The following is a 426,095-nucleotide window of genomic DNA, read 5'->3' on the forward strand; positions in this document are numbered from 1 at the left end:
CTCGGTGGGGAGCCTGCTTCTCCCTCTCCCTCTGCCTGCCTCTCTGCCTACTTGTTCTCTCTATCTCTCTGTCAAATAAATAAATAAAATCTTTAAAAAAATAAAAGAAAATACACGTGTAACTTTTGACTCTCCAGAAACTTAACTAAGAGCCTACTGTTGACCAGAAGCCTTACCAATAGCAAATAGTTGATTAACATATATTTTGTATATGTATTATATACTATATTCTTACAATAAACTAAGCTAGAGAAAAGTGCTATTAAGAAAATCATAAGAGGGGGCGCCTGGGTGGCTCAGTCGTTAAGCGTCTGCCTTCGGCTCAGGTCATGACCCCAGGGTCCTGGGATCGAGTCCCGCATTGGGCTCCCTGCTCCACGGAAAGCCTGCTTCTACCTCTCCCACTCCCCCTGCTTGTGTTTCTTCTCTCACTGTGTCTTTCTCTATCAAATAAATAAAATCTTTTTAAAAAAGAAAAAATCATAAGAGAAAATACAATTTACAGTACTGCACCGTATTTATGGAAAAAAAGCCACGTGTAAGTGGACCGGCACAGTTCAAACCTGTGTTGTTCAAGGGTCAACTGTATATTCAGGGATAGCCAAGACAGGGTCTTTAAGTTTTGCTTTTTCCTTTTAAATCCAGCATGAGTGCCCTGCATAAAGATGACAACTGAACAAACCCAGAACAAGGTGCTGGTTACCTATAGTGAAGAGTTTCCTAAAACAGGGGTTGGAAAACTAGGACCAGTTGTCTGGTTTTATTTTTATTTTATTTTATCTTTGGAGAGAAAGAGAGAGTGTGGAGAGGGGCAGGGGGAGAGAGAGAGAATCCCAAACAAGCTCCAAGCTCAGCACAGCGCCCGATGCAGGGCTTGTCCCACAGCCCTGAGATCATGACCTGAGCTGAAATCAAGAGTCAGACGCTTAACTGACTGAGCCACCCAGGCGCCCCAGTTTTCTGGTTTTGTATGGCTCACGAGCTAAGAATGGGTTGTACATTTTTTTTTTTTAAGTAAACTCCACACCACGTGTAGGGCTTGAACTCACGACCCCGTGATCAAGAATTCTGACAGAGCCAGCCAGGTGCCCCAGGTTGTACTTTCTTTTTTTTTTTTTTTTTTTATGTAGGCTCCTCGCTCAGCGTGGAGCCCAACTCAGGGCTTGAACTCACTGACCCTGAGATCAAGACGTGACCTGAGATCAAGAGTCAGACACTTGGGTCACCTGGGTGGCTCAGTTGGTTCAGCAATTCACTCTTGATTTCCACTCAGTAGAATGATCTCAGGGTCGTGGGATCACGCCCCAGCTCAGGCTCTGCACTCAGCAGGGGTCTACTTGAGATTCTCTCTGCCCTCCCCCCAAATAAATCAATCTTTAAAAAAAAGAGTCGGAGGCTTAACTGACTAAGCCACTCAGGCACCCCCTGGGTTATACATTTTTTAATGGTTGAAAAATAGTACTTTCTGTACACTGAATAATATTTCAGGACATGTGAAAATTATATGAAGTTCACATTTCAGTATTCATAAGTAGAGTTTTACTGGAACACAGCCAGGCCCCTTCATTTATGTGTTGTCTATGGCTGTTTTCACACTAGAATGGCAGAGTTGAGTCATTGCTTAAGGTCTCTGGACATTTATAGGAAAAATTTACTGATTCCTGTTTTATAGTATGGAAACCTAATCTTTTCTTTTTTGAGACCTAATATTTTCTTATACCTACAGCCAATTTATAGGTTACCTAGGCAGGGGAGGTATACAGAATTCTATTCGGCATCTCTGAGCTTCAGAATTTTCATGAGTGATATTGAGATTCTTGACAGTATTTCAAAGATTGTGAACTTTAAAAATTACTTAGTGAGGGACTGACCAATGTAAACACTAAATATTCACTTGTTTGACTGATTTTTTTTTTCTGGAAGTGAAGAAAGATCTTTGACAGTGTGAGAGGGAATCCTATTCCCCTGGCTGCATTTTTTCTTGAGAAATTTCCTCTCTACTCCCCAGGAGGGAGTATGATGAAGTAACACTGGCGCTTCTCCCAGCTCCTCTCATTTTCTCTTCTCTACGGCAGAAGTGATGGAAGGGAGAAGAAACTGATCATTCCTGATTTTTAACAATGTCTCTCTCTATCCCTCTCTGTCTCTGTCTTTCTGTCTCACTCTGTTTCTCTTTCTCTCTTTCCTGACCCCTCTCTCTCTCTCTCTCTTTCAACCTCTCTCCCCACCACCAACATCCTTGAATTCTGTTGCCCTCAGAGAGGACCCCACTCTACCCGATTTCACATAGAAAGCACACTGAGTTTGGGGCCACTCTCTTTTCCCACTTGTGGGATTTGATAGGTGTAAGACAGCAGTGTCCTTGCAGCTTGCCAGGTTAAAGTCTGCTTTGTAGACTCTCTTTGAGGTGGAGAAGGAAGGGGGTAGGGAAAGTAAGAAGAAGCCTGATTGTGGCCACAAACCAATCTGAATTTCCAATTCAATTCCAGCAACAGTAAAGCTGATGTGGGCCACATGGACCCACCCAATTCATTCTATGCTCCTAGAGAGAGAGCTGTTGGAGTACTTGGCCCCCGTATGCTCTGCAAACCACTAATGACAAATCTTACAAGTTATTGTCTCCCATAAACCAGTTTTGAACATCGATGAAATTATATATTATATCCACCCGTGTGTGTGTGTGTGTGTGTGTGTGTGTGTGAGAGAGAGAGAGAGAGAGAGAGAGAGAATGTGCCCTCTTCCTTCCTGCAGCAACTCCATCCTCTGAAGCAAAAGCTTGACAAATTGAGAAGGTGGCTGTTCCCAAGCAACAAATAGTTTGTTCTCAGTAGCCCTGTTGGCCTCTTAGGTAACCTATCAGACAGCTCACCTCTCTCCATGGTAGCCCTGGGAATGGCTGAACAGAAACATTAAAAAGCTTTCTATGCACTGGGCAAGTCCAATAGTTATATCAGACAAACCGTAGCTGACAGTTGTCACCACTTGTTAACAATAGCAAGCTGTCTAACCTTGAGAAAGCAGCTTCCTGCTTGGTTTCCCTGAACAGGATTTTGGATGATAATTATCCTAGCCATATATTTTCATGGTGCTTTTAACATTCACCCATAATACTCAAGCACACTGTCAGAGCTTTCTTTTGTGTTTTGAAGGAATAAGAAAAAAATTCTTACTTTAGGTCTTCAGCGCTTTGGTCACCACAGATTTGAGCAAGGATTATTATTGATGAGATGGGTAGAATTCGTAAAATAAAATTTTCAGAAGCATTTCAGGTTTCTGAAAAATAGAGGGTTCACTAAATGAGTCATGGTAGGCTAACTACTGAAACAAACAACTTGAAAAATCCCAGCGGGTTAACATAATAATGATTTATTTCTTGCTCCGGTCACAGTCCAACAAGGGTCTGTGCAGAAGAGTGGTTCTCTTTGTGTTCATTCAAGGACACTAGCTAGTAAGTCCTCCATCCCGTGGGACCTCACAGTCTTCCACTAGATGCTCTGCATCTGGCAGTTATAAAAAGAAAGAGAGAGCTCAACAGGGCTGGAAAGAGAGAGAGAGCATGGAAGATTGCTTACACAGGGGTTTTATGGGTCAGGGCCAGAGGCGGCAGATCTCACTTCTCCCTGCTTTCCATTGGTTAGAACTGAGTCATGTGGCTGCAGCAAACTGTAAGGGAGTCTGGGAAATGTAGTCGACATATATAGCCAGGAAGAAGAAATGGGTTTGGGGAACATCTACCTGGGTTCTGACATAATTACCATACAAAAATTTCAAACCTATTATAGACACTGTTGAGTCACTGCCAAGATTCCTGTCACCGGGCAATGCACCCCTCAGGGAGTATAGTCTGCTAATGGCTCACAGCTGCTCCCTTCTTTGGAGACTTCCCCTCAGCCAACCTGGAGCCACCTCAGGGAGGTTAAACCTCTACACCCTACCCCCCACGGACCAGCCCATAGCCAATGACCGACTGAAATGAAATATAAAAGGCCAGCCCTTTGTCTTAAGGCAAGACCACCTCTGTGGTACAAATCATGCTCCACAGTGCCTGTGGGATCAGACTGAAGCAAGTCCTCAGCTGAGGCTGGTTCCTTGCTTACCTCCTTCTCCAGTCCCACCCTGCTTCCTTCACTCCCCTTCTCCTGAGAGTACTTCCTCAATGAGGCACTTACACAAGAATCCCCACCTCAGTTTCTGCACCCAGAGATCCCAACCTGAGCCAGGATTCTACATCAGAGAATAATATGACTCACATCTCACGGAAAAAGCATGTGCAGCACAAGTCGATCTGTAAATATTTCAGTGCTCTCAGTAGAATATGTATAGTCTTATCCTCCATAAACAAAGGCCACTTTTCCTGCACTGCAAACAGAATCTTTTTATGGTGAATATGGATTATGGCCTCATCATTTTTCTTTCCTGCCCTTTCTACTTTGACTAAGTTGATGTGACTACTGAATCATCTAGGACTTGAGTCTCAGCCTTTCAAGGCCAGAAATGTGTTTATCCCTTCGTTGGAGGCATTGCAGCCCATAGGAGACAGCAGGTACATAAATCACAATTCCTATTAACTGATTTACGTCCACAGAGATATCTGTTCTGTGGAACATAACTCCCCTTCTCTCTGGAGATAAATTTTAAATAAGAAAACTGTTTCTCAGATATAGAACCATAGAAACAAACAAAGGAACTAAATAAAGACAATGAGCCTGAAACAACCTTTTTCATAGTCAAAGATGTTTCCAAGTAGCATTTCAAGGACAAGGAACACATCTTAATCATCTGGTCTCAATAAATAATTGATTTATTTTTTAATTTATTTTAGAGAGAGAATCAGTATGAGTGGAAAGGACGGAAGGAGAGGGAGACAGAGATAGAATCTCAAGCAGACTCCATGCTGAGCACAGAGCCCAACACGGAGCTCTATCCCAGGACCCTGAGATCATGACCTGAGCCAAAACCAAGAGTCAGACGCTTAACCGACTGTGCCACCCAGGCGCCCCTTGATTTATTTTTTTTAAGACTGTATTTATTTGAGAGAGAGAGGGAGAGAGAGAGCAGGGGAAAAGGAGAGGGAGAAGCAGATTCCCCCCGAGCTCAGAGCCTGACTTGGGGCTCCATTCCAGGACCCTGTGATCATAACCTGAGCCAAAACCAAGAGTCGGATGATTTAACCGACTGAACAACCCAGGCGCCCCAATAATTGATTTAAATCAAGGAAGAAATCAGAACTATCCGGAAAGTACTAGAAATACAATGGGAAAGTATCCTTCTAAGATTTCCTCTCATGAGAGGCTTATGTTTCCTTTGCCACTCCTAGTGGCAAATCTCCTCCTAGTTTAAACCTACTTTCATAACATGATTTTATTCCCAACTTCATGTCTTATTTACATTTTAACTCATGTCTTTAATTCTCTTCTCTAGGACTTCCAGTCGCTAAAAACTTACATTTTAGTTTAGCTATTTCCTCATGACTTCTGAGTAAGTACCATAATCTCAATAATAGTTTCCAAAATAACAATGTAGATTTGGTTTTGTCTTGGAAATATTCCTCTCTACATCTACTCTCATTTACAGATTATATCAGACTCTGGTGGAAAAGATCAGTTTTATATGTAGCAGCTGTCCAGGCAGCATGATTTCAAGGTGCTTAAGGTTTGGAATTGTAAGGGCGCCTGGGTGGCTCAGTCGGTTGAGCATCTGACTCTCAATTTCAGCTCAGGTCATGATCTCAGGGTCGTGAGATTGAGCCCCGTGTCCAACTCCATGCTCAGTGGGGAGTCTGCTTGGGATTCTTTCTCTCCCTCTGCCTCTCCCCCGCCCTCTCTCTGTCAAATAAATAAATAAATCTCTTTTAAAAAGGTATGGAATTGTATCAGTCATCTATTGCTGCATAACAGGAACTTGACCAACAGACATTTATTGTCTCACCCTATTTCTGCAAATCAGGAATGCAGCAGTGACTTAGCTGAATGGTTCTGGCTCACAGTCTCTCAGAAGGTTGCAGCCAAGCTGTTGGCCAGGGCTGCAGTTATCTGAAGGCTGGACTAGAGCTGGAGGATCCATTTCCAAGATGGCACATTCACATGTTTGTTGACAGGAGGCTTTTGTTCCACTTATGTGGACGTCTCCACAAGGCTGCCTGAGTAGTTCGGGACATGGCAGCTGGCTTCTTCCAGAGCTAGGGATCTAAGACAGAGTATTTCTGCAAGCACAGTGTCTTTTATGACCTGGTCTTAGAAGTGATGCACCACTTCTACCATTCTATTTATTAGAAGCAAGTCACTAAGTCCAACTCACACTCAAAAAGAGGGGAATTGACCTCCAGCTCCTGAAAGGAATGTCAAAGAACTTATGGACACATTTTAAACCACTACACAACTCTTCTCGGAACTGGTTTTTCACTACCCTCTTGTTCTTCACACAGTCCCTCTCAAATTTTCAAAGTATGTTTTAATATGGTTTTGAGTTCAAATTGATATCAACCTATTTATAATCTTACAATGAGAACAGACAGGATTTTTTTAAATCCATAGGCATTATTTTAGTTTATTAACTTTTTTTGCAGTAATTTCAGATTCACAGAAAACTGCAAAAATGGTACAAAGAATTCCTGTATATATCTCACTCAAATCCCCCAAATGCTTCCACATTTGCTTTATCTTTCTCTATACGTATATTTTCTTAATAATTTGAGAATTCTTTGCAGATATAATTTCCCTTTACCCTTGAATAATTCAGTGTACATTTCCGAAAAGACAAGGATATTCTCTTTATAACCACTGTACAATTACCAAAATCAGAAAAGTAGCTATGATCTAATCTACAAACTTTACTCAATTGTCATCAATTGTCCCATTAATGTCCTTTAGAGTAAAAGAGGAATAATTGCTTTTTCTCGTCCGGGATCCAGTCCAGGATCACAAGTTGCATTTAACTGTCATGTCTCTTTGGTCTCCTTTCTTCTGGAGCAGTTCCTCAGTCTTTGTCTTTCATGACCTTGACATTCTTGAAGACTTCCACTTATTATCTCAGTTTGAGATCAGATAGTATTCAATTTCTTTACAGACCTGCATCTTCATTCCTATGTAAGTTTTGTAAGTCTCTCTAAGAAGCACATAAAAATAAGCACTGCTAAATATTTTTAGTCTATAAATGGCTTGTGAGCCAACTGATAATTTTGAGAATTAATAAATAAAGGGAGAGAATCAAATATTGATCTTGCCTTGCCTACCAAGCTGTACCACTAGGGAACCAAACAGTGGATGAGGTAGAATTACAGAAGAAATGACAAAACTAAAATATCAGTATTTTGCAACCCCTAATTAATAAATAAATTCAAACACCAATCATCAACAACTGCTAACATCACAAAAAGAGTCTGACATTATGTGCTTCTAGCTGGACATACGCAACACAACCTATGACATACAACTTGCCAAAAAAGCAAAACTGAATTTCATCAAGTCTAATTCAGCACCATCCAATAGAAATATAACGCAAGCCACTATGTATTTCAAATCTTCCAGTCGCCACATTAAAAGCAACTAAAAAGTGGCTAACTGAATTTAGATTTAAAAAAAGTTAAAGAAAAATACAGCTTAATGTAAACATTGACATTCAAAATAAATCACGCAATGGAAATATGTCCACGATATGTCCTGTGAATGAGGCAGACTGCAGAACAATTTATATTGTTTGATTCCCATTTCTTTCTTTTTTTTTAAAGAATTTATTTATTTATTTGACAAAGGGACACACAGCGAGAGAGGGAACACAAGCAGGGGGAGTGGGAGAGGGAGAAGCAGGCTTCCCGCCAAGCAGGGAGCCCGATGTGTGGCTCGATCCCAGGACCCTGGGATCATGACCTGAGCCGAAGGCAGACGCTTCACGACTGAGCCACCAAGGCGCCCCTGATTCCCATTTCTGAAAAAAGAAAACTCTGTGTATGTCAATAGTAATTCTGGTGAGCAATTAATCCTGGGGAGTAAAAAGAATGAAGAATTTAAAAAAAAACCATTATATAGACATATCATTAAATTTTATTATTTTCTATTATTAGTCAATTTAAAAGTTTTTTCCCCAAATTGTTCATGATTTAAATAATGCTGCATTAAACATCTTTTTCCATATTAAAAAAAATAAATAATAATAATAAAAGCAACTAAAAAATAAGTGAAATTAAGTTTACTGACATATTTATTTAACCCAATATAGTCAAAATATTATCATGTCAACATGAAATCAATATAAAAATTATTAGAGATAGTTTACATTTCTTTTTTGCACTAAGTCTTTGAAATCTGGTATGTAATTTACACTTACTGCACATCCCAGTTTGGACTAGTGCTAAGGAAAATAATTATTCAGACACTTGTTAAAGATGTAAGGCAAATCTTCCTCAAGAGGGGCTACTACAATGAGGTTTTGCAGTATGGGAGAGAGATTGGGCTCAACTCCGAATGCAAGAAAGACAAAGAGAGATTTATAGCCAAGGAGCAGAGTAGGGATCAGTGGATGAAAAATTACAAAGAGGAAATATCAAGGCTAGGGGGATTCTTGTAAGATGGACTCAACAGGATTCCTGCTGAAGGTGGGCCAGGATGATAAGATTTCGAGGGTAGGGGATGAGGAATTTGATCAGATTTCAAGAGTGGGAGATTTTTTTAAAAAATTTTTTTTAAATAAATAAATAATAAAATAAAAATGTTGGGGGGAGCCTGGGTGGCTCAGCCAGTTAAGCGTCTGCCTTCAGCTCAGGTCATGATCCCAGGGTCCTGGGATCCAACCTCACGTCAGGCTCCCTGTTCAGCGGGGAGTATGCTTCTCCCTCTTCCTTTACCCCTCCCTCTGCCCCTCCTCTTGCTCATGCTCTGCTGTCTCTCTCAAATAAATAAATAAAATCTTTAAAAAAAAAAAAAAAAAGAGTGAGAGATTTTCATGAAACTCACCCAACAAGATTCTTGCTGAATCTGGACTAAGCAGGCCAAGGACAAAGCCCAAAGCTGGAACCCAGTCAGAAGGAGGACTCAGAGGAGTCTGACTCAAGTTTGGTCAAGCAGAGAGTCCTTGTCACTAGTCACATCTCAGGTGCTCAATAACCGCACATGGCCAGTAGCTACCGTATTGGACAGTGCTGCTGTCGACAGAGCTACCAACGAGGAGGAGACTCCGAAGACAGAGAAACACGTTACACACCACCACGCAGAAGCGAGCAGCCAAAGCCAGCCCGTGGGATTCTCTACAAGGCAGTTCAACGTCTTCAGCATACAAATTGCAAGAGTGGGGAGGAGATAGAGGAGGAATCTCTACATGAAAAGAGATTTCAGACACATATATGGCTCCTGATTCAAACAAACTGAAACAAATGTATAGCACTTATGACGCAAATGGAAATTTCACCACAGGCTGGATATTGTATGATAGTAATTATTGTTCAATTTTTTCAGATGTGGTAATAGTCTTGTGGTTATGCTTAAAGAAAAAGAGTCCTTATCTTTTAAAGATACACACTGAACTATTTATGGATGAAATTATGTGGTGTTTCAGATTCACTTCACAATTATAAGGGGCATCCATTGATATGAAATATCCAGAATAGGCATATCAGGCATATCCTTAGAGACTGAAAGCAGATTAGTGTTTCCCAGGCCTGGGAAGATAGGGCAATGGGGAGTGACTGCTTAATGGGTATGGGGTTTCCTTTTTGGGGGAATAAGGTAGTGGCGACTGTCACAAAAGATTATGAATTACTACATGTCACTTAACTGTACAGTTTAAAACGGTGGACATGATTAATTTAATGTTAGATGAATGTTACCACAATAAAAGAAAGAAAATATTTGAAAGAAAAATAAAACTATGGGGAGGGGAATTATGTGGGATTATAGATGAAACAATGAGTTAGAGTTGGTAATTGTCATTTTATTATTCTCTTTATGTTTGTTTATGTCTAAAATTTCCCATAATAAAAGAATTTAAAAACAAAGTCTTTCAACCATAAAGGAAATTTGAATATGAACTGAGTATTTGATGATGTTAAAAGATATTGTTTATTTTTGGGGCGCCTGGGTGGCTCAGTCGTTAAGCGTCTGCCTTCGGCTCAGGTCATGATCCCAGGGTCCTGGGATCGAGCCCCATATCGGGCTCCCTGCTCAGCGGGAAGCCTGCTTCTCCCTCTCCCACTCCCCCTACTTGTGTTCCTGCTCTCGCTATCTCTCTCTCTGTCAAATAAATAAATAAAATCTTTAAAAAAAAAAAAAGATATTGTTTATTTTAAAAGTGTGATAATAACATAACGGCATAGTGGTTATGAGGGAAAAAAAACAACCCCGTCATTTATGGATGCATTCTGTATTATCTACAGGTGAAACGACATGGTATCTTGAATTTCCACTAAAATCCTTAGGCACAAAAGAAAAAATTAGGGAGGGGTTAGTTTAAAACAAGAATTGGAAATGTTGACAGGTGTTTAAGCTGAGCAATGGGTATGGGGGAGAGGGGATGATATCAATTCCTCTAATATTTTATGTTTGAAATTTTCAAACATAAAATATTTTAAAAGTGTGTCAACCTGGGGCACCTGGCCGGTTCTGTTGGTAGAGCATGTGACTGTTGCTGTCAGGGTCATGAGTTCGAGCCCCACGTTGGGTGTAGAGATTACTAAAAAAGAAAAAAATTATTTTTTTAAAGATTTATTTATTTATTTATTTAACAGAGAGAGATGGCGAGAGAGGGAAGACAAGCAGGGGGAGAGGGAGAGGGAGAAGCAGGCTCCCCACTGAGCAGGGAGCCCGATGCGGGGCTCTATCCCAGGACCCGGGGATCATGACCTGAGCCGAAGGCAGACGCTTAACTGACTGAGCCACCCAGGCGCCCCCCCCCAAAAAAATTTAGATTAAAAAAAACTGAAGATATAAGAATGAAACCTTTAAAAAAATAAAATAAATAAAATAAAATGAAATGAAAGTATGTCAACGCTGTTAGCACCTTTTAGCATTCCCATCTTTCATCCCAATATGTAAGCTCTCACCTGGACTCCTGTATCGAAGTGGTTTTGTTTTTTGTTTGTTTGGTTTTTTGGGGGTTTTTTTGTATCTAAGTGGTTTTGAACCTTAACATTAAACAGAAACGTTGGGGCACCTGGGTGGCTCAGTCGGTTAAGCGGCTGCCTTTGGCTCAGGTCATGATCCCAGGGTCCTGGGATAGAGTCCCACATCGGGCTCCCTGCTCAGTGGGGAGCCTGCTTCTCCCTCTCCCTCTCCCCCTGCTTGTGTTCCCTCTCTCGCTGTTTCTCTGTCAAATAAATAAATAAAAATTTTACAAAAAGAGAAATGTTAAACAAATAACAATATTAGGTCGTGCTGTCCTCTTTGAAAGTAGTGAAATGTCTGGCAACTCCTCAGATTTTCTTGCTGTTTTAGAATGTGCCTGCAGGAGGAGGTTGAACAAGTCTGGCCTATAAGGCCTGCCTTCCTTCTGCCCTGGAACATAGAAGGATATGTTCATTTTGAAGAGGATGTTTATTTCACATGGGGTATATTATCTCCACAAGACTCCACCCTTAACTCAAGTGGGAGCCAGGAACAGGAGCACCCACTAATAAGCTGGATTTTTTTTTTCGCTTAGGAACCTCTTGGGGCCATAGTATTTGCAAAGGGTTTCCATATTCCTACACATGCCAACTCAGTAACTATGAAAACAACAACAGTGGATTTAAAAAAAAGAGCTTATCACCTCTGTAATTATTTCCATGTTGGAACCAGAGTTCTGGACTTGGATTGATAGAAAAAGGCCTTAATACACAATGAGGCTTTAATCCATGGCCTTGTGCAACAGAAAAATTGGAAACATTTTTCAGTTCATGAAATTCATTCTCAATTTTGACCTAAGCCAGCTGTTTCATTTAATCCAATGGATATTTAAAACACACACACACACACACACACACACAACTATTCTTGCAGGAGCCGGATTCCACCTAGTAAAGCCTCAACAGACTTGTGATCCTCCAGGAAAGCACTATTAGAGAACTTTCACAAGCCTGTTACATCCTCAGGGAGGGTTCTTAACAACCGGCTTAAAATATATATGGAGCCAAGAGTACGAGAGTGTATCTAATACATAGCATGACCCACTAGGATGGCTATCATCAAAAAGACAGACAGTAACAAGTGTCAGAGAGGATGCAGAAACGGAAACCCTCAAACACTGCTCATGAGAATGTAACATGGAGCAGCCACTTTGGAAGTAAGTCTGAGCTCCTCAAAAAATTAACCGCAGAATTATCACAGAGCCTGGGGCTCCTGGGTAACTCAGTTGGTTAAGCATCTGCCTTTGGCTCAGGTCATGATCTCGGGGTCCTGGGATAGAGCCCTGTGTCCTTGGGCTACCTGCTCAGCGGGGAGTCTGCTTCTCCCTCTCCCTCTGCCTCTCCCCCACTCGTGCGTGTGTGAACTCTCTCTCTCTCTAATAAATAAATAAAATCTTTAAAAAAAAGAATTATCATAGGACCCAGCAATGCCACTCCTAGGTATATACCCGAAAGAAATGAAAACATATGTCCCTGTAAAACTTGTACACGAAGGTTTATAGCAGCATGATTCATAATATCCATAAAGTGGAAACAACCCACTGATGCATGGATAAATAAAATGCAGTATGGACACATAATGAAATAGTCTTCGATAATAAAAAAGAATGAAGTACTGACACATGCTACAACATGGATGAACCTGGAAAACATTATGCTAAGTGAGAAAAGCCAGACACAAAGGCCACATATTATATGATTCTATTTATATGAAATGTCTAGAATGGGCAAATAGAGACAGACAGAGTGGCTGCCTAGGGTTGGGTGGGGGGAAGTTGCAGGGAAATAGGGAGTGATTGTGAGCAAGTACAGGTTTCTTTCTGGGGTGATGAAAATGTTCTGGAATTAATAGTGATGTCTGCACAACCTTGTGAATATGCTAAAACCTGCTGAGTTATACATTTTAAAAGGGTGAATATTATGGTATGTGAAATATGGCTCAATAAAAAAGTGTTTATAAATAATAGCATGGCACTACCACCTCCCCATTATTTGTTCCCACAGTACAATGTGTAGTGGGTAAGATTACAATCTCGTTCCTCTCCTTTTCCTAAATCATGCTTGGAATTTAACCCCCACCCCTACCAATCCACACTGACTCAAACAGGCAACACTTCACACTGCAAGCTACTGCTCTTTTGCACTTCATTACATCATGCAAATTCCATGATCACCTTGGACTATGTCAGTTAAAAAGCAAAGGGAAAGACTTGGCAAAGACAGCGGTGGAATTGAGCTTTCTCAAATGGTGCCCTTTCTAAATCTTGCCTGTCCCTGCCTCTCTCTCTTCCGGAGGTCAGAGTCCCCAACAGAAGTCTGCGGCTCTGGAGAGTAGAACCGCACGAGGCAGCTCCATCTGGGTGTCCAGTTGGAGAGGGCAGGTCTCCAGCCTTGTCCCAAGCTTCTAGAAAGGAGTTTCTCTTTCCCACCCCTGGCACGTGGTGGGGGTGGGTGGGTAGGGGCAACAGTTTAATAACTCAAGCATGTCCCACATGACACAGTGGGTATGTTCTGAGTGTTTCTGAAACTGTATAAACTAGATTTTCATAAGGATAAATGAAATTAAAACAAATTCAGGACAGGCTTAAAAATAAATCTATGTGAGGTGCCTGGCTGGCTCAGTCAGAGGAACATGCAACTCTTGATCTCAGGATCGTGAGTTCAAGCCCCACATTGGGTGTAGAGACTATTAAAATTAATTAATTAATTAATTAATTTAGAAAATCTATGCATCATCTTATTAAATGACTGTCTCCATTTCTTTGTTGGGTCATCCTTGAATATCATATGCCTAGTTTAGTTAAAGCACAGGAGACATATAATGTAAAGATTCTGTATTATAGATATACATATCTGAATATTTATTTTTACCTATAATTCACCAGAGAAGAGCTTCCTGAACCCAGAAAATGGTTAGGTTCAGATCTTAAGTAATGAAGTTAATTTATTTTTTTTTTTAAGATTTTATTTATTTATTTGAGAGAGAGAGAGAGAAACAGCATGAGAGGGGAGAGGGTCAGAGGGAGAAGCAGGCTCCCTGCTGAGCCGGGAGCCCGATGTGGGACTCGATCCCAGGACTCGGGGACCATGACCTGAGCCGAAGGCAGTCGCTTAACCAACTGAGCCACCCAGGCGCCCAGTAGTGAAGTTAATTTAAAACTTTCTTTTTACCTTTTGAAACTACACATCTAAAACATATGTAGTAAGCTAGGCTAACTCTAAGTGGGTTTTGTTTTCTTTCTTTTTTTCCAATTTCTTTTTTTAAATTGAGGTATAATTGACACATAATATATTTGTTTCAGGTATACAACATAATATTTCAATATTTGTATACACTGCAGGGTGCCTGAGTGGCTCAGTCGTTAAGCGTCTGCCTTCGGCTCGGGTCATGATCTCGGGGTCCTGGGATCAAGCCCCGCACCGGGCTCCCTGCTCAGCGGGAAGCCTGCTTCTCCCTCTCCCTCTCCCACTCCCCCTGCTTGTGTTCCTGCTCTCTCTCTCTCTCTTTTATTTATTTATTTGACAGAGAGAGACAACGCGAGAGAAGGAACACAGGGGGAGTGGGAGAGGGAGAAGCAGGCCCTCCGCCAAGCGGGGAGCCCGATGCGGGGCTCAACCCCAGGACCCCGGGATCATGACCCGAGCTGAAGGCAGATGCCCAACGACTGAGCCACCCAGGTGCCCCAATAAATAAAATCTTTAAATAAAAATATTTGTATACACTGCAAAATGATCACCACAATAAGTCTAGTTAACATCCTTCACCATACAGTTATAAAAAAATTTTTTCTTGTGATGAGAACTTCTAATATCTATTCTCTTAGCAACTTTCAAATATGCAATACAGTATTATTAACTATAGTCACAATGATGTACATGACATTCCCATGACTTATTTATTTTATAACTGAAAGTTTGTACCTTTTGACTCCCTTCCCCCATTTCACCTATCCCCTCCCCCACACACCTCTGGCAACAACCACCAATCTGTTCTCTGCATTTATTTTCTTCTTTCTTTTTTTTTTAAGATTTATTTATTTATTTGAGAGAGAGAGAGAGACAGCACAGAGTGGGGAAAGGCAGAGGGAGAGGAAGAGAGAAAATCCTCAAGCAGACTCCGCAACGTGGGGCTCGATCCCAGGACAGTGAGATCACGACCTGAGCCAAAATCAAGAGTTGGCTGTTTAACAGACTGAGCCACCCAGGCGCCCCCTTTTTTTTTATGTTATCCATATATATATACTGTATAAGTGAGATCATACAGTATTTCTTTCTCTTTTTTTAACTAAATGAAAGTCTCTCTCAATTTATATAAAAATGAGGCAGAGCATAAATATGTAAAATGATAATTAAAATTTTAAAAATAATATCTTGCCCAAATTTCCATCAACAGATGAGTGGGTGAGCAAAATGTAATATATACATACAATGGAATATTTTTCAGCCATGAAAAGGAAAGAAATCCTGACACATGCTACAGTATAGGTAGGTCATCCATAAAATAAGTCAGACAGAGAAAGGCAAATGCTGTGTGATCTCACTTGTACGTGGGATCTAAAAACATTAAAACTTATAGAAACAGACTAGAATGGTGATTGCCAGGGGCTGAAGAGAGAAAGACATGGGGAGATGTTGGTCCAAGGGAACAAACTTTCAGTTATAAGATGAATAAGTTCTAGGGATCTGATGTACAGTGTGGTGACTATAGTTAACAATACTGTATTGTGTGCTTGAAAGTGGCTAAGAGAGTAGATCTTGAAACTTCCAACCTGTGCACTGCTGATATTCTGGTATATGTGCTGCCGAAGCGAGCACTGCTGATATTCTGGTAAATGATACTGTTGATGCCAATGGTTTTCCCTCCTACTGTCGAGACTTTCCTGTTCCAACCACCACCTTGGCTACCCTCCAACTAATATTCTCTGAGAAGTATTAGCTAAGTGTGGTACAAGGATCATTGGTGATGCCTGGAATCCATAAAAGGGGTTCACACGCAGTTCAGGAGACTCAGGGAAAAATATAAAACAATTGTGTCCACGTACATTTAATAAATTTGAATTTAAGATAAATTATGAGGGGGCGGAGCAAGATGGCGGAGGAGTAGGAGACCTGGATTTCGTCTCCTCTCAGGAATTCATCTGGATAGGGATCAAACCATTCTGAACACCTACGAACTCAACAGGAGATCGAAGAAAAGAATAGCAACAACTCTCTGAACAGAAAAGCGACCACTTTCTGGAAGGTAGGACGTGCGGAGAAGTGAATCCGAGGCGATATTCGGGAGGATAGACGGCGGGGGAGGGGCCTCCGTCGGCCGCTTCTGGCAAGTGATAGAGCCACGGAGCACAAAATCGGAACTTTTAGAAGTCTGCTCCGCTGAGGGACGTCACTCCGGTGGCTGAGTGGGGGGTGGAACCCCCATGGGACAGTGTGGTCTCAGGACCCTCGGGGTCACAGAAAGCCCGGGGGTGCCTGAGTGCAGCAGAGCTCCCAGGGATCGGAGCGGGGAAGCCGGCTGCAGAGACGGAGCCCAGGCGCGGGCTCTCAGCTCGGGGTTGCCATAAACCGTGATCCGCGGCACAGTCGGGCCACTGCTCCTCCAGCAGGGACCCAACAAGCGGCAGATCCGGGGAGACTCACCTTCTTCCCCCGGGGAGGAGAGGTGCGGGAGCGCACCGCGGGGATCTGCTGGGTGTGGAGACTCCACCCGGGGTCGGGTGCCAGATAGAAAGGCGCAGTCATAGGCCGGGTGAGCGCGGAGTGTGGCCGGAGACCGGGGAGACGGGAGTGACTGACTGCTTTTCTCTGGGGGCGCACTGAGGAGTGGGGCCCCGAGTTCTCGGCTCCTCCGGGGCGGAGACTGGGAGGCCGCCATTTTCACTCTCCGCCTCCAAAGCTGTACGGAAAGCTTGCAGGGAACAAAAGCTCCGGAGAGCAAACCCGAGCAGATTACTTAGCCCGGACTGGCAAGGGCGGGGCAATTCCGCCTCCGGCAGAGACATTTGGGAACCACGGCAACAGGCCCCTCCCCCAGAAGATCAGCGAGAACAGCCAGCCAAGACCAAGTTTACCGATCAATGAGAACGGCAGAACTCCAGCGCTAGGGGAATACTGCACATAGAATTCATGGCTTTTTTACCATGATTCTTTAGTCTTTCAAAGTTAATTATTTTTTTTAACTGTCTTTTTTTCTTTTTTCCTTTTTTCTTTTTTTTTGAATTTTTCTTTTTCCCTTTTTCAACCAAGATCTTATCAATCCCTTTTTTAAAAAAAAAAAACATTTTTATTTTTCATTTTTAAAGTCATATTCTAGGGCGCCTGGGTGGCTCAGTCGTTAAGCGTCTGCCTTCGGCTCAGGTCATGATCCCAGGGTCCTGGGATCGAGTCCCACATCGGGCTCCCTGCTCCGCGGGGACCCTGCTTCTCCCTCTCCCACTCCCCCTGCTTGTGTTCCCTCTCTCGCTGTGTTTCTCTCTGTCAAATAAATAAATAAAAAATCTTTAAAAAAAAAAATAAATAAAAAAAAAAAATAAAGTCATATTCTATCCCTTCATAGTAGTTACCCGTATTTTTGGCATATATATATAAGTTGTTCTCTCTTTAAAATCTTGAGATAGTTTCTTCTAACAGATCAAAATATACTCTAAATCTCTAGTGTATGGTTTTTTTCTACTCCCCTGCCTGATCACATTCTCTCCCTTTTTTCTTCCTTTCTCTCTCTTTTTTTTTAATCCTCTTCTTTCTTTTTTCAAACAACTTATCAAATCCTTTTTTAAAATTTTTTATAATTTCCATCTTTACAGTCATATTCCATCCCTTCATCATATCAACCCTTATTTTTGTACATATATAAGTTTTTCTTTCTTTAAAATTTTGGGAGGGACTTTCTTTTAACAGACCAAAATACACCCAAAATCTAGTGTGTGGCACTGATCTATAATCCAGCCTGATCATATTTGATCACATTCTGTTTTTGTTTTGTTTTGTTTTGTTCTGCTTTTGTTTGTTTTTATCTTTATCTTTTTCTTTTTTTCTTTCCTTTTCTTTTTTCTCTCTTTCCCTTTCTTTTCCCACTGCTTCAGGTCTTTTCTGATTTGTTTAGAGTATATTTTCTGGGGACGTTGTTACCCTGCTAGCATTTTGTTCTCTCATTAATCTATTCTCCTCTGCACAAAATGACAAGACAGAAAAAATCACCTCAACAAAAAGAACAAGAGGTAGTACCGACTGCCAGGGACCTACTCAATACGGACATTAGTAGGATGTCAGATCTAGAGTTCAGAATCATCACTTTAAAGATACTAGCTGGGCTTGAAAAAAACATGGAAGTTATTAGAGAAACCCTTTCTGGAGAAGTAAAAGAACTAAAATCGAACCAAGTAGAAATCAAAAAGGCTATCAATGAGGTGCAATCAAATATGGGGGCGCTAACTGCTAGGATAAATGAGGCAGAAGAAAGAATCAGTGAGATAGAAGACCAAATGATGGAAAATAAAGAAGCTGAGAAAAAGAGAGATAAACAACTACTGGATCACGAGGGCAGAATTCGAGAGATAAACGATACCATAAGACGAAACAACATTAGAATAATTGGGATCCCAGAAGAAGAAGAAAGAGAGAGAGGGGCAGAAGGTATAATGGAGCAAATTATAGCAGAGAACTTCCCTAATTTGGGGAAGGAAACAGGCATCAAAATCCAGGAAGCACAGAGAACCCCTCTCAAAATCAATAAAAATAGGTCAACACCCCGACATCTAATAGTAAAACTTACGAGTCTCAGAGACAAAGAGAAAATCCTGAAAGCAGCTCGGGAGAAGAGATATGTAACCTACAATGGTAGAAACATTAGATTGGCAACAGACTTATCCACAGAGACCTGGCAGGCCAGAAAGGACTGGCAGGACATATTCAGAGCACTAAATGAGAAAAATACGCAGCCAAGAATACTATATCCAGCTAGGCTGTCATTGAAAATTGAAGGAGAGATAAAAAGCTTCCAGGACAAACAAAAACTAAAGGAATTTGCAAACACGAAACCAGCCCTACAAGAAATATTGAAAGGGGTCCTCTAAGCAAAGAGAGAGCCTAAAAGCAACATAGACCAGAAAGGAACACAAACAATATACAGTAACAGTCACTTTACAGGCAATACAATGGCACTGAATTCCTATCTTTCAATAGTTACCCTGAATGTAAATGGGCTAAATGCCCCAATCAAAAGACACAGGCTATCAGATTGGATTAAAAAACAAGACCCATCGATATGCTGTCTGCAAGAGACTCATTTTAGACCCAAAGACACCCCCAGATTGAAAGTGAGGGGGTGGAAAACCATTGACCATGCTAATGGACACCAAAAGAAAGCTGGGGTGGCAATCCTTATATCAGACAAATTAGATTTTAAACCAAAGACTGTAATAAGAGATGAGGAAGGACACTATATCATACTTAAAGGGTCTATCCAACAAGAAGATCTAACAATTGTAAATATCTATGCCCCTAACATGGGAGCAGCCAATTATATAAGGCAATTGATAACAAAAGCAAAGAAACACATCGACAACAATACAATAATAGTGGGGGACTTTAACACCCCCCTCACTGAAATGGACAGATCGTCTAAGCAAAAGATCAACAAGGAAATAAAGACTTTAAATGACACACTGGACCAAATGGACTTCACAGACATATTCAGAACATTCCATCCCAAAGCAACGGAATACACATTCTTCTCTAGTGCCCATGGAACATTCTCCAGAATCGATCACATCCTAGGTCATAAATCAGGTCTCAACCGGTACCAGAAGATTGGGATCATCCCCTGCCTATTTTCAGACCACAATGCTTTGAAACTAGAACTCAATCACAAGAGGAAAGTCGGAAAGAACTCAAATACATGGAGGCTAAAGAGCATCCTACTGAAGAATGAATGGGTCAACCAGGAAATTAAAGAAGAATTAAAAAAATTCATGGAAACCAATGAAAATGAAAACACAACTATTCAAAATCTTTGGGATACAGCAAAGGCAGTCCTAAGAGGAAAGTATATAGCAATACAAGCCTTTCTCAAGAAACAAGAAAGGTCTCAAGTACACAACCTAACCCTACACCTAAAGGAGCTGGAGAAAGAACAGCAAATAAAGCCTAAACCCAGCAGGAGAAGAGAAATGATAAAGATCAGAGCAGAAATCAATGAAATAGAAACCAAAAGAACAGTAGAACAGATCAACGAAACTAGGAGCTGGTTCTTTGAAAGAATTAACAAGATTGATAAGCCCCTGGCCAGACTTATCAAAAAGAAAAGAGAAATGACCCAAATCAACAAAATCATGAATGAAAGAGGAGAAATCACAACCAACACCAAAGAAATACAAACAATTATAAGAACATATTATGAGCAACTCTATGCCAGCAAATTAGATAACCTGGAAGTAATGGACGCATTCCTAGAGATGTATCAACTACCAAAACTGAACCAGGAAGAAATAGAAAACCTGAACAGACCTATAACCACTAAGGAAATAGAAGCAGTCATCAAAAATCTCCCAAAACACAAAAGCCCAGGGCCAGATGGCTTCCCAGGGGAATTCTACCAAACATTTCAAGAAGAATTAATACCTATCCTTCTGAAACTGTTCCAAAAAATAGAAATGGAAGGAAAACTTCCAAACTCATTTTATGAGGCCAGCATTACCTTGATCCCAAAACCAGACAAAGACCCCATCAAAAAGGAGAATTACAGACCAATATCCCTGATGAACATGGATGCAAAAATTCTCACCAAAATACTAGCCAATAGGATCCAACAGTACATTAAAAGGATTATTCACCACGACCAAGTCGGATTTATCCCTGGGCTGCAAGGTTGGTTCAACATCCGCAAATCAATCAACGTGATACAATACATTAACAAAAGAAAGAACAAGAATCATATGATCCTCTCAATAGATGCAGAAAAAGCATTTGACAAAGTACAGCATCCTTTCTTGATCAAAACTCTTCAGAGTATAGGGATAGAGGGTACATACCTCAATATCATAAAAGCCATCTATGAAAAACCTACAGCGAATATCATTCTCAATGGGGAAAAACTGAGAGCTTTCCCCCTAAGGTCAGGAACGCGGCAGGGATGTCCACTATCACCACTGCTATTCAACATAGTATTGGAAGTCCTAGCCACAGCAATCAGACAACAAAAAGAAATCAAAGGCATCCAAATTGGCAAAGAAGAAGTCAAACTCTCACTCTTTGCAGATGATATGATACTTTATGTGGAAAATCCCAAAGACTCCACCCCAAAACTGCTAGAACTCATACAGGAATTCAGTCAAGTGGCAGGATATAAAATCAATGCACAGAAGTCAGTGGCATTCCTATACACCAACAACAAGTCAGAAGAAAGAGAAATTAAGGAGTTGATCCCATTTACAATTGCACCCAAAACCATAAGATACCTAGGAATAAATCTAACCAAAGAGGCAAAGGATCTGTACTCAGAAAACTATAAAATACTCATGAAAGAAATCGAGGAAGACACAAAGAAATGGAAAAACGTTCCATGCTCATGGATTGGAAGAACAAATATTGTGAAGATGTCAATCCTACCTAGAGCAATCTACACATTCAATGCAATCCCCATCAAAATACCATCCACTTTCTTCAAAGAAATGGAACAAATAATCCTAAAATTTGTATGGAACCAGAAAAGACCCCGCATAGCCAGAGGAATGTTGAAAAAGAAAAGCAAAGCTGGTGGCATCACAATTCCAGACTTCCAGCTCTACTACAAAGCTGTCATCATCAAGACAGTATGGTACTGGCACAAAAACAGACACATAGATCGATGGAACAGAATAGAGAGCCCAGAAATGGACCCTCAACTATATGGTCAACTAATCTTTGACAAAGCAGGAAAGAATGTCCAATGGAAAAAAGACAGTCTCTTCAACAAATGGTGTTGGGAAAATTGGACAGCCACATGCAGAAGAATGAAACTGGACCATTTCCTTACACCACACACAAAAATAGACTCCAAATGGTTGAAAGACCTCAATGTGAGACAGGAGTCCATCAAAATCCTAAAGGAGAACACAGGCAGCAACCTCTTCGACCTCAGCCGCAGCAACTTCTTCCTAGAAACATCGCCAAAGGCAAGGGAAGCAAGGGCAAAAATGAACTATTGGGACTTCATCAAGATAAAAAGCTTTTGCAAAGCAAAGGAAACAGTCAACAAAACCAAAAGACAACTGACAGAATGGGAGAAGATATTTGCAAATGACATATCAGATAAAGGGCTAGTATCCAAAATCTATAAAGAACTCATCAAACTCAACACCAAAAGAACAAAGAATCCAATCAAGAAATGGGCAGAAGACATGAACAGACATTTTTCCAAAGAAGACATCCAAATGGCCAACAGACACATGAAAAAGTGTTCAATATCGCTCGGCATCAGGGAAATCCAAATCAAAACCTCAATGAGATACCACCTCACACCAGTCAGAATGGCTAAAATTAACAAGTCAGGAAATGACAGATGTTGGCGGGGATGCGGAGAAAGGGGAACCCTCCTACATTGTTGGTGGGAATGCAAGCTGGTGCAGCCACTCTGGAAAACAGTATGGAGGTTCCTCAAAAAGTTGAAAATAGAGCTACCATATGATCCAGCAATTGCACTCCTGGGTATTTACCCCAAAGATACAAAAGTAGGGACCCGAAAGGCTACGTGCACCCCGATGTTTATAGCAGCAATGTCCACAATAGCCAAACTGTGGAAAGAGCCAAGATGTCCATCAACAGATGAATGGATAAAGAAGATGTGGTATATATATACAATGGAATATTATGCAGCCATCAAAAGGAATAAGATCTTGCCATTTGCAACGACGTGGATGGAACTGGAGGGTATTATGCTGAGCGAAATAAGTCAAACAGAGAAAGACATGTATCAGATGACCTCATTGATATGAGGAATTCTTAATCTCAGGAAACAAACTGAGGGTTGCTGGAGTGGGGGGTGGGGTGGGAGGGATGGGGTGACTGGGTGATGGACACTGGGGAGGGTATGTGTTCTGGTAAGCGCTGTGAATTGTGCAAGACTGTTGAATCTCAAATCTGTACCTCTGAAACAAATAATGCAATATATGTTAAGAAAGAAAAAAAGAAGAAGAAGAATGTAGCAGGAGGGGAAGAATGAAGGGGGGGAAATCGGAGGGGAAGAAGAACCATGAGAGACAATGGACTCTGAAAAACAAACTGAGGGTTCTAGAGGGGAGGGGGTTGGGAGGATGGGTTAGCCTGGTGATGGGTATTGAGGAGGGCACGTTCTGCATGGAGCACTGGGTGTTATGCACAAACAATGAATCATGGAACACTATATCTAAAACTAATGATGTAATGTATGGGGATTAACATAACAATAAAAAAATTAAAAAAAAAAAAAAGATAAATTATGAGTTTCACCAAAACTTCTGTTATCATTACCATCTTAAAGTTTGTGCCTTCACCATAAACACTAAATCGACCAGCTAACCAGGCTGCCCTTGATCTCAGCTAATGTATTTTTATGTCATTTGCATATCATTACTCACATTTGTCCAGTTTGCATTTTTTGCTGTAACCACAGTGCTTCGTCATAGTCCCAATTTGTAAAAATGAATCAGTGGTCCATTGAAGCATGAAAGGAGTTAAGCAAAAGTTATCTAAATACCACAGTGCAGAATAACTTCATAAGTGCAAACAGTGCCTAGAAAGTCAGTATGAATATAGAGATGACTCTCTATTGCTGGGGCAAGAGAATTTGTAAGTCTGACGGGCAGACAAAAAAGAAGAGGAATAAGAAATACAATCATTATATGAAAATTAGATTTTGTCTCTAGATCCCTGTGCTTTTGCCTGTTATGAAACTCTCAAATAGTGGCAGGAAGCCACCAAAGCATTGAATACGTTTCATAAACAAAGTACAATGACCTCTCTGGTAAACCAGCTGAGATTTTCCAGAATAAGCTAAAAATTGTGCCTTCCAGGATGCTAAAGGTTCAAGTTGTATTCCTGCCAAGAAGTTTGTAAAACTACTCACAAAGTTAATGGAAATGTTATGCTGGGAAGGAAAATGGAATGGCCTGTTGGCAAAATTCTCTGATCAAATGATGGTGTTGTAGAGGCCCTAATATCAATGGCATTCTGTATGAACAAGCACTTATTATGGTGTTTATGTGAGCAGACATTTCACATTACAGCGCCAGTAAATTTGCTCTTGGCATATGTAATGAGCATATATGAGTGAGAAATGCTCGGTGTTTTGTTGCTGTTGTTTTTCTCTGAATACCCACGTTACAAAAGCGATTTTTCATTGAGGTAAAAATCACTGTGGAAGCCAGGGCTGGGGTAGCACCAGCTAGCCAAGCAGCGATGGGGGCTTTGCTAAGGGAGTCAGATTGGTGGCAAGTGACAGAAAAAGAGTCGAAACTGCCTCAAGACACAGAGCATTTATTCAGCTCAGACAACTTAATTCGGGCAACGCCATCCATCACAAATAGTTTTGCGTCCATCCCTCCTCTCTGCCTTCTCCTGTTAGCTTCATTTTCAGAGTCCACAGTGTCTCCCAGCTGCTCCCATTGCACATGATCTCAGGTTGAAGTTCAGCTGGACACTCTTCCAATAGCCCCAACTAACATCTGCTTGAATCTCATTGGCTAAGTCTAACCGGGTCACACACCCATTCATGAATCAGTGTCTTTGGCCAAGGGAGTGAAATGCCTTGACTGGCCACACTTGAGTTACCATCCATTCCTGGAAATGGGGATAAACAACAACTCTTCCTCCTCCCCCTCCTCCTCCTTCTCCTCCTTCTCCTGTCACCAAAGCACAGAGCCTGAGATGCAAGAAAGGCTGGTCTTTCAAAAGAAAATCAGGGGATTATGCCAAGCAAAGGTCGAATGGAGCATGGGGGGCAGGGGGTGATAATGGATGTCAACTATAGTGTGTAAATAACATGACAGTTTTTTCATGCTCCTTATTCTTTCAGGACAGCCGGTTGTCAGCAATATGCTTCTTAATTCAGGATGGAAGTAAACTCACTAAACTGCCACGACCCAGTACATGTGTTTTCAGTATGCTGGGAAACGTAATAGATAGTATGTATAAGATGCTTTTCCATGCTGGAGTGCATTAAATTTCAAGAAAAAGATGCCCATAGAAACATGACACTCATAAAGCCAGTAAAGACCATTGCTGCATATTCAGTGCTTGCTGCTTTCCAAGGTGCAATTCAGGGACGCATTTCATACACTTAGTCTGAAGTTAACACTCGAGATCCAAAATACTGTGATTTCTAAGGTTTAGCATAAAATATTGGACTTTTATTTTTTTATTATTTATTTATTTATTTGAGAGAGAGAGAGAGAGAGCATGAGCAAGGGGAGGAACAGAGGGGGAGGGAGAGGAAGAGAGAGGAATACCAAGCAGACTCCGTGCCGAGCGAGGAGCCCAACATGGGGCCGGATCCCACGACCCCAAGATCACGACCTGAGCCACAACCAAGAGTCGGAGGCTCAACTGGAGCCACCCAGGAGCCCCTAAAATATTGGACTTTTAAAAATTAGCCTCAATCGGGAAGAATGAAGGGGGGGACATCGGAGGGGGAGACGAACCATGAGAGATGATGGACTCTGAAAAACAAACTGAGGGTTCTAGAGGGGAGGGGGGTGGGAGGATGGGTTAGCCTGGTGATGGGTATTAAAGAGGGCACGTTCTGCATGGAGCACTGGGTGTTATGCACAAACAATGAATCATGGAACACTACATCAAAAACTAATGATGTAATGTATGGTGATTAACATAACAATAAAAAATTAAATTAAAAAAAAAAGAGATTTTGTGTATAAAGGTTCTCAGCAGAGTGCCTGGCACATAGTGAGTGCTCAGCAAGAACTGTGACTATTATTACTGCTATTATTACTATTATTATTGTGGGTTCCACACAGCTCCCCTTGAGTCCACAGCTGGGTCCGGCCACAGAGTTACTAGATTGGACTCACAACCCTTCTCTCCGCTTGGCATCCCATGCTTGATGATGGAACCTACGTAATAATAAAGCTATTCTTGATTTTCAAAAAAAAAAAAAAATTAGCCTCAATCACCAAGACTTTCACTCTCTCTCAACCTTTCATAAGTTTCTTCATTTGATGGAAAAAGAAATCACTGCTGTATTGGGGGGTATATTTTATTTTCTTTTTAAGATTTTATTTGACAGAGAGAGACACAGCGAGAGAGGGAACACAAGCAGGGGGAGTGGGAGAGGGAGAAGCAGGCTCCCTGGAGCAGGGAGCCCAATGCGGGGCTCGATCCCAGGACCCCAGGATCATGACCTGAGCCGAAGGCAGACGCTTAACTACTGAGCCACCCAGGCGCCCCTGAAAGGAATTTTTTTTTAAGTAGCCTCCACGCTCAGCGTGGAGCCGAACATGGGGCTTGAACTTATGACCCAGAGATCAAGACCTGAGCTGAGATCAAGAGTCGGATGCTTAACCAACTGAGCCACCCAGGTGCCCCGAAAGGAAGTTTTTTAAGACACAAAGTCACAGAAAAGAAGCAGAAAGCCCTAGAGAAGATGACAACAGAAAAGATATGACAAAAAATTTTTTTAAATTTATTTTTGAAGTATAGCTGATTTTTAAAAACATTTTTGTTATTGAAGTATGGTTGACATGACAACAAAATTTTGAAAGCTCTAAGGTGGATGGCCAAATGGCACATGATATAATGAAGCAGAAAAAGCTAAGTGCCTGCAAAGTGGGAAAGCAATAACACGTAAGCTGATGCGTGTCGCAGAACCCACCGGAAAGCTTAGCAAATAGAAGAAGAAGGCCCTTTGAAGGTGGGATGCGGGGTAAAGCCAAAAACAGAGTGGGCGAAAATTCTTTTAAAGGAACAGCTAGATCCCAGATCTTCATCCTACCCCTGCATATTCCCAAATATAGAATAAATGTGTGTATATGTGGAATTTAAGAAAAAAACAAATGAGCAAAGGGGAAAAAAGAGAGTGAAAGAGAGAGACAAACCAAGAAACAGACTCTTAACTACTAAGCAAACTGAGAACCCACTGCGGGTCGCCAGCGGGGAGGTGGGTGGGGGATGGGTGAAACAGGTGATGGGGATGAAGGAGTACACTTGTCGTGATGAGCACCAGGTGATGTGTGGAAGTGTTGAATCGCTGTATTGTACACCTGATACTAATATTACACTGTGTTAACTAACTGGAATTAAAATAAAAACTTAGAAAAAGAAAGAATGAATGTGTGTAAAAAATTTGCTTAATTTATGATGAAGAAACATGTGGCATAGCAAAGTTGGTTCAAAGATAATTTGAGAAATTGAATATATATACTCAAGCAGGAAAAGCATGCTGAAATAAGTTTATTTAGCAACAAAACTGTTCATTACCTATAGGACAATAAAATCATAACCTTTGGAGTTGTCATTTCTGCTAGGTATCTCTATCGAACAAAAATCTACAAGCTTACATGTAAGTTTACAGAGTATGAACCCTAACTAATAGAAATTAGTATGGCAAACAAAGGTACATACTCCTGGAGAATACAACTATCCTTGGGCAGATCGGTTGGACAGTGCTGCCGTATGACATTGAAAATACATTCCAGGGCGCCTGGGTGGCTCAGTCGGTTAAGCGTCTGATTTTGGCTCAGGTCATGATCTCAGGGTCCTGGGATGGCCCCTGGTTGGACTCCGAGCTCAACAGGGAGTCTGGTTGTCCCTCTACCTATCCCTCTGCCCTTCCCCCTGCTCCTGCGCTCTCACTCTTTCTCTCTCTCTCAAATAAATAAATGAAATCTTAAAAAAAAAAAATACATTCAGTCATCCTTTTGCCTTGTTTATATGTTTTGGATAATTTTTCTTTTTTTAACATTTTATTTATTTATTTGTCAGAGAAAGAGAGAGAGGGAGAGAGAACAAGCGGGGGAAGCAGCAGGCAGCAGGAGAAGCAGGCTTCCCGCCGAGCAGGGAGCCCGACGTGGGGCTCGATCCCAGGACCCCGGGATCATGACCTGAGCCAAAGGCAGACACTTAACCAACTGAGCCACCCAGGTGCCCCTTGGATAATTATTCTTGATAAGAGAAATAAACATCTCTTTGAAAAGCCATAATTTGAATAATTACAAGCATTCTCCACATTACAGCAGTAAGAATGATAATAAGATAATTTTTACAAGTCATTTCAACCTTTTTCATGGTCCTAGCTCCTTCCCCTTAGAACACTGGTTCTTTTTTTTTTTTTTTAAGATTTTATTTATTTATTTGACAGAGAGAGAGAGACAGCCAGAGAGGGAACACAAGCAGGGGGAGTGGGAGAGGGAGAAGCAGGCTTCCCGCAGAGCAGGGAGCCTGACACGGGGCTCCATCCCAGGACACTGGGATCGTGACCCAAGCCGAAGGCAGTCGTCCAACCAACTGAGCCACCCAGGCGCCCCCAAGCCTCTTGAATTTTTAAAAACAAATCTCTCTAGATAACATGGAGGCTCCTGGGACATTCATCATTTTTCGTGATTCCCACTGTGTTTGCCTTGGCATCATACTCAGATACCAGCTCCTAGATGACAGGGAGGGTCCTTGCCACCTCTGCATCCCAGCAGCTCTGGGAATAGCTCCTGTGCATGGCAGATGTACACTAACTGCTTAGAGAACTGCATTAATAAACTAGACAAGAGAGAGCAAAAAGCAAGCAAACACAAAAATCCCCGGGCACCTGGGTGGCTCAGTCGGTTGAGCGTCTGCCTTCGGCTCAGGTCATGATCCCAGGGTTTTGGGATCGAGCCCCTCATCGGGCTCCCTGCTCAGCGAGGAGTCTGCTTCTCCCTCTTCCCCCAGCTTGTGCTCTCTCTTGCTTACTCTCTCTATCCAAATAAATAAATAAAATCTTAAAAAAAACAAAACCCACAAAAACCCCAAACAAACAAAAGCAGTAACAATCTCCAAGTTTGAAACAGAGATCCACAATCACTGTTGCTACTCGCCTTCCTCTGCCCCTTCAATCCGCCTTCTGCCTCCTCCCCTGCACTGCTTCTGCTAAAACAATGGATGACATCATAACTACTAACTCGATGGTCATTTCTTATTCCTTATCTTATTTGCTTGATCTCCCTGTCCATCTAGAATTGAGAAGAAGTTATCAGAGAGGATGAAAGATGACCCAGAAAGCATGATATCATGGAAGTCTACCGAAGAATTTTAAGGAAGAAGTGATCAACATTATCAAACACTGCAGAGAAATGGGACCAAAAAAGTCATCCTGTGCTTTTTGGCAAGTAGGGGGTGATTTGTTGGGAGAGAGACTATGGCCCCCTGGGATTTAACACTTCCCCAGTGTCCTCCTTCTCCAGCAGTTTCCATGGGTCCACTGTGGTTTGACTGCAAAGGCGAGCAGGGAAGCAAGGACCTATTCTCCTCAAATCAAGGATGAAGGACACTCCTGTTGATTCATTCCTAATTCCAAGAAGTCTGTACTAATAGAACCTTGCTTCAAATTATATTTGGAGACGTTCTTGTTTTGTCCTTTTCTCCCACTCTTCATTTTTTTGTCCAGCAATACGAAGTGTGTAGACTTTGTCAAAGCTCCCACCAAGACTGCCAGAGCCATCCCTTGATCACATAAAATGGGTTTATTAAACTCGTTGAGTAAGGGAGAGCCCCAAGTTCACAAAGTTACAGTAGTGAATTAAAAGAAGGAAATTAGAGAAGCTACATACATATAGGGCTTTGGGGGCTGGGCTCAGATTGTTCTAAGGCTGGTCTGGGTAAGGAATGAGCTGCGCATGTGTCAAAATTTGTAAACTACACAAGTTGCGTAGCCTTGCAACACATGGGTTTGAATGGGCTGATTTAAAACAGTTTGAGCTTAAGCAGTTTTTTTTCATTAAATTTTTTAATTATTTATTTGAGACAGAGAGAGAGCACAAGTGGGGAGGAGGGTCAGAGAGAGAGGGAGAAGCTGAGCACAGAGCCCAATGCGGGGGTCGATACCAGGACCCTGAGACCATGACCTGAGCAGGAGGCAGATGCTTAACCGACTGAGCCACCCGGGTGCCCTGAGCTTAAGCACTTTTTTGTTGCAAGTTTGTGGTTTGCCTTTCTGGGACAGACAGTTATGTTATCCATTATAGGACATGATGTTGTAACCAGTGCTCCAATATGACTTTGAAAGGACATGCAGCCATCATTTTGCTATTTCTAAGTTCTGCATATTGTTTTTCTTTTTTTTTTCATATTGTTTTTCTTAACAAAAGTAAGAGCTATGCATCATCAGTGTGGGAGCAATGTGATAAGGTGCAGGGATGATGACCTGTAGATCCGACTCCACGCCATTGGTGGATTTTCAAGCTAAGTGGAGAAGGATTTTCAAGCTGAGTCTGGGGTCTTAAAGACTGGATCCCGTGATCTATTACAACATTATTTTAGAGGGCTTCCTGTTCTGTAGAAACTGGAAAGTTAAAAACTACATTTTCAAAAACAAACAAACAAACAAAACCCTACATTTTCTAGATTCTCCTGAAACTAGAGTTTCAGATGCACTTTGGGTTCTGCCAATCAGATGTCCTTAGGCCAGCAGGACATGAAGCATCTCTGTGCAGGCATGGATCATGGCCCCAGATCCTGAGCTTCCCAGGTTATGCCCTTCTGGACCGTGGTTGAGCTTGTCTTCCTTGGACTCCATGAGCCAAACAAGACCCTGACATCAAATCCCCTTTGTTACCTAAGTGAATCTTTGTTGAGCTTCTGCCACTTGGAACCATGAGTCCTCAGTGAGATACCTATTTGCACACAAAATTTTGTATTCAATGTCAGGCCCTCATAAAATCTATCCACAAATCCCAGATGAAAAAGCACTATTGTAAAGACTTCATAGTTTATCATTTTATTCTAAGTGTGTCTACACAATACTGAAAATCTAGGAGAAAGTGTATGAAATCCCTATCCATACACCTATAGTCAAGTAATTATAAATAACACCTTGGAAGTTTCAGAAAAATATTGTCTTTTTCCTCTCCCTTGATTTACCATAGTACCTAAAATCCACTCTTAGAAATGTAATTCTCAGTGTTAAACTATGACACTCTATTTATTGTTGGTTTTTTTTTCAACAAATAGGTCCTGCATCCCTTCTATAGTGTGCACTGCACTATATGAAGAAGATAGAAATGATTCAGGCCCACTTGGAGCCATAAGTCAAGTGGGGAGAAAAACAAGCAAGTAGGAGGGTCTCTTATTTAAATGTCTCGGATGTACCATTTGTTATTTATTAAACTAAATAAGAAATTTATTTACAAAATGTTCAGTCTGTTTGGCATTGTTCTCTAAAGCTAAGCATATACCATCCCGTGACCAAAAATCCCACTGCTGGATAGAGCCAAGAAAAATGGTGCATAGGGCGCCTGGGTGGCTCAGTCGTTAAGCGTCTGCCTTCGGCTCAGGTCATGATCCCGAGGTCCTGGGATCGAGCCCCGCATCGGGCTCCCTGCTCAGCGGGAAGCCTGCTTCTCCCTCTCCCACTCCCCCTGCTTGTGTTCCCTCTCTCGCTGTGTCTCTCTCTGTCAAATAAATAAATAAAAAATCTTAAAAAAAAAAATTAAAAAAAAAAAAAAAGAAAAATGGTGCATAGGTCTACCAAAAGACTTCTATGAGAATGTTTAAAGCAGTCTTATTCAGAATAGCCCAAAACTTGAAAAAACCCAAATGTCCAGCAACAGGACAGTGGATAAACAAAGCATAGTATGTTCATACAGCAATAAAAAAAGGGCAGATTCCTGTTACACCCAACTACATGGATGACTCTTGCCAACATAATCATAAGTGAAAGAAGCCAGGCAGTAAAAAGTACATGCCGTATAATTCCATTTAAATGAAAGTCAAGAACATACAAAACTGGGGCACCTGGGTGGCTCAGTCGTTAAGCATCTGCCTTCGGCTCAGGTCATGATCCAAGGGTCCTGGGATTGAGCCCCGCATCTGGCTCCCTGCTCAGCGGGAAGCCTGCTTCTCCCTCTCCCACTCCCCCTGCTTGTGTTCGCTCTCTCTCTGTGTCTCTGTCAAATAAATAAATAAAATCTTTAAAAAAATACATACAAAACTAATTGGTGGTGATAGAACTCAGTAGAGTGGCATCTCTGGTTTGGGGAGTGGTAGTGACTGGGAAGAGGGCATGAAGGAATTTCTGGGTTGCTGTAAACATTCTATATATTGATCTGAGTGATCTCTACATATGAGTTTACATGTCAAAATTCATGGATCTCTATACATAAGATTAGTGCATTTTATGCACTTCACTGCTGTTTTGGTTAGCTCTTGCTGCATAACAAACCACCCCAACATTTGAGTGGCTTAAAACAATGACGACATTTTATATCACTCACAATGCTGTGGGTTGATTGGGAGGTGTCTCCTATGGGAGTTTCAGTCAGATGATGGCCGAGGCTGGAGTCATCTGGAGGCTCACCTGGGATCTGGGATACTGAGGTGGCTGGACCTCGCTCCTTCTCCATATAGTTTCAGGATCTCCCCCCGTCACATGGCCTCTCCTCAGGGTCTCTCCAGTAGGGTAGCTACATACAGCAGCCATGGGAGTATGCCACTCAGACCTCCCTTCAAGAGGGAACCTGCTGTGAGGAGTAGAGTTAGCTAACAGCCTCTAGGAGTTACACCTTCGAGATCTACCGGAACCTTCACATGGAGGCCCTGTGCTCCCTGGGCCCTTCCTAGCCACTGACTGGATGCAGTGAGGGTACTGGAGCTGGGCTCTTCCTGCCCATCGCAGAATGTCTCTAATGGGCCATCTTTTGTCTGGGGCTCCCCATCAGCTTGGGCAAGAATTTCTCAGAGCTGCACTGCTTCCCGCCCGGTCTTCCTGTTTACGTGGCTCGTTCCACAAGTGTCAGGCCCGCTGCACACCTGAAAGCTTTCCCAGCCAACTCCTGTTCTCTCTCTCTCCCTTTTCTCCTTCACTAGCATTTCCCCCAATCAGTCTCTTGCATCTCTCATTTGGTTTTGGTGTTTGCTTCTCGCAGGATCTGAAATGAGAGGGCTCTCAAAAACAAATATTCCAAGAGGAAGGAAGTAGAACCTACCAGTGTTCCTAAAGCCAGGCCTAGAGATGGCCCCGGGCCTCTCATTTCTGCTACAGTCTGTTTGTTCAACTCAAGTCACAGACCAGCCAGATTCGTTGTGGGAAGGGAAGACGAGCCAGGGCTTGAATACTGGGACCGTTCATGAGGACTGGCTACCCCAACTGTATATATGTTCTACCTCAATTTAAAATGCTTTTTAAAAAAAAATTTTATCATTTGGAGAGGCTTTGAACTCCGGAGCTGGAGATGGATTGTATACCAGGGAGATAGAGCATCAGGGAGAGAGACCTCTCAAGGCCACCACCTGTGCTCCTGCCATATGGCAGTGTTGAGAGAGAGATTTGGAAGTACTGCAGCCCATGTTTTACTTCAGATGTAGGCTCACCTGTGACCTAGATGTATGCCATTAACAGGGCCATTCATCTGTCAGCTTGGCCTGTGTACCTCCTGGTGACCGAGGCAGGATACACAAAGGATAGGTTAAGACAAACCCTGGTTGATTTTGGCTGACTTCACCGACGAGCTCTTGTCATGAAATTTTTCAGTTTAATCATTATTCGAGTTTAAAATAAACAGTAATCTGATCTAATTAAGTCACTACATTGCATTAGATCTGGCAGTTAGAAAAGCAAAACACTACTGTGTTCCTTTAAAGAGAGAGAGAGGAGTAAGACTCAAAAGAGAAGGCTTTTTTTTTCTCTCTTTTATTCATATATACTGTCCCTTACCAATAAATGCTTGTAGTCAAAGGACCAAGGAAAAGGTAGGAAAGGAAATTGAAGTTGAGGCAAGAAAGGCAGCTTTTACTGAAACACCGAAGTGAGATTGAAGTTAAAGCCCAGGATCATCAGGTTCGGATAAGTAATCCATTTAGAAGAATCAGTTTAGAGCTCCCGTGTGGGTTGGTAAAGTACTACCTAGAGGATCCTAACTGAAAGAGAAACTTCTGCATTGTAGGTTGTCTGGACAGAAGTTTTCTTCAATGATGTGGAAGTAGAAAGGGCTTTTACTTTTTATTTTATTTATTTTAAATATTTTATGTTTAAAGATTTATTTAGTTAGTTAGTTAGTTATTTGAGAGAGAGAAGGAGAGAGCAAGTGAGAGAGCACAAGCAGGGGGAGCGGCCAGCAGAGGGAGACGGAGAAAGCAGACTCCTCGCTGAGCAGGGAGCCCGCCACGGGGCTCGATCCCAGGACCCCGGAACCGTGACCTGAGCCGAAGGCAGATGCCTAACCGACTGAACCACCCAGGTGCCGCTTAAAGATTTTATTTTTAAGTAATCTCTACACCCAACGTGGGGCTTGAACTCACAACCCCGAAATCAAGGGTCATACACTCCTCTGACGGAGCCAGCCAGGTGACCCGGCTTTTATTTTTTTAATTGAAGCACATACAATTGACACAAAATAAAATGCATAGATCTTAAGTATACAGTTCAGTGGCTTTTCACAATTATATACCCGTGTGACCACCACCTACTATATCCCTCATCCGGAACGTTTTCTTGAGCCTCTTTCCAGCCCATCCCCATCCAATCCCCAATCCCCTGCAGGCACTTTCTCATTTTAATCACTATCAGTTTCACTGGTTCTGGAATTCGTTTACATGGAATCCGACAGAATGACTTCTTTTATTCAAGATGTTTTTGAGAGTCATCTATGTTGCTGATGCCCTATTTATTTCCTTTTCATTACTCAGTAGTATTCCATTGTACAAGTATACCATTATGTGATCATCCATTTCCCTGCTGCTGGATATCTGAGCTATTTCCAGTTTGGAGCTCCTATGAATAAAGTTGCTACAAACAACTTTTTGTACAGTTTTTTTGTGTGTGTGGACAAATGTTTTCATGACTCATGAGAAAATACCTAAGAGTGAGATTCTTGGATCCTAGAGTAGATGCATGTTTAACTTTATAAGAAACTGACAAAAAGTTCTCCAAAGTTGTGCCATTTTACACTCCTACCAGCAGTTCGAGAAGATTTCAGCTGGTCCACATCCTTGCCAATAGTTGGTGTTATCGGTCCCTTTTATTTTAGTCAGTGTAGTGATATCTCACTGAGGTTTTAATTCCATTTCTGTAATGACTACTGATTTTAAGCACCGTTTGTGTGCTTTTTGGACATTCTTCTATCTTTGGTGAAGTGTCCGTTTTTAATGCCTTCAATCTGCCTTTTTTTACTGCCTGCTTTATCCCCTTTAAAGAAGCAGTTATCCAAGTTTGCCATTTGAGAGAGCTCTGTGATGAAACAGATCAATTCAAGCAGTACATTTAGCCACTATAGCTTTTTATACTGGTCTAGTTTCACTGTTAAAAAGCAAATACCCTTGCTCAAATAAATAGGTGTGACCCCTCCAAAGCAAAATGCTGACTCAAGTATTTTATTGCCAACTCTGGGGCTTATGTGTGTACTCTAAATAAACAGTTCCACCACAAGCAGGAGAACTGGAGGCAATGGGCTATTATAAATAAATAATGTTTTAAAAAACCAATCTCTTTGCTTTAAATGAACTCTGGACTTGGGGGACATTGCAAATCTTAAGTATTTCTATTCCCACAAAATGAGGCTGAAGCAACAAGTATATACATATATATACACTTTACATGGAATCCGACAGAATGACTTCTTTATATTTATATATATATATGATCAATGGGTCTTAAAAGGCATTAGAATGGTTGGCATGAAATCAACTGTAGGGTCTCATTAAAGGACGAAGAGGAAAACTTCATTTTCACGCACAATAGAGTGTCTCAATAAAGAATCAAAATCTTACAGAAAGGAAGCCTTGGTTTTCTGAGGTAGGTTTACCCCCACTCATTTAACTTTAATGTTGGCTCTCACAGTGACACCAGATCTTTCTACTTAAGGACTAATCAGTTTGAATGCTTGATTAGTCCACTTTGCGGGTGAAGACTTAGTGTTTGGCACTTTTATGTGCTGTAAGAAGTTAATATTACTGAGTATGATCATAAATGCGATGGTAGGATGTGGTACAATAGTGATCAGCCATGTCTCGTTCCACTTGAAGTTGAGCCCCCCCCAATCTCTTTTTTTCCTGTGTACCTATTGCATTATGCTTACATTACAACATTTCAAAGTTTTTTTGGTTTTTGTCTACTAGTCTTATTATTGGACTTGTCATTTGCTGTGCTTGTGAGTAGTGATGCCAATTTGTTCCCGGCTTGCTTTATCTTGAGTAGTTCAGTCACGTTATACTGAGTCATCTAGACCAATGCTTCTCAAACCCAGTGATCTTGTTAAAGTGCAGATTCTGAGTCAGTCGGTCTGGGGTGGAGCCCAAGATTCTGCATTTCTAATGAGCTCCCAGGGGACGCCCTTTCGACTGGCCCAGTGATCCCACTTTAGGAGAAAGGGGCCATAGAATAATCATCACCTTGTCAGTGTTCTGACTCACATTCAAATATAATTTAGCATTACAAATGTTTAGCTATACAAATACCATATTATGTCAGATGATGTATTTTGCCTATCATCTCTTGTCCCCTAACGCCATGCACATTCTGTTTGTTAATAAACTCTCATTTTCTTCGGGGCAGTAATTCAACCTTGGTTGTTCTACTCCCTTTGCTAAATATCCACTTTCCCAGGGTCCCTTGCATCTAAGGATGGCCATGTGACCCAACACTGGCCCCTGGGATGGAAGGGAAAAGTCTTCTAGGAGGCTTCCGGAAAAGATTGTATTTTCCTGCTGAAGAAGACTGTGACACGAGGAAAGTCCACAGCATCTCCTGACCTTGAAAGGAGTGAAACACGTTTACCCCCTCTAAATCAAATTAAATCTCAACAGCCAAGCATTTTGCTGACACAGGCTGTATTAATTTCCTGGGACTGCAGATAACAAATTATCACAAACTTGGTAGCTTCAAACAATAAAATTTATTCCCTCACAGCCTGGAGGCCAGAAGTCCAAAATCAGTGTGTTGCCAGGGTTGGTTCTCTCTCCTAGCTTCTGGAGGCTGCAGGCAGTCCTTGGCATTCCTTGGCTTAAAGACGCATCGCTCCAATCTTTGCCTCCAACTTCATACGGCCCTCTGCTCTGTGTGTCTCTGTGTCTTCTCCTTTTTCTGTCTTTTGTAAGGACACCTTACAAAAGGTATCCTTAGTGGATTTAGACCCCACCCTAATCCACGATCCTCTTGAGATCCTTACCTTAATTACATCTGCAAAGGCCTTTATTGCAAATAATGTCACATTCTGAAGCTCCAAGTAGACATATCTTTTGGAGGGACCTCATTCACTACACAGGGAGACCCTCATTTAGCTTAGACATGAACCCTGGGGCTTGGGAAATTCATAGTCATTGTCCAAGTTTTTATATCCCTACCAAAGCAGGGGGTTCCTCTAGTGGATCCATTTATTTCTTGCCAAGCTCAGCTCTGGGGATCTTCACAGTGACTCCTAAGGCACGCCATGGCCTGTCCTCAAAAATCCCTGTGGTCTCCCTGTCAGAGGAAGAAAATATCCCCCCGCCCCACTGCCACTCTCACTCCTTGGTCTTCACAGTAGATCTGGCCATGTAATTTGTGGAACCCAGTGCAAAATGAAAATGCAGGGTCCCTTGTTCAAAAAGTATGAAGAATTCCAAAAGAGTAACAGCAGGGCATTAAACCAAGCACAGGGCCCTGTGTGACTACATGGGTCACTCACACATGAAGTCAACCCTGTTTCCCAGGCTTCAAGAAGCCAGCTACACCCTTGGGTTTGGCCAAATCCATCAAAATTCTCCCTTCTATTCTCTGTCCCTCTGGGAAGATGAATGAAACATAGAAGCTCTCATCTCCTTTCTGAGGCCTAGAGACTAGAGCTCAGGGTGCAAGTCCTGGCTGGATATAATAGATACAAGGAGAAGGTTTCTTAGTGGTCATCTTTCTGACTAGTCCACAACATAACAATCCGATAAGATACAAATCAGTACACAAACTTGTATGTCAGTAACTCACTCTGTTACAAAAGAACAGCTCAAAATAGCTACCTGTACGTGTTCTGAGGATCCTGGAAAACATCAGGGTGGGTCTAGAAGTGAAAAACAAAGAACATAACAAAACAAAACAAAAAGCAAACACCTACCAAAATATCACATTACTTTACCTTCTTAGACCAACTACATGACTTTCTAAAAAGTTCTTAAATGTTCTATGAAATAGGGATGTTACTGGCCAAATTCCTCTGGTTTGTTTTAAAAACTGTCACCAGAGAAAATGTTAGCCTTGCAAAGCCAACCACAAGCTGAAATGCAAAATGAAATGACAGCTAAGCTATTTAGGTTATTAAAAATAGAAATTATAATGCGTATAAGAGTATCACCCTGTTTCCTGGGTTCTCCATTTTCATTTCTTTCAGAAACATGAGTATGAAAAATATTGAGGATGTTAAAATTTTTTGAGATGATTGATTTTCCGGATTTAAGTGTTGTTATAACTTTTAATGGGTATATACTCCAAAGGAAATTGACAACATTTTCTTTTTTTTCACCTCAGTAATTATTTTTACATTTAATATGTCATGTTAAACTGCATTTTGTTTCTGTGAGGGCCACCAAGCTATAATTTCTGTTTTCAGAATAAGTAATAGCAGATTTTCCCCACATAGTTTGCTATGAAGTTTTGAGAATTTCAAGCTTGTTGTTTTACAAACTAAATAAAACAAAATATATACAATTTCAAAACATGTTTGAATTAGTCTCTTAATATGCACAATCCTGCAACTGGGTATAATTCAATGAAATAAAAGTAAAATTTTATCCCATGAAAAACTATAAATATTTATATGAAAAATAATTAATTCTATTTGTGATTACATTATCGCTTGAGAAATATGTGTAGGTAGTAAATAAATATATACATATAAAAATGCCTAACTTGGGGCGCCTGGGTGGCTCAGTCATTAGGTGTCTGCCTTCGGCTCAGGTCATGATCCCAGGGTCCTGGGATCGAGCCCCGCATAGGGCTCTCTGCTCTGCGGAAAGCCTGCTTCTCCCTCCCTCTCCCACTCCCCCTGCTTGTGTTCCCTCTCTCACTGTGTCTCTCTCTGTCAAATAAATAAATAAAATCTTTTTTAAAAAAATAAAAATAATAAAAATGCCTGATTTTACTCAATTTTAACATGTACTTTTTTTTTTCTTTTTATACCCTTTATCAACCTCTCCCTATTTCCTCCACCCCCCTTACCCTGGCAACCACTTTTCTACATTCTGTTTGTATGAATTTCTTTTTTTTAGATTTTATTTATTTATTTGACAGAGAGAGAGATGGCAGGAGAGGGAACACAAGCAGGGGGAGTGGGGGAGGGAGAAGCAGGCTTCCCACAGAGCAGGGAGCGGGATGCGGGGCTCGATCCCAGGGCCCTGGGATCATGACCTGAGCTGAAGGCAGACGCTTAACGACTGAGCCACCAGGCGCCCCTGTATGAACTTTTTTTTTTTAAGATTCCACATATGAAAAAAAAAAAAAAGATTCCACATATGAGTGATACCATGTGGCATCACTTCCTCTGGCTTATATCACTCAGCATAATGTCCTCAAGGGGCATCATGTGTCACAACTGGCAGGATTTCCTTCTTTCTCATGGCTGAATAATATTCCATTGTATGTATATACACCACATTGTCGTTATCCATTTCCACTAATGGACACTTCGGTTGTTTCCATATCTTGCCTATTGCGAATAATGCTGCAATGAATATGGGAGTGAGGATATCTCATCAATATCTTGTTTTCACTTCCTTTGGATATGTACCCAGAAGTGGGATTGCTGGATCATATGGTAGTTCTATTTTTAATTTTAGGAGGAACCTTCATTCTGTTTTTCATTGTGGCTGCACCAATTTACATCCCTAATAAAATCTCCATAAGGGTTCCCTTTTCTCCATACCCTCCCCAACACTTGTATTTTATTTTTAAATAAATACGTTTAAACATTTAAATATTTTATATTTAAATATTGTATTTATATATCCAAGTGCTGTATCTATACTTTTTCATTTTTTTAAGTAATCTCTATGCCCAACATGGGGTTTAAACTCATGACCCTGAGTTCAAGAGGCACACGCCGCACTGACTGAGCCAGCCAGGTGTCCCTGTATCTATATATTTAAATAATATATTTAAATATTATACATAAAATATAAATATTTTAGGGGCGCTTGGGTGGCTCAGTCGTTAAGCATCTGCCTTCGTCTCAGGTCATGGTCCCAGGGTCCTGGGATCGAGCCCTGCATCGGGCTCCCTGCTCAGCGGGAAGCCTGCTTCTCCCTCTCCCACTCCCCCTGCTGGTGTTCCCTCTCTCACTGTGTCTCTCTCTGTCAAATAAATAAACAAAATAAATAAATAAATAAATAAATAAAAATAAAATATAAATATTTTAAACATTTAAATATTAAATATTGTTATTTTTTCTTTTCCTTTTTTAAGTAATCTCCATGCCCAATGTGGGCCTGAACTCATGACCCCGAGATGAGGAGTCACGTGCTCCGCTGACTGAGCCATCCACATGCCCCAAAATACATACTTTTTTTTTCATTAGAGAGAAGAGAGAGAGAGGGAGGGAGGGAGAGGCACAGGGAGAGGGAGAATGTTAAGTAGGCTCCACACCCAGCTGGGAACCGATGCAGGGACAGGGGTGGGGGGTAGGCTAGATCTCACAACCCTGAGATCATGACCTGAGCTGAAATCAAGAGTCCGACGCTTAACAGACTGAGCCACCCAGGTGCCCCCCAAAATAAACACTTTTAAGTAAATATTTTAAAATAAATCATCTCTTGTCTTTTTTTTTTTAAGATTTTATTTATTTGACAGAGAGAGACATAGCGAGAGAGGGAACACAAGGAGGGGGAGTGGGAGAGGGAGAAGCAGGCCTCCCACAGAGCAGGGAGCCCCACACGGGGCTCAATCCCAGGACCCCGGGATCATGACCTGAGCCAAAGGCAGCCGCTTAACAACTGAGCCACCCAGGCACCCCAATGATCTTTTGTCTTTTTGATGATAGCCATTCTAACAGGTGTGAGGTGTTATCTCATTGTGGTTTTAATTTGCATATCCCTGATGATTAGTGATGTTGAGTACCTTTTCGTGTACCTATTGGCCATTTGTATGTGTCCTAAAAATGTACATTAAAACAATTTATCCGGGATGCCTGGATAGCTCAGTTGGTTGAGCGTCTGCCTTCGGCTCAGGTCATGATCCCGGGGTCCTGGGATGAAGCCCCACATTGGGCTCCCTGCTCAGCAGGGAGTCTGCTTCTTCATCTCCCTCTGCCCCTCCCCCCCGCTCATGCTCTCTCTTTCTCACTCTTGCTCACACACACTCTCTCTCAAATAAATAAATAAAATATTTAAAAACAAAACAAACCCAATTTATCCAAACATTGGTCAGTCAAGAAGAGGCTGTAAAGCAACCAAAGCAGTAATTTGAGGTTTTAGGGATTATAATCCAGAAGACAGAGTGGCCCCAAATCATTGAACGTGTGCTCTGAACTGAGAGCAGAGAGTGCAGGTGTACAAAGCAAAACCCACATGGTTACATAACATGTTTTGGAAGAATTATGATCTGTGCCCGCAGAGTTTAAACTATCTAATACATGACTGGCTATTTAGCCCACAGGTGTTACATTATCTCTATTTCAGTGCAAGGTAGGAGGATGTGTTCCAGGAGATGGTCGAGTTGCAACTGCTAAAGTCAAAAGTTTATAGTGTTCTGAGAATTGAAACAGGAGACGTGTGCAGGCCCTACGTGCTCAATGTCCTTCTGACTCTTTTCGAATGACTCTCTTTAGCAACGCTTACTTCATTTTGAATCTTCTTTCACACATTTATCATCCAATAATTGCCAGCTAAGAGATTCTTGAGATGGAAATATAAGAAAGATATAATCTCTACCTTTGAGGATCTTAGAGTCTACAAAAAAGGAGACAAGCATGTTAACAAGTGAACACTAAAGTTACATAGGTGCAAAAGTAGAAATCTTTATGTGGCTCTAAGGGCTCCAAAGAAGGGCAAGGTGGGCTTTGTTAAGGGGGTACACCTTGTTCTGTCTTGAAAGATGTTCAAAAATCAGTGGCAGCCTAGTGTCTGAGACTCAGAGTGGGTGCCTGTATTCCAGTTGAAGCAGCAAGAGCAATGTGGGGTGAGGAGCAGCAAGGTATGTTCAGATAAATACAAAAATCTCAGCTGCCTGGGATCTGTGGTTGTGAGTTGGGGGAAAGGAGTAGAGTGAGATAATGTGGGGCAGACAGTTATATGTGAGAGCTAAGGACTTTGAACTTTATCTCACAAGGACTCATAAACGGCTGGTCATTTATATGTATTTCGTAGCTTAGATCATCCTGATTCAGGGAGGCTATTACGGTCAATGCTTACTATTGTGAAAATTAATAAAGGAAAACTTCACTAAGTAGGCCAGAGGGGGAGCTCTCACACCCTTGTCGATTGCAGACTCCAACAGGAAGAGATCCACTTTGCAAATTAATATTTCTTTAGCTATTTCTTCCTCCCAGGAGGAGGAAGGAAGGTTCTCCTCCTGCCCCAGTAACAGCCCAGCCCAATGAGAGACAGTCACAGCTCAGTCAGGGAGAAGCCACCGCAGTTCCAGCTCCCAGGCTGCTCCAGTGGACTTTTTGTTTCTAACAGCCTTTCTAATGTCCTCCTTTCCTCTATAAAAGAGCATTCCTCTCCTTTGTTCTTTGGACTTGCCTATGGTTTTGCCATAGCTTGCTTGTCCTGAATTGCAATTCTCTGCTATCCCCGACTGAACCCAGTTTTGCTGGTAAAATAACTGACAGTTTTTATTTTAAGGTAAACACTGTGACAGATTATTTGCAAAACGGTTGCCATCATTCTCCTCTCTTTATCCATTCCTTTGGTGGTCCCCTTCCACTCTGACTCTGGGCTTGGCCATGTGACTTGCTTTGGACAATGGGACAACAATAAACATGAGATTAGGAAAGTGTTTGTGCTTTTCCTATTCCTGGGAACTATGTAGCCATCACCAGGTGAATAAGTCCAGGCTAGCCTGTTAGAGACATGTGAGCAGTCCCCCTCGTCACCCCAGCCAACATGAGCACCCTGTCCATATATGAGAGTGATGTCATACTAGACCAGTAATTCCTGTTAATATGTACTCAGAGAAAAATCAGAAAGATAGAAGGAAACATGTCACCCATAGATGTACCACCTAAATATAACCATTTTAAGCTTTTTTAGTTTCTTTATTTCCAATCTTTTTCTCTACACAGGTTTGTTTTCTATATGGTTATAATAATTCTATATGGACATTTTGCATCCTGCTCTTTAAATTGTATTAAACAAGTATATTTGTAAATTTTTTACTCTTCAAAAATACCATATTTAATGGCTAGATAATATTCCATCCAGTGAATGAACCCTAATTTCTTAGCTGTTTGGGGGCAATTAGGTAGATGCTGCAATGAATCTTCGTAAGCATAAAGCTCTCTGAAAATTGGGGAGTCTTTCCTTAGAATATTCCCATCAGATAGAGCAATTGGATCAAAGGATATGAATATCTTTTAGAACCAACACATACTGACAACTTTCACAAATGATTTCACACCAATTTACACACTTATCAACATTGAGTACCCATTTCACTAAAGCCTCAAAGACCCATAGGTTTTTGTTATTGTTTGTTTGTTTTCTGTCTTTGTTAATTTGGGTGAGAAGTGAATTTTGGTTTCCATTTTAATTATTTCTTCAATAATTAATAAAGTTGAAGAGTTGGAAAGTCTCATTTTCTCAGTGCCTATCAGAGCAGCGGGATAGTTGATTTCTCAAAATGATTTCTTCAAATAATCCACACAACAGCTGCTTCAAAATTTCTTTTTTTTTCTGCTTCAAAATTTCTATATAGGAAATGTCCAGAAGTAGCTATCTGTTTGAATCTATGTTTGCACAGCAATTTACAAATACTGAGAAGATATTAGTTGTCCCTATCTAAGAATGGGCAACCACATGAGGATTATTGGTGGGAGGCCTAAACTCCCTGCAGGTTACCCCTGGGCATTGTTAAAGAAAAAAGCAGAGCCAGGCGGTACTTAAAGTGGTAAAAATAGATTTTATTCAAGACTATTGCAATATGGAAAAGATACCTAAGTATAGAACCAGGCTCAATTCCAAATACAACATGGACTAGTGAGAATTTATAGCCAAGGGGCAGGAAGGGGGCCAGGGGATGGAAAATTACAAAGAGGAAACACCAGGGTTAAGGGGAAGTCTGGCTAAACTACCCTAACAGGATTCTTACTGAAGGCAGGCCAGGGTGATCAGACACCATGTGGAGAAGAGGGTGGAAGATGAGGAACCTGATTAGATACTGAGGGGGTTCACCAAAGATACAGATGTAGTGAAAAGAAGAGCCACCTGCACCCCAATGTTCATAGCAGCGATGTCCACAATAGCCAAACTGTGGAAGGAGCAGAGATGTCCTTCAACAGATGAATGGATAAAGAAGATGTGGTTTATATATACAATGGAATACTACTCAGCCATCAGAAAAGATGAATACCTGCCATTTATATCGACATGGATGGAACTGGAGGGTATTATGCTAAGTGAAATAAGTCAATCAGAGAAAGACAATTATCATATGGTTTCACTCATATGTAGAACATAAGAAATAGCGCAGAAGATCATAGGGGAAAGGAAGGAAAACTGAATGGGAAGAAATCAGAGAGAGAGATAAACAATGAGAGACTCTGGACTCTGGGAAACAAACTGAGGGTTGTAGACGTGGGTGGGGGGATGGGGTAACTGGGTGATGGGCATTAAGGAGGGCATGTGATGTGATGAGTACTAGGTGTTATATGTAACTAATGAATCATGGAACACTACATCAAAAACTAATGATATGTTGGCTAACTGAATTTAAATAAATGTTTTACACTTGATCTTAACCAAAAGGCTGAGAAGCAATTAAATAAATTTTTTAAAAAAAGAAAAAAGATACTGAGGGGGTTCAGATATGGATGATGGGGTGTCTGGCTAAACTGACTTAAGGTTCTTGCTAAAACTGGATTTTATAAGGAAGTGCCCAGATGGGCTTAGGAGAAGTTTCAGGAGCCTGACCAAAGTTTGGTCTAGCAAAAAATCTTTGTCAGCATCACCAGGGAACTTATGCCACAATATTGTTCCAATTTACAGATGAGTACCCTAAGTCTTGGAGATTTTAGGAAACTTGCTCAAGAGTTTCATGGATATTGGGGGCCCTTGGCTGGCTCAGTTGGAAGAGCATGTGACTCTTGATCTCAGGGTTGTGAGTTCAAGCCCCACATTGGGTGTAGAGATTACTTATATAGATAAATAAATAAATAAACAAACTTTTTTTAAAAATGTTTCATGGCTATACAAACATCAGAGAATATAAATAGAATATCAGGACAGGGTGAATTAGGTTCATAGAACAGTTCATAGAACAAAAATCAAATGAAATAGTGAGAAGTCTAGTGAATACCTCATCACAAAATCTTTCTTGTATATTTCAAGCACAACCACTTCTCACATGTCTGCTGCTGCCAGCCCAGTCCAAACCACAATCACACTCACCTGGACTGCCACAATATTCTGCTGACTAGTTCCCCTGATCCTGCCCGTGCTCCTCTATCGCCTTGCCCCCCTTGTCTCTTATATATTTCAGCAGTCTTCATGCTCCTTTTATTCATTTGGCAGACAAGGAAACTTGCATAGATAATTCTAGTTGACCTCATCTCACAACGCTTTGGTCCTCCCAATCCCCAAACAAGGGGAAAAAAACAACCTAAAAGTGCATGAGCCCGAGTTGACGCATTCCCCACGGGTATGACTTGGGCCTTGCCCATGCCTGGATGGGAAAGTCAGCCTGACCATTGTCTCAGCCACCTTAAAGAGTCTCACCCACTTCCTTTCCTCAATTCCGAGCCTGTCAGATGGAGAAAAAAATGCTTCATTTTGTTTTTTATCCCATAAACCTCAAGTATCTTTTTTGAGACAGGTGCTGTCCTACTTACTAGAGACAGGACGGTGAACGAGACACAAATGGTCCTCGTATGCTGGAGCTTACATTCTAATGAGGGATCCTGAGAAAACAAGTACATAAACAAGTAAAGAGAAAGTTCACACAGTGCAATAAGCGCTAGGAAGAAAGCAGAGTGTCAGGTTAGATTAGAAAATAATAGGGTGGGGGCCAACTTAGATTGAGTGGTTGGCAAAGGTCTCCCTGGGCAAATGACATAAAAGCTGCAACTCAAAGGAAGAGGAGGAGGGGTGGGGTTGGTGTGTGGAGAGGCGGAAAGAGAACAGTAAGTTCAAAGGCCCTGAGGTGGAACCAAAAATTGGCAAGTTCGGTAAACTGAAAGAAGAGCAGAATGTTCTTACTACACACTGAGCGTGAAATGTGCCTGAGAGGTAATCAGGAGTCCAATTATGTAAGGCCTTAGTGACTACGGTAAGAAGTTTGTATTTTATTCAAGGTATGAGGGGAAGGTATTGAAGAGTTAAGTAGGAAAGAGAAATAACCAAATATCTCTTGATAGTTTGTGGGAAGTGGATTAGAATGGTTAAGGATGACAGTGGGAAGACGAGGTAGGAGCTCTAGTCAGATGAGCAATAATGGTGGTTGGGACGAGGCTGCTGGCCATGAAGATGGAAAGGACTGGAGGGATCTGAAGATCTATTTTGGAGGTAGAACCAAATCAAATGAAAATGATAAAAAAGTCCACTTTTATCAAACAGTTTCATTTGTTTCGCTAATAATAAAAAACCATGAAATATCCTTAGATCAAAATGGCAAAAAGTATATGTAAAAAGTTTCTACAAAGAAAAGTTATATTGTTACTTGTGATCTAAACTTAAAGAAATTATGCTGAAGGGCTTAGATAAAATATGGTATAAGAAATCTGTATGAACCCTTGTATAATTGCCATTGAATTTGGAAAAACACATCATTCTAATTCATCTGAAATGAGAAAAAAAGTTATATTCAGGCACTTACAATTAGAAACCTGATGCCTCACAAAATCAGTTAAATGTTTAATCATTTAAAACATTTTTTTCATTTAAAACATTTTTTAGGGGCGCCTGGGTGGCTCAGTCGGTTAAGTGTCTGCCTTCGGCTCAGGTCATGATCCCAGGGTGCCGGGATCGAGTCCCACGTCGGACTCCTTGCTCAGCGGGGAGTCTGCTTCTCCCTCTCCCTCTGCCCCTCCCCCTGCTTGTTCTCTCTCTCAAATAAATAAAAAATCTTAAAAAAAATTTTTTTTTTTTAAGTAAAATCTACCCCCCCAACGTGGGAGTCAAACTCACAACCTTGAGATCAAGAGTCGCATGCTCTATTGACTGAGCCAGCTAGGCCCCCCATTTAAATTGCTGATGGATGTAGAAAGTACAATCACGAATGACTTTAAGGTTTCTGGTTGGACAATCAATTGGTAGGTGTTGACTTTTAATGAGACCAAGACAACTGAACAGGACACGAGGTAAAGGTTGTACACAGGGATTAAAAGTTCAGTTCTGGACACATTTAGTTTCAGATGGGCTTACTCTTCTTGACTCTGGACAAGGTAAACACAAGATGGTTCTTGGTGAAAATATATATGATATACAATAAATTGGCACAACAACAAATTGGGAACTCACAGAGGGGGAAAAAAGAGGGAAATTTGTAAAAGACTTTCAGAATCCATGCAGAACTGTTGTGCTTCTTAGAGAATTTATGTGAAACTTTCAAATAATAACACTATGAGGCAGGTATAGAATTATTGCTCTCATAGATGAGTAAGCAAAAGGAATGGAAGCTTAAGAAAACTCATCCAAACTACACAGCTAATAAGGGGAGGGGTTAGGATTATGAAAATTGTAATAATTTATGGTAACTGTAGGAAAATCTTACCTTGTTTTTCTATGATCTTGTATCAAACAGTAAGTTATTGGACCCAGGTCCAAACCAGTCCTTCTATATTCTGGCTGATGATGCCAGGGCTTGGGACTCTGTAAACCACATGTCTGCCAGCAGGGGGAGTGAGAGAGACAGAGAGACCCAGACTTGCTCTTCCTTATCTGCTTCTCTACACCTTGGCAGCCACAGTTCCTTCCCACAGAAGCATCTGAATTCCGCCGGCAGCTCTTCCAACATTTGCAGAGCCAGCATCGTTGTTGCCGCATCTCAAGCGCAGACATAGCAGCCCCAGTTGGCAGCACCCCTCCCCCGAAGTCTGGGTCCCAGTCCTCGCCTCCAATTTTCTACGGGTTTTTTTTTTTAAGATTTTTTTTTACTTATTTATTTTAAGTAAACTCTACACCTAACGTGGGGCCCGAACTCATGACCCTGGCACACGCCACAGACCAAGCCAGCCAGGCGCCCCTCTGAGTTTTAATAATTCCAACTTCTTCCTTTTGTTCACTCATCCATGACGCCTCAGAGTTCTGTCTTTATCCTTTCATGGTTAACATTTGTTTATGTTAAATTCTCTTTTCAAAATTATAACCTATTATTTATTTTAGAATGGAATACAGAATTAGAGGATGTCCCTCTAACAGTGATTTTCCTGGATTCTCTTTTTTTAAATTTAAATTCAATTAGCCAACATATAGTCCATCTCCAGTTTTTGATGTTATGTTCAGTGATTCATCAGCTGCGAACAACACCCAGTGCTCATCACATCCTGTGCCTTCCTTAAAGCTAAAGAGATAATTACAAGTTTTCAAGAAAATGTATTGGATAAAAGCTTTTTTTTGCCCAATTGATAGAATACAACTCAATTTGGATTCCGTACATAAGGAGAGCCCTCTTCCAGGAGACTGGTTTTTTTCCTCCAAAACTTACTTATTTTGCATGACTGCTCTGCATCTTTTGACCAACCCCTCCCCATTTCCCCCTCCTCCTAGCCCCTGGCAACCACCCTTTTGCTCTCTGCTTCTGCATGTTTGACTATTTCAGATTGCATATATAAGTGAGTTCATGCCATCTTTTGTTTAAACAACTGGTGTGGTTTCTGTCTCCTAACTGACCCTGGATGATACAGGCCTGAAAAATGAAAATTACCAGCCAATGTCCCTTATGAATTTGATGCTAAATCCTAAATAAAATTTTAGTAAACTCAGAAGCAAAACGGTTAGAGGAACAGCCTGTGGGCATGAAATGGATCATCCTGGTGGAGCAGGCCTAATTAGCTAAACTATTCATTTGATATACTCTTACGGAGTATCCCCCATAGGCAAGATGCAGTCAGGAACAAGCCACGAATCTGGGAGAAAATGCTTGCAAATCATTTATCAGATGAAGAATTTGTATCTAGAACATATAAGTAACTCTTGTAACTCAGTAATAAGTCTAATAACCCAATTTTTAAATTGAGTGGGGCACCCAAGTGGCACAGTGGGTTAAGCAACTGACTTAGTCTCTTTTTGGGTCGTGATCTCAGGGTCATGGGGTCGAGCCCCACGATGGGTTCCTTGCTCAGCGTGGAGTCCGCTTGAGATTCTCCCTCTCCCTCTGCCCCTCCCACTCGTGGTCTCTCTCTGTCTGTCTCTCTCAAATAAATAAAGCTTTAAAAAAATAATAAAAAATGGGGGGCGCCTGAGTGGCTCAGTTGTTAAGTGTCTGCCTTCGGCTCAGGTCATGATCCCAGGGTCCTGGAATAGAGTCCTGTGTCAGGCTCCCTGCTAGGGCAGGGAGCCTGCTTCTCCCTCTGCCTCTCTCTCTCTCTGACTCTCATGAATAAATAAATAAAACATTTTAAAAAATAAAAATAATAAATAATAAAAAAATAAAATATAATAAAATATAAATCTAATCAAGTTAATTAAAAATAAGCTTTTCAAAAATGTATTATATTTATAACAAATGTAAATAGAATAAAGACATGCTATTCACTGTAAAAAAAAAAAGATGAATGATCAATAAGCACATGAAAAGATGCTTAACATCATTAGGGAAACAGAAATTAAAACCACAGGGATATACCACTTCACACCCATAAGAATGGCTACAATCAAAAAGACAGACAATAGCAAGTGTTGACAAGATTGTAGAGAAATTGGAACTCTCATAGAATCCTGGTGGGAATGTAAAATGGTGCAGCTGCTTTGGAAAACAATTTGGCAGTTTATTAAAAAGTTAAACATAAATTTACCATATGACCCAGCAATTCCATTCCTAGGTGTGTACCCAAGAGAAATTAAAATATGTCTATACCAAGACTTGTATTCAACTGCTCATAGGAGCATTTTTTAAAGATTTTATTTTATTTTTTTTAAGATTTTATTTATTTATTTGACAGAGACACAGCGAGAGAGGGAACACAAGCAGGGGGAGTGGGAGAGGGAGAAGCAGGCTTCCCACAGAGCAGGGAGCCCAATGTGGGGCTCGATCCCAGGACCCCAAGATCATGACCTGAGCCGAAGGCAGACGCCCAACTACTGAGCCACCCAGGCACCTCAAAGATTTTATTTTTAAGTAATCCTTACACCCAACATGGGGCTCAAGCTCCCAAGCCCAAAACCATGAGTTGCATGCTCCACTAACTGAGTCAGCCAGACACCCACATAACAGCATTATAATAATAGCCCCAAATTGGAAATAACCCAAATGTCCACCAACCAGTGAATAAATAGATAAAATGCAGTACAGTTCATTCTCAGGTACAGTTCATTGAGGAAAGCTGGATAAATGATTGGTTCTTTCCCTTTATTTACCAGCTTTATTTATTTATTTATTTAAGAATTTATTTTTAAGTAATTTCTACACCCAACGGGGGGCTCAAACTCACAACCCCGAGACCACACGCTCCACCCCCTGAGCCAGCCAGGTGTCCCTACTTACCAGCTTTAAAAATAATCATTTGATTTTTTAACATGCACCAAAGATGACCAGTGAATTTCTCAGCGTTATATTTTTTCAAGTAATCATGATGAATTTATTGATTGATGAATACTTGATGTGTTTCGTTTCTATTGATAGCTTTCAAGGTGATACATACTTGTGTAAAATACAGAAAAGAAGAAGAAAGTCATCCATAATCATACACACCAGAAGCAACCGCTGTGAACATTTTGATTTGTTTCCTTTCAGTCTTTTTTCTATACATGGAATTTTACTGGGTGTGAACATACTGGATTGCAAATATTTTGGCATTTCTTCAACGCAAAGATGAACACGGCCACATGCCAATAACACTAAAGAAAGGCCTAAAGACTGGTTTCTGGCTGTCTAAGAGCTCTCAGCACAGTGGTCCTGCTGTCTTTTTTTTTTTTTTTTTTTTTTTTAATTAATTTATTTATTTGAGAAAGAGACAGAGCATGCAGGCAGGGGAGGGGCAGAGGAAGAGAGAGAATCTCAAGCAGACTCCCCGCTGAGCACAGAACCCCATGTGGAGCTCGATCCCAGGACCCTGAGATCATGACCTGAGCCCAAATCAAGAATGGGACGCTTAACCGACCGAGCCACCCAGGCACCCCAATGGTCCTGTTGTCTTAATTTGACAATAGTACACTGTCATTTCTCCATGAGCCCTGTGATCCAGGAGTCTGCAGTGTAGCAAGGAAGAGAATATAAATACAAGGAACTATAATTCAAGGTAAAAACTATGAAGTAGCATGGAATGAAAATTATATGGGAGTTGAGAGGAAGGAGAGATGCCTTCTACCGACCAAGTCTCCTTCCCATGACACTGCTTCCCAAGTGGCGTCACCTCTGCTCTGTGGCATGCATCTCTTAAGATGTTACTATGATTATCCAAAAAAGAAATGAAGACCTCTAGATCAGTTCTTCCCCCTAGCCATATGCACCACAGAACCAATTATGTCAAATTCGGGGAGGGGGGGAGAGACCCAAGCATCAACATTTAATAAAAACTCCCCAGAAGATACGTGCAGCCAAGGCTGAAAACTGACAGGCTATTATTGTATCCAAAGCCCTATGCCAAATTCTGTGCAGTGCTGTAGAAAAATATAAAATACATACCTGTATATGAAGGCACTTCACGTTTTAATAACAGGCTATTGTTACATAAAGCAAATTTGCCTGGGGCGCCTGAGTGGCTCAGTCGTAAGAGTCTGCCTTCCTCTCAGGTCATGGTCCCAGGCTCCTGGGATCGAGCCCCCCATCGAGCTCCCTGCTCTGCGGGAAGCCTGCTTCTCCCTCTCCCGCTCCCCCTGCTTATGTTCCCTCTCTCACTGTCACTCTCTCTGTCAAATAAATAAATAAATAAATAAAATCTTTATAAAAAAAGTAAATTTTCCTTGTGCATTTCTGTACATTTGAGCAATTAGAGAGAAACACTTCAGTCATTTGAACTCATAACTATTTGTACCTTATTAATTGCCCACTCTGATAGAACTAGTGGACTTAAGATGCAAATGGGAACTGCAAGTTCAAAGCTATCAAAAAGTTAATGATTTATCCTCCCCCGTGTTGTTGCTGAAAGATGACTCTTTGATAGAGTTTGTGTTTATTTTGAAAGCAAAGGATTGATACCTGCTATAAAGAATGATTCCCATCTCCATTCCCTTCATCTAGAAGTCTAAAATTGGGGGGCGCCTGGGTGGCTCAGATGGTTAAGCGTCTGCCTTCGGCTCAGGTCATGATCCCAGGGTCCTGGGATCGAGCCCCACATCTGGCTCCTGGCTCGGCGGGGAGCCTGCTTCTCCCTCTCCCTCTGCCTCTCCCCTGCTCATGCTCTCGCTCTCTCTCTGTATCTCTGTCTCAAATGAATAAATAAAATCTTAAAAAAAAAAAAAAGAAGTCTAAAATTGGAGCTGCCTTTTTTTTTTTAAGATTCTATTTATTTATTTATTTGAGAGAGAGAGAGAGCACGAGTGTGGGGGGGGTGAGGGCCAGAGGGAGAGGGCGAAGCAGGCTCCCCGCTGAGTAGGGAATCCCAATGCGGGACTCGATCCCAGGACCCTGAGATCATGACGAGCTGAAGGCAGAGGCTTAACCGACTGAGCCATCCAGGTGCCCCTGAAATTGGAGCCTCCTTTTAAAAATTGTTTTATTGTGAAATAATTTCAAAGTTACAGAAAAGTTGCAAAAATAGTACAAAGAAATCCCATATTCACCCAAATTCATCAATTGCTAACATTTGACCACATTTCCTTTCATTCTCTAGATAGACAGATAAATAGATAGATAGAGGCTAGATGGCAGTAGATAGATGGTAGGTTGATGAAGATAGACACAGATTATTTTGATCCTTAGTAGAATAAGTTTATCATGCCCCTTTACCCCCTAAATACTTCATAGTATATGTCTCAGTAATAAAAACATTCTCTCATATAACCACAGTTCAATCACAAGAATCAGGAAATTTAATGTTAATATACTATTATTCAATGTACAGTTCATGGTCAGATTTTCCCCACTGTCCCGACAATGTCCTTTGAAACACTCTTTTCCCGTCCAGGACCCAATCCAGGAGTACTATGCATATCTCTCCAGTCAGTTCCTGTCAGTTCCTCGGCCTTCTTTGCCTTTCTTGACCTTGGCAGTTGTAAAGAGGATAGGCCAGTTACGTCATGGAAGGTCCGTCAGTCTAGGTTTGTCTGATGTTCTCTCATGATTAGATGGAGTTATGCATTTTTGAATGGGGATGCCACATAAAAGATCTCGTGTCCTTCTTGGGGTACCCCATGAGGTCAGCTTGTCCCATTGCTGGTGAGGTGTCTGCCAGGTTTGTCTACCGTAAAGTTACTAATTTTCCCTTTCTAATGTCATTTTGGGGGACTCGCCGGGCCAGGACTAGGATGAGGTGAGTGAGGCATTTGGGGCACAAAACGTAAGGGGACACCCACTCTCAGGGGCACTAGCCCAGCCCCTCATAAAGAAATAGTATTCTCTCATTTTGAAAACATCTTTTCGCTTTAGCAATTCATCTGCCATTTCTTATCAGGTTCAGGAGGAAATCTCGCAAACTTAACATGTTATCAGATTTGAAAAATAAAATTGAGATCAAATTCTGCCATCAAATTTAGTCTACCTAAGAAGAGGAAGCAGGAAGCACAATCCAGGTGGGTGGGGATAAAAACAACAAAAGCAAAGCAGGTGGGGAAGGCGATACTGGGCAAAAGGTCACGGGTGCTGAGAGCGGTGAGCGCAGCTCAGTATTACCGTGCAGGCTTCCTAACGGGACCCCCTGAGTCCATCTCTGTCCCCCTTCAGAAACTTGCAGCGCCATCGTCATGCTCTCAGACTGAGAGGCTAATGGCTCACCAGGCAGCCCCCATCCACCTTTCTTTTTTCTTAAATTTTTTATTTAAATTCAATTTTGTTAACATACAGTGTATTATTAGTTTCAGGGGTAGAATTTAGTGATTCATCAGTTGCGTATAACACCCGGGGCTCATTATATCCCGCGCCCTCCCTAGTGCCCATCCCCCAGTTACCCCCTACCCTCCAGCCACCCTCAGTTTGCTTCCCGGAGTTCAGAGCCTCTCGTGGTTTGCCTCCCTCTCTGTTTTTATCTTATTTTATTTTTCCTTCCCCTCCCCTCTGTTCCTCCGTTTTGTTTCTTAAATTCCACATATGAGTGAGATCATATGGTGTTTGTCTTTCTCTGACGGACTGATTTCGCTCAGCATAATATTACCCTCTAGTTCCATCCCCGCCCCATCCACCTTTCTGACCTCTGCTCACACCTTCGCCGGAGCTCACTGGAGCTGCTCTGCTAGAACAAAGCAAGCTCACTCCGTTCAGCCTCAGGGACTCTGTGATAGTTTCCTGGCCAGGGACGTTGTGTCCCAGATAGCTCTGTGGCTCCGCCATCCCCTCATTCAGATTTCTGCTTAACCTCCTCCGTGAGGCCTTCTCTGACCACCCCCAGAGCTCCCCCCTGCTCACTCCCACTCCCTATCTCCCTGCTTTACTTTTCTCCAAAGCACTTCTAACCATAGGATGTGCAAACGCGTTTCTTTGTTTTAGCTCGTTCAACCCATTAGCATGTGAGCTCCACCTGGACACAGATTTTTGTCAGCTTTGCTCACTTCTGGGTCCGCAGTGCCTAGAATGTGCCTGGGACACAAGAACTCAGTGACTATGCGTGCGTGCGTGCCGGAGAGACAGACAAAGGGAAAGGAGATCTATCTAATAAGGTTGACAGGTAGGTTGGAACTCTATGCTACTCTCTAACAGGATGGATCTCTCGGGAAGCTAATGAAGCTTAAGGCCCTAGCAACGTGTTTACGTGGCCATATGCTTAAATTTGCAAAACCAAAATGCATAAGCTGAAATCAATTTAAAACATTGTCCCCTTCCATTCCAGTGTCCCCTCTCTCCCACTTTGTCCTGCATCAACTTCGCTAAGCTGCAACTATGTTATCTCCCCTCTATGGTTCCAAGTTAGCACCAGCCACTAGACACATTTTGTGGGAGGCAGGTGGGAATTCGCAGCCACATTTTTGCAGCTCTGAAGGTTAGTCCAGGGTGCCAGGCACCGTGGCAGCTTGCCCACAGTGTCGCTGATCTGACCCTCCCACACTTAGATGGGACTGGGCAGCACTCAGGCCCGCACTCCATCAGCTGCTACCAGATGTCCTCCTCCTTTTGGTTCTCCTTCCCAACTGCTGGTCCCGATGACCTACAGCGACTTCGGGATGGACCACAGACACAGCGGCAGCCGCCCACACGCCCTTGTCCACCGGCTCCCACAGCGGCCAAAGATCTAACCCTGTAATGAGTCTCTTACTATATATCACCCATGGCGGTTGAGCTTCCTCCCTGAACCCTGACTGATACACTTCCCATCATGCTCAGTGGCATTGGAGTGGCCACAGGCGTTTGGGGGCCCAGCTAAGGGGAAGTTGAGTTGGAGACAGAATTTTGCTAGGATTCAAAGACACGTACTTACACGGTTTACAATTGCTTCCATGAATGGTTAGGGCACTGATAGCCACCCCACATGGGAAGGGCTCCCAGGAATATTCCCCTGGCCTACTGCGGAGGACCCAGAGGGCACACGGCAAAATGATCGTGTCTTACAGCACCTGGCACCAGAAGTACGGGGTGGGGGGGGGTTGGATAAGAAACAAGATTTAAAATGTCCAGAGCCTGGGGCCTCCAGCTGGCTCAATCAGTTAGAGCCCGTGATTCTTGATTTCAGGGTGGTGAGTTCAAGCCCCACACTGGGTGTGGAGCTTACTTAAAAAAAAAACACAAGATAAAATGTCCAGAGCCAGAAGCATGTCTGTGGAAAGTTCTTCCAATCATATCATGTGATTCTTTTTTCAGATTTTCTGGTGCTTCTTATTTGTCAGCTTTTTAACCTTTGTAATTCGCTATGATTTCTTTTCTCATTCCAAATAATTATTCACTTTTGTACCTAATATTATACTATTAAGTTTGTATTATTGTTCTTTAAGAGGGCCCCCAAACTGCATCATCTTCAGGACCCATGAGACCTGGATCATCCCCTGCTCTTAAATATCAAGCTGGAGTAGTTAGCTTTTATCCTGGAGGCAATCAGGAACCATCACGGGATTTTGGCAGAACAATGGAATAATCAGATCTGTACCAAGCAGTGGAATACTGGAGCAAGGTCGTATTGGCTCGTGAGAGGTAACTGTTAAATTTTCAGAATTTTTACGAAGTGGTTGACGTCATTATCAGTAGCTTAAAATCAGCAGCAGCCACCGAGGGGCTATTTATCCACAGAAATTGGCAAATGCTACAAATCAGGCCCTCCTCCAGCCCCACCCCCAGAGAGCTGGTTGTTAAACACACACCAATACAGTGATTTCCTTGGTCATATATCTTTATGAGAAAATAGGCCTATAATTAATTTACTCTCAAGTGTAATTGATCGAGATGGGGTTTGGGGCAGAAGAAAGGAAAGAAGGTGTCACAGAGGAGAAGTACCTAAGAGCTTTGAGTACCTGAAGAGAAAGAAAGGAAAAGGATGGGAAACCCTCAAGACAAACAAAATGGCACCCACTCCCAACTTTGCCAGAGATCAATCCTGGTGATCTTCAGTTCTATGGGGCACGGGTCATCACTAGTGGAGATGTTTGACTTTGTGTGTTGCATGCCCTCTCTTAGTCACTCAGGGAAGCACTGATTATGACATATACAACTGAATATTCTAACCTGTACTTAGAATCACTATAGAATGTCGTTGTCCTTGCCTCTGGGGGGATTTCAAAATGTATATTAAAATAAATTTAAAGGTAAATATTTTTACTGATATTCTAAGATCACACAGACCATATTTCACCTAGTCTAATGTGTCATGACTGTAAGATCCACCATTCTTTTAGGTCTAACTAAGAAAAATTGCTGCCAACTGACCATTAGATAAAATCTGGTGAAAAAATGTGAGTCTCAGGATCAGTGAAATATGAAATAGTCCTTGGAGATCTCCTAGGCTAAAAGTGTTGTTCAAGATGTGAGAACTTCTAGCCCTGGAAGGGCAAACTATCTACTTAAGGTCATAGGCCTAGTTAGTAGACAGAATTGAAAACGGAAAACCCGGTTATCCCTCTGCCTAGGTCACATCTCACAGTGAGAGTTTCATACGCCAGAGATAGGGCTAGTGGTTAGTCTGGAGGTTTGTTTCAACTCTGAGAACACGATTTGCAAAAATATACAAGTCATCCTCAGATAAATCAGAAAATATTACATGGAACACAATGATAGCATTTACTAAAGAGGCCCCCATATCAAGTGTTGGTTCCTATTACAGATTTCTTGTGTCTATAATAGAGTCTAGCTGATATATTTATTGACACATTGTAGGCTCTCAAAAAATATTAGATGGGTACATCTGGCTCAACGACTATCTCTGACTTTGGACCATTTACTTCAACTCTCTGGAGTCTGTTTCTTCGTTCATCAAATAGACATAGTAATATCCATCTCTTAGGTGCGTAGTAAGCCAGGTGAGGTGGATGTATAAGTACGCCTGGCACGGTAGCTGGCCAATGGTGAAAACATCACTGTTAGTCACCTCTTAAGTTAGCGTTGTTAGATCCAACATCATTTAAATGTCAACACATAAAGCTATTCAGAAAAACCAGTATTCCTATGGAGTCTAGTACTCTAGACTTGCGTGGTCCAATATGGTAGCCACCAGCCACACGTGGCTATTTAACTTTATAATTAAATTAAAATTAAAAATTCATTTCCTCAGTCACATCAGCCACATTTCAAGGGTTCAGTATCCACACGTAGGTAGTGGCTGATGGACTGGACAACACAGATGCAGAACATTTCCATCCCCACAGAAAGTTCTGGCGGACTGTGCTGCTCTACACTAACAAGTGTACAATGCTGCCCACGTTTTTTTTTCTCAGCCCGAGTCAGGACCGTCCCCAATTTTTTATACCGAACTTCACTTGATTAATGTATTTGTGCGCCCTCCTGTGGCTAGAGATAAAAACTGGTCTGTGTTTGAGGTGGAGCCGCACATTTGCAAAAGGGATAGTTTAGAAAGCTTTAGTAATCTGAGCGCTAGAAAGAAAAGGAACATAAAACATTTACATGCATTTTGAAATCTCTAGAGACTACCAAAGAGAATCTGTCTGAGGAGGTCTGATCGCCTAATGATATTATTTTTAAATCTCAGTATTTTGTGAACACTTGCGAGATAGCCACTCCGTGTTTAAACAAAGGACAGTACTATACATATAACTGTTTGGAAGTGAGGGGAGACAAGCAGGATTATTCGATGAAGGAGTCCCGAACTCTCTATGGGGCAGCTGGCAACAAACTGGAACCTAAGGCTCCTCCTGCGTTGGGTGGGGGGCTGGGGGTGCTCAACTGAGACTCTCCTCGCGGGATGAAGGGGACTCCTGTTTCTGGGAGCGGGGCAGGGGGTCCCCGCACTGCCTTACACAGCTGGCACCCAGGCTCAGCCTGCTGAGCGTCTGATGCCAGGAGTTTATTCCCCACCTCCACGTTTGCCAAGCCAGACCGTCCTCACGCTTGCGCAATGAAAAGGGAGAACGGTGGCAGCGGGGCGGGGCCTCCCCGGGAGCGGCGCGCGCCCGAGCTCAGCAGCCCCGCCCAAGCACCCTGTCCGCAGGGTACGCAGAATGTGCGGGGCCTGGGCAGCCCCTCGCTCTTCTGCCCAGGGTTCCTGCCTCACTAGTGAATCTCTGAGGTGGACAAAAAGCTAAACTCTTCGTGAAGGTTTCTTTTTTCTTTTTTTGTAAGATTTTATTTTTTTTAAAGTACTCTCTACACCCAACGTGGGGCTCCAACTCACAACCCCAAGATTAAGAGTCAAACGCTCTACTGAGCCAGCCAGGCACCCCAAGGTTTGTTTTTTTCCAAAGACAACATTAATATATAATTTCTACCAAAAAAAAAAAAATCAGAGAGCTTCTGGGTTGGTGAACAGGAGGAAGTGCTGTGAGGGTTGTCCACTGGAAACCCCATGTCCCTTTCCCCCATACCTTGCCCTATGCATCTCTTCCATCTGGTTGTTCCTGCGTTGTATCCTTTTATAATAAAGTGGCAATCTCAAACAGATTCTCTTTATACTCAACTAACAGTTCCAGGTTATAGAAAAGCGTGGAAAACTCTCTAATTCATGGTATGAGAACAGTACAACCCTGAAATCCAATCTTGAAGAATATAGTGGGGGAAAAAGAAAACAGAAGGCGCTAAATGAGAAACTAGAAATAAAATAAGTAACAGCAAATAAAATTCAGGAGGACATGAATAGAATCATTCACCATGACCCCCACGTAGGATTTAGCCAAGGAATGCAAAGACTTTTGTTTTTCAAATCATTTTATTAAAAAAAATAAGTAAAATCTTACAGATTTTTAAAAAATCAAAAAATACAGAGAAGTAGAAAGAAAATAAAGATCATCTGGAATTTTGCCACCCAAAGGGAATCACTTACTAATACAGCTAAATATAAGATTGCACTACACACTGTGGTATTTCTCCCCGCACACTAGTTCACGTAGCTTTAACAGACAGGAGCCAAAAAGCAGCTGCCTCCTGGGTGGGGCCCCGCAGCTCGGCGCCGCTTCCGGGTCACTCCGCCACACTGAGCTTCCTCAGCCGAGAGCGGATACTTCAACTCAGGGCAGCCACCCCGGCGATTCAGCAGCTACGTGCACACGAGGCTCGGTGCACTGTGTCTGAGAGTAAGTGCCAAGTCACATCCCTCCTAGTGCAGCTGCAACTCATCAATCAGGGTTTTCACAATGTTTCTGAAAACCAGGTACAAGCTGACCCGCTAACATTCCACATTTATCTTAAGCTCACTACGTTCGAGGGAGCAAATACACGTTGTTGCTTTTGCTTTTCTTTTTCTAAAATAGCTTTATTGAGATATAATGAACATACTGTAGGATCCATTTAAAATGTACAATTGGGGGCACCTGGGTGGCTCAGTCGGTTAAGCGTCTGCCTTCTGCTGGGGTCATAATCCCGGGGTCCTGGGATCCAGCCCCGCATCGGGCTCCTTGCTGGGCAGAGAGCCTGCTTCTCCCTCTCCCTCCCGTCTCCCTCTGCCTGCCTGCCGCTCCCCCTGCTTGTGCTCTCTCTCTGACTGTCTCTCTGTGTCAAATAAAAAAATAAAATCTTGAAAAAAAATAAAATAAAATGTACAATTGACTGGCTTTTAATACATCTACAGATTTGTATAATTATCGCTACGATCTTTTATTTATTTATTTATTTATTTATTTTTAAAGACTTTATTTTTTAAGTAATCTCTACACCCAACATGGGACTTGAACTTACAACTCCGAGATCAAGAGTCTCATGCTCCACCGACTGAGCTAGCCAGGTGCCCCTTCAATGTAATTTTACAACATTTTTATACTTCATAAAATCTTCCCCATTTCCCCCCAAACCTTCCAAATTTAGGCAATCAATAACCTACTTTGTGTGTCTAATGGATTTGCCTAATCTAGACACTTCATATAAACAGAATCATATAATATGTGGATTTTATGCTTGGTTTCTCTCACTTAGCATAGTATTTTCGGGGTTCATCCATGGTGTAAGATACAGAGATACTTTGTTTGTTTTTATTGCCAAATAATATTCTACTGCATGGATATACCACGTTTTATATATCCATTCATCAATTGATGGGCATTTGGGTTGCTTCCACTTTTTGGCTACTATGAACAAGGCTGCTATGAACATTTGTGTACAACTTTTTGTGTGAATATATGTTGTCATTTCTCTCGGGGGCATATCGAGGAGTGGAATTGCTGGGTCATACAGTAACTCTGTGTTTAATTTATTGAGGAACTGCCTGTTTTCCAAAGCAGCTGCACCATTTTACATTCCTACCAGCAGGCGCCTGGGTGGCTCAGTCGTTAAGCATCTGCCTTCCGCTCAGGTCATGTTCTCAGGGTCCTGGGGTCGAGTCCCACATCGGGCTCCCTGCTCCGCAGAGAGCCTGCTTCTTCCTCTCCCACTCCCCCTGCTTGTGTTCCCTCTCTCGCTGTGTTTCTCTCTGTCAAATAAATAAATAAAATCTTTAAAAATAAAAAAAAACATTCCCACCAGCAATGTATATGGGTTCCAGTTTCTCCATGGCCTTACCAATACTTGTGATTACCTGTCTTTTTTATTACAGCCATTCTTGTGGGTGTGGAGTAGCATCTCATTGTGGTTTTATTTATATTTTCCTCTTCATGTACTTGTTGGTGACGGGGTTCAGAACATGCTACCTCCATTTACTTATTCATACCCTTTTTGTCTTATCACATTTTACCATGTTTGTTCATTCTTCATCGAACCTAGCATAAAAGCACTTCGGTTTAACTGCTTCATCAGGTCTTCATTTCCTTATGAAAGCACTTGTGTGACATAAAACTTATATTAAATAAATTTGTATTCTTTTCTCTTGTTAATCTGTCTTTTGTTACAGGGGCCCTGGTAGAAAATCTAGAAGGGCAGAGGGAAATCTTTTTTTCTTCCCCTACATCAGCCATTTGTACATCTTTTCTAAATTAATTCATTAATTAATTTATTTATTTTTAGAAAGGGGGAGGGGCCGAGGGGGAGGGAGAAAGAGAATCTCAAGCAGGTTCCACACCCAGCGCCCATGCGGGGCTTGATCCCAGGACCCTGAGATCATGACTTGAACTGAAGTCAAATGCTTAACCAACTGAGCCACCCAGGCGCCCCTCCTTTGTCCATTTTTATTTTTATTTTTTTAAAGATTTTATTTATTTATTTGAGAGAGAGAGAATGAGAGAGAGCAAGTACATGAGAGGGGGGAGGGTCAGAGGGAGAAGCAGACTCCCTGCTGAGCAGGGAGCCCGATGCGGGACTCGATCCAGGGACTCCAGGATCATGACCTGAGCCGAAGGCAGTCGCCTAACCAACTGAGCCACGCAGGCGCCCTGCTTTGTCCATTTTTAAATTGGGTTTTCTTTTATTATTGAGTTGTAAGGGTCCTTTATATATTCTGGATACATTCCTTTATCAGATACATGATTTCCAAAAATTTTTTCACATTCTGTGGGTTGTCTTTTGGCCGTCTTTATGGTATCATTAGGCAGCACAGAAGTTTTGATTTTGATGAAGCCTAGTTAATCTTCCATCATTTATAGTTTTGGTGTCATATCTAAGAAATTGCCTAGGTCAAGGTCACAAAGATTTAGTCCTATAATTTATTCTGAAAGTTCTTCTTTTTTTTAAAGATTTTATTTATTTATTTGACAGAGAGAGAGACAGCGAGAGAAGGAACACAAGCAGGGGGAGTGGGAGAGGGAGAAGCAGGCCTTCCGCTAAGCAGGGAGCCCGAAGTAGGACTCGGCCATGACCTGAGCCGAAGGCAGACGCTTAATGACTGAGCCACCCAGGCGCCCCTATTCTGAGAGTTCTGCAGTGTGAGTCCTCCAACTTTGTTCAAGACTCTTTTGGCTTTTGCAGATCCCTTGATCTTCCATCAGAATTTGAGGGTCAGCTTATCAATTTTCTACAAAGAAGTTAGCTGAGATTGGGATAGGAATTGCACTCAATCTGGAGATCACTCATACTGTTTCATAACTGCTTTTTCCCCCCAGTTACATATATTGAGAACATCTTTCCATTTCAATAAGAATGTCATATTTTTTTTCTTGTGTAATAATTCAACAGATATTTATTAAACACTTACAAGACACAAAGTGGTCTGGTTGCTGGTTATATGGAGATGAATCAGACACATATCCCATCTGTGAAAAGGAGCTTTCTACCAAGAAAGGAAAATAAGACATGAACATAAATAACTCTATTCCAAGTATGAGAGAGAGAGAAAAAGCTTCAAAAAAAAAAGTCATTTACAGAAATGAGGAAGGAGGTAAAGTTTCCACGTAGATACAGTCATTTGGTTAGCCTAGGGTCTTTCAACCTGAGCACTATTGATATTTGGGGATTATTCTTTGTTGTGGGGGGCTGTCCTGTGCATTGTAGAATGTTCAGCATCCCTGGCCTGTACCCCTCGATGTTAGTAGCACTCCCCTCCCCAAGTTGTGACAATCCAGAATGTCTCTGGACATTGACAAATGTCCCTTGGGAGGCAAAACCACCCCTGGTTGAGAACCACTGAGCTAGAACTTACATAATCATTTTTAATGGTGGTGTAGTACATCCATAGACATTCTATAATTTATGCAACTAATACCCTATAATTGTACATTCTTGTTGTGTTCAATTTTCCACTACTTTTGAAAAAATATAACTTTTAGAATCTATTACATCAGCTCCTTAGGATAAATAGGTACAGCATGCTAGATTTTTTTACAATAAAAGTTATACATGTTAAAATTATTTTTTGAAACAACAGGCAGATAAAATTAAAAGGTGCTCTCTCTCTCCCAGTCCCACTCCCCAGAAATACAGTCTATGGCATATCAATTTTAAATTTTTATATTTATTCAGAAGTGAAGTGGTAAAAGCCTCTTTTGATGCATTTTAATCATTACATACGATATTTGGTCTATTCATTGCACATTTCATCTGGAGCTTTCTAAGCTATGTTTTTGAAACTGTGGGTCTTGGTCCATTAGTGAAATCAAATTAGAGAGTCATGGTTGTATTTTTTTAATGAAATAGAACAGAACAGAATAGATCAGATCAGAGAGTATTACCACATAGAATAGGTACTACTTGGTGAGAAATGTGTTTCAGTATCATAGAAAGATAGACAGATGATAGGTAATGTAAGATGTACATGTTACTGTGGGTTGCAGCCAAGAAAAAATTTCAAGCCACTGCTTTAAGCAATCTAAATATATATTCAACATTCCTTTCTATAATGGGAGTGAAGTGATGGATGTGGCAAGCCTATTTTTTCTTGACTAAAAGAGAACAATTAATATAACATAAGCAAAAATACTTAGTATTAACAGTTACTCCCCAGAAAAGTAACAACACTAATTCCCATACTAAATACTGGGTTTTTTTGTTTTGGGGTTTTTTCTTAAAGATTTTATTTATTTGACAGAGAGAGACACAGCAAGAGAGGGAACACAAGCAAGGGGAGAGGGAGAGGGAGAAGCAGGCTTCCCGTGGAGCAGGGAGCCCGATGTGGGGCTCGATCCCAGGACCCTGGGATCATGACCTGAGCCGAAGGCAGATGCTTAACGACTGAGCCACCCAGGCGCCCCTAGATTTGTTTGTTTTTTTTTAAGATTTTATTTATTTATTTGAGAGAGAAATAGCGAGAGCAGGAACACAAGTAGGGGGAGTGGGAGAGGGAGAAGCAGGCTTCCTGTGGAACAGGGAGCCTGATGCGGGGCTCGATCCCAGGACCCGGAGATCATGACCTGAGCTGAAGGCAGACGCTTAACAACTGAGCCACTCAGGCACCCCCTAAATACTGGTTTGTTTGTTTTTTTTTTTAAAGATTTTATTTATTTATTTGAGAGAGAGAGAGCATGAGAGGGGGAAGGGTCAGAGGGAGAGGCAGACTCCCTGCTGAGCAGGGAGCCCGATGCGGGACTCGATTCTGGGACTCCAGGATCATGACCTGAGCTGAAGGCAGTAGCTTAACCAACTGAGCCACCCAGGCGCGCCCTAAATACTGGTTTTAATGTAAATTTAGAGTCAGGGCTCCATCAACTCAAGTTTCCTTAGGAATTAAATGATTCAATAAGAATCATCTACAACGCTTTTACTTTTTTTTTTTTTAATATTTTATTTTTAAGTAATCTCTGCACCCAAAATGGGGCTCGAACTCACAACCGCGAGATCAAGAGTCACATGCTTCACCAGCTAAGCCAGCCAGGCACCCTTCTAATGCTTTTATATGTTTGCAATTTAAACAGCATTGTTGTATACATTAAAAGGGGGCTGCTGATGGGGGCGCTTGGGTGGTTTAGTTGGTTAAGTGTCTGCCTTCGGCTCAAGTCATGATCCCAGAGTCCTGGGATCAGAGCCCCGTGTGTTCAGTCTCCCCGCTCAGCGGGGAGCCTGCTTCTCCCTCTCCCTCTGCCACTCAGCCTGCTTGTCCTCTCTCGCTCTCTCTCAATAAATAAATTAAATCTTTTTTTTTAAAAGATTTAATTTATTTATTTGACAGAGAGAGACACAGCGAGAGAGGGAACACAAGCAGGGGGAGTGGGAGAGGGAGAAGGAGGCCTCCCGTGGAGCAGGGAGCCCAATGCAGGACTCGACCCCAGGACCCCGGGATCACGACCCAAGCTGAAGGCAGACGCTTAACGACTGAGCCACCCAGGTGCCCCAAATAAATTAAATCTTAAAAAAAAAAAAAAAGAGGGTTGCTGATGTTTTCCAGTCTAGTTTTCTGGTACCTCTTTCTTCATTCAGTTGAATCGTTAGACATCATTATCAAACATTTATGACTGTCTGTAGGGAACATGGGACACAGGAGCTTATATAAATGTTGTTACTCCCTTCTGCTGGAGTGGCGGCTTATATGGCCAGGATCCTCTTGAATGTCTTTATTTCATACCAGGATAACACCACAAGGTCCCTGTGACCAATTGATTTTACATTATCATATAAATTTTTGTGTTCATGTAGGACTGAACTATTGTGATATTTAACTACAAGGCCAGGTTAACAAAGGATTTCGCTGAAATTTTAATATAACTAAGATTTCTCCCAAAAGTTAGCATATTTACCCTAACTTGAAATGATCATATTTTCAAGGTCGCCAAAGCCAAAATTGTAGCTGAACACATAAAATGGCTTTCATACAAACGTGGACAGGAAACTTAAGACAAAGAAACAAATAGACATAGATAGACATAGAAACAAATTTTCCCTGAAGTTCTGTTTAAAATATTACCAAAAAGACTTGATAAAGAAAACTTTACTGTGTGAGTCTATTCTTTGCCAGAACAAGCACAGCCAAGTGATGGCAGCTCTGCTGATCTATCAGTGTAATCACTGACAGCCACATGGTGGGAGAGATGACAATCATAAAGTAAACACTCTGGGAAATGCAGGGGGTGGGGGTGATAATTCATCTCTCCTTCTTTTTAAGATTTTATTTATTTATTTGGCAGACAGAGAGCACAAGCAGGGGGAGCAGGAGAGGGAGATGCAGGCTCCCCGTTGAGCAGGGAGCCTGATGAGGGGCTCGATCCCAGGACCCTGGGATCATGACCTGAGCCGAAGGCAGACGCTTAACCGCCTGAGCCACCCAGTTGCCCCCATTCATCTCTACTTCTAAGGACAAAATTTCATTCTGAGATCTAATCCAATTCCTCACTTCTGAGATGAGGAAACCAAGACTCGCAGAGGATAAGGCTTCAATTAATAGACATTTTTTTTTGAGCAGTTTTAGGCTTACAGAACAATTGAGTGGAAAGTACAGTTTCCACATAGCTCCTCCTCCCACCAATCGACAGTGTCCCATTTTAATCCACACATGTTAATCTTTATTGATTCAATTTCACACATTAATCTTGCATTATTGTGGTACATTTGTTCTAACTGATGAGCCAACATAGGTACATTATTGTCATTAACTAAAATCCATAGTTCACATTAGGGTTCACTCTTTGGGTTGTACATTCTTTGGCTTTTGTCAAACACATGACAACATGCATTTACCATTATGGAATCATACAAAATAGTTTTGCTGCCCTCATGCACCCCAATGTTTATAGCAGCAATGTCCACAGTACCCAAAATATGGAAAAAGCCCAGATGTCCATCAACAGATGAATGGATAAAGAAGAGGTGGCATATAAATACAATGGAATGTTACCATCAAAAAGAATGAAATCTTGCCATTTGCAATGACCGTGGATGGAACTAGAGGGTATTATGCTAAGTGAAATCTGTCAGTCAGAGAAGGACAAATACCATATGATCTCACTCATATGTGGAATTTAAGAAACAAAACAGATGAACAGAAGGGAGGAGAAGGAAAAATAAAATAAGATAAAACAGAGAGGGAGGCAAGCCATGAGACTCTTAACTATAAGGAACAAACAGGGTTGTTGGAGGGGAGGTGGGTGGGGGGACGGGGTAACTGGGTGATGGGCATTAAGGAGGGCACTTGATGTAATGAGCACTCGGTGTTATATGCAACTGATGAATCACTAAATTCTACCCCTGAGACTAATAATACATTATACGTTAACTAACTTGAATTTAAATTAAAAAAAATTAGTTTTGGGACACCTGGGTGGTTCTGTTGGTTAAGCGTCTGCCTTCAGCTCAGGTCATGATCCCGGGGTCCTGGGATCGAGCCCCGCATCGGGCTCCCTGCTCCGCAGGAAGCCTGCTTCTCCCTCTCCCTCTGCCTCCCACTCCCCATGCTTGTGCTCGCTCTCTCAAATAAATAAATAAATAATAAATGAATGAATAAACCTTTAAAAAAATTTTTTTAAATAGTTTTGCTGCCCTAAAAATTCCATGTGTTCCATCTGTTCATCCCTTCCTCCCTCCTTCTGAGCCCCTGGCATCCTTTTATTTTTTTTTATTTTTTTATTTTTTTTTAAGATTTTGTTTATTTATTTGACAGAGAGAGACACAGCGAGAGAGGGAACACAAGCAGGGGGAGTGGGAGAGGGAGAAGCAGGCCTCCCGTGGAGCAGGGAGCCCGATGTGGGGCTCGATCCCAGGACCCTGGGATCATGACCTGAGCTGAAGGCAGACGCTTAACGACTGAGCCACCCAGGCGCCCCCCTGGCATCCTTTTAGCTGTCTCCATAGTTTTTAGCCATTCTAATAGGTGTGTAGTAGTATCCCATTGTTTTAATTTGCAACTCTGTAATGACATTTGATATGGAGCATCTTTCATGTGCTTACTTGCCATCAGTATGTTTTTTTGGTGAGATGTCTATTCAGATTGTTTGCCCATTTTTAAATTGGGTTTTTTTCTTATTTTTTTTTTTAAGATTTTATTTATTTGACAGATAGAGACACAGCAAGAGAGGGAACACAAGCAGGGGGAGTGGGAGAGGGAGAAGCAGGCTTCCCACTGAGTGGGGAGCCCGATGTGGGGCTTGATCCCAGGACCCTGGGACCATGACCTGAGCCAAAGGCAGACGCCTTAATGACTAAGCTACCCAGGCGCCCCTGTTTTCTTATTCTTGAGTTTTAAGAGGTCTTTATATATTTTGGATACCAGTCTTTTATTCGATATATATTTTGCAAATATTTTCTCCAAGTTTGTGGCTTGTTTTTTCATTCTCTTAACAGAGCAGAGCATTTTTAATTTTAATGAAGTCCAAATTATCAGTTTTTTTTCTTTCATGGATCATGCTTTTGGTATCATATCACGGAAGTCATCACCAAATCCAAAGTCACCTAGATTTTCTCCTATGTTATCTTCTAGGAGGATTTTTTTTTCAGCATTTTCCCCCAAACTTTATTGAGGCATAATTGATAAAATTTTAAGATATTTAAAGTGTACGGGGGCACCTGGGTGGCTCAGTTGGTTAACCATCCGACTCTTGATTTCGGCTCAGGTCATGATCTCAGGGTTGTGAAATTGAGTCTCCCACTGGGCTCTGCACTCAGCAGAGTCAGTTTGGGATTCTCTCTCTCCCTCTCCTGCTGACCCTCTCCCTGCTCTCATCCATGCCTGCGCTGTCTCTAAAAGAAATAAATATAAAAAAAATAAAGTGTACAATGTGATGATTTGATATACATATACATTGTGAAAGGGTTCCCCTCGCCAAGTTAATACATCCATCACATATTTGCCTTTTTAATTTTTTTGGTGAGAACATTTAAGTTCTACTCCCTTAGCAAATTTCAGTTAAACAATATAGTGTTATTAACTATAGTGACCATGTTGTACATTAGATCCTCAGACCTTATTCATCTCATTTCTGAAAGTTTGTACAATCTGACCAACTTCTCCCTATTTCTCCCACCCCCAGCTCATGGCAACTACTTTTCTACTCTCTGTTTCTATGAGGTCAACTTTTTTTGTTATTTCTTTTTTTTAGATGCTACATAGAAGAGGTGCCATGAGGTGTTTGTCTTTCTCTTGCATAATGACCTCCAGGTTCATTCATGTTGTTCTAAATGATGGGATTTCCTTTTTCTAAGGCCGAATAATATTCCATTGTACATACATATGACAGCTTCTTTATCCATTCACCTGTCGATTGACTCTTAGATTGTTCCCATACTCTGGCTATTATGAATTATGCTGCAATGAACATGGAAGTGCAAATAGCTCTTCAAGGTAACAATTTGGTTTCCTTTGGATATACACCCAGAAGTGGGATTGTCAGATCATACGATAACTTCTATCAGTTTTTTGAGAAACCTCCATACTGTTTTCCATAGTGGCTGTAACAGTTTGTATTTGCACCAACAGTGCACAAGGGTTCCCTTTCCTCCACATCCTCACCAGTGTTTATCTCTTGTCTTTCTGATAATAGGCATCCTAACAGGTGTGAAGTGATAGCTCATTGTGGTATTGATTTGCATTTCTCCAATGATGAGTGATGTTGAGCATCTTGCAACTGATGGCCATCTGGATGTCTTCTTTTGGAAAATGTCTGCTTGGGTCCTCTGCCCATTTTTTAATTCTCCTAGGAGTTTATAGTTTCACAGTTAGGTCTATGATCTATTCTGAGGTAATTTTTGTAAAAGATGTAAGGTCTGTGTCTAGATTTCATTTTTTGCACGTGGATGTCCAGTTGTTCCAGAACCATTTGTTGAACAGACTATCCTTTATGCATTGAATTGCCTTTACTCCTTTGCCCAAGAAAAGGGTAAGACTTTTCAGCAACATATCCAGGTGTTCTCATGTCAGTTCTTTTTGCTGATAAACTGACCACAGCTATATTTAAGGGCATTGCTCTGGAGTCAAAGACTTAGTGGTTTTTTTAAATGTTTTATTTATTTATTTGACAGAGAGAGAGACAGTGAGAGCAGGAACACAAGCAGGGGGAGTGGGAGAGGGAGAAGCAGACTTCCGGCTGAGCAGGGAGCCTGACGTGGGGCTCAATCCCAGGACCCTGGGATCATGACCTGAGCCGACGGCAGACAGCCAACGACTGAGCCACCCAGGTGCCCCAAAGACTTAGTTTTTTAATCTAAGCTCCTTCAGTTACAAGCTGTGAGACCATGGGCAAGTTACCTCTCTGTGCCTCAGTCTCCTCAAATGTATGAGTTTGATAATAATAGTATTGATAATAACATAGGGTTATCATGAGACAAATTAGATAATATATATAAAATATCTGACATAGACTGCTCAATAAATGTCAGCTGTTATTATGATAGTATTCTAAGTTTAACTTGCTTTCTGCCTCAGGGGCTCACCATCAAAATATATAAAGAAGAATATGCGTATATTTTTCTTTATTCTCTACATTCCCTTCTAATTTTTATAAAATCGTGTACCATTTATGTTGTTGCTGTTTTCAAAACCACATTCTCTGTAAACTCATTTTAGTGACAGAAAGCAGATCAGTGGTTGCTTTGTGGCCATAGATGGAGGAAGGGGCACAAGGAAACTTTTGGGCATGATTGAAATGTTCTGTTTTGTTTTTTTTATTGTAGTGTTGTTTTCATAGGTGCTTACATCTGTCAAAACTTACTGAATTGCATACTTTAATTTTTTTTATTTGAGAGAGCGAATCAGAGAGAGAGAGAGAGAGCATGAGAGGGGGGAGGGTCCAAGGGAGAAGCAGACTCCCCGCTGAGCAGGAAGCCTGATGCAGGACTCGATCCCAGGACTCCAGGATCATGACCCGAGCCGAAGGCAGTCGCCCAACCAACTGAGCCACCCAGGCGCCCCTGAATTGCATACTTTAAATAGGGGCTGTTGGGGTGCGTGGGTGGCTCAGTCTGTTAAGTGTCCACCTTCAGCTCAGGTCATGATCCTGGAGTCCTGGGATCGAGCCCTGCATCGGGCTCCCTGCTCAACTGGGAGTCTGCTTCTCCCTCTCCCTCTGCCCCTCCCCTCCACTTGTGCTCTCTCTCTCGCTCACTCTCTCACTCAAATAAAGAAATAAAATCTTTCAAAAAATAAATAGGTGCTGTTTATTGTACATAAACTATACCTCAGTAAAGCTAAAGCATAACCTTTATTAAGAGACAAGCCAGTAAATATAAATGCTGTCTGGGTATTGATATCAAAGAATTGATACATTTTTTTGTACATGCAAATGTATTGCTGTTATTTTGAATTTTTTAAAAAAGGAACTTGGGGTGCCTGGCTGCCTGGCTGGCTCAGTCAGTAAAGCATGTGACTCTTGATCTCCTGGTTGTGAGTTTGAGCCCCATGTTGAGCATAGAGATTACTTTTAAACACTCTAAGACCCCCAAAATCAACATCCTCAGTAAAAAAAAAAAAATTAAAATAATAAATGTTTAGAAAAGGGAACTCTTATATAAAGATGCATATAGAAATATTTACAGATGACATGAGATGTGAAATATGCATCAAAATAATGAGGGATGGCAGGAGTGGACGGGGTGGGGGGGGGGGCATAGATGAAACACACTTGACCATGAGCGGATAATTATCAAAGCCGGGTGGTGTGTACATGGGGGTTCATTTCACTACTCTCTTTTCTTTTGTATTTGTTTGAAATTGTCCATAATTGAAAAGTTAGGGGCGCCTGGGTGGCTCAGTCGTTAAGCGTCTGCCTTCGGCTCAGGTCGGGCTCCCTGCTCGGCGGGAAGCCTGCTTCTCCCTCTCCCACTCTCCCTGCTTGTGTTCCCTCTCTCGCTGTCTCTCTCTCTGTTAAAAAATAAATTAAAAAATCTTAAAAAAAAAAAAAAGAAAAGAAAAGGGGCATCTGGGTGGCTCAGTCAGTGAAGTGTCTGCCTTCAGCTCAGGTCATGATCTCGGGGTCCTGGGATCGAGCCCCGCATCGGGCTCCCTGCTCCGCGGGAAGCCTGCTTCTCTCTCTGCCCCTCCCCCTGCTCCTGCTTTCTCTCTCTCTGTCAAATAAATAAATAAAATCTTTAGAAAAAAAAAGAAAAGTTAAAAAAAGAAACCACACATGCTGGTGGGGGGCACCTGGGTGGCGCAGTCGATTAAGCATCTGCCTCTTGGTTTCAGCTCAGGTCGCGATCTCAGGGTCCTGAGTTCGAGCCCTGTATCAAACCCCACATCAGGCTCCATGCTCAGAGTGGAGTCTGCTTTAAGTCTTTCTCTCCCTTTGCTCCTCCCCACTGCACCCTCTCTCTCTAAAATAAATAAATAAATCTTTTTTTAAAAAAATCACACATGGTGGTGCCTGGGTGGCTCAGTCGGTTAAGCATCTGCCTTTGGCTCAGGTCATGATCCCAGGGTCCTGGGATCGAGCCCCGCATGGCTCCCCGCTCAGCGGGGAGTCTGCTTCTCCCTGTCCCTCTGCCCCTCCCCCCAACTCATGCTCTCTCTCTCAAATAAATAAATAAAATCTTTTTTAGCTCTTTCTCTTCAACGAGGTGGCCGAGCGGTTTGGTGGCGGCGGCCTTGCGGATTCGCGCCAGACGCAGAGATGCAGATCTTTGTGAAGACCCTGACGGGCAAGACCATCACCCTTGAGGTCGAGCCCAGTGACACCATTGAGAATGTCAAAGCCAAAATCCAAGACAAGGAGGGCATCCCGCCTGACCAGCAGCGTCTGGTTTTTGCGGGCAAACAGCTGGAAGATGGCCGTACTCTGTCAGACTATAATATCCAGAAAGAGTCCACCCTGCACTTGGTGCTTCGCCTACGGGGTGGCATCATCGAGCCTTCCCTCCGCCAGCTGGCCCAGAAATACAACTGCGACAAGATGATCTGCCACAAGTGTTATGCTCGCCTGCAGCCCCGCACTGTCAACTGCCGCAAGAAGTGCGGCCACACCAACAACCTGCACCCCAAAAAGAAGGTCAAATAAGGCCCCTCCACCAGCTCTTCCTTTGCCTGCAGGGCGGCCTCCTGCCTGAGCCCCAAGGCCCTGGGGCCTCAATAAAGTTTCCCTTTCATTGACTGGAAAAAAAAAATCTTTTTAAAAAATCACCCATGTAGGAACTATTGTGTTTACTTCAGTTAATAAATGGACCTAGACTGAAAGTATTGCTAAGGTTTTTTTTTTTTATTGTTACTGCACACCACTTCTAAAGATTTTATTTATTTATTTGACAGAGAGAGAGAAAGCAGGAGCAGGGGGAGGGGCAGAGAGAGAAGCAGGCTTCCCGCGGAGCAGGGAGCCCGATGCGGGGCTCGATCCCAGGACCCCGAGATCATGACCTGAGCTGAAGGCAGACACTTCACTGACTGAGCCACCCAGATGCCCCTTTTCTTTTCTTTTCTTTTTTTTTTTTTGAAGATTTTTTAATTTATTTTTTAACAGAGAGAGAGACAGCGAGAGAGGGAACACAAGCAGGGGGAGTGGGAGAGGGAGAAGCAGGCTTCCCGCCGAGCAGGGAGCCCGATGTGGGACTCGATCCCAGGAGCCTGGGATCATGACCTGAGCCGAAGGCAGACGTTTAACGACTGAGCCACCCAGGCGCCCCTAATTTTAATTTTTGATTAAAATTTTTGAGATAATTGTAGATTCATCCTGCATACACTTTGCCCAGTTTCCCCCAAAGGTAACATCTTGCAAAACTGAAGTATAATATTACAACCAGGATACTGGCATTGTTATAATGCACTAATCTTATTCAGATTTCCCCCAGTTTTACTTATACTCATTTGTGTATGTTTGTGTATTAAGTGCTATTCAATTTTATGACCTGTGTAGGTTTATATATCCACCACCACTGTCAAGATACCAGAAAGTTCCAATACCACAAGCATAAGGATTCCTCACTTTGTCCTTTTATAACCACACTCACATTCTTGAACCTCCATCCCCAATCCCTAACCCTTGGCAACTATTAATCTCTCCTCAGTTTCTAAAATTTTGTCACTTCAAAAATCTATATGAATGGAATCATAAAGTATGTAATCTTTTGGGTTTTTTTTCCACGCAACATAATTCCCTAGAGATTCATCCAAGCTTTGTATATCAATAGTTTCTTTCCTTTTATTGCTGAGTAGAATTCTGTGGTATGGATGTACCATAGTTTAACTATTCACCCACTGAGGGACATCTAGGCCAATTTCAGTTTTTGGTTATTACAAATAAAGCTGCCAGGAACATTCATAGATGCATTTTTCATCTAACATTTTGTTTTGCTACTAGTATAGTATTTTCCTCTTCTATTCATTAATCTTAGAAGACTAGTAATTTTGCAAACTTTCAAATAAAATCTGTTGGCTTAATCAGTCTATACTTTTGAAGCATGTGTAGTAATTTCCCTTAAGTGAGACTATAAAGTATTTTCTCAATTGTATAATGAATTTCACTGGCTTTTCTCCTAGCATATTTTGAAAAGCAATTCTCAATAGGAATTTGTAAATGACCTTACAATTACAGACCTTTTGATGACTAAGATAGGTCTACATCAAAGCTGGTTTCCTCTTTGTAATAATCAAAGGGAACAATCTTGCCGTGCCTCCTGCACCTCATAAATATGTATTAGGAGACAAATTTTTCAACTGATACATCCATATGCCATCACTAAGGGCCGGAGAACATGTTACAGGTTTGAAATTTGAGCCCTTAGGTCTTTTGGCATAAAGTAAAATAATGATGCAATTTACATTTAGCCACAGATATACTGAAAATTTCCAATTTGCTTGGGAATTCTATTTTCAAAAACCATTACTTATCCTTTTAAAAGCATGCTTTTGTCATGGTTATTTACCTGCCACCATCTCTTAGCTCCAAACTTTTTTACTATGCTCTGTGGTGCCAGGGCTGGGATTCTGCAAACTCCTTTTCCCAAACTCCCATGCCCATTGTCTCCCTATTAGGTTCTGTCAATGGAAGGTTCTGATGGCAGATTGAAGGGAAGAAGGGACCTCTGGTTGCCAGCTTCTATCAACAGCTTCCCTAGTTCGGGTCTCCAGCTTCTTTCAATCTTCCCAGCACACAACACCAGATCCCCACAGAGGCACCAACACTCACTGGCCACACCTTCCTTGGTGGTCTGACCTCGTGCTCAGTAGTACACCCCTGAGCAGGGGCTGTGTGGAGTGCCTCCACCAGAGGTCCAAAAGCCAGCCAGCTCGAGACCTCTCCTTCACAATCCCAGGTTCTGGTAACCCCACTTCTTTCCTTTTGTTCTCCCAGCCCAGCAGTGGTAACTTCTTGCAGTTACTAAGATCAGCCCTAGGGGCACAGGAAGCAATGACAAATATCTGGGTTATCTTGTCGTCCCCTCTTTCATCTAACATCGATGTACCTAATTCTCTGTATTGAATCCGCTCTATTGGAAATACTTAGCATGGCTTTGTTTTCCTGTAGCTTTTATACAGTTGCAAACAAAATGTTCCCAACTCCCCCCCCAATATTTTAGTATCTTCTTTATTTCCTTTCCACCTATAAGGGTCATGTTCCTTATTCAGAAGAATCTGTGCTTGAATTCAGGACTTGGAGCCAGAAGGGGATAGGGTTAGGTGACTATCAGAGATTCTGTTGTATGCAACAGATGGACTCAGGAAGGGAATCTATGGAAAGATATGATCAACTCACAGAATCAAAGGAACCAATTTGTAAAGGGTGGGAACCAGAGCCATTCCAGAGATCTAGAAAGTGGGAACCAATGGAAGGCAACTTGGGATACTTTAGCAGCATGAATCTACAGAATCCACTTTCCAGGAAGGGTGTGGCTGACTGGCCCCACTGGGGTTAATTGCCTGCCCTTTGGCTGGTCGAGGGTGAGGTATCTTTTTTTTATTTATTTATTTTTTAAAGATTATTTATTTATTTATTTGCGAGAGAGAATGAGAGAGAGAGAGAGAGCACATGAGAGGGGAGAGGGTCAGAGGGAGAAGCAGACTCCCCGCTGAGCAGGAAGCCCGATGCAGGACTTGATCCAGGGACTCCAGGATCATGACCTGAGCCAAAGGCAGTCGCTCAACCAACTGAGCCACCCAGGCGCCCTCTTTTTTTTTTTTTTTTAAAGATTTTATTTATTTATTTGACAGAGAGAGACACAATGAGAGAGGGAACACAAGCAGGGGGAGTGGGAGAGGGAGAAGCAGGCTCCCCACTGAGCAGGGAGCCCGATGCAGGGCTCAATCCCAGGATCCTGGGATCATGACCTGAGCCAAAGGCAGAAGCTTAACGACTGAGCCACCCAGGCGCCCCGGTGGGGTATCTTTTGTTTGTTTGTTCATTTAAAGATTTTTTTTTAAAGATTTTATTTATTTATTTGACAGAGAGAGAGAGAGGGAACACAAGCAGGGGGAGTGGGAGAGGGAGAAGCAGGGTCTCGGCTGAGCAGGGAGCCCGATGCGGGGCTCGATCCCAGGACCCTGGGATCATGACCTGAGCCGAAGGCAGACGCCCAATGACTGAGCCACCCAGGCGCCCCTCATTTAAAGATTTTTTAAGTACTCTCTACACCCAATGTGGGGCTCGAACCTACAACCCCGAGATCAAGAGTTGCACACTCCACTGACTGAGCCAGCCAGGCGCCCCGAGGGTGAGGTATCTTGATGGACAATCCTACCAACCTGTAAGAAGTTTGGAGAAGGAAGAGGAACTCAACCAAAAGAAATTTAGCATGCTGTTTCCTGGAGAAGGAAGAATGGATGATAGCTAGCAATTACAACAAATTTTCACTATATTGAACTTCAGAAGCAGTCTTCCGTTGTAAATTACAATGCATTGTGTACTTAAAACTTTGAATAAAAGAACAATGATCTTGGGGTGGAATGCTCAGAGCAATTTTTCTAAAAGAAGGTTCCACATGTGAAGCCTTGTTATCACTACTTATGGATTGGGACAGACCAGGAGGAGTTTCCTATTCAATATTTTTCATTTGACAAATATTTATTTACTCCGCCCCAGTGATTCTAAGTCTAAGCCCCAGGGATTCTGGTCTAGGTCATTTCCTTTATTCACTGTCACCAATGCAGAGATCATGTTGCTTAACATTAACAGCCAGCACAACGGGGTAAGTTGGCCTTTCAGAAATCCAGAGGGACACCCACAAAAGTTAAATATTAACACATATATAAGTATAAAACAATGACTTCACTTTACCTAATAAAATATCACAATAGTAAATGAAAACAAAGTACAAGTTCAAACAAGTACAGTGTTTTCTATTTCACAATAATTTCTTTCAACTCCCTTTAACACAAGTGTATTAAACAATATTTTAAGAGAAATGACTTAGAATTCTATCACATTAAGACAATTCATTTGTATGCATTACTCTTCTACCATTCTTCATATTTTTTTCAAAAATGTGTGGGTTTTTTTTTTCCCCTGCTTATGAGAGTAATGTTTGTCCATAGGAGAATTTTTTTAAATAGAGCAATGTATGAATAATAAAATAACCATCATTCATAATACCAGTAACCAAAAGACAATAGTTATTAATGTTTTCTGTACCTTCTTCCGCTCCTAACAATTTGGATGAAAATAATTTGGTCAGAAACAAAATTGGTATTCTTTATGCTCCTTTTTGCTTGTGTAATTTTCATATTTTTCTGTAATGAGCTTTGCTTTTGCAATAAAAAAACAATAAAGGAATGTATAACATAGAAGGAATGTATGTACAAACAATAACAGAATGTATAGAGTAGGAGCTCTATATGTCTTATTCATTCCAGGTATCTTCAGTTCCCAGAACAATGCATGGCAAACAGTAGGTACTCCAAAATCTTTTTGAATGGCTAAGATTTTCACCAAAAACTAGTGAGGGTTGCTTACAAACACAGAATGTCTGGGTATTATTTCCCTCTCTCATTTCTTTTTTTAAATTTTTTTTAAAGATTTTTTTTTTTTTATTCACGAGAGACAGAGCGAGAGAGAAAGGCAGAGGGAGAAGCAGGCTCCCAAGGAGCAGGGAGCCCGATGCGGGACTCGATCCCAGGACCCTGAGATCATGACCTGAGCCGAAGGCAGACGCTTAACCATCTGAGCCACCCAGGTGCCCTTCCTCTCTCATTTCTTTTGGTAAACAGTTCATTCTATCACATAGGATCAGTTTTGCTGTGTTAATATAACACTGATCGAATTCAGATTCCAAGTCCAACACTCACTAGCTATATGACCTTGGCAAGAAACCACCATTCTCTGCTTGAGCTTCCTCATGTGGTGAGCACTGGTCCAGGTACTGGGGATATAACAAAACAAAGATCCTGCAACTTACATTTTAGTGTAGAAAGAATAACCTATGAACAAACATTTGTCAGGTGGTGAAAAGCACTATGAGAAAAAAAGAGTAAAGGGGATAGGATGCAATTACCTGTGTGAGGGGAGGATGGGGATGTGTTGCTATTTTTTTTTAAGATTTTATTTATTTTATTTGAGAGAGAGAGAGACAGCAAGAGAGGGAACACAAAGGGGGAGTGGGAGAGGGAGAAGCAGGCTTCCCGCCAAGCAGGGAGCCTGATGCTGGGTTCGATCCCAGGACCCTGGGATCATGACCTGAGCCGAAGGCAGACGCTTAATGACTGAACCACCCAGGTACCCCTGTTGCTATTTTTTTTACAGATTTTATTTATTCATTTGAGAGACAGAGAGAGAGATAGCAACAGTGAGCATGAGCAGCAGGGGGTAGGGAGGACAGAGTGGATAAACAGACTCCCCACTGAGCGCAGCAGGGGGCTGGGGGGTTGGGGGGGTGGGGGGGTGGGGGGGGGAACGCTGGATCCCAGGACCCGGAGATCATGACTGGAGCTGAAGTCAGACACTTAACTGATTGAGCCACATAGGTGCCCTGGTGTGTTCCTATTTTATGAAAGATGGTTAGAGGCTTCAAAAATATCCTAGTGTGTTTTTCAAACTTCAAGTTGTGACTAAGTGTGATCACAAAAATGCAATGTACAGGGTAATCTGCATATTTTTTAAATGAAATAAAATACCAGACTGCGTCATACATATTAAAGGTCAGCACGGTTTGGTGTAACCCGTTTTGGTTTATAATACAAGTAAAACACAGTAGGCATGGAGAAAGTGGTGGCTAACAATATAGCAACTTTGATGGAAGCAGTCTTAGAGAAAGGTACCTAAACAGGGCTCCTCTGGGGTAAGAGAGCCCACACTTGATGCATGCACCTGTGGGTGCCTCACTCATTTAGCAGACTTAGCTGAGTGCAAGAGAAACAAAAACACAGAGAAAGTGGGAGAAAAGATCATGACGAGAGCTAAAAAGTTGAGGTGAAAACCAAAAGCGAAATCGAACAGTTTAGCAACTTGAAGGAAAACATATTACCTTTTTGAGGAAAAAAAAGTACCTGGCCAGGAAAAAAAAAAAGACCAAAAAAACTAGAGGGAAGGATTGACAGATTCTACCTAACAAAAAAAAATCCAAAGCTAATAAAATATGTTGTACATGATACTTTTGGATTAAGTATATAATAGTGCCTGAATATTTTCAGAAACTCCCAAAATATCTGCTTCATACTTCTGCCTCTGACCCTCAGTGAGGTGGACAGTATAAAGATTTTAAAGCCATAATATCTGTGAAGATTTCTTTCAACTTTTTTTTAAAGATTTTATTTATTTATTTGACAGAGAAAGACACAGCGAGAGAGGGAATGCAAGCAGGGGGAGCGGGAGAGGGAGAAGCAGGCTTCCCGCCGAGCAGGGAGCCTGATGCAGGGCTCGATCCCAGGACCCTGGGATCATGACCTGCGCTGAAGGCAGACGCTTAACGACTGAGCCACCCAGGAGCCCCCTTCTTTCAACTCTTTACACATGTAATAGGTTTTGGAAATCATGCCTACCCATCAAATATAAGTAAAATAGATTAAAGGGAGACTGGAAATTGTCTGCCAAGCCTTCTCTTGCTGTGCACATGAGGACATTCCCACCGAAGTAAAGCTGTTAAGACAATTATTCTAGAACAAGGTGGGCAAACTAGAGTCCTCTGGCCAAATACAACCCACCACCTGTTTTTGTATGACCCACGAGCTAAGAATGACTTTTCCATTTTAAAGTAGTTGAAAAACAAATCAGAATATTTTGTGGCATGTGAAATTTATATGAAAATTCAGTGAAAATTATTTATATGAAATTTCAGTGTCTATAAAGTTTTATTGGAATATAGCCAGGTTTATCCATATTGTCTGGGGCTGCTTTCTCACTGTAAGGTGGCAGGGCTGAGTAGTTGCTCCCAACGCCTAAAATATTTACTCTCTGGCCCCTTTCAGAAAAACATTTGCCAACCAGTGTTCTAGAATATGAGAGCTGTGCTATTTAAACACCTTCCAACCCTCGTCCCTCTCCAGCCGAGGCTCCCCTCTGCCCCGCCCCGCCCCGCCCCAGCTCTAGTCCCTAACAAGATTCCTGGGCCTGACATGAAGGCAGAGTGTTATAATAATGAATTGTAACCTATTGGAAAGCAGAGACACGAGACAGTAAATTTCTATATAAGGTAATATTACTGGTTCTGCCACCGACTAGTCTGAGTTTGTTTCCTGATCAGAAAAGTGAGCATCACAGCGGCAACTGAACAATTTCGTCTGAGGATCACCATGGTCACTCTCGTGAAAGCATTTGGAAAATATCAAGGCAGCAAATGTTCTGGGGTGCTTTTGCAGGGGGAGCCTCTCTCCGAGTCTGGATGTACACCGAGGTTCCCTTTGCACGTAGGCATCTTGGCCACCTCCCCCAACCCGGTACCCTCTGGCCCTTCTGGCCTTGCAGCCCACTTTCCCCTCACCCCCACGCACTCCTCAGGGGCTAGCAAGTTCCAAGGTAGAGCAGGGCTCAAGTAAGCCATCCCGGGTCAGCTTAGGGCAGCTCTCCCCAGCTTCGCCATCGTGCAGTGGGGTCGCCCTGGGACCCCTGCAGGTGACAGGAATGACTCAGCAGGGTCCAGGACTGGGACGGAGACAAGAACGCCGGGGTAGGGACACAATTCTCTGCAGTTCGAGAGGCCGCAAATCATTTTAAGGACCCAAATGTGCGAACAAACGAAAATGTTATTCAAGTCAGTTTTGAGCTGTCGGCGGCCTGTGCCAGTACAGGCCGCAGGTTTAGCCTAACGGGGAGGCCCAGCGGCTTCAGCAGTCAAAAACGCCCGCGGCCTCTGTAAAAGGTTCCCTTTGCCTCCAACGAACCCCACCTCAGCTCGACCGGGCCCCAGGAAAAGCCAGTCGGCCGGAGGGAAACCTTTCAGGGTGCACAGAATTGCATGCCCGTGATTATCGGGAAGATTTTGAGGGCACAGTAATCTCTCGAGACTAGAAACCATTTTCCTCCCTCGCTCTGAGATTTTGCTTGGCTAAGCGGCGGCAGTCTCCCTGCCCCCCCCACCCCACCGCGGAAAGCAGCCACGCCCCGCGGCCCCGGGGCTCGTGGCCCCCGCGCAGCCCGCACGCCGCGCCCCCATCCGCCCCACCCCCGCGCGCCCCCCATCCGCCCCCGCGCCCGGCCCTGGGAGCGCTGGGCGAGTCCTCGCGCCTGCGCCTCGCCAACTTCCTGCCGCGGAACGCCCCGCCCACCCCCAGAAGCCCGCCTCCAAATGCCGCGTGAAACCTGCCTGCCGCACCTCATTGGTTGAAACGACCGAGCCGTTGGCTCCCAGGCCCGCCTCTCCGCCGCCTCTCACTTTTCCCAGGGCGGATGCGCCTGCGCTCAGCTGCCTGGGCGGGCTGGGAGGCGCGGGTTGAAAAGTCTCGTTCCAAGTTTGGAGAGAGAGAGAAGAGCGCCTCAGACCTCGGTACCCGCGAGCGGGGAGGAGGCAGGAGAGAAGGACGCAGCGTTTGGGGAGCACCCAGGCTGTAAGACGGAGCTCACGCTTCGAGAGCTAGAAGAGTGTGACGCGCCTGGGCGAGGCAGGAACGCCTGCGGTTGGGCGGCTGTTGGCTAGCGAGGGGAGTCCGAGGCGGCGGCGAGGGGCGAACGACCCGACGCAAGATGGCGAGTAAAGAGAGTAAGAGGCCCTGCGGGGCGGCGCGCGCCGGGACCGCGGGGGGCGGCGGGCGCGCGAGGCCGCGGCACGCGCCGGCGAAAGGCGCGAATTGGCGTGAGGAGCAGGGGGCGGGGCCGGGCGCGAGGCTAGGCGCGCGCCTCGAGGGGCCTACTCGGTACGGGATCGCGGCGCGGAGGGCTCCGAGCACTTCCGGAGCCGGGCGCGGGGCCGCGGGTTGGGCCCCCTTCCCCCTCCGCTCCCCCTATCCCCCTCCCCCCTCCGGCGGCGGCGCTCCCTTCGGCGCCCTTGGCTCTCGGGCGGAGGCGGCCTCCGCCACCGGAAAGCGGACACGGCTGCTCCTTCCACGCGCGCGCGTCGACCGCTTCGGGGTCGCGGCCCTTGTCCGGGGGATTCTGGAACACGCCGGTCTATGGCTGCTGACGCGGGCTTCGTGGGAGCGGAGGCCGCTCCTGGTGGGGGATGGAGGGAGCGGGCCGAGGGGTTTTTGCTACACGTGGATTCGTCTCTCCGGGTGGGTCGTGGAGCCACTGTGCATATGGGTCGTCATCTTAGAACAGGTGCGAACAGCTGTAAGTGGCGAAACAAAATCGTTGTCTGTGTAATTACCCAATTCTGTATACGCAAGCGGTATTGATTTCTAAGTGCAAAAAGTAAGCTTCCTGGTGTTAATAAATACTCTCTCTACATTCTGGAAGAGCAGTTAGTTCGTGTCCAAATTAGAGGTAAAGCTGAGTGGATTAGGTGTGGCCATCTCGAGGTGACCTCTAGTATCTATGTACAGATTCTGACTTCGATTTCTCTCAGCCACTTAATTGTATGGGCTTTCTCCAAATTTCAGTGTTTGAAGATACTGTGGAGGAGCGTGTCATCAATGAAGAATATAAAATCTGGAAGAAGAATACACCGTTTCTGTATGACCTGGTTATGACCCATGCTCTTCAGTGGCCGAGTCTTACGGTTCAGTGGCTTCCTGAAGTGACTAAGTAAGGGTTTCTGGCAACTTTTACTTTGCATAGATTTAACTATTGTCCTTAATTTTCTAGTTTCGGCATTTCACACACACAACATGAGCGTGTAATCAGTTTAGCCTTTGGATGAGGTGGCAGGTGATTTATATTTTCAAAACAAGTGATTTATGGGATGGTTTCTGATACGTAAGTGTGGGGATAAAGTGTCATTAATGATATTCGTGGGAAGCATCTGACATATTTGACATTTCTTGGGCTTAAATAGTGGCATTTTGGGGGGCCCCAGACTAATGGATTTCTTTAAAACTTTATTGAAAAATAGGGTATGTACGGAAAAGTGCACAGATCATAAGCATATGGCTTGATGGATTTTTATGAAGTGAGCACATCCATGTAATCAGCTACCCCAATATGAATAGGTTTTAATTGACATAGGGGAAAAGAATTTAGCAACAGATCACCAAAGAAAAGATGTTACTGGCTAATAGTGTGGAATACACTTTGAGGCTGTTGCTGGTCTTCGTAAGAGTGTTCTTTTCAGCCATTTCTAAAATTTCCCTGGTAATAATTGCTGGTGTTATTGAACACTTAAAATAGGGCCTGGCACATGTGAACAGTTTTGTGTCCCCTTGTTTGGTTTAATACTCAGAACTATACTGTGATTACTTTTTATCATCCTTGTGTTGTGGAAACGGGGGTGGAGATGTTAAGTAAAATTCCCAAGATCACACAGCCTGTAAGTGGTGGAATGTGGTTTTTTTAAAAAATATTTTATTTATTTAATTGACAGGGGGAGAGAGAGAGAGAGAGAGACAGCATGAGAGGGAACACAAGCAGGGGGAGTGGGAGAGGAAGAAGCAGGCTTCCAGCTGAGCAGGGAGCCCGATGCGGGGCTCGATCCCAGGACTCTGGGATCGTGACCTGAGCTGAAGGCAGTCGCTTAACCAACTGAGCCACCCAGGCGCCCCTGGAATGTGATTTTGAGCCCAAACTGAGTATCCCAGAGTTGAGGCAAGCCCTGTATTAGACTACCTTTCTCATGCACTTGCGCTTTTTCTAATAGGAACTTGGCCATGTACTTTAAAACTATTAAATTTAGGTATTGTGAGCATATAATTTAATGAGGATTAACAAAACTAGGAAGGGGATTTTGAGACAAGTAATGAAAATAAGAGCAAGTTAATTTTATATAAGGTTACTCCTTCAATGGCCAGATTCTCCATATGCAAACATTGTCTTCCATACAGGTAGGGGCTTCCATTGGGGTTCCCAAAAATCACAATGTAGATATACAGATGTAGGAAGAGTAGCCAAGAAATAAATAAATAATGGAGACTTCTAAGCACTGACATAACAATTCTGAGCATCAAATACTTAAGGGTATTCAGGTTCTCATTTTGAACACCATGTATTTTTGACTTCCTGTGCATTCCTGTTAAGTAAATTAAAAGCTTTAACAGCTTAATTTACATTCTTTTGGATCTTTTTGACCTACCTTAACAGTAGAAAACAGCGGGGGTGGGTGGGACTCTAAGGTTAGAAACTGGAGTTTGAATTCTGCTTCTTAGTAGCTAAATTAGGGCACGTTGGTTAGTCTCTGTCCCCAAGCTGTCTGATCTGTAAGTGGAGGTGCTGGCCGTTCTGACTGCCTACTTTTGAGGGAATTAAATAAGATCATGCACTGTTAAAGTGCTGGCACGGTGTAAGTACGCAGTAAGTGGTGACTGATGCTGATATTCCCACCCCTTTGTATTCAGAAATAATTTATTAGAGTGTAATTGTTTCTCTATTTGGATTCCAATGAAAACTGCTTACTCATGTCTTTTGAAAATGTTACCTATGATATGTTTTGTGTAACAATTTTAAAGATGATAAATTTGTAAGTTCTTAGCCCAGATAAAGATTTTTGTTTTTAAATAATCTGTACACCCCACGTGGGGCTCAAACTTACAACTCTGAGATCAAGAGTCTCACGCTCCACCTACTGAGCCAGCCAGCCTCCCCCCATACTGCTTTTATATTAACACTTAAGAACTTAACAGAAAATACCTTAAATTATGTATTCCATGGTGTTCTTTGCATACAAAGAAGTGGGATCTGGTTGTGGGATGTGCAGTTGCTCTGGGAATGCAAGAAAATGCCAGCCAGCCTGCATTCTTGGATGTTGAGGATGGCTTTGTGGTGCTTTTGCAGGATTCTATTTGGAATATGAAGGGACTGTGATTGTGTTTTGTTACTATATGGAACACTGGAAATGTTGGCTACTCTTAACTCCCTGAGTCTTTGAGGAACTAGATCCTAGTCAACCTCATAAGGCCTGCCTTCTTTTTTATTTTAATATTTATTTATTTGACAGAGATAGAGACAGCAAGAGAGAGAACACAAGCAGGAGGAGTGGGAAAGGGAGAAGCAGGCTTCCCGCTGAGCGGGGAGCCCAGTGCGGAGCTCAGTCCCAGGACCCTGGGATCATGACCTGAGCCGAAGGCAGATGCTTAACGACTGAGCCACCTAGGCTAGGCGCCCCAAGGCCTGCTTTTTGCCTACATACTACATACAACATACTTCCTAATAATTACTTGCACTTTCTGAATTCTTGTCCTTAAACTGAGTTAGGTAATTGTCCACATAGTGGATTTGCCTTGTAAAAATTTTTATTTAGGTGTTTCTAAGAAGTAATTTCATTTTTCCATATCTCTTATTAAATAATTTGTTATTAAACATACTAACTCTCTACTTAAAAATCTTTGTAATCACTCAAATTCAGGTGGTACAAAGTGCATGGAGTGAAATATAAGTTCCCTTTCCATGTCCCTTATTCTCCTGGTTTTATTACCCGGAGCAGAGGGTCATTTTTGGCATTTTTTTTTTTTTTACCCATCCTTCCAGAAATAAGTACATATACATATCTACCTTCCATCTTTTTTTTTTTTTAAGAGAGACACACATGTGCACATGAGCAGGGGGAGGGGCAGAGGGCGAGGGAGAGAGAGAAAGTTAAGCAGACTCCCGGCTGAGTGCGGGGGCCGATAAGGGGCTCAGTCCCAGGACCCATGAGATCATGACCTGAGCCGAAACCAAGAGTCAGACGCTTAACCAACAGAGCCACCCAGGCTCCCCTCCCCTCCATCTTTTTTTATGGTAGCAAGTTATTCACTTGACTTTACAGTTAGTAGTTTATATTGGAGACTTTTTCCTATCAGCATGCTTAGATATGCTCTTTTGTTTTAAGGGCTCCATAGAATTCCATTTATGAATATATTATAATTTATGTCATCAGTTCTTTATTGATGGATACTTAGGTTGTTATCGGTCTTTTGCCACTAAGACAGTGCTACTGAGAATAACCTTGTGATAATCTGTGATTGTTAGGTGAATTTCTTAGCAGTGAAGTCCAAGTGATCAAAGGATGCTGGCACTGAAAATGGACAAGGTCTTTTAACATTAGTGCTTCTGCAGCCTTAGGTGCATTCAGCATTGGAGGAAAACATTGTAATATTGATTGGTTCAGGAAAATAAGTTTGTATTTTAATGATGGAGATGAAAGGATTTCCAGTAAAAAAAAAAATCCTTATATGATTATTGTGTCAGGGATATATGAATTGAATTTTAGAGTTGAGGAATTTTTTAGATTCTCCAGTCCATGTTGGGACCCTGCTCCTTAGAAAGGTCCTATTTTTTCTGTTTAACCCCCTAAAAAGTCACTTCCTTCCTTTTTATGTTAGCCTTAATATTGCTCTGCAGTGCTTCCCTTCTCTCAAGCATTCCTATTTCTCTTCAAATGGTTTTAATGAGATGTGTTTAAGTTCCCTTTCATTTTGAGCTACGAAGATTTTGTTTTGTCTCAGTCTTCCTAAACTACATTGCTTAGAGCCTACTTTTCTAAGTTTTTTTTCATTTAAAAATAAGTGGGTGAGTGCTCACATGCATTGCCTCCCCCCTCCCCATATAAGTTCATCTAAGATAGAGTTAACTGTTTTGATAGGTATATCCTATTTTTGGCCCCTGAACATACATTGACTAAGACTCATGTCTTTTTTCAGACAAGTTGCTATTGCTTAGCCATGGCTGCATTATTCTCTTCTTGGAGTTGTGTATGTATTTATTGTTCTTTTTTACATTAAGCCAAATCTTGGTAAAATTTCATCTTGTAATTTTTTTTAGTTATTAGTAAATTAACATTTGTAGAAGCAACCCTCAAGCCTTTTTAAAAATCGATTGAATCCTTTGTACAATTGAACTTTAGAAACAGATAAATAGCCTAACTTGTCTGGTGTTGGGGCCCAGAGCCTTAAGTCTTGGCCCTCTTCACTGAGGTGGGACCATGGAGCACAGGTGAAAATTGCTATTCTAGATAATACAAATGGGAAAACATCATTAATAGATACAGTTGTAAAAAATCACTGTTTTGACCAGGGTGCCAAGAAGCATCAGTAGGTTCTTTAGCCTCAAAATAAGTTCCATAAAGCAAGGTAACAAAGATACCCCTCCCCCCATAAAATTGAGAGTCCCCATTTCATAAACTTTAAGCACCATGAACATTAATAAAGCGTTTTCATGCCTTTTGCACTCATAACCTGTTTTTTAGGTGAAGAAACTGGGGCCCCCAAGAAGTTGTGATTTAAAGAATTGCATGTAGTTAATTTTAGTTTGAGCCAGGATTTGAACCCAGTTTTCTGGCTCAATGCTTAAACTTTCCATTCTGTCTTGTTGCCTCTTATTGGAAAATTAGAAATGTCTAGTTTATTAAAATGGAAGATATTTTTTAGGTGAGAAGTCAATGATTATGAGTATGATTGGTGATGGACTGAATTTGTTAGCAACTGATTTCTTGTAGGGTTAGTGTGACTTATTTTCTTTCCTAAACAGACCGGAAGGAAAGGATTATGCCCTTCATTGGCTGGTGCTGGGGACTCACACATCTGATGAGCAGAATCATCTCGTGGTTGCTCGAGTCCATATTCCGAACGATGATGCACAGTTTGATGCTTCCCACTGTGACAGTGAGAAGGGTGGTAGGTATACCATATATTCCAGTATTGATGTTTAAGGGAGTGTGCCTTCTTTCCTAATATGTTATTACAGTTTTCTATTAATATCTTTTGGCCTAGCAGTTTAACTTTCAGGAGTTTATCTCATAGAACTACTTGCACACATGTGCACAAGGATTTCACAATAGCATTATTTGCAGGATTGAAAAATTAAGATCAACCTAGCAACCCAGATGTTAGTTCATAGGAAATTGGTTAAACACATTGTGGTATGAATTACTGTGCAGCAATTCCTAAGAATGCGATAAATCTGAAATTTTACACAGACTCACAATGAGGCAAATCTGTATGCCCTAGTATGGAAAGGTGTCCAAGATAAATTGAGTAACTTCTTTGTACGATTATAGTACCCATTTTGGTAAAAAGTAATAATATGTGTTGGGTTTGCATAGGAAAAAGTCAGGCGTATGTACCAGTTAATAGTGGCTTTTTTATGGAAGCTATTGACTTCCTTTTTTCTCCTGTCAAACATACATTCCCCTGGTTTGGTCTTTTCACCATCACCCAAGGTTGGTCATTGTGCTAGAAGGACTCACAAGACTCATAGCAAATTATACTCGTGGCCAAAGTTTGTTACAGTAAAGAATACAGAACAAAAGCAGCAAGGAAAAGATAGACATCAGGGAGTCTAGGGAGGTCTGGCACAAGTCTCTTCCAGGGCTGCACACGATGTGCTTTCTCTCTGGCAGCAAACAACAGGGACATGTGCTGAATCTCTCTTCTGCCCAGGGAAACCCATCTGAGTGTCAGGATCTGAGGCTTTTGTGGGGGGTTGTTTTCACAGGCACATCCTGCTGGCAGCCAGTTAAGACAACTGAAACTTAGGACCCCGGTAATGAAACCAGGTGCATGTCGTCAATCTTGGTATTTGTGCAAAGCAACCCTGACAAACTGGTACAGCATGGTCCATTGCTCCAGGTGTACACCACAAAATCATCAGTCCATCAGTGACATTAAGAACATTCTGAGGTCCATGTTCCTAGGACTTGGCCAAGGGTCATTCATGGTCCCAGTGTCCCGCAGAACTGTGAGGGCTAAGCAACCAGACCTGTTGGGTTAGTGCTGTCTGCACAGCCCTAAAAGGTTTAATCTTAACATTTTAAGGAATTTACTTTAGTTTTTTTCTTATTGAAAATAAAACATTTTATAGCTAAAGTCCTGCGACCCCATACCCCTTTCCTAACTTGCCTCCCTTTGAAGAATTTATCATTGTCCTGAAATTAGTGTGCCATTTTTTAACTGTTTGTATTTTTATTACTCATACAATAGTAAATATATATAAAGGGGTTTTTTCCCCAGCTTTTTTCTTTGGGTGCTGTTTTGTGTATGTGCGCATACCGTGTAGATGTCTATCTCTTTTTAACTGCCGTGTAGTGTTCCATTGTGATTAAACCTTACTTTATTCATTCTTCTACCAGGGGGGCAGTTGGATTGCATCTATTTGGTATTTTGCTCTTATAAACAGTGCTTCAGTGAACATCCTTGCCATGTCTGCTTGTACACATGGAAAATTTATCTAGTGGAGTGGAATTGCTGAGTCGTACGGTGTATTCATTGTCAGCTTAAAATAGTATAAAACTATTTTCCAAAATGATTTAATCTGTTTGCCACTGCCACAGTTCACAGTCCATTTCCCTACGACCTTATGCATTATTTCTGTAAATATTGTAATCAGAAATTTTTAGTGGCTTTTAATCCTAAAGTATATATTTATTGGACGTTTGGCTTAAGAATTTGTGCATAATTTATGGATGTATTAAGTTACTGAAGTCACTTGTTCAGTGTATTACATTCCAACAAGTGACTGAAATAATCCATGGTTAGCACCTCTTTTTATTTCCAGTTACAGTATTTTTTTAATGCATACTATTATTAAAATGGTGGGGTTTTTTAAATTTTTTTTTTAAAGATTTTATTTGACAGACACAGTGAGAGAGGGAACACAAGCAGGGGGAGTGGGAGAGGGAGAAGCAGGCTTCCTGCTGAGCAGGGAGCCCAATGTGGGGCTTGATCCCAGGACCCTGGGACCATGACCTGAGCCGAAGGCGGACGCTTAATGACTGAGCCACCCAGGAGCCCCAAAATAGTGGTTTTTATTTTCATACTTTTGAATTTGAGAAAACAAGGCCCTGTGTTGAAAGTAAATCTTACCTGGAAATCCATTTTTTTTTTTTTTTTTTAAAGAGGAGAGCTGTTCAGGTTGTCTTAAGTAAAGGAATTAGGGAACTTGAGTGTCTTTATATTAGAAATGTCCACGGACATTGGAGTCCACGGTGGGGGGTGGTGGTGGAGGGTTGGGTGGTAGGTTGAAAGAGCAAAGTCGGGGCAGGTTTGGAGCAGTCTCAGAATGAGTGGCAGTCTTAGAAAGGCTGGGCCAAATTTCTCCCATTGACATGATGGAAAGGGACCGTGCTGAGAGGGAGAGAGGTGATTGTGTATATGGTTGTGTAAGCTACGTTTGCCACAGAGAAGAATGGCTGAATGCCAACATTAAACCATGGGAGCCAGTGTTCATTAAGCATTCCTATATAGCAAGAGCTGGCTGAAACTGAGAAATGGTTTGCTGCTTTCAGTTGGTTTTCTCCAGGACCCAGCTAGTCTGTTTTACTTGTTTTACCTGCCTGGCTCCATTAGGCATTTGAGTTAGTGTTCCCTAACCTGAGACACAGGGGGAACAAAAAAGGAATGTGCAGAGAAGCAGCAATATAGGTCAGGAAGAAATAACACAGTTACAATGTGAAACCTCCCAACTTTTTAAGCGTCAGCAGCTATTCGAGTTCTTTTTTTTTTTTTTTTTTTTTAGCAACTATTCGAGTTCTTAATCTATGAACACAAAAAAAGAAAATGTTCTTATTTGTCCTTATCTGCTTAGATGTTCTCTACTTGTATTCTTTCTGCTATTATCTTGCTGCTTCTCAGAAGTTCCTTATACTTTTTATGTGATTTTGTTGCTTTTCCAAGGCCTTTTTAATAACTATTCAACACTGTAGTTGTTTTTTTTAAGATTTTATTTATTTATTTGACAGAGACACAGCAAGAGAGGGAACACAAGCAGGGGGAGTGGGAGAGGGAGAAGCAGGCTTCCCGCTGAGCAGGGAGCCCGATGTGGGGCTCAATCCCAGGACCCTGGGATCATGACCTGAGTTGAAGGCAGACGCTTAACGACTGAGGCACCCAGGCGCCCCTCAACACTGTAGTCTTATTTACACACCAGATAGAGGTTAGCCCCCCTCGTTTTAGCTTTGGCACTCCACTAGCAGTTGAATTTGGTATCCACCATATCGGCGGAACCAATATGTCTATGTCTTAGGGTTGGGTGGGGGTTAGTTAGCATGGATTTCTGATTTTAGGGAATAATTACATCCTCTTCACAACTGAAAGAGGCCAGTTCTTAATTATTCTAAGTCCAAGGTGAAACAATTAATTAACTTGCATAAAATAGCTATCAACATGTTCCAATTCAAATGGGCTTTGAGAATAAATTAATTCCAAGTGGAAAGTGAACCCATTGGGGCGCCTGGGTGGCTCAGGTCATGATCTCAGGGTCCTGGGACCGAGCCCCGCATCGGGCTCTCTGTTCCGCGGGAAGCCTGCTTCTCCCTCTTCCACTCCCCCTGCTTTTGTGTTCCCTCTCTCGCTGTGTCTCTGTCAAACAAATAAAATCTTAAAAAAAAAAAAAAGAACCCATATTTTGTGTTCTCTAGTTAATTTGTGTTGTATTCTGTCAGGTTAAAATATGTTGGGTGGATTACACTAAATGACTTGTGATTTTTAATCGTAAGTGTGTTTCTTTTTTCTCACATTAGAATTTGGTGGCTTTGGTTCTGTAACAGGAAAAATTGAATGTGAAATTAAAATTAACCATGAAGGAGAAGTAAACCGTGCTCGTTACATGCCGCAGAATCCTCACATCATTGCTACAAAAACACCATCTTCTGATGTGCTGGTTTTTGACTATACAAAGCACCCTGCTAAACCAGGTATGTAGTGATGAAATCAGGCCATTGCTTGAACATTTTTCTTGATTTGAAATAATTGCTTTGAGATTATTAAGACTAGTATAATCTATAATTTTTAAAGGTTTAAAAATGGTTTCAGGGGTCCCGTCACCACCCTCAAAATTGAGTTGATGTAACAGGACCTCCCAACAGGTTATACTCCTGGCTAGGGTTTATTACAGCAGAGGCTACAGAGCAAAAGCAGGAGGAAAAGATAGCTATCAGGCGGAGTCTAGAGAGGCCAGGCACAGGCTTCGGAGTCCTTCCCCGCCGGAGCCACGGGGAACGTGCTTTTTCTCCAGCAGCAGACCAAAGGGGCATGTGATCAATGTCTCTGCTTAGGGAAGCCTATTTGAATCTCAGGATCTGGTGTTTTTATAGAGGTCTGATCACATAGGAACATTCTGTTCTATGACCAGCCATGGTAAGGGCAACTCAGGACCCCAACAGTGAAGCCAGATACATCATGAATCTTGCTAAACAATCCTGCAAGTCTTGACGAGCTGCTACAGCACACCTCACTGCTCTGGGCATACACAACTTCATCAGTCGGCGACATGAAGAATTTTGTGAGGGTCACATTCCTAGGGGTTGGCTAAGGGTCAGTCATGGTTGCAGGCTACCCTGGAGACATGCAAGGACTGAGCAACCAGACCTGCTGTGTTAACTCTTTCCTCACAAACCTGTTTGAAAAAAAAATTGATCCGGGGATGGGGCAGGTTGCCACCACTCAAATTTGAAGGTATAGCTGTAGTTTTCAGTATTTTGTGTTGGAGCTAGTACTAGGTTTTGCAAAGGAACTCTCACTTTATGATCTTGAGACTTGGTTTGCATTGAGTATTTGAAATGAAGCACAGAGAACAGCTTTTCAGGGTGGCTGTGGGTCAGACCAAGTCCTAAGTCATAGTTTGTATGTGACGCTTCAAGCAATGAATGTTATGGTTCATTCAGTGAGGAGTGAGGATTGCTTTTACTAGTTCTGATAAACAGAAAATCACTTAGTAGTTAATGTGTTTCTTTTCTTTTTTAGACCCAAGTGGAGAATGTAATCCTGATCTTAGGTTAAGAGGCCACCAAAAGGAAGGCTATGGTCTTTCCTGGAATTCAAATTTGAGTGGACATCTCCTAAGTGCATCGGACGATCATGTGAGAGACTTACTCTTTCTAATCTCATGTGCTTAAAGACTGTCGTGGAGAGCTGTGCGCTGAAGGAGCGCTGTATTGTTGAGAAAGGTTTTCTAAGATAATACTCCTGATTACTGTGATAACATTTTCACAGGATTTAGAGCAATGGTTATCATACTGCCCTGTTGGAGCCTTAGAATTCCACAGAGCTCTTTTGAAGCAGCCTTAGAATGGAGGGAAGGTGGGCAAAAGGTGTCCCATTATTTCAAAGTGTATCTCTGTAATGGAGACTATGAAGTGTTTGTGAGACCTGATAAACAGAAATTATATTTTAGTTTATTATTTCATTGGCTTTAGTATATTCACAAAGTTGTGCAGTCATCACTACTATCTAGTCCTGAAACATTTTCATCAGGGGCGCCTGGGTGGTTCAGTCTGTTGAGCGTCTGCCTTCGGCCCAGGTCATGATCCTGGGGTCCTGGGATCAAGCCCCGCGTCGGGCTCCTTGCTCAACAGGGATCTGCCTGCTGTTCCCCCTGCTTGTGCTTTCTCTCTCTCTCTCTCTCTCATAGGTAAATAAAATCTTAAAAAAAAAGTTCTTCTGAAACATTTTCATCAAATGTCAGAAAAAGAAACTCCATACCCGTTAAGCAGTCACTCCCCACTTCCCCCAGCTCCTGGCAACCACTAATTTACTTCCTATCTGTGTAGATTTGTCTCTTCTTGATAATTCATATAAATGGAATCATATGTGCTTTTTTTCTGTCTGGCTTCTTTTCATTTAGCGTAAGTTTTTCAACCATGTTATAGGTCAGTATGTCACTCCTTTTTATGACTGAATAATCCATTATATGGATATGCCAGAAGTGATTCTTTGTCAGTTGATGGACATTTGGGTTGTTCCTACTTGGGGCTTTTTCCTTTTTCCTTTTTTTTTTTTTTTTTTTTTTTTTAACACTTTGGGACTATTTTGAATAATGTTGCTATATGAACATTTTTGTATAAGTTTTTGTGTGGATGTAGGTTTTCATTTCTCTTGGGTAGTTACCTAGGAATGGAAATACTGGGTCATATGGTAACTCTATGTTTAACTTTTTGAAAAACTGCCAAGCTTTTCCAAGGCAGCTGCACCACTTCACATTCCCACCAGCAACGTGTACCCCAGGCTTCCAGTTTCTCCACTTCCTCGTCAGCACTTGTTGTTGTCCGTCTTTTTTATTATAGCTGTCCTGGTGGGGGTGGAGTGATTTGTCTCCTTGTGGTGATGATGACTAATGATGTTGAGTATATTTTTATGTGCTTATTGGCTATTTATAGACCTTCTTTGGAAAAATATTTATTCAAATCCCTTGTCTGTTTTTAAATTTTGTTTTTTTATTGCGTTGTAAGAGTTCTTTATATATTCTGGATATAAGTCTTTTATCAGATAGGATTTCAAAAGATTTTCTCCCACTCTGTGGGTTGTCTTTTCACTTTTCTGCTGATGTCCTCCAAAGCCCAAAAGTTGAATTTTGAGTCCAGTTTATGTAGTTTTTATTTTGTCACTTGTGCTTTTGATATCCTATATAAGAAACCATTACATAATCCAACATCACAAAGATTTTTACATCTATGTTTTCTTCTAAGAATTGTACAACTTTAGCTCTTACATTTAGGTCTTTTATTCATTTTGAGTTAATTTTTGTATATGGTGTGAGGTAGGGGTTCAAGTTCATTCCCCACATGTGGTTATCTAGTTTTTTCTAGCACCATTTGTTGAGAAGACTAACCTTTCCCTATTGAGTTATCTTGGCATCCTTAATACAAGTATTTTAACAAAAGTACCACACAAATGCAAAGTGATTTTGTTAATTTATTGTAGATCAATGTTTGTAGCATTCTTGCCACCTACAGCTCCATACCTTCCTTCATGGATCCCATACTGTAAGCAAAACATGTTTGCTATAACACCAGCCCAGAGCTGAGAGTAGACTTCTGGAGCTTTTGAAAGCTGTTGTAACTTGGCCACAGGTTCTTTACCTTCTTACTCAGTATATCCTCCTGCCTAGAACAGGGCCTGTCCCGTCACAGACTTTCTTTATATTTCTACTGGTCACAATTTGTTATGCTTTTTTAAATATTGAAAGTAGATAATTGGCCCAGTTAAGAATCTTTAGCTGCAAGCAACCAAAACCAACTCTGGCTGATACAAACAGAAAAGGAATTTATCAGAAGGGCATTGGGCAGAGTAGCTCACGGAATTGCTGTGCTGGCTGGAAAATGGCCTAAAACACAGAGAAGAGACCAATGGATGTTACTCTCCACTGTGCACCCCCCCACACACACACTCGCAGTCATGAGAACAGATTTCCCTGTTGATGTTCACAGTTCAAAATCATGGTCAGACTGATGGAGCCAACATCATGTCCCAGCCACAAGAGAGGCTGGGAAGCAAGGGTCTTCCTTAGTTCTCCGAAAGGAAGCTTTCCTCCACTTGCCTCAAAGTGGGCGTGGTTGAGTCCCTGAAACAGGGAGGATGAGTTATGCTCAGTAACTTAATTACTAGTGCATTTTGAAGACACCAGGCTGGGAGTTGCTAGTTATAATAATAGCTGACTGTTTTCCAAGGGCTCTGCATGTGCCAGGCATCTTGCTAATCTTCCCAGGATCCTTCTGAAATGAGCAGGGGAGGATGACAAGAGCTCTACATGTTCCTTTCTCTTCAGTGCTTGTAAATTGTGTGTCTGAGTGTGTATCAACAAAGACTAAGAGTGTGTGTATTACGTAAAACTATTTTTTTTGTTACTGGGTAAATAGCTATTACTGGGAAATAGCTCTGTTATAGAAACTCAGATAAGAGAGTGATTTTCAAAGAGATGAACCCCATACCAGTGTCAGTGGAATTATTGCAGGAAATATACCTTAATGGAATTACCTTTTATTTTAAACCGTTTGGATGATAATCATTGCCTTATAGCTTGCAATATTTTTTTAAAAGATTTTATTTATTTGACAGATAGCACAAGTAGGCAGAGAGGCAGGCAGAGGGAGAGGGAGAAGCAAGCTCCCCGCCGAGCAGGAAGCCCAATGCGAGACCCGATCCCAGGACCCTGGGATCATGACCCGAGCCGAAGGCAGACGCTCAACCGACTGAGCCACCCAGGCGCCCCGATAGCTTGCAATATTTTTTCATATAAACTTGCCTCTTAACTTTATGATGATTGTCATTTGAAGGCTTAGGTCCCAGAGCCTGCTGATCTGTGATCTTTGAGGCCTGGGGAAGGCCCATGGCCTCTCCTTGGGTTCTCTGATGTTTTGAGGAGCGCGCTGTGGGGATCTGTCCTCAGGCCCTTAAGCTTTGGCCTCTCAAAATAGCCTAGTTGGGGTTTCTGGGTTATTCACCTGTCCCACTTCCTAATGTTTGTAGTGGCTTCTACTGTGAAGTGAAAGACTTATCCAAATATTTTTGCTGTTTAAGAAGCATGTTTTAGTTTTAATTTCCAGTCTCCCAACCCTGTGTGAATTTTTAGGACACAAATACCTGTTCAGTAGATACTGAATGTTGGGCTCTCAGTGTTGCGTTGTGTAATCTCGATGAACTTTAGATACTTGACTGAAGGTATGTCGGTAGAAACGCGAACCTGAATGTCTTTTGCCTGCCATCGTGCTTGGTTTCCCCGTCCCCATTATCGTATCCTTTCCTTGCCCTCTGCATCTCAGATGATGAATGCTACAAGCATATATACTCTTCTGTTTTAGAAGCTTCACTTTTGTTTATGTTTCTTCTCTCTTGTGTTTATTTCTCTTGTATTTATTTTATATGGTTAGATAATTTTTTTAAGTTTGTTTATGTAAGTAATCTCTACACCCAGCATGGGGCTCAAACTCAGGACCCCGAGATCATGCTCTTCCGACTGAGCCAGCCAGGTGCCCCTAGTTAAATAATTTTTTAATGAAGGTTGTTTGCTTTTTCCTTCTTTAGACTGTCTGTCTGTGGGATATAAATGCAGGACCAAAGGAAGGCAAGATTGTGGATGCTAAAGCCATCTTCACTGGCCACTCGGCTGTTGTAGAGGATGTGGCCTGGCATCTGCTACATGAGTCCTTATTTGGATCCGTTGCTGATGATCAGAAACTTATGATGTAAGGTGGAAGCTTCAGTGGGGTCTTGCTATATGGGTGTCCTGAATGACCATCAGTGATTGTGGTGGCCTGTGGTTTGATTTTTTTTTTTTTTAAGTTATATACTGGCCTTAAAAACTTCAGTGAAGTATAATTGACATACAAGAAACCATACATGTGTAATGGTTTTTTGCATAAAAGTTACTGTGTTATATAAATGAACACCATTTTTTACTTGAAAAAAGAAAACAGATAAGTAAATATGAAGAAACATGCTTGGTAGTGGTAAATGTCAAAATCGGTGTCATGGTGACTTTGAAGATGAGGGCTAAGAATGATTATATCAGGTCATGGCCACAGGGCTGCATTCAGCCACCTATAATGTGTTTTGTTTCATAAAGAAACTCCTATCTGAAGCAAATGTGGCCAAATAGTAAAATTTGACAAGGCTATGTTGTGGGTATCAAATTGTTACATTATTCTCTATGTAGTAGTTGGTGTATGCTTGAAATAGTTGGTATTAAGACAGGAATCTCATAAACAAGAAACTGGAAATGATAGCCCTAATTTATTTTCTATAGGTTTAGAATATGTGGTTTCCAACTCAGTGGTTGGAAATCCGAATTGGCAGCTTTGTATGTGGCTGGGGTGTCTGTGAAGGGGCGAACATGGCAGAGATAAGGGGGTGTGGAGTGGTGTGGACATGGAAACAGGTGTGAGAAGCTAGGGAGGGGCGGGTAGCTTCGTCTTGTGCTGTGTGCCTTGTGCCTTTCTGTTTTAGATGGGACACCAGGTCCAATACCACCTCCAAGCCAAGCCACCTGGTGGATGCACACACTGCCGAGGTCAACTGCCTGTCATTCAACCCCTACAGCGAGTTCATTCTCGCGACTGGCTCTGCAGATAAGGTCTCTTAAGTTTTTGTATATTTGGTGTTTATGAATCCAGTTTTCTTATGCTACAGTGAGATATTCTAAAATTCTTACATGAAGTGCACAAATGAACTCCTTTTCATTTGTTATTTTTCTTCAGACTGTAGCTTTATGGGATCTGCGTAATTTAAAGTTAAAACTCCATACCTTTGAATCTCATAAAGATGAAATTTTCCAGGTATGTGGTGGTTTTCTGGTGTCTGTCAGGTTTTTAGTGACTTGTTGATGGGGGAAATTTAAAATCTTTTTGCTTTTATAGCAGGCATGCTATGGTTTTTTTTTTTTTAAGTTCCTCTTCTGTATAAGTTAACTAGTGGGAAGTAACTTGGAGCTCTGTGAGATTATGACTTTAGAAGTAGAAAATGTCTCGCAAAACAGGATCAGTTTAAAAAGTGAAATCCAAGGATTCTTTAGTTAAGGTGTCCAGTGTGCGTAGGTCCTCTAAGTGGGGGAAAAAAAAAATACCTTATATGCGGTTTCAAATTGCATAGGTTTAAGATACACTTCATTGAAATGTTGAAAAGCTTCTGGGATAGTTATGGGTCTGAATAACTTTATGGGGATTCCTGGCCAAGCTCCCCCTGTATTGGGGTGTGACCTTCCTGGAGAGCGGGCTGAGGAGATGGGCCATTTAAGAGCACTTGAAAGGATAGGACAAGGAGAGGATACAGAACAGAAGATGGAAAAATCTCCAGGATTAGAATAATACCCACAAATGTAGGAACAGATGATACTTCACACTTTCAAATCTGTGTTGCTAGGTCCACTGGTCTCCACATAACGAAACTATTCTGGCTTCAAGTGGTACTGATCGCCGCCTGAATGTGTGGGATTTAAGGTAATTCTGAGTCTGGTGACAAGAAACTGCTTAAGTACGCTAATCTGACAGATGATGTAATTCATAAAGTAGAGAGTAGTTTGCTGACCCCAGTTTAATAAGCCAAATATTAAAGCAACTTTCAGGTACCTTCCTGAAGAGTCTTTGTTCTGTAAAATAGAAGTAAATCAGCAAATGGAATGCAAAATAAATTTATACGATGAGAGTTTTTATTGTTATTCAGGCATGAAGTTGGGGGCGTGTGTATGTCTTAACGATCCACATAATTGTATTGAAAACCCTGTTGGTACAGAAAGGGATATAGATGTTAGCTGTTCATGTCTCATTGGAGCTCACGTGATACCTGCACTCTTAGAGTGTTTCTATCATTTGCTCTTCTGTGCTTTCATTGGTTCACTTTGAGGAGCTGAGCTCCTGCTGTGGGCTGGGTAGCTGCTGGGGATACACCTGGGAACGGGATAAGCACAAGCCACGCTGTAACAGAGCTTACGTTCTTCTGCGGCTCATTATAGAGTTCCTTCCAATTTTGTAAAGTACCTTGATTTCAGAGTTGCCATTCTAAGAATTTCAGACTCCTTTACTTTTTTTTTGTCTGAGTCTTTAGAGCCATTAATAAAGATGTTCACTTATATATAAACTTCCCTTTAAGATGTCATTATTCTAAGTTTAAATCATTACCAAGAAATAACTTATTTTAAATACTTATTTTAAATGTACTGCTTTGAAGTAGACTAAGTTTTTAGTTTATTAAAACCAAGGCAGAGACCGTAGACCGGTCCTTCAGTGTATAGAACATAAAACATTAGAATAAAATGCTTGTATGGTAAAATTTCTGAACATCTGATGTTCTGTGTTCGTATAGAACAAACTCTGGCCATGATCGAATCTTGGAAATATAGAGAATCTTTAAAGCAGACATTTGAGTATACACTATTTTATTTGAAAACAATTTTAGTAGTAAAAATTAGAAACTGAAAACTCTAGTGGTTATATGAAGTGAAGCAGCAAGCGTTGAAAGTCTGATGCCCTGGCAGCTGAATTGTCCCTAAAGGTGCCAATAGTAAATTTGTAGGCATTGTAAAGTTTCTTAACGCTTTTATGACTTATGTCCTATTAAAATTACGTTATATTGGATAAAATTACAGATTAAAATGGTCCTGACCAGAGGATATACATCATTGTCTAGCAGTCCCATGTGTTTGGTTTGAGTTTAATGGGAAGAAAACTAAAGTATCAGTTGGAAGGTTGTGCATTTTGGTTGCTTTTTCAACAGCTCTTACTAGCAAAGTCCACCTTGGGGCTAGATACCAAGGCTGATACTTGTTTGGTATGTAACTTGAGTGATTTCACTGCTGGGACTGCTGGCGCACATTCTACAAATTGAAGTTGTTAAGAGAGGGAAAAAATTTAGCCTTTCCTTGGCTTATATCTTATGTTTCACCTTTTAAATCCAGTGTAGTAAACAGCCACAGTTAAAAATAATGAATTTTAAATTAATATTTATTATTAACAATTTCTGTGCTGCATCCTCAGTTATGAACAGCTCTTATCATTTCTAGAAAGTGAACATCCCACCCTCCCACCAGTAATTAATATAGAAGTTGTCATTGATGGTAGTATAGAAATAAGTTGTTTCTAGAGTGTGTGTGTTTTAAGATGCCCTTTGTGGGCTGATGCTGGTTTTGTGAACGTTCACGCCGTCTACAAGAATTTCAGTAATGACAGCATTATGTTCTTTCTTGATAGCAAAATTGGAGAAGAACAGTCAGCAGAAGACGCAGAAGACGGGCCTCCAGAACTCCTGGTATATATTGGCTTTCTTATGCAAGATGAAATGTCATATGCAGATTGGACTACTTGTCATTGATCCATGAATTTGGAAAATGAGTCAGAACTTCAAATGCTAGCTCTTGGAGATGATTTCAAATTGGAGGTCTTGAAGGTTATTCTGACTGGGTTTTGATGTTTATTGGAAATAGCAAATAGAACACAGTAGGTTTTTATGAATATTTCACTAAGAACCATTTGGGCTTCTGGAAAATAGTATAATTTCTCACTGATTCCCACTTGTAGTATTTCTGAGGGTTGTTTTTTGGGGGGGGGGGTGCTAGGTATTGATATTCAGTTAGCAATACTTAACATTTTCTAACAGCACAGAAATATTTTAGTGACCTGATTTTTAAGTTCCCTGCCCCAAAAATGAAAGCATTCTCGATCTTGTTGGTGCCAAGTGTCTACCATCTCCCTCCTGCTCCTAATTGAATCACTCGGCATCTCCTCGGCCCTTTGAAGGTTTCTGTGGTGTGTCTGTCCTGTCAGTCCTCATCCTTCCTGTTTCTGAGTTCTTCAGTGTATGCTTCAGGTCCCCTTCCTGTTGAGCATGGTCAGACTTAGCAGTGGTTCTTCCTCACTCAGAATCCACATTCGTCTCCACCAGTTATTTGGCAGATATTCATTCCTCTGTAACGTATTTTTAGTTCTTAGGCCAGTACTAATTTTTGGTACACTTGGGCTTTGCCCACCACGTTTTAAAAGGTAAAGAAAGCCCTTGAAGGTGAGCCGTACACACAGGAGATGCTCACTAAAGCCCATGTGGCACAGACCTCCTCGATCCCCTTACTCCTCGTCCTGTGTGTTAACCACGCCCAACAGCAGTGGCCAGAAAGTGACACAAGGGTGTGATGACACGCAGACGTGCCAGCATGTTTTGTGCACTGCTGATGAAAGAAGAGCATTTCTCAATAAACTATCCTAGACAGATGACGGCACCTAAATGGTTTATGATTTTTTGAGTGACTTAATCTTAAAAGCCTGTCTGTGATGCATGGCCTCGTAGTTTTTAAAGTATTTTCTAGCTGAGGTGTTGGTATCAGCTGTTTTCATCCAGCTATTTGTACTTATTTTACTTTGGTAAAAACTTCGAGATATAACTCAAATCCCATACAGTTCACCTATTTAAAGGATATAATTCAATGGTTTTTAGTCTGTTCACAGAATTGGCCATCACCACGAGTCAGTTTTAGAACATTTCCTTCCCCTTAAAAAGGAACTCTACTCTTTATCACCTCCCGGTCTGCTCCTTTCCTCAGCTCCTGGCAACCAGTGATCTACTTTGTGTCTCTAGATTTGCCTGTTCTAGATAGTTCATAGAAATGTAATGGTGGTCTTTTGTGACTGAGTAATGGTGGTCTTTTGTGACTGATTTTTGTACTTGTCATGTTTCCAAGGTTTCCAGCTATTTTTGGGTACCCTGTATATTATGGTTCTTTAACAATTTTATGGTCCTTGAGATCCACTAGGATTTTGCTCCTTTCACCAGAGAGCCTGAAATCAAGGGACACTTAACTTGTGGTAAACTGGATGCTAACTATAATTTTAGTATAACAATATCTTGATTTGAGGACTCCTTATATATTCCAAGCCAGTGGTCTTAACATATTTTCTCTTATGTCCCCCTTAACACAATTCTGAAAAGCCGTTTTTCTCCTATCATTTTTCAACTAAAAAAATTATTAGGTAAAATAGTTACCTTGCATGTAACCTAATTGTCAGCCTGAGTCCAATCAGACTTTTGTCAGGAAGTGTGACTTCTCAGTCCCAAACCATATATTCATGTTGTCCCTGTGAGAATGGTTTCTTCTGATTCTTAATTCTGAGGTAAGGAAAGCCCAGTGCCTTCCCATGAGGCTGTGTCTTGTAGGCAAGGAGTCTCTGCCCCCTTCATCATTTCATAGCAAAGCTCTCTGCTTAGGCTTTGTGGGGCTTTGCTTTTGGAGCCCGGGTTGGTTTGGCTTTTTGAATCCCCACCTTGAGTGATGCACCTTGGAAAGATGGAGGGTGGCTGGGAGGTGTGCCTTTCTTTCAGCAAGAGGGCGAAGGGAGAGCAGGCCGAGGCTCCAGAAGAACCAGAAGACTCCTCGGGTGGGCCCGTTGTGAGAGTCTGTAACAGAACTTTAAGGAAATTTACTGCCTTAACTATTTGTACCCAACTACATATATTTGATAATGAAGGTAAATTAATGTTCAATTATTAGGTATGGAAATGGCATTGTGGTTGTATAGGAAAATGTCCTTCCTTTTGGGTGATGTGGGGTGAATACTTGGGCGGGGGGGCTCCGTTAGGTATGTGTGTGTAAGAAAACGCACCTGTGCACATACTTGTATCGGGAATGTAGGCAAAGGGTATCCAGACATTGTACTGTTCTTTCACCTTTTTTGAGGGTTTGGAAATTTGCAAAATAAGCGAGGGGTAGATTACTAAGCCTGTAAAAACCCCTCCCTTTTAAACCTCAGTTGCAAGACTGACACTCTAAAAACTTCTAACATAAGATATGAAACAAAGGCTTTTTAAAATTCTTATTAACAGTTTATTCATGGAGGACACACCGCCAAGATATCAGATTTTAGTTGGAACCCCAATGAGCCTTGGGTCATCTGCTCGGTGTCTGAGGATAACATCATGCAGATATGGCAAATGGTGAGCTAAAGTATTTATTTTTCCTGAGTAAAAAGAAGAAAAACTATTTGAAATGTTTGTTATAGATTGTTGCTTTTCTAAATTTGGTGTACCGTGTATCATCTTAAAAGACATTTCTCCATTTTAACAAGTCTTTAGTTCAGTATGCACCTGTCAGGTCAGGAGAAATCTGTGTCTACACACAGATGGGGACACAGCCTCTGTTCCGCTTTGCGTGACCGTCGTCCGCTTCATCGGCTGGCCTCTTGGCGTCACTGCTGTAGGTCCAGTGTCTGCTGCGTCACGGGCATGAAGCAAAGTGCCACGAGTCCTCAGATACTGAGTACTAAGAACCTGATGTTTCTGAGGTGGTGTTAACCCTCTCAGTAACTGCGGGGCCATTGCTTCATCTCAGGGATGCTTGAAATGCTTTTGGAAAACACTTTTTACAATACAAAGTAGCAGTGCGTGGGCAGCTCGGTGTGTAGGTGGGCTCCCCTGCCAAATAAGAACACTGGCCCTGGGTTTTCCTCATTCAAGACTGGGGGGGGAAAACTACTAAGTAAATTACTCTAAAAATGTCCCAACACAGAAACACGCTGACCAGTGAATCCTAAAATCTAGATGGACTTAAATGCTGTTTTTAGGAAATTTTGTAAAAACCATGGGGAGTTTTACCTGTGCCTTTATTTGGTTGTCCTCTCCAGGCTGAAAATATTTACAATGATGAAGAGTCAGATGTCACAGCATCGGAACTGGAGGGGCAAGGATCTTAAAACCCAAAGTACAAGAAATGTTTCTATTGAATGTATGTAATGCTACACGAATGCTTGGTTTATCAAGCGCCAAAAAGGCATTGTATAGTAGGAAATGTTAAGTGGGATGGCATAGGGCGTTCTTTACCTTCTGATTCTAGCACTTTCAAGTGAGCTATTGCGTACTGTATCATATTGTAGCTTTTAGGGAAGAAAGGAATGTTAAGAGAGAACATCACCGTTGTTTTAAAATACAAGTAGCAGGGTACTGCCTTTGATTCAACTATTTTAAGTCCTTGTTTTCTCAAACTAAGTGCTTGCTGTTCCCAAATATGCAAGAATAACTTTTACACTTTTTCCCTCCAACATTTGTTGATTGGCTTTGCAGAAATAAAGTTTTAAAATAAATTCGGTTTTATTCTTTTAGAACCCGGGTAGGAGAGTATGAATGTGTTGTCCATGTGCGTCCCTTGAGAAAGCTGGTACGTGTGTATGTGGAACTGACTTTCCAGGGTACATGAGAGTATTCCGATCCAAAGATTGGGGGGGGGGGGGGAGAGAAGTTAGACTTGTAAACCTGGAACTACCCTACCTTACCCATCCCCGCCCCCCCGCCCAAGAAAGCTTGTTTGCTTATACAGCAGGGGTCAGCCAAGGGGATAAACCAGGTTGGCCCCTCAACCTATTTTGTAGGAGCTGCCAGCTAGGAATAGTTTTTAATTTTAGCAGATCAAAAATTGACAACAAAAACCGTGTAGCCCATTAAGTCTAAAATAAAGTTGGCTGGTCCCTCTTATATTTGATTGTGTGTGCTTAAATACTTTTTGCTCATCTTCAAATTAGATCATTCCCTATTTGCCTCTATAATATACCTAATTCTCTTGCTATTCAAATAGGTGCACCCTGGGATGTGCTAGGAAAAGCCAAGACTTGTGGAAATGCATAGTCTTTTTTTTTTTTTTTAAAGGTTTGACAGCAGCTGAACTGTATAAGTTTTTTTTAAGCCTTTTTTTTCTAAAGAAAAAAAAAGTAGGCACAGAGGTCTGGCTACATAAAATGAGTCTTCTGCCACCCAGTCCCACGGGTGAGCTGCTGCTCCATCCTTTCTAAGGCCTGAGAAACCAGCCATCTACAGCGGTCCTGGCGGTGGTTCTACAGGTAAGGGCACATGTGCAACAAAATACACAGAAACTGTTAAATTTATCATACATATTTACTTCATCTATACAGAATTGAGTAGATAAAATCAGATTCACATTAGTGAAAAATCTCTACAAAATGTCTCTGAAAAGCAAAACAAGACTGCCTCTGAACAATTCGTATCCTCATGAAAGACGTGGGCTGTAAAAATAAAGCCGTGTGTTTAGCACAAACTAGAAGATCTCTGCATCATTTGTTTTTCACAGTTATTTCCATCTACAGTCTGAAAGAGGTAGATTTTTCTGCAACACCTGAGAATTGAATTGTGATAACCAGGTGTAATAAAGGCAGTTGCATACATAACTAAAAAACACTGGTCTCAAGACCAAGAAATGTACTCCTAACAAGTCTGAGGATGAAATGGTCCATGATCCAAGACCCAAGTATTCTCTACTCCTCGGAGTCTACCGCCACTATAAATAATACACAGCAAGATTTCATGATGGTGCAACAAATGCAACTGAAGTAAATGTGACATTTAAACCTTTTCTGGACCAGCCTAACAGCATTACAGTGTTCTAGAATACGGCGGATACAGGGTGTGCTACAAAGCCACAACACTGGGCTGGTGAGGTGATTGCTTTAGGAGGGCGGCTACAGAGGGGCCCGCTTGTGTTTATTCACAGGGTAATGGGAGGAAAGGACCCCTCATGCATCCCCAACAGAATCGAGCTCCTTTAAATACCACGATCGCATCTAGCTACAAATACATAGTAAAAGCCGAAAGCAGCAGGCCAAGGACTGTTAGTCACATTGCTTTAGAAAGCCCTTGAAAATAGGCAACGCGTCCGAGATTTACATCTTCCACACAGGACAAGCACCACAAAGGAACGTGGTGGGCGACACGAATGGCTTCAACAGGAAGAGCTGTACATCCAGCGGAGTTCTTGTGAAATAGGATCATTAGTACTAATTTTAAAGTAGATTATATTTCTGATATATACCTTCATTTCCTCTAGGGGAAATGAGTCCAACATTGCATCTAGTAGCAGAAAGGAGTATTTATATGAGGCCATTGGAGGAGGAGATTATTTGTTTTTGCTTCCGACTCATTTTTGACAGCGTAATGAGAGCACCTGCTCTGTGGTTTTCTTTTCCTCCACTGTCTGGCCCCTTGATTCCTGTGACCAATGGCGGAAGCTTCTATGAGACAATTTTCCAATTCCTTCAACCCACTTTAGACCATGAATATGACAGGACTTTACAAGGACAGTTTTAAAGAGAAAACGCTTTTAACTGGACAGAACGGGCTTGATTCAGTCCAGTGAGCAATTTCACTGTCAGTTTGATAGCTTTGCTCCGTGGAATGTGCTAATATCAATTCTAGTAGAGCCTCTTTATTTCATAAATTATTTCAATGCAAATTTTATCAGGGACAAAGTCGAAACTTCCATGGTGCAACCTGACTTATCATTTGCGTTAACTCAGCCATATTCAACATCGTTAAGAACAAAGGAAAACTAAAGAACTAATTCAGAAGTGACGTGCTTCATACGGAAAGTTCCCCCAGTGCAAGTATAGAGACCTTGATAATACTACTGGCTTTTTACTTAAAAGACAGTAATTAAGAAAAGGGGTGAGGATCAGACCAAAAGCATCATAGATCCTAACTACTTAAAACTCCCTGCCAAGTCTTCCCACAGTTAAAAGTGTGGGTTTCAGTCTTTCTGATTTGGAAATAAAACCCATTTCAGTTAGCATAATCCACAATTAAAATTCCCGTTTTAAAAACCTGGAGAACTTTGCTAGCGGGATTTGCTAAAACAGTCGAACATGAAATTTCAAATAGCCAGCAGGCAGCATGTCAGCAGAGGGACTTCTGCTTAATGAAAGCTACACATGAACTTAACCCTGTCTTAAAATGACAACTACCGATGGCTACCGATGGCTGCCTTCTGTGGGAAGGGGAGGATGCGTACCCAAATCCCAAACTGAAAGCAAACCACCATACTCCACAGTGAACATCTAGGTGGTCCAAGTTCAAACATGGGTTCTAGTTCTAACCTGGAAACCAAAGCAGTAGGATTGTTTTTAGTCACAAACATTAAGCCTGTTTTGTTTGTCCAATGAGCTGTCTATACTACTCTAAAAGTGACACCTTTATGTAATCTGCCAAAACTTTTGAGTATTCGAGGCTTGCAGCCATGTCAATTTGTCAAGTGATATAAATATTATCAAAAAGCTAATTTGACTCAAAGATGCTATGCTTATTTCTGACCCAACCCTAAGTTTATTTTTACTTGGCATGTAAGTGGGCTATTAGACAAAACTAATCATCTTGATCTTGTGTAATATTAATGGGGGGGGTGGGGGCAGGATGTTTGAATCGATACTGTTTTCACATCAAGGAACCATTATCAGAACAAAGTTCCCTTGTGATGATCGGCCCTGTCTTGAGTGAAATTTGAATAATTCTGTGCAAGGAACAGGGAAGATAGGACAAGGCGATGGTCACATGCATTCCAATGAAGGGAAATGAAGCAGATGCGCAACACGGCTGAGGAAAATGTAGAGAGGAAAACTATTCACAACTGCTAAGCAGCCTCCTGTACCACGTAAGTCCAGTAGTTCTAAGAAAATACAGATATGGTAGAAAAAGTAAGAAAATTTTCACCACAAAACCAATAGTTACTACTAACAGAAAGTTATACACAAAATAGAGCTCTCGATACAGTGATTATACTTCCTTTCAGTCGACGGACTCGATACCTGGCGCGGCGCCTGCGGACACAGCTGCTTTCTCCTTTGAGGCCCTGGGCATGGCCTCCAGGGGGCCTCCCGGGGCACCCGTAGAAGCAGTGTTCGGCTCCCTGGGGGCCGCCAGGCCAGTGCAGGGCTGTGTCCCAGGCAGCGCTAGATGGTCACCTGCAGCTCTCCCCGAGACCTGCTCCTTCAAGACTTCCACCCTCTCGTTGAGCTCGTTCCTCTCGGTTTGAAGAGCCCGGCACAGCTTCTCTAACCGGTCCAGTTTGATTTGAAAGGCCTTGTACTCTTTATCACGGACAGTTTTCTAGAAGGAAAAAAGATTTATGTAACCTCGCTGAATACAAATCAGTTTATAGGATACAAATTAACCTGAGCCATATTAGAAACAACTCGTTTAATCACCTCTTGACTACACTGTTTCCTCACACGCCACCTGACCACGTAGCTAGCTCCGCTGCATACCTATCTACGGGTACCAGGTGACACTTCTAACGGTTCCTACTGTTCTGGGGTGACAAATAAGCAAAATTCACTTTTAAAAACATTTTGTATTGATCAACTATTCAGAAAATTTTAAGATACTCATCACAAAGCTAAAGATCAAAAAATTAAGGGCCTGATTAAACACAGAAAAGGATTCTTTTCTACATAGATTTCTCTTGTTCTACCAATTTTTAGGTGAGAACAAGATGCAAGGTGTGAAATTTAGTGTTTGCAGAGGATACATTTCAGCTGGCAAAAAAAAAAATTTTTTTTTCCTTTGCTGCCTTTTTTTGAAGACTCAGTCGAAGCAAAAAGAAAGGCACCAGAATTGTTCTCCGCACCCCTGCCCTGGGCAATGTGCTCAGCATTTCTGGAGATGGGCCCCGTGGCGGTGACATCAGCCCCACCTGGGTGCTTGGCAGAAAGATTCTGCAACCCCACCCCAGAACTAGTTGAGCCAACTTTGGGTGGAACCTTAGCCATCGTGGTCTTAACAAGCTCGAGTTCGACGCAAGCTCCACTCTGAGCAATCACTGCTGTAGGAGCAAGGAAAATCTCGAAGCTTTATGGCGATCTCCAGCATAAGCCTGGGCTAATCAACTGCACGGCAGGAAATGCAGTACCTCCCTCAGGGCCCCCCACCTGCAAGCCTGAAAGACATGTGCAGATTCTACGGCACCACCCCCCTACCCCCAGCTCTGGCCAGAGCCCTCAACTCTGGCAGTGGTGTCACCACACGCCCCCTGCCCTGTTAGGTGCCGGGGCTTCATGAGTCCCCATGATGACAAACACACCTTAATCATGGGAAACTACCTCACCTCTTCAGCCATTTGCAGAAGTGCTTTGTTGTTGTTTTCCCATTTGGTACGCCATATTATGGTTTCTTTTTCCAGTTTTTTAATTTTCTTTGTCATCTGTCAATCAACACAGTTGCAAATGTAAATTCTCAGTTCCATTTCTCTCTCCACCCTGTCCCACCACAAGAAGGTCTGTTCCACCCCAGCCCCATCGTTGCCCCAGCCGCGCGCAGCGGACCACTATGTCTGTGCGTCGGCCGCAGAGCTGATCTCAGGGCCTCCTGCAGTGGCAGCAGCAGAACCGAAGTAGGGGTTTCAAATGATGAGAAAAACCAACCTAATCTCAATTTCAGAGGCAGCAGCACATGGAGGAAGCGGTCAGACAGCACACTGGGAACTCTAACTTAGGCTGGAGTGCGTCTTTCATTCCAGCTGGGGTTAACAAGGAGACCTCCCCGGGCTGTACAAAAACATGTCCAGGTTAGGGGTTTTCTATTCATTAAACTAATTTGTCTGGTTCTTGGAAGGATAGGGGTTTCCAGCTCCCCCCAAAGATTCAGAATTGCTGATCTACCACAACCTCCAAGACCACATCAATCTCAGAACTATAGGGGCGCCTGGGCGGCTCAGTCTTTGAGCGTCTGCCTTCGGCTCAGGTCACAGTCCAAGGTCCTGGGATCGAGCCCCGCATCGGGCTCCCTGCTTGGTGGGAAGCCTGCTTCTCCCTCCCCCACTCCCCCTGCTTGTGTTCCCTCTCTCGCTGTGTCTCTTTCTGTCAAATAAATAAATAAAATCTTAAAAAAAAAAAAATAGGCAGTGTCCCTTTGGGAACATTCCCATGACCAAGAAAAAGACAGTAGTTTTATCCTTAGCTTTGGGCATCCCCACAACTCACTTCTCTCTTTAGCAAAACTTCAGGTTTTGCTAAAGAGGAGAAAATGGGCCCCCAAATAAGGGGAACATTCTTAAACCTATACTACAAGAACCCAGTTTTCAGAAATTCACCATGAGACTTGTGTGTGCCCGTCACTGAGCCCGCTCTCAAGATTCCTCCATGCACTGCTGACCGTGCCCAGCTCTGATGGCAGGTGGGGCACCGAGCCAGGCGCTCTCAGGGACGACAAGGCTACAGCGGCGCCGGTGCCCTGTGCTGTGGGTGATCACCACAAAACTGCAGCACAAGGCACAGTGCGACAAGGCCACGGGACGAGCTCGCGGAAGATTTGGCTCGAGTGCTGACCGACAGTGATGCCTCCGCCCCGAGCAGCGAAGGACAGCGACTGGAGAGCCCCTCCCCGGTGCGCGGTGCCGGCCGGCTGAGACGCCCGCTGCGCACAGGAGCGCCCTCGACCGCAGCCTCAGCGGAAAGGGCTGGCGCGCACAACTAATCCGCTACTCACCAAATTCTCCAGGTTACCGGGTCTAAAAATACCTGAAGGTGGTCATTTGAGCACTTAACATGGCCAAGCACTGTCTGAGATACTCCACTTTATGGAGGGTATTTTTGTTCTTTTTAGAGGAAGACCCAGAAAGGTTAAGCAACTTGTGCCCAGTCACACACTATATGATGCAACTGGGACATCAGCCAGAGCCCACACTCCCGGCCACTATACAAGATCTAGTTATAGTCACAACTGACATCTACTGAATGCTTACAAAGTGCCAGGCACCGCTCTACTTCTCCCCAACCCACCACCATCTTATAAAGCCCCACGTTAAGGGGAATATGCCACATAAAATAAGGACGGATGGATGGACGGACAGATAGATACATATGTATATATTCTGGTTCTCAGCTTGGTATCAAGGATATCGCTTTCCTTAACGTAGGCAGGAAAATTAAAAAGAAGCCAAAGAAAGAATGGGTTTGGTTGAAGTAGAAAGAATTCAGTGGTAGTTAAAAAAAAAAAAGCTAAAAAGGTAGAAACACTGAGGCACCTGGCCGGCTGAGTCGGTGGAGCGCGCAACTCTTGATCTCAGGGTTGCGAGTTCGAGCCCCATGTTGGGTGTGGAGATTACTTTAAAAAAAAAAAAAAAAAGGTGGAAACACTGACATATTTTGATTACATATAAATAAAAATACATACATAAATGTGGGTGTGTGTGTGTATGTATATATAAAATCAACCAACCAAAATGTGTAATTACTGTTCTGGGCTTGGTTGTCTTTAAATAATCTCCAAAAACACAGAGCTTTGTGAAGGAGGGGTGGGGTGTCACCTGAGTGAATAAAACAAAAGACACAACAAAAAAGAAACCACTTTATGTGTAACAACAAATTGTATTTAATAGAGGAATTCACTTTAATAAAGCTAGTATTTAAAATAAGCAGAGAGACCACTAGCTGCATGGGGCACACCACGGGCAAAATGACCAAATGAGACACCACTGGGGGATCAGAAAAGAGGAAATGAAGACTGTACCATAAGAACATCAACTCATCCAGGTCGTGACCGTGCTTAAAACAGCTTCTTATATAAATTCCCTTTTAGGTCATATTCTACTAAAATATGCAAATACCTTTTCCATCTCCTGCCGGAAGGTTGTAAACAGTTCGTTGCTTTTTGCCATGGTAGTCTGGAATTCTTCAAACTTATCCATATAAAGAGAAAGCTACAGAAAAAAGTATGAAATATTCTGAGTTCCTGGTAAACGATTTAAAACGATTCCAAAAGACTTTCTAAAAGGACATAATATGGTTACACGTTAGTTACTTGTTACAAGTGACAGAAATAAGAACATACACCCAGCCCTTGGCTACCACACAGAGACAGCTGAAGTTCTATAACCCACGGAAATTCATGGAAACTTAGGAAATTTTGTGGACTTAAACATCCTTAGATGTAAATGTTTAAAATGTACAAATATTTACTAGCTCCAATCCACCAATTTCCTCTCCTTGTATCTGAAAAATTGTCCATGCAAAAAGAGCATTCTTTTAAAACACCACCTGCACAGTTCTTAGCTTGATATCAAGGATAGCTCTCTCCGTAACAGAGGCAGGAAAACAAAACAGAAGATGAAGCATTGGCTTGGGGGGGGGGGGTAGAATTCAGTGGGATGGGGTCTTTTGACTGCTTTGATTTTGATTGATTTGGATGTTGGGGACCATGGCTCTAAAGTACACTTCAAATACTGTAAATTATCCTGCTTGTAAGAACCATACTATCCCTGGTGCATTGTAGAATATCTAAAGTTTTAAATGCATGTTCATAGCTGTTTTTCTTGAAGATGGAACATCCAGGTAGACTGTCCCATCGGAAAGCTCAATGTTGGCCCGCACTGGGTAATTCCTAAGTGGCAGCTACCCTCACACCTGGACTTACATGCCTGCATTACAGAACAACGGGTCAACCGACACCAATTCGACTCTACCCTCAACAAATGCTGGAAATTAACATGGTAAGAGCATGGAATGAGACCAACTCTTGGCAAGGACAGCCACATTTAGGGACTAGGAAAAGGAAGATGGGACAGCAAAGGCAACAAACTAATGATCAGATAACACGACCCAGGGTGACACAGATCGCCGACAACAGAAGTTTCACCGGTAACAGTCCCAACAGCATCAGAGCTGCCTGGGAGCTTCACAGAAGGGTCCTCCAGTGCTCTGCACTGGAGACTTGGCAAGGACTCCCACATTAAAGTCTATCTTCCAAAGCCGTATATAAATAGACTTTATATGCCTTTTCCACATCAACACTCTTCTCCATTTATATGGACAACTGAGTTTACAGAGCTAATAAGGGGTTCAAATTTCCTAGAAGCAATCTAGCACAATCCTAGGTTATAGTGCAAAGTTCAAAAAACTTCTTGAATTTTCAAAGTTAGGCTACTTTTCTAGGAAATAAGCATCACATCGCAAAACATGCCCAAAGACAAAAACAGCATTCAAAAGAGGGGCTCATAAAGATTCAGACTAGTCTCAATGTGTCAGTGCATTTTAGAACTACTTTAGAGACCTTACATTAAATATAAATGTATTATTTAATAAACTTTTAAAACAAATACTTTTTTCAACAGAATGTAATCTAGTTACTTGGAAAAGGGTGGACTACAGGTAAACGCCTAATTTCACCTGTCCATAAAGACATGGAAAGTCTTTTCTGTACCTTTCCTTTGAGTGGGGAGGCAGCATCTGCTACCCTTACTCCACATTAAGACAAATACAGAGAAAGACTGCATTAGGACAAACTTAAAGGGTTTGGGTTGAAAAATAGGGAAGCAACTAAGAAAAGCCTAGGCCCAGATGGTCTCATGGGTGAATTCCACCAAACATTTAAAGAAGAATGAATGTCAATTCTTCCTAAACTCTTCCAAAAAAATCGAAGAGAAGGGACACTCCCCAACTTATTTTATATAAGGTCAGCCTTTACCCTGATATCAAAGCCAGATAAGGATACGATAAGAAACCTACAGGCCAACATCCCTGATGAATAGAGCTGCAAAAATTCTCAACTAAATACTAGTAAACCAAATTCAACAGCACATTAAAAAGATCACAGACCATGACCAAATGGGATTCATCCCTGTGATGATGCAAGGATAGTTCAACATACACAAATCAATAAATGTGACATTCCACATTGACAGAATAAAGGAGAGCCTGAGTAACAGCGCGGCAGGCCCCTCCCGCAGAAGACAGGCTGGGAAAACAAGAGGCCAGCAACCCTAAGGTCCCAAGAAAACAGGTGCATCTTGCTTGGGTTCTGGTCAATAATTTGGACTCTATACATTCCCTCAAACACCCATCAACAGAATGACTAGGAGGAGGAGCCCCCAAAATAGAAAAGACTCAGAGATTATGACTTATGCTGCAGATTTACAAATGGATGCAGATACAACCAAGATGTCGGAGATGGAATTCAGGCTAGCAATTGTGAAGACAATGGCTAGAATGGAGAAATCAATTAATGGCAACATAGAGTCTCTAAGGGCAGAAATAAAAGGTGAATTGGCAGAACTTAAAAATGCTATCAACGAGATCCAATCCAATCTAGATAATCTAACAGCTAGGGTAACTGAGGCGGAAGAGCGAATAAACGACCTGGAAGACAATATAATAGATAAAAAGGGAAAAGAGGAGGCCAGGGAAAAACAACTCAGAATCCATGAAAATAGAATCAGAGAAATAAGTGACACCATGAAGCGTTCCAATGTCAGAATAATTGGAATCCTGGAGGGAGTGGAGAGAGAGAGAGGACTAGAAGATGTATTTGAGCAAATCGTAGCTGAGAACTTCCCTAATCTGGGGAATGAAACAAACATTCGCATCCTAGAGGCAGAGAGGACCCCTCCCAAGATCAAGGAAAACAGGCCAACACCCCGGCATGTAATAGTAAAACTTGCAAATCTTAGAACCAAGGAAACCATCTTAAGGGCAGTTAGGGGAAAGAGATTCCTTACGTACAGAGGGAGGAACATCAGAATAACGTCAGACCTATCCACAGAGACCTGGCAAGCCAGAAAGGCCTGGCAAGACATATTCAGGGTAGTAAATGAGAACAACATGCAGCCAAGAATACTTTATCCGGCAAGGCTTTCATTTAGAATGGATGGAGAGATGCAGAGCTTCCACGACCGGTAGAAACTGAAAGAATATGTGACCACTAAGCCAGCCCTGCAAGAAATATTTAAGGGGGGGTTCTATAAAAGGAGAAAGACCCCAAGAGTGATATACAACAGAAATTTACAGGGACAATCTATAAAAACAACATCTTCACAGGCAACATGATGACAATTAATTCATATCTTTCAGTAATCACTCTCAACGTGAATGGCCTAAACGCTCCCATAAAACGGCACAGGGTTGCAGATTGGATAAAAAGACAGGACCCATCCATATGCTGTCTACAAGAGACTCATTTTGAACCTAAAGATACATCCAGACTGAAAGTGAAGGGATGGAGATCCATCTTCCATGCCAGTGGACCTCAAAAGAAAGCTGGGGTAGCAATTCTTATATCAGACAAATTCGATTTTAAACTAAAGTCTGTAATTAGAGACACAGAAGGACACTATATCATTCTTAAAAGGTCTATCCAACAAGAAGATCTAACAATTGTAAATATCTATGCCCCCAACATGGGAGCAGCCATCTACATAAGCCAACTGTTAACCAAAATAAAGAGTCATATTGATAACAATACGTTAATTGTAGGAGACCTCAATACTCCACTCTCAGCAATGGACAGATCATCTAAGCAGAAAATCAACAAGGAAACAAGAGCTTTGAATGATACATTGGACCACATGGACCTCATAGATATTTACAGAACATTCCACCCTAAAACAACAGAATACTCATTCTTCTCGAGCGCACATGGAACTTTCTCCAGAATAGACCACATACTGGGTCACAAATCAGGTCTCAACCGATACCAAAAGATTGAGATTATTCCCTGCATATTCTCAGACCACAATGCTCTAAAACTGGAACTCAATCACAAGAAAAAAATTGGCAGAAATTCAAACACTTGGAAGCTAAAGACCACTCTGCTCAAGAATGTTTGGGTCAACCAAAAAATCAAAGAACTTAAACAATTCATGGAAATCAATGAGAACGAAAACACATCGGTCCAAAACCTATGGGATACTGCAAAGGCGATCCTAAGGGGGAAATACATAGCCATCCAAGCCTCACTCAAAAAAATAGAAAAATCCCGAATTCACCAACTAACTCTACACCTTAAAGAACTAGATAAAAAGCAACAAACAACGCCTAAGCCACGCACTAGAAGAGAAATAATTAAAATTAGAGCAGAAATCAATGAATTAGAAAACAGAAACACAGTAGATCAGATCAACGAAACTAGAAGTTGGTTCTTTGAAAGAATTAATAAGATCGATAAACCACTGGCCAGACTTATCTAAAAGAAAAGAGAAAGGACCCAAATTAATAAAATTATGAATGAAAGGGGAGAGATCACGACTAACACCAAGGAAATAGAAACAATTATTAGAAATTATTATCAACAACTATATGCCAATAAACTGAGCAATCTGGATGAAATGGAGGGCTTCCTGGAAACCTATAAGCTGCCAAGACTGAAACAGGAAGAAATTGACAACCTGAATAGGCCAATAACCAGTAACGAGATTGAAGCAGTGATCAAAAACCTCCCAAAAAACAAGAGTCCAGGGCCTGATGGATTCCCTGGGGAATGCTACCAAACATTCAAAGAAGAAATAATACCTATTCTACTGAAGCTGTTTCAAAAAATAGAAACAGAAGGAAAACTTCCAAACTCATTCTATGAGGCCAGCATTACCTTAATCCCCAAACCAGGCAAAGACCCCATCAAAAAGGAGAATTTCAGACCGATATCCCTGATGAATATGGATTCCAAAATCCTCAACAAAATCCTAGCTAATAGGATCCAACAATACATTAAAAGGATCATCCACCACAACGAAGTGGGATTTATCCCCGGGGTGCAAGGGTGGTTCAACATTTGCAAATCAATCAATGTGATAGAACACATTAATAAGAGGAGGGAGAAGAACCATATGGTCCTCTCAATTGATGCAGAAAAAGCATATGACAAAATACAACATCCTTTCCTGAGTAAAACTCTCCAGAGTATAGGAATAGAGGGAACATTCCTCAAGTTCATAAAATCCATCTATGAAAAACCCACAGCGAATATCATCCTCAATGGGGAAAAGCTGAGAGCCTTTCCCTTAAGATCAGGAACACGTCAAGGATGCCCACTCTCGCCACTGTTGTTCAACATAGTACTAGAAGTCCTAGCAACAGCAATCAGACAACAAAAAGAAATAAAAGGTACTCAAATTGGCAAAGAAGAAGTCAAACTCTCTCTTCGCAGACAACATGATACTTTATGTGGAAAACCCAAAAGACTCCACCCCCAAATTACTAGAACTCATCCAGCAATTCAGTAATGTGGCAGGATACAAAATCAATGCACAGAAATCAGTTGCTTTCTTATACACTAACAACGCAGCTGTAGAAAGAGAAATTAGAGAAACGATTCCATTTACAGTAGCACCAAAAACCATAAGATACCTCGGAATAAACCTAACCAAAGCGGTAAAGGATCCATACTCTAGGAACTACAAAACACTCATGAAAGAAATTGAAGATGACACAAAAAGATGGAAAAATATTCCATGCTCATGGATCTGAAGAATAAACATTGTTAAAATGTCTATGCTACCCAGAGCAATCTATACCTTCAATGCCATCCTGATCAAAATTCCAATGACATTTTTCAAAGTGCTGGAACAAACAATCCTAAAATTTGTATGGAATCAGAAAAGACCCCGAATCGCCAAGGAGATGTTGAAAAAGAAAAACAAAGCTGGGGGCATCACGTTGCCCGATTTCAAGCTTTATTACAAATCAGTGATCACCAAGACAGCATGGTACTGGCACAAAAACAGACATACAGACCAATGGAACAGAATAGAGAACCCAGATATGGACCCTCAACTCTATGGTCAACTAATCTTTGGCAAAGCAGGAAAAAACATGCAATGGAAAAAAGTCTCTTCAATAAATGGTGCTGGGAAAATTGGACAGCCACATGCAGAAGAATGAAACTCGACCATTCTCTAACACCACTCACAAAGATAAACTCAAAGTGGATGAAAGACCTCAATGTGAGACAGGAATCCATCCAAATCCTAGAGGAGAACATAGGCAGTAACCTCTTTGACATCGGCCACAGCAACTTCTTTCAAGATACATCTCCAAAAGCTAGTGAAACAAAAGCAAAAATGAACTTTTGGGACTTTATCAAGATAAAAAGCTTCTGCACAGCAAAGGAAACAGTCAACAAAACAAAGAGGCAACCCACAGAATGGGAGAAGATATTTGCAAATGACACTACGAATGACACCCAAAAAACAAATAATCAAGTCAAAAAGTGGGGAGAAGACATGAAAAGACACTTCTCTGAAGAAGACATACAAATGGCTAACAGACACATGAAAAAATGTTCATCATCATTAGCCATCAGGGAAATCCAAATCAAAACCACACTGAGATACCACCTTATACCAGTTAGAATGGCAAAAATGGACAGGGAAAGAAACAACAAATGTTGGAGAGGTTGTGGAGAAAGGGGAACCCTCTTACACTGTTGGTGGGAATGCAAGGTGGTACAGCCACTTTGGAAAACAGTGTGGAGGTTCCTCAAAAATTTAAAAATAGAGCTACCCTTTGATCCAGCAACTGCACTACTGGGTATTTACCCCAAAGACACAGATGTAGTGAAAAGAAGGGCCATATGCACCCCAATGTTCATAGCAGCAATGTCTGCAATAGCCAAACTGTGGAAAGTTGAGATGCCCTTCAACAGATGAATGGATAAAGAAGATGTGGTCCATATATACAATGGAATATTACTCAGCCATCAGAAAGGATGAATACCCAACTTTTACATCAACATGGATGGGACTGGAGGAGATTATGCTAAGTGAAATAAGTCAAGCAGAGAACGTCAGTTATCATATGGTTTCACTTATTTGTGGAACATAAGGAATAGCATGGAGGACATTAGGAGATTGAAGGGAAAAATGGGTCGGGGGGGAATTGGAGGGAGAGATGAACCATGAGATACTATGGACTCTGAGAAACAAACAGGGTTTTAGAGGGGAGGGGTGAGGGGGGATTAGTTAGCCCGGTGATGGGTATTAAGGAGGGCACGTACTGCATGGAGCACTGGGTGTTATACGAAAACAATGGATCGTGGATCACCACATCAAAAACCAATGATGTATTGTATGGTGACTAACATAACATAAAAGAAAAAAAAAGGAGAAAAATCATATGATCATCTCAATAGGTGCAGAAAAGGCATTTGACAAAATACAACATCTATTCATGATATAAACACTCAACAAATTGGGTATAGAAGGAACACACTTCAATGTAATAAAGGCCATACATAACAGACCCACAGCTAACATCGTACTCAACTGTGAAAGGTTTAAAGCTTTCCTTCTACGATCAGAACAAGACAAGGATGCCCACCCTCACCACTTTTACCGAACCCAGTACTTGAATTCCTAGCCAGAGCAATTAGGCAAGAAAAATTAAAGGCATCCAAATCAGAAAGGAAAAAGTAAAACTGTATCTGTTTGCTGATGACATGATCTTATATATAGAAAATCCTGAAGACTCCACCAAAAAACTGTTAAAACAAATTCAGTAAAGTTTCAGAATGTGAAACCAACATACAGAAATCAGTTGCATTTCTATACACTAATAACAAAATATCTGAAAAAGAAATTTTAAAAAACCCAATCCTATTTACAATAGCATCAAAATCAATAAAATACTTAGAAATAAATTTAACCAAGGATATAAATGATCTACTCACTGAAAACTAAGACACTGATGAAAAAACTTGAAGAAACACAAAGTGGAAAGATATCCTGTGTTCAAGGATCAGAAGTTAGTATTATTAAAATGTCCACACTATGCAAAGCCATCTATATTTAATCCCTATCAAAACCCCAATGGTATTTTTACAGAAATAGAAAAAACAATCCTAAAATTTGAATGGAACCATAAAAGAGCTGGAATAGCCAAAGCAATCTTGAGAAAGAACAAAACCAGATGGAGGCACCATGCTCCCTGACTTCAAACTTTTAACTATACTACAAAGCTAAAGCAATCAAAACAGTATGCTACCAGCATAAAATCAGAGACACAAGGGAACAGAGTTGAGAGCCCAGAAATAAACCCATACAATATGGTCATCTAATATTTGACAAGGGAGCCAAGAATACTCAATGGGGAAAGGATAGTCTCTTCAATAAATGGTGTTGGGAAAACCGGACCCCTCTCTTAACACTATTCACAAAAATTAAAGACTTAAACATAAGACCTGAAACCATAAAACTCCTGGAAGAATACACAGGTAAAACACTCCTTGAAAGCAGTCTTGGAAATTTTGGTTATGATACCAAAAGCACCAGCAACACAAGCAAAAATCAACAAGTGGGACTACACTGAACTAAAAAGCTTCTGCACAGCAAAAGAAACAAATTGAAAAGGCAACTATGGAATGGGTAAAAATATCTGCAAACCATGTACCTGATAAGGGGTTAACATACAACATATATAAGGAATTCATACAATTCAAGAGGAAAAAAATATATAATCCAATTTAAAAATGGACAGAAGACTTGAACTGACATTTTTCCAAAGAAGACATACAAACGGCCAACAGGAACATGAAAAGGTGATCGACACCACTACTCCTCAGGGACATGCAAATCAAAACCACAATGAGATGTCATCTCACACCTGTTAGGATGGCTATTATAAAAAAGACAAGAGATGACAAATGTTGGCAAGGGTGTGGAGAAAAAGGAAATATTATGCACTGTTGGTGGGAAGGGAAATCGGCAGTTACTATGAAAACCAATATGGAGGTTTCTCAAAATTAGTAACAGAACTAGCATGTGATCTAGGAATCCTACTTCTGGGTATATACCTGAAGAAGATGAAATCACTATCTAAAAGAGATATATATGCACTCCTGTGTTCACTGCAGCATTATTCAAAATAGCCAAGATATGGAAACAGCCTAAGTGTCTACTAACAGATAAATGGATAAAGAAAATGTGGTATAAATACACAATGCAGTATTATTCAGCCATAAAAAAAAAAAAGTAATCTTGCCATTTGTGATAATATGGATGGACCTTTAGGGCATTATGCTAAGTGAAATAAGCCAGACAGAGAAAAGACAGTGTATGATCTCACTTACATATGGAATCTAAAAAAGCCAAACTCCTAGAAATAGAAAGTGGAATGGTGATTGTCAGCGGCTGGACGGGAAGGGGAAATACGAAGATGATGGTCAAAGGGTACAAATTTTCAGTTATAAGATGAATACGTTTGGAGGATCTAATGTACAGCATGGTGACCATACTTAACAATAATGTATCATATACTTAAAAAGAGAAGAAAAAGTAGGGAAGGCCCCCATTAAAATCACCATCTCCACGGCTCTGAGAGTAGAGTGGTTAATAAGGAAATTTTTAAAATGGGTTATGTGCTCACAGCACAAAATTCTGAAGATTTTAGGTTCAACTATATGAAACTGCCATTTTTGTAAATCAAAAACGTATCAGCAATTTCATATAATTCAACTTAATACAAAAGAGCTCCAATCTGCAAACTTCTCAGTTTTTCTTTAGTTGGAAATTAGCAGACACACATGGAAACAGACTGAGAAAGGGAGGAAATACCTGGGATATTGGAAAGGGGACACTGCAGACAGCATCACCAACTGTCCCAGTCTGCCTGAGACCTAAGTGTTTCCTGGGACACGGGACTCTGAGTGCTAAAACCAGGAAAAGTCCTGGGCAAATCAGGATGAGCTGGTTACCCTAAACGAAGAGGAAAACTCCAAGAGGGACACGTGATCTACTCTCAGTTCTGGCTGGCTCTGGCTGGGAACAAGCACAAGCATCTTAGAGAAGATTCAAGGTATATATCAAATGAACCATAGATTTTTTTTTTTTTTTAAACAAATGCTACTATCCCCTCCTGTCAAGTTACCTGCTGTTTTAGTTGTACTTCTTGCTGTTTCATTTGTTCATATTTGTGCCTCGATTCTGTTGCTTCTTTTAATAACTAGAAAACAGAAACATTCTGGCAAAATACTAATAGTAATTACAAATATGACTATAATGTCAAATGACCAGAGAGACAGTTAGGCTTAATCCTTCCACTCATTATTTTAGCAAGAACTGTAAGTCTATAGATAAAATTTTCGGTTACATCAATTGCTCATTACCTATTATCTTCAATCTGTTCTACTTGTTAACACTCAGGAATGTTGGAACAATCTTTTACTGCTTAGAAAGAGTAACCTGGAGGCCTAATAATAGGTTTACAAAACTCAGGGTTAAATTGTTATGTTTCAGGTGAAAATAATTACAACTTTGGTATTAGCAGAAAACATGACTAGGAATCTTGACATTATCTAGGTGACTTAGAAAGCCACTTTACTCCTTGAGAGTCAAGATGAGGCAGAGTGAAAGGGTATGGAGCAAAGCAAGAAATCAGAGACCAGTTTCCGATCACTTCTTAAAAAGCAGGGCAGAAGTGGATGAGAGCTTTAATTTATATACTTGGGTTTTCAAGAAAATTATATAGTGAAATTGCATAGTAACACAGACTGTTGAAATTCAGCCCCTGAAGTAAAAGGTCACACGTAGTCCAAATAAGCCCTAAAAAGTCATTAAACCAACTACAAAGTATATACGTGCAATGTATGTATATGTGTGTGAATATATGAAATTTATACCTCCACTTTGCAAAGAACTGTTTCTTCAATTATACACAGAATAGCATTATCAGTTCACACAGAAGATGGTGCTGTATGAAAAACAGGTCTCTCTTAAGCCTAGACTCACACTCAGCATGGTAAGTTCACATCATGAGGGCTACTCATAGAGTCTTCATACCAGGTTCGCCTCAAGGCCTATGCTACTTGAGTGAAAGCTGGATGAACGGTCCTCATTGCCATAATCATTTCTCACTTTTTTTGGCGGGGGGTGGGGGTTAAGCACATAAAGTTGAATTTGCATATGTTAAATATACATACCCAATGAGATTCCACTGTATTCACAATTACTGACAGGCAATATAGTCTGAACATACACTCTGGGAACGATGCTGAGTGATTAGGTATAGAGAATTCTGTTAAGTTTTATCAGAAAATTATACCAGAGTAAGTAGACAAATAGTTTCCCTAGTTTCAAGTTACTTGTTTATAAACAAAATATCACAGTATATAGGAGACCAGTGTTTGGTAAGCTCGATATTAAACTGAGCTGCCAAATTTAATGTGCTAAATACTGGTATAATTCTTGAACTTGGTGACCATTACCAAAGAAGTGAAATAATTATAAGCATGAAAAAGTCAAATGAGTGCAGGTCTTTCCACTAATTTGGTCTAATCTCTCCAGTGGTCTTCTGTATAAAAAAAGTTAAACAGAAATAAAAAGCCAAATACTTTCTAACACACACATGCCCTTCTCAATCTAGAACAAGAAACCAATCAGCATGACCCAGGCGCTCTATTAATGTAGAATAAGTTTAAGTATTTTAAATGGCTTTGGTTACAATTTTGACAATTTCTTTTTTTAAGAAAGAGAACTTACAAACTCTCTCTCTCTTTGATGTTTTTCATCAGCTTCTTTTATTAGCTGTGTCGTCTGTTGAAGCTTGGCATCCACAAGTTGTTGCTGTAATTCCTTATGTTTGAACACTTTATCAATATGCTACGGGAGAAGTAAAATTTCTTACATCACTTAATGAAAAAGGAACACAATGATGAGGAAACAACACAAGTTACAATACCTTGCTTATTCTTAACCCTGCTTTTCCTGCTAATACCACCATAGCTGAAGACACTGGGTCCACGAGTTTGTAGAAGTGTGAGCTTTACATCACCTTGCAAGCCCTCCGGCACTTGCAGAAAAGGAGCCTTCCCGCTACTACCCTGTACCCCCCTCCCTTTTGGAGGTGGGCTGTCAAGGAGCCTCATTAACCACACACTTGTACTTCCTATTTCTGCCCTACAACGAAAATGAGGCTCAAAGTGTATCAAGAAAAAGATGGATAAGGAGATCAAACTGTTAAACCCATACATCAAACACATTAATTCCTGGATATATTTCTCCCCTTTAAATTTCCCCAAATTTCTCAGTTGGAAGCAGCATGTGGTGACAACTGGAGTGGCCCCAGGTCAAATCCTGGCTGGTGTGTGGCCCAGGGCAGATTTTCCCTTGCTGATTCTCACTTCCCTCCTCCAAGCACAGATAACCACACTCGCTGCACAGCTCTAAATGCCAAAGTGGTGGTTCTGCTGTGTAAGGTGCCTGGTACCCAACACATATTAGACATTTGCTAAAATGTCATTATGATTTCCAAACGAAATTGTTAAGTGGTTATTTATCCACAATAAAGTCATCAGAACATCTCGTCTCAGATGTACAAAGGGTAACTCTTCCTGACCAAAGAACATCTGATAACGTTCAAAATAAGTAAGACGGCTCACATGTAATGTGATTTGAACATATCTAATTTTCAAGTTTTCTACATCTATCATGTGGCAGACTGTCATATTAAAACTAAAAGAACAATTTTAAGAAAATTAAGGATTTTATAATCTAATACAAAATTTATTCTCTAGGACAAAAAAGTTCAATAAATACTCTAAGAAAAAAAAACAGTGAAGAAGAAATCTTCATGTTACAGATTTGAGACCGATCAACCAGTGAAACAGATGGACTTTATTTAGAGCTTGATTCAAATAGCTTCAAAAAAAAAAAAAAAAAGCATGGGGGGACTACAGAAAATTGAACAATGACTCAATATTTAACGTTAAGTAATTACTGTTAATTTTGTTAGGTGTGAAAATGATAGCATGGTTGTGCTTAAAAAGGGATCCTTATCTTTTTGAGGTACACCCTCAAATACATATGAACAGAATGAAATAGGACACCTTGAAGTTGTATCAAAATAACCCAGGGCAAGCCGATGGGAATAAAGCTGAAACTATGGTTTCATCTGCTAAAACCAGATGACATATTCTCTCTCTTTTAAGTTTGTAATTCTCCATTTAAAAAAAAAAAGGGGCAGAAGGCAGAGAGAGTGATTAAGGGGATCCTGGGTGGCTCAGTTGGTTGAGCGTTCGACTTGTGATTTTGGCTCAGGTCATGATCTCAGGGTCCTGACGTTGGGCTCCGTGCTCACCATGAAGTCTGCTTGGGATTCTCTCCCTCCCTCTCCCTCTGCCCCTCCCCCCACCCCGCACGCACTCTCAAATAATAAACAATCTTTAAAAAAAAATAAGTTCTTGAAGGGCTGAATGTAGGACTCTAAGTTAGTATGATCTGAAGTTTGCCTTCAAAACTGGATACAGTAAGTAACCCACAGAGGTGCCAATCTTTTTTTTTTTTTTTTTTTTCCTTTAATCAGCTATTTTAACCTACTTGTGTAGGGTTACAACACACATAAAAGCACATTTCCCTAATTTCAAAGGCAGGGGATGCACTGTTTAAAAAGCCTGAGGCCATCAGAAAGGATGAATACCTACCATTTGCAACGACATGGGTGGAACTGGAGGGTATTATGCTAAGTGAAATAAGTCAAGCAGAGAAAGACAATTATATGGTTTCACTCATATGTGGAATATAAGGAATAGCACAGAGGACCATAGGGGAGGGGAGGGAAAACTGAATGGGAAGAAATCAGAGAGGCAGACAAGCCATGAGAGACTCTGGACGTGGGGAAACAACCTGCAGGTTACAGAGGGAGGGGGGTGGGTATTAAGGAGGGCCTGTGTTGTGATGAGCACTGGATGTTATATGCAACTAATGAATCACTGAACATTACATCAAAAACTAACAATGGCTAATTGAAAATAAAACTTTTTAGCATATAAACATATGAAAGAAATAAATTAATGTCATTTTCTTTGACAAAAAAATAAATAAATAAAATAAAAAGCCTGATGCCTCTAATCCTGCCCATTTGGCCTCTAAAAAGGAGGAACCTTAAAAAAAACAAACAAAACAAAACAAACAAAACAAACAAACAAAAAACAGGCCATCACCTATTTGCTTTTATTTTTTTATTTTTATTTTTTTTTTAAGATTTTATTTATTTATTTGACAGAGAGAGAGACAGCGAGAGCAGGAACACAAGCAGGGGGAGTGGGAGAGGGAGAAGCAGGCTTCCTGCCAAGCAGGGAGCCCGATGTGGGACTCGATCCCAGGACTCTGGGATCATGACCTGAGCCGAGGGCAGACGCTTAACAACTGAGCCACCCAGGCGCCCACCTATTTGCTTTTGACACCTCTGAATTTCCTGACTAGACTGAAAAAGTCTTAGTTGGAGGCCAATGACCAAGATCAGCAGGCATGGATCCTTCCAATCAACTTTTTACTTCAACGGGTATGAGAGTTTAGAAATAGGTTCTATTTTTTCCTCTCAAATAGTATAAAACCCTCATTAAAAGAAAAAAATCTAAAACACAGGTATAACACAATGGTAATGCAGACTGTACAGGTTATCACAAATGTCTGAATTAGTGCATATTTGGGGGCCAAATATTTATTATTAGTCTAGACAAGGGGAAAAATTTGTATGCTCAAAACTTTAATCTTGTAGTACCACATGGAAGACAAGCAGTACTCAACACACTTCTCTAAGAAATTGCCTCACCCTACCCAAACCCATGGACTCCTCAACTATCTAAGTGATGATCCCCAAGACTCCCATTCTCACGGTGGCTGAAGATTTCCTAAGAAAAACCCAACTTCCATTATGCAGATATAAAAGTTCTAAAACATCCTGTGATGGTAGTTTTACTCTGGTAGTGAATGGTGAAAAATTCTTGCTGATAATGAGAAGCTGTCTAAACCAATAAAATGGCTTTACCTCCTCTCTCAGTGCATACTGTTCAATGAGCTTCTTCAGCTTCTCTCCCAGCTCAATGTTTTCCTGGCGGAGTTTGGCATTGTGTATGTCATGTTGTTCCAGCTGTGCCTGGATTTCATTTAAAGTGATTTGGAAGTGTGCAGTGGCTTCTTTACGTCTTTCTTCCTCCTCTCGTGCCTGCTGCATATTTTCTTCCTTATTATCCAAAATAATTTCTGTTAATGGTACAGACCTATACAGAAGATGCTCATAAAAGCTTCTGCTGCTCCGGGGGTTTATTTATTGTTTCTGAACTCTGATTCCCCTTCCCTTTATTTGTGACCAGAAAGTGCTCATTGAATAAGCAAGCAGCTTTTCTTGAGTAGATAGTAAGAGAGGCAAGCTGCCCTGCTGTAAAATGAGGCTACGTCCAATCTAAAATTCACCATACTGAAAATTAATTAAACGGACTACCCTGAAAGACAAGGAGCCTCTCCACGTGGCCAGCTCCCTCCACTGTACGTTCCCGAACACTCTCTGGTTACACAGCGGCATCTTACATCAGCCTGACGAGAGAAACCCTTCTTGCAGCTTACTTTCTGGGTACACCTGACCCCCTAGAAGGCAAGGGACTACTTCCATCACTTGCCAAAGATACAAGTGTTAAAAGACTTTCACGTGTTTAAACAGCTATCCGTCTAATCAAAATGTTGATTTTCTATAGGAAAAAAAATACCACCTACTTTAGTGAATAATTAAATCCAAGGGTTCAAAAGCAAAGAAAAAACTAACAGCTCCCAGAGTAGGTGAAGATCCATTTCCCGAGTGTTCCTGGATTCTAGGACCTTGGGCATCTGCTGTGCTGGGGCAGTGTGATGAGAGATCCTGCTCAGTCAAAATCCTACCAAAACTGTACATGAGGACAGGCCCACCTCCATGTCTCTGGCTCCTTTTCCTTCTTCCCCTGCTGGCACCAGTTCATCTTTGGGTACCTGCTCCCTCTTCCTTTTTTCAGCCATGGCTTAAGTGCTATTCTGCAAGTACTCAGCCACTGGGTACTCGGGGGTAGGCAAGGGTGGTCTGGCCGTGCGGCTGGTGAACAGCCCCCACGGAGCTCAGCAGATGGTTTCCCTCCCCAGACTCAGTCTCTGCCTCAAGTCTGTTTCTACTCGGCTCCTCATTCACGTCAGCTTTTCCTACGTGGTCATTAACTACCTCAGTGCTCAGCAGAAAATTGGCAACTCTGAGTTTCCTAAGCCAGGGCTCCAGGCAGATAAGCTGTTGTCTAAATACCAATCTCAATTCGATTCCCCATGACCATATATGAGGTTCATTAAGAACCATCAGGCCAAGCAAAACAGTAGAAAAGTGGTTGCTGTCTCCATGTAGAGACCAAAGATTTACTTCAAATAGGTACAAAGTGATTATAAAACAAGCGAAGTCAGTGTCAGTCCCTCCTGAAAAACAGAAAAGTGAACCAACTAACCTTTAATGTCTTATTGTGACGCTGAAGTTCCCTGCAAAGAGACTCTAGTTTGCTTCTTGCCAAGATAGCCTTGCTGTGTTCACTCTGCAAGTGAACTTTCTCTTTCACAATTTGGGCTTGTTTCTTCTGCAGAATCTTCATTTGCTTCTGAACATTCCTGCTTTCCTCCAGCTAAAATTAATAAGCACTTTACAATCAGGAAGTACAATGAAAACCTCTGAGTTATGGCTGGAGAAATTACACTAAGAACTATGGAACACATTTTCAAAAACCAAATATTACAGTCTATTTTTTTTTAATTATTTTGTGCCATATTACTCTGCCAACCTTTTCTCTCTTCCAGTTGTGATAGGAAAGTAAGCAAATGTAGGGAAAAAAACAATCTTAATCCATTTTTTTTTTTAAGTAAACTCTACCCCCAAAGTGGGGCTCAAACTCACAACCCTGAGATCAAGAGTCACATGCTCTATCGACTGAGCCAGCCAAGCACCCCTTAATCTTTTTTTTTTTCTTCTTTTTTTTTTTTTTTAAGATTTTATTTATTTATTCATGAGAGACAGAGAGAGAGAGAGGCAGAGGGAGAAGCAGGCTCCCAAGGAGCAGGAAACCCGATGCGGGACTCGATCCCAGGACCCTGAGATCATGACCTGAGCCGAAGGCAGACGCTTAACCATCTGAGCCACCCAGGCGCCCGCACCCCTTAATCTTTTATTAAAAATTTTGAAAAATGCTGTTTTTGGAAAAACTTTAGAGGCCAACACAATCGAGTTTTACTTTTCTGAAAAACACACACAGGCTACTCTACTGAAATGGTCCTCCAAATTAGAATAAGCAGCACTGGGGCGCCTGGGTGGCTCAGTCAGTCAAGCGTCCGACTCCAGATTCCGGCTCAGGTCATGATCTCTGGGTTGTGACACTGAGCCCCGCACCAGGCTCCACGCTGGGTGTAGAACCTGCTTAAGATTCTCTCTCTCCCTCTCCCTCTGCCCACATTCCCTCCTCAGCTCGGGCACATGCACACGCTCTCTCTTAAAAAAAAAAAAAGAATAAGCAGCACTCAGGGTTGTGAGAAAGAGGAGTTGCTGCAATTTTAGGTTTGGAGCATATAAGTATATTTCAAGGTTAAATCAACACTAACAGATTAAGACTTACTGACGTTTCACAGAAAGCAAGGATGCTGAGTCAATTTCAGGAGCAAGAGTGACACCTTGTGGCCTATCAAAACACACCAAGCATCCTTACATGCCATATGCTTACAGCTATTAGAAACATCCTTACAGAAATTCCTGCAGAAAAAATAGTTTTGTTTTTGTTTCCTACTTTTGCAAAGTAATCGTAGATGACTGTGGGTACAGCACAGCTGCAAGAGGCTTCCAGTCTGTACATACTACCTGTAACTCCACTGAGAGCAGCAACCCCCTTGCCCTCCGGACTCAAGGTAATCACAATCCTGAATCCCAGGCTCACAATTCCTTTGCTCTTCTCTTTTATCTCATTTGTGTGTGGTCCTAAAAGAACCGTTCTGGTTTCAGTTATCTTGACTCTGTTGTGGCTAGTGCAACTGAAGAACTGAATTTTTTCTTGAATTTAAACTGAGCTTGAATAGCCGCATGTAGCTAATGGCTACCATTTTGGACAGCACAGCTGTAGATTATATTGCTAGAACTCATCCAAATCAACTGCACAGATCAGGGAACAGCAAACTTTTTCTGTAAAGGGCCAAAAAGTGTTTTAGGCTTTGCAAGCCACATACTCTGTCTGTTGCATCGTTGTCTTTTTTTTAAAAACACTTTAAAAATGTAAAACCATTCTTAGCTTGTGGGCAGTACAAAAACAGGCCTCGCCAGATTTGGCCCACTGGTTATAGGATATCTCACTTAAAAAACATACCACACACAACATACTTTACTGATCCATTCTCAAGTCAATGGGCATTTGGGTTGTTTCCAGACTTGATTACTTAGAATGATATGAACACTGTCTTACGCGTTTCCTGCTATACACATGCAAGAATTTCTCTGGGTGCAAACCTAAGAGTGGGACTGCTAGGCAGTGATTAATGTTCTATTTCACATGACAATGCCAAACTCTTTTCCAGAGTGGCTGGCAAATTTATTCTCCCATCAGCGACTTATAAGAGATCATGTAGATAGATGTACATCCTCTCCAAAACTAAGTGCAATCAGAATTCTTAATTTATGCCCCTACAATGGACATAAAATGGCATCTCCTTCTGGTCCAGATTTGCATTTCCCTGATCACTAATAAAGTCACACATCTCTTTATATGTTTATGTACCTTTATGTTAAGGTATTTTTGTGTCTTCATGTTTTTCCACTTCTATAAAATGCCTCTTACATGTCTCTTGCCCATTTTTCCGTTGGGTTATTTGTTCTTTTCATATTCATTTGTAGGTGTTCCTTACATATTCTTGAAACTAAATATTCTGTTGGTTGTATTTGTTGGAATATGTTCTTCAGTTTTTTTTTTAATTTTTCTTTTTAAGAGTTTATTTATTTATTTGACAGAGAGAGACACACACAGAGAGAGGGAACACAAGCAGGGGGAGTGGGAGAGGGAGAAGAAGGCCTCCTGCCGAGCAGGAAGCCCGATGCAGGACTCGATCCCAGACCTAGGACCATGACCCGAGCCGAAGGCAGACACTCAACGACTGAGCCACCCAGGCGCCCCTTCTTCCCAGTTTTTTAATGTGACTTCTCACTGTCTTTTGAAGTGTCTTTTGCTGAACAGAAAGTTAATTTCAACACAGCCCATTTTTGCAATCCTTTCTCTGATAGTGCTTTTTGTGTTGTAAGAATTCCTTCCCTTGGGGCGCCTGGGTGGCTCAGTTGGTTAAGCGACTGCCTTCGGCTCAGGTCATGATCCTGGAGTCCTGGGATCGAGTCCCACATCGGGCTCCCTGCTCAGTGGGGAGTCTGCTTCTCCCTCTCACCCTCCTCCCTCTCGTGCTCTCTGTCTCTCATTCTCTCTCTCAAATAAATAAATAAAATCTTTAAAAAAAAAAAAAAAAAAAAAGAATTCCTTCCCTTGGAACGCCTGGGTGGCTCAGTCAGTTAAGCGTCTGCTCAGCTCGGGTCGTGATCCCAGGGTCCTGGTATCGAGTCCCGCATCGGGCTCCCTGCTCAGTAAGGAGCCTGCTTCTCCCTCTCCCCTCTGCCTGCCACTCTGCCTACTTGTGTTCTGTCAAATAAATAAAATCTTTAAAGAGAAAAAAAAAAAAGAAAGAAAGAAAGAAATCCTTCCCTTGGGGCCCCTGGGCGGCTCAGTCAGTTAAGTGTCAGACTCTTGACACTGGCTCAGGTCACGGTCTCATCAGGTTTGTGAGATGGAGCCCCACATCAGGCTTCGTGCTCGGCGGGGAGTCTGCTTGTGGTTCTCGCTCTTCCTCTCCCCGCCCCTCCTCTTTCTCTCTAAAATAAACAAACAGGGGCACCTGGGTGGCTCAGTCGTTAAGCGTCTGCCTTCGGCTCAGGTCATGGTCCCAGGGTCCTGGGATCAAGCCCCACATCGGGCTCCCTGCTCAGCGGGAAGCCTGCTTCACCCTCTCCCACTCCCCCTGCTTGTGTTTCCTCTCTCGCTGTGTCTCTCTCTGTCAAATAAATAAAATCTTTAAATAAATCTTTAAAAAAACAAAAAACAAAAAAAAACCCTTAACCCAAGTTTAGAAAAATATTTATTAATATCTAAATAAACCTAAATATCTAAAATAAATTTTTTTAAAGATTTTATTTATTTACTTGACAGAGAGAGACACAGCAAGAGAGGGAACACAAGCAGGGGGAGCGGGAGAGGGAGAAGCAGGCTTCCCGCCGAGCAAGGAACCCGATGCGGTGCTTGATCCCAGGACCCTGGGACCATGACCTGAGCCAAAGGCAGACGCCTAATGACTGAGCCACCCAGGCACCCCTAAATATCTAAAAAAAATTTTTTTAAAGATTTTTATTTATTTATTTGCTAGAGAGAGAGAGAGAGTGAGAGTACAAGCAGGGGGAGTGGCAGGCAGAGGGAGAAGCAGGCTCCCCGCCGAGCAAGGAGCCTGATGCGGGGACTCGATCCCAGGACCCTGGGATCATGACCTGAGCCAAAGGCAGACGCTTAACCGACTGAGCCACCCAGGCGTCCCTAAAATTTTCAAAGCTTAATTTTTAACATTTAAATCCTTAATCCATTTGGAATTAATCATTGTGTAGTATGATATATAAGAATCTAATTTCTTTCCCATAAGGATATACACTTTATTTATTTAAGTAACTCTACACCCAGCATGAGGCTCGAACTCATGACCCCGAGATCAAGAGTTGCATGCTCCATCAATTTAAACAGCCAGGTGCCCCAGGGTATACACTTAAGTTCCATTAATTTCAAGAGGATGGCAACTCTCCCCCAAATGCACCAAGAGAATCCATGAAATGTTCTTCTAAATCCCCAACTGGTGTTTTTTTCCCCTAATTTTTCCCAATAAGTTGAACCTAAAATTTTACAGAGTAAAGAGCCACGAATAGCCAAGATACTTCTAACAAAAAGAGTAATAAGAAGAATATACACACCTACCCCAGCAGATATCAAGATTTATTATTACACTATAATAATCTACACACGGATGCCTGGGTGGCTCAGTCGGTTAAGCATCTGCCTTCAGCTCAGGTCATGATCCCAGGGTCCTGGGATCGAGTCCTACATCAGGCTCCTTGCTCAGCAGGGAGCCTGCTTCTCCCTCTGCCTGCTGCTCTGACAAATAAATAAAATCTTTAAAAATAATAATAATCTACACAAACTGACTCAGGAATGGGAAAGAACAGCACTATAACAAGTACTTAAGAATCATGTTACAGGGGCACCTGGGTGGCTCAGTCGTTAAGCATCTGCCTTTGGCTCAGGTAATGATCCCAGGGTCCTGGGAGAGCCCCGCATCGGGCTCCCTGCTCCTCGGGAAGCCTGCTTCTCCCTCTCCCACTCCCCCTGCTTGTGTTCCTGCTCTCGCTATCTCTCTCTCTCTCTGTCAAATAAATAAATAAAATCTTAAAAAAAAAAAAAAACATGTTACAAACCTAGTATATCCACACTTAGCAAGTGAAATGTGAGGATTTCAAGAACCCATGTTATCTGGTAAACACGGAGGCCACAAGGTCTCCCCAGTGGACAATCCCAGTTACGGTGCAACACGCCATACCACCTGCTCTACAGGACTTTTCTACTTATCCATGCCACAAGCACCAATGATGTCAGATGATGCTATCACAAAAAGGGCAGAGGGCAGTGATGGCTAAAGGGAAGTTTTCTAAATAACCCTTAGGAAGAGGCTACTCCATTGATGGTCTCACTGCTACATAACCTATATACTCTACCTTTTAAAAGAAATGAGTGTGGTTTCAAGAAATAAAGCTTTAGAACATTTTCTGAAAACGGTACACATTTCATCCTTCATACATTCAGCAAATCTAAATCAAAGAGAGGTTACTACTAGGCAAGTCTTCAATGTGTCACATATCCTAAAATGAATGTAGCAATTATTACTGGGACTTAAAAATAACCATACCCACCTCCACACACACACAATAAAAGCCACAAACAAAAACAGTCTAGACCCCTGCTACTTAAAGTGTGATCTAAGGGCTAACAACATCAACATCATCACCTGGGAGCTTGTTAAAATACAGACTCTCAGGCCCCAACCCAGACCCAGCGAATCAGAATGTGCCTTTTAACAGAAGTCCCAATGATATGGATGAATCTGAGGACAGCCCTAGGCAACTATTTGCCCTTTCTTCTAATCTATTCGTGGCTGTCTGCCTTGTCACAGTACAGGGTCAAGCAGCTAGCTAATCCTCTACACTGCTTTTGGTCTCTCACTCTTTTTTCTTTTCCCTTTTTTTTTTTCGTGTCTTCTTTTTCCACCACTTCTTGCAGGATTCCCATGTGGATGGAACCAATAGGAATGGTCTTCCACAGACAGTGGAAGAGTTCCTTTCCTGAAGCCAGCAATCTGACCAACACTGGGTTTTCTTCCATCTTTTTATCTGTGACTGTTCTAGGCCATTCATACTGACGCACAGGGCTTCCTGCTGCTCTGAATAGAAGGTGCTAGGGTGCTGAATGCCAGCTACGTGGGCATATACACACACCCCTTTATAAACCAAGGGAGAGTAACTATAATTCTCTGAATAATAAACAGAATTCATTTTTAGAGGTGGCCAATGACAAAAAAATAGTATTTGTGATATGGAATAACTGCTTCAACAACAGATGAAAATGCATAAAAATCGTCAATAATTCACGTAAGTTTTTCACAAAAGGCATTATTTTTAGCATTTATATTACACTTACTCAGAATTCTAAGTTTCCCACAACCCTTACACTTCAAAGGATTCTAGGACTTCCCCATTCTTCAACCTAAACAGGATGGCAGGGTTTCCATGTTGAGACATCTTTCATAATTTTATTTATTTATTTATTTATTTTTAAAGGTTTTATTTATTTGACAGAGAGAAAGACAGCCAGAGAGGGAACACAAGCAGGGGGAGTGGGAGAGGGAGAGGCAGGCTTCCCGCAGAGCAGGGAGCCTGATGTGGGGCTCGATCCCAGGACTCTGGGATCATGACCTGAGCCGAAGGCAGACGCTTAACGACTGAGCCACCCAGGCGCCCCATCTTTCATAATTTTAAAAAGAGAATGAATGCTACTTGAAATAACATAGGCCCAGAACAAATGAGGTCAGTTTCTTTAGAAGATGGAAAAAGAAATGCCTGGCACATAGTAGATGTGAAATAAATATTTCCTGAGACAAAGTATTGTTTTAGTAGACTATTTCATCTAACTCACAATTTCAATCACAATGGCTAGAACCTTTATCTCTAAAATTCCCTTGGGAAAAGTTAAATACAGGAACTACACCCAGACTAGCATGTACAGCATCACAACAGAGTATTTCTAAGTCAGCCTTTTCATTTCTAAAACTGAGTTTTAGAAAATCTGTGCCATATCTTAGCATTATAATGTCCTATAGGTATCACCTTACAAAATGAAGTCATACAAGCAACAAAAAGCCCCAAGAAATGACATTCTCCTCTTCAATGTTGGAATACAATGTAATTTTACATCTAAAGCTATATCAAAGTATTTTAAAAAGCTTATCAAGTACATAAACATTTTGCTGTATTTCATATGAACCTTACTCCCTTGATTTAATACTCACGAGATCAGCATATTTCTTACAGAGAGCTGCCAGCTTCTCTTCTGGAGTTGAAAGGGTGTTTAGGGCTTGCATCAATAATAAAACTTCTTTTCCTGATGATTAACAAGATAAGAAGAATAAGATCAAGTCTAACCTGTAAATTCTATGTAACACTTAGTAGGTTCTGACATCCAGAGTAAAATAATTTGTGCCTGTATCTAGACATAAGAGATTTACCAGCTAAATTAAAGAAAGCTATTTTTAAATTCTGCATTAGCAGCCACCCCTCCCTTCCCACCCCCACCCCAAATTTCTTCATTCACTAATACCACTAGCTATTTGTAAGAACTCTTGCTGAAGGCTTAAAAATTCCCTTGCTTAACCATTGATGTCCAAGTTAAGACAAATGGTCTTTTTTTTTTTAATATTTTATTTATTTGTTTGACAGAGAGACACAGCGAGAGAGGGAACACAAACAGGGGGAGTGGGAGAGGGAGAAGCAGGCTTCCCGCAGAGCAGGGAGCCCAATGCGGGGCTCGATCCCAGGACCCTGGGATCATGACCTGAGCCGAAGGCAGACGCTTAATGACTGAGCCACCCAGGCGCCCCGACAAATGGTCTTTTAAAATAAGTGATAATATTTTACTTCTTAAGGAACCATCTGTATTTTTTAAAATGTTTACTCTTATACGTAGGATATTTCATTTAAAAACATATATTAAAAGGACTTTGGTATGTGGTATACAGACTGCTATGAAGAAAAAATGCAGGCTGACTTCAAAATAGAACACCTTCCTATCCACACGATATTTCAGTAACAAAACCTCTCAAAGCCCAAGGTCAGTAAGAATTTTAAAAGAGAGGACTAAACATAATTATTAAATATGATTAGAAGTAACCATAATGTAACCTGCAATTTTTAATCAAGATTTTAAAACCCATATTCCATCTGGTTTTTTTTTTTTGAGACACAATTCACATACTATAAAATTCACCCTTTTAACTTAGAAGTGTACAACTGAGTACATTCACAAAGTTGTACAACAATCACCATTGCCTAATTCCAGAACATTTTCATCACCCCAAAAAGAAACCCCATATCCTTTAGCAGTCCCTCCCTCTTGCTCCCCCACCGGGACCCTGGCAACCACTATATCACCTTCTGTCTCCATGGACTTGCCAATTCTGAACATTTCATATAAAACAGAATCCTATTACGTGGCCTTTTGTGTCTGGTTCCTTTCATTTAGCATGTTTTCAAGGTTCACCCATGTAGGATGTTATCACTACTTCATTACTTTTTATAGCTGAATAATATTTCATTGTATAGATATAATACACATTTTGTTTATCCATTCATCAGTTGATGCATAACTGTTGTTTCAACTTTTTGGCTACTATGAAAAAGGCTGCCATGAATACTCATGTACCCATTTCGGCACAGACATGTGCTTTCAACCCTCCTGTTTACATACCTAGAGGTATCACATGGCAACATTATGTGCAACTTTTTTTAAAATATTAAGTAATCTCTACACCTAACATGGGGCTCAAACACAGCCCCGAGATTAAGAGTCGCATGCTCCTCCAACTGAGCCAGCGAGGCGCCCCATTCTGTGTTACTTAAGACTCCATATCTGCTTTTACACATATAATTGGGGCTGCTAATTTTGAAGAAATAAGTTTGTAGGGAATTAAAATTATTTCTTGTATTTCTATAAGAATTTTTAGGCTTTCCAAGTTAGTGAAAAATAGATTTAATAAGGATAATTCTGTAGAGAAAACCATACAAATCAAACACTGTTAATCTTAGTATACTAAGTATAAAAAATTTAGGGGCAGGGCACCTGGGTGGCTCAGTCAGTTAAGAGTGTGCTTTCGCTTGGGTCATTATCCCAGGGTCCTGGGATTGAGCCCCACATCAAGCTCATTGCTAAGCAGGGGGCCTGCTTCTCCCTCTCCATCTCCCCCTGCTTGTGCTCACTCTCTCTGTCAAATAATTAAATAAAATTAAGAAAAAATTTAGAGGCAATGAGTAAGGCTAAAATAAAAGGGGATTTCAGATTTCATAACAAGATTTAACATACTACTTTCTTAGTCCTAAATCTCAAAACACAGCAGGAGAAAAAAAAAACATACCCTTGAAAGCCAGTCTTTTTTTTTTTTTTTAAGATTTTATTTATTTATTTGACAGAGAGACACAGCAAGAGAGGGAACACAAGCAGGAGGAGTGGGAGAAGGAGAAGCAGGCTTCCCACCAAGCAGGGAGCCCCAATGCGGGACTCGATCCCAGGACCCTGGGATCATGACCTGAGCCGAAGGCAGACGCTTAACGACTGAGCCACCCAGGCGCCCCTTGAAAGCCAGTCTTAACCCACTTTCTGAACTACAGATAACATTATGTTGTCTCTAAAGTGCTGTGACTAGATTTTAAATAAAACAAGCAAATAAATATAGTTTTCACAGTAAATTTCAAACTACATTAAAGATGCAAACAAGGTAAGTCAAATACTACTTTGCCAAGTTGGCCCCAAATTTTGTCAAGAAAGCCTATTCCTAATTACCTAGAGAAAATGACTTCCTACTCTGCTATCTCTGTCTCCTGCACAAAATGCAGTAAATACACACATTGACCCCACTGAAGACAAGAGATGTATTAGCTAAACATCTACCTCAACACTGGCAACGTTCATAACCACCTGTGCTGCGGAAAACAGAAGTAAAAAGAGCAGCATGTGAAAATGTCCAACCACTGAGCACAGATTATTACCTAAAGTTTTCTCTTTGTTCCTGCTGCATTCTGAATCCTGCTGACCGTCAGGCGGATCTATTCGAGCTTCTCGCCCAGGAATTTCCTCTCTTGACTCTTGTGTGCAGTATGCTGGGCTCATCAAACTCCTGTTCTTTCTAATAAAATCACTGCCTTCATCTTCTTCCAATGAATGCTTGTTACTTGTGCCACCACAATTTGAGTCTTGATGTTGAAGAATATCATTTGATTGAGAGTTGTGTAACATATCTGCCTTCACTCCTAACCCACACATTCCAGCTTCTTCCATTGTGCCAATCACAAACTAGAGGGAAAGAGGAAAAGAATATGGAAAGAGGGGTTACGTCAAATGTAATCAATGTTTACATCCAATGATACACCATAGGTTGATAACTTTTTTCTTTCTTAGTGATGTGTAAAACTGATTTAAATATGGTAATTTCTAAGTTTCACAGAGAGGGGGACATAACTGTAAAGTATAAGAAAATTAAAGTTAAAAAAAATCACATAACTAAGTGGTACCAAAGGAAGTGAGAAATGCCATTTAGGTGTAAATCTAAACTTATTTCCCTAGGGGCGCCTGGGTGGCTCAGTCCGTTAAGTGTCTGCCTTTAGCTAGGGTCGCGATCCCGGGGTCCTGGGATCAAGCCCCATGTCTGGCTCCTTGCTCAGCAGAGAGTCTGCTTCTGCCTTTCCCTCTGCCCCTCCCCACCACTCGTGTTCTCTCTCTCCCTGTGTTTCAAATAAATAAAATCTTTTAAAAAAAATTTTAAAAAGGGGCACCTGGGTGGCTCAGGTCATGATCCCAGAGTCCTGGGATTGAGCCCGAGTAGGGCTCCCTGCTCAGGGTGGAGCCTGCTTCTCCCTCTCCCTCTGCCTCTCCCCCAGCTTGTGCTCTCTCTTGCACTCAACTCATTCTCTTGCACTCAACTCATTCTCTCAAATAAATAAAATAAAATCTTTAAAAAAAAGAGAAAGTACTCAAACTTCCTTTAAAAAAAATAAACTTTTTTCCCTATAAAAATTCACCATTAAAATAATCAGCATCGTGCTCGCTTTGGCAGCACGTATACTAAAATTGAAAATAATCTGCATCTTAGAAATGAAATTATCCCATTAGTGAACATTAATTATTCTGTTCCTATCCTTGAAGAGATGGTACAGCAGAGATGGCTCACTAGCTATCCAGCAAAAACCCTTGCTCCTCCAATATCCTCTGGAGCTGGCACTGCTGGACAAATGCTCAGCCTGGGACTCCATTTCCCAGCCCCCTGTATCTAAGTGGAACTCCCATGTAAAGTTCCCACCAATGAAATATAAGACAAAATAATGACTGTCCCTTTTTCAACAGGACTTTCATTGTTAGAAGCATACATTCTTTCCCCACCATTTCTTCCCCATTCTGGCTGAATGCAGACATCTCCTAGACCCTGAGAGATGGCACAGCCACAGGATGAAATAAATAACAGTCTAGGCCCCTAAATCCCGTGTACATACAAAAGAAGGCTGCCCTTCTTACAAAGAACACCCACACTGGACTATTAGATGAGCACAAAAATAAATTTCTCTCACGTTAAGCCACGGAAAACTGAGAAGTTAACGTTTTAAGCAACTATCCCTGCCCTAACAAATGTAGATAGTAGCCGTGGGAGTGAAGGCATTATTCTAGTATTTTATTCTCAAATCAGTAAAATTTACCTTGCTCTCTCTTCTATTATATTGTTAACCCATTTATGGGTTCCCCCCCCTTAACATAATGTGGCACAAATTTGAATTCTATACATTCTATACATTCCCTCTCTGTATGAAAGAGGGCCTCTTCCCTTTCTGAATAATACAACTGGAGGGGAGAGGTGTCTAGTATCTTTCTCTTACCACAAGTGGACAAAAACTACTTTCCAAAGTTAATAGGAGAGCAGAGATTCATTATTTCAACTTGTAAGAGTACTTCCAACTGAAGAACTAAAAATGATTTAAAGTATCAATGTAGCAGGGGAGGCGGAGATTATGACAAGTCCTTATCTTTTCCAGCCTAGTGTTGATAATCAGGTACTATGCTTATGGAAGGACAAACTGGTATAACCACTTTGAAAAACGCTTTGACCAATACGGATACCTTCCAACCCAGTTAATTCTACTCCTAGGATTTTCCCCAAGTGTGTACATAGGTGCAGCCAAAGGCCAAGAATGTTGAAAGCAGGGCTATTTGTAATTGCCCCAAAATGGAATCAACCCAAATTTGTATCAACAGAAGAAGGGATACATTGTACTATGCTCATACCATCCAGCAACAAGAACTAACTACTGCTAGATGCAGCGACACAGATGAGTTTCATAGACCAAACACTGAGGAAGGTGCCAAGGAATCCATACTGTAGGAAACCACTTATATATAAAGTTCAAAAACAGGCAAGGCTAATCAATTGTGCTGGAAATCAACAGAGTGGTTACTTTTGGGGGTAGGGTCTTCTGGGGTGCTTGGTAATATTCTACTTCTTGATCCAGATCGGGTAACATTGATGTTCACTTTATGAAAATTCATTAAGCCTAAACATTTGCAATTCGTGTACTTTATTGAAGTAAAACATATTTCAGAAAAGTTTATTTTAAAAGTTGCAATTTATATATTATTCAAGAGTTATGAAGAAACAAAACAATATTTTCCTCTGGATAGAAGGCTAGCAATGTGTTGCTTTTTGTAATACTTTTAAAATAACGTGCATGCGGGGCGCCTGGGTGGCTCAGTTGGTTAAGCGACTGCCTTCGGCTCAGGTCATGATCCTGGAGTCCCAGGATCGAGTCCCACATCAGGCTCCCTGCTCAGCAGGGAGTCTGCTTCTCCCTCTGACCCTCCTCCCTTTCATGCTATCATTCTCTCTCTCTCTCAATAAATAAATAAAAATCTTTAAAAATAAATGTGCATGCAATACTTTCATTTCTTAAAAAAATTAATGCATTAAGGGGAAATGGGTTGTCTATTTTCAGAGTTACTGTTTGATGCTACACTCTAAGCCTAAAAACTTAGAAATATTGAAAAGACTCTTAAATTCTTTCAAAAACTTTTATTTTTTTAAGATTTTTAAAATTTATTTGAGAGAGAAAGCATGAGAGGGGAGGGTCAGAGGGAGAAGCAGACCCCCTGCTGAGCAGGAAGCCCAATACAGACTCGATCCTGGGACTCCAGGATCATGACCTGAGCCGAAGGCAGTCGCTTAACCAACTGAGCCACCGAGGCGCCCTTCCAAAAACTTTTAAAACTCACTCCCATATGTAATGCATTCTGTGGAATGAGATTACTCAAGTGTAATCCATAGGTATTAAATTTATAAAATATTCATGATGAAGTTTCAAGAACTTCAAAACAAACATCTTTCATTAAATTTCATTCCTGCAGAAACTTCTTAAAGCCATGAATATGCCCAAATAACATACTACCTACATATTAATCTCAAACTAAATGCAAAGTGACCATTTATTGCTACACTAGACATAGAGCTACTAGTTCCACCTCTACTTTCTCTCAAATACTGAACTGCCATTTACTGTTGGGCACATGGATAACGTTAACAGCCACCCTCTATACAAAAGCAGTACAGAGGAAAAATAATACGTGCTGTGAATATCATCTTTCCCAATTTTTAAATTATTTTTTAAAAATTTTATTTTTATTTATTTGGGGGGGGTCAAGTTGGGGGAGGAGCGGCAGAGGGAGGAGGAGACTCCCCACTGAGCAGGGAGCCTGACGCACGGCTTGATTCCAGGACCCCAAGATCATGAGCCGAAGGCAGACGTTTAATCAACTGAGCCACCCAGGCGCCCCTTCCCCAATTTTTAAAAAATAATTTTTAAACCTATCCCCTGAAAACCATTAGTATAAGAATGGGTTCACACAACCACAACATTGGTTTTAAATACTGATGAAAGTCTGTTAAGAAATAATTAAAATGGAAGATTGCTATCTCTAACACATGACAGAATTTCTCAGAAGTGTAATGATGATAAAATCCACATCGTACCAGAAAATGCTTTGTCAAGCCACACCAGAAATATCATGAGCAAGCAATTTGTTGGAAGACGGGGGAGCCATCATTTAATTAATGAGTAATTTTCACCAAGGAAAACCTGAGGCCTCTCCTAGGATCAATTTTAATAAGAAAGGTATCTGAGAGATGGAATTTGTTAATTTCACGTTTTTCAGTTCTATTAGTGCTTCTCATAACCTTTATTGAGATATAATTCACATGTAATTCACCAATTTAAAGTGTGCGATCCACTGGTTTTTAGTATTATTCACAGGGCTGTGCAACCATCACTACAATCAATCTTAGAATACATTTAGCACCTCAAAAAGAAACCCTCCCATTACTCCCAGCCCTAGGCAACTAATGTACTGTGTCTCTACAGATGTGGTTGTTCTGAACAGTTCACATAAACAGAATCAGATAATACGTGGCCTTTTGTGTTTGGCTTCTTTCACATAGCATGATTTCAAGGTTCATCCATGGTGTAGTATGTATCACTACTTCATTTCTTTTTATTGCCAAATAATATTCCACAATTTGGATATACCATATTTTATTTATCCATTCATCAGTTGATGAGACATTGGATTATTTCCAAGTATTGGTTATTATGAATAATTCTGTTATGAACATTAATGTACAAGCCTTTATGTAGACATATGTTTACATTTCTGCAGGCTATATACCTAGAAGTGGAACTGCTGGGTCATATGGTCACTCCATTTAACCTTTTGAGGAACTGTGACACTATTTTCCTAAGTGACTGCACCATTTTATATTCCCACCAGCAGTGTGTTAGGGTTCCAGTATTTATACATTCTCACCAACACTTGTTATTGTCTGTCCTTTTGATAACAGCCACTACAGTGTGAAGGTATCTCATCTAATGAATAATGATGTTGAGAATCTTTTCATGTGCTTATTTGGCCATGTATACCTCCTCTGAAGAAATGTTTATTCAGATCCTTTGCCCCTTTTTTAACTGGTTATTTGTAATTTTCTTATTGAGTTGTAAGAGTTCTTTATATATGCCAGATACAAGTCCCTTATCAGATATGTGATTAGCAAGTATCTTCTATCACTGTTCTCTCAATTTTGGAGAAAAGGCACAATATATTCACCTATTTCAAAATGTCATAAATTTAATTAAAAGTTACTCTGGCCTTTAGATTAAAGGCATATAGGTCAATTTCAACTATCAGACAGAAAAAATTGAAGGACTAGAAAGGTCAAAATGTTTACCTAACTCAAAATAGTAGCTGGTAGCACTGAGCATAAATAAGGACACGGAATTAATGTGTAGAGTTAATAACCATCACATCTCATGCTGTCCTTCTATTTCACTGTTCTCTATTTTTAGTTAATACTACTTCTTTTTGTCTTTCCAGACACTCCGCTTTGGCCTCTCAGATCCTGTCACACACATTACATTATCACTTATTTGGTATGCATATCCAGTTAGACAGCAAAAGCTTATGCATAAAAGGTACTCAGTTGTCAACTGATGGAGAACACAAGGGGCCAAAATGATTGCTGAAAACAAGCCATGGAAAGTACCTAAACATTACTATACAAGTTAGAGGAAAATACCACTACTGCTACTTTATCTTTAGAAGCAATACAGTATTACATTTCCCTTCTTTCCTGTGCAACTAATTTTGATGTATTTTTCACACTTGCTAATGAAAGACTAACTTTGGCGCTACAAAATCTTTGTTTATGAATAAGCCCAGGTCCAGCTGGACTCTTGAAATAGCAGGCCCCAATTTTTCTACTGTAAGGACTATTTGTTCAAGAACCTACTTGAGGCTCTGCACTGGGCCATGATATGAAGCAAATTCTTAGGCCAACAACTTTTTTTTTTTTTTAAGATTTTATTTATTTATTTTGACAGAGAGACAGGGAGAGGGAACACAAGCAGGGGGAGAGACAGAGGTAGAGGGAGAAGCAGGCTCCCTGCTCAGCAGGGAGCCCGATGCGGGACTCGATTCCAGGACCCTGGGATCATGACCTGAGCCGAAGGCAGACGCTTAACCGACTGAGCCCCCCAGGCGCCCCAGGCCAACAACTTTAAATGGTAAATTATTTCTCAGCCCTCATCTCCTCAAGCAGAGACCTCTACATCACATGGCCAATACAACTCCCTACTCTGCTCTCTCTCAGAGCCATTGTGGATGCCTTTTCTTGGGTATAATCTCCTGTAAAAACAGCAGCAGGTAGGATTTATACAGCAAATCCTACATCCTGGCACAAGTGTAAGCACTTTCCTATATTAACTAACTTAATCCTCACAATAATGTCACAAGATAGGTATTATTATTATCTCCATCTTACAGATGAGCAAACTGACACGGTAAAGTCAAGTATCATGCCAAAGGTCACAATTAGTAAATAGCAGAACAAAGATTTGAACCCTGGCAGTCTGGTTTCTGAGTCCACTCTTTTAACCACAGTGATATACTGCTTCATGACTACCCTTTGTCTACTATACAAACACCCTTGTCCTGGCCCAGCCATCTAACAGACATCTATTTAATAATGGGTAGAGATGCTCCCCATATGCATAAAAACAAATTGCAAAACAGTACGTACCACATATTTTATACACACACACGTACATTATGCATGTATATACACACCCATTAAAATGTTGGGAGAAGGGGTACCTGGCTGGCTCAGCTGGTAGAGCATGCAACTCTTGATCTGAGGGTTGTTGGTTTGAGCCCCATGTTGGGTGTAGAGATTACTTAAAAATCTTAAAAAAAAATGTTGGGAGGAAATACATCTACATTAGAGGGGGAGGGATAGAGGGAGAGGGAATTTTTTTTTTTTTTTTAAGAGAGAGTGAGAGAGAGCACAAAGTGGGGAGGGGAAGAGGGAGAGAGAGAATCTTAAGCAGGCTTCATGCCCAGTATGGAACCTGACGCAAGGCTCAATCTCACGACTGAGATCATGACCTGAGCTGAAATCAAGAGTCACTTAACCAACTGAGCCAACCAGGCACCCCAATAATGTTTATTTTTAAATAGTAAAATTACGGATGGTACTTCTTTTTCCTTCTCTGTATCTTCTAGTTTAACTACAGTGAATTTTTATTACTCTTGGAATTGAAAAAAAATTCAAAAACTACTCATACTAGGGGCGCCTGGGTGGCTCAGTCGTTAAGCGTCTGCCTTCGGCTCAGGTCATGATCCCAGGGTCCTGGGATCGAGCCCCACATTGGGCTCTCTGCTCAGCGGGAAGCCTGCTTCTCCCTCTCCCACTCCCCCTGCTTGTGTTCCCTCTCCCTCTCTCTGTCAAAATAAATAAATAAAATCTTAAAAAAAAAAAAACTACTCATACTAATAACACTGGAAGCATCATAGAACATATGTCAATTTTATTAAAATTTCTACACACAGTCATTTAAGATAAAAAAATTTTTTAATTTTATTTTTAATTTTTTTTTGAGAGAGAGAGAGAGTGAGTGTGCACCCCGGGGGGGTGGGGGTGGCAGAGGGAGAGGAAGAGAGAGAATCCCAAGCAAGCTCCATGCCCAGCACAGAGCCAGACACAGTGCTCCAACCCACGACCCCAAGATCATGACCCGAGCTGAAATCAAGAGTAGGATGCTCAATCGACTGAGCCACCCAGGCAGCCCCAAAATTAATTTATTGTTTTAACACAAATGGATACTCAAATGAAATAAAAAATGTTAAGACCTATAACCCAACAAAAATGGGCAAACAATATGAAGCAAGAAATCACAGAAAAGAAAATACAAGTGGCTAGTAAACACTTGTAACTTTACTCACAACAAGAGCAGTGCAACTTAAAACTATCAGATACCATTTTCACATCAAAAACTGACCAGTGTGGGAAGGGGGGGGGGTACTCTCAAGCATTCCTGGTTGGGGAACAAACTGGTTTAACCACCAAGCAGTCTAATTCAGGGGCACCTAGGTGGCTCACTCAGTTAAGCGTCTGCCTTCTGCTCAGGTCATGATCCCAGTGTCCTGGGATCGAGCCCCACATTGGGCTCCTTGCTCGGCGGGGAGCCTGCTTCTCCCTCTCCCTCTGCCTGCCCCATCTGCCTACTTGTGATCTCTGTCAAATAAATAAGTAAAATCTTTAAAAAAAAAAAAAAAGGAGTCTAATTCAGGGCAGGGAGTGTGTAGAAAGGGGCACAAAGGACCTTCTGGGGTGATGGGAATGCTCTATGACTTGATTAGGGTTTGGGTTACAGAGCTGCATGCACTTGTTAAAACTCAGCATGTACATATAACATGGCTTCACTGGTGAAAGGACCAACAGATGGGTAGATAAATGAAAAGGTATAGTAAACTACCAATGGTAGAATCTAGGTGGTGGCAATATGGATGTTAGTATCAAATTCTTTCAACTTTACTTTATGTTTAAAAATTTCCATAATAGGGGCGCCTGGGTGTCTCAGTCATTAAGTGTCTGCCTTCGACTAGGGACATGATCCCAGGGTCCTGGGATTGAGCCCCACGTAGGGCTCCCTGTTCTGGGGGAAGTCTGCTTCTCCGTCTCCCACTCCCCCTGCTTGTGTTCCCTCTCTTGCTGCCCCTCTCTCTCTCTCAAATAAATAAATAAATCTTTTTTAAAAAAATAACTTCCATAATAAAATGTTGGAAAAAAATCATGCCACAATGATTCAACCCACCAAATTCCTTTCTTATCAATTTCTTTTATGGACAAACCAGTACGTCTGTGAAATTATATACATAATGACATTTATGTAGCAGTATTTGTAGTAAGAAAAAAAATCAGAACTACCCTAAATGTCCACTAATAATGAACTGGATGGTAATAACTTTGTATGGTGAGAGATGACGAACTGTGGTGAGCATTTTGTAATGTACATAAATGTTGAATCACTATGTAGTAGAGCTGACACTAATATTGCATGTGAACTATACTTCAATTAAAATAAATAAATAATTAAAACTACATAGCCCCCTACCAAAATAATGGACTGGATAGATCAACTGTGGTATATCCATACAACGGAGTACGATAGCACCTATTAAAAAATAAGGTAGTTGTAGAACTACTGATCTGTAAGGGTAAGTTGAAAGGGGAATAAAGAAAAATGCCCAACACTATGTACTGCATGCCATAATTTGGATGTGTGTGTGTGGGGGGGGGTTGCATAAGTTTATGAGTGGGAATCATATATAATCTCTGGAAAGATACAAAGAAATACACTAATGGAGAGAAACTGGAGGTGGCAGGGAAGGAAGGGGACACCAAGCTTTCACAGAATGCCTGTTTTAAGTTAGGGACCATGAGTTACCTTCATAACATTTTTTTTTTTTAATACCAAGATGAATAGAGTAATATAGTACCTATCATTAGGAAAAATGAGGAGGAAGTGTTTATTGAAATTCCAATCTCAAATGAAAATGAAACCAACAATAAGTGGTTTCAAGATAAATTTCTATTCAAACTTTTCCCTGAAAACCACAAAACGAGCTATCACATTTTCATTTTGTTTATGAGTCTATAGTCATGAGCAGCACACACAGCTCTTATAGCTTGAAAGATACTAGAGAGAGCAGGTCATTTGGCCACAGCAGTGTTTACTAGAGCCCTAAACCCCAACAATCCTCCACCCCAGCCACTCCCCTCCTGTCAAACGATACATTTCTCAACCTTCCTCCCATTGTCCAAATACTTGGAGCTAAGATGATTCCTTAAGTGAAGAAGAGATGCCTTCAAAATGGATAGCCACCAGTTCACCAACCATTAATTGTAGGAGCAAATAGCTATTATAGAAATTTTTGCAAACATGAATACACTGTATTCATCTACTACTTTTAATAGCTTTTCCATCCACACATTTGAAACAGATCGCATAGGATTTAAAAACCTGAAGAAAAAAGTATTTAAATAAGTTTCTTTCCCGTCTACTCAACAATTTTAAAGTTTAAAACTTTCAGTTATGCTCTTTCAAATATTATTGAAGCTAAAGAACCATATTTCTTTGGCTTATTTTGTTTAAAGGGGTTAAAAGTTTCTAGTAACGACTGTTCTTTTACTAACACTCGTCTAAATAAAAAAACAAAAAAGCCAACACCCACATTCACTTCCTAATTATTTCAACTACCATCTGCTTAAATGAGATCAAATGTCTTCAACCAGTGCCAGGCATGTGTTAAAAGCAGAAATCACTCAATCCTTGCCACTGAAGACTAGGGTGGCCCTTGAGAGGAAGCAAGTGGGAAAGACTGCGCACATTTACGCATTTTCCTGAGGAGACAGCCGTAGCTTGCCTTGGGTTCCCAAAGAGTCTTGGAAAATTTTATCAAGTAGGTAAAGAGAACCTTCAGAACCTGCAGGTCCCTTTATTACCCCATTTACCCTTCCCCTCTGAGAGGTGGGTCTTATTGTTCCCAGATAAGGAAAATGAAACTTAGTGAGTTGAAGTAACTTGCCCACGATCATATTAAATAAAAGGAACTCACAAAATTCAAAAGCAGGTCTGTCAAACTCAAGAGCCTAGGTTTTCTTCATTATACAACTCCCCTCACATTTCATACATTAGCCTTGAAAAATGAAAGGTCAAACAGATCTCTCATGCGGTTACAAAATAAACCTAAGAAATTAAACGATGTCTAAAAATATAAAGCATGCTAGATATACAAAGATGAAATTGGGAAAACATTGGGAAAGAGCTTTAAGTTTTTAGCAGTGATTAACTCTGGAATTTAGGGAGGTGAGATAGAACTAATTTGGGGGTAGGGATATCTTTAAATAATTTAAGTGATTTTTTAAGGTATTGAGGTTGTTTTAGTTTTTTGGCTCAACTTGGGGCTTGAACTCTCGACCCTGAGATCAAAACATGAGCAGAGATCAAGAGTCCGGTGCTTAACCAACTGAGCCACCCAGGCACCCCTACTTTTTTGTGTCTTAGGATAAACTGAATTATCTCTAAAAATCCCTTCAACCGTATGTTTCTAATAACTTGCCCTAAGAGTTGTCAACTACCAAGCAGGAATATGAAGACAAGAGTGTATACTTGCCAGGCCCAGTGGGGGCCTGTGAAGGAAGAACCGCCTGAGGAAATACTGAAAGATACCAAAAATACTCTGTATCTCTCAAGACATCAGCTATCAGCCTTAGTTGATTTTTAAAATATGAACCTCCCTCCTAAATGTATCCAGTATTTTGAGAAGCTTTTATATTTCCAAATACAAATTTTACAAACTTATTATAACATTTACATTTTCATGTGCTTTTTAATTTTTTTAAATAGGTGGATGGAGTTGGTGGGGATTTCATGTACTTGGTGGGGGCTTCATGTACTTTTTAAATCAGAAAAGTGACTTTAGCTTTATATAAATCATTTAAAATAGTTTATATACTAAAGCTATTTTAGTCTTTCAAAGAATTATTCTGGATAGCAAACTTTTCCACACAGTTAACACTGCATCAATCATTCATCTCAAAATTCTGTTTTAACCATTTTGGATCAAAGCCTTTAAAATATATATTACATAACTTGATGCCTCCTTAAATAGTCTGTTTCACTGTGTTAGAAGAAAGGAGTGAAATGAAATTAAAGGGTTTTAATTCTTAACAGATAAAATGATATATTACTATGCACTAGAATATAATTAGATTCTGGAGTACATTTCTACAATGTCTATATTCTTTTCTGGGGGATGGGGAGGGGTAGAAGGAGAGGGAGAGAGTCTTACGCAGCCTCCACACTGATCTCACGACCCTGAGATCATGACCCGAGCTGAAACCATGAATTGGATGCTTAAACCGACTGTGCTGCCCAGGTGCTCCCCCCAATATTCTTTACGACAATAAACACTTAATATCTCAAAATATAAACTCCCACAGATGAAACCGTATTTTTATTTCAAGCATGAAATACTTGTCAGAGACTTCCTAATTATATAGCACTCTCTTCCAAAACAGACCATGCAGACCCATATATGGGAATTCACTATATTAAAAATGGTGTCATTTCAAATTGGTAAAGGAAATAAATGATTTCAGATATCTCCCAAACCATACGAGAGAAAAAGAGTGATACCCTGTAGCATCCCTCCAGATGAACCAGGACTGAAAAACAGAAAATGAAAACCAAAAAGAACTAGAAGTCCTAAGTAAAATTTTCTTCATAACCATGGCATGGGAAAGGACTAACCAAGAAGTGCAGAAGATATTTTTTTAAAGGAGAGGAAGATCCATTTGGACCAGCTTCAAAAGGCCATATTTGTACGGGCTTCAAATGAGTCAGAGACCCATTTGCAAGGGTTTGTTAACAAGCAGATCACAGTTACAGAACATGTTTAACCTCATTCATAATAAAAGAAATACAAATAAAAACGTAAGTCATCTTTAACCTACCAGATGTAAAAAGGTTGATTTAAAAAGAACAAAACAAACCTTACTGTGAGCAAACAAGTCCCTCAGTACAGTCCTGGGGAGTCTAAACTGGTAAAGTATTAAGTTTTGAGGGGTATTTAGCAGTATCTACCAATGTCACACATTCACTTTCACCCAGCAATTTCACCGCTAGTTTATTCTGAAGATATTACCACTCAAGGGCAAAGGCTATTTACCAAACTGACTGTTACCATACAAAACCACCTAAATATCTACAAATAAGGAACTGGTTAAGTAAATAATGCACATCCATACAAGGTAAAACTGCAGCTATTCAAAAGAATAATGTAGATTCAAGTCAATATGGACAGATCTCCAAGGTATAATTAAGTAGAGAAAAATACAAACATGTAATGCAGGATGAACGTCTCAGTATAAATTAAAAAGGTATTCATAGGGGTGCCTGGGTCTGCCTTCGGCTCAGGTCATGATTCCGGGGTCCTGGGATGGAGCCCCGCATCAGGCTCCCTGCTCAGCGAGGAGCCTGCTTCTCCCTCTCCCTCTGCCTGCCACTCCCCCTGCTTGCACTCTCTCTTTCTCTGTGTCAAATAAATAAATCTTTTTAAAAAATGTATTCATATTTAAGTTGATATATTGTAAAAATTTTTCTGAGGATATCCTCAAAATTGTTTACGATGACAGATGGGCCTAGAAGCTGGAAATGAATAAGACTTACTTTTCATTTTATACTTTTTGGTTCTATTTTATTTTATTATGTGAATTTATTACTTTCATTAAAAAAAAACCTTTGAAGTTGATTATTCTTTAATTTTGGGTGATATCACAGTATTATACTTGTTCATTATTCTACCACTACACCCCAAGATTAGAGTCTAAAGATTGCAGGAGTTGCTATTTCATGTCACCTTTTCCCTTCACCCTGCTCTACAGACCTCTAGATCTTTTTTTTTTTTTAAGATTTTATTTATTCATGAGAGACAGAGAGAGAGAGAGAGAGAGGCAGAGGGAGAAGCCGGTTCCCTGCTGAGCAGGGAGCCCGATGCAGGACTCGATCCCAGGACCCTGGGATCATGACCTGAGCCGAAGGCAGACGCTTAACGACTGAGCCACCCAGGCACCCCAGACCTCTAGATCTTTATACTCATATCTTCTACTGGATCATAGAAGTAGGATCTACTAAGCATGAGGTTTTGTAGCACTTCTCATTTATTTCCTTCTTAAAACAATTCTGAAAATTGAAATATCTCACTTAAATTTGGTCTCAATTTATAACTATGGCTAGGACATCTACCAAATCACTTTACTAGTTTAAAAAAAGTTCAATCATGGATAACTATTCACAAGTGGAATCAGATGATCAATATCTCCCCAAAGAAAACAGATAAAAAATCCTCAAAATATTAGCAAGGGGCACCTGGCTGACACAGTCAGAAAAGCATGCTACTCTGGATCTCAGGGTTGTGAGTTCAAGCCCCACGTTGGGTGTAGAGATTACTTAAATAAAACTTTAAAAATAATAAATAAAAATAAAATATTAACAAGTCAAATTCAACACTACATTAAAAGGCTCATACACCATGATCAAGTGGGATTTATTCCAGTGACTCAAGGATGGTTCAATAACCACAAATCAATTCAATATGATACACCAACATAAACAAAATGAAGGATAAAAATCACATGATCATCTCAATGGATGCAGAAAAAGCATTTGACAAAATTCAACATCCATTTTATAATAAAAACTCTCGGAGCACCTGGGTGGCTCAGTTGGTTAAGCGTCTCACTCTGGATTTCAGCTCAGGTCATGATGTCCAGATCCTGAGATGGAGCACCAAGTTGGGCTCCCCACTCAGCAGGGAGTCTGCTTGAGATTCCTCCCTCTCCCTCTGCCCCACCCCATGCTGACACACGCGCTCTCTCTCTTTCACTCTCTAAAATAAATAAATCTTTAAAAAATAAAATAAACTCTCAACAAAGTGGAGGCAGAAAGAACATACCTCAGCATAATAAGGGCCATACATGACAAGCCCACAGCAAACATCATACCCAACAGTGAAAAGCTGAAAGCTTCTCCTCTAACAGGAACAAGACAAGAATGCCCACCATTGCCACGTTTATTCGACATAGTATTGAAAATCCTAGCCACAGTAATAGGCAAGAAAAAGAAAATAAAAGGCATCCAATTAAGGAACAGGCATCCAATTAAGGAATAGGCATCCAATTAAGGAATAGGCATCCACGGGGCGCCTGGGTGGCTCAGTTGGTTAAGCGACTGCCTTCGGCTCAGGTCATGATCCTGGAGTCCCGGGATCAAGTCCCGCATCGGGCTCCCTGCTCAGCAGGGAGTCTGCTTCTCCCTCTGACCCTCCCCCCTCTCATGCTCTCTCTATCTCATTCTCTCTCATATAAATAAATAAAATCTTAAAAAAAAAAATAGGCATCCAAAACCGTCAGTATTTACAGATGACATAATTCTATACATAGAAAACCCTAAAGACTCTACCAAAAAACTCTTAGAATAAATAAATTCACTGAAGTTGCAGGATACAAAACCAATATACAGAAATAATTTGCATTTCTATACACTAATAATGAACCATCAGAAAGAGAAATTAAGAAAACAATCCCACCTATGATGGCATCAAAAAGAAAAAATACTGTCCTCTTCCGGGGACAGCGTCCATAGGCATTCAGAATGGTCCAGCGTTTGACCTACCGTTGTAGGCTGTCCTATAATACAGCCTCTAACAAAACTAGGCTGTCCCGAACCCCTGGTAATAGAATTGTTTACCTTTATACCAAGAGGGTTGGGAAAGCACCAAAATCTGCAAGTGGCGTGTGCCCAGGCCGACTTCGAGGAGTTCGTGCTGTAAGACCTAAAGTCCTTATGAGGTTGTCCAAAACGAAAAAACACGTCAGCAGGGCCTATGGTGGTTCCATGTGTGCTAAGTGTGTTCGTGACAGGATCAAGCGTGCTTTCCTTATCGAGGAGCAGAAAATCGTTGTGAAAGCGTTGAAGGCCCAAGCACAGAGTCAGAAAGCTAAATAAAAAAAAGCTTTTTTGAGTAATAAAAAAAATCAGAAGGCTTGGAAAAAAAAAAAAAGAAAAAGAAAAAATACCTAGGAATAAATTTAACTGGGGTGAGAAACACGTACGCTGAAAACTATAAAACACAGCTGAAAGACACTGAAGAAGACACAAATAAATGGAAAGATATTCTGTGCTCACAGATGGGGATAAACTCATGGATTAGAATAATTAACATTGCTAAAATGTCCATACTACTCAAAGCAATCTACAAATTCAATGCAATCCCTATCAAAATTCCAATGGCATTTTTCACAGAACTAGAACAAATAATCCTAAAATTTGTATGGAATTACAAAAACCCCAAAATAACCAGAGCAATCTTGAGCAAAGCTGGAGGTATCACACGCCCTGATTTCCAACTATACTCCAAAGCTCTAGTAATCAAAATGGTATGGCACTGGCCTAAAACAGATAGATCAAAGGAACAGAGTTAAGAGAGCCTAGAAATAAACCCATGCATATATGGTCAATTAATCTATCACAAAGGAGGTAAAATATACAACGGGGAAAAGACAGTCTTCAACAAATGGTGCTGGGAAAACTGAACAGCCATATGCAAAAGAATGAAACTGGACCACTTTCTTACACTATACACAAAATTTAACTCAGAATGGATTAGAATTGAAAGTGAAACCATAAAACTCCTAAAGAAAACAAAGGTGATAAGGCCCTTGACACAGCTTTTGGTGACACAGTTTTTGTTCTGACTCTAAATTTAGGCAATGGCAACAGAAGCAAAAATAAACAAATGGGGCTATATCAAACTAAAAAGCTTCTGCACAGGGGCACCTGGGTGGCTCAGTCGGTTGAGTGTCTGCCTTCAGCTCAGGTCATGATCCCAGGGCCCTGGGATCCAGCCCTGCATCGGGCTCCCTGTCCAGTGGGGAGCCTGCTTCTCCCTCTCCCTCTGCCCCTCCCCCCCAGCTCATGCACACATGCTCTCTCTCTCTCTCTCTCAAATAAATAAAATCTAAAAAGAAAATTCTTTCCCCCCTCCATCGGCCCCCACCCTGGCACGAGAGTGTGAACTCTCTCTCAAATAAATAAATCTTAAAAAAAAAAAAAAATGGGCAGGGACGCCTGGGTGGCTCAGTCAGTTAAGCGTCTGCCTTGGGCTCAGGTCATGATCCCAGGGTACTGGGATCGGGCCCCACATTGGGCTCCCTGCTCGGCGGGAAGCCTGCTTCACCCTCTTCCACTCCCCCTGCTTGTGTTCCCTCTCTCGCTGTATCTCTCTCTGTCAAATAAATAAAATCTTAAAAAAAAAAAAGGACAAGAAATAAGTGTTGGAGAGTTTACAGAAAAAAGGGAACCCTTGTGTACAGTGGGAATGTAAATTGGTGCAGCTACTATGATGCTACAATAGGGCAGTATGGAAGTTCCTCAAAAAATTAAAAATAGAACTACAACATGATCCAGCTATTTCACTTCGGGGTATTTATCTGAAGAAAATGAAAATACAAATTTGAAAAGATATATGCATCCCTATGTTCACTGCAGCATTATTTACAATAGCCAAGATAGAGAAACAATCTAAGTATCCATCAGCAGATGAATGGATAAGGAAGATCCTGTATATATACACAGTGGAGTATTACTCAGCCATAAAAAAGAACAAAATCTTGCCATTTGCAACAACAGTGATGGACCTAGAGGGTATCACGCTAAGCAAAATAAATCACACAGAGAAAGACAAATATTGTATGATTTCAATTATACGTGGAATCTAAAAAACAAAACTCATAGATACAGGGGATAGATAGGTGGTTATTAGAGAGGAAGGGGGTTGGAGGTGGACTAAAGGGTAAAGGAGGTCAATCACATGGTGATGGATGGTAAATAGACTTATTGTAGCGATCACTTTGTAGTGTATACAAATACTGATTATAATACTGTACATCTAAAACTAATATAATGTGATATTACCATTTTTCCCTCAATTTAAATAAATTGGGAAAAAAACCAGCCTAGTGTTTGAGATACATGGAATTTACAAAAGAGGGTTAACATAGTATACATAAGGCTAAACTCTGAGTAAAGGGAGGAAGGAAAACACCTAACATCTACTAACTGCTATGTGCTAAGCTTTTTAAATACATTATTTAGTCTAGCCTTACAATTCTAAGATAGTAAGAATGTCACTCCATTACATAGATAAACTAAGGAGCAAAGTAGGAAGTAAGAGAGAAAAAGTCCATTTTTTGAGACCTACATTTATTGAGCTTGGTATGGAGGTAATGCTTCTATGGGGGATGTCCTAAAGAATCATATTTGAAGTTAAGAATCATGATGTGGGGGGCGCCTGGGTGGCTCAGTCGTTAAGCCTCTGCCTTCGGCTCAGGTCATGATCCCAGGGTCCTGGGATGAAGCCCCGCATCGGGCTCCCTGCTCAGCAGGAAGCCTGCTTCTCCCTCTCCCACTCCCCCGGCTTATGTTCCCTCTGTCAAATAAATAAATAAAAAATCTTAAAAAAAAAAAAAAGAATCATGATGTGGGGCGCCTGGGTGGCTCAGCCGGTTGAGCATCTGCCTTCAGCTCAAGTCATAATTCCAGGGTCCTGGGATGGAACCTGCTCAGCGGAGAGCCTGTTTCTCCCCCTCCCTCTGCTGCTCCCCTTGCTTGTGCTCTCTCAAATAAATAAAATCCTTAAAAAAAAAATTCATGATTCATGAATACCCAAGTGTTCACTGACAGATAAACAAAATATGGTATGTAATACATACATTAAAATAATTATTCAGGGCGCCTGGGTGGCTCAGTTGGTTAAGCTACTGCCTTCGGCTCAGGTCATGATCCTGGAGTCCCTGGATCGAGTCCCGCATCGGGCTCCCTGCTCGGCAGGGAGTCTGCTTCTCCCTCTGACCCTCCCCCCTCTCATGTGCTTGCTCTCTCTCAAATAAATTAAAAAAAAAAAAAAAAAATCAAAAAAAAAAAAATTATTCAGCCTTAAAAAGTAAAATTTTGACACATGCTAAAACATGGATGAACCCTGAAAATATGTTTAAGTGGGGGTTCCTGGCTAGCTCAGTCGGAAGGGCATGCTTCTCTTGATCTCAGGACCATGAGTTTGAGCCCCATGCTGGGTGTAGAGATTACTTAAATAAACTTTAAAAAAGGGCACTTGGATGGCTCAGTTGAATGCCCAGCTCTGGATTTCGGCTTGAGCAGTGATCTCAGGGCTGGAGCCCTGTGTTGCGGGGGGTGGGGGGTGGCGGGGTGTTCTGCTTAGCGGGGAGTCTGATTGTTCCTCTCCCTCTGCTCCTCCCCGCTTCCAACCCTGCTCATGCTCTAAAATAAATAAAATCTTAAAAAAAAATACATCTTCAAAAGTCTTTAAAAAAAATAAACTTAAAAAAATATATATGTTAAGTGAAAAAAGCCAGACACAAAAAGACAAACACTGTATGATTCCATTTATAGAAGTACCAACAACAGTCAAATACATAGAGAAAATAGAATAATAGTTGCCAGGGGCTCAGGGCAAGGGGGAATGGAGTAGAGTTTCAGTTTGGGAAGATGAAAAAGTTCTGGAAATGGATGATTGTGTTGTTTGCACAATACTGTTAATGTAATTGATGTAATTAATGCCACTGAACGCCCGAAAAGGGTTAAAATGGTAAACTTTATGTTATGCATATTTTACCCCCCCCCACACACACACGAAAGAATCACGATGAACGTACTTTGGTTTAGAATGTTCTTCAAGCCTTTAGCAAATAAAACCTAACTTTATACTGGCCATTAGGAATTAAATGTAAAAATATTCTGGTTGCTAGGATTACTGAATTGCTCCATTAACAAGATAAAGCAGTTGAGTCAGTAATAATTGGGATTCCACATTCCTAGAACAAGGTTTAGGAATAGGGCCAGGAAAAATAAACCTATTCTCTTCTGACAGAATGGTCTTGGGAAAAAAACAAAACAAAACAGGAAAACAATTGGGAAAGCAGAGCCCACTTCTGAGAAAACTCAGGGGCAGTGGTTCTCAAAGTATGGTCCCTGTGGACCCTTCCAGATAGTCTGCAACCTCAAACATTATTTTCATAATAATACAGAGATATTATTGGTCTTTTGGTGTTAACACTTGCACTAATGGTACAAAAGCAGTAAAGAAATCAAGGCAGGGGCACCAAACTCTAAGTCATGGTTTTCTTCACCACCATGTACTCTAAATGGAGGGGGAGGGGGCATTTTTACTTAAAAATGCCCTTGAGGAAGCAATAAAATTACAAATTTTTATTAAATCTCAACCAATGAGTCTACATCTTTTTAACTGTGAGAAGACATAGAAAGTACACATAAAGCACTTCTGCTGCACACCAAAGTGTGATGGGATGGTAAAGAAAACCACTAATGCAGCTGTTTGAACTACAAGCCCAACCAGACTTATTCAGACTTCAGACCTGGGTATTTGGCAAACGTATTCTCCAAAATATATACAGTGAAGGGGCGCCTGGGTGGCTCAGTCGTTAAGCGTCTGCCTTCGGCTCGGGTCATGATCCCAGGGTCCTGGGATCAAGCCCCGCATCGGGCTCCCTGCTCCGTGGGAAGCCTGCTTCCCCCTCTCCTACTCCCCCTGCTTGTGTTCCCTCTCTTGCTGTCTCTGTCAAATTAAAAAAGAAAAAAAAAAAAAAAAAAAAAAAAAATATATATATATATATATATATATAGTGAAGTGAGCCTGTTACTTCAAGGCAAACAACAGATAGTATTTGTTGCCAATGATAAAATTTGAGTTTTTAAGCAAAATTTAGAATTTTTTTAAAACTATCTGCTACCACGAGTTTGAGAGCTTCCCAATACTTAGGACTTTTCTGTACAACATAGGAACTATAGTGAATAATATAATAACACTGTATGGTGATATATGGAGACTATACTTACAGTAGTAAGCACTGAGTAATGTAAAGAATTGTTAAATCACTATGCTGTACACCTGAACTAATAATATTGTTAAAAAAAAAACTCTCCTGATGACATCAGTAGTGATACTAACATTATTTTGATATTATATAGCAAAATGTGTCAACATTTGGAAGATCGATGCAATTTGGTAAACCAATACTTTCCAAGTGACTAACAGATGATATTACAAAATGATGCATGGGGAAAAGAACATCCATTCAAAGTGCAAAACAGACCATTAGATTTTAATATGACAGTACTAAAAGTTCAGTAAAGTTTCAGATCCCACATTGGCAACTAACCTGCAAGAACTACTACTTGCCAAGTTTTGGTGTAATATCAAAGAATTTCCACAACTGTCTAAAAAAGCTATTAAAACACTCCTCCCTGCTCCAACTACATACATGTGTAAGGCCAGACTGTCTTTGTATACTTCAACCACAATGGCATATTGTCATCAACTGAATCCAGAAGCAGGTTTGAGAATTCAGCTGTCTATTAAGCCATTCATTAAAGAAACCTGCAAAAACATAAAATAATGCCACTCTTCTTCTCACTTAAAAAAAAAAAATCAAGACATCTTGACTTTTTTTTAAATTCCCTTCATTTATTTCACCCATTCCCCCACCCATCTCCCCTGTGGCAACCACCAGTTTGTTCTCTGTATTTAGGAGTCTGTTATTTTGGAAAATCAGTATTTAATTTTCAAAAACCATTATGCTGATATGTGGCAGGCAGCTTCTGACATGGCCCCAATGACCCCAGTGATCCTCCTGGTATTCACAACCTTGTATAATCCCCTCCCCTTGAATGCAGGCTAGACCTAGTGACTGACTTCTAATGAAGAGAGAATCTGGCAAAAGTGAGGAGCTGTCTCCTCTATGGTCATGTGACAAAAGAATGCAACTTCCTTCTCTCTTCTGCTGACAGTCTTGCTCATTCTGATGAAGCCAGCAGCTATGTTGTGAGATGCCTATGGAAAGGCCCATGTAGCAAGGAACCAAGGGCACCCTTGGAGCCAACAGCTCATAAGGAATTGAATCCTGCCGATAATCACATGAGTGAGCTAGGAAGTGGATCCATCCCCATCAAGCCTTCAGATGACTGCAGTCCATGAGACCCTGAAGCAGAGAACCCAACTAAGCCACACCCAGATTCCTGACCTATAGAAAGAGTAAGATCATAAATGTTGTTTCAAGCACTAAGTTTTGGGGTGATTTGTTACACGGCAATAGATAATTAGTACAATATGAGTTCATTTTAAATGAATGATAATTTAAAATTTGTTTTAATTTCTAATATGGGAAATATTAGATATAACCCACAAAAACAAAAACATAGTTAAAAATTATGCAAAAAGATCCTGAAACCAAAATGTTTCAGAACTGCTGTCCTGGTTGTGGTGGAACAGGAATAGAGAGACTAGAAGGCCAACACACTCAAACCATGGTCTGAGAGGGTTCCTTATCTCGGTACCCTTAACCAAGCAGATCCATCTCTAGGGAATACAGCCCTGGTACCAAGTACAAAGACAGGGAGCCAGAAGTGCCATTTCCTCTGGTTCATTCAGAAGCCTCTCCAACAGTACTTGATATACTTCCTCATTTAATCCTCAGAACTACCTTATAGGCAGGAATGATGAACAAACAGTCTCACTGATATAATTTAAAGTAGTTTGTCCTCGGTCATGAACATAAGGGCTTGGAAAGCAGAGACTGAATTCTTAGCTTTCTCTGTATCATTCCAGAGAATACGTTCTTCCAAGGTTATGTTAAAAATAAATGTGGTGGTGGTCACAAAACTCTGTGAGTACACTAAAAACCACTGAACTGTACACTTTAAGTGGATGAATTGTATGGTATGTGAATTATACCTCAATAAAGCTGTTAACCAAAAACATAAATTAATACATGAGTAAAACCAGAGCAATGACAGAGTTCTGAGGAGGGATATAAACTGGAGGCAATAAGTTCTAGGAGTTGTCCCAACTCCTAACTTTTGGCAGCAAAAGGCTGCCAACGATCTGTTGCAATATGTTTTGAGCACGGGAGCACACAGAGGCATTAATAGGTAAATGAGAAAAAAAGAGGGAAACCAGCACTGAAGTTAGGATGAGGGAACCAGATTTCCCCCACTGGTGAAGAAGCCAAGAAATGAGCAAAGAGGTCCGGAAAAGGTCTAGTTGGGACTCAGTTTCTTTAGCCTTATGATCTCTCTTGTAGTAGTAAGTAGACACTACTAACATCTGTGGTAGGTGCTAACATCTGTATTAGACTATGCACATCATTTGCCTTTTAAAACAAGGATGATGGCATTAGATTTCGCATTTAATTTCTATGACTATTTTATAAAAATAAAGGGTGCTGGACTCCATGATTTGCAGAATCATTTCTAGCTCTAAAACTGTAATTCAATGATAATCTGCAAACTGAAAGATACCTGCAGCATTAGCCTAAACACCTATCTAGGCAGCAAAAATATCAGGAAACCCCAAAATTTCAATGCCCAAAGCTGCTGAAATATGCTTGGGCCTGACCTATTTTGCAGAGGGGCAGGGCCTGGGTCACACAATTAGTATCTTCAAGCCACAGACTCTTGAGATGTAAAATGGTCTTCAGGGTGCCTGGGTGGCTCAGTCGTTAAGTGACTGCCTTCGGCTCAGGTCATGATCCCAGGGTCCCGGAATCAAGTCCCGCATCAGGCCCCCTGCTCGGTGGGAGGCCTGCTTCTCCCTCTCCCACTCCCCCTGCTTGTGTTCCCTCTCTCGTGGTCTCTCTCTCTGTCAAATAAATAAATAAAATCTTTAAAAAAAAAAAAAAAAAGATGTAAAGTGGTCTTCTACTTTTATGGGTTACCTAAATGGAACAACCCGTCCCAATTTTATGAAGTCACACTTCACCAGCTCCACGTGGACCAACCATGATGTACCTCTGAACATCAAGCTTTCTCTTTTTCCTTGTCCTACTTACCCAGACCACTTTAGCTCTTTGTTAACACTGTGCTGTGTGGACTTTAAGACAGGTTTTTACAAATTACACTTGGAGGTGCTTTTGCAGAGAGTTAAAGTACAGCATACCTCCTAAATCATTTACCTTAAAGTTGACGTAAAGCCTCAGTGAAACAAAAGGAATGAAACCTGTAAGGGTCCAAATTCCCCTCAAAACTTCCCAGATCATAATAGCTTTTCTATAACCCCAGTGATCCAACCCACCCTTCACAATTTCTTTTCATTTAACAAAAAATGATTACTCTTTTGACCCACCACCGAGTTTAGCTTACATTCAACAAGGAGCATGTTTTTATTCACTATTCTCAAGAAATGTGTTAAGAGAGCACAAGACATATGGCACATGGGTGACAACTTTTGGAACCCAAAAAGTCTGACCTTCAAACATACCACTTACTGCCTCCTATGCAGCCATGAGGGAGATCAACCTCTCAGTTTCCTTATCTGTAAACTAGGGATACACATTATCTACCTTCTAGAGTTGTAAGATTAGATATAATCAATATAAACTGTAGCATGCAAAACTGTTATAATAATATCTGAATAAGGATGCATTTGCAAATTATGCAAAATGCCTACATTCTCACTTTTAATATGGCCCAAATCATAAAACACTTAGCAAAATGTGCTTCTAAGCTACTGGCACATCTTCCTTGCCAAACCATTCTACACTGACCTTTCTGAAAGTAGGGAAAGAAAAAAAGTGGAGAAGTGCTGGTTTAGCAGTATTACTTATGGCAGACTACAGAGTGTGAAATTGGGGAGAATGGGGGTCGTTCTGGGGGATATTTTGGAAGTGTAACACAGAATGCAAATCAACACCCTGAGCAATAAATGCTAAGGAAATTATTTTGATAGCACAGGAGGACAACACTGGTTATTTTATATGTCTTTTCCATCAAGTAATAAAATTTAAGTAGTTCTAAGTACCAAGAGAGTTTCAACTAGGAAATGAATTGAATCATAAAAATATACTCTCAGGGTTCAAATCCTTAAAGGGTCACCTGACCCATTTTTATTTTCTTCTGGAAATGCTCCACTTGGGAAAAATTTAAACATAGCTAATTCTCAGTGTTAATGAATACTATATTAAACTTGTACATTATTTTATACATTTAAAATACTGTCACATCTGTTATATTAACTAAAAGTTACTGATAAGCAGATTAGAACCAAACCAAAAGGAACTGAAGGAGGGGGAAGGGGGAGAGTAGGGGAGGAAAAGGCAAAGGAATTTCTTTGGGATATTAGATTAAAATTTGCTAGGTAAGCAGAAACTGTCCATGCAGTAGGGTACATCGGTTGCACAATTATGTATCAACTCTAGGCCAACTTCATCAACTCTGAGCTATGTTATTTAAGCAAGTTTTCTGTTATTTGACTGAGACTCAGATGTCGTATCTATCCACCTGGGAAGATCACCTACTCTGCAAAGGTAAGTAGATATTAGAATGGAAGCACATTTTAAGTGCCTAGCACATTGCAGGAAACAGAGAGGTCTCAAATTTCTTTCCTTTGAAAGAGAGCTCTCTGTAAAGTGTAAAATGTGAACAGCATATTATTAAAAAATCTATTATAGTGAATCCTTCTGTAAAGAATCCCATACACAAGCAAATCACACACACCTGGTTTTATGGCATCTAGATTTGACATATACATTCCTACATAAAACTTCTCTAGTCAACTGGATGGACCTAGAGGGCACTATGGTAAGAAAAGTCAGAGAAAGACAAATACCATGACTTCATTTGTATGTGGAATCTTAAAAAAACAAAACAAATAGGGGCGCCTGGGTGGCTCAGTTGGTTAAGCGACTGCCTTCGGCTCAGGTCATGATCCTGGAGTCCCTGGATCGAGTCCCGCATCGGGCTCCCTGCTCGGCGGGGAGTCTGCTTCTCTCTGTGACCCTAACCCCTCTCATGTGCTCTCTCTCATTCTCTCTCTCTCAAATAAATAGAAATCTTTTAAAAAAAAAAAAAAAACCAAAACAAATAAACAAACAAAAAGAACAAACAGACCCATAAATACAGAGAACTGATGGCTGTCAGAGGGGAAGGTGGTGGGAGGATGGGCAAAATGGGTGAAGGGGAGTGACAGGTACAGGCTTCCAGTTATAGAATGAATAAGTCACAGGAATAAAAGGTATAGCACAGGGAATATAGTCAAAGGTATTGTAACAGCACTATATGGTGACAGGTGGTAGCTACACTTGTGGTAAATGCATAATTCACCATATTGTATAGACTTGTTGAATCACTATGTTGTATACCCAAAACTAATGTAACCTTACGTGTCAACTATACTTCAGTTACCAAAAAAAAAAACTTCTTGGGGCGCCTGGGTGGCTCAGTCAGTTAAGTGTCCAACTCTTCCTATCAGCTCAGGTCTTGATCTCAGGGTCGTGAGTTCAAGTCCCACTTTGGGTTCCACGCTGGACATGGAGCCTACTTAAAAACAAAAACAAAACAACACAAAGACAAACAAAAAAAAAAAAAAAAAAGAAAAACCACTTCTCTACAGGCGCCTGGGTGGCTCAGCCGTTAAGCATCTGCCTTCAGCTCAGGTCATGATCCCAGGGTCCTGGGATCGAGCCCCGTGTCAGGCCCCCTGCTAGGCGGGAAGCCTGCTTCTCCCTCTCCCACTCCCCCTGCTTGTGTTCCCTCTCTCGCTGTGTCTCTCTCTGTCAAATAAATAAAATCTTAAAAAAAAAAAAAACACTTCTCTAGTCAAAAACAATATAAATGACACATATAACATACAAACCACCTTCCAGTAATATAGCATATAAATATGGCATATTATGATCTAAAAACATGGAATTACTAAAGGAATGTGCTATATCTGGTCTACTCTCATTACTGCTTTGCCTCTTTGGTTCCCCTTGAAAATGAAATTGACCAAAGTTTGAAAATAGACAACAATGTTGTAAAGAGAAGGTCACTTTATTATTTAGTCTCCGTGCCCAAGAGTGGAGATTCAAATCCACAAATGGGGAGAAAAACAAGATAATGAAATGGTTTCTTCCTACCCCATACTCTTGCCACACCCTGACTGGACTTCTCATTTTACCTATCATAGAGAGATTCTGGGAAGAGAGAAAACTACAAAGGCTTGGTAGATAGATCTACAAAATTAATAGCACCCTAAAAGCAAGAGAAATGGATCTTTCATATATTCTCCCTACCAGATCAAGTAAAATTCTACATGCCTGGCACTGTGCTGAACGCTTCTCATCAACTCTTATTCTTCACAACAATCCTATGTGGTAGGTGTTAGCATCATCGCCACTTTACAGATGATGCAACTGAGGCTCAGAAAGATTGAGAAACTCACCCAAGGTTGCACAGCTAGTAAAGTAAGTGGCAGAGAGCCAAGAGTCTTGACTCCAAAATCCATACTATTCACCCACTAGTATACTACTTATTACCATAGTCTAGATGAAAGGGTATTGGTTTTTAGACTTGGCTTCACCCCTTGGGCAAATCACTTGACCTTGCTGAGCAGTTTGTCATCTGTAAATGAGGGCAATGATAGTTCCTCCAGACTTCTCCATAGCATCCAGTGATGCTAAAGAGTTAACAAAAGGGCACCTGGGCGGCTCACCTTTGGCTCAGGTCACCATCCCAGGGTCCTGGGATCCAGCCCCGCATCGGGTCCCCTGCTCAGCAGGAGGCCTGCTTCTCCCTCCCCCACTCCCCCTGCTTGTGTTCCCTCTCTCTGTGTCTCTCTCTCTGTCAGATAAATAAAATCTTTTAAAAAATAAAAAATAGTCAACAAAAGTGCAAATATGCTGTAAAAATTATGGGGCGCGATGTAAATGTAAGATTTTGTTAATCTGAGCCTTGGTTACATATCTTTATCCTTCCAAATGGTTTACTGACCTAAAAATAAGTTGTTTTTTTTTTTAAGAGTTTATTTATTTGAGAGACAGAGATAGCGACAGAGATAGCAAGAGAGAGAGCACGAGCAAGGGAGAGTAGGAGAGGGAGAAGCAGGCTCCCCGCTGAGCAGGGAGCCCAATATGGGATTCCATCCCAGGACCTGGTGATCATGACCCGAGCCGAAGGCAGACGCCCAACTGAGACTGAGCCACCCAGGCGCCCCTATAAATAAGTTTAACAGTAGGTTCAATCATTTTTAACATTCCCCATCAAAAATCTATTATTAAAAACCAAAACAAACCTACCTTAGACATTCTGGAAAAGGCAAAACAATACAGATAGTAAAAAGATCAGTGGCTACCAAAGGTTCAGGGGAATGGAAGGAGGGATAAATAGGGGATTTTCAGGGCAGTGAAAACTATTCCGTAGGATACTGTAATGGTGGATGCAGGTCACTATACATTTGTCAGAACTCTTAAAATGTACAACACCAAGAATGAACCCCAATGCAAATTACGGACTTTTGTTAATGGCAATGTATCAATACTGGCTCATCAATTCTAACAAATGCACCACACTAATGGAAGATGTAAATAATAGGAGAAACGATGTGTGTGAGGGAATATATGGGAACTCTGTAATTGATGCTCAATTTTTCTGTAACCTAAAACTGCTCAAAAACCAGTGTCTATTAATTTTTAAAAAAATTCAATCTCCTAAAACAAACTCTACACAGAAATTTACAGAGTAATGACCTTTTTTTTGTTCTTTTTTTTTTAAGATTTTATTTATTTATTTGACAGAGAGAGAGGGAGAGAGCACAAGCAGAGGGAGCGGCAGGCAGAGGGAGAGGGAGAAGCAGGCTCCTTGCTGAGCGGGGCACCCGATGTGGGGCTGGATCCCAGGACCCTGGGATCATGACCTGAGCCGAAGGCAGACGCCTAACGACTGAGCCACCCAGGCGCCCCATGACCTTGGTGTTCTAAAAAATGCCTGGAATACCTGACAATGTATATCCCATCCTTTTAGACCAATGTTGTCCAACAGAATTTTATGCAATGATGGAAATATTTTGGATCTTCTCTAACACAGTAGCCACTAGCCACCTTGGCTACTGAACACTTGAAATGTGGCTAGTATGAGAGAGAATGGAATGTTTATTTTTATTTATTATTTTTTTAAGATTTTATTTATTTATTTGAGAGAGAGAGAAAGAGAGAGAGAGAGCTAGAGAGAGCAGAAGTAGGGTGAAGGGCAGAGGGCAGAAGGGCTGAGCGGGGAAGCCTGATGTGGGGCTCAGTCCCCAGCCGAAGGCAGACGCTTAACTGACTGAGCCACCAAGGCGCCCCTTATTTAATTTCAATTAACATTTAAACAGCCACATGCAGCTAGTGGCTATCATATCAGCACAGTTTTAGACAATTCAAGAGACCCTTAGAAATGTACTAAAAGGGCTCAGTCGGTTAAGCATCTGCCTTCGGCTCAGGTCGTGATCCCGGGGTCCTGGGATCGAGCCCCGCGTTGGGCTCCTTGCTCAGCAGGGAGTCTGCTTCTCCCTCTACCCTTCCCCCTGCTCATGTGCTCTCTCTAATAAATAAATAAAATCTTAAAAATAAAAAAAGAAATGTACTATAATATTAACCTTAGAAGAAAGGAGTTACCTTAAGAGACCATTCAAATGGATGTAGTTATGAAACAATGCCACAATTAACTGAGCTGGCGAAGAATGACTAAGTAGATGGTTCAAACAATTAGGAGCCAATAAAGCCCATCTCCAGTTGTTTTTCCCTTTAAGTCAGTGACTAAACAGTCACTCTTCTTTAATTCCCTCAATATTTTCAAAACATTCCAATTAGTTAAACATCATTTCTGCTTCCTGAAAAAATACAGTACAAGTCAAGTTAGAATTAGGAATATTCTTTCAAGTTGGTAACCCAGAGGAAATAAAAAAATTAGGGGTCATAAAGAAATAAGTGAGTTTTGCAGACACAAGATAGTCACCCAATTTTTTTTAAATGAAAATTCAAAAACTAATATTTAACCATGTATTTCAATTCCAGGTCATAGTCAATTGAAAATCAAAAGGAAAAAAGATGCCCAGAAAAACATGAGCAAAGAAAAAAGGTACAGGAGATAAAACAAAAATGAGACAGTACAGACACATATGACTATTCATATCCAGCTGTTACCCAGAGTGCTGCCTCAAAGGGTCATTACCTCTTATCTCAGTCGTTTAAAATGCTAGTTGATTAAACCTCAGTTCCTAATTCAGACTTTTGGTCCTTATCCTAGTGACATAAATGGGAACTTATATCCTCAACTGCAATGGCTTTCTATCAGAGTCCTCCCCTGGGGGATCTATGAAATCAAACACTGAGATTGGCTCCCCACCCTCAGGGAATAAATAAGTGTCCAAAGTGACAGTTTTGAAACTCTAGAGTACATTCGGTCCACAGCTTCTTTTTCAGTCCTTCAAGTACTGGATCTTTATTTTAGAGTACAAAGAAAGAAAGAGAGGTAACTGAGTAGTAGTAACACCCTTATGCAGGGAGATATGAAAATACCCGACCTTAGAAACAGGCCCCTAGCTCCCTGCTCCGCAGGGGGCCTGCTTCTCCCTCTCCCACTCCCCCTGCTTGTGTTCCCCCTCTCGCTGTGTCTCTGTCAAATAAATAAGTAAAATCTAAAAAAAAAAAAAAAAAAGCCCCTAAAAGCCAATTCTTGACACTTTGCTCGGATGTAAACCAAACCTTTGTTCTCCTTTTTCAAGCTCATAAATCTCGTAAGAAAAATATTATTTCGTAATTTCACACAGGAGTGATTTTTGAGAGTATTCAAATGCATAATTAAGTAATATTAAATAGCGGAGTGATCAAGCAGGCCGTCCAACAAGTTGAACGTTTCAGTAAGTTCCACTGTAAGGAAAAAGAGACGGGGTTTCCACCTTTCCAGCGCCTTTCCCCGCGGATTTCCATTCCTGGGCCCTGAAAGCCCTGTACCCCATTTGTTGTGCAATCTTTTTCGAACTCCACCCACTGACTCCAGAACAAGTGGAATTCTCCCATTCTGAAGGTCTCGATTTTCCTGTATCCAGGGAGACATTGAAAACTCCTTGACGTGAGTCAAGTAAGGCAAGGGGAACGGTCCAGCCTGTCTCCCAGATTGAGAGAGACCAAAGGCCAGGGTGGGGGAGGCGCTCAAGTTTCCGCTCACCCAAAAAAAAGAAAGGAAAGGAGGGTAAATAAAGAAAGCAAGAAAGGGGAGGGAGGGCTAAATGGGAAGACCGGCTATCATGCGATGCTGCCCCCAACCCTGCGGGACCCAAGTGCACCAGCATCGTCTTCCCATCGCCGGTCCCACGTGTAGCCAGGCCAGTGGTGCCCAGAGACGAGCCCTGGGGCCCGGGAGCCGAACGGCCCCTCCAGCCCCGCGGCGTTCGCCCGCCCGCGCAGTGGCGGGGAGCGCAGGGGGGCGGGGGAAGGGGGGCGCAGTGCAACCCCGGCTCCCGCGCGGTTATCTTACTGCGCAACAGCCTCGCCCGCGCCGCCCGGGCGCACCCCGCAGCGCGCCCTGCGCACCTGCCCGGCAAGAGCAGGGCCAGCCCCTGACCCAGGCAGCCCTCCGACGGCGGCGCCCGGCGCCGGGGGCACTGGAAGCACGGAGAGCACCGGGAGCACGGAGAGCACGGAGAGCACGCCGAGGGTGGGGGCTAGGAGAAGGAACACCTGGCGCCCGGGGTTCCTCGGCGCCGGCCGCACGTGGCTGTCACACCTGGCGCGCCCCCGCCTCGCACCCCTTCCCCCTCACACCAGGCTGCGCCCCCTGCCCTCTCCCCACCTCTGCCGCGCGCCCCAAAACCCCAACCTTCGCTCCCTCCTACCCCATCGATCCCAGTCCCAAATCCTCCCCCACCTGCTCCCACTGTCGTCACCCCCGGGAAGGAAAAAGGCCGGATGTTCGTCCCGTGGCTAAAGGTAACCGGAGAGAGTGAAGATGTGTACCCCGAAAAATCTCGCCTGGGCATTCCCCCGGCCGTACAACAACGCGGACGCCTCCCAGACTGACCTTTTGCCGCGGGCTGCGTCGCCGTCCGCCCCGTCCGGCCTCAATAGCCTCTTCGGCGCCGCCGCCTCTTCCCCGCGCTGCCTCCTCTACCCGCGTCGCCATGAGGTGACGGCAGCAGCCAAACAAGCGGCCCGACAAGGGGCACGGAACCTTTCAGGGCCCCCGCGCCCCGCCCCTGAACGCCCACGGCCAATCGCTGCATGAACGGCTTCCCACGTGACCGGAGGAGGTTGGCCCCCGAGGGGATGGAGCGGGATGTGGGTGGGGAACATTGAAGTCTGGGCTGGGCTTCTGCGGGGCCGAAGGGCGAACACAGGCCGCGCGAGTCTGCGCAGACAGGGAAAAAGAAATCTGAAGCGGACCACAAGTCCCAGCAGGCTGCGCGGCCACGGCTCACCGGCCCAGCTCAGGATTGGAGCGTAAGGCGGCGTTCTGAAACGGGGAGTGTCCCCTGGGTTGCGCGTGCAGCCTATTGGGACTTGTAGTTTTCTGGAAGCGATGTACCAGTACCGGAAGGTACTCTTAATTATCCTGAGGGAAAAGTTTAGAAATATTCCAGTGTTTGGGAGGGAGCAGGAGTGGGGACATGTTGTGTTTTTGTTTCTGTTGCTCCTCTTCGGAATTGAGCCCAAATGATTAGGGATAAGGGGAAATCATGACTTTCAAGGCGGCAGAGATGTAATGGCTTTCAGAATTTCTGGCTGGGACACCTGTCCCGAGTCCTAATCATCCCCTAGAGCTCTCAGCACCATTTTACCTGTCCTGAGCTCCTGCGGGGTGGGGGCTGCGTCCTATTCACCTTGGCTGAACCGCCTGGTCTTCTAGCACAGCTCTCCACGCTTAGTCGGCGCTTAATACATGTTGAATGTATCCTGTTTTCTCCGCTAGTCCTTTCGTTGCTGAAATTTTATTTTTTTTTATTATGTTATGTTAATCACCATACATTACATCATTAGTTTTTGATGTAGTGTTTCCTCGTTACTGAAATTTTAAAACAAATTAGGTTTGCTGAATCGATTTCTTTTTTCTTGACAGGATTGGGGCGGGGGGTACAGTTTTGCTCAGGAATATTCCGTTTCCATCTGATGGAACCAGATCTCTAATGACGAGCCTCTGAAAGTCACGGACCCTCATGAAATTCTGATATATTAAATAACTCATTATGAAATTTTGCGTGAATTCTTTACCATTTTTTATTAAAGTTGAATACAAGACAGTGGTAGCAGATGCTAAAAATGTAATAATATACATGAGAGTAAATTTCAATATTGTGGAAATTCCATCTATCAATTTTAATTATTTCTGTAAATTTGGGGAAAGTACCAGTATTTTATCTCATGGGCAGCACACCTCAGTCCAGCTTTGAGATTTCAAAACTAGAGCAGTAGATAATGAACCCATAGCCAGATTCTATATAAAGTTGATGGTCTCAGCCACCATGCCTCACCTGTTTTTTTTTTTTAAGATTTTATTCATTTATTTGAGAGAGAGAATACAAGAGCGGGGAGGGTCAGAAGGAGAAGCAGACTCCTCGCTGAGCGGGAGCCCAATGTGGGGCTTGATTCCGGGACCCTGGGATCATGACCTGAGCTGAAGGCAGCTGCCCAACCAACTGAGCCACCCAGGTGCCCCATGCTTCACCTTCTTAAAGGTAAAATTCCCAGCAAGATGCATAATAAATGTAGGGGTAATGCTTTTTCTAACCTGTTCAGGGAGCTGAGTGTCAAAATGCACAGTAGTTAAATAATGGCACAACTGAACACCATGCAATTACTAAGAATGATAAACATTGTTTTAATTTGACCTAGAAAACATACATAGCATGGTGAGCTTTAAAAGAAAAAATTCCAGGGGCACCTGCCTGGCTCAGTCGGTAGAGCATGTGACTCTTGGTCTCTGGGTTGTGAATTCAAGTCCCATGTTGGGTGTAGAGCCTACTTAAAAAAAAAAAAAAATCGGGGCACCTGGGTGGTGCAGTTGGTTAAGCGACTGCCTTCGGCTCGGGTCATGATCCTGGAGTCCCGGGATCGAGTCCCGCATCGGGCTCCCTGCTCAGCAGGGAGTCTGCTTCTCCCTCTGACCCTCCCCCCCTCATGCTCTCTCTCTATTTCATTCTGTCTCAAATAAACAAATAAAATCTTAAAAAAATAAAAATAAATTAAAAAAATAAAAAATAAAAATCCATTTGGGAGGGGTTAGGGGATGGACAAAAGGGGTGAAGGAGAGTGGGAGATAAAGGCTTCCAGTCATGGAATTAATAAGTCACAGAGATAAAAGGTACAGCATAGGGACTATAGTCAATGATACTGTAATAGCCTCATATGGGGACAGATGGGAGCTACACTTGTGGTGAGCACAGCATACCGTATAGTGTTGTTGTCAAACCACTCTGTTGTACACCTGAAACTGATGTAACATTGTGGGTCAATGACACTTCAATAAAAAGAAGCCATTTATATAGAATTGCCCGTTTGTTTATAAAGAGATATTTAGAAGGATATTAATCAAAATGTTAATAATGTGTTTCCCTGGGTGGTGAGATTTGGGGGTATTTTTACTTCATGATTTTCTGTGTTGTTTAATTATGTATGGAAAAAAGTCAGTAGTTATCTTTATTATGAAAACAAAAGAACTATGTAAGTGATGTCAAATCTTAAAACATGAAAAATAATTGTATTTATTTTATTTATACATGGTCTTATTTCAAAAGGGATTTGGGTATATGTGTGTATGTAGGGTTAAAGATCTATATCATGCTATTCATTCATTCCTATGTATATATGGGGGGGAATGAGGAGAAAGTGAATATGAAAGAAGGATGGGAAAAATAAGATGAAGTCATGGGTGAGCTGAATCCATAAAACACATGCCTTGAGGTCTTGTACACAAGCTGGAGGTGAACCAAATTTTTATTTTGTGCTTCTTGACAGCTGAGAAAAGAGGAAAACACAATTTACAGAGTGATTCACAATACTGTAAAATAATAAAGTGGTTGCTCAAGAGAAACATAGCTATTACTGCTCCTGAGAGAAATATGAATTTTAGAGGTCCTATAACATCTTTAATGTAGGCAATGGTGGTTTTAAAATCTGTCCACAAGTTCGCTGATGCTCCTTCCTCCAAAAGGTGGAGTATGATTCCCCTCCTCTAGGGTGTGGGCCAGCCTTAGTGGTTGGCTTCTAAGGAATATAGCATAACAGAAGTGATGCACAGCTTCCAACACCGGTCAGAGAAAGAATAGCTTCTGCCTTGTCCTCTAGGTCTTGGATCATTCTCTTCTTCCTTGGGTCAGACTAACCTGATTTTTTTTATATACCCATTCTTTGTTTAGATTTTTGTCGTAAATGTCTTCAAAGAGGTCTCTGTCAAGACTTAGTCCAAAGCTCTATAAAGCACTTTGCTTATCTCTGCTGGGATCCATTGTTAGGGTTATATTTTAGGTTTGCGAGGGCTATCATTTTTTTTTATTTCGTGAGTCTTGAAAAGGCACCCCATGTTCTGTCTTCATTAATTATTCTCACATTTGCTCAAGGAATTGTCATCCGTTAAGAACTGTGCCTGCCAGGAAGGTGAAGGTCCCAAGATAAACAGTTCCTCCTCATTGGGTAGGGAGTATTCTCCCCATGCTCCCTAAGGGCTCTGCACATAACCTGAATATGGGCCCATTTATTCAGATGTTTATTAAGCAGCCATGTATCTGAGGCACAAAACAGTTTTTATGAATATTAAGTTCAGTGATGTCCCAGCTCTCTGTTGTTTCACGTGCTCTGACAATCATTTTGCAGGAAACGCAAGGCACTCAAAGTAGACTCACCACAGTCACAGAGAGAGGATTCTGTTGGCCTCATAACCATTATTGGGGAGCTGGAACTCTCAGAGTTCATAGCTGGACACAGGGCCATTTGGAGTTTTAGCCTATAGTATTATCCCTAAGGGAACAGGCTTCCAACTTGCTAGGTTCTTATGCCCTGTCGATGCAAGGGTGAGAAGTCTCACATATTCTAAACAACGCATGTCTTGAGTATCATTGATTTTACCAATTCGAGCCCATTTCTCTCACCTGTCATACTAGCTAACAAACTACTAATTCCACCAATGAAAACCAATTTCTAACCTTCATTCTGCTACTTAGCAAAGCTGCTGGTTTGATTGAGCTATGGCTGACAGAACCATTTGTAGCTGTAATATGGAATATGGACTCCCTGATTAATATAGCTGACCACCCTTGGTGTGTAAAGTCCCGAGTAGAGTCATTGCCAGCCCTTAATTTAATGCAACACACACACACACACACACACACACACACAGGCTGCTACTACTACTACACTTCTTGCTGACAGTAAATTACAGACCTCATCAAACTGTAAGGGCCAAGGGCAGGCTCCTCCAAAATGTGCCACGTTAGTATGCAGATTATTTCAAGCTGAAAATAACCAATGCCCATAAACACTCAGGAAGAAACCTGGAACTTCCCCCTAACTACCTAAACGAATATGGAGGACTTGCTCTGAGAGCTAGCACCATAAATAACTATATTAGACTATGAACTAGGTATGGTAGACAAGAAGGAACCCAGCAAGCCTGTTTGATCAAATTCCTCTTTGTGTCTCGTTGTTTGAGTGGCCCAGCAAACATGTTTACCAAACATTTACTTTTTCATCTTCATGAAAGTCGCTTTCCTTCCCTTTGAAGTCCCAGACCCCTACCCTCTTCTTAGTTCAGGAGGTCCTTTATACTTCATTTTGCCTGTCTTTGGACTCTCATGTCTGTGTGGATCCCTCATATGTACATAATTAAATTTTATTTTCTCCCGTTAATCTGTCCTTTGTCAATTTGATTCTCAGACTAGCTAGAAGAATGTTGAAGGATAGAGGAAAATTTTTCTTCCCCAGCCATACCTTATAATATGTTCAAAGGTATTGACAAATCTAAAGGAGCAGTGTTTCTATTAGAAGAGCAGAAACCTAGAAAAGGGAGAGTCAGGGAAGCCTGGCTGACAAAGCCAACACGCAATGTCTGGGGGAGAGAGAATTTTGTTCCGAAAAAGAGAACTTCAAAAATAATGGCCCTATTCACAAGCCTAATTCCTAGTGTAGGGATGGAGGCCCCATCATCCTAATGCCTTTGAGCAGGGAAAATTGTTTTGATTTCTTACCAAACAATCTTACCATTATAATCTGGCTCCTAATGTGAATCTGACTAGAGAGAGAGAGAATGTAGATATGTGTACCTTTCCATCCAGTGAACTACTTCCATTGCTTATTGTTAATAAAGGGACATTTTGACTTTGTAAATCAGGCCTGAGGGCTGTTCTGGAAAGAACATATCCTGAGGGTCCCTCCAGGAAGCCCCTCTGGTGCCCAGAGTATCTTAGGTGTACCATGTTATCCATCCCTAGCATTTTGTACTTCTCATCCCCAGCCAGTCCCACTCTTCAGTGTAAAGGCTTGTTGAATTGACTCTTTCCCCCAACCACGTGGTAAATGAAGTGAGGGCAAGGACAGTCCCCAATAACTCTTGTATTACCACTGCCCCACAGAATATAACACTCAGAAAACTCCAAATACTTATTATGAAGAGCCTCTGAATAGATAAAAGTAATCATTTTTCTGAACCTGTACAGATGAAAGCCAAACCCTCAATTCCCCAAGGTGATATTCCTTTGTGCAACCTCTTGGAGAGTTTCCTGGTAGCAACAGCCCCCAGCTACACTGAGAAGACCTCAGCCAGCCACAGGACCAAGATCACCCAGGGATAAACTTGGTGGCAATAGAAAATTTTCATTCATCAATTAAACATTTGAGCACCTACTACATTCTGAGCACTATATTAGACACTGGGCATACGACGATTTAGAATAAGGGCGCCCAGGCCAGTAATGGGCAGTGACATGCATAAACAACATAATTCCGAGGATACAGGTATTGCAAAGTAACTTTTTTTTTTTTTTAAAGATTTTTTTTAAATTTATTCATAAGAGACAGAGAGAGAGAGAGAGAGAGAGGCAGAGGGAGAAGCAGGCTCCCCGCTGAGCAGGGAGCCCGATGCGGGACTCGATCCCAGGACTCTGGGATCATGACCTGAGCTGAAGGCAGACGCTTAACCATCTGAGCCACCCAGGCGCCCCGCAAAGTAACTTCTTGAGGACTATTTTCTTCTGGTGGTAGAGAGATTTAAGGAAGGTTTAAGGTAACATCTGAGCTGTGTCTTGAAGGGTCAATGGGAGTTAAATTAACCATGCTAGTTTGACTAGTCCACCTCAGTATTTTCAAAGAAAGAAAAGCTCCTACTAACCTTTAAAGCAGCCAGGAGTATTATTTCATCAAGAGTTAAATTTCATGTTTGTTGGATACTATTAGGGTTGTAGGTAGTCGTAGGAGTATTTGCCTTTTCATAGAACAGAGAGCTTATTGTTTAATTTGATTACCCAATACCATCCTTCTGAGCTAACCCTGATTAAAGTCCTTATAGGAATTTGGCCAAGTTTAGTATTTGCTATACACTTCCACATTTCTGGCAGACACTAAAAGATTTAGAAAATGATGGGGCGCCTGGGAGTCTCAGTCGTTAAGCGTCTGCCTTCGGCTCAGGTCATGATCCCAGGGTCCTGGGATCGAGCCCCACATCGGGCTCCCTGCTCTGCGGGAAGCCTGCTTCTCCCTCTCCCACTCCCCCTGCTTGTGTTCCCTCTCTCGCTGTGTCTCTGTCAAATAAATAAATAAAATCTTAAAAAAAAAAAAAAAAAGATTTAGAAAATGATTTTACTTCATACCCAGATTGTTCAGGCATATTGATGGCAGGCCATGGAGGGTATGATTAGATTGGTACACACTGGGGAGCCAATTCCAGCAGGAAGAGGATACACCCAAAGTTCTTGTCATGTATGGAATATTGGGAGAGTACATGCATTTCAAAAACTCAAATATCACATACATATATTGCATATTTAAGTATAGGCATTCATGAATTTTGTTCTGATTTCCCCAAGTCTCAGTTTTAATTATATACTTTCAAGGTAATGGAAACTATGTATATAAAGACAATGGTAAAAAACATAAAATATTCGTGGGTTAGGATCTCTTAACACACACACACACACACACACACACACACACACACACACACGGGCACCTGGGTGGCTCATTTGATTAAGCACTGTCTCTTGATCTTGGCTCAGGTCTTGATTGCAAGGTCATTAGTTCAACCCCATGTCAGGCATAGAAATTACTTAAAAACAAAAACAAAACAACCTGCTTTTGGCATTATGGTCTAGTCTCTCTGACAGTCTTCTCCCTCCAAGTTCAGGGTCTCTAAGTTACAGACCTTTTAGAACTGATGGGGTCCCAGTCTTAGGATTATTTTTAGCACAAATATATTTACTACTACTACTACTACTACTACTACTACTACTACTACTACTACAACAACAACAACAACAAAGGTCTTATTTTTGAATAGTTATCTGAAGATTGGGCCCCACCAAATACTTCTTGATCCATTGAAGAATAGTATCTCACCCACAATGGATGCTTTGGTGAATATGGTTAACCAACCGTTTCTTCCATAAGATGTTCCAGGATAAAGATTCATTATATTTCCAGCTGGCTTTAGTGCCAGCAAGGTATCCAAATCCCCATTCTTTAGTTCTTCTGAGGCTCTTCCAGGAATATTGGGGCTGGTATTTAATTAAGTCTACATCTAGTACCGAAGCCATTATATTATAAAGAGTTTTACGGTCTTTGTAAGGGTTGCCAGCTTAGTGGCTTGGTCTGCCTGATTATTCCCTTGAGCAATCAAACAATTTGGGGTGTCCTCAGCATTGGACAATAGCTGATGGGTCACCATTGCATCCAGCTCTTTGTTGTCCTTGATCCATAAAACTGCTCCCATCCGTGATTATCCTAAGGTCTGGAATTTCCAATGGCAGATCCACGAAATCAGGATGGCTGGAATAAACTTGTTCTGGTGATCTTTCTGAGTGGCCCATACAGCAACAGACAAACATGGGCCAGTGTGGTGATTTTCTCTGAAGTTTACTTCAAGTTGTCTAGCTTCAGTTTGCAGGGCTTCTGGAAAAAAGGACAGGTTTAGTTTTCAATGGTTTCAAGTCAAGAAAATGGGAGAAAATTGGAAACCTTAGTTTAATCAAAGACCTAATAAAACATACAAACTTTGTTGTTCTAGACAGATTAAAGATAAAAACCTTTGCTTACCATTTAGACCAATAATCTCAAAGAACTGTCATTTTAACAGAAGAAAACCAAATCCCAAGCTCATACCATGTACTTGATATTAAAACTCTTACTCCAACAAGATGAATATATTTTTTTATTTTATTATTTCTTTAAGAGAGACAGAGAACACATGCAAGAGCAAGGGGGAGGGTCAGTGGGAGGGGGGAATGAAGGGGAAGGGGGAAGGGGGTAGTGAGGGGGGAGAGAAGCTTAAGATGTGGGACTCAGTCTCATGACCCTAAGATCCTGACCTGAGCCGAAATCAAGAGTTGGATGCTTAATCAACTGAGCCACCCAGGTGCCCTGCAACAAGATGAATTTTTAAAGACTTTATGCAGTCTTTTTCCTGTCATCTCCCATGTTGATATAAACTTATTTTGACAAGAACATCCAGGACACTGCATGGATCAGAGTTGCTGTGGATGCTGTGATATACTGACCAAAATCTCCACTAGGAATGAAGGACTCTCAGCTGTGGGGAGGCTGCCAACCATTCCCAACTCTGAGGCCATCAGGGATAACCTTGACCGAAGACAGCTGCCTTGGGAAGGCTGTGTCCTCTTCCCAGGTGGTCACGTCCAATGGTTGTTATAGAAGTCCAGCCCCTTCGCCCCAAATTAGGATGGTTCTGAAGGGTAATCCAACTTTGGAACTCCTCAGAATCAGCTAAGGCTTCTGTTAATATTTTATTACTGTTCAACTTCTGCCTCATTTTGCTCTTTTACTTTCCCTTCTCTTTCCCAGGGGTTGATTACTCCCTAATAAACTTTTTCCATGTTCATGCTCTATAATCTTAGTCCTGACCATGTACAAAATTCCTTACCAAAGACTTCCTTCTCACAAGCCTTCTACAACTTTCCTTTTATACAGTCAGATTTTGTTCTAACTTTACCCTGTTTAAATAACCAGTCTCTCTTTCCTTGCATACAGAGTTGTTACCCTTATTATTTCCAGTCTTAGATCACCCATAAAACTTCATGAAGCATTAGACAAAGCTCTAAGTTTTTTCCCTTTTCTGACAAATTTTGCAATGGAAATAACACAAACTTTTACATTAAATGCTGATAATTCTAAAGACATGTCCATTGTAATTAAACTGACCACCTTAAATTAGCTTTAATGCCAAATATTTTCCAAGATCATGGGAACTTGAACATTTGGGTTAGTTTCCATCTGAGTTTTAAAATGCCCAATTCTTACAAGTGCTTGCCTTTAAACCAACTGAATAGAGCTCTTTTACAAATTAATTTTAGCAATGCCATCAGGAGGTAAAGAAAATAGCTCACATTTATAACATACATGGACACACATACAAAAACACAAGATGCAAACAAAATCTTAAAGGACTGATTTCTCAACAGCTCCTTTTTACAAAAAAAATCTAATTGCAGGGGCGCCTGGGTGGCTCAGTCGTCAAGCGTCTGCCTTCGGCTAAGGTCATGATCCCAGGGTCCTGGGATCGAGCCCTGCATCGGGCTCCCTGCTCAGTGGGAGTCTGCTTCTCCCTCTCCCACTCCCCCTACTTGTGTTCCTGCTTTCGCTATAAATAAAATCTTAAAAATAAATAAAATATTAAAATGTCAAATAAATAAAATCTTAAAAAGAAAAAAAACAAATCTAGGGGCGCCTGGGTGGCTCAGTCATTAAGCGTCTGCCTTCGGCTCAGGTCATGATCCCAGGGTCCTGGGATTGAGCCCCGCTTCGGGCTCCCTGCTCCTCAGTAAGCCTGCTTCTCTCTCTCTCACTCCCCCTGCTTGTGTTCCCTCTCTCGCGGTCTCTCTCTCTCTCTGTCAAATAAATAAATAAAATCTTAAAAAAAAAAAAACAAACCTAATTGCAAGATGATATTATAATTTATGGGTCTGTTAATTGGTTATTTTTCTCCAGGGTCTAATGAATATCATAGCCAAGAAGTGTTGCAAAAAAAAAAAAAAAAAAAGATTGCCCAATTTTGGAGAATACAGCCCAAAGGGCCGCATGTGGGGATCAAATCCTCATTTCCCAATTACACCTTAGCCGGTTTTATTCAAAGACAGCAAAAGACGTAGCAACAAGCAAACCAGACAAAGCCCAGAGTCGCTCTGTAAGCCTTGGTTCTGTTGGTTCCTCCCCAAAAGTTGGGGCTTCACCGACTGAACCAAATGGCTTCCTCCCCAGCCTTTTTTTAAGCATGCAAGAAAAGGAGACTAAGAGAACCAAAACCCTGCAGGGGAAGGCAACTAAACGGGAGGAAGAAATCTAAGAGAGCCAACCCAAACGGGAGGAAGAAATAAGCTCATGTGCTGTCACGCACGAAGTACTCACCAAGAGAAGTCTGTCCAAACCAAACCCCCAAACCGTTTCCTTGTGGCAGGAGTTGAAGTAGGCGCTGAAGGCCAGCAGTGCCCAGTCGGGGTGGGGCCCTGGGGACGGTCCCTAGGACAAATAGTGTAGGCAGCTGCTTAGACTTATCACCAGACTCCTGTCACCGGCTGGGGGCCCAAAGAAGCACGGGCAAAGAGCAACCGGCTGGTTTGCCAAATTTGTAACCAAGCCCAAGCTCATCTTGCCCGATGCACAACCAAGCCAATCGCTGAGACAACGAGCGTGCAGCAAGGAAAGAGGCAGCCAAACGACCGACGGAGACAGGAGAGTAAGCCTCAAATCCACCTCCGACGGAGCAGAGTCAGGGAAATTTAAAGGCAAAGGAAAAAGGTCTGGGTAAAAATCTGCAGCTGAGCTTATGAGTCGGCAGCTGCAATTAGTCCCATTCACCAAATTTGGTTACCGATTTCAACGAGACGTTTACTTCAGAGAAAATTTAATATAAGGAATGATTAACCAGGGGTTGGGGGGAGAGGAGAAGAATGATTAGCCCATATTTTGAAGAGCCTTTTGGCAAAAAGGAAACACTAAGGTAGCTGTTTCCAGCAATTGCTCCTGGAACTGGAGGGGAGAAAGAAGCAGTTGGAATTATTGAGGCTGACCAGCCTGGAGGAGGGGACCAGACCTGTGATGAGGGGGCGTCGATGCTGGGGTCTCTCGGGGCACCATGAGCTTGGTTCTGGGGGAAAGCTGCAAATGGGAATTAACTGCTACCACTGAAACTCATTACAGCCAGGTGAAATTTGTGCGGACAAAGCGCAGAAACAAGTCCTCTCTCCCTTCCAGCCTGCCCTCTAGCGCCTCCCAATGGCAGGGCCTAACAGGGAGTCCCTGGCCAAGGAGAACCAGGGCACCTGGGAGGGCAGATGTAAAGCTCAGAGAGGGAAGCTTAATGACGGGCACAGGTTGTCAACTTCTGGCTGACTGGGGTCCTGGAGGCCCTCAGCTTGAGCTGGGCTGTAGTGGTGTCAGACTTGGTGGGGGGGGGGGTTGAGTCCCAGGGGTCTGAGTGGCCCAAATGGCCAAGGGATGTATTCAGTGTCATTATCAATGCTGAATTTCTAACAATAATTTTTTCATATCATCCAATATCCAGTCCATTTGCAAATTTACCCTACCGTCTCAAGGATATGTTTTAGATATATAATACATATATAATGTGTAATGCATATATTAGCTCTAAAATACGTATAAAATATATCTAATAACATATTTTTAAATTTATTGAGGTAAAATTCACATAACATAAAATTAGCCATTCTATTTATTTATTTAAAGATTTTATTTATTTATTTATTTATTTGAGAGAGAGAGAGAGCACAAGCAGGGGGAAGGGGGAGTGGGAGAGGGAGAAGCAGACTCCCCACTGAGCAGGGAGCCCGATGTGAGGCTCCATCCCAGGGCCCTGGGATCATGACCTGAGCCGAAGGCAGATGATTAACCAACTGAGCCACCCAGGTGCCCAAAACTAGCCATTTTAAAATGCACAGTTCAGGGGTACCTGGGTGGCTAAGTGTCAACTCTTGATTTCGGCTCAGGTCATGATCTCAGGGTCGTGAGATCGAGCCCTGCGTCAGGCTCTACGCTGGGTGTGGGGTCTGCTTAAGATTCTCTCTCTCTCTCTTCCTGTCTCTCCCCCCCAAAAAATAAAAAATAATAAAATAAAGTGAACAATTCGGTGGCTTTGGTACATATGCAATGTTGTTCCATCACCTCCTCTATCTAGTTCCAGAACATTGCCATAATTCCAAAATAAAACCCTATACTCATTAAGCAATTTCTCCCCATTCTCTCCTCCAACTACCAATCTTTGTTCTGTCTCTATGGATTTACCCATTCTGAATATTTCATATAAATGCAATCATACAATATGTGACCTTCTGTGTCTGACTTCTTTCATTTACCATAATGTTTTATATATGTATAAATTTTTATTTTTTTTATTTTTTTATTTTTAAAGATTTTTTATTTATTTATTTGAGACAGAGAGAATGAGAGAGAGAGCACATGAGAGGGGGGAGGGTCAGAGGGAGAAGCAGGCTCCCTGCCGAGCAGGGAGCCCGATGCGGGACTCGATCCAGGGACTCCAGGATCATGACCTGAGCCGAAGGCAGTCGCTTAACCAACTGAGCCACCCAGGTGCCCCTATATGTATAAATTTTTAAAGTATAATTCACATTGGAGGGGCGCCTGGGTGGCTCAGTCATTAAGCGTCTGCCTTCGGCTCAGGTCATGATCCCAGGGTCCTGGGATCGAGCCCCACATCGGGCTCCTGGCTCAGCAGGGAGCCTGCTTCTCCCTCTCCCTCTGCCTCTCCCCCTGCTCATGCTCTCTCTCTCTGTATCTCTGTCTCAGATGAATAAATAAAAAATCTTTTTAAAAAAAGTATAATTCACATTGGAAAGGTGGCTAGCAGTGACTGTGACACCTTATCATTCCTAATACTACTTAACTTTCTCTCTCTTTTCTTTCCTGATCAATATTTTTTCTTCATCAAGCCTAATCTTGGTTTATATGCATTCATTCATTCATTTCTGCTTAAGTTTTTATTTTTTCTTTCTACTTTTTTGGTCTGTAATAAAATTACCTTTTGATGATTTATATTATTATCATTTTAAAGATTTTATTTATTTATTTGAGAGAGAGAGAGAACATGAGCAGGGGCAGGGGCAGAGGGAGAGGGAGAAGCAGGCTCCCAGCTGAGCAGAGAGCCCAACATGGGGCTCGATCCCAGGACCCTGGGATCATGACCTCAGCCAAAGGCAGCCACTTAACTGACTGAGCCACCCAGGTGCCCCTTTTAAAGATTTATTTATTTATTTAAGTCACCTCTATACCCAACGTGGGGCTTGAACTCACAACCCCGAGATCAAGAGTCACGTGCTCTACTGACTCAGCCAGCCAAGCACCCCAAGAGACGTTTTAAAGAGATGAAATGGTGGCCTCTAGGTAGTGGGAGTTGAGGGATGGGGATGTGTAAAATTAGAAAGTGATATTTCTTTTTTTTTTTTTTTTAAAGATTTTATTTATTTATTTGACAGAGAGAGAGCACAAGTAGGCAGAGTGGTAGACAGAGGGAGAAGGAGAAGCAGGCTCCCTGCTGAGCAGGGAGCCCGATGCGGGGCTCGATCCCAGCACCTTGGGATCATGACCTGAGCCGAAGGCAGACGCTTAACGACTGAGCCACCCAGGCGCCCCAGAAAGTGATATTTCTTAACCTGTTTTTGGAAATTAAAAGGAGAACATACAAACAAATGTGCAGCTTAATAAAGTATCTTCAAGCAAACACACTGGTGACCATAACACAGGTCAAGAAATAGAACTTTGCCAGCCACCCCCAGGATCCCCTCTGAAGGCCTGCCCCAGTCACTGCTCCCTCTCTTGGAAGACCCCCCCAACTCCTATAGTCCTCCTTCCTTTATTGTTCACCCAAATGTGCGTCACCAGGTATCACAGTTTAATCCTGCCCATTTGGGTCAATGTCTTTTAAATCATTTTTATCTGCATTTTCCCCTCCATCCCCCTTCTTTTTTCTTTATAATTTTTCTGTAGAAGAAACCGGGCCCTTTGATCCCAGCAGCTTGAAATGTTGCTGATTACAAACTCCAGATGTAGTTCCAGGAGCAACTGTGTCCTGGGAATTTCCTGCAAGTTGGCAGTTGGATGCCCAGGCTTGAGTCCCCTCTGTTTTGATCACTTTGACATAAGCTTGGGAGACATAAAATGGTGCTGGTTTCTCTGCGTGGGAACCACCCATATTCAGTGCCTGGTTCATTCATTCACTGAGGGTTGTAAAATGGTGATAGTCTATTTTCAAATGGTTAAAAAGCTAGTTTTATGTATATTTCACCACAATTTTTGAAAAGGTGAAAAAAATGTGTGTTCATACATGTGTGCTGTCCTTTGATGTATATAGGAAACAAAACTAGAAGGGTATACAACAAAGTGTTAATGATGGCTGTCTTGGTGGTAAGACTATAGGTGTTCATTTTTACTATATCTGCCTCAAAGTTTTTCACTTAGTATATATCACTTTAATAATATAAAGCATCGGGCTCCCTGCTCCGCGGGGAGCCTGCTTCTCCCTCTCCCACTCCCCCTGCTTGTGTTCCCTTTCTCACTGTGTCTCTCTCTGTCAAATAAATAAATAAAATCTTAAAAAAAAAAGAAAAAAGAAAAAGTCTCTTTTACTTGTCATGAGCTGTTAGGGATTAAAGCTGTTCTGTGATTTTCACTTGTGTGTGTGTGTGTGAGAGAGAGAGTAATTTTCACTTTTAGGTCATGGTAGAGACATCTTATTGCCCACTCTGAGATCAGTTCTTTCCTCTTTCTTAGTAATAACTCCCCCCGCCCCAATTATTAGTTGGGAACATAGACATGGAAAATAAGACTACATTTCTCAGCCTCCCTTGGAGCTGGGCTGGCCAAGTGACAAAATCCTGGCCAAGTGGCTAGGAGCGGAAATGTAGTGTGGCTGGTTTCTTCTAACAGGCCTGAAGATGGTGCCATTTCCACCACCCAGATTCTGGGAAGCCAGATAACCCCTTTAGGGAGCCAAGGACTGGAAGGGCCACAGTCCCTAACTGCTTCTTGGAGCACACTTAGCCTTGCTCCCCTTCCTCTAGACTTCACTGATGTGAAATAGAAATATGCATCCAGTTTAGACCACTGTAAATTTGGATTTTCTGTCACATGCCATCAAATTTATTCCTGAATCATAGAAAGATAATATACATAGATTTGCTTCTAGGGGAGAAGAGCGTCTAATGCTTTTTCACCTGCTCTCCCACATCATACCATAGGGACAAAAAGAGAATCCTAAAAGCTTCCTGAGTAAAAAGACAGGTCACATACCAAGATTCAAGAATCAGAATTGCATTGGTTTACCAACAACACTGCAAGCTAGAAGGCGATATAGCAATACCCTTAAAATCCTGAAAGATGGGCCACTCGGCTGGCTCAGTCAGAAGAGCATCTGATTCTTGATTTGGGGTTGTGAGTTCAAGCCCCACATTGGGTGTAGAGATTATTGAAAAAAAAATCCTGAAAGAAAATTTTTTCCCACCAAGAATCATATACCCAGCAAAGTACAGATACGGAATGAACTCAAGAGTGGCTATGTGACCTGCTTTGACAATTGGAATGTAGGCAGAATAGACATGTATCACTTCTGAGCAGAGGCTTAAGGGTGATCTCTGGTTAGCTACACCCTTTTTCCCTCTGGTTTGAGACTGATGTCCCAGTCAGGGGTTGCTCCATCCCCTTGGTCCTGGGAAGAAAAGGCATAGAACTACAGCCAACCCATGAGGGACGCAGAACACACCTGAGAAAGGTTTGTTGTTGAAGACCAGTGTGGTGTTAGGATCATTTGTTACCAAAGCATAACTTAACCTTGGGTGACATACAAAGGGGTAACTGAGAAAAAAGAAAAATAGGAGATCCAGAAAAAGGGACCCAACAGAGGAAAAAAGGAGAAAGGAAGCCCTGAAGAAAGAAAGAAAGAAAGAAAGAAAGAAAGAAAGAAAGAAAGAAAGGAAGGAAGGAAGAAAGGAAGAAAGAAAGAAAGAAAGGAGGCCCTGATTCAAGAGAGCAAACAGTCCAGATTGGAACAGAAGGGCATGGGATTCCTGGAGGGATGTCCCCGGAAGTAGATAAAATGACTAACCTACCCAAGGTGTTACAATGTACTGATGTATTGAAAGGAGACCGTATTGAATGTATTTGTAGCAGAGACTCTGGCAAAGAATTGGGCAATAGGGGTATAGAAAATCAAGCAAATAAAAACATAAGGCAATTGTTAACTCAGAGACAAAAAAATTGAACAAGAAAACTACTATATTCAAAGGACACTCTATGACTAAGTTGTAAATAATATTCACATGGAAATAATGTAAAAAACAGATTAACAAAATTAAAACGTAACTATATTGGGAGGATGATGATGCCGAAGTGTGTGTGTATGCATGGGTGTGTGCGTGGGGGCACCCACACGTATGGGTGTGCTTGAAGTTTCTTTAACTCTTTCATACTTTTCTTCTTTCCATTTTGTTTTCTCTTTCTGGACTTCCTTTAGCTAGAGGTTGTACATTCTTTTTTTTTTTTTAAGATTTTATTTATTTTTTTATTTTATTTTTTTTTTAAAGATTTTATTTATTTATTTGACAGAGAGAGACACAGCAAGAGAGGGAACACAAGCAGGGGAGTGGGAGAGGGAGAAGCAGGTTTCCTGCTGAGCAGGGAGCCTGATGTGGGGCTCGATCCCAGGACCCTGAGATCATGACCCGAGCCGAAGGCAGACGCTTAACGACTGAGCCACCCAGGCGCCCCAAGATTTTATTTATTTATTTGAGAGAGAGAATGAGAGAGAGAGCACATGAGAGGGGGGAGGGTCAGAGGGAGAAGCAGACTGCCTGCTGAGCAGGGACCCCGATGCGGGACTCGATCCCGGGACTCCAGGATCATGACCTGAGCTGAAGGCAGTCACTTAACCAACTGAGCCACCCAGATGCCCCAAGGTTGTACATTCTGGAATGATCCTCTGATTTTTATCTTTTCTCTCCTTTCTACCTCCTATTTTGTTCTACTTTCTAGAAGATGGTCTCAACTTTGTCTTCTAATACTTTAATGAAGTTTTGACCCATGCTATCATATTTTAATTCTCTAGACCTATTTTGTGTTCTCTGAATATTCTTTTTCTATAGCATACTGTTATTTTTTCATGGCTGCAATGCTTTCTAATATCTCATTTAAGATATTAGAGTTTTTGTTTGTTTTAAATTCATTATAAAGTTTCCCATCAACCTTTCTCCTAATGGTTTTAGCATCACTAGTGACTATTAACTAGATCTTTACTTCATTTGGTACCTTTTGTACCTCTTATTAGCTGGAGTTCTTTTATACAGAAGAAATTTCCTTCATCAATTCTTTGTGTCATTGACTCTTCTTCAAAACTCCATCTATATCCTGAACACAGTAAGCAAAGGCAAAGAATAGCCAAGACAATTGAAGAATAAATACTTTGTCTCATCAATAGAAACCAGGGCTCTTGGAGAAATGCCTGATTCTAGGTCTGTGTCAGGAAATATAAAAGATGAGTTTGAGGGCGCCTGGGTGGCTCAGTCAGTGAAGCGTCTGCCTTTGGCTCAGGTCATGATCTCAGGGTCCTGGGACCAAGCTCCGCATCAGGCTTCCTGCTCAGTGGGGAGCCTGCTTCTCCCTCTCTCTCTCTGCTGCTCCCCCTGCTCATGCTCTCTTACTCTCTGTCAAATAAATAAATAAAATCTTTAAAAAAATAAAGATGAGTATGAAACATCTTGTCTCTGTGTGTGTGTGTGTGTGTGCGTGCAGCAAAGCAATGAAGCTATATGAAAGGCTACTAAGAGTTGAGTCAAGGGGCGCTTGGGTGGCTCAGTCGTTAAGCGTCTGCCTTTGGCTCAGGTCACGATCCCAGGGTCCTGGAATCGAGCCCGGCGTCGGGCTCCCTGCTCCACCGTGGGAAGCCTGCTTCTCCCTCTCTCACTCCCCCTGCTTGTGTTCCCTCTCTCGCTGTGTCTCTCTCTCTCTGTCAAATAAATAAATAAAATCTTAAAAAAAAAAAAGAGTTGAGTCAAAATCTCAGGGGTCTACTTGAAGAAGCTCCTATTGGACTGAGATAAGACAATTTAAAAATCAGTAAAGAGAAAAACTGCGATGGATAGACACACATCAGATATATTTAAACCCACTAATTCATAAGGATACTTAACTGACCCCTGGTTTAGAGCCTCAATTGTCCAAGTTAAGGTCCCTGCAATTCTTTGACTTTTCTTTCTTGGTCTCAAGGAGGTACCTGCAGCTCCAGCCATCACATCCATATTCCAGGGAGTAGGAAGGAGGAAAGAACGAGGTTGACTCAGCTTTTCTGGGGGTTCTCCCAAAGACTTTTACTTGCTTCTCATTGGCCATTCTCACTGGCTAGGGACACTGAGAAATGCACTTTTTAAAAGAAAAAAAAGATTTTATTTATTTGAGAGAGAGTGAGAGAGAGCACAAGCCAGGGGGAGGGGCAGAGGGAGAAGCAGACACCCCCCTGGGCAGGGAGCCCAAGGCAGGACTGGACTCGATTCCAGGACCTGAGTCTCATGACCTGAGCTGAAGGCAGCCGCTTAACCAACTGAGCCACTCAGGCGCCCCTGGGAAATGTACTTTTATTCCCACAAACTGAACACATTGCTGACCCTACAGATACCTTGTTAGTAAAAAGGAGAAAAATGATACTGGATAGGGAGCTAGCCGTGTCAGCCACACTTTTGTATCTTTAATTGTATCCCATTTCTAATTCCTAATATTATTTGTGCCTGCTTTTTTATCTTGATCAAATCTTAAAAAATCATTTTTGCGGGGCGCCTGGGTGGCTCAGCCGGTTAGGGGTCTGCCTTCGGCTCAGGTCATGATCCCAGGGTCTTGGTCCTGCTCCGCCACAGGAAGCCTGCTTCTCCCTCTCCCACTCCCCCGCTTGTGTTCCCTCCCTCGCTGTGTTCTCCCTGTCAAATAAATAAAAAAGAAAATCTTTAAAAAAAATTTTAAAAAATCATTTTTGCTTCTCTGATTCTTTGTCTTATTCTCCTGCTGTTTATTATTCTTCCTAATTTCTTTTTCTTTGCTTATTATGAAATCACTTTGTTTTTCTTATTTTGCCTTAGTATGTCAAAGACAGACATTTCTGAAAACATAGACAAAAACAAAGCGCTTGTAAAAAGGCATATAACCAGCATTAACATTTTGGCGTAAGGATAATTTTGGTGTAAGCATTTTTCTACGCACATACATGACCAACGTACGCACATGCATGCATTTTTTGGGAAGAAAAAGGTAATCGTGGTAAATAGATTCTTGTAATTTGCCTTTTATATTTCATCTAACATTATATGGTGAACATTCTTTCGTGTCAAATACAGACCTCTGATACTTTCTTAGGCAGGCAACAAAATCCTTTATCCCAGAGAAATCATACTCAGAGCCTCCGTGAACAAAACAGATGCAATTAAGGGTCGGGCCGACTAGGGAGGGGGCCAGTCCCTGCCAGGCGGCCGTCAGCTGAGCTCAGGAGCTACATGTTAATCTCCAGGGCGATGACTCAGCTTTCATTTGCATTACCATGGTGCACTGCAGGCAATATATTTTCAAGTTAAAAGCCAAAGGTTTCCTTTAAAGCTATTATTTCAAAGAATGAGACTTTTCTTTACCCAAATGACTGAAAGCTGCTGCGGGCTTTGCCTCACCCTCAGTTCCTTGGCAATTCTCAGATGGGGACTCTCTACTCCCATTCCTCTTCAGATGGTACAGATCTTTTGACTTTCACTGAGTATTTCTGTGAAGAAGAAACAAGCTTGAATATTGGTCTTTTTCGAGCCCTTGTACCTGCAGTGCTAATATTTGGGTAGAGTGGTAGATCTTGTAGCTAACGGGTTTTGTGCAGTTGTGATTTTCTATCTTTTTCTCCTAAATTGTGAGAAGGCCGTTATTTTTTTCTAGCTCGGTGGTATCTGATTTTCATGGCGGTTGTCTTAGTTTTTTACTGCTTATAGTTTTAATTTTCCACCTATGTTTCAAGGTTATGTAAATGAAGTCATTCTGTTCTTTTGGATCTTACTTACTTTGCTCATTTTATTTGTGAGAGTCAGAGATTCATTCACATTCTCGTGTGTGGCTCTTACTTATGTTCTTTGCTTTTCACTATGGTATATATTTCCATTCTATGTTGATGGTCGTTGGGGTTGGGTGCAACCTGAGGCCACTAGAACGCTATTGTGGACATTTTTGCACATATCACACTGGATATATCCTTCCTTTTATCTTCCATTTTACTAAGAAATGGTAATTTTCTTCATAAGTAGTTCTATCATTTTATACTCCCTGGGAGAGGAATTCCTGGTCAAAGAGAAGGGCATATTCAAATTTTCCTTTAAGTGATGCCGATTTTTGCTTTCTCCGTGAACCAGTGCGCACGCTCGCCATCAGTATATCCACAGTCCAGTTGTTTGACATGCTCACCTACTGCTATTTTCAGACTTTTACATTTTTGAGCATCTAGTGCATGTGAAATCCATCACTTAAAATGTTTACATATCATTCCATTGTATGGATGAGCCATCCCTTGTTAAATGAAGATTCGAATGTACAACATGTAGGTAGTTTCCAATTTTCAGTTTTATAATCAAAGCAGTGCTTGCTCAAGTCCTCAGGAAAAATTCCAAGACCGAAAATGCTGAACTAAATATTCTGTACATTTAAAATTTTGGTCCATATTACCCAATTGCCATTCAGAAAGGTTTTACTATTTTACATTCTCATCTACAGTATTTGCATACCTTTTCCCTCATACCATGGTCAAAAAAAATTTTTTTTTAAGATTTTATTTATTTATTTGACGGAGAGAGAGAGCACACAAGCAGGGGGAGTGGCAGGCAGAGGGAGAAGCAGACTCCCCGCAGAGCGGGGAGCCCGATGTGGGGCTCGATCCCAGGACCCTGGGATCGTGACCTGAGCTGAAGGCAGTCGCTTAACCGAGCCACCCAGGCGCCCCAAAATAACTTTTGTTGTTGTTGTTGTCAGAGAGAGAGAGAGTGAGCGCACACAAGCAGGGGGAGCCGAGCAAGGACTCTGGGATCGTGACCGGAGCCGAAGGCAGACGCTTTAGCCCACTGAGCCACCCAGGCATCCCGTCAAAAATAACTTAAAAAAAAAAAAGATCTTCTCTTTATAATCTAAATTTTAGAAGTCAAATGATGAAGGCTTTCAGAACAGCAGACCCCTGACTTGCCCTTCCCCAATTCCCACGAGCCATTGTTTTATTTATTTATTTATCTATCCAGGAGCCATCGTTTTATATTTTTTATTTTTTAAAAAAAATTTAAACTTTTTTTTTTAAAGATTTTATTTATTCATATGAGAGATATAGAAACAGCAAGAGAGGGGAGGAGGTCAGAGGGAGAAGCAGGCTCCCCGCTGAGCAGGGAGCCCGACGTGGGGCTCGATCCCAGGACCCTGGGACCATGACCTGAGCTGAAGGCAGTCGCCCAACCAACCGAGTCACTCAGGCGCCCCTGGAGCCATCATTTTAAACCTTTAGCAGTTTTATCTGTTTGCTTCTGTAGCTCATATGCTTATACCACTCTTTCTTGATGATTTTTCAGTTGTAAATTGTGGGAGAGGCCTCTAGTCGCCTACCCTACCAATTTTCCCTGTTTTTAGGGGGGCACACCTTTGGAATTCCTGAGGTTTTCGGGGTTCTGAAACATCAAAATGTCTTCCTTACCACCTGGCTACTGTTGCCTGCTCTGTTTTTGTTACTACAAATTTATACCTTTTCTTTTTACTCCTTTACTGTCATTTAGTGGGGTTTGTGGATGGAGTAGAGCTAAACGCATATATTTAATCTGACATATTCAATCTGAAAGCCCAAGATATCATCTCAGAAAATTAAAAACCACTTTGAAAACATTATTAAAATAGTATCTATCTGGGCACCTGGGTGGCTCAGTCAGCTAAGCTTCCGACTCTTGATTTCAGCTCAGGTCATGATCTTGGGGTAGTGAGATCGAGCCCTGCATCCAATCCTGTGCTGGGCATGAAGCCTGCTTAAGATCCTCCCTCCTGCTCTAATTAAAAAAGAAAAAAAAAAGTATTTTATAAAGGCTTCTCTTAAGATAACATTTAGGACATGGGATGGACTTTAAAACCAGGAGTACCTGGCTGGCCCCGGTGGTAGAGCATGTGACTCTTGATCTCAGGGTTGTAAGTCCAAGCCCTACACTGGGTGTAGAGATTACTTAAAAATAACACCTTAAACAAAACGAAAAAAAAAACAACCCAAAACCCAGGCAATTTCACCCTTTCATTTTTCTAAGGAAGCAACTGAGTGCTCCCTAGTTATCTCACCCAAACAAATCTTTTCCCCCCAGGGCTCTTTCCCCTAGGCCCAGAGCTTTGCAATTCCAGCTGCTCTTCAGAACGACTCAGGGAGTTTATAAAACAAAAACAAAAACAACCCTATGCCCAGGCTACATCCCCAACCAGTTAGCATCTCTGGGGGTGGGGCTTGGGCATCAGCATTTTTAAAGCTCCCAGGTGGTTCTCAAGTGCAGGGTCACTGCCTTCGGTCAAGAAATTCACTGGCTTAGTCTCATTCCTCAAAGTGTGGTACTAGGGACAGTAAGACATGCATCCCATGTTCTTGTTATGAAATTACTTTTGTGTGTTGTCCAGATTTGTGTCTATTTTCATGCCTTAATTTCACAAGCACTTGTTTTGTTAGTTCAATGAACAAAGAACGCTACACTAATCTTGCTGATGGCATTATTTTTTTTTTTAAGATTTTATTTATTTATTTGACAGAGAGAGACACAGCGAGGGAACACAAGCAGTGGGAGTGGGAGAGGGAGAAGCAGGCTTCCCACGCAGCAGGGAGCCTGATGCGGGGCTCCATCCCAGGACCCTGGGATCATGACCTGAGCAGAAGGCAGACGCTTGACGACTGAGCCACCCAGGTGCCCCTGATGGCATTATTTTTTAATAGAGATTTTATTTATTTGACACAAAGAGAGGGAGAGAGCAAGCACAAGCGGGGGAGCGGCAGGCAGAGGGAGAGGCAGGCTCCCTGCTCAGCAGGGAGCCCCATCCAGGACCCCGGATCATGACCTGAGCGAAGGCAGACACTTAACCGACTGAGCCAACTAGGCGTCCCACTTTTTTTTTTAAGTAAACTCCAGGCCCAGTGTGGAGCTTGAACTCATGATGCTGAGATCAAGTGCCACACACTCCACAACCTGAGCCAGTCTGGTGCTCCAATATCACATCTTGTGCCACACTCTTTTGGTAGAGGGACACGATTTAGCTCAGTTCCCACATCACGTTTATACCCTGCAGTGTCTCCATGAGAGTTAATGTTGTTGAGTGATGTGGCCATTTTGCTGTATCTTGATTTTTGCACTAAGTGCAATATGGCAGAGAATATTATGTACTTACTATTTTCATGATCATAATGTGGATTCTTTAGTGGTAGTTACCCAGATCCTCTATTATGTTGAATTGATCTATTATCTCTATTAGGTCAGTTGTGGGTTTTTTGTTTGTTTGTTTTTTAAGTAAGCTCTAGGCCCAACGTAGGGTTTGAACTCAACCCCAAGATCAAGTCACATGCTCTACCGACTGAGCCAGCCAGGTGCCCTATTAGATTACAGGCTTAAATTTTTTCCCCTCGGCTTTAGTGAGAACTGGTTAACCTTGGTGAGTTTGAGCTTTAGCCAGCAGAAAGCATCATCAGTGCTCATCATAGTTATCAGGAAAGAACAAGATAGATCAATATTACTATCACTACTGGAGGAGGGAAAAATCCTGCAGTAGCTTTAGAGTCAAAGACCTGCTGACTGGATTAGAATTATTTTTTATTATGAAGGACAACCCACTGCACTTGAGTAGTCGTCTACAGTGAAAGTAAAATGTGTTCTTAAAACTCAGTACCTTCTCAAGGCAGTTTTAATTCTAATAGAAGCCTACATACCAGGTAACTTTGCAATATTTATAGGTCCTTATTGGAAGACAATTTTTAGTTATTCAGGAAAAACCATTATAACGTATCTTATCACTAAAAATGAGGTTTATTCAGAACAAAGTGGAATATAGTTTTTTCATATTGGAAATAAATCAGAATGCACTGAATAAATGCTGTTAAAAACTAAACATAGTTTAACAACTGAAATCATAAACGGCTTCATCTGAACAAATCCCTAAGTGTGAAGACCAGATAAACAATTGATTTATAAGAAATATGTAACTGCATGTGATTAAAGCTTCATGAATATATATTTGTCATGTCATGAATCATTAGTTTTCTAAGCACCATCTTTTTTGGGTATTGTAACATGCATTTTGTAATTTTATTTTCCTATCAATATAGTCTGGAAATAATCATTAAAAAGGCCTGTTCCCCCCCCCATAAAACTGATTATATAAACTGTATCAAAATTCCTACCACTTATATTTTTAAAAGCTGAAACATAAATTTGCGAAAATTAAATGCCCCTCATTTTTGCTGTTGAAAAAGGTTTTACTTTAAAATGGAGGGAAAAATCTATTACCAGAAAGAACCATATCAAATTATTTAAATTATAGAAGCACATTCACTGAAGTCATGGTTTTTATACCAAAGTGGTCAAGGAGGGAAATAAACTATTGCAAGTTGGATGTGATCGTAAGGTTTTTTTTTTTTTTTTTTGTAAACCTTTAAAATGTCCTAAAAATCCTATTTGTAATAATAGTTTGTGAAAAACCATCTTGCTTACTGTAGGGTAGCTGAAAGCACTCCGAGTTACAAGTATCATTCATTGCTGCCTTATCTACTAAAAGATAAGGTTCTCTAGTTTCTTTTCAAAACTTACCAACTGAGATTTCCCACTTCTTGTAAGAAGTTGCCACTTTTGCACATGAATCTGTGACACTGTAAGTGAGCTGGCGGTAGCAGAGCACGAGCTCCTGCTGAGACTGGCTGCATCCGTGGACTTGACTTGCCATAAACTGCTGGAACTGCAAATAGTTTCCGTTTTTGTAAAATAAGACTCCATGTACCTAAAATTGGCCTTAAAGACATAGCTTGGGTCCATACTCTATTACCTTTCCAAATATTTTTACTTGATTTCATGTGCATGAACGTGCCATACGTGGTACATTCCATCCTTTATGGCCTTCGGGGGACATCAGCCCTCTGATGCCACTCAAGAACCTCAGAGAAAGTTTGTGAATATGTGAAACAATTCTCAGGGAGCCTTATCTCTGCACTTTGTGGTGTTGTCATTTTCCTCTGAAATGTGTGACATCAGAAAGATCTGACTTAGCAGGATCATTCATGGTCTTCCTGGGAGCTTGGTTCCTCTATTTGGCAGTGTGAAAAAGTGAATCGGCAGCAGGAACTAACTGCAACAGCAGAGGAGGCATCTGTAACACCAACTAGAAAGACCCCATCATCCAACGATGCTAGTGGAAGGATACAAAGTAAAAAGCACCAGCAACCTTGGTTGCCCTGAGGGCATTAGTGCGTTAGTCCAATTCGCCTCAAACTGTAAAGCCCATTCTAATCCCTGGGGGTCTCGGTAACGTGCAGGGTCTGGGCCAGCAGGTCTGTGGCATGGCCTGAAACCCTGCATTTCTAGCAAACTCCTAGGGCAGGCCATCGCTGGTTCCTGAGCCACACTGTGAGTAGTGAGGTACAATCCCCATAGTGTGAAGCTTATGTGTTTTTATGCTCAGCATAGCTTTTTGGCTATCCCCCAGGCATGTAATAAATACTTAGAAATTTTCCACCCAACATGGTTACAAATTATTTTTCCCTTTAAAGGAATACACTTCAGTTACCTGTATCACTTAAAAGAGCAGAACATTTTACTCCTATTTGAATCATAAAAATAGAGCATAACTGAATTTTTATGCTGTGTATTAAATCTTATTTTAGCCTTCTGTTTTCATAAAGCAATGCACAATTAGGTTGTTTTTAAATGCAATAAGAGTATCATGTAAAGTTCATAGTAACAACTATAATGTCTATTGTCATTTTAGTTTTTTTTACTTTCTCTGAAACCTTTGCTTTTTTGTATTTATCCAACAATGTGAATTTTAGCGCATATACCAAGAGCCAAGCACTGTCATATTCTGATCTGCTTACATCCAGGACTTTTAGCTACTTAAAAACATTTTACATGTTTCTTTCCCTCCAGAAAACTCTACTTTAAAAAAACCCAAACTTCTCCCTTCAATAGGATTATTTTAGAAGTTGCCAGTCACCATCTCTGAACCCAAACTCAGTAATCAGCAACTGTGGCACCACAAGTGGAGATCCCTTCATAATGGAGTCAGTGGTTTCACAGAATACGTGAGTTTATTGCTATAACCCAAGGGATCCTAGCTGAGACAGTCTGGCTCATTCACAAGTGTGTGCACCAAGCTACAAACAAGAGGAAAGCTTGGACGCACACCCAGTTCTCTCGTTGACTATACCTTTGCCAGAGGACCATGGACTAATTTTTATGGGGTGAAGAAAAGAAATATGTACGTTTTTCCTATAAAGGATTGTCTTAATTCTATTCCCTTTTATGAAATAAAGGTTCCTTGAAAAATATGAACGTTTTAGGAAGCAAATGCCTCGGAAGTGTTCTGACATTAAGCCACCTTGTTCTTTTAAAATACCATATCCTGGGGCGCCTGGGTGGTTCAGTCGTTAAGCCTCTGCCTTCGGCTCAGGTCATGATCCCAGGGTCCTGGGATCCAGCCCTGCATCGGGCTCCCTGCTCGGCAGGAAGCCTGCTTCTCCCTCTCCCACTCCCCCTGCTTGTGTTCCCTCTCTCGCTGTGTCTCTCTCTGTCAAATAAATAAATAAAATCTTAAAAAAAAAAAAAATACCATATCCTCTGAGCATGGGCCTGCTGGTGTAGCAGAATACAAGCAGGATTGAGCAGTGAAGTTCCACAAGTTGTACTTAGAGGAACACAATTTTATAAGGACTGACAGTTTAACTAAGACAAACAAAACTGAAACATTTATATGTGATGACGATTTAAACAAAAACAAGAGACTGTAAGGTGAATGGGCTTATGAAGGTCATTAATATAAAAAGGACAAAAGACCCCGCTTTCTACAAAAACTGTGATGTGGAATTTAGGAAAGCAACGATACTAAACGTGGTATAGTTAAAAAAAACAAAGAAACAAACAAACAACAACACAAGAAAGAAAAGGCCCCAGAGAAAAACAAATGTTTCTGCACAGTATTTCTCAATGTCAAATTGTGTGATGTTTACACTATGAAAATCAACATAATTATCTTACCTTTTGGCTTCTAGAGGGAATTTTAGAAAATACCTACCAAGAAAATAGTCTTGAAAGTGCTTCTTCTTAAGTTCTTTGGTACAATTTGGTCATTTTGATAGTTACCAATCCATTACGTAAGTACTTCAACAAATACATGTATCAGTGAAAATGCAACAAGAAGTACAAATGTTTAGGAAAAAAACAATTGAAGAATAAATTATAATTCTGACCTCATGGAAAACAGAACTCTAAAATTTTACTTGCATTTCTATGGCAAAGATATCCATAGTAACTACATGAATATCTCTAACTAGATTTATATTAAAGAAATATTACATAAAACATCCCTTTTTGATTATTAGAATAACTGTTCTATATACTTTTTATAAATGCAAAAAAGGCAAATTTCAGCTTGAAAAAAGAATAATCTTGAATTTCGTAGTTATACCAATCTTTTTTGCATTCTGATTCAGCGAGTGTCGTCATCTAGAATTTAATGTCAGTTACAGAATGTTAAGCATTATTCTTTTATTTCAGGAAAGAGCTAATTTTCCTCCTGCAGCATTTTCTCGATTTCCTTATCCCAGTTTTCATCTCGTTTCTCTGATTCTGTCACCACTTCATATTCCTGAAGTTCCTGTTGTAGTTCTTTTTCCCAATCTGCAGAATCTTCTGAAAGAAACAAATGAGAAGGAAAAGATTCTCTCTGAATTCACAATGCTGGTTTTAACAACTCGGTCAAGTATAATTCCCTGTGGAAGTCCTAGCCATGGTAATTTTTAACATCTCGAGCTTCCTCGCCATGTGTGCTCAGAAAAACTGACCAAATTTTAACAGTAACCGAAGGGAGATATGATTAGAAAGATAAATCGGTTAAGTGCTATATGTTTGGGTGTTATTTTGCTTTCTAAAACCTCTGCTTTTCCTTGTATTTAAATGGATAGTTGATAATTAATATTTGGTTGCAAATTAATTTTTACCACTATTAAGGATGACAGTGGTAGAAAAAAACAGCTAACATTTCTTGAGCAATCACTGAGCTGGGACTGTGCTAACTTCTTTCTACATATCACTCCCCCGCCCCCTTTTTTTTCCATCCTTAGAACAATCCAGGGACTAGATACACTGCTGCACATTTTTTAGGATGGAAAACAGAGGCTTAGCGAGGTTAAGTGCCTTGCCCAAGAACACCAAGCTTGATAGCACCAGGCATCCAGATGGAGCCAGATCTGCAGGCCCCACAGTCTGCGCGTAAGCACTTTAGCAGTAGTTTTCCTAGGATGGCAATGGATACCAGAACCTGAGGTCAGGAGGTCTCCTGATGAAGCCTGGCCCCTCACACTGGGCTCCATCTAAGCTCTCACGTTCCTCTTCTGTGCTGATTCAGAACTGCAACTTTCCACTTAGAACCTCAATGTGTGTGTGTGTGTGTGTGTGTGTGTGTGTGTGTGTGATGTGTATGTGTACATATATGTATGTAGACGGTAAGACAACTGTTACGTGGTGTTATGAAATAGAAAACAAACAAACCAGCTATTTAAAAAATAAAGCTAAAATTTATTTTCATCTTTTTTTTTTTAAGATTTTAAGTAATCTCTATGCCCAATGTGGGGCTCGAACTCACAACCCTGAGGTCAAGAGTCACACACTCCACTGACTGAGCCAGCGGGCGCCTCCATTTTCTTCTTCTTTTTTTTTTTTTTAAAGATTTTATTTATTTATGAGAGAGAGCACAAGCAGGGGATGCGGCAGGCAGAGGGAGAAGAGACTTCCTGCTGAGCAGGGAGCCTGACGCGGGACTCGATCCCAGGACCCTGGGATCATGACCTGAGCCAAAGACAGATGCTTAACGACTGAGCCACCCAGGCATCCTTCTATTTTCTTCTTTTAAAAACAAACCTTGGGACGCCTGGGTGGCTCAGTCATTAAGTGTCTGCCTTCGGCATAGGTCATGATCCCAGGGTCCTGGGATCGAGTCCCACGTCGGGCTCCCTGCTCAGCAGGGAGTCTGCTTCTCCCTCTGCCTGCTCTGACTGCTGCTCCCTCTGCTTGTGCTCCTTCTCTGACAAATAAATAAATAAAATCTTTAAAAATAAATAGATAAATACATACATACCTTAAACTTAGTAGTAAACTTAGACTCAAGGGAAAGGACACGGTGTGTTGCATGGCAAACCACCAATGTCACAAATATTTATTAGGGGCTGGGTGCCAGACCCCATGTCAGGTACTGTGGGGTAGCAAAAACAAGGTGTAACTGCCCTTGAGGAACTTACACTTTAGCTGGGGGGCCAAGACAATGAATATATAAAAGAATATTATGTGGTCCAAATTATAACTCGGGCAGGAATTCAATGAAAGAACAGCTTGCCCAGAGCATCCAGCCAGTACCTTATGACTCCTGCCTCAGGGCCACTTCCAGTTTCCTGTGGGGCCCGTGCTACTAGTCATCACCGGCAAAAAGGGAACCAGCGCACAGTCTGCTCTAGCTATCGCCTCCAACACCCGGGGCTCTTGCCCAGTGCCCTTCCGCAGTGGCCAGCAGCCATCTGCATGAGAAACTGGGGGTGGGAGGGGTCTCAGAAGGCTTCACGAAACACTCTTCATTTGATGATGATTAACCCGAGCCTTTGCTTTTCATCCAGTAAAAAGCCAGTCATTTGTCCTGATGTGCCAAAGAAAGCAGCCGACCCCAACCCCACTTTTACTTTGTCTCTAAATTATTATTTTTTTAAAGGCAGCATGCTCCTTCCCAGAAGCAATGCTCTTGTGGCACACAGCAGCAGGACAAAGAATCTTCTACATAGAAGTATAAAGCCGAGGGGCTCCTGGGTGGCTCAGTCGGTTAAGCGTCTGCCTTTGACTCAGATCATGACCTCAGGGTCCTGGGATCAAGCCCCATGTCGGGCTTCCTACTCATCGGGGAGCCTGCTTCTCCCTCTGCCCTTCTCCCTGCTCATGGGCACATGCTCGCTCTCTCTCTGAAATAATAAAATCTTAAAAAAAAAAAAGTATAAACCCAAGTAGAAGGCTGGAGGATGGTGTCTCTAAGTGAAAGGGTGTGCACTCTTTGTCGCCTGTTGTTGGCCACATGTTCTTGGGGCTGAGGTGCCTTGGACCAATCACTTATCCTCTCTGGGCTCAGTTTCTCCTCTCTACACTCCTGTGCATGCTTAAGGCAGAGGGATGTAAGGTCTGGTCATGTGTGCTAGAATCTACCTTCTAATGGGGAACAGAGAAGCGATTCTGACACAAAAGTTACAGTATGTTTGTATGTCTGCTTCAGAATGACATTTTCTATAATCAACTTCGGAATCGGAAAAGAGCACATAGAGCTATTTTGTTTGTCTGGTACCTTCTAGAATGGCTGTCTCCTCCTCCTTTTTGTCAAGAACCAGTTGCTCCATTTCCTTCCTCAGATCCTCCTGATTTAAGTTACAGGCATCAAAGGCGTCACTGACAAACTCAGAAACCCCTGGGCTGGTCGAAATCTCCTCTTCATCCTGAAATGCAACAAAGGAGCTCTGGGAATGGTTTTCTAAGCGGCATTAGAAAAAGCGTCCCTTTCGTCTCCTTCCTCTGCTAGTCAGATGCTCACTGCTCTTCAGCCTTCTAACCTGCGCGGCTGCTTGGGAACCAGATGAGCTACCACCTGAATCCACCATGCTCTCTCACAGTTTGGGTCACTCCAGTCATTCAGTCTAATTCCCGGAAGCACATCTAAGATGACTGATACCAGGGAATCGCCTCATGTCTCCGCTACAGGTCCCTAACTGTGCAAGTGCTGGACCCCTCTTCTTCAAAACAGGTAAGACCCATATTCATAAGCAGTTTCAAATGGGATCTGAGATAGTTAACACAGAGTTACTTCATTTCCAGACATCAACTACTAGGTACAATGTAAAACTGTATTACCTCTTGAGTTTTAAGCTGAGATTTGATTACGACAGGTGGTGTTTTGGGCCGTACTGCCTCTAAGAAGTGAGAATAAAAGAGACAAAAATTGCTTGATTCAATTCTGAATACACATTATAGTAACAACTAAAATATCCACAAGTACGATGATACTAAATAATTTTCAGAAATGAGCTTTTATGTTATGCTTTCAAGAAATAGCTAGGTGAGACCATTTCAACTTCTTCTGGGAATTTTTTTTTTTTTATGTCATCATATTTGATGCCCTTCATATAAGATTTCCAAGCAGGAAATAAATTTTGACCTCAGTGTTAGCTGAAATCAAATTCAGGAATAGATCTGCTCCTTCTTTTAGGATACTGAGAATTCAGTTATTTATCAAATTTTCCATTTGTCATGAATGCTAGGAAGCACAAAGCAAAGTGCAACGCTCAGTCACAGCTTCCCCTCTTTCTCCTGGGCTGCATTTTCTTTCTTATGAACCTTACTAGGTGTGTAGTCTTTACTGAATCCTGTCTTAAGCCCATTTTGTAATACAGGCAGTATTTGGTAAAACGGCATTTTCTAATAAAATCAATGAAAACAAATAGTAAAGAATAATAAACAATTGGGATTCTTTTTAACATCTAGATGCAAAATGCCAATTTTTACTGTGTAGAGCACCTTCTTTACATTTCCCTGACCCTAAATGCAGTGTCAGGTTCTCTCCTGGTGGTCTGTACACCCTGTGCCTTAGGCTACATGATGCATAATTACTTAAAATTCCACGAACAGGTTAAGTCTCTAGTTGTTATCAGTACCTGCACACAGGTGTTCGTGAAACGTTAAAAATATGACACAAAATACCTTTCTTCTTATTTTTTTAATACCTTTCTGATTTTAATTACTATTACAGATCTTAAATTGTTGCTGGTATTATAAAACACTTCCCCAACAACCAGGGGTCAACTGTCACAGTAAGAGTCCAACGTGCACCATAATGGTGCCTAGGTCTGGGCTAAACACTGGTAACTTGGAGTGGAATGGAGCTCAGTTCTGCTCTACAGAGTACAGTACTAGGGGAGCATCGGCTTGAATGGAAGGCAGAGAAACAAAGAAAAGCGGTAGACTGAATTGGTAGAGAAAAGAAGGTATAAAATTGTAAAGGGCAAGGAAAGAGATGGGAAAATGACTAGTGACCGAGGGAGAAATAAAAAGGAAGTAAAAACCCTGAAGAACGAGAAAAAGAAAGCAAAGGAGAGCAAAGCTTGGGGAAGATGTGTGAGCAGGGTCAGAGAGAGGGCAATGAGAATGAATATTCTTCTGGAAAGGAAAGAGTTTTCCAGAAGATGACAGTGACATTTTTGGTACATAAAAGATGACAAGCTCATGAGAGTCTATAAGAATATTTTTAAAGTAACTCTTTTCTTTTCTTTTTTTTTTTTACACACAGTGAAATCTTCTCTGAACATACCTGCCAGTGGCAGGTCCTCCTCAGTGCCATGGCTCTTCTCCTCCTTCCCGGAGGCCTGCTGCTGGGCGGCCAGGGCTGTGAGCTGGGCTGACTGCTTAATCAGGGAGACGCGGTAAAAGTAGTTCCTCCAAAACACGTCTTCCTTCACGCTTTTCAGGACAGACAACAACACACTTGAGAATGCATGCAACACACACCCATGCATGCGGGGGGTTATTTGTTTTAGTGGAGGCGGGAAGAGATGATTTTTTTAGGGGCATTTTCAAATCTGAGTGAGGCTCAAAGGAGACTCTCACTTGCTTTTGAACTGGAAGCTGTGGGACAGGATAAAAATAATAGCTATTTTCTCCATAGCAGCAAAAGACAACTTACAGAACACCAATGAAACCTCTGCATTTCTTGGTATTTTAATGACACCAACACTGCCCTCAGCAGAGGAAAGAGGCACTGTTGTGAGACCGGCACACCAACCCGGGAGGCTGCAAACGCAGCCAGGACTGCACTGTATTTGCTGTTTACCGAATAATTAAGAGCTTTCAAGCAGTGACAAGAAAAGGACTGTGGGTGTTGTTCGTTACGAAAGGAAATGCCTGGCAGCATGCAAATAACTAGCAATCAGTAAGAGTTAGCAGGGAGGTGGGAGATGACTGATAAGAAGACTAAAGTGCAGTCCAAGCCAAGAACCCTCAGTGGTCCTCAAACTTGTCTGCATATGAGAATCACCTAGCAGGGGGTGCTGGTGACCAAGCTGGGTAAGGTGAGTGTCCACATGGGGGTGGCCTGGAATGGGGAATGACAGCCTGAGCTGGGAGAGGAGGGTGTCTGAGCAGGGGAGGGGGTGCTGGCGAAAATGGAAGACTGGTTACACGCAGGGGGTTGATCAATTAAATAGAAATATTAAGGACAGTGCAAACCCAAGTTTCTCATGGTCAGAGAAGGGAGTTACAAACATTGAAAGGGAAAATTCTAGAATGATCCGTGTGGTGAGGTAGCACCATGAATACATGGTTTTCATCCAATACAGATGCAAATGAGTGTATGTGTGAGAGCACACAAATATTCCCTAGCTCTGTCTGCTGAGCGGACCAAGGAGTAGTGATACCCCAATAGCAATGAACATGACTAGTGCTCAGATCTTGGTGTCTGTACACCATTTTCCACCAAAATGAACCAGATCTCTTTGGGTAAGTAGCCAATTCCAGGGTTACAAAGGAGAGAACAAGATGAGCCTGGACTACCCCATACCAGAAAGCAAGGAAGCACTTAAAGAATGATGAGAATGAGTCAAAAAGACACAGAAGCCAACTTGGAATGGGCTCCCACTGGCCAAGTTGGTGATATTTTGAGCATCAAAGTACATAACGATAGCAATGGATTATAACCATTGCATAAAACAGAACCATGAGTCTACACCGATACAAATAAATACATGAATACGTTCAAAGTCTGATAAGGAATGGAATATTTTTACAGAGTTCAAAGTACCTCTCCAGAAAATACTTACTAATCTCAAAGAGGAAAGAAGTAACTTTACAGTCAAGAAGTCTGGCAGAAACCATCTTCATCAAGTGAAGTGACCAAAGTGTGGACAGTAACGGGACAAAATGGCAGTGTGTACCACCTGACAGGATGCAACAGACTGAAGGAGACTGACGAGACATGAAAACTAAATGCAACATGTGAGTCTGTACTGGATCCTTTTGCTAAAGAGGACATTGGGACAAATGATAAAACTTGAATGGGGTCTGAGAATCAGACGGCAATAACGCATAAATGACCGTTTCCTGATTTGGATGGTTATGTAGGAAAAGCCTTGTTTGTAGGAAATACACACTAAAGCAGTCAGGACTGATGGAGCATCAGGTCTCAAATGAGTGGAAAGAGAAGTTTTTATGCGATACCTCCAACCTTTCTATATAAAGGTGTGATTGTTTAAAAGTAAAAAACAACATTGATGACTATGCTTACCTCAGAGCAATTAAATAAAATCTTGAGGGTGGAAGGCAAAACAAAACTTAAAAAACATAAAATGTTCACCCCTGGGGTGCCTGGGTGGCTCAGTTGTTAAGCGTCTGCCTTTGGCTCGGGTCATGGTCCCAGGGTCCTGGGATCGAGCCCCGCATCAGGGTCCCTGCTCCCCGGGAAGCCTGCTTCTCCCTCTCCCCCTGCTTGTGTTCCCTCTCTCTCTGCGTCTCTCTCTGTCAAATAAATAAATAAAATCTTTAAATAAAAAAAGTTCATCCCTATCACCTAACTAGCAATGGCTTTGGTGACCTGTGCAATATGTGCAGGGCTTTTTTTTTTTTGCCTGCAGGAGTCACTCATTTTGTGTTCCCAAAACATTTTGCTAGTAGAAGTGACAAAAGGGTAGCAGAATGCCTCTCTACCCCCTGGTTTACTTGAAGGGATGCAGGGTCTTAGAATGGTGAGAAACTTGAGGAAGAAAGCATGACTGAAAAAGATTTTGAAGGAGTAGAAGAAAATCAATGAGAACTAAAAGAAAATTCTGAGATGCAGGCTTATGGATGAAGACGGTACTTGCCTTAGGTAAGACATAAGAACACACAGTTGTCACATCTGTGAATGGTGAAGCTGGGCCAGCAGACTAGCTTTTTAAGTGACAGAGGCTAGCCTTTTTCTTCTTTTTTAAGAGAGGAAGTGGGGGAGGGAGAGAGAATCTTAAGCAGGTTTCACACCCACCGTGGAGCCCAACGTGGGACTCGATCTTACAACCCTGAGATCATGACCCTGAGATCATGACCTGAGCCAAAATCAAGAGACGGACGCTTAACCAACTGAACCACCTAAGTGCCCCAACAGAGGCTGGCTTTTTTAAGCAACAGAGGCAAAATACAAGATTATCTACACAGGCTAGGCTAGGTAACAAGATGACATGCTGCTAGATGCAGCCTATCTTTTCTTTCATTAATTCCACCAATATTTACCGAGTGCCACATGCATCAGGACCTATCCAGGTGATTCAGGGACGAATAAACCAAGTTATCTGCCAACACAGATGGTCACAGGAATAATGACCTCTTACTTGTTAAATTCTTACTATGCCAAGTAAATGACAAGTAGCCATTTCCCAAACTCATGTGGTCTCACGATTCTCTTTTCTTTGTAACATCTCTTGGAAATAGTTCAGCAGGAGGGAGGCCTGGCTTAACAGCAGTTCGTGACGTATTACAGTCAACCACAAGTTTACCTGAGCAAACAAGAGTATGCTGCGGCCACTAGAAAAGCTAACAAAATCTTAGGCAGCATTAAAAAGCAACACAAGGAGCACCTGGGTGGCTCAGTCGGTTAAGTGGCTGACTTTTGGTTTCAGCTCAGGTCATGATCTAGGGGTCGCGGGAGCGAGCCCTGTGTCAGGCTCCCCGCTCAGCAGGGAGGCTGCTTCAGGATTCTCCACCCCCCAACCCTGTCAATAAGTAAAATAAATAAATCTTTAAAAAGCAATACAATAAATACCTGTAGTGTGCTCTTCTGTAATTAGACAACACTTTATATTCACTTCGGAGAACTCACTTTTGGAGGTTAAGCACCTGGATGGTGAGGGGGTATAGAGATGAAGATACCCCAGGGAACAAAAAAAAAGAACTGGGGCTCTTTACCTGGATAAGTTCAAGAATCTTACACTGTTAACATCACAGTTAGAAGTGAGCTTAACTTCCCATGAGGTAGTGAGCTGCCTGAATGTTTTCAAGGTCACTTAATTCTGAGCTCTATGAAATATCCAAAATGAAACAGGTGTACCACCAATCTACAGCAGATTATGGGCAATGTTTGCTCTCTTAATAGAAACAAACATCTGTACTATTTCCTTTCCCAGAGTCTCTCCCTCTTGATGTAAGAGAAAGTGGTCACAGAGGCACACTAGAGAAATATTCTGTTACACTCTGGACAGAGTCACAATGTGCATGACATAATAAAGATTCTGAGAGGGGCACCTGGGTGGCTCAGTCAGCTTAAGTGCCTGCCTTTGGCTCAGGTCATGATCTCAGGGTCCTGGGATGGAGCCCCGTATCGCGCTCCCTGCTCAGTGGGGAGTCTGCTTCTCCCTCTCCCTCTGCCCCTCTCCCCTGCTCGTGCACACTCTCTCTAATAAATAAAATCTCAAAAAAAAAAAAAAGATTCTGAGAAGCCCTATGATAAAGAAAACCATGAAACATAGCAACTCCCAAATGTCTATCTTACCACTTATGCTTTCATGGACTATTTTAAGGCATTAGAATGCTGTAAACACCCTCTGAGAAACAATGGGCATAGGTCAGTCCCAGGCTGGAAGGGACTTGCAATTTTTCTACTGTCATCAGAGTGAAGGCCTCAGAGGGTGTTTGTGATGCAAGAGTCCTGGCTCATGCCAGCACTGCTGTTGCAGGGAAGTGTTCACCACTAGAACGTATTTTGAAATACAGAGCAAGTGTTTGTTTTGATTGATTTTCTAAATTGTTCCTGGCTAATGATGGCTTCTGTTTACAAAAAGTGTCTCAAATGATCAAAGTTGCACTTCTGCATGCCAGAAAGGAAAGTCCAGAAGTCCTGGATTTGTGTGTGATGATGGCTCATTTGGTTTTATTATGGAAGTTTCAACAAAAACAAAAGTGGAGCGACTAGGACAAAGAAGCCCCGATGTACCCGGGACCTAGCCAACAATCACCAGTATTTTGCCAATCATGTTTTATCTATGCTCCTCTCCCCTGCACGCATGCCTTTCTCTGGGTGTGGGATGGAATATTTTACGGCAATGCCAGATATTACAGCCTTTCATCCACAAATATTTCAGGATGCATTTCTAACAGATAAAGACTTATAAAAAGTGATAACCCTAATTTCTAAAATCATCCCTAACAGAATTAACAATAGGAAACTGGAATTATATTACTCAATAGACCATTTACCTAGCCAGCAACAAACTAGAAATACTCTTTGCCAAATACCAACTCTCCAAATCTTTTAAAAACTCTAAAATTACTCTCAGCAGTAAGAGGGAGTCCAGAATTGTCAACAAGCAAAGCTATGGAACCAAAGCTGGCTACATGCCTGCCGTGAGTACCCCAGGCCACACACTCCAGCAGCCCCGGGCCTCTGGACAGTCCCCCAGAGTGCTGACAGGGAGCCCACCGTGTGGCCCGTGGTGATCCAAATGGTCTCCAAGTTGATGGAGACTTTAGGTGCAAAGTCCACCTGAATTCCAGAGCTTTGCTACTTTTCTCTCAGGAGGAGGCAGTTATTCAGAATAGGTATAACCTCAGATTCTGAGATGAAAGAGTGCCCAACAGATATATATACACATGAACTGTTCAAAAGGCAACTCTCAGGGTTTTGTGAGCAAAATAGTAAAGAATAGATCAGATAATAATTTTTTTATATCCTTCACTAATAACAGCTACTTTATTTATTTAGTTTAATCTCTACCCCCAATGTGGGGCTCGAACTCATGACTCTGAGATCAAAAGTCATGCCAGCCAGGTGCCCCAAAGCTAGCTACTTTAAACACAATCTAAGAATTAGATTTGTAATGAGATTTTAGCCATATAACACATACTCTTCTTTTTAGAAAGGGAGGGGAAGGCTACAAAAATTCACCACCAACACACTGATAATTATGAAGAGTTTCACTACAAAGTAAACGTTAAGTGAAAGGTTCGATGTAACTGCTGTTCCAAGTCCGCAAGAACACTTGTTCTTCTCTCACAAACAGAAGAACTTGGCTTCCATGTGAACCAAAGGGCTAGCAAATATTTGTTAAAACTCCTGTTTGGGGGCGCCTGGGTGGCTCAGTCGGTTAAGCGTCTGCCTTCGGCTCAGGTCATGGTCCCAGGGTCCTGGGATCGAGCCCCGCATCGGGCTCCCTGCTCAGTGGGGAGTCTGCTTCTCCCTCTGCCTCTGCCTGCCGCTTTGCCTACTTGTGTTCTCTCTCTCTCTGTCAAATAAATAAATAAAATCTTAACAACAAAACAAAACCCTCTTTGGCCAGCTAAACATAGCACAATGAACACGTATTTATTTGTGCTCCCTCTGAAAACACTTGTAAACTAACAGAAAAGGCATTCAGTAGATAAAATCCACATGACAAAGAGAGCTGGCGAGAAAACCACAGTAGAAGCTGGAAAGGTGACGGGCAAAGCGCAATCTACCCTGCAGACCAGCGAGCGCTGCATCGAGCCACACGCAGGAGGGGACAGGCCGTGAGAACAGGGCTGTCCGCCGGGCGTCTGCTCGCAAAGACCCGGGGACACGAGGCAGCAGGTGTCTCTGAAGGCTGGTGCAGGCTGGGCTCAGGACAGGAGCAGTGGTGGCAAGGCCCCCCCAGGAGCGGCCCGGTGCCGTGACTCCCGCGCTGCCCCTGCCAGCCAGGGCCTGCGCTCCCACGCAGCGGGGAGTGACAGTCCACTCCAAGCCAAGCCACTCCACACTCGGGCTTAGGCGGGAGGGGAGTCCTCCTCTCGGGAAGCCACCCAGCCCTCGGCCGCTGAGCTTCCCTGTCCAAAAGGCCCGCACGGACACACAGCTCGAAGCGCTCCTTCAGCGTGGTGCCTTCAGATTCGAAGGATGGGCAAGGAAAACCCGCACCATGAATGACAGCGCCCAAGACAAACACAAAGGTTCAGAGAAAAGCACTGGGACCAAAGAGTATTTCAAGAAAACTATAGTTCATGTTCTCAAGAACAGGAAGATACTGCACCCATCTAAAAAGAAGAGGGTGCTGGGGCACCAGGGTGGCTCAGTCGGTTGAGCAGCGGAGTCTTGATTTGGGCTCAGGTTGTGATCTCAGGGTCATGGGATCGAGCCCTGTGTCGGACTCCCTGCTCAGCATGGAGTCGGCTTGGGATTTTCTCTCTTCCTCCTCACTGAGCCCCACCCCCTGCTCGTGCTTGCTAAATAAATAAATAAATAAAATCTTTTTAAAAATTAAAAAAATAAAAAGAATAGAGTACTATAAAAAAGGAACACTCAGAGAGGACTTGTGGACCAAAAATGCAGCAGATTAAAAACAAGGAATTGGAATTTAAAAGGTGAGTAAGAGGGGTGCCTGGGTGGCTCAGTCGCTAAGCGTCTGCCTTCGGCTCAGGTCATGATCCCAGGGTCCTGGGATCAAGCCCCGCATCAGGCTCCCTGCTCGGTGGGAGGCTTGCTTCTCCCTCTCCCACTCCCCCTGCTTGTGTTCCCTCTCTAGCTGTCTCTCTCTCTGTCAAAAAAATAAATAAAATCTTTAAAAAAAAATAAAAATAAAAATAAATAAAAGGTAAGAGCCCATGGTGGCAGAGGGGAAGGGAAGGGGATCCTCTGGGGGGGGGGGGGGCCTGATGATACCTGTCAGGGTTGTATCCCTGAAGACATTATGCTTGCACTGGAGCTCAAAGGACAAGCAGGGACTTTCGGAGGAAAAGAGGGCCTTTGGGCAGAGGAAAAACCTCGGGTGGGAAAGAGAACGAGAACACTGCTGCCAGGGAGCAGAGCCTGAGTGGAAAAAGGCAGTGGGCCAGGTCCTGATGAGCCCTGGAGACCTTAATTTTATTTGGAAGACATGAGCACTTTGGTTGTTTCCGTAGGAAACTATGTTCTAGCTTCTAACTGGGGACTGGGGATAAAAGAGCGTATCTTATCTCCCCCTAAATTTCCTGTGAAGTCCACTCTCAGTTTTGATTCTATGGCTCTGTGTGTGTGTGTGTGTGAGAGAGAGAGAGAGAGAGAGAGACAGAGAGACAGCAAGAGAGCAAGTGAGCGAGTGAGCGAGCTAAAGGGCCACAGAACCTGTTCTCATGGAGAGAGAGTAGGAAACCATTCCACAACTTTTCCCTGATACTGTGCACAGCGCTACTCCGGCTCAGGAACACACTGCTTACAGTTTAGGAACAAGGGCGAATCTCATCCTGCTCAGCAGCTCGTCCTCTTGAAGCATGACCAGGGCGATGGGATACATCTGGTCAAAGTCAAAATTAAACTGCACTCCAGCTGGAGGGTCACGAAGGAAATTCCTCTTGTCCTTCGATGAAAAGGGGAAAAACATGGGGGAAACCATAGGATGCAATTAATATGTAACAATGCATCACTGATTTGACAGATACTGAATTCTCCTAAAGATTTCAGCCACAAAGTCCATTGAGGTATCTACTAACCTGTCTACTTAAGAGAGTGGAGAATGACCGATCCTGTCATATATTTAACAGTCTCAACTGAAGAGAGCCTCATGGGAGGCCAGGAAATTCAGTCGTGCAATTAGTTGAAATTAGAGTTTGAAATTGTATGAACACGTTTGTTTCCGTGAGCACCTTTAGGTATATGAAAACTAGTGTAGAATAATCTTAGAAAATTGGCTACTTAAATCTTAGAAGCTGGCTACTAACGGCACCGGTCAGTTTCACCTCATCTTGCCCATGTTAGATTTTAACAGTATTTTTGGTTTTGGAGAATTCCTACATTAAGGCAAGAACAAATCTGAGCCTAAATGGATTTTAGTTATTTTACCTTCTAGCCTAAAAATTGCAAAGCCTAAAATTGCCCCATCAAGTTTCACCTGGATCGCTATAGCAGCCGCTGAAGGGGTAGCTGTCTCCAGTCCCATTTTTCTTACCCAGAGCAACCCACTTTCTACCCTGCCCAAGTGACTCCTTTGTTGCCTTTAAGATGAAACCCAAACTTATCAGAAAGGTATAAAAAGGTCTTCATGACCTGGCTTCCTATCCACACCTCCACCTGCACCCTACAGTCCAGTCATACCCAAATGCTTACAACACTCCCTATCTGAACCTCAAACCCTGCCCTGCATCCGCCAAACATCCACACACCCTCCTCCCAAGATTCAGTAACAGTTCCAATGTCATCAGTTCTGGGAAGTTTCCCTGAGATCATTCCCTCCCCTCTCCAAAACCAGTGAGATGCCCCTCTCCTCAGTGCTTCGTTACCATCCTGCATTACAGTGCTAATCACAGGGAGTGACGCTGTGTGTACTCATCTAGCAGATGTCCAGTAAGCCTTCAGGCTCTTGGAGGGCATGTCTCATCTACTTCCAGTCCTAGGACAAGGTTGGCCCAGAGGAGGTTCTAAACACAATTTGCTGAATTGAGTTCTCATAACTACCTAATGACAGCATTATGCCATAAGGGGTGCCCCAACATAAGGAGCTTAAAGGGTTACTCTGCTGTAGGCTCTGAATTGCCAACTAGTGCTTGGCAAGTCAGAGAATGTAAGGCAACTCTGGCAGAGACTGCTAATTATCTCCCAGTATCCCTTCCTTCCTTTTAGGATCACAACTCTTGGGGGGCACCTGGGTGGCTCAGTTGTTAAGCGTCTGCCTTCGGCTCAGGTCATGACCCCAGGGTCCTGGGATCGAGCCCCGCATCGGGCTCTCTGCTCCGTGGGAAGCCTGCTTCTCCCTCTCCCACTCCCCCTGCTGTGTTCCCTCTCTCACTGTGTTTCTCTCTGTCAAATACATAAATAAAATCTTTAAAAAAAAAAAAAAGGATCTCAAAACTCTTGAGCTCCTGCTGGGCATGTGGCCACCCAGCCAGAGACTGGATTTCCCAGGCTCCCTGGCATCTAGGAGTGACCATGCATCTAGGTTGCCGAAGGGATGTAGGCCTGAGCGATAGGTACAATTTCTGAGTCTCATCTTTCAAACAGTCTGGCATGCCCACCCACCTCTTCCCCAATTCCCATGGGCTGGAACACAGCCATGGTCACAGGAGCTGCCTTCCCCACAGAGAAGGCAGATAACACCCTAGAGGGTGGCATAGGAAAGGATTAAGACAGGAAATACTTGGGTCTGTAGATGACTTCATGGGCAAAGCACACCTACGTGGACCATCTACCTCTGGAGTCTCATGTGAGGGAGAAGGAGGGAGGGAGACAGAGTCACAGCTTATTTAACCTTCTGTATTTTTGGATTTCTCTATTAGAGCAATTTAGTCTGTCTTAACAAATTCAGGAGCCACTATAAAGGATGTACTGAAGTTCATTCAAAGCCTCTGTGCCACGCTACAATCAGCGGTGCTCTCTTGTAGGCGTGTGTGTGCATCACCCAGTCAGCACCTGTTGTGCTCCAGGCACTGTGTCACCTGCCCAGCAGGGCACAGCACAGATGGGGTCCCAGCCTTCACGGCGTTTCTATTCCAGTTATGGGGTGGGAGTGTGGGAAGAGACAGACACAGGCTTAGATTGCTAAGGCTATGAGATGGGGTAACTGGTGGAGGGCTGAAAGGATGGTTAGGGAGGAGGTGACATTTGAGATGCGATCTTATGGAATGGTGTAGGCTGGGGTTCCAGGAAGAGGGGACAGCAATCACAAGGCACTAAAGCAGGACAAAGCTCAGCTTGCTTGTACATCAGAAAGAAACAGTGGCTGGAGTGCTGGGAGGCAGGGCAGTGGGGCCCAAGGGAAGAGAGCCAAGCCAAGGGCCTTAGAAGCCAGGAGAGGGAGTTTAGATCTTTGCCTGCAGGAGATGAGATGCCATTAGAAGGCTCTATGTAGGAAAGTGACACGAAGGGATTTATACCATAAGTGGACCCCTGCGGCTACTGATGTGAGCTTGTAGGGAAAGGGCCAAGGATGGGACAGCAGCTGGGATGCTGGAGGCAGACGAGGGCATCAGGACCACGGTGGTGGCAGTGGAGAAGTGGAGTAGGGGTGTATTTTGAACACAGCATTGTCAGGATGTGGGTGGGCCCAGGTGGGGGCGGGTGTGACTGAAGGAAGACTCCTAGGCTGGTGACTAGAAAAAAACTGGTGGATAACTGGAATCTGATTTTGAGATGGAGAAGATGAGGACAGGAACAGGTCTGGGGGACAGAGGAGCTGTGGGGACTTGACTGGTGAGTATCTGATATTTGCCCTCAAACGATAGTCTCACTGTCCCACTTTGCTTCCGGAGAAAAGCATTCTGTGACAGCAGCATCAAGTGTGGCCACAACACAGTCAACAAAATACGTGGGGTTCACGCTGAACTCATAATGGGTGCTCAGGCCTTTGAAGGATTTACTAATGGAAAAGAAAAAACCTTAAAACGTCCTGAGGGAGGGCAATGGAAGGGAAGTAAAGAGCCCAGTTCTCTGTCTGTTTCCTAGGCTGAAGTTCCATTTATGACTTTGGCTAAAAAAAAGAGTGGATTAAAAACAAAGCTTGAAAGCCACTGATACAGTAAAAGCCCTATTTGCTGAGTCCTATGCCAGGCAGGCTCCTGGGTGCTAAGGACAGAGATCAAAGCCAGCTTCTGCCCGCTAAGAATGCACAGCCCAGTGGAAACACATGTTAAGTAGTGAGGGTCACATCTGGGAGTCACATCCTCATGCCTGTATATGGCGATAAAAGCTCCTATCTACCTCACAGATGTGCGTGAAGCTCAAAGGAGATAATGCGTAAGAAAGTTCTTTCTGAAACTGTCAGGTGCTATACAATTGTTAACTGGTATCACTGCGTTCCCTCTGAAGTCTTGAGAGAAATTTTTGTGGGCCAGCACAGAAAATTTTATTTTCTTTTAAATTTCAGTTTCAAATATATATAACAGTTAAAGAGAAAATTTAGAATACCATCTTTTCATTCAGACAAACTAGAATGCTATCTACAAAATTTATATGATAGCATATCTCAAAGATTATCTTAATAACAAAAGAATCCTTTTAAGGCTGAAAGAATTATTTTGTGTAATAGATTATACTTTACCATTAATAAAAAAGAACTTAAAGAGAAGCAGGTTGAAACGGGAGGGGGGAGACTTAGGGGGAAAAAACAGTGAAAGTTGATGTGTACAGTCCTAACATCTCAAAACATTTAAAAAACTGTATAGAAGAAAAACTAAGGATAAAATCACAATAGGAAGAAAGTATTTCTACACAGGGAATCACAGATACTTACAGCTGATAAGGCCAAGATTTGTTGTTGAATTGTTTCTTCATCATTACTATCAACCCATGGGGGTACTGCTGCTTCTAAAGGTTTTTAATAACAAAGAAAAGAGAAAAACAGCTTACAAGGGTTACACTGCAATCCGTGGTTTGAAAGAATGAGAAAGTTTCCACATAATCATTTTAGCAATTTACTAACAAGTTCCAAACATGAACATTCATCATAATTCCCACACGTGATGTATGACTAAAGCATGTAAGCATTTGGTAAAAAAAAATTACTTAAGTTATATGGTGGAGAAATGGACAACACCTTGACCAGGTGACCCAAATCATCATCACTAATGAGAAAGAGATGGCCACTGTAGGCCTCCAGATGTGATATCCTGAGGAGGTCACATCATCTATGTAGTATTCTGGCCAAGAATGCATAATCTGAATCTAATCATGAGGAAATATCAGCCAAAGCCCAACTGAGGAATGGTTTATTTAAAAAAAGGAGTGGGGGAGGGGCGCCTGGGTGGCTTAGTCAGTTAAGTGTCTGCCTTTGGCTCAAGTCATGATCCCAGGGTCCTGGGATAGAGCCCCACATCGGGCTCCCTGCTCGGCGGGAAGCCTCCTTCTCCCTCTCCCACTCCCCCCTGCTGGTGCTCTCTCTCTCTAATAAACAAAGTCTTAAAAAAAAAAAAAGGGGGGGGGGGAGTATCCTTCCAAAACATTAATGTCCTAAAAGACAAAGACCACGGAAATGTTGCAGATTAAAGGAGGCTAAGACACATGACAAAAGCTACAATACTGTACCCTAGACTGCATGCTGTATTGAGGGGGAAAACGTACAAAGGACATTACTGGGTCAATTGACAAAATTAGAATATGCACATTATATCAATGTTATATTTCCTAAAGCTGATAACTGGATTGTGTAAGATAATATACCTAATTCTTAGGAAACACACACTGAGTGGAACAGAAAAGACAAGACACACAGAGTGAGAAAGAGTAAAGGATAAGGCAGATGGAATAAAACCAACAATCTAGGTAGAGGGTGTCGGGGGTGTTCTCAGTACTCCTTTTATACTTGCAAATTTCTGTAAATTGAAATAAAAAGTTCTTTTTAAAACGTCACTGTACTTAATTCATGACAAAAGGTGATAAGCAATTAGGAACTGAGAAAAGGGTTGTCAGGACTGAAAGCAAATGAAGAAAGAAATGGCAAATCAGCAACAATAAACAATAGGGCCAGGATCTACAAAAGACACATTGTCTTTGGGGCTCACAAGAAAAAGGAGTACAACTCAAGCAGGCTTATAATGCCAGAAAACAAATGGCAACCACTGAGAGGTGAGTCCCAGGGGTTTTCTGCGGAGACCTGGGAGCTGATCTTGGTCTAGGAGGAATTCAGTGGTGGATGTGTGTAGGGGGTATTCAGAGGGAGCAGCAAGTGTGAAAGAGTGGAGACAAAGCCCGTGAGTATTTTGCTCATCTGAGCAGCTCTACCATCTGAACCAGGGCAGGGCAAGAGGGCAGAGCCAAGGCTGTGGAGGTGGGAGGTCAGCACGGAAGATAGACATGCAGGGGGGTCCTAATATTTTTGCCAAAACAATCTCCCTTTCTATCATGTTGCAAAAGTCCAATGGAAGAGACATCCTATTGTGTACCAGCTGATAGAAAAGTTATGTGCATGTGTGGATGGACATGTGGACAGACAGGCACCTGGCTCATTCTTTGGCTCATCCTAGGCAAGCAAATGTGGCAATTATAATCCAAATTCTGTTAACTATAAGATAAAATAAACATTTTTTTTTTTTTTTTAAAGAATTTATTTATTTATTTGACAGAGAGAGACACAGCGAGAGAGGGAACACAAGCAGGGGGAGTGGGAGAGGGAGAAGCAGGCTTCCCGCGGAGCAGGGAGCCCGATGCCGGGCTCGATCCCAGGACCCTGGGATCATGACCTGAGCCGAAGGCAGACGCTTAATGACTGAGCCACCCAGGCACCCCTAAACATATTTTCATACTTAAAAAAAATCGGGTAAAGCCCTTTCAAAACTTTTTTTCCAGGGTGCCTCATGGCTCAGTTGGTTAAGCATCCGCCTTCGGCTCGGGTCATGATCCCGGGGTTCTGGGGTCGAGCCCCACGTTGGGCTCCCTGCTCAGCAGGGAGTCTGCTTCTCCCTCTACCTGCCACTCCCCCTGCCTGTGCTCTTGCTCTCTCTCTCTCTCCCTCCCTCCCTCTCTGGCAAATAAGTAAATGAAATCTTAAAAACAACAACAACTTTTTTTTCCCCTCACACTATTTACTTTAATATTCTGGCCTCCATTTTAAGTCTATTCACCTTGAACAGCCTCTCCTGGTGTTTCTTACCCTCAGGTGAGGTCCTTTCAAGGCCCAATCTACTGGTACGGATGAGACACCCCCCACCTCCCTGCTCCTCTGAAACTGCTCTTTTTAGGGTAACCAATAGCCTCCTGGTTGTCCAACCCATGGACACTTCCTAGTTCTTTTCTCTCTAGGCCGAGTTTCCTTCTCTGCAAAATGGAGAGAAAAGTACTTCAGAGAGTTACTGTGAGTGTTAAATTAACAAATGCACGTGGGATACTCACACAGTGCCTCTCGTCACGGTCCTTGTAAATGGACCTCTCAGCTGACCTCTCTCTCCTTGAAATTCTCCCCTCTCTGGGCTTCCATTGCTTCTCTCTCCTAGCTGTTCTATCTCAGGTAAATGGGCAGTTTTGTGTGTGTTTGTTTGTTTTGTAAATGGCAGGTTTGTTTCATCACTTAACAGCTGAGCAACCTTCAGCAAATCACTTAACCTTGCTAATCCATCCTTTTACTAAAGAAGATACTGTATATAAAGTACCTGCCACTTAAGATACTGTATATAAAGTACCCGCCACTTAGCAGGTGTTCAGGAACTGTCAATTTCTCCCATTCCTCCCTTCCCCTCAACACTAGATCTCTGCTCAGCTCTCTTCATGTTTGACACACTTTTCACTGAGGTCACCTACTCTCATGGTTTTTACATGACTTGACTAACAATCTCTACTGGCAGATGGAATTCTCCATGCTTCAAATAGGAATCAACTGCTGCTGCTGGACCCCATTCAGTTAATTTAGAGCAGTGGTGACCAAAAGAACTTTCTGCAATGATGGAAATGTTCCAGGTGTGCATTGTCCAATATGGAAGCCGCTAGCTCCCATGCGGCTGTTGGGCCCTTGAAATGTGACTAGTGCAACTGAGCAAGGGCATTTTCCTGATATGCCACCTGCATTCCCTTCCCTGCTTCTGTACATGTTCCTCTCACCTGGGCACCTCAAAACTGAGAGTACCTTCAATCCTTTCACCCTACTCCCTCCAATTTCCTATCTCAGAGACTGCAACCAACTCCTACCCCAAGTCTCTAAGCCAGGATCACTTGCACTGCTTCCCACACTGCTTCCCATGAATCACAAAGGTATGCTAATTTGTACAGAGTATTTGTCCCAAAGATCTGCTTTATACTTTGAGTTTACCTAGGCATGACAATGCCTGACTCACCACACGACTAACTAGCTCTTTTTGAATTTGTGGCACTGCTCAAACTGATCGAATTATTTTACCCTTTTGCCAAATTCAAAGACATGAGGCCAGTTTTGTGTTTGAGTACATCCAAACAGCAAAAGTAGACATTCTGAGACCCGATAACTACCAAACATTTAAACGAGCACTTGTCAGTAAAGAAATGTATTGAGGGGCGCCTGGGTGGCTCAGTATGTTAAGCGTCTGACTTCGGCTCAGGTCATGATGTCAGGGTCCTGGGATCGAGCCCCACGTCGGGCTCCCTGCTCTCTCTTTCTCTAAATAAATAAATAAAATCTTTTTTTAAAAAAGGAAGAAAGAAATATATTGAGTAATTTCCCACAACACGTCGTGACTTTTCACAGCGCCCTGTCACTCCGCTGGAAAGCTCTTTCATTTTTTCCTCCTGAAGAGAACGGGAAGGAAGCCAACTTTTGCTAAGTGCCTATTATGTGTACATCACACATTGTGCTGGACATGTTCTAAACTGAGAAATGAAAGCTCACTCTCTTTCAGAGCCAGCTCCCCAGAGGGGTTTTCATCCGCTGGTCTCACCCTCCATCCCAGCCACAGGGAACAATATCCTTCCTTCCTTTAAAGCACAAAGGTTTATGAGCTTGTCTCCCCGACTAGTCTTTGTGCTACCGAAGGATGGGGCTGTTACTTACACAGTTTTGTATTGTCAGAGCCTTAGTGTGGTGTCTGGCACATTAACAGGTGCTCAATAAAATCTGGCAGGTAAGTACGTCGTGTACAAAAAACATGTATCATACCTGACTTTTTGGTAAGCTGTTCCTCAACAAATTTCTTCTGTTCCTTCTGAAAATCTCCTATAATTGTCTGTTAAAAAATATATAAAGAGTCAAGTTACTTTGAGAACTTTATTATTAGATAAGAATTACATTTAAGATTTGTGAAGTCAGGAGACATTTTATTAATTTTCTTCATATAAAACAGTTAAAAAAGTAATACTTCCCCCTTTCGCCAACAAACAGAAATTCAACATTTCTGAATTTCAAGTATACAACTCTTTTATGATGGATTATCTTTTCAAATGCAAAGGTAAAATGAGTTAAAAACTGAATTTTTGCTTTATTCCAAAAAAACAATAAAAGCCAAGTCAAATCTCATTCTAACAAATAGTACACATAACAAAGCATCTAAATAACAAGCTATCTAAAGTTTAATTGATGACCTCCTTAGTTCAAATAATTCCCAACATAAATGAAATTCCCTGGGCCTGGACCCTACCACTGTAGGAAATGAACAAACTTACTTAAAAGTGTAATTCCTGGGGCGCCTGGGTGGCTCAGTCGTTAAGCGTCTGCCTTTGGCTCAGGCCATGATCCCAGGGTCCTGGAATCGAGTCCCACATCGGGCTCCCTGCTCAGCAGGAAACCTGCTTCTCCCTCTCCCACTCCCCCTGCTTGTGTTCCCTCTCTTGCTATCTCTCTCTGTGTCAAATAAATAAATAAAATCTTTAAAAAAAAAAAAAAGTGTAATTCCTAATGGGCTAGGACTTTAAACACTTAAATGAATGACTCAAAGGCATAAATGTTTGGAAACAGTTATAGTTTAAAATTAAATTCACAATATAAAAAGTTTAGTGTTACCCAAAAGTATCAGTGTATTTTAGAATATATTAAAATTAAAACCAAGGTTATTTAAATCATAGCTACTTCTTACACAAAAAGAGAAAAAAAAAACCCAAGAATCTCAAAACAATATTTTTATCAGAATATGATATCCTACTTGGGTTGATAAAGTTCATAAAAAGGGATAATTATATTAGCTGCTAATCAATTTCAAAAGATGTTTAAATGTACCTTATCAATGATGTCATCTATCTTTCCTTCTTCTACTGATTTCTTTATTGTTTGTGCGGTTTCAGCAACTGATTCAGTTATCTTTTTTGTAGCAGCAGTTGCAAAGCTAAACAGATAGTCTGTAAAGAATAAAAGACAGTCTATGCTCCATTCAAGTACAATGGTTATTATATTTGTGATTGTCCCTTAAAGAGCTCTCATGGGAATCTTAAACCACAGGGCACGATTCTTGTTAACTAGGACTTCAAACACTGACAGCACTGACAGTACTTCACTTTCTGGGGTGGACTAGCCATCCATACCAGGCCTTTAATTAATCTCTTTCAAAGAGTGCTAGCATTCTCCCACCCCTTATCCCCCAGTAGCTGTTTCAGACTTGTCTTGCCCTTCTCCAGTCTCTCATTTTAATTTATCTCAGTAGATAATCTCCCTTCCAACTTCACAAATAAGATCAAGGCTCCCTTTCACTTTCCTTCCTTTCCAGACCCTAAATATCCTATTTTATTTTCTCCTTCCCTCTTGTTCAAAGAAAACATGCCCTTCTTTCCCTAGATTAAGCTATCCCATAATAAATCTGGAGGAATTTTTAATAAATAGGAATCTTGGCAAGCCCTAATATAAACATAAATCCTTAACCTAATAATAATGAGCAAATATGCAGAATAAGATTAAAACTGGAACACATAGGGGCACCTGGGAGGCTCAGTCGTTAAGTGCCTGCCTTTCAGCTCAGGTCATGATCCCAGGGTCCTGGGATCAAGCCCTGCATCAGGTTCCCTGCTCAGCGGAAAGCCTGCTTCTCCCTCTGCTCCCCCTGCTTGTGCTCTTTCTGTGTCAAATAAATAAATAAAATCTTTAAAAATAATAAATAAAAATAAAAACAAAACTGGAACACGCGAACTTTCATCTTTACAAAACAAAGCAAAAGCACAAATTTAACTTTCCTGAAAACTTGAAAAGACACAAGTATCACGGCTCTATTGCAACTATAACATAAAGGTCTGTACATAGACAAATACTGTTTCTAAGTCCACACTGTATACAATGTAGACTGCAGGAAGCAACCTCAGGCAGGTTCTGAAGCTGGACTTGCTAGGGGATGCTCCTGGGCAACTGGCCTTCCAATCTCATCTAGTGGGAAATACTCTCTAAGTTAGGACAGTCTTGCCTCTGCTACTTGCACCTGCTGAGGGGCAGGTAGGTTGACTCTCTCAACACTCAGGCGGGGGAAAACCCAGATAAGAATGGCAAAGGGAGCTTGGCACACCAGATTAAACCCTCACTGGTGGCTGGTATCTCTTCCAGAGAATCAGGCAACTTGTACTGCTATCTGGAAGCAGCAGTACTATCTGCCAATCTGAATGACCCTCTCTCCCACTTTCTGTAGCCTTTACCATAAACAGTCTACTTTCTCCCATTGTGTTTGGTGGCGTTTACCTGTCGGTGATGTCAACAGCCCATTGTGACTATACCACAGGATACTACTTGCCTCTGGTTTCATTCTCACCATTCTTCCCCCTCCTATTCTACATTCATATGACCCCAAGAAATTCTTGAGTACCTCCAAGGAGGTCTCAGATACATTATTCCTTGGTTTGAAACACTTTTATCTGGCCAACTCTACATATACTGTGGGTCTCCACTTACACAGATAGCACTTCTCAGGCAATGTTCCCTGGCTCCTTGACTAGAGCAGGAGCTCCTGAGATGTGTTCCCTCAGCACCTGTGTTGCCAGACCAACAATATTCATGACACTCTACTGATTACTTGGTGGCTCAGTCTTCTCAGTTAAACTGAAGGCCCATCCTAAGTCCCACTGGGGCAGGGACCAAGGTTGTGTGATTCACCACTGTATCCGCAATGAGTGACCAGTAAGTACTTGCTAGATGGATGAATGGGGAGCAACATAATAGTGCTGAGTTTTAGGGCGGTCCCTCATTTCTCTTTGGTTATGACTAGTCTATTTACAAAGTGGTATGATAAATTGGGTAGACAGCCAGATTATTTTGTAAAAATATTCTTTGCTGACAGTCTAAGAAATCTAAAGTTTTAAAAGAGCAGGGTTCCTTTTAAGATTTTCTCAGGAGAATGTTTTTAATTAGAATCATCATTTTTATTCTAAGGAGGACTGTCATTTAAAAACTGGTATTTTGGGGTGCCTGGCTTAGTCTGAAGAGCGTGTGACTGTGGATCTTGGGGTCATGAGTTCGAGCCCCACACTGGGTGTAGGGATTACTTAAATAAATAAATAAATAAATAAACTTTAAAAAATAAAAACTGGTTATTTTAGCATAATAATCTCAATTCTCAGATTTTAATGACTCCAAGAGTGGAGTACACTGAACACAGAGAACACTGGAGGAAATATAGTTCTTGCCCTCAAGGAATGTCCATTTCTAAACAAACAAGCCAATAAAAGGCTCAAAGACAAGAGAAGCAAGAATAATCATTCAACAGAGGCACTCAGAGAAGGGAGGGAGAAGGTCTCCCAAGAGTAATTAGAGAGTGCGATGGATTCCGAGGTCAGAGGGAGTGGGGTGTGGGAAAGCATGATAGGAGATTTTCAGGTAAGAAGCTCATAAAGATGAGAAGTGGTTTATTAATTTTGCAAATTAATATATTGGATGACACCAAGTTAAAGACAGTTTTCATTAAGTGGTTAGAAAAAATTGAGACTAAGATAAGAGTTAACAGGAAGTAATAGGAGTACAATGTCCACTTCAGGAACATAGGCACAAAGAGGTCTGAACTAAAGCAGCAACCAAAGAAGAAAGGAAGATTAAGTAAAATGGCTCTCGGTGAGTATGACGACGCAGCCTTATGGAAGGAGAGGGCAAACTGCTAACAATGAAAGTAGTCATTTTAATCTCACAATCATCCTGGGAAGAATAGGTATAATCTGCCCAGTTTACAGATAGGTAAGCCAAGGCTCACAGAGGATAAATGATTTGCCCATTAAGATAGCGGCAGACTCTGCTGACTGCCTATCCAATGCCTAGCCCCTTCCTTCTTGCCAAAACAACCCCCATTTTGGTGGGTGCTCATCAAACCTAGGGGTGGTCTTGGGAACTTCCGACATAATCAAGGTCTTCTCATTATGCCTCTGTGGGATTCTCTGTAACTTGCAGCTGAATTTTCTATAATTTGCAAATGGTATCACAATAAAGACAACAATGCAGGAAACTCAAACATAAGCTATCTGCTTCTAACTGGCAAGCTTGTGCCCCAATTCCATACTGCCTCATCTCATATGAGCAAGTGACAAGGGCTTGTCCATACCGAACTGAATGGAATGATAAGGATAAAGGAAAGTGGGAAGGTTCTCAAAGGTCAGAAAAAGCATACATTTGTCAGAGTAAAAAGAATAAAGAGATTAAGGCTTGCTGCTAGAATAAGAAAATAAGGAGCAGATAGTGGTTTCTAAGGCAAAGCCTTAGAAAACCAATATTCTTAAGCCATTGCTGGCTAATTTTTCAAAAATACTGTATTTCATACAATTTGAGAATCTTCATGTTGGAAGGGGCTTTAGAGGTTACCTAATTGAACCTCTTATCCAGGTAGCCCTACTTCCAGGGATGGGGAGCACATGATTTCAAAGTGTAGCCAATTATTACTGTTATCCCCCTCTAATTAGAAAATCCTTTTCATTTTCCTTGTCATTCCTACCTCTCAGACTTAGATCTGTCCTCTTAAGTAACATAGAATGACTTTTCTACAAAAAAACTTTCAGAATTTTGAGCAATGCCCCAAGTTTCTTCTTCAAGCTAAAATCCCCAGTTCTCTTTATTATTGTTTATAAGATGTGGGATCCAAGCTCTTGACCATTTGCACTGCCCTCCCTCATGGTAAACCTGGGTTTGTCATCAGAACTGAATCAGTTATTTTACTTCTGTATTGAAGCAGACATATATTTTCCTACATACACACTAACTTTTGGGGCCTTCTTAGTTGTAAACTAAGCAAGTTAGGCACCTAGAACTTGAAATGCACTTTCCTTACAGAAAAAGAGGATGGCCTAATTAATACAGTTCCACTGCAAATACTAAGAGCACTTTTCAAAGAAGAGGAGGTTGTCCTTCCTCCATTTCTGGGCATGGACTGGCCTTAGAGACGGTTTTGAAAAAACCAAAGCTCATTTTTGGCCATCCTCCCACTTATTTAAACTGTGCAAATGACTCGTGTATTTAACACTCTCAGAGGTATGGATTTTTTTTTTTTAAAGGAAGAGTACAGAAAAAGCTTCAATTTGGCCGACTTTAACAAAAATCAAGCAACCAATCTGTGCTGAATTAGAAGTTACTTTGGGGCATGACGCCTTCAGGGAGGTAGGGAGGAGCTCTTCTGTGAGTTCCCTTATAAACTGCCCTCCTTCTGAAGCAGGTAATCCTAGGAGGCCAGAGTTTATCAGGAAGAAGGACCAAGGATGGGAAGGTTCGGTTTTGGGTGAGGGAGTGGAATCTAGGCCTGGGTGTCCACCATTTGTAACTGGTGAGTTGCCTAAATTTACAAATAGATCACCATGAACCAGAAGTATTTAGGTAGTATTGAGTGTAAGAGCCCACGTAGATTTTAAAAGGCTAAAGAAATGAATCTACGTAGTGGGAGTCGGGCTCAGAGGCACTTAATTTCAGTTTTTAAGAGAGGAGTCTTTTCGGGCATCTGGGTGGCTCAGTTGATTAAGCCTCTGCCTTGGGCTCAGGTCATGATCTCAGGGAGGTCCTGGGATCAAGCCCCGGGGCTTCCTGCTCAGCAGGGAGTCTGCTTCTCTCTCTCTCTCTCTGCCCCTTCCCACTGCTCGTTCTCTCTCTCTCAAATAAATAAAAACAATCTTTAAAAAAAGAGAGAGGGGAGTCTTTTTAGATAACATATAGGGCGCCTGGATGGCTCAGCTGGTTAAGCGTCTGCCTTTGGCTCAGGTCATGATCCCGGGGTCCTGGGATCGGGCCCCACGTCTCTGCTCAGCGGGGAGTCTGCTTCTCCCTCTCCCTCTGCCCCTCCCCCTGCTCTCTCAAATAAATAAATAAAATCTTTAAAAAATAAGTAAATACAAACGTGAGGTTTCAAGTTGACGATAAAGCCCTCGCTGTTTTAATAACTGACTTCTGGGGTGCCTGGCGGGCTCAGTCACTAGAGCATGTGACTCTTGATCTCAGGGTTGTGAGTTCAAGCCCCATGTTAGGCATAGGAAATTAGTTTAAAAAAAAAAAAAGCGACTTTTGATAGTCCCCTGAAGATCAACGAAAATAGTTCTCTATGTTCTATGAAATGAAGTAAACACCCATACCCTGCTTTTCCTAACGTGGTCCCACTTGTATCTATCTCAAATACCTAACATAGCCTTTCTGCTCTAGTCCAATTCATCTCACATCTTTTGAGTATTGCAAGCTCATTTCTTCTCAGTTTTCTACACACAAAACACTTGTTCGCTCTTTAGAGCTTTTGTTGCACAGCACTTAAGTTTTATTTCTCTTGTGCACTGTTTGGGGACCTTGAGCTGAGATTCTGTACTGCCATATCTTGAGATTATGTCTGTTTTCCCGGCCCCCTCCCCAAACTTCTTGAAATGTTAGAGCCTTTCTCATTCAAATATGTGTTTCTCCACTCTCAGGCTCCAGCCTCCCCTATGATCTGGCCTTTTAGTAGATTCTTAAAAAACACTTGCTAAATTTAGTATCTACCTTTGGTGCAGGTCTCTCACTTGTAGTGCAATCTGCTTTAGGCCCCACCTTCTCAAAGACGTTTTCTTTTATTATTTAAGCCCGCCAAGGTCTCCAGAATCAGAATTACCAGAGCTCTGTGTTTATTCTTCAAACCTACTACTTTTACTCTCCTCCCTAACTAGACTGTGGCTTTCAAATTAGACAGACCTAGGTTCAAATTCCACGTCTACTGCTTACTATCAGTGTAACTTTGAGCCAGTAACTCTGCGCTTGTTCTCCCAACTCACTGGGAGGTTTAACAGATTAAATGAGATATCGTTCATCAAACATCTAGTACCGAAACCTGCATCACAGACAAAAATGGACTGCTACTTTCCCGCCTTAAAAAAAAGATTCCACTGCACCTAAAAAGGAGACCAGCCTGAGGGCGGCCTTCGGTAACTCTTGCCCGCAATTTTACTTCAGACAACACACTGTGCCCTAAGGGCACAAAGGGCACTTTTCCAACCAACTAAAGTTCCCCAACGTCCCCCGTCATGGGGGTGGGCGTGTGGAGGTGAAAGCTGGAGAACTAAACAAAAAAGATTCCTTGTCAAACCTAAAGACGTCGAACCACACCGTTTTACGGAAGCCCTGGCTCCCAATGTTTACACACCTCGTAAAGACTGACCTGTCACCAGGAACTTCAGGCACAGGATTGACTGCTAGATGAAACTTCGGCCTTGCCCAGATCCTCATCAACCTCCCCTGTCCCAAGACGACCAAGTGACAGACACACCTTCCTCCCCTTCCACCCACCCCACACCCCCCAACCAGTCGGGTCCGCGCCCTCGGGCGTCAAGAGAAGGGAGCGGGCACCCCCCCCCACACACACACACTCTGGTCCCGAGGGCCGGAGGAGACTCACTGCCGAGGCCTTTTGCCTGATGAAGCAGTTCCTGGTCCCCCGCTTGCCGCGGCTCCTCCTCCGCCGACTCTGACACCTCTTCGGAGCACTGCTGGGGTGGAGCGTCTTCCTCGACCTGCCCGTCTCCCTCAGGTTGCCGGCCACTCGCCGCCGGCTGCTCGAAGCCAAGCCAACTGCTCAAACCCCGGAACATCCCGCCCGCGGGGCCGCTCCAGCGGTCCCGGCCACCGGAGACCCTAACAGGCACGGCCTGCTCCCGGCTCCACAATGCACGTCTCCCAGGGAGATGGCCGGAAGTGCGGCCCTGGAGCAGCCTCTCTATCCGTCTCCCCGTCTCTATGGCCGCTCTGCCGCCGGCCGCACGTATGTCATTTCCGCCAAAGGCCCCTCCCCCATTGGCTGTTTATTTCAGTAACTTTATGACGTGCGTGGAAAGCAGACAAAGGGTTTTCCCAGCGTAGTCCCGCCCGGTCCTCTCTCGTCCTTCCCCAGCTTTTCTAGGTGACTGACTCTGACGTGTAAACGGCGTTTCTGTCTCTCTAAGCAGCTTGGCTGCTGGCTTAGCCTCGCCTTTTCAGGTCCAGCTGGGCCGTCGCCGCAGAAATGGAGGTCTTTAGCCCCTTTCTGAGTCCCAATCAAAATTGGCCCAGGGCCTCTAGGTCCAACGACTAATTTACAGGGAATACAGAGGACTAAGGAAAGTGTTAAAGGACACCATGGGATGCGGGCAGCAGAATTTAAGCTGTGAGAAACCACAGGACAAACGACCTTGTTTCTTTAAATAAATTGTAAGGAAGAGAGGGGAAGGGAAACCTATAGGTCAGAAATGTTTTAAGAGCCATAATCCGTGGCAATCTGTGGATTTTATTTGGATCCTAATTCAAACAAACATTGGGGGGAAAAGTATGACGTTTATAAGAATTGGAAATTTGAGTACTGGATAGTTCATAAAATTAAGAAATTATTAAAATTTTAATTCTGGTAGAATACCCATAAAATTTAACATCTTAACCATTTTTAAGTGTACAGTTTAGTAGCGTTAAGTACATTCACATTGTGCAACCAATCTCCAGAAGTCTTTTCAAGTTGCAAAAATGAAACTGTACCCATTAAACAACTCCCCATTCTCTCCTCCCACCAGCCCCTGGCACTCACCATTTTACTTTATGTCTCTATGAGTGTGACTACTCCAGGAACCTCATATAAGTGGAATCATACCATATTTGTCTTTTTGTGATTGGCTCATTTCACTTAGCAAATGTCCTTGATGTTCATCCGTTCGTAGCATGTGTCAGAATTTTCTTAAAATTCTGCCTTTAAAAGGCTGTTAAAAAAGGCTGAATGATACTCTGTTGCATGTATATACCACTTTTTGTTTATTCATTTATGTGTTGATGGACATAGGGATTGTTAATTTTTAAATTGTGGTGATGGTGTTGTGTGTACTTAAAGGAGTTCTTCTCTTTTAGAGAGTCGTGCTGTTTACCAAAGAAATGATAGGATGTCTATCATTTGCTTCAAATTAATACAGGAAGGGGGGCAGAAATGGGTAGGGATATAGATGAAACAAGCTTGGCCATGGTTTGACAGTTGTCCAAGCTGGTGGTTATAAACTTTTATGTCTGCTGCTCTGTACCTTTAATTTTTTCAGTAATAACATGTAAATGAAAAAAAAAAAAAACTGGTCAAGTGAACAACTACCCCTCCAGAGCAGGGAGTGCATGAACGGATTTCACAAGCACAGTCTTAAGCAATCTGTTGGCGAAGGACACCCATTATTCCTCCTCCTCTCACCTAGTTCCAGTGTCCTGTGGGAGTATGTGGGGACAGATTATGACAGATTCTGATTCTGATTTCCCTGCTCTCCAGTTTTCCAGCCTGAGGTATATTCACAATTCAGGTCCAGGATTTTGGCTTAATAAGGCCAAACAACTTTATTGAGATATGATTCACATACCATATAATTAACCTATTTAAAGTGTACAATTCAATGGTTTTTGGTATATTACACTATTAATCTTTTAAATTGTGGTAAAATATATATAACATAAATCTGTTCTTTTAACTTTTTTTTTTTTTTTTAAAGCAGGCTGCACGTCTAGTGTGGACTCCAGTGCGGGGCTTGAATTCACGACCCTGAGATCAAGACCTGAGCTCAGCTAAGAGTTGGACGCTTAACCAACTGAGCCATCCAGATGCCCCCCATTTTAACTATTTTTAAGTGTACAGTTCAGTGGCATCAATGATATTCCAACCTGTTTTTAGAGTCTGGGTATTGATTCAGCTTTGAAAGTCAGGAGACATCTTAGGACCAGTATTTTCTGGGATTTATGTCAGTAAGAACCTAAAAGTGGTCAACACTACTGAAAAGGGATATTTGTTTCAAGTATGATTGGATTGAGCCCAGAATTTCAGTCAGAAGCCTAGAGGAATGAAGGTTCTAATGTCACCATCTAATAGATGAATAACCTTGACCTGTTATTTGTCCTTTCTGCCCTTCAAGTTTCTTCACCTGCATAAATATAGTGCAGAGGTGGGGCCCAGCCCATTCAGCTCTACTTTTGCCTTATCTCCAGGAACACCCAAAACCACAGTAAAGGCTGTGTTCCCCAGGGAACAGACAGTTTTACAATGGTTCTGAAAGGTAGAATTCTTCAAAATAAAAGATTATAAGAGAGCACGAGCAATCAACTTAATGACAGACTTTGTTTTCATCTCTTTTTTTATTCTTATTGCTATGCTGGTAGTGGGCCATGAAGAGGATATTCTTGTCCCACCCCAAATCAGTCAATCTGAATCCTGTTATCAAATTTGTTTTTCTGTTCAATTTTTTCCCCATTTTGGATTAATAATACAATAGTTATCATAATAATCCCTTTGTATTCACAAAATATCTTCCATCTGTTAGCTACATAGAGGAATAGAATAAGATAAGGATAAGGCCCCACATCCTGTGGTGAAGAATCTGGCTTTGGGGACAATTTACATTGATGTCCTGGCTTTCCCACTCGTAATGTACCTTTGGTCAGGACACCTCACATCTCTAAGCCTCAGGTTCTTCATTATAGAAAGGGGATCGTAGTAATTGTCCTGGCTGTGAAAAGGGAATGAAGTATTGAAATGTGGAAGGAAACCTTACATATGTGGCAGGGGAATATCACCATTGATGTCAGCCCATTTCATGAGTGTCCTTTCCATAGGATGCTCTGGAAGACTTGTTTCATAACAAACCTCTCCATGCCTCCAGGCTTCAAAGGTGTTTCCTTTTTTTTTAATTTTTAAAGATTTTATTTATTTATTTGAGAGAGATAGAGAGAGCACGAGCAGGGGGAGGGGCAGAGGGAGAGGGAGAAGCGGACTCCCCGCTGAGCAGGGAATCCGATGTGGGACTTGATCCCAGGACTCCGAGATCATGACCTGAGCTGAAGTCACATGCTTAAACTGACTGAGCCATCCAGGCACCCCAAAGTTGTTTCCTCCTTTTCAAAAAATTTATTTATTGGCCTCCATGAAGACCTGGGGCTTCCATACACTTCCTGCTGAGTGGAGCCTCTGTTTATTTTTCCAGAAGTTGACATCACTGACCCTAGTGCCTTCCTTCTTCTTCCATGACATTACTCTTGGTGGGGAGAAACTCCCCTTTGCTTTGAAACTCACTGAATTTTTGCCGTACAACCTCCACCCATCCTTGTTGCCGTCATCTATTAGCTTCAGGGTCACTCCTCCACATTCCCTGAAGATTTGGTTCCTTGGCCTCAAGATTTGGTTCCTTGGACTCCTCCAAATTCCAGGGACCTCAGTGTCCCACACACTGGCCTGGTGGATGCTCAACCCACTCATTTGACTCTGTTTCAGATGTCAGACCCTAAACTGAATCATCTCCTGGAATTACTTCCCCTTTGAAGTCTCCAGTGCTAACGCCACAGCTGGTAACAGTGTGCCAGCTCCCTTATTCCCATAGGCCTTTGTCTTTAGTTCTGTCTCTTTTCTTCCTAGTCTATCAGGTCCACACTGCTCTCGGTCCTTTCCTGTGTGGACTAGACGCCCAGTTCAATACCACAATCACATTCTCCCGGACCCTCAACTGCCTCACTCACCTCCCTCTACTCAGCCCACAAACTGCTTTTATCATAAATATCCATATTTATATATCAACCTATAGATAGCTGGCAAAATCATAGCTGGGCATCATTACACACTATGGTTTCTAAACTCCCCTAGGTCTTCAATGACACTTGTCTAACTTGGTTCTCTAGTGACTCACACTGGTTATTCAAAATTTTCACCACTTTCCTAACTCTTCCATCTCAACTTCAAACCCTTCTATTGTCCAGTTAGAGCCTTTCTCCTTCAGTGGTTTGTGGATGTTCTTCCCTTCCCCTGAATAACCTGTGTCCTCTCCCAGCACCAGCCATCCTCCAAATACTCTTAAAAATTCAGTGGGTGAAGCCCTGATTGCCCTCCACCCCACTTTTTTTGTTGTTCTTGTTACACTAGTACTGTTTGAGGAACTGTACTAATTTTTTCTTTTAAGATTTTAAGTAATCTCTACACCCAACACAGGGCTTGAACCTACAATCCCTGAGATCGAACTCCACCAACTGAGCCAGCCAGGCGCCTCAGGGAACTTTACTGATTTCAATAGACGTGTAGACCTGCCTCTGGACTGTGAGCCCCTCAAAGGCAGGAGTCGAGTTCTATTTGAGTCCTCTTAGCGTTTCTGCAGTTCCTGGAGCGCAGTAAGGGATCCACAAACGTTTGTGGACAGTGTGAAGCTCTTTACAGTGGTGAGAACTGGACGGGAGGACCCGAGTGAGGATCTCGCCTTGCCAAGAGGCAGGGGCTCGCCGGGAACGTGGCGTTCACCCGCGCCCCCGAAGTGCCTCTGCTAAGTGAGCCACGGAGGGGAGGAGCAGTCCCCGGGCTGACCGAGGCCTGGGGCCAAGTGCATCAAGGGCGGAGGGTGGCGGGAAGCTGTCTGTGCCTGAGGAGTGACTTTTTAGACGCTTGTTTTGGAGCACTGCACAAACGCGGGTGCAAACCCCAAGCTCACCAGCGTGAGTCAGCGGGGCCCGCCGCAGCAGGAGAGGGAAAGGTGGGCGAGGAGGGCGCCGCGCACCCCGAGGCCCGCGCGGGCGGCGGGAAGGACCCGGTGGCGACAAGGGACACCCCTAGCGGCGGCCCCTTCCCCAGCCCTACAGGTGAGCGCGGGCCCGCCGCGGGGCGGAGCGCGCTGTCCCCACCGGCCACTCTCCCGGCGCCACCACCACCGCGCAGGTAACCTCCCGCCCGGACCTTCCCCGGACCCCCAGGGCCTCCGCGCTGTGGCCACCCCGCGTCCCCAGGGCCTCCGCGCCCCCAGTCCAGGCGCGCACGTGGGGCCGGGCGCCTTTGTCCCCTCGCCGATGGCGCCCGCGCCGGGTCGGAGAGGGGCAGGCAACCGGCGCGTCCCCGCACCCGGCGCACGCAAACCGCCGGCGGACGGCAGACGGGCGGGGGCCGGGGCTGCCCTGCCGGCGCCCAGTGCCGTCGGAGCCCGCCCTGCGGCGGCCCACGACCGGGGCTCCGGAGCGTCGCGTTCCCGGGGTGCGCTTCTCCCCGCACGGGCCTCGGAAGGGGGCGCAAGGGCCGGCTGCACCCCGGTTCCCATTTCTCCCTGGCCTCGGGAGCCCAGAGAGCCCCGAGATGGCGTTGGCGGAAGTGAAGCCCCGCGCGGAGTGAAATGGCCTTTCTGTCCCCTCCCCCGCCCAGTGCACTGGTTGAACAACGACCCTAGCATTTTCCCCAGAATAGCTGCTTAGGGCGCACTGGGGCTAAGTACGCTGCTGCTACAAAACAGCTTTCTTTCGGCAACAGTTTTTACAGATTCGATGTATAATTTACATACAACAAAATGCCCCCATTTTAAGGGTGCAGATCAGAGATTTGACAAATTATACACCCGTGTAACCACTACTCCAACGTGGACGTACACCATCTGGTTTCCAGCGTCCCCAGGAAGTTCCCTCGTGCCCCTTTCCAGTCAGTCCACAACCCCCCCCACCTGCCTGCTTTCTATCATAGCTTAGTTTTGCCTGCTTTAGTAGAACTTAGTAAAATGGGATCATTCAGTAAGTACTCTTGTTTTTGACTAATATTATTTTTTAAACGGCCGTCATTTGAGAAAGTGTCTCTTGGTGCTTCTGATGTTTTCAGTTGCTCTTGGGCCTGCGCTGTCCAGTGTGGTAGCCACTGGCCACATGTGGCTCTTGAGCATTGGAAATGTGGTGAGTCTGAATTGAGATGTGCTGAAGTAGACACACCGAATTTTGAAGACCTAGTACAAAAAAAGGGGGGGGGGGACGTAAAATACCTCACTAATGAATTCTTATATTGATTGTGTGTTAAAATGATGGTATTTTGGATACATTGGGTTGAATAAGATATTATTAAAATTAACTTCCTGTTTCTCTTTACTTTTTAAATATGGCTACTAGAAAATTTAAAATTACACAGGTAGTTCCTGTAATGTTTTTATTGGACAGCAGACAGAAGCCCCTCTGCACATTGCTGTTTTACAGTCGGTTCTGCTCACTGCATATAGGAGTAAATGAAAAACTTCGGTCTTCACAGGGGGAAAAACAACTCAATTCAAGGAAGTAGCTTTTTCCTGCAGTTTTAAAACTTGCTTCAAACTTACTTGTTTGCTTACAAGAGGTAGAAAGGAGTAGGTGTCTCCTTGGTATTAAGTTACATTTTTTTTTTTTTTTGAAGATTTTATTTATTTGTCAGAGAGAAAGAGAGAGCACGCAAGCAGGGGGAGCTGCAGGCAGAGGGAGAAGCAGGCTCCCTGCCAAGCAAGGAGCCCGATGTGGGACTCGATTTGAGGACCCTGGGATCACGACCTGAGCTGAAGGCAGACACCTAACCGGCTGAGCCACCCAGGCATCCCTTAAGTTACATTTTTTTTTTTTTAGTATTTTATTTATTTATTGGAGAGAGAGAGAGAACGAGCAGGGGAGGGGCAGAAGGAGAAGCCGACTTCCCTGCAGAGCAGGGAACCCATGCGGGGCTCGATCCCAGGACTCTGAGATCATGGCCTGAGCCGAAGGCAGACGCTTAACGACTGAGCCACCCAGGCGCCCCTTAAGTTACATTTTGAAGAAGGACATTGTAAAATACCTGATGTGCTTAAAAAGGCATCTTGTGCTTTTTAAAAATATAGAAAAGTAGTAATTCCCTACAGCCCAACCACCTAAGTATTAAAATTTAGCTTTTTTTTTTTTTTTTAGATTTTATTTATTTATTTGAGAGACAGAGAATGAGAGACAGAGAGCATGAGAGGGAGGAGGGTCAGAGGGAGAAGCAGACTCCCCGCTGAGCAGGGAGCCCGATGCGGGACTCGATCCTGGGACTCCAGGATCATGACCTGAGCTGAAGGCAGTCGCTTAACCAACTGAGCCACCCAGGCGCCCCTTAAAATTTAGCTTTTTGATGTACTTTTGATTAGTCTTAATTTAAAAACATAGTTGAGATAATATTATATTCAATTTTATATCCTTCTATATAAGGGAATTTTTTCTGAAAAATTCTTAGGCTTTTTGACAACCACATACTGTGACTTCACATGAATGCACTCCAGTTTTCAATGACGTTTTTCAATTTTGCTAATTTTTACAAATAAGAAGTCATTTTAATAGTGTGACAATGACAGTAGTGCTCATTTTGTAACCGAACCAAAGTAGAGTTTGTCCATCCGATGCTCAGCAAGCCAATAAAAGCTGACACTGAGTTTTTGCAGTGAAGGAAGATAGGCTATTTATTGGTGTGGTGCTACCTAGGAGAACGGGGAGGTAATGCTCTAAAGTCCCAAACTACCCAATGGCTTGCAAGTAGGGGTTTTTAAGGGCAAGATTTGGGGCAGGGTCTCCTGAGAAGGTGGACGCCATTAATTGGAGGCTCATGAGATCATGCTAGCTAGCAGGTGCTCTGGTGGAGCTTCGTCTGGTCCCCTGGAGGTCTTTTCTATCTCAAGAGACTTGGAATCTGAAAAATATCTTTGTTCTTTATGTTGGAGATTTCATTAGGTACCTCTGGTAATTATATCTTTAAAAATTTTTTTTAAAAGATTTTATTTATTTATTTGAGAGAGAGAGAAAGAGAGAACACGAGGGGGGTGAGGGGCAAGGGGAGAAGCAGGCTCTCTGCTGAGAGAGGCTGATGCGGGACTTGATCTTGGGACTCCGGGATCATGACCTGAGCTGAAGGTGGACACCTAACCGATTGAGCCACCCAGGCACGCTGGTAATTTTATCTTTACTTGTAAGTGAATGGAGTTGCATTCCTACAGGTTCCTTGGCCATTCCAGCTGTGCCTGGGGGCGATATGACCTCTAGAATTCATTCTTTCATCTCAGCTAACAAAATGGATGCTGGCTTCAAATTGCCTCTTAATTCCACAGGGAAGGTGAAGTCCAAGAGGGCAGGGACCTTGACTTTTTGTCTACCCCTGTGTCCCCAGGACCTGGGAACATGTTAAGCATAATAGACCTATAATAAACATTTGTGAGCTGATTGAATGATGAGTAGATCGCTGTGAAAAATGGTAACGGCTTTCACTAAGCACTTGGGCACTCTTTTTGTAAATGCCCACACGCCTCTATAAGGCAGGCACTGTTATGATCTCTGTTTACTGCACAGGTAGAGAAATTTGAGGTTTAGAAAAGTTGAAGAAGTTGCCCAGGGTCATAGCTGTAAATAACAGAATCAGCATTTGCACCCAGGCTGTCTGACTCTAGAGGAGGGGCACTTACTAAAATAGAAGAAATCAGCAGGGGGGTGGGTAAGGGAGAGCTGTGAAGAGATTACCCCTATAATGACCAACTGGGCCAGTAGGAGCGGAAAGAGGTGAATATTCAGATACATTTTAGATCTACAGGAGGAGCATTCTGGGTTTGGATTGGTGGTTAATCTTTTGGGCTAAATCTAGCTGGAGTGAATGGAATGCCAGGTGGCTAGGGAAGAGGAACAATGGCATTGAATGTGATCAACTGGAGCGTGTAAAGAAAGGTAGGTCCAGGGACTTAGGGAAGCCATTTGGGATGGGACATGTATGTTTTGGATGGCTACAGTTTACTCGCCTTGACCATGGTCGACTAGTTTAAGTTGAACTCAGAGCTCTGCAGTAAGATAACCTTATACACCTTCAAGTCCTGATCGTTTGTTTTGAAAGTGGAGGAGACTGCAAAATCAGAATGGGCATCAGCTGACCTCTCCTCTATTCCTTAGTTCATTTAATCCTCACAACCACCTATGAGATTTTTTAAATGTTGGCATATTTGAAGACTGATTTAAAAAGAAAAGATTTTATTTTTTGGAGGAATTTTAGGTTCACAGCAAAAATGAGCAGAAAGCACCGAATTCTCATACACTCCCTGCCCCTACATGCACAGCCTTCCCCACTATCAACATCTGGAACCATTTGTTACAAATGATGAACCTACACTGATACATCATTATCATCCAAGCTCCATAGGTTACATTGGAGTTTGCTCTTGGCCTTGTACATTCTGTGGCTTTGGACAAATGCATAATGACATGTATCCACCATTATAGTATCATACAGAATAGTTTCACTGCCCTAAAAATCCTCTGTGCTCTGCATATTCATCCCTCCCTCCCCCCAACCCCAGGCACCCACTGATCCTTTTATTGTCTCCATAGTTTTGCCTTTTCCAGAATGTCAAATAGTTGGAATCATACAGTATGTATGTAGCCTTTTCAGATTGACTTCTTTCACTTAGTAATATGCACTGCAGTTTCCCGCATGTCTTTTCATGGCTTGATAGCTCATTTCTTTTTAAAAGCATTTTTTTTTTTAAAGATTTTATGTATTTATTTGACAGGGAGAGACACAGCGAGAGAGGGAACACAAGCAGGGGGAGTGGGAGAGGGAGAGGCAGACCTCCTGCAGAGCAGGGAGCCCAATGTGGGGCTCGATCCCAGGACCCTGGGATCATGACCTGAGCCGAAGGCAGACGCTTAACGACTGAGCCACCCAGACACCCCAGCTCATTTCTTTTTAGTGCTGAGTAATATTCCAAGGGACTGGTATTTTTTATTCCATTTCACAGATGAAGAAACAGGCACAGAAAGGATTAGTAACTTGCCCAGGTACAGCTTGTATAGATCAGTCTGATTCCAGATCATTTTCTCTTAAAAATTTTACCATGCTTCTGAATCCCAGGGAAATTTGGTTTCTCATGATGAAGTTTGTCACATGATAGAGTTGGGGTAAATGGAAAATCAGGGCAATGGAGCCAGCCACTTTGCTTGCAGATAGTGTCCACCGATTTCTGCATAGAGCCAAAAATGGAAAACCTAGAAAATAAGACTTTGTTTCAAAAATTTACTTTATATGGAAAAATGCTGTGTGCTTTTGAAATTCTGGTTTAACTCACTCTTGCTTTACTGCTTTGAGAATATGATTCTCTTCCCTGACTCTTAATTTTATTACCTTTCAGAATATTTCTGGGTGTTGGCACCCAGCCACCTCCTCCACCAATGAAGTACATTCTGGTCACTGGAGGGGTCATCTCAGGCATTGGTAAAGGGATCATTGCAAGCAGCATTGGGACGATTCTAAAATCATGTGGACTCCGAGTTACTGCCATCAAAATTGACCCCTATATTAACATCGATGCAGGCACTTTTTCACCTTACGAGCACGGTATGAAAGAGAATAACTTCCCCCTCTTATAAGGCACTAGGTTAAATTGCAGTTCTTTCTCGTATTTGGGGTAATTTCTTTAAGACAGAGTTCCAGAAGTAGAGTTGCTGGATCATTCATTATGACCATGTGAATGTTCTCGTGGTTGTTGATACATTTTTCAGATTGCTGATGGCATTCCAAATTAGTCCACCCTTTTGGAAAACAGTGTATAAGGATACCATTTTCATTGTACTTTGTACAGTACAAATTATGTTTTGTTTTATTTTATCATAAAGGTAATATAGTTCTCTTAACACTTCATTGTTAAGAGAAAAAGTCAGACAATATGGTATATATTGACAGTTATACTGACGATATAGAATGGCATGAAGAAAATAAAGGTCCTCCATTTCCCAACACTTTGAGTAACTATTATTAATGTTGACATTTTAATGTACATGCTCATTATTTTTAAAAAGGCATTAGCACTTACATACTTTCTTTTTAAACTTTTTACATACAAGCAGGAAAGTGCACAGATCATAAGTGTACCACTTGATAAAGTGAGCATACTGTGTAACCAGCCCCCAGATCAAGAAACAGAACTCTCCCCCTTATGCCCCTTCTAGTTTTTCCCCACCGAAACCACCAAGGTAACTGCTATCCTGTCTCCTAACACTGTAAGTTACTTCTGCTTATTTTTTTACTTATTATTTTTTTACTTTTTCGTTTTGTTTTTATTATGCACGACATAATACACTGCTTAACCTACTAGCAGGGACAGATGAGCATAACTGAGTTGTTTTTCAGCAATCAGGAAAATGCTTCCTTAATTAATGTTCTCTAAACTCTTTGACATATAGTAACCATTAACTCCAGAGATTACTTTTGCTTATTTTTGGACTTTAAATGAATTGAATCTTTTTTTTTTTTTAAAGATTTTATTTATTTACTTGACAGAGAGAGAGAGAGCCCATGCAGGGGGAATAGCAGAGGGAGAGGGAGAAGCAGGCTCCCTGCTAAGCAGGGAGCCTGATGTGAGGGTTGATCCCAGGACCTGGGATCGTGGCCTGAGCTAAAGGCAGACGCCCAACCGACTGAGCCACCCAGGCGCCCCATGAATTGAATCTTATAGTCACGTCAGTTTTTAATCTAATTTTTTAAAGATTTTATTTATTTTTAATCTAATTTTTAAAACAATGTACTGTGGACATTTATATATTTTTATACTCTTTTTGTTTGTTTTAATTTTTTTAAAGATTTTATTCATTCATTTGAGAGAGCGAAAGCATGAGCAGGGGGGAGGGAGAAGCAGGCTCCCCGCTGAGCAAAGAGCCGGATGCAGGGCTCGATCCCAGGACCCTGGGATCATGACCTGAGCTGAAGGTAGATGCCCAACCGCCTGAGCCACCCAGGCACCCCTATATTTTATACTCTTAAAGGCTGCACAGAATCTATACAATAATGGGAAATAATTTCCAATGTATTGATATTATAAACAACACTGTGATGGAAATCTTTAAAATTTATTTTTTTTAAACATAAATGCCTACATGCAGAATTTCTGATTTCACAGGTAGGTATGGTTTTCAGGCTTTTGATGTATAATGCATATTACCAAAGGTTTTTAGATTCATGATCTCTTACCTATTAAGTGTAAAATCCAGAAAGTTCTGAAAATTTAAAAGTCTTCATAAGTTTGTGGCTATTTATAGTCTTTTTTCAAAAGTTTTGAAAATTGAAAAATCTTCATAAAGCCGTGACTATTTCTAGTCTTTATTCCATTTGGAAAGTGTTTGCATTTGGGGTGTTTTCTAATATATGGCAAGTGTTCTGTATTACCTTTTCCATAATCTGAAAAACTTCAAATTTCAACATCCATCTTTTTTCCCAAGAATTCTCTGATAAGGGCTGTGAATTTGCACCAATTTATATACAAATCAACAGTGTATAAGAAGGCCTGTTTTTTTTATACCCCTGCTGAATATTATTCTTTTTTTTAAAATTTTATTATGTTATGTTAATCACCATACATTACATCATTAGTTTTTTTTTTTTTGATGTAGTATTCCATGATTCATTGTTTGCGTATAACACCCAGTGCTCCATGCAGTACGTGCCCTCTTTAATACCCATCACCGGGCTAACCCATCCCCCCACCCCCCTCCCCGAATATTATTCTTTTTAAACTTTACTAACCTGAGAGAAAACCAAAAAACAACAAAAAAGGGTATCTCATTGTTCTAATTTAGATTTCTTTGGTTTTCATTTTGTCTGTGGAATGACTTATTCAAGTCGATGGGTAGATTGTATTTTTGTTTGAAACTGTTACCCAACTTCCTTCTGTGGAGTAAATTTCCTTGTCCCATTGACTTTGGACTTCGGTCATGTACGATGGTTAACGCGTCCTGGTTTGTTTGGAATTTTCCGGTTTTGAAACTGAAAGTCCAAATCCTGGGAATCCTATTAGTCCTGGGCAAACCCAAGAGGTTGGTGACCTTATTTGGTCATGTGGTTTGTTTTTCCCTAGGAGACATTAGTGAATGTGACATCTGTCTTGTTGAAGCAGAAATTTTCAGTGCAGTGGCATGATTTGGCTCTGTCTCTTTGGTGCTTCTGCTCTCTGCCATGAGAACGGCTTGCCCTATAAAGGGATTTCTCCTTCAGTCTGGGTCCTGGAATGAGACCAAGTAGACTCACAGTTGACCCACAGCCCCCACATAACACGTAACCTGAGGGAGAAATCAATAAACGTTTTGTAAATTGCTAAGATTTTAGGGTGGTTTGGTATGCAGTATAGTTGACTAATCCCATGTGTTATGCCAGTTTTCCTTTGGATATTTTTTTAAACATTTTTTGAAGATTTATTTATTTATTTGAGAGAGAGAGAGAGAGAGAGAGCCAGTGTGCAAGTGGGGGGAGGGGCAGAAGGGGAGAGAATCTCAACCAGACTCCCCACTGAGTGCAGAGCCCAAGGCCTCCCAAAGATTTCATCCTTTACCTCATGATTTGAAATGCCACCTTTCATTATATACTACATTTCTGTCTATACTCAGGTCTGTCTTTGTACTCTGTTCTCTTCTGGATTTCTATGTTTATTCCTGCCTATTATTTTAAAAGCTGCAGCTTTTTATTATTAAATAGGTCAGAGTTTTCCACATTCCTTTTCTTCTTCCTTTGTTTTCTCTCTCTCTCTCTCTTTTTTTTTTTTTTGGTGCAGAAAGGTGTTTTTATTATCCCTCTAGCAAAGCATTAACCTTTTTTTGTTGTTCCTTTGTTTTTTCTTAACCTCAAAGTGTTTGTTGTCTTCAGAATTAGGAATAATTTTGTCCAACTTTACAAGAAATTGCATTGGAGTTTTTGACAAAAATTTCTTTAAATTTATTAATTAATTTGGGGAAGAATTAAACACTGGAAAATATTGACTGGCCCATTCAGGAACTTTAGAAGTGATTTTCCTTTTATTCATACCTTCTTTTATGTCTCTGAAGTAAGCTTTTTAAGTTTTGTAAATATAGGTCCTACATTTCTTTGAAGTTTATTTCTGAGTGTTTTATGTACTTTGATTTGTGATGATACCCTTGGGTTTTTGTTTTTTTTCAAGTGATATATTAAATTCTTTTATGTAATAGGGATCTTTTTGTTTTTTTCGTTTTTTGTTTTTTTAAAGATTTTGTTTTTTTTTTTTTTTAAGATTTTATTTATTTATTTGACAGAGAGAGACACAGCGAGAGAGGGAACACAAGCTGGGGGCGTGGGAGAGGGAGAGGCAGACCTCCCGCAGAGCAAGGAGCCCAATGTGGGGCTTGATCCCAGGACCCCGGGATCATGACCTGAGCGAAGGCAGACGCTTAATGACTGAGCCACTCAGGCACAACAACATTTTTTAAAAGTAATCTCTACACCCAATGTGGGGCTCAAACTCACAACCCCAAGATCAAGAGTCACATGCTTCACCTACTGAGCCAGCCAGGAGCCCCAATAGGGATCTTTTTGGATATTTTGGTTTTGTGTATTTGTTGATGCTATTTTTTTTTAAAGATTTTTATTTATTGATTATTCATTTGAGAGAGTGAGAGAGCACAAGCAGGAGCAGCAGAGGCAGAGGGAGAAGCAGGCTCCCCGATGTGCAGGGAGCCCGATGCGGGACTCGATCCCAGGACCCTGAGATCATGACCCGAGCCGAAGGCAGACGTTGAACCGACTGAGCCACCCAGGCGCCCCTTGTTGATACTATCTTATTCCATCTTTATATATATTGAAATATATGTATGCATATGTATTTCAAGCTTCCTTTACTCACTCTTATTTGTTATAAGGGCTTTTTAATTTATTTTTTGTGTGTTTGTTTTGGTAATCACACCTGTTTTTCTAACAAATTAACCTTAGTGTCATCCTCAAGTTGAAAAACATCTGTTGGAATTTTTATTAAAACTACATTAAATCTAAGAACCTGTTTAAAGACTTGTCATCTACAGTTTTTCTTTCTCTTCGAGGAATATAATGCATACGTACTTTTTTTTTTTTAAGATTTTATTTATTGGGGCACCTGGGTGGCTCAGTTAGGGAAGCATCTGCCTTTGGCTCAGGTCATGGGATGGAGCCCCATGTCTGGCTCCCTGTTCAGCGGGGAGTCGGCTTCTCCCTCTGCCTCTCCCACTACCCTCCCCCTGCTCCCGCTCTCTCTCTCTCTCAAATAAATAAATAAATAAAAATTTTTTAAAAATAAAGATTTTATTTATTTATTTTTAGAGAGAGTGTACGTGCTTGCAGCGGGGAGGGGCAGAGGGAGAGGAAGTGGGAGAGAAGCAGACTCCCCGCTGAGTGCGGGGAGCCTGTCTCCGGCGCTCGATCTCAGGATCCTGAGATCATGGCCTGATCCGAAATTAAGAGTTGGACGCTCCACCGTCTGAGCCAGCCAGGTGCCCCTGAAAGCAAATTTTTAATATTTACATTGCCTTTTTACCTCAGGTGAAGTGTTTGTCTTAAATGATGGTGGAGAAGTTGATTTAGACCTTGGAAATTATGAACGGTTCTTGGATATTAACCTTTATAAAGACAACAACATCACCACTGGGAAGATATATCAGCATGTGATCAATAAAGAGAGGCGTGGCGATTACCTGGGGAAAACAGTACAAGGTAATGTATTCCACAAAGGTTAACGAGTCCTGTGTGTTGAGCACCCATACCCTGCTCAAAATAGACGTGAAGTGAGGGGCTCCCTGAGCTCTACAAGTTCTAATCCTTTTCAAATCCTTGCTTTCTTTCCCTTTTCATTTTCTTCAGAGGTGTCCACTTCACCCTCCATGTTCTTGATTGTAGTTTCTTCAGTCTTTTTCTTTATTACTAATGTTACTGTTTTCTCTAGTCCCTATATCTGTTTGTCTTTAGCTTTTATTTATAAAATCCATGCAGAACCATTCATTCATCATTTTTACCTGATTGAGGTGCAGACTTTTTTGGTTTGTTTTTTGTCTGTCTTTTATTTTGTCTGTCTCCTTTCTTCTTGTATCTTTGCATGGATGTGGATCACTCCCCTTCGAAGGACAGTGTCGGGAGGGACTAGGGGATTGAATTGCAGTGGCTGGTAGTACGGTCAGACCCTTTTTCATCAACTCTTTTCCTGAGTGGTATGATTCTCTTTTGTCTTAGGAGAGACCCCTGCCCTCCCATGTCTCTCCCCTACCCCCAGCAAGTCTTGTATTCATGTGTTCCCGCCTGGTAGGGTAAAGGTGATAATCCCCATCTCCTTTATTTTTTTTTTTAAATTTTATTTATTTGATAGAGAAAGACACAGCGAGAGAGGGAACACAAGCAGGGGGAGCGGGAGAGGGAGAAGCAGGCTTCCCGCGGAGCGGGGAGCCTGATGTGGGGCTCGATCCCAGGACCCTGGGATCATGACCCGAGCCGAAGGCAGACCCTTATCGACTGAGCCACCCAGGTGCCCCTCCCCATCTCCTTTAAATTGCATGTTGGATCCCGCTGAGAGGTAGACATGGGGGTGGAACAGATGGAGATCAAAAGATCAGCTGTGTAATTACTGAAACTGGATGTGTGGCTTAGATCTCAGCTACAGCTGTGCTTTCTAATAGTTTCCCCCTGAGTGTAGATCTAGGGAAGACCCACAGGAGGGAGAATTGCTGCCTCACACCTGCCATGTCCCTATGATGGAGAGAGGACAGGGCCCCATGCCTGGGCTCTGACTCCTGATCCCTGGGCTGCCCACGTGGAGGCAGAGCCCGGCCAACCGCCCCCCACCCCCACCCCACCCCTGCCGCCGAAAGGGGCCAAACAGCGCGTGTAATGTGGGTTGCTCTAAATGCACCAGTGGGTGACCACTTCCTCCCACTTTGAGGGAGCAGCAGGTGCGAGGTAGAGCAGACAGCAGATGTTCCTTCGCCTCAGCTTCCCAGAGGGCCACGTTCCTGCTTCGTGTAGCACATTAGGTTAGTTGACTGCACTGTGAGGATGTCCCCGTGCACCCGCAAGGATGTCACCTTTCTGTCCCTTCAGCAGAGATCTGTAGCTGCAGCCCTGCTCACCACCAAGGGGCCTCCGGGCCTCAAATGCTTGTGGAGGGTTGTCACCTTTTGGCTTCTTCAGCTGACATTAGCAGCCACAGGCCCCTGGTCAGCATGCAGGGCTCAGCTACACCCTCTGAGGGGACCCCTCTCCGCTGGCTGGTGGGCTGCACAGAGTCTGCAGCGCTGGGCCACTCTGCGTCTTTCTTCCCCCAAGGAATCCAGCACGCAGCACGCCTGACAGCCCTCCTTGTGGTTTTTAGTTGGCATTATAGGTGTTTCTAGATGCCTCCAAGATGGCGTTTCTGCTGTTTCTTGTTCTCTGTGGTCGGCCAGGTTCAAAAGAAATGGTATACCATTTAAATGATTAAACCTATATTGTGCCTATATGAATTTCAGTAAAATGCATAATAACATGAGCACTGTAGTTTGTCTCATTTGCCAAGTGGCTTTCAGGTTATTTGGGAGGTCCAAAGACCTGAACACATTCCTTTCTCATGACCGTGACCATGGACTTCTTTCCACAGTTGTGCCGCACATTACTGACGCTGTCCAGGAATGGGTCATGACTCAAGCTATGGTGCCCGTGGACGGTCATAAGGAAGAGCCCCACATATGCGTTATTGAGGCAAGCATGGCATTTTTCTGTATAAACTTATATCCTTCTGGGTTTTTATAATTTTCTTTTTTTTTTAAAGATTTTATTTATTTATTTGAGAGAGAGAATGAGATAGAGAGAGAGAGCATGAGAGGGGGGAGGGTCAGAGGGAGAAGCAGACTCCCTGCTGAGCAGGGAGCCCGATGTGGGACTCGATCCAGGGACTCCAGGATCATGACCTGAGCCGAAGGCAGTCGCTTAACCAACTGAGCCACCCAGGCGCCCTCCTTCTGGGTTTTTAAGCATCTACTCTTCATTCATTCAACGCATATGTATAGATGGCTTCCTATGTACTAGACACTGGGCTAGGAGGTGGGATTATAGCAGGGAAGGACATAGACGGTCCCTGCCCTTGGGGGTCACAAGTCAGTGGGCCAGACTGGCATTAAACAGGGCGAGTACTCCTGGGACTGTGTGCAGCAACCCGCACGTAGGGACAGATCAGTTGCAGAATGCTTTCTAGTGAGTGCTGTTCAAGGGTTAAGGACGCTGACTTCTCTCTCACCCCCCAGTCAAAAATCCACGTAACTACTAACAGCCTGCTGTTGACCAGAAGCCTTACCAATAACATAGAGAGTGAATTAATACATACTTTGTATGTTATGGCTGTTACAGACTGTATTCTTACAATAAAACCAGCTAGAGAAAAGAAAATGTTGTTAAGAAAATCATAAGAAAGAGAAAATACATTTACGGTACTGTACTGTGTTTATAAAAAAAAATCCACATATAAGTGGACCCACACAGTCCAAACCCATGTTGTTCAAGGGTCAACTGTATTTGCAAAGTGCTTCGGAAGTAGAGAGAGACTGAGTTAGGGAAATCTGATGGTGGAGGCGATTTGGAGGTGAGAAGTGAGTATTAGCTGCTTAAAGAAAGAACATAGTATTTGAACTTGTGACTTATTTACTGTTTCCCTTCCTCTCAATGAATGAGAATAATGTGCATGTACTCCTTGTCTAAATGTCAGTTGACCTAATTGCTGGGCAGGACAGCAGAATAATGAACAATTTAGTTCCTACATACTGCCTGCCCAAGTTCAGGTTTCTGCTGTGACCTCTGAGTGGTGTAGAGCTCCGTGGTTAAGAATCTGGAGCCAGGCGGCTTGGGTTCTTAGCCAAGCTGTGTTACTTACCAGCTGGGTGACCTTAGCCCAGTGTGCCTCAGTTTACTCATCTGCTAAATGGGGATAATGTTTTGAGGCGTAAATAAGTCAGTACACTTAGTGCTTAGAATGGTGTCAGATATATAGTAAGTACTCAAAATTTATTAGCCTTTATTAAGATGCCTGTGTGACTTTTGGCAAATTACTTCTCAAAGCTTCAATGTACTCAACTATAACAATATGATAACAATGTAATATCGTAATAAAAGCCAGATGATATTAACAGGGTTGCTGGGAGGAATAAGTGCAATTATATAAAGCACTTGGCATGTCTGGTATTCAGGAAGTGTTCAAAAACATGTGAGCTGTTCTTATAGTCATCATTGTCAGGGTCAGCAGACAGATGTTAGGCTATCTGCAAGATCCATTTTTTTTTTTTTTTAAAGATTTTATTTATTTATTTGATAGAGAATGAGAGACAGAGAGCATGAGAGGGAGGAGGGTCAGAGGGAGAAGCAGACTCCCTGCAGAGCAGGGAGCCCGATGCGGGACTCGATCCCGGGACTCCAGGATCATGACCTGAGCCGAAGGCAGTTGCTTAACCAACTGAGCCACCCAGGCGCCCCTGCAAGATCCATTTTGTTAACAGAGCTGATAAATTTAACGTAAATGTGCTGTGCTATCATATATTAACTATATATTGTACTACTATAATAGTATGGTTGATAATATAAATGCGTAAATGTGCTATGCAAAACTTTCTCTCCCTTGCTATTTTTTTTTTTTTAAGATTTTATTTATTTATTTGACAGAGAGAGAGAGAGCACAAGCAGAGGCAGATGGAGAGGGAGAAGCAGGCTCCCTCCTGAGCAGGGAGCCCGATGCGGGGCTCGATCCCAGGACCCTGAGATCATGACCTGAGCCAAAGGCTGACGCTTAACCGACTGAGCCACCCAGGCGCCCCTCCCTTGCTATTTCTTCTTTCACAATTTACAAGGAAAAGAGAGGGTGCTTCCTTTAGAATTTTTTAAAAATTGGAGTATAACGTAAACACAGGAAAGTGTACATATCACAGGTATACAGCTTAATGAAGTTTTATAAACTGAACACACCTGCATAACTAAGCTGGTTTCCTTTGAAACATATCTATATCTAATACAGTGAATAGTTTGCAAACAGATTGAGGCAAGGATAAAGACAAATAATTTAAGAAAAGAGAAAGGCAGGTAAAAGCTCCAGGAAGAATCACATCTGATATGAGAACCAGGGCATAGCATGCCTCTACAGTGAGGGAGACGTACGTGGTCACTCTCTTTATTGATTTTCGAGTTTTAGAATCAATCCCCAAGATGCATCAGAGAAGGCTTCAAAGCAGGGTTGTAAATGTCAGCTTTGAGGTGGAGGTGTGGAGGGGTGCTGGAGAGGGAGGGAGGGAGATAAGAACTTCATTTTCCACTGTGAGGCAGCTACAGATATCAGTAGTAGTTGGCAGAAAAAGAGGTAAAAATATCTCAGGTTAGTAAAGTAACCAATACAACTAACAACTGAGATTGGGATCTGGGGATGGGGCAGCAGAGAGCTCCAGCCTCATCTGTTACAGTAGGAAGTCAACTTTTGTGTTATTGTAGAAGGTGTCTGAAATGGGCAAGTCAAGAAAGAGTTGAGAGAGATGGTGTTTAGAGATGTGATAGAAACCAGCAGAAGAAATCATGAACAGAGGAGTTAAAACGCTTACCTTGAGGAATCTGGATTTGGAAGCGAAGAGGTGGGGTACAGGACTCCTGCTTTTTACTTTTTTGTTGGGGAGCGAGAATTCCTGTCCCTTTCAAGGTCCTTCTAGCCAGACTAAGAATCAAACTGACAGGAGAGGGATTAATTGAAATGTGCTGTGAATTTTTTTTTTTAAAGATTTTATTTATTTATTTAATTGACAGAGAGAGAGAGAGAGACAGCGAGAGAGGGAACACAAGCAGGGGGAGTGGGAGAGGGAGAAGCAGGCTTCCCGCTGAGCATCATGACCTGAGCCAAAGGCAGTCACTTAACCGACTGAGCCACCCAGGAGCCCCAAGATTTGCTGTGAAATTTAAATACACACTGAGCTTCAAAAATAGCATGAAAAAAAACCAGAATGTGAAATACCTAATACTTTTTAAAAAATTGGTGATATGTCAAAATAACATTTTGGATATATTGGGCTATATAAAATATAATGTTAAAATTAATTTCTCCTGTTTACTTTTGTTCTTTTAGATGTGGCAACTAAAAACATTAAGATTATATTTTTATTTTTATTGGACAGTGCTGGTCTAGCACTTTCACTGGTTTTTGCTGTTCTAGCAATAGAAAAGGTAAGGGATCCAAAATGTGTCCATTTTCCCTGAAGAAGAACCAGTCTCTGGCCCAAAAGTAATGACCAATTTTCTAAACCTGAACATTTGTATGACTTTTCCAGTAATTTATTTTCTTTCTTTTAGTTTTTGTAGGTGAAAGAATAGCCCCCCCCCCTTTTTTAAGACTATTAACCTTAATCACAGGAAAATTTCCAAATGCTCATGTGTATGGATGTTTTTGCCTCTGCTCTTCTTTTTAAAAAACATTAAAAAAATAATTACAAAAAAGGAGAAGGGGGAAATCTATTTTTTGTTTCATCATTTTTATTTTTCATATATCCAGGATTCAGTATATAAATCTTTCGAAATAACGGGATATTACAAGAATAGTTTACAATTCAGCTTTGATTGCACAAATACTTGACACACGAAACCATGTTTTCTTATAGGAATACTTTAATAAAGAAAATAAGTCTCTATACATCTTACACCAAATCCTATGCAGTTTTTTCCCCATTCAACCATCATTTTGGGTTTTCCATCCCAGCACGTTCATCACATCCAATAAACCAAATTACAATTTGCAGCTGCTTCTCATTTTCAACCTTTATTGAGATTTGCACTGTTAAGCGTTTTAGGCTTCTTTTTCTAATTTTTCTTGATCTGAAAGAATTCATGTATTTAAGGTAGAAGAGGTCATTTAAACACCATCCCTTCTGAATATAGCTTGCCGCAGTTGGTGCTTGGTGATCTCACTCCTCACTTAGGCAAGACCAGCTCGTAGCTTTACCCGCCATGGCACCAAGCAGGAGGAATACAGTCCTTGCATTCCTAGTGGTTTCTCAACCGCAAAAACAAACCCTAGAAACAAGGGTTAAATTTACAAGTATCAAGAAAGCTAAAACATTTGCTAATGATAAGAACAAAGAACACTTTCAAATTCAAGGTCTCTCCTAAATTGAAGAAGACATAAAAGAAAGGATGAGGCAGTAGTTCTATAAAATATTGAAACACTAAAAAATGGGGGCGCCTGGGTGGCTCAGTTGGTTAGGCGACTGCCTTCGGCTCGGGTTGTGATCTCAGGGTCCTGGGATCGAGCCCCGCATTGGGCTCCCTGCTCAGTGGGAAGCCTGCTTCTCCCTCTCCCACTCCCCCTGCTTGTGTTCCCTCTCTTGCTATGTTTCTCTGTCAAATAAATAAATAAAATCTTAAAAAAAAAAAGAAACACTAAAAAATGTTAATCACTTAGGTCAATGGTGTATCGTTTCCAAAGTGCCAGAAGATACAGAATCTTAGACTCTAAGGTTAGCTGAACTCAAGATTTCGCAGCCTTCTTATGCAGTGGCTTTGAAATAGCCTAATATTCCCCTGCCCAAGGGCACGTCATCATTCAGGCCGGGGGAACTTTGCGGAATACTGATCGTGTTTACCTGAAGAGACAGGATCCACCAGGGGAAACATTTGACATTTATGCTACTCCTTCCCTGTTACTGAAAAGTGTGTCCACTTGGCAAAGCTTGTGTTACTTTTCAGGTAGCATGAATGAAAACCTAGAGACTAGCGATGTTCTACAGTCAAGTTCCTGAGTACTTGATGCTCCAATTATCCAATATTCTTAAAAGGATTCTTTAATCAAGCCCTTGTCCAGTAAGAGATTGAACAGTACTTGGGGACTACAGTATGTCCCATTTCTCTTATATTTCTCTTGATTTCTCTTTCTCACCCCAGCGTAATAAACTGCTGCAGGTTTTTACCAAAAATACTATCCCAGTAGTTGGAAATGAGTTATTCTGCATTACCCAAAGTGTTCGATCCCATTATAACGGTCACATTTACGTATAACTAGATGGCCAAACAATGTCTACTGCAGTGATTTGGCAAATTTCAGCACAGGCAATGTATCCATCATTGTTCTTGTCATCAGCTCTGAGAACACCATCTATTAAGTTGATCAGTTCAGCTTCACTCGTTGGTGGGGCCTGTTCATTCCCTTCCTCCTTATGGATGTGAGTGATGGCTGTGGAGAGTTCTAGGCCATCAAGGAAATTACTGCCGTCATAATCATGCATTTTGAAATAATGGAGCTGCAGTTCTTGTGGGGACATCTCTGCTTCTGGTATGTTGATGACACCTTCTAGATGCTCCATGATATGCTCTTGGTTGTGCACTGTATTCTTATCCAGGCCCACGCCGCCAGGATGGGAGAAGCTGGCCCCAGGTTCCTCAGCCCCGGCACCTGGAGCGCAAAAGGCCCGGAGCAGGCCACACAGGAAGGGGGTTCTGAGCAGCCGCAGAGATCTCATGGTCGCCGGTACCCTCACTGCCCTGTTTCCAAGCTGTTTTCCTCAAACGCGAAGCCTTCCAGCATGAGCCTCGCCAGCATCCCCCCGCCCCCAGAATGCTTCTCCTTGGCTCCGTCCCCCCACTTGAGGGAAATCTATTTTTTTAGTGTAATTGAGCTGCCTCTGAATGACATTAAAATATAAGCCCAATTTGGCCTTAGGATGAGCCTTCTTAACACTTCTTTTTCATGTTCTCAGTTTTTTAGCTATTATTTTTTTTTAAAGATTTTATTTATTTATTTGACAGAGAGAGACAGCAAGAGAGGGAACACAAGCAGGGGGAGTGGGAGAGGGAGAAGCAGGCTTCCCGCGGAGCAGGGAGCCCGACGCGGGGCTCGATCCCAGGACCCTGGGATCATGACCTGAGCCGAAGGCAGAAGCTTAACGACTGAGCCACCCAGGTGCCCCTTAGCTATTATTTTTTGAGAATCATCCTTGAAGAAAGCTTTTATGTTTCTTTCTGGGGTCAGCACATCTGATTCTCTTTGTCATCATTTTACAAAGATGTATACTATAGATTGAGACCCAAGATTCCACTTGTACAATAAAATCAAGAATTCTCAATGACGGGCGCCTGGGTGGCTCAGTTGGTTAAGCGACTGCCTTCGGCTCAGGTCATGATCCTGGAGTCCCTGGATCGAGTCCCGCATCGGGCTCCCTGCTCGGCGGGGAGCCTGCTTCTCCCTCTGACCCTCCCCCCTCTCATGTGCTCTCTCTCTCTCTCATTCTCTCTGTCTCAAATAAATAAATAAAATCTTTAAAAAAATTTTTGAGATGTCATTGAGAATTCTTTTTTTTTTTTTTTTAAAGATTTTATTTATTTATTTGAGAGAGAGAGCGCACACAAGCAGGGGGAGTGGCAGGCAGAGGGAGAGGGAGAAGCAGGCTCCCTCCTGAGCAGGGAGCCCCATGTGGGACTCCATCCCAGGACCCTGGGATCATGACCTGAGCTGAAGGCAGATGCTTAACCGACTGAGCCACCCAGGCACCCCAAGGACATCTCAAATTAAACTGAAATTTCCATCCCAAGAAACAACAGGCAAACATTTTAGGTCTGTACTTGCATATTATTCTTTCATGTCTATGGTCTTTATTATTATTTTTCCATCCTGCTCTTAAATTGACTTTTTTGGCTTAAAAAACATTAATTTAGTACTTAATATGCACTAGCCCCGTTGATAGCTGCTAGGCGTATAAAGGCAAATGTGATATGACTCCTGTTCTTGGGAACTCATGGTCTTCATTTTTAATTTCATGGAAACAGAAACTGACAAGTTGTCCCCAGCATAACTCCTTCTTCATATAACCCTAATGTTTATATTGGCTTATTGGACACTAAGTCAGGTATCCTTTTGGGTTCGTTTTAAGTTCTGCTCAACATATGTGTTCGTGCATGATTTAAGCTTTTGAAGAAGGACCACCAAGCTACTTTTCAGTTTTACCACGTAGAAGTGGTTGAAATGTCTCCAAAGCCTTTTTGTGAGGCTCTTACTTTTCAGACTAGTGGAGCTAACAGGCTTTATTTGTTAATAAGTCCAGGTCATCTCCACATAAACCTGAAATGATTTATGCCTGGCTTAAAGAAATAAATTCTTTCTTTTTCTGTCTCTCTTTTCATTTCATAAAAGAATCCTTTCCTTAAAGGCAAAGCAGACATTGCACATCTCATAAATTTGCTGTTGCTTCGATTTCAACTTTGGATAAATCTTAAAATATTGTTATAGGTGTTATTTTCTTTGTTGTGTGGGGGAATAATTAACTTAGGTGTATTCTAGTAATAATACTGAAGGTTTCTGATCCCGGTAATACGACCTTCCAAATTGGCCGAGAGAGTACAGTACCACTATAAGCCATGTGAGGGCAGAAGTGGATAATGTTTAAAGTTTTTTGCCTCCCTTTTTTTCAGATTGCCTGTTGATTACCAGAGTACACCTATGAAAAAACAGGTGTCCCCATATGGTTTAGTTTAAGTGCAGACCTTTTTTTTCCTAAAAATTTTTCTCATTAGATTCTGGTACATTGTAGTTGGTGAGCACTTCAGCCCCTCACCCCCTGCCAATTTCCTGATTGCATGTGATATTTCTAGGATTTTCATAATTAAGTTTGTCATTCTCCTACAGAAAGGTCACATATTTCTATCTGTTCCATACCCAGGAAGCTTGAATTTTATTTTATTTTATTTTATTTTATTTTTTATTTTTTATTTTTTTTTAAGATTTTATTTATTTATTTGACAGAGAGAGACACAGCGAAAGAGGGAACACAAGCAGGGGGAGTGGGAGAGGGAGAAGCAGGTTCCCCACCGAGCAGGGAGCCCGATGCGGGGCTCAATCCCAGGACCCTGGGATCATGACCTGAGCCGAAGGCAGACACTTAACGACTGAGCCACCCAGGCACCCCAGGAAGCTTGAATTTTAATTATGTTTTGTTATCTGACTTAAAATTAATGAAGAATAATTTTTTTTCTGTAGCAATGTAGTCCCGAGATTTCTTAGTTTGATTCCATTGTAATTATGGTAACAGGTACTAGAATGCTGTTACCTAGGGCTTATAATTGAATTTTGAGACCCTTCTGTCTTGGGATGAACACTAAGCTAAACCCTGTTGGAGAGGGAAAATTTTACTTTTACCCTTCAAGGTTCTTCTGGCTGGTCTAAGAATCAAACTAACATGAAAGAGATTAATAGGAGAAAATCGAACAAAGGTTTAATTACATATGTACAGAAAGTCCGTATAAACATGAGAGATTCCAAAGCAGCCAGGCAAAATGAGGCTTATATGATATCCTGAACCAAGGAGAGGGTAGAGGCCTAGAGGATACAAAGGGGAGGAAGGCCATTTGCAGAGAGGCAGAGGAGATGTTTGGAAAACGAAGACTTCCCTGTTATGCAGCTAAGTTTCTTAGGTAAAGAGGAGCCTCTGGCCATGGCTCTCTTCCTGGTACGGGATTCCCCACTTTCCAATGTAAATATAGGCAGCTGAATCTGCTGGGTTTTGATTGCCTTTAACTCAAAATAATCTTCATGGCAAAGTGGCATATTTCTGTGAGACCTGTCCTGAACCCCTTCAACTCCAGTGCCACGTACAGGGAGCTGGGCTTGTGCCAGCGATAGGGTGGGGAGCAGGGCAGGCATGTTCCTACTCTCATGGGGCTTATCGCTTCTTGGGGTGAGACGCAGGAAATGAGAACACACAGGAAATAATGGCACCTGGTGCTGAGTTAGTAGGAAGGGCACAGACATAGGGCTGTGATAGGGAGCGGTCGGAGGGAGGCTGCTTTAGGGGGGTGGTCAAGGTCTGGCTTTCTGAGAAAGACCTAGCTTTTCAGGCTGAAGGATAAGGAGGAGATAGATATACGTAAAGGAGGGTAGGAGGGCTTAAGGGGTAGGAAAGAAGAGAGCGGCCCATCTGAGGCCCTGCAAAGCCAGTGGGGCTGAAGTGCAGGGAGTGTGTGTGGGGAGTAGGGGGGCAAGTGTGTGGCGAGCAGGGGCATGAGATGACATTAGAGACGTATGCAAGGGCCAGATCCTCAAGGAATTTCGATTTCATTTTTAGTGAAGCAGTGAGCCACTGAGGGTAGAAACACAGGAGAGATATATTCTGAGGTTTTTGTTTTTTAATATTCTGAGTTTTCATAAGATCACTCTGCTGGTGTGTGGCAAATGATTTGATGGTAGGACAGGAGAGGGTAGAAGCTCGGAGGCCATTTACATGGGGGGGTCAGCCAACTTTTTCTATAAAGGGCCAGATAGTAGATATGTTTAGCTTTGCGGGTCAGAGAGTCAACTCTGCCATTGCAGTGTGAAAGCAGCCGTGGGCAATATGTAAGTGAATGCCATAGCTCTGTGCCTATCAGTACAACTTTATATAGAAAAACAAGCAGCAGGCCATAGTCACCACCCCCTGCTTTAGATTGCTTTAGATTGGTGTTGGCGTGGGTGTCTACAGTGGTAACCCTGGATATAGAGACCAGTGGAGAGATTTTCAAGAGGTTTTGCAGGTATGACCCACAGACTGGATCAGGTGACGAAAAGGGAGGGATCAGGGATGGTTTCCAGACTGCCAGCTTGAACTAGTTAGTGGGAAGAGATGCTTTTGCTAAGATGAGGGGCTACTCAGAGAAATGGGCCCAGGGAGAGTTCAGTTTGGGCTGTGCGAAGTTTGAGTAATTGTTGAGCCATCCAGGATGTCAAGGACATGTTGGCTCCAAAATCCAGTTGTGCTGGGAAGAGAGGTTAGGGCTCGTAGTAGATTTTGGACCTACTTAGGTAGCTGAAGCCAAAGAAGACGGTGGATTCTGGGACTGGTCCCGCCATGATCTTTTCCTTCTCAGCATCCAGATCATTTCAATTAGTGCTTAAGTTTTACTCTTTTTTTTTTTTAAGTTTTATTTATTTTATTTTTATTTTTTTTTAAAGATTTTATTTATTTATTTGACAGAGAGAGACACAGCGATAGAGGGAACACAAGCAGGGGGAGTGGGAGAGGGAAAAGCAGGCTTCCCGCTGAGCAGGGAGCCTGATGCGGGGCTCGATCCCAGGACCCTGGGACCATGACCTGAGCTGAAGGCAGACGCTTAACGACTGAGCCACCCAGGTGCCCCTCAACTCAGTGTTTTACTTGGTAAACATGTCTGAGACCATGCATCCCTGGCTGCTAAGCACCATGGCGGACAGGGCTAGAAAGGTAACAGCTTTATTTTGAGCAGGGGGCGAAGTCAAGGCAGCACTTTACAGCTACATTGTAACTAGATCCTGCATTAAGTTTTATTTATTTAAATACTGTCTACACCCAATGTAGGGCTTGAGCCCATGACCCCAACATCAAGAGTCTCACACTTTTCTGACTGAGCCAGCCGGGTGCCCCAAGTTTTACTCTTGATTATTGTTCTTTACCTCTGCCTAATTTTCCTAGATAAATTCTGAGCTCCTTAGGAGCACTGTTGTCTTAAACTCTTCTCAGCACCTCATTTATAGTGTTGAGCATGCAGTAGATCCTCAAATGCTAGAGAATTAATTTTAAAATCCATGTGATAGCCTTTAAGTATTTAAATATAGTGAGGATGAGTAGGTTAAGGCAAATTTTATCCTAAAGTAAATGCTTACTTTAAAATGCCTTACTTGTTGGAAGCACACTGTAAATTAAGTTAACATTTATCAAAGGATTACGCTGTCAGGAATATTATAGGAGCTTTTGGTAGGACTCGTTTCAGAAAGCCAGCATGTTTTAATAGTAGTTAATCCTAGTAATACCACCATCGCAAAGAGACTGTTGAGAGCATGCAGGAGTGTGTGTGTGTGTGTGTGTGTGTGTCTGTGTGTGTGTGTGTCTGTGTGTGTACATGGAGAGGGGGAGAGAGAGAGAAAGAAAGAGAGAGTGAGAGAGCACTGTTGCACGTCAGGCAGAGCCAGATGGCTCCCACCTTTCTCATCTAGTCACTGCATTTGTGTTCTACCTTCCAAGTGGACCACTGGTGGAAACTACCTGATCTCACTCCTCAGTGGCCTGTACTCTGGATCTTTTTGTCTGCTTATGAATTCCCTTCTATTAAAGCCTTCCTTTTGGGGCGCCTGGGTAGCTCAGTCAGTTAAGCGTCTGCCTTCGGCTTAGGTCACGATCCTGGGGTCTTGGGATGGAGCCCCGCATTGGGCTCCCTGCTCAGTGGGGAGCCTGCTTCTCCCTCTCCCACTCCCCCTGCATGTGCTCTCTCACTCTCTGTCAAATAAATAAAATCTTTAAAAAAATAAAGATTGATTTATTTTTGGGGGGAGGGGCAGAGGGAGAGGGAGAGAGAATCTCAAGCAGACTCCCCGCTGAGCATGGAGACTGACGTGGGGATCGATCCCACGACCCTGAGATCATGACCTGAGACAAAACCAGGAGTCGGACGCTTAACGGACTGAGCCACCCAGACACCCCTTAACAACTGAGCCACCCAGGCTCCCCTAGGCACCCCTTAAAGCCCTCCTTGATCTCTCTTTCTTTTCCCTTCTTGATGTTCCGCCTATTCTCTTACCTGCTTACCTGGCTATGTTATCCTGCATCCTTTCTTCTTAGTTTCCTTTCTAGTCTCCCGTTTCTCTTTCCTTTGCTTCCTGCTGTTCTTAAATGTACAGTGCTTTTCTGTTTCATGTCAAACAGCTTCGGAGGTTTAATGAATCTATCATAAATTTCACCTGCTTTAAGTATACAATTCCATGATTTTTAGTATATTTGTAAACTTCTGTTCTTGTGCTCTGTTTATTAATAATGTTTCTATTAGTCTGTATACTGTGGAAGGTCACTTGTGTCTTTTTTTTTTCCCGTTCCCAGCTGGGTGGCACCATTGGAGACATTGAAGGGATGCCGTTCGTGGAAGCATTCAGACAATTCCAGTTTAAAGCAAAAAAAGAGAATTTCTGTAATATCCATGTTAGCCTTGTGCCACAGGTGAGCTTTCCAGATAAGTATGTAGACAGCAACTCCTATAAATCTTCCTGTGATACTCTGTTTATTCCACATTTTTTGATTTTTTGATTTTTATTTTTTTACTTTTTTATTTTTTTTAAAGATTTTATTTATTTATTTGAGAGAGAGAATGAGAGACAGCACAAGAGGGAAGAGGGTCAGAGGGAGAAGCAGACCCCCTGCTGAGCAGGGAGCCCGATGCGGGACTCGATCCCGGGACTCCAGGATCATGACCTGAGCCGAAGGCAGTCGCTTAACCAACTGAACCACCCAGGCGCCCTATTCCACATTTTTTAAAAAGGAGATAGAAGTTTATTGAATACACTGCAAGGGCACAGCGGACAGGACAGCAGAGGAGAGACTGTCTGCCTGTTCTTTTCCACATTTTAAACTAGGGAGCCCTTCATTATCCAGAAGAGCTAAATATCCAGTCTACTGACAGTGACCCATTTCTTTTCAGCCCAGCGCTACCGGAGAACAAAAAACCAAGCCCACACAAAACAGCGTCCGTGCGCTGAGGGGCTTAGGCCTGTCTCCTGATCTGGTGAGTTACGGAGAATGGGGAAATTGCTTGGAAGAGGACCTCCGTTTCTTGATCTATAACATCATCTAAGTCCTTTCTATCTCTCAAGTGGTTCCTATGACATTGAGCTCTTTGTATCCAGGGGCCAGGGAAGGCTTATTCCCATATCCTCAAGGGCAGCTTCACACATTTCTAAATTGACCATCTGTTCTCCTCCAGGTCCTCATGTGATTGCCACATTGACAGCTGGGCAAGTGCAATGTCCTATCATTTTTATGGTCCCTGGGTCTTTTAGTGTGAGGTGGGACCTTGGGGATTTTCCTGATACCCACTAGGGTGGGCTGTCACTGCTCTTATTTATAACAGGTAATCCAGTTATCACCAACAGTCTAGATCAGAGGTTGGCGAATAAGGGCCTGCAGGCCTGCTGCCTGTAAATAAAGTTTTATTAGAACATGGTACTGTCTATTGCTTACATTTGTCCACAGTTGCCTTTGTACTGCCGCGATACAATTGAGTAATCGGGACAGTAGCTTCTTGACTTGCAAAACCTACAATGTTTACTGTCTGGCCCTTTAGAGAAAAAGTGTGCCAAGCCTCTAAAGAGGCAACATTTGTGAGCCTTCACTCTTGTTTACTAGAGATGCCTTGACATTTTGAGCTCTTACTGGTAGATTTGTGTTGAGTTTGATTGTAATTGCTTATATTAGCGCTCAGGTGTTTCTAATAGTCCAGTGGCGTGCCCAGAATGAACAGGTACATACTTGGTCAAGTCTCTGGTTGTAAGAAGAAATTAATATAGCCTCCTCCTGAAAATGAATGGTGGCATGAACAGCCGGATTCCTGCTTGCTGACCTGTGCACACCTGACTTTGACAGATTGTCTGCCGAAGTTCAACGCCCATCGAAATGGCTGTGAAGGAAAAGATTTCTATGTTTTGTCACGTGAACCCTGAACAGGTGAGTGCTGCTCTTTAGCTTTTAGTGCTTTGCGGGCAGGCACTTCTACGGATGCTGATGTTTGGCCTCTCTTAAATTACTGTATTATTTTTCATGGCATTTATGAAAGCTTTGGGAGATTCATATCCAGCCAGCCACGGATTCCTTGCCCTGAAGTGAACAATCTGAGACTCCTGATTCCTTAGGTAGATCACATATTTCTTTGCATCATCATTCCTTAAGTCACAGGGACAAAACCAGGTGGGTTTTTGAACTTAATAGTCAAACCTGCAGGGAGAGAACCCCGTGAAGCCTGCTTATCTTCTGTTTGTCTTGTCTTTCCAGGACACTGACTGCTTTCACCATGATTTCTCCTTTGTACATGTTACAGCCTAACTTTGCCCAGACCCCATTCACACCATCGCTGCTGAGTATATCAGTGGCCTCAGTTCAGTTCCTTGCTAAAGAAACTGTACCGTGATTTGGGCTCAAGTCCTCTGTACTGCGGGACTTTCCACCTGGGTATCTGAGAGCTTTTTCTTTTTTCTTTCATTCTCTTATCTGTCTCTTGTTTGCCATAAGGCTTAGGTGTAAGGGATTGGAGTTGGCTGGAGTTGAAGAGGTGATAATGAATGGTGCTCAGGAAAAGGGTGAAGTTTGGCAGAAACCCTTTGTTTTCCTCAGATTAGCCCTGGGTTCTTTGAAGCCTAAAAACCATCTCCTCGGATTTCTGTATCTCGGGAGGCAGCCTAGCACACAGCCTCCCGCCTGATACAGTTTTCAGAGTTGGGTTATTGAGGGCTCTGAGAAAGGAAGAGTGCACATTTCCGACCATACAGAGCCTGTCTTCAATAGAAGTATAGATTCTGAAGAATGTTCTATCCCAGCAGTCCACAGGCTAGCTTATTAGCTATTTTTCAGCACATCGTTTTTTCTGATGTGAGTTAATGCTCCCGTTTCTTGGTTCCTGGTGAACTGGCATTTAAAGATCCTCTCCTCTGGTTTCCTGAGGAAGGGATGGAGGTCAGAGGCATCTCTATGGATGTGGTCGTTACCATGACACTTGAAAAAAATCTCTCTCTGGCCTGGAGGATAAATGAGTAAATAGTTCCACATTCCATATCTTCCACTGTGGGAGTTTGGGCTGCCCAGAGATTTAGTTTTAATTAGTAGTTGGGCTGGAGCTCATACAGGTAACATCTTGGCACTTTGAGTTGCTTTGGTGAGTGCACAAGTGAACGCATAGAGTTAGCAGAACAGTTCTTGGCATTGATTTAGAATGTGGCAGATCCTTAAAAGCCTGCCGGTAGTCCCTTGGATGTACTTGACAGGGTGGTGAAAGCTCGTTAGGGTAAGTGTGAAAAACAACCATACCACCTGGCATTTAAAGGAGCCGTTCTCCTCTAACAGGTGTAATAATTAATTTGACTGGGTTCAGTGTGTGCTTGAAATTTATCCACAGGAAGGGAGGAGACAAAAGCACTCCAGCAGCAGCAGCAGCAACAAATGAATACACACACACACACACACAAACCGCACACCCACATTTAGAAGACACAGTGTACATATTCAATGTTACTGCTTTAGCCTGGACTTAGGTGATGCCTTGGGCCATGTGTCTTGGATATGGACACATAGAGCATCCATGTTTCTACACCAATTCTCTGACACCAGCTGGGGTCCTGTAATTCAACTCTGACACTAACTACCTGGAATGAGCGTCAGATTCTGCAAATTTGAGGGCTGAGTTCTTTACAAGACTGCCCCCCACTTCAGTCACCAGCCACAAGTTTCCAGTGTCCCTGAGCCACTTATACTCCTGCCTGGCTGACTACAAATTTGGGGCTTCCCATAACCCCTTCAGGTTTGATAATTCTCTAGAATGACTCAGGGAACTCAGGAAAATGTCATACTTACTATCACCATTTTATCATAAAGAGTGCAAATGAACAGCCAGATAAGGAGATACATAGGGCAAGGCCTGGGAGGATCCCAAGCTCAGGAGCTTTTGTCCTCATGGAGTCAGGTTGTAGATTTACCAACCAGAATACTCCCCTGAGTCTTGGTGTCTAGAGATTTTTTTTAATGGGAGTTTCATTATATAGGCATGATTGAGTCAACCATTGGTCGCTTAATTGAACTCATTCTCCAGCCCCCTTATTATCCTTGGAGGTCAGGTGGCTGAAAGTTCCAGTATAATTTCGTGGGTTTTCTGGTGACCAACTCCCATCCTGAAGCCATCTAGGGGCCACCATAAGTCACCTCATTAGCATAATAAAGATACTCCTGTCACTCAGGAATTTCCAAAGGTTTTTGAAGCTTTGTACCAGGAATTGAGAACAAAGACCAGATATATATATAAAATTATTCTACCATGGTATCCACGTTTCCAGAATTGGAATAATGAGTTCAAAGAGTTTTATAATTAGATCAAAGTAAGCTTGTGTTAATTCTGCCTCTTGTTTGGGTCACCGGGCTCTTGCTTTTCTTCAATCAGTATAAATGAACTGCCATGTCTCTCGAATTTTGGCTCATTCTTGAGCTCATTCTTGTGCCATATTTGAGGTGTTCCATTTAAATATGGTGTTTTATCATCATTAATCAGGTCATATGTATCCATGATGTTTCGTCCACATACCGAGTGCCTGTGCTCCTGGAGGAACAAGGCATTGTTAAATATTTTAAAGAGAGATTGGATCTGCCCATTGGTGATTCTGCAAGTAATTTGCTTTTCAAGTGGAGAAATATGGCTGACAGGTACGTGAAAGGAATTACTAATGTAATCTTTAATAATTCTTGGGTTTGGGGGTAGGATTGAGACATACTTTGAAGTATACCTATGTCACATTGACTTTCTGTATGTATATATTTTGGTCTGGATTTATCTAAAGCTTTAATACATTGGTCGAGTGTTTTGCTGTATTCTTTGAAGATTTCTGGAGCTTTTGATTTCGTTCTACTTAAATGAAAATGAATTGAAGGAATTTGGATTCTGGAATGATTTTTTTTTTTAAATTCTGGAAGCATTTTGATTGATTTCTCAGTTTCTGAACATTTTAAACATGTTTAAATGTCACAGATTTTTGCTGTTTGTTTTGCTTGTTTTTTTTTAAGCTTATTTATTTTTTAGTAGTCTCTATACCCAATGTGGGGCTCAGACTCAATGACCCTGAGATCAAGAGTCACATGCTCTTCCAACTGAGCCAGCCAGGAGCCCCTGTTTTGCTTGTTTTTAAAGACTTGGCTAGGGGCGCCTGGGTAGCTAAGTCTTAAGCGTCTGCCTTTGGTGCAAGTCATGATCCCCTGGGATCGAGCCCCGCGTCGGGCTCCCTGCTCGACAGGAAGTCTGCTTCTCCCTCTCCCACTCCCCCTGCTTGTGTTCCCTCTCTCTCTCTGTCAAATAAATAAATAAAATCTTAAAAAAAAAAAAAGACATGAATAACATTTCCTAAAGAAAATCCCCTTTGAATGAGAGGTTCAGGCTCTATCATTATTGCTCCATCCTGCAGTTATTAACTGGCAGCATTGTTATTAAAACCTCAGACAGGTTCTAGCTTTAAGACCACGATATTAATTTCAGCGAGACTTGTCTCATTTGAAGTCATATGGAAATTAAATTCCTGTCACCTATTTTCTTTTACTACATTTAGTAAAAGAAAGGCATCACTCCATAAAGTCCTGACTGCCTTGCTTTTCATGCAGCTTAGGTAAGAGGCAGTGGTTACAAATGTCGGCTCTGGTGTTGCTAAGGAGTAGATCTTATTCTGGTGATCGTTTTGTGATACATACAAACATTGAATCATTATGTTGTATCCCTGAAACTAATACAAGGTTATTTGTCACTTGTATTTAAATTAAAAAAAAAAAAAAAAGCTCTGGTATCAGGCACTCTGGACTGAGATCCCAGCTTCTCCTCTCACTAGCTGTGTGAGTTTGGGTGGATTACTTAACTTCTCTGGACTTGTTCTCCCATCCATATATAACAGGGGGATACTAGTACCCACATTGTGATAATTATGAGAGAAAACACTTAAGACCTTAATCTCACATTGGGCGCTGAGTATTGGTTACTGAGGTTGGTAACAATAATTAAAGTGGTTTGAAGGTGACAAAAGCACTGATCTTGGTAGATGATCAGTAGATTGATCACTTATCAGTCTTTCACTTAAAAATTTAAAAAGTGTCTTAGAATTTCTGGGACAAGTAAAATCAGGAACAAAGTGCAGTTTCTGAACTTAGGTACTTTCTTGCATGATGACACAGTTAAGCCCCTGCCCTCCAGAATGCTTAAGGAATCAGTCACTTTGGGGGAACTTTCTGAGTAGCTTGGGGCTGATCCTCTTTAAGCACTAGAAATTTTAATATATAACTCCTTTTATTGGAAATAGCTCTAAATTATACTCTGAGCTGCTGTGCTTTTAAAAGCCAGTGTTTGTTTGTTTGTTTTTTAAGATTTTATTTATTTATTTGAGAGAGTGAGTGAGCGAGAGACAGAGCATAGAGGTAGAGTGGGAGGGAGAAGCAGACTCCCCGCTGAGCGGAGAGCCCGACGCAGGGCTCGGTCCCAGGACCCCGGGATCATGACCCGAGCCGAAGGCAGATGCTTAACCGACTGAGCCACCCAGGCGCCCCCACTGTTTGGTCTTCATGTTAGTTTCCTTGGCCGCTGTAACAAATGTCCGCAAACTGAGTGGCAGAAAATATCAGAAAAGTACTATCTCACAGTTGTGGAGGTCAGAAGTTCAAAATCAAGGCATCAGCAGGATTGGTTTCTTCCGGAGTCTCTGAGGGAGAAACCATTCCAGCTTCTGGGGCTGCCGGCAATCCTTGGTATCCTGTTTCTGCCTCTGTCATTGCATGGCCTTCTCTGTGTCTCTCCTCTTCTCTTCTTTTCTCTCTCTTTTTTTCCCTCCTCTTCTCTTTTTGTATAAGGATGCTTGTCTTTGGATTTAGGACCTATCCTAATTCAGGATGATCTCATCTCGAGATCCTTAACTTAATTGTATCCGCAAAGACCCTTCTTCCAGATGTGGTCACATCCACAGATTCTGGGGGACATAGGTTTTTGGGGGCCACCATTCAGCTCACCATAGTCTTCAAGCAAAAGGGATATTGAGCGTTGGTCTCTCGTGGTGATGTTGGTTTATTGGTAATGCGGGTATGTACTGTCCGCTCAGTACAGCCCATAGAGAGATGCAAGCAAGCAAGCAGGGGGAGGGAGAGAGGGAGCGAGAATCTCCAGCAGACTCCCTGCTGAGCAAGGAGCCAGATACGGGGCTTGATCTCACAACCCTGAGATCATGACCTGAGCCGAAATCAAGAGCCTGACGCTTAACCAGGGTAGCCTTGCTCATGGAGATCCAGTGCTGTTCAGAGGCCAGGGGTCCCTGGTTGAACGGGATGGCAGAGCTCGCCTGGGACCCCAGGCCAAAGTGGAGACGGCTCGCCTCCCTGGGGACCTGTCTGTGGGGTGGGCCTGCAAAGTGGCTCACAGCAGCCTCAGTGGCTGACCCCCTCAGCTGATGGCTAGGTGCAGAGCAGGTGAGAGCTCGGCTGGTCTGGACAGGGCCCCCTGAGCCTCGACGGCAGGCCCGAGAGTGAAAAAGAGCACGAGGGGAGTGCGCTCAGGATACATATCCTTCCTGGACGGCAGCCCTTTTCCCTGGGACATGTGGCCTGTCTCCTCCAGCCGCTGAGTGACTCCTCCTCTCCCCTGGATAGATCAGACTGAGTGAGTAGGAGGAGCTGGTGGTGTTGACCCCAGTCCTTCTTCCTTCCTGGGAACAGAGTGGACATCCCTCCTTCAGTGGAGGAGTGAGAATAGGGGGGAAGGGCTCAGCACAGTGGGTCAGCTCAGATGTGGTTGTGATCACCAGTTCTCCAGGCCCAAACCTGGCACGGGAAGCATTTCCCTCTGACGTTGTATCAGAATCTTGCCTGGATACCAACTTACTCTGTCACCTGTGTCCTTTGAGTAGGGATGGGGTGAAGTATGAGCAGCCATGCAATCTCCTGAGCGACGTAAAATTCAGTAGCAATCTAAAGGCTTAGCAGCTTTCTCTGAGGTTCTTCAGTCACCTTCGTAGAAAGTCACCTTTCCTGTCAGTTTGAACTTCTTAGCTTCTTATGCATTTTTCGCCTCGCAGCCTGTGTGCAATCATTCTTGTCTGGCACCCTTTGCAGATGCTGCTATGAAAGCGGAGTGTTCCCACTCACGGTAACCTTTCTGTTCTAAGGTGTTTGGTGACGGGTTTGCTTTCAGGCCCTAAAACATCTTTAGCTCCAAGAAGACATTTCTACATACTTAGTACCAGACCAGACAATTCAGACAATTCTCATGTACAGATTTCCTAACAAAGCAACAGGAAACATTGTATCTTTAGTGGTAAAATGTGATTGAGCATCTTATGTAGAATGGAATTTTCTCATAAAAATGATCCAAATGGCTTGTAATATTTTCGGTAGTTCTCTTAGTGCCATTCTTCGGGCATGCCATGAATAACCTGCCTTTGTGGGCCAGCTGGGACTGTAACCATTTTTAACGTAGACAGTTTGAATGCGTTTTCTCATATAACATCACCTTACAAAGTTAATATTGAAGTGTTTCCTGTTGACATTCAGAATGCATTTTCTTATACAGTGTCACCTTATAAACGAATTTAAAGACAGCTCATGTTTATGAGACGGGGAGACTTTTTTTAAAAAAATTTTTTATTATTATGTTAGTCACCATATAATACATTGGTTTTTGATGTAGTGTTCCATGATTCATTGTTTGTGCATAACACCCAGTGCTCCATGCAGAACGTGCCCTCTTTAATACCCATCACCAGGCTAACCCATCCCTCCACCCCTCTCCCCTCTAGAACCCTCAGTTTGTTTTTCAGAGTCCATCACGGGGAGACCTTTTTTATTTTTAATGCTTTTAACAGTTTCTCTGATACACTTTCCTTGGATTTATGTCTGTGCCTGCTTATGTCAGCTGACATTGGGGTTGCTTATGATTTTGCAATCTGTTGACACACAGATTTTCATTCACTAGGGGTGGAGTGGGGATTTGAGTCAAGTACATCAAGTTTGAGGCTCATCTGCCCTTAAGGTTTTAAGAAGTGCCTTGGGATAAGAACAGTGGCTATCATTATATTTGTGATGTTATATTACATGCATATAACTCTTAAGCTTGTCTTTCATCTCAGGTATGAAAGGTTGCAGAAAACGTGCTCCATAGCCTTGGTTGGCAAATACACCAAGCTCAGGGACTGCTACGCCTCCGTGTTCAAAGCCCTGGAACATTCAGCCTTGGCCATCAACCACAAATTGAATCTGATGGTGAGCCCCTACTGGTCTTCCGCATATTTCAGTCACTCGCTGTGGTATCTCGTGTTGTGTTGAAGGGTCCCCAAGACTTCCGCCAGGATTGATGTCACCAGGAGGACTCACAGTACTCAGCATATTGCCTGCCTTGTGGCTAAGGTTTAATACAGTGAGAGGATACAGAGCAAAGTCAGCAAAGGGAAAAAGTGTATGGGATGATGTCTGGGGGAACTTATATATATAGCTTGAGTATATTCTTGTCTTTGTTAGATATAGAAGTAGTACATGCTCAGTGTAGGAAATTTACACAAAGCATCATGTAAAATGCAGAAAGCCAAAGATCCCTCCTCCCTGAAATCCTACTCCTCTGCTATACCTGTCACTCCCAGTTTGATGTGTATCTTTCTAGACATACGGATATATGTTGTGTTTAATGGTATTCTATATAGGTATGCCATGGTTTAAGCAAGCCTTATTATCTTGATTTAAATGGTGAAATATTTATATAATGAGCAAAAGGATACATGTATGCATCTAAGAAATTTAGTAACTTCCAACTTAGGACCGATCTGAATTTTCTCTCACCTTTCTAGCCTCCTCCTGTCCTAATTGCTTTTTTAAAAAAGATTTATTTATTTTTGAGAGATAGAGAGCACGAGGGAAGGGGCAGAGGGAGAGAGAGAGCGCAGGGGCGGCGGGGGGGGGGGGGAGTGGAATCTCCAGCAGACTCCCTGCTGAGCAAGGAGCCAGATACGGGGCTTGATCTCACAACCATGAGATCATGACCTGAGCCGAAACCAAGAGCCTGACGCTTAACCAACTGAGCCACCCAGGCGCCCCTGTAATCACTTTTTATTTGTGGCTTTCCAAGGAACACTTCACTTCCTGCTCTTCCTGCTCCTCCAAGTCCCCCAGCCCCTCGTAGAGAAAAGAAAAGAGCAATAGAAAAGTTGTTAGATTACCAATTTTATAAAGCCTTAAAGGTCTGTATGTTAAGATATATTCAGATAATAATTTTTTTTTAAAAGACTTTATTTATTTATTTGACAGAGAGAGACACAGCGAGAGAGGGAACACAAGCAGGGGAAGTGGGAGAGGGAGAAGCAGGCTTCCCGCTGAGCAGGGATCTCGATGCGGGGCTCGATCCCAGGACCCTGGGATCATGACCCGAGCCGAAGGCAGACGCTTAATGACTGAACCACCCAGGTGCCCCTCAGATAATAATTTTTACAAAATAAACACTAAAATAATACAGGTCTATAGGGACTGTTATGTACATAAGAGTCATTATATATGATTTTTCAGTTGACAGAATTTGTTGACATTCGCTTCCATGAAGTACTATTTGAATCATGGTCTCGTCATATTCTTTTTAGACCACTTTGCTCCTGTGTTTACCTCACCTGGCTTACTGTAGCAGCTTCCTGACTGGTTTGCTGTCTTCCCTCCATTTTCCACCTCATAGCACCGTGATCCTTCTAAAATCTCTCTCTGTTTTCTCTGTTCCTTAAGACCTTCCAGTAGGCTTCAAGTGTAAGCTTCTCCTCTCCCTTGGTGGAGTCTGCTTTGAGGGCCCCCGAGTGACCACCCCTTTGTCTCTTTCCTCTGAGGTTTCATACAAACTGTTCCTTTGCTCCCCTCCTCCCTGTGTCTCCCACACACCTTCCCACCAGCCTCCCAACATGCACACACAGGCTCATCCTCGAGGGCTGAGCTGCTCGGACATCACCTCCCTAGAGACCTTCCCCGATGGTGCTTCTTCCCATCTTTCCTGCCGTGTCAAGGTCTAGATTAAGTGTGGCTCCTACTTATTTCCACAGCATTCTCTTTGCCCATCATAGCCCCTACCACGCTATGGTGTGTGTGCCTGTGTATTTGGTTCTGTAGTCTTCCTGGAAGATAAGAGCCCCAAGCCTGAGATTGTGCTTTTCTATCCTAAGTGACCAGTGCAGTGTTTGCAAAATGAGTAGTTATTGAATAGTTGGGTCAGAGTGTTAGATGCCTCGAGTATTTTTGAGTATCTACTTTTCTTAAATGTTCTTTTAATCTATTGGATATTTTTTTTAGTACATAGACTCCATTGATCTGGAGCAGACCACCGAAACTGAGGACCCTGTGAAATTCCATGAAGCTTGGCAGAAGCTGTGCAAAGCTGAGTGAGTGCCAAGGACTGTCCATGCCAATTAGGAGAATGCCATTGTGCTTTTCCCATAACGATTTGATTGACCCCAATTCCTAATTTTTGTGCATTTTTGAAAGGTAGTCTATTGTAGTCGTGGTCATTAAGGGTGGACATGCTGCATCCTCACCTCATTTACTTTGAAACGTGCCACGTTCATGTTCGTGGCATGTGCAGTGGAAATGGGTTTTATTTCAGGGGACTATGGGGATCCTGTACGGGGAGAAAGTGGGTTGATTCTACTGAAAGATACAGAAATAGATCTTATAGATGCACAATTAAAGAACAAGGATGCAACTCTTCCTTCTTGGTTATATTTTCTTTTTTACATCATTTGAGCCTAGGTTTTATTTTATAAGTAGTCAACAGAACTTTTGGGGGCAACACCGTGTTGTGAGGGTAGAATGACCCTCCCAGTTAGTTCTTGAACTCTTGTCTTTTTCAATGAGTGTTTGCCTAAAAGGTCTCTAAAGTGTCTCCTAGCCAGGAGACTTTCATGTGCCACTATTTAATTAGCAATTGAAATCCTAGGCTGATTTTACCAGTTTAACTCTTTCTGATTATGCAAGAGATCTTAACGTTTTTCTAATAGTGCTTTTAAAAGAACCTTAACCTTTTTTTATTCAGATACTTCAGTGGCATTTGTAATCGAATTGAGTTTCTCAGGCACTATGCTCACATACCATAAAGACCTATCGGAAAATATATATATTGAAGTCAGTTGTGAAAAAGTATTGCCTCTTCTTCATAACATTGGGAGGATTTCAGGAAGAAAGTTCAGGATGTGAAATCATGTGGTCAATTCTGAAAATAGACCTCAAGCATATTCTCTAGCAATCATGCCAAGCGTTGGACTTGGGGTCGGTAAGCCTGACTGGCTGAAAATAAGAGTTTTAAAAAGAAAAACGATATCAAATTCACCCTCATCTTGTGTTGATTGCAGTGGTGTTCTTGTGCCGGGAGGCTTCGGAATCCGAGGAACGTTGGGAAAACTCCAGGCCATTTCTTGGGCACGGGCAAAGAAGATCCCTTTCCTGGGTAAAACTCACGTTTATGCATCCTAACTATGAGTTGATTGGATTGTTGCTATGTAGTAGGGGTAACACTTCATAGGGTTTGTTAACATGAAAGGTGTGAACTCAGATTTGCATATTCAGGTGCCAAATAGTCTACCACAGGGGTCAGCAAACTCTGTCCTGTTTTTGTAAATAAGATTTTATTGGAGTAACACCAATCTGTTTACATATTGTCTGTGGCTGCTTTTATGGTGCAGTGGCAGAGTTCGAGACCTACAGCCTGCGAAGCCTAAAATCTTTACTGTCTGGCCCTTCGTAGAAAAGGCTGTTGACCTGGGAGAACTTAGCACCGTTCTGGTTGGGTAGCAAGAGGCTGGGAGAAGTCGCTGTGTACACCTGCCCTTACCTTCTCCCATTTTCACCCGAATCCATCTTTTCACCACTTCGAGCTAGAAGAGACCATCCTACATCACAGGAAGAGCTCTGCTAAAATTTGGTAGAGCCAGGTCTTTTTAAAGTCTTTGTTCAAATTTTATTTATTTATGTATGTATTTATTTATTTATTTATAAAAGATTTTATTTATTTGTTCAAGGGAGAGAGAGCATGAGTGAGAGAGCAGTGCAGTGGGGAGGGGCAGAGGGGGAAGCAGACTCCCCACCGAGCAGGGAGCCTGACGTGGGGCTCGACGTGGGGCTCGATCCCAGGACCCCGGGACCATGACCTGAGCTGAAGGCAGACGCTTAACCCACTGAGCCACCCAGGCGCCCCTTTTGTTCAAATTTTAAAGCATTGCTTCTGGACCAGTGAACCGGATGAAATGGCCCCTCAGTGGGGGAAAGGCAGCTCTGCAGCTGGGGGTTCGGGCAGGGGCAGGGGTGTGGGAAGGGAAGGGAAGTGGGGGAGAGGCTGTGTTTGTCACTGTACTAGTGGGTTTATGACCGAGTGGACTGGCTTCTGTGGCTTTTGCAATATCAGCAGATTGTTCATTTTCCCCACTGCCTCCTGTCCTTTGAATAGCTTCCTACACGCTCTCCACTTGTGATCCATTTTCAAAAGAGAAGTGGGGAGTAGTTAGATACCTTGATATGTTGCTTTGTTTTACCCATCTAAGCTCCTCTGGGCCACTGTTTTCTTATGAAGTAATCTTGTTTGGTTTTTGTCTAAACGCAGTTAGTGTTCTTCAGATAGTTTTCGCTGTATAGAATAGTTTGCAACTCTTCAGCTTTCTCTTTAACACAGCATCTCTTTATGTCTTAGCCATTTGGAACTTGCTGAAGTTCCCCCCCAAAGCACTCAGCTGTTTCGTGCTCACCAACTTTTGCTGTAGTGTGCCAACTATACTGATTGCCCTTCTCTGATGAGTCCCTTGTATACCTTAGATATGTCTATAAAAACTTCTGGAATGTTCCTTGGCATCTGTTGAGTGGAGAGAATGGGTGGATGTGGAGATGGGTGAAGGGCCCATCCCTGTGGCAGCAGCTGGGGGCTACACAGGTGTTTGTTTTCCTCCTTATTGAGTTCTCTGTTCCGTTCCACCTTGCGCCTCCCTTTCCTGCTCGCCAGCATGCTCCAGCCCGCAGTGGAGATGCCAACGTCCCCCAGCTGCTGCCGTTCTCCTGCAGTGAGGTTATAGGGCCGTTCTGCGCCCAGCAGCCTGGCACAGACTTCCCGCTCCTTCGATCCCAGCCCGCTGGCCAGCCTCAGGCTGCCCTCTGAGAGGAGGGAGTATCAAGTCTCCCTCTTGAGTCGGGGTGTCGGTAGACGTTCTTGGAAGGAATCACGCGCTCTGGGTCAGCCCTGCATCCCACGCATATGCCTCGAGTTAGAGGCAAATTTGGAAGGAGGCAGATTTGCTTTTGGGACCTTTGCCCTGTCTTCTCTTGCTCTTTTCTGACCTCGAATTCCTTCTTCCTCAAGTCCAGGTGGCCTAATCCCCCCGCCTGCCTCCGGCCACAGGTGTTCTGAGTGCAGAGGGCACAGCAATGAACCCGGCAGGCAGTCTTGCTCTCTCTGAGCCTGCGTTCGAGAGGAAGGAGATGGGCAGTAAACAAATGAACAGGAAATATGAAGTCATACAAAATATGTTCATTTGCTTTATACACATGCTTTTTCAAACAGGAGTTTGCCTTGGGATGCAACTAGCCGTGATAGAGTTTGCAAGAAACTGCCTTAACTTGAAAGGTAGGCCTGCTATTTGCTAATACCCTTTGATTTAAAAAATTCTTATTACTTAAACTATTTCTCAGCAATACTGGTGAATTATTGACCTCATTTCTTCATCCTCAGGTGCCGATTCCACAGAATTTGAGCCAAATGCCTGTGTTCCTGTGGTAAGTGGCTTATCTTTCTGGGTTGGGTCATTGTCATTTTTTTTTTAAAGATTTTATTTATTTATTTATTTGACAGAGAGAGACGCAGCGAGAGAGGGAACACAAGCAGGGGGAGTGGGAGAGGGAGAAGCAGGCCTCCCCACTGAGCAGGGAGCCTGATGTGGGGCTCGATCCCAGGACCCCGGGATCATGACCTGAGCCGAAGGCGGACACTTAACGACTGAGCCACCCAGGCGCCCCGGGTCATTGTCATTTTGTTTCTAGCTCTGGCCTAAACGCATAAGGGGAAATTATTGTTATGTTTTCCTTACCACATCAGGACACTTTAAATTAGATATGATTTTATTACTATTATTACTACTGCTACTATTATTTTTATATGAAACGGCTCTGCTCTCGATAGTCCCTCTTGTCAGCTGTGCCTTGAAGAAACACAGTCCTGGACTGATTTCTTTTTGCAGCAGTTTTCAAGCCTCATGTTTAGGAAAGGATTAATTCCACTGTGACAATACTTTATAACCGCTCATGTAAATAAATGGGCTGTCCTGTCTCCAGACTCGTCCCCTGCCTGTCTAGTTTCCACATTGGCGGTCATCTGCCTTTCTAACACAAAGGTGACGACCTTTCTTGCGCTGCTCCTCATCTTTCACTGATTCTTTTTCCTAGAAAATATTCAGTCCAAGGTTCTTGGCTGGGACTGAAGGTCACTGTGCTCGGTCACGTGTGGCTTTGCTACAGTAAGCCCCCTTACCTGTGGGGGAGACGTGCCAAGACCCCCAGCGGTTGCCTGAAAGTGTGGGTGGTACCCAACTGTATATATACTCTCTTTTTTCCTACCCGTCCATACCTATGATAGAGTTTAATTCATAAATGTGGCACAATAAGAGATGAACAACAATAACTAATAATAAAATAGGGCAATTATAATTATATATTCCCTATACCTGAGATGTCCCCCTTCCTGCAATCTCCCTTCCCCTGGAATGTCAATGAAACCAGTGAAGAATTTAATTAAAAAAGTAAACCAAACCGATGACTGACAACTTCCTATTCATCCTGGGAAGCCTGTCCTGATCTCCGGTCTTCCCTTGCCTCTGCCTTCTGTGCCTCGTGCCCGCCTCTGTCAGAGTGCATACCTCACCCTTGTGATCGTTTTTTTTTTTTAAGTTTATTTATTATTTATTTTTCGTAATGTCAGCACCCAATGTGGGGCTCGAACTCACAACCCCGAGATCAACAGTCACATGTTCTTCTTACTGAGCCAGCTTAGTGCCCCATGATCACTTTTTTTTTTTTTTAAAGATTTTATTTATTTGAGAGAGAGAGAGCATGAGCTGGGGCAGAGGGAGAGGGAGAAGCAGACTCCCCGCTGAGCAGGGAGCCCAATGCGGGGCTCGATCCGGGACCCTGGGATCATGACCTGAGCCGAAGGCAGACGTTTAACCGACTGAGTCACCCAGGTACCCCCCCCGCCCCGTGATCACTTTTTTTTTAACAGTTTTATTGAGATATAATTTACATACCATAAAATTTAGCCATTTGAAGTCCATAATTCAATGGCTTTTAGCATATTCACAGATCTCTGCCACCATCATCACAATCCATGTCGGACCATTCTCATTACCTCAAAAGAAACCTCACACCCCTTAGCTGACACCCCCAACCTACTCTCACCCCCAGCTCTAGGTAACCATTAATCTGTTTTGGGTCTCTATGGATTTGCCTATTCTGGGCATTTCATGTAAATGAAATCATACAATACGTGGCCTTTTGTGACTGACTTCTTTCACTTAGTATAATGGTGTCAAGGTCTGTCTATGTTATAGCATCTATAAGTACTTTGTTTCTTTTCATTGCTGAATCATATTCCATTAGATGGACACAACACATTTTATTAATTCATTCATCCATTGATGGACATTTCGGTTATTTCTACTTTTTGACACTTTGGAATCATGCCGCTATGACCATTGGATACAAGTTGTGCTGTGGACATGTTTTTATTTCATTTGGGTATATACACCTAGGAGTGGAATTGTAAGTCATATGGTGACTGTATGTTTAAGCTTCCGAGGAACTGTCCCACTGTTTTCTACAGCGGCTTCAACAACCTATATTCCCACCAGCAGTATATGAGGATCCCAGTTTCTTCACATCCTCAACACTTGTTTTGTCTCTCTCTCTCTTTTTTTTTTAAGATTTTATTTTTAAGTAATCTTTACACCCAACATGGAGCTCGAACTTACAACCCTGTGATCAAGAGTTGCGTGCTCTACTGACTGAGCCAGCCAAAGGCCCCATTATTATTTGACTTTTTGGTTATAGCCATCCCAGTGGGTGTGAAGTTGTATCTCTTTGTGGCTTTGATTTGCATTTCCCTGATGGCTGAGGATATTGAGCATCTTTTCATGTGCTTACTGGCCACTTGTATACCATCTTTGGGGAAATGTCTATTCAGGTCCTTTGCCTGTTTTTGAGCTGGGTTATTTGTCTTTGTATTATTAGATTGTAAGAGTTCTTTATGTATTCTAAATACAAGTCCCCCATTAGATATACAATTTGCACTATTGGCATTTTGGGCTGGATTATTTTTTGTGGTGGGGTGCTGTCCTGTGCACTGTAGAATATTCAGGAGCATCCTTGGCCTCTACCCACTAGATGTCAGTAGTACACTCCTCCCAACCCCCAATTGTGACACTTAAAATTCCAGCCAAACATCCCCTGGGGGCGCGGGCAAAACCTGAGAACCGCTGATTTTAAGAAATCCACTTCCGTTCTTCTCTCCTCCATCCTATTACTTCCCTTCCTTTATGGTAGTCATTAATTCTATTTTTTAATAGGTTGTCTTTCTTTCTGTTTTTAACAGGTTATCTTTCCATTTAAAAAATATAAGTAAACCTATATGTCTACTTGTAACCCCCTCTCCTTCTTAGATAAATGGTAGCATGCTCTGCACGTTTTTTTCTTTCTTGCTTTTTTAACTTAACATTATATGCTGGAGATCACTCCATGGAAGGATATAGAGATATTCTTCACTCTTTTTATAGCTTGCAATTCAGACCATAATGAACCATAACTTCCCAGCCAGATGGTACTTTTAAGTCCTATGCTCAGAAGACCTAATACTATTGAAGAGTTCCTTATGAAGCTTTATTATAAACATATTTCTTGACTAATGGCTGAAATGGCTGTGCAGGCAAATCATGGGTTTTCTTTCCTAAGATAATACTTTGGGATAGGAAGTGATTTGGGGGGGTGGGGGTAGTGTGTGCTCGGAAGTGGTTTGACCAGTAGGTGCCACTGTTAGATAGCTTTGGCGAGGTTAACCCTTTGCGGACTATTCTTTGCACTGTGTGTGTGTGTGTGCGCGCGCGCGCCCGTGCACGTGGGCACACGTATATGGATATGTGTTTCCTTTTTAACAAATACATTGGCTAGCATGCTTGAGACACCGTGCCCCCTTGCTTTTTTTTTTTCCCCCTTGCTTTTTGTGCGCATCACTCCCTGTCAGTGCACAGGGAACTTCCACATGCTTCCCTGCTGTATGCATCATTTATTTAACCAGTCTCACACTGATGAATATGTGTCCATTATTTTGCAACTTTAAATCATGTTCCAAATTAGTATCCCTGTGCATATGTCCTTGCGGCCCATGCATGCTCATTTCTATGGCATGCGTTCCTAGAGGGGAATTACTAAGTCTGAGGATCTGTGCATTTTGCATTTTGATAGCTTCTATACTCATAAGTGAGATGGGAACAATAAAACCTAATTGCTACTGAACATCTTTATGGCCTGTGATCAGTTTGTTGGAGAAAAATAGCCTTAAGAGGCAGCATTTGTGCTGATGGTGAGAAGTCCTCTTAAGGAGAAAGGCTAAGGGGACAGAATCGTCAGGCAGCCTGGGGAAATCAGTTAAACTTGAGCAAATAACAATGACTTACAGTGGGTAATGGTCATTCTGGCCCTTCCAGCTAAAAAAGTAGATAATTTGGAAACCAGGAGCCTCCTTTAGGGTATATTTGCTGCTAAAATCTGTTTCATAGGTGTGGAGGAGGAAAAATAATTTTTACTCCTCCCTTCTAGGTTCTTGGCTGAGACCCCTCTGTCATAAAAGATTAACAGGACAAAAACAAAGAAAGCTTAATAACCTGTTTACCTCCTGCGTACATGGGAGAAACCCAGGAAAACCAAGTGGCCCAAGCCATCAAATAACCTCTCCAGCTAAAGACAAAAGATGATGTTGGGAGTGGGGAGCAAGTTTTGGGGGGGGGGTTACTTGGAAAAACACAGGAAACAAGGGTATGATTGTGATGCAGATTGAAATCCTTGCTTTCTACATTCATATGAGTTTCTAGAGATTTAGTCATCCTCTTCCTGGTACAGAGTGGGAGATAACCCTTACAGATGGAGATTTGTCTTTTACCATGTGAATGTCTCTTCCAGCAGTAGAGACAAGGGCATCCGGGAGAGAGATCTAAGAGGAGGTATCTCTTATACACATAAAAGGAGAAATAGATTTTTCTCTAAGAGTGAAGGTAGACTCCGGGACTACCAGGAGAGAGTGAATAAAATTTATTTTATTGTGTCATTTCTCTGCTTAATCCACAAGGTGAAATAGAAGGCTCAGGGAATTTGCTGAATATTTAGGGTTCTATAGTGAGTCTGATTTTTTGGCTTGTGTCAAAGTAGGCTTACCTGCTTTCTGGACAAGGCTTACCAGGAACAGAGGTGTGAGTGACTTGCATTCTGACTGTTTATGAATCACGTGGCTGCTGCTGACACCCTTGACCTTGATTTTGGCTTCAGATCTCTCCAGTTCATGTGGAGGATAGTTCACGGCATCGTGTACTTTCTATTTAGAATACTTTTGGGTTTTGAGACATATATAGGAAGAATGATCTCAATCCAATATTTAGGTATGTGGATATGCTTAATTTTTAGCATTTCTTTTCTGTTTATTGAGAATAGTAACTAAAAAAACCCTGGATTTCCATAAGATACAACACTTGGAAAACAAAATCCGTCTTCCACCTTCACACACATCAGTACACACGTGTCTACTTGGATAAAGGTATTGGTAAGGAAAAGTGAGGAATTTGAAGCATTTTAAGCAGATGCAAATGGACATTTGAGATTGTGGTATTTGATACTATTTCAATTCTAGGTATCATAGATATGACTTCTTTTATCCCTTTTTGATCCAGGGATTTTCAAAGTCAAAATTGATTTCACATTTGACACAGTGGATTTGTGGCATAGTTACATCTAATTAAAAGTCGATTCAGGTGAAGGGTAATTTCTGTTATACATTAAGCATAATTAATGCATGACATTTTCCTACCTCTAGATGAAGCTGTTTGAAATATTTTTTCTTCCTTGTTATTTTTCAACAACTTTATATGGAAAGCAAATTAAAAGGCATTAAAACAAACCCAGACAGCCATTCAGTGTAACCTTTCAGGCGACTTTTTATTACTTTGAAGACTGCTTTGCATTTAGAACATTGAGTGAGCATCTCCCAACTAACAAAACGGTCTTATAGAAGTCCTTCGGAGCTTCGTTTGGGCTAAAGAACTTTTCTTCCCATCAAAGCAGCTGCCAAGAAGACAGCTATGGCTAAAATAGCCTTTTATGGACCAGTTTGGGAGCCTAATAGTCATTTAGTCCTGTCTCTGTGGGGGCAGTAGGTTCAGAGTTGATATTAGGCTGTTGGCCATAGAAACTGCTTTCTATCTGGAGAAAGAACAATTCTTCAGGCATGATGGCTGCTGTCTAATGGCTAGGGCATGTTCTCCACCCAAGCCTCCCCCTTATGCCGGCCTACTTTTTGGAAGGAGACGGTGCTCCGTGCTTGGAATGAGCCTCCATTAGTGAATCACAAGGGTAGTCTATAATTTTAACAATAAATGACTAAATGAGTACTTCAAAGCTAATGTATTTGAAGGCTTTTGTACCTTGAGCTCAAAGGGAAATGCCTTAGGAATAGGTATTTCAACCACTTGAAAGATTTTTCTGCAGTAGAAATAACTGGATGCTAGTGGAAAGAGATTAATAAAAAGAAAAAAGTCACTCTACATTTAGAGCTTGTCTACTTGAGTGCAGTTCCAAATAGAGTGTATTACAAATGAACTGCTATCACAACCCTGCTTGCAGTTTAGCTGGGGATTCGAGACATACACTGGTGAAACATACAACCAAATATACAGCAGTACGTGCGTCGTGCCCACATTAATGCTAGCAGGGTTGTCAACTAGGACTTTCTGCTGTGGTAGAATGCTCTGTATTTGTGCTATCCAATATGATAGCCACTAGCCATGTGGGGCTGTGGAACGCTTGAAATATTGCTAGTGTGGCCAAGAAACTGAACGTTAAATTTTATTTAATTTTAATTGACTTAAATGTCCATGACCACCTGATCTAGCGGCCACAGTATTGCCCAGCGCAGGTAAACCTTAGGTACTTAAGAATCCAGAATCTAGAAAAAATACTGTGGGTTAGAGTAAAAAGAGAAGGTTGTCAAAGGCTGGGAGACTTCATAGAGAGGAGGGGAGGCATCGGCTAGACCGGAATGTCCAAGATTTGCTCGTAAAATACCGAGTGGCTTGGCTGAAGCATACGGCTCCTGTAGAGAAGTGGAGGGAAATAAGGGAGATTGGTACGGATTTGTGGGGGTCCTTGAGTATCAGTGTCAAAATTAATCCTGAAGGCCCTAGGGAGCCAATAAGATAATACTCGTCAACTGTGACATATTATGCAAATACCGTACTCATTGCCGAAGACTTTGCAATAGAATGAGTGCTTTAGGAAGATTCAGCTGGCATGGCATCAAGAGAGCTGAGAGGGGAGAGGAGACTCCAGGCACAGCACTGGGTTGAGTCTTAAGGCAGCCTCAGTCTGCGATCTAAGGAGCTGGGTTGGAGCAGGAGTTAGAGTAGAAAGATCCAGCTGGCAGAGCAGCTTTATGGAATGATTTAGTGACTGGATAGTCAAGAATCATTCATTCAGCAAATAACACTTGAACCTGTCCCATGTGCCAGGCTCTGAGCTAGACTTGGGGGTACATCAGTGAAAGACCAGAGATCTTTTAGAAACACACATACTACATTTTGGGTGGAAAGCCAGCTACAGGGAATAAAGAGGGCACGCTGGCTTCAGATCATAAAAGTCCTTGGTTGCCATGATAAGCCAAGGTCAGAAAGGGAGTAGAGGGGCACCTGGGTGGCTCAGTCGTTAAGCGTCTGCCTTCGGCTCGGGTCATGATCCCAGGGTCCTTGCCCTGGCGGAGCCTGCAGTCTAGTGAGGATTGAAGTTTTGTGGTTGACAAAGTGCTGGTACTGTTGATTCTAGAGGAAATTCAGGCGAATCCTGTTGGATGTGGGAGATGAGATCAATGTTGGAAACTAGGCCAAGAAAGCCAACGAAGTAGACATGTACATACACTCCTACTACGTACAACACTCCATACGTTTTCACCCTTCTTGAAGGTCCTCAAATGATAATTTGTCCAAGTCAGTAAATCTTAGCCAGGCGGAGAAGGTATCTCTCCCATGGGTTTCCTGTGCATTGCCACCGTTCCTTTGAGGCCTTCCCAGTTTGCCCCACTTGCTGTGGAGGCCTCCTGCCTAGCCCCAGCCTCCACTTTGTGACCACTCCCCACCCCTTGCAACCTCTTTATTGGTGCCACCTCATCTTCCCGCAGCACATTCACATCACTTTATGACTCCTACACCTTTCTACTCCCTTTCTTTCTTTTTTTTTTATAAAGATTTTATTTATTTGACAGAGAGAGACGAGACAGTGAGAGAGGGAACACAAGCAGGGGGAGTGGGAGAGGGAGAAGCAGGCTTACCGGAGAGCAGGGAGCCCGATGGAGGGCTCGATCCCAGGACCCTGGGATCATGACCCGAGCCCAAGGCAGACGCTTAATGACTGAACCACCCAGGCGCCCCCCTACTCCCTTTCTGACCTTGGCTTATCATGGCAACCAAGGACTTTTATGATCTGAAGCCAGTGTGCCCTCTTTATTCCCTGTAGCTGGCTTTCCACCCAAAAGGTAGTATGTGTGTTTCTGAACTGCCTTGTACTTACACATGTGTTTACTTGGGGTGTTTTCTCTATCTTTTTAAAAAATATTTATTTATTTAAGTGATCTCTACACCCAACGTGGGGCTTAAACTCACAACCCAGAGACCAAGAATTGCATGCTCTTCTGACTGAGCCAGCCAGACATCCCGTGTTTTCTCTCTTTTAGATAGCCCAGTGCTGCCCCTTCCCTTCAGGTTCCCCTCAAGTCTCTTCCTACAAATCCCAGTTGGAAATACTACTTTTGCAATTAAGCCTTTCCCTGACCTGATCCCAGACTTGCCGACTTCGGATCTCAGAGGTCTAGAAATTTCTATCTCTTATGGCATCTTTTTTTTTTTTAAAGATTTTATTTATTCATTTGAGACACAGAGATATAGAGAGAGAGAGAAAGAGAGAGAGTGAGAGCATGAACAGGGGGAGAGGCAGACTCCCCGCCGAGCCAGGAGCCCAATGTGGGCCTCGATCCCAGGACCCTGGGATCATGACCTGAGCTGAAGGCAGACGCTTAACCATCTGAGCCACCCAGGCGCCCTCTCTTATGGCATCTTGTGTAATGCCTTGCCCATAGTAGTTGCTTTATACATGGTGGAGTTGAAAGAGATAATGTATATTTATACTGTGAGGGGCCAATTGAGAGCCAGAACATAGGCTAAAATGGGAAGCTAGCATGACCTAGATATTAGAACTCAGCAAACACCCGCAAACAAAAAATAAAACCTAAAACTATAGACTAATATTGGTTATTAATAAAGATGTAAAAATCTTAAAATTTTTTTAAAGATTTTTTTATTTATTTGACAGAGAGGGAGAGAGAGCACAAGCAGGGGGAGGAGCAGAGGGAGAGGGAGAAGCAGGCTCCCCACTGAGCAGAGAGCCCGATGTGGGGCTTGATCCCAGGACCCTGGGATCATGACCTGAGTCAAAGGCAGATGCTTAACCAACTGAGCTGCCCAGGCACTCCAAAGATGTAAAAATCTCAAATAAAATATTAGAATGCCTAATTTAACAGCATTAAAGAATAATCGATCATGACTGGACAATGTGTTTGTCCTGGGGATTGAATTGATTGATGCATTATATTGATCAGACAAAAGAAAGAACGCCCATATCACCATAGATGCTCAGTAGACAATCTACAGAACCTAAACCCTCCTGCTCACAATCTCATAACAAGCTAGGAAGAGAAGGGGAGTTCTTTTTTTTTAAAGATTTTATTTATGTATTTGAGAGAGAAAGAGAGAGAGAGCATGAATGGGAGGAGGGGCAGAGGGAGAGGGACATGCAGTCTCCGCACTGAGCACAGAGCTCTATGTGGGGCTCGATCTCATGACCCTGAGATCATGACCTGAGCCGAAACCAAGAGTTGGATGCTTAACCGACTGAGCCACCCAGGTGCCTGGAGAAGGGGAGTTCTTCTTCTTCTTCTTTTAAAAGATTTTATTTATTTATTCATGAGAGACAAAGAGGCAGAGGCAGAGGGAGAAGCAGGCTCCCTGTGGAGCAGGGAGTCCAATGTGGGGCTTGATCCCAGGACCCTAGGATCATGACCCGAGCTGAAGGCAGACACTTAACCAACTGAGCCACCCAGGCGCCCCTGAAGGGGACTTCTTAAACAAGAGAAAAATTACCTTTTATAAACCAATATCAGACAGTAAACTTAATGGGGAAATAGTGGGGGATTCCTATTAAGACTAGAAATGAATAAAAGATGTGCACTGTTTTAACTAATAAAGTTGTTAAAATGAGACCAACTAATGCTGTCTGGAGAGTGCAGCTGGTGTTCTCCTGCCTGTTTGTAGACTTTTGAATCAATACAATCTTTCGGAGAATCAGTTAGGTGGTCTCTTTCACAAACCCCATAAAAATACTCATACCCTCTGACCCAGACATTTACTTCTCAGAAATTCTCCTAAGGAAATATGGTATGTTGACGGAGATATGAACAGGTACTCATTATAGCATTATTTAGAAGAATCAGAACTGGCAACAATCGAAATGTCCCACAATGGGGAAATAGTTAAGACTATTATGGGGTATCCCTGCAGTGGAGTATGATCAGTCATTAGAAATGTTTAAGGCTTTTGATGCAATAAGAATGCTCTTGTATCGAATTAGAATGATACAGATTGCATTTAAACATTTCCTCATTGTGTATAAAAATTTCCTTTGTTTCTTGGTGGTGGCGTTAGAAGTAATTTTTCTTTTTTTTGGTTAAATTCCTCTCCAACACTCCCCCTCCCTCCTTCCCCCAAGCTGGACTCAGTAAGTGGAACTTGAGGGCTAGCTGTTTCTCAGATCCTGAGAGTCCCAGCAGCACTAGATGCCAAAGCTGGGAGGGCCCTATGTCTTCCTGTCCCTTTTATTTTAAACATTACATGCCAGAACCAAGGCCACCCCCTCAGTGATGGAGAGAACTGACTCTTGGTCCCATAATGCTTCTACTCCCTGAGAGGGTCATTGATTCAAAAAACACAGTGAGTGCTGAAGGTGACTTTAAAGACAAGTGTCTGTGTTTTGAAGTCTGCTCCTCACTAGCTGTTGACTAGAGTTGAAATTGGAAATGATGTGAGCGCTGAGTGGCTGGGGAGGGAGAACAGGAACAGGGCTATTTTGATGGAAGACTGGAGTAAGGGCATTGGTTTGGCAAGTCAGAATTCTTTCTAAGCCTCTGACACTATCTTTGCAGTCTTGATGAAGATCATGGAACTATTCTCAGCCTTTCTTAAAAAAAAAAAGGTATAAAATTAAATGCATTAAACTAAGGTTACTTTCAAGTCTATTAAGCCATGGGGGTCTGTACTTGACAAGGAGAGACATGTCTAAGAATTTCTTTATTAACAGTAATTGGACCTCACTGCCAGATCATTATAATTGCCAAGAATTAAACAGAGACATTAGCGATTGCATATAGAATGGGGACCACATCCCAGGCGTTCTTCTTTTGGTGCTTGGAATGATGATATATTGTTTTGGTTTTTTCCTTCACTGGGATATCTTGTTCACTAACACCTGGAATTCTTCGAAACTAACTTCTCCGTCTCCATTCTTGTCCAGTTCTTGAAAGAGTTCATCTAGGGTGCTGGGACCCTGGTTTTAGATGAGAAGGATGAGAAAGGGGAGAGGAGAGAAAATGAATCAGTTACCGCTACCCATTTTCTGAAATTAGAGACGCTGGGTCTGTGTTCCAACAAGGCAGCTGAGGCTTCAGTTACATGCCGCTGATGGCTGAGGGTGGAAAGCCCAACTTTAGCTCCATGTCACCGAACTGGCTACCTGGTTTTTCCTATATCACACATTTATTTTTATTTTAAAAAAAGATTTCATTTATTTTGAGAGAGAAAGAGAGAGAATGTGTGCATGGGCAAGCGGGGAGAGGGGCAGAGGCTGAGGGAGAGAGAGAATCTGAAGCAGGCTCCCCACTGAGCATGGAGTCCTACAGGGCGCTGGATCCCAGGACCCTGAGATCATGACCTGAGCCAAAATCAAGAGTTAGATGCTCAACCAACTGAGCCACCCAGGCGCCCCACACATTTACCATTTTAATATTGCTAATGTGTAGTTTAATATACAGTTGACCCTTGAACAGTGCAGGGGTTACAGGCACCCACACCCCACAGAGTCGAAAATATGGGGATAACTTTTGCCTCCCCCCAAACATAATGACTAAGAGCCTACTGTTGACTGGAAGCCTTCCTGATGACATATACAGTTGATTAACACAGATTCTGTATGTTTTATGTATTAAATGCCATATCTTACAATCAATCAAGCTAGAGAAAAGTGTTATGGAAATCATAAGGAAGAAAAAATACATTTGTCGTACTGTAAAAAATCCGCATATAAGAGGACCCGGGCAGTTCAAACCCATGTTATATAAGGGTCAACTGTAATTGGTTTTCTGTGTAACCTTAAGTATTTTTCTTTCTTTTTTTTTTTAAGATTTTATTTATTTATTTGACTCAGAGAGAGCGAGAGACAGAGAGCAAGCACAAGCAGGGGGAACAGCAGGCAGGGGAGAAGCAGGCTTCCCGCTGAACATGGAGCCCGATGTGGGGCTCGATCCTAGGACCCTGGGATCATGACCTGAGCCGAAGGCAGCCGCTTAACCAACTGAGCCACCCAGGCGCCCCAGTGTTTTTCTTTATGTCTCTAAAAAGGGAGAAGGAATCTTAGGGCTTCACTGGACTGCCGAGGAGCCCATGGCCCACCAGTTGATGATGCTTGCCCCAAGTTTTTCCTGGGAGCTGGTTCTATGTAACCCAAGGCAGCACGGTGCCGTGGGCTCTCCGCAGCCTGCGCACTGCCCCCAACTACCCTGTGCGGGGGAGATCCACTTTACAGAGGAGGGAACTGTGCTCCGGGACAGCTGCTAACTGGCTCCAGGGCCCACAGCTGGTATACAAAGGGCTCAAGGTTCAAACATTGACTCTAGAGCTCAAGCCCTTAACTGGGATCCACACCAGTTTTTCCCAAGCCCCTGGGTTGCGGCCCCCCTCTACACCCTGCAGGATGACAGGATCAGTGGTTCTCACACTTTGGCGTGCAGCACAGTCACCAGATGGGCTTGCTGACCTTAGGAGATACAGAGTGACAGGTCCCACTCCCAGAGTTTTTGAGTCACTAGGCCTGGGGCAGGGCCTGAGAATCTGTATTTCCAACAGGTTCCCAGGTGATATTGATGCTGCTGGGCCAGGACCCATCACACTTGCAGAACCACTGCTTGAGATGCTGCAAGAGATCATGTTAGGCTTGACTCCCTTTTGACTGTTACGACTCTAAAGTGTATTAAGCAGACTTAAGTTTTGTCTCTGGCCTAAGACTCAAATCTTAAAGCCGTTACAGCTCTGCCTTTCAGGTAGGAGTTTATCTGTGGCAAAATAGTACCTAGGAAACTCACTGAAATAACGGTTTCGTTTATAAGTCAGCTTCAACATTAAAAAAAAAATTGTGGTAACATTTACCATCTTAACTATTTTTAAGTGTAGAGTTCAGTACTGTTAAGTATGTTGACATTGTACAACTGATCTCCACATCAAGATATGTTTTAACCCTTAAGATTCCTCTAAAGACATTTGATACATTGCTGTGATCAGAAGACAAAACTAAGTTAGTTACTCAGCATTTGTTGTAAAAATATCAAACACTTTTCCTGAAGCGTTTATGAGATTCTCAGCCATACAAGGCAATGATGGGAAGAGTATAGCTTGGAAAACCTTAGTAATCCTTAAGAAAGTATAATCCGGTACATGATATGGTAAGTAGATTTTTTCAAAACTTACCATCAGTATTCCTACCTTTATTCAAATTATAAGTCATCATACCTGCTTTTTGTAGGAAATACCTAAACCATAGGAAAATATAGAACAATTCCCCAGTCTTACCTTTTAAAACAACTTGTTTGAGTAGACTGCCTAGGCTTTCCTGTCAGATTATTATTTTTCTTTCTTTTATTATGATTATTCCTTCCTATTATTATTTTTCTTCCTTTTGAAAAAATCTCAGAGTGTTTTTTAGAATTTAATCTTTCTCAGAAAACTTTGTCTTAATTTTTAATTAAAAAGTCTCTTTTTCTGGGGCGCCTGGCTGGCTTATTTGGTAGAGCACATGACTTTCGATCTCAGGGTCATGAGTTCAAGTCCCATGTTGGACGTAGGGCTTACTTAAAAGTAAGTAAATAAAATAAAAATCAGGAAAGGTTTTTTTTTTTTTAAGTCTCCTTTTCTGCTGGCACCTCTAACTGTTTTTAAAAGTTATTTTATATTTTAACTGTAAGCAAATGAGGAGAGATTGGATTATATCATTGAATTCGGCCACTTTTTCTTTTTAGTACTAAAACCAGAAATCTCAACAGCTATAACCAGAAACCTCCTCATGTGTCATACTGGCAGAAGGGACATTTCTGGTTAAAATCTGGGAAGCCAATGCTTTCTTCTGAAGTTACAGCTAAATAGTGACCAAGTCGGATGAAAGGGTTGCACAGTCACTTCCATTTTGAAAATGGCTTTTAGTTGTGAAGTAGAGAAAGTGTGTTGGAGCAAGGAGATCAGCCCGCCTCTCTTTCCCATGATTGCCTCAAGATGCACTTTGTTTTTTTTTTTTTTTAAAGATTTTATTTATTTATTTGACAGAGAGAGAGATAGCGAGAGAGGGAACACAAGCAGGGGGAGTGGGAGAGGGGGAAGCAGGCTTCCCGCTGAGCAGGGAGCCCGATGTGGGGCTCGATCCCAGGACCCTGGGATCATGACTTGAGCCAAAGGCAGACGTTAATGACTGAGCCACCCAGGCGCCCTCAAGATGCACTTTGATTTGGACAACTCTGGGATGGTTTTGAAGAGAAACTGTCTGGCTAAAGAGATTTAATCCCTTCCTGGAGTTGTTTAGAAATGCCTGGCTGCCTCATTAACACAGATTTAGGTGCTTAACACAAATTAACACAAATTTAAATGCTTTTGAAATATAAATGGATGTCACCAGATGGCAATTTGTCAGCGCAAAGTGGGTTTTCTCTACAGATTGCCTAGTAATTCTGCTTGACTTGGTCTTGACAGATCCTACCTATAACGATGAAGCACGTCCAAGGTCAGCTAATATTATTTTGCACACCTCTTTGTTTTCCTAAAAGCCTAGCCCAGAGGTGCTGAATCCAGGCCGAAGGCCTTAGCATGTTGGCTTGGTGACCTATGGGTCTTCTAGGCCTAGCTTCATTGAAAGTGCAATCATTGCTTCCTTTTACTCTGGCTGGTCATGGAGAGTTCTGTGCCCAGGCTGTGGGGCATAGAAGGCTTGGCCCCTGCTTTCTAGGTGCTTGCCATCTGAGATGTGGCCTGCCACCACGGAAGAAAACACACGTTCAAGGGCCCTTAATCAAGGGATGCCTTCACCTTGGCTGCTGTGTGCTCTGCCCCAGAAGGAGCCCCGATCAGTACTGCATTCCTCCGCCTCCCCCTGCATCCTCTCCTCTTCCCACCCCCCCCTCACCCTCCGAGGCCCCGTATGGGCTCTGCGGTGGTGCACTCACTTTCAGTAAACTAGGGAATTCCGTCTGAATCAATAGCTTCAGCTCCTCCTTCGAAAGCTGGTCTGGATCACCTTCTTTGGCTGCGTATTTTTCAAAAATGCTCTTCAGTTCTTCGGGAGACATTTTTATGCTCGTCGTGGTGGCCTGTCAATGGGGAAAGAAATGAACTCACCAAAAAGCTGAAGCGGAGTTTTATATTGATGATTTTGCCAGCAGTTCAGTGCCTTCGGGCTCTTTCCTTGGTGTAGTAAAAATAATCATCTTAGTATGTTAAATGTCTGTTCTTAGAGTCCATCTGTGAGGAGATGGTCCCTGGAGCCAAACCCTTTTATTAGTAATCGTGACATTCTCCACTTTTTATGCACCTGGTCTGTGCTCTGTAGGCTGTGGTCTCCAAGAAAGCTGACCACAGCTTTTAGCTTCTAAATTACTGGAAATATCTTTAGATGGCACCAACCCACTTTTTCTCCTGACCACTATCTTTCATACCGTTCTGGAAGGAAGCAGAAGAAGCACCAGGTTGTACTAAAATCACATTTACCTGGTTGCCCAGCAGCAAGACAGCTAGAGGAATCAAAAAGTAGGAGTGTGAAGAGTTGAGCAGGATCATGACTTTTATAGTCTTCACAGACACGCCACCCTGATTATAAAATTTTCCTTTTGTTTGCCATTTAAGGGTAATTATTAATTGTTTTTGAAACCCAAGCTTAAGACTGATGAACCTCATAATTAAGGGCAAGAGCCAATAAACGGCCACCTCAACAGTTGCTTAATGGTTCAGAGTCCCAAGAGTAAACTTGGATTTTTTTTTTCCCCTTACATTATATTTTCCCTCCAATGTGGCATTATGATATTTGCTCACTGCTCGCATTTCAGAAAGCTTAACTATGGAGGGTTGGATATTTTTCAGTTTAATTGCATATTTAGGCTTGAAACAATAACTTTCTTCACATCCAGAAAAAAAAAAAATGCTATAATGGATGGTCAATCCTCTAGAGTTTAAGAAATTGCAGTATGGCCATTGAAGTCCCTCTGATGTTTTGAACAGATTAGGTGCTTAAATATTTGAATAATTGAATGAATGAATGAACAGAAGTATCATTGAGAAGTAGGCTTAAGGAGTGGGGAGAAGATACATAATAATTTGTGATTTTATTTAGCAAAGCAAGATTACCAACTAGCATGGTAATTTTTCAACTTTTTCATTATTTGTTGCTCCCATATCTGCTTTTTTATTTCTCATTACCCCTTTCCTTACCACATACATGTATATATAAATTTTTTTTTATTGAAGTATAGTTGACACACAATTTTATATTTTCAGGTGTACAACATCCCCCCAAATATATATATATATATATATATATATATATATATATATATATTTTTTTTTTTTTTTTTTTTTTTTTTTTAAGATTTTATTTATTTGACAGAGAGAGACACAGCGAGAGAGGGAACACAAGCAGGAGGAGTGGGAGAGGGAGAAGCAGGCTTCCCGCGGAGCAGGGAGCCCGATGTGGGGCTTGATCCCAGGACCGTGGGATCATGACCTGAGCCAAAGGCAGATGCTTAAAGACTGAGCCACCCAGGCGCCCCCCAAATATATTTTGTTAATCATTCTAAAAACTTGCGAAAACACTTGACTTACTTTTATTCAGTTGGAAATACTTCAAACTTGTGGAACTGCCAGGATTTAAAGTTGGAGACTAAATTTATTTCTATTAGAAAGAGTTCCATGAAAGAACAAGGACATTTCCAGAGGACATTGATCTGATACTGATGTAACTCACAATAAAGGTTTCCAGATTGACTTTAAGAGGTCTTATCAGCTTTTAAATACTTGCACGCTTCCACACTTGTATAATTTTCTCTGACCCTTCATTATATCATGTATAAATTGAGCGTTGTACTATTGAACTGTATTTTTCTCTGACAGTTTTTAGTTCTAAACTTCTAGGGCCTTATTTACCTCGGAGAACAAATGTGAAATCTTATAGTTTCTTAAAAACTACCCACCCCCCCCAAAAAAAACTTCCCACCCATCCTGAGCATTTATCATTCCATGTGCCTTCACTGTCCTTGTATATGTTATTCTTGCTTTTATTACAGATTCTTTGACTTTGGTATTCACCAATGTTGAATATATAGGAACTCACTTCTTGGAGTAAAGATAAGCATTTTGGATTTAGTTGTAAGATTTTATGCAAAAAGATTCTGATTTTGGCAATGCATTTTAATCAAGATTTTAGAGAATTTCTGGTGTTTTTATACTTATGCTCTGTTTTACTTGGGAGGAAGTTAGCTTTTGTTGAACAGTTGTAGCAAAAAATACCTTTTTATTCCAAAACCTTAAAAAAATTTTTCCAATCTACAGAAAAGTTGCAATAGTCGGTGAATACAAACCTACCTTTTGCCCAGATTCATTTATGAATCAGTTGCCAACTGATTTTCCCCCTTAATACCTTAGCATCTTATCTCCTAAGGACAAGGACATTCTTCTATACAACCACAATGCCATTATCACAGGCCAAATTCACATCTCTCCAAGTGTGGAAATAGCATCTTAAGTCATCTGTTCTCTTGAATTACCACCTGTGAGCTAAACTCAACATGGCAGTTGTTGTATTTCTTGAGTCTATATTGAAGAAATGGTTTTAATAACTATATAATGTATAACTGTATAATTTTAATAACTGTGTATTATAGGACAGATATATGTTATGTATAACACATGGCAGTATATATGGGTGTGTGTGTGTGTGTGTGTGTGTATGTTGTTAAGTCTAAGAGAAACATTTGGGACAGTTTTGGTTAACAGTCTTTCAGGCTACACGTCTTTAGTTTCAGGGGAGGACCTCTGATTAAAAGAGGCCCAGTGCTGGGGCACCTGGCTAGCTCAGTTGGTAGAGCAAGCAACTTTTCATCTTGGGGTTGTAGTTGTCTACACACCCTGTTGGGTGTAGAGATTGCTTAAAAATAAAATCTTTTAAAAAAATAAAAAATAAAAGAGGTCCAATGCTATTTGTTGTCAGAACTTAGGCTTGTAGTAAACACTGACAGAGCTTGAAAAACGACCCATGGGTTTTAAATGTTCCCTTGCTCTCCTGTGCCAGGCACATCTGTCATCTCTTATGTTTCTCTTTACCTATGGGCTTAAGTGTGAGGATAAAGGTGCAGTGGGAACCACGAAATCCACCAATAGATATTCTCATGAAACATTAACTAAAAATATATGGAGACAGGCGATAAACACAGGGTGTGTTCAAAAGAGTGCATTTTGAAACTAGAGAAGGGGGAAAATGACAGGCATAAGATTGGTCATGGAAAAATGGAGAGGCAAAGGTTATTTATCACCTCACCATTCAATTGCTTGATCTTTGGACAGACTTAAGTTTTTCTTAGGGAAGCCGAGAGTAACTTACTTGCAAAGCTCCGATAGCACAGGGTTCCATGGCTGTGTTATTCGATTCGAAGTCTACGGCGGGCAGTGCCTTGAAAAGCCCCTTTGGAAGGGGGTCAGTGTCAGCCCCTGCAAAACGAAGTGGGCAGGCAGTGCTATCCTGGGTTCGTGTTGTCTTTGATCCTAAGGTTCAGAAAAGAGCCTGATCACTAAGGCACAGTATCCCTAAATGCTGTGTGACAGCTTCCCCTTGCCTGCCTACTCTGTGCCCTACCACCGACTTCACCTTCTTCTGATTGAGGGCTGTCTCTTCCCGTGGCTGAGTGCCACCCTTGGCCACAGCACCCTCTGTGGAGTGGATACTGCTGTTATCCCCAGTCTACAGAGACGTTCAAAGACCAGCTCAAGGTCACAGCTCTGGGCAGTGCTAGAGCTGGGATTCTGGGCCAGGCCCAGGCTGCTCCCTCAGCCGCCATGCTGCCTGCCCCTCTCAGGAGGAGGGCTTCTGTGAGGAGGGCTGCTCAAGGTTAGAGTGAGGCCCAGAGGTAGGATTTATGCATTACATTCACACCTGAAGGCATAAGAATGTTCTTTTTCTGACGGAAGTAACGTAGGCCTTCTTCTACTGGTGGAAAATGAGTTGAAAAGATTGGAAAATACATACGTATTTATGGGCATGCTCAGTTGCCTTCACCATTGTGGATTCCATCATCCCGCTGCTGGTGATGAGACAGGCTGGGGAGACAGACAGGGAAGTAACAGTCCTGTATCAGGTGAGAGGCTCAGCGGGGCCCATGCGCGGCACTCTTCCTCCCCGCCCCCCTCGATGCCTGTAGCTCAGGACAATCCGCAGCATCTCAAAGACGCCATCCATTGCTCCTCGGCTGTCCACCAGTCCCTTAGTCCGCTCTGTTCGTTTCTGATAAAAATCCAGGGAGATTTAATTATGGAGCACTTGATTGGAACCTGACATTGTGTTGAACTCTGATGGAGACAGAGAAGAAGACCCAGTCCTGTGCTCGAGGAGTGCACCCCCCCCCTTTAGGCAATGAAAGGAGGCATGTAAAGGAAATGATGGAGGGGGTTAAGGTTGTATACGATGAAGGACTACATTAGTTTCCTGTGCCTTCTGTAACAAATTACACAAACTTAGTGGCTTAAAACAACACAATTCTTTTTTTCTTACAGTCCTGGAACTCAGAATTGTAAAGTGGGTAGGCAGGGCTACCATTGCTTCTGGAAGCTTTAGGGGAGAATCTGTTTCTTTGCCTTTTCCAGCTTCTGGAGGCTGCCTGCTTAAGGCCCCTTCCTCCATTTTCAAAGCCAGCAAGGTAGCACCTTCCAATCTCTCTCTTTCTTTTCTCTCTGACCACCACTTTGTCATCTGTCTCCTTCTCTGATTCGGACTCTCCTGCCTCTGTCTTATAAAGACCCTATGGTTAAAAGGGCGTCTGGGTGGTTTAGTTGGTTAAGTGTCCAACTCTTGATTTCAGCTCAGGTCATGATCTCAGGGTTGTGAGATAGAGCCCCTCATCGGGCTTTGCGCTCAGTGCGGAGTCTGCGTGAGATTCTCTCTCTCACTCTCCCTCTGCTCCTCCCCACACTCTCTCTCTCTCTCAAATAAATAAATCAATCTTAAAAAGAATTTAAAATAAAGACTGTGTAGTTACATTGGGCCCACCCAGATAACCCAGGATAGCCTTCCTGTCTCCAGAGCCTTAATTTACTCATGTCTGCAAAGTCTCTTTTGCCATGTAAGGTAACCTCTTCACAGGTTCCGGGGACTAGGGCGTGGATTTCTTTGTGGGGTCATTATTCAGCCTACCACAAGGACTAGTTCAAGATGAATTCACAGCATATAGGTGATTTATTTGGTAAGGTGAGCATGCTAACACGGTGTTAATTATGGGTCAGTAAGGAGAACAAGAGGGTGTCCCGAAAACATGGGCCCATGTGGAATGGTGGGGAGAAGACATTTTAGGAAAAGTATCGAAGAGGCGATATATATGTAGAGGGGCTGGCGGGGGGGGGGGCGGGGGGAGCAGAGGAGGCATCAGCAATGGACCTGTCTGGCCAAGGTGGAAACCACAGGTTAGAACACGGGAGGAGAGCATAGCCAGACTGGGTTCCTGAATGAGGTGTGGAACCTGAGTGCCACATGCGGAAGAGTGTCGAGTTGATCTGTAGTGATGGAGGCTACCAGAGCTAGCGGTGTAACACAGAATGAGTTCATACTTTATGAACACCCCTTGGTGGGAGGGAAGCTGACTTACCTCACACACTGGAATTTCATCTTTGATAAGAGAACCTAACTTCCCTAGACTTTGTTGTTAAGGCATGTGGGACGCATGAACCCAGGCTTGAACCCATTACACTTTTATCGTGGGCTGCAGAAACTTCAGTGAAGGTTAATTAGTGCCGTATTTATCCTTATGTGGTACTTTTACATCTAAAGCTTTATCACCACCAACATTCGTTACTTATTGATCCTTTTTTATTTTTCTTACGCTGTATGGCTGGCTCTGTTCCAAGAAAGGACAGATCTGTGGTGGGGATCAAAGCAAAGTTAGAGCAGGCCAAGGCAATCCTTTTGCAATGGAAGAGGCATTTTCCTCCTACACGCAAATCTAGGGTATTTTGGAAATGTTGGGATTAAAACTAAAGCACATTTGGGTTTGTTTTTTTTAATTTTATTTATTTATTTGAGAGAGAGAATAAATGGGGGTGGGGAGGGGCAGAGGGAGAAAGAGGGAGAAGCAGACTCCCCACTGAGCATGAAGCCCACCTTAGGGCTCCATCCCAGGACCCCGGGATCATGACCTGAGCCGAAGGCAAACGCTTAACTGACTGAGCCACCCAGGTGCCCTGCGTGTTTTTTTTTTTAACTACCCCAGTAATGATAAAGGATATGTTTTGAAACTGACGTCTCTCAGGCTTTTCGTGGAAGGAATACCAGGCACAAAGATGTTTTCCTTAATTTTGTTGCTGAATCATGTTGCTTATAACCTGAGAAGCAGTCGGTCGTACTGCCAACTTCAGAGGTCATGGGAGGTACCTGTAACTGAAGGCAGCTGGTTGGGCCCGGCTCGGCCAGAAATGCACTGTGTTCTCTACCTTCCGCAACCTTCCCCTTCCAGTGTGTTTGGATTGCACCAGCTTGTGCCTGGTCTGGGGGTCCTTTGACTGAGGGTCTGATGAGCATCCCCAGACGAGACCTCCTGAGCCAGACCAGAGAGAACAGCAAGTCTCCTGCCAGTTCTCACTCTGCTTTTGGCCTTTCACTGACGTCTGGGGCATCACTCGGCATCAGAAAGCCACTTGCCTCTGCTCCCTCATCTTTTCTCTAGCATTTTCTTTGCTTTCTCCACTGATTTCTGTGCTAACACGTTTTAATCAGAGGATCACTGTGGCTGCCATTCCTTGGGATTTCATTCTGTGTTATCATTTCAGGAGAAGGTTATAGTTATTGCTTCTGAAAACAGCAGGGATAATGTGAACTAATAGCCTAGTGGAAGGTCGAAATAAGTTATTTCACTGTTTGGGCTTTAAATTTGTATTCTCATTAACATAATACTATGTACAAAGCTTACAAAGCCAACATGTTCCAAAAGGCCTATAATGAAAATATTTAGTAATCCTCACACCCTCTCTGCCACCCTCAAGTCTTCTAGCTGTTTCTACTGATATTTACCTCCACCTTTTTTTATTTTTATGTATGCGTGTAAACTCTGCCCCCAACATGGGGCTCAAACTCACCACCCCAAGATCAAGAGTCACATGTTCTACTGACTGAGCCAGCCAGGTGCCCCCTACCTCCATGTGTTTAAGTAATATTCTCATCTTGCTCTCTCAGAGATTTCCAGATTTCCATTTATGTTAGAGGAGTACTTAATGCCCTCAGGCCACCCCTGTGCCCACTGCATTTTTCTTTTGGAAATATGTTCTAGTCTTGTGCTTGTCAAGTTCATCTCAAGTGAGTGGTAAGGCAGGTTTCCTGTCCTCAGGTGGGTCATTTGAGTTTTCTTAGTGGTTCATAGCAGAACATTTCTTAAACACCAAGCATGCCAATAACTGCACAAACTACGTTCAGAGACTCTTCCTGGGCAGAAGAACCCAACGCAGAAAGTAAGGATGGATTGAACAATCACAGAACTTCTAAGAAGCCAGGGGGGAGTTTATCGCTGTGCTCTTCCTACATGGTTCAGGTTGTCTTAAACTTAAGCGAAAATTGAGGCTGTGGTGGGTAGTGCAGTCTTATCTGCCCTTTCCTAGAAAATGCATAAGGGGCTGGGCATTTATAAGCAGCTCAGCTTTGAGAACTAGAAGCTAATGCCCTCTCTCACCTCACTCCAGTAATACTTAATCTAGCCATAATTAGCCAACCAAAGAAGATAGCAAAGAGATGCCAAGGCCAAGAGCACTTCAGAACTGAGCACTCCATCCAACAAGGGGAGTAATCAAACTTTTTCTCCACCCCTTCCCCTCAGTGACTCTTAGAGTGTACTTGGGACACAGGGTTCAGACGGCTCAGAAAGTTCTGGGGCGCTGATAAGATCATACAAGTTCTGGGAAAATTTTGACCTCAGGAAGTTCCAGTTGTCCAGGCTTCCTATAGAGTAATACGTGGCAGGGGCACCTGGGTGGCTCAGTCGTTAAGCGTCTGCCTTCAGCTCAGGTCATGATCCCAGGGTCCTGGGATCGAGCCCCGCATCGGGCTCCCTGCTCCGCGGGAAGCCTGTTTCTCCCTCTCCCACTCCCCCTGCTTGTGTTCCCTCTCTCGCTGTGTCTCTCTGTCAAATAAATAAAATCTTTAAAAAAAAAAAAAAAAAATACGTGGCAGTTAAGGTATGGGGGAAGAAACTGAATGAAAGGTTTTTTTTTTTTTTTAAAGATTTTATTTATTTATTTGAGAGAGAGAGAATGAGAGACAGAGAGCATGAGAGGGAGGAGGGTCAGAGGGAGAAGCAGACTCCCCGCAGAGCAGGGAGCTCGATGCGGGACTCGATCCCGGGACTCCAGGATCATGACCCGAGCCGAAGGCAGTCGCTTAACCAACTGAGCCACCCAGGCGCCCCTGAATGAAAGGTTTTATGAGAGGGAAACCTGAGCAGTTCCATTAGAGCAGGTTACCTTGCCTAACTATGGTCTAACAGCTTAAAAAAAACAATAGATGAAACAAAACCATGAGATCATAGCGACTAGAGGTTGGAAAACAGAGCAATGACTTATGAGAATGGGCTTTTCATAAAAATCACGTGTTTCTGAATTTCTGTGAAGTAATCATAAAGATAAATCTGAAATTATTTGGTCTGAGTTCGTTCCTTACTTCTGTCATGGATTCATTCAGTGTACACCCTGGGCCAGTTCCATAGATGCAAGGGGATGGGAATGCCATGTAAGGAAAAACAGCACTGGCTCAGCTCTCAAGGATTACAGTCTGACACACAAAGCACTCTACAGACATGAACTGAGGGAAGCACAGTGGCGGGGAGGGCAGGGATAGAGGGTCCTGACTAGGCTATGGCGCCTGGGAGTATCCGCTCCCCATAGGAGTTCATATTGATTGTTGAGCTAAGATCTCAAGGTTGAGGCTGGTTTAATTTAGGAAAAGAAGGTAGGGGAATGGGAGATGCTCTGGGCAGAGGAAACAGCATGTGCAAAGTCCCCGTGTGGGGAGGAAAGAAGATGCATTGGAGGAACGGAAGAAAGGCCACACTGACCAGAACTCAGGGGACGGTCATGGGACGTGAGGCTGGAGGGCTAGGCTGGGCTGATACCACTCAGTCAAAGATTTCAAGCTGGGGAAATACAGCTACTTTGCCTGCAGTGTGCAGGGTAGACTGGGGCCATGTGAACGCGGGGCAGCCGTTTGGTAAGCTCTGGCTATAGCCCGGGTGAGGGGCTGTGGTTTGGGTGGTGGTTGGAGCCATGGACGGATGCCGCAAGTCTGGAGGGGGTGAATTGATAGGACTGGACACATTGGAGATGAGGGATGAAGAAGAGGGAGAGATCCAGGGTGGCCCTTAAGTTTACGACATACAGAATGTGCTAGAATGGATGACATTACCCCCCTTTTTGTTTAAAGGAATCCTTCTAAGGTTTTCTACAAAAAAGTATCTTTGGTGTACTTTTCCACAAGGATTGGCAGATTTGCTTATGGAAAATCTTTAGGGAGTGAAGTGGGCAGTGGGGGAGGGATGTGAATAGCAAAGTGAGAGGTCCCAGAAGGCCGGAACTTGAAGTGTGAACATTGCCTGGAACTGACAGCTTGAGTAACGACAGGAGGAAGGTCATAAAGAGGCTCCTGATAAATTTTTTACAAGTGATTTGAATGAAAGATGAGAAGCAGAGACGAAAAGAGAGCATACCGTGAGGGCTGTGTAAAGCATGGCTGTATTTGAATAAGAAAATTGGAAGGAACGATCAGATTTTACTGTTTAGGGAACATCCTTACCCGCTCCAAAAGTAAAACTTGGGGATGCCTGGGTGGCTCAGTCGGTTGGGCGTCTGCCTTCAGCTCCGGTCATGATCCCAGGGTCTGGGTCCTGGGATCGAACGCGCATGGGGCTCCCTGCTCAGTGGGGAGTCTGCTTCTCCCTCTCCCTCTGCCAGCTGTGTGCTTGTGTGCTCTCCCTGTCAAATAAATAAATAAAATCTTAAAAAAAAAATAAAAATAAAGCTTGAAATGTGGGAAATGACATTTGTATGAGATGGCAAAACCAGACTTCTTTTGTTCTCTAAGGTGATTGATATGCCCGAACACAATCCTGGCAATTTGGGAGGAACGATGAGGCTGGGAATCCGAAGAACTGTTTTCAAAACGGAAAATTCAATATTAAGTAAGTTTCTCCGATCATTGGTTTTATGACAGTGGGTGTGGTTAGCATGCCTCTGCGCAGCCCGAGGCTAACCCTACCCCTTCCACCTCGCCAGCTTTCCCTTCCAGTAGCCCCTGGTGCTGCACCTCTTCCTCCCACCTGCATTCCCCCCCACCACCCCGCCCAAGCCCTTGCTGGTCCTCCTGCTTCTGGATTCCTCTCCCTGGCAGGGTTGGGAAACTGTGAATGCCCCTTCTCATTCGATGTCCACGACACGCTGCCCAGGGAGCTCCTTTGTGATTTACTGCCGCTCCTGGAGATGACCTTGCCCCTGGGAGCAAGTTCTCTCCAATCCACCATTCTCTCCACTACACTGAAACCAGCTCCCTGTTTAATTGTTGCATGTCTGACTGGTTTTAGCCACTAATTTACGAACTTCGTGGAGGAGGAGAGCAGTTATGTCTGAGAAGTAGATTTCTCTGCTCCCCCAGTAGCTTGGGCTTAGGGAGAGCAAAATATGATGTGGCTTGCCGTCTGCTCTTTGCCCATCTTCTACTCCCGATAAGGTTATTCGAATTTTTGTGGCACTTTTCTTTCATAGATGAACATTTTATATGAGACTAACTTAGAGTGAGAAAACCCGCAAAGCCCTGAATTCAATTTAATATATTTTGAGTGCCTACTCTGAGCCATAGGCACCGTGCTAGATGCTGCACATCCAGCCGTGCCCGGGACAGCTGCTAGTCCTGCCGGCCTCAAAGCAGGTGCAAAGAGTGTGATGAAAGGGAACGTGCGAGGTGCCGAAAAGCTGGAAGGAGAGAAAGGGAACCCAGGTTTCTTGGGTGTCCAGCATCATTCCCGTGAAATTATAAGCATATCTTAGAAAAATGCCTTCTTGAAGAAGAATAAGACCAGGAATATGGGTTTCTCCTTTATGGGTGAGAAACAGCTTCTAAGGAATATAAAGCTTCCTAGTAAGAATGAAATTTAAAAAGGAAAAGTTTCAAGGCACACACATTTCTCTACTTTCTCTGGATAAGAAACCATTGCTCTCTAAGTGACTTTTTTTCGCTAAGAATAGAAGAATTTTTTTCTCTTCTTGGATATTAGCAGTGATTCTGCAGCTTTCCGATGTTTTCAAATCCTTTGAAACTTGGTTCAAATAGTTGCCTAAGAGACAAAAAATGGTTAGTGAGAAATGTAATGTTTTAAAGTTGTATCTTCTGTAAAGGGTTCGGTGCTCATCGAGCTAAGCTTTTATAAAAGAGCATAGTGTCCAAAATATTGAAAATTTGCGTCTGTCTTGATAGAAATAAGACTGATTTAGGGTTTGTTTTTCTTTACAGTAGACATAAAAGTAATGTCGATGATTTTTATGAATCTTAAACACACTAAGAGCTTGTTGCTTAATTAATATCTTTGGCCTGCTTTGAAAAAAATTGTTAAATAGCTTTATTGCGATATAATTTATATACAATTCATCTGTTAGAAGTATACAATTCACTGTTTTTTTTTTCTTAAAGATTTTATTTTTTGACAGAGAGAGACAGCAAGAGAGGGAACACAAGCAGGGGGAGTGGGAGAGGGAGAAGCAGGCTTCCCGCTAAGCAGGGAGCCTGATGTGGGGCTCGATCCCAGGACTGGGATCATGACCCAAGCCGAAGGCAGACGCTTAACGACTGAGCCACCCAGGCGCCCTTCACTGTTTTTTATTGTATTCAGAGTTGTGCAACTATCACCACAGTCACTTTTTGAACATTTTTGTCACTTCAAAAAGAATCCCTGTTTCCTTTAGCTATCATTGCCCCCCCCCAACCAGTTCTCAGCAACCATTAATCTACTATCTCTACCAATTTGTCTGTTTTGAACATTTCATATAAATGGAACCATATGCTATATTTTGTGTTTGGCTTCTTTCCTTTAACATCGTGTTTCAAGGTATATGCACATTGTAGCATGTACCAGTACTTCATTCCTTTTCGTGGCTGAATAATAGTTCACTGTATGGTTAGACTACATTTTGTTTATGCGTTCATCACTTGATGGACATTTGGGTTATTTCCCAGCCTGCCTTAAATTTAAACTGTGCCTCCTAGTTTGCAAAATCATGTGCGTATATGAACCTACGATTCCCAGGAGGCATAAGGTTTTGCCCTCCCATTTGCGCCAGATCTTCCACCGTTCTCCAAAAGGGTTGTGTTGGAGATTAAGAGATAGGAATATGACCACTGTGCATGGCTCTATTGAGTGTCATAGAAATAGAAAAACAAATAGCACCCTAGTATTTTGTGGGTTTCTTCCCCTAGTCGGTGTATTTCTTTTGTAGGCTTTTTTTTTTTTTTTCGCTATTCACATTTCTGCAAGATGCTAGGAACAAAATACATTTGCCTACATAGCTTCTGAAAATAATGTATAGTTTTGATGGACAGCATTTGATGCTATTCATTCTTTATTTAAATTTGAGTTATGGGCCGGTGATTGCAATGCTCTGGATTAAATGGAAAAACAGAAAAGTAAAGGGTTTTTTTTTTTTTTTTTAGTAAAAGAGAATACTTTGAAATAGGACCAAAGCCTAAAGATGTTGGTAGACACAATGGCTGGATTACTAAAGTAATTCTAATTTTTATATTCATCAGGAACAAATTCCTCTTTTTTTCTTAGTCACCTGTTCATTCCTTAAGGTTCATGAAAACTAGGTATTTGTTTTTTCTTTTTTCTTCGTTTTCAACCACTTTACTGAGGCATCATTGACATACACGTATGCAATGAGATGAGTTGAACTTGAGTTTTTCTAAAGTGGAGATTACAGGTATAAATTGAGTTGGACCAAAGTACTAATCATCATTTGCTCTGTTTGTAAGAAACATGTTCCTAGAGGCTCACTCCTGTCCTGCATTCTGGATGTATGTGCTGTCCTCGCCTACAAAGGCTTTTTCTTTTTAAAGGACTAAGGGCAGTGTGTGGGGAATTGTCAAAGCTGGTTCACAGGTCTTCACAAATAAGATATTTTTTCTGTAACACTTGACCTTAGTATTAATTACACATTCATGATGTTTTCGAAACTTTATCTATCATGCTTAGTTTTTATATAGCCTTTTGTTGTAGAATAATGTTTTATGTACCTAGTCTTTGTGTTTATTACTTGGGCATATAATATTTCATTGAATTAAGGAACCATAATCTACTGATTCATTTCTTTTTTTTTTTTTTTTTAAGATTTTATTTATTTATTTGACAGAGAGATAGATAGTGAGAGCAGGAACACAGGCAGGGGGAGTGGGAGAGGTAGAAGCAGACTTTCCGCCAAGGAGGGAGCCCAATGTGGGGCTCCATCCCAGGACCCTGGGACCATGACCAGAGCCTAAGGCAGACGCTGAACGACTGAGCCACCCAGACGCCCCCTGATTCATTTCTTATTGCTAAACACTGCAAGTTGTTTCCAACATTTTGTTAGAAAAATGCTGATGCAAACATCTTGACATAGTGTTTATATTCTTTTGATTGTTTTCTTAGGATAGATTTCCAGGAGTCGGACTATTAGGTCAAAGGGTATGAACACTTTTATGACTGATAATTCTGCCAGATTGTTTGAAGGAAGAGGTGAACCAGTTCATAGTGATGTTAACTATACTGTACTGTTCTTGCTTTCTCTAGTCTTTTTGCTAGTATTTTTATTATTTTTCTTTTTGCTCTCCTAGCAAAAACAAAAAGGGCCTCTATTAGAGTACTCTATTTTGCATTTCTTTTCATTACCACAAAGTGGAAGGTTCCCCCCACCCCAAAATGTTGGTTTACTTGTGTATATACTGCCCATGTTCCTACTAACACTTAAACATGTGAAGGGAGAGATCTACCAGCCCAGAGTCTATGACCTAAATGGCCTAAACCAGGGGTTGATAAACGTTTTCTGTAAAAGCCCAGATAGTACATATTTTCAGCTTTGGGGGCCACATGGTCTTTGATGCAACAGCTCAGCTCTGCCACTGTAGTGTAAACAAGCAGCTGTAGGCAAATATGTGAGTGAACGAGTGTGGCTACGTTCCAATTTATGTTCCTTTATTTATGGACACTGAAATGTGAATTTTTTTTTTTTTTTTTTAAGATTTTATTTATTTATTTGACAGAGAGAGACACAATGAGAGAGGGAACACAAGCAGGGGGAGTGGGAGAGGGAGAAGCAGGCTTCCCGTGGAGCAGGGAGCTGGATGTGGGGCTCGATCCCAGGACCCTGGGATCATGACCTGAGCCGAAGGCAGACACTTAATGACTGAGCCACCCAGGCGCCCCTGAAATGTGAATTTCATGTAACTTTTGGGCATCATGAAATATTATTCTTCTTTTGATTTTTTTTCAACCATTTGAAAATGTAAAAATCATTCTAAGTTCAAGGGCTGAACAAAAACAGGGGAATCCTGTTTTGCCTCAGAGTTTCCATGGCTTGCCAAACCCTGGTCTACACAAAAGAAGCACAGGCTGAATGAAGGGTAAGGCCCAGGCAGTGAGGCTGTTACCCTCCTGGGGAGCGTTCAAGGACATCTCCCAGCTTGTCCACTTGCCTGCCAAAATATCCTATTTAGTGTCAGAATCAGGTCAAGAGGGCTTTCGGAAACCATTTGACCCAATCAATATTTTTCAGCAAGGAAATGGGCACAGAGGGGAAGTGGCTCATGGTCAGTGGGTGGTCAGAACAGGCCCGGACCACTCTTCTTGCATAGTTTCTAGTCTTCTACTCCAACAGATGGCCCTGGTTCCACAGCCCACTGTTATAATCACTCTCCAAAATGCAACTCTTAAAACAGGCATTTTACTATTGTTAAACTCCTTCAACAGCTCTACCCTTCAGATATGTATATTTCATTGCATGTAAATTACACCTCAATTTTCCAAAACAACATTTTATCTGGATACATAGATGGCAGGACTTGTCTCATAGTGAGACCATTACTTGGTTGATTAACTAATTAGATGACATCTGAAAAGCAGGGAGAAATGGTGCAGAACAGGTAAGTATTAAACGGGGTGCTTTGAAGAGTGAGAAATCTAGAAAGAGGTATGTTTAGAGATGGAGTGGGTCAGGCTCAGGTGAGAGAGGAGCCAGGGAAAGCACCAGGGAGCTTTGTTATGAGAGGGTTTTGAGACTCCAAAAATAAACTTTATCCGTTTGCTTGTGGCTCTCCACTGAGTGTGAGACATGGGAATGTAGTAAAGTACAAAGCAATTCAGACAACGTTCAGAGCTCATTACGGGGATGGCTGATAACTTGTTTGATGGTTATTGTTTCCAAAATATTACAGTCCTCAGGTTTAACTTTTTTGGTCAGGTCCCAGATATGTTGCTGAGAGATCCAGGAAAGGAAACATGTCTTTGTCTGTGCTGAGTGTGGTTTTCCAACCTAACCGCCACCTACCAGAAAGAATATGCTTTTGGACCATGCAGGTAGCATGTTTTAATGCTACTCAATCTAGTGTGTATATGTACTGGTAGGAATGCTAGAGTCAACTCAATTTAGAGCAATCCCATATTTGATATGCCTTTGAGAAACTCTGTCCTCTAAACCAATACCCAAATGGTTAGGGAGCCCTTGCCTTTAGAAACAGGAATCCTGCAGGGGTGGAAAGGTGCAGAGCAGACCTGAGTGCTTGGGGTAGGGGTGGGGAGTATGGGAGTTGGGCAGAGGAGGGAAAGGGCCACCCCATGAGCATAGCACTGGGCTGCGGGATTGTTAAAAGTGAGTGGGTGCCATTTTGCCCTCTGGGGTGTCCAGTCCAGTGGAGAACGTGGCATAACATTTTGGAAGGAATTAGAAGCCCTCTTCAGTGCAGTGTATGCAACTGGAGACCAGGCCCTGGTGACTTCCCATCAGAGTTCTGAGAAGATGACCCCTATCCTCAGGGCAGACAACAAGGGGACAAACGTCAGCTGGCAATGGAGGCTGGGGAGAGCTCCTCAGGATGATGCTGGCAGGGAGTGTGCCAGAATCTAGGCTGGAGGAGGCCATGGCAAATGGAAATTGAATGCTTTAGGAGAAGACTTAATTCCTTTTTGGGATCTTCTCTGCATTTCCTCATAATAAGGGGGAGGACTTGGCTAAAACACCTGGTTCTGCCTTACTGTAAGAGAAAAAGGGTTTTATTCTGAGAGAACAGGCAACAGGCCAATTAGGGAGGTATGGAGTGAGTCCCAGTGTTAAGATCTGGGTTAAATTCATGGCGTTGGAAATGCAGATTGGTCAATCTCGAATTTGAAGGGACTGAAGGAAAAGGGGATATGGTGGAACAAATTTTCACTGGCTAGAAAAATTGCTCTTGCTTTCTTATATTTTATCAGGGCATGGGTAGAGAAAAACAGCTTCTAGTTCCTGGTGTGATTAGATTGTTAGGAAGTTTAAGAAAATAATCATGCCATACAAAAAGCCTTGGCTCGGTTAATGAGGTGATTTACAAAACAGTTTAAAAGAGGCCACCAGGGATTTAGGGACGCTGAAAGTCCATGCCACGGTGAATTTGTCGTGCCGAGACCTATGGGAAGGGAGCGCGGTGGGCCTCCTGAGCGGAGTGTGCCCGCTGGCCAGCCTCCCGGCCTCCCTGCTGATGGGCCACGCTGCAGGGTAGCTCTCTGCCCTGCTCCTTCTTGCCTTTTGCTGGGGAAACCCTTCTCTAAGGTGTATTTGTGGATATGGGGGCTTACAGGTCTGGGACATGATGTAGCTCCTTTAATCATGACAACAGGAGGCATGTCCCTTACTGAACCGGCCCTGTGCCAAGCATCTCCCCTGTGGGAACTAGTGGAGTGGCTAACAGCCCAGCCTCACTGCCCCATTCATTGGAGACCCCCTGCAGTCCCAGCTCTCAGTCCCTCGCTGCGTAGCTACTTAACGCACGACACTGAGGTTTCTGCATCTGGAAAACGGACATCAGACTGCCTCCTGCCTCATGGGGTTCTTGTGAGCGTTAAATCAGTTATACATGTGAGTCCTTCAGTGCCTGGCACAGAAAAAGCAGTGTTCGAGTGTGGCTGTTAGGATCGTTAATGTGAAGGGTATATTCCAATACAATGAGACCTGTGAGTCTCTTAAAGCTCTGGGTATGACCTAGTATTAAAATACCATGTGATTCAGTAATTCCACTACTGGGAATTTACCCAAAGAAAATTAAAACACTAATTAAAAAAATATATATGCACCCCTATGTTTATGGCAGCCAAGATATGGAAGCAACCTAAGTGTCCATCGATAGATGAATGCTTAAAGAAGCTGTGGTACACACACACACACACACACACACACACACACACACACACAGGAATATTACTCAGCCACAAAAAAGGACGAGATCTTGCCATTTGCAATAACATGGATGGACCTAGAGGGTATTATGCTAAGTGATGTAAGTCAGACTGAAAAAGACAAATACCATATGATTTCACTCATAATGTGGAATCTAAAAAAACAAATGAATAAGTAAATGAAAAGCAGAATTATATAGATAAATACAGAGAACAAACCGATGGTTGCCAGGGGGCGGGGTGGTGATGGGCAAAACGGGTGAAGGGAAGTGGGAGATACAGGCTTCCAGTTATGGAATAAATAAGTACGGGAATAAAAGGTAGAGGGAATATGGTCAGTGGTACTGTAATGGTGCTGTCTGGTGGCAGACGGTAGCTACATGTGTGGTGAGCACAGCGTAACATACAGAGATATCGAATCGCTGTGTTGTACACCTGAAATGAATGTAACATTGTATGTCAGCTGTACTCAAATAAAAAAATTAAAAAAAAAAAATATACTAAAAAAGAATGGGGTGTGCTAGGACAGGGGGAGGGGAGAAGGGGGTGAGCCTGAGGAGAAGGGGAGCAGGCATCTTCCTTGCCTTACATGTTCTCTCCAGTCCCTCTGTTCTAGTCTCCTTGCTCCCTACCTGCTAATATGGACTAGCAGAAGCATACAAAAAAGTCTAAGAAAAGAGATGTTAAAAATGGGATAAGAATACTAAGTCAGGGTGGGGGGAAAGAGATACAAGCAATGAAAAAACATGTAACGCTGTAATGTGGAGTTAAAGGCAAGGATTCACATTTTAAAAATAGAAAATGAGCATTTTTATACTAGCAAATTGAGATAAAAGCAGATCACGAAAAATAAAATTAGAGAGAGAGGAGGAGTTTAGATGCTTAAAAGAAATGAGATGTTTTATAAAAACTGAAGAAACGGTATACCAAAATCCAAAAGTAATAAATAAAGAAGGAGAAAGATAGTGGCTGGCCCCGCTTGCGCACTTTCTAAGCATCAGTAATGAGGACCTTCTGTGCATCATTTCGGTTATTCCTTTAAACACCCCAGGACCCGGTCGGATTTTGCACAAGACAGAAAGGCATCTTAGCCAGCTTAAGTCATCTGTTAGAAAGTCACTCAGCTGATTTCTGAGCCTGAACTCTTGACCATCTCACTATATCAAATAGCTGGACCTTAATTAAAGAGGGAATAGAAAGACCGAAACAGCTCACAGAACTGAAAGCTGCCTTGTGCTGAGAGCCCCCAAGACAGGGTTCCACAGGTCTCTGGGGGGTGTCTTGTGGGAGAAGAGCAGGGAGTGCAGAAAGTGAAGACCCCACCTCTGGCTTCTGAAAGCCAGTCTGAAACCACATGCTTGGCTTGAGGAGGGACACAGGCAGTGAATCAACAAAGGACTGAGCAGCTGGGCCGGTAGGACTGGGGTGGAATGCAAACAAGTCCAACAGCCAGGTGTAAGAAATGCCACAGCTTAAGCTCAACAATCAGTGGCAGCTACATCAGGCCTTAGCGTTGGAGAGGTGGTAGGGAGTGGTGGGGACTGGGGCAAAGTGACAAGCACTTGACCCCTCAAAGGAGTAACCACTCAAACTGATAGTTGCATGAAGAACTGTGGATTCACTGTTGCCAGCCTTCTAAATTTTCAAGAGAATCTGGAAATCTGGAGTTTTATGAGAAATCTCCTGGTTTCTAAATGTTGGCAACTTATTCATTTTTAAAACACTGTGTGTTTTAAACACCATTTTTAAAACACTGTGTGTTTTAAACACCATGCAAGCCAAATACACCAAATATTCTATACCCTGGGCAACCTCTTGGGATCTCTGAAGTAGACAAACACCAGCAGCCCCTTGCACACACACAGCGAACTCTAGCCCCTGTAGTGCCTAATTAGCCCAGGGCACGGTTCCGGGCAGTCTTAAAAGTGAGTCAAATTGGGGCGCCTGGGTGGCTCAGTTGGTTAAGCGACTGCCTTCAGCTCAGGTCATGATCCTGGAGTACCGGGATCGAGTCCCGCATCGGGCTCCCTGCTCGGCAGGGAGTCTGCTTCTCCCTCTGACCCTCCCCCCTCTCATGCTCCCTCTCTATCTCATTCTCTCTCAAATGAATAAATAAAATCTTTAAAAAAAAAAAAAGTGAGTCAAATTGAGACATTGGTACAGCAGTTAAAAGATGTTTGGGCAAAGGCGAGGCAGTTCTGCCTAGAGGGAAGAGGTGACAAAGCCCATCAGGTAATGATTTTACCTTTTGGACGTGCCATGGGTGATTTCTTCTAGCCCCCTGGAAATAGGAAATGTGGAGACCAGGTGGAAGATAAGGTTCAGAAGATACAGAATGGGGGTCAAGAGCATAGGGGGGATGGCTTTCAGGAGTGAAAGTGGGGGAAGAAGGGAGGGTACGGTTCTGGGCAGGTGTCCCCAGTTGAGGATGAAGAGCTAGTAAATGGGGAAGGAGTAAAGGTCACAGATAGGGAAAGGGGCAGTTACTCATGTCCCAGCTGAAGACACATCTGCTGCATTTTTTTCTGAGAGCAGTTTAGTAAAATAACAGGAACAAAAGCCAAGTTGCAAAGGATGGGGATGGGAGGTTTGGATAAAGGGTAAGTTAGGGGAAGAGCGAGCAGTGGGGGCAAGAATGGGGCTGTATAGCCTTTTACTTTTTCAAATTTTAATTGTGGTAGAATACACGTAACATCAAATTTACCATCTTAACCATTTTTTAAAAAAGATTTTTTTTATTTATTTGTCATAGAGAGAGCACAAGCAGAGGGAGAGGGAGAAGCAGGCTCCCTGCTGAGCAAGGAGCCTGGGGTGGGACTCAATAGCAGGACCCTGGGATCCTGACCTGGGCTGAAGGCAGACGCTTAACCGACTGAGCCACCCAGGCGTCCCCCGTCTTAACCATTTTTAAGTGTACAGTTCAAAAAGAGAGCGAGAGAGAGTGTGTGTGCGCACGCACAAGCAGGGGGAGGGCCAGAAGGAGAGGGAGAAGCAGACTCCCAACTGAGCAGGGAGCTGGATGCTGGGGAGCTCCATCCCAGGACCCCCGGATCAGGACCCGACCCGAGCCCAAGGCGGACGCTTAGCCGACTGAGCCACCTAGACACCGCCTCCCCCCCACTTGCTTCTTAAGGGAACATGAAGCTTATGTGCAGTTAATCTCTGTTGCATTTGATTTTGCCTCCAGAAAGACTAGGATAGAAAAGAAGACTGTGTCGCTTTGTTGAGGATTTCCCTCTGTGCCTAAGATCATCGCAGGGCACGAGTGCTTGATAAATCCATCCAGAGAACTGCTCCTCACAACATGGTGTATCTACCCCTCAGTCTTTTCACTCCACACCCAGATACACTCTGCAGTCAGCGGCAGCTAGTGGCTTGCCTTGTCACTGATGGTCATTGATTGTCCTCCTACAGCACTTTCAGCGACAGTATGGATCAGCGGTGCCTAATCCGGAATGCACCTGGAGTCGCTCATGGTGCTTTGTAAAAACCCACATGCCCAGGACCTCTCCTGAGAGTAACCAAATCAGAATCCCTGGGGCCAAGGCCCCAGAATGAGCAGTCTTGGTTTTATTTTGTTTTTTTGTTTTTCAAATAGAATTGGACTGGTAACATTCTGAGTTGACTCTCAACATACAGTTATAAAGGAAATTTTAATTTTTTTCATGGATAGGGCAATGCGTTAGTTTTATAAATTCATTCTTGACAGATTTGTAAGTGATCAGGGAAGAATTTGACTGCATGAAACAATATTTCCAAAGTCCTGAAAACATGTTTCATTATATACCATATATGTATATATATAGAGAGAGAATGATCCATTCATTAAACAAATAGTTATTTATTTATTTATTTAAAGATTTTATTTATTTATTTGACAGCAAGAGAGCACAAGCAGGGGGAGCAGCAGAGGGAGAGGGAGAAGCAGGCTCCCCACGGAGCAGGGAGCCCAACACAGGGCTCAATCCCAGGACCCGGAGATCATGACCTGAACCAAAGGCAGACGCTTAACCAACTGAGCCACCCAGGCACCCCTAAACAAATATTTATTAAGTACCTGCTTCTGTGCTGGACACCAGTTGACTGGTTGCAGGAATTGAGGGGATGGGTCCTTATCTTGTCCATTATCTTAAAGAGCTCAGGTTCTGGCTTCCATTCTTTCTACTTGGATTTCATAGTCTAGAGATAACACTAGCAGTCACATGGTTTACTTACGGTTCCAAGCACTTTGTTTAATCCTCACAACAACCCTATGAAATAGGACTATCACAATCCCCATTTTACAGATGAAGAAGTGAGGCAGAGGGATGAAATAATTTGCCCAAGCCACACATCCATTCAATGGTGTAGTGCAATTTAGAGCCAGGTGGCCTGGTTCCAGAGTCATTACACAGCCCTGTCTTCCTGGCACATTTGCAATATCGTCGCAAACACAAAATTTGCCTTAAGCCAGGCAGTATGTGCAGGCCATCCAGCTTCAACAGGTTACGCTGTACCCTGCTAGTCCTGATGACTTGAAGATATAATTCCCTATATCCTAATTCGGAGATGTTTGCCATTTTCTTCACCATCTGTTAGTATTTTGGCTCTATTATTGGATTTCGAAGTCATCTGTTGTAATGGAGAAAGCAGAGAAGAAATTTTGGACCACAGGAAGAAAAGATCAATCACAAAGTCGGAGGTCCTAAGGGAATCAGGATCCTCTCCAAGTTAGGTCCAGAGCTTTCAAATGATTTTTCTTGTAACTTCACAATGACATATATGCTTCTATTTTTTCCAGCTGGTCATCATTGTGCTATTAGTTTCCATTTTTCCTTTCATTTTTATGAACCAATAGTTTGAGTACAAAGGCTCTGTCTTGAATGACCGCACTCTTGGTGGTACGTTGGAGTTCTCTCAAAGTAGCTCCCTGTCCCCACGATTTCCAATTTTTCTAGAACGCCTGTGGTAAATATTCACTATGACTAACATCACCCCCAGGGAGCTGGGTCTACATGGACAAAATTGCAAAATAGAAGTTCAGTCGTGATAGATGATCATACCGAGTCATAGGAGAATGCAACCGATTTGTGCTTTCTTTATCCAAGTCAAAAGCTCAGAGGAGACACGAGGCATTTGGTCTCTCTTGGTTCTCTGCTCCGCAGCCTTATGGCGTCTCAAGAGAGTCTGACGATCCCCTGCCTATGGAACTGAGCCCTGCTCCCGATTCTGTTGGAGTTGGGCGATGTGTTCCAGCGCTGGTGGCAGGTCTTCTCCTCCCTTGGCTGTGTGCCAGGGGCCTGCGTCACGAGGGCTGGTGCTGAGGGAAGGGTGATTGGTCCCCTCCCATTGCTCCAGGGCTATCACCCACTTGGTGCTAGTGCATCCTGCTGCTCCACATGATGGGGGGGGCTCTTCTTGAGAGGGGTCTGGTGATGGATGCCATTGCCATCCACCTGACACCGCAGTCACTGGACCCCCCCCCCCCCGATCACCGTGCCTGTTGCCGAATAGGTCATGCCCAACGTGCTGCTCTGGGCTGCGGCACCCATGGCGACATGGGCACACTTTAGCGACACATGACCGCCAGCTGCGCACTCCTGGTTAAGAGCCGTTGGTATAGATGTGCTCTCATTTAATCCAGCACTCCTCTGCACCTGGTGCTCAGCTTGTTTCCAGTTGTTCGCTGTTAAAGAACAAAGCGGTGCATATCTTCGTGGTGAACTCTCTGTCTTCGTTTCTATTTTCAGGGGTAAATTCTTAGAGGCCAAATTTTTAGAGTCAAAGGACAGGCATATTTTTAAGGCAGGGTGTAAACCAATTTGGCCAGTACACAGAGGCAGCTGGTGTGGTGGAACAAGTGCGGACCAGGTGTGAGGGGGCCTGGGCTCAAGATCGGACTGTGCTGCCAGTGGGCGGGGCTTTGGGCAAGTCCTTCAGTTTCATTTCCATTCCTTCGGTTTCATTTTCTTCTTTTGTAAAATGAGCCCTGTTAGGAGTCTGCACAGGAGCGATGGTGCTCAGATGTTACTCCGCCTCTCAGTACTTAGTGCAGGCAGGTGTGGAAAAGGAGGGCCCGTCTGTTGGACTTCATGGTGGACTTGTATAACAGAGGGCTTCCCTTTATGCAGTGCTGATGGCTTACTTGAGAATTGCTTCAGGGTTTCCAAAAGCTATTGCTGTTCTGTACTGGAAGAGAAGAAAATCTAGATGACTATCTGGAGTCCAGGTAATTTTTAGGCCTCTGATATATGGCTAGAGGTCAAAGAGACATCCTCCACACATATGCTCTGGATATGGTTCCAAAGCTGATTACTTTGATATTAATTTCACTCTTGTATCTTTACAGGGAAACTTTATGGTGATGTCCCTTTTATAGAAGAAAGACACAGACATCGGTATGAGGTATGGCCTACACACTGAGTTACTGTGGAATGTAGATGCTTAGTTCGAAGACCTCCAGTGATTACAGGCGGACCTCTGGAAAAGGTGTCCAGCTCGGTGCTATCCATCGGGCTCAGGGGAGTCATGCCAAATTTACCAGAGGAGGGCAGTTGGGACGGGGACACTCTGCCCTTCTTGGCTTTTCAAAGGCAAAATCTTACATATCTGCACATAGGACACATCAGGGTTCTAGGTTACCCTAACTGTTGTCTCCTAGACCAAGATAAGGGCATCATCCTTATCCTTAACCCCCTGCCCTTTATTTTGGCAGGTTTGGGAAAAGAGAACTTACATCTTCTGAACCATATGCCTCTCGGGATAGGGAGGCATCTCTGGCTATCACATAACGGATTCTTCATTTGGGAACCTCTTCGGAAGTCTACATTGAGCGTGAGGCTTAGTGTCACATGATTAATAAGAGTTATCATTGAGATTGTCACATGAGAAGCATAGGTTCCTCAAAATGTGGGCTGTCTATACCAGGGTTATTGGAGTATCAATTATGATGCTTTTGGTTAGTTAGAATCAAAATCCCTACTCATTATTCACTCAAACCAGCCTCAACAATAAGGAAATTTGTTATATCTGGTAATAGGTAGTTCAGAGGCTGAGTAGGCTCCAGGCATGGTATGATCAGGGCTTCAACTATTTCTGGGATTCTATTGGCCTTACCTTTTCTGTGTGTTTGCTTTGCCCTTAGGCTGGTCTCTCTCCTAGCTGCAAGGTGGTTACCAGCCGCAGCTGAGGCAACACGCATCTCTCTTAGACATGGAAGTTTTTCTTCAGCCTGATTGGATCAGTATAGATTACCTGCCCACCTGTGAACTAGTAACCATTGCAAGGGCAAAGCTAAACCAGGGTTAAACCTGGGTTCTTGCATTATTCATCAGCCTATAGGGATAGGTTTATCATGTTTGGCTTAGACTAGTCAGGGCCAACTTCTAGAATGGGGGAGATGGAGTCCCATGGGTCCTGTGGGGGTGGCGTAGATGCCGGAAAAAGTCAAGGGTTCTGTTTGGAGGGAGGACCAATGGGAATCGATGTCGGGTAGGCTACCAACAGTGTCACTACAATTAGGGAGCAATTTGATGAGTAGAGGCCATTTTTGGTCTTCTTTCCACTGGGAACTGGCCCAACTGGTGGGACCAGAAACTATTGAGCTGCTTTGCCTAGGTGGTAGCCAGGAGGTGTAAGAAATACTGTGCACACAATGGTGTGGCCATCCATTCCTGCATACTTATTTCATATCTGATATGCACTAGAGATGGAAGGGGGAAAGACACACAGTCTCTCTCCTGTTAGGGAGCTTACATTCTAATGGACAGGACAAAAAATAAGATAACAGATAAAATAAGTACAGATGAAATCAGATATCAGATAAGGTACTTCTGTCTAGACTATATAAAGAATTCTTACAACTGAGTATTAAATAATGGCAAAGATTCTGAATAGACATCTCTCCAAAAAAGATACACAAGTGGCCAATAAGCAAATGAAGAGGTGAGGTGTTCAACGTCATTTATCATCAGGGAAATGCAAATCAAAACCACAAAGAGTTACCACCTCATACCCACTAGGCTGGCTATAATCAAAAGACAGATAATAGGGGCAACTGGGTGGCTCAGTCATTAAGCGTCTGCCTTTGGCTCAGGTCATGATCCCGGGGTCCTGGGATCGAGCCCTGCGTGGGGGCTCCCTGCTCAGTGGGGAGTCTGCTTCTCCCTCTCCCTCTGCCTGCCTCTCCCCCTGCTTGTGCTCTCTCTCTGTTAAATAAATAAAATCTTTTAGAAAAAAGATAATAACAAGTGTTGGTGATGACACATTGTTGGTAGGAATGTAAAATGGTGCGGCCACTTTGGAAAATCATCTGGCAGCTCCTCAAAAAGTTAAACACAGAGTTATCATATGACCCAGTAATTCCATCCTTAGATATATAACCCAAGACAAATGAAAACGTGCATGCACACAACAACTTGTATACAAACGGTCAAAGCAGCATTATCCATAATAGCTAAAAAAAAAAAAGTAGAAACGCCCCAAATGTCCATCAACTGATGAATGGGCAAATGAAATGTGGTCTATCCATACGATGGAATTGTTTGATAATAAAAGGAAATGAAATATTGATACATGTTACTATAGACACGAACCTAAAACACATGATCCTTCGCGAAAGAAGCCAGTTACAAAAGACTACATACTGTATGGTTCCATTAACATGAAATGCCCAGAACAGACAAATCTAAAGAGACAGAATGTTGATTAGTGGTTGCCTAGGACTGGTGGGGAGGTGATGATGGGATTAGGGGGATGATGGTTAGAGGGGATAGGGCCTATTCTTGGATTCATTGTGGCGATGGCTGAAATCCTCTGTGAATGTGTTAAAAACCATTGAGTTGTACACTGTTAGTGGGTGAAGTGTATGGTATGTGAATTATTTCTCAATAAAGCTGTTAAAAAAAGGAAAAATAATGACAAATTATGAGAACTAGCCTAATGTTAAAAAATAAAATAAAAACATATGGGGTTAAGATTGAGGAGGACAGGTGGACCCCACTTTGATTTTAGATGAGTTAGTGATTTCTGTGAAGAAGAGGCTGAAAAGTTTGGGAAAGGACTAGGGATGCGAAGAATGAGGGAAGGGGCTGAGCACCAGGCCGTCGGCTTGTCATCTATAACCAATATTCTAGCAGAAGAACTGCTTCAAGCTTCTAATCCTTAGAGCTTTTATGTAACTATATGTGAAGAAAGCATTGGGGTTAGTCACAAGGGAAATAAGATCGTTTCAATCCTCAAGCAGATTTGTGATTTGGGGGAGAAACAGTTAATTACACATAACTCAAGGGAAGAAGCAAATATGGTGATGGCTATAAATAGCTAATCTCAAGTTTCCAAGTCAGAATATCTGTGTCACAGTCCTACTTTTTGAATCTCATCTTTGAGCAACAGAAGGTGGGCCTCTCAGGTTTAGGGGCTGTGATTAGACTGTTTCTCAGGTTCATCCTGAGTTTAAAAATAGGCTTTGGGTGTGGGATATAGAAATTAACCACTAGTTAAGAACATCACTGAAATGGAAAACCCACCCAACTGATGGAGGACATTTTCATAGGCTGATATGTCTCTATGGCTCTGCTGCCCAAAGGCACTTAATTTCTTGTTTTTCCAGGTGAACCCAAGCCTGATCAGTCAGTTGGAGCAGAATGACTTAAGTTTTGTAGGTCAGGATGTCGATGGACAGAGGATGGAAATCATTGAACTGGCAAGTAAGTGGTTCTTTGTTTTTGAAAATTTTCATGGCAACCTAACGTCTTTTTGTTGTTATATAGGAAGGTATAATTTGTCGTTATATGTGAAGCCATAAGTTGAGACTCGTTTTGTTTGCTCTCCTTCTTTTCCTCTCTCCTTTGAAATAATATGCAACTAAATAGAAATAATATGACTAAATAGAAAGTACATGAAAAAAACAGACCACTTATAATTCTAATCATTTTGGGGCCCACTAGTCTGAATCTACCCGAAAATGATATGTTGTTCCGGGTCTAACAGTTCTACTAGCAGTATGCTTCCTCACCATCCCTGCCCTGTTTCTGGGCCTTCTCCTGTTGCTAGCCTCTAGGTTAGTTGCTCTGGAAAAGGCAGGCGGCCCACTATTGAGTAGCACTCTGCTTTCTCCCTCTTTTGAGGAAGAATGGCCCAGTGCCCTCGTCCCTACTTGTGACTGGTTTTGACATCTGTTGTGTGTGGGACCCGGCCCCTCATTCTACCTGGAGTCTGCCTTTCCGTACCACTTGTGCTCCATGGTCAAGTGTGGGCCAGTCGTTTAACTTTTGAACACTAGTCACTGCACCCACAGAAGTTCTTAGTGAGACCAAACACGGCACAAAGGGATAGGGATTTCTGTTGGGGAAGATCGCTGAAGAAGTTGTTTGTGTGGAGGCTGGGACACCCTCAAGAGCCTAGGCACAAACCATACACCATTATTGATGAGACAGAGGACAAGGACACTATTCTCATTCAGAGCTGCAAATACATAGTAAGCCCATGCTTACCGCTGGTCCCAGCTCTTTCTCGAACATTACTTACTACCTGGCCCTTAACAGAAGTGTTTGCCAACCCCTGTTGTAGACCCAGACATATATACTTCATTTAACTGACTTGAACTTAACATGTTCTGGTGCCTGCTTGACCTGTTTGTCTATCTGGATGTTCTCCTAGCAATCCCAGCTCAACTTATTTAAACCTAAGTTACATGCTTTCCAAACTAGCTGTTCCTCCCGACTATTTCTGCTAAGTCATGCTCAATCTCCTTGTTCAGGGTTTCTCACCCTCACCTCCATTGGCATTGGGTGGGGGATCATTCTTTGTGGTGGGGGCGGTCCTGTGCACTGTATGATATTGGGCAACATCCCTGGCCTCTACCTACCGGATGCCAGTAGCATTGTCCCCACCTCCCAATGTCACAACACCCCAAACCATCTCCAGACATTGCCAAATGTCCTTGAGGGGCACATTCGCCCCTGGGTGGGAATCACTGTCCTAGACCATCAGGCTTAAAATCGGCCTTATTTAGTTCTTCTTCCCCTCTCTACCCCCAACTTAAAATCAGTTGTCAAGTCCTGTAGATTCTGTCTCTAGAAAGATCGAGCTGGGATTGCATTCCCATCCCTCTCACCCTCATCCCCAGCGCGTGGTGACTCCGACCCAGGGTCCTCCTAAAGCTCCTTCCTGCCTCCAGCCTCTCCCCTCGGCAGCACCTCCTAACGAGGACAGGGCTCTGAGTGTGCAGTGCACGTGACACGAATTCGGTGGATAAACCACGCTCATTTATCAAATGCTTAGTTTGTATAGGATACTGTAAAAACGGTAACATGATTTCCTAGAACCTACCTTTTCAACCTATCTTCTTTAGGCTACAGGTATTCTGGACTTACTCTTCTAAATTTCCTACTTCTTTTACCATCTGAGCCCATGTCACCATCCTCTACTTCAAATTCCTTTTCTCTGCCCCTTTCCTTTTCTGTCTGGAATCTGTTCAGGTACTTCAGGAGTCCCAAGCAGGGAGCAGAATTGAAGTTGGCAAGGGCTTCTCTGAATGCAGTGACATGTTACCTGGACCCTCAAAGAAGGAAAGCAGTGGATACTGAGTGCACACTCACTAGATGCTTCTGCCTAGACCCCTTGCTAGGGACTCTGCGTGCCTTATGTAACTTAGAAGACAGGTGATGTTATTCCCACTTTATAGAGATGTCCAGCTCATCACAGGTGGGGCTGGAGCCAAACCAGGTCCCACCACCCCCTCGGTGGATGTTACTGTTCCTCTTGTTTGCACTGGACACGCCACCTAAGATTATCAGTCCATGCCCAAAGTTTTGAATTAGAAGATGAGGATGTATTTCCTGTAGTCTCTCTGATGGAAATGCCCATCCTTTAGAATTTTTATAGTGTGGATCACTGGTCAGGGTTGAAGTCTTTTAAATCTTTCTGGTGTGTGAGAGGGCAGAGAATTTCATAAGCAGATTGCTGTTTATTTACTTCATTCAAGTACTTACTTTCTTTTAATTCTCCTGGCTCTCATTATTGTGAGCAAATACTTAGATGCCTCTTTCATTGCACGGATTTAGATTCCCATTGACACTTTTAAATGCGGGTTGGAAAGGAAACGAGAGACGCTGTAAAATCCTGCCATTTTTTTAAAAAGCCAATTGCAAGGAAATTCGTTTTATTAAGGAAAATTCCCCAGAAGATTCTGATCTTGGCTACCCCTTAGAAGCATTTCTGTGAATGTCTACATTTCCTAAAGGAGTTCTAAAAGGAACAACAAAGGGGCGCCTGGGTGGCTCAGTCGTTAAGCGTCTGCCTTCGGCTCAGGTCATGATCCCAGGGTCCTGGGATCGAGCCCCGCATCGGGCTCCCTGCTCAGCGGGAAGCCTGCTTCTTCCTCTCCCGCTCCCCCTGCTTGTGTTCCCTCTCTCGCTGTGTCTCTCTCTGTCAAATAAATAAAATCTTAAATAAATAAAAGGAACAACAAAGTTTGAGATTAGTATAATGTCAGAACGTGATTCAAAGCAATTAAGAGCACTATTTCAAAGATACTTTATCTGACTGATAGAACACCATCAAAATAAAAACTTTTCATTTCTTTCCTCATATTGGCATAGGGGATTCTCTTGGAGAAAGCGATTCAGAACAGTGGTCCATTCATTCAGATATTTTTTGGTCCCTGGCCATGACACGATTCTTTGTGTAGCTTCTGCTGCAGTTGTACAAAAGCACAATTACCGTCTGTGTCTTTCAAAGACATCCCTCGATGCCGTGCTGTAAGATTCATTGCATCTGAAATTTAAAGCTACATTGCTTCATTTCTTTTCTAAGAGTGGATGATTGCTTTTCTCCTTTTCTTGAGGGGACACGTTCCTGGGAGAAGGTGGCATTCTCTTCACCAAGCTCTCATACCTGAGTGTCCCCCTCATTCAAGGAGGCTTCTTCCTAGATGCGATGTACAAGATTTCTACACTGGATTTTTCTGGACTCAGAGCTGTCCAGTGAAACTTGCTGCAATGATGGACTATTCTGCCCGGTTCGATATGGTAGCTACTAGCCACGTGTGGCTATTGAACACTTGATATGTGCTCAATTAATTTGAATGAATTTAAATAGCCACATGTGGCTAAGAGCTACCATTTTGTATCACAAAGCTTTCAGTGATAACCTTACGAGAGTGGACATTTCCGTCCAGTCATCATTTCCTTACTATTGTAGTAGGAGCTTTGGGTCTCCAGCGGTAAGTGATGGGGATTTGTGATTTTGAATTCCACACTAGATTTTTAGATCATTTGATAAAGCATCTCGTTGAAAGCTTTAAAGTTATATTTACTCCCCCTATAAAACTTATATTCTGTCATCTTCGGTTTGATATACATAGCAATTAAAATGATTTTTAAAGTAGGGAATACAGCAACAACCCTGCTCTGTACTGTAGTAATTATGGGATTAGAGATTGGCCTGATTTCTCATTAGAAGTTGCTTCCTAATCTGGAGGGAAAAAAAAACCCAACATAGTTTTTGAGAGTTCTGATTGGGGGAAGGAATTTGCACTCCTGTAAAATTTCTACCCAGATTTGGAAATGTTGCCCATTTAATGTTTTCCAATCCAAAAGGGGATTTGTGTGTTTAAAAGTAGCTGGGTAAAGCTACTTTTCTGTTCCATTCCATCTAGGAGAACTCGAATTGCTCCTGTACGAGCTTTTTACAACCTTCAATTTGGAAATTGCTTCATTTGCCCCCGATAATGTAAATAACATATGCTCATGGAAAAGTTTCACACAGTAGGGAAAAGTATAAGGAAGAGAACAAAAGTATCTTGACCTCTTACCACCTGGAGCTACAACCACCATTAACATGTTGAAAGGCCATCCCTTTACCACTCCGAGACTTGTCCTCACAGGCAATAAGTTGGCAGAGGCCGAAATAGGGGTGCAAGGTCAGTTTCATGGTGCCACCTCTGATTAATATCCATCGTAAAGCTGTGACGAGAAAAGCGGTCGTACTTGCTGCATTCCCGGGGGACTCTTCCCTTGGGAAAGGAAGCGACCTTGTAGGAACTGGCCGGAAGCCAGCTAAGAGACGGAAGGCCCTACAGCTAGCCTCTAGCGTGAGGGATACTGTGGGAATGGAGACAACATACGTCTACGAAGGGCCTTCAAAAAGCAGGTGGACTTTGGGCAAAGCAGAATTCATCTTGCCATTCAAAAATGTTGCTTGGTTTTTCTCCCTCTAACACCTTGCACAGATAAAATGCCAGATCTCTCATTAAGCGAGATGTGTTTTGCCGTTTGAGATTCTGCCTTGAAGATGGTTCGTGAGAGTAGCTGCCAGTGATGGTAACAGGTTCATTGTCTCACCATTTGATGCGTTTTCTTATTCAAAGATAAGACCTTTAAAGCAGCTCTCGTGTTTGTCTGCTTCAGTCACATCATGATTATTCTCATTTCAGATCACCCCTATTTTGTTGGTGTCCAATTCCATCCTGAGTTTTCTTCTAGGCCGATGAAGCCTTCCCCTCCATACCTGGGCCTGTTACTTGCGGCAACCGGGAGCCTGCACGCCTACTTGCAACAGGGATGCAAGCTGTCTTCTAGGTAACCAGCTTACTGCTCTCAGCACCAACCCCAAATGCACTTATATCAACATTTTAGGGTTCTCGTGAAATTTAATATCAGTACAGGACTTTTTTAAAATGAAGAGTAATTTTTTTCTTTCTTACCGATCCTGATTTTTTTTCTCTGAATAAAAATGATTTCTTCCCATCCAAGGCAGTGACATGTTAGCTTTCCGAATCACGCTGATGCTGGGTGTTATTTTAGAAGTTTGTGTCATTTTGATAAGTGAAAAATGGGATTTGCTTTTGGTGACTCTCTGATTAATGAATATATATAAATATTTTATATATTTATTTGTTTTTTTGTGACTAGCCTGTTCATACCCTCTGCACTATTTTTCCTTTTGCTATTGTATCCTTTATCTTACTGATTGGTAAGCTCTTTATATATAAAGGACATTAATCCTTTGTTAGGTTGCAAATAATTTTTCAAAGTGGGTTTGTTTGTCTTTTAAGTTGGTAATCATGGTTTTCATTTTCCCTAGATCTTTAAAGAAGGACTTTATATAGTCTTTATAGTTTTTTTTTTTAAAGATTTTATGTATTTAGGGGCGCCTGGGTGGCTCAGTCGTTAGGCGTCTGCCTTCAGCTCAGGTCATGATCCCAGGGTCCTGGGATCGAGCCCCGCATCGGGCTCCCTGCTCCGCGGGAGGCCTGCTTCTCCCTCTCCCGCTCCCCCTGCTTGTGTTCCCTCTCTCTCTGTGTCTCTCTCTGTCAAATAAATAAATAAAATCTTTAAAAAAAAAAAAAAAAAAGATTTTATGTATTTATTTATTTGACAGAGAGAGACACAGTGAGAGAGGGAACACAAGCAGGGGGAGTGGGAGAGGGAGAAACAGGCCTCAGGCCGAGCGGGGAGCTGGACGCGGGACTCGATCCCAGGACCCTGGGATCATGATCTGAGCTGAAGGCAGATGCTTAATGACTGAGCCCCCCAGGAGCCCCCCTACACCCATTATTTAACTTTTTAAAAAATATATTTTGCTATTCTTCCAGATGAATTATGCAACGATTTTTAAAATTGGGTTCAAATAAAAAAAAAAATCCCTTAGGGATTTTCATTAAAATTTCTTGACATTTAAATATTAGTTTGGGGAGAATTTATATCTTTACTTCTTCTCCTGCAAGAATATTGGATGCAATAACTTTAAAAGTGGAGGGAACTAGCCAGAATCATAGAGGGGTTATGAAGGGTTGTTACCGCAGTAACCGGATATATGTCATTTAGAAGATTACCTTTGCTGACCCTCATCCCAGCAAATAACCCTGGTGATGTTGCAGTCGAGAGCTGCCAGGATCTGTGTCTGGTGTGTGTGCGTGTGCTTGTGTTACACAAGCCTGCTTATTTGTGACATTACTTGCGAGGAGAAGCTCACAGCTCTCTCATTTCTTGTAGCCAGTTTTCAAACGGGAACAGCTTTACGTATTTCCCTGTCAGGTGTCTTCCTGACTCAATGATCACTCCTTGCTCCGCTGAGCCAGGGCACTGGTTTCCCAGCTGTAGGAGGAGGGTGGCAGCGGAGGAAGTTAGATGGCTGGGCGAAATAACGTCAGGCTGTTTGGCAGCAACGGCCAAGAACGAGCGTTCTCTAATTTGCGTGTTAGAGGGCCTGCTGCTTCCCACGGGGGGCGGGGGGATGGTGGTTTCTGGGCAAAGCTTAGCAGCAGTTTCTGAGAAAAATGGTTGCTTGCTAGGGACTCCCGAGCAAGACTCAGTATGTCTCGAGGACAAGGCAAGACTTCGTACTATAACTCCGAGGCTGGTATTGGAGTTACAGCGGACTAGCAGGCTTCCGCGGTGCTCAGAGAATTCCTACGTGTCAGGTGCGTTTCTTAAGGGCAGCCGACACCTTATTTATCGTGATCTCCCTGGCTCCCTAGAGCACAGGGTAGTTTAGTACCCATTAAAGTACTAACTCTGGGTAGCAGGGGAGGATGAGTATAGTCTAGTCTAATTTTGACACCTCGCGGGGGTGGGGGTGGTTTTCCAACTAAGAATGGTGACCATGAGTTAACCCAGTGACAGACACCCGGATTCCAGAGGAACCTTGCACTTCAGCTCCTCCCTGCCCAGCTCTGCGGCGTGAGTGAACGATGAAAAGCGAACGAGTGCTTTCATGGCCAGGCTCTAATGTGAGCTGAGCTGGTACTGTATTTCTGTCAAACAAGATTACTGTCTATAATCCATCACAAACAAACGTAACAAGGAATATGAACACCAGCAGAGTGACTTCCTTCCCCAGAAATTGGCTGACGGTGTGTAATTATATGGCACATGCGCAGCTGACATCTTTAAAGCCCAGAATACAAAAATCTTTGGCTTTGAGTGAGTACATCTGAACTATAACCTCTGCGTTCTGGCCTGTGGAGAACAATTATCTTTTAGTGCCTGGGAAGTTGCGGTGAGAATATTATTTTGGGATCTAGAGCTGATGAGCTAAATTCTTGGCTACTCTGCTGTCTCTAGAGTGGAAACCCAGTTATGAGGACCAATTCCGCCTGGTTTTCAACTTGCAGTCTTCGGTTCGAGAAAGCCATAACAGTTTTAGGATAGTATTTTTTAGGTTTTTATAAGCTGCTCAGGAAGTACATGCAAAATCAAACTGAAAGCCTTTGTTTTGGGGGTCCCCCCAAGACGACCCACACATTTGATGATTAACTAGAAGGAAATCAGAATATAGTGGTACTCATGGTTAAAACTCACTTCAGTGACAGAGTAAGCACACACAGCTGGCTCAGTAAGAGGAAAAGATGTAAGGGGTGTGGAGAAACCTATTTGCAGGTTTCCTATGCCCCCTCCTCCCATGAGAGCTCACACAGAGCTCACCTTCCCTTCAGTAGGGACATGCAGCAACATGTGTCTGGTGTTTGTGCCCAGAGGAGCCCATTTGAGACTCAGAGTTTAGGGTTTTTATTGGGGCTGGTTACATAGGCATTCTCTACCTAGCAACCACTCAAATTCCAGACTCTCAGAAGGAAAGCAAGCATTCACCATAAAGCACATCAGCCTACACCCAGTGAAATGACCTTATCAGTTAGTAATGGAGAACACATTCTGAAAGCCAAGTTCCTGAGTCGTTCTCCCATCCCACTCCACTAAGCAAGCCCTTCTAATGATAGCAGCCTCACGCCCGCTGTGTTAACTCTTTTTTTCACAAGTCTAATAAGCCAGTTTTAGAAAAAACAAATCCAATGGAAAATTATTGTAATTCTCTGCTGAGATCTCTCCTCTGGTGTTGAAACATAATCTGTCCCATGTGTGAAAGATTACCGCACATTTTCCTGGTTTTGCTGGCATATCATGTAATAGGATGAGACTGTTTCATGTGATTGTAAGAAGGCAATTTTAGGGGACTTATACTAAATACGCTATACAAAGGTGCTTGTAATTGTGAGGTTCTTGAGTGTCTAGAAACAAAGCTTATCATCTCTGTTCAGAATTGCATTTTTAAGCAACTGGAAACAGAAGAGGGATTGGAGTCTAAAGTGGTTCAGAGGTTGTTTTCCAGCATGTGGATCTCTGGGGCTGCCCTGCAGAGCTCTTAGGCTCACTCACTACACGCCAAGTGGAGAAATAGCTTCCAGTTTGGATGACGCTGCCATTTATCACGCCCGTGTGTCAGGTCAGAGTAAAACTCTCGTGCTTACACAGTGCTCGTTCCATGTTGGAAAGCAAGAACTTAGATGGGGCTCGGTCAGCAGTTCGCAGACACGCAGCTCTTGGAGGTAACATGTTTTTAAAGTATAAAACCAGGGCGCCTGGGTGGCTCAGTCGTTAAGCGTCTGCCTTCGGCTCAGGTCATGATCCCAGCGTCCTGGGATCGAGTCCCGCATGGGGCTCCCTGCTCCGCGGGAAGCCTGCTTCTCCCTCTCCCACTCCCCCTGCTTGTGTTCCTGCTCTCACTATGTCTCTCTCTGTCAAATAAATAAAAAAAATTAAAAAAAAAAAAAATAAAGTATAAAACCAGAATCTTAAGACATTTGAGCAGCATTGTATTCTAGGTTTTAGGATCCTGGATTCCATGCCTCCACCCAACATATACCTTTTGTGCAGAGAAATCGTCTTCTTTGGCAAAACAGGAAGTGATCTGGTACAGAATCAACAGGAGGGAAATTACTCAGTGATTCCCTCTATTTGCTTGACTTTTTCAGACCGAACTCAAAAGTTGAAACTACTATATAATCAAAGGGCCCTTAAAGGACGTTCATACCCAGAACCAGGTCTTTCCATTTCCTGATACCTCGTGTGCTCCCGGGATCTGAGTCCATTCTCTCCTTCATGCTTATCCTCATCTCTCCATTTTTTACCTGTGAATCCTGGCAGCAGTCAGGGAGAGAAGGCACCCATTTTCATTCCCCGTTGTCTCTAGTCTCTCTTCCATGACTCTCTTCTGGGTTTCCTTCTAAGTGACATGCTGGCTTCAAGCTTGGGAAGATTTTGTTTTCTGTTGACTTCTAGATGTAGCATGACAGAAAATTTTGAAAACAGAAAAAAAGGACCCAGAAACCCACCAGCCTAACACACTGTGCTCGTTTTTGAGTATTTCCTTCTAATCTTTACTCTATATCCATATAGGACTCAGTTCATGGTTATAATCACTGTTCTGTGACCTTGCTCTTTTCTGCATCAGTTTATAAAGGGGCATGGTAATGGTACCCTCTTGACATGGTACCCACTTAATGAAGATTAAGTTTCATACTAAATGTAAAGCACTTAGCACAGTGTCTGGTCTATGGTGGGAAATTAAATAGAAATTATTATTATTTTTTTTTTTAAGGAAGCTCTACACTTAAAGTGGGGCCTGAACTCACAACCCCGAGATCAAGAGTCACGCACTCTACTGATTGAACCAGCTAGGTGCTCCTAAATGGGAATTATTATTATTAATTTTACCTTAGTTCTGGTCTTCTTCATCTCTTGCCTACTACAAAGCTTCCTATCTGGTCTCTATACCTCCAGCTTTCCTCTTCTCAGTCCATCTTCCTACATTATTTTGGAGTTTAAAACTCTCAGTGGCTTCCCTTGACTTAGAGAATAAAATGCACACAAATCCTTAGGGAACAGCTTGCAGTCCCTCGATCTCCCTAGAAGCTTTTAATGCCTTTGCCTCAGCTCACACCACTTTTGAGGCCCTTGATATACATTCCTGAACTGCTTAGTGAGAGGTGAATGCCAATCTGTATCCTGTTAGGATGCTACTTCCTGACAGTGGGCATGGGAGGTGGGTGTGGCCTCTCTATTGATTGTAGTGTGTGCATTTCTCCCTCTAAGGCATACTTATCCCCCCTTGGGTACCTCTTTCTCTTTGACTAGGAGGGTAAGATACGTTTTTCCCCCTGCATGAATCTGATGTGCATTTTCCAGCACTATTTTAAACTTGGGATCACCTTGCCTATTTTTTTTTAACATTTGGGCTGCATGGTTGATGTTGCCAAGGGCCATTCTTGCAGTCTATGGTGTGTAGGGGCCAAGGGCTGGCCATCCCAAGATGGGCCAGTTTGGCATAAAGATTATTTCAAGTTTGAAGGGGTTTGGGACAGGTCTTCTCAAAATATGCCACTTCTGCACGTGGACTGTTTTGAGTTGAAGGCAATGAAGACCCTGCGGGCTCAAGAGAAACTTTAGTCCCTCCAATTTTCTTCTGTTAATCTGTCTCATGTCACTTTGATTCTTAGTCCAGCTAGGAGTACCTTAAAGGGGACAGGAAATTCTTGCTCCCGGACAGGTGCAAATAGTTTGTTTCTCTGGGGACAGTGTGAACGAGTAGAGCAGGTGCTATGGATTTGGTTTCTGGGTTTGCTGCTTACTGGGTAATTTTTCCCAAGTCTCTACTCCTAAACTTCAGGATCTTCATCCTTTTGGGCTGCTGTAAAGAATAGTTGAGATGGTGCTTTGTACATTTTAAACTGATATAAAAATACTACTTTTTCCCCTTTGTTACATTTCAAGCAAAAGTGAACTGGAAAAAGAAAATGATTCTATTTTAACAGTTTTTTAAACACCTTTTAAATCAGCGCCGCCCCCTCTGCCCCCATTGTTTGTCACCAACTGCATACCTTGAGACTTTTTTTGGTAAAGTGCTGCTAATAAACCACATTTGAATACACCTTCCCTTAGGGATTAAATGTTGATTAAAAGGTGCTCTTTATTGATGGTGGTTCACTGCAGTGCTGATGATATGGTGCCAGCCAGGGATGGAGTTAATAGTGATAGAGACTACTGTGCTTTTAATGCCCTGCTGGGGTCGTATTCTACCATTTACTATTCAGTGCAAAACTCATCAAAGCATACTAAGTTTTTATTCCATTGCTCTTACATTTTATGGCTTCCAGGGGCTCTTTGAAAAGGAAGTAAGTAAAGCAGTAACAATGCTTTGGAGAAAACTGTGTGCATGGCAACCTGTTTTAAAACACGCTTTTTCCACATGAAATGGATTTTGATACAAAGTATTGTAGGCACTCATGCATGCTGGGAATCCTAAGTTGGCCATCAAAATTTTTTTAAATTCCAGCCACCTCTTTCTGTTAATGGAGAAGAAGTGGCTTAACGGCTGCCCCTGGGATGGCATAAAAAGTGGGATATATGAGGGCATTACTATATCTTGTCCTAGTGCCTTGAAATATATGTTTTCTTATATTGGGAATTTACTAGGAACCAGGAATTTTTGACAAACAAACGACGACGACCAACCTTTTGTTTGTCAAAGAGCCACACGTAGATTGCTGCAGTCAAGTCTTCTAGGCCAAGCCAGTGTTGTAAGGATAGAGATCCCCATGAATCACTGCTGGTGATTCTGATTTTGTCTTGTAAAAAATCATATGGGGGCATCTGGCTGGCTCAGTCGGTAGAGCATGTGACTCTTGACCTTGGGGTTGTGGGTTCAGGTCCCACATTGGGCTTGGAGCCTACTTTAAAAAAAAAAAAGAAAGTGTGTATATACATATATATATTAAAACTTTTTTTAAAAGAGTGCTTCTGTTATTTGGGGGACACATGGATGCATGAGAGACATCTGCCATTTGCCATGATTTTAATTAACTGTAGATAGCCAGACCTTAAAAAAATTTTTTTAGGAAGTGACAAGGAGAACCATCGCATGGTGATTATAGTTTGTTGCTGTTGCTGTTTTTAATCATTACTCGTTTGTTTTAAAATCAGTGCTATCCAACAGAACTTGCGGCAATGATGGAACTGTTCTATAATCTGCACTGCCCAATATGACAGTCACCAGCCCTACAGGACTATTTGTGGGGCAGTTAGTTGGGCCCGAGGGAGGAGGGATAAAGCAGATGCTGGTCACACCCTCGGAGCCAGCCCTGAGGGTTAACAGCCACACCTTCAGAGCCACCTCTAAGAGCTAAGAGAACAGGAAAGGCCTCGCCACAGAGCTGGCTCAGAAGCCACAAGGGGACTTCCAAGGGCTGAGCATGCGCACAAAAGGCGCAACGTGTCCTTAAGGTCACAGCAAAAGCTCCTTAGAAACTCACAAATAGGGGCGCCTGGGTGGCTCAGTTGGTTAAGCGACTGCCTTCGGCTCAGGTCATGATCCTGGAGTCCCGGGATCGAGTCCCGCATCGGGCTCTCTGCTCAGCAGGGAGTCTGCTTCTCCCTCTGGCCCTCCCCCCTCTCGTGCTCTCTCTCTCTTTCATTCTCTCTCTCTCAAATAAATAAAATCTTTAAAAAAAAAAAAGAAACTCATAAATATACAATACATAGATAAATACGGTTGTAACAGAATGCATTATGGGTAGGCGCATGCACAGAAGCCAAAATGTTATATAACCAGCTATCAATCGAACATATCTGTCAAAGCCAAATTTAGGGAAGAAAACAGGCTTAAAAGGATGCACCTAAAGCTTCTTGGGGCCATTGCCACTCTTGCTCTGATAGTGGCCCGTTTTCGCTCTTGAAAGTGTACTATGCTTATCTACTTAATGAACTCTATCTCCCCATTCTGGTCTCGGGTTTCCAATTCTTCGGTGCATCTGGGGCAAGAACCGAGCAACCCGGTAACATATGCAGCACTTGAACTGCACTTACTATGTGTGAGTGAGGCATGGAATTTTCAATTCAATTCGGTTTTAATTGACTTAAATGTAGATAGCGTCCTGTGGCTTGTGGCTACCATATTGGGCACTGCAGGTTTAAAACTTCCCCTCCTCAAATATATCAAGATACACACAAATGGGTCTGTATTCTGTGGCATTTCATAAAGTTTAACATGTAAGACCTTAATATCTAATAATTTTCCCTACTGAGAAATGTGTGTACAGAGAAGATGATTTTAAAAGATGGGTTAGTCTTAAGATAGAGCTGAGATGTCGCGAATTAAGTGAAAATGTACTCAGACAAGTATATCTTATGACTTCTTTAAGTTTGTTCTGGGTGAAACTCAAATGAACCCCTAAGTCAGACGCAGCACAGAGTAGCATTCACATTTTACTGAACGTGCCGGGGCCGCTGCTGTTCCATGTGCGGTGATGAGCCACATTTTATTCCTAGCGCTTGCTTTTTGCTGGCACATGGATGCCCTGAAATCAGCACGTTGAGCAGCAATGCCTATTTTAATGATTCTGTTCTTGAGTGCCATGGTTTGTTTCGTTGTCCTACTTCTGGCCCCTGACACATAGGAAAAAGAATCACCAAACCCGCTCATTTGCCTTAGAAATGACTAAACTCAAGCTGAGTCTCCCCATGCCATTTTGATGTGTTGTCCGAGTTTGGGGGAGCCAGCCACCAGACAGAAATGAGGGCCGTTAGGTTAGAAACAGACCCACCCTACTCTGCTGGCTAATGTGGGCAGGGGATTATTTGGGACAAGAAGCAATTCTGGGGCGCCTGGGTGGCTCAGTTGGTTAAGCGACTGCCTTCGGCTCAGGTCATGATCCTGGAGTCCCGGGATCGAGTCCCGCATCGAGCTCCCTGCTCAGCAGGGAGTCTGCTTCTCCCTCTGACCCTCCCCCCTCTCATGCTCTCTCTCTCTATCTCATTCTCTCTCAAATAAATAAATAAAATCTTAAAAAAAAGCAATTCTGAAAAGCATGCAATTGGCAGTTTTTGTGACTTCTTCATATTTCCATGACTTTTTGAGAGATGCCATGTTATAAATATGTAACTCTCATAAACAACGACGGCTTACATTTTTATGTAGTCTTCAGAGCACATTTAGACATTCCCTTTTGGCCCTCATAACATTTTGGTGAGGTTGTAGGTATTGTTACTACTTTTTTCCTAGACTCTCAGGAGTCAAGTGACCAGTCCAAAGATATGTGGCTAATAAATAGTACAACCAGGAGTGTGAGGGGGAAGATGTGGGCCCACCTTACTCTTCTCTGGGCTCCGAGGTCGGGAAGGAAGCAGGTGTAACATCTGATGCCTGAGAAAATGGGAGTTCCTTGGCTCTTTTGGCCTTCTTGCTTGTGGAGTCAGGGGACATGCCCCAAGGTGCCTGCTGGCACATTGCAGCCCAGCTTAGACTTGAGCTTGTGGCCTGGGTTGGCATGATGGGGATGCTGACCCCACCTCGAATGAGCTGTGTGCTGGGTGAATCACCTGAACACCCTAACCTTCATTTCTTCTCCCAGAGGAAGTTGAGTGCAACTTCCAATTCCCTTTTTGTCACACAGAACCAGGAAGGATTCGACATTTGTGTAATGAGAGTGCATGGATAAGGAAGGACATACCAACTTTTGGGGGCATTTTTTTTAAAGATTTTATTTACTTATTTAATTGACAGAGAGAAAGAGAGACAGCGTGAGGGGGAACACAAGTAGGGGGAGTGGGAGAGGGAGAAGCAGGCTTCCGGCTGAGCAGGGAGCCTGATGCGGGGCTCGATCCCAGGACCCCAGGATCATGACCTGAGCCGAAGGCAGTTGCTTAACCAACTGAGCCACCCAGGCTCCCCCGGGGGGCAGTTAAAAAAAAAAATTATTTAGTTATTCCTGTGTTTTCTTTATTGGAAACCCTTTTGTAACAGAAGTGATTTTCCTGCTCTAAAATCTAAGTAGGAGGTATCTTCTCCTTGATTGTTTTGAGGATCTGTTGATTTATGTTTATCTAACATATCTTGTCTTTTCTGCCAATTCTCAATCCTCTTCTATCTCCTCTCCATACTCGAGCCCCGCCCCCACAGCCTTTCCAGTATTTTGTTCAAAAGTCAGGGAGGAGAGTGAGGTTGTCTTTTGCATTTTTGTTGACCTATTTATTGATACGCGCTCAATATGTTTAGAGTAAATCTTTGCTCCCTAACGTGTCAGCAGAGGGTTTCTTCAGTTCGCTTTCCTCCTTAACAAAAAAAAAAGAAAGAAAGAGTATGGAATTCAGACTTCTATTGCTGTAAGTCAGCAAACAGTTGGTCAAGGCTAGGAATGGGTCAGTCATAAAACACTTACTTCCTGACAACGTCATCTCCATAGATCAGTAGAACTCCTGTGAAGTTGATTTACTTGCTGATTGATTTGGAACCGAGCAAGAGGAACCCCAACCTGAGCCCATGGCTCAAAGCAAAACTACAGTTGCAGGGCTGTCATGGAGAAGGTGTACTTCTGAGGGAACCCAGCATGGCAGCATCTGCGTCAGTCATTGGTCCTATTTTGAATACATGTGACTCAAGGTAGTCGGAGCATCCCATAAAGCTTCTAATGTGAAAATAGCCATAATTGTGGAAATTATTTCTGAAGCCCTTGGACGTATGAAAATGTTTGTTGCAATGGAAAACTTTCATGCTGCTGGCCTATATTAGTGGCCTTCAGAAGATTATAAATTTTAATCTAAATTGAAATGCTTTTATAAATTTTCTGAATAAGTTGCTTCCAACTTAAGATGAAAGCAAGTGATCAGCTCCTCTGACAGAAGATCATTGTGTGTGGTGGGACTAACCTCTTTTTGCCGTGACTAGAAAGTGGTAGTAGAATATCGCTTAGCATTTTCTCTGAGTGGAGATTAATTATGGAATGTGTTTTGAATTGTAAATAGAATAATGGTCCAGGGTTTTTTACACCTTGCTAAATTCGTTCCTCTTTTGATCTAGTGATAGATACAGCGATGCCAGTGATGATAGCTTTTCAGAGCCAAGAATAGCCGAGTTGGAAATCAGCTGAAACTAGTACAGGACTGGGAATAATCAGGACTGCCTGAGCAGGTAAGATGGAAGCCTCACGTAGTCTCTGTTTGTCTTACAGACAAGCTGTTGTCCTGGTGGAGAAGGGACCATTATAGGACTTGCCTTGCAGGATTTTGCTCTCGCGGGATGCTCCCATTTGCCTGCATAGGCAGCAAATATGAGCATCCTGGAGCATAGTTAGGACAGACCTGACAGCCGATCGTGCTTGTGGGAAACTGGAATGCACCTGAGAAAGCTCACAGTTAGCGTGGGGAAACTGGAATGCACCTGAGGCCAGGAATAAATATGTAAGTGCACCTCTAAATGTGTATCTGGAGGCTAGAGTGGTTAGAGTTGTCATAGATCAGCAAAATTTGCTCTGTAAAGGGCCAGGTAGTAAATATTTTAGGATTTGTGAGCCGTGCAGTCTCTGTTGCAACTATTCTACTTTGCCATTATAGGGGGAAAGCAGGCGTAGCCAATACATAAAGGAATGGGCATGGCTGTGTCCCAATAAAACTTTATTTACAAAAGCAGCTTGCTGACCCCTGGTTTAGGTCATTCATGGAGAAACAGATTTCCATGGATTTGTATAAAATAAAATAGTATTTTATTTCTTTGTAGGGAGATGCCAGAGACTGGCTCAGCTTCTGAGGGCAGCGTATTTTCTCCACGGCTCTTTTAGGCTTTCTGAGGGAGGATAGCAGCCTGGATAACTTTATTAAATTCAAGCTCAGAGGCTGATGCTGCCTGGGATAACTCTAGTGTTATGGCAGGCCTTGAAGTGGATGAGCAGCTCTCTTTTCTGGCAAATGTATAGAGTTAATTGCTCCAGTATGAGCTCTCTTCGTTTCACTTAGAAGGAGGATATTCATGTTCACCAGGGAACGCATACCTCTCTCTATTTCGGTTTGCCTCAAACATGGAGACCTTTAGGAGCAAACCAAAATGGTGCAAAGACTAGCTGGAGGTACTTGAAAGACTTACATTATTCAGTTTCTGATGTTGCTAATACTTATATCCTTCTTCTGTTTTTTAAGGCTCTGAAGTAACTGAAGCCAGGATGAAGGAACTATCAGAGGAAATCACCACAATCTTAAAAAATCACTCTATTTTCCACCAAACATGGATGTAAAGCCTCGAAGGGGATCTAATAATAGATAAACCAGAACCAAAGGGCTACTTTCCTTTTCAGTCCAGAGGTGGCCTTTGGTTCTCACAAATTTCTGTAGCCGATTAAACTTTTCCCAGCAACCTCACGGGGGAGAAAGTGTGTTTGTGTTTTGTCCGGCATATGGTGATGTCCCGGCAGTGAGCAAGGATCCGGGTAACTGAGCCTTCACTGTGCTGTATGAGAAAGGGGGCAGGGCACATGCCACAGTGAATTTTCAGTCAAACAGGAGTCATTCTGTGACCTGGAGCTCAACCACAGATTTGTGTGGGGCCCAAGTTCTTTTAGTTTGTCATCCTGTTTATTTTTAGCTAAAAGTAAAATTAAACATGTCCAAGACTGTGGCGGGAGCAAGTAAGACCCTCGCCGCAGGCGGGCAGAATGTAAAGGGGCATAAAAATATATATTATATATGTATATTCATTGAGGCATAATTCACATAATTAACCATTTTATTTTTATTATTTTTTATTTTTTTAGAATTAACCATTTAATTTTTTTAAAAGATTTTATTTATTTATTTATTTGAGACAGAGAGAGCATGGGGGGGAAGGGCAGAGGGAGAGGGAGAAGCAGACTCCCCGCTGAGCAGGGAGCCCAACGAGGGGCTTGATCCCAGGACCCCAGGATCATGACTAGAGCCAAAGACAGACGTTTAACCGACTGAGCCACCCAGGCATCCCTGGAATTAACCATTTTATTTAATTAATTTATTTATTTTAAAAAGATTTTTATTTATTTATTTGAGAGAGAGTGAGAGAGAGCACAGAGGGAGAGGGAGAAGCAGGCTCCCCGCTGAGCAGAGAGCTCGATGCGGGGCTCCATCCCGGAACTCTGGGATCATGACCTGAGCCAAAGGTAGACGCTTAACCAACTGAGCCACCCAGGCACCCCTAGAATTAAACTTTTTAAAGTGAACAGTTCAGGGGCATCAGGTAACGTTCGCAACATTGTGCAATCAACACCTGTTTCCAGTTGGCTTCCTGATGTCCCCGTTGAATGCGCTTGAGAGGAGAGTTGTTGCTCACATCTGAGCTTCCTGACTCTAACTTAAATATTTTAACTGCTCAGTTAATTGTTTTGAGTGTGTTGTCTTTGGCCTTTTAACTTTTTTCACTTAATGCTGTAAGGTGTTACAACGTTATTTTTGTAAGACGCTACAGAAAATTCATCTACCAAACACAGGCAGAAGTGAAATGAATAATTCTGGTAAACAAAAATATTACAGAGCTTTAGAGCTCCACTTGTGAAAATTATAACGGAGATCACAAGAGGCTCCAAATGAAAGGCCCACGAGGTAGGTTAAAAGCTGGAATAGGCCTCATAGAGAGAGGGACTTAAGCACTGGGGGCATACTTTACCATCACAAAGGGGTAGCGTGGCTTAAGTAGAAGTTTTCGATTATGATGATTATGATTTCTAAAGTCACTTATACCAGAGTGCTTTCACTGTGGGCTAATAGGACCAGAAGAAGGGCACTTAAAAACAATAAACCAGCCCTTTGGGGCACCTGGGTGGCTCAGTCGTTAAGCGTCTGCCTTTGGCTCAGGTCATGATCCCGGGGTCCTGGAATCGAGCCCCGCATCGGGCTCCCTGCTCAGCAGGAAGCCTGCTTCTCCCTCTCCCGCTCCCCCTGCTTGTGTTCCCTCTCTCGCTGTCAAATAAATAAAATAAAATCTTTAAAAAAATAAAAATAAACCAGCCCTTTTGTTGTTACTACATGAGGTTTTCCTCTTTTGGAGACACACCTTGACCTTGGAATCCACCGAAGGCTTAATGGTAGTAGCGTGGCTGTTCAAGATAGTCAGCAGCCGTGGGACATGAACACATAGAAAGTTATTATAAACCATTCGTTCAAGAAATGTATCTTGAGCCCTCAGCAGGAGCCACACATGGTATCAGGTGCTGGGGGAAACGAAGAGGAGCAAAATTTGCCCTTGTAGGGGTCCGGGGCAGGGTGCCCCAAGACGGGCCACTTTGGCATAAAGATGAGTTAAAAGTCATCAAAACCTAGCAGATGCAGGAAAAGCTCTCCGCCTCCCCTTCAACAGCCTAATTTTACATTGGAAAGGAAAGCCTGTACGAGGAAGAAAGCTATTAACAGAGACTCCCTTTTATCTAAGAACCTTGTCTGCATAACAGGGCAACCTTGTTTTTCAAAACATCTCCTTTCACCTTCCTGCTAATGAGCTCTCTCCCCTTTGTGTCCTCAGACACCTCCACCCCTCCTTAGCTCCTATAAGCTTCCATAGTGCCTCCTTGTCTTTGGAATTTCCCTATCTGTGTCGATTCCCCTAAGTATGCTATTAAATTTTATTTTCTCCTGTTAATCTGTCTCATGTCAATTCGATTCTTAGTCCTGCTAGAAGGACCTTGAAGAGCAGAGGAAGGTCTTCCTCCCCAACACCCCCAAAATATGTCTCTTTGGTATAAGAATTCATCTGGGCTGATTTTAAAGAAATAGCAGACATAGGAAAAGCTCTGAAAACTGAGTAGAAGTTACCGTTTGTGTACAGGTCGTTAAACTGCTGTTTGTTTTTCTCCCGTTAATCTGTTTTTTAGGTGAGGGGGTATCTTCTATCCCAGGCTTTGATGGAAATAGAACATGAACTTGGTGAGCTGCTTTTTGCCATTAGGCTTTAGTCTTTAAGGTTCATGTCCATGAAGATCTCTAAAACACGGTGGTAAATCTATGGATGCCATTCAGTTTTCTCTCTCTGGGATGGGGCTCACTTTCCATCCTGGTAGCTTCCTTGGTACTACTGATATGGGAAACAAAGGCAGAAGAAAAATTATTAAGTTTCCTTACTACCTAGAGCCCACTGACAAGTCCTTGAAATAGGCAGAATGACATTCCTCTAGGGACTCAGCTGCCTCGATGTTAATACTTTGTTAAGGACAAAAGGCAATCCTAGCCCGCCCCCTCCCCCCCAGGATCCTATAAGTCTACTTTCATGTATAAAAATTCCTTTGGAAACTTCCTTTATCTCTAAACCCCCCAAGATTCATGTTGGCAATCATCCCCCAAGCATATGACCCACCGATATACATCTGAAGGGTCTCATGACACAGGTTTTATTAGACAGTAATAAATGACCTTTTCGCAACAACAGCTAGCCCCCTCAAGGTCCTGGAAACCTTGCTTCCAAAGTTCCTTAAAGACTTACGCTCTCCCTAACCCCCTCCCAACTTGAAAGTATATAATGGGCCACTCCTCATGATCCCGGGGCGGCTCTTTCTGCCCACGGGTCCTGTCCCCGTGCTTTAATAAAACCACCTTTTCGCACCAAAGACGTCTCAAGAATTCTTTCTTGGCCGTCGGCTTCGAACCCTAACATCGTCTTTCCTACATCACTACCTTCTCCTCTGAGAATACTGGTGAAAAGCTGGGGAATGCAGGTGGCACTGTGTGATTACATAGTTCATTTTTAAGCCTCACTGTCAAGTTTTAAACTTCCCATTTTCCCTTGAACAAGAAATTGTTTTGAAAATAGACGTATTGTTTTGATTTGTTTTCCCTGGGGGAGACTATGCTTTCAGTTAATATGCTGAGAGTATTCGATATTGAGTAAGATAAAAGCCTAGAACCTGGGGGCTGGTGTCAGTCTACCAGGAAACTACACTTTTCCACGCTGAATCACCCTCTCAAGGGGTTTCTGTGAACTAGAGAAACCTCATCACATGCCACAGGCCAGGATGATGAGACTACTTGTTATAATGGTCACTTATGTAGAGAATTTAATGGCAAGAGATTAATATTATTTGAAACTATATAAATTTCTGGAGTAGCAATTTCTGAATTTATTTGCACAAGCATATATACATATATATATGAATTATTTATTTATTTTTAAAAGATTTTATTTATTTGACAGAGAGAGACACAGCGAGAGAGGGAACACAGCAGGGGGAGTGGGAGAGGGAACAGCAGGCCTCCTGGTAAGCAGGGAGCCCGATGCGGGGCTCGATCGCAGGACCCTGGGATCATGACCTGAGCCGAAGGCAGACGCTTAACGACTGAGCCACCCAGGCGCCCCTATTTATTTATTTTTAGAAAGAGAGCAAGCACGAGCAGGAGGGGCAGAGGGAGAGGGAGAGAAACTCTCAAGCAGACTTTGCACTGAGGAGAACCCGATGTGGGGCTCGATCTCACAACCCTGAGATCATAACCTGAGCTGAAACCAGGAGTTGACCAGCTGTGCACCCCTGCACAAGTATACATTGTTTAAATGTCAAACTTGAGAAGTTTGAAGACTCAGAAGTAATTTTCTTTCTTTTTTTTTTTTTTTAAGATTCTATTTGAGAGAGACAGAGAGAGAGAGAGAAACCGCATGAGCAAGCACAGAGTGACAGTGAGAGGGAGAAGCAGACTCCCCAGTGAGCAGGGAGCCCGATGCGGGGCTCGATCCCAGGACCCTGGGATCATGACCTGAGCTGAAGGCAGACGCTTAACCAGCTGAGCCACCCAGGTGCTCCCAGAAGTAATTTTCCACCCAGAAAGTGACTTCTTTGTTGCCACCATTGATTCATACCAGGAAAACATCTGATAGGATGAGAGTTTTTCATGGCTTTTGAAACACTTATTCTTTTTATTCTTTCTTTCTTTTAGATTTATTTATTTATTAGAGCGAGACAGAGAGAGAAAGCATGAGCGAGGGGAGGGGCAGAGGGAGAGGGAAAGATGCAGACTCCCTGGTGAGCACAGGGCCCAACTTGGGGCTCAATCCCAAGAGCCTGAGATCATGACCTGAGCAGAAACCAAGAGTGGGACGCTTAACTGACTGAGCCACCCAGCACTTCTGCTCTTCTGAGTGAATATCACAACTCCGTGGTTTTATCCCATAAACTCAGTGTTGTTTTTCTTCTGCTCTCCATTATCTTTCCTTTGTTTCAACCTTCCTAAGCATAACTAACTTGGGTTGAAAGGAGATCTGTTTTAACCTGCTTAAGAATGAAGAAGTAGGGGCGCCTGGGTGGCTCAGTCGTTAAGCGTCTGCCTTCGGCTCAGGTCATGGTCCCAGGGTCCTGGGATCGAGCCCCACATTGGGCTCCCCGCTCAGTGGGAAGCCTGCTTCTCCCTCTCCCACTCCCCCTGCTTGTGTTCCCTCTGTCGCTGTGTCTCTCCCTGTCAAATAAATAAATAAATAAATCTTAAAAAAAAAGAATGAAGCAGTAAAAAGCACGATCGCACTTTACTGTTCGAAGGCGGCACTATCTAAAGCAGGGGGTGGCACGCTAGAGCCACAGGCTAAATGCCACCTAGTTTTGTCAGTAAAGCTCCATCGGCTCACAGCTGCACCTTTTTTTTTTTTTTTTGCTATTGTCTATGGCTGCTTTCCTGCTACCAGGGCAGAGCTGAACAGTTGTTGGAGACCCACAAAGCCTAAAACATTACTCTCTGGTGCTTCACAGAATAAGTTTGTTGACTGTTACCCAAAAGGAGCGCGGCAAGAAAACTGTACCAGTCTCCGATGGGGTCTCGGTTTTCAAAATCTTTTTTCTATATAGTGAAGACATGCTCTTTAAAAGGTTCTAGAAGAATTCCTGACATGAGGTCCTACATTGAAAGACTACAGAAAAGTCTCCCTTCAGCTTCTCTCCTCAGCCACCTGGTTCCCTTCCCTGGAGGCTGTTTTATCAAATTGTTCTGGGTCCTGCGTGCTATGTACCGTGCAAAGGTGATTGTCTTATCATCATGTTTAAGCAGCGTTCTTATTTCAGATGAAATTATATTTCTCTCTTTAGTGAGAAAAGAATAATTATGGACTACTAATAAAAAATGTACAGGGGAAAGGTTCAGCTTGTGACGGATAATGTGCACATGCTGTGGGTCCAGCCCTCAACTGATGCAGCAGAGAATATGGAAGACCTGCGGGATGTGGTCTGGCTCGGGGAGGGCCCAATACGATGCTTGAACTGAATCCTGAAGGATGAGTAGGGGCAGAGTAGATGCATCTTTATGTTAGAAACACTGGCAGGGGGGCGCCTGGGTGGCTCAGTCGTTAAGCGTCTGCCTTCGGCTCAGGTCGTGATCCCAGGGTCCTGGGATCGAGCCCCACATCGGGCTCCCTGCTTGGCCTGAGGCCTGCTTCTCCCTCTCCCACTCCCCCTGCTTGTGTTCCCTCTCTCACTGTGTCTCTCTCTGTCAAATAAATAAATAAAATCTTTAAAAAAAAAAAAAAGAAAGAAACACTGGCATGGCCAGTCATTGGCTACTCCAAACATTTCCCAAGGATGCACTCAAAACATAGTGAGCCCACTTCCTCGATCTGGAGCATCCTGAAAATTGTGAGTCATTGTGAGGGCTCTCTGTATTCTCACTAACAGGCAGAGAGGCTTTGGTGGTGAGAAACCCAGCTTCCCACCCTAGACTTTAGAATAGCTCCACGATCTTTTTTTTCTTCCCTGCTCTACCCCAGCTGCTCTCTAGACCAGTGCTATCCAAAAAATAAAACGTAAAATAAAATAAAATAAAATGTGAGCCACATGTATTATTTGACATTTTCTAGTGGCCATATTAAAAAGTAGAAAGAAACAGATGAAATTCATTTTAGTAGTATAATATTATATGTATTAACTTTAGTAGTATAATATTATATTATACTACCAAATACTATAGCAATGATACAACACAGCTCTAGATTCTGTGTAAAGAGGATGTATAGATCTACCACTTGCTCATGGCAGAATCCCTGGGTATGTGTCACAAAGCACAAGTATATGTATCAATATCTCAATGCATCTCACGTTGGGTTATGAATATTTTTGTGTTTGAGATGTGAAGGGGTTCAGGACAGACCCCTCCCCCCCCAGAATGTGCCACTTTGGCATGTGGATTATTTTGAGCTGAAGGCACTTGAAACTCTGCAGGAGTCTCAAGAGAAACTTGTCCCTCCCTTAACCACACAGAAGAATCTAAATTGGGGGTTTTCCCAGAATAAGGGTTATTAACAGATAAATTTTATCTGAGTGACCCATCTGGATGGTAGGGCAAACATATAATTACTAAACCTCTGCTCTTCTTATCACCCTGTGAAATGCATTTCTTTCTTCTGAACTCCCAGACCCCTACCCCCCCTCCTTGGTTCAGAATGACATATAGACCTCATTTTGCCTGACTGTTTTTGGAATTTCCATGTCTACGTGGATTCCCCGTATGTATGCCTGTTAAATTTGATTTTCTTCTGTTAATCTGCCTCATGTCAATATGATTCTTAGTCCAGCCAGAAGGACCTTTGAGGGGACAGGAATTCTTCCTCCCCAACAAGCTGAAAGCAGTATAGTGCAGTCATGTATGAGGCTTGCTATTGGATTTGGTAGTCAGCCTTCTTGCTGTTTTTTTCTGGTGGCTCTCCAGGTCCTCTAGCCCTACCTTTGCCTCTGGATTTTGAGAAAGTACTTCCTTCTTTCTTCCTTAGAATTCTCCAGATGCTGCATTGCGTTCTTAAACAGAGAAAAGATGTCAGTTAGTTGGGTTTGCTGTTCTAGCATTTGTCACTCTCTACCCAGGACCGTTGTAGGGGAAATTTACTTGGCAGGTCCTTTCAGATTCTCCTTAAGAACATTTGCAAATGGGGCGCCTGGGTGGCTCAGTCATTAAGCATCTGCCTTCAGCTCAGGTCATGTTCCCAGGGTCCTGGGATCGAGCCCCGCATCGGGCTCCCTGCTCCACGGGAAGCCTGCTTCTCCCTCTCCCACTCCCCCTGATTGTGTTCCCTCTCTCGCTGTATCTCTCTCTGTCAAATAAATAAGTAAAAATCTTTTAAAAAAACAAAAAAACATTTGCAAGTAATGAGCAATTTTTGCGTTCAAAGGAGAATAACATTGACAGTAAAATCTACTAATTGCCAGCGTTGTACTTCTACATTCTGTCTTTAAAAAAATTATCTGAGTATAGTTGTTACATAGTGTTACATTAGTTTCACATGTACAACACAGTGATTCAAAGATTTTGTCCTTGATATGGATATAGTTTATAAAATAGTAGACCTCCTTGCAAATTTCAGGTAGAAGTTACTGGTGATTAGCAAATTTGGCCCTTCTCATCATTAGAATGGAAAAAAATGGAACTTTTATTTATTTATTTATTTATTTATTTATTTATTTAATTTTTAAAGATTTTACTTATTTATTTGTCAGAGAGAGAGAGAGCACAGGCAGGGGGAGCGGCAGACTCCCAGCTGAGCAAGGATCCCGATGTGGGACTCCATTCCAGGGTCCCGGGATCATGACCTGAGCTGAAGGCAGATGCTTAACTGACTGAGCCACCCAGGTGCCCCAATCAAACATTTTTTTGACTCAACTTTGCTAACAGGGTGGGTGCTAGACAGTGACTTGGAGTCCTGTATTCAGAGAATTCAGTCTGATATTAGGGGCAGTTAGGAAGAGATTCATAGCCAAGTAACATCTGATTCTTTCGAGTGCTTCAATGGCGAGATAGAATAATGTCATGGCATCTTACTGGGGAGGTGATGACATGGATGCAAGGCTTTCTATGTTACCGAGAGAAGCTGCCCACGCATGTGGATATGCACAAGAATGATTTGCTCCAACCTAGAATAGAGTTGGGTAGATTTCTGAAATTGTGACATGTTTTATGAAGGGATTCTATAATAGCAATAATGGGACTTTCAGCTGTTGAATGAACAGTGGGAAATGCTATGCAGATGGGAATTTATTAAATTCGTAAATTGCACCAGCCTCCCTTTCTACAGCTCTCTTGATTCCTGGCCATTTCCGGCTTGATAATAAATAATTGTATATTAGGGTAGTTCTTCTCTAATCTAAAAGAGAATAATGGCCTGTAGCAGGTGGGGAGCCTCTAATGCTAATGACCCAATCAAAGTTGTTTTAAAATGTCAGTTAACAAAGGCAAACCATAATATTGGAGCAGAAAATCCTTTAAGTGGCTACATAAAGGATGCCTTTCTAATGGCTATGTAAATGATGTTTTCCTTAATTTAGGAGTGAGATTTAATGTTTATTGGACATTTGTTTTAAATTTAGCATGTCGTCTAGTCTGTTGATCTCAACAGTGCATTTCGATTCAGACTAAGCCCGTTTTAAGTGCTCAATAGTGGTTCTCTGTGGCGTGCCAGGCTCTGTGGCTGGGGGCACAGAAATAGGAAGCTTTGGTGTCCAGAATACATCCTTAATAAGAGTTTATATATAATGTTACTTCTGTCCTTAGTGATTAGGGGAATATGAGGGCGGAGCTAACCTTAACCTATGGTTTGTATCTTGCAAAGCTGGGACTCACCAAAGCCAAAGCCCCCTTCATGGAGAAAATGGAGCTGAATTCTCAGAGCAAACTGCCTGGTCAGGGGTGGCCTCCCTGGAAAACTACTGACCTGAATTAGATAGAAGGCAGCCTCCCCTATAACAGCATCCTCTTGATCATCGCACTTGATCAGAGTGTGGTAGTGTTTCTCTGCATCTGTTTTCTCTGTGTTTAATCTGGAGCCAGACAATATGGTTTAGCTAGTTTTGGAATAGCAGTTATTTGCTTTTGGTATCTTTCGGGTCTTGCAGAAACAGGCCAGCTTAACCCAATTCAGCCCAGGCAGAAAGAATTCAGAAAGAGCATCAAAGGAAAAATAACATATAACCTAGAATATCACATGGAAATACAGCACAGCTCAGGTAAATGCTTGAGGTATTTTTATTTTGTTTTATCTTGCTTTCTTTGATTCCTCAATTGCAACTTCATTCTTAGGCCACCCATAGAAACTCAGGAAGACAACCATGATAGCTACTAACTAACTAAACATGATAGCTACTAACTTCAGGGGTTAAGCTACTTCGAATTTACATGCTAGAAATAAGGCTTATTATGAAGGCCAAACTGCCCTTGGTGGGATTCCACAGCTGTGAGAAAATGCAGCCGACCCAATCAAGGTAATGTATTTTTTGTCCACGCCAGAGGTTTTCTTCAGCAAAGAAGTAGGTAAATATGGTGGCATATACTTACCACATAATTGAAAATGTCTTTTCTTTTTTTATAAGACATCTCTTTTTTTCACCCAGAGACACACCTGGAAGTGACTTACCATGCAAGGGAGCATATGTGTTGCCAAAAACTTTTTAAGCCCTTTTGCCATACCTTATTTAACTTAAGAAATCCTATTTTATGATAGTCATCAAAGACCAAGTGGTAAAATTATAAATCACTTACATGTAATGCAGCTATATGAAAAACAGTAAGAGTATAAGTCATTTACATGCAAAATAGCTATATGAAATCACATTAAAAAGTGACTCACCAAGGGGCGCCTGGCTGGCTCAGTCGGTAGAGCATGCAACTCTTTTTTTATTTTTTAAAGATTTTATTTATTTATTCATGAGAGACAGAAAGAGGGAAAGAGAGAGGGAGGCAGAGGGAGGGGCAGGGAGCCCGATGCGGGACTCGATCCCAGCATGCTGGGATCATGACCTGAGCTGAAGGCAGATGCTTAACCATCTGAGCCACCCAGGAGCCTCAAGCATGCAACTCTTGATCTCGGGGTCATGAATTTGAGCCCCACGTTGGGTGTGGAGCCTCCTTTTTAAAAAAGTAATTCGGGGAAGGGGGCCGAGGCCGGGTCACCTTTACCGGATCGGGAAGGCAGGGGTTTGGCTCTGGCAACCGCGTGGCGATGTGGTTCGAGATCCTGCCGGGGATCGGCGTCATGGCCGTGTGCGTGGTCCTCCCCGGCATGGCCACGGCGCACATCCACAGGTTCAGTAACGGGGGCAAGGGAAAAAGGGTTGCCTATTATCCATATCAGTGGAGTTTGATGCAAAGAGATAGGCGGGTCTCTGGAGTTAATCGTTACTATGTGTCAAAGGGTTTGGAGAATATCGATTAAGGAAGCATTTTTCTGATTGATGAAAAGTAACTCAGTCATACTCATCTACCCCTTCTAGAAGGTTATGCAGTGTATTAATGTAGTGCATAATAAAAACAACAACAACAAAAAAAATAAAAATAAAAATAAAAAATAAAAAAAGTAATTCATTGACAAAAAAATTGGGAATATAAATGGTTCTCTTCAGGTGGTGGGGAATATGGGGAAGGTTTTTTTTTTTCCTCGTTCTAATTGCTTTTATTTTTTAGGAGTCGTACAGAACGAGTCGGTAAAACACTTAACTTTTGTTATTTATTTAATTAAAAATTTTTTCTGACACAGAGATCTCAGTTCACCATGCATCTTCGTTCATGGCTCACTGCCTTCCGTGGTCAGTCCAAGGCACCTGATTTTTTTTAATCCCACCCCAAATATGTTCTTAAAAAGGTATAATAAATCCCGAAACACTGACAGTGCTGTTTTGTGCATGTGTTTGTGTCAAATTTATACAGATGGCATTGTGCCACAGTTCTTACTCTATATTTTCCTGCTGTTGTTCAACACCATGTTTTTGAAGTCTATCCCCGCTGCTGTATGTACATTTAGTTCATTGCTTTGGGCTGCTGAGTAGTAGTCTTATGCCATTTACTTACATATTTCTTGAGTTGCACCCACCTTCTTGCTGCCACAAACAAGGCTGCGTAGAATATCCCTGAGCATGTACCCGAATGTTTTTCTGGAATACACATATCCAGGAGTGGAATTGCTGGGCCATAGGAAATAGGCACACTTAATTTAGCCAAAACTGTCCAGGTTGCTTTTCTGGAGAGTGGCCATCGCAGCCTGTCTACATTTCCATCAGCAGGTGAGGAGTGTGCCACTTCCCATTGTACTTGTCAAGTATTAGTCACCTTTTTGATTTTTGCCCATCCGCTGAGTGCAAAGTGGTATCTCAATGTCGTTTTGACATTTCTCTGATTGCTGGTGATGGTGACCATCCCGGTTTCCTCCTTTGTGGATTATCTCTTTTTAATCTGTGGGGGTTTTTTTTCTCTTTGACTTCCTGACTTAAAAAAAAAATATATATATATATATGTGTGTGTGTGTGTGTATGTACACACACACACACACACACACACACACATATAAAGCTTTACTGAGATATAATTTGCATGCTGTAAAATTTACCCACTTAAAAAGCAGTCAGGGCGCCTGGGTGGCTCAGTTGGTTAAGCGACTGCCTTCGGCTCAGGTCATGATCCTGGAGTCCCAGAATCGAGTCCCGCATCGGGCTCCCTGCTCAGCAGGGAGTCTGCTTCTCCCTCTGACCCTCCCCCCTCTCATGCTCTCTCTCTATCTCATTCTCTCTCTCAAATAAATAAATAAAATCTTTAAAAAAATAAAAATAAAAATAAAAAGCAGTCATTAGTTTTTAGTATATTCACAATGTCATGCAAGCATCACCACGATCCATTTTAGAATTTTTTCGTCAGCCCCAAAAGTGAGTGTGCCTTTAGCTCAAGGAGACACATTTAGGTTGGGCACTCCCTGTAACCTTGTTGGTCGCACAGGTCTGGACAAAACGTCCGCGGACTCTGGTTGCTGGAGCCCTGGTTTCTGCTTTCCATAGCGTGGCTCAGGTTCCCTTGGAGTGTGTGAGCTTCCTCAGTGTCCTGCCCACAAATTCTTCCCCAGCCCATGCCCTCACTTCGTGCTTGTTGCCAGCATTGGTTTCTGTTCGCTTGCAATCAAAAGAACCTAAACTAAGTCAGAAATTTGAACCTAGAAGAAGGATTTGCAAGCAACAGACCCTAGAACGTGGGACTGATAGAGTTGTAGTAGATGGCAGAGCCCCCCGTCCTTTCTATAAGAAAGGGCAGCAAAACTGTTGATCGGACTGTGATTTGTTTCCTCCCGGGACTGTGTACCTACCTGTAAAATGTCTGAATGTTTCCCAGGGTGAGCTGCTTTTTTGCCTTTCTTGAGGTGCTCTGAGAGAGAGAGCTAAGTTTTGGTTCAAGATGATCCAGCTGAAAGAAGAGAACAAGGCTGGTGCAGAGCTTTATTAAGAAAGCATGCAGCCTGGGGCGTCTGGGTGGCTCAGTCGTTAAGCGTCTGCCTTCGGCTCAGGTCATGATCCCAGGGTCCTGGGATCGAGCCCCGCATCAGGCACCCTGCTCAGCGGGGAGCCTGCTTCTCCCTCTCCCGCTCCCCCGCTTGTATTCCCTCTCTAGCTGTCTCTCTCTGTCAAATAAATAAATAAAATCTTAAAAAAAAAAAAAAGAAAGAAAGCATACAGCCTGGCCAATGATCTGATATATCAAAGGTCTGTCTGCCATGCCCCCTTAGGAAGTGGGCTGCTAAGATGGTACGGTGCTCAGCAAGGGAATCCTCTTAGCACCTTTCTCAGGTGGGGCTTTGGAAGACACTGGGTGAAGGAAATCCAGTGGGCACAGCCTCAGTTAATCAAGGACCTCTTGTCACTGCCAGAGAAGCCAATCGACAAGTGGACATTTACAAAAGATGGTCCAGGAGGATTGTGTCCATGCTTGAAATGTTGCTTTACTTTTTGCCTTTATATTAAACATTTTTGGTCTCTCTCTCCTCATGTAGTATATCAGGTATCATTCAGGCCACAGATTGCAAGACCACAAGATGCCACATCTCATCTTGCCTAAGTCATGGACATCACCAAGAGATAACTTGACTTGGCAGCTCGATGGGGAGACTAGCTATAATTTTTAATTGTCTCATAATGGGGAAGGGGGGTGGGGATTCAGTCCATTCTTGGTTGTATGTGGAGTAACTGTATTATGTTAGGTGGTAGTGTTTAAAAAACATGTGCATAGGATTAAAGACATGCACAGACATGTACGCACGTGCGTGTGTGTGTGTATGCACCTAAACTACCAAAGATAGACTATGGTATACATTTATTATTTTGTTTTCCCAGAGCAGAGAAGAAGGCTGTATTAGTCAGGTTTCTGCTGTGATAATGCTACGTAACAATTAACACCACCCTCCCATCCCCAGCATCTCAGTGGCTTACAAAAGCAAGCACTTATTTCTTACTCATGGGTCTGCAAGTGGTTGTGGCTTTGCAGGGCTTGGCTTCTAGCTGCAGGTTGGTTTCTGGTCTGCTCTATGTACCACTAGTGGCTACTCAAGGCATGTTCTTCTCATTGCCAATGGCAGAAGTACAATAGAGGTCAAACCAAACTCTGTGAGCACAGTTAAAGCCTCGGCTTCAATTCCATTAGCTAAATCATTGAGGACTGGGATTTATTCTCTGCCCACAGTAAGCCCTAGTAGAGAAGGGGAAGGAATGAAGAATTGAGAATAAATAAATCATTCTACCACACTCCCTCTTCTTCTAAGAAACTAGGCATGGGGTTTAAATGTGTTTTCTCTCTCAGCAGATTACATTATTACCCATTCAGTTGCTCATGTTAGAAGCCCATGATATAAGAGAGGGTCCAGATTGGGAAGGGAGGAGCATTTGTTTAATTTCAGATATATTGAGTTTGAGGTGAGTATGGGATAGAGAGATGACAAGACTGTTGGCTATATAGATCCAGAGCCAAACCATTCTGGTTGTTTATGTTCTACTCAAGCTCCTACAGGTTTTATAAGTGGGGCTACTGATGAGTGTTACTAGTTTCTTAGAATCCTCTCCACTAAGGTGTCCTTATGATGTAACTCTCATGAAATTATTCTGGATTTTTAACCAAAACTGGTCCTGGTCCTGGCCTTTCATATATAACTCTGTGAATTGCTAAATGTCAACATCAAGGTTTCTATGTGAAATTCCCATGCAGATATTTATTACTTCAGAGAACTTTTATGACTGAAGGGCATTAGCAAGTAATATTTTTCAATCTAGAACTGCTTTAGTCCACCATTTGTAAAGATTCTCCTGAAAAAGAATTTTCTGCACTTGTGTAAATACACTTGAGTCATCATATCTTGTGCAAATTGTCTGTATTGATTAATGGTCTCTTGTTTGCTTCCTTTTGCTTGTTGTATTTATAGCTCACATTACTTATAATTGTTGGACAACATAATATGGACCAGATGGCTTCATTATTCTGTGTTTCACATTTTGAATTTTAAATGTTGTGTTGGACTGCCTGTCAGTGGAAAGCTGTGTCCTGGAGGAGATATGAGGCCAAAGCATAGTTCAAAGATCCCAGGCCAGATACCATGGACAGTAAGTGCTGTTGAGGTATTACTTTTGAGGTTTCCTCCGGCCCCTCTGCAGGAAGAGGCAGAGGGAGAAGCAGGCTCCCTGCTGAGCAGAGAGCCTAAAGTGGGGCTCCATCCCAGGACCCTGGGATCATGACCTGAGCTGGAGGCAGATGCTTAACCAACTGAGCTTAACTAACCAGGCTTTCAGACTGGAAGGTCAAGGGGGAGAGAGAGACTGTGTGTCAAAGGCCCTCTGAAGCACTCAGCTGGCCCATGATTGCATTGTGTTTGAAAATGCTCTTTCCCAATAAGCTCACAAAATTTATTATGTGTTAGGAATTTTAAGTATAGCTACTAATATTTTAAAATAAGTGTATCAGTCAGGGGCCTAGCAGGAAACAAATGATATACTCAAATAGGATAACTGAAGAATGGTTACTTAAGGGACTCTTTACAATAGTATGGGTTAAGGAAAACAAGGTACAGTGAAGTAACAACAGTCTTTTCTGGTCTCGACTTCAGACTAAAACATTGGCTCTTCTTGGGTCATGAGCCTACTGGCTCTTGTACTGGAACTTACCTCATTAGCCCTCCTGGTTCTCTGGTCTTCAGACTCGGACTAGAACTATACATTAGCTTTTATGGGTCTCCAGCATCTCCAGCTTGCTGACTCATCTGGCAAATCATGGGACTTACTCTCCATAGTATTATAAGCCAATTCCTTATAATGAAGTGTGCGCTCTCTCTCTCTCTCTCCCTCCGTCTCTCTCTCTCTCTCTCTCTCTCTCTCTCACACACACACACATTGGAAAACCCTGACTAATACAGAGGGCAAGGCAACAGGTGCTGTGACCTTTCTTAGAGGGACACATAGACAATCCGAACCACCAGGCAGTGGGGGGAGCTGGGAGAATAAATACTTAAATCTCACCTTTCTCCCTGGTGCCTCCAATTGGTTGAACTCACCTGGAAGTTATAGAGCAAGGGAACCAGTTGATTCAGTCTTTATAGAGTCTGAACTATAGAGCAGGATGGAGGGTGAAGAGTGAGTCTAGAGAGGCAAATGGAGCCTTTCCAGATTAAGTTTCTCTTACAACTATTGTTAACATATTCTTGTATATCCTCCGGAGATATGCTATGCATACAAAAGCATATATAGAGATCTTGGTAATTTTCATGATATTTCACATTCTTCCAAAAATATCATTTTGATGCCTACGTAATATTAGCAAGCCTTTTATTATGAAATAGTGTTACATAGAATAGATGTAACATTTATATAATATACAAATATAGTCATGAATGAAATTCCTGTGTATCTGTGATGTTGCTTAAGAACTAGAATACTTGGGGGAGCCTGGTTAGTTAAGCTCAGTTGGTTAAGCATCTGCCTCCAGCTCAGGTCATGATCCCAGGGTCCTGGGATGGAGCCCCACTTTAGGCTCTCTGCTCAGCAGGGAGCCTGCTTCTCCCTCTGCCTCTTCCTGCTGCTTTGTCTACTTGTGTGCTCTCTCTCTATATATCAAATAAATAAATAAAATCTTTAAAAAAAAAAAGAACAGCGGGGCGCCTGGGTGGCTCAGTCATTAAGCGTCTGCCTTCGGCTCAGGTCATGATCCCAGGGTCCTGGGATCGAGCCCCGCATCGGGCACCCTGCTCAGCGGGAAGCCTGCTTCTCCCTCTCCCGCTCCCCCTGCTTGTGTTCCCCTCTCTCACTGTGTCTCTCTCTGTCAAATAAACAAATAAAAAAAATCTTTAAAAAAAATAAAAAATAAAATAAATAAAAAAATAAAAAAAAAAGAACAGCAACAACAAAAAGAACTAGAATACTTGAGTGCCTGGGTGGCTCAGTCAGTTAAGCACCTGCCTTCAGCTTGGGTCATGGCCCCAGGGTCCTGGGATGGAGTCCTGAGTTGGGCTTCTTGCTCAGTGGGAAGTCTGCTCCTCCCTCTCCCTTTGCCCCCCCCCCCCCCGCTTGTGCTCTCTCTCTCTCACTCTCTCTCTCAAATAAATAAACAAAATCTTAAAAAAAAAAAAAAGAGCAAGAATACTACCAAAACCTCTCAAGACCACTGTGGGCACCTTCCCAATTATATTCCCTCCCATAAAGGGTAAACTGTGATAATAATTTCATTATCGTATTTCTGAATATATATGTATCCCCAAACAATATATTGTCAAACGTTGTATGGTTTTGACATTTATGTAGTTTCAAACTTCATGTAGACTTCTGAGAATCAATTTTTATCCTTAACATTATAATTTTGAAATTCATCCAAGTTGATGTTTATTATTTTAATTTTTGCTCTGTATATGGTTCTATTATATGAGTATGCTATAATTTATTTGTTTTACCATCAATGGACATTAGTTATTTCTACCTTTTTATGATATTGCTATAGAATTTCTGGGTATGTATGTGTATGAATTTCTCTAGGATAGGTACCTGGGAGAAAAAAACCTGGGTGATGAGGATTATCTTCAAGTTTACAAGGTAATACCATATTTTAGTACAAAATTGTTGTTCCAATTTTCACCCTCCACTGCCAGTGTATTAGTTTTATGGCTTCATAGTCTCACCAAACAATTTTTGTCAGTCTGACAGGTATAAAATGGAAGTAACTGTTCATGTCTTTTGCCCATATTTAAATCACTTGTTTCTTCCTTTTTGATTTGTAAAAATTTTTTATGTATCCTAAGCATCCATCTTTTGTCAGTTGTATTGCAAACACCACAAATTAGACTTCATCAACACTAAAGACTTTTGATCATGAAAACATAACATTAAGAGAGTGAAAAGGCAAGGCACATAATATGAGAAAAAAATTTCAATGCGTATATTAAACAAAGGACTGATATTCATTTTATTAAAAACTCCTTCAGGTCAGTGAGAAAAATACAGACATCTCAATTTTTAAAACATGGGCAAAAGCTTTGAACAGGTACTTCATAAAAGATGATCTCTGAGTTGCCAATAAACATAGGAGAAGGTGCTCAACTCATTAGTTCTCATTAAGACACAATAAGAAGCCACTCTGTACTCTCCAAATCCTAGTGCTAGAGAAACTAGTGTTTGCAATGATGTGGAGTACCAAAAACTTTTATTCTATACTGGTGGTCCATGTATCTTGGTGCAATTGCATTGGAAAATAGTATCTAGTTTCTAGTAGTATTATAGTATGTAGTAAAGTTGAACCTAGGCATAGTTATAATACACAGTTCCATTCCTAGGTATATACCCAACAGAAATGCCTACACATGTTAATAATAGCACTATTCATCAGAATCAAACACTGAAAACAGCCTAAATGTTCATCAAGAGTTATTTATCTATGCAACAAAGTGAATGAATCTTACAACTATGGGGAAGAATGAAAGATACTAGATACAAAAGAGCATACTATATGATTCTGTTTATATAAAATACAAAAATCTGCAAAACAACTTGATGGTAATAGAAGTAAAAATAGTTACCTTCAAGGACAGTGATGAGTTGGAGTGAATAAACTGGGGGTATCTGGGAGTAAAAGCATTATCTTGTTCTGAGAATGAGTATATGGGTAAATTCAGTTTGTGGAAATTCATTGAGGTGTGTACTTGAGATTTCTGTACTTTTCGTATTTATGTAACACTTTAGTAAGAACTATCTTGAAAATGCCATGTGTTTGGAAATCAACAAAAACATGTCTAAATAAATAATCATGAGTAAAAAAAATCATGATGGAAATGTAACTTAATGACAATACTACATATTAAAACAGGTTAAGTGGTACTGTAAGGGAAATTTATAGTATTAAATGTTTACATGGAAAAAGAAGAGAAGCTTAAAAATATGAGCCAAGGGGCGCCTGGGTGGCTCAGTCGTTAAGCGTCTGCCTTCGGCTCAGGTCATGATCCCAGGGTCCTGGGATGGAGCCCCGCATCAGGCTCCCTGCTCCGCGGGAAGCCTGCTTCTCCCTCTCCCACTCCCCCTGCTTGTGTTCCCTCTCTCGCTGTCTCTCTCTCTGTCAAATAAATAAATAAAATAAAAATAAAATAAAATAAAATAAAATGCTTAACATAATTAATTTAAAAAAATATGAGCCAAGTGTCCAAATATAGCACTAAAACCTTTTTTAAAAAAGGATAAAAAAGCAACAATAAAAATAAGTGAAATAGAAAATAAAGATACAATTTTTAAAATTCAACAAAAAAAGTTGATTCAAGGAAAGAAAAAAAAGAGAGAGAGAGAAAGGCACAAACAATGTTTAAGGGTGAAAAGGAGGACATAACTACAGGAAGTCCAACTATATCCAGCTGTACCGTTTTGTTTTTTTGTTTTAAAATACTTTATTTTTAAGTAAGCTCTGTGCCCAGCGTGGGGCCTGAACCCACAACCCTGAGATAAAGAGTTGCAGGCTCTACCAACTGAGCCAGCCAGGTGCCCCCAGTTCTTGTTTTCTAAAGACCTAAAGATCACCCTACTTGGGGAATATATTGGAGAGGAACTTGGATGGATGCAAGCAGGCTAGTTAAGAGGTCATTGCTGTAATCCAGATGAGATGTAATGGTAGCTTTTATTGGGACTAGTATCTTCTTAGGAAGGATGCGCACATTCTAAAGTTATCTATTTACTCTCCTAACTTTTCTTACAATATTTTTATTGTTTGATGTTTACTCTTAAATCTGTAATCTTTACCTGGAATCTTTAAAAATAATATATAGTATGAAATAGAGCTATGACTTTTTTCTCAGATGGAGAACCATTTATATTAATGCACCTCACTCAAAAATAAATTGAAACAACTACCCTTGTTGTATATTAGGTTTCCACATTTACTTGAATCTATTTCTGAATTCTCCATTCTTTGTTCTACCATCTATTTGTCTCTTTCTTTGCATATACTATATAATAGGTTTTACAGTAAGTTTTAATACCTGGAAAGATAAATTACTCCCCTCACTATTTTTCTTTAATTTTTCCTTGGCTTAATTTCCTTACATTTATTCTTCTATGAACTTTTAAATCATTTCACCGATTAAAAATCCCCATTTTTATGCTGATTGGATGGCATTTATGTATTATTTTTAGAAGAATTGACACTTGTCTTCCATTCCAGAAACATGCTCTAACTTTCCATTTATTCAAAACACCTTTTCTTTTCCATGAGTATAGATAATCAAAAGGTGACTGCTGTTATGTTTAGTATTTTATGCCTTTTATTTGAATATCTGAAAGTACTATTCATTTTATTATGTAATTTAAGGAACAAATAGTGCCCATTTAGCTAATCACTTAATGGTCTAAACATTTCCAACATTTCAAGTGTGTCATTTTGAATATGGAAATTCTTCTGGCTCCGAGAATTACTGAAAACCTCTGATTCATGATTAGGTTGAAGACAAGGAAAAGTATTAAAATTAGACTAGTCAATTTTATATGTAACATGTAACAGACATGTGTAACTTTTTTTTTAAAAGATTTTATTTAGGGGCGCCTGGGTGACTCAGATGGTTAAGCGTCTGCCTTCGGCTCAGGTCATGATCCCAGGGTCCTGGGATCGAGCCCCGCATCTTTTAAAGATTTTATTTATTAATTTGACAGAGAGAGAGACAGAGAGAGAGCACAAGCCGGGGGAGAGGCAGGCAGAGGGAGAAGCAGGCTTCCCCCTGAGCAGGGAGCCTGATGCAGGACTCGATCCCAGGACCTTGGGATCATGACCTGAACTGAAGGCAGACACTTAACCGACTGAGCCACCCAGGCGTCCCTCATGGGTAACTTACGAATTTGTTATGCACCATTGTCTCTTTTACAGATGCTCCTTTCCAGCTTTTGATTACATCCTGTAGCAAAGATGGGGGACAGGTTTGCGATTTGAATCAGATTATTTTCATAATTTCTGGGTGAATCAGGATTAGATGTTCATCCAGAATTACTTAGCAGTCAATAATGAAGCTGCTTGGATATCTAATATCCTCCACCACCTTTTCCCCCACAACCACCACCCCAATGGTTAGAGAGGAAAAAGACTACTTTCAAATAGTAAGACTCCCAATGAGTAAGAATGATCAAAAATGTTATTGACATTATTTTTTTTTCATGTTTTAGTGAGATTTTGGTCTAATGGAGTAAGATGACAGATGTAGCTCCTATTTATTACCTGGGCTTCCCCAGAGATGGTTCTGGAAACACCAACAGGTTTGCACCCTTACCTGAAACAGAGGATGTTTGGAGATCAATCTTGCCGGTGAGAGAAGGGGAAGGAAAGAGTGTTGATTAGTTTTCTCTGTCTCCAGTCTGGTTCAACTGTCAACTGCTCCTCTGTGTTTTAACCTCTCCTCTCTCTTGCAAAGACGAATCTGGTTTTACTTAGAGAAGACAGAGGCCAAACCAGAAACTGCCTAACTGTGGAAGGTAACTATTTGGGGAAATTATTTTTCTTGATACCTATATCTAAAATGAAGCAGATATGAGAATGTGAGGGGAAAGTCTAAATGTGGTATGTTTGGAGGAAGGGATGACAGAATTAATTTTCAGTATATTTTAATTTAAGCAAGATGTGAGTTGGGTCTAGTCACACAGGTGGAATGGGGCTCCTTTGTGGCAGTGGGTACAACCCGAGGTACACATTAGAATCACCTGGGGTAACATGGAAAATGCTAGTGCTTCAGCCCAACCCTCAAGAAGTTCTTACTCAATTGGTCCGAGATTGGGCCTGGGCCTGGGCCTTTTAAAAAGCTCCTTAGTGATTCTAATGTGCAGCTAATATTGTGAACACTGTTTTGGGGAAATCACCAAGGGTCCAGGAGGATCAGATTTTTTAACAACGTGTGAAACACAATCAGCAGTATCTGGCAAGGGATTGCAAAATGATGTATCAACAAAAAATAGTAGACATTTATTTTAATTCATCTTGTTAGGGAACAACCAGTGTCCAACTAGTTAAGTTTATGGGGTTAATTTTTCTAAATTGACCTTTTCATACCGAAATAATATTTCCATCAAATGAAGAAGAGTGCCATTATCTTGTATGTGTTATTATTTGAAGTCATATCTTGACCTTCCAAAATATAACTGTTTAGGAAGACCCGACATAGCATGATCAGCTTTTAGATTATGGAGCTGTGCATGCCTGTTACTGTTATAAGGTGATTTCTGCAAAATGCTTCATAAAAAAATCTTTGGGTCTTATTTCAGCCTTAAAGTTATAATTCATATTGGAAAACTAAGGTCATTAAACCTTTGGGATTTATTCAGTTGTTCATTCATAGGCTACAGGGGATTACAGATATTTTCAGTGCCTGCTAGGCCTTTCATTTTCCCCAGCTTCCAAAACAGTTCTGCTTAATAATGTGCAGATAAAGCCAGGATTAAACTTATCCTGATTATTCTTTATTATTGTTTTTTAACTGACAAGTTATTACATTGGCTTTATTCTTGTCACTTTCCTCTGATGCTCCAATTATCTAGGCATCAAAGATCATAATGAAATAACAAGAAAGGAGAGTGTTAAAAAAATCATCTGTATAACACTAGGATGTTGACAAATGTGATAAAACTAGCTTTCCAACCCGGGAAGGAGTCTGCAGGAGTCATAGGTCATTCTTTCCTATGAGAAGTTGAGTCAAACTAAAAAAAAAAAAAAAAAAAAAAAAGGATTGCGGGGGGCGGGGGGTGCCTGCCTGGTTCAGTCGCTAGAGCATACAACTCTTCATTTGGGGGTTGTAAATCTGAGCCCCATGTTGGGTGTAGACATTACTTAAAATTAAATCTTAAAAAAAAAAAAAAAGAATTGTGCATCAGTTGGGATTAGTTTGACTGTAACAGAAGCTCCCAATAGAGCTTGGTGCTTCTCACTTTGAAGACCTGGAGGTGGGCCTTCCAGGGCTCGTGTGGTGGTTCTGTTGCACAAAATCTTCAGGGGCCCTGGCTACCTCCAGCTCTTCTCTCTGCTTTCCCAGGGGTATGGCCCTGATCCTAGCAGTTCAAGATGCAACTAGAGCCATCATATGAACATGTTTAGCAGCAGCATGAAGGGAGAGGTGACAGGAGGCAGGGTGGGGGAAAGAAGGAGCAAAGTTGAGCTCTTGCTCTTAAGAAAGATCTTCAGATAAGGTCACACGATGAGATCACATTTATAGCTCATTAGCTAGAACTTAGTCATATGGCCAGCCTAACTGAACAAGAGTCTGGGAAATGTAGACTTTACCTGGTGATCATGTGCCCAGCTGAAAATCACGAGTTATAAGAGGGAGAAATGGACATTAGGGGTTAACCAACAATCTGTGCTGTAAGTGGTATATGTTGGATTGGATAGTCGCTGGAAAATTATTTTTTGAGGTTGAATTCTGCTCCCCAAACTTTTCTTTTCTTTTTTTTTTTAAAGATTTATTTATTTATTTATTTGAGAGAGAGAGAATGAGAGACAGAGAGCACGAGAAGGAAGAGGGTCAGAGGGAGAAGCAGACCCCCCGCTGAGCAGGGAGCCCGATGTGGGACTCGATCCCGGGACTCCAGGATCATGACCTGAGCCGAAGGCAGTCGCTTAACCAACTGAGCCACCCAGGCGCCCCCAAACTTTTATTTTCTATCAGAGACTCATCTGTACACACCATTACTATTCAATTACTCTTCAGGAGTTCTCCTCTCTCTGCTTTTCTGTGGGACCACCATGGGATAAACAAATAGAACTCCATAGAAATCAAACTTAAAAGGGAGAGGAGCGTACATTTTCACTTCATCCTGCAGAGAAGTGTACATTTTCTTTCTAACCTATTCCTTCTTCACATGGATAATTTATTCAGTTGTCTTACAATATTTTTATTGGAATCTCTCTAGGACTGATATCACAAGATGGAAAAGGGGGTAACCCAAATGGAGGGATTTAAGAAATGTCACTAAAGGCCTTCCTACAAAAAAATAATCCCACAACTTTTCCAACACATCACCTAAGATCACACCATTAATAACACATTGCTTTCTAAAATACAAAGTATTTTGGGGGAATTGTAAAGCACTGAGCTCTTTTTAGCTAAATTAGTTCATTATATACATGAGATCAGGATGGAATAGGAATTTTGAGAGGTGAGACGAAAGGGAAATATAAATTAGGAACATGACAGGAAGATCTGGGTGAGGCCACAAAGTTTCCCCACCCATATCTCCTAAGCATCCCCCACTCCAGTGTAGACCATTGCTGTCTACGGAAATATAAGGACAGGGTGGGAATGTTAAAGAGGATTGCCAAAAGAATGGGAGATGGCAGAGCAAAAAAGACAAATACCACTACTTCAGGCTCCAGTTGAAAAAGACATTTGCACCCTTAGTTTTACTTGGAGGAAATCATTATTTCAGGATCTAACATTCATATACACTTAAATAGGAGTAAATCATGTTTTGAGACCAAAATTTTGTAACAAAAAAGATCATACTGCATTACTGGAGACTCTCATTTTGCCCGAAGCCAAGGTGTCTGAATCCAATATCACTTTCACAGACATTTCCTTTCCTGATAATGGATTTTTCCTTTACTTCTGCTGATCAATGGGAATTTGTTTGTTAGCCCAGACTGAAAGTGATACAGTTCATTGAGATAAGTAAGCTGTCAAAATGGTGGGAAGAAGCATTGGAACTAAAAGTCATCTACCATGTCAGCAAATAGGGACAAATATGCATTTCACTGACATGTTTACTCTTTGCCTTCTCTCTTTATGTTCACTGGGTTATAAGGATCCTTCTGAAACTGTTCCCAGAGAACAGAAGAAGCCATGTCAACCATGTTGGGTAATTTGAGAGGAAGTTAGTTGTCTTATGCCAGTTGGATATTATATAGGAATAGCGCCACCAGGGGCTAGTGCAGAACAGTGTAGGCCTAAGAGGTCTAGGCTATTCGTCATAGCAGATGAAGTTAGTGCACCCACCTACACCCCCAGGTACTTGCCATTCCAGTACCCACCAGTGCCAATGGCTTCTTAGTAGGAGTGGGTTTGTGCTTTAGCCCTGTGCAGGGCAGGCCAGAAGTGGCAGGGACCCAAGGCCCCTGGGAGCTACCCTCAACCAGTGATGAATAGGGTTGATGGATAAATGTCTCGGCTTCCCCATCTCTTGAGACGCCTGTTCAATATTATCTCCCTGAGATCCTCAGTAGGATTAAGCCCCTTTTGCTCATAGTAATGAGCTGCTCATGAATGCATTCTATATTGGCTTCCTTCCCTTTTCTCTTTCATCTTCCCACTCCTCTACCAGACCTTCCTAGGATCACCTCCCAAATTAGCTACTCCCATTCAAATCCCTGTCTCAGTGCTTGCTTCTGGAGGATCCCCACCTGAGGCATAGGCAAGAAAAGTAATAGAAAGCTGAAGAAGACATAAAGCATATCAGCAGTAGAAACTGGACTTCAGTATGTAGAAACCAGGTGTTGCTTTACATAACTTACTCTCTCTCAGGAATTTCAGTGAAGGATTTTGAGAATAGTAGTAAGAGACATATACGCTAAGTTCAGAAATGATCTTGCTTAGTCTACGGCCATACCACCCTGAACGCGCCCGATCTCGTCAGAAATGATCTTGCTTAGATCAATGGACTGAGAGATAACGTTAGGCATCAAAGTTCTTCACAAGAGCACTACAGTTGTTGGGCAGTCTTGCTCGCTTGTGGTAGTTGCTGAGACTTTTTTTTTTTTTGAGACATTCTTGATTACTGTGCGAGAGAGAGAGAGAGAGAGAGAGAGAGAAAGAGACTTCTATATGCATAAATTGAAATTTGGAGCCGGGGAGTGGAGAGATCATCCATTTAAGATGAAGAGGAGACAATCCCATGGGCACACAGGAGAGAGAGGAAGAGAGTAAGGAGATGGGAGAGGTCCTGGCACTCTTATGTATGACCTCTCCCTGCAAGCTATTCAACCTTGAAAACGTTATATTAAAACACAAAATGCTTGAGATGAGTGGGTTCCTTGTGGCAAGTGGTGGTGAAGGGACCATGCATCTAGGGACACTTGGGACGGATCAGAGATGGTATAGCTGAACATCAGAGCCTGGACACAGAAGGGCAACTGTGGGAATAAGCAGAAAGCACTGGGAGAATTTAGGGCTGTCCAGGCAATGACATTGGCTGGGGTCTGTGCCCCTTTCTCTCTGGTCTCCTGGGTGTCACGGGGCCACAGCTGGCATCTTTGAGATGAGTTGAGCATCAGAAAGGGAAACTGAGGAGGTGGTAGGAGTTCCTCAAAACTTTTCCAAAAAGCCTTTAGAATTTTTCTTTTGAGTCAGTTAAGCATTGTTCCTTCCTGGAACAGATAATTGGTTTAAATGGTTTTTGGAATTTCCTCTGGCTTGATTTATGACTCTGTGAAAGGAACCTGAAATTGTGCAGTTGTTGGTTACTTGAAAGTTTTTATTGAAAAATTCTAAAAAAGAGGTTTTAGCCGACTCGGTGTTCTGTTTTTAGCATTTCATCCAGCAACTGTCTAACTCTATTTTATCTTCTGTATAATTGTTAAATATTCATTTTCTGCCCGTATCTGAAATTCATGAGTCATATTCTTTTCTTCTGCATTTTCCCTGATTGATCCTTATTTTCAGCCTGAAGAGTCTCCTTCTTTCTTGTTTTTAATTTCCCAAGTGCTTTCTTAGGACTCAAGTTTTATCCACCCCCGACATCCTAGCAATTTCCGTGGGTCCTCTAAGATCCTGGTTATAGGACTCCACGGTGTTCCCGGTGGGCACGGTCGTCCTCCGTCACCGCAGTTCCGCTCTCCGTGCTGTCACTCAGCGACTGCCCACTACGCCTTCCGCAAGCAGATGCTCCTCCTTCTGACGCATCCTCGGAGCGTTCTTACAGCCTGACGCTGCGTCACGGCGCCTACGCCTGCGTCACTCACCCCACTGCCTTTCGTGATGCAGGCTTCGTGACGCAGGCGCAGTGTCAGTCCCCTCATCCCATCTCATCGCAAGAAGCGGAAGGGTGAGTACAGTAAGGACGTTTTGAGAGAGAGGCCGCATTCACGTAGCTTTTGTTATAGTACATTGTTATAATTGTTCGATTTTATTCGTTATTATTTGTTATTTGTTATCAGTTATTACTGTTCTTATCTTACTGGGCCTGATTGATAAATTAAACTCTATCCTATGTATGTATAGGACAAAACATAGTATATACAGGGTTGGGCACTCTCCATGGTTTCAGGCACCCCTGCGGGGCGGGGGCTCTTGGCACGTATGCGCCACGAGTAAGGAGGACTACTGTATTTCTGTTTGATTTGATTCTGGACTCCGAGAAAAAGCATTTCTGTTCAGAGATGTGGAGATTTCCTGATGCTGCTTCATCGCTGGTTTTCGCCTGACACAGAGTACGCAAAGTCCTAAGTGCTCGTCCCGAGGACCCCCGTGCCCCTCCCCCATGGCTGGAGAGAGCAGGCTTTTCTCAGAGCACCCTCCATCTGTGCCCTCTCTCAGTCCTGGTTGCGGGCTGCCTCAGAGCTTGAGCTGGGATGTAGAGAAGGAGAAAAAAAAGAAAAAAACCTGAGAACTCACTTGCATGTCGTCCCTTAAGATCTGGGTTCCTTACCCAGCCCCGTTGCTCTTTATCCACTGTAGTAGGTGGACTAATGCCCCCCTCCCCCATGTCCATGTTCAAAGACCTGGAACCTGTGAATATGTTACCTCACGTGGCAAAAAGGATTTTGCAAACTCGATTAAGTGAATGATCTTGTGATGGGAGAGATTATCCTGGATTATCTGGGTGGGTCTAATGTGATCACCAGGGCCCTTGTAAGAGGGAGGTAGGAAGAGTGCGAGTCAGAGGAGATGTGATGACAGAAGCAAAAGTCAGAGTGATGTGAAGAAGGGACCCTGAGCCAGGGAGTTTGGGCAGCATCTAGAAAGTGGAAAGGGAAGGAAATAGATTCTCCTCTAGAGCTTCCAGAAGGAACACAGCCTTGCAGACCCATTTTAGGTTTCTGACCTCTAAGACTATACAATAATGTATTTTATTTTGAACCACTAGATTTGTGATAATTTGTTTCAGCAGCAAAAGCAAACTAATATATCCATCTTGCTACCAGAGCCTCTGGTAGTTGCTTTATATATCATGTCTAGGATTTTTTGTTGTTGTTGTTAAAATCAAAGGGAGAGATGGCGTGGAGTGTCCTTACTACATCTTGAGTAGAACCAGAGTCCATTATTCTTAATTTTCAAAGTGTTATGACTTTGGACAGTAGGAGCTAACTTCTGTGTCCTGTAGCCCCCACCTATTAAACTTTGAAAACTTCCCTACTTTCTGATTTAACATGATGTCTTGTCCCTTTCCTGTTTCAGACCTCGAACAGCCATTTCTCTGAGGAAAATGTTTAAATTAGTGAAAAAAATGTACGTTAAAATGTGTTCTCAGATTCTTAAAAAATCATCATTGAAGCCCAGCACAGTCCTGGTTCTCTTCTCCTTTTAACCACAGGGCAATGTGGGGCTCCACCATCCACATCACTGACCCACCAGCTTGGAGACACCTCCCTCTACTTAGGTACCAGCTGAGGGAGTTCTGGGGTTTTTCCCTCAACAGCCATCCATTCCCTACCCCAGGTGCATGCATACTCTGTGAGGCTCAGTGAAAGCTCAGTTGGGCAGAAGTACCCAGGGTGAGAGACAGGGACAAAGCCTATCCCCAGGTTCCCAGCATCCCTCTGACCCAGCACAATGCTTCGCCTGCAGAAAGGGCTAAATGCACAGGTATCTAATCAAAGCTAACAGTTCACAACCAGCAATTCAAAAATACACAGATGTTGCAGAGTGGAGCTTGAGGATGAGTGCAGTTAAGTAAACAAAGAGGCTTGAATGAGCAGATGCCATTCAACAATCATGGTAAACACACAGCTCCTACAACGCAGCTCTCTGGCTGCAGACCCTGCCCAGTGAGCTGTTATCAAGTCTGTGTAGTGGGAGATGCAAGGAATAATGGGAACTGGTTTAGCATTGGGAGGCAGTCTTTTTCATATTCTGTGGTGTGGGGTGCAGAATTTGTCTTGGGGAAAGACTACTCTTGTTTAGGAAGACATTTTGAGGGGCTTTTTGGTTATGCAAATCAAAGACCTCGAGGTGGGTCTGGTGTGAGAGGTTGAGAAAATGGGGAACTAGATTACCCCTTAGAAGTCTGTCTCATTAAGGAAAGGCATGTGTCCATGAAAAGCAATTTTTTTTTTTGGTCTGAAAGAATTTTTTGTGAAACGTGAGTCCTTAGGGGGCTGAAACTAGGGATGAGGGGAGATGGGAAAAGATGTTAGGTTCTTTTTTTTTTTTTTTTTAAGAGTTTATTTATTTACTTGAGAGAGAGAGCATGAGTCGAGGGGAGGAGTAGAAGGAGAGGGAGAAGCAGACCCACACTGAGCCGGGAGTCCAATGCGGGGCTTGATCCCAGGACCCCAGGATCACGACCCGAGCCACCCAGGTGCCCCAGATATTGTGTTCTTTTTTTTTTTTTTTTTAAAGATTTTATTTATTTGAGAGAGAGAGACACAGCAAGAGAGGGAACACAAGCAGGGGGAGTGGGAGAGGGAGAAGCAGGTTTCCCGCCGAGCAGGGAGCCTGATGCGGGGCTCGATCCCAGGACACTAGGATCATGACCTGAGCCGAAGGCAGACGCTTAACGACTGAGCCACCCAGGCGCCCCCAGATATTGTGTTCTGAGGAGGTAGAAGTATGAAGGCAGTTCAGAGTGACAGGCAGGACATATAAACATTCCCTCAGAATATTCAGAAACATTCTGGACATATCTGGATCTCCAGTGATGGAAAAGTGCTAAATTCTCCAGCCCCGGCATGCTCTCTATATAAAGGTGGAGGAAGAATATGGTGATGGAGGAATAATGGTAGCATCTAGCTCAGTGCTGTCGAAGAGAAATATAATGTGAGTTACATATGTATTTTTTACGTTTTCTATTAGTCCCATTAAAAAAAGTAAAAAGAAACAGGTGAAATAAAATTTAGTACTATATTTTATTTAGCCCAATATATCCAAATGATTATATCACCATTTAATGAACATAAAATATTACTAATAAGACATTTTACATTTTTCTTATATTAAATCTTTGAAATCCAGTTTATGTTTTACTTTTTTTTTTTTAAAGATTTTATTTATTTATTTAATTGACAGAGAGAGAGACAGCGAGAGAGGGAACACAAGCAGGGGGAGTGGGAGAGGGAGAAGCAGGCTTCCCGCGGAGCAGGGAGCCTGATGCGGGGCTCGATCCCAGGACCCTGGGATCATGACCTGAGCCGAAGGCAGTCACTTAACCGACTGAGCCACCCAGGCGCCCCAAAGTTTATGTTTTACATTTAAAGCACATCTCAACCCAGACTAGCCCCATTTAAAGTGCTTAATAGCCTTATGTGGTTAATGGCTACCATAGTGGACAGCACAGTTCTAACTTTTTATACTCTGTGATTACTAATTTCAAAGCCTTAAAAAAAAAAAAAAAAGAACTTGCTGTAAGAGTCTGCTTATCTCGGCAACTACATTTACCTTTGCCATAAAAACAAAAACAAAAATCTATTATAGCAAACACAGTCTCTTTATTTCAGAAGACTGTCTTTACAAAAGGCTCATGAACTGCTTATGGCCATGGGTGACTTCTGAGTGGGCGGACAGAATTAAGTCCATATATGAAAAATAGATTGATGTAATCATGAGTGAATTGAAAAATAAAAATATTACAGCCACATCAATATGATGGTTACTTAGGTGATAAGTCTCTGCAGGAGCTAGCTTAAAAATGCACCTCCTACTTAATTCATTTTCAGGAGTCTTCTGAGAAAATGCCATGTTGTAAGAAAGGAGGTATTGATTTATTGGAATGAAAGGAAAAAGTGCTTTTTTCGTTGATTAGAATGGCTGTATGACTCACCAGCTTCTTTGTCTCTGCTGTTTATATAACCCAAGCATCCCAGCCACACCAACCTGGAGTTTGACTAGGTCAGAGCAACAGTGACAAAACTTACACACCTTATATAATTCGAAATCCATGAATATTCTAATAGGAACATTATTTCTGTTTAATAGCTAACGTGGCTGTGCCATGTGAAAATAGGATCAACTCAATATGAAATTCACTTGGTCATGCAGCTTTGGAATTATGAGATTCTTGAATTAAAATCATGGATGAATTATTCACATTTCACACATAAAGTTGGACTTCATTAATCTTTTCACACTGCAACATTACAAATCTACTTAATACAAACTGGCAGAAAATGAGCACACACTTATAGTCCCAGGCTCTGCTTCTACCTCCAGCACTCTGTTGGAACTCTGGTCTCTCAGATTCCTTTCAGATGGTCTTGGGAGTCTCAAAAGAGGTATCTCATGAAGACTCCAAAAACTAATTCCATTGGCTGCCCTGTGGCACCCATGTTAGTTATTTATTTATTTATTTATTTATTTATTTATTTAAAGTAATCTCTATGCCCAACATGCGGCTCAAACTCATGACCCTGAGATCAAGAGTTGCATGCTCTACTGACTGAGCCAGCCAGGTGCCCTGTGTGGCACCCATATTTATCTCCTCCCCTGCTCCAGACCTTTATAAGAAAGTCTCTTTACACTGTTAATGCCCAAGATGGCAGCTGGTTCTCTGTTGGTGGTTTCCAGAGATGAGACCAGAGCTGATGTTTGTCCTGAAGCTGCACAAGTCCCATGCGGAGGGCACTGATGTCTGCTTGCAAGGCACAGTGTCCCTTTGCTGCAAGAGCCATGGGCAGTGGGTTCTGTTGCCCATGAATGGAACTGCCACAGTCGACACCTGGTGGTTCAGTTCTTTCGGGTTTTGCTGGCTTTTTTTGCTTCAGACTCCTGGTTCTGGGACTGTATCATCAATCCAGACAATCTGAAGACCTGTCTCTTTCTTTGACCTTGTCCACTCTTCTGGTGCCCAAATAATTCTTTATGATTCTCTTCCTTTAGACTGAGTTTCTTTGAAAATTATGCTTCCATAAATGCTCAAGGATTTTCTATTCCACTGTCCAAGCTCCTAAGTTAACCTGATTTCTGTGGTGAACAAAAATCTAGATTCAAGCTGAGTTCCCTGCTATACTTAAGGAGAATATTCTAAATTACATTTTTTTCCTCTATTTTGTCCACCTTAATATAGTGGTAAGTTACCCAATGAGTAGCATCCATCTCAATTTTATTTTTTTTAAAGATTTTATTTATTTATTTGATGGGGAGCAGGAGAGAGAGTGAGCGAAAGCACAAGCAGGGGGGGAGGTATGCTGGGCTCGATCCCAGGACCCTGAGATCATGACCTGAGCTGAAGGCAGACGCTTAACCGACTGAGTCACCCAGGAGCCCCTCAATTTTAATTTAATAATCAGCTCCTAGAAGAAGGTCTGGCATGAAACAGATATTCAGTGGATATTTGTTGAGTAAATGAGAGTTTTTATTTGCAAGGAAATCTTCATTTTGAGAACAAGACTGAGTCTTTTTTTTCTGGTATCCTAATCAGGGTCAAATTTCAACCTTTGTTCCTTTTGGCATTTGTATCTGATGTCTAAATAGGAAGAAGGCACAAGCCAACATAGCAGAATAGTTAGAATCAGACAAACCTAAAGCACCATAGTGATTGGACAAGTTAGTTAACCTTTTGAATTCTCTTTCCTTATTGTGTAAAGGGAAAAATATCTAAGCATAGAATTATGTGAGGATTAAATGAAGCAACAAATTTTTAGCATTATACCTGTCACATAATATTAGCTATTAAAAATATTATTGATATTTTTAGAGAAGGAAAAAGAATCCCAAGTGTTTGAACATCAGTTGAGTTTGTCACTGTTCTCTGAAACCACAAAACTTAAAATCTTATGCAAAGGCAGTAAAATGTTCCCCAAATTCAGTTCCCTTTATTTACACACACACACACACACACACACACACACACACACACACACACACACATATTTGGATAGGAATAATATTGCAGCAAAATAGTTTGTAGTTCATTGTATAGAGGGGTTGGTGTTTTCTTTGAGTCATTGATATTTCTGCTTATGTTATTATTACCTATCTGTCTTCTTGAGGACAGAGTCTTTTTAGTTTTCTTGATCTCTATGCCATGTATGTGAATACAGTGCCAGGAACTTAATAAATGTCTGGGCAATGCATACAACAAGGCACTCCATTTCTGAGATACTGTTTTGCCTATTAATTGTAGATGAGGAACAAATAGAAGTCACTGCAAACTTATTGTTCAGGAGAAACAATAGTTTGGCGGTTGTACTATATAAAAACTGCTCAGCAATAAAGTTTGTGTTATTTTTCAAAGATAGTTACACTAATATTTGAGTGTCAAAAAGCTACATTTTAAAAAGATTTTATTTATTTGCTTTTAAAGATTTATTTATTTTAGAGAGGGGGGAGGGGCAGAGGGAGAGGGAGAGACCATCTCAAGGAGACTCCCAGCTGAGCAAGGAGCCCGATGCTGGGCTCGATCCCACGACCCTGAGATCACGACCTGAGCTGAAACCAAGAGACGGACGCCCAACCAACTGAGCCACCCAGGCACCCCACTTAAGATTTTTTTTTAAGATTTTATTTATTTATTTGACGGGGTGGGGAGAGAAAGTGAGAGAGAGAGAAAGAGAGAAAAAGAGAGAGAGAACACAAGCAGGGGGAGAGGCAGGCAGAGGGAGAAGCAGACTCCCTGCTGAGCAAGGAGCCTGATGCAGGACTCAAGCCCAGGACCCTGAGATCATGACCTGAGCCGAAGGCAGATGCTTAACTGACTGAGCCACCAGGTGCCCCCCCTGCCGCCCATTTAAGATTTTACTTTTAAGTAATCGCTGTACCAATGTGGGGCTCGTATTCACAACCCTGACATCAAGAGTCACATGCTCTACCAACTGAGCCAGCCAGGCGCCTCCAAAAAGCTACATTTTTAAGTACATTATATATTAGAGTTAATATAACCAGAAGAACTCAAGTTATAGTTGTACCAGATTAATGTGATGGTTCAATAAATTTTCCAGATTGCCAGTCTCTCAAATACTTGACTAAGTGTACAACCCAGTACCTATTCTTGACTTTCCCTTAGATGCAAAGCTATTTTGAAGGTAGAGAAATATTGTTTGGACCGAATCCAGTGTGAATAAATTTTGTTTTATTCTTCAGACAAATATTACAATTTAAGAAAGTGTAGAAATAGCATAGAATAGAAAGCACAAAATAACAGGTTAGAAATAAACCCAAATAATGGTGTTTCTGCCATAATATAACATATGTTCTTGAAATACCTTACATTCTATGAAACCAGACATTAAAAATTAGACAGTTTGGGGCGCCTGGGTGGCTCAGTCGTTATGCGTCTGCCTTCGGCTCAGGTCATGATCCCGGGGTCCTGGGATCGAGGCCCACATCGGGCTCCCTGCTCGGCGGGAAGCCTGCTTCTCCGTCTCCCACTCCCCCTGCTTGTGTTCCCTCTCTCGCTGTGTCTCTCTCTGTCCTATAAATAAATAAATAAAATCTTTAAAACAAACAAACAAAAAATTAGACAGTTTAGGGAAAAATAGGGTGGGAAAAGATTATAATATTTAGCCATAGTCTACAACAGCCGATAGTACCCAGCCAGAGAGAATTATGGAGAGAGGCAAAAGGATCACATAAACATATAATTACTTAAATCTTTGTGGCATATTATCTTTAATAAAACTAGCTTGGTCCTAATCAAATATTTGACGGCTTATTGTTCATGCCATTCTTCTTACCTCTAATAATATATATAATGAAATGGACTTTTTCTTCATGGCATTGCAGCCAATGCAACATGGGCGGGGTGGAGGAGGGATAAAGAGAACTCCTAGAACCAAATTGCTCATGCACATTTTTCCCTCACTGTGAATGTGTGTTTGTGTGTGTGTATATATATATATATATATATATTTTTTTTTTTTTTAATTTCAGCTTTATTGTGGTATAATTAGCAACCAAAATTGTAATATGCATTTTTTTTTCTTTTTGCTGGGGGCACATGCCCAAGTTCATCTTATTTGAAATGCAAGCATAGGGAAGAACTTCAGGGAGACTGGAAGCAATTTCAGATGTTTCTGTGAAATCAGCCATTTCAGAAAGTTCATGTGGACTTTTCATCTTGAGATGAGGGAATGAGGAAGTGTGTTTTCTTGAGGAAAACAGACAGAATGGTTTTATATTTAATAAAAAACAGTTTTAAGAAAAGACAATAGTGAGCATAGTTTCAATCTGAGGTGGTGTTCAAAAGATCAAATAACCTTTTCGGTACCTTGCTGTTGTATTGGGTGGCATTGGCAACTCCAAAGGAGTATGAGCCTGTGAGGATGGGCCACAGCCTCAGGGACCAGATGGGCATTGGGCATCTGTCCACTGGGTGCCAGCACTGCTGAATGGAGTGGCATCTTCTCAGCGGAGGACTGGGCCTGCTCTGTCTGGGAGGACACATAAAGATGGGCACTGGTATATGGGAATTGTGGTGGGCTGGCTGGAAGGCCACTGGGTACCAAGTGCCTAGGCAACACCCACTTGGGGCTCTCCAGCCCTGGGTGGTTCAGTCAGTGTGGGAGGGAGGACTCAACAGGCCTGGGGTAGCAGTTATTTACCAATGGGCAGGGGAGCATTTCTGAATTTAACAACCTGGTTTCAAGATCTTCCTAGTAAAATTGGTTTTTTGATGAAATTTCTGATTTCTTTAGGGAGATATCAATTAGGACAACGAACAAAGAACTTGATAAATAGGAGGGCAAGGGGATTATAGGTCAGGGGCTAATACAGAGTTAATCACAGAGGTAGAGCCCCAAACATTTCCTGCAGATGGCAACTTCCTCCAGTGCTTCTCATAGTCCCTTAATCCTTGAATTAGTGTAAATTGGTTTCTTTCGTTCTTTTCATTTCTTTTCTTTGTTGACAGTTTGACATACCTCCTCACTCCCAAGTTGCTTTGCTCCTACAGAAGATTAAAATTCTCTCCCAGAGAGCAAAAATGCCCACTAACCAAGATGAATTGTAGTTGCAAGCACAAGTGTGTCTCATTTAGTGTTAGCCTTGGGGGGGGTGCACGAAAAATTGTCTGCAAAATTAATTTATGTAAAGAGATAAATTTCTTGCAGCTGATTATGTTTTCAGAGATAACACTTTGGAAAATGAGATCATGATTCCGTGAATGCTCAGTAAAAGATATTTTGCTCCAAACAAAATGTACTGCTGCAAAGAGCTCCTAGTTCAGACAGGCAATGAAAAGTAGTGCTTCTTATTGTACACTGTGAAATTGGCTAATTTATATGGTGGAATGGATTTGGAGTTGAGCTTTCCAAGTCTTTTTTTTTTTTTTTTGACATAGAATTATCTGCCCCCTGAAGTTTCTATCAGCCGAGCAATTATTTATGTTGGCAAGACATCACAGTTCAACTCAGCTCTAAGCTTCATGCCATGATGTAGGACCTACAAATGAGCCCTAGACTGAGAGCCATAACCCTCGACTTCTAGGCCCAGCTCAGCCACCAGGTAATTGTGGGTGTTTGTGGCCTTTGTGTTTCAGTATGCATTCAAATGGCCTTGTACACCTAGTACACTTGCTCTCTTGACCTGCCTGGGCTTTTCTAATTTTATAGGATGGGATTTCCAAGTTAAAAGTCTGCAAAATATTTCATGTAGGAAATCACCACATACATGTTCTTCGGTGTTGATGGGGGAGATAAGCATGTCTCAAACATGCCAGCCTTATCAAATTCAATTTCCTTTCGGTATCTACAGAGATCCGAGGTGGTAGGGAATCATAAAAATTCAGTGGATATACATTTAAGTGTCCATTTATTGGAACATTATGGGCCCCAATACTGTGGCTGCAGAATATTTCACTACTACTACAGAGTTAGCGAAACAATTCTTTTCAAATTAAATTGATGTTGATGAACCTAAATAGTAATTTATAACTCAAGAGCAAGAACAATAGCAATAAAAAATCTCACCGACCTTGAGACACTCTGATAATATACCAAAACAAAGTACCCTTCCTCAAAGTTGGGGGCATGTCATCAGCATGTGCAGAGGGGTTTTCTGTGTTCTTGGGGTGGGGACAAAGCCTGTATAGGAGAGGTTTCAAGTTGCCACGAAAGTCAGGTAAAGGATGAGTATTAGGGTATGAACACCAGGTTTTTAAAAAAAGATTTTATTTGGGGCACCTGGGTGGCTCAGTCGTTAAGCATCTGCCTTCGGCTCAGGTCATGATCCCAGGGTCCTGGGAGAGCCCTGCATCGGGCTGCCTGCCGCAGGAGGCCTGCTTCTCCTTCTCCCATTCCCCCCTGCTTGTGTTCCCTCTCTCACTGTGTCTCTTTCGTCAAATAAATAAATAAAACCTTTTTAAAAAAAAGATTTTATTTATTTATTTGAGAGAGAGCGAGAGAGCACGAGAGAGAGCAAGCAAGCATGAGTGCACGAGCAGAGGGAGAGGGAGAAACAGACTCCCTGCCTGCTGAGCAGGGAACCCGATGTGGGGCTTGATCTCGGGACTCCGGGATCATGACCTGAGCCAAAGGCAGACACTTAGACACTTAACCCACTGAGCCACCCAGGCACCCCTGAACATCAGATTTTTTTTTTTTTAAGATTTATTTATTTTTTAGAGATGGAGATAGAGAGAAGGGGGGAGGAGCAGAGGGAGAGGGATAGAGAGAATCTCAAATAGACTCCGTGCTGAGCATGGAGCCTGATGCCCAAAACCAAGAGGCAGAAGCTTAACCAGCTGAGCCACCCAGGCGCCCCTCCCCCTGTCTTTCTATCTTGCCTGCCCTACAAAGCCCAGGCTAGGATAAATGCAGCCCTTATTCTCTGCATCCATCCACCGGGGTTGTTGAGGGTTTCTGAAGAAAACTATCTAACTCTGCAGATTAGCACCACAAAGGGACCACTAGAATACCAGCAGTAAGGCCTCAAGGCCCACTCCACCTCACTACAGTGTTGGTTAAAAAGGCATAATTTCAGGGGCGCCTGGGTTGCTCAGTCGTTGAGTGTCTGCCTTCGGCTCGGGTCATGGTCCCAAGTCCTGGGATCGAGCCCCACATCGGGCTCCCTGCTCCTCGGGAAGCCTGCTTCTCCCTCTCCCACTCCCCCTGCTTGTGTTCCTTCTCTTGCTGTGTCTCTCTCTGTCAAATAAATAAAATCTTAAAAAAAAAAAACGGCATAATTTCAGAGGTGAACTGGAAATAAGAAAGGGAAGTCACCACCAGCTGCCAGAAAGAAAGAAAGAGGAAACTCAAAGCATTCACACTGATGTTCTGGTGGCCCAAAAGGCTGCATGTAAACCCATTTATAGGGGCTAAAGCTTAACATCCACAACTTAGAAAAAGATCCAGGTTCCTATGCCATTGTTGCCATCACAAAGAATGTAGATAGCCCTATGCTAGGGCCACAGAAGGCTAGGACTGTCCCCCCAAGAGAGGTGTCCTTGGCTCTGTGTGAGGTGGGGAGCTGGAATTGGAATGGTAGACTAAAGCTGTCCACCAGGAAAGGCTGCCCTAATGTGTAAGAGTAATTAGAAGCCTCTGCCCATGGGTCTAGGAAAGAAGCAGTCTTGTCCCAGGTGTGGTCTGGGGTGAGAAAGAATAAGTCTCCTGGAGAAATTAAAACCCTAAACCTGTATCATAAAGGTGTGGAGCCTGAATTTATAGTCTCAACATGGTGTGGGAATCCCTGGCCAAAGAATTAATGTAAGCCCAGGGGCACCTGGGTGGCTCAGTCGTGAAGCGTCTGCCTTCGGCTCAGGTCATGATCCCAGGGTCCTGGGATCGAGCCCCGCATCGGGCTCCCTGCTCAGCGAGAAGCCTGCTTCTCCCTCTCCCACTCCCCCCACTTGTGTTCTCTCTCTCGCTGTGTCTCTCTCTGTCAAATAAATTAAAAAAAAAAAAAACTTAAAAAAAAAATTAATGTAAGCCCAGCAGTAGCCAATGCTGTAAGGCAAGTAAAATAAAAAAGAGGCACAGCTTTTATAAAGGCAAAATAAAACTTACTACTTGTAGGTTTCAAGATCGTGGATCTAGAAAACCCAAAAGAACCCTCAAACTTTTAAGATTAATAGGTAAATTTAGTGAGATCACTATATATGTATATGCAAAAACAAAAAAAGTAAACAAAACTAAAATCTTTGTCTCATGCCTCAAGCCCACTGTCCACCCCATCACTCAACAATGATTTTGTCTTGTACTGCATAGGGAAAAATGAGGCTCTGAGTTTTGAGCTCCCACAAGTTTCCTGATTTCATGACCTCAAACTTTCCTTTCAGCCCTACCCTTGCCTTCTTTCTATATTCATAAGGGATACCCCTTTCCTTTTTCCTTTTATAAACAAACACTTGTCTCTGTGCTTTTAAGTCCCTTCCCTCCCTTCTCCGCTGGAATGAAGTTACGGCTTTCTCCACTATTTCTTTGTCTTATGGGGTCAACCTGGCTCCTTCCCTGTAGCCTTTAAAGATTCTCAAATTGCTGTTATCTTAAAAAAAACTGTAACAAGCCTTGGCAGACCACCCCCATCATCTCTAGCTATCACATTTTCAAAAGAACAGATGAAACCTGCTGTATCCCTTTCCCACTTTTTAAAAGACTCTTATTTCAATCAGATTTCCCTTCCTATTACTGCACTGAAGTGGTTTTTATTTATTTTTTTTAATCAAAGTGACCAAATGGCCTTCTTGACTGCTCAATCCAATGGACACTTTCCAGTCCTCTGGCAGCCACCACCAGATTGCTCATTTACCTTACCTACACTTTGACTATGAACTTCTGGGTGTTCGTATAGATCTGATTAGTTCCTTGACTCTGTCCCTTATACTTACCCAGTCTTGCCTCAGGTCCTGTGGTCCTAGCCGAGGGTTGTCTACATTCCTCATGATGGGAACAAGGGCTTAGGAATTTGGATATTTTACTAGGTGAAAGTGTGGAGTCAGGGCAGGCAAAGGTCTGAGATATAACATAGGAATTAGAACAAGACTATGGCACTGTCACTGGGACAGCCTCTGGAGGCAAAGGGGTTTTCTCTGGCTCTTATTATTCACTGATGACTGTATGCGTCCCAGGAGGTAGGAAGTAATTGTAACACACAGGTCACTGGACTTTCCAGCTGTAACCACTGCAGATGGGTGATTGATGATTGATTTGGGGTTGGGACATTTTACAGCCCACAGGGAAGGGAGGGGAGATGGGTGCAAATGATTAAGACTGGATTTCTTGCCGGCCAGGAGGAACTAGGGCTCAGAGTCCAATTTAGGTTGGCTTAAAGACAATAAAGGGATGTGAGCTTTCTTGCACAGTTAAGTTTGTTAGCTGAGATCCACACCTGTTTCCTATTAGAAATGTCCACTAATTGGTAGCCTTTAGTGTAGGGAATATCCATAATTATCTAGTTCCCTGAATCTGGCAGACTGTGGGACTCAGCTGTTGAACCAGAAATGGTCTGATGCACAGATTTCCATGATGGGTATGACTACTTCCTACTGCAGAGCAAGCAGAGAGATAAAGATAGTTGTGCTAAAGAGGTGAACTTGTAGGGTTATATGACCTAAAGAAGGGGACTTGAGGGACTCATGATTTTGCAATGGGTAGAGGCTGAGAAAGAAAGGCATTTGGTTATTAGAAGCCCTGAAATAACATTTGTTCTAAGCAACATTTCTGCCCAAATGCATTAACTAATGCAAGAACAAAATTTGAAATTTCAGCTCATTATCATTCCAGTTTTTGCAGCACAATTTCCCTGAGGCTTTTAATTCTTTCCTCGGAGTCCTCTATATTAACTTTGAATCCTTGATGTGTTTTCAAATACTGGCTTAAAGCGTCACAGGTTGTTATTTTATTTAAGTGAATAAATTGGCCATCTAGATGTATCCTATTTAATATACTTTCATGCAAGTAAAACAAACTTCCATAGGAAACTGTTCATGTTATCAAGTGTCATAGGGAAGTCATGCATATGTATTTACTAATCTCAGAGTCTGGCTTCTTGATTATGTTATTGTTAAATCATTTATTTGTATCATTACCTTATTAGTAGTGGGACTAGACGTCCTGAAGCATTTCTTTTCTTATTTTCCTCATATCCTGTATCACACACAAACAAATATTTAAAAGAAAACCCTGTTGATGTACATATAGGAAGCATTTTTCTAGCCCTGATGATCCCATTGGCCAAGTATCTTTTTTTTTAATTTTATTTTTTTAATAATTTTATTTATTTTTTTATTCTTTTTAAAAATTAACATATAATGTATTATTTGTTTCAGGGGTACAGGTCTGTGATTCATCAGTCTTACACAGTTCACAACGCATACCCTCCCCAATGTCCATCACCCAACCATCCCATCCCTCCCACCCTCCTCCACTCCAGCAACCCTCAGTTTGTTTCTTGAGATTAAGAGTCTCTTATGGTTTGTCTCCCTCTCTGATTTCGTCTTGTTTCATTTTTCCCTCCCTTCCCCTATGATCCTCTGTCTTGTTTCTTAAACTTCTCATATCAGTGAGATCATATGATAATTGTCTTTCTCTGATTGACTAAGTTCGCTTAGCATAATACTCTCTAGTTCTATCCATGTCATTGCAAATGGCAAGATTTCATTTTTTTGATGGCTGCATAATATTCCATTGTAAATATGTACCACATCTTCTTTATCCATTCATCTGTTGACGGACATCTAGGCTCTTTCCATAGTTTGGCTATTGTGGACGTTGCTGCTATAAACATTGGGGTGCACGTGCCCCTTCGGATCACTACATTTGTATCTTTGGGGTAAATACCCAGTAGTACAATTGCTGGGTCGTAGGGTAGCTCTATTTTCAACTTTTTGAGGAACCTCCATACTGTTTTCCAGAGTGGCTGCACCAGCTTGCATTCCCACCAACAGTGTAGGAGGGGTCGATCCCCTTTCTCCGCATCCTCGCCAACATCTGTCGTTTCCTGACTTGTCATTTTAGCCATTCTGATTGGTGTGAGGTGGTATCTCATTGTGGTTTTGATTTGCATTTCCCTGATGCCAAGTGATGTTGAACACTTTTTCATGTGTCTGTTGGCCATTTGGATGTCTTTTTTGCAGAAATGTCTGTTCATGTCCAGGTATCCTCTTCTATACGTTTATTCCACCCATCTCAGTCTTTTGTCTTCCAAATTTCTTAGCACTGGATCCCTGAACCTTTATTTTATTGTGAACAACCTTCCTTTATTTTCAGGCAATGACAGAATTGAAAGTCTGGCAGGTACTTTACAGCATTACTACTCAAAGTGTGGATCATTTTGCCCCATCTCTGTTAATGTTCAGCCTCCATCTGTAGTCTGAATCACCTGTGCCCTAAGTGTGCAGGGTAGGATTTTGCAATAGCTTTTTTGATATCTCTGTAGATGTCAGCTAGTATATGAGCGTCAACATGCTTAAAACCAAAATACATGCAGACATGGCAACACACAGTCAACTCACCATACCTCCCTTCATGTGCTTCCTTTTCTTTACTGCATTTTTCGTTAATGACATTACCATCTCCTTGGCCATCTCAACTGGACATGGAAATAGCCTTAAAACATCTCTGTCTCTCAGTATTACCCCTCAGTTTAATCAGCCCATAAAAGCTGTTAGTTAAATTTCTATCAGGCCCTGGGCATAGATCCTTTCTTCCCTTTTCATCATCACTGTTCTTACTGTTCTGATTTACATTTTCATTATCTGTTGCCTTGCCTAATGCCACCTCTAACTTATCTCTCTGCCTTCTCCAGTCTGTCTTCCCTCCAAGCCAATTGTATTATCTATTTCTGCATCACAAATTACCCCAAAACTTAACAGCTTAAAATGACAAACTCGCAGTTTCTATAGGTCAGAAGCCCAGGAGCAGTTTAGTTGAGTGGTTCTGGGTCAGGAGCTCTCATGAGGCTGCAATCGAGGTGTTATTCAGGGCTGCAGTCATTTGAGACTTGGCTAGGGAAAGCTCTGCCTCCAAGCTCACTCACAGCATTTTTAGCAGGCTGTTTTTCACCACTCAGGCCTCTCCACCAGGCTGCCTTAGCATGTGGAAGCTGGCTTCTCCCACAGAGATTGACCCAAGAGAGAGTGAGAGAGACTGAATGCTCTCCCCAGTTGGAAGTTGTAGTCTTTTTATAGCCTAACCTTGAAAACGACTTCTCTCATTTCTGCCGTATTTACTTCATTAGAGGAGAGTCACTAAGTGCAGTCCACAATCAAGGGGAGAGGAATTTTGTTCCATCTCTTGAGAGGAGGGGTATCAAAGAATTTGTGGGTGTAGCTTTAAGGCCACTACAGTTTGTCCTCTGGCCACCAATTATTTCTCTCTCTTGCACGTGCCAAATCCATGTCAAAGACTTTGTGGACATGTCTTTAAAATTACCACACCACCTTACACTTCCCAGAAACTGGGATCTTGAGACATATCTTTGTTCTGAATATTTTTGCTGACTCCACTTTACATATACAGGAGGGCTTAAACTCCCCAGGTCTTCCACCATCTGGCCCTGATTACGTATTTTCCATCACTTGCTTATGAATCCTGCATGTAGTCAAGCCCAATGATTCACCATTTCCTAATCACACCCTAAACCTACAATTCTCTGTACCTTTGTGGATGTCATTTCCCAGCCTGGAAGGTGCTCCCTTATCTCTTCAAATTCTCTGCAAAAGTCCTAGCCTTACTCGCATACATTACTTCCTTCATAAGGTGTGACAGCTCCCCCCAAATAGAATATATCCGCTCTATTTGATTCCTAGAAGACAGGAACTGTACCTTGTTCATCTCTATATCCCTCAAAACAAGAAGATTTCATTGCATCCAACAGATGTTCTACAAAGGTTGAGTTAAATTATATGAAGATAGTACTTCTCTAATTTAGGCAAAACAAATACTTTGAGCTGTTTGTGTCCATGTGGTACACCAACACTATGGTAGCATTTTATTTGTTGCGTACAGTCTGTCTTTCAAAGATACAATGCCAGTATTGCTATGTGTGGGGCACCCTGACAGAATTGGTGGTAGAATTTCCAAATGATATCAACATCTTCAAAGTACTAGCCTTCTGCTGCTGTTTGCAAGGCCATGAAAAGTTCATTTACCAACATGTTGATGTACCATGTGTATCCCGCAGAGTGGAAATGATGGAGCTGTACAGTTTTGCTATCTTTAGTCATTCTGTAGGAGGACATCTCCTGTTTAATTTCTGAGCTCTCCCCCCCACCCCTTTCTTCCCTCCCTTCACTCTTCCTTTCTTTTGTTCTTCCTTTCTTTCTTTCTTCCTTTCATTGTCCACATCGTTTTCTACTCTGACCTGTCCTAGTTAGTTTCTCCCAACACGCTCTGGTTGGGATGGGATCACTGTCCTTTAAATTTAGTCAAACAGAAGTTCTCTCTTTGTTTACAGCTTTACTGAGGTGTAAATTACATACCATAAAAGTCATCCATTTTAAGTGTATAGTTAGTGATTTTTAGTAAATATATAGAGTTGTGCAACCAGCACCACAATCCAGTTTTAGACCGTTTCTATCACCCCAAGAAGATCTTCTGTGCTAACTGAATTAAAAAAATTTTTTTACCTTTTTTCTCTTTTTACAAAAACAATACAAAGTCACTTCGGACAATTTAGAAAATAAGTAAAATCAGAAAGAAGAAAATAAAAATGATCTTCATTCCACAACCTACAGTAATCATTGCTATTGGCATATATTTAATCCCTCTCTCTATTTTACCTACCTATTTATTCATATCTTAGAAAGGAAGGTACTGTTTAGGGGACGCTGAGAAGTTGATTAGCTCTGGGGACACAGCAGCTACATATTAATAATTTAAAAATAGCAGGGCAGATCTCTTTTTATCTTACTGATTTTAAAGAACTTGACTGAATTTTTGACTTTTGAGATAACCACATTACATATCTATTTATGTGTGAGGCTAAGAAGCCAATTAAGGCAATGAATAGGCCAGTGTGTAGTGGGATTGCAATGTGGCTTTACTTTCCCCGTGTGTAGGGGGCGGTGGGGGTGGTGAAGGGGGAAGGGGATACAGTGATTATGTCACCAGCTAGACCCCAAGACCTGACCTTCACTGCCCACCTGCCTGTACTCACTAACCTTTGTCTTATGTTTTCCCTTAAGCTCTTCCTTCTGGCTTTCCTCTTGACTCAGGCAAATGAAACCCTAAAATCATCCCCCAGGTGATGGCGACTGCCCTGACAAGACCTCTGCAGGCCCAGACCACCTAGACCTTTTGAGGTAAACCCCCAATTTGCACTTGTGCAGATGGACTATGGAGTGACCTCTGGAATGACCTGCAGTCACCTTTACCTCATAATAATACTAAAATCTCTGCCCAAGGAGGAGCCTAAGCTTCATTTACGTAACATACAAAGTGTATATAGGCATGTTTCCTTAAGTCACATGTGTGACCTTATGACCACCGATGGCCAGGCTTCCCTATCTAAATGTTCATCCTAACCCTAAACAAAAGGAACCCATTCATCATCTCAGAGTCACAGCTTTGGAAGCCATTCCCCATGATCTCCTTATTTGCTGCAAATAAAAGTTTTCTTTGTGCGGCAACTCAACCTGGCGCAGTTTCTGACTCACCAAGGAGTGAACTCACGTTGGTTCAGTTGCAGTTATAGCCTATAGGCCTCGTGGAAGATTCTAAATGCAGAATTCGTGAGGGTGGGGTGGTGGGAGGGATGCAAGCATGAGAAAATTAGAAGAAATCTTGTAAGGAAAACATAAGTTGGGCTTCAAGGGCCAGTCCCAAGACTAAGGGCTCTTAGTTTCTTTGAAATGGGAAAATGGGGGAAAATTGAATTTAAAAAAGAACTGTTTATGATGATGCAGTAGGAAATTATTGTGTCAAGAGTTTTCTGATTAGCTTAGTTGAGTGCCTTGCCCAGAGTAAGCGTCAACAAGCTAAACAGTAAATGAGGACTATGAGCGACAGTGCCAAGATGTGGAATTGTAGGATTAAGATGGGTGTGGGGCTTTGGGGATTCTTTACCCCAGGCCGGGAAGTTGGCAGTTTGTTTTGTGTTAGCAAAGATGTTGGTTAAATTGTTGCCCATGACTTCTTGGGACTTAGACCTTATAGGTACTGAGGCTGAAGTTTTGGGGGAATGCGTAGAAAAACAAGCCAGGGTGTTAGAATATGCTGGTGACTTTCTGAGGCCTCCAGTAGTTCTTACAAGAAAGAGAAAGGCATCTCAACTTGGGGCTATTTTGAAACTTTACTATTAGAGGTCTTTCTGCCAGCAATCCAAATTGTCTGAGAGTCAGGATATCATGACCCCTGCAGGACTGAAAAAGGTGAATTGTCTGTTAGAGGCTAAAGTAAAAAAAAAAGAGGCAGGAAACAAAGTAGGTCGTGAAACTGGGGACTGGGAACCACTCCATATCGCTGCTCCTTCTAGGCATCTTCTGCAGCGTGTCTTCTGCCTGATACAGGTTTAGAACATCCAGCCTGTGGGTACAGAGTACCTGTGCCTCCTAATCCTGCTACTGTTTGCATTTCTCTGAATCAGAGGTCAAGATGGACACCATTAAACTGAAGGATGGAGGCTAGGCAGAACACTAAGACAGCAGTTCTTAGGTTAGGGTCTAAATTCATGGGCTGTGACTTGGCAAGATTTCTGACTTTGGTTCTTAGCTCAGAAAATGGACTGAATGAATATAAGCAAAAAACTTACTAAGCTTCTGTAAAGAAGGTTGTGTTGCGGGAGAAACCCTAAGTCCAGTGAGCAAAGGTTTGTGATCTCCTGATTAACCTAAAAGGTTATTTTCCGGACCCGAAACCTGCACCAGTGGGAATCAAGTTGCTAAAAAATGCAGCGCCCTAAGAGGAGATTCTCCCTCCAATGCCCATCTCAGATGCAGATAGAGAGGACAGTGAATAAGGGGGCTTCTGTCAGAGAACAAAACAAGAGGCAGCTGGTTTTCTATAGCAGGGAGTTGATATTCCTCTCAAGTAGGATATATTGCTCATAATCATTGTGGTTTTTTCCTTCTTTCCTTTTTTCTTTTTTTTTTTCTCAAATGGGAATTGTTTTTCTAACAGTGGTCCTGCTTTCCACTCTCCTCTCCCTCCAACCTTTGTATACTGGATCTGTTAGGGTGGTTAAATAATCTATCCAGAGACTTCCAGGCAACAAGGAACTACATGTAGACTTGTCTGGGAGATAGCGCCCAGATTTCTTGAGTAGAATAGTGTAATGAGATTTGGCATTGGGGCATATCCTTTTGGGAAGGGGGCAAGTGCAATTTTGGTGACATATTGAATAGTTGCATAATGTTGGAAGGACACATTTTTAAAACTGTATGTAAAGAAAGGTTTATAGTTGTTAGCAAGTCAGGGCATGGACTGTAGTGAGTCCTAGATGCCATTGTTGGCAAAGCTGTGACTGAAACTAGAATTCCTTCCCTCTACTTTTCAGTTAATCAAGTCGATAATTTCTCTTTTTAGTACAAATGAGTTTGAGTTGGTTTTATTATCGCTTGCAGCCGCCAGCGTCCTGACTGATAGAACACATACATATTTAATACATATTATCTCATAGGGGAGGAAAAACAGTTTTCCCTCTACTCGCTAGGTTCTTGGCCGAGTCCACCTGCAATAAAAGACAAATTACCAGGAGAAAAACAAACAGAAGTTTAATAACAGTGTATACGTCCTATATACTTGGGGAAAGACTCAGGAAAACTGAGTAATTCCTGGAGATGGCCCAAGCCAGCACGTTAAATAAATACCATCTTCAGCTAAAGACAAAAGAAAATGTTGGGGGTAGGGAATTCGTTATGAGAGGTTATTAGGTGAAGCATGGTAAACAAGGGTAAGGTTGTGATGCAGATTTGAGTCCAGCCTTCTTCACTGGTAAAGTGTTCTAGAGATTTAGAATCATCTCCCTCTTGCTGGTACCGAGGGAGACACCCTTAGTAATCCCTTATATATGTAAATGTCTTTTTACAGAAGGGTTAACTTCTACTGAGTTTTCAGAGCTTCACCCCAATCTGCTGTTTCTTAAAAATAAACAGCCCCAAAGAATCCTTAAGCCAAAGAAGTATATTTTGAGGTGGCAAATTGTACTCCCCTTCAGTCTTCAAGTCTTGTATGCCCGCAGTTTACAAGGGAAAATGGTGTTAGCAACTAAGAAAGTAGACATAAATTTGTAAGTAGATCAACTTATCTTTTCAAATATAAACTGATGTGGGAAACAAATTAAAACATTATTAAATGTCCTGACTACCTAGAGCCCATTGATAAGCCCTTGAAACAGGCAGAGGGACCTTCCTCTAGGGACTCAGCTGCCTCAATATTAATGCTTTGCGAAGGGCAAGAGGCAATCTTAGCCTGATCCCCAGGACCCTGTAAGTCTACTTTAACATATAGAAATTCCTTGGGAAACTTCCTTTTTCTCTCCCCCCACCCCCACCCCAGATAACATGTTGGCAATCACCCTCCAAGCATATGACCCCTGGATATACATCTGAAGAATCTCAGGATTGAGTTTTTACTAAACAGTAATAAAGACCTTTCCTAACAATAGCTAGCCCCCTCAGGATCCTGGAAACCTTGTTTCCAAAATACCTGGGAGGCTGACGCTCTCCCTAACCCCCTCCCAACTTGGAAGTATATAATGGGCCACTCCTCATGACCCCATTGCAGCTCTGTCTGCCTACGGGTCCTGTCCCCGTGCTTTAATAAAGCCACCTTTTTGCACCAAAGATGCCTCAAGAATTCTTTCTTGGCCCCCAGCTTTGAACCCTAACATCTTTCCTACATCATAAATTATTATTATTATTATTGTTGTTTGTTTTTTTACGAATTTATCCTTTGAAGAGAGGGAATATTTCTGGCCATGTTTGCATTCAGGCATCTGATTAAGTTAATTCATGGATCATGTATTTCTCAGATTTTAGTTAACGGCCACAGCCATGTGTGGGTTTTAAACATAAGGGAATCAGATAATTTGTTATGGTATTTTAAAAATTGTGTTTCATTATTGGTAAATACATTTGGGTTACAATCTCATCTTCATGATCATTTAAAGATCCTTGGCCAAAGAAATTTTACAAATAGTTTCCCAAGCTGTGAGTCTTGCCTGTGTGATTCACAGATGTCTAAAGATACTGGAATGATGTATTAATGCTGACAGAAAGATAATTGCTTTCACTCATAATTAAATTAACATTTTCCAATAATACATTAAATATTACTTCTCTGTTCAGGCATTGAAGACTTTGTTCCACACCATAGACCATTTCATTTCAAGTGAAATCTGAAATGGAAAAGATCAGGTTACATAGCCTATTTGCTAAAATTCACTATTAATAGTATTATTTTCAAAGAGCCCCTCCAGTACCTTGCTTGCTATTTTCCCCAACTTTCAAAATTTTTATGTAGTTTTCTCTTCTCCTTTACCTCGACTTAAAGAGGTAACTTGGAAGGTACCACTATATATTTAAAGTGTCTGGCCCAGAATAGGTAGACAATAAATGGTAGCTGTTATTACTGGGGGAAGTGGTGGTGGTGGAGCACTAGGAATCAACAAATGTATTTATTACCTTTATTCCTATGTATGAAATTGGGCTTTTGATAAATTTGGATGAGCCTATTCTACCTGGTACATGTAAAATGCACATGTTTCTTATGCTTTAATGGATTTTTGGATTCTTTGTTTCCTCTTAGTTTTGTAAGAAGTATTCAATTTGAATTTATATTATGAGAAACACAAGGAAACAAGATCTCCTTAAGCATGTTGGTATTTTTGGTGGGGGTTTTTGTGCCTTCAGACTTGGTCCCTACCATTACTTAATGTTTGGTATCAGTAGATCCCTCTTCTTATTGCATATTTGCATATTCTTTCAAATTCCTTTCAATTTACTTTTGTTTTACTGAATTGATTTCATCATTGTGGCATCATGCCATGATAAAAATATTCCCTATGGGGCTGGAGGAGGCCTCAGCTTTGGTGGGCAGTACATCATATCAAATTCTGTAAGCATTTACTGTTAAGCATCTTGCAAATGCAAGGCCCTGTAGGAGAAATATCAGTATGAAGAGGTGATCTCTGACCTCTGGTGTCTGAAATTTAGTAGAAATGATAAGACAAAATGTGCAGTTGACTAAAATAAGACAGAAGATAGCAAAATACATGCCATTATATAAAGTGCTTACTCTGTGATTCACTCTTTTAAGCACTTTAAAAATAGTTAATCATTAGAACTTTAAACAATTATTATTATCTTCATTTTCATATGGGGAAACTGAGGCACTTGGCAGTTAAGTAATTTGTCTAAGTTACAAAAGTAATTAAGTGGCAGATCTGGGATTTGCCCCCAGAGAGTCCAGTTCTAGAATCAGCATTCCCATATTAAGCCAAGTGCTGTGTGCCTGTCGAGTGACTGATCCTACGTGTGTATGCATGGCTGTGCATGTGTGTATGTGTGTGTGTACATGTGTGTGCAGGGAACAGAAGGATGAAGAGGATATGGTGGGGTGCCTGGCTGGCTTAGTCGGTAGAGCATGAAGCTCTTGATATCGGGGTTGTGAGTTTGAGCCCCATGTTGGGGTTAGAGATTACTGAAAAAAAAAAAAAAGATGTGGCATTTGAGCTTTATCTTTCTGTTTTCATGTGCTTCTATGTCTAGTTTGTTACATCTTGATCTTTTCTTAACTTTCCAATTAAACTCTGCTTGAAACCCTTCAAAACTCCTGGACCTCTGATTTCTCCCATTAGCTACCCCTATCTAATCAGGTCAGAGCTTTATGACTTTGGACCAAAAGCCTTTGTAGAATTTCTAGGGCAAAGTAAAAGTACATTATGTTCTTTAGAAAAGGTTATAAGGTTTCAGACAGAACAGAATGGAAATCACTGAGTTTATGACCACACATTATAGAGTTGGTTTTATGATGGGAATTACCAAACCAATTCATCACTGCATCCAGTTGGTTCCAGTGTCCAAAATCACTTTAGCTCTGATTTTTGAGGTTGACTGAGTAATGATAGGAAGTATGGATGATATGTATATGTCTGTGTTGGATAATAAGTAAAGCAAGGATCCCTGCTTGGACCTAAGCTGTGACCAGTCCTGCAATTCACATATACTTGGGAAGAGATATTAATGGGGCATCAAGGGTCTGTAGGCGGGAGGGTTTGGGGAGGAATAAGAACAAGAGAGCTCAGGGATGACTATGGAAAAAGGCTTTGGGGAGGAAAGAATGGTATCTGTCTTGGAGATGCTCTCAAAAATGGCCCCATGGGCTCATGGTTGAGGTTTGTGGCGAGAGGGGCTGCAGGCAACAGATTCCAGAGGGACTTTTCTACAGAGAGTATATGTGTAACTTGGGAACACAAAAAATACCATGTAATTGCCCATGTGACAAAGTATGACCAAAGTGGGGAAAGGGACATTCGTTTCCCATCCTGGGGAGCTCAGGGTGACCTCAGTGTGTCAAGAACCCTGGGGAAGAGATGGTGACTTTCAATGGGGGCAGCGGGCAGGGGGCAGAGCCAGCTTAAGTGGTAGGGACCTGACTGACTTGTTTGCAGCATACGTGATACACAGTCGGGGATTCCTGAAAATAACTTAGAGGAGTCTGGACCGTAAGGATAGGAGAGAGTGAGATGTGGCTCACATTCTGCAGAGTACCCACTAGCTAGTGCAGCCCAGAAAATGAGTGATATAATAACTTATCTTTTACATATTAGTTCTTTTTTTTTTTTTTTAAGATTTTATTTATTTATTTGACAGAGAGAGACACAGCGAGAGAGGGAACACAAGCAGGGGGAGTGGGAGAGGGAGAAGCGGGCTTCCCGCCGAGCAGGGAGCCCGATGCGGCGCTCGATCCCAGGACCCTGGGATCATGACCTGAGCCGAAGGCAGACGCTTGACGACAGAGCCACCCAGGTGCCCCGACATATTAGTTCTTGAATGAGTTCTAGTGCATGAATTCACTGGAGTCAGGTAACTCCAGCACACGTTTGCCACTGTTCTAAATTCATAGGACAGGCTACTACAAGGGCAACCAAGAAGAAGACCTTGAGACAAAGATTCTATGCAAATAGTTCATTGGTGAGTTAGTCCCAAGAAACACTGGTAGGGAGTGGGAAAGTGAGACAGAGGAAAGAAGGCAGCCAATAAAGGGTAGGTTATTAAGCCAGTTACTGTTGTGGGCAACTGGGGACAATCTCACCAGGCAAACCCTGGGAAACAACGTAGAACACACATCTCAGAGTCAACTCTCCTGAAAGGCAAGGGAGCTCTGGGGTATTTATCTACCCACTCTAGTCAAATCATTGGTAGAGGGTTATTCCCGGGGGGATGTTAATCCCCCAGCAGTTGCTCCAGAGAAGGCTGCTCTGGCAGCCAGAGCACAGGCAGAGAATGGGAGATGCTGGTAGTTGGAAGTCAGATTGGTATGCATGAAAATGGGAAGTATGGGGGATGTGGGTGGGGTGCAGACAGAATCTACTACTATGGCATGGAAGGTCTTCTAGCTTGTTAGTTGTGCTATTTGACATTGTTTGGATTGTGTTGTGGATTTCCCTGCTGACCCACACCCGAAAAATTCTACCATCTCCTTTTTTCCTGCTTCCATTCTGCATGACTCTTCCTCTTTGTCTTTCCGCTTCACTGTGTTCATCACTATTTGGCCTTAGTTTTGGCATTAGAGACCTATAGAAAGTTATTTCCTTTTTTGAGTCTCACTTTTCCCAATGTTTAAGATGAGAATAATACTCTTGGGTGCCTGGGTGGCTCAGTCGTTAAGCATCTGCCTTCGGCTCAGGTCATGATCCCAGTGTGCTGGGATCGAGCCCCACATCAGGCTCCCTGCTCAGCGGGAAGCCTGCTTCTCCCTCTCCCACTCCCCCTGCTTGTGTTCCTGCTCTCGCTATCCTCTCTCTGTCAAATAAATAAATAAAATCTTTAAAAATATTGTGTGTATTGAGGAATGATTTAACATAGAAAAAAAGCACATGTCATAATCTGATTGAAAAGGGCAAATTCTTTTTCTGTGGCCATACTTGTTTTTCCCTTGGCAAAGCCAAAATTTGGGGACCTTATCTTTCTGGTACCTTCAAAAGCAGACATATATAGGTAATGGCTGGGTTTGTCCTCTAAAAGAAAACTATATAAAAAAATAATAATAAAAAAAAATAAAAGAAAACTATATATTTTTGTTATTTTTCTAATATTTTATCTGAGTTAATTAGATTGCATTTAAAATTTTGATATTTAGTGGAATAATGCAAAGCATACTTCACTGATATCTAAGCATATTGCATTCTGCAATAATATCTAAGCATATTACATACTATTACGCATTACATATTAAAATAATATCTAAGCATATTACATATTATTTTGCTGTCTTTCATCATTTAGCTTATCCCACAAATAGTTGGGGTAGGAAACGGGGACTCAGCTTTATGAAGCCACAGCCATGGCCCTGCCCTGAATTTAGGCCAAATCAGAGCAATTTATTGACTCAGGAGACTGTGGTCTTTTATATTCCTAGCATTTTGTGTCTTGTGGTATCAACATGGCCTTTGATTTGATGGATTACTGCTTTTTGCTCTGAACTATTTAAGATGGAAGGAGAGAGAGGGAAAAGGAAGGAAGGAGTGGGGAGTGGGGAGGTGGAAGGAAGGCTGCTATTGTTAGCTTCTGAGTAAGTGGTAATTATTACAAAGATACTTTCCTATATATATTCATGCTGTACATGATTATAAAGTCCTTTTACAAACATTAAAAAAATTAATCCTCGTAGCTATTCCAAAGAATGAGCAGGAAAAGAAAGGATCTATCAATAACAGGTTTGTACTAACCCTTTGGAGGAGGCAATTGTGAAGAAAAGGAGACTTAGAGAAAAATAGGATGCAAGTATGAAGGCAATGAAATCACACCTTTGGTTTGCTTAGAGGAGAAAGAATGTGCCTACTGGGATTTATGTGAAGGTCTTCATTGCTTTATATGCTGGTGCAGGGAAGGATGGCAGTTCTGAAATTTGAACCAGTTGTGGCCCTGGCAGTTCTGAGATGAGTCATTTTGAGAAAGGCCTTTGATCACCATGAGCCCTGATTTCCTTATCTGCAAAATGGAGATAAAAATACTCATGTGATATACCACCACATGGGTTATTTGTAAGAATTTAACAAAATGCATGTAAAAGCACTATGCAAGTTGTAAAGAACTGTACGCGGTACTACATGCTAGTATTTCCCTGATAATGAAGATAGGATCCTGTAGAATCAGGAGAATATAAAACATAAAACCAGGAGTTGACTTCTTAAAAGCATTATTAGAGATCCAGAGTTTACTTATTTGGAGGTTTAAGATTTGTCTGGTAGAAAGTTGTTTGATTATTTGTTTGTTTTTAGAAGTAAGATGACAACACTGGTTTCTTTGCTCCATGCCTTTATTGAAAGTGGAGAGGTAATATTAGGTTAGCATTTTGGAGGCACGTTTATCCAGATATTTTGGATAATGTTTATGCAATATAGAATTGTTAAGGATTTTCCACGTAATGGCAGGAACCTCTACTGGGATGGGTTTTTGGGTTTTGAAAGATCTAAGCTCAAGTCCATATTCAGCTACATAGTAGTTGTGTGATCCAGGACAAGCTATTTATTCTGTTTTTTTCATTTATAAGATAAGACTACAAGTTCTCCTAGGGATCATTGTGAGGATCGAATGAGACACTGGGTGAGAAAATTCTCTGAAAACTATGAACAACTCCATAAATATAAGGTGATATAATTATTATCATTACTTATGTTTAAAGAAATGAAACCAGCAAGCAAATATTTAATAATACAAGTTAAAGAGAATCAAGCCAGAAATTAATGAGGTATAGTCAATTTGGAGACACAGATTGCTTTCTGATGATTTCTTTCCATATGGTTTTGGTATGGGATGCTTACTGGTGATAAATGGGAAACTATGCAAATGTGATGCATCTGCACAGTTCATTTCAAGATTCATAACTTGCCTTGCTGGCAAGCGATGAACTTCTAAGAGCTTAATTTGAACCTGTTCAGTCTGTTGCCTGTTTTGAGATTTAGTGGATTGTTAATAAGTTTGATTCAGCCTGCAATAACTCTATGAGAAAGCTATAGGGATAACTGAGCTCCAGGTGTCAGAGCGTAGTGTAGAAGTTATAACTCTGCAGAAAGGGCAGGGCTGGGTGGCTATCCAGGCCAAGTCTCCATAGGACACCCTTAATGTGGTGAATTTGCCACAACCCGTGTTCTGGATGTCTGCATTGTAGCATATGAAGTTCAAGTTTGTCAACTTTTGGAGTAGATCTTTCTTTTTGAAGTAGACTCACATTATCCCTACTCATCACCTGAAATCTAATATCTAAATACCAATTAATTTTCAATGAGAAATATAGTTACCAAGAAGCCCCAAGTTTCCAGGTTAACATGTGAGAAGCCAAATTACAGTCAGAAAATTTCTTGGTAAATTCAGTATCTAAACAGGTACCACTGATCATCTGATTAGAATGTGAAAGCATTTATCAGTCAAGTTTCCTGGGTGTAGGCAACAAAATTCTCTGTTGACTCACCTAAGCAGAAAAGGAATTCATTGAAAGTTCTTGAATAGCTCACAGAAATGATGGGCAGGCTGGAGAACCAGGCTCAGAAAACAGTGGGAACCAAGAGAGACTGTGAACGGAGAACAAGAGCGGGCCTGCTGTGTTCTGTTTAGTGTACCGCTGCTGTCCCAACTCTGAGCAGGTGATGTTGCTGCTACCGATGCATTCCCAATGCTGATACTACTGCAGGTCTTTTGAAAATGTTTACACCACTATGTATAGCTTTTCAACTGTCCCTGCATCTTTGTTTCTTGCCTTCAAGATTCAGAAGCCCAGGTGGGAGCGTCTGGTTGCTGAATTTAGGTCATGTGCATCTACACAAGTAGCAGGGTGCTAGGAGAGGAAATACATTGTCCCAGACTGTGCTTCTCAAAGTGTAGTCTGCAGACTGGTGCCAGGCTATGGACTAATTGTTTTTATTTTGTGATGAGGCAAAGAACTTGTGCTAGAATATAAACCGATTTAGTGCTTTCTCTATTGAGAAAACTTGGCTATGGAAAAAGTATCAGCTTAATTAAACAGTGTACTACCAAACAGAGCAGCACTTCCCTAGACTTCATGATGGGAGGCTAGGGCCTGTCATCAGAGGGCTACCCACAAAAGGAAGGGTGCTTGGAAGCTGTGTAGTCAAAAAACAACCAATGTTCACTACAAATGAGATCAGGACTCATTAGGACTGCTCCACCACAGAGACATACCTACCATCGGGAATGTGTGACTTCTGTGGATCTAGACATACTCTCAGTTGGCTGGTGCTTGGTTGGGCTTGATAACATTGATTCTGTTGCTGCTACCTTTTTTCTACAGGGTGGATATCTAGCTACACTCTTAGGAATTTTTTTTTTTTTTTAGATTTGATTTATTTATTTGTCAGAGAGAGAGAAAGAGAGAAAGCGAGCACAAGCAGGTGGAGTGGCAGGCAGGGGGAGAAGCAGGCTCCCCGCTGAGCAGGGAGCCTGATGCGATGCGGGACTCCATCCCAGGACCCTGGGATCATGACCTGAGTGGAAGGCAGACGCTTAACCGAGACACTCAGGCGTCCCTTGGGAATGTTACAGACACATTTTGTGGTCTAAGAGCAGTTCTGTGCTACTAAGATGAACTATAATGTTTTGCTATTATAGATTAATCTGAGCTGCTTACCATGTACCCCACCTAATGAAAGATTCTTTCTTTTTTTTTTTTTTAAGATTTTATTTATTTGAGAGAGAGAGCATGAGAGAGAGAGCACGAGCAGGGGGGAGGGCAGAGGCAGAGGGAGAAACAGAATCCCTGCTGAGCAGGGTGCCCGATGCAGGACTCGATCCCACAACTATGGGATCATGACCTGAGCCAACACTCAACCGACTGAGCCACCCAGGTGCCCGAAAGATTATTTCTGTATCTTTTCAAATGTTATGTTGTGGGTAGTTTAAATGCATTGAAAACCTCTGGTATGATTATTTGGAATAGAATGGTTAATATTCTGCATCTGTTACTGGACTCATGCCATAATTATTCATTTTTCCTATGAGGAAAAGAACTGTTAACTTTAGTCATGTTAGTGCAGCCTCCTTCCAAAGAGATTTGCATTGGTGAAGGGAAAATTATTTTTCCTGAGGCTATCTGAAGACAAGTGTGTTTTAGGCATTTATTGGTTCAATTAAAAAGTGATCTTTTTTAGCTTCTACATCCCATAACTCCAGATTCAATGGACTTGATTTCACCAAGTTGATCTGTTTTAGTGTTATGAAAATGAGAGTGTAGTAGTAGCTAGAGGTGAAAGGGAAAGTAAAGGAGAGTGGGGGTGGAGGAGAAAAGAGTGCATGAGAGGAGGAGAGCAGAGCATACACCATCATCACATCTGAAGATGGAAAGGGGGCAGATAGGTCTCCCATCTTCACAGGGTACAAAAATTCTCTGAGGTTTCACATTTATGGGACAAAGATCAGTGTTTCAGCAAACATTTCAATGAATATTGTGCATAGAGCAACATGGAGAGGGGGGATTGGGGATCTTAAAATATAAACACATGCAAAATTATAACAGCATATTCTGTACGGTAAATGTTCAAGGCTGAGTAGAAACAAGTAGTGTTGAGAACTCTGAGAGGTTAACAAAGTTACCTTGGAGGAGTTAGACCTTGGTTAGACATTGAAGGATGGGATGATAATGTCAACAACTTCAGGCTCTGAGATTTTACCCTTCTTGCAAGCTAACACGTTAGCTTGCCAGTTTCATGGAGACTGCCAGAAGACATAAGATCAGAGACAGAGGACTTTATTGCTCACAGCAAAGCAAGCAGAATGAGCCAGAAATTTTTTCTTATTTTAAAAGAGAAATTTATAGAAGAAATAACAGGGGAAAATAAAGAGATCAGGAAGTACAACTTGTTCCTGACACAGTAGAAAGTACGAATCCATATTGGGTTTTAACAGAGCAGATGTGGCCCAGACAGTAGGGCTGGCTAAACACAATTATCTCTAAGATGAGGGCTGGCTTCCGGCTCATTCCTTATTTCTCTTTCATGGCTCACCCCACTAGCCTTGGTCTCTGATTTCTATAGAGAGCCCCAGTTTTTTTTTTTTTTAAAGATTTTATTTATTTATTTGTCAGAGAGAGAGAGAGCGTGAGAGAGAGAGAGAGCACAAGCAGGGGAAGCAGCAGGCAGAGGAGAAGCAGGCTCCCTGCTCAGCAGGGAGCCCGATGCGGGGCTTGATCCCAGGACCCTGGGACCATGACCTGAACCGAAGGCAGACGCTTAACCATCTGAGCCACCCAGAGCCCTAGTTCTGCTTCTAAATGAAACACAGTGAATGAGGGGTTATTATCTAAGGGTCTTTTCTCTTTCAGGGTCACGTTGTCCAATACTGTAGCTAGGAGCTCTATGTGCCTATTGAGCACTTGAGCTGTGGCTAATCTGGATTGAAATGTGCTGTAAGTGCAAAATACACACTGGATTTCAAAGATTTAGTTAAAAAAAAAGGAAACAATCTAATTAATTTTTATATTGATTATGTGTCGAAATAATATTTTGGATATATTATTTAAATAAATTACGTTATTGAAATTAATTTTACCTATTTTTACTTTTAAAAATATGTGGGTATAAGAATTTTTTTTCAGTTTGATTGAAAATACAAGGAATTTTAAATTATATATGTGGCTAGCATTTGTGGCATACATTATGTTTCTGTTGGGTAGTGCTGCTCAGGTACATTTGAGAAAGAGGGGAGGCTCTCTTGGTTCCTCCTTGTTATCCTCCAAGGGTTGTGTGACTTCATGTGCTGTCATGGACCACAGCTGGGCATGGCCTGGCTGCTGAGCTGCATTAAACTGCAGTTGTCCTTGATGTCCTCCCACTGCTGCCTCAAACCAGAGTGTTCTTAGAGGGGAGGGATGGGGGATATGGTCAGGACTCAGCTTTCCTTGTGACCCTGTCCCTCACTTCCCTTCACAGCACTCCCTCACAAAGATTTGTAGGTGAATCAGGCTTTCCTAAAGGGTCAATGAACACTAAAGGAAATTGCAGCCTATGAAGGAAGGATTTTTAAACCATGTATTGATTATACCTTATTTCACATGGCCTATGGAAAATGTAGTCAAGGATTTAAGTGCTTCACAAGGGATCACCTTGAGGATGCAATGTAGCACATAGTTCTTAACCTTGCTCTTCTGACCTTAAGTCTTTACTTATCAGGAAGACCACCTTGTTCTAATATCTGTCATGGCAATCTGCAGCTCAACTTTTATGAAACTCTTCTACCTCCTCAGGAATTGGTCTTATCTAAGGATATCCCCACCAACCCTGTTCTCACTAGGGTTCTCTCTCTCTGAAAATCCCATCAAAACAATCTCTTGATAAGACAAAACTGAGTTTATTCTTACTGTAGTAAGGGAGAGCATACCTTGACAGAGTCTTGGTAGCTTCCTTAGGGGGAAGGGCTGAACTGGGATATTTATGAGGTTTTAGAGGCCAGTTTAAAATGGGTCTTTCAGGGGCAGCTGGGTGGCTCAGTCAGTTAAGCATCTGCCTTTGGCTCATGTCATGATCCCAGGGTCCTGGGATTGAGCCCTCCATGGGGCTCCCTGCTCAGTGGGGAGCCTGCTTCTCCCTTTCCCCCTGCCACTCCCCCTGCTTGTGCTCTCTCTCTCTCCTGTGTGCGTGCGCTCTCTCCCTGTCAAGTGAATAAATAAAAATCTTTTAAGAAAATGGGCCTGGGGTGCCTGGGTGGCTCAGTCGTTAAGCGTCTGCCTTCGGCTCAGGTCATGATCCCGGGGTCCTGGGATCGAGCCCCACATCGGGTTCCCTGCTCGGTGGGGAGCCTGCTTCTCCCTCTCTCACTCCCCCCTTCTTGTGTTCCCTCTCTCGCTGTGTCTCTCTGTCAAATAAATAAAATAAAATCTTTAAAAAAAAAAAAAAAGGGCCTTTCATGCAGAGGCTTGATTAACATTGAGTAAAGATCAAGATACAGTAAGTTAGAATTGGTGGACACAGCAAGGGGTGGATTTTGAGGTGAATGTTTTAAAGAGTCATGGGGAGTAAGGTTGTCAATGCTGTCTATCGAAGAGTTGAACAGTTTTATTTTTATTTAAATGATTTTCTTAGTAAAGGTTTCTGGAACAAATAATAAAGTTATCTGTGACTTCTATTCTCTTAAACAAGGATATTTTGGAAGAGTAAACTCATGTTGATGAAGACAGTGGACTAGTACAAGTGATGTTAGTAAAGCCAGCTGAATAGGAAATGTAGACAGTAAGCTGTGTGGGGGTAGGTGGTGTGGTTCTTTACCCTCAGCAGGACATGCCCCCAGTCTGAGTTATTCAGTTTGTAAGACTCCAGAAAGGAAGTCTTGGGTGCTCTACATCTACAGAAGAGTAAGGTACACATTGGCTCACCACACATATATACAGATATTGCCTATCTTAGTTGGGTTTCCCCAAGAACAGACCCTCAAAGCAAGGATTTGGGTGGAGATGTTTTATTTGGGAAGTGATTCCGGGAAGCGACAGGGAAAATGGAGTCAATCAAGAAGTGTGTGAATGAGTGGGATACTACTGTGGGCAACAGAGGTTCAGACCCTCTGGGACCTGAGAGATTATGGAACAGCTCCCTGAGGAGTAGGAAGTTAGGGTCTTTATCTACCCAATCCCATCCTAGCACTTCCAGGATGTGTAGGCAAGCACATTTCCTTTATTGACCATCGAACACCCTAGTGGAATCCATTAGCTTATAAGGTAATTCTCTGCAGGTGACCTCTGGGAAGATCTGAGGGGTACAGGCAGAGCACCTTCAGTATCTGCTACATTGCCCAACAAGGTGCTAGACCCATAGCAGGTCTTAATAAATGTTTATTGAGTGAATGAATAAATATACATGATTTAAGAATAAGCCTTAGTTTTCAGACTATAGTCAAAACTTGATGAGTAGGAAGATAAACTTTTCCTTATCTGCCCCATAATTGTAAGGCTGCTCCTCTTGTAATAGAGTTAGCACCTCAAATGATTATGCATCCATCTCTTTTGCCCTCTTTTCTCCCGTTAGGCCAGCCAAGAATGAGTAAAGTGTGAATCACTGATCCCCTTAATGACAACTATTTTAGCTTCATGAAGATTGGAAATTAACTTAAAAGGAACAACAGATATCTTAGATAGGAAATACTACCCCCTCCCATCCCTGCCAGTGGGGGTTGGGGAGTTGGGAGATGAGCTGACATGTATGTTCTTCAATTACAGAGTTGTTTGTTTCAACATCTTTTCTGCCTGGTTTTGATGTATTTTTACTGAGATTCTCTGAAAATGTTGGGGTTTGGGGAGTAGGATATGAGTCCTCAAATCGCATAAATAGAAGCCAGATCTGCTGTGTTTGAAGGCCTTGGTGAAAGTCAGTGCCAACATCATGAGGAGAGCTGATCCAGGAAGACAAGAACTAAATATATGTGAGGGGGCTCCTCTAACAATAGATAAAACTACAAGATACGTAGCAAAGTAGAAAAAAAATTATTTAACAAAAATTTATTGAGCATCAACCATATATTATTAGGTATTATGCTAATACCTAAGAAACTTGGGACCTATTAACAGTTACTCCCCACTCCCACCCTACTCTGTCCCCCCAAGCCCTAAGAAATCACTGATCTACTTTCTGTCTCTATGGATTTGCCTGTTCTGGACATTTCATATCAATGGAATCATATAGTATGTGTTTTGTGACTGAGTTCTTTCGCTTATCACTTGGCATAATGTTTTCAAGGTTTACCCATTAGTACTTTATTCTTTTTATTGCCAAATAATACTCCATTGTATGAAAGTGATGTTGTGATTGATAATAGATAATAGGTATATATTTGGTCTTTGCTCCCATTTCTAGCACAGAGCTCCTAAAAACCTTGGAATTTCCCGGGCCACCTAGTTGGCTCAGTCAGTTGAGCATCCAATTCTTGGTTTCAGCTCAGGTCATGATTCATAGATAGTGAGATCAAGCCCCTCATCGGCCTGCAGGGAGTCTGCTTGAAGATTCTCTCACTCTGCCCCGCCCCTCAGTAGGACGTGCACAAGCACATGTGTGCAAGCTCTCTCTCTCTCTCTCTCTCTCTCTCTCTCTCAAATAAATAAATTAATCTTTTTAAAAAAAACCTTGGAACTTCCTAAGTGAAGATATGATAAAGTGGCTGTCCTTTGTTATGTTAATGAGGTGGATTTTTGAAAACACCTAAGGATGGGGGCTGGTTGCCAGGGAAGCCAGCCATGTGATTGGAGGGTTGGAACTTTCAGTCCCACCCACTAACCTCTGGGGAGAGGAGAGGGGCTAGAGGTTGAATCAGTTGCCAATGGCCAGTTCTTTAATCAATCATGCCTATATAATGAAGCCTCCATAAAAACATGAAAGGATGGGCAGGGTTTGGAGAGCTTCTGGGTTGGTGAACAAGTGGAGGTGCTGGGAGAGTGGTTAGTTTGGAGAGAGCATGGAAGCTCTGTACCCTTTCCCCATGCCTTGCCCTATGTATCTCTTCCATCTGGCTGTTCCTGAGTTATACCCTTTTTTTTAAGATTTTATTTATTTATTTGAGATAGAGAGAAGGAGCGAGAAGAGAGAGCATGAGCAAGGGTCAGAGGGAGAGGGAGAAGCAGACTCCTCGCTGAGCAGGGAGCCCGACTCAGGGCTCGATCCCAGGACCCCACAATCATGACCTGAGCTAAAGGCAGATGCTTAACCAACTGAGCCACCCAGGTGCCCCAAGTGTTTTTTTTTTAAATATTTATTTACTTGAGAGAGAGTGGGTGCTGGGGTGTGGAGGGGCAGAGGGAGAGGGAGAGAGAATCTTAAGCAGAAACCCCGCTAAGCATGGAGCCTAACTCTGGGCTTGATTATAGGACCCTGAGATCATGACCTGAGCCAAAATCAAGAGTCAGACACTCAACTGACTGAGCCACCTAGGTGTCCCTGTGTGCAGGTTTTTTTTTTTTTTTTTTTTAAAGATTTTATTTATTTATTTGCGAGAATGAGAGAGCGAGCACCAGTGGGGGGAGAGGCAGACAGAGAGGGAGAAACAGGCTCCCGGCTGAGCAGGCAGCCCGATGCAGGGCTTGATCACAGGACCCTGGGATCATGACCTGAGCCAAAGGCAGACATTTAACGGACTGAGCTACCCAGGTGCCCCTGTGTGCAAGTTTTTATGTGGACTTATATTTTTGTTTCTCTTGGTTATATACCTAGGTGTCAAATTGCTGGATCATATGGCAACACAATTTTTAGCTTTTTGAAGAATTGCCCAACTGTTTTTCCAAAGCAGCTGTACCATTTTATATTTAGACCAGCAGTGTATGAGGGTTCCAATTTTTCCACTTCCTCTGCAACACTTGTTATTGTCTATCTTTTTGATTATAGCTATCCTAGTGGGTGTGAATTGGTATCTCATAGTGGTTTTGATTTGCATTTCCCTGATGACTAATGATCTTGAGCATGTTTTCATGTGTTTATTGGTCATTTGTATATCTTCTTTGGAAACGTGTCTATTCAAATCCTTTTCCCATCTTTTTAATTATTAGTCTTTTTATTATTGAGTAAGAGTTTTTTGCATATTCTGGATATCAGTCTGATATATGATTTGCAAATGTTTTCTCTTATTCTGTGGGTTTATTTTTGCTTTTTTGATGGTGTACTTTGAAGCACACAATTATTAATCTTGATGATATCTGATTTATTTTTCTTTTGTCACTTGTGTTTTTGGTGTTATATCTGAGAAATCATTCCTAACCAGAGGGCATGAAGATGTATGCCTATGATTTCTTCTAAGTGTTTTATAGTTTTAGCTTTTACATTTAGGTCTATGATCCATTTTTTTTTTTAAGATTTTATTTATTTATTCATGGGGGGAGGCTGAGGCAGAAGCAGGGAGCTTCTCTGCAGGGAGTCTGATGCAGGACTCCATCCCAGGACCCTGGGATCATGACCTGAGCTGAAGGCAACCACTTAACCAACTGAGCCACCCAGGTACCCCAGTATATGATCCATTTTAAGTTAATTTTTCTGTATAGTGTGAGGTAGGGGTCCTACTTCACTCTTTTGCATGTTGTCCCATCTTCAGATGTGGAAAACGACTATCTTTCCTCCACTTGCCATTCTTATCAAGAATCAATTGACCATAAGTGTAAGGGCTTATTTCTTGACTTGAAATTCTAATCCATTATTATAAACATGTATATATCCATATGCCAGTTCTACAGTTCTGTCTTGATTACTGTAAGTTTGCAGTAAATTTAGAAATTGGGAAATGTGGGTTTACCAACTTCGTTCTTCTTTTCCAGATTTTTTTGGCTATTATGTTTGTTTGTTTTTTGCATTTCTATATGAATTTTAGGATCAGTTTGTTAATTTCTGGGAAAAAAAGGCAGTTGGGATTTTGATAGGAAGTGCATTAAATTTATAGATCTAAAGAATACTTTTAGAATTTAATGAAAATATTTGCTAAACTGAATTGTTATTTTCTGATACTTGAACTTTATCCATTCTCATGTAAACTGTTACTATGTTTATTTTACTTTATTACGTAGAGTAGATCTGTTAAGACCTTTGCTGATAGCACATTGGCATTGATTTATTTATAATGCACATTTCACAAATGTGTTAAATTTTCCCTCCCTAATTAGTTCAGTTTACAATAGTATAGTTTTATAGACTATGGAAAGGCAAAGGATGGGGAGAGGGTGATAAGACTTGTTATAAAAGTACCAACACAGCCTGGTAATGAAAGGACCTGTCTTTTGACTGTATATTTGTGTTCCAAAATGTTGTATTTCATGTTCTAATGTGCTTCATCAAGTGCAAGATGTTAAATAGATTGGTAGTTTTTGTTGAGTTTTCCCCATAACTATGTAAACAGATGTAATGAATTTTAATGCCAAAAATTGTTTTCAGGGAGATTAAATTTCTTTTTTTAATCAAATATTATGAGATTGGGAAGTGCTGTTTTAATAAAGAGTATTTTTTTTTCATTTTGAACATAACCTCAAAATCTTACTGTATTCATAAAACCAAATATGAAGCTTAGAACTGGATCACTTGGCCCTTTCTCTTCTTATCTCCTCCCAATTCAAAATTCTTGCATCTCTCAATAGCCAGCATTTTCTTAGATCTGCAGTTGGGTTCAACACATTCAAGCTTCAGCACAATCCTCTTTGTAGTTTTAGGTTTTTTTTCCAGAAAATCGGCTTAGTGTGCCAATCATAGCCACTCTGCTTCCTGTCATAATGCTGCTTTCCCTGGGCATACAGAGCATCCTTGTCCTTCTTGTATTGTGTCATTTTGTGGGGTTGGTGCTTGCCACACCTCTTACAGAAAGTCCAGCAGGTTTTAGGAACATTCACCATGTTTGCAAGAGCACTATCAGCAGGGAAAAGCAATAATGAATATTTTGAATGAACCCATTATAATCACCCCAAACTCCAGAAAAACAAATGTATTTGAATGAAAAACATAGTTACTTTTAAGAATCTAGAATTATAAACTCAGAGTATGTCTCATGTATATCTGAGATTATGCTAGATTTCATAAAGAAATTGCCAGATCAAATAATTTATTATTTAAGATGCTATAAATTAATCTGGAATATAAAAGCAGTTATTACAGACATAAGTCTTTTTTTTTTTAAGTGTTTTTTTGGGGGGCGCCTGGGTGGCTCAGTCGTTAAGCGTCTGCCTTCGGCTCAGGTCATGATCCCAGGGTCTTGGGATCGAGCTCCGCATCGGGCTCCCTGCTCAGCGGGAAGCCTGCTTCTCCTTCTCCCACTCCCCCTGCTTGTGTTCCTGCTCTTGCTATCTCTCTCTGTCAAATAAATAAATAAAATTAAAAAAAAATTTTTATTTATTTATTTGACAGAGAGAGAGAGCAAGCATGCACAAGCAGGGGGAACGACAGGCAGAGGGAGAAGCAGGCTCCCCGCAGAGCAGAGAGCCTGATGTGGGGCTTGATTCCAGGACCCTGGGATCATGATCTGAGCCGAAGGTAGATGCTTAACCAACGGAGCCACCCAGGTGCCCCTACAGACATAAGTCTTAAAAATATTGACCACAAAGCTGTCACTCATGATCCTAACAAGAAAATGAAAGACTTTTAGGCTGCAAAGACAAACTCAAAATACCTATGACCCAGACTGGTTTGACTTTGAACCAGGTTGGATTTCCAGAGCTACACAGAGAGAAAGTGGGGCACAATGAGCCAGGCAGGACTTGGGCTTGTATACATGACCCAACAATAAGGAGGGATTAACATCACAGTGCCTTAAAGAAACCATAGATTTCGAGTTGACATTGAATTCTTGGAACTGGCTAGAATTTGTGATCAGAAAAAAAAATCATGTTAAAAGCTTGTTTTCTAAAAGGTAGCACCATTTGATATTGTGAAGCTGTGAAGTACAAGAATAATTTGGGGACATGGCAGCATGAATGACCAGGAAAAGTTTTCCTTCCTGTAATTAAGAAGGTGATATGCTTTGCTCAGAACAGTGTTCTGGTCCCCTAGGGGCTTGGGAACTGAGGCAATGGGTCCATCATATAACCTATTCAGATGAACTTTGTTAGTCCTGGTAAAGAAGGCTGTACATCATGGTTGTATCGAGGCCAAGATTTTCCCAAGCATATGTGGCCTGTGCTGGCTCATTTGGTTCCACTCTTCCTGCTGGTGGTATGAAGATTCTGCACAAAGTCTTGCCTTGGATACAACTAGATGGTGCTGAAAGTATTGACACATTTAGTTGGGTTAGACAGGGGCTGATCTTTCTCATTGGGGTAACTAGAACCAGAAGGAACCAGTTTTTATTTAATTATTAGTTCATTATTAATTGAAAGAATGCTTAATGAGCACTAAGATTTAGAGATATGAAGTTAATGGGACCTAGGGCTCCTGGTCTGGTGGGGAGACCCACATGCCAGATTTCTGGAAGAATGCTGCTATCATTCAGTGAGTGAAGGATTAAGGAAGAATAAGTTTTGGAGGACAGTGAGTTTCATTTGGAGATATTGAGTCGGAGAAGCCTGTGGAACATCCAAGTAGAGATACCTGGTGGACATTTGGAACTATATCTGAATCTCAGGAGAGAAGTCCAAATGGGAAGTCTAGCTTTGTGAGTCATCATTTTATGTATGCTATTTGAGGTCACTGGCATTGATTAAGTCACACAGAGATTGTATAGAGTAAGGAAGAGAGAAGGATTAGAGCTGAATTCCTTGAGAATCCTTCCATTTCAGTGGTGACATCTGATGAATACTATTGTCTAAATACATATTGCTCTCACATTGAATTTACATTTGAAAAGCATGAATAAACTTGCAAAAACACATTCAAAGGGAGATTATCACAGCAACTACAGACACTGGACTGGACATTTTGAAAGTAAAATGTAAAATTCAGGCCAATAATAAAATCCAAAGTATCTTCAGAATCAAAGAGGAAGTTAAAGCATTAGCTATATTAAGGGAATAATATAGATAATGCAGTCAGAGTTTCTGAACTCAAAGTAAGCTGTAATAATTTTGTTCTTATGGGAACTATGTGATATAATATTTGAAGTCAGAACTGTCTGGAATTCATGGTTGAGATCAATATAGAACACTCAAGTAACAAAAGGACCATTCAAACAAAAACTGGGCAAATTAAGAGGTTATCTGGGATCCAGATTATTGATATCCTTGACTGAGATGGGTTGAATTCTTTTTTTTTTTTTTTTTAGATTTTATTTATTTGTTTGACGGAGACACAGCGAGAGAGGGAACACAAGCAGGGGGAGTAGGAAAGAGAGAAACAGGCTTCCTGCAGAGCAGAGAGCCCAATGCGGGGCTCGATCCCAGGACCCTGGGATCATGACCTGAGCCGAAGGCAGATGCTTAACGACTGAGCCACCCATTTGTTTTTTTTTTTTAAAGATTTTATTTAGTTGATGGAGAGAGACACAGTGAGAGAGGGAACACAAGCAGGGGGAGTGGGAGAGGGAGAAGCAGGCTTCCTGCAGAGCAGGGAGCCCGGTGTGGGGCTCGATCCCAGGACCCGGGGATCATGACCTGAGCTGAAGGCAAACGCTTAACGACTGAGCCACGCAGGCACCCTGAGATGGGTTGAATTCTTAAATAAATCTCAGTTATCTATATTATGGTGTAATAAACTTACTCAAAACTTAGTGGCTTAAGACAATAACAACTTCTTATTTCTCATGGATTCTGTGAGTTGGCTGGGCTCCACTAGGTAGTTTTTTTGCTAGATGTGTTGGCTGTACTCACTTGGGAGCTCAGCTGGGGCTGGAATGTCCAAGACGGTATCACATACACGTCTGGCCTCTGCTGGAATGGTTGGGGGCTGGCTAGGCCTCTCTCTTCTTATTTAGTGGCTCAGCCTGAACTTTTTAACCTGTCAGCTGATTTCCAAAAACACAAAAGCAGAAACTACAAGTCTTCTTTTTTTAAAGATTTATTTTTTTATTTTGAAATAGAGCTAGAGAGCATGCATGGGAGGGAGGGGCCGAGGGAGAGGGAGAGAGAATTCCAAGTAGACTCCATACTGAGCTCAGAGCCTGATGCAGGGCTTGATCTCATGACCCTGAGATCATGGTCTGAGCTCAAACCAAGAGTTGGATGCTTAACGGACTGTGCCATCCAGGAGCCCCAAAACTACAAGTCTTAAGGCCTTAAAGTTCTTATAGTTCTTAGGAGTACTAGAATGTCACTTTTGGCTCATTCTGTTGACCAAAGCAAGTTATAAGACCAGTCTGGGGGAAAATAGGCTCCACCTCTTGATGGGAGGAGTGACATGTGTGTACAGGGATAGAGGGAAGTTTTGGTGGTCATCTTTGGAAATGATCCACCACAAGAGTTGATTTCCCTTTTCAACTTGGCTGCAAGTCTGAGTAGGATATTACGCTTGGTCCTCACTTCCAGGTGAACACTAAGAGTTCTTGGTGGCATTGTTTTTCCTATAACTTTCTTTTTTTTTTTTTAATTTTTTTATTCATTTTTTAAAATATTTTTTTATTATTATGTTATGTTAATCACCATACATTACATCATTAGTTTTTGATGTAGTGTTCCATGATTCATTATTTGCGTATGACACCCAGTGCTCCATGCAGAATGTGCCCTCTTTAATACGCATCACCAGGCTAACCCATCCTCCCACCCCCCTCCCCTCTAGAACCCTCAGTTTGTTTTTCAGAGTCCATCGTCTCTCATGGTTCATCTCCTCCTCCGATTTCCCCCCTTCATTCTTCCCCTCTTGCTATCTTCTTCTTTTTTTTTCTAACATATAATGTATTACTTGTTTCAGAGCTACAGATCTGTGATTCAATAGTCTTGCACAATTCACAGCGCTCACCATAGCACATACCCTCCCCAATGTCTATCACCCAGCCGCCCCATCCCTCCCACCCCCCACCACTGCAGCAACCCTCAGTTTGTTTCCTGAGATTAAGAATTCCTCATATCAGTGAGGTCATATGATACATGTCTTTCTCTGATTGACTTACTTTGCTCAGCATAACACCCTCCAGTTCCATCCACGTCGTTGCAAATGGCAAGATTTCATTCCTTTTGATGGCTGCATAATAGTCCATTGTGTATATACACCACATCTTTATCCATTCATCTGTCGATGGACATCTGGGCTCTTTCCATAGTTTGGCTATTGTGGACATTGCTGCTATAAACATCGGGGTGCATGTACCCCTTCGGATCCCTACATTTGTATCTTTGGGGTAAATACCCAGTAGTGCAATTGCTGGGTCGTAGGGTAGCTCTATTTTTAACTTTTTGAGGAACCTCCATACTGTTTTCCAGAGTGGCTGCACCAGCCTGCATTCCCACCAACAGTGTAGGAGGGTTCCCCTTTCTCCGCATCCTCGCCAACATCTGTCGTTTCCTGACTTGTTAATTTTAGCCATTCTGACTGGTGTGAGGTGATATCTCATAGAGGTTTTGATTTGGATTTCCCTTTCATATAACTTTCTAATATATTTTGCTGAAAAAAACCACTGAAAGGAAGTTCATAAAAGCTTATAGGTTCCTCTCAAAACAGACCTTTGCCACTAAGTTACCTAAGTTTCTCTCTCTTTTCCTTCCTCTCAGTGTTCCCCAGCTTTCTTTCAGAATCTTAGTCTTCTAATAAAGTAAAGGAATTGTTATATTGTGAAATTCTATGATAATATCTTTCCCAGCTCCATGATAGAAGTGTTGGTGGTGCTGGGAGTAGAGGAGGAATATGTTGAGAGAGTTATTTCAGGGGTGGCAGAGCAGGTGGTTTGGGGGACATGATCTATATCATTAACTTGGTGTTCAAGGGTGCCAGTCACCAGTGATGAGGGAGCAGAAGGCAGACTGAGGGCAAAGCAGAAGCTAACACCCCACAACGCACCCCCCCAGGTGGGATATATGTGACATTCTTCAGGGACTCCTGGCTGCCCTAGGACAGAGGAAAGGGAAAAACAAATGGTTAACTGATAGAGATCACAGTCGTGTAGGACAGGAGTCTCCATCAGTTTGCAACTGTCTTAATGATTTATAAGAAAAAAGCAATCTCCAGAAACCTATAGACTCAGTTTCCTGGAGCCCTAACATCGCTCTCTCCTCCATAGGTTAGAAATTCTTATATAATCAGTCACTTCTCACAACCCCAGTGCAGCTCTTTATGCCCACGGGTCCTGTCCCTGTGCTTTAATAAAAGTACCTTTTTGCACCAAAGACATCTCAAGAATTCTTTCTTGGCCGTTGGCTCTGAACCCCACCACTTCAAACGACATCAACCACTGCCCTTCTTCAGATGTGAAGTAGGTATGTACCTCCATCAGGAATCTGGAGCTTGGCCATAGGTCTCAAGCAGATTAGGGAGGCTTGAAAAACAGTGAGGTTGGATTTGTGAACATTGGCATTTTTCCTGGGTGCTGAAGATCAGGCAAAGCTTGGTGGTCACATAGCTTAGAGTCAGACGAAGAATTGGAAAGAATGACTCTCAGGTGAAAGTATGACATTCACGGCCTTTGATCTTTTCTTTCTTGCAACATAGTTTTCAAAAAAGGCCCAGGTTGAGGAGGGAAAGGGCAGGGGACAGAGAGAGAGAGAGAGAGAAATGTAGTGGTATAGTGGTTTGTAGCACAGACTTTGTGATATTTTAGGAGGTGATATGTGTGATGGTTTGTAGAAAAGAGAAATAGTCAAGGGAGCAGGATGGTGGGATTAAACAGCATGGATGAGAGAGTGACTTCTCAGGTAGGATAGGGAAAAGCTCCTGGGAATTTTGGGTTGCCTGAAAACCGGAGAGGAAGAGGGTCCCGAAAGAGGGTTTTAGTAAGAGTTGTGTGGTCTGTGTAGTTTTATCCCTTTATGTAGAGATCGGGGTTCCTGGTTGGAAGATACTTCTTTAACAGTGGAACCTCTCAGGCTTACTGCTTTGATGATATTACCTATCTTAGGGAACTTTGGACCCACATCTGTACTTGGGAAAATTGACTCTTTTGCACTATTCTTATCTTCTTGTTTTATTTCTCCTAGTGGTTTCTAATGTAATTCTGGAAAATGTCAGTCTGTATCCACTCTGCCATGGAAATACAAAGAAAAAGATTATCTCTGAGTTGTTGTACAGCTAAAGAGTGTGAGGGAGAAAAGGACGGTGGGGGAAGGTATAGGGGCCGTCAAAAGGAGATTAACAAGAAGGTGAATACAAAGCTAGGGAGTGAGAGGGTTGGTTTCTTACCTCAAGTTATCACTTTGCTGCTGTTAAATCCCAGTCAAGAGCCTTTCTCTGCCTTTAAGGGTTTTATCTGAGTGCTTTTTTCTTTCTTTTTTATTTATTTATTTATTTATTTATTTATTTATTTATTTATTTGACAGAGAGAGACACAGCTAGAGAGGGAACACAAGCAGGGCGAGTGGGAGAGGGAGAAGCAGGCCCCCCGCCGAGCAGGGAGCCCGATGCAGGGCTCGAACCCAGGACCCTGGGATCATGACCTGAGCCGAAGGCAGACGGTTAACGAGTGAGCCACCCAGGTGCCCCGGGTGAACAAATTTCTTTAGCATAGAAAGTGACAATGGTTCTCAACTATAGCGGGGGGACCATGTTTAGTTTAGAAGAGTTCCATGTATGATGCTGATATTCTGTTCTCTTCCTTCTCCCTTCCCATCCAACTGAGGAAGACTGCACCACGGATTCTCCACCAGCTGCAGAATAATATTTAAACTCATGCATCAAACATTCAAGAGCCTTTTTTTTTTTTTTTAAAGATCTCATTTATTCATTTGACAGAGAGATAGAAGAGCACAAGCAGAGGGAATGGCACAGGGAGAAGGAGAAGCAGGCTCTGCACTGAGCAGGGAGCCCAATGCAGGACTCGTTCCCAGGACCCTGGGATCATGACCTGAGCTGAAGGCAGACGCCCAACCATCTGAGCCACCCAGGCGCCCTCAAGAGCCTTTTTAATGGGGCTCCCCAGACCATACCTTGTATTTCCTCCCAGCTCAGTTTATTACTGTGGCCAGTTCAGCATCTTCTAGACCTCATACTGTTTCTCAGCTCCACTGCTTAGCACTAATGTGCTTGACTCTTCTCCTTTTTACACCTGCCAAAGGTTTTCCCATTCTCTAGGGCCCCACTCAGGTCCTTCTTATTTCATGAAGCCTTCCATAAATGTTCCAGCCACACTGATTGGACCTTGTTTCTGAATGGGAGTTATGTGGGGCCAGCAGTGGGAAGAAAGGGCTGTGAATGCAGGGACATAAACGGATTATTTACATGGAAACCTGTTGACAACCTTTTATAGTTGAGTTAATCTAATGACATTAATGCTTTCCACACAGATTTCTAGCGGTATGGATAATTTTTCCCCTCAAACGCTTTCTGAAATCCCCTTTGGCCTCCCACCACAACTTTTGAAGTTTCTTAATGAAGGAAATGTTATGTAAATTGACCACATGACTACTACAACCAACAATTAATTTATCACTGCAAACTTGAAAATGATTGTTGGTCCCAACAACCTACGAAAGGTGTATTTCAAAAAAATTCTGTAGACTATAGCTATATTAATTATAGGTAGACTACAGATTTGGCTTTTTTTTTTTTTACTTCCATGGCATTACTGAGTATTGTTGAAAATACTGCATGTCCTTATCTTAGATCCTTTCAATATGGTACGTCTCTAAGACTTTACTTCCAAGGGAGTCATTAACATCACTGAATACTACAGATTTTTTGACTTTGCAACTAAATTTTGAATGGCTTATCATCTCATCATTCAACAAATAATTACTTTTTAAAAAATTTTTTTTAAAAAAGATTTTATTTATTTATCTGACAGAGAGAAGAGACACAGTGAGAGAGGGAACACAAGCAGGGGGAGTGGGAGAGTGAGAAGCCTGGCTTCCCACTGAGCAGGGAGCCCGATACGGGGCTCTATCCCAGGACCCTGGGATCATGACCTGAGCCAAAGGCAGATGCTTAACGACTTTGCCACCCAGGCACCCCTAACAAATAATTACTGAATGTGCCACATATTCAATATTCTGCCGAATTTATTGCAGGCACAAAGGTAAACAAGGAGCAGTCTCTGTCTTTAAAGATCCTATACTATAATAGTGGTAGTAAGATATGTACACAAATAGCTGTAATATACATGTAGAAAGGAATATAAAGTAAAATAAAAAGGAAAGGGTGCTACAAAAAAGGCTTAGCTAAAAGATTTTGGGCTGATAGTTGACCATTGTTTGGGAGGATTATGGAAGTTTTTTTTCTTTTTTTTAGATTTTATTTATTTATTTATTTGACAGAGAGAGACACATCGAGAGAGGGAACATAAGCAGGGGGAGTGGGAGAGGGAGAAGCAGACTCCCTGCCAAGCAGGGAGCCCGATGCGGGGCTTGATCCCAGGACCCTGGGATCATGACCCCAGCTGAAGGCAGATGCCTAACCAACTGAGCCACCCAGGTGCCCCTGGAAGACTTTTTTTTGTAAGATTTATTTATTTATTTGAGAGAAAAAGAGAGAGTGCGAGCATGTGCTGGGGGAGGAGCAGAGGGAGAAGGGAAAGAGAACCCTCAAGCAGCCTCCCTGCTGAGTGCAGAGCCCAGTGCAGGGCTTGATCCCAGGACCCCTAGGTCATGACCTAAGCCGAAATCAAGAGTCGGGCAAGTCACTTAACTGACTGAGCCACCCAGGCACCCCTTGGAAGACTTTTGACACACTGAGTTGGGCAAGTCACCTAACTGACTGAGCCACCCAGGCACGCCTTGGAACACTTTTGACACATTTTCTCTTGGTCTGGAGACACTGCACTCTGGTGGTTTTGCTCCCCTCTCTCTGACCATTCTTTCTCTGCCTCTGTGGTTGCATCTTCCATTCAGTGTTGGGGTTCTTCAAGGCTCAGTTCAGACCTTCCTCTCTTATCACCCTATCCTTTCCTCCTGGGTCGTCTCATCTATGCCCATAACTTCAGTAATTATCTATAAGCCCATGATGGGATGGTCAAACTTAACCAAACTCACAATCATCAGTTTTGAACCTCATCTTCTAATGAATGACACCACCGTTCATTTGATTCCAGAAGCCAGAAACCTAGGATTCATTCCGGCTACTTCTCTCCTTCATTCTTTATTGTGGTCTATTATCAAGCCCTACTAACTGTATCTTTTAAATACCTCTCAGATCTCTGTCCTTTTTCTCTATTTCCATAGCCAGCTCCCTAGGTCAAGCTAGAACTATCACCCAGACCAGTGTATTGGACTCCTAATTGGTCTCCCAGTGTCCACCCTGGTCTCTTTCCAATCCAGTCTCCACACTGAAGCCAGTACCATCTTTTCAAAGTGCAAGTTTGATCACAAGACCTCTCCACTTCTTGACCTTAAAGTTCTTCAGTGATTTTCCATTGTTCTATTTTAAAAACCACAAAGTCTTACTTAGTCCTGGTCTTGCTTATTGCTCCACCTCTTCTCAGAGTACTTCTTCATCATTCTCTGTGTCTTAGCCAAACTGGCCTTTTTTCAGTTCTCTGAAAATACCATGCATTTTCTGTAACAGGGTCATAGCACACATTGTCCCCACCCTACCCCTCCAGTGCTTCATAAATTTTACTTGTGTTTTAGATCCCAGCTCAGATGTCACTTCCACAAGGAAGCCTTCCCTAGATTACTGTCTTTTATAACCATTTCTTTACTTCACAGCACTCATTCCATTTGTAATCATATACTTACTTGTGTAATTATTTGACCATGAGCCCCATGAAAGCAGGTGCCAATTGACAGGGTACACAACAAATGCTTGTTAAATACATGTTGGTTGATAAATGCATAGCATTTGGATTTGGAGTCATGGAGATTGGTTGGGGGCAGGGAGAGGAGAGAAAAGGTATCTCATCCAGGTAACAAAAGATCATTGAATATCCAGAGACAGGAAAGTGAGTGGGATCATATATGTAAGAGCAAGTAATGTTAAAAGGCTATTCTTGGTAACTATTTGCTCAAATGATATCACAATTAGTACTCAAATAATTGCATGATGTTTCAGTGTTTTGATATATATATAATTGCCTCCACCATTTCCCTGTTGGATATTTAGGTTGTTACACCTGTTTTCATTAGCATGCAGAGCACTGTAGTGGACTCATATATATCCGTATGCTATAATTCACATTTTTTTTTTTTTTCCACTGCTTGACTCCATGAGTACAAGCACGCTATTCAGGACTTCTTTAGGTCCACCGTTGCTTTAAAAAATCCCCATAGTTCCATAAATCCATAAATATAGTGGTCGATCAGTAAAAATTGCTAACTTTACTGATTCATAAGGAGTTATCACACTTAAACAGCCATCTCATTATAAATCTACTAAATGTCCTAGCATTTTGAAATTGTGCCAGGCTTATTTCAAGAAGTCAACTTGAAACTACTGGGCTAAAACAGAAGAATGTGTGGGAAGGACGAGAAAGAGCTGAGTAGGTGGAAAGAATCAGAATGAGAGAATGAAGTAGACAAAGGGCAATGGTTAATAGTAATTAGTAAATATCAAAAGCAAATAAGGATAAGACATGCTTAATGATTGTGCTAGAGGTAGAGTAGGCAAAGAACAAGTAAAGGATCCAATTATTCTTCAAAGGCTGCTTGGTCTAGTTAACTGGAAGATACGACAAACTAAATCATAAAGACAAAGGTCAAAGATGAAAGCTGTGTTTAAAATTCCCATCAATTGCATGGCCAGCAGAGGATGAGTGATCCAGTGAGCCATCAATTGCATGGCCAGCAGAGGATGAGTTCAACCTTGAGCAGTAGAACAGCTTTACTTGTCAAAACCATTAGCCATGAACCTTACTTAACAAATGAAGCAGTCACCTTTAACAAGCTGCTTTTCCAAAAGTAAAATCAACCCTAGATGGTCATTGATTAACTTGAGCAATACTTGGCTCTTCTTCTTTTCTTAAATACTTGACTCTTCTCACAGTTGCAAGGCAAAATTCATGGAAAATGAATGAAAGCTTACTCCATAGTTTATCAGTCCAATAGCCAGTGGCTCTGGAATATGTGATATGAAAAGCCCTAGACTCTTGTTCTAGTTTTTAAAACCTCAAGAGATCATACTGGAGTGGTTAGACATACCTATTTTTACAATCTTGTTTCAGAATTTCTGGAGCCGTCGGGGCTCAGTTGGTTAAGCGTCTTGATTTCAGCTCAGGTCATGGTCTCAGGGTCCTGGGATCAAGCCCCACGTCGGGCTCCCAGCTCAGTGGGGAGTCTGCTTGTCTCCTTCTCTCTGCCCCCTGCCCACTCGCTTGAGACCTCTCTCTCTCTCAAATAAATAAATAAAGCTTTAAAAGAAATGTAATAAAGAATTCCTGGAGCCATCAGATAAGTGTAGTTTCTTTACATATTATAAACAGTATATATTTTTTCTAATTATAAAAATATTACATGATTATTGAAAAAGACGAAGGGTATAATAAACTTCAAAGAAGCAGGATCGGGGCACCTGGGTGGCTCAGTTGTTAAGCATCTGCCTTCGGCTCAGGTCATGATCCCAGGGTCTTGGGATCGAGCCCCGCATCGGGCTCCCTGCTCAGCGGGAAACCTGCTTCTCCCTCTCCTACTCCCCCTGCTTGTGTTCCCTCTCTTGCTGTGTCTCTCTCTGTCAAATAAATAAATAAAATCTTAAAAAAAAAAAAAAAAGGATCATCCTCTACTCCACCATAATCAGTCCAGTTATCTAGGGGCCATTTTTAAATATTTTCTTCCTGTCTCTTAAAATACATTTTTAGAACAGGGTTGAGATCACACAACATATAACATACAAGATCTATTTTCTTTTTTCTTTTTTTTAAGATTTTATTTATTTATTTGAGAGAGAATGAGAGAGAGCACATGAGAGGGGGGAGGGTCAGAGGGAGAAGCAGACTCCCTGCCGAGCAGGGAGCCCCATGCGGGACTCGATCCAGGGACTCCAGGATCATGACCTGAGCCGAAGGCAGTCGCTTAACCAACTGAGCCACCCAGGCGCCCACAAGATCTATTTTCATTCTAAAGTTATTTTAACTTATTTACCAAAGAGCAACGATATATTATGAAAACCATGATCTGAACCAAATACTTTGATGAAATCAGGCCAGTAACTTCTTGTTTTGTCTAAACTCTAACTTACACTTTTCCTTCCTCATCCTGTTTATTAAACTTTGCATATCTGTGTCTCCTTTCTTCCCTTCCAAATTTCCTCCTCCTTGACTATGCATATCTGTATTGATTTTTTGTTTATCTATTGTCTACTAAATTCAAGAATTCATTTATTTGCTGTCTTGTTTTCTAAATTTTTAAGGATTATATGTTTTATCTTACCTTACTCTTTGACAGCAGGGGATATCCATTATAGTTTTTATACCTATCCTAGTAAGTAGTGAACAGCCAGGCATATAGTAGGTGCTGAAGAAATATCTAGAGTTAACACCAAAAATGTTTTAGCAAATGGTTGCATGAGAAGATGTAATGGTTGAACTATCCAGACCTATGCAAACAAAAACTATAGTTGCATCATCCAATATGGTAGCCACTAACCAACCATATGTGGCTATTGAGCACCTGAATTATGGTTAATATGAATTGAGACGTGATGTAAATGTAAAATATACATTGGAGTTTGAAGATTTAGTGTACAAAATACCTCAGTATTTTAAAAGTTGATTATTTGTTTAAGTGACAATATTTTGGACATATTGAGTTAAATAAACTATATTATTAAAATGAATTTCATCTCTTAACTTTTTACCTTTTTTAACATGCTACTAGAAAATTTAAAATTACATATGTGGCTTGTAATATATCTATATTTACATTTATATATAACATTATGACATATATATGTGATATGAATATATGACAGTGCTGTCCTATATGCAATAAAATTAATATTTGAGGTCATCCTTTCTACAGGGCAGAAATCTATTATATTTCTACCAGACAAAATTAATTTGCATTTCATTAAGAATTTTTTTAAAAAATGTTTTTTATTTATTTTTTTTGAGATTTTATTTATTTATTTGAGAGAGAGACAGAGAGAGAGCAGACTTCTGGCCAAGCAAGGAGCCTGATGTGGGGCTCTGTCCCAGGACCCTGGGATCATGACCCAAGCCAAAGGCAGATGCTTAACTGACTGAGCCACCCAGGCTCCCCTTAATTTACATTTCAATCAATGGCAATGATTTGCATTACTGACAGTTTTCTGCAACTTAACTTCTAACCTTACAAAGTTGTAAAATAGGGTGCCTGGGTGGCTTAGTTGGTTAAGTGTCTGCCTTCAGCTCAGGTTGCTATTCCAGGGTCCTGGGATCGAGTCCCGTGTTGGGCTCCCTGCTCAGTGTGGAGTCTCTTTCTCCCTCTCCCTCTCCCCCCTGCCTGTGCTTGCTCTCTCCCTCTCTTTCTCAAATAAATAAATAAAATCTTCTTAAAAAAAGTTGTAAAATAGCCTAATCAGTAGAACATAGTCAATCAAAGATGCACACCCCTATAGAATTAAATAATCTTGGGAGGGTTGGCTGGAAAATACCCAGCACTCCACTGAAAGGACACTCAGTAATCTTTTACCCATTTCTAAGTCTTTGACAATTTTTTCTCAAGGCATCTTTTTATATTCTTTTGTCACCATCCTAAGTGATTGTAATAGAATCACTTTTTCTTTTCTAGTTAATATGAGCAAAATTTTTGTGAAATGCATACTTAAGCCAGAAACCAATGCTTTAGGAATTATGAAGTTCCTAATAATAAGGAAGATTATTGAGGGTAAAATGTTGAGGGTAATGCAAGAACTTTAAAAAATGTGTAGAATAGAATCGAACACAATTGGAATGATTGAAAATATTAGAATTAAGTAATTGCATTTTGTTATGATTCTTTAGCTTATCACACTGTTGTTGAAAGGAGCACAATTATAATGGAATGGAAACCAGGTTCTCTTTTACTTTTTAATTAGCTGGAAACAAAGCCTGGTTGTTGGTTGACTGTATCTAGTATAATGTTTTCATCCCCTATTTTTGATTAATCAAAGTGCTATTTCTTTTAAAGGAAATGCATTCTTTTTCTGTTTAAATAAAAAGACTCTGGAGACAGACTTTCAAAAAACAATGGAGCGCTCTTTTTGCAATTTTGTGTCTGTTTTCTTTGCTATGAAGATTGACAAAAATTAATTAGTGGATGTCTGTTGGGAAATGGAACTGTTAAAAAACAAAATTCAACTGAGAAAATTTGAAGATCTAATTGGCTTTATTAAATGATTCATGAATCAGGCAGCATCCCATCTAGCAAGTAGAGGAGAGCTCTAAAGGGCTACAGAAAGGGAAAGGTTTTTAAAGGCAGGACAGGGAAGTCATAAACACAAAAATGAATTATTTCAGGTGAGGTCACCTTCATTTGTCCACAGTGGGGTCTTAGGAGGTGGATTACCTCATCTTCCTTTTAGGGATGGAGAGGACCATGTGACGAATTACCTCATTGGTATTTACCAGGAAATTCCTGACCAGTTAAGACTACATTTTTGTTGGAGGTTGAAAGTGCAATTAGGTTAGGTATTAGGCCCTGGTTTGGTGACTTGGCCTAAGTGATGCCATTTTGGACCTGTGATTTTCTTTTAAATAGAACTCACAACCAGTGAAGTGGGTAAGAAAAGTTGACATTGTCATTTTTAACACTTAAAAAAATATGTATGTAACATTTAAAAACATAAAAATGCAGTTTATTTTTATTATCAATTTAAATACCTCTGTCTTAGTCAAAAAGGATTAAAATGGCCCCCCAAAAAGATAACAATGATAACTTTTAAGTATTTTTAAATTGTGCAAAATTTTAAGTATATGATTTGATTCCTCCAGAGTTGATTCCTCCAAACTTTATTTAATATTTGGTACATGTTCCATCTCCTACTCTGGCTCAGATCGAGGCAGTTCCCAGAGTTTTATTGGTGGTGGTGTGAAGGCAGGGAGAGACAGGTCTGGGTCTTGCCCAGCTCTTACCCCAAGACTCCCCTTTTGGTGCACCCAGGATTCATCTCGGTTTCTCTGGCCCAGTGTTGCCAAAATTGAGGACAAGTATTTGTGTTATTGACATAGGTCCAAAGGACTAAAGAAGCTTTAAGGCTTTGCTTTTCCACTTATCTCTATAGCATCAAGCTTTCATGCAGAAATTGGCCTGGAAGTTCCCCACTGTGTTTTCCTATCTGCAGCGGTTTGGGGTTATTTAAATAACAAAAAATTAAGTACAATTCTTAAAGCTTGTTTTGCTTAATGTTATGACTGAGTGTACACTGAAAAATTTTGCAGAAGTTAGAATTATATATAATCACTATTAAAATTGTACATTACAAGAAACAAGTGTTGGTGAGGATGTGGAGAAAAAGGAAACTTTGTGCATGGTTGGTGGGAATGCAAACTGGTGCAGCCACTGTGGAAAACAGTATGGAGATTCCCCAAAAAGTTAAAAATAGAATTATAACATGATCCAGTAATTCCACTAAGGAAAACACTAATTCAAAAAGATACATGCACCTGCATGTTTATTGCAGCATTATTTACAATAGCCAAAATATAGAAGCAGCCCAAGTGTCAATCCATAGATGAATGGATAAAGAAGAAGAAGTGGGATATATATAATATTATATAGATATAGATATAGATATAGATAGATATAATGGAATATTACTCAGCTATAAAAAGAAGGAAACCTTGCTATTTGCAACAACATGGATGGATCTAGAGGGTATAATGCTAAGTGAAATAAGTCAGTCAGAGAAAGACAAATACCAGATTTCACTCATATGTGGCATTCAAGAAACAAAACAAAGAAAAAGAGAGACAACAAAAAAAACCAGGCTCTTAAATATAGAGAACAAACTGATGGTTACCAGAGGGGAGGTAGTGGGGGCGTGGCTGAAATAGGTGATGGGGATTAAGGGTACACTTATGTGATATGCACTGAGTAATGTGTAGAATTGTTGAATCACTGTATTGTACACCTGATACTAATATAACACTGCATATTAATTATACTGGAATTAAAAATAAATAAGTAAAAGAAAAAATTGTACAACATTGTTGGGGATAAAAGATTATAAGGTTTTTCCTAAATATCTACTTAATGCACTCTCTCTTAATACAGTATTTTATTATCAATCTCTCTCCCTATTTATTTGATAGATTTTAATGCTTTTTAAACATATAATGAATAGTATTACAATCATCATCATTATTATTACACTAAGAAATATGTATTTGTACATCTTTGGAGAAATGTCTATTTAAATCCTTTACCCATTTAAAAATTGGTGTATTTGTCTTTTTATTATTGCATTTGTAGGAGTTCTTTACCTATTGTACAATGATGCCAGATACTTATTAGATACATGATTTGTAAAAAAATAGTCTCCCATTTTATATGTTGTCTTTTTTACTTTCTTGATTATAACATTTACAGCACAAAAGTTTTTAATTTTGATGAAGTCCTGTTTACCTATTTTTTCTTTTGCCACTTGTGCTTTTGGTGTCAGATCTAATAAATCATTGCCTGATTGGGTAATTAGCTTTTAATGTCTCCTAAAGGCCATAGAAAAAGGCTGAGTGAACATTTGCAATAATGATGTGAGGGGGTGTGTGTGTGTGTGTGTCTGTGTGTGTGTGTGTGTGTGTGTGTGTGTTTTGGAGTGGACTTTATGTTTTAGAGCACCTTTAGGTTTATAGCAAAATTGAGCAGAAAGTACAGAGATTTCTCATACATCCCCTGCCCCGCACATGCCCAGCCTCTTCCAGCACCAACATCCCCCACCAGAGTGGTACATTTATTATAATCAGTGAGCCTGCTTTGACACATCATTATCCCCTGAAGTCCACAGTTTACATTAGGGTTCACTCTTGGTGGTGTGCATTCTATGGATTTTGACAAAAGTGTAATGACATGTATCCATTATTATAATATTACATAGAGTATTTTTACTGCTCTAAAAACCTCTGTACTCCCCCTATTCATCCCTCCCCCTTGCCCCTAACTCCTGGTAACCACTGATCTTTTTACTGTGTCCATAGTTTTGCCTTTTTCAGAATGTCATATAGTTGCATCCTACAGTATGTTGTCTTTTCAGAATGGTTTCCTTCACTTAGTAGTATGCATTTAAGTTTCTTTCATGTCTTTTCATAGCTTGATAGATCAATTTTTTTAGCACAAATTAATATTCCTTTGTCTGGATATATGACAGTTTATTCATTCACATTTTGGTTGCTTCCATGTTTTGGCAGTTATAAATAAAGCTGCTGTAAACACCTGTATGTAGGTTTTTGTGTAGACATAAGTTTTCAGATACTTTGAGTAAATACTAAGGAGCACAATTTCCGGATTGTATAAAAAGAGTATGTTTAGTTTTGTATGAAACTGCCAAACTATCTTTCAAGGTGGCTGTACCATTTTGCAATATCCCCAGCAGTGAATGAGAGTTCCTATTGCTCCACATTCTCACCAGCATTTGGTGTTGTCAATGTTTTTGATTTTGGCCGTTCTAATAGGTATGTAGTGGTATCTCACTGTTGTTGTCTCCCTGATGACATAAGATGTTGAGTATCTTTTCATATGCTTATTTGCCTCTGTAGTCTTGTTTGTTTTTTTTTTTAAGATTTTATTTATTTATTTTGACAGAGACAGCAAGAGAGGGAACACAAGCCAGGGGGAGTGGGAGAGGGAGAAGCAGGCCTCCCGCCGAGCAGGGAGCCCGATGCGGACTTGATCCCAGGACCCTGGGATCATGACCTGAGCCGAAGGCAGACGCTTAACGACTGAGCCACCCAGGTGCCCCTTCACATTCATTTTTTGAGAATCTTTTATAGTTCAGGTTTTCTTCAAGGCTCTGAGGATATAAAAGTGATTAGTACATAATCTTGCTATTAGGTACTTTTAGCCTCATGGAGGAGAAGTACAAATAAATAGGTGATTAGAACATACTTCTAAGCTAAGCAGTCTCAGGTTTCTTGAAGAGGAGGCTGAGACATGAAGAAGGAAAAGGATTTGACAGCAGGCAAAGGTATGACTGTCAGGTGCAGAGAACACTTCATCATTATGACATAAATAAGTTGTCAGTATGATCTTAAGCTATTGTTGCTATGGCACCAATTTGTCTAGGCCAGAGGTAGGCAAACTATGGCTATGGGCCAAATCTGGCCTGCCACCTGCTTTTATAAATAAAGTTTTATTGGAACACATTCATGCCCATTTATTCACAGATTGTCTATGGCCACTTTTGTGCCACAATGGCAGAGTAGTTGTAACAGAGACAGTTTGGCCTGCAAAGCCTCAAATATTTACTTTCAGGCTCTTTATAGAAAAAGTTTGCTGACCCTTCTCTAGGCAAAAATTTATTAGAAAATGCTTGTACCTTATCCTTTTTTAAAAAAGCATTGCAAATTTGTGTGCACCTTACAACTATTTATATGCCTGTAAGTGATTGTGTCTGTTTTTCAATATTTTCTCCTGATTTCTGCTTTTGAAATTTCAGCTAATTAATTTTCATCCAACAATTCTGCATAACTGACTCAAAATAAACTACAAATGATAATAACCTGCTCAAGCCCTGAAAGTAAACTTAAATATTGCTCTTTTTTCTTTGAAAGTTTTATTGTTTCTTTTGTGGTTTATGTTTCTCTCTTTTTAAAACTATAAATTCATGTTCCATTCAGGAAAGTCAGATATCATGGACAAGCAAAAGAACATGAACCCATAATCTCACCTAGCCTCCTAGGAAAAAACTTTTCTTGCAGCCTCAGTATGTAAGGTACCTTGAGGTACTTTTCCATGCATATTACATATTTCATTATAATATTTTACATAAACCATCCTTTGCTACCACCAAGTATCTTTTTTTTTTAAAAAAGATTTTATTTATTCATTTGAGACACAGAGATAGAGAGAGAGAGCATGAGCAGGGGGAGAGCAGAGGGAGAGGGAGAAGCAGGCTCCCCGCTGAGCCAGGAGCCCAGTGTGGGCTCCATCCCAGGACCCTGGGATCATGACCTGAGCTGAAGGCAGATGCTTAACCATCTGAGCCACCCAGGTGCCCCCTACTCAGTATCTTTAATAGGCATATACTTTCCTCATTCTTTCATTATCTTCATGATTCATGTGGTTAGGACTGGTTTACTGATGAAAGATGCCAAGGGAGGTTACCACAGAGTTACCCACGTGCTTGTATCCTTTTGGGGACAAAGGGAAAATGCTACAAGAAGTGAATTGGTTGACTGCCCCACGAAACTGTTGAGTAGTCAGGTATAATAAAGCTGTCTTTGGCTTTCTGGATATTCCAACACAAGAGTGGAGCCTAAAAGGTAGGACTCTGTACCAATTATCCGTTGTCCCAGTAAAGCTGCATGATGAAGAACCACAAACCCTTAGTCTAAATTAACAATAAGATCTATTGCTCACACATCTGGGGTGGTTAGCTAGGTGGCTCTGCTGCTCTGGGCTGGGCTCACTCACACATCTGGGGCTTGGCTGGCTGTAGGTTCCTAAAGGTTGGTTTTGGCTGATCACGGCTTGACTCACTCACATGTGTGAGAGTCTTTGGTGGGCTTGCACTTTTATCTGGGAGTCAGCTGGCTATTGGCTGATTGAGGCTGACCTCGGCCACATTGACTATGGCTCTGTCCCACGACTTTCACCCTCCGGCAGGCTATTTTGGGCATGTTTTCATGACAATTTCAGAGGTATATGAGAGAGCAAGTGGGAACATGCAAGGCCTCTTGTGGTCTAGGCCTCATCTATTGGACAAAACCCATGGGTGAGATCAGATTGAAGGGGTGAAGAAATAGGCCCTGTGTCTTCAGTGAGATGAACTACAAAATCACATGGCAAAGGTCACGGAGAAGGGAGAGGTGGAGAAGTGGTGCAATCAGTCTACCACAGATTAATTATGTGGCTGAGCGCACTACAGTGATACATACCTTTCAGAAGGAGCAGGAGTTTCATCTGTGGCTGGTCTAAGCCAGTGTCTGTCAAATGACAGTAACTTTCTTCCTGTTTGCCATCTCTAAGAACGACCTGTAAAGGACTCCTGGCAAGCTAGTCTGGCATTTCTTTCTTTTTGATTTTCTTTATTTTTTTTAAAAGTTATCAGGTGCAGATTATTTTTTTTCTGCTTGTTCTGGAGTAATGTGAGATGAAAGAGGACATGGCCTGTGCCACTTAAGACAGATCTGTTTTCATTAACAAAGTTGGAAAACTTTTTCAGCCCTTCTAGTTTGTAAGTTCATTATAACTGGAAAGACTTTTCTTCCAGGTAAAGTTTTCAAGAGAATGTCTCAGTTTCTTTGTGAGAAATTATCAGCCCTCTGAAAATCCTGTCTACAATGCTCACATTGTAATGCCTACTTTTTAGGAGTTACCTATTTATATCATATTTTTCCATTTCTCCTTTAATCTTTTTTTTTTTTTTTTAAGATTTTATTTATTTATTTGACAGAGAGAGAGACACAGCGAGAGAGGGAACACAAGCAGTGGGAGTGGGAGAGGGAGAAGCAGGCTTCCCACTGAGCAGGGAACCCGATGTGGGACTCGATCCCAGCACCCTGGGATCATGACCTGAGCCAAAGTCAGACGCTTAACGACTGAGCCACCCAGGCACCCCTAAGCTTTTTTTTTTTAAGATTTTATTTATTTATTCATCAGAGAGAGAGTGAGCGCACAAGTGGGGGGGAGAAGCAGGCAGAGGGAGAAGCAGGCTCCCCAATTAGCAAGGAGCCCAACGAGGGACTCGATCTCAGGACCCGAAGGCAGACGCTCAACTGACTGAGCCACTCAGGCGTCCCTTTCCTTTAATCTTAATCTCTGTATGCTACGAGATGTGTGTATTTTTTTTTTTTTTTTGTCCTGAGACTGGGCCAGGTTATGAGGTTGTGAAATCTGAGATTGATAGGAATTATCTTGGGAGGGACTTTCAGTTTGCCTTTGGTTTATCTTTTAACCAGCTCCACCATCCTGCTTTCTGTTTCTGAACTCATTTCTTCTCCAGCTCCCCACTTCTTTCCTGGGCCCAGAGGCCTTTTGGGCTTGTCATATCCTATCAGGAAAGTATACTGTTTGACAGGCACATTTGTATTGACATGTTAGTAAATTTATATATTATTCTTTTTCAAGGTTATTGACTTTTATTTATTTTTTTAAAGATTTTATTTATTTATTTGACAGAGAGAGAGATAGCGAGAGCAGGAACACAAGCAGGGGGAGTGAGAGAGGGAGAAGCAGGCTTCCTGCCGGCAGGGAGCCTGATGTAGGACTCGATCCCAGGACCCTGGGATCATGACCCGAGCTGAAGGCAGACGCTTAACGACTGAGTCACCCAGGCGCCCCCAAGGGTATTGACTTTTAAAGTGGAACATAGGAAGAGGGGCGGTGCTGAATCCAAAGGAAAAACTCTCTGATGGCTGAACTATACATGAACATAGAAGAGGTATTACATTTATTTTGGGAAGTTTCACAGCACTTCTCCCTTTATGCTACATAAATCATTACCCACTATGCTGAAGATAAAATCTGCCCTTGTTTTATTATTATTTCAGTATTTATGTAAAATATTAAATAATTGCTTGTATTATTAGAATAATATTATTGTTATATAAGTTTGAATTTATTAGGCTCAGAGGGTAAGCCATTCTAAAACTTTAACTCTTTGGAGGAAGTTATATCTCTTTCATGACAGCTATGAAATGTCATTACTCAATAAACACAGTGGATGGTATATGAGCAGAAGCAATAGTTTCTAATAAACCTAGCATTTCTAGTTTATACTTGGACATCTGATCCTGAGAGCAACCCTGTATAAGTACACTGCATAGATACTATGATTTATTATTCCCATTTTACAGAAGAGGAAATTGGGGCTCAGAGAGTTTATTTTTTTATAATAAAGATTTATTTGAGAGAGAGAGAGAGAAAGAGAGAGAGAGCAAGGGGAGGGACAGGGGAGAGGGAGAGAGAATCCACAAGTAGACTCCCTTTTGAGTATGGAGCCTGACACAGGGCTTGATCCCTGAGATTATGACTGGAGTCGAACCAAGAGTCGGCTGCCTAGGCGACCCATGAGGCTCAGGGAGTTTAAATGCCTTGGCCAGTTCCTATGGCTAAGCCAAGGGAAGAGGTGGGATATGGCTCAACCTGGTCTCTTCACTTCAAGCTGGGATCTCTTTCCTATATTGGGACCTCAGAACTGCTCACACCTTCTTTGTGCTGGCTCTCTGAACTTTCCTGCCTCCACTAAAGTGTTTCAACCCGTTTCCTCTGCCCAGAAATCAAGTGGAACAGGTGTCTTTCTTGTAGGGACTCTGAAGAGCCTGGTGGACTGGCCAGTGGTGGGTGGTTCAGTCAGTGGGATCAGATTGGCCTCAGTAACCACCTCACCCCCTAGTGGTGAGATGAGTGTGGGCTGCCTTTTCCCCAAAGTGGGGGCTGTTGCAGGAATTATACCTCCCTCCAGGGTTTATAATGGAATGGGAATTCTTTTAAACAAATGCATCACAACCCGGCATCAGTGCTTAGAACAGGGCATGGGGGGCTCCTGCCCTGGGCCCTTTACCTTAGAGGACCCCAGCACATCAGAAGCAATAAAAGGGGACATCTGGGCGGCTCGGTCGGTTAAGCGGCTGCCTTCAGCTCAAGTCGTGATCCCAGGGTCCTGGGATTGAGTCCCGCATCAGGCTCCCTCCTCACCGGGGAGCCTGCTTCTCCCTCTGCCTGCCGCTACCCCCTGTGTGCACTCTCTCTCTCTGACAAAATAAAATAATAAAATAAAATTTAAAAAAAGAAAAGAAGCAATAAAAGGCAACGACTTTTGGAACTTTTTTGAACTCATAAAATTTTAAGTTTAAAAAGTTTTGTGAATTTTTAAAGTTTTAAAATCACTTTTAAAAAGTATGACAACTGAATTAAGTTGCTGGGAATTACCGGAAAGAGATGCACTGGCTGACCCAGGCCCTCCAGGCCAGAAAGCAACTCCCCTATCCTCCCATCTCACCACTTCGACCAGAGAAGATAATGATAGGCTGAGAATCTGTAAGTGTGTGTGTGTGTGTGTGTGTGTGTGTGTGTGTGTGAGAGAGAGAGAGAGAGAGAGAGAGAGAGAGAGAGAGAGAGAGAGCATTACTTCTGCCCCAGGAAACCAGAGAAAGAGTGACTGCTTTTGTTTAAAGTTGGCCATCCTAAATCACTCCAAAGTGGGTGATTAGGCAAATGGGGTTACCAGATAACTGTGTTCCCTCCTTCCCTTCTCCTCAGTTTTGGGAACTTCTTAGAACTGCCTGAAAATCTTGAGTTGATAAAGTGACCTCCCTGGCTTCTTGGGGAGCTTGACCTGGTTAATTTGGGGCAGATCCAGTCAGATCTGGGTCTGGCTTTCACTGTGCCCCATGAGAACCATTCCGTCATTTAGACACACAGACAGTAGGGCTGGCTACTGGAGGAAGCCTCAGCAACTTTAGCCTATGTGAGGGAATGGTGGCCCCCAAGCTGTTGTGGTATTGGGTGGGAACATGGGCCGGGCTGTTGCTGTAGCTTGGTTTGTAAGCTCTGTATCACTAAACTTTATGGAATGTGAACATTTGTATTCTTGCTTTCAGGCTCTGCAAATGTTATTTTGTGAAGTCCTTGTAGTAGCTTTGAGGGCTTTATGATCTTTGCAACATTGCTTTGAATCCCTTCTCTGGGTTACTTTCTTTTATGAGATGAATTGTGTCCCTCCACAAAGGTACATTGAAGTCCTAACCCCTGGTACCTGTGAATGTGAGAAATAGAGTCTGGAATGTGTGGATATAGGGCCTTTGCAGAGGTAATCGAGTTAAGATGAGGTCATTAGGGCAGACCCTAATCCAACAAGGCTGGTGTCTTTTATAAGAAGAAGAAAACACCAAGTGAAGACAGATGAGATAGGGAGAAGATGGCCATGTGAAGATGGAGGCAGAGACTGGAATGATGCTTCTATAAGCCAAGGAACCCCTGGGGCTCCCCCAAACTGGAAGAGGCAAGGAAGGATTCTCCTTTGGAGGGAGCATGGCTCTGCCATCATCTTGATTTTGGACTTCTAGTCTCCAGAACTGGAAGAGAATAAATTTCTGTTGTTTAAAGCCACCAAGTTTGTGGTACTGCAGCCCTAGAAAACTAATATACCTTCAAAGGTATATTGAACCACCTAAAGAAAATCAGCCTCATTCTTTAGAGATAAACCCCTCTCAAAAACTTTGTCAATGCTAAACACAGTCCTGACCAAATTGCAAACAGGTGTAGGGATGGACAAATTTTACCTTCTTCTGTTCTGGATTCTTTGGCTGTTCTGATAATTAAATTGACACAAGGCATATTAACAGGAGAAAACCAAATTTAAATTTTTACATAAAGAAGCTCCATAAAAATATGACACCTAAGGGCAGTCAGGGAATTGAGGCTTATATGACATCTTGAGCTGGGAAGCTGGGTAGGGCTGTGGGGATCCAAAGGGGAGAAAGGCCATTCACAGGAAGGGAAAGGAGAATTTTGGGAAGCAAAGGTGCCCTATTACCCAGATAAGTTTTTTAGGTAGAAAGATAACTCTGGTAATGGCTCTCTTCGTGGTGCAGACCCCCCTTCTGATGTAAATTTAGGCAGTTGAACAGGAGATAAGAGTTTTTCCTGAATTGGCTGGGTTTTGATGCCTTTAGCTCAAAATAATCCTCATGCTGAAGTGATATATTCCCAGTGGTAAATTCTGCTCCTTTCCACTGGTTTCCAGTGAGGAGCCTTTACATGGCTTTAAGAAGCATCTTTAGAATGAGAGTAATGTCCTCACACAGTGTCTGACTCTAATGTCATAGACAGAAACACCAAGACCAGCATGTATATTAGTGTCTCCTGGGTTAAAATGACTGCAACATTCTGTCTGTGCAGTGACATTTTACATATTCAGTTTCAAAGAGAATGGAACAGATGTGATTGCCAATAAAAACCCAGGGTGTTTTTTTTTTTTTTATTCTTGTGGGCTAACAAATTAATTCACTTTTATAGAAATATGCTGAGAATTTGCCTTTCCAAGAGGAAGTTGGTAAATTGTTTTGGGTGAACAAATTTTTTTTTAAAAGATTTTATTTATTTGACAGAGAGACACAGTGAGAGAGGGAACAGAAGCACGGGGAGTGGGAGAGGGAGAAGCAGGCTCCCCGCTTAGTAGGGAGCTCGATGTGGGACTCGATCCCAGGATGCCAGGATCATGACCTGAGCCGAAGGCAGATGCTTAACGACTGAGCCACCCAGGCGCCCCGGGTGAACAAATTTCTTTAGCATAGAAGGTTACAGGTTGATGTTAGAGACTCTGAAACTGTCAACCAAGGCACTGCATCTCTGCATTTGCATCTATTGCTTCCAGAACATATGAATGTTTAAACAATGTTTTAAAATTCCAGTTTAGCTCCTCTGAAGTCATTTTCAGTCCTAGGAAGTGGAAATGGAGCTTACACCTGTAATTCCCAAGGGACTGATGTAATGCAATTTGTATAAAATAATCATAGGGAGTGAGAGGAAAGAGTAGATCTTTGCATTAAAATAAAATCAGCCTCAAAATCACTCTTTTCAGGGTCTGCCTTTCAGGACCCCATTTAGCTTTTAAATAGACTCATCTTTCCTGACTTTGCTTTGATGAACCACTCTCGTCTCAGTTATTACTTCTGACATTAGCTACTTGTGCAATTAAGTGGGGCCATTCTTTTCTCTTTGAGAAGGACTCTGCAGCTAATATGCATTTGTGAAGTGTTCCCTTGACCTGGAAGAGTAGCTGTGGATAAGCAGTTAAGATGATGCCTGGAGTAATTTAAAGTTTGTGATGGAGAACCCAACCACTCCTGGCAAAGCTCTGAGTGGTTATTAGCATATGCCCACTTTGCCTCCCTTTTATTCTCTCATTACGACTCATGGAGTTACCAGCTAAACTGGTTTTTCTTGTCTCAGGGAATGAAGAAGAAAATCTGGTAAACTTCTCTAAGGATTGAGGGAGAACTCCATATGCCACCACTACAGGTGACTGCATTTTTGGCAGGCTGTTAGGGAATAGGGAAATGACTCAGATAAAGGATTGAATTTCTTGTGATGGGATTTTATTTTTTACTTATTCACTTATTTTCAAAGTTTATTTATTTATTTATTTTTAGTAATCTCTACCCCAACGTAGGGCTTGAACTCACGACCCTCGAGATCGTCACTTGATCCTCTAATTGAGCCAGCCAGGCACCCCTGTGATGGGATTTTAGCTATAACGGTGGGAGACACTGTTCTCCCTTGGCATGAGTGTGCCTGAGCTTAAGTCTGCCCTAGCAGGTAGAATAGGCAAGGCTGGAATAGATCAATGAAGCTGTAACAGAGAAAATTTGCTGCCTACCAAAGATTTGGTTCCTCTTTGAAGATAGAGCTATTGTTGGGGCTACATTTCCCAGATTGCTTTGCATCTTGGTGGGGCCATGTAACATTTTGTTACGGTTTGTGAGTAGAAAGGATGTGTGTCACTCCTGGTTGGAGATGATTGAGAAGCAGGTGTACCTTCTCATTCCACACTTTCTTCATCTGCTAGTCATCTTCAGAGGACTCTGAGACTCTGGGAAGATAGAGCCAGAAGATGAAAGGACTCTGTCTCTGAATCACCACATGGAGGGAAACTGCCCTGAACTATTTTGAGAGCCAGAAGTGGAAGTTTGATTGATCTCTAAGTCACTGCTTTGTTTTACCTCATTAGCTTTTATTACTACCTAACATTCTATATATTGTTGTTTGTTTCTCCTTCACTAGTATGTAAGTACCATGAGGGCAGGGATTTTTGTCTGTGCTGCTTGTTGCTTTATCCTCAGGATCTAGAACATTGCCTGGCACATAGTGAGTGCTTGATAATATTTGTTGAATGAATGAATGAATGAATGTGGGAATAAATGCAAGGGATGTAGTTGTGCTCTAAAAGATTTTGGAGATCTCAATCCTGGTTTCATCAGATACCATGACCAGAGAATTTTATTCAAGGTATATGTGTGTGTATGTGTGTGTAGAAGTGAGATAGAATCCTAGAGTTCAGAATGACTTGTTCAGAATTATATTTGGAGAATCTTTATTAGTTATCTATTGCCATGTGACAAAGTACCCCAAAATTCAGTGACTTAAAACAACAAAAACTTATTATCTAGTTTCTGAGGGTCAGAAGTGTGGGGTTAGTTTGGCTGGTGGTTCTGGCTCAGGTAGTTTGGCTGGTGGTAGTTTGGCTGGTGGTTCTGGCCTCTCATGATGTTGTAGCCAAGCTGTCAGCCGGGGCTGTGGTCAACTGAAGACCTGACTGAGGCTGGAGGATTTGCTTCCAAGATGGCTCACTCACATGGCTGTTGGCAGGAGGTCCTAGGTATTCATGGCTGTTGGTCAGAGGCCTCACTCAGTTCCTAACCACTTGGGTCTTTCCATAGGCCTGCTTACAGTATGTCAGCTGGCTTCCCCCAGAGCAAATGAGCAGAGAGGGCTGGAATTCTGTACTTTCTATATAGGTAATTTGAATCTTTCTGGTAGTTTGGATTGCCACTTACATGTCCTTTTTGATGGAGAAGGCACTGGCTTAAATCTGTATAACAAGCCTTACTCCTGTTCACTGTACTTTTCCTGGTCACTTCCCCATAACTGGCCTCCCTAACACCCTTTTGTCTCTTTCTCTTTTTTTTCTTTTCTTTCTTTTGTCTTTAGCTGTAGATGGTATTTAAGCCTGAATTCTAAGCCACCTCTGTGAGTTACTTAGTTTTTCCAGGCTATCTCCCATATATACATGAGGTGCACATGTTAATAAACTTCTGTTTGCTTCTCTTATTAATTTGTCTTCAGTTACAGGGGCCCCAGCTGCGAATTTGAAAGGTAGAGGAAAAATAATTTTTTCCTCCCCTACTTTGTCCAGAAGTGATGTGGAACTGGATTTTGAACCCAAGACTGAATAATGTAGGGACTGTCTCCCCACATAGCCCACCTGTGCTCACCCCTTTCTTGGCTGCAGTCTGCTCCTTTCAGTGGGCATATAATAAAACATTGTTTTGATTCTTACCCACTATTTTTTGTACTTCTAGTTCCCTCAGGAACCCCCAAAAAGGAAAAACGGGGTGAATGGCCAGGCAGGATTATGGTATTCCAAGACCTGTGACCCTAATACCATCAATTCCAGTTTTTAAATTCCATCCTCTTTTCATTGTACCATTGAGGGGTAATTTAGAGCCAGAACTGGGCAAACAGGAGGAGTTGGGAAATGTAGCAATGGCCAAATGCCACTCGGGGGATATTTTTAGTTACCTAAATAAACTGTATTTCCACAATGTCTGCAGAACTTATGGTTTGTGTGCAGTAAATAAAATGATGGAAATGCCATGAAGGAGCCCAGCCAGATGACTTCATTTGTGTGCATTCTGTTCCAGAGGAGTCCCTTAAACAGCAGACGGGCTCCATGTGATTCAGTGAAGGCACACAAGCTGCTCTCCAACACCGTTGCTTCTCTCCTATTCTGTTTACTGCACGCTGGTCTCACCACACCATGCTCAGAGCAGTTTCCCAGTGAGTGTTCTGTGGGGTGTTAATTATCAGAAGAAACAGAGTTCTGTGATCAAGTAGGTTTTGGAAATGCTACTTTGAGCAGAGTTCAGTGGGGGTTCTTTCCCATGGGATGTCAGTGCTGCTAAAACACCAAGGTGTATTATGAGGGTGGTATGTTAAGTAGTGTTTTCCAAACTTATTTGAACATCAGCTTTTGTATTTGAAGAACAGCTGTTAGCATTTGTGCCCATTATCAATTTTTTTGTCTTTGAGCTCCAGATCTGCTCTTTGTTGCCCTGATTGTGATACTGGAATGTTTTTCCTTTGCTAGCTGGCACCATGTTAAGCTTCATGGGTAGAGGGTGCTGGAGAAACTCTGGAGGAGGACGGGGCTTCTTTTCTTGGATTCATTGTGCTTTGCTTCTTCTTCCCCCTGTGGTATTGGGTCGGTATGTGAGACATCTAGTGAAACTCACCCCAGTGAGTTTCAGGGGCACCCCTGCAGGCAGTTTCATGGCGACTTTTGCAGGTGCCCCAGCTGTGGTGGGCCCAGCAACAACATCTTCCACAGATGCCCTGGCTGGCTTCCCTGGGAGTTCAGCGGCATCCCTGTGGGTGGCACCCTTGTGGCTTTCTGTAGAGTCTGGCCAGTGCCCTTGCCAGCTTCCCAGCAAGTTCAACAATACCTCTAAGGGCAGCTTTCTAATGAATTTCATCAGCACCCCAGCGGACAGTTTTCTTCCTACCACCTTCCCCTGTTGGCTTTCAGTAGGGGGATTTCCAGCTTGCCAGCCCTCGCCTGCAGCGCCCAGCCATGGTTCCACTTGTTTCACAGACCAGCTCTGGCCCAGGGCAATCTGGCAAACTTCTCTGCCATCAGGTGGGTTGCAGCCACACCTTCCCCGGTGAGGGCTGAATCCCAACCTTGGGGAGTCCTCTCTCCCCGCCCCATTACAGTTTTTTTCTTCCTTGAGTATTCTCTCTTAGTGCTAGGCTTTTATTTCTCCTTCCCTTTTTTCCTCCCTCCCTCCTTCCCTTCTTCCCTTTCTTTTTAAAATTTGAGATTTAATTCACATACCATAAAATTCAGATTTTCAAAGTTTACAATTCATTGGTTTTTAGTATACTCACAGAGTTATGCAACTATCACCACAATCTCATCCAGAAGATTTTATCGCTCCAAAAAGAAACTCTACCCATTAGCAGTCACTCCCAATTTCCCATTCTCATCTCCCCAGCTCTGGACAGCTACTAATCTCCCTTTTGTCTCTATAGCTTTACTGTTGATGGACATTTCATGTAAATGCAATCATATGTATGTGGTCTTTTGTGTCAGTCTTCTTTCACTCAGCATAA

General features: G+C 42.1%; 5 protein-coding genes, 2 long non-coding RNA genes, 1 other non-coding gene and 5 pseudogenes across 16 annotated transcripts in view; 6 read left to right on the top strand and 7 right to left on the bottom strand.

Annotated features, from left to right (window-relative positions):
- The first annotated feature begins 72,998 nt into the window (after nt 1–72,998).
- LOC118536248 (ubiquitin-ribosomal protein eL40 fusion protein pseudogene) lies at nt 72,999–73,559 on the top strand (annotated as a pseudogene).
- Nucleotides 73,560–82,185: 8,626 nt separating this feature from the next.
- RBBP7 (RB binding protein 7, chromatin remodeling factor) lies at nt 82,186–105,137 on the top strand. 2 transcript variants are annotated; one of them, XM_036092965.2, is made up of 12 exons: nt 82,186–82,508; nt 83,347–83,491; nt 88,343–88,488; nt 92,331–92,504; nt 93,553–93,668; nt 97,609–97,769; nt 98,530–98,656; nt 98,781–98,858; nt 99,442–99,518; nt 101,265–101,322; nt 103,885–103,995; nt 104,682–105,137. In XM_036092965.2, the coding sequence occupies exons 1-12, from the start codon at nt 82,493–82,495 to the stop codon at nt 104,748–104,750; spliced, it is 1,278 nt and encodes a 425-aa protein (XP_035948858.1). In that variant the 5' UTR covers nt 82,186–82,492; the 3' UTR covers nt 104,751–105,137. The 2 variants fall into 2 exon arrangements, with proteins under 2 accessions (XP_035948858.1, XP_035948857.1); XM_036092964.2 differs by lacking the exon at nt 82,186–82,508 and adding an exon at nt 82,903–83,065.
- A 786-nt stretch (nt 105,138–105,923) lies between these two features.
- TXLNG (taxilin gamma) lies at nt 105,924–170,295 on the bottom strand. Of its 3 annotated transcripts, XR_013444634.1 has the most exons (11): nt 170,127–170,292; nt 138,783–139,086; nt 136,034–136,125; nt 128,821–128,991; nt 127,356–127,550; nt 124,070–124,189; nt 122,460–122,534; nt 112,436–112,528; nt 109,937–110,032; nt 109,038–109,141; nt 108,889–108,939 (listed from the first exon to the last, which is right to left on the bottom strand). XR_013444634.1 is itself a non-coding variant. In XM_078064349.1 (10 exons), the coding sequence occupies exons 1-10, from the start codon at nt 170,226–170,228 to the stop codon at nt 108,619–108,621; spliced, it is 1,569 nt and encodes a 522-aa protein (XP_077920475.1). In that variant the 5' UTR covers nt 170,229–170,292; the 3' UTR covers nt 105,924–108,618. The 3 variants fall into 3 exon arrangements, 2 of the variants coding, with proteins under 2 accessions (XP_077920475.1, XP_077920476.1); XM_078064349.1 differs by lacking the exon at nt 109,038–109,141 and having other exon boundaries at nt 105,924–108,939; XM_078064350.1 differs by lacking the exons at nt 109,038–109,141; nt 127,356–127,550 and having other exon boundaries at nt 105,924–108,939; nt 170,127–170,295.
- LOC144380557 (large ribosomal subunit protein eL34 pseudogene) lies at nt 153,831–154,249 on the top strand (annotated as a pseudogene).
- A 6,573-nt stretch (nt 170,296–176,868) lies between the features above and the next one.
- On the bottom strand, nt 176,869–180,845 carry LOC144380358 (uncharacterized). The gene is made up of 2 exons (XR_013444493.1): nt 180,665–180,845; nt 176,869–178,195 (listed from the first exon to the last, which is right to left on the bottom strand). It is a non-coding gene; the product is annotated as an uncharacterized LOC144380358 (long non-coding RNA).
- A 17,227-nt stretch (nt 180,846–198,072) lies between these two features.
- On the bottom strand, nt 198,073–227,058 carry SYAP1 (synapse associated protein 1). Of its 2 annotated transcripts, none has more exons than XM_078064672.1 (9): nt 226,729–227,058; nt 220,161–220,279; nt 219,108–219,174; nt 214,785–214,858; nt 210,781–210,920; nt 202,928–203,076; nt 201,475–201,533; nt 200,915–201,062; nt 198,073–198,228 (listed from the first exon to the last, which is right to left on the bottom strand). In XM_078064672.1, the coding sequence occupies exons 1-9, from the start codon at nt 226,919–226,921 to the stop codon at nt 198,104–198,106; spliced, it is 1,074 nt and encodes a 357-aa protein (XP_077920798.1). In that variant the 5' UTR covers nt 226,922–227,058; the 3' UTR covers nt 198,073–198,103. The 2 variants fall into 2 exon arrangements, with proteins under 2 accessions (XP_077920798.1, XP_077920797.1); XM_078064671.1 differs by having other exon boundaries at nt 198,073–198,231; nt 226,729–227,057.
- Nucleotides 227,059–231,656: 4,598 nt separating this feature from the next.
- On the top strand, nt 231,657–330,674 carry CTPS2 (CTP synthase 2). 4 transcript variants are annotated; one of them, XM_078064967.1, is made up of 19 exons: nt 231,657–232,005; nt 237,230–237,435; nt 242,389–242,559; nt 244,469–244,569; nt 256,689–256,805; nt 257,284–257,367; nt 258,225–258,305; nt 260,890–261,041; nt 265,481–265,613; nt 267,666–267,754; nt 268,721–268,815; nt 270,913–270,975; nt 271,081–271,124; nt 296,373–296,469; nt 310,061–310,116; nt 313,322–313,418; nt 318,149–318,293; nt 329,344–329,454; nt 330,456–330,674. In XM_078064967.1, exons 2-18 carry the CDS (start codon nt 237,270–237,272, stop codon nt 329,411–329,413), a joined length of 1,761 nt encoding a protein of 586 aa, XP_077921093.1. In that variant the 5' UTR covers nt 231,657–232,005; nt 237,230–237,269; the 3' UTR covers nt 329,414–329,454; nt 330,456–330,674. The 4 variants fall into 4 exon arrangements, with proteins under 4 accessions (XP_077921093.1, XP_077921094.1, XP_077921095.1 ...); XM_078064968.1 differs by having other exon boundaries at nt 231,657–231,929; XM_078064969.1 differs by having other exon boundaries at nt 231,657–231,823.
- On the bottom strand, nt 249,896–250,390 carry LOC118529268 (multiple coagulation factor deficiency protein 2 homolog pseudogene; annotated as a pseudogene).
- LOC118529272 (small nucleolar RNA SNORA63) lies at nt 255,006–255,136 on the bottom strand. The gene has a single exon (XR_004914032.1). It is a non-coding gene; the product is annotated as a small nucleolar RNA SNORA63 (small nucleolar RNA).
- S100G (S100 calcium binding protein G) lies at nt 282,195–292,927 on the bottom strand. The gene is made up of 4 exons (XM_078064791.1): nt 292,894–292,927; nt 289,653–289,813; nt 286,231–286,374; nt 282,195–282,299 (listed from the first exon to the last, which is right to left on the bottom strand). The coding sequence occupies exons 1-4, from the start codon at nt 292,925–292,927 to the stop codon at nt 282,195–282,197; spliced, it is 444 nt and encodes a 147-aa protein (XP_077920917.1).
- A 10,478-nt stretch (nt 330,675–341,152) lies between the features above and the next one.
- LOC144380342 (NADH dehydrogenase [ubiquinone] 1 alpha subcomplex subunit 1 pseudogene) lies at nt 341,153–341,572 on the top strand (annotated as a pseudogene).
- Nucleotides 341,573–357,440: 15,868 nt separating this feature from the next.
- The window catches only part of LOC118553292 (uncharacterized), a 383,189-nt gene continuing 314,534 nt past the window's right edge, over nt 357,441–426,095 (top strand). For both annotated transcript variants that reach the window (XR_013444733.1, XR_013444732.1), the window contains exon 1: nt 357,441–357,544. This is a non-coding gene — a long non-coding RNA (uncharacterized LOC118553292). The remainder of the gene's footprint in view (nt 357,545–426,095) is intronic.
- Nucleotides 395,664–396,041, bottom strand: LOC118521522 (large ribosomal subunit protein eL42-like; annotated as a pseudogene).

This window comes from Halichoerus grypus, chromosome X (assembly GCF_964656455.1).
Source record: "Halichoerus grypus chromosome X, mHalGry1.hap1.1, whole genome shotgun sequence".
Classification (NCBI taxonomy): Eukaryota; Metazoa; Chordata; class Mammalia; order Carnivora; family Phocidae; genus Halichoerus; species Halichoerus grypus.

Excerpts from the sequence above, each read along its gene's own strand:
- SYAP1 (XM_078064671.1), bottom strand. The coding sequence starts at position 226,921 with ATGTTCCGGGGTTTGAGCAGTTGGCTTGGCTTCGAGCAGCCGGCGGCG. Across the intron at positions 210,921-214,784 it reads AAATCTTGGCCTTATCAGCT|GACAAGAGGAATTTCCTTCG; the intron begins GTAAGTATCTGT and ends TTTTCATCGAAG. Across the intron at positions 201,063-201,474 it reads CTCAGCTTAAAACTCAAGAG|GATGAAGAGGAGATTTCGAC; the intron begins GTAATACAGTTT and ends GTTGCATTTCAG.
- RBBP7 (XM_036092964.2), top strand. The coding sequence starts at position 82,918 with ATGGCTGCTGACGCGGGCTTCGTGGGAGCGGAGGCCGCTCCTGGTGGG. Across the intron at positions 97,770-98,529 it reads GATGATCAGAAACTTATGAT|ATGGGACACCAGGTCCAATA; the intron begins GTAAGGTGGAAG and ends TTTCTGTTTTAG. Across the intron at positions 98,859-99,441 it reads ATAAAGATGAAATTTTCCAG|GTCCACTGGTCTCCACATAA; the intron begins GTATGTGGTGGT and ends CTGTGTTGCTAG.
- CTPS2 (XM_078064967.1), top strand. The coding sequence starts at position 237,270 with ATGAAGTACATTCTGGTCACTGGAGGGGTCATCTCAGGCATTGGTAAA. Across the intron at positions 268,816-270,912 it reads AAAGAAGATCCCTTTCCTGG|GAGTTTGCCTTGGGATGCAA; the intron begins GTAAAACTCACG and ends TTTTTCAAACAG. Across the intron at positions 310,117-313,321 it reads GACACAGACATCGGTATGAG|GTGAACCCAAGCCTGATCAG; the intron begins GTATGGCCTACA and ends TTGTTTTTCCAG.
- TXLNG (XM_078064349.1), bottom strand. The coding sequence starts at position 170,228 with ATGGCGACGCGGGTAGAGGAGGCAGCGCGGGGAAGAGGCGGCGGCGCC. Across the intron at positions 128,992-136,033 it reads GTAAGAAATATGCTGATCTC|CTGGAGGAAAGCAGGAATGT; the intron begins GTGAGTATTAAA and ends TATTAATTTTAG. Across the intron at positions 112,529-122,459 it reads AAGTACAACTAAAACAGCAG|CTTTCTCTTTATATGGATAA; the intron begins GTAACTTGACAG and ends TTTTTTCTGTAG.
- S100G (XM_078064791.1), bottom strand. The coding sequence starts at position 292,927 with ATGCCCCAGACGTCAGTGAAAGGCCAAAAGCAGA. Across the intron at positions 289,814-292,893 it reads AGTGAAAGGCCAAAAGCAGA|GATCAAAGACAACACGAACC; the intron begins GTGAGAACTGGC and ends TCTGAACCTTAG. Across the intron at positions 282,300-286,230 it reads AATTCCCTAGTTTACTGAAA|GGTCCCAGCACCCTAGATGA; the intron begins GTGAGTGCACCA and ends ATCTAAAACCAG.